The sequence below is a fragment of the Penicillium hordei genome (assembly GCF_028827395.1).
Source record: "Penicillium hordei strain IBT 12815 chromosome Unknown utg000001l_segment0_segment0, whole genome shotgun sequence".
In the NCBI taxonomy this organism is placed as follows: Eukaryota; Fungi; Ascomycota; class Eurotiomycetes; order Eurotiales; family Aspergillaceae; genus Penicillium; species Penicillium hordei.
The window spans coordinates 1,162,241-1,580,770 of NW_026623142.1; the positions used below are offsets into that span (position 1 = coordinate 1,162,241).

General features: G+C 47.2%; 153 protein-coding genes across 153 annotated transcripts; 59 read left to right on the forward strand and 94 right to left on the reverse strand.

Annotated features, from left to right (window-relative positions):
• Positions 1–4,161: 4,161 nt before the first annotated feature.
• Positions 4,162–4,791, reverse strand: N7537_000435 (uncharacterized protein; the record flags this gene model as incomplete). The annotated part of the gene is made up of 1 exon (XM_056891493.1): positions 4,162–4,791. One exon carries the CDS (start codon positions 4,789–4,791, stop codon positions 4,162–4,164), a length of 630 nt encoding a protein of 209 aa, XP_056756488.1.
• A 4,523-nt stretch (positions 4,792–9,314) lies between these two features.
• On the reverse strand, positions 9,315–12,186 carry N7537_000436 (uncharacterized protein; the record flags this gene model as incomplete). Its single annotated transcript, XM_056891494.1, has 5 exons — positions 9,315–10,648; positions 10,732–11,010; positions 11,559–11,665; positions 11,715–11,938; positions 11,989–12,186. 5 exons carry the CDS (start codon positions 12,184–12,186, stop codon positions 9,315–9,317), a joined length of 2,142 nt encoding a protein of 713 aa, XP_056756489.1.
• A 701-nt stretch (positions 12,187–12,887) lies between these two features.
• Positions 12,888–14,519, reverse strand: N7537_000437 (MFS transporter; the record flags this gene model as incomplete). The annotated part of the gene is made up of 1 exon (XM_056891495.1): positions 12,888–14,519. One exon carries the CDS (start codon positions 14,517–14,519, stop codon positions 12,888–12,890), a length of 1,632 nt encoding a protein of 543 aa, XP_056756490.1.
• Positions 14,520–16,332: 1,813 nt separating this feature from the next.
• Positions 16,333–18,298, reverse strand: N7537_000438 (putative MFS peptide transporter; the record flags this gene model as incomplete). Its single annotated transcript, XM_056891496.1, has 4 exons — positions 16,333–17,033; positions 17,125–17,907; positions 17,969–18,232; positions 18,295–18,298. 4 exons carry the CDS (start codon positions 18,296–18,298, stop codon positions 16,333–16,335), a joined length of 1,752 nt encoding a protein of 583 aa, XP_056756491.1.
• A 1,268-nt stretch (positions 18,299–19,566) lies between these two features.
• On the reverse strand, positions 19,567–20,713 carry N7537_000439 (putative C2H2 finger domain protein (Kin17); the record flags this gene model as incomplete). The annotated part of the gene is made up of 4 exons (XM_056891497.1): positions 19,567–20,225; positions 20,278–20,299; positions 20,355–20,512; positions 20,563–20,713. 4 exons carry the CDS (start codon positions 20,711–20,713, stop codon positions 19,567–19,569), a joined length of 990 nt encoding a protein of 329 aa, XP_056756492.1.
• A 530-nt stretch (positions 20,714–21,243) lies between these two features.
• Positions 21,244–23,415, reverse strand: N7537_000440 (uncharacterized protein; the record flags this gene model as incomplete). The annotated part of the gene is made up of 3 exons (XM_056891498.1): positions 21,244–21,809; positions 21,867–23,238; positions 23,290–23,415. 3 exons carry the CDS (start codon positions 23,413–23,415, stop codon positions 21,244–21,246), a joined length of 2,064 nt encoding a protein of 687 aa, XP_056756493.1.
• A 544-nt stretch (positions 23,416–23,959) lies between these two features.
• Positions 23,960–24,817, reverse strand: nctB (negative cofactor 2 transcription regulator complex subunit NCB2). Its single transcript, XM_056891499.1, has 4 exons — positions 24,745–24,817; positions 24,657–24,683; positions 24,274–24,533; positions 23,960–24,205 (listed from the first exon to the last, which is right to left on the reverse strand). The coding sequence occupies exons 1-4, from the start codon at positions 24,764–24,766 to the stop codon at positions 24,086–24,088; spliced, it is 429 nt and encodes a 142-aa protein (XP_056756494.1). The 5' UTR covers positions 24,767–24,817; the 3' UTR covers positions 23,960–24,085.
• An 811-nt stretch (positions 24,818–25,628) lies between these two features.
• N7537_000442 (SDR family oxidoreductase) lies at positions 25,629–26,537 on the reverse strand (the record flags this gene model as incomplete). Its single annotated transcript, XM_056891500.1, has 4 exons — positions 25,629–25,665; positions 25,715–26,085; positions 26,133–26,446; positions 26,501–26,537. 4 exons carry the CDS (start codon positions 26,535–26,537, stop codon positions 25,629–25,631), a joined length of 759 nt encoding a protein of 252 aa, XP_056756495.1.
• A 155-nt stretch (positions 26,538–26,692) lies between these two features.
• N7537_000443 (uncharacterized protein) lies at positions 26,693–26,991 on the reverse strand (the record flags this gene model as incomplete). Its single annotated transcript, XM_056891501.1, has 2 exons — positions 26,693–26,807; positions 26,834–26,991. 2 exons carry the CDS (start codon positions 26,989–26,991, stop codon positions 26,693–26,695), a joined length of 273 nt encoding a protein of 90 aa, XP_056756496.1.
• A 689-nt stretch (positions 26,992–27,680) lies between these two features.
• N7537_000444 (FAD-dependent oxidoreductase) lies at positions 27,681–29,041 on the forward strand (the record flags this gene model as incomplete). Its single annotated transcript, XM_056891502.1, has 2 exons — positions 27,681–28,141; positions 28,192–29,041. The coding sequence occupies 2 exons, from the start codon at positions 27,681–27,683 to the stop codon at positions 29,039–29,041; spliced, it is 1,311 nt and encodes a 436-aa protein (XP_056756497.1).
• A 2,260-nt stretch (positions 29,042–31,301) lies between these two features.
• N7537_000445 (zinc finger CCCH domain-containing RNA-binding protein) lies at positions 31,302–31,993 on the forward strand (the record flags this gene model as incomplete). Its single annotated transcript, XM_056891503.1, has 2 exons — positions 31,302–31,602; positions 31,665–31,993. The coding sequence occupies 2 exons, from the start codon at positions 31,302–31,304 to the stop codon at positions 31,991–31,993; spliced, it is 630 nt and encodes a 209-aa protein (XP_056756498.1).
• A 511-nt stretch (positions 31,994–32,504) lies between these two features.
• Positions 32,505–33,437, reverse strand: N7537_000446 (uncharacterized protein; the record flags this gene model as incomplete). The annotated part of the gene is given in 3 exon segments (XM_056891504.1): positions 32,505–32,675; positions 32,690–33,330; positions 33,425–33,437. 3 exon segments carry the CDS (start codon positions 33,435–33,437, stop codon positions 32,505–32,507), a joined length of 825 nt encoding a protein of 274 aa, XP_056756499.1.
• Positions 33,438–34,436: 999 nt separating this feature from the next.
• Positions 34,437–35,357, reverse strand: N7537_000447 (pirin family protein; the record flags this gene model as incomplete). Its single annotated transcript, XM_056891505.1, has 2 exons — positions 34,437–34,951; positions 35,009–35,357. The coding sequence occupies 2 exons, from the start codon at positions 35,355–35,357 to the stop codon at positions 34,437–34,439; spliced, it is 864 nt and encodes a 287-aa protein (XP_056756500.1).
• A 1,851-nt stretch (positions 35,358–37,208) lies between these two features.
• N7537_000448 (non-structural maintenance of chromosomes element 1 family protein) lies at positions 37,209–38,321 on the forward strand (the record flags this gene model as incomplete). Its single annotated transcript, XM_056891506.1, has 3 exons — positions 37,209–37,320; positions 37,390–38,006; positions 38,058–38,321. 3 exons carry the CDS (start codon positions 37,209–37,211, stop codon positions 38,319–38,321), a joined length of 993 nt encoding a protein of 330 aa, XP_056756501.1.
• Positions 38,322–39,509: 1,188 nt separating this feature from the next.
• On the forward strand, positions 39,510–42,886 carry treA (alpha,alpha-trehalase treA; the record flags this gene model as incomplete). Its single annotated transcript, XM_056891507.1, has 4 exons — positions 39,510–39,521; positions 39,573–41,288; positions 41,340–41,627; positions 41,678–42,886. The coding sequence occupies 4 exons, from the start codon at positions 39,510–39,512 to the stop codon at positions 42,884–42,886; spliced, it is 3,225 nt and encodes a 1,074-aa protein (XP_056756502.1).
• A 266-nt stretch (positions 42,887–43,152) lies between these two features.
• cat1 (catalase catB) lies at positions 43,153–45,681 on the reverse strand (the record flags this gene model as incomplete). Its single annotated transcript, XM_056891508.1, has 6 exons — positions 45,318–45,681; positions 45,039–45,264; positions 44,568–44,983; positions 44,353–44,517; positions 44,126–44,300; positions 43,153–44,066 (listed from the first exon to the last, which is right to left on the reverse strand). The coding sequence occupies exons 1-6, from the start codon at positions 45,612–45,614 to the stop codon at positions 43,153–43,155; spliced, it is 2,193 nt and encodes a 730-aa protein (XP_056756503.1). The 5' UTR covers positions 45,615–45,681.
• Positions 45,682–47,106: 1,425 nt separating this feature from the next.
• On the reverse strand, positions 47,107–47,782 carry N7537_000451 (uncharacterized protein; the record flags this gene model as incomplete). The annotated part of the gene is made up of 2 exons (XM_056891509.1): positions 47,107–47,318; positions 47,389–47,782. 2 exons carry the CDS (start codon positions 47,780–47,782, stop codon positions 47,107–47,109), a joined length of 606 nt encoding a protein of 201 aa, XP_056756504.1.
• Positions 47,783–50,752: 2,970 nt separating this feature from the next.
• On the reverse strand, positions 50,753–51,325 carry N7537_000452 (uncharacterized protein; the record flags this gene model as incomplete). The annotated part of the gene is made up of 1 exon (XM_056891510.1): positions 50,753–51,325. One exon carries the CDS (start codon positions 51,323–51,325, stop codon positions 50,753–50,755), a length of 573 nt encoding a protein of 190 aa, XP_056756505.1.
• A 1,870-nt stretch (positions 51,326–53,195) lies between these two features.
• On the reverse strand, positions 53,196–55,130 carry N7537_000453 (uncharacterized protein; the record flags this gene model as incomplete). Its single annotated transcript, XM_056891511.1, has 5 exons — positions 53,196–53,226; positions 53,282–54,138; positions 54,193–54,388; positions 54,515–54,914; positions 54,977–55,130. The coding sequence occupies 5 exons, from the start codon at positions 55,128–55,130 to the stop codon at positions 53,196–53,198; spliced, it is 1,638 nt and encodes a 545-aa protein (XP_056756506.1).
• Positions 55,131–57,656: 2,526 nt separating this feature from the next.
• Positions 57,657–58,790, reverse strand: N7537_000454 (SDR family oxidoreductase; the record flags this gene model as incomplete). The annotated part of the gene is made up of 3 exons (XM_056891512.1): positions 57,657–58,424; positions 58,482–58,719; positions 58,771–58,790. The coding sequence occupies 3 exons, from the start codon at positions 58,788–58,790 to the stop codon at positions 57,657–57,659; spliced, it is 1,026 nt and encodes a 341-aa protein (XP_056756507.1).
• Positions 58,791–59,259: 469 nt separating this feature from the next.
• Positions 59,260–60,950, reverse strand: N7537_000455 (putative aromatic-L-amino-acid decarboxylase; the record flags this gene model as incomplete). The annotated part of the gene is made up of 3 exons (XM_056891513.1): positions 59,260–59,839; positions 59,901–60,831; positions 60,902–60,950. 3 exons carry the CDS (start codon positions 60,948–60,950, stop codon positions 59,260–59,262), a joined length of 1,560 nt encoding a protein of 519 aa, XP_056756508.1.
• Positions 60,951–61,267: 317 nt separating this feature from the next.
• N7537_000456 (cupin domain-containing protein) lies at positions 61,268–61,819 on the reverse strand (the record flags this gene model as incomplete). The annotated part of the gene is made up of 1 exon (XM_056891514.1): positions 61,268–61,819. The coding sequence occupies one exon, from the start codon at positions 61,817–61,819 to the stop codon at positions 61,268–61,270; it is 552 nt and encodes a 183-aa protein (XP_056756509.1).
• Positions 61,820–62,220: 401 nt separating this feature from the next.
• N7537_000457 (cupin domain-containing protein) lies at positions 62,221–62,817 on the reverse strand (the record flags this gene model as incomplete). The annotated part of the gene is made up of 1 exon (XM_056891515.1): positions 62,221–62,817. The coding sequence occupies one exon, from the start codon at positions 62,815–62,817 to the stop codon at positions 62,221–62,223; it is 597 nt and encodes a 198-aa protein (XP_056756510.1).
• Positions 62,818–62,996: 179 nt separating this feature from the next.
• Positions 62,997–64,025, reverse strand: N7537_000458 (uncharacterized protein; the record flags this gene model as incomplete). The annotated part of the gene is made up of 1 exon (XM_056891516.1): positions 62,997–64,025. The coding sequence occupies one exon, from the start codon at positions 64,023–64,025 to the stop codon at positions 62,997–62,999; it is 1,029 nt and encodes a 342-aa protein (XP_056756511.1).
• A 184-nt stretch (positions 64,026–64,209) lies between these two features.
• On the reverse strand, positions 64,210–66,396 carry N7537_000459 (Zn(II)2Cys6 transcription factor; the record flags this gene model as incomplete). Its single annotated transcript, XM_056891517.1, has 2 exons — positions 64,210–65,290; positions 65,342–66,396. The coding sequence occupies 2 exons, from the start codon at positions 66,394–66,396 to the stop codon at positions 64,210–64,212; spliced, it is 2,136 nt and encodes a 711-aa protein (XP_056756512.1).
• Positions 66,397–66,740: 344 nt separating this feature from the next.
• On the forward strand, positions 66,741–68,231 carry N7537_000460 (MCT family MFS transporter; the record flags this gene model as incomplete). Its single annotated transcript, XM_056891518.1, has 5 exons — positions 66,741–66,775; positions 66,828–67,044; positions 67,099–67,875; positions 67,927–68,024; positions 68,078–68,231. 5 exons carry the CDS (start codon positions 66,741–66,743, stop codon positions 68,229–68,231), a joined length of 1,281 nt encoding a protein of 426 aa, XP_056756513.1.
• Positions 68,232–68,808: 577 nt separating this feature from the next.
• Positions 68,809–69,303, reverse strand: N7537_000461 (uncharacterized protein; the record flags this gene model as incomplete). Its single annotated transcript, XM_056891519.1, has 1 exon — positions 68,809–69,303. The coding sequence occupies one exon, from the start codon at positions 69,301–69,303 to the stop codon at positions 68,809–68,811; it is 495 nt and encodes a 164-aa protein (XP_056756514.1).
• A 1,767-nt stretch (positions 69,304–71,070) lies between these two features.
• On the reverse strand, positions 71,071–72,994 carry N7537_000462 (glycoside hydrolase family 32 protein; the record flags this gene model as incomplete). Its single annotated transcript, XM_056891520.1, has 2 exons — positions 71,071–71,188; positions 71,247–72,994. The coding sequence occupies 2 exons, from the start codon at positions 72,992–72,994 to the stop codon at positions 71,071–71,073; spliced, it is 1,866 nt and encodes a 621-aa protein (XP_056756515.1).
• A 1,038-nt stretch (positions 72,995–74,032) lies between these two features.
• N7537_000463 (uncharacterized protein) lies at positions 74,033–75,188 on the reverse strand (the record flags this gene model as incomplete). The annotated part of the gene is made up of 4 exons (XM_056891521.1): positions 74,033–74,077; positions 74,167–74,519; positions 74,614–75,052; positions 75,126–75,188. 4 exons carry the CDS (start codon positions 75,186–75,188, stop codon positions 74,033–74,035), a joined length of 900 nt encoding a protein of 299 aa, XP_056756516.1.
• Positions 75,189–75,690: 502 nt separating this feature from the next.
• On the reverse strand, positions 75,691–81,789 carry N7537_000464 (uncharacterized protein; the record flags this gene model as incomplete). The annotated part of the gene is made up of 1 exon (XM_056891522.1): positions 75,691–81,789. The coding sequence occupies one exon, from the start codon at positions 81,787–81,789 to the stop codon at positions 75,691–75,693; it is 6,099 nt and encodes a 2,032-aa protein (XP_056756517.1).
• A 938-nt stretch (positions 81,790–82,727) lies between these two features.
• N7537_000465 (cytochrome P450) lies at positions 82,728–84,483 on the reverse strand (the record flags this gene model as incomplete). Its single annotated transcript, XM_056891523.1, has 4 exons — positions 82,728–82,900; positions 82,986–83,252; positions 83,300–83,981; positions 84,034–84,483. 4 exons carry the CDS (start codon positions 84,481–84,483, stop codon positions 82,728–82,730), a joined length of 1,572 nt encoding a protein of 523 aa, XP_056756518.1.
• A 246-nt stretch (positions 84,484–84,729) lies between these two features.
• N7537_000466 (putative serine peptidase, family S28) lies at positions 84,730–86,516 on the reverse strand (the record flags this gene model as incomplete). Its single annotated transcript, XM_056891524.1, has 3 exons — positions 84,730–85,981; positions 86,033–86,247; positions 86,307–86,516. 3 exons carry the CDS (start codon positions 86,514–86,516, stop codon positions 84,730–84,732), a joined length of 1,677 nt encoding a protein of 558 aa, XP_056756519.1.
• A 1,694-nt stretch (positions 86,517–88,210) lies between these two features.
• N7537_000467 (uncharacterized protein) lies at positions 88,211–93,912 on the reverse strand (the record flags this gene model as incomplete). The annotated part of the gene is made up of 3 exons (XM_056891525.1): positions 88,211–91,946; positions 92,000–92,861; positions 92,925–93,912. 3 exons carry the CDS (start codon positions 93,910–93,912, stop codon positions 88,211–88,213), a joined length of 5,586 nt encoding a protein of 1,861 aa, XP_056756520.1.
• Positions 93,913–95,443: 1,531 nt separating this feature from the next.
• cp8 (putative carboxypeptidase Y) lies at positions 95,444–97,072 on the reverse strand (the record flags this gene model as incomplete). The annotated part of the gene is made up of 4 exons (XM_056891526.1): positions 95,444–95,515; positions 95,571–96,034; positions 96,094–96,454; positions 96,509–97,072. The coding sequence occupies 4 exons, from the start codon at positions 97,070–97,072 to the stop codon at positions 95,444–95,446; spliced, it is 1,461 nt and encodes a 486-aa protein (XP_056756521.1).
• A 2,002-nt stretch (positions 97,073–99,074) lies between these two features.
• On the forward strand, positions 99,075–99,888 carry N7537_000469 (putative nucleoside-diphosphate-sugar epimerases; the record flags this gene model as incomplete). Its single annotated transcript, XM_056891527.1, has 2 exons — positions 99,075–99,334; positions 99,384–99,888. The coding sequence occupies 2 exons, from the start codon at positions 99,075–99,077 to the stop codon at positions 99,886–99,888; spliced, it is 765 nt and encodes a 254-aa protein (XP_056756522.1).
• Positions 99,889–102,456: 2,568 nt separating this feature from the next.
• Positions 102,457–103,347, forward strand: N7537_000470 (NAD(P)-dependent oxidoreductase; the record flags this gene model as incomplete). Its single annotated transcript, XM_056891528.1, has 1 exon — positions 102,457–103,347. One exon carries the CDS (start codon positions 102,457–102,459, stop codon positions 103,345–103,347), a length of 891 nt encoding a protein of 296 aa, XP_056756523.1.
• A 3,161-nt stretch (positions 103,348–106,508) lies between these two features.
• rglA (putative rhamnogalacturonase B) lies at positions 106,509–108,676 on the forward strand (the record flags this gene model as incomplete). Its single annotated transcript, XM_056891529.1, has 12 exons — positions 106,509–106,767; positions 106,817–106,918; positions 106,971–107,092; positions 107,157–107,226; positions 107,276–107,351; positions 107,399–107,450; positions 107,500–107,711; positions 107,765–107,986; positions 108,038–108,284; positions 108,346–108,486; positions 108,536–108,592; positions 108,647–108,676. The coding sequence occupies 12 exons, from the start codon at positions 106,509–106,511 to the stop codon at positions 108,674–108,676; spliced, it is 1,590 nt and encodes a 529-aa protein (XP_056756524.1).
• A 275-nt stretch (positions 108,677–108,951) lies between these two features.
• N7537_000472 (uncharacterized protein) lies at positions 108,952–110,640 on the reverse strand (the record flags this gene model as incomplete). The annotated part of the gene is made up of 2 exons (XM_056891530.1): positions 108,952–110,243; positions 110,298–110,640. The coding sequence occupies 2 exons, from the start codon at positions 110,638–110,640 to the stop codon at positions 108,952–108,954; spliced, it is 1,635 nt and encodes a 544-aa protein (XP_056756525.1).
• A 947-nt stretch (positions 110,641–111,587) lies between these two features.
• Positions 111,588–114,761, reverse strand: N7537_000473 (glycine decarboxylase subunit P; the record flags this gene model as incomplete). Its single annotated transcript, XM_056891531.1, has 1 exon — positions 111,588–114,761. The coding sequence occupies one exon, from the start codon at positions 114,759–114,761 to the stop codon at positions 111,588–111,590; it is 3,174 nt and encodes a 1,057-aa protein (XP_056756526.1).
• Positions 114,762–115,256: 495 nt separating this feature from the next.
• On the reverse strand, positions 115,257–117,096 carry N7537_000474 (putative phthalate transporter; the record flags this gene model as incomplete). The annotated part of the gene is made up of 8 exons (XM_056891532.1): positions 115,257–115,380; positions 115,434–115,895; positions 115,949–116,166; positions 116,221–116,366; positions 116,427–116,544; positions 116,596–116,724; positions 116,779–116,818; positions 116,876–117,096. The coding sequence occupies 8 exons, from the start codon at positions 117,094–117,096 to the stop codon at positions 115,257–115,259; spliced, it is 1,458 nt and encodes a 485-aa protein (XP_056756527.1).
• A 1,272-nt stretch (positions 117,097–118,368) lies between these two features.
• N7537_000475 (putative MFS transporter) lies at positions 118,369–120,297 on the reverse strand (the record flags this gene model as incomplete). Its single annotated transcript, XM_056891533.1, has 4 exons — positions 120,075–120,297; positions 119,864–120,026; positions 118,747–119,808; positions 118,369–118,690 (listed from the first exon to the last, which is right to left on the reverse strand). Exons 1-4 carry the CDS (start codon positions 120,271–120,273, stop codon positions 118,369–118,371), a joined length of 1,746 nt encoding a protein of 581 aa, XP_056756528.1. The 5' UTR covers positions 120,274–120,297.
• A 718-nt stretch (positions 120,298–121,015) lies between these two features.
• On the reverse strand, positions 121,016–122,693 carry N7537_000476 (MDR family MFS transporter; the record flags this gene model as incomplete). Its single annotated transcript, XM_056891534.1, has 2 exons — positions 121,016–122,464; positions 122,529–122,693. 2 exons carry the CDS (start codon positions 122,691–122,693, stop codon positions 121,016–121,018), a joined length of 1,614 nt encoding a protein of 537 aa, XP_056756529.1.
• A 1,631-nt stretch (positions 122,694–124,324) lies between these two features.
• Positions 124,325–125,971, forward strand: N7537_000477 (dienelactone hydrolase; the record flags this gene model as incomplete). The annotated part of the gene is made up of 3 exons (XM_056891535.1): positions 124,325–124,574; positions 124,641–125,078; positions 125,130–125,971. 3 exons carry the CDS (start codon positions 124,325–124,327, stop codon positions 125,969–125,971), a joined length of 1,530 nt encoding a protein of 509 aa, XP_056756530.1.
• A 712-nt stretch (positions 125,972–126,683) lies between these two features.
• N7537_000478 (uncharacterized protein) lies at positions 126,684–127,922 on the forward strand (the record flags this gene model as incomplete). Its single annotated transcript, XM_056891536.1, has 1 exon — positions 126,684–127,922. The coding sequence occupies one exon, from the start codon at positions 126,684–126,686 to the stop codon at positions 127,920–127,922; it is 1,239 nt and encodes a 412-aa protein (XP_056756531.1).
• A 1,644-nt stretch (positions 127,923–129,566) lies between these two features.
• On the reverse strand, positions 129,567–130,328 carry N7537_000479 (alpha/beta hydrolase; the record flags this gene model as incomplete). The annotated part of the gene is made up of 1 exon (XM_056891537.1): positions 129,567–130,328. One exon carries the CDS (start codon positions 130,326–130,328, stop codon positions 129,567–129,569), a length of 762 nt encoding a protein of 253 aa, XP_056756532.1.
• Positions 130,329–130,932: 604 nt separating this feature from the next.
• N7537_000480 (uncharacterized protein) lies at positions 130,933–132,072 on the forward strand (the record flags this gene model as incomplete). The annotated part of the gene is made up of 3 exons (XM_056891538.1): positions 130,933–131,030; positions 131,123–131,662; positions 131,958–132,072. 3 exons carry the CDS (start codon positions 130,933–130,935, stop codon positions 132,070–132,072), a joined length of 753 nt encoding a protein of 250 aa, XP_056756533.1.
• Positions 132,073–133,380: 1,308 nt separating this feature from the next.
• Positions 133,381–134,106, forward strand: N7537_000481 (L-threonylcarbamoyladenylate synthase; the record flags this gene model as incomplete). Its single annotated transcript, XM_056891539.1, has 1 exon — positions 133,381–134,106. The coding sequence occupies one exon, from the start codon at positions 133,381–133,383 to the stop codon at positions 134,104–134,106; it is 726 nt and encodes a 241-aa protein (XP_056756534.1).
• Positions 134,107–135,340: 1,234 nt separating this feature from the next.
• Positions 135,341–136,723, forward strand: N7537_000482 (uncharacterized protein; the record flags this gene model as incomplete). The annotated part of the gene is made up of 1 exon (XM_056891540.1): positions 135,341–136,723. One exon carries the CDS (start codon positions 135,341–135,343, stop codon positions 136,721–136,723), a length of 1,383 nt encoding a protein of 460 aa, XP_056756535.1.
• Positions 136,724–137,465: 742 nt separating this feature from the next.
• On the reverse strand, positions 137,466–138,447 carry N7537_000483 (RTA1 domain-containing protein; the record flags this gene model as incomplete). The annotated part of the gene is made up of 3 exons (XM_056891541.1): positions 137,466–138,047; positions 138,224–138,240; positions 138,294–138,447. The coding sequence occupies 3 exons, from the start codon at positions 138,445–138,447 to the stop codon at positions 137,466–137,468; spliced, it is 753 nt and encodes a 250-aa protein (XP_056756536.1).
• An 867-nt stretch (positions 138,448–139,314) lies between these two features.
• N7537_000484 (FAD-binding oxidoreductase) lies at positions 139,315–141,033 on the forward strand (the record flags this gene model as incomplete). The annotated part of the gene is made up of 4 exons (XM_056891542.1): positions 139,315–139,686; positions 139,753–140,447; positions 140,496–140,704; positions 140,762–141,033. The coding sequence occupies 4 exons, from the start codon at positions 139,315–139,317 to the stop codon at positions 141,031–141,033; spliced, it is 1,548 nt and encodes a 515-aa protein (XP_056756537.1).
• Positions 141,034–141,811: 778 nt separating this feature from the next.
• On the forward strand, positions 141,812–142,687 carry N7537_000485 (uncharacterized protein; the record flags this gene model as incomplete). Its single annotated transcript, XM_056891543.1, has 1 exon — positions 141,812–142,687. The coding sequence occupies one exon, from the start codon at positions 141,812–141,814 to the stop codon at positions 142,685–142,687; it is 876 nt and encodes a 291-aa protein (XP_056756538.1).
• A 328-nt stretch (positions 142,688–143,015) lies between these two features.
• On the reverse strand, positions 143,016–144,632 carry N7537_000486 (putative MFS transporter; the record flags this gene model as incomplete). The annotated part of the gene is made up of 4 exons (XM_056891544.1): positions 143,016–143,471; positions 143,524–143,665; positions 143,716–144,183; positions 144,241–144,632. The coding sequence occupies 4 exons, from the start codon at positions 144,630–144,632 to the stop codon at positions 143,082–143,084; spliced, it is 1,392 nt and encodes a 463-aa protein (XP_056756539.1). The 3' UTR covers positions 143,016–143,081.
• Positions 144,633–144,837: 205 nt separating this feature from the next.
• Positions 144,838–146,594, reverse strand: N7537_000487 (cytochrome P450; the record flags this gene model as incomplete). Its single annotated transcript, XM_056891545.1, has 3 exons — positions 144,838–145,526; positions 145,576–146,412; positions 146,462–146,594. The coding sequence occupies 3 exons, from the start codon at positions 146,592–146,594 to the stop codon at positions 144,838–144,840; spliced, it is 1,659 nt and encodes a 552-aa protein (XP_056756540.1).
• Positions 146,595–147,122: 528 nt separating this feature from the next.
• On the forward strand, positions 147,123–148,601 carry N7537_000488 (putative cytochrome b5 reductase; the record flags this gene model as incomplete). The annotated part of the gene is made up of 2 exons (XM_056891546.1): positions 147,123–147,252; positions 147,301–148,601. The coding sequence occupies 2 exons, from the start codon at positions 147,123–147,125 to the stop codon at positions 148,599–148,601; spliced, it is 1,431 nt and encodes a 476-aa protein (XP_056756541.1).
• A 335-nt stretch (positions 148,602–148,936) lies between these two features.
• N7537_000489 (uncharacterized protein) lies at positions 148,937–149,629 on the reverse strand (the record flags this gene model as incomplete). The annotated part of the gene is made up of 1 exon (XM_056891547.1): positions 148,937–149,629. The coding sequence occupies one exon, from the start codon at positions 149,627–149,629 to the stop codon at positions 148,937–148,939; it is 693 nt and encodes a 230-aa protein (XP_056756542.1).
• A 569-nt stretch (positions 149,630–150,198) lies between these two features.
• N7537_000490 (uncharacterized protein) lies at positions 150,199–151,134 on the reverse strand (the record flags this gene model as incomplete). Its single annotated transcript, XM_056891548.1, has 2 exons — positions 150,199–150,879; positions 150,931–151,134. The coding sequence occupies 2 exons, from the start codon at positions 151,132–151,134 to the stop codon at positions 150,199–150,201; spliced, it is 885 nt and encodes a 294-aa protein (XP_056756543.1).
• Positions 151,135–151,542: 408 nt separating this feature from the next.
• Positions 151,543–153,525, forward strand: N7537_000491 (uncharacterized protein; the record flags this gene model as incomplete). Its single annotated transcript, XM_056891549.1, has 11 exons — positions 151,543–151,667; positions 151,715–151,870; positions 151,922–152,096; positions 152,153–152,246; positions 152,297–152,382; positions 152,437–152,564; positions 152,615–152,744; positions 152,796–152,892; positions 152,942–153,211; positions 153,272–153,356; positions 153,408–153,525. The coding sequence occupies 11 exons, from the start codon at positions 151,543–151,545 to the stop codon at positions 153,523–153,525; spliced, it is 1,464 nt and encodes a 487-aa protein (XP_056756544.1).
• A 105-nt stretch (positions 153,526–153,630) lies between these two features.
• N7537_000492 (uncharacterized protein) lies at positions 153,631–154,922 on the reverse strand (the record flags this gene model as incomplete). The annotated part of the gene is made up of 2 exons (XM_056891550.1): positions 153,631–154,606; positions 154,705–154,922. 2 exons carry the CDS (start codon positions 154,920–154,922, stop codon positions 153,631–153,633), a joined length of 1,194 nt encoding a protein of 397 aa, XP_056756545.1.
• A 365-nt stretch (positions 154,923–155,287) lies between these two features.
• Positions 155,288–155,873, reverse strand: N7537_000493 (uncharacterized protein; the record flags this gene model as incomplete). The annotated part of the gene is given in 3 exon segments (XM_056891551.1): positions 155,288–155,432; positions 155,493–155,827; positions 155,838–155,873. The coding sequence occupies 3 exon segments, from the start codon at positions 155,871–155,873 to the stop codon at positions 155,288–155,290; spliced, it is 516 nt and encodes a 171-aa protein (XP_056756546.1).
• Positions 155,874–157,349: 1,476 nt separating this feature from the next.
• N7537_000494 (3-oxoacid CoA-transferase) lies at positions 157,350–159,290 on the reverse strand (the record flags this gene model as incomplete). Its single annotated transcript, XM_056891552.1, has 7 exons — positions 157,350–157,472; positions 157,535–157,874; positions 157,925–157,956; positions 158,015–158,390; positions 158,446–158,632; positions 158,680–158,964; positions 159,014–159,290. 7 exons carry the CDS (start codon positions 159,288–159,290, stop codon positions 157,350–157,352), a joined length of 1,620 nt encoding a protein of 539 aa, XP_056756547.1.
• Positions 159,291–159,673: 383 nt separating this feature from the next.
• On the reverse strand, positions 159,674–160,039 carry N7537_000495 (uncharacterized protein; the record flags this gene model as incomplete). The annotated part of the gene is made up of 1 exon (XM_056891553.1): positions 159,674–160,039. One exon carries the CDS (start codon positions 160,037–160,039, stop codon positions 159,674–159,676), a length of 366 nt encoding a protein of 121 aa, XP_056756548.1.
• A 346-nt stretch (positions 160,040–160,385) lies between these two features.
• On the reverse strand, positions 160,386–162,907 carry N7537_000496 (Zn(II)2Cys6 transcription factor; the record flags this gene model as incomplete). Its single annotated transcript, XM_056891554.1, has 7 exons — positions 160,386–161,068; positions 161,116–161,189; positions 161,242–161,318; positions 161,401–161,539; positions 161,592–162,116; positions 162,165–162,671; positions 162,720–162,907. The coding sequence occupies 7 exons, from the start codon at positions 162,905–162,907 to the stop codon at positions 160,386–160,388; spliced, it is 2,193 nt and encodes a 730-aa protein (XP_056756549.1).
• Positions 162,908–163,473: 566 nt separating this feature from the next.
• On the forward strand, positions 163,474–163,653 carry N7537_000497 (uncharacterized protein; the record flags this gene model as incomplete). Its single annotated transcript, XM_056891555.1, has 1 exon — positions 163,474–163,653. One exon carries the CDS (start codon positions 163,474–163,476, stop codon positions 163,651–163,653), a length of 180 nt encoding a protein of 59 aa, XP_056756550.1.
• Positions 163,654–163,906: 253 nt separating this feature from the next.
• On the reverse strand, positions 163,907–165,187 carry N7537_000498 (uncharacterized protein; the record flags this gene model as incomplete). Its single annotated transcript, XM_056891556.1, has 1 exon — positions 163,907–165,187. One exon carries the CDS (start codon positions 165,185–165,187, stop codon positions 163,907–163,909), a length of 1,281 nt encoding a protein of 426 aa, XP_056756551.1.
• Positions 165,188–165,762: 575 nt separating this feature from the next.
• On the reverse strand, positions 165,763–166,482 carry N7537_000499 (putative SNF7 family protein Fti1/Did2; the record flags this gene model as incomplete). Its single annotated transcript, XM_056891557.1, has 2 exons — positions 165,763–166,347; positions 166,438–166,482. 2 exons carry the CDS (start codon positions 166,480–166,482, stop codon positions 165,763–165,765), a joined length of 630 nt encoding a protein of 209 aa, XP_056756552.1.
• A 347-nt stretch (positions 166,483–166,829) lies between these two features.
• Positions 166,830–168,157, reverse strand: hacA (transcription factor HAC1; the record flags this gene model as incomplete). Its single annotated transcript, XM_056891558.1, has 2 exons — positions 166,830–167,904; positions 167,955–168,157. The coding sequence occupies 2 exons, from the start codon at positions 168,155–168,157 to the stop codon at positions 166,830–166,832; spliced, it is 1,278 nt and encodes a 425-aa protein (XP_056756553.1).
• A 1,353-nt stretch (positions 168,158–169,510) lies between these two features.
• N7537_000501 (snoRNA-binding rRNA-processing protein ENP1) lies at positions 169,511–171,090 on the reverse strand (the record flags this gene model as incomplete). The annotated part of the gene is made up of 3 exons (XM_056891559.1): positions 169,511–170,381; positions 170,429–170,673; positions 170,725–171,090. The coding sequence occupies 3 exons, from the start codon at positions 171,088–171,090 to the stop codon at positions 169,511–169,513; spliced, it is 1,482 nt and encodes a 493-aa protein (XP_056756554.1).
• Positions 171,091–171,557: 467 nt separating this feature from the next.
• On the forward strand, positions 171,558–173,420 carry N7537_000502 (SPRY domain-containing protein; the record flags this gene model as incomplete). The annotated part of the gene is made up of 1 exon (XM_056891560.1): positions 171,558–173,420. One exon carries the CDS (start codon positions 171,558–171,560, stop codon positions 173,418–173,420), a length of 1,863 nt encoding a protein of 620 aa, XP_056756555.1.
• A 130-nt stretch (positions 173,421–173,550) lies between these two features.
• Positions 173,551–175,204, reverse strand: N7537_000503 (glutamyl-tRNA(Gln) amidotransferase subunit HER2; the record flags this gene model as incomplete). The annotated part of the gene is made up of 4 exons (XM_056891561.1): positions 173,551–174,416; positions 174,469–174,644; positions 174,692–175,016; positions 175,069–175,204. The coding sequence occupies 4 exons, from the start codon at positions 175,202–175,204 to the stop codon at positions 173,551–173,553; spliced, it is 1,503 nt and encodes a 500-aa protein (XP_056756556.1).
• A 349-nt stretch (positions 175,205–175,553) lies between these two features.
• N7537_000504 (enoyl-[acyl-carrier-protein] reductase) lies at positions 175,554–176,821 on the forward strand (the record flags this gene model as incomplete). The annotated part of the gene is made up of 2 exons (XM_056891562.1): positions 175,554–175,732; positions 175,780–176,821. 2 exons carry the CDS (start codon positions 175,554–175,556, stop codon positions 176,819–176,821), a joined length of 1,221 nt encoding a protein of 406 aa, XP_056756557.1.
• A 147-nt stretch (positions 176,822–176,968) lies between these two features.
• Positions 176,969–178,788, reverse strand: N7537_000505 (metallophosphoesterase family protein; the record flags this gene model as incomplete). The annotated part of the gene is made up of 2 exons (XM_056891563.1): positions 176,969–178,586; positions 178,634–178,788. 2 exons carry the CDS (start codon positions 178,786–178,788, stop codon positions 176,969–176,971), a joined length of 1,773 nt encoding a protein of 590 aa, XP_056756558.1.
• A 407-nt stretch (positions 178,789–179,195) lies between these two features.
• N7537_000506 (pyruvate dehydrogenase (acetyl-transferring) subunit E1 beta) lies at positions 179,196–180,647 on the forward strand. Its single transcript, XM_056891564.1, has 4 exons — positions 179,196–179,494; positions 179,554–179,677; positions 179,739–180,025; positions 180,080–180,647. The coding sequence occupies exons 1-4, from the start codon at positions 179,247–179,249 to the stop codon at positions 180,549–180,551; spliced, it is 1,131 nt and encodes a 376-aa protein (XP_056756559.1). The 5' UTR covers positions 179,196–179,246; the 3' UTR covers positions 180,552–180,647.
• Positions 180,648–180,840: 193 nt separating this feature from the next.
• N7537_000507 (putative C2H2 finger domain protein) lies at positions 180,841–181,575 on the reverse strand (the record flags this gene model as incomplete). Its single annotated transcript, XM_056891565.1, has 3 exons — positions 180,841–181,374; positions 181,429–181,455; positions 181,507–181,575. The coding sequence occupies 3 exons, from the start codon at positions 181,573–181,575 to the stop codon at positions 180,841–180,843; spliced, it is 630 nt and encodes a 209-aa protein (XP_056756560.1).
• A 465-nt stretch (positions 181,576–182,040) lies between these two features.
• N7537_000508 (uncharacterized protein) lies at positions 182,041–183,084 on the forward strand (the record flags this gene model as incomplete). Its single annotated transcript, XM_056891566.1, has 2 exons — positions 182,041–182,245; positions 182,306–183,084. 2 exons carry the CDS (start codon positions 182,041–182,043, stop codon positions 183,082–183,084), a joined length of 984 nt encoding a protein of 327 aa, XP_056756561.1.
• Positions 183,085–183,422: 338 nt separating this feature from the next.
• Positions 183,423–185,660, forward strand: N7537_000509 (tRNA (guanine26-N2)-dimethyltransferase; the record flags this gene model as incomplete). Its single annotated transcript, XM_056891567.1, has 1 exon — positions 183,423–185,660. The coding sequence occupies one exon, from the start codon at positions 183,423–183,425 to the stop codon at positions 185,658–185,660; it is 2,238 nt and encodes a 745-aa protein (XP_056756562.1).
• Positions 185,661–185,975: 315 nt separating this feature from the next.
• Positions 185,976–186,518, forward strand: N7537_000510 (GFA family protein; the record flags this gene model as incomplete). The annotated part of the gene is made up of 3 exons (XM_056891568.1): positions 185,976–186,041; positions 186,104–186,266; positions 186,319–186,518. 3 exons carry the CDS (start codon positions 185,976–185,978, stop codon positions 186,516–186,518), a joined length of 429 nt encoding a protein of 142 aa, XP_056756563.1.
• A 256-nt stretch (positions 186,519–186,774) lies between these two features.
• N7537_000511 (tetrafunctional fatty acid synthase subunit FAS1) lies at positions 186,775–193,023 on the reverse strand (the record flags this gene model as incomplete). Its single annotated transcript, XM_056891569.1, has 1 exon — positions 186,775–193,023. The coding sequence occupies one exon, from the start codon at positions 193,021–193,023 to the stop codon at positions 186,775–186,777; it is 6,249 nt and encodes a 2,082-aa protein (XP_056756564.1).
• Positions 193,024–194,238: 1,215 nt separating this feature from the next.
• N7537_000512 (trifunctional fatty acid synthase subunit FAS2) lies at positions 194,239–199,928 on the forward strand (the record flags this gene model as incomplete). Its single annotated transcript, XM_056891570.1, has 3 exons — positions 194,239–194,758; positions 194,824–199,763; positions 199,818–199,928. 3 exons carry the CDS (start codon positions 194,239–194,241, stop codon positions 199,926–199,928), a joined length of 5,571 nt encoding a protein of 1,856 aa, XP_056756565.1.
• Positions 199,929–200,647: 719 nt separating this feature from the next.
• On the reverse strand, positions 200,648–202,875 carry N7537_000513 (transcription factor IIF subunit TFG1; the record flags this gene model as incomplete). The annotated part of the gene is made up of 4 exons (XM_056891571.1): positions 200,648–200,880; positions 200,936–201,155; positions 201,203–201,493; positions 201,544–202,875. 4 exons carry the CDS (start codon positions 202,873–202,875, stop codon positions 200,648–200,650), a joined length of 2,076 nt encoding a protein of 691 aa, XP_056756566.1.
• Positions 202,876–203,500: 625 nt separating this feature from the next.
• N7537_000514 (Oligopeptide transporter OPT superfamily) lies at positions 203,501–206,969 on the reverse strand (the record flags this gene model as incomplete). The annotated part of the gene is made up of 8 exons (XM_056891572.1): positions 203,501–203,563; positions 203,612–204,443; positions 204,495–204,999; positions 205,048–205,201; positions 205,253–205,612; positions 205,658–206,013; positions 206,064–206,792; positions 206,894–206,969. The coding sequence occupies 8 exons, from the start codon at positions 206,967–206,969 to the stop codon at positions 203,501–203,503; spliced, it is 3,075 nt and encodes a 1,024-aa protein (XP_056756567.1).
• A 121-nt stretch (positions 206,970–207,090) lies between these two features.
• Positions 207,091–208,394, reverse strand: N7537_000515 (protein HGH1; the record flags this gene model as incomplete). The annotated part of the gene is made up of 5 exons (XM_056891573.1): positions 207,091–207,900; positions 207,958–208,071; positions 208,123–208,226; positions 208,276–208,321; positions 208,374–208,394. The coding sequence occupies 5 exons, from the start codon at positions 208,392–208,394 to the stop codon at positions 207,091–207,093; spliced, it is 1,095 nt and encodes a 364-aa protein (XP_056756568.1).
• Positions 208,395–208,724: 330 nt separating this feature from the next.
• N7537_000516 (inositol monophosphatase family protein) lies at positions 208,725–209,784 on the forward strand (the record flags this gene model as incomplete). Its single annotated transcript, XM_056891574.1, has 3 exons — positions 208,725–208,921; positions 208,969–209,050; positions 209,106–209,784. The coding sequence occupies exons 1-3, from the start codon at positions 208,804–208,806 to the stop codon at positions 209,782–209,784; spliced, it is 879 nt and encodes a 292-aa protein (XP_056756569.1). The 5' UTR covers positions 208,725–208,803.
• A 137-nt stretch (positions 209,785–209,921) lies between these two features.
• On the reverse strand, positions 209,922–213,227 carry N7537_000517 (lipase ROG1 family protein; the record flags this gene model as incomplete). Its single annotated transcript, XM_056891575.1, has 3 exons — positions 209,922–212,013; positions 212,076–212,969; positions 213,040–213,227. The coding sequence occupies 3 exons, from the start codon at positions 213,225–213,227 to the stop codon at positions 209,922–209,924; spliced, it is 3,174 nt and encodes a 1,057-aa protein (XP_056756570.1).
• A 291-nt stretch (positions 213,228–213,518) lies between these two features.
• Positions 213,519–214,844, reverse strand: N7537_000518 (diacylglycerol/lipid kinase family protein; the record flags this gene model as incomplete). The annotated part of the gene is made up of 1 exon (XM_056891576.1): positions 213,519–214,844. One exon carries the CDS (start codon positions 214,842–214,844, stop codon positions 213,519–213,521), a length of 1,326 nt encoding a protein of 441 aa, XP_056756571.1.
• Positions 214,845–215,359: 515 nt separating this feature from the next.
• On the reverse strand, positions 215,360–215,764 carry N7537_000519 (uncharacterized protein; the record flags this gene model as incomplete). Its single annotated transcript, XM_056891577.1, has 2 exons — positions 215,360–215,688; positions 215,728–215,764. 2 exons carry the CDS (start codon positions 215,762–215,764, stop codon positions 215,360–215,362), a joined length of 366 nt encoding a protein of 121 aa, XP_056756572.1.
• A 300-nt stretch (positions 215,765–216,064) lies between these two features.
• Positions 216,065–218,751, forward strand: N7537_000520 (C2H2-type zinc finger protein; the record flags this gene model as incomplete). Its single annotated transcript, XM_056891578.1, has 6 exons — positions 216,065–216,188; positions 216,244–216,516; positions 216,631–216,870; positions 216,928–217,474; positions 218,010–218,425; positions 218,489–218,751. The coding sequence occupies 6 exons, from the start codon at positions 216,065–216,067 to the stop codon at positions 218,749–218,751; spliced, it is 1,863 nt and encodes a 620-aa protein (XP_056756573.1).
• A 260-nt stretch (positions 218,752–219,011) lies between these two features.
• On the reverse strand, positions 219,012–219,821 carry N7537_000521 (GPR1/FUN34/yaaH; the record flags this gene model as incomplete). Its single annotated transcript, XM_056891579.1, has 4 exons — positions 219,012–219,303; positions 219,360–219,405; positions 219,461–219,571; positions 219,638–219,821. 4 exons carry the CDS (start codon positions 219,819–219,821, stop codon positions 219,012–219,014), a joined length of 633 nt encoding a protein of 210 aa, XP_056756574.1.
• An 881-nt stretch (positions 219,822–220,702) lies between these two features.
• On the reverse strand, positions 220,703–224,670 carry N7537_000522 (inositol polyphosphate kinase VIP1; the record flags this gene model as incomplete). The annotated part of the gene is made up of 3 exons (XM_056891580.1): positions 220,703–220,808; positions 220,863–222,186; positions 222,237–224,670. The coding sequence occupies 3 exons, from the start codon at positions 224,668–224,670 to the stop codon at positions 220,703–220,705; spliced, it is 3,864 nt and encodes a 1,287-aa protein (XP_056756575.1).
• An 817-nt stretch (positions 224,671–225,487) lies between these two features.
• Positions 225,488–228,812, forward strand: N7537_000523 (rRNA-processing protein UTP21; the record flags this gene model as incomplete). The annotated part of the gene is made up of 5 exons (XM_056891581.1): positions 225,488–225,595; positions 225,658–227,136; positions 227,198–227,449; positions 227,511–228,149; positions 228,201–228,812. The coding sequence occupies 5 exons, from the start codon at positions 225,488–225,490 to the stop codon at positions 228,810–228,812; spliced, it is 3,090 nt and encodes a 1,029-aa protein (XP_056756576.1).
• Positions 228,813–229,188: 376 nt separating this feature from the next.
• On the forward strand, positions 229,189–230,986 carry N7537_000524 (uncharacterized protein; the record flags this gene model as incomplete). Its single annotated transcript, XM_056891582.1, has 2 exons — positions 229,189–229,448; positions 229,522–230,986. The coding sequence occupies 2 exons, from the start codon at positions 229,189–229,191 to the stop codon at positions 230,984–230,986; spliced, it is 1,725 nt and encodes a 574-aa protein (XP_056756577.1).
• A 434-nt stretch (positions 230,987–231,420) lies between these two features.
• N7537_000525 (rRNA-processing FCF1 family protein) lies at positions 231,421–232,238 on the reverse strand (the record flags this gene model as incomplete). Its single annotated transcript, XM_056891583.1, has 4 exons — positions 231,421–231,564; positions 231,628–231,990; positions 232,046–232,111; positions 232,168–232,238. 4 exons carry the CDS (start codon positions 232,236–232,238, stop codon positions 231,483–231,485), a joined length of 582 nt encoding a protein of 193 aa, XP_056756578.1. The 3' UTR covers positions 231,421–231,482.
• A 607-nt stretch (positions 232,239–232,845) lies between these two features.
• On the reverse strand, positions 232,846–234,058 carry N7537_000526 (S-methyl-5-thioribose-1-phosphate isomerase; the record flags this gene model as incomplete). Its single annotated transcript, XM_056891584.1, has 2 exons — positions 232,846–233,473; positions 233,538–234,058. 2 exons carry the CDS (start codon positions 234,056–234,058, stop codon positions 232,846–232,848), a joined length of 1,149 nt encoding a protein of 382 aa, XP_056756579.1.
• Positions 234,059–234,685: 627 nt separating this feature from the next.
• On the reverse strand, positions 234,686–235,203 carry N7537_000527 (U4/U6-U5 snRNP complex subunit LSM6; the record flags this gene model as incomplete). Its single annotated transcript, XM_056891585.1, has 4 exons — positions 234,686–234,705; positions 234,774–234,887; positions 234,940–235,059; positions 235,116–235,203. The coding sequence occupies 4 exons, from the start codon at positions 235,201–235,203 to the stop codon at positions 234,686–234,688; spliced, it is 342 nt and encodes a 113-aa protein (XP_056756580.1).
• Positions 235,204–235,712: 509 nt separating this feature from the next.
• Positions 235,713–236,924, forward strand: N7537_000528 (small ubiquitin-related modifier domain-containing protein; the record flags this gene model as incomplete). Its single annotated transcript, XM_056891586.1, has 1 exon — positions 235,713–236,924. The coding sequence occupies one exon, from the start codon at positions 235,713–235,715 to the stop codon at positions 236,922–236,924; it is 1,212 nt and encodes a 403-aa protein (XP_056756581.1).
• A 314-nt stretch (positions 236,925–237,238) lies between these two features.
• N7537_000529 (RNA methylation protein TRM112) lies at positions 237,239–238,209 on the forward strand. The gene is made up of 3 exons (XM_056891587.1): positions 237,239–237,452; positions 237,545–237,753; positions 237,803–238,209. The coding sequence occupies exons 1-3, from the start codon at positions 237,267–237,269 to the stop codon at positions 237,882–237,884; spliced, it is 477 nt and encodes a 158-aa protein (XP_056756582.1). The 5' UTR covers positions 237,239–237,266; the 3' UTR covers positions 237,885–238,209.
• A 33-nt stretch (positions 238,210–238,242) lies between these two features.
• set1 (histone methyltransferase SET1) lies at positions 238,243–241,926 on the reverse strand (the record flags this gene model as incomplete). Its single annotated transcript, XM_056891588.1, has 2 exons — positions 238,243–238,346; positions 238,401–241,926. 2 exons carry the CDS (start codon positions 241,924–241,926, stop codon positions 238,243–238,245), a joined length of 3,630 nt encoding a protein of 1,209 aa, XP_056756583.1.
• Positions 241,927–243,468: 1,542 nt separating this feature from the next.
• Positions 243,469–245,000, reverse strand: N7537_000531 (uncharacterized protein; the record flags this gene model as incomplete). The annotated part of the gene is made up of 5 exons (XM_056891589.1): positions 243,469–243,927; positions 243,982–244,092; positions 244,171–244,655; positions 244,723–244,915; positions 244,968–245,000. 5 exons carry the CDS (start codon positions 244,998–245,000, stop codon positions 243,469–243,471), a joined length of 1,281 nt encoding a protein of 426 aa, XP_056756584.1.
• A 796-nt stretch (positions 245,001–245,796) lies between these two features.
• On the forward strand, positions 245,797–246,678 carry N7537_000532 (uncharacterized protein; the record flags this gene model as incomplete). Its single annotated transcript, XM_056891590.1, has 1 exon — positions 245,797–246,678. One exon carries the CDS (start codon positions 245,797–245,799, stop codon positions 246,676–246,678), a length of 882 nt encoding a protein of 293 aa, XP_056756585.1.
• Positions 246,679–247,428: 750 nt separating this feature from the next.
• Positions 247,429–248,305, forward strand: N7537_000533 (uncharacterized protein; the record flags this gene model as incomplete). The annotated part of the gene is made up of 3 exons (XM_056891591.1): positions 247,429–247,773; positions 247,939–248,055; positions 248,132–248,305. 3 exons carry the CDS (start codon positions 247,429–247,431, stop codon positions 248,303–248,305), a joined length of 636 nt encoding a protein of 211 aa, XP_056756586.1.
• Positions 248,306–249,106: 801 nt separating this feature from the next.
• Positions 249,107–250,957, reverse strand: N7537_000534 (Zn(II)2Cys6 transcription factor domain-containing protein; the record flags this gene model as incomplete). The annotated part of the gene is made up of 5 exons (XM_056891592.1): positions 249,107–249,907; positions 249,958–250,113; positions 250,170–250,631; positions 250,681–250,825; positions 250,875–250,957. The coding sequence occupies 5 exons, from the start codon at positions 250,955–250,957 to the stop codon at positions 249,107–249,109; spliced, it is 1,647 nt and encodes a 548-aa protein (XP_056756587.1).
• Positions 250,958–252,376: 1,419 nt separating this feature from the next.
• N7537_000535 (uncharacterized protein) lies at positions 252,377–253,195 on the forward strand (the record flags this gene model as incomplete). The annotated part of the gene is made up of 2 exons (XM_056891593.1): positions 252,377–252,644; positions 252,702–253,195. 2 exons carry the CDS (start codon positions 252,377–252,379, stop codon positions 253,193–253,195), a joined length of 762 nt encoding a protein of 253 aa, XP_056756588.1.
• Positions 253,196–255,802: 2,607 nt separating this feature from the next.
• gfa1 (glutamine--fructose-6-phosphate transaminase (isomerizing) GFA1) lies at positions 255,803–258,253 on the forward strand. Its single transcript, XM_056891594.1, has 4 exons — positions 255,803–255,871; positions 255,925–255,995; positions 256,054–256,285; positions 256,369–258,253. Exons 1-4 carry the CDS (start codon positions 255,867–255,869, stop codon positions 258,143–258,145), a joined length of 2,085 nt encoding a protein of 694 aa, XP_056756589.1. The 5' UTR covers positions 255,803–255,866; the 3' UTR covers positions 258,146–258,253.
• Positions 258,254–258,526: 273 nt separating this feature from the next.
• Positions 258,527–259,304, forward strand: N7537_000537 (lumazine synthase RIB4; the record flags this gene model as incomplete). The annotated part of the gene is made up of 3 exons (XM_056891595.1): positions 258,527–258,569; positions 258,629–258,794; positions 258,905–259,304. The coding sequence occupies 3 exons, from the start codon at positions 258,527–258,529 to the stop codon at positions 259,302–259,304; spliced, it is 609 nt and encodes a 202-aa protein (XP_056756590.1).
• A 109-nt stretch (positions 259,305–259,413) lies between these two features.
• Positions 259,414–260,879, reverse strand: N7537_000538 (proteasome core particle subunit alpha 7). Its single transcript, XM_056891596.1, has 5 exons — positions 260,708–260,879; positions 260,571–260,636; positions 260,344–260,502; positions 259,889–260,215; positions 259,414–259,832 (listed from the first exon to the last, which is right to left on the reverse strand). Exons 1-5 carry the CDS (start codon positions 260,708–260,710, stop codon positions 259,506–259,508), a joined length of 882 nt encoding a protein of 293 aa, XP_056756591.1. The 5' UTR covers positions 260,711–260,879; the 3' UTR covers positions 259,414–259,505.
• A 439-nt stretch (positions 260,880–261,318) lies between these two features.
• On the forward strand, positions 261,319–262,127 carry N7537_000539 (uncharacterized protein; the record flags this gene model as incomplete). The annotated part of the gene is made up of 2 exons (XM_056891597.1): positions 261,319–261,417; positions 261,483–262,127. The coding sequence occupies 2 exons, from the start codon at positions 261,319–261,321 to the stop codon at positions 262,125–262,127; spliced, it is 744 nt and encodes a 247-aa protein (XP_056756592.1).
• Positions 262,128–262,716: 589 nt separating this feature from the next.
• N7537_000540 (mating alpha-pheromone PpgA) lies at positions 262,717–263,052 on the reverse strand (the record flags this gene model as incomplete). Its single annotated transcript, XM_056891598.1, has 1 exon — positions 262,717–263,052. One exon carries the CDS (start codon positions 263,050–263,052, stop codon positions 262,717–262,719), a length of 336 nt encoding a protein of 111 aa, XP_056756593.1.
• A 772-nt stretch (positions 263,053–263,824) lies between these two features.
• N7537_000541 (isocitrate dehydrogenase (NAD(+)) IDH1) lies at positions 263,825–265,276 on the forward strand (the record flags this gene model as incomplete). The annotated part of the gene is made up of 5 exons (XM_056891599.1): positions 263,825–263,854; positions 263,969–264,026; positions 264,085–264,159; positions 264,227–265,130; positions 265,189–265,276. 5 exons carry the CDS (start codon positions 263,825–263,827, stop codon positions 265,274–265,276), a joined length of 1,155 nt encoding a protein of 384 aa, XP_056756594.1.
• Positions 265,277–265,884: 608 nt separating this feature from the next.
• N7537_000542 (18S rRNA methyltransferase BUD23) lies at positions 265,885–266,803 on the reverse strand (the record flags this gene model as incomplete). The annotated part of the gene is made up of 2 exons (XM_056891600.1): positions 265,885–266,704; positions 266,781–266,803. 2 exons carry the CDS (start codon positions 266,801–266,803, stop codon positions 265,885–265,887), a joined length of 843 nt encoding a protein of 280 aa, XP_056756595.1.
• Positions 266,804–267,013: 210 nt separating this feature from the next.
• On the forward strand, positions 267,014–267,751 carry N7537_000543 (uncharacterized protein; the record flags this gene model as incomplete). The annotated part of the gene is made up of 2 exons (XM_056891601.1): positions 267,014–267,083; positions 267,141–267,751. The coding sequence occupies 2 exons, from the start codon at positions 267,014–267,016 to the stop codon at positions 267,749–267,751; spliced, it is 681 nt and encodes a 226-aa protein (XP_056756596.1).
• Positions 267,752–268,297: 546 nt separating this feature from the next.
• On the reverse strand, positions 268,298–272,422 carry N7537_000544 (GTPase-activating protein BEM3; the record flags this gene model as incomplete). Its single annotated transcript, XM_056891602.1, has 3 exons — positions 268,298–268,323; positions 268,379–268,984; positions 269,035–272,422. The coding sequence occupies 3 exons, from the start codon at positions 272,420–272,422 to the stop codon at positions 268,298–268,300; spliced, it is 4,020 nt and encodes a 1,339-aa protein (XP_056756597.1).
• An 883-nt stretch (positions 272,423–273,305) lies between these two features.
• Positions 273,306–275,527, reverse strand: N7537_000545 (mitochondrial distribution and morphology protein; the record flags this gene model as incomplete). Its single annotated transcript, XM_056891603.1, has 3 exons — positions 273,306–273,460; positions 273,526–274,727; positions 274,780–275,527. The coding sequence occupies 3 exons, from the start codon at positions 275,525–275,527 to the stop codon at positions 273,329–273,331; spliced, it is 2,082 nt and encodes a 693-aa protein (XP_056756598.1). The 3' UTR covers positions 273,306–273,328.
• Positions 275,528–275,763: 236 nt separating this feature from the next.
• On the forward strand, positions 275,764–276,676 carry N7537_000546 (pre-rRNA-processing protein PNO1; the record flags this gene model as incomplete). The annotated part of the gene is made up of 3 exons (XM_056891604.1): positions 275,764–275,869; positions 275,928–276,568; positions 276,620–276,676. The coding sequence occupies 3 exons, from the start codon at positions 275,764–275,766 to the stop codon at positions 276,674–276,676; spliced, it is 804 nt and encodes a 267-aa protein (XP_056756599.1).
• Positions 276,677–276,895: 219 nt separating this feature from the next.
• On the reverse strand, positions 276,896–277,729 carry prs3 (proteasome core particle subunit beta 6; the record flags this gene model as incomplete). Its single annotated transcript, XM_056891605.1, has 2 exons — positions 276,896–277,583; positions 277,638–277,729. The coding sequence occupies 2 exons, from the start codon at positions 277,727–277,729 to the stop codon at positions 276,896–276,898; spliced, it is 780 nt and encodes a 259-aa protein (XP_056756600.1).
• A 364-nt stretch (positions 277,730–278,093) lies between these two features.
• N7537_000548 (HCNGP domain-containing protein) lies at positions 278,094–278,891 on the forward strand (the record flags this gene model as incomplete). The annotated part of the gene is made up of 2 exons (XM_056891606.1): positions 278,094–278,271; positions 278,338–278,891. 2 exons carry the CDS (start codon positions 278,094–278,096, stop codon positions 278,889–278,891), a joined length of 732 nt encoding a protein of 243 aa, XP_056756601.1.
• A 433-nt stretch (positions 278,892–279,324) lies between these two features.
• Positions 279,325–279,996, reverse strand: N7537_000549 (uncharacterized protein; the record flags this gene model as incomplete). The annotated part of the gene is made up of 1 exon (XM_056891607.1): positions 279,325–279,996. One exon carries the CDS (start codon positions 279,994–279,996, stop codon positions 279,325–279,327), a length of 672 nt encoding a protein of 223 aa, XP_056756602.1.
• A 492-nt stretch (positions 279,997–280,488) lies between these two features.
• Positions 280,489–281,400, forward strand: pre4 (proteasome core particle subunit beta 7; the record flags this gene model as incomplete). Its single annotated transcript, XM_056891608.1, has 3 exons — positions 280,489–280,518; positions 280,571–280,718; positions 280,796–281,400. The coding sequence occupies 3 exons, from the start codon at positions 280,489–280,491 to the stop codon at positions 281,398–281,400; spliced, it is 783 nt and encodes a 260-aa protein (XP_056756603.1).
• A 181-nt stretch (positions 281,401–281,581) lies between these two features.
• On the reverse strand, positions 281,582–282,690 carry N7537_000551 (fumarylacetoacetate hydrolase family protein; the record flags this gene model as incomplete). The annotated part of the gene is made up of 3 exons (XM_056891609.1): positions 282,626–282,690; positions 281,779–282,500; positions 281,582–281,714 (listed from the first exon to the last, which is right to left on the reverse strand). The coding sequence occupies exons 1-3, from the start codon at positions 282,638–282,640 to the stop codon at positions 281,582–281,584; spliced, it is 870 nt and encodes a 289-aa protein (XP_056756604.1). The 5' UTR covers positions 282,641–282,690.
• Positions 282,691–282,808: 118 nt separating this feature from the next.
• Positions 282,809–283,229, forward strand: N7537_000552 (succinate dehydrogenase assembly factor 1; the record flags this gene model as incomplete). The annotated part of the gene is made up of 3 exons (XM_056891610.1): positions 282,809–282,889; positions 282,947–282,978; positions 283,106–283,229. 3 exons carry the CDS (start codon positions 282,809–282,811, stop codon positions 283,227–283,229), a joined length of 237 nt encoding a protein of 78 aa, XP_056756605.1.
• Positions 283,230–283,928: 699 nt separating this feature from the next.
• On the forward strand, positions 283,929–284,531 carry N7537_000553 (Hsp20/alpha crystallin family protein; the record flags this gene model as incomplete). Its single annotated transcript, XM_056891611.1, has 1 exon — positions 283,929–284,531. One exon carries the CDS (start codon positions 283,929–283,931, stop codon positions 284,529–284,531), a length of 603 nt encoding a protein of 200 aa, XP_056756606.1.
• Positions 284,532–285,290: 759 nt separating this feature from the next.
• N7537_000554 (uncharacterized protein) lies at positions 285,291–287,222 on the reverse strand (the record flags this gene model as incomplete). Its single annotated transcript, XM_056891612.1, has 1 exon — positions 285,291–287,222. One exon carries the CDS (start codon positions 287,220–287,222, stop codon positions 285,291–285,293), a length of 1,932 nt encoding a protein of 643 aa, XP_056756607.1.
• Positions 287,223–288,473: 1,251 nt separating this feature from the next.
• N7537_000555 (ATG3/ATG10 family protein) lies at positions 288,474–289,429 on the forward strand (the record flags this gene model as incomplete). Its single annotated transcript, XM_056891613.1, has 3 exons — positions 288,474–288,599; positions 288,698–289,069; positions 289,138–289,429. 3 exons carry the CDS (start codon positions 288,474–288,476, stop codon positions 289,309–289,311), a joined length of 672 nt encoding a protein of 223 aa, XP_056756608.1. The 3' UTR covers positions 289,312–289,429.
• A 4-nt stretch (positions 289,430–289,433) lies between these two features.
• Positions 289,434–290,179, reverse strand: N7537_000556 (U2 snRNP complex subunit MSL1; the record flags this gene model as incomplete). Its single annotated transcript, XM_056891614.1, has 3 exons — positions 290,043–290,179; positions 289,768–289,984; positions 289,434–289,709 (listed from the first exon to the last, which is right to left on the reverse strand). Exons 1-3 carry the CDS (start codon positions 290,114–290,116, stop codon positions 289,434–289,436), a joined length of 567 nt encoding a protein of 188 aa, XP_056756609.1. The 5' UTR covers positions 290,117–290,179.
• A 197-nt stretch (positions 290,180–290,376) lies between these two features.
• On the forward strand, positions 290,377–291,643 carry N7537_000557 (WD40 repeat domain-containing protein; the record flags this gene model as incomplete). The annotated part of the gene is made up of 4 exons (XM_056891615.1): positions 290,377–290,599; positions 290,669–291,255; positions 291,309–291,546; positions 291,603–291,643. The coding sequence occupies 4 exons, from the start codon at positions 290,377–290,379 to the stop codon at positions 291,641–291,643; spliced, it is 1,089 nt and encodes a 362-aa protein (XP_056756610.1).
• Positions 291,644–291,969: 326 nt separating this feature from the next.
• On the forward strand, positions 291,970–293,241 carry N7537_000558 (lipase family protein; the record flags this gene model as incomplete). Its single annotated transcript, XM_056891616.1, has 1 exon — positions 291,970–293,241. One exon carries the CDS (start codon positions 291,970–291,972, stop codon positions 293,239–293,241), a length of 1,272 nt encoding a protein of 423 aa, XP_056756611.1.
• A 387-nt stretch (positions 293,242–293,628) lies between these two features.
• Positions 293,629–297,539, reverse strand: N7537_000559 (WW domain protein; the record flags this gene model as incomplete). The annotated part of the gene is made up of 3 exons (XM_056891617.1): positions 293,629–294,165; positions 294,237–294,843; positions 294,898–297,539. 3 exons carry the CDS (start codon positions 297,537–297,539, stop codon positions 293,629–293,631), a joined length of 3,786 nt encoding a protein of 1,261 aa, XP_056756612.1.
• Positions 297,540–298,310: 771 nt separating this feature from the next.
• On the reverse strand, positions 298,311–307,882 carry N7537_000560 (uncharacterized protein; the record flags this gene model as incomplete). The annotated part of the gene is made up of 14 exons (XM_056891618.1): positions 298,311–298,733; positions 298,808–299,329; positions 299,382–299,564; positions 299,619–300,262; positions 300,341–300,461; positions 300,517–300,548; positions 300,607–300,616; positions 300,706–300,715; positions 300,773–300,955; positions 301,010–301,018; positions 301,938–301,968; positions 302,191–302,508; positions 302,614–302,890; positions 302,975–307,882. 14 exons carry the CDS (start codon positions 307,880–307,882, stop codon positions 298,311–298,313), a joined length of 7,671 nt encoding a protein of 2,556 aa, XP_056756613.1.
• A 371-nt stretch (positions 307,883–308,253) lies between these two features.
• N7537_000561 (uncharacterized protein) lies at positions 308,254–312,942 on the reverse strand (the record flags this gene model as incomplete). Its single annotated transcript, XM_056891619.1, has 5 exons — positions 308,254–308,781; positions 308,840–309,297; positions 309,354–312,615; positions 312,675–312,844; positions 312,909–312,942. The coding sequence occupies 5 exons, from the start codon at positions 312,940–312,942 to the stop codon at positions 308,254–308,256; spliced, it is 4,452 nt and encodes a 1,483-aa protein (XP_056756614.1).
• Positions 312,943–314,696: 1,754 nt separating this feature from the next.
• N7537_000562 (uncharacterized protein) lies at positions 314,697–316,860 on the reverse strand (the record flags this gene model as incomplete). Its single annotated transcript, XM_056891620.1, has 2 exons — positions 314,697–316,291; positions 316,347–316,860. The coding sequence occupies 2 exons, from the start codon at positions 316,858–316,860 to the stop codon at positions 314,697–314,699; spliced, it is 2,109 nt and encodes a 702-aa protein (XP_056756615.1).
• Positions 316,861–317,162: 302 nt separating this feature from the next.
• Positions 317,163–318,376, reverse strand: N7537_000563 (CCDC90 family protein; the record flags this gene model as incomplete). Its single annotated transcript, XM_056891621.1, has 3 exons — positions 317,163–317,372; positions 317,434–317,767; positions 317,845–318,376. The coding sequence occupies 3 exons, from the start codon at positions 318,374–318,376 to the stop codon at positions 317,315–317,317; spliced, it is 924 nt and encodes a 307-aa protein (XP_056756616.1). The 3' UTR covers positions 317,163–317,314.
• Positions 318,377–318,590: 214 nt separating this feature from the next.
• On the reverse strand, positions 318,591–319,808 carry sec53 (phosphomannomutase SEC53). The gene is made up of 5 exons (XM_056891622.1): positions 319,662–319,808; positions 319,543–319,605; positions 319,176–319,492; positions 319,037–319,111; positions 318,591–318,975 (listed from the first exon to the last, which is right to left on the reverse strand). Exons 1-5 carry the CDS (start codon positions 319,761–319,763, stop codon positions 318,726–318,728), a joined length of 807 nt encoding a protein of 268 aa, XP_056756617.1. The 5' UTR covers positions 319,764–319,808; the 3' UTR covers positions 318,591–318,725.
• Positions 319,809–320,322: 514 nt separating this feature from the next.
• Positions 320,323–321,128, reverse strand: N7537_000565 (putative DnaJ chaperone (Caj1); the record flags this gene model as incomplete). The annotated part of the gene is made up of 4 exons (XM_056891623.1): positions 320,323–320,899; positions 320,949–321,009; positions 321,059–321,070; positions 321,122–321,128. 4 exons carry the CDS (start codon positions 321,126–321,128, stop codon positions 320,323–320,325), a joined length of 657 nt encoding a protein of 218 aa, XP_056756618.1.
• Positions 321,129–321,948: 820 nt separating this feature from the next.
• Positions 321,949–322,479, forward strand: N7537_000566 (uncharacterized protein; the record flags this gene model as incomplete). The annotated part of the gene is made up of 1 exon (XM_056891624.1): positions 321,949–322,479. The coding sequence occupies one exon, from the start codon at positions 321,949–321,951 to the stop codon at positions 322,477–322,479; it is 531 nt and encodes a 176-aa protein (XP_056756619.1).
• An 803-nt stretch (positions 322,480–323,282) lies between these two features.
• On the reverse strand, positions 323,283–324,577 carry N7537_000567 (uncharacterized protein; the record flags this gene model as incomplete). The annotated part of the gene is made up of 3 exons (XM_056891625.1): positions 323,283–324,304; positions 324,396–324,461; positions 324,511–324,577. 3 exons carry the CDS (start codon positions 324,575–324,577, stop codon positions 323,283–323,285), a joined length of 1,155 nt encoding a protein of 384 aa, XP_056756620.1.
• A 648-nt stretch (positions 324,578–325,225) lies between these two features.
• On the forward strand, positions 325,226–325,744 carry N7537_000568 (putative COPII vesicles protein Yip3; the record flags this gene model as incomplete). The annotated part of the gene is made up of 1 exon (XM_056891626.1): positions 325,226–325,744. The coding sequence occupies one exon, from the start codon at positions 325,226–325,228 to the stop codon at positions 325,742–325,744; it is 519 nt and encodes a 172-aa protein (XP_056756621.1).
• A 26-nt stretch (positions 325,745–325,770) lies between these two features.
• On the forward strand, positions 325,771–326,952 carry N7537_000569 (uncharacterized protein; the record flags this gene model as incomplete). The annotated part of the gene is made up of 1 exon (XM_056891627.1): positions 325,771–326,952. One exon carries the CDS (start codon positions 325,771–325,773, stop codon positions 326,950–326,952), a length of 1,182 nt encoding a protein of 393 aa, XP_056756622.1.
• A 1,070-nt stretch (positions 326,953–328,022) lies between these two features.
• N7537_000570 (Frag1/DRAM/Sfk1 family protein) lies at positions 328,023–329,036 on the forward strand (the record flags this gene model as incomplete). Its single annotated transcript, XM_056891628.1, has 4 exons — positions 328,023–328,077; positions 328,139–328,220; positions 328,278–328,547; positions 328,613–329,036. The coding sequence occupies 4 exons, from the start codon at positions 328,023–328,025 to the stop codon at positions 329,034–329,036; spliced, it is 831 nt and encodes a 276-aa protein (XP_056756623.1).
• Positions 329,037–329,539: 503 nt separating this feature from the next.
• Positions 329,540–330,818, reverse strand: N7537_000571 (tyrosine-protein phosphatase; the record flags this gene model as incomplete). The annotated part of the gene is made up of 5 exons (XM_056891629.1): positions 329,540–330,035; positions 330,133–330,339; positions 330,398–330,477; positions 330,607–330,643; positions 330,712–330,818. The coding sequence occupies 5 exons, from the start codon at positions 330,816–330,818 to the stop codon at positions 329,540–329,542; spliced, it is 927 nt and encodes a 308-aa protein (XP_056756624.1).
• A 566-nt stretch (positions 330,819–331,384) lies between these two features.
• Positions 331,385–334,506, reverse strand: N7537_000572 (glycoside hydrolase family 35 protein; the record flags this gene model as incomplete). The annotated part of the gene is made up of 4 exons (XM_056891630.1): positions 331,385–332,516; positions 332,575–333,076; positions 333,127–334,218; positions 334,272–334,506. 4 exons carry the CDS (start codon positions 334,504–334,506, stop codon positions 331,385–331,387), a joined length of 2,961 nt encoding a protein of 986 aa, XP_056756625.1.
• Positions 334,507–335,582: 1,076 nt separating this feature from the next.
• Positions 335,583–338,256, forward strand: N7537_000573 (uncharacterized protein; the record flags this gene model as incomplete). Its single annotated transcript, XM_056891631.1, has 3 exons — positions 335,583–336,172; positions 336,231–337,385; positions 337,443–338,256. 3 exons carry the CDS (start codon positions 335,583–335,585, stop codon positions 338,254–338,256), a joined length of 2,559 nt encoding a protein of 852 aa, XP_056756626.1.
• Positions 338,257–339,080: 824 nt separating this feature from the next.
• N7537_000574 (uncharacterized protein) lies at positions 339,081–341,812 on the reverse strand (the record flags this gene model as incomplete). The annotated part of the gene is made up of 4 exons (XM_056891632.1): positions 339,081–340,075; positions 340,129–341,559; positions 341,624–341,707; positions 341,767–341,812. 4 exons carry the CDS (start codon positions 341,810–341,812, stop codon positions 339,081–339,083), a joined length of 2,556 nt encoding a protein of 851 aa, XP_056756627.1.
• A 1,502-nt stretch (positions 341,813–343,314) lies between these two features.
• Positions 343,315–343,566, forward strand: N7537_000575 (uncharacterized protein; the record flags this gene model as incomplete). Its single annotated transcript, XM_056891633.1, has 1 exon — positions 343,315–343,566. One exon carries the CDS (start codon positions 343,315–343,317, stop codon positions 343,564–343,566), a length of 252 nt encoding a protein of 83 aa, XP_056756628.1.
• Positions 343,567–345,524: 1,958 nt separating this feature from the next.
• N7537_000576 (putative MFS transporter) lies at positions 345,525–347,592 on the reverse strand (the record flags this gene model as incomplete). The annotated part of the gene is made up of 6 exons (XM_056891634.1): positions 345,525–345,832; positions 345,882–346,290; positions 346,339–346,806; positions 346,869–347,258; positions 347,336–347,472; positions 347,547–347,592. The coding sequence occupies 6 exons, from the start codon at positions 347,590–347,592 to the stop codon at positions 345,525–345,527; spliced, it is 1,758 nt and encodes a 585-aa protein (XP_056756629.1).
• A 1,878-nt stretch (positions 347,593–349,470) lies between these two features.
• Positions 349,471–350,109, forward strand: N7537_000577 (nuclear transcription factor Y subunit beta; the record flags this gene model as incomplete). Its single annotated transcript, XM_056891635.1, has 1 exon — positions 349,471–350,109. The coding sequence occupies one exon, from the start codon at positions 349,471–349,473 to the stop codon at positions 350,107–350,109; it is 639 nt and encodes a 212-aa protein (XP_056756630.1).
• A 670-nt stretch (positions 350,110–350,779) lies between these two features.
• Positions 350,780–351,529, forward strand: N7537_000578 (CFEM domain-containing protein; the record flags this gene model as incomplete). The annotated part of the gene is made up of 3 exons (XM_056891636.1): positions 350,780–350,863; positions 350,930–351,059; positions 351,183–351,529. 3 exons carry the CDS (start codon positions 350,780–350,782, stop codon positions 351,527–351,529), a joined length of 561 nt encoding a protein of 186 aa, XP_056756631.1.
• Positions 351,530–351,779: 250 nt separating this feature from the next.
• N7537_000579 (uncharacterized protein) lies at positions 351,780–352,587 on the reverse strand (the record flags this gene model as incomplete). The annotated part of the gene is made up of 3 exons (XM_056891637.1): positions 351,780–351,851; positions 351,925–352,347; positions 352,450–352,587. 3 exons carry the CDS (start codon positions 352,585–352,587, stop codon positions 351,780–351,782), a joined length of 633 nt encoding a protein of 210 aa, XP_056756632.1.
• A 278-nt stretch (positions 352,588–352,865) lies between these two features.
• cdc43 (protein geranylgeranyltransferase type I subunit CDC43) lies at positions 352,866–354,297 on the forward strand (the record flags this gene model as incomplete). The annotated part of the gene is made up of 5 exons (XM_056891638.1): positions 352,866–353,462; positions 353,524–353,569; positions 353,616–353,953; positions 354,003–354,111; positions 354,164–354,297. 5 exons carry the CDS (start codon positions 352,866–352,868, stop codon positions 354,295–354,297), a joined length of 1,224 nt encoding a protein of 407 aa, XP_056756633.1.
• Positions 354,298–355,023: 726 nt separating this feature from the next.
• Positions 355,024–357,919, forward strand: N7537_000581 (non-specific serine/threonine protein kinase; the record flags this gene model as incomplete). The annotated part of the gene is made up of 5 exons (XM_056891639.1): positions 355,024–355,074; positions 355,175–355,203; positions 355,266–355,383; positions 355,441–355,588; positions 355,653–357,919. 5 exons carry the CDS (start codon positions 355,024–355,026, stop codon positions 357,917–357,919), a joined length of 2,613 nt encoding a protein of 870 aa, XP_056756634.1.
• A 1,718-nt stretch (positions 357,920–359,637) lies between these two features.
• On the reverse strand, positions 359,638–361,437 carry N7537_000582 (putative l-fucose permease; the record flags this gene model as incomplete). Its single annotated transcript, XM_056891640.1, has 6 exons — positions 359,638–359,832; positions 359,918–360,354; positions 360,453–360,797; positions 360,865–361,082; positions 361,145–361,245; positions 361,303–361,437. 6 exons carry the CDS (start codon positions 361,435–361,437, stop codon positions 359,638–359,640), a joined length of 1,431 nt encoding a protein of 476 aa, XP_056756635.1.
• A 997-nt stretch (positions 361,438–362,434) lies between these two features.
• Positions 362,435–365,980, reverse strand: N7537_000583 (calcium-transporting ATPase; the record flags this gene model as incomplete). The annotated part of the gene is made up of 6 exons (XM_056891641.1): positions 362,435–362,540; positions 362,598–362,920; positions 362,977–365,292; positions 365,367–365,524; positions 365,588–365,717; positions 365,822–365,980. The coding sequence occupies 6 exons, from the start codon at positions 365,978–365,980 to the stop codon at positions 362,435–362,437; spliced, it is 3,192 nt and encodes a 1,063-aa protein (XP_056756636.1).
• A 2,134-nt stretch (positions 365,981–368,114) lies between these two features.
• Positions 368,115–369,498, forward strand: N7537_000584 (14-3-3 adaptor artA-like protein; the record flags this gene model as incomplete). The annotated part of the gene is made up of 8 exons (XM_056891642.1): positions 368,115–368,126; positions 368,270–368,277; positions 368,340–368,386; positions 368,450–368,469; positions 368,525–368,536; positions 368,607–368,881; positions 368,954–369,041; positions 369,115–369,498. The coding sequence occupies 8 exons, from the start codon at positions 368,115–368,117 to the stop codon at positions 369,496–369,498; spliced, it is 846 nt and encodes a 281-aa protein (XP_056756637.1).
• A 2,575-nt stretch (positions 369,499–372,073) lies between these two features.
• On the reverse strand, positions 372,074–373,235 carry N7537_000585 (eukaryotic translation initiation factor 3 subunit J; the record flags this gene model as incomplete). The annotated part of the gene is made up of 3 exons (XM_056891643.1): positions 373,041–373,235; positions 372,856–372,935; positions 372,074–372,772 (listed from the first exon to the last, which is right to left on the reverse strand). The coding sequence occupies exons 1-3, from the start codon at positions 373,057–373,059 to the stop codon at positions 372,074–372,076; spliced, it is 798 nt and encodes a 265-aa protein (XP_056756638.1). The 5' UTR covers positions 373,060–373,235.
• Positions 373,236–373,445: 210 nt separating this feature from the next.
• On the reverse strand, positions 373,446–374,951 carry aspf22 (enolase acuN; the record flags this gene model as incomplete). The annotated part of the gene is made up of 4 exons (XM_056891644.1): positions 373,446–374,241; positions 374,294–374,633; positions 374,702–374,758; positions 374,828–374,951. The coding sequence occupies 4 exons, from the start codon at positions 374,949–374,951 to the stop codon at positions 373,446–373,448; spliced, it is 1,317 nt and encodes a 438-aa protein (XP_056756639.1).
• Positions 374,952–413,464: 38,513 nt separating this feature from the next.
• On the forward strand, positions 413,465–415,713 carry N7537_000587 (glycosyltransferase family 2 protein; the record flags this gene model as incomplete). Its single annotated transcript, XM_056891645.1, has 4 exons — positions 413,465–414,195; positions 414,278–415,178; positions 415,245–415,436; positions 415,498–415,713. 4 exons carry the CDS (start codon positions 413,465–413,467, stop codon positions 415,711–415,713), a joined length of 2,040 nt encoding a protein of 679 aa, XP_056756640.1.
• Between the last annotated feature and the right edge of the window lie 2,817 nt (positions 415,714–418,530).

The following is a 418,530-nucleotide window of genomic DNA, read 5'->3' on the forward strand; positions in this document are numbered from 1 at the left end:
TATAAGTCTAGTTTAAATCATTAATTGGGTATATTAATGCTGAATATATAATATAGAGGCATAAGGGCCTTTTTTGAAAAAGCTATATAAGAATATCGGATGAGAACGTTTAACTGTTTTTCTACTTCACGCATTCAAGATTTCCTACTAAGATTGATGGCATAAAATAAGAACTTTATTTATGATATATGAATATCATTTTATATCCTCTAACCACTTTAATGGTTGAGAAAATTGATATGATACTTATGTTGTGTTTATGTACCTTTTGTATAGAGTAGCAATATAAAAGATACTTAATCTTGAAATTTATAATCTTGTGAAAAATTGTAATCTTGTGAGGCCCACCAATGCCAGGTAGGCATTTGTGGGCTTGGCACGGTTATATTGCTATAATAAATAAGGAAGAGAGGAGGTAAAAAAAGGAAACGGCCCGAGCCCGGGATTGAACCGGGGACCTCGCGCAATAATGCTTTGGGTGAACCCTAAGCGCGAATCATACCACTAGACCACCCGGGCAGTTGATATTTAAAGTTTCGGACTTTGCTTACAAGAGGGAAACCTCTTCTCCAACTTCTCTACAAGTCCCAAGGGCTCAGGATGGATCCCAAAAACCCCTCCGATCACTCCGTGGCATCGGCCCAGAAAGTACCAAACGTCAACCGTCGTGATTTACCGACTCTAGAGCGCTTTTTCGTCAAGATTGGCTTTTATGACGAAGCGTTCCTTAGGCTGTAAGATTTCTACACAACCCTCATATACTGGATTGCCTACTTATCTTATGATCACTCTCATTTCATCACCATATCTATTCGAATATCTGATATGCCGTCTGTTTATGAAATGCGGTAACGACACTTGCCGGTAGTACCGTAGCACAGCGTCAAAGTGCATAGATATGATTTTAGTCCTGTACTTTGCCCGGCTGTTTTATTTGGGCTAGGCGCGTAAGAGGCAACTAGCTGAAAGACGGCAATTTTCGGCCTCACCTGCGGCCGAAAAAGGGATCCAAATAGCAAAACGCAATTCTTATTTAGTAGAAATATTAAAATACTAGAATTATCAATATAGGGTCAAAATTCACCCAGTCAAGCGCTTATTCCCATTGTGAATACCATAGTAAATAGCAGGCTGGATCAATATACCCAAAGGCTCAAATTCTATAGGAAAAACGGCAGTAGCGATCGATTACCTATAGATTTTGACGTTTATTTAACTTGAAGCTATTCTATGGTTTGACCGGGCGATCGAAGCCCTAGCATTGAATAAGAAGCCCCGCAATAGAGCGTTTGCTATGAACCACTGGGATGATAGTAAAGATTCAAATTCTACGGATGTAACAAGCCGTATGGTATATTTAGTTGGTCATTTAAGCGGGTATCTGCAAAGTGAGACCTTAGCTTACTCCTAAGCCTTCTATGCAAATGCGATGGCCTGGAAATTTTAAATCTCGGGAAGTACCACGTTTCCCCGTTGCCCCTAGACTAGCCACACGATTATGATAATCGCTAGAAATCCTATATCCCACGAAAGACCACGGTTCCTCGTTACTTCTAGACTACTCGCACGTTTATAATGATTGTTAGAAAGTCTACATCCTAGGTCCTACGATGGATATAATCCTACGCTCAGTTGTTTTGTGGGAATATCTATTTGCGCTTAAACCGTGGTATTTCTTATGATAGGCTAGATCGATTGATTGATCTAGTCATGGGGGCAATCCTGCAACAGGTGTAACGATCATATTTCTGTATTGAGGTAAACGTGAAGATAAATCACTATATTCATATTATGTAAAGGAATCAGTCAAATTGCCCGCATTCTGATTTGTATATCTAAGATTGATAATCTGTTCAAGATCCCACAAGTATGCCCACAAGGACAACAAACATGCACGCTTCTATAACAAAAACCTTCGACTTGTCAGCGCTGCTTAATGTGCCTGAGCCGCGATAGATGATGGATCGAAAACCGTCCTGATGAGCCTACAACAGGATCTCGTAGTGACAGGAGCCAAAGTGGCTGCGGTGGCCGAGATGATGAAAACGGACGCTTAGGGAAGGGCAGCAACTGATGCTGATGATAGAATAACGTAGTCAAGTTTTGAGCTAGTCTCGAGTTACTAGGCGTCTTTAGCTCTGAGACTTATGGTTTAGTGGGTCGTAAAATTGTAGGGGGTATAAGCTAACATTCTAACGGCCTGGCAGGTCTTGAGACCGCGGACTTGGAATCTACTCGGTCTCTGGATCTGAGTCTACCGCCCTCGGGCCGGTACTACCGAGCACTAGTACGTAGTCCTATATAAAGAGACTTCAATTTCAGGTCACATATCATCAGCCTTCATGTATATTCTTATGATGGCCTAAGATTTGAGTCTCTAATCTAATAACCTTGGTGGCCTTCTGACAACAAATACAGGCTAAACTGGGGCTTCGATCCTCTCGGATTATTAGAATTTACTTAGAAGGGATCCTAAGCGCTTATAAGATACCCCTCTTAGGATATGCGTAGACCTATATGGCTTGAAATAAGAGCGTACTATAGATAAGACGTATAGCATCCCGAGAGAAATCTAATAGGAGTTGTACTGGGATAAGAGACTGCTTTTGTCACTACGTTTGTCACTATGATAGAGCTATGTAGAGTATCCTAGAAGTGGTAATATGAAAGGAGGTTGATAACAGATTATTTTCAGCTAGCTCAATCCAAGAGTGAGGGTCGCTTGGAAGGCCCAGGATAAGAGACCTCTTAAGAGAGGTCTCTACTTATAGGAGAATCCTCTTAAGAAATTAGTCACAGTACGTCCCATAGAAGAACCCCGGCGACATAGAAGGGAAAACGTCATATAAGCTAGCTCTTGGTACTAGTCCAATCATTATAGGCTTAATCCAGTGTCTAGATAGTCTAGAGGCGACCAGGGAATACGTATAACGGTTCTCAGCCAGATACCCACGTAGTCCCAGTGAGGGCTAGTGTCATTGGCTTATCGGCTAAAGGGTGGTCCCCGTAGTGGCCTTCGATACGGCGATCGAGGATAGCACTAACACGATATTTATAATATTCGGCGACGATCTGGTTGTGAGTGAAGAGGCGGCGGATTCGATCACACAAGCACTCGAAGCTGATAGTGATTATGATCGGCCGACCAAACGCCGGTAGTAGGCGATGAATAATGTACTTGAGATCTAGATCAAAATACCTATGACCCATATAGACTGTAGTCACAAGACCGAGGACCCTTATGGACTAGGAGCCGTGGACGTACGTCCAATGTGGACCTGCGTCTACGGCTGTCGGTAATTGGTCTAGAGTCAACTGTTCTGGATCACGGAGCCTAGAACCAAGGCCTTGCGGTCGCAGCTCCCCAACCACAGACGCACACCCCCAGGCCTAGGACCTGCCTGGACATGATTCTACAGATTTCTTACATAGTTGGCTTCGGGTCACTCGATGTATCTAGCTTGGACAGCGAACCATACAGGCCAGGAGACGCTGTTTCTAGATCTTTAGGGGCTTTGAAGCACCCCACGGTAGAGTTACGGATCTCCAAGAAGAGGGCTGGTTGCTACGCCGGATGATTCGAAATTTACTCAAGGGTAAGCATTTATTGTGGTAAACACTCCTGGCCCTTGTTGATACATATAGTATATTAGGTGGTACGAGTCCTGCGATACCATTTTGGTTTTGTTGTGATTGAGAACAGCATGTTTAGTCATCTCCTTGAAAGCCAATCATCGACCTGATGTAGACTCTAGCTCGGGCCCATGGATCCCAGGAACAAGATGTGGGGTTCCCGGGAACGCCGATCGAGCTCCCCGGAACCAACCACAGCCCAGGAACGCCAGGCACGCTCCTAGGCACGGATCAAGTGATCCCAGAAACACCTCAAGAACAAAGTGTCCTCTAGGAACCCTAAGTCTGATCCCTAGGAGCGACCAAGAGCGTGTCTAGGAGCCATACTATAGATCCTAGGAATGAGAGTCCTAGTAAGCGGGTCTAGAATAGCTATAGCCAATTTTAGAAATACAAATTTTAGAACGCGGCAATAAGAGCGGCAACAGAAAGAAGGGCTGATCATTGACAACGTCCAACACCTTGTTCACCCCACCACGGAAATAATTTTACTTTTTGCGCTACATAGAGGCTTGAAACCCTATGGAGTCAAATACCCTCCTCCTGCATCGCCATTACAACACTCTCTCGCTTCGCCACAGTCTCCGCGAGAGCACTGTACTTCGGAAACTCGGCCTTCAAGTCCATTCCGAAGGTCAACTGTGCCCATCGCCAAAATACTAGCAAGTAAACATCGGCAGCTGTAAACTTTCGACCAACGGCATGGACGCCGTCCAGTCGGTCCTCAACCACATTGAAGCTGCTAAGTAACGTCTTCTTCGCCTGCTCTTTGATTCCGGCATGCACATCCGCACTTTCAGAGACTGTGAAGCGCTGTGGCCGGAAAAAAGCTCCAAATCCAACCGCGTGAACAGCGCTTCCGATCCAGGAAAACCATTCGTAAACTCGAATTGGCTCCATGGTTCCAGCTGCGCCGAGAAGGTTTTTCTCGGGGACCTGGTTGTTGATGTAGGTCATTATAGCGATGTTTTCTGTGATGACTTCGCCGTTGGCAATGAGGAGGGGCACCTTGCCCTTGGGGTTCAGGCTGAGTAGCTCATCCGACATGGAGACATTGTTCTCAGCGGAGGTGGTGAATGAAAGGCCCGCTTCGTGGAGAAGGATGTGAGGAAGCAGCGAGCAGGCGCCTTTTTTGTAGAAGAGCTTGATTTCACTCATTGTGGGTAATTTGGGTCTCTTTGGAAAGATGTTAATAGGGTGGTTGTAGATGGAGGCGGGGGACTTCCGACTATTCTTGCCTGGAAGCTAAGGCATCATCCCAGGTTGAAATATTTTAAGAGCTACAACATGGGGCACCCGGGCTAATAGGAAACGCACGTGAGAAAAGGCTCGTGGGAATGATGTCCACCGGACGTTGAACTACCAGTCTTTCACACACACTTTTCTGAGAACTCACTTTTAAACAGTATTTCACCACCTTGTACCACAATGATTGTAGTCAGAGGACAAACGTCCCAAAAATTGACGACAGGGTACAGTCAAGCCCAGAAAAACGATTAAGTCCATTCGACAGTCGATATGTAGTATGCAGATCTATGGTTAATTCAAATTCTTCTGGCCGTTGTGCGTTGAGTAGCATCAAGTTGATAGAACTGATCACTAAAAGAATTGCCTATCAATATCGCAATTAGCCATAGCCAGTGGCAAGACGGTTATGAAGTCGATCAACAACTATTTCCTAGCCAATCATACATAATAAACACCTTACTTCTTTCACCGCGTGTATTGGAAAGATAGATGAATTAATTGGTTTTTTATTCTTTTTGCAGTCAGATTTCTGTGACAATCAATTGTTTCATCACTGACTGCAAATATTCTCTTGCCCATTGGTTGAGTTGACCTTTTAACTCTTAGTAGGCTACTACTAATTATTCGGTCCTAACCATTATATTTTATCGTTTATCAACATGATGCCTCCATTTTTTTTATTTTTTTTTTTGTCCAGTTATGCACGTTGAGGGTGCAGAGAATAGCCAAGAAGAATAATAGACCTGATTACAGGGATATTCGAAATCAGTTTTACCTCGATTCTCACTTTCTTTATCTCTCAAGGCCCTACCTCGAGCGCACTAGTCCATATTAAGGGATCTTTCTGCCAGCCTTGCATTTCGATGTATCTTCGATGAGTCACCGTAAATTACAGTTATCACATGGAGAGACTAACCCAAACCGGGAATAGACACTGTGGTCATCCACTTACCGTTTACACTATTCACTACTATAACTAGGGGTTCTTAAATTTTTCTACTTCGATAACAACAGGAGCATTTTAGAGCTGATATCCATGCCTTTAGGCTGGTATGTTGGGGTTTTGATCTTAATTCGGTCTCCTGTGATTAAATGAGGTGGGAGAGAGAGAGAGAGAGAGATATATATATATATAACATGAACTACCTTTTATATATACATCCCACATAAAAGGTGCATATTGCATTGAACTAGGTTTTATATTCAACCCTTGCAACCCAGCTCTCATCGGAATTTGAGTGTGTTAAGCGGATTATCCCCCCACGGGGGCCAGGGCTTTGTCTCCCCCATCCCTCAGACAACCAGAAGGGCACCTCCAACACTGCTATCTAAGACACCTGCCATATATATGAGCCTATGTAATATATTAGGCCACAAAGACCAGCTAAACCTTCTATTGCGTGGCTCCACCATATAGTAGCTCAAAATATACCCCGAATAATAACCCGATGTAAGGAATATAGTCAAACACTTTCTATTTGAAACCCATACAGTATTTCTCCAATTCTAGCGACTTGGTTGAGAAATAATATATACGTATTTACACACCTAAATAGGAAGGTCTCGAAGGCCTTCCAGCCTTGGGCCCCTAACCAAAAAAGAGAGAGCGAAATGAAAGCGAACAAAATTTGTCTTGAAATAAAATGGTGGCTCCTTCCTTCCTTTTCATCAACTGCCCGGGTGGTCTAGTGGTATGATTCGCGCTTAGGGTTCACCCAAAGCAATATTGCGCGAGGTCCCCGGTTCAATCCCGGGCTCGGGCCCATCTTTTTTTTAAACATATTGTTATTTTTCTAAATATTTTTATATTGTTACTCATATAATATTAGCATAGTTATATTACTACACAATATAACTACTTAAACTACTAGTTTATTAATAGGTTCGTTATTATCTTTAACAATTGGTACTGTATTAGGTTTAACACAATTTAGAGTTAAAAGATTGCTTGCTTATAGTACCAAGTATATCTCATTTAGGTTTTATGTTATTAGCATTAACTATTAATAGTGTTGAATCGATACAAACAATTATTTTATTGATAGCTATAGGTTGCAGGTTATATGCTTATAATGATAAAAATATTTAATCATAATAATCTAATAGTTACTACGAAGCTATATAACTAGTACATGGGAATTTGTTTATCTCGAGTCTGATCCATGCTATAAATCAAGAGGTTCCTCTTGTATAGTTAAATTTTGAAATGAGTATCAACTGCCCGGGTGGTCTAGTGGTATGATTCGCGCTTAGGGTTCACCCAAAGCATTATTGCGCGAGGTCCCCGGTTCAATCCCGGGCTCGGGCCGTTCTTTCTTTTTTACCTTCCCTCTTTCTTGCTATATTATAGTAATATAATAAACCCCCGTTATGCCGGATCAATTAACGTAGGGCAAAAAAATTCGTTAAATCCAGGTTTTCGTAAAATCCAGTTGCCATATATAATATGTATATCATACAGTATCTCTGGCTTAAATACTTATACCCTAAAAAGGTCCCTGATATCATCCTGCTTCTATACTCTTCATTCCCTCACTTCTACTACTCTTGCGTGTCTACCAAGCACACTAATTAACTGCTCTAGGAGAGCCACTTTTCTAGGGGGTAAGGATCGAGAGGTGACGTATTTTAATTGGAAATTGGTTAACCATCACGTGATCTAATAGCGAGGCAGTTCATGGGTTTATAGTAATTGATACAAAATGACGTAACAAAACCTCTTTGTAACGAATTTTGTATGGGAAAGGATAAAACAACAAAATTCGTAGTAACGAGAAAAATTCGTTATTACTATGGCGGATCAATTGAAGCACCGGTTTTATTTTGTTAAACTCAGGTATTCGTTATATCCACGTTCGTTATAAGGGGGTTTACTGTATAATTGATTAATATAATGCCAGGTCATATACAACATACACCTTTATCCCTCTTAGCGTACTGAGTATTTTTCGCCCTATATAGCTCAAGAAATATCGAGCTTCCTCTTGTATAGTTAAATTTTGAAATGAATATCAACTGCCCGGGTGGTCTAGTGGTATGATTCGCGCTTAGGGTTCACCCAAAGCATTATTGCGCGAGGTCCCCGGTTCAATCCCGGGCTCGGGCCGCTTGTTTTTTGGCTTTCCGATCCTTCATTTGCATCTGGCCTATCATTTTTTCGTTTCAATCTATTTATTTGAAATATGTATATCGTGGGTTTCTGTTAATCTACGTAGATATATCATCGGTACCTAGTTAGCGTAATGAGCTAGTGTCTCTTTTGGCCGAGTTGTAGACCGACATCTCCTTCCAATTCAAGAACAATTGTTGGTCCAGCTATTTCCTGAGCCGTTGACAACACACGTACATCCGTAAGGGTACATATACATGTATATTGATTGTCAAATCAACAGATATCAAAGGTATGTTATACACAGAAGAGTTGTTCACAACTCAAGCCTTTCCCCACCCTCATAAAACCGACGAACGAGGCGAACTAAAGCAGAAATATTTAAAAATATATATGATGAGGCTGATTATTCTTGTATTAGTAAGTAATGCAAATCAAGCAAAAACAATCGGCCCGAGCCCGGGATTGAACCGGGGACCTCGCGCAATAATGCTTTGGGTGAACCCTAAGCGCGAATCATACCACTAGACCACCCGGGCAGTTGATGTGCTGTGTCTCGGAATATGCCTATATCAACCTGGACAAAACTTGATCGCGGAAGTTCACTTGATCATTGCCCCCATTGAACTCAGCAACAGCTGAATTTCCCATCTATATAAGTATGGATTGTTCATCAGTTTATCCAGAACCTCTAGTGATCTCCCCCACAATATCCCTGTGATTTCGACTTCTTTAAGACCTGTGTCTAGATCTCATAACGGTAGGGATAACCGCTAGATCTTCAGTTTACGAGCTGTAAAAACAGGATATCAGGCAGCCTTCTCGTGCATAGCCTTAGATCTACGAGGAATTTGCTCTATCTCACCTATCGCTTTTTGCTGTATAACATCAGTGGTTCATGCAAACATAGGTATTCTTGAGTTTAGCCTAGCTTTTCATACGGTCCCTCGAACAATTTCGAAGACTGTTGCAAGGTATAATCATAAATGGGAACACAATGCTCTCGGACTGGCCAACGCTCGTAAATATCTCCTGGATCTCTTCATATTTACAAGAAAGCCCAGCTCTACACCTTTCTAGTGGAACATTACCTAGCTTCATGGTGTGCTGCCTTATGCACGCCCCTAGTATATGATAGCTCTTTGAGAAGATCTGCTTTCCTACTAAGCTAACTTGCGTTAGATACTCAAATCCCCACGTAAAGTTTCTGGGAGATCTAGTAATATCTAACTGGGACATCGCCGAATTGATAAAATTCATCAACAAGCAATAAGACAAATAGGTATGAACTACCCTGGGCCTAGGCGCCAACACTACTTACTAGTCATACTGCATCTATTTTGCGCTTTTCCCCCAAGTTGAAATCTCTGGCAGAGATTAAGGTAGCGTAGTCGTTGGTATAGAAAGAGCCGGGCTGTGAGATACCTTGGGGGATGGTTATGGTCAATGAACTCACAACAACAAACTGCCTTGGCCTTGTGATAATGTCTGCAACACCTTCCCCCTCCATCCAGTGAACGAATGAGTTGGCCTTACAGAGATCTCTGACCATATTTGAAGTCACATAGGATGATGTTTCCACGTCACCCCTTGTGTACATAATGCGAAAAGCCAACCGTGACCCTGGATCTGTCGCGAGCGTTTCTTGCGCCCATACGTGTGGATGTCGCTGGCTAGGTGGCTTAATCTCGGCCTTAACAATGACTTCCCGTGGAGGCTCCTCAATACGACGAAAAAGCTGAATGCATGAATGTATTGTCACAACAAACATTCCCTGTCCTCTCCGAGTCCCGAGATATTTATGGCCTTGTAAGAGTTCTTCTCGGGTTTTGCCTTCAATAGTGAAGCTTCGATCTGAAGCACAAGCACGGGGCTTTTTTCGGTCCCATAAAGTGACTGGGGTCTCCATCACAAGCGTAAAGGTTCCGTGGTCATCAACACATATTCGAGAAGTCTCCAGATCTTCTCTTTCAAGAACATCAGCTTCCCCAACATCATCTTCCAAATCTTCCTCCCTGGATTTGACATCCTGGATTAAACCATCACTAGGATGGTCATAATCAATTGGTAGGTTCTTACTCAATTGGTAACAGAGATCCCGAACAGCTTCAAGTTGTGCTTTGTCAATCTTAAACTCTGGGGCATGGGGTTTCTCTGATCTGCGGAATGAGCTCATAGCGGACGTCATGGGGGCGTTTTGAAAACGACATGGGGTCACATGCAGCAAGACGAGGATTGCGTTGCTAAGACTCCCGCCTCCTTTTTCTTGCAAGAGAGAGATGTCTTCGTCCTTCGCAAACCCTCTACGTGTAAACCATAGGCGAGTCATTGGATGAAGAGTTCCAAGCGCTAAATGTTCCTGAATTCCTTTCCGTTCATCCATGTAATCTCGGATGGCCTTTGTCAGTATACATCCATTATCACCAGCGTAGGGGCGAATACCAACAGTCATGGTGATAGCTGATGTGAAATGAAGCGCCTCGGATATTTTGTGAGTTTTGCGCCATTCTCGGAGGAGAAATGCATCAATTGGATTCGGTATCAGAACATAGACGCGTCTGATAGCTTCGTTTTCAATCTCAAGAAATATAGGAACCTCCCTAGATTCTAGTTTAAGGCGAGTCTCCTTGCACTCTGTGGGTAGAACAAGTTCCTGCACTGCATGTCCACACATAAGAATCACCCGCAATCCACTGTGTTGGATAATTGATTGGTTGAACCGAATAATGACTCAGTCTCACTCTTCTGGGTCGACCAGAAGAACTGCGTCATTTCAGTCAAATCTTTTTTGATAGGGTTTGCAGCCCAGGTGACAGAGTTCATCACATTCCAGCCACTATCCTGAAATTGGCGCGGAACGGATATCTTTGTGTTATCCGAATGTTCTGATTCTGCATCAAGGAAATATTCCAGTGCGAAGCCAACCAGCGCTTCAAGGTTACCGTTAGGCGGGACCCAGGGAAGGCGGATTGGCTCTAGGTCCTCTTTTAACTGGCTCAAAAGCTCAAAATTGGTTAAAGCTGAGTGTGGTAGGGAGTCATTGCCACAAAAAGTCTGACTTAGCTGGAGATGCTGGATTGCGTCCTAAAAACGGACATGAAACTCCGAGGATCGCATTAGCGGGTGCTGAAAGTTGATATTGGACTTCTCAGCCTTTTTCCCGTACTAGTAACGGAATTGGGTCCACCCATTAATGTCGGGATTTAGGGAGATTTCCAAGCCAAGGGAGAAGGATTTGCGCACTGAAGGTCCAAGGGAGAGTCCTTGGAGAACAGTAGGAATGATATTCAACCCGAGATTGGAATAAGGCTCCCCGTCCTCACTTGGCCCATAATAAGCCTCCAAACTGCTCCCTGGAAGGTGATTGAAAAGCGCGACACATCGTCATTTCTAAGACATTGAGAGCCACGGCTCGAGAGGTACATGATAGCTGGGTATCCCTTGGTACTTCCCAGAGCTTAAGCCAGTTCGCTGCTCGATACCCTTGTCCTTGCGCAATGACATAATAATGCAGGTGCTCCTAGATCCGCGCAGAATTGCCCAATTGTGGATTTTGATATAGACTGACCAGGATAGGCACGCCAGTATTCGTTGTTTCTTGAGTCTGTGACAATGTCCACGTAGCCTCCATTTGGGCTCCAACAATTATCCTGACGTGCCTGGATACTAAGAAGTCTTTAAAGATGTTAGAAACCTTAATATCCAATCTAGGGGCTTAACATACTCCTCTGCCCGAAGGAATCTACCCTCAAGTGTCCTAATATGAGGATCAACCCACTCCAGCAACATCTGGGCTATCTTCTGTGGACCTCCATAACCTGTAATCACAGAATGATATGGAAGCCGTTGCAGGTAGACATTAGGATCAGTCGCAAGACTCGAAGTCAGATGACAAATTGTGTTGTGAAGGTTCGGGAAAACAACACTTGGGACTAGCTCCCAAGAATTCTGATTCTGGGTTAGTAGATAAGCCTCCTGCAGGACATTTTAGAACTGACCATCGTAGTTTCCTGGGTAGTCTGTAAAGGAAATGTGGGCTGGGGGTCAACTGTGCTTTGGGATTGTCCCACACGCCGTGAAGGTGGCATAGATGAACGTACACCCGAGGGGAGGGAGAAGGATTCGTATGCTCTGTCGCCTTGTTGCCCGTGATTCTTACGCTTAAGCTTGCGGCACGTGGATTTGCAGTGCCCCATTTTGTGGCAGTAGCTGTACTCGGTGTTCGGGCAGTCATAACTCATATGACCGTGCTCGTGGCAGCGAAGGCATTCGATATGCGGACAGTTTTTCCGCGTATGGCCCTCTTGCATCAATCCACAGTTAGTGCAAGGTTTGGGGTCCGGCCAAATAGCCATTTTGATAACAGACGACGTCTTATCTTTTGGTGGGGGGTTGGGGGGAGGTGGTAGTAGAAGCATTCTAAGGTTGGCCCAGGATGATGAGAAAGGTGAGTGCACGATAGGGGAGGATAGGGTGATTTACCACAATTCGTCGCACGATTGCCGGTCTGATCCTCTCAGCTTTACCAAAATTTGGGATGTGCATCGATGATCTTGTCGCACTTGAAACAGGAGAATTCCTAGTATCTCTAAGATCGCCAATGTGTGCGCAAACAGTTCACTCATTGATTTTGATGATGACCCTATGCGAACTCTTCTCTAATAATGATTCATTCCGCTTAAGTAAAGCGACACCTAGCACCATATTCTGCAACTGATTCAAACTAGTATTATTATTATTGTGATGTTCTATGTATCATTAGGTCTATTATTTCATGACCCCCAAAATTATGCCCACACCATGACTTTCGTCTTTCCACCAACCAATATCAGGCTTCCCAATGCCTTAACCTTTTGATTAAGAAAAGGAAAAAACAACAACAGCAACTACAGTACTCCTAGTCCCGGGTAAGTCTTGCACGCAGTCCTGCCCCAAAGAAGTAGAAGATATACGGAATGAAAACCATGGCAACTCCAATGAAAGCCATCAGCCAAGAAGCCCACTGCAACCCAAGACGATCATACATCTGCGTGGTGAACAGCGGGAAAGCTGCACCGCCACCAGAGCGCAGGAATACTTTGGCTGCCAAAGCCGACGCAGCGTACTTCTGGTACGAGTCGATGATATAGTTATTAACTGCATAGTAGCACAACACCATGCCAAAGCCAAAGGCAATTCCGGAAGAAGCAGGTCCAACCCAGATGATATGCTTGTAGGAGGTAGCACCTAAGATGAAGAAGGCGATCGGGATAAAAGGCGCACCAAGCAAGGCTGCGTGGAGTCTGTCTTCTGGTGTTGGAGATCGCTCGCTGCAGATCCTCTTGAACTTGCCCTCGATGGCTGGAGTGACAACTAGGGCAAAGGCGGCGCCGATTAGAATGGGGATGAACATGAGTCCGATCTGGCCGTCGTTGTAGCCATAAAGCTTGGGGAAGATCACTGGGTATGCGAAGAAGAAGGCGTAGAGCATTGCGTAGATTAGAACGATATACATGCACATTAGGTCGAGAACGGGCTCGGTCATGATCATAGTGATGGGGCGGATCAGACTTGTGCGGGCGATTTCTTGGAAAGTGAGCTTCGTCTTTTCTTGCTCGGTGATGATGTTTGGGTTTCCGGTTTCTTTGCGGAGTCTTGCGGCGCGGCGCTTAAGAATAACTGGAGCATATGTCTCCGGAATAAGGCCGATCATGACTGTAATGGCACCGGCGAAGGCTAGGTTCACCCAGAAGAAGAGGTCGAGACGACCTGATCCAATGTTGATCCAACCTGTCACGATGGGACCAAGCACAGGGCCACAGTATGGCGCAGCAGCAAAGTAAGCAATGGCCATGCCGCGCTCCTCGATGCTCCAGATATCGGCGATGGTGCCACCAGCGAGGGAGAGACCCGAACTGGAGAAGACACCGCATAAGAACCGGCACACGAGCAAGCCACCAATGTTCGGGGACAGAGCGCATGGAATGTTGAAAATGGTATATAAAGTGAGGGAGATGATGTATACAGGTCTTCGGCCGATGATCTCAGAGAGGGGAGACCAGAGTAGAGGGCCAACTGCGAATCCGCAGACCATGATTGAACATGTCAGGATCGCAACTTCGAGAGAGACATGGTATTGTTCTTCGATTAAACCCAATCCTCCAGTGACGATGGAGGACCCGAATGCGACACATACCACAACTGCCGAAGCGACAAGAGTGACGTACCAGCGGTAAACGCTGGACCAATTGTAGGGGTGTTCAGGATCATCGATGGTGAAGGTTACAAACTCCGTAGGGCCGTTTCCTCCTTTTTCAATGTCGGTGTCGGGCTCGTATGTTGGTGTGTCAATTTTCGTGGATGGGATAGAACCATGAGATCGGATTTGCTCCAGGGTTCTTTGAGGAACAAGGCCAGTACTGGTTTCAACGGTATACTCTTCAGGGAACACAGGGTCCGAACCATGTCCAATAGTTGGGTAGTTGTAGTCCAATGGTCGAGGGGTTTCTGCGATACCCCGGTTGCGGAGGCTCTCTTGGGTTTCGGTCATATTTAAGTGCTGGGAATGCAAGGGCTCTGGGGTCTCTGGGTCTTCTGGTATTGTTGAAGACATAATAATAAATGTGCAAGTTTATTAAGAATAGAAGGACTTCTGAGAGTATATGGTCGTGCGAGATATTTTGAAGGTAACATAGCAGATACTTATACCTCCAAGGAGGCTTTCGACGTCAGGTATATACTTGCAAGCCCGACCCATCTCCGAGATAGACCGGACGATCACCGGAAAGTCAGCAAGGCAGAAAATGGCGCACTAAACCAGCGGCATGTGACCGGCAATGTCTCGGTCCGAACGATCACCGAAAATACACCTATAAAATCCATGCAGCTGCATCTAGCCCAACTTTTAATTGTGTGATATCATTGCCGGTATGCCGAATTACGCTTAATGTCTCTTTAATTTGATCATGTCAGGTTTTTTCTTAGAGATCCGATCCTTTCTCGGCTCGTGTCTCCGAAGGCATTTTTTTGTTTCGAGAACTGAGCTTAAAATATTTATGATAAAGTTTCCGCCAGTTATTGACTCACAAATCTAACGGGCATTCCAATTTTTTATTTTTTTTTAAACAGATTAAAAAAAAACACAAACCCAAGTCCTCCATTTAATACCAAAAGCTCGCATGAATGCTGCAGATCACAACAAATCCCAATCTACAATACCCAGGTGAACACAGCCCTTAAAAGTGCGACGACACGTTAGTCCTCCACGGTTCTTAATGGGATCTAAGAAATTGCGATTCAGATAGTAAATCGAGTAACTCCGGTCTCCGGTCTTTCATACCTATTATGCCGCAAACGGACCCCCATTTAGCTCCACAATATAAGCACTACTAAATGACTCTTCTACTCAATGTATAAACTGTGGAGCAGGTCTAGTTTCAAAGTGAAATGACATAATCGGTCGTTTCAATATGCCGTAAAATCTCCGGTATGCCGGAGGTAGGTGTCTAATTAAACTACATGCAGCCGAGAAGCGTGCTTGCTAGAGCCTCCCTCCGCTATATTTTTCTACGCCTCACTATCGTTGTCGGTCGAAACGAAAGCCACGGACTCCACCGATATCATCTAGACTTATTTACATATCATGGCAGAATAAAAAAAGGGTCCTAGAGTTTGATTTGGGCTTATATAATTATCTTAGGAACGGGGATAGTCCAAGTACATAGGCTCCTATCACCCCCTAGGTGACATCTCACCCTAGAGGCGATAGTGCTAGCGCTCTTTCTACCTTTTCCTATGATCTCGTTTCTTTTTATATATAGATGGTTTTACCATGGTCTGACTACTTAGCGCGAATTTATTGTTGCTCTACAAGCAAAGCGATACCAAGGGACAATGTTGTGATATGAGGATGTTGCACTCGTTGGTGACGAGATTATGCTGTTTGATCGCTTCTTGATTACTCCTTAATTTCTGAATCAGGCCTCGTGAAGGTCAATTTCTTCTTAAATTTGAGCCTAAATATTCACATTGTATTTATTCATCACAGTAAATCTGATATTTTCCAAATACAGATTTATTAAATGATGGCTGACCTGATATGCAGGCAAGTCAAACAGAGAACTTGGTATAACGAGGCACAGCCTGGCACCTTACGTACCAGCAAAGAATATATTAATATGGTCACTTTTCATTTCCGCTCTCAAGAGGTTACGAATTCTCGCAGGGACAATTAGGAAAAGTAACTATCAAGGTATATACGCAGAGTAGAGTAAATACAGTTCGAAAATATATTATCATCCGCCATTCATGAAACAGGACAGGCAATGCCTCGCCCTAAGATTTATGATCATAGACCGCGAAACTCAAGCTTCCGTCTTGGATAAAACTTGCTGCTCCTCAACCCGAGAAGGTTCCACATTATCGGCGAAGTAGTTCTCAGAGTTCATATGCTTGAACCTGAACCAGAAAATAACAGTCTGAACCGCCAGGGCGACGGCAGGAGCAGCCCAAATCCAGATCAGCCACGGGTCCTTAATGGCGGGGATGAGAATTTCACCAAGAGCGCTAGACAAGGCAGTCATAAAAAGGAAAATAGCAATGACCAGACCCTTCATACTATCCGGGGACCGAGCATAGGCCACCTCGTACGCCGTGACGTTGGCGAAACATTCACTGATGGCGCTGAGAGCTGTGTTGGGAATCTGCCACCAGATACTAATATCGGCGACATTGTCACAAGTCGATGCGTGAGTGCCACACGGTGAGAGCTGGTAGACTTTCCATTGGACCAGTGTGCCAACTATGCCGGCTAGAGTGGCAATAGAGAAGCCAATTGTCATTCGGGTAATGGGACCGGGCTTCAACCTGCGCCGCTCAAGGAATGGGTAGATCACGAAAGTCAGGATCGGGATGGTGACCATGATTGTCAGTGGGTTGAAGTTGTTGAGAAGGTCGTTGGGTGCTCCGTTCGTGATCATTGATGCACCTTGGTTTGTGGAGACTGAGCCGATACCACCGTCGTTTAGATTGTAGATTGGGTAAAACCAGAAGATGTCGCAGGCCTCTGTTAATGAACACAATTGTTAGAATTGATCAATGTGACTAACTGCCTTTGCTTGAAGCAAAGTGGAAGAAGGATTGGGGAGGTATCATACCCATTGTTTTCGCAACTTTGAATACTGCGGTATCGGTCCAAGTAACTTCGATGCCCTTACTGCGAAGGTTTTCGGCTTTTGCTAAATCCCAGAAGTCTTTGCGCCAGAATTGGAACTTGCTCTGTACAAGGGCAGTCCATACAATTTTAGCGGCTTCCGCGAGGTCCTTGTTTCCACTAGGAGGCTGCTTTTTGGTCTTTTTATAGACAGCCAAGAGGAGAATTGGAAGCAAGAAGTAAATGGCACCTGATAGCAGGAAGGAAAGCCAAAACCCAACGTACTTTTCCGCATAGGTTGTGGCTAGCATGTAGAAAGCACCGATGTTGACAAACATGTAGAACAGCAGCATAGTCCGATTATTGGTGGTTTCGGGGTCGACAATAACCTTCTCGCCCGATTTGAGAGTTTTGACGTATGGCGTTTGGGATTTATGCTGATCCAGAACAGTCGGTGAGATGTTCGGCTTGAAGAGACCGGCACCGAAAGCAAGAAGCAAGAGGCCGAGGATGAACGGCGGAGCCGCGTTGGATTTTCCCTTCTGGAGAACAGAGGGGATGGCTCCGACGACCTGGATGATATGGGCAACACCACAGATAAAAACACCAATCACAATGGCCTTATACCGCCCAACATAAGTATCTGCCCAGTAACCACCGAAGATTGGGACGATATAGGCCAAAAATTTGAATAGTAGCACGAGACCAGTACTGGCTTGTAATCCCATTCCCAGGGCTCCGGCTGTCTTTTGGGTTCCACGTGGAGGAGCACCGGCTCCATTGCCACCTGTGTATTATACTTCTTTAGCAATGATATTCCCCGATACTCAATAGAAAACTTGGCTCACCTTCGGGCAGTGGGAATTGGACAAAATTGGAGAAGACTGTCTGTGCTCCATAGTAGGACGCGCGCTCGGCAAACTCGACTAAACAAAGGGAGAAACCAACGAGGGGCAGATTTTCGGCCACTTTGCGAAGTGTGGAATCTTGTTCCTTGGTTGGGGGGGTAAGCTCATCGTCGTAGGATTCCCGAGATTCCTGAGATTCTTGTGATGTTTGAGAGTGCCCACGGGCTGTGAACCCTGAGGTGTCCGTATTGGGCTCAATATTGCCTGACGATTTCGACAAGGTCAGTCTCCGGATGCTTTTTGATGAATCAATATGGTCTACTTACCCATTGGGAAATAAAAACACTAGGATCAATGTTTGGTTGCTAAAGGATATCTGGAGGAGATCGACAATAAATACTCCGTACAGAGCACCAACACAGAAAATTCGGCGATTGGGGGCAAATATCCCGCTTCAATCGCGTGATAGCCATGCACTAGGAACCGGTTTGAGATTTTTCCTCGACTTCTAGTAGATTACTAGTCCTTCTCCAGCTAAAATGAAGCATATGCAGGAAGAGTGGGCTGCAACTGCACGGCATGGTGGAGAGAAATGACGAATAGGCATGGGGATGTAACGCTGGCGTATCCCCTAAACCCAATAACAACCCGTACTAGCGCTAAAGGATCGTTCCTTTGTGTCACCCGTACGGTGCTCCGTTGAAACCATTATGGATTCAAGATTCGCAATTTCGGTCTGACCTGGAGAGCATCCCACCCCGTGCCTGGCCCCAACCCCAGGCACGGCTGAAATACATATTATTCTATACTCCGTACAGATACTCTGCAGCAACGATTCTTTTAGCCTTTGAGAACAGTCGCATTGGAAATGAGGTCTTATCATCAAGTTTTGACTTTCGAGATGCCAAGATACCAAGTTTCCAAGATAGAGGCTTGTCTTATCTTTGCGGACCATATCCGCCCAATGTGAAGCAACAACGAACAACGAACACGTCATAGTCATTGTTTATTTGTATATTAGCAGTGTTGACTTGGCGGTGCCCTGTGCTTAAGCCTGTATTTTCAAAGTCATATAGTCCATTAGACCCGACCAGTTGGATAATTCAATAGGCTCAGATAACGGGATGTGACGGATTTGGAAGGCAGCCCGTGGGTTATCAGACACCGTTAAGGCTTACCCGCCTCCAGTTGTACAGAAGAAGGAAAATAATATCCCAGAGTGTCTCAGCGTTTAAGAAATACATAACATGAATGAATAGAGAGAAACAGAGAATTTACACGGCGGGCTACGTCCGAATCCTACGTGGATGAAAGCCAATTTGATATACCACTACAACATACACAATGAAGGCATCTAAAATGGACAATGTTAGAACAACTATTTGAGATACACTATGATCAAGTAGTTCGTGAAAGCCCACATACTATGCACAACACAGCAGTCATCCACCGGCCCCAATTACAGTTGCAAGATGAAAGTGAATTTGAAGAAATGACTTCCCCGGCCGAAAAGTGACCCACCCATGGGATGTTGTGGTAGGCTCAGCGGTATGGGCCGGGTAGCTGGGTATGTATTTTTCTTTCTAAGATATGCCACTTCAAGTGATCTTTGGTCGCTTGTTCGTGAAGCCAGAGTCTGGACGAGATCGCTTTCGCTCCATTGCCTCCATTTCAGCCCTCATAATCCTTTCCTGTTCAGTCATCTTCTTAGGAGCCACGAATATAGAACCCTTCTTCCCAGCTAAAGGGTTCTTCTTAGCCGCAGCAAACACGTTCTTCGGCTTCTGTGCGCCCATTGACATCGAAATTTTGACTGGTGCGGGAGGCGCAGACGGAGCGGGAGACTCGGAGCTCTCTGTCGGTGCATCTTTTTCTTCCAGCGATACCGTTGTCGTTGTCGTTGTTGTAGGAGGTGAGGCAGGCTTTGTATCTGTCTTCTTAGAACCAAGCCCAAGATTCAATGTCATTTTTTCTCCTTCTTTCCTCTGCAGCAATCTTGCCTCGGGTTCTGGCTCTGTCGTAGTGCTGCTAGCTAGCGCCGCTTGCTGAGCTCGCTTAATCTGATCCTGAATCAAGCGTTGCTCTCGTTCTTCGTCTCCCTTCTCCTGGCGTTCTTTCTTTAAGATAGCCTCCCGGCGGCGAAGTGTGTCTGGGCTGTTATCAATCCACGCGATAACCAAGCCCTTATCGGTGTCCTCGACTCGGCATTTTCCCTCCCGGCCTAAGTATGCTGCAAATTGTGATAAACTTTTCCATTCTGCCACGAAAGTTAGCATCAACCCTCGCTTCTCCTTTACGTCGGGACATACCTGTGCTGTTCATGTGAATATGCTATGAAAAAAATTTAGCCAGAAAGAACACAAAAGAGAAAATACTAGAGACATACCTGCTTATCGGCCACAATCTGATTATAGAAATGATTGACGTTGATAGGTTTAGTACCATGTGTGGTTCTGAGGGTATCGAGGAAAGTTCGCTCGAATTCGCGACTGAACTCTCTGATGTGCTTGCGCGGGTCTTCTCCAATGATCATCATCTGTCGGACTAATACAAAGTTAGCAGGTGGCCAGGAGGTAGAGGATGGAGTTCCATACCATGCGCTTCAGTCATGGTATGACATTTGAAACCGTTTTCATCTCGACATTGTTTCTCGCATGCTTGGCAGAACCATCGAAGGCGACCTAAGCCTTTGCTTTTGATCTTGTTGCCGATGGCTTTTGTACTGCCAGCCTCCGCACGCCCCATTTTGTACGTTGGTAAAAAAAAAAAAAAAGTCGAGAGAAGCGTTCAAAGAAAGCGACGAGAATAGAAATCTTCGAAGTGTCAAGAGATCGGAAAGATGGGTATGTTGAGAAGCGTTCAAGAAAGTCGTCAGAGAAGCTTGGAAGTGGCGCAGATCAAGGCGATAAGCCGATTATTACATAATACATCACATGACACAGCTTGAAGAGGCCTAACCCTTCTTGAGCATCCAAAATTGGTTAGTTGATTCTTTAATTTAATGTTCATAGTTGGTTGGATGTTGACGTGGATAAATGAATATGAATATGAATTGAAGTTGAATACTTAGGTTCATTGAAATATTCCGACAAAATCAAACAAAACTCCCCAAATCCTACGCCTGCATCCTGAGATCGCTTTTCTACCTAGGATCATAGCGTACATAAAACAAGAAAGAGATATTTCGGAGAAAAACCAGCAAATTTCACCAAAGAGAAGGGCGAAGAAATGTGTGACAAACCAGTACGAATATTAAATCACCGAGTCTGCAAGTATTACAGGATGTATTCGTGGATTGCAGACGGCCCGCTCTCGTTGTACTCAACCCGACTCATGTAACCCTTGCTGAGACCCTGATCAACGACAAAGAAAACCTTGGCAGCCATCTGAGCGCCAAGGAAAACGGCCTCTTCCATTCCATGGCCACCTTGGGATGTGCCGGGCGCGCCTGGGTTACCCCCAGCACTGCCACTGCTAGCGCCGGGAGCGTTGCTGTTGCCGTGGTCCTTGAAGTCTGGGAAATACTCAGGAAGCTTCAGAGTCTTGACCGAGGTTGGAGTTTGTGAGTGGCCGGTTGAGCGGTAGTGTGATAGCATGCTGGGATCCACGGAGGGCGTGCCAGGTATACCGGGATTGTTGTGAGTAGCAGCCACAAGGAGAGGGTTCACTCCAGGTGCCGCGGGGTGGTACATCGGGCCGGGTTGACCCATAGGAGCTGGTGTGTTGGCACCGGTTGGAAGGGGGGTGGTGAAGTTCGAAGGAATTTCAGACGTGAAGATGGTGCCTGATGGAGAAAGAATGAACTTTTGCGTGATGACAGCCAGCAAAGCTTGGGTGAAACCTGTCATAATGTTAACGGGAAGACCTAAACTGTAAATAATAAAATGATTAAACATACCCTTGACCTTACTTCCACACCCAACAATAATTAAAGAGTCCCAAAGCTCGCTTCGTTTTGTAGCATCTGGGACGGCAAGAATGGTGTGGTGGATCTGCGTCGCAATGTCTTCGAGGATACCACTAGTCAAGCGGTTTCCGACTGTCGAGCGTGGCGAAGTCAAAAGGAAACGCTCAACACTGACTTCAATATCCCGAGTATGACGAATGTACTGTCGAGCACCGTGGGCTGCTGCCTTCTCTTCTTCCAGCTGAACAAACTCTTCAAACTGGAAGGATGCCTTCTCTTTCTTCGAGTTAGGCAGACGGGCTCCCTTGGGGTCAACTGCGCCTTTCTTGGTGGTTGCCTTTTCCTTCTCGACATTGGCAAGGTATTCAGTAGGGTTGCCGCTGACAATCGCTGCGACATCGAGAACACCCTCTTCTTCGTCACCATTGTCCCCCTCAATTCCTGTCTGAGTGCCGTCTCCTGGACCACGTGGAGCAGACTCGTCTCCATCCGATCCGCCTGTCGAGACAGCAGTAGCAGGGTTGGCGCCCTGGCGCGCAGTAGCAGAAGACCCAGGCAGTGGGGTTCCTGAGGGCAAAATCTCAGTAATATTGCTTCGCTTGAGCTGTTCGCACATCTCTCTGGTAAATCCCTTAGGTCCTAGCAGCTCAACAAGACGATCGGTCATAGCATCTCCACCACATCCCTCTAGTGCGATTCCTCTGCCGTGTTCGTTGACTGCGAAGTCAGTCACAGCAGTGACATCGACCTTGCCCTTTCCGACATCGACAATAGTGGCCGTAGCTGTACCATAGCCATAGCAAGCCGCAAGAGCAGAGTCCATAAGACTAAAAGCAGGTGCCTTGAATTTCTCAAAGACGAATTGAGTAATTGCTTCGCGATCGCGTGCAGACCAGACAGGCTGACCAATAAGCAGAATAGGGGTGTGGAAAGGTGGGCTCAGGGTATTGTGAATGTGAGTGAGGAGGGCGAAGAAACACGGCCAGTCGACGATGCGCCCGTTCTCGATCGGATAGATTGCCCCTTCGTCGGATGCCGGGTCCTCCTCGTAGAAGACCTCTTCGATAGTCTTGGCTGACTCGTCATTATCCTGGGTATTTTCGCCGGTCTTGACAGTGGTCTCTGTGGCTGCGGTACCATCGGCCGCGGCGGGCTCAGCGTCCTTCATCTCCACGTCCGGTTTTGGGGCATCTGTGCCATTGTCGACCTTGACCTCTTGGCGTCTCTCATGAACACGGTAAGGCTCATATTCCCCCTTCTTCTCAGCAGGGAACATGCGGGTTGGGAACCGAAATCGCGCGGGCGTGAATGTTTCGGGCAGGCCGAGCTGCGCCAAGGTCATTTGCGAGCCCGGCGCAATTAGCTAGATGACTTAGTTAATTTTGAACAAGAAAATATGAAGAACAAAACCTACCAAAATATGCTCATCCTTGAAGGGAGGCATCGTTATCAGTGGCTGTAAAGAGCGTTTCGACGAGTGATGACTGCGCGTGGGAGCTCCGCGGTGGCTCGATTTGCGTTGGTTGCGCTTTCTTCCCATTATGGCTTAGCGTGGTTTGAGCAGATCGAAAATCACGTGCAGTGGAGTGGGTGTTGGACGGGGAATAATGTCTCCGAACATTTGGACGGTTGAGTTTGTAAGGTGACAACAACAAACTTCAATTTACACAATCAAACTTATCAATTTGAATATTTAGTTTATGTCTAGAGGTGATTAACAGATATCTTGCATCTAGGATTGAAGAATAATTGAAATATATTCAAATCAGATCGAAATTATAGGTTTGATTATGATATAACTATACGCCAGTACGTAGATTATATTGCACAGTACACTACAACATATACACAGAGCCACCTAAGTAGGATTTATCTATGAGCTTAGCCAGAACATGACCCATGGACATCCTCCAAACATCATAATGGTCGACACACTCGTGTTTATTGAATATACGTTGTATATGCCATTGGGCATTCTAGAGAGTTGGACCATGTCCGTTAAACATTCAAATCATATGCAATTGACTAATGCATTGTGCGATTTCGCATCATTAGAGTATATCCTACCCACAGCCTACCATTTCAAATCAGAGGAAGGAAAAAATCAGAAACCATTCAAAAAAAAAAAACTCCAGACCCACATATCCGGTGGAACACACAAAACGCCATCATCCTTTCCACTCTATGACCAGCACGAGTCTTAGGTGATTCTATTCTGGGACCGCATGGTATTTGTCAGTCGCTGATCGGAATAGCTCCTGTTGTTGCCTTAGAAGCTCCTCCTCTGTCAGACCACTTTGCTCCATTTTGCTCTGCTTCTTCTCTCGTGACTATAATGAAGATCAGAGGTCAGCCTGCGCTCTGAGGTGTCGCAATTCTAACCATATTATTCACATACCTTCAACTGCTGCTTGTGATCTTCGGCAACAGCGAGTACATCGGCGATGTAGTCACTGAAGCCGAGATCCCGTAATGCTTTCTCCACATGTTCACAAGCGATGGTCTTCTTGGCCTCCTTCTCGCTGATATCGTTCGCTTCGGAGGAAATCAGGGTGATGAATTCAACACAGCATTCCATAAGCAAGTCGCGCGCATCCTTGGAGAAGGTTTGGCCGGAGCTAGGTGGTAGAATCTCGGTAATAATCTTCTGGACCGTCGCTGTCACAGATAAGTTAGCAAATGCTAGCAAACACGTAGGTAAAGCCACAAGTGCATATATGGTAAAGCTCAAAGAAAGCTCACAAAGAGCCATACACATTCATGAGGGGTATTGCACCGTACCTTTAGGCAGCGATAGGTCATCGTTTGCTATTCACGTACATGTCAGCAGGGTTGCGCGTAGGCGGGCAAAGATCTAGAGATCACTTACAGTTAAATTCTCGGTCGGACATAGCGAATCAGGTGATATGGTGACAGACGAATAAAGCACAAGTGCTAGATCTTAAGGGAAAGGCGTAAAAAGGGATGCTTTGATTTCTTTGATCTTTTACGTGGGGCTCGAAGTTTCAAGGCCCATCGCAGGCGCGCGACGGAGTTAAGTACAATTTCTTGCCGGCAGAATACTACCGCTTTAAGATCACATAAATTGCGACGAATTTTTTTTCATTTTACTCCTTCTTCATCAGTCTTCACTCTCCTCCAACTACCTTGGAAAGAGTCCTTCAAATAAGATTGACTCTTTCCAAGGCCGAACACTAATGGTAAGCTTTTCTTGCGCGAGTCCTTTCTTTCCAATCTCTACATGATGAACTTTGCTTGTCGCCCCTATCATACATTCCATGGTGACCTTACCTGTCCTAGCCAAACGGACTATCTGAACTCTTATCAATTTTTGCCTATTTGCATCTCACTTCATTTGTTTGAAGCTGTTGCTAACTTTATTGAAGAATTTTACAGGAAATCAATCTCGTTATTGTAGCGTGGAAGCGTGGAACTCGTTTCTGTTTGGATTACATTCACGGAACGCAGCTGGGAGAACAGGAAATCTTTTACATCTGTATTTAAAAGGTATGCGCAGAAATTTTTGCTATATTTTCAGTTCCAATTACATGATGTATACCTTTACATTCCATGCTAAACATGAAGGTGCACTGCGCCTAATGCTTATAAAATGTATTGCTTTTCATCTTTCGACTGACTTGTAAACAATCATTGCTTCAAATCTTGCACAATATTCTATGGCGATCGTTACTGACTTGCTATAAAAGATTACAGATATGAACAAAAACTTTATACTAGCTATCAATGATATTCTTATTCCTGGAAAACCGCGAGCTCCTTGTCGTTCCATCTGCCAATTATTAGTATTTCTCGCGTAATCTGTGTGGGATACCACATACGAATAGAAATGACCGCTGATTTCCTTCGGTGCATCGAGCACCAGCTTAGCCATGACATGGCCGGGCTGCTCAGGCTTGAGGAGCTTGCCGTCCTTGTGGACTCCAGTGAACTTGGAATGCATTTCGGCGTCCAATGTTGTGGCATGGTCCTCCCGCAGAGCACGCTGCATCTCGGTGTCAACCATACCGGGTCTGATAGACACAGAGATGACGTCGGGTTCTTCGGCACCCAGGCTCATGGCAAAGTTGTTCATGGCGGCTTTGGTGGCAGCATAGAGAGCCCAGCCACGGTAACCGGTGACTGCTGCACCTGAAGACGTGAAGATGATTTTTCCTTTGGACTCACGGAGAGCGGGGAGAGCCGCTTTGGCCTAAAATAGGTTAGTAGTGCATTGTAGATTTGATGAAGGTACCGTACAAAAGCAACTAAGCTGATAAAGTTGATATCAAAGCCTTCCTTCCACTGCTGCGGATCAGCGTCGGAGATTTTGCCGATCTGGCCCAGCAAGCCATGGTTAAGGACCATTCCATCAAGTTGACCGAAGGTTTTGATCGCCGTGTCGACGGCCTGTTGGGCAAGAGAAAAGTCTGACAGATCGCCATTCAGGACTGCCACCTGTTTGCCGTATTGCTCCTTGAGCTTTTGGAGGGGTTCAACGCTGCGGGCTACCACCACAACATTGTGGGATTGAGGTACCGTGAGCAGATACTTGGCCACAGCAAGACCGATACCTAAAGGGGTTGATGTTAGTATAATGACTATGCACGAAACTTGATGGGCGGTACCTCTTGAAGCTCCCGTGACAATAATCGTCTTGGCCATTTTGATGAATGCTATAGTGGTGTTAGTGGTATGAAGTTTCTTAGAAAATCAACACCGCGAGAAATAAAAGCTAGAGAGGATGCCGACTTCGAGTTTATAGTAGCAAGGAGAATGTATGAAAGTAGGCTTTGACATTGCTTTGTGTGCTGACAGGCTCATTGGGTTGGGGTTTGTTCCATGAACATGCTCGAGCTGTCTCGGGTACATCCATGGGTGAACAAATATGACTGAACAGCTCTATAAAGCCAGTAACTCAAGCATTGAGAAATTCTGGATAGTCAGTTACTATAACTTACTTCAAATTTATTTTGTAGACGTCTTTAATGCTGAATATCAATAACGACAAAAAATAATAATATGAAGACCTGTGGACGGTGGCAGAGTGCCGCGAAAGGTCTAGTGCGGGGCTTATTAATCTCAGCCCCTGAAGGTTTCCCTGTAGGGTTGACGTCATGTGTACACCCTTTATTATACGAAGTACTGTATATATGGAATAGAACCCATAATAAAATGTGAGCCATAGCCCAAGTAATTGTTTAAATTTTATATATATATATAAGAGATTGAAGGTATTGTCCATGGACAGTTAGTTTCCCCAATGAATTGCTCTCGGACTGTATGATTTTGGCTCTGGAGAGAACTAAGGTTAAGAAATAACTTTAATTTAGGGAAGGTAATTTTGAGAGGTTATCAGATGGATTTGGAATATACATAGTATATATAAAATACATCGTGAACCCGTACATCGTACAGTGAACCGAATGGAAGACAAAGCCGTTGTCAATTGCAGAGAAGTGATCCGAGAGATCCATTTTTCATAAGAAACACTTCAACAATCGTCCAAAAGAGTCAAGTTTTGCGATGAGCTCTTCCCCTACTCCATAGTACAGATGTATTCAATGTTTCCAAGGTTGGGTGTCGCGTATCATTATCTAATATGTCAAGTCATGGAATTCCTCCCCGCTATTCCATTGCACCACTTGTACGTATTCCCGGGCCGGCGCAAAAGGAAACCGGATAGCAAAATCATAGATTGCCGAGGAATACAAGCTCGAAAAGTCCGATCTACAAGCAAAAATTGCGACCAAGATTTCATTTCGACAATTGGTAAGGTGTTTTAATTCTGCATCCACAACAGCCAGTATGTCGACTGTTATCCTCGGAGGAGGCATCATCGGAGCCTCTATTGGATACTACCTTTCTGCGAACCAACCAGAAGGCGATATCCACATCGTTGAACAATCCTCAGAGCTTTTCACTGCAGCCTCGGGATATGCCGCCGGTTTCTTAGCCAGAGATTGGTTCGAGCCATCTCTTGCCCCTCTTGGTGCTATGTCCTTCGACTTGCACCATGAGCTCGCCGCAGCACAGGGCGGAGACAAAAAGTGGGGATTCATGAAAGGAACAGCATTCAACTTGGATACCGTTGCTCAACGTAAGCGAGGCGGTCCCCGCGGTGACGATTGGTTGCGAACGGGCACCAGTAGAGCAGAGACCGCGGCTGGATCCGAGGATATCACTCCGGTTGACTTTCCGGAGTGGTTGACGATGCAGAAAGAAGGAATCCTGGAGAAAATTAGCGAGGGCGAAACAGTGGCTCAAGCGTGAGTGCCAAAATGAAGCAGTTCGTGAATGATTTGCTAAATGTGTCCAGAGATCCATTGCGGTTGAGCAAATTTCTCATCGACGGTGCTATCTCCCGAGGCATTAAGCTTCATAATCCAGCCCAAGCCAACGCATTGGTCAAGGATGAGAACGGTACGATCACTGACATCAAAATTGTGTTTTTGGATTCTAAGAAGGAATCAATCATTCCGTGTACGAACCTTGTTCTGAGTATGGGACCGTGGACACCACAGGTTTTCAGAAATCTGTTCCCCTCCTCTCAGGTATCATTCGATATATCACCTTTGGCTGGCTATTCACTGGTCGTTCGATCCCCTCGGTATAGAATGGAACACGAGAGGAATCTTTACCGCGGAATCAGCCATGCTGTATTCACTACACACCCTCCGTCGTGCGGGTTTAGTCCCGAGATCTTTCTTAGGGAAGGCGGAGAGATTTATATCGCAGGTCTCAACAACCCCACGATGAAGCTTCCCTCTTGCGCCGGGGATACCAGCCAACTTTTTGATCTTTCCGAGATGCAAAAACTCAAAGATGTGGCAGTTCGTTTAATGGGAGATCTTCCCAAGGACACAAAGGAGGCTACCGACGAGACGGCGAACACAGACGACTTAGAGATTATCCGTGAAGGGCTGTGCTTTCGTCCGGTGGGAGATACTGGTGTTCCCACAATTGGAAGAGTTGGAGATTACTCTCTGGGAGGAGTGAAAGCAAACCCTAAGGGAGGAGTCTTCATAGCCGCTGGGCATGGAGCGTGGGGAATCTCGCTGTGTTTGGGAACTGGAAAGGTCGTTGCTGAGATGATCAAAAAGCAAAAGCTTTCAGTAGATGTGAGCGGCTTGGCCGTTCAGGATAAAAGCCCTAGTTCTAAGCTGTGAGTGTTACGTATAGTAGGAAAGAGCTCCGGATGTCCCTCTAGACGTACTTTCCCCAAGATCACTAGCAAAATAAAATCGTAGCTACATAGTTCTCTAACATCTTTCCTTCTGAGTGCGCACATACCGACTTTCGAAAGCCCACCCCATCGTCATTAAAAAAGACCGATCATCTTCCGACTTCCAATTCGAATACCTCTTTATCAACCTCACTGTCGAAGAGCCCAACTTGTTTTTCTAGTACTACGACTGGGCAAATTCATCTACCTTCCTCCCTTCTATGATAGACACGTTAATCTACCTCATCCTTAGTGGACCAGATCGTATTTCACTATCTGGATTCCTATTTCTCTGCTTGTCGTGTTAGGAATAATGCATTCCTATGAAGCGTACTCGCCCAAATCCTCACGAATCCCAATTCCCCACTTTACGGTCACGCGCGGGTCCGAAATAAATAAGGGGCTTTGGGGCCTGTGGATGCTGCGTACAGGGGCGTGGATGGGACCAGAGAATTGGATGTCTTCTTTTGTTACTGATGCACCTGTCGTATGAAAAGCAACTTGTCAAACCACCACTGCAAAGTCAACCGTTGAAGCTAAATACATGGTGATATTATTAGCAGGCGTGGAAGTCAAGTCATGCGGCTTGAGAGTTGGCTAGATGATCTGAATGTTGAAGCCACCCTAATGCAAAAAGTAAGGCTATTCCGCTGTACAGCAACAGTCATTTTGCCATTACGATGAGCCCTGCACCGAAGGAGAGCGGCATGCCAACACCCATTGAAGTGCATTGCCACTGGATGTGAGGGCAGATAGCATATTTACCTTAATGTCAAACGTAGCGAGACCACCAGAACCAGTTTGAACACCAGAGAGACCCTACAACCGCTGCAACCACCCGCTGTTTTGAACGTTAGTTGAACCCTGCAGCCACCCACTGGGGCCTGGACTCAACCAGAAACCTATCATTTGACAGTGCCAACTAGCCTAGATATTAATTACAGCTACAACGTCCAGCCGATGTTGATACACACCAACCCATCAGACTAGGATGCGCCTAGGGGAGCCTAGAGGAAGATCCGGAACACAATCATAGGTTCTATCAGAAATTCACCCCAAGTTATCTCACTTTTCTTCAAATTTCTTTTCTTCCTTCCCGTCTTATTTCTTTTGATCTGTACCTTTATTTAGACTCGACCTTTTTGTTATAATGGTCACTCTTCATCTTGGAATTGGCTCATAATTCTGTTGGGCAAGTCTACGTAGGATCTTAGAGAATTGAAGGTATCGGTTTTAATAAAATGTGTTCTATAGACAGATTGAAATGCTTTATAACTTCGACTACATAGACTTCTTATCAACTGTACTATTAAAGACGATAGTGTCTTCGTCTGGTACTACGACTGATCTACCTTCCTCCCTCCCTTCGATCACAAAATTATTTTACCTTATTATTTAATTAGATTGATAAACTCGACTTGTTTATACTCTGTGTTCACCTTTCCTCCTTTCTTTCGCCCTTTGTTATTGGCTCATTCGACAGATTCAAAATAATGAGCCTTACTACCTCCAATGTAACTCATAATTGTAAATGTTTAGTCTACATTGCCTAGCTTAGGAATGAGATCAAATCGAAGATTGTCAACTCGCTTCCGCCTCAAATCAATTTCGCCCTGGTTCTGCACCCGGCGCTAGCAAGGGCCATGAACGCAAACACTGTCGACCATACTAACTCAGTCATCAGTGTCGGGAGGAAGCCATATAGCTAGTTAGGTACCTACTTACATAGGTACAGAAAAAGACATGTCTAAGTCTGGACCTGCGGGCGGGTGCCGCTCTAACTGTTCCTAAGTAAGCTTCCTTAAACAACCTCTTTTTAATGAGTTTTGCACTCTTTTTTCAAAGACTTTTTGTATGTGAATTTTTTTTAGATGTTTTGCCTATGTCAGGTGTGAAATATAGAAGGTAGCTGTGAAAAAGGAGTGTTCAGATGTATATATAGAAGATCCTCACCAAATCCACGTTCTACTTTACCACCCCTCGGAATATAGTTAATCCGACCACCCGCACAGCTCCCCAGGTTTAGTCATCCAGTATTCACGCCACTCAAGCTCTCCAGAAACTTCAGGGATCCGATATCACCCAGCTTTCAAAGCAACTTCGCCCTCGTTTCATTTGTATCTGCTTCTTCTGCCACCTAAGGCTCTCATTTCATCTCCCTAAAATCCTCCTCACCCAATACCAGAGCTTGACAGCAATCAACCATGGCCAACTACCTTGCATCCATCTTCGGTACCGAACAGGACAAGGTCAATTGTTCGTTCTACTACAAAATTGGCGCATGCCGACACGGCGACCGCTGCTCTCGCAAGCATGTCAAGCCTTCGTATTCCCAAACCATTCTCATGCCGAACATGTACCAAAACCCGGCCTACGACCCCAAGAACAAGATGAACCCCAGCCAGATGCAGAACCACTTCGACGCCTTTTACGAGGACGTATGGTGTGAGCTGTGCAAGTACGGCGAACTCGAAGAGTTGGTAATCTGCGACAACAACAACGACCGTAAGTAAATGTTTTGTGTGAAATGTCCGATTCTCTACTGATATCTGGTCTCGCGACAATAGATCTCATTGGTAACGTCTACGGCCGATTCAAATACGAGGAAGATGCGCAGGCAGCATGTGACGCACTAAACTCCCGTTGGTACGCAGCGCGACCCATATACTGCGAGTTATCACCCGTCACGGATTTCCGAGAAGCCTGTTGTCGACTCAATAGCGGTGAAGGATGTGTACGAGGGGGCTTCTGCAATTTCATTCACCGCAAAGATCCTTCGCCTGAGCTAGATCGTGAGCTCCGATTGAGCACCAAGAAGTGGCTGAAGGAGCGCGGCAGGGATCCTCGTAGTGCCAGCCGCAGCCCTAGCCCCGAGCCCGCCCGGCGACGATACTAGGTGGACTACGGCTCTTGACTTTTCTCATTGTTGTTTCACTACATTCGATCCTTTGGCGTTCGGCGATATCAGTCGGTGGTTCGATTCCTTTTTCCTTTGCGCAGCGGCGCATCTAGGGCATGGGGTTTCGGTCTGTCTTTTCTTTTGCTGATTGGCATTTGCGTTTCATGATATCAGACTTGTGCGATCAATACAACTCACAGCTAGGCTGCATGTACAAATCTTGCTCAGTAATTCCCTACGCGTAGTTGAAGCCTAATCCTACTTGACCAGCACCCAGCATGTGATATAGGTCAAGGAAATTGATTAAACGTCACAGGATTAAAACTTCTCTCTCTAGCACTTTGTATTCACAAGTCACTGTTAGAAAATTGTAATTCTCTCATTACCAATTACCAATAATCCAACAAAACCACACAGATAAGAGTACATTGTCTCCCAAGCATCGAATAATATTTTATGGATCGTACATACCCGACAGATCTGTTTTTGCAACACCGCTTTATCACACTCAATAGTGCTTTCCATCATCCGGTACCGGTAGCTCGGCAATGAAGGCATTGGGACCAGCTTCCTGCGACACATTGTGAGGGATGCTTCGCGGGGCCTCTGCATTCTTGTGGACAGGGTCATTTGCCTCAACTTCTACAGGTTGTTGCATTCCCTTCCCAACGTGATCGGACTGGTTTTCGGAACAGACTCGTATTGGATATTCCCTTGTTCATTCAATCCATCTTGCTGGTGTGACTTCCTCCTCTTCCAAAGTAGGAAGATAACATCAGCTCCGATCATACCGGCACCTGCAACACCCCCAACAACACTACCCGCAATTGTACCAGCAGAGGTCGACGAGCCGGAACTGCCAGAGCTAGATGCGGTTTGCTGTGTAATGGTCGTGGGAGTCGCTTGATGGGTTGGCTTTGGAACAGAGGTTGATGCGTCGTATGAAGAGGAGTGCATGCTCATGACATCGTTATCTACCATAGTTATAAACTGAGTTGCCAGAAGTATTGTCCCGTCTTCAGCTTCTCCCCATGCTCCCGCAATGTATACGTTTGACACAAAGGTTGAGGTATCACACACATAATCGGTCAGGTCAGCACCTGGCCATGTGTACGTCGCACATGATGGTAGTATAGGATCTGTGCAGAAAAGGAAAGAGGCTGTGCTGCCTAAAGTCAATGAGGGCGTCGCAGTGCCCTGGGCGGCATTGTAACACACGCTCTCAAACCCACAGGTATTGCTTGAGCAACATCCTACCAGGCCGGAGAAAGCGGTGTTTGACACATGGTAAACACAGCCGTAGTCATAGTAGCACGCGAATGTCTTGGGATCATCTAGATGACAGGTCGAAGTTAGCTCGTTGAATTAAAGAGAGGGATCGGGCGTTCTTGGAAAGACTACTTACCGGGGTCTATATAGGTGTCATACCATCCGCATGCATTTGGAGTGTCACTTAAGATTATGCCTGTAGTTTTGGAAGCATCACGACGTTGCAACTTCGTTTCTGGAGTGGTTTGCGGTGGTTCGGACGTAACATAATGGTTGCCAGTTGGTAGAATGGTCGATAAAGCGATTGTATGTGAAGTATTGAGAGAATACATAACGCGGTTGATAACATAACCATTTTCTCTGTTCTTCCGACAAAATTGAGAAATGATTAGGATTTTAGGTTTTACGATTGAGAATGCAAGGCCTTCAGGGTATACATATGTAGTAGTACGTATCAGATTTTAGGCTGCGGATGCGAATTTCCCGATCGGGGTGCCGCCGCTTTATGAGGGCGCTCAGAGTCCTGCTCATTATTTCACAGTATAAGGTGATCACTCAGTGCACTCAAGGGTAACGTAATTCCTAGTTAAAACGTACACCTAAAATACCATAGTAAATGCGAATTTTGAGGTTGCTGTATATCAACATAGAGTTCATTTCGCCTGATTTTTAGTAAGATAGTACTTTGTAGGGAAAGAAATACCTTAGACTCACTAGAATGTCAAATAAATAATTATTTACACGTACTACCAAAATTACGCTTCCGATAAAGTGACTTGACTCTATATATCTATATTGTCACACCTTAGAATACATTCTCGACTGAGGAACTCCAATTACAACAACTTTCGGAGATAATTGATACTGTCATTCAGCCTGGCTTAGCAAAGCGGACGATATTGGTCCCCTTCTATATCTCAATTCAACAAGCCACGGGTTTGTTGATAACACACTTGATAGAGAGCAACATCAACAGCAAGGGGGTACTTAAGAAGGTAAGTAGTTCCATTCATAGTGTTACGCTTTGGAATCATCACGATACAGAGGGTTACATGAACTACACTGAATGGTTATGGATCCTAACAAAGGCACATATTATCAATTTCTATATTGCTAATGTACATAATTCATCAATTTAGGCAGGCTAATCTATTTTCGCAAGAATTTGGGCTCAATTGCTGTCCAGTACAATAACTTCAGCCTCAACCTCACCAACACTCTCTACAAGGAGGGCATCGCCGGCATTAACCATCGTGATAAAAGCACCATCGCCTTCTTCGAGCACAGCATCCTTCCGACCATCAAGCATGATCCTGGACTTGCCCTGCTTGGTCATAGGTAGGTGAACGTAAACATTTCGCTTTTTCTTAGACTCAACAGCTTCACCAGCACCAACAGTCCACTTGAATGTTGAAGCGGGCTCGATAATTCCAGCCCCCATGACAAAGTCAGCATGGATGGGGATGGTGCCAGGAATCTTAGGAACAGCGGACTCTTCCTGTGCCGGGGTTGCTTCAGGGCCTGCAGCAAGTGGCGACAAAATAGGAACGAAGGCTTTGCGCTTCGCTTCCTCGCTAAAATTCATTGTATGGTACTGGGGTTTGAGGCCATACTTCCAGGGGAGCACCCAGATCTGGAGGAAGTGCACCGACTTATTGGATTCGTTCTGCTCCGAGTGCGCAATGCCTGTCTCATGTCAGCTTCGGTTCTAAGTCGGCTAAAATGGAAGCTCAAGAGGTTTACCTGTTCCACCAGTGGTGAACTGCACATCCCCCCGATGCATGCGGTAGAATTGTTTCCCTTGCTCGGCCTCCGCGCCCTTTTTAATCATGCTGTCACGGTGCGTGAGCTCGCCATTCAGGATATAGCTAAAAATCTCAGCGTCACGGTGGGGATGTGTTGGGAAGCCATTTCGTGCTGCGACGCGGTCCTCATTTAAAACACGTAGACTTCCAAAGTTCTGGAATCGGTGGTCGTAATAGTTGGCAAAGCTGAAAGTGTGGAATGATTTGAGCCAGCCGCCATGTTCGGCGTATCCACGTTCGCCAGAGAGGCGGGGAACAATCTTGGCGTGGGCGAGTGGGTTTGGCATAGTTAATAGTTTAAGAGATTTGGGTCAAATAATATGCGAGTAATGGAAGTGCTGTCGAGTAGATATATTTTCTACAGAGTGAGCAAAATTCAACAAGGGTCCAATGGTTTATATAGGCTGCGATTAAGTACTCTAGAGAGCTCCAGAACCTTGGAAATCTCATCTTGGGGGATTATGGAAGCATTATCCATCATCAATAAGAATGACGCTAGCCCCAAAGCGGAGTAGTGGATCATCTAATCATGATGCTGACATCGGACATTTTGGTAATTTGGGAAGCAAGACAATAACGTGTTCAGATTGGCCGAAAGTTATAGGGCTACAATGATTTAGTTACGTTAGCATATAATAGAAAAGGGCGTAGGAAGCTAAGCTCTATCGACTAGATTAGAGCCTATATCAACATATGGTTTACAGTTCGTATCCCAGATTCATTAGGCTCCTCAGTGAGCAAATCAGAGTGCTCTGATCATGCTTAGTAACCTTGGGAGGTCCACCTGGGCACTACATCCGGATTATATAATGATCAGGTGATGCTCAGTGAGCGTTTGATGATTATAAAATACTTAGGAGCTGCTCAGTCTTAACTAGTGACCAAAGAGCGGCAAGGGGTGAGCACTAAAGCGGAAAGGGAAGGCCATGTCGCGCAGCCTAAAATCCGATGTATATGTAGGATAGCCAGGAGAACAAACCCAGCTAAAGCGGCCTGGAATATCCCTTCTCAATTGGCTCATGCGTATATGTTTTCTAGCCAAGCCTACATAGTTGATATGTACTATGCATATCTCTCTACTGCAGATAGCTAATTGGACAGAGCATCCTGGCATTTAGGGGGCCAAAATTGGTAGTAATGAGTATGAGAATGATGTTCTTGATTGAATCCTTCTAAAGAAACATTGGAAAGATTTCCGTTCAAGCTCTTCATGTCCAACTCGTCTTCACCAAAGTTGTTGAATATTGACCAAGTGGATAAAGATAAATGAGGCTGCACATATGCTCATTGAGCCTCATCAAGGGGGTCACCTACATACCAAACCATAAAGATTTCAATGGGATAGGTTCATCTCTCACGAAAATTTCGTCACTTATCCTGTGTGCGCAAGACAGTAGACGACGAATTAAATCCATGATTGAACGCCCATATCTTATTTTTTGACCAGTCAGACTAAGCACGCCCCCAGATCACTGGCCAAATAATCTACCTACAATTTGGCCTTGTCATGTCTTTTTAATTGTCTTCTTAGGCTGTAAAAAAGAATCATAATTTGTGCGTGCAAGAGACTTGTCTATGTCTATGTATGTATAATCTTCGAAATGGCATATCCCCCTGCTGTCAGAGTCGGCTGGTGGTGCAGTTTCAGCTACTTTGGTCTGCAGGTTTGTATAATCATATTATGAGACCTAGATATGCAGTAAGTAACAGGAGTTTCCACCATCGGAAGGTATGCTTGTACCATGCTATATATGCTAGTCAAGTCGAACGACACTAGGGCTGTTCACGGGTGGATGCCCGAGACATCAAGTACTTGCTGAGATGTCTGATGCCTGTTTGCTTAGAGCCTCCTAACTGAGTTCAGATACCCTTTGCCTAGATCTATAAAAAATCAATCAGTCTATCAATAGAAACTATATTTCCTACATAATTTTCTCTTCCTCCTAAGATAGAAGAAGATGCCTTAGGAAACAAAAATTACTAAGCATCCTTATCGGGCCTTCTTATCTTTCTTTCATCTACAGCCACGCGAGCGCGTCTGATCGCGTCAAAGCGAGTGCTCTGTTGGCATAAAGGACCTCGAACTGACTGATATCACAAACTCTGAAACCTTTCGACCAAAAGCCAACGTTGAAAATATGCCCGAATACAACGACAGCAATCGTGCCTTTCTCCAGGCGTTTATGGCACGCTCGTCTATGACCTTTGAAGATGCGCAACCCATCCTGGCTGCGATATTAACAGTATCTGGTACTTGACTCCTGTTTAAGCCCCTTGTAAGTAATAGCAGCAGCCGCTGACGTTGAAATGATCGAGCAGAGGGGCGAACAGTGGATCCTGATGAGGTTGGGGAAGACCGGTTTTCAGACTTTATATCGGCGGCTAACACCGCCGTGTCACCCTTCGACCTCGAAATCAGAAGCTCACTGCCACAAGTCCTTGAACCAACCCAGCAAGATGCCCCCGCCACACCACCAAAGCGAGTGTATGCGCTTGTAAATACTACAAGTGATCCTTTGACACAACTCGCGACCACTTATTCTCCCGACGAGATCGCGTTTCTCAAGCGATTGCTTGACTACATGTTTGCCACAAATAATACCCGACTGTGTGAAGGAATGGCAGCTACACAGATGCAAGCTGTCCAACTCCATAAGGTTCCGTCTAGCGAACGGCAATCCACGAGCAACGATTCAACACAGACCCAAACTGCAGCAGTGCAGTCATTGCGCATGACCCAAGCAGAGACCATGATAATTCATTTGATTGAAGAGGGATGGCTGCAGAAGAGCCCGAAGGGCTACCTCAGCCTTACACCACGAGCACTGATGGAGTTGCGGGGCTGGTTGGTCTTGACGTATAATGATGAGACTTTGGACGGCCGAGTCGTGGAGCGCATTAAATTTTGTGCTGCTTGCAAAGACATTATCACTGTGGTAAGTGTGCTTAATCCCGCATTAGTAAAAGTCCTGACCGAGATGCTCTAGGGCCAGCGCTGTGAAAATCGCGAGTGCAAAGGTCGACTTCATGACCATTGCATGCGCAACTTCTTCCGCATGCAGCAAGGAGAGAGATGCCCCGTGTGCAAAGAGGAGTGGCCTGGCGATAAATTTGTGGGTGAAAGAGCGCTCACCGCGAACCCGCGATCAAGCAACGCCGCCCCACAAAGGCAGTCTTCGTCTGCTGCGCCTAGTGCCCTTGGTGAAATTTTCGCAGACGAGAACGATGACGAAGAACAAGAACAAAATTGAACTTCCACTGATGTGGTAAATAAATCTTGTCTTGAGCCTTGCCATGTCTGTTGAACTCTGCGTTAGTTAGGATGTGCGCTCGCACGTGGACATGCCCATGTGAATAGTAACGAATGAATGAATGATAGGGGAAATATCGAGCGAGGATTGCTGTCAGCTTGCTTGAGGTGATACCCAAAGCAATATTTCATCTCGTCTCTCGACCCCATTCCTGAGCCCTTTGACAAGGCTTAACCTATTTTGTTTCAAAAATGCAGATACTGGAGATCATGTAGACGAGAAAGGTCATGGGCTTTGTAAGATACAAGGCCGTGTACAAACATGATCTTAGGAGACCTATGAAAAGAAATTCAAATAACTTAAACATATTGAAATGTATCTTACTGGTATATCCAAGGCATAAACTAAAATGGGTTGTTGATATAGACACCTGAGGCACCCACACCTCTCCACGATCTTCAACCTCAAACTTCGACCCTTTGAACATTCATCCTTCATGATGACTCTTCAAGAACACTAACGTTGAGAGATCCTCCGATAAAGTCCCTGATCTGATGTTTATATAATATGATAACCCCCAAACGGTAACTAACTAGTTAACTAATTTGTCAGACAATTTACTAATGGAACCCCCAACTTCCCCACAAAATCCCTCGCACTAAACCTTCCCTGCAGTCGATGACGACGATCTGGGGTGGCCCGATCCCATGCCGGGTAGGTCTTGGCCGTGAAGGATGCCGAGGGAAACTTTCGGTCTTCACAGCCAATAGCCAAAATGTTCTACACAAAATACCATAACATTCGTCGTTGCCCCGCATTTCCCGGTCCCGTCACAAGCTGTTTAACATAGTGCGAAGCCGAAGCCAGCCCTCGTACAATATTTCTCTTGGCTGATGCCTCAACCTTGGAATGGGCCAGTTTGACTTTATTTCCCCACATTTTACACATTTCACCATGCGTTCAGAAGGGTGATTTTAAGCCTACATAAGGTAGGTACGTGCCTGGATCTTCTCACTTCGTGCTGATTTAGGCAAGTGCTATTAAATCTCTTTTCTTTCCACCCTCGTCTTACTTCCTCCACTCTCCTCTCTCCTCACCCCATAAATAGTGCTGATAGCTTCTTCTTATTCAATTAATTTTGATTTATTCGAGAATCTGACCTGGTTGACAAGGTGGTGAAACTGCAATATGCAGTTCAAAGTGAGTTTGTACCCCCGTATGTCCTTATCAATCCTCTAACGCTTTGCTTAGTTCTTCACTTGCGCGGTATTATCGCTACTTCTAAATCTTGTCAGCGGCTCTCCCGCCAGTCGTATCATACGATGCTTCAGAGAACACACAGGCTCTACCTCGGCGGGCAACTTCAGCAACAATGTGTACCAGACTGGCTTTGATGGTGTAACCTGGGACGAAGACAACTGGCTTCTGAGCTCAACCTACTTGGAACAGGGTCGCTTTCAATCTCGAGGATCAGTGGCGAACGGATATCTGGGTATCAATGTTGCCAGCGTTGGTCCTTTCTTTGAGATTGACACCCACGATGATGACACCAACGGCTGGCCGCTTTTCTCTAGACGCCAGACCTTTGCAACGATCAGTGGGTTCTTTGACTCACAGCCTACCACAAATGGCAGCAACTTCCCCTGGTTATCCCAGTATGGAGATGACAGTGTGATCAGTGGTATCCCTCACTGGGCGGGAATTATCCTGGATCTTGGTGATGATACCTATTTGGATGCAAAGGTCGACAATGAGACCATCTCCAATTTCCGAACCACATACGACTTCAAAGCAGGTGTCTTGGTTTGGTCTTACAAATGGATGCCTCGAGGTAACAAGGGGTCTTACCAGATTACCTATCGCCTTCTCGCCCACAAGCTGTACGTCAATCAGGCTGTGGTCGAGATGGAGATTATCCCGACCACGGAGTCGAATGCAACCATCGTCAATGTTATCGATGGAGCTTCTGCAGTGCGCACCGACTTCGTGGAGACTGGAGAGGACAATGGTGCAATCTTCTCGGCAGTCCGCCCGAATGGGATTGCTAATGTTACAGCTTATGTGTACGCGAACCTCACTGGGTCGCCAAATGTGGACCTTTCTTCGCGCAAGATTGTGACCAACAAGCCATATGTCCACTCCAACAAATCGTCCATTGCACAGGCCGTGGAAGTGAAGTTCAAGCCTGGTCAGTTAGTTCGCGTCATCAAATATGTCGGAGGAGCCTCTACGGATGCCTTTGTGGATCCCAAACAAACGGCCAAGAAGGCTGCCTCCGCCGCGATGAGCAATGGCTACACCCAGTCTCTTCGATCCCATATCGTGGAATGGGAAAATGTTATGCCCGACGCTTCGGTTGACCACTACGCGTTCCCCAACGGGACATTGCCTGCAGATAGCCACATCATCGATTTGGCAGTAATCTCCGTGACCAGCACTTACTACTTGCTACAGAATACTGCTGGCAAGAACGCAGTCAAGGAAGCTGCGGGAGCACCGGTAAATGTGGACAGTATTTCCGTTGGTGGCTTAACCTCTGACTCCTATGGTGGCCAAGTCTTCTGGGATGCGGATGTATGGATGCAACCTGGTCTTGTTGCTTCTCACCCAGAAGCGTCCGAGCGGTTCACCAATTTCCGTGTGGTCAAGTATGCTCAAGCACAGGAGAATATCCAGACTGCTTTGTCTGGCTCCAAGAACCAGACATATTTCAGTCCGTCGGCTGCAATCTTCCCTTGGACTAGTGGCCGTTTTGGCAACTGCACGGCTACCGGCGCGTGCTGGGACTACCAGTATCACCTGAACGGAGACATCGGAATTTCTCTGGTTAACCAATGGGTTACAAGTGGTGATACAAGGGTATTCAAAGAAGAACATTTCCCAATCTACGACTCGGCGGCTACTCTCTATGCCGACCTGCTGGTTCGAAACGGGTCTCACTGGACATTGACCAACATGACCGACCCTGTAAGTTGGGCGCCCCATCTCTTTCCAGCATCCAAATCTAACACAAAGTAGGATGAGTACGCCAACCATGTGGATGCGGGTGGCTTCACAATGCCACTCATTGCCGAGACCCTCCGACAGGCCAACGTCTTCCGTCAGCAATTTGGACTTGAAGAAAATACTACCTGGGATGAAATGGCTGACAATATCTTGGTGCTTCGTGAAAACGAGGTGACTCTCGAGTTCACTACCATGAATGGAAGCGCTGTTGTTAAACAAGCTGATGTAGTTATGGTCACATATCCCCTGGGATATACTGCCAACTACACCAGCCAAAATTCGCTGAATGATCTGGACTATGTAAGTATTCTGATCTGGGGCAAAAAGAAGTCAAAATTAACAATATCTAGTACGCAGCCAAACAATCTGCTGATGGTCCTGCCATGACTTGGGCTATCTTTTCTGTCGTTGCAAACGAAATGTCACCGTCTGGCTGCTCAGCATACACATATGCGCAGTACTCATATAAGCCTTATACCCGCGCGCCATTCTACCAAATGTCGGAGCAGATGGTGGATAACGCTACTATCAATGGAGGCACACACCCGGCGTATCCATTCCTGACTGGTCACGGTGGTTCCAATCAGGTTGCGATATATGGTTATCTTGGATTGCGGCTGGTTGCAGATGACATCCTCCATGTGGATCCAAATTTGCCTCCCCAGATTCCATACCTGAAGTATCGTACCTTCTACTGGCGGGGATGGCCCATATCGGCGTGGTCAAATTACACACACACGGCCATCAGCCATTCCACCGATACTGTCCCACTAGAGACTGCCGATCAGCGATTCGCCAACAAAACAATCACGATTCACTCTGGCCCAGAAGTCGATGCCGCCATTTATCATCTCCCTCTCAAGGGCTCTGTTGTCATTCCTAACCGACAGATTGGATCAGAGAACACTGTGGCGGGCAATCTCGTACAGTGCCAGGCTGTTTCCTCTTCGGATGCATTTGAACCTGGCCAGTTCCCTATTTCCGCAATAGACGGCGCAGCCTCGACAAAATGGCAGCCCTCGCTGGCAGCTGAGGTAAACTCCGTGACAGTCTCATTCGAAGATGAGGTCGGTGCTATGGTATCAGGATTCTACTTTGATTGGGCGCAGGCACCCCCGGTCAATGCCACAGTTATCTTCCATAACAAGACCCTGGAAGACCCTGCGAGGGCGCTTTCCGCCCAAACCTCGGATTATACAGTTGTCCACAGCCTCTCAGACATCATTCAATCGAATCCATATGATCCCGAGACCACCAACCTCGATGTCATTGCCATTCCTACTGGAAACACAACGAATGTTACTCTATCATATCCCGTTCCCGCAGCGCGCTATGCGTCTCTGCTTATTGTGGGAAACCAAGCGCTTGGCTCTGTTGATGTGGAGGCGAAGAATGGAACTGGTGCGACTGTTGCTGAATGGGCTATTCTCGGGCAAGGAAAGACGCACACTGCTTCCTCAGGCCCCAAATCTGCCAATAAGAAGATGAACGTGCGCGCAGCAACAGCCGTATCAGGCACGGATGCCTTTATGCGTCGACGTCGAGTGCTTCTGCTTTAACTTTAGAGGCTGATTGACATGCCCTGGAGTTCCTCTGGATTTCCGAAGAAATTAACGAAGGGACTTTTTTGTAAATACAGTATTCCTTTCGATTTGGTTCTCTACAAGCAATCCAAACACAATACAAATGCACTGGGTAGAAACTTACAAATCAAACGTGCTCCAAAGTGGAAAGGCTCAAATTGTAGATCGAGACAAGTTGAACAGTATTCGCAGGTATTTAAAATTGGTATATCCATACATACAGTCATAACGGAAATCCCTCACTAATCAAGCGCAAACCGATCCAAGAACTTGAAGGTCCGAAGTCCCTCCTCAAGATCCTTGGCAAAGGCATCCCCAACGGTGCTGCCAGTGTACACACCCTCACGATCCGAAGAAATTTGCCCAGACTGCAGAGCATCAGAGCCCTTACCAAGCGCACCAACAGTCTTTCCAAAGCGGAAAGCATCAAGCAGAATATCCAAAGGCCGACCAGCGGGATACAAAGTCGACGCACCGGAAGCCTTATTAGGCACACTAGTGAAAGATTTGGAACCAAACAGACCCTCCGCCCCATCCGCAACAACAACAGCATCAAACTGCACAGCGTCAGAAGCAGAATACGTCTGATTAACATTATCCGCCATCCTCTCCGCAACGACAACAACATCAACACCGAAAGAAGACAAAGCAGCCTGCAACTTCGCGCCCTGTGCAATAGAAGCAGGCTTATCCACAGATGCAAGAAGTCCAACCTTCAACCCATCGAGCTTAGCGAGCTTCTGTCCGAAAGCGCCGATATGCGCGGTCGTGTTATCGTGGTAGAAAGTGTCATCCGGTTTCGGCGCGGCAATGCCAATTGCCGATGCGACGCGAGTGGCGAGATCGTTGCTGATGCGGTTTAGTTGGATGATGACGTTGTTGCGGACGACGCTGCTCTTCACGTTCGAGGTCTCGAAGCGCATTGCGTCGACGATGAATTGGCGCTCGGCGGCTACGAGGGAGTTCCAGAATAGACGCGGTTGGGACCAGACGTCTTCGAAGGTTGTGCTGACGGTGCGTTGGAGCTTGCCGCTTGCTGCGCGATCGGGGGCTGTGAAGAAGCCCTTGCCCACGGTTTGGTTGGCTTGCTTTGGGGAGCCTTTGTTTTCGGTGTTGGGAGAGTAGGCGTTGGGGTTTAGGGGGATGAACATTTGGCCTAGGGTTGTCTTGTTAGAATGGGGGGTTGAGAGTGGGATTGGGCTTGTGGGTACGTACCTGCTCCGTCGCGGTTGTTGTTGTGGATTGGTGCGCGGGGACGGTTGATGGGGAGCTGTTCGAAGTTGGGGCCGCCGTGGCGGTTGAGTTGGGTGTCGAGGTAGGAGAAGAGACGGCCCTGGAGGAGGGGGTCATCGGTGAAGTCGACACCGCGGACGATGTGGCCAGGTTGGAACTGAGAATTTAAATTAGGATTAACTCGTTGGTGAGGATAGATCGAGACGTACCATGGCTTGCTCGGTTTCGGCGAAGTAGTTCATAGGGTTTCGGTTCAGTTGCATCTTGCCCAGCTTTGTGACAGGAACGAGTTCCTCTGGGACGATCTTGGTAGGATCCAAAAGATCGAATCCAAATCGAAGCTGGTCCTCTTCCTCCATGATTTGAACACCGAGCTAAAGGATAATTAGCAAGAATTGCGATGGATGTTGGGGTTAGTACTTACCTCCCATTCGGGGAAACGTCCAGCTTCAATGGATTCGAAAAGATCCTGACGCATGAAATCCGCATTTTTACCAGCGGTCTGCTGCGCTTCCTCCCACACAAAGCTAGCCTTGCCTTGCAGTCCCTTCCAGTGGAACTTGACAAGCTTGGTCTTTCCGTCGTCAGTGACCAAACGGAAGGTGTGCACACCGAATCCATCAACATGACGGAACGAGCGAGGAATACCGTGGCCAGCCATTGCCCAAAGAAGGGTGTGCAGTGAACTAGGCTGCTGACTGAAGAAGTCCCAAGCCGAGTCATGCGCAGTGGCAGCCTGGGGGATCTCGTTGTCGCCCCGGGGCTTGACGGCGTGGATGAGATCTGGGAAGAGAATGGCATCCTGGATGAAGAAAACGGGAACGTTGTTTCCAACGATATCTAGATTCATTTCAGTTGTGTCCTTTGTTTAGCAAAAAAAGGGGATCTGCCATACCGAAGTTTCCTTCATCGGTATAGAAGCGAGTCGCAAAGCCGTGGACGTCTCGCGCGGTATCGGCGCTTCCACGGCTGCCAGCAACAGTAGAGAAGCGCGTGAACATGGGGGTTTGTTTGCCCTTGGCAGAAAGGAAAGACGCGGCAGTTATGTTGGACCAGTCGCCGTAGGAGGTGAATGTCCCGTGGGCGCCGGCGCCTCGAGCGTGAACAGCGCGTTCCGGTACCTTGAAAATCATATATGAGCTTTAGGACATCAATTCAAAAGTAGAAAACATACTCGTTCATGATCGAAGCGTTGGATCTTCTGACGGAAAATGAAATCCTCGAGCAGGGTTGCTCCACGCTCTCCTGCGCTGAGACTGTTTTGGTCCTCGATCGGACCGCCAACGTCGGAAGTCAGATAGACATCTTGGTCCTTGAGGTAGAATTGGGAGAGAAATTCTTCAGTATTGGCAGCAGCATCTCCATCAGCTCGGCGCTCGATGTGAGGATTGTCGCCGGCCTCGCCAGTCATATAAGGACAGGCAGCATTGGCAATGCCAACAAGGCCCGTAACAAGGGCAAGTACATGCATTGTGACAGTTAAATATTATAACTGTTTGATAGAAAGCTCAAACCTCAATTGAGTTTTCCAACGAGTCCAACTTTAAACAAAAGATGAAAGATCCTGGACTCACTTTATACCTCGGGGTAAATGCGAGCCCCAAACAAAGAATTAAAACTGCCTAGTGCGACCTTTGCAGTGAGCCAATGGGAAGCTCCATGAAAATCCCATGACGCAGGATTCAGGTACTTATTATTGATCAGACATGGGCTGGCCATTATTCTCTAACCAGGAGACTATTGATTATTTCAGCATGGTCGGCCGAGACCAACATGACGAGATCGAAGGAGCCTGCTGGATATAGTGGGGCTGAGCTAGAGGCGTTGACCGTCTCCACGAGCCAAGGAGAGGAGCAGAGATAATATACTTTACTCCGAATGGACCGTTAGCTCGTTTAATTGGAAATACTGGTTGATCCATAGGCCATAGGCATCAGGCTATCAAGATAGAAAGGATTGGCAGACGTAAGCTTGAAAACCTCGGATATGACACGGAATTAACGGATGAGTCTCAACCGTACATAGTGAAGGGGGGGGATAGTGAAGGGGGTGATGTCTTGGCGGTGATTAAGCGTAGGGGAATGTTGGGTCGAGGCCGCGATGCTTGGTAATTGGCTAAGATTCTAGTGAAAGCCACTTGGCGTCTGTTTGGACTTTGGAGGAAAAAGAAAAAACAAAAACAAAAACAAAACAAAAAAAAACACCCTTTGTACTCCGTAGATCTGCAATCTGCACCCTAGCGTCCAAAACATCATGTCTCATATTGGGATTAATCTCCCAACTGGAAACAGAGAGTACTCTGTATAGAGTAGGCATCGGCGGATATACGGGAAACAATAGCATTGTAAAATTGCAAAATTTCCACTCAAAATTGGGACTTAGAGAATCGACAGGGGTCAAACTGCAGTTCAGAATACCAAGACCGGCTTCTGCACCTAATCCTGGTTAACGCACATCTCTTACCATTTTTAGACACCCATAACTTAGTTGGGATCATCCGCGATGAGCCGTTTGGTGACAGGATGTTACATCGGCCTGCGGTGTGGCATAACATGGATGGGTAACTTTAGTTAATTTTAGATATTGGCAGTCTTGTCCTGCAGCAAAAGACATGCCCATGTGCCCGTTTGTGCCCGCTTATTGTTGGATTCGCGGGGTGTGACAAGCTGAGATGCTTGGCGAGGGGAAAATCACTTAACCCGCCGTAGAAAGTCACGAGATTGGTCCTTTATGATCTTGGCAATTGTGAACTTGGCATAATAGTTATTGAAAGAGCTATTTTTAATGTGATATGTATGTGATAGAGCTTTCGGCCGGCGACTACGGAGTATTCTCGTGAGAAGGGTCGAGATATCTTTGTTTTTGAATTTGATAGAGCTATTGATAGAGTTTTTGATAGAGTTTTTGCATGGATGAACTAATCATACGGAGAATAACTACTCAACCGATGATATATAAGAGATCTATCCTCGAGCCATCGGGGCAACCTCACTCAGTACAGCGGGGTCACTGTGGTCCATAAACCCATGCTTCGCATACAACGGGACACCAGCCTTACTAGCATCAATATACGCCCCAACACCCTCACGGTCCGCAATTTCGCAACCCCAGCGAACAAGCATAGAGCCTGCCCCGCGACAGCGGTAGTCGGGATGCGTACCGAGCATATCAAGGTCTATGCGGAACGTCAACAAAGGTACAGTCACACAGCATGTAGCGCTTAACCGTCGAAGAATCAGACTTACAGTAATGCTTCTTATCACCCATCACACGCCTACGGTTCTTCTCCAGCCCCCCAAAGAAAGCATCACAATCCTGACCAGGCATGTCCCCGTGCCAAGGCGGGAACCGAGCCCCGCGCTCGTCGGGCATGGCCAGGTCCCATTTCGCATATGCGACTATCCGTGCCTGCCCCTGTGCATCCTTTGTGTCGGGGTCGATGACTTTGAGGTATTTCTGATAGGGTTTTGTGAGCATGTCGGTGCGATTGGCTGCGGTGAACCAATCACGCGCCCCTGGTGTGTCAGGGATTAGTTGGCGCATGCCGGGGTCGTTGAATACGGTGAACCATAGCTCTGTAATGGCAGGGAGATCTTCAATAGTTGCTAGTTCCAAGACTAGAGGAGTTGGGGTAGACATGCTGGGCGTTTTGTTTGTTGGTTGTTGTCGAGGGGTTGTTTTGGGTATACAGTGGGGGTCGACTCCAAGGCTAGCGGTCAGCGCTAAGTTGATTTGAAATACATTTGAAATAACTACTCGCAACTATTTGAAGTCTGAGTCAGACAAATAATATTAAAAGTACATACAAAGTACATAGAGCACAAATGAGTCTTTGCTCATTGGCGTGTAAGATGCAGGCCAAAATTATACAAAACTCTAAATTATAAGTATACTACACAGAAAAGGAGGGGAGCCCCTGTACTTTGTAGGATCACTCAGGTGTAGACAAGAAGTTGCTCACATCCCAGTATTTTGAACGGGAAATATGACGTCTAACGTGGTGGATCCGAGGCCAACAAACTCAAGGCTCCAGAAAATTGATTTTCCAAATAGTTTTGATCCTTCGGTGCTTTTGAGAGTACTCCGTATGGGGCACGGAATAGTAAATTGAAGTGCCCCGTAGTTCGTTATATATAGACAGGATGTGGCCTTTCCTATCTGGGCTGCCGCCGCTTTATGAGGGCGCTCAGGCTCTGGATCAGTGAGCATGCTCTGTCTGGTCACGTGTAAAATGACTAATACAAAGCGGGCTCAGTAAGCACTCCTGATTTGTTTAATTCAATATAGACCTTACCCAATAGAGACAGGCCCCATAGGGTCATCTATTCTGTGATGGTTAGTGTGTTGACGATGTTTGGGTTGCTCTCGTTTTCTAGAGGATCCCTTGGCCTCAAAATCATGCGTCATGTCTACCAGGCGCAAAGAAGACGGCAAAGGCTATCCGATTAGGGATAGTCTAATGAAAGTTCAAGATCACAGCCACTGTCTTTTAAGGTCACAATGTCATTACCCAAGACTCCAGCGTAAGGTACTCTTCGCTAACGAAAACCACAATAATGAAAGATCTTTGTTACATCCTCCAGAGCTAGCATATCTGGGAAAATCTTCTGTCGGAAAGTAAGCCGGTTATTTCGTGCTAGTCTTGTAGCTGAAGATCTTCAGAGGGGATATTTGGTGTGACGATGTTCATTACTAGACCTCTCAATAGCCTACAAATGGGCCCAAGCCCCTGGCCCACAGCCCATTAATGGGCGCCCATAAACCCCATCAAAAGCCCATTTATGTGTATAAATACAGTCTTAGCACGCATAAAGTAGCTGATTAATGGATGTATTTTACGCATATAACAACCTATATACACAGTATCATCATCTTATTATATAGTAAGAAGTAGGAATTGGGTGGATATTATACTGACAGCATCATGATGTCGGATTTCATACAAAATTTCATACAAAATAACCCCAAAGAGATCTAATTTGACCACGAATTCGCTCCTAGGAGGATTACTGAGTATCAGGATGAAGAGATATATATATTGGGTCTATATCTAGGTGTCAATTATATTAACACTAATGGTACCTCTACTTACTATATAATTCCCTTATAAAAAAGCAAAGCTTTATAAAAATCAACTTTGTATCTTCCAACCGAGCTTTCTCTTAGTCTCTCCTTCTTCTCTTCTTTATCCTCCATCTATCCTTCGCATTTTCTACCGTAAGTGAATTTATAAGTTTATAAGAAGGTTTCTAAATAGCTTCATGTATCGCTCATACGGTAATTTGAATACCCCAAAAAACCAGAAAATGCATTAGTTATATAGCTACAATAAATTAGCATGGTTTTATTGTTTGGGGCCCATCTGTGGGTTGGGTTGGGTTGGGCTACGGGCTTTGTGGGCTATTGAGAGGTCTGTTCATGATGAGGCCGGAGAGTTCATCCACAGCTTGGGTGGTGGGTAGATGTAGACGGCGAAACAGCTTGGGCAGTCGTTTCTGCGTAGAATTAGCATAGGCTCATTGACAAGCTATTGATTATTATCCTAACTTGGTACCGTCATGATGGCCATGGTCCCACCAAGTCTTCAATACAGATTGCGTCTAGCGCTTAGGAATATGCGCATATGGAATTCCGCAGAATTGCTGCAAGCCATTGGCATAGTGTAACCCGTCCAGGGTGTCCAGACCCTCGACGGTGACTCTGCATTTGGAGATGGGAGATTAAAAAAAAATAACAAATTTGAAACGAATATATAATGTGACTAAAACCATAGAACAAAAGCGTAGATACTGATATATAGTCTGCGACTTGAAAAAGCTTCCCAAAGCGGCAGTCGGACGCGGTCATGTTCTAGACCTCTTCTAATTTCTGTTGACACTGTGGGAAACAATTTTACCACTAGACCATAACAAAAACCTTACTTCCTGTTTAGCGCCTAAGGGGGCCATATCCCATTCTGATAGACACCATACAAAAGAATGCGGACTAAATTGTAGTGCGCCTCATTCCAAGGTTACAGTTCACCCATGGGATAGGTTCCACTAATCAGAATATTAAGGTATCGAGAACTATCTGAAGCGACTCTGACCTACTGAAGTGTAGTCAACGCCATGAACCCAATTGAGACTGGTCGAAGAAGCGCATCAAGACCAAAAGGGATCCGCATGCATGTACCTGGTCCACAAGGTATCCTGCTCCAGGCGCTTCAACACGTCACTAGCGAAAGGCACCGTGATCTCCCGTGGCGCATTATTCACATGAGTTCGCTTGGGCGTAATGTAAACACACCCGTCAGCTGGTGAATCAGAAACCCGAGAATGCTGGGATTTTCCTATCTTCGATCCAAAATCTGCACTGCAGTACTCCATATCCCTCCAATGAGTCACGTGAAATCGGCGATCTCGAACGCAAAAACAACTGGACCCTCTGCATTTTGAACATGGTGCAAAAGGTTTCGGATATACTCGCTGTCCGTACATTTGAGTCTCCTGCGAATCGCATATGCCACCCGGCATAGTGATTTCATCCGTTCAGGACAAGGAGCCGCTTCCCAACTATATGCCACTAGCAATGACTTGGGCAGGGGTGGTAAGAGACGACTGCGGATGTTCACTGCCATTCTAACACAAATATACCCAGGCTCTCCAGATTTCCTTGTGGTATTCCGGCAAGGTTGAGCGACAACCAGATTAGGGCAATAACCACGTCGCTGCTGGAAACCCAAGGCAAACCATCGCAGCCACTATTATCCCCTGGAGCTAGGACACGGGGCAGCATTTCGTTACTGCGATCTTTCAGTTCCCGGGCATCTTCTGCGCGGATATTGAAATGCCTCGATTGGATGGAGGAATGCGCGTGGGATGTGTTCTTTGCCATTTCTGTCCACTGGGTGAAAAGGTTTTTTGAGCCCCGATACTCTGGGAATTCCTGCTCAAAATGGTTGTCTGGTAGTTGAAGCATAAGCATTTCCCTGCCTCGGTCTGGATCCGCAGAGGACGTTGACAACTCGACGTCTTTCCCACCCAATCGACGACAGCAATTTGCAAGCTTTCCTATCGCACCTCTCATTCCGGTAGCATCCATTACCGTATGGTTTGCCGCGATGGCGAGCAGGACTCCATCCGGATGTATATTCACTTGGAAAACAAATATAGAGATTGGTTGTTCCATATCAGGGATCATTGCAATTGGCATGAAGTCGCCCTAGAACTGTGGTTTGTTCTTGTTGCCTTCCTCGATGGCCTCTCGCAGCGGCTTTTCGTGATTTTTCACTTCCATGGTTTGTTCGAAGACAAATGAAGAAGGTGCTTCAATTTTGATGCTGTCCAGGCTATCACAGCCTAACGGTATAATCATTATACTTAGTATAGATATCTTATAGGTGCTAGTGAGATTATCGTAGGCTAATGAGGGACCGCGAATGCAATCAATCATGGGAGGCTAGACCATCCACTAGACATGATCGATACGTCTGGAAGCGAGAAAAGAACTAGAATAGACCAACAGATTGAATTTACAATACAAACCATTCAGTTGACTAGATATTGAAAATATGAGGGTGGGATATTTTCCGCAACTACATAGAGACGGTAACGTGGATGCGAAACTCGACGAGTTGAATAGTGAGTGGTATAGCCGCAGGATAGTAATGCCAATGAATTTGGCCTCACTGTTCAGCTGGAGGCGAAACAATCAGGATTGACTGCCCTGCCATCCTTTCGTTGAGGGGACGACGGTCAAGTGTGTTGGCCGAAGACTGCATTGGATGGGGCTAGTGGTGCATTTTATTGAGGTGAGTTGCTGGCTCAGAGGCTGACTTAGCTGTTTCAGGTCGCGCTCAATGAGCAAATCAGAGCGCTCAGTGTTTGAATCATCCGACTTACATAACGATCAGGTGATGTCCAGGGAGCAAAAAGCGGCATGGGGTGAGCACTGAAACGGAAAGGGAAAGCCAGACATTATCCTGTCTATATGCAAGTTTATTCAAAGCCACAAGGAACCACGATCAACCATCTCAGAGTTCAGGACTGGGGACCGACCTATCCCCCTGTATCAACAGGCGAGCCTGCTGCTCTGCACCCTTCTGCACCCAAAGCTAACGGTAGCAGCATGTGAGGTCAGGTAGTGCGGAATGACATAGGGTTGTCGGGAAAATGACGCATTTTGGAGATAGAGCTAGCAGACTGGGCGAGGTTAGCGCTGAATGAGGCAAGCAGAAGCAGCAAGGATATCAACGGCTTGATTGATCGCTCCCAAATCAACCCTTCTTCACTCCGAACGGCTTGGTATCGGAGACGCAGGAAACCTACTATGTGTGAGGCCGGAAAACACGGGTGATAGATTCGTCCGGGCCGGTATAGAAGCAATATCGAACAATGTATCCCGTATAATATACATCAAACGATGTAGATTGTGTTGAATTAAAGTGAGTGCTTGGTATCCACTGCGGATCGTCAATCTTTGCCGAAGCCACATCTTATCCCCATTTGGATTGCGATGGGAATGATCTGGAAGTCTCGTTGCAGGTTATCAACCGGATGAGTTCGTTACCAAGATGACAGCATGACAATCTAACTGAAATCATATCGAGACACGGGGGCAAAGTGGATAGAATCCTCCGTGGGCCCTCATATAGTCCCTCATATTGAAGCCCTGTTTCGAATTAGCTTGGCGGGAGTTGTGTGATAGGACTGACAATCCAAAACGATCCCTGTTTGAAAGGCAAGAAGCTAGAACGAGGCTAGAACAGATAGCATTCAAGCAGGATCAGAAGGATGTTTCATAACCTGATATTCACTTCCGAATGACGCTTCCTCAGCGGGTGGCTTCGGCGTGGGTCTGTGGGACACGCAAGAGATTAATCCGGTGAACATAAGAAGCAATAAATTTTAAAGATTAAATCCAGTCCCATGGGTTTATCTACAATTCATATTTACATTGAATAATAACAAGAAGATTGAGGGGCAGAAGGTAAGAATTGAAAAGCCCAGTCGAACAGACTGTCCTACCATCGTCCTACCGTCTACGGATCAGTGTCCTTGAGGCAGACTTCTCAAGTGAGCGGCAACAAGTATGCGCCAACACTATATCGAGAATGTTAGCAATTGAATCTTTGATAAATAGACAGAGTGCACATACGAAATAGCCGCAAAGCAGGCACATAAGATAGCGCCCTCCAAATAATTGGTCTTTCCTTTGAGAACGATGAAATCGACCAAAAGAACAGCCCCAATAAGTGTGACCATCTCGAACCTATCAAAGTGCAAGGTCATGGGCTTATCGAGACCCCAGCCAATAAGCACCATAGCAGGCGAAACCAAGAGACCGATTTGAATAGCTGATCCAAGAGCAACACTGATAGCAAGATCCATTTGGTTTTTCGAGGCCACAACAACCGCAGTAACATTCTCGGCAACATTTCCGGCGATGGGAATGACGATCAACCCGACGAATGATTCACCGAGGACGCCCTGTTCGTTGAGCGTTGAGAAGCTTGAGGAGAAGTATTCGGCGCATACAGCGATGAGAATTGTTGACAGGGCGAGGAGTGTGACTGATATCGTTCGGTTGGACCTAACAACATAGCGTTCGCAACTACAAGGTCCGTAGTCTCCAATAGGTGGTTCCGGTTGTCGGTGGAGGCTCGTTCTTCCGTCGGATGGCTCGGTGTGAAACAGTGGCATTGCTGCTGCTGTGTGTGCATCGACTGAACACGACCGCGATCGCACCTCTTGCATCTCTAGCTGCCGAATATCTCTACTCGTTGCGCTTCCGACTTGGGTGGGATGCGATTCGAGGTCGTCTGTATATTGCTGAGGGTCGGTCGGATGTGGCACTTGAAGTCGGGTAGAGTGGAACAAGTGAGCGTGTGATTTGAACTGGAAGAAAAGGTATAGGAAATATGTGCCGAGGAGGATGATGGACACCCCCCTGCTGAAGGACAATGACATATGATCAGCAGACGTGACGCTCTTCACGCTGCCATAGAAAGCGCTCTATGTTCAAGATTAGTGTTGGACGTCATTGGCATACTTGAAATATTGCCTTACTGGAATCATGAGGCAAGAGATTGTGAGATTCAGAAGTCCCACAAATGACTGTGTGAGATCAGTGTTATACGTCACGTCACTGGTTGAGATACAGCCTGCTATGATTGCAGACCCGAGGACGAGCAGGAGGTTGACAAGGATGGAGCCAAGGAGTGACGATTGAACTACTTTAATGTTGTTTTTCATCAAAGCAGTGCTATAGAAGATTAGTCTCGACCCAACCCCAAGGCCGTCAACTTGGTGCGATCTGTAAACTTACATGCTATATGCTAGTCAGTATATATTGATTGGAAATAAGGGGACTTCCAAAGTTGGGACTCACAAAATGATAAGCTCCGCTAGATTCCCTATGGTGATGTTGAGGAGAGCGCCAGCGGTCTCCCCCAAATCCTGGGAGATTCTCTCAGTGGCTTCTGTGAGCGTGATCGACAGCGGCACAATAGCAAGGAGGTTCCAGATGAATATTATAAGCGCCGGGCTTTGGGTATTGGAGATAATGACTGCCGATGCGGCGAATGCACCCGAGAAGATGATCCGGGGGCTGACAATATGTTTTGTCTGTTGTTTAAATATGGAGATCGGACTGCAGGGTCTGCCATGATGGGGCCAACCAGAGGAACCGTCGTCATTGGGAAGTTGTGTTTTGTCTGGTCGAAGAAAGTTTTTCACTTTATGGAAGATGTCGTCTGACCTAGAATTCGTGGAGGCTAGCTCGGCTTGTCCTTGATAACGATAAGAAGTCTACGTCAGCTTTGGCCAGAGGAATTGGAGGTATAGGACTCACTGCTCATTTCATATTGACAAGGATAGGAACCACTAGATCTAGGGTCGGATTCGAAAGAAGTATTCAGGGCGGCATGTTCGTCACTTGTTGAGCTTCCAGCGAAGGTACTAATGTCATGAAGGTTCTTATTGTTGGAACCATTCCCTGTTGTCATCATGAAAAAAAACCCTCTTCAAAAAAGAATGGAAGATTTAAACCACTATATAAATGCCAAAATTGAGGGCGGAATGGCCATCCGAAGGTGAAAACGAGAGTTTGAAAATGAGCGTGTGTTATATGAATTGGGGTTGCGGGAATTGAGTATCGACATGTGAGATGATCGCGGCACAACCCCTTTTCCTTGTGGCACACCTGTTTAAACCAATTCCAAGTTAGCGGCTCTTGGCCATCATATAATTCGATATGAGTTCCCCTTATGCAGTGCACAGTGGGTTGTGTGGGGGCCATACATCGTCTGCCTACCGCCTACCATAGATACACTAGCGCGCTTTCCGATCAGCAGAATATGGAAGGAAAATGATCTGTCCCATGATTTGTTGCCTATCAAACGTATGTGTAAGAGTGTTGATAAATCATATCATCTCAGTCTTGCTTTTTCGTCCAATATTAATTGTCAACTTGATAGAAGACATGCTATTTTTAAGACCGGCAGGGACCGGCAGGGACCGGCAGAAACTAAAAGGCGGTATAGGACCCCTACCAAAAGCCCCATTGTACGTTAGATCAGCAGTCACGTGAAAGTGGGTGCTATAGGTGCTAAGCCTAAAATAGTTTAGAGTGGTGCCGCAAATAAAAAGGGGTGTGCGGATATCAACTATCGATTATCTTCAACATAACCAATCCGAAGCTACGATGGCCAGGCTACGAAAAAGCAAGTTTAGCCGTGAAGTTCTACCCCCACTAGAAAGATCCAATTACAACTCAGTCAAACGACGGATCTCCATCGTATAGAAGGAAATAGTGACGGAAATTGTGTGGAGAAAACAAGGCTGTGAGCCAGTCGATGATCTGTTTCTAGTGGGTATTGGATAGAATAATCCCCGCAGAGATTGACGTAACGGGCTGACAACCTTCCAAGGTTGGAATAGACCCATTCAATGCGTTACGATTACGAGTGGGAAAGGGGCTCAGCCCTCCAGGGCTTTCGGGGCCAAATTTGATGATCTAAAACCGGGGCGGGTCCTGAGGAGCATTGCCAAGAGGAACCTTCCTTGGAATGGTTCGGTTAATCGCTCGTATCTCCCTAATAATATGTGTGCTTTCTCGAAGCAGGCAGCACCAGACAGTATACTCCAAGATTCAATTGATATATCTTGAGGTTGGCGCTTTGAGGGTCCTAATATAACTCCAAGAGCTAGTGAATAGATTCGGTGATGAAGGTATCGGCTTCCTCGGAAGTGTCTTAATACGTTTACGTTGAGTGTATCTTTGTATTTTACTGATCCTCAGAGTGTAATTAGTACTTACAAGAATAGTCGGTCGCTTATGCAGCCTTGTAATGTCTTTTTGGTAGTCTTTTAGATTTATGTGTAAAGGTAGGTAAAGCATAAACCGCATAGGACTTGTCTAGATATAATCAGGAATGTGTTTTAATAGAATCTTTGATTTGTCCCTGAAAACCTCCAAGGCTCTTGAAATGACCAGGTATATAACTAGGGTAACATTGACTTGTACATGCAGTTTGTTACTAGGTGCCAAGTTGAGTAGCCTTGACAATGGAAAGGAATAACCATGTCCACCCAACGGTCGTGTATCAAGTTGCGAGTTCAGCTACGGGAAACCTACCAACATAAAAAGAAAGAGCCAATATCTCATTTCACTCCAACGCCCAGATATAAACGCGAAAGATAGCACGACTATACTCGCTTATGCGACGACTCGAAATATCAAAACCAGGCTAGAACAACTTCTAATCTATATCTTGCAACTCAAATCCGAGTTGGCGATAGTAGCAAGCACATTCAATTGTGCAATGTCCCTATCCCTTTATCCGATGAGGATCTAGTGGCCTTTCGTAGAATTTGCATTGTCTACCATAGCAACCACCTCGATTCGCATAATCCTCACGTAGCTCTTTACTTTCCAGATGCCAGCGGGGGTTTTCTCGCAAAGAGAAGTACCTGTTTCTTGCGGGTTCTGTTGAACTACAATCAGACTGGGCGATATAAAGAGTTGTCTTAAGGCGCTAGCATTCTTAGTCAAAGAGCACTAGCTCATCAGCCCACTTGTATAGTTGTATTTCCTTATGCTCGATTGAGCTCATATAGACCTTTTCGATTTCTTCCTTTAGGAATAACTCGCGCTGAACAGTTGCGCATAGCTATATTTCCGTTTTGATAATAGGTTGCCCCCATTTGTACCCATCGTTAAGTTTTATATCCCAGCAGTATTTCCGGTAGTGACATTCTCGACGAACCTACCGGGAAAGCCTCCACATCATGCATCATCATAGAGCTCGGATACTAAGCCCCGTCTGGGAAATGACTTGTGACTAACCTTGGAACCTTGGAACACAAAATGTAAGGATGTCACAGGTATAGATAGGAAGGTATATAAACCCGAGAAGGACAAAAAGAGACATGTCCTTCGTGGTCACTATGCAGTGTGATACCTATGTTTCCTTCCCTTGGGTTGGCATCTCAATAACTTCCATGTATCTTCAAGTCGACCTTTCTGTAAATTATGCGGCGAGTTCCCGAATCTGTCCAACCAAATCGACAACAGTTTCCTTAAAGGGCCGGTATTTCACCCCCAACTCCCGAGCTACAGTCTCTCCATCAATCCCATAAGAGGCACTCGGCTTCTCACCTATCTTGTAATTCGTAGTCACAGTCTCCTTCGCCCACTCAAATCCATCACGAATGATATCCGCAGCATATTCGTACGAGAACGGCTCCGGCGAAGCAGCCACAAATCGCTTCCCACCAGCCTCGGGTGTAAGCAAAGCCTGAACATGCACCTCAGCAAGATCGCGAGCATCAATCCAACCGGGGACCCGTGTTCCAGGGAGTGGATCTGCACCTGCAGCTACACTCCAGAGCATCATATTTGACTCGTTGAGCTGCTCCACTGTCGGCACCGGGTGCACAACCGGACCGAAAACCATAGGAGGACAGAGAGTCACCAGGTCAAATCTGGTATTCTGCTCCTTGACGAACTCCCATGCTGCGACCTCGGCGAACTTCTTGGAGCCGCGGTATGCGGTGACAGAGTCAGATCTCACATCGATTGCTTCTTCGTATGTCAGCGGGTTCCAGTCTGCGGCGCTATACGTGAATCCTGGTTCCGGAGTGCTGCTTGGGTCGATCACGGAGGCGAAGGAGGATGTCATAACAAGACGCTGGACTTTTGATTCTGGCTTGGCGGAGGCCGAAAGAATCGACTTGACACCGTTGATGGCGGGCAAAATCAATTCCTGCTCGTTGTTGGTTGTGTCGTAGAAGAAGGGCTGTGAGAGGTGTTAGTACGTCCATTCGGTCAGAAACAAAAATTGTGAGTTACCTACGCTAGCTACATGGATAACTGCATCAATGCCATCCATTGCAGAATCGAAAACCCCGATCTGGGTGAAGTCTTCCACAACGACGAAATCAAGCTTTGAAGCGTACTGAGGGCGTGCAGCCTTCATCTGATCACCCTTTTGCTTGGATCTTGTTGAGCCTCGGACTGAGAATCCGCGGGCTAGGAGGTTGTCGACAACATGGGCGCCAATGAATCCCGTGGCGCCGGTGACGAGGACATACCTGTGATCATCAGCATTAATTGTGTACGTAGGTGGGAAGAGACTAACTCACGAGGGCTTTAGAGAAGGCATTCTTATTTGGTATAGGTGTAGTTAGAAAGGCAAGATGGATATTGGTAAGTGCTTTCTAGGAATGAACTTGTTATACTAGTGCCCACCCCGCGTGGGGTGAATATGCAAGCGAGATGAGAGTTAATATCCACAATCTCCACATAGCTACTAGTGTGGGGGAGCAAGATAAAGCTGGAAAGGTACGTTGATCAGAGGAGAGTACTTTGTTGCTCTAATTGATTGGTTATAAGGATAGTCGGCCGCATATGCGGCGTTGTGCCTTTTGTTGGTATTATTAGACGTTCTTTTTAGAAGTCTTTTGAGAAGTCTTTTGATATGTCCGTTTAGGTGTATACGAAGGCGGCAAAAAAAGATACTTTATGCAAGAGAATTTTGTATGTATATGCTTTGATATCGTCTAGATATGTATGTACAAGAACATCAACCATCATGCGTCTATATCTACTACAAGATCATCATTATTTTCATCTCACTTCTGCTCCTGCAACACCTCCTCCAACACCTCCTCCGTTGTACGGACGATAATATCAAAGGCATTGCGGATATACTTCTCTTCAGCCAAAGCGTTGCCACTGATCACCCGGATAACACAGACGCCATCAATGACGGTAGAGGTGATGAAGATTTCGCCCCGCGTGTTCACCAACTCGGAGATCTTCTTGGTCAGACCGTCGGCAACTTCATCTTTGGCTACGCGATCAGATGATCCACTGGCCCCGTTAGATACAGCCTGGGGGTTCTTGACGCGGAAGACAGTCAAGCCAAAGCCTGGCTTTGTGACAATCTCAAATAGATCGGACCGACCGCGCACCAAGCCAGCAAATAGATCGCCGAACCCGATGGTCTTGCGGATGTGCGCTTTCATGCCGTTGAGACCATAGCTCCGAATCACGAACCAAATCTTCAGTGCGCGGAATCTGCGGCCGAGAGAAATAGACCAGTTCCGGTAGTCAATTACATTACCCATATCTGAGTATGGGTTGCGTAGATATGTTGGTGTGATATCCAATGCACTCGTGAGGTCTAAGCGGTTCCGGACAAAGAGAACACTTGGGGATGTTAGACTGAAGTTCAAAATTTGCCCACAGACCATTGGAGTGAAAAGCTTACCTAGCATCAAAGTTGACTAGCAGCCACTTGTGCATATTCGTGTTGAAGCTGTCAACACCCTCCGCAAAGTTCTGCGCAATATACTGCCACTCATCCGCAACGAGTGACGCACCGGCATAGGCGGCATCAATGTGCACCCAGATACGCTGCCACGCGGGCTTTTCTTGCAGAACTGCTTTGATCTCTGCAAAGTGGTCCACGGCACAGGTATTCGTCGTACCAAAGGTCAGAGTGAGGTGGTACGGGGTAAGTCCGTCCTTATCGCACTTTTCAAGAACCTCGCGGAGACGAGGTGCGGTCATTTCCATGTTATCCTCCAGTCGCGTGGACACGCTGCGGAAGCGAGTACCCGCTACCAAAGCACCCTTAGCACCGCTGCTGTGTGTTTGGTCACTGGCAATAGCAACTAGCTTGGCTTGGACATCGAATTTGCGGTCCTCGTACTCTGGTGTACCCTCCTGCAGACCCTCGGCAAGCAGTAGCTCTCTCACACGCCTCTCCCGTGCGGCGACAATAATAGTCGCAATAGCATCACTCGCACTGTTCTGGATCACACCGCCGCCGTGGGTCTCTGACGTACTCCGAAAACACTCGGGTAGTGCCAAAGCTTTCGCGACCCAGTCCATAACAATGGTCTCCATCTCCGTGCATGCTGGTGAGCACAACCAGTTGAAAGCAGGTGCGGTGAATGTGGCGGAGTACATCTCACCCAGAATGCTGGGGTATGTCACGCAAGCGGGGAAGTATGCCATGAAATTCGGAGACTGCCAATGGGTTAAGCCGGGTTTGATCTTTGTGTTAACATCTTCTTGGATTTGCGCCCAGTTCTCTGGCTCATCGGGAGGGTTCTCTGGGATTAGAGGGCGAAGGTATCCGGGCTCGACGGCGGGCAGGACTCGGCGCTCGGGCACACTGTCGAAGTAATTGATGACTGCACGAAAATTTAGTTAGACTGAACATTATTGGAACTGTAGATTGCACAATTATAGGATGGCTCGTACTATCATCAATGGCAGAGTGCGCCGCGGTCTTGAACTGGTCGTGATCCATGTTGCGCGTTAAGGTGAGATATGCGATGCGGGGTACCCGATTTGGTCTGGAGCTGCAAGTCCGGCAATTGGCGACACAGTAGAATACAACGCAGAAAAAAAGAATGTAGAATAAGAGTACAGGTAGAATTCGTGAGATTGAGGACACAGCAACTGTTTTAAGGCAAATGTGGGAAAACCAGACATGTCGAAGAAAAGGCGCGGGGAGGCCTGGAATTAATTCCGTCGGAACACGTTCCGAGATCTCGGAATGTTCCGAATTCCCGAGGAGTATCTCATTGATACAACTATTTACAAATCCCCGGTCTAACTCTTAGCTCAATCTTCCTCTTCCTTAGGATCATAAATGTCACCCGCAGGCGTCTTCTCCAATCTCTTCCCATCATCCGTCACAATCTCCTTACTTGGGACAACCACCACAAAGACCCGAGCAACGTCCTTGCCTCGATTCACCCATTCGTGGTTTGCGCCGCGGCAGACAATGACATCGTGTTGATTTAGGATCTTCTCTTCGCCTCCGTCTGTGATAAATCCAACAGTGCCAGACAGCACTACAGCGTAATCCAAGCTCAGTGTCCGATGAAACCAGCCTGCGTCTGCTGGGGGTAGATCGAGGATGCGACAGGAAGGACCCTTGGTATCAGCCAGTGGAACGAGAGTCTTGTGCGGATCAGAGAGGTCGCGCATATTATCCACTGGAAAGCCGCGTGACCGGTGAATTTGGATAACCCCAAATCCAGAGTCAGGCCCCGGGGTTGAGAATGCGGGAGCAGATGTGGGATCGTATGGCGTCAACATTTCGTCGGAAGCGAAATATGCTTTTCCCTGGGCATCGTGGCCTGCGATAACGCGACGAATTGGAGTGTCCATGATAAGGAATAAGTCTCCGGAATGAGTAGTGGACGGGAGGGATTGGGAGAGAGTCTTCGAAACGAAAGAACTGAGTATGTATGGCAGTAGAAAAAGCAAGCTCGGGGGCTTGCTGTCTTTATATGCCTTGTGGAATGACAAGATAACTGGCTCAAGAGACTGAAATACAGATTACCAAGCACTTTAGAGATGTTGACAGCCATTCATGGATTTGGTACTCGCCATCCCGATTGATAATCATGAGATTTGTAAGATGGGGGCTGAAAGTCTATGTATGGGGCTGAATGTCTATGAAGCGGCAACAACAAACCAAGCTTTCAGTCTGACTGCTGGCAGAACACTCTAAATATAGGTACCTCTGACATAGCTTTTTGATCAATTGTGTCCAATAGCTTCGTTGTTCATTTAGCCTCATTTGGATCCCCCTGATTGCCTCCCCCGTCGTCCGGATTGTCAAAGCCCTCATCATATACCTCCGCTTTCAGCTCCTTCCCTTGGATATTTATCTTCTCCATTGGTAAATACACAAACAGCATGCGACACCATTTTGTGTCACTCCGGTTCCGGAATGAATGTGCAGTTCCTCTTTGCACACTCACATCGCCACGATGCATATGTCGACTCGCACCTGAGTCCAGTACGAGATCAACATCTCCCTCAATTACCACCCCATAGTCGACGCTCACTGTCCGATTCATTGGTGTCGCTTTTCCGGGACGGAGATCAATTAGACGGAAAAGGGTCCCGTTATCGACTGTGATTCCCGGAGGTTGGTGTAGGAACTCGTCGTACTGGGCAACGTCCGCCTCAGCATCAACCGAGGCTGGCATATTGGTTGTAGCGTATAACAGGGCAATCTCGCCATCTTCCCCGGTCGGTGTAGACGGGAGGTAGTCGGGGACTTGCGCATGGGAAAGAAATATTGATTCGCCCTCGGTATTGTGGGTGGTAATGTAGCGGCGGATATAAGGAAGGGGATTCCTCTCGTAAGGGGGCATAATGGCCTGATAGAGATGGAATTTGAGAAAAAGAAGAGAGGTATTAGGCCAAGGATTCATCAAAAGTTGCAAATTGCTTTGACGAAATGCTGTCACATCATGGTGGCATCATTTTATAGATCAATGTCCAGGGTTAAGCATATTTCTGTTCCAAGGTTGAGCGAAAGTATGTAGGCCTTCTATGAGCTTGCAGAGCCCTTCGCTATCATCTGCCCAAATTTGTTGTTCAAATGGTTCTCCAACATGCGTTTGTGCCCATCTGACACCTTCATCTTGTCCTTCATGCTACTCGCCAATTTATCAATGCACTCATCTAGGCTAGGGCCACCCTGAAATATTTCCTCGTCCTTTTTAGCAGTGACTGCCTCCTTCCAGAGATCGTCCAAGTCCTCTCCCCATCCAAGTGCATCAGCTAATTGACGAACACCGTCATCGCAATTTCCGAGGATGCACACGTCCTCGTCTCGATTACCCAGATCTCCTGATTTTTCATTGTTGATCAAAACACGAGGAATCCCCTCTTTTACTAGCAGTGGCAGCCTAGAACATGGAGCCACACGCAAACTAGTTCCCATGACAAGCATCATGTCCGCCTCGAGGACTTCTTTCTCCTTTTCGCCAAACTCAGCCGGCAGAGATTGCCCAAAGAATACAACATCCGGCTTGACCGCACCCCCGCACCTACTCTCAAGACAATAGGGCACTTCACCAGCTAGGATCGCTTTGTTCATGAGATCGTCAGGATATGGCGAATTGCATTTATAGCAATGTTGACTCTTCCAGTTTCCATGAGCCCAGAGAACCTTCTCAGGCGGAACTCCAGCGTCTTGCTCAAGTCCATCGATATTTTGAGTGAAAAGAAAACGGAGCAGATTCTTCTTCGCTAACAGTGCTAGAAATGCATGACTGACCGTCGGTTTGAGATTTCCTGGGTGACGCGCCCGGGCGATTGCGTAGAATGGCTCTGGTGTGTGGGAGAAATAGTTGATGTGAAAAATTGCCTCTGGGTATGGGAGCCGCAGTGGAGCGAGCTTATCATATAGGCCTATGTTTGGAGATCTGAAATCTGGGATCCCGGCGCCAGTGCTGATTCCAGCACCAGTCAAGACAACAATTCGCGTGACTTTTCCAGTCTTGATACGGTCGACGATTGATTGAATGTCAGGTTGCATACTGGCCTTTGTCTGATTTGAGGTGTTATCGGACATGTCTTCGAGGGTGGGTGTTTTTTGGTCTGGGTGATGGTTGGACGTAAAGGATTGTTTTGCTTTTGGAGTATCAAAATAGAGGGGTATCTGTGAGTGCCTTACTGCCTTAAGTTTCTAGCAGAGCCTCATGATCGACCAAATCATATATGTCGCATGTTCATCTTCCACTCAACCAGACATTATATTACTCGCCTGGAAAAGTAACATTTGTCAACTCGGTAAGCAAGTTTGTCCAGTCTGGTGTGCTCAGCTCAACATTAGCACTGCTGTCTAGCATCTCCGCCCATAAGTCTTCAAGAGGCAATGGACTAAGCAATGCATACTCTGAAGGGTACATCGACGATTGACTATTGGAAATTTCTGAAGGAAATGTGATGCTCTTGGGATACAATGAAGCAGGCGTGGGAATACCCGGCTGTGAGGTATTGAGAGTTGTGGAACTTGAATTCGAAGATGCAGAAAGCTCCTGCAATTCGCGAGAGCTTACTCTTTTCTCGTGTTTCCAATGCTTTCGCAAGATCCCCATCATGGCCTTGATTCCTTCACGTGCGATGGGCGAGGATTGTTGTGCCCGGCTGAGCATTCGACAAGCGTCGAGTACTTCCTCTTTTCGCTTCTCGGCTAGAATGTCATCCCAGTTGAAACACACATCTATCAGAAGGATGGTAGCTGCCATGAACACGTGGTGCATGACTGCCCATATGACCGAGCTGTGCGGTGTGAACACAGGTTCTTCCTCATCCATGATGCGTTTCACTTCCAGCACCTTGCGCGCAGATCGAAGAGCTACGACATGCGAATAGGAATATTTAGGATCCTTTGCCCCACGCACTAAGTAGTGGCGATGCAACCGACAGAACCGTGAGTGGTAGCCCTGTTGTACCAGAGATCGCTGCCATGCAAGAGTTGGCCGCTCACGATATAGCGCTGAGTATTCACGCCGAGAGGTTTGATCAAAGCGAAAGAAACTGGGAAGCTCGGTGCATATCTTGTGAAGCTTTTGATCGAGCTCAAGTATCTTCTCATACGGTACCTCTTGTTCATGAAAGTGGTAGTATGCCATTTCGTCCACTATTTGACGACAAACAACAGCCAACTTCGACCGACATAAACTGTATGTCATTGCAGTTGGAGTAGACAGAGGAACACCGTTCTCGCTATGGTCGATGTCCTCATCCTCAACGTTAAGAGGCTGTTGTACAACCATATGCTTAGGGTTGATTGAGTACGTCCACTCTTGTGGTCCGCTCAAAAAGCCTATCAACCTTGAAATATTATCAGTCATAGTATCAGCAAGGTCTCTGCTAACAACGTACCAGTCGTATGTTGCCAGGTCCCACCACAGCCGTCGTTTGAGTTCAACGTCGATTTTATCAAACTCATTCGCTGAGCGTTCAGTCACTACCCGAGGACAGTCCACAACATGAAGCCCCATGCTGGTGGCTTGACTCACAAATGACCTATGCACGAATAACGGACTGACGGAGGAGGGCACGTTCATATTGGATAGATGATGACCAATGATCATAGTCGCTTGCAGTCCTTCGAGGCTGGGATAAGGGATATAATTGCTCTGAATCAATGCGGCTCCTGCTAAAAACGTACTTTCCTGACTGAATGGCTCTGCTTGCTCGGGTGACTCTATCAAGAGTTGGTAATATAGGGCGGCAGCAGTAATAGCGAACAACAGCGCAGTATGGGACAAATTGATAGGCTCATTTCTCGCAACATGCTCGTAAATCGTCTCGATTTGTTGTTCTACATGACTGGGTATGATGAGATGATACTGGAAGTCTAGGTATCTGCAGTAATACCGAAATAGACTCAGGGCTTCTGCCAGCGGTGGTAGATACGACGGTAGATGGATAGTCGCCGGATTCTCGTGAGATACGAGCCGTTCGCTCATCGGAGGAAATTGATCGCTAGGTGTGGTATTTTGTTGTGAAGGTGAGCGGTCCGGTTGCCGGTTCTGGGAGAGCTCGGCCCTCAGCGTGACAGGAACTGCACTCGGAACGCGGTGTCCCATAACAATCGTCTCAAGCCAATCGGCCGTCAAAAGGGGCTCGTTTCCATTGCGACTTTGGGTCTCCGTCTCCTGTCGTGGAGTCCATTGCAAGGTCCGAGGTGGTTCAGACACGCGATTATGCAACATGGGCCTCTGATCTGTTTGGGTCAGGGATTGCACAGGTGTTGTGCCCGAGCCGTAGCCACCATAGCTGCACTCCAGTCTCCGCGCAGAACAGCTACTGCATGGAAGCTCTCTGTTGCACTTTAGCTTCTTCTTTCGACAGGACTCGCAGGAAACGGGGTCTTGTCGAGACTGTCTCTTCGAGCCTGGGGTGACAAGTCCAGAATCAGGTCTTCGTTTCATGTAGTAAGTCTCATATAAAACACTTTAACAGTAGTTAGAACAGCGAAAGTGAAAATAATTGCGTGATCAGCGTTTATCTTGCGCAGGAGACAGTGTGTAGTTGTTCGCACGGAGATTCCGCGGACTCTCCGATACGCTAAACCCAATCCGTTAATTCTGCCTCCGGGCATCTACACAGTAGCCCGGAGAGTCCGAGCGCGATTATTTTACTTTGTAAACGTAATTATTCGATTTCTTATAAAGATCATGGCGTTCCGTGATGCCTTTTCTTCAACCTTGATTCATTGCATTCTCAGATTGGTCTGTTCATTTTCCTGGCTTCAAGATTCCCATTGACCAGCAACATGTCATCGAAGGATAGTCCTCCCACTGAATACACGTAGGTGAACTATGCTTCAAACTACAATATAGCTGACTGCTAACTCTTCTAGGTCACGAGCATGGTTTTCAATACTCGGCGCCTTCACATGTGCTTTTTGCACAGTGGGCTTTATGAACTCATTCGGTATCTTCCAAGAGTATTACACAAAGAATCAGCTATCTTCAAGCTCTACATCTACCGTCGCATGGATTGGGGCTATTTCAATATTTTTTCTGTTTGCTTCATCTGTGGGGTCGGGAGCAATGCTTGATATTTTTGGACCGAAGGTACGGGTATTCTTCCTGAATCATTGGGAGAGCAACTAATACCTCCTTGCACAGCTTATGGTATATGTTGGCTCATTCGGGTGTGTTTTTGCACTTATGATGACCTCACTATGCCAGGAGTTCTATCAATTCCTGCTCGCCCAGGGTGTCGTGCTTGGTATTTCCATGGGGTTGGCAACATGGCCAATGCTCGCATTGGTCGGACAATACATCAAAGTGAAACGCGCTGCGGCGATGGGGATTGTTCTTGCGGGATCGTCACTCGGCGGAGTTATCTGGCCCATTGCAATCGACAGATTGATCAACAAACCTAGCATCGGGTTTTCCTGGACGATGCGAATTGTCGGCTTTATCATGATTCCTTGCTTCATCTTTTCTTGTGCAGTTGCCAAATCTCCGGATACTCCTAAAACGAATGTGGAGACTCGCGATTCAAACCACCAAAGTGAGGAAAATACCACTGAACAAAAGGAAATACCGCAGAGTCACAAGGCAGAGGCTCTGGCCCTTGTGCGAAAGCCATCGCTGCAGCTACTGTGTCTCGCGATGTTCGTCATATATTTCGGCATGTTCTCGCCGTTCTTCTACACAACTTCCTACGCAGTTGAGAAAGGATTCTCGACATCCCTGGCATTCTATACAGTTTCCATTGTGAATGCCGCTTCGTTCCCCGGCCGAGTACTCCCTGGAATTGTTGCTGACAAGTACGGAAAATTCAACTGTTGTATCATCTCTACTATATCTGCAGGGATTATTGCATTGTGCTGGACCAAGGTGACATCTGTGGCTGGTCTGGTAATTTGGTGCGCTGCATACGGCTTTGCATCTGGAGTGAGTTATCCCCGAGTGATAATAACTTTCAAATATTAACTAGAACTGCAGGGCATTCTATCCCTCCAGCAAGCTTGTGCCGCTCAGGTTGCTACTTCTACCACTCTTGGTTTGGCAATCGGGACTGTGTCGGGCTCTACAGCTCTATCGTATGACCACCATTTATTGAAAGAATAATTTGAGATGCTGATATGAATCGCAGGGCTATGGCAAATGTGCCCATTAGTGGTGCTCTAGTTGAAAAATATGGGTATCTTTCCCTGTCAATATATTCGGGGGTCTCCTTGCTACTGGGTAGTCTCCTTTTGATTGCCGCGCGTCTGGCACAGAACAGAGAGCTTCGGGCTATCGTCTAATATTTGGCCATTGGGGCAAGTCTTTTTTTTCTCCGGTATTTGATCAGTTGGTGATGTTGGCCAACCTGTGATGCAGATCGATTCTTCGAGGAAGTGAGAAAGGTCCTTGCACAACCTATCCTCTAAATGATGGGTTTAATACAAGGTTAGCCCACCAGCAGAACAAGGCCGTTGGAAACATGGCAACCTTGCTCAGGCATGACTTTGGCTGGAAAATGTGTTATTTGGAGATAGATCTCCGCTTTAGATCTAATATAAACACCCTACTTCTGTCGCGTTAGTTGGACTTTGATCGCTTTCATTGCTCACCAATACATATTTTCTGTACATCACCTATCGTATTGACTCGTCTTTTACATTGGTAGCGGAATTCCCAAGACGAGCCAAATATATTCTCATATGTTGCCAATGTGGCACGTTGGGGAGTTTGTTGTTACTCCAAACGGCAGTCTTCGATTTCCATGGGTAGAAACCCACTAATACGCTCATATATACAGAATCCATATATCCTAATAATCAACACATGTTTCAACATTCACAAGTGGCCCCGCTCATCTAAGCAATTGTCAAATGTCATTTAGCCCGAGGTAACGTGCAGCGGACCGTTGCCGTCATCAACAGGACAGCCATCACTGTCAGAATCGAATTCAACGACACAGCTCGCATCCTGACCAATAGCGATACCAATGAAAGTTGTATCCGTCTGTCCCTTGGCGCTACCAAGACTGTTTCCATCACCGTCCTTGACTTCGCAGGTGTCAGGGTGACCACCAAAGTCTGACTTGCACTTAAACTTGCGTGGGGTTGCCCAGCAGTCTCCCTCGATGGTGAACTCGCGGCCGTCGCCGGTGTTGTAACAGGGGGAGTGGTCGTCGGGATAGGCCTGGTCGTAGACAGCTTCACCGGCCTCATTCAGGATCGCGAAGCCTGTGTAGTGGCCATTGGTATTGCCTCCGGCGGGACCGGAGACTGTTGAAAAGTCACCGTTTGACCAGACGACCTTCAAGCGCTCAGCGTAGACGGTTGTAGATGTAGCCATTAGGCAAAGAAGAAAGTTGCGGAGAGAAGGCATGGTTGTTTTGCGGAAATTGAGATTCCAGGGTCGAAGGTATCAGAGGGGTTGTTGTTCTCGATATTCTTGTAGATGCCATTCAGAGGTCTTTTATACTTGCCCCAGATGCCCTCACACCCCTGAGGCTCCATTCAACCCCTGTCAGATGACATCATGAGACGATCTATAATGTTCGGTGTCACTGAGCATATTCCAATTAAGGGAATTTGAATAGAATATCTGTCGTTAGTGCCTGTCGATGATGCTGAATTGGAAGGCACTGACAGCTCTGTGTCTTGGCTGTTAGATATGTGGGGGAAGGAGAGACCAATTATCCGACAAAAAGATATATTGTACATACTGTACTGAGTGGTTTTATTGGCTCCAAATGTCGGGGGCTTAAATGTGGAGTTAAGCTGTGCAAGTCTGGGCTTCAGATCGTCAAGCTAAAGTGGATATCTGTAGAATTGGTTACCGCTAACAATGAGATCTACATAGTCACTTGGCGTGGGCTCTTCAACGATTCTCTCGCCCCCAACAAAGTGTCAGCACTACTGAACGCTAAAGGCAGGGCCAAGTCTGATTTTCTTGTTTTTCTTTTAGATGAAGAGCATTGCCATGGCGTTATTAGCTCGCCCCATTGTATTTCTGTTTCAACTTCCTCTTAAACGGCTACTTTTGTGAAGTTAAAAATAATTTTTCTTAGAACTATGTGCTAAATTGCTTGACCGTTTGTTTCTGTGAGGCTGGTTACAACATTATCAACTAAAATTGCTTTCTTCCCATCGGAATGTTAAAATGAAACATCGGATTTTGCGTCGATATACCAGGCTACGACTTATATTCCCATGTGTCTAAACATAGTACAACCTCATTGAGCATCTAACGAAAGTAATAGCCCTAGCTAGTTCTAGTAGGATGGAGAGGATACACGACTTCATTTAGTCTAGCCTCTCCCTAGCGCAATACGTAAACTACTACAACTAACTAGTTATATATATTCATCTCTGCTTATAAACGGAAGCACCCTCTATAGTTTATGCTACTTTTCGCCTTCGTATATGGTACATATTATATCTTACTACGTTATATTATCGAAGGTTATAAATAGAAAATTTCATTTCACAGGCTAAGCCTTTTCCCCCGCCATCCACCTGTAAGGTCTGAGAAGGGTATCCAAAAAGGCCACTAAAATGATATGATAAGACCGTATAAGTGGGCACCTATTCTTGTTTATTATCTTTTTAGGAGGTTATAACAGAAAGAACAAATATATATTAAAAAAGGGGTTAGAAAGGAAATACAAGCTATCTCTAGTGTGAAGCATTCGATATAGGCATTCTTGAAATATCTGAATACTTCATTATTATCATTGATCCTGGTACTTGATCCCATCGCTGATCCTCGCTTGTTTTACAACCCAGTCCTCATACGCATTCTCATTCTGAGATACCCCAGACTCTGATTGCTGGGGAATTGCATAATGCAGTGGGAAAAGCTTTCCTACCCATGAGGCTTTATCAAGCAATCCTCTGTATGGTTGGTCTATGATTTCTACTGATTTCGTATATATTTAGAAAGACATCTGAAAAGAATATCTAAAACACATCGCTATGCTCTTATATGTAACACCTGTAATATCATCTTAGGCCAATTAGATCAAATTATTAAAGTCTTACTTCAGCAAGGACAAAGGCCGTATGGGCGGCCGACTATTCTTGTGTCCGTATTTACAAAAACTGCATCAGAGACTCTCACCGAGGCCATTCAATAACGGAGTGTTGTCTTTTACTTCCTTTGTGGCCAGGCGTCATAAAGTCCCTCGAAAACCGTCACATTACCAAATGTCGCCTCTCCAACACCGTTGTGGAAGAAGTTGATGTCGGTCGAGTTGGCGTACCAAGACCTGCATGTTGTTAGTTGTTGACCAATCTCACAGAGAAAAAAAAAGAAGAAAAACTTACCGAGCCCAAGTGCCCAGAGCCAAGCGTCCATTGGCATAGACTTCCAGTACACCATTATCCACCACGACAGTGAGCTCCAAAGTCTCAATCTTTTCCTTTCCATTTTCCAAGACATCAAAGAGACGCAGTCGGCCCGCCTCATTGTTACTGAGGATTGCATTAGTTGTCTTCGACGCGGCACTTGTGTTGCTGCGGTCGATGATGATGGACTCGTTGGAGAATTGGTAGTAGATAGTGGTAGACTCAAGACCAGAGGACAACACCTGGAAACCAGCTTGAATACCGGAGTCACGAGCAGAGGCCGGGAAAGAGATACTGGCTGTCAGAGCGAAGAACTTGGTCGAGGGCGAGGTGTTGAATGGCACGGATCCAGCCTTGGACAAGGTCTTACCAGACTCGACAAACTTGGAGCCGGATGTGAGAGCGCTGTAAGTCTCCCTGGCAATTGAGATTCCCATTGTCTCAAGATCGACCTTACCAGACCCCTCACGGGCCACGCGCCACGATGTCAGGGACTCACGGGCGAGTTCGTTGTCAACCACGTTGGGGATAGTGCGGATGTTCAGCTCGCGCGGCAACAAGAGAGTACCGGTCCAGTTTTGTTGAGCGGTAGGGAATCCCTTAGCTAGCTCGAAGAGATCTCCGGTGAGCCAGACGTAGGAGATGAAACGATCGGGGGCGCCGCTCTTTTCGGATGCCTGAGAGCTGGCAGGCAAGACCTTGCCTGCAGCAGCATAGGCCGACAGACCCCAGTCAAGCACACCGGCCATGGTCGGCTTAAAGGTGACGGAGTCGTCATTAGTGACATTTCCGGTCACCCACAGCATATCGTGGATGGAAGAGACTTGGGGAACGATGGGGAGTCCGGAACCCTCAGTACCGAGGGTAATGAAGATTTCACCATCCTCGCTGTATCCATCTGCATTCAGACCGAAGACATTGCCAACCTCAAAGTTGAAGCCCCAGCCGCCGGCCCAGTCGCCCTTGCCCCAAGTTGTGTTGACGGGCTCATTCCACCACTGGCCGAGATATTCCCAGTATTGGAAGTCTGCGTCATGCTGACGGTAGAGGAACTGGGTAGGTCCGACATTGTGGACACCGCCAGAGATGGCGACATACCAGGTTCCTTTAGTACTGTTGACAGATTTGTCCAGAATAGAGCTTTGGAAAGCGTAGGGGTCACGGAAAGCGGTGACATTGACGGCAAAGGGAGGTGTGGGGATCACGGGGCCTTGATTAACCTTAGTGAAGTTGCGTCCACCATCATGGGAGATAGCCAGGGATTGTGTCTCGCTTCCCCGGGTGTAGGGGATGGACCAATGAATTGGGAGATACGAGACAGAGGTATACAGCAGGGTTGGCAAGCCGTTGATACCGCTGGGAATGACGGAGCCGTCAAAGACAGCAAGAGGGTCGTTCTTTCCTCCGGCGACAATCACCGGAGCTCCATCAGGATTGAGATCCTTGTAGGTAGCGAGATCATCGGTCGTAGCTCCTGCAATCCCGTCGTGCAGCCAGCCCACATGGAAGAGGCCAGTCTTAGGGTCGGTGTAATGCGCACACGGGTCGCCGATCTTCCCAGAGGGAGGGAGCAGATGGGCCTTGGGTCTCCAGGTGTCGAACAGGGTTGCATTCGCCAAGGTAGAAAGGTTTGGTGGAGCCGAGTTGTAGTCAATTGGGGAGGCCGGAGGATTGGCAGCCAGTGCCCGGTTTGCCAAACCCACGGTCATTACACTTGAGAGCTTCATGGTGTAGATCTTGGATCGCTCCTGGAGCTTTCCCCGGGATATCCAGACTTTTATATGTCGGACATGTCCAAGATAAATTGACCGAGATTAGATGAAGACAGCAGCCAATGAAAATAGCTTCTTAATCAATATGGATCGAGTTGCGTTGTTCATTTCCTCTTTGGATGTAGTCGGCAGTTTCCGTGACCCGACGGTAAAACCGCGGGGAAACCCCGGCTGACAATTTCGCCGATATAAACAAAGCATGGAGTACAAGGTTCTATGAATTCTCTATGATTCTACTCAATTTTGAATGTTTCAGTTTAAGGGATTGATGGAAACAAAAGTGGTAAAGATTAGGAGATTCTTCAAATCAGGTACAACCAAGTACAACCAGGTACAAATGAATGTTAGCCTAAGTGCGCATCTGGGGGATCAATAAAGCCCGAGCTTCTCCACTGTTAGGAGTTAGGAGATACTTGCATGTAGCTAGCACCCACAATGCTTAGGTGCGTCAACCACGTCGCATTACAACTGGTGATGATATGCCCATGACAGGTATGAAATGTTCCGAAGTTCCAGCGTGGGAACTCATTTGGACATTTTTGATTCCACTTTCTCAGCACTTTGTAAACAAGGCAATAATAACCCTGTCACAGTGGCCTCGGGGGGTGAAAAGATCCCAAACTCTTACGTACCCGCATACCTATACAGGTAACATTGCACCTTCCTCATCTGTCTCGCAGGATGCGGTATTTCGGTCAATGTTGAGTCCATTATCCACTTGGAAGACTGACAGCAAATAAGGTAAAGAAGATAACTAGGGAGTGGATAACATTGACACGGATTGAGAGGCTTTCCAAGGTTTGGTATAGGATTATGTAGGAATCTTAAGCAGTCGCATATACCACTGTGTTGTCTCAAAAGTACCTTTTTCATGGATAGAAACAGTAGGTATTCTTCATTCCTTTACGCATCGTTCCATACTAGAGCAGCTTGTTTTCTTAGGACTAGAATTGAGGATGTCGTCTATCGCTCCGTCAACCGGAGACGGAACTTTCACAGTTTTACCTTCCCGGGGGGCACTTGGACACGCAATACTCCCTGGGTACGGACTGGTCAGCAATCCAGCGTAAACGGCACAAGCAACGTAGGCAGTCTATAGGGGAAGAGAAGGTAGAAGAAATGAATACCTCTTGGACACATGTGGCCACTAAGATCCCCTTAGGAGACCAGATCCTCTGAATCACTAGCGCACGATCATTGCCAGCCCACGGGCTCTCTCTTTCGGAACACATCCACTCATCCGCCCGTACCGCTTCGGGGTGGTGGAAGTAAATTGTATGATTCAGACTAGCTGCCATGGCCATTTTAGTCCCGAACGTTTGACCCGGCAGGTCGTGTACTTGAACTGCGGCGCCAATGAAATATGCGTCGGACATATATGCCAGCGCCGCGAGATGGGCCTGAGGACTCCTTTGCTGGATGGGGTTTTTGGCCCGTATCCAGTATCGGACCTGAGTGTTGACCAGGTCGTGAGATATTTCTATTTATTATCTTAGTCTTAAAAACCAAAAAAAAAAGAAGAAGAAGACAAGCTTCAATCACAGTTAGGATCAGGAAAAAAAAAAAAAACTTACGATTCAGGATTTCTCCCCAGCGAGCCTCGAACGGCCCATCTACCCCCTTCCCATTCATCTCTGCTTGATCGGGTAGTGTCAAGCCCTTGGGCATTTTTCTCCCATGTTCGAGTCTCCTTGCTTTGCCAATGTCACCGTCACTACTGTACGTTCCCACCCGCACAAAGTTAACGATTGCCTCAGAGATTATACCGGCCTTCTGGGTGGCTTGGACAGTCCTCGTGATGAAACTTTTCCCATCGCGTGTACGTTCAACACGATATTCAATCGGTCGCTTTGGATTGCCGGGGCTGACGAAGCTGCAGTGGAGAGAGTGGGCGATGTAGTCGCTCGGGATGGTCTTTTGAGCGGCCACAAGACAATGGGCAACAGTTGATCCGCCGAAGACTCCATAGCCGCCCGCGAAGCTCCACAGCGGTTGAGCGTTAATGAATTTATCCTGAAGAAATCAACTACTTTAGAGAGACAGATGACCAAGTAAAAAGCAAAAGAAATCAAAGAAAGGGGCGTACCGGTTCCGAAGACACTGGCGTCAGTTCGACAGCCTTCTCAATAGGAATGGCGTATTTCTCCATTGCTGATTCAACGAATGTGCTACTCGAATCCGAGGGTGGCTATGATATATGATAAGGGGTGGATGAATAGCCGCCCTTACGAGAATTCTAACAAAGAGAACCGTAGAGTCCCGCAACATGTGACCGCGGGCCCTGATCCCTGTAGCATTCGCTTCTACAAGATTACACTAATTGTTTATCTAACTGGCCTAGCTGGCACCAAACTCTCTACCCCCTTGTCCGTCATAATCGCTGTTACTAGGTACGAACATGTATACGATATGGGCAGAGCGACTGGACGCTCATTTGTAGGGACCTACCTACTAGACCCCGATCCACATGGAAAAGAGAAGGATTTGAGCTTTATTGGGAGAGAGAAAGAATGAGAGGACCAAGGGAAGGAGCCTATCCGCCTTAGGCTGGAAGGTAGGTTCAAGACTCCGCTGTCATTTCTCGATTATCTTTCTAGTCTCAACTAGTATTTCTATCCGTACAATGCGACCCCCTCCCCCCAAATCTTATTTTACTCCATCGGCTTTCGTGCGAATAATTGCATGATATGGTCACTACCACAAACAGCAGCAACATCCAAACTGGTCCGCTGGCGTGCATCCTCGGCCAACGGATCAAGTCCCCGATCCATCAGAATCTGGAATCGCTGGACCACATCGTGAGAGGATTCCTCAGCACGCCAGTTACCTATCTTCTTAGAGGCTAACAAATGAAGCAATGTGGAGCCTGCATTGTTTTGTGCGAAGAAGTCAGCTCCAGCCTCGTCGAAGAGGTTGAAGATGGCTTCGGCGAGGTCATCTTCCTTTTCATAAGAACCATCATCCCAGTACCTCCTGGGGGATACCACGCCATTATCGATATATTTGAAGAGAGGTGTGTCGCCCTGGTTGTTGCGAGAGTTGATATCCACGCCCGCTTCTAGGAACCGCTTGAAGTGACTCTGGGACTCGCCGAGGTGCTCAGCCAAATGATGAAGCGCCGTGTTTCCATTTGAGTCTGGCTGGAGAGGATCAGCACCCAGTTCGAGAAGATCATCAATAAGATCGAAGTCTTCTAAAATCAGGATGCGGTGGAAGAATGTTTCACCTTTCTTATTTGGCAGATTGAGAAGACTTGGATTCTTTATCATAACTTCCTTGAGAGTTTTGAACAACTCTGAGTCAGCCCTGAAGGATTCCAGATGGTGGAGGATGGTATTGCCATCGTTATCCTGTGCCATGGCATTTGCACCGCGATCTATGAGCTCTTGGAAAATGGTTTTTGTAATGGTTGTCCCAGCTCCAATAGAATCCACTCTGGTGTTCAGGGTTTTCTGGCTCTGGGAAGCTGCAAGAAGTAATGTGCAACCGCTTGAATCCCGTCGCTCAAGCTCTAACAATGGTAATTGAAAGAATGGCCCACTTATGTGCTCCGATTTCAGAATTTCATGGATGATAGTGTGTCTTTGGGGTTCAATCTGCGGGTGCGAGATATTAGGCTCATCCAGGTCTGAGCCTGGTTCCTCCATGGCGTATCCAGGACATGAGAGCTCCCCGACATATGTGGCAAATGGATCTGCGCCGTGATTGAGTAGTATTGTCATGATACGGGCGTCGAGTAAATTCTCATCCACATCTTTCGAACGGGATGGTGGCTTGTTATAGTTATACTTGCTGGATCGCAGATCAGGGATAGCGACAAAGAGAAGAGGCGAGACTTCGGAATCAAGAATATTGAGCTTGAGTTCGCTTTCTTCCCGAGGAGTAACTGGCTCAGGTCGCCTGAGATTTGCGTAATCACCCCGGGACAGCAATGTTTCCAATACCTCAATTTCGCCCATTGCAATCGCAGAAAAAATGGCTGCTGCGCTAATATGGGCGCCGTGATCTATGAGTAGCCGGGTCATCTCTAGATCATTACCGGCTTTTGACAAACATGTCTCTCCTTTGTCATCCACGGCATTGACATCTGCGCCGCACTCGATGAGAATCTCAACGGCATCTTTGCGGAAGGAACCATGTTGAGGATTCATGGCTGCTTGTAATGGTGTCACTCCAACCTCACTACGCAGTTCAAGGTCTGCTCCCTTTTTGATCAAATACGGCAATGCTTTGTAAACCTGCCACCAGCTGTGCCCGAGTACGAGCTTATGAAGAACTCCTCCGGCCGTTTTGGTCTCCTCCCATACCGAGCTCTTCCTGAATTGAGCATTGAGGTTGACGCCGACCTTCTCAACAAGGAATTCTACCACATCCATGTTGGGCAAATTGCGATCACATGCAGTCACCAGTAGAGGCTGCGTAGGTTCTCCAGTGCAATTTTGTTCCGTTTCTGCCTCTTGGCACCATTTGTGATCATCAAACCTCAGTGCAGCATCCTTATCACAAACACGTTCCAGCAGCTCTTTATATCCCCAGCCTACAAGACGATGCATTAAAGAGCCATCGGAGTGACTGAGTTGGGATACACTAAGCTTCTTTTCTGTTCCCTCTTCAAACAAGTCGTACTGCCTGGCAAACATTAACTTTGTCATAAAGGCGGCGTAAGCATGCCCAGTGAAGACTGTAGAGACCTGTCCGTCGTACTCTCTAAACGCTTGTTTCGTTGCATCCAGACGGCCTTTGCAAATGAGATAGCTGAGCCCATAGGGGTGATATGGTTTCACGTCGGGAAGGCGAGATTGCAGCCGTGAGAGAGCATCCAGAGTGTATTCGTACCCATTCGAAATAGCCTCATTAAACGTCTTTTGAAGACAATCCTTACCGGGCAAGAGAGCTTCATGGCGAACAAGTAAATCCAGAATCTCATCTAGACGAACTGTATCATGCTCCGTATCCTGTACGCCATAATCCTCATCCCTATCGGGGGGATCAAAGAACGGCCGTTGGTGATCGCTGATCAGAACGCCCGCTGCATGAAGGTAATACGTCCGCGTTATCTTCCTACGACCGCTCCATAGTTGTTCTTCTGCCTCAAACTGCGCACATGCTCTGAAAGGTGAACGATCTCCGCTGTCCAATATGGTGGAATGGGCACCAGCGTCGAGTAATTGTTGGACAGTCTCAGGGCGACCTGAACGGCAAGCATAGTGAAGGGCTGTTTCCCCTCCGGTGTTCTGTTGGTTCACAAATGCAATTCGATCTTTCGCTTCAAGTGCTGTAAGTCTAGAGCAGAAGAGAGCCACGATATTGGGCTGGCGGGTGCGGGCTGCTATATGGAGCACTGACATTCCTTCATTTGTTACTTTGAACATGTCTGCACCGGCACTGAGAAGCTTCAGAACGTGGGACTCAGATATTGTAGCGGCGAGGTGCAACGGCTGAACACCGTGACAATCACTAGAATTAACGCTCTTGCAGACTCCAAGCAAATAATCCAGGCTATTCTCTTCTTCTGACGAGGATGAAAGTTTGACGCCAGCACACAGGACATGCAGGGCGGTCCTCCCACAATGGTTTGCTTGATCTATGTCCAAACCTAGTCCTACCAGATGCCTCATAATAGCGGTCTGTTTGTAATTGCTGGTAGCGGCAACCTCCATCAAAAGCGAGTTGCCTTGGTGATCTGTGGCTAAAGGATCAAGGCCGAGACTTATCAGATAGTCCAAGCGATCGGTGTTAGTACAACATCGATGCAACAGAGTTCGGCCAGTAGAGTCCCGCGTATCGAGGCAAGCGCCTAGATCAATCAATGTCTGAAAGGGCCCTTCATTGGCATGTTTGAAAAGAACTGTATAGCCATCGTGATTTCGAGCTTCTAGGTCTGCACCGGCATCAACGAGCTTGGAAATGAACAGGCTATTTTTACCATTCATGGTGTGCAACGGGGTATTTCCTTCGTTGTTCATCGCATTTGGATTGGCGCCTAGAGATAGCAAGGCATCTATAACACTGCCATGAGTCTCATAGTGTGCGAGAACCTTGTGTAGCGGACCATTGCCCGAGTTGTCAGCGATATTGACATCAGGCTTATACTCCAAGAAAGCAAGTACTCGGTCCATATTAAAGCCCTGAAGCCGAAATAATAATGGAGTCCTTTTAGTTTTGCCAATGGCCTTGTTGATATCGACTGCCCCTGTGCCCAAAAGCACAGGAAGCAGTTCTTCATCTCTCTGTCCTTCTGTGTGTAATGGTGTAGCCCCAGAATCATCTTCTGCCATAGGATCTGCACCAGCTTCGAGTAACATCTTGACCACATCTGCTTTGTGGTAATCGCAGGCATAGTGCAGGGCCGTTTTGCCTGTAGGACTTCGTACATGAACATTGGCCCCTGCCTGAAGCAGAGACTCCACGCCCGCTGACGAGACTGTGCCTCCAATCTTGCCGGATCCACAAATGGCATGTAAAGCGGTATTCCCCCTTGTAGGATCTTGGCCCGCATGATTGTTTGAGCTGCGCAGGGACCTAGGAATCATCTTTCCTACGTGTGCACACAATATGTTTGGATCGGCTCCCGCTCGCAACAATGCACGAATGGTGTTTACATCTCCGCCACCACAACAGGCCGCAAAAAGAGCAGTATGTCCTTGGCATGTCCCGTTTACATCAACACCTGGATGTTGAATGATCAACTCAACCACTGCACATTGCCCCGCATTCGCCGCCCAGGAAAGGGCTTGGTGACAAGTGTGAATATTTTTCAAAAAAGGTAGGAACTCGGCAACTGTCTCCGCATGGCCATTATAACATGCGTACATAAGGGGTGTATTTCCGCATGATCTGCGTGCGTTCCCACACCTCCTTCCAGGTGTCTCTTTCGTCTTGGGGGTGAGCGGGTCAATGCCAGCAGTGAGCAAAAGTTTCGCTACTGCAGCGTGATTCTTTTTAGCTGCCATATGCAGTGCGTTGTATCCTTCCTTGTGTTCTGCGTTCGGGTCAGCTCCGTTGGCAAGCAAAAGCTGTACCACGTCGTGGTGGCCGGAAGTGGCAGCCCAGTATAAAGCTGTATTTTCGGAAGCATCTCGCGCTTCTATAATGTCTCCTTTTTCAAGTAAGTGTGCGGCGTATCCAGCCAAGCCAGCCCACGCAGCGACATGAAGCGCGGTGATGCCCCGGGTTGCAGCTTTCGGCCATGCCATAACTCGCCAACGGGTGAACATCCGACTTTCCGCGAAGAAATCATCAAGCATAGTGTAGACAAGTGCCATATCTTCACCCGCTGAGACTGCGCGACGAATGTGAATGTACCAATTATGTGCTGCATATTCTAGGAACGGGAACCGGAGCTTCAGTTCTCTTTGATCGTCATCTTTGGGGTATACGTATTCCCATTTGTCGATAGTTTCCTTCATTTGGTGATCAACCAGGCAGCCAGACCGGAGATACCCCAAGCACGCAATAGCCAGGCATTTGTTTGTCGAGCCCGGTTGAAGGATCGGATATGTCGTATCGTCCGACTCGCTTGAACGAGTGAATCCTTTCAAGAACTCGGTGAATGAGTGGTGAACGACCGAGACCGTCTCATCGGGAAGAATTTCGAGCAACGGGCCACAAGCTGCCCGCACCAAGTCTTTTGTCTCTTTCAGACTGCGGTCTGCAGTTGGAACTTGGACGCTTTTCGCCATTTCAGCGATCTCAAGAATACGGAGTGGGCGTGTGGCATGTGTGACAAACTGCAACACAAGAAGTTGCAAGTCCTCGGGAACAGCCGAGCGTATTGCGTGTTCGTGCAACAGGTTATTGTACATGACGTTCAAGTCAGCTGGCAATACCTTGAGCACCTCATTTGCATCGGCACCTGGCTCAAGAAACGCATCCATTGAAAGCTTGGCATACAAGAAGAGCCCATTCGCCCGACCAGGAATGGCGTCCTCTATGACACTCCAGGATTCAGGAGCGATCGATGAGTGGCGAAGTTTGTATTGTACATAGGCTGCGATGTCGAGATCGACGAGTTTCTCTTCCAATCGAATCTGGGGAATGGAGAATGACCTCAAGGAATTTTCTACTATTGATACTGGGCGCGACGTGATGAAAACCTTGACATTAGACGGGCGCCACTGGCCCAAATCCACCAAAGCGTGGAGGAACTCATCATTCCCCTGATCCATCTCATCCAAAGCGTCCGTGACACAGTAGGCCTGGGGGAATGTGGCTAGTGCCAGCTTCAGGTCTTTCCAGAGATCGGTTGGGGACAAGCTGTCCAAATCACGGTGATTGTCAATATAACTCTTCAGCTTGACTTGCAGAGCAGGGCTGTAATCCAAAAGTTGACATAACCAATCCCGCAGGGCAGACACCGGCTGATGGTTGGCGTCGATGATCTGCCTGAAAAAGAAAAAGATAACTGGGATGCCATCCTTTTGTAACTGATTGATAATTGAAGCTGCTAGGACAGACTTGCCGGAGCCTGGGATACCTTTGACCCACAACAGCCCATCTTCGTCGCCTTGGCGCCACTGTTGAAATGTTGTTGTGGAGGTGAGCCACTTTCCCGTTCCCGCAAGATATGAGAGACGGTGTCTAGAGTATTCACTTCGCTCCAGGTCATATGCGGTTGGCTGAAGCCATTTCCTGATCGCAACAATGTCGGCGGGAGGGAGAGGAAGGATGTTGTCCACATTGAAGTCACGAACATCATCTAGGCCAACCACAATGGCATCATTTCCATCGGAGTTTGGTGGAGAGGACATTACACTTATGTCCACTTTCGAACAATGTTTGTAGAAGTTGAAAAGTCAACAGAGGTTGGGGGCTAATGACATAACTAAATCTCTAGCCCCGCTTTAGCTTGGGGCTAGCTCATTGCCAAGCCTCATCAGGCACCAGTGAGCCTAGCGTTTATATTCACGGGTCCGTATCTGGGACTTGCTGGGAGTGTGACAAGTGCGACCAAGCGAGGGCATGATAGCGGCAATGTGGCAATGGGGGCCCGATACGTATTTGATCGAGCAGTCGCCTAGGTTACATTGGCAGAAAATCACTTGTAGAGAAAGCGAGATGGGAAAGTAAACACGAAGAGTTGAGATGTTGACCGTGAGAACGGGAAAGGGAGAGGCGAGGAGCAGATTACATGTGCCCCAGTCAGAAATACTGTCTTAACATCACTGAACATAACAGCCTCTATAGATCTATCATATATTTATCTATTGTATTATTCCAAAAATCGAACGTAATATAGGAAAGTTATTTTGCAAGAGCTATGCTTTTCACCGTTAATCTGCGGTTTACGGCTATGCATTTCCAATAATCCTTCTAACTACAACCAAAGAGGAGAGAGAAAAAAAGGCACGCCTAGGAAGACTGGTAAAAGGGCTCTCAATATAATCTCTCTACGCTCATGGGTCCTTGAGATGCGTAGATAAATATTCAATCATATCCTCTATATCATTGGACCATGCGACCGAATGACTCGGAATGAGTGAGGCTAGGAATGGGTTCGACTTGGTTCAACTTATCCAGCAATAATCTGAATCCGATCCAAGGCATGGATGGGTATACCATATTTGAAACAACTACGCAAGATGGGTTCTAAATTATTCTGACGGAACCACAAAGCATCAAAAACTAGTATCATTCATTCACTTGCAAAACCCATATACACATTCAAGCATAACAGAAACCAAGAAACCTAAATCTTATCAGAAGAGTACAAGCGAATAGGCACTCCAAGGTCATGCGACATCGTCAGATTAGCTAGCTTGATAGGCTCCTTACGAGGATGGAGGTCCGCATTTTCGAGGGTATCGAAGTGCTGCATCAGACGAACGACGGTGTAGCTTGCCTCAGTGAGAGCATATTGTTCTAGAGGATTGGTAGTCAGCTAGTCATTCTGGGTGTTCTTCAATTTCGTCTCTCTGGGGAAAGACAAGAACATGCAACAACTTACGACCAAGACAGATGCGCGGCCCACCATTGAAAGGCAGGTATTCCCATCCATGTTTAGCATTTTCCTCCCAGCGCTCGGGGCGGAAGGAAGTCGCATCCTTCCCCCATAGATCTGTCCGGCGGTGCATAGCGTAGACGCTGTAGGTAATCATGGTTCCCTTCTTGACATAAACCGGGGATTGGTAGTCCGCGCCACCACCGACCGGTAGGGAAGTATCTTTGGTTGCAACGCGGAAGTTGATAGGCACGGGAGGCTGAAGACGAAGGACTGTGCTGGAGTTAGTTGGATATCCATCGATAGAGTATACACTATACAGAGCAACGACTCGCCTTCATTCAACACATATCGCAGATAAGGAATGTCCTTCAACTTGGTCTGAGTCATTTCCGACCGCGGGTTCTTCGCGTCTCCGAAGGTTTCCACGATCTCACGACGCAGTCGGTTCCACACATTAGGATGACGGGCAAGGTAGAAGAATGTCGAGCTCAGAAGACTAGCCGTGGTATCGCGACCAGCCAATAAAATATTGAGCATGTTATCGCGCAGAATCTTGGGGTCATCGGTGTCGGCCGCCAGTGCTTCGAGGAAGATATACCGACCGTCAACGTTCTTCTTTTCGGGGTTACGTTTCGACTCTAGAGCGAAATTGACATAATGGTCGACAACTTCGTGCACCTGCCGACTTGCTTCACGGAACTCCTTAGGATTGACAACCCAGTACATCCCCTGGGCGCGACTCCGTGCAGCGAGATAATCCTGAGCCGTTCCGAAGGCATTGGCAAAGCCCTGTGCGCTACCGACGGCACATTTTTCCAGCACGCCCGTCTTTCCTGAAGGGGGAAGCATGCACCCGACCGATTCCCCGAATAGGAAATGCGTTGCCGAGTCCAGAGTCAGCAGGAAAAATAAACGTTGGATGTCGAAACTGCTCCTGTCCTTGGGGATTAGGTCGATCAAGTTGGAGATATGGTCATCCAGCATGGAAATATCGGCGACCTATCATTTCTGTCAATCATGTGTCGTGCATAAGCCCTCCGATAAAGTTTACCTGGTCCCTGGTGAACTGCGGGCGCAGTAATCCGCGCGCATGCGACCACCCGGCGCCATCGAGGGTGAAGATGCCATCGCCCAGGAGTGGGTAGAATTGTTGGTGTCTTGTTCCAAGGGAGAAATCTTTGAATTGGGTTGCCAGGAGTGCCTTGACATTTTCGGGCTCCCGCGTGGTTATAATATTGCGAGAGAGGAATGTCTGTTTGTAAGTATTTCCATAGAGAGAATATTCGTCGTGGATATGTTCGATCCAGCGCTTTTCGTGGACAGCCTTGGACAACTGAATAAAACCTGGAATGCCAAAGAAAGCCGAGGGACCTGAGCGGGAAGGCTGGCAGTGTAGAGCTTTGGATTGTGTACGGTGGTGATGTAGCTGTACGAAGTAGCGCACCACCAAGAAGGCTGCGGAAAGCGCACCAACCAGGACAACTATAGGACTAAACAACATTTTGTGTGAATGGATCTCGATGAATTGAAAGAATAAGCAATTATATATGTGAAATGGGATTAATCTAATTCGCAAAATGCTGTATGTTCATGGCCTCGGTAGAGCCCCACGTGAGACAAAGCAAGGTCGCAAGCTGATACAAAATGGGAATAGGGCTAAACACTATGGGCAAATCATAGGAATCCAAATGAGACCGGCCAAGGCGATCCCTTGAACGGTTCAGGGTTCCGAAAGTTATTTCAAGGTTTAACGGGTCTTGGCTTTGAAACAACCGAGCCACTCTGTCAGAGCAGTGTGGAAGTAACCCCGGGAAATGGCCCCAGGTACAAAGCTCGTGCGGAAATCAAAGCAGTGCTCCGCCTTCTGCATGATGTAACCAAAGAGCGTATTTTCCTCTGTCTCCACATTGCATTTGGGGATCTCCGTCGTGAGGGACACACCCTGCGGGGCTAACCGAGTCCCCTCTGCGAGGGGAGACAAAGTACGCCACGGATCAAATTGGCCACCGCTCCAATAAACATTAGACGGACGAATAGTCCATCCGCCGGTCTCCGCATTGGCCGCGTCGACAAGTGGGTGTTTGGGGAACAGACCCTGCTTGATAGCCTCGGGGAAGGCCCTGTTGCAGTATTCCTGCGCATACTCGAGTGTCTGGTATTTTGACAGCAGCGAGCGACGTCCGAAGTTGTTGGTCTGGAAGAATCCCCATTGGGTGCAGTACTGCCATGTCCAGCTGATGGTGTCCGGGTCAGAGGAGGGCTGGGACAAATCGCACGAGAGAGGCTCGCTGGCTTCAAGCTTCTTGCAGTTGGTGTTTAAATTCATATTGACCAGTTGCGTGAAAGCCGGCCACGACGCATAGCGCTCCGCGGCATACTTCTTGCCTCGGGTGTGGGCGAATCCTTGTGGGGGTGCGGCTGCGCTGGTCTTCGGGTCAGTCTCCATGTGCTCACAGAATGACTCCAAACTGCCCACACCACCGCCCATGCCATAAGATTGGAAGTAGTTATAAACAATCGCTATCGCGGCGGCAAAATCGCCATTGCTGTTTTTTTCGGCGCCTTCGCCGAAGAATCCTTGCTTAATGGACGCCGCGGTCGATTCGTTGTGCGACAGTTGCTGGTCGACGTACTCCAGTGCAGCCTGGATGTCCCGGGTGCAGTTCAGGTGTCCATATGCAACCAGGCCGTCGTAAACCTGGTCGAAATAAACGCTCATGTCGATCCGGGCTTCCACGGGGGCGGAGGAAGCGTATGAGGCGTAAATTGTATCGGGATACAAATGACGGGTGAATGCAGATCGCATGCCGGAGTATGAGCCTCCGATCATGACCCACGGTGTTCCACTTGGGGTCAGATCCACCTCACTATAATTTCCGCGAGTGAAGTTGGCGGCAAAGAATGGAATGTCTGCCAGAGCTTGTTTGTTGTTCAGGTACTGGAGATGCTCAGGCTTCATGTGTAGGCTGACGTTGTAGGGAAGAGATTTCCCGTAGTATCTAATCGGTGTTAATTGATTCCGGGCATTTCACCAAGGAGGGGGCACAAACCGGTGCTCCCAAACGATACCAATTCCACCGAATTCCTTCACCAACTGATAAAAGAAGGTAGTGGAGTTTCCCAGATAGGCTTGAGCCGACGATTCGGCAGTTGCCTCACCAACATCATACACGAAGACTGGTCCGCCCTGCTTGTAGTTCTCTTCGGATACCCAATAACGGTTCTGGTAATGACCAACCGAAGAGTTGCTGTGGTCAATGGGGAGCTACAAATTGTCAGCATTGATCTCCGTCCTCGACGAACGTAGAAAATTTCGACACATACCGAAACATATTCTGCCTTAACAATCTCATCAACCTGACCACTGGCAATAGCCTGCACCGAAGTCTTGTGACCGAGCAGGGTATCCGGATGAATGCCCAGCTCGGCGGAAAGCTTCAAATCGCGTTTGAATGGCGATGTTACAAATCCTGCAGCTGTACCCGACAGCGCAGCCAGGACTGCAGCCCCACGAGCCACAGTCGAAAAATGCATGTTGACAGTGCCTTAAGGGGTCTCTCAAAAACCCAGCCAAGGACACACGGGTACAGAACAGCTTTGGATTATCTCCACTGATGGGTCCGTCCCGGAATATATATGCATTACGGAGGTAGATCGCCATTAAGGAAGTGATAAGACAAATCAGGGTACATTAGGTTATGGCCCCGAGAACAATACGATAAGAACAATATGGTTGCGTTTGTGGCAAGGCTGCAGTGGAACAGATGGATTGTGGATTCGGGGCACCCGATAGGATCACCGGGGGGAGTGGATAGAATCACGCAGGCACACCCGAGACATGACCATCGCGTGCGGCCAGTAGTTGGGATTGTATGACCGGGGCCCAAGAGGTTGCAGAGTCTAATTTCTGGGGAGTCCAAGTTGAATGTAACCTAGTGAGCACAACTTAAGGTGTGTGTCTTGAATTAATTGGCGAATTACTCAATTTACCCAATTTACCCAATTTACCCCTCGTTTTTCTTGCTATCGACACCTTTCGGCCTAATAACTGTGCATTGCATTAGTGATGTAGTACTCCTCGCTAGCTCATATTGGACTATCATTTCCCGATTCGGCCGGAATGCGATCGTCGACAGATTCAGCAAACTCCTAAGATCTTGGATGTTTAGCAAATTCCACTAATTGAGTTTCTTGTCTATGAGCAACACACTTCCGCATCTGGGTTTTACCCAAAAACAGACACCAGACACCAGGCACCACGCGAGGCTCTCTCCCCCCGTACCTGGGGGTGGATCCCGAAACCGGGTGTGAAATTGAAGTCGATCATTGGTCATTCAGAAAAACAACGGTCAACCGTGTCAACCGTGTCAACCGTGTCAACCGGACTCCGAACAATAACCGGAGCTTAGTATTGTTATGTTTTACTTGTTTAATTAGATTTCCCGTCTCTCTGCCGATTCACAATCCATCACATTATCATGGTATCATGGTCTCGGTATCTTTCCTAATCTTCCTAGAATCATGTCTGGGAACGGGAATTGTGGAATGTTGATCCGGAATGTCCACGCCAGGGATTTTCATCGTGGCTTGATTTGACATGGAAGGTTGATTCCACGCGATTTTCTTCGTTTTTCTTCTTCACGGCGTTCCGGGACCGGTGCCCGTCTACTATCTCCCCCCCTCTTTCCCCCCTCTTCCTTTTATCACGTATTTAATTACTTACTATAAAATAACGCGCATCTACCAGTAGAGGAGTGTTATCAGCGTAGAGGCAAGATCCGCTGTGATCTAGGCGTATAACCTGTCAAAGAAAGGCTGCCTTGCTTCTGATGGGGTGAAACTGCAATGTCCTTTTGGGCTATCGCATTCATCATCACCATCCCCGTTGTCCAAGGCCCATGGAATATTAACCCTACAGCGTGTGGATTATCATCCTTGAGAAACAACGGGCTAGAGATGCCTTTTTTTTTGGCATCATCTGCGACTGTAACTCGCAGCTTGGGAGCAAATCGAAATTCTCAGCCAGTAAAACCTCCAAACTAAACGTCAGTGGCAGGCTATGAATAACTTGTTTTTATCTTTGATTAATGTTGACCCGCTACAATTCCGCTTCCTTCTCAGATGCCACTTCATGAGATCTGCCTGGCTATGCCCCTTGTTTCATTGTGACTCGCTGTGTCAGACAGCTCTCATCCAGGTTGGTGCATAAAGCGGTCCTAGCTACATCATTATTCTGATTCAGCACCCGTACCACCGAGCAACCTGATGATCTTTCTAAAGCCCCGGGTCCGCACCATAGTCATACCGTTGAACTCAGCATTTTTGCCCAGTTGAACTTCGGCTATATCATCACAGCTACCAGCTAAGGCCGCCTGGAGCGCGCTGCTATATTGTCCACCTTGCGAGTTGACCCCAGCGCCCTTGCTAAGAAGCAGCTCAGCAATCTTGTCATGACCTCCAGCTGATGCTGCCTGGAGTGGAGTTCCATAATATCCACCCTGTGCGTTCACCTCAGCGCCTTTGCTAAGAAGCAGCTCAACAATCTTGTCATGACCTCCAGCTGATGCTGCCTGGAGTGCGGTTCCGTAGTAGCCACCCTGTACGTTCATCTCAGCGCCTTTGCTAAGAAGCAACTCGGCAGTCTTGTCGTAGCCTTCAGACGATGCTGCCTGGAGTGCAGTTCCATAGTATCCACCTTGCGCGTTGACTTCAGCGCCCTTGCTAAGAAGAAACTCAACAGTGTTGTTATAGCCTCTTGATGATGCTGCCTGGAGTGCATTTCCATACTCTCCGCCTGGTGCATTCACCTCAGCGCCGTTGCTAAGAAGCAACTCGGCAGTCTTGTCGTAGCCTCCAGACGATGCTGCTTGGAGTGCAGTTCCATAGTATCCACCTTGCGCATTGACTTTAACGCCATGACTAAGTAACAAGTCAACAGTCTTGTTGTTACCTCTAACCGATGCTGCCTGAAGTGCATTTCCATACTCTCCGCCAGGTGCATTCACCTCAGCACCCTTATCAAGGAGCAACTTGACAATTTTTCTGTAGCCTCCAACCGATGCTGCCTGCAGTGCATTGCCATAGTACCCACCCGTTGCATTTACCTCAGCGCCCTTGTCAAGTAGCAGCTTAATGATCTTATCACAGCCTTCAGCTGATGCTGCCTGAAGTGCATTTCCAAAGACTCCACCCTGCTCGTTGACCTTGGCACCTTTGTTAACGAGTTGCTTCACAATCCTAATATAGGATCTTGCTGATGCCTCACTCGTCACAGTACCCATGTCATTTATACTGTGAAACAATTCGGTGGTCTTGCTATAGCCTTTAGCCGATGCAGCCTGGAGCGCAGTGCCAAAGACTCCGCCTTGCCAGTTGACCTCGGCACCTTGACTGAGTAGCAGTTCAACAATCTTGTCATAGCCACCAGCTGATGCAGCTTGAAGTGCAGTGCCATACCATCCACCTTGTATGTTAATATCAGCACCCTTGCTGAGTAGCAACTCAACAACCTTGTCGTGACCTTCAGATGATGCCGCCTGGAGGGCAGCTCCATATTTTCCACCTTGTATATTAACCTCGGCACCCTTGTTAAGTAGTAACTCAACAATCTTTTCATTACCTCCAAGTGATGCAGCCTGGAGCGCAGTGCCAAAGACTCCGCCTTGCCAGTTGACCTCAGCACCTTGACTAAGTAGCAACTCAACGATCTTGTCATAACCAACTGCTGATGCTGCCTGAAGTGCAGTGCTGAAGACTTGTTTGTGTGCCCTGTGATTGAAGCTAATAAGCTCCTTCATGGAAATTCCATGGCCTTCAGCAGATTCCGCCAATGATGCGTTGTTTTGTGCATTTACCTCAGCACCTTCACTGAGTAGCAACTCAATAGTCTTGTGATGGCCTTCAGCTGTTGCTGCCAGGAGTGAATTTCCGTACCATCCACCTTGCATGTTGACCTTCGCATCATTTCCAAATAGAAGCTCAATGATCTTATCATGACCTCCAGCTGATGCCGCTTGGAGTGCAGTTCCAAAGTATCCGCTTTGCATATTAACCTCAGTGCCCTTGCTAAGTAGCAACTCAACAATCTTGTCATGACCTCGAGCTGATGCTGCCTGAAGCGCAGTGCCAAAGACGCCACCCTGTCCATTGACGTTGGCACCCTGGTCAAGGAGCAGCTCTATAGTCCTGCTATGACCTTCAGCTGATGCTGCCTGGAGCGCAGTTCCAAAGACCCCAAACTGCACATTGAACCTGGCCCATTTGGTTAAGAACGGGTCATAGCCGCCTGTTGTCTGGTGCTCATTCTTGTACTCTCTGCCTTGCGTGTTGACCTCAGCACCCTCCCTGAGCAGCAACTTAATGATCTTATCGTGACCTCCAGCTGATGCCGCCTGAAGTGCAGTACCATACCATCCACCTTGCGCGTTAACCTCAGCGCCCTTACTAAATAGCAGCTCAGCAATCTTGTCATGACCTCCAGCTGATGCTGCCTGGAGTGGAGTTCCATAATATCCACCCTGTGCGTTCACCTCAGCGCCCTTGCTAAGAAGCAGCTCAACAATCTTGTCATGACCTCCAGCTGATGCTGCCTGGAGTGCGGTTCCGTAGTCGCCACCTTGCGCGTTGACCTCAGCGCCCTTACTCAGTACCAACTCAACAATTCTGCAATAACCTCCCGATGATGCTGCCTCGAGAGGGGATCCACCGTCTCTCTCTTGCACGTTTACCTCAGCGCCGTTTTCAAGCAGTAGCTCAACAGTCTTGTCATAGCCTCCACTTGACGCCGCATGAAGGGCGTTGGCGAAGATACTGCCTAGCTCATTACCAAAGATCCCACCACGCGCGTTAACCTCAGCGCCTTTGCTAAGCAATTGCTCAATGGTTTTGTTGTGGCCATGAGCCGATGCTGCTTTGATCGCATTGCCGTACCATCCACCTCGTGAGTTAACCTCAGCGCCCCTGCTGAGTAGCAACTCCACAACCCTGTCATGACCTCCAGCTGATGCTGCCTGGAGTGCCGTTCCGTAGAACCCACCCTGCGCGTTGACTTTAGCGTCTTTTTGGAGCAGTAGTTCAACAATCTCACTATGGCCTCCTGCGGATGCAACCTGAAGTGCATTGCCGTACTCTCCGCCTTGCTCGTTGACATTTGCCCCGGTCTTCGTAATCAGGTGCTTGACTAGTTCAGTCAAACCTGCTTCTGAAGCACTGTATAACGGGTATGCAACGTCTTCCACCGTCCTCTGGACATCCGTCGCTTTACCCGTGGGCCAGCGGTTATGTGGGTTGTGTATTCGAAGCCAATTGAGATAGGCACCATCTTGAGACAAATAAAGCTCCCTGATGAGACTGTTCAGTACTTCTCCCTTTTGTTCCGAAGATTGAACATGAGTCATCCAGAATTCTGCAGAATACTCAGCCAATGCGTAGGTTTCAATGGTTTCTTCGCAGAACGAGTCAGAGTCTTGAAATTGGAGAAGGTATCCAAGGCAGCTCTCTGCAATCAAGCCGTGAGAAGTGGTACTTTTTAAGCTATACAGAGCTGCCTGGCCCTGTTGAATGCGGTCTGAGATGAGGTACTCCTTCACAGAGTAATGTGCTAGCGTAATAACTTGTCTAGTGGACTCCGAAGTACTCTGTTCGTTCACCACACTGACAAGGCTTGAACATATCCTCGTGACATCCATTGAGTCTTGAAATAACTCTTCCTTGTCGAACATGGGATCTCCCCCAGGATCGATAGCAGCAACTTCCACGATCTCTTCCATGAGCAGTGGTCTGGCAGAAAATGCGAGCCATCGCAAAATCCTCAACACATATATTGAATAGTCTTTCTCAATAGCGTGAAGAATCCGCTCGTATGTCTCATCTAGCGTCGGTGGAAGCTCTGCCAAGGCTTTACGTAGCATTGCACGATTAAGACATTTGCTTAACATGTCAAGCTGGCACACAGCCCATCGAAACCTGCCGTCCACATTAGCTCTTCTGTTGCGCTGCGATGGAAAGAATTGCAATACATCCCACGAGCTCCTTCCATCAATGTAGCTTCTATTTCTTGGCCCATCTTTACGTCTCTGTGCCACTTTCTCAACTTCTTGTCATCACGTAGCCTTTGACGGACGTATATATTTATGTCCTTGTCCACCATTTCACTTCGCAGACCAATGATGTTGTGTTCTTCTACAAAGCCGCCGAGGACATCCTCAATCTCTCTCTCCCTTCTGCTTGTGACCAATAGGTGAAGATTCTCGAACTGCCAGCCGACCATTGTCTGAAGGACACGGAGAAGTTCTTCTTTGCCAGTATCAGTTCCAGCACCAGTACACTCATCCAGGGCATCGAGAATGATAAAGCATTGAGGAAGTTCTTCAACTTCCCTTTGCAGCGCATCTAGAAGCCCTTCTAGAGATGGTTGCTGCCTCCCGTCTCCGCAGGATAAGTATAGAGCGTCCAGTGCGGAAGGTGTTTTGATGCATTGTTCAGAGAGTTGAACAATTAGGGATCTGATCATGAATTCCACCACCTGCTTCTGAGGGTCATTGAAGTCGAAGTAGAAGTACGCAACCACTTTACCAGGGTCATTAGCACAGTGTTGTTGAACACTTCGTATGACAGTAGAGCTCAGAACGGTTTTGCCGCATCCTGGAATCCCGTGCAGCCACAGAAACGATGCTGGATATATCTTCCAACTTGCGTATTCTTCGCTCTCAAGGAACCATATGCCAGTGTCGGCTTGGCATAGTTGGACCGCTTTCTGGTAGTTGGCTAATGGATCAGGTGCTGAGATCCAGTCAAGGATAGCTTGGTGCTCTTGATCATGTTTCCCACAGAGAAGTTTGTCTACATCTCTTGACACATCAATAAGTCTTTCTTGGAAGTCTGTCATGATGGTGAGGAGTTAGTATTGCTGATAACCTGATCGTCAGATGCCTGTAAACGGACCGGAGAGAATATTACCAATCCTCTCCTCAGCCTCAACCCTGCTTTGGGGGATTCGATAGAGAAGATCTTTTGCATATGCAGCCGCCACCATTGCTGCATATCCTTGCCACTGCTTTCTCTTATGGGAATCCGAGTAGTCGCATATACCGCGAACCACCAGACAAGGGAAGTGGTTCATCAGCCCGGCCGCTTCCATTTCAAAACACAGAACGTCCTTTTCCGCAGCAAGTCTATCCCGAGCTGAAGCGTCCTTCATCAACTGATTCGCCGAAGCAATCAGACCATAGTGAATTGCCGGATTATCCTCGCCTTCGGTCCGTGCATGCCGGAATATCAAGTTTGATGGATCATCACCACAGGCCACCGCACAGTTTGCTTCGTCGTCTAGAGGATGGGTGAGACCGCTTCGATATAGCCTGTCGCTACTTGGGTCCGGCCGCTTATACTTCTTCCGTAGTCTTAGCTTCTTCTCTAGAATGCTGTTGATAGCCTCTTCAAGCTGATGTCCTTCGTGCTCATACTGGGCTTTGAGTCCATTCACTGCCGTCCGCAGGACCATTGGGGGCTGGTTCAAGAATCCTGTTGGTCGGAACCTCTGATCTTGTATGGTTTTACCGAAGTCATACTGGAGCACGCCACCCTTTCCATCGCGAGGAGCGCTGACCACAATATCACCCAGACGGATATCATGCTTCGGACTTGGGGCACCGCCACCGATGCCGACTAGCAGACCAATTCTGACATTAGGAAAGCTGTGCAGCATGTCCCTTGCAACGATTGCTGCAGAGGATGTGCCATACTGCCCATCGGGCAAGACGGCGATGACAACGTTATGTCCCCCAAGTTTGCCTAATGTATAATCGTTGTTATCATGAGGAGACACATATGCTGCTCCCTCATGCTTTTCGTCGAGAAAAGCTTGCGCCGCAACGTACTCGGTATCTATAGCGCAGATCCAGCCGACCGTGTAGTTATTCGGATTAGACATACTAGAGGATTACTCCAGAGGCAGATCAAAACGCGAGGTCTTTGGAAGACAGATTTGTGATTAGGTGTTAAATGGGTTTGAGCGGCTCAGTCGTGGGTGTTTCTCAGTGTAGGCTGATAGACTCAACTTAAACAAGTCCAAGCACACAGATGAAGACCAAGGAAGGAAAAAAAGAGGGGTAGATATTGCGACTACGCATCCAGCCTCACACTACGGTTGCCCATAGTCGCACTCCCGAATTTGGAAAGTTATATCTATCGAATTTATAAGCCTAAAACTAGGAAAGCAATACGATACAGAGATATTATTTTCTATTAATAAAAGTAAGGATTCCCCTACTACGATAATCGAAATATCCTTATTAGTAGACCTCAAGAAAGCCCACCCGGCCCACAGCCCAACCCAACCCATCCCACCAAATGGGCTGGGTTTTGGGCCTATGCTTCGGGCCCGTCGATGGGCTATGGGCCCGGAATGAAAGCCCATAGGTTTAATAGGGGCCTATAAACCAAACAATACAAATATGCCAATTTATCGTAGCTATATAATTAATATATATATTCCTGGTTTTTTTGGGTATTCAAATTACCGTTGACTATAGAGAAGGTGGTGATTCTAAAACAACTCAGTCTAGGCCGATCAATCGTAATATATCTCTTCATATTGATACTTAGTAATCCTCCGAGGTACAAATTCGTGGACTACGTGTCAAATTGGGTCTTTTTAGGGTGATTTTGTACAAAATCTAGTATTATAAGTCTAAAATAAGTATAATATCTACTTAATTCCTACTTGTTACTATGATAATATAATAATACTAAATATACAGGTTGGTATATAACTACGTAAAATATAGCCATTAATCAGCTACTTTATACGTGCCAAGACTATATTAATGTATAGAAATGGGCTTTGATGGGGGCCTTATGGGCCCCTATAAATGGGCTGTGGGCTAGGGGCTTGGGCCCATTTGTGGGCTATCTTGAGGTCTAGCCTGGACGACATCGCACTTTTCCGCCTCGACAGCTTCGTGAAAGAGAAGCTCCTTATATCCATCCCCGGCCTTGGGCGAGACCCTCTTGCTGCAAAGAAAAACATCAACGACATCAGCATGTCCCTCTTTAACAGCATAGACAATCGGCGTATGTTTGCAAATGTCCTTCATTTTAACTGGCACCGTGATCGCATCAGACGGGAATGTTCCGATGGATGGTCTTCCAAATTTCTATTTGGGCAATATAATCGCTAGTTCTTTCTAAGGAGACAAGCTCCGTAAAAGATTGTTGATAAGCAACACGCCTGGCTTGTAAATTTGGGTACGAAGAGGTGCACGGCCCACGTGACAAGTGCTTTGTTCAAATTTGGAGAACACCATGTGCACTGAGTATAGTGATTATATTGTATGTTTTGGTTACCGAAGGGCTTCGAAGAGCATGATGATCCGTCCTGATCAGTTTGCTAAAATATGATATAGCGGCCACTTCATCTTTCAAGAACGCTGGTATCAATTCCCTGGAGCATGATTCCAGGACTATGCAAAGGAATCACCCGCAATCCATCGGGTCAAGATGTCAAATGCTACATCACCGCGATCCTGAGGAACCTGTTACAACCATCAGCATCTGCTCGGATTAACATATCTGCATCGATGAACTCACCATATGACCCGCCCCATCAACCGTCACAAATGCAAACCGTGATTTCTCTGTCAGCCCGTCCAACTGCACACGCACCTCTTTCGCGTTGCCAACCGTTTTAATACGTCCCGCGACGTTTGAAGTCCAAGGGAGCAGCGGCTTGGATGTAAACTCACTCTGCCCCTTCCAGGCAAGCGAGTTAGCCCATCGGAGGTTTCCTGCCGTGTTGCAAGCTAGGTCAAGATTTCCTTGGTAGGCCAGAAAATCCACTCCATGAGAAAGCAGGAAAACGATATGGTCTGATGACGACGTCATTGCCTCCGGAGTTGTTGCAAAAGCGTCTGCCACGGCACTGGACTCAAATCCGTACTTCTTGATCCCTTCCGGTGGCGAGAGGGCTTCGCGGACCACAGGCGAGTTCAGATACTGCTCGATATAAGCTGCTTCCTTGTAGCATATATCATCAATATAACACGGGGCTGTGACTGTTGATTTCTTTGCGTTAGGTGAAGTGGCACGTTGATAGTGGATAGGGAGAGCTTACTGTCGAAGCGGTTACGGCCTCCCTTCTTGCTCTCATCCTCGTACAAACCAACGATTCCTTTGTAGCAGACGGCATATGCAGCCGTGCAAATTGCAACGTCGGGGTTTCCGGCGCAAGTATCGTAGAGTTCCATGCATCGCGGCATGTTGGCAGCAATAATATCGCACCGAGTCTCATTGAACACGGGCGTGGAAACGCCGGGATTGGTTGTGCAAAGCGTCTCCCAGTACCCGAAGGTGATGTCTTTGGATGACATGAAGCCATTGCCTATCAGGCATGACTTAAGGTTGATCTGGGGCTCTGAGGGATATTGCTGGTTGTGGGTGACAATCTCAGCTCCGAGATAAGGGATGTATTTGCCCTAAGAGTGTCAGTGGTGTATGGTGTATAAAAAGTGACAAGGCGCAAGTCTTACTGCATAGGATTCACCCGAGATATGCAAATCTGAGAAGCGTGTGTGGGGGAAGATCTCAGATACAAAGATTTGGAGAAAACGGTGCATGTCAACTGCGGCCTCGTGAGAATCGCGCGCGACCTCGTAGCCCTCGTCAATATAGGACCAACCCACATCGGCTGGCTGGTCAACGAAAAGTAATGAGGAGTTTCGAGACCAGCCCCATGGATTGTGAACGGTCCCATTTCCATGCTCGTTTATGAGACATGGCCCATTTTCTTGGAACAGGCCCAGCAAACTAGAGCCTCCGGGCCCACCATTCATCCACAACGTTAGTGGGTCGGCGGGATCATTCTGACTTTCGAAGTACCAGAAGAACAGGTGCTTCGGACCAATATCTAGCCATCCAGTATACTGCGCAGAGCCCGCAGCACATATAGACTCATCTTGTTGTCGGATGCGCACTGAATGGGGTGAATTTGGACTCCGGAAGGTGGTAAAATTTGACGCCACGGGCTCTGGTCGGAGCACGGTTTGCGAGGCATGGCCCACGCCAACGAGGGTAGCAAGCCAAAACTTCCACATTTTAATGTTGAATGAGATTTTCCTGGAGACCATTACTGGCAAAGTTGCTTTTATAATAGCTATCGGTCAGCGTTAGATTAAATCTTGGAAATGTCGGAGTTCGGAGCTCGGAGCTAGGACCCAGCATCTACTAACGCTAAGAAGCTTGGAGCATGTTTATCTCGTCAGGGATCATTCGCATCTGAGCATAGCACGCCTGAACGGATCATCCTCAAATCTGCCAGGCCTCAGGCTTGAATATCTCTCCGATCAGCAACTTATCGCTCAAGATCTGTCTTGTTTTTATTTTCATTTCCTCACGTCTGAGCTCGATGAGCGTTCCATTCCACTACCACTAACCTTTTTCGCATAGATTACCCTTTAACCCAATATTTAGCGAGTTATACACCCTCCCAGTCTCGTTATAGTAAATAAATATGTTTCCAGAGGTTACTACTATGGCAGGCCCCACTGAAAAAGTACTGTTCTGCGTGGCGACATGTTTGAGTCCTCGCTGATGCCATTACTACTGTAGAAGGCGTCAAGATTGATAGGTTGTGGCAGGACGACGGATATAGGTGTTGATTCAGTTGAAAAAATTAAAAATTAAAAATTTTGTGACCTCTGTGGCTATGATGCATACCTTCCAATTAGGGGTAACATCAATTTGGGCCGATCTTCCGTTTCGCAACAATTCTAACACTTCTTCCCGATATCCGCGAGAATCATCTTAGTTTACTTCACACAACACACGATCCAATTTAGACAATCAGGTGATAGCTTATTTGGCCAGCTAACATCAGCTTCGGTCTCGGGGTGCTTCTTTCCGTTCCTCTCAGTCTAGTGGGCTCCATCCGCTTTGGCTATTGCTTCAAGTGCATACTCATCTAGATCTCACTTCAGAATTCTGGCTTTCATCTCTTCTAGCTTCTCGGAAGCTAGTTGCTTCATCTCCTATACTTCCTTTTCACCTAGTAGGCCAAGCCTTTCTTTCCAAACTGTCTCGGGACTTTGAGCAGCCGTGAAAAACAACGGATCAATTTCCGCCAGTATATTGCATCAAATGCAAAGCTATTTAACGCTGCATGTACGATCTAGAAATGCCCGCTATCCTATCTCCGTTGCATATGACTAGAGAGGTATGGTATTGGTTCTCTTTTAGGTGACATTTTTGAATCTCCATGTCCTCACAGTCTCTTACCACCCTAAGAAACATCTTCAGGCAATAATCAAGGATATTTCCCCAGTTGTCTATGCCATTTAGCCAAAACTCGAATTTTTCAATAAGCGGCCACCAAGGCGGCGTATAAGAGAACTCAACTGGTACTATATAAATGAACTGTTTATCTACTACTCTAGCAACTTGAAAGTAGTATATCTCCCGGTTGAAAATCGCCATACTAGATTTTGAAAGGACCTTATTCGAATGGTGAATTAAGAAGTCGCTTTTCTCTAGCAAGCTTACAAAAAAGCTGTCGTGCTACGAACTTTCGTCAATAGTCATCTGTTAACTCTATAGCGTCGTTCTCCTAGTATACTAAGTGCTTAATATCATGGTCAGTAAGGGCTTCTTCAAGTTAATAAGAAGTTGTACTAAATGTACTATCGGGAAGCATAAATTTGCATTCAAATTTAGCCACAAATGGCATTAGGTGTGATAACTGATTTGTTGCTTTGTGGACAGAAAGTGTAATTACTATGTACTATGGGATAATGTTGAGTAGTTATTGGTGAGGTGACAATAATAGTAAACCACCCTCTTATCTCCGTTCTCGTCCAAATGGGGTTAAACTAATGGGCCCCATTGAATCCAACCAATGAAAACCGTTGAAATACCCACAAAAGTACTATATGCACTAACCGTATGTGGTTAGCAAGCTGTCAGCATCTAGGGATCAACGAAAGTTGCTTTTTTGCGGATTTAACCCTTCGGAACGGACTAAACGAATTAGAGGTATATAATTGAAGCTCCTCCTCCTAATCCATTCTTTACATTAATTCCAACAATTTAACAATTTCCAAAATGCATCTCATTCTCACAGGAGCAACCGGGCTAGTTGGGTCTTCAGTGCTCGACGCCATGCTCAAAAACGCAGCAGTGTCCAAGATCTCAATCTTGAGCAGAAGTCCTGTGCGAATGGCGGAAGATGCAAAAGATCCACGTGTCCACGTCATCACCCACACAGACTTTGAATCATACACGCCAGAGCTGCTCGATAAATTGAAAGACGCGGATGGATGTGTTTGGGCCCTAGGGACAAGCCAGACCAATGTCACCAAAGAGTACGAGAGACCCCTTTGTTACATGAATGTCGAAATTAACAATGAACAGGCAATACGTCAAGATCACCAAGGATTATACCCTAGCAGCTGCAAATGCATTTTCCACAATCAAGCCATCAAACCATCTCTTCCGATTTATCCATGTGTCTGGTGAAGGCGCCACCCAGAATCCCGGGCGATTCTCACCGATCTTTGCGAGAGTAAAGGGCGAGACTGAAACGCTTCTCGGAACGTTATCAGAGATAAAGCCAACTTTTCGGGTCGATAGCGTGAGGCCGGCATTCGTTGATCCGGTGACACACGACGCCATCAAGCCATATATTCCGTCTGCTGGAATGACTGGAATTGTCTCGAATATCGGTATGGCTGTGCTTGGCCCCGGTATACGGCATCTCATGAAGTCGATGCATTCTCCAACGGAGCACCTTGGGTCGTTCTTGACAGAAATGGCGATGGGGCGCTATGAGACAAAATTGGAGGGTCCGGGGACATTCAGATTAGGGGGAGGCTATGTCGTTGGGAACGTTGGTATGCGAAGAATTTTGGGACTGTGAGCATCCAAGGGACTATTATTATTATAATAGGAATGGCTCAATATGTATATAAATGTTTAATAAGGTACTACTCTGCTTCTTGTTCTTACTCGTCCCTATCGACCATAAAATAAATATCACTCCGTGGAAAGCTGACACGCCTTTCTTTTATTGACCAGTTTAGTCCGTAGCTCATTGGTTATATATTCCTAAGGGTTTCCAAACATCCAGGTATGGACTCCTACATAACACCACAATAGATGGGATAAATATCATATCTCAGTTATATTTGCTCAAAGGTTCCCATCCATATAAAGAAACTCCTGGATTCTGGACCTTTTTCCACATCTCATGTGCCCATGCTCCAAGTAAGGAAGGGCGCAGAGTCATTCATCAAATTCCAAGATTGGAAGGAACTACCTGTGGACGGTTACCTTCCTCGAGTGGTATAGAGTATGAATATAAGTGTTCCTGTCGATTTGAATTACCATTCTTCTAGTGCACACCAAATGAGACCGTATGGCCCTTCTCGAATCTCATGATTCAAGATGTTTCCCCGCTCATATCTGGAGTTCCCTTCCGAGAATAAGGTGGAATAAAATGATATAGCATCCCGTGAATGATAGACGCACTCAACGGTGCTATCCAGTGTATCCAATGATATGAAGCAAAATGCGATCCAACCATCGCCCCGAAGCACCGTGCAGGGTTTCCCGCTTTGAACTTGTTAGAATTCCAAGCTTTGCCGGGTTAATTTAGAAACTTACAGAACCCTGTGTACCCAATACGGCTAAATCCCGTCACAAAGGTACACATTCCTAAAACAATACCAACAAAGATAGGGCCTAAGGCTGGCCCGAATACAGAGCGCTGTCGAGGATCAAGACCGACACCAAATGAGAGAAAGATCAAAGCGAAATCTGTCGTGAATTCTATGGCGAATGCGCTGCCCACTGAGACTTTCGTAGTATCAATATAGCAACCTGGCACGATGAACTGGATACATTCATGAGCATGAGTTTTTCGCAGTCCAAATGGGGTGACGTACAGATCTCGTGTCGAAGCTCGCTCTCAACAGCAAACCCGCCATGGCCCCTCCAAAAGTCTGAAATCCGACGTACAAAATGCATCGTGGCAACGTCGCCAGTCGCCCGAAGAATGTGGCGATCGTAATTGTGGGGTTTAGGTGCGCCCCAGAAACTGGGCCTGTAGCGAAGATGAACAAAGGAAGAACTAGGCTCGCCGTAAGTGCACCAAGTAGGCTCGGTACAAGTGCACCGGTCGCAAAGGTGCTTCACAGTGTCACCATTAGAATCTCAGTTATAAAGGGAGCTGAAAAAGAATTTACTTCACCGTTTGACTCAGGCCCACAGCTACAAAGCAGGTCAAGTATACCAGCAAACACGTTCCTATTGCTGTGAATATTAATTTCACTTGAGTATTTGTTATGGCTCACGGACCTATAGCTTCAACACCAGCGGCCTTCCATAGCTCTATCTGTAGAATATGTCGCAAAGATAGGGCATCCTTTAATGGAATCCAGGGAGCAGCGTCAGGAAACTTCTGCAACAATTCTATCTGCGTACAGTTGTTTTTATCCACTGCGAACTCTTGATTGGCACCAATACGTCCAGCGAATGGGACGATGGTGGTTGGTGAAGGTAATTCTTCGGCATCATGTCTGCTTCTCCAGAATTTGGCATGTGAGAGCATAGTCGAAATCTTTCAAATATGTGAAATATTGTTTCAAGGAACTCAACATCTGGGGACGCACGAGTCTCAAGCCTTAAGTCGGAAATAAATCCTGAGGCTTGAGGGATTTGTTTGAGATCTTTCTGTGGGCAGTTCATGACGTAGAACATGCCGGTAATGTCTAGATCTCTCCCAATGACCCACAGACACGGAAGTTTATTACCGTTTAGGTAACAGGTTACGGAATTTGACAAGCTTGCTTTTATACCTCTAAATTACTGTGTAAAACATAAAAACACATTTCATTTTCTCATGATAGTCATGGAAATGATATCCGCCATTGTCTTATTAAGCTGCATCCAAATAAGGTTCCTACGGAGTCCATAGGCATCTGTTCCTAAAGCATATACGAGATTATAACTAAACATATCTGCCAACACGATAACAACGCAGGCAAATTAGTGAGCGATCGTATATACAACATCAAATATCGGCTTAGCTAACGCGGGCTTGACACCTAAATATCTATTTAACGATTCCTTGCTAGTAGCTTCCAAAGTTGAATTTGATATTAATAATAAGGTTTACATTGAGTTGCTCGGTTCGAATGTCCAACTTTTGTCCAGCGCAACGGCTGCAAGATGAAGCGCATCTACGGATCCCGCGGGCCCCGAGCCAAAGCGAGTTTGGCATGTCTCGCTTACCAAGTTAATGTTATGGATTGGAAAGCATAATAAGCAAGTTCTATATGAATATAGACGTTCCATATCTAGCTTACCAAGGCAGCGTTATGGATTGGAAAGCGCAATAACTAAGTCTTACAGGAACATGTATTTATATCTAGTTAACCCGCTAGCGACTTTGACTCTTTAAATCACATCAACTGCTCAATTCAATATGTCTACCTCAGAACCCAAATCTATCTCGATTCTTGGCCTTGGCCAAATGGGCCACGCGATTGCTTCAAATTTTGTTTCCCGGGGATTTAAAACCTTCGTTTGGAACAGAACTCCCAGCAAAGGCGCCGATCTTGTCGAGCAGGGAGCTATTCAGTCCTCTTCATCGACTGAATGTATTCGCTCCAGTCCTCTCAGCATCCTGTGTGTCAACACTGACGACATTGTCCTGGATATCCTAGCTGCCGCTGGTGACATCTCCGGACATACAATTGTCAATATTGTCAATGGCTCGCCGCAGCAAGTTCGAAAAACTGCCGAGAAATCCATTTCGCACTACATGGCAGATGGTTACCTCCATGGCTCAGTGATGGCCTCCCCGGGCCTAGTCAGGTCTGGGGGAGCAATGACCATATTCGCCGGGTCATCTGAGACTTTCAAGAAATGGGAGTTGACGCTTCAACCCCTTGGAATCACACTTTGGCTATTGGATGATGTTGGGGCCGCACCATTGTATGATTGTTCGCTTTTGTCGATCCTCAGCGGCATCTTTTCTGGCTTCATGCAGGCCCTGGCTATGATTGGTGCGGCCGGACATAGCGAAACGGAGTTTGCACGTGGCTTTGTTGTTCCACTCCTGGGGCAAATGGAAGAATGGCTTATACGGACTGCTGAAGAAGTTCAGAATAAGGAGTACGTCGCGGAGAAGAATGGGTCTCCTATCGAGGTCCAACTTGACTCCACAAAGCACATTTTCGAAACTGCCAAGGAGCTCGGTGTATCCAGTCGATTGTTGCAGGGTTTTCTCGACATTGTCAAAGAAGGCGTGGAACGCGGACAAGGGCGTGAGGAAATTTCTGGGCTCGTTCGCCTCCTTCGGGCGCCAGAATAGGGGCATCAGGGAATTGCTCTTGAGAGACGCCAGATTTGATGGACAGGTCTGTTAAGATAGTCATTTGCCAGATGCCTTGTTTGTCAAGCTTCATCCCGCTACTTAGTTAAGTAGTTTCCTGTTTGATAGTAGAAAATCGACCCTTCTCTCTCTTTGCTCCCTTATAGGATCAAGGTCATGTCCATATTATTTGCGATTTCAAGCACTTATCATCACCCCAATATGAAAATCTCCAACAATAAATTGATGTAATCAGACTTCAGACAGATACAAAGCGAGATCAAACAGATGTATAGGCGGGACCGGAATGTTCATTAGAAAGGAATGAGACACAGGGAGTAATCCGAAACGTCACATGATCAGGTTGCCTGTGCATGGATATTGTCCATCGTCTTTCTAATGTGTCAGCCCTAGTTGTTAAGGAGTGATGGGTGGCGAGGAAAAGACCTTAAAAGGATATAAAAGAAGAGTACCAAAAAGGGAAAAAAAAACACACATAATCGGCTGACTATTCTTACAGGATATAGTGAAGTCAGCATATATTGGTCCATACTTACGATCTTTTGGCCTAGCGGGCGGTTAAATGCTTCTATGTGATCAATCAGAAGTAGCGGCCCTAATTTCAAAGGTTGACATTGTGATTACATACGGGAAGTCAGTGACTTCCATGTTTGCTCCCGGTACGTTAGTCTCTAGCATTTTATATAGTTTCTTTCCTCTCCACTCATCTACAGAGTTTTTCAGAGCCTCTTATTTTTCATAATAGCCTTCTAGATCTCTGTCTAACACATATCTTTCATGCATATTTATATTGCTGCACACCCAGATTTCTGTCAGATTTCCATACACATAAGCTTCTGACAGTTGTATAAAAATATATAGAGAAAACTTGGAAACAGCAGAAGCACGTCTGGGTTCTTTTGTATAAAAGGTTGGGTATGAAGCTGATTTGCGAGTGCTGAGGTATGCCTTTAGGCAATCTATAGAAAGTCACAACAACAGTATCGAATATAAAATTGGAGCGGCCAGCTGAAAGCAGAGACAAGAGAACAAGGATGGTAGCAACTCTCACTGAGCCCCTACACTCCAGAATTCCAAACTACGCAATTACAAGCATGAACATGAAAACAAGGATAATGATAGAAATCTGTTGTATGACAGACGACGAGTGGTACGATTTAGTGGTATGAAATTCTAGAAACTCTTCATCTTCTAATCATTTATTATAATTTAACAGAATTTGCGTCTCACCAGGCTTTATTTTCATATTAGACATTTCCTGGAATTACGGCTTCAATCAAATTCAGCAGTGAACGCCCAATGAATATCCGTCAAGTGTAGTCAAACCAGTGAGCTCCACCGATCAAAAGAAGAAAATCAAAATTTGGTCCTCGATCATATTAGAAAACCAGATCTCAACTCAAAGTAGAAAACAGAGCAGCCCGACGCAAGACAAGTGATTGACACGTTTAACACCGCGTCTATCAGCTAAGTCTATTGAGCCCCATTTTCGGCAGGAAGGTGTCAAAAAGCGCAAGGCCCTTTCAAGGATACATGCTGGATTTCTGCCCACCAACGCGATATTGTTCTTTGTTAACACAACGTAGGATAGATTTGAGATTTTTTTATCCAATCAACCCGTACTCTCGCGAAGATCGGAGTTCACAGAACACTGATCTCGACCTATAAATGTTACTCAATAGAAAATTCTCATCTGAATAAGAAAACTCCGAAAGAAAACTCTGAAAGAAAACATCTAGTGCTTATTATGACATGCGATCAATTTCGCCTCGGGGGATATAAATAAAGAGATGAACTGCCGTCTTTGAAGGTCACACCACGTTCTACTTTTCTTCCACACACACATACACACAATGAAGTACTTCCAACTTGGTAGCATTCTCGCTCTATGCAGCATGGCTTTTGCAACCGCAATTCCAGACGCCTCAATCACTGGTACAACTGCATGCATAAAGCAAGGGGGAGGTCCCAGGAAGCCAATTGTGCCGTGCACCGAGTGTGGGGACTTCCCGTAGAGCTGGACTCCATATCAGAGCAGATATCCTCAGGGAAGACATGTAAGTGTGGTTTGTTTCCTAGTGCTTCTATTCTAACATCAACTTACACTCATCCATTAGCCGTGCTTCCGAACGTGTTTTAACAACCTAGCTAGTCCATCCATCTTCGTAATTGCTTTCCCATTTGGGATTCATATATCTTTGGAGGTGCCGCATTGTAATTTTTTTGGTGATTTGTGGCTTTTTTTGTAACAGTCTATATTGTATGACCCAATATCTCGGGATCGCTCCTTTCTTTGTTAACTATGCGTGCGGTGTTTGGCATCCTACAAATATCAGTTGTTCCTCGAGCAGACGATGATACTATGTAGTACCATGTTTTCTAATTTCAAATTATTTCAAATTATTATAATTATATTATGGTTCATGTATCTTCTTCCCCTAAGTTTCGGTTTGTAGAACCTAAGATAAATATCTAACGAGGGAACCATAAGTTAGTCTCTTCTTCTTTCCCTATTTAGGCGTGTTGGTTGAAACGCGCTAATCACCTAGAAAATATCCAACGTCCCGGGGCCAGTTTCGGCATTTCGGGAAAGGATAGTCCGACGCTTCGGACACGGGAATGACTATTATCCCATCAGGTTTAGAGTGATCGGGGAATTTACCCAATTTGATGAAAATATCCATCCATACCTCAAGATGTTTTAGGGATCGGATTCTTCGATCGTACGGGCGCTCTGTGGCATTGAAACAACCACCACCCCACACGGAGACCCACACGGAGGTTGGGGGGGTTCTTGGCAAGGCTATAGGAGCTATGTTCTCCGTACAGCCGGCGGATTTTCACCCACAGAAGTCGACCTCGTGCCTATTCTCAGCCAATGGGGCTTTTGAGTCGAGTCTACAGACTCTCCGCTCCTGGAATGGAAACCATCCAGCCGCCAAGGGGCCAGAAACGCCACGCATTGGTGGAACTATAAACGAATTCACGGAGTAGTATGCAGGAACGGAGGGTCTAGCTAGCTGCCAAATCTCCACCTTCCACCATGCAGCGTTTCAGCATGAACGGACAAAAGTCTCCTATATATATTGTGCCTGTCTGCCCTTCATCGTCTGTTGTGTGACACGAGCAAGTTTCTCTACATGATGTTTTTCAAGTCCCTGGCCATTGCTTCGCTAGCCCTTTTGGCTGAGCAGGCATCCGCAGCCTTCGGAATTACTACTAGCGATGCTTCCTATGTAATCGATGCTGGATCTTCGAACCCCCTCAAGTTTACTGTCAACCGGAAAAATTGCGACATTAATTCCATCAATTACTATGGATCTGAGCTCCAATACCAGTCGACTGGTTCTCATATCGGATCGGGTCTTGGTAGCGCAACTGTATCTGCGACTGAGAGTGGTGGGTTCAAAAACAAGATGTTTGTCGGAAATTGTGCTGATTGAATAAGGCGACTACATCAAGGTGACGTGCGAAACATCCACTTTGACGCATTATTATGTTGTCCACAAGGGAGATTCGACTATCCACATGGCAACATACACATCTGAGGGTTAGTGTTCTTTGTGCTCCAGTGTAGTGTCTATACTCATGATTTTCTTCAGAACCCAGTATTGGAGAACTTCGATATATCGCACGCCTGAATGCAGACCTGCTCCCCAACGAAGAGCCATTCGGTGATGTGTCCAATATCGGAGGTGGTTCTGTTGTTGAGGGAGAGGATGTGGTAAGTTCCCCCTGAAGGATTTTTTTTTTTTTTCAAACAGGTACAAACAGCTAACACATATCAGTTTTTGGTTGACGGAGAAACGCGAAGCAAGTTCTACTCTAGCGAACGGTTTATCGATGACAATATCCACTGTAATAATACCTCTACTGTTTTTAATACGATTCCTTCTAACATAAACAGGTGTCTCTGGAAGCGCACACCGCGTCTGCATGATCCTAAACCAATACGAGACATCCGCTGGCGGACCTTTCCATCGGTAAGCCCATCAGCTGACATGATTTGATCCGCGCTAATACATACCAGTGATATCAACACCAACAATGTTGGCTCTTACACTGGCCTATACTGGTACATGGTATGTAACCACTATCACTCAACTAATAGCAGCATCTTACTCTATATAGAACTCCGGACATGTTCAAACCGAGACCTACCGCCAGGGCTTGCACGGCCCGTATTCGATGACTTTCAGCCGGAGCGGTACGCCCAGTTCCAACCTCGACACATCGTTCTTTGCCGACCTCGATATCAAGGGCTACGTTGCCACATCTAAGAGAGGCTATGTTAAGGGTACTGCATCCGGGGCTGACTCGACTTTCAAATGGGTGATTCACTGGTACGTACAATGCAGGTCGTACCAGAATGAGCACGTAGCTAAATTAAAGATAGGAAAAACGATGCCGCACAGTACTGGACCTACACTTCGTCTGCCGGGGCTTTCACCTCCCCCGCAATGAAGCCCGGCACCTACACCATGGTATACTATCAGGGCGAATACGCCGTTGCCACCTCGTCGGTGACTGTTACTGCAGGATCAACCACGTCGAAGAGTATCTCCGGGTCTGTAAAGACTGGAACAACAGTGTTCAAGATTGGAGATTGGGATGGAACGTAAGTGCATTTTCCAGTCTACGTGACCGTTCCGATACTGACTACCTATAGACCAAACGGCTTCCGAAATGCGGCCAACCAGCTCCGCATGCATCCCTCCGACAAGCGCATGTCTTCCTGGTCCCCGGGCACTTACACAGTCGGCAGCTCTGAAGTCTCTGCCTTCCCCATGGCTCTCTTCAAATCGGTGAATTCGCCTTTGACAATTAAATTCACGGCATCTTCTTCGCAGACCGGAGCTGCGACCCTGAGAATTGGCACAACTCTTTCTTTTGCGTCTGGCCGGCCCCAGGTTGTGGTATGTTCAAGCTGTATTCTCCACCCTCAGGCTTTTAGCTTGCATCTAACGCTTCCAATAGGTCAACAGCTATTCGGGCTCCATCCCGTCTGCCCCGACTAACCTCAACTCCCGTGGCGTGACTCGTGGCGCATACAGAGGTTTTGGCGAGGTTTACGATATTTCGATTCCGGCTGGCACTATCGTCGCTGGAACTAATACTGTAAGCACTTTCGAGTCTAATAAGATGGTAGGATGCTAATTTGCCTTAGATCACCATCAGTGTTGCTTCTGGTAGCTCTGGAGATACTTACTTGAGCCCGAACTTTGTGAGTAACTTTCTGATCATCTTGTCTTTTCGATGGGCTTACCTGTTCTAATAGATCTTCGATTGTGTGGAGCTCTTCCAGTAAATATATGGGACAGACAATGGAGTTTGGAATGCAGCGGAGCAGAAGATAATAATTTTATTTTTTCAAAGTAGCAAGAATGCGAATGGCCGTGTTTTGCTTAATATCACTCAACTACCTCTACCTACGATATAGATACCCTTAAAGGTGGTAACTATTAACCCCGAATATCAAACAACATGTCATAAATATGTATGGACTAGATTCTAAACCCGAGATATAATACGTAAAAAGGAAATCTAAGCCAGAGAAATATATACATAGAAAACGATCGCCACTCAAATCCTTGAATGAACCAACCTCCCCCCAACCCAAACAGCCTTCACATTCCGATCATCACCACTCCAAACCCACTTCTGAATCTTCTCCTCCCAACTCTCCGTCCCAAACAAATCAACATTCCCCACAGGACCAGCCTGGACAAGATTCGCACTCCCATCACCTGGGACCCCATCCAATGGACTCTTCTCCACCAACTTAACCCCACCAAGCCGAATCAACTGCACATCCCACAACATCCCCATATCAAACCCACCAAGCTCACTCCCCATATCAACAACCGCAGCTCCACCCCGTGTAGCAAGATAAAGACTCTCCTGCACAGACAATTTCTCCCGTCCATCAGCCCCATCCCCATCCACACCCTGAGAATGATCCCTCTGCCACGCAGCCGATTGACCCAACAACCGCGAAGCAAGACAAGCCTGTCGCGCGGCTTCAAGAATACTAGGACTATAACCCCCACTAACATCCGTGCCCAGGCCAACCGTGATCCCCTCATCAAGCAGCGTTCTAACAGGACAAATCCCCGATCCCAGTGCCGAGTTCGACGCCGGGCAGTGGGAGATCTTCGCTTCGCGCACGCGGATCAATGCCCGCTCGTCTGCAGATAGATGCACCGCGTGTGCGAGGATCGTGCGCGGCGTGAGAAGGTTGTACTTATCATAGACAGCGGCGTAGCTGTCTGCCTCGGGGAAGAGTTCCTTGACAAGCGCGAGCTCCTTGATATTCTCCGAGATATGCGTCTGGATATGCAGTGGGGGCGAGTAGCTCGCAGCCAATTCACCGAGACTCTGCAACGCGGGTCTTGTGCATGAGGGCGCGAAACGCGGTGTGACGATTGGTTTCACCAGCTTGCCTTCTGGATCCAAAGTTTGGATGAACTCGATTGTCTGGCGGGTTGCGTGAATGGAGTCGTCTGCGCTGAAGTCGCGGTAGTAGTCTACGCAGAAGTCTGGGTTGTCCATGCATGCGCGGCCAATGAAGGCGCGTTGGCCGCGGGCGTTGCACAGGGATGAGAGGGCGTTTGTCGCTGGGACGTGGTTTGTTGCGTAGTAGGAGGCGCAGGTTGTGCCGTTGGATAGAGTTCGCGAAATTACTTGGTTATAGATTTGTTGGGCTAGGAGGGGTGTTTCTTTGGGGTCGGTTTGAGTTTGGTGGCCTGTTTTGGGGTCTGGTGGGGACCCAAAGCGTGACTCTACGGGAAATGTGTAGGTCTCTAGCCAGTCTAGAAGGGTTGATGAACCGAATAGGCCAGCGTTAGGGTATTGCGGGGCATGGATGTGGGTGTCTGGGGTAGTTAGTATGAAGGCTTGAACTTTGGGAAGTTGGATCTAATGCATACCAATAAATCCTGGGAAGAAGAATTCATTTCGTTCTTCACTCGCTGTAACAATCTTAACTCTGGTTTTCGAAACATGCCCATTGGCTTGACCCTGGGCCTCAATGGCGTTGATATCAACCCACCCACTCCGACTCATCAATTCGGCGAATCCATTGTCATCACTGACTTGCCAGTCCCAACCGTGAATGCGACCATCGGCAGCAGAGACCCATAATGCGCCTTGATTGCGAGACAATTCAGGCTTGGAGCCGGAGTCCGGCAGAACAGTTTGAATGAATGTGCCGCGGTAGACAGTAAAAGCATAGTCCGTTTGCGAGCCAATATCGCTAGTAATCGAGCCCATATTGCCAGTGGGAGGTTTCAAAATTCCACTTATTGGCTAGGTGCAGTGGTGTATACCGCTCTTAAAAGCAACTGGATGAGAAGTATCGGTGTATATTATAGACGCAGAATACAGATCAGTGTCCACAGTGGAAGTAAAAAGACCGAAAGACCAAGTCAAAACCAACAAGGCGAGAAAAGAAGGTTAGAACACATTTATATATCTGTCTTCTCGGTGCTTCTTGTGGCTAGCTGTTGCCAAGCGAGGGGCATTAGATAGGTAATATTACTCGGAAAGAGTGGGCCCCGAGCTGTGGAGAACTTCCAAGGTTGTTCCTGCTTGATTCGAATGTTCTTAAGGTTCCTTCGGAGCATTGAGACCTTGCATCGACGGGGTGGAGTGGATTGTAGTGGGTTGGCTGGATGATTAGGGCCGCGGAGGTTATTGGGAAGGGCGGGGGTCGGCCGTCTCCGATGACGATACATGGGGGATACGGTATTTGGAGCGGGTGAGTTTATTTTAATAAGGTAACTTACTGCAAAGCGGTTATGTACGGTAATATAGCACCGATAAGGCCGTCGAAACCGGCCGTTGAATAAAATTAGATCTTGGCTTTTAGATCTAGTGCTAGTAAAAATATTCGACATGTTAACGTCCCTAGATATATCCCTTGGTGCTCAGGACCACTAGTTATAGTAATACTTCCTATCATAGCTTTCGGCTTCTTCTTTATTGATTCTTTTGTATTAGATCTTGGCACCCATGGATGCTGGATGATTATGTTGAATCGATCCAACCGTCGTAAGGACGTAGTCTGTAGGTAGTCTTTTTCTACCGTCATCAAAAATAAGAAATGTTGAATGTATACACAGAGAAAAGGTGAGCCCCAAACAACGAGCCCCCCCATATAAAAAAAAAAAAAAGCAATCAGCGCGGCATGGGTATCATAGATCTCTATAGATCTGTCTCTATTCGCTATCCTCGACAGGCCCGCAAGTGCAGAACAAGTTCTGGTCACCAAAGGCATCATCGACACGAGTCACGGTAGGCCAGAACTTCTTCTCCAAAAGCAAAGGCAACGGGTAAGCAGCCTGCTCACGGGTGTAAGGGCGGTCCCACTCAGAAACGAGCAGGTCGCGCTGAGTGTGTGGGGACATCTTCAGCACGTTACCCTCACGAGGCTGGGCACCGGACTCGACCTCGCTGATCTCCTTGCGGATGGAGATCAAGGCATCGCAGAAGCGGTCAAGCTCGGCCTTGTTCTCGGACTCGGTGGGCTCGATCATGAGGGTGTTGGCGACGGGCCAGGACATGGTCGGGGCGTGGAAGCCGTAGTCCTGGAGACGCTTGGCGATATCGATCGCCTCGACACCGCAGGTGTCCTTGAAGGCGCGCACGTCGAGGATGAACTCGTGTGCGCAGCGACCGTGGTCGTTGGTGTACAGGATCGAATAGTAGGGCTTGAGGCGGGAGAGGATGTAGTTGGCGTTGAGCAGGGTGATTTTGGTGGCGTGGGTCAGACCGCGGTCGCCCATCATGTTGATGTAGTTGAAGGTGATGGGCAAGATGCTGGCACTGCCCCAGGGAGCAGCGGAGATAGGAGGGGAGGAGGTATCACCACGCTTGGACTGCAAGTACTCGCTGGTAGGGTGCGAGGGCAGGAAGGGGCGCAGGTGCTCGCCAACACCAATGGGTCCGACACCGGGGCCACCACCACCGTGGGGGATACAGAAGGTCTTGTGAAGGTTCAGGTGGCACACGTCGGCGCCGATCTCACCAGGAGAGCAGAGACCAATTTGGGCGTTCATGTTGGCACCGTCCATGTAGACCTGGCCACCGTGCTGGTGCACCAGGCGGCAGGCCTCCTTGGCACCGGGCTCGAACACACCGAAGGTGCTGGGGTAGGTGATCATGAATGCAGCTAACTCATCCTTGTGCTTCTCGCACTTGGCCTTGAGGTCCTCCAGATCCAGGTTACCGGTCTTGGTGTCACACTTGATGGTCACAACACGCATACCAGCCATGGCGGCACTAGCGGGGTTGGTACCGTGAGCAGACACAGGGATCAAGCACAGGTTGCGCTTGGCATCGCCCTTGGCCTCAAAGTACTTCTTGATAACACGAAGACCGGCGAACTCACCCTGGGCACCAGAGTTGGGCTGCACAGTAACCTCGGCCATGCCAGTGATATCGGCCAGCTGCTGCTCCAGATCGTCGATCATCTTCGTGTAGCCCTTGGCTTGCTCGGCAGGCATAAAGGGGTGGATCTGGGAGAACTCCGGCCAGGAGACAGGGATCATTTCCGTGGTAGCGTTGAGCTTCATGGTGCAAGATCCGAGGGGAATCATGGAGTGGGCCAGGGAGAGATCCTTCGATTCAAGGTGGTGGATGTACCGGAGCATCTCAGTCTCGGAGTGGTAGGTGTTGAAGACTGGGTGGGTCAGATAAGAGGAGGTACGCTCAAGGCTGGCGGGGACAGTGGTGAGACCAAGAGTGCCATCAACCTCTACGGGAGAGGCAGACTTGTGAGCAGCAAAGACATTCAAAATGCCCTTCACCTCATCCCGGCCAACGGTCTCGTCGAGAGAGAGACCAACCTTGTTTCCGCCAAGGCGGCGGAGGAAGACAGAGGCAGCGCGAGCTTCGGTCATGATGGCATCAGCCTCGGCAGCAGTGGGCAGCTCGATGGCCAGAGTGTCAAACACAACCCCGCCGTCAGCGTTGTTGGAGCGGACGGGGACATTATAGCCTAGGCCGACAAGCTTCTCGCGCAGCAGTGAAGTCATGGACATGATACGCTGGGCAATTGACTTGAGGCCAACAGGGCCGTGGTAGATAGCGTACATGGCAGTCATGTTAGCAAGCAAAGCCTGAGCAGTACAAATGTTGCTGGTAGCCTTCTCGCGGCGAATGTGTTGCTCGCGAGTCTGCAGAGCCAGACGCAGAGCCCGGTTACCGAGGCGGTCCTTGGACACACCAACAACACGACCAGGGACCTTGCGCTTGTACTTGTCGGCACAAGCGAAGAAGGCGGCGTGGGGGCCACCGAAGCCCATAGGAACACCCAGACGCTGGGCACTTCCGAAGGCAATATCAGCGCCAAACTCGCCGGGGGCCTTCAGCACGGTCAAAGCCAGCAGGTCAGTGGCCACGCTGAAAGTACCGCCCTGACCGTGGATGGAGTCACTCAGAGCCTGGAAGTCGTAGATACCTCCCTCGGTATCAGGGTACTGGGCAAGGACACCGATCAGGTGGTCCTTCTGGTCCTTGACGATCTTGAAGTCGTCGGCCAAGATATCTCCAATGACGAGGTTGATTCCGAATCCCTCGGCGCGAGATCGCATCACCGCAATAGTCTGGGGGTGACAGAGGTGAGACACAACGAAGGACTTGTCGGCCTTCTTCTGCTTGGAAGCGGGCATTGTGGAGAAAGACATGGTCATGGCCTCGGCGGCGGCGGTGGCTTCGTCCAAAACGGAGGCATTGGCGAAGGGCATACCAGTCAGATCAGCAGTAAGGGTCTGGAAGTTCAACAAAGACTCCAGACGTCCCTGACTGATCTCGGGCTGGTAGGGTGTGTAGCTGGTGTACCAGGCAGGGTTCTCGAGAACATTGCGCTGAATGACGGGGGGCACAATGGTAGGGTAGTAGCCGGTTCCAATGTACGTCTTGCCGGAGATATCAATCTGCTTCCGGTAGGTGTCCAGCAGCTTGAGCATATCGGTTTCACCCAAACCACCCTGCACACTGGAGCGGTAGAGGCTGATATCGGCGTGGGGCTCGGATACCTTGAGGTTCTTCTTGGAGAGAATGTCCTCGGGCAGGACCTGCTTCACGAAGTCATCCAATGATCCCACCGGCGGGTCGAGCACGGCGAGCATCTGTGCCGCGGCGTCCGGTGAGGGACCAATGTGGCGGCGGGGGAAGGTATCGAGAGGCTGGAAGATATCCTGGGGGTGGGGATCTCCATGGTCGGTGATGGAGCTAGTATACACACCACGACGGGTCGTGGGCTGCGAGGTGTGCAATGCTTTCCGAGTGTTCAATGGTGACAATGACGCTCGGGCAATTGTGGGCACGCGAATACGCGAACGCAGAGCAAGCTGGCGGCTGCCGCGAAGGGCAAACAATGATGCCGCCATACTGAGACCGGAGGATAATGAGGGCTTTTAGTGAAAGCACTCAACACATCCACAAGTAAATCAGTAAATCAATGAGTCGGGAGAATGAAGAAGACAAAAGTGCCAGAACTGTAGAAATTAATATTTATTGCCCACACCTCCTTCCTTTTCCCTGTCCGAATGTCGGATGGCGGAGAACCTGTCGGGAAACTTTCAGCGGCGATAAGAAATTATGTGAACCCTGGTTATCCGACCAATCACAGCTACCACAGGTTGCCATCGGCCCCAGCTCGACCACTCACCGCCTTCCAGTCGGAGCAAATGGCCTGTTTTCCGTCGGGAAAGTCGCTGTACATCTACTCCACGAATTCCCCCACCAAGGGGGAAGCTCCGATGGTATCATAGCTTTCCTTGAGCTTGAGTTTATGCGGGTCATTTAGGAAATTAAAAATTGAAAAGGCCTGCTTCCGCATTACTATCTTTATCCTATCTAGGACATGAATATTTTCCTCGACCTCAAATCGTATATCGGAACGCCGCATCGCCCTCAATGACCCGCTTTCCCCGGTCCGCCTGCTTATTACAGATCCGGAACCACAGACTCAAAGAAAGGACCAGCAAGATGATCAGAATATTACACCTGGAAACACAGTCAGTATACCAACATAATTTGAGACAGAAAGAAAGACCTACGCGATAGCGGCATACATTCCGGGCCGGTACCCGGGTGCGTCCTGTTCCCGGAACACCAAGCTACTAACGATACCACCGAGACCTCCGAAGCCTACAAGTGTAGCACTGGAGAAAGCACGGGTCCATTGGCCACGCACATTGTTCGCCTGGTATGCCATGCAGGCTGGTATATTAGCATTAGCACCGGCAACAGTGAAGAACACGCCGACATAGCGGACGGCATCGCTCTTGGCGAATCCCATCATTGGCAGGCCGATGATGGCGAGCAGGGCGTTGAAAATTAGAATCGGTGCGCGCATGCGGTACTTATCGCCAACCCAGGCCGTGCTGTACATGACGATTCCTGCGAACCCGTAGGGCGGGGCGACGAGGCATTGGGCTTCGCCGACACCGTATCCCATGCCGTTCATGAGGATGATGGGTAGGAAATAGGCAATGGCGTAAGTGACGGTGGTGAGGCAGCTAGAATGCAGTTAGCGGGAGTCGGGGCTATTTAGAAAGGCAACGCAACACACAAAAAGATCATGGCAAATCCCCAGATCTTAAGATCTGCTGCAGGTTTTAGGAACTTCTTAAGAGAGAAGGCTTCCATGTTCCCATCATTTCGGTCTTTGTTGATGCGACGCACGATGAATGCGCATTCTCTCTCGTTTAAGAAGCGCCAGGACTTGTGTGCGCGGTCAGGGAAGTCGACGAGGAAGAAGAAACACAGGATGCCAATAAAGCCCGTGATCTATATTGCTTGTTAGCTCGGTGGTTTTGTTTCGGTTGGCCCAACTCTACGTACCACTCCCTCGAGGATGAAAATCCATCTCCAGCCCGTCAGCCCATGCTTTCCGTTCAATTGCATCAGACCAAACGCAAGGATACCCGCCAATGCAGAAGCGACACATCCAATGAGATAGAAAACGGAGAATCGCTTCTGAACGTCATCTTTGAAGAGTCAGCACTGCGCAGTCGCTTGGAGGGATCTTGTTTGTCGATTTCTCTTACATCGAGTATACCAGCAAGATAGCAAGTAGACACAACCAGGAAAGTAACCAGCTTCTAGCACACCCAAAAGCACACGCGTTCCAACCAACGCGCCCCAGTCCTGGACGAATCCCATTCCCTGTGCCGGTCAATAAACCAGAGTCTTGTTGAGGAAGCGGAAAGCCCTTACAATCATGATCCCCGCCCAGCATACAATAATCGAGCTCAGGAAATATGTTGGGCCAACTTTTCGAATAATAACCGTCATCGGCGGCTGGAAGATGATGTAGGGTACGAAGAACATGAGGACGATAATAGACTATTCAGATGTTAGCCATTCGTCTTCTGAAAAATGCAATGTATTTGAACTTACATAGCGTTCGCCAATGTCGAGTCGCAATTCCTGTTTCAATCTATTCTAGAGGTTAGCCATCGTTGCACACGACTTTTCTACACGACTATGGCCTTACCCTGCAACGGCGGCCATGCTGAGATTCGTCCGATCCATGAGCGAGATGCAATAAGCCAATCCGGTCATGGTCACCAGACGCAAATCAATTCGTCGAATAATGTTCTTCTGCTCCTGTGGTGTGAATTCATCATCGTCATCGCTGGGAGGGCTCTTTCCCGCGATATCCTCGATGCGGTGATCACCAGGCGGTTTCTCCTCAATGGGAGTCATGGTTCCCATACTGATATGTACCGAATTGTAGTATTCAATAGAAATATAAGATGTAGGGGGAAGTAAGAAAGAATTAAATCGGATTGTCTTGACCAGAAATAGAAGAAGACAGAGCTGCACCCTTAGCTATCAAACGACAAGACTAGCAAGGATGCAAGAATTATATACCCAAGCAGCAGACAGGTCTAAAAGAATTCAAACCATTCCTAAACCAGCCATTCAAGATCGACGCTCGCCTATTGCAGCCCAGTTCAATGTGCCCAGGAAAATCCACAGGAAACGAGTCAATTGAGAGCGCAATAGCCGGCAAGGAGCCTCGGGACAAGCACTAGTGCCATAGAAGAAAGGGCATACACAGCAACATTGCCCGAAACAAATGAGGGGGAGGTCACCCCACTTAATGACACCCTCTACGGGTCATCTCTGGCGCAAGGAGCTGGTTGGGATCGGTGGCGGCTGCTTCTGGGCCATAATCCGGGGGTGATGGGGGAGTAAATGCGGGGGAAGGTACTTGGCAACTTGGCAAATGGTGCGTGGACTACGTGATACACTTTTTGGTCCCCTCCTTTATTAGGAAATTTTAATCTGACGGTTAGTTAGGGACGTCACCTTTGTGGGACTGGGATGATCTGTTCTATCTCTGATCTATTCCAAGGTTGCCAATGTTGCTTAGTGTTCCTTCGACGTTTTAATTTCCAGGCGGGTACGTTGTTATTGTTCTTTTTAGTAGAAAAAGCCACAAAACCCCCTACTTGCTTTTCAAAATTCCAAGTTCAGTAAGGAGACTTCTCGTACAATCAGGTAGTTGAGGTAGTGTCACCTGGGACGAGTTCTGGCCAAGAGTCAGCTATGAGTTTATGAGGGAACTCTAACATTCCATGTCTCTTAGTACGTCGGAGCTCAAACCGCGATCGGTAATGCCGAAAGTGTAATTTGCCATGTGGAAAAGCCTCTGGGCGGTTTAATCATCGTAGATAGGCCGTATATCGTATATCGTATATGGTGATATCATTATGCATAAGGCATGGATAATATAGGCTATATCCAAGCACCCTAGGCTCCTATTGTAAGTTCGTTCAGAATATAGCCCCACTATAAACGCGTCTGTCATTTTACACCATGTGATCCATGTAAGTATTCCCCGATTCCATATTATAGTTGTTATAAGAACACAGAGCCCGGATATAGACAATGGATAGAAAGTGTCGACCATGTTCAAAATTAAATTTCATTTTTACATCTCGGTTCAATCGGGTTAACCTCCTAAAATTACTAACCCAATCAACGGTACCTTTCCTCATCCTCGTATTCGTCCTCTTCTTCATCCTCTTCTAAAAGAAGCCTCTCGCGTTCTTCCTCATCTACCCGATCCTGCTCTCTCAGCTGTCTCACAGACACGAAAACAAAAATCACGAGTGCGGTTCCAACAATGAATCCCGCAACTGCCAACACAGCATTAATTGGGATTGGATTTCCATCAAACGTATGATGCGTCAATGCGTCGAGACCATACTGCGAGAAGTTGGCGATTCCTGAGAGGCAAATAATGGCGCCGTACACACGCCCAAACGTGGCAAAGCCGAAGACTTTGGTAGTATAATCACTGGAGCCAAGGTTAGCACGCAGAATATAGCAGTGGGTGTGAACAGAACAACATACGACATGGCCGAGTAATATAGAGGCCGGAGTAAAACGAAGAGCACAACGGTCATATATCCAGCCCAAACTGCCGGGATGGAGTTCAGCACACCAATGACCGTAGTGAAAAGCACAATCACGCCAAGCATCGTTGGCACACTGAGGCGATCAAGCAGATACCCGATAGCGGGTGTGAAGAGAACACCACCGACCGGCAGTGCGACGTCGAAAAAGGCACCTATTTTATCTGCCTGCTCGATCGATCCGAGCATGTACTCATATTGTGAGCGAATCGTCGCGATAAAGTAGTTCATGCGGATCATCTGCAAAACAGTCATCAGCGTAATCAGGATAAACCAAGGTGTAGCCATCTGCCTGTGCGCCGGCAGGCCGTGCAGTACACCCCAGACCGAACTCGTCTGCTGGCGATCCTCTTCTCGATCTGCACGCATCTGCCGCTCATCCCTATCACCGAGCACCGCATCGATCTGGCGGATCTTCTTTTGTCGCCTCTCCGCTCGCTTCTTTCGCACCCGGTTTAGCTCCGACGTGCTCTCGATTTCATCATCGGAGTCGTGGACATCACGTGTGGCATCTTCGGCCTTTTCGACCTTTGTTTCCAATTGCATCGTCGAGACATAGTCGCGCGCTGGCATGATGGTTACGAGTGCGATGAAGATACACACGGGGACTATCAGATACCCCAGGAAGAACTTATCCGGGGTGAAAGATCTCCCAGAAGCCTCATATACGAGCCGGTAGAAGAGGAACACCGCAGCAGAGGCATCGAATGCACCGGTCACCAACGCGACAATTGACCCCGCATATTTTGGGAATGCATTCGCGATCTGGAACGAGGGAACAAATAAAAAGGTGCCAGCCAGAGCGAGGAAGAAATTCCCCGCGATATATCCATCGAAGCCGGGTTCATGGAATGCAAAGGCTATGATGACACCGCCGATAGCAAGCAACAGGCAAGCAATGAACCAGCAGATGCGTGATCCGCATCGATCCAGAATCGTCCCAACTGGCAGAGCGGAGACATTGGCTGTTATTGAAGCAATGGTGAAGAAAAGGTTGAGTCTAGTAGTTGATTAGGGACAAGCATAACTCGGGATGGTCTGTGCGACAAACATACCTAAGGTCCTGCTGTGAGCACAGCTCAAGCCCTTCCTTTATTTCGGAAGGACTGCAACGCTCGTGATAAACGCCTTCCTCAACGAGGACAGGCTTAAGCGCTGCGAAGCCAAACACGATCCCCGACGCGCTCCAGCACGCGACTACGGTGACAGCGACCTGGGCTGGAAGGTGTCAGCTGTTTGTCCCACCCTAGGCCGAAAGATACATACCTATTCTCTTTGCGAGGGAGTGTTTGTACGCTGGTGTTCCAGTCCGCGTTTCTGCGACCGGGATACCCTCGCTCGGAGGTTGGAGGACATCGTAGCTGATTTTTCGGCGAATGGGAGCGAAGTCGCAGTCGTCAACTAAGTCTGGTTCGAGTTCGCGATCAATACCGTCAATAGCAGAAACATGCTGCACCAATGACATTGCACTGTGTTGAACAGATGAGGTGTTGTGGAGGGGAAGTTGGTTTTATCGTGAAAAAACTTGTTCTTTCCCTCTTTCCTCCTTTCCCTTCCGGCCTAAGGTCATACCAGCACAGCTTTTATGTACTTAGCATGTGTAATGTCGTTTCGGTGACTCAATCGAGTGTTAATATTATTTATTTACATATGAATGGTTAGTTATTGTGCGATTTTTATGCTTAGTGTAGCTTGGAGCTATGGTCAAAAGCTATAACACCTGACACGTGTAATTTTCCCACCTAGACTCGAAGTATACTAGAGTCGCATGCATAAACTCATTAAACTGGGGAAATATGCCAGGGTGGATATTACTAGTACCAGATAGGACAAGGTAGCTCCTGGTTGCCAGCTCTGATTCGTTCAGTTTCGTCTAAATTGCCACCACTCATGTTAAGTTGAAATCTTTTTCCTCCCTTGGCCGAATTTTGTCCAATCATAATTGATATGACCCAAATACGCATTTGGAAAGTGAAATTAAGGTGAAGACATCCATGGATCATCTCGGAGATGTCGGGATACTATGTACAGGTACAGATTAGCTTCAAATGTACTTTATACTACATAGTACGGTACTCCATACACAGTTAAAGGAACATCCATTAATAAAGTATTGTATGTCTAACCCCTGGCTGAAGCACCAACATTCTAATATCTAAACTTACCTTTGAACCACATATTATAGTCGTTTAAAACAGTACTACTTCTCAAACAGCCGTGGAAGGCGACTTCTCTTTCTTGATTGACCTCCATTCCATCGTAAGCGCGGGGAGAATCATCAGACAGGACACCGCCACGGCAACAATAAATGACCGCCGGAGGCCATCATTGTATAAGGCCAGAACTTCGGTCAACTTGGTCACCGGGACAGCATCAGAGAGGCCCGTTGCCCCAGCCGCCATAATCTTGGCCACATCAATGCCCTGGATGTGGGGTAGGTTTGCGCTGAGATAATTCTGGAAGAGCGACTGAGCGACAGCGATAAAGATAGCTCCACCGAGAGACTGTGCGAAAAACATGAGTGAGATACCAATGGCTACCTCACCCATAGGGAGAATGGTCTGCGCCGCCATGGAGGGCTGCTGCATTCCCGTACCAATACCGAGACCAAACAGTACCTGGTACCCGATCCAGGCGGCGTGGTTGGTGTCCATCTTGAAGGTCGTCATCAACCCAGCACCCGTAGCCATGAATATAGCCGCAATGAACATCCACGGAACGTAGTATCCTGTCGCAGTGATGATTGAGCCGGAGAGGATGGCTCCGACAACAAGCGCCAGCACCATGGGGATCGTGTCGATGCCAGATTTCACAGCTGATGTGCCGCGCACACCCTGGAACCAGAGTGGGAGTGTGTATAGCATGGATATTAGCCCTCCACCCACACACAGGGAAAAGACTACACCGCTGATGATGCTGCGCTGGTTGAATATATGAGGCGGCACTGTTGCGTCCTTCTTCAACCAGATCTGCACGCCAACAAAGCCGATTATCAGGATTCCTGAGACGATAAACAGCGCGATGATGCGTCCGTTGCTCCAGGGATAGGTTGTGCCTCCCCACTGTAGGGCGAGCAGGAGGCAAATGACAGAGGGGAGGAAGAGCACGCTACCCAGGGGATCGAGGCGCAGGATGTGTTTCTTCCAGGTGCACGGTTGGGGTTTGTGGGGGACAGCCAGGAAAAGGAACAAGATGACCATGGTGAAACCACCGATAGGAAGGTTGATGTAGAAGCACCAGCGCCATGTTACGTTGTCTGTGAACGCACCACCCATCAGAGGTCCGATGATTGACGAAAGCCCAAAAATTGAACCCATCAGCCCGACGTACATGGGCCGTTTGGCCAGCGGCACTATCTGTGCGATTATAACCGTCGCACCCGAAAATATGCCCGCCGATCCAATACCTGCTATCGCGCGTCCGACGATGAAGGCTTTGGAATTTGGGGCGCCGCCGCAGACCGCCGATCCAACTTCAAAAATAAGGATCGCGACAAGAAATATGGTCTTGGTCGAGTAGAAGGTGTACACCTTGCCCCAGGATAGCTGGGTAGCGCAACTCGTCAGGAGATACGCGCTTGCGTACCAACTTAGGTCGTCAAGGGCATTGAACTGGGTTGCAATTCGGGGAACTGCTGTGGCGATGATGGTGCGGTCCTACAGTGTTCAAAGTTTTGTTAGGATAGATCCACTCGGGCAATAGGAAATGAGACATTCATACCAATGCAACCAAAAACATAGCAAACAGAATAGAAACAATAATAGCTAGCAGCCGAGTCCCCGTTGGTAAATGAGTCCCATCTTCCTCGACCACGGAGGGCTTCTCGGTGGTAGTTGAGACCCGGTCGGGCTGCTGGTCGAACTGCTCTTCCATCGATCGAGTCATGATATAATCCAAATTTTGTTAAATAGCAAACAAGTAGATCTTTGTGAGTAATCTAAATTAACATATTTGAAGGGAAAGGGGCACATTTATAAGTAGTTCAAGGTAGTTTAGGTTCCCGGGGTGAAAATTAGTTCGGCGCCGAGCAACATAGGGCAAAATTGCCCTCGGCGCCGACCACTGTAATCCCCTTCGCTACTTCTCACACTCGTTTTTATCATATTAACTGCGAAATTTCCAATCCATCGGAAGCCGAAAGAACTTAGATTCTGAAGTTGTGGGTGGACTCCAACATTTCCGTGATGAGTCCCAACTCACTTCCCACGGACAGCCTCATCTCTTCGCTTGCACTATCAATAACCCGACAAAGAGTCACATGGTCGAGCTCCATCGCCACAAACCCAATAGCTTGTCCTAATACCTTGGTGAGTGGTAAAAGATTGAGATCTTATTGTATCACACAAGTGATTCCGAAAGAGCCCCACAAACCTCTCCAACCTAGGTCTCATTGACAGCCTGGTGCCACGAAGGACTAATTGCTTCAGGCAGCATTTCGATCACTGTTGCATCAAGATGCATGTTTTCGAGTGTGGCTATGACGCTGTAGCACCGATGCGGTATAGTTTCCTATTCCAATGCCATGACCGATACGCGGCACGAACATTATGTCCACCCGATACCACGTCCCCTGTTGCATCTGACCCTGACTCAATAATCTCGTGTGACAGCTTCAGGAACAATGCGGTCTGTGGCAGATGTCCTGTCCTAAGAACACGGAGGAGATGGGATCCTTGATAAAGCATCGCCCTAACTTCTCAAATATGGCTGAGAGACGCTCTTCCAAGGTTGTTCTAAATCTTTCTCCTTTTCTTCGCCCATTGTTTGGGATCATTTTGGATGTTGGTATTCGTGTACTTTGTGAGTAATTTATGACTATGCCGATATTGTAGGTCTGTTAGAAGACAATCATAGGATGTATATATCGTCCCTCATATATTGTAAGTTGGACCAATATGGATTGTAGGTCATTTTCATTGATCCGGTGGAAGGCAGTAGATAAGAATCGTAACTATAGTTTCTAGTTTTTCGAGTGCCATTCCACATGAAATGCGAGGTCCCTCTCTTGCATTTTCGTCATCTGCCAAGCCACTGCCATTAATGGTCCCATGGGTCGTAAACAGGAACAGGGCATATATAATGAACACCGGCCTCCATTATTTAAATACAGCAAAAACATTACCTTCATATGTATATAGCTTAATCCCATTGAAAATATCTGAAGGGTCAAATCGAAGAAAGAGAATGGGAAAATACAACACCAAATCAAATTGTTCGTTGTAAATGCCAAGAGTTAATATAAAAATACCATGTTCCACCCCAGACAGAGGATGGTATGACGTATGGGGACCTAACACCAATGACGTAGCACCCGTTATATGTCAACTGCCATGACCCCTTTTCATTTAACCTGTTCTACATATTGTCGATTAGATTATTTGCATAGCGTGTTCTTAGGTTGACTCATTTGCCTTTGGGATTTAAAACGAGAATAATCTGCAAGAAGCCGAGTTACAGCGATAACAACAAACGCAGTACATGCGATCGAAAACCACAAAAGCAGCACAAGCAGCACAATGGCCAATATATCAATTAGTGCCCCTGGTCTGAACAGTGGCGGATTTCTTTACAACAATGGCAACAATAATGCACGACTATGCGTCACAGCCGAGACTGAAGATTTCGACATGGAAATCATCAAGAACTGGCAAGAGGAAGGATTCGACGTCCTGTACCTTCCTTACAATGGCGGAGGAAAAGACTACGCTCGCCGTTTGCAATCTGTAAAGGATGGTCTTGGTGTAGGCGAAAATTACGCCGTGATCGGTATGTACAGAACTTTCTCTAAACATCATAAACTACGAGTGATGAACTGACTGACCCGATCCCTAGCCTACGGTGACGCCGCGGACTACTGTCTCGATTACTATATCAATTCTATCAACGCCAGTCGACTCTGCGCCCTGGTCGCCTACTACCCCAGCCTAATCCCTGATACGCGATCGCGATTCCCACTTTCGCTTCAGGTCCTCGTGCACTTGGCAGGCGAAACTGTGGACGTACTTGTTCAGCCCGTCGCGCTGGGCTTGCAAGGAAAGAAGCGCCGCCAGACGCGACCGATCAACGCTGGTATTGGGACTGGAGAGCGTTTGGATCTGGCATACCCGGCGTTTACCTATCATAATGCCGTGCCCGGGTTTGCGGAGACGGACCTGGAGGAATACGACCATCTGTCGGCGGATCTAGCCTGGACGCGGACTTTGAAGGTCTTGCGGAAGGGGTATTCCAGGGATCCAGATTATGAGCAGCGGTATGAGCAGCATGTGGAGGGTAAGTTGCAATCGCCAAAAGGTCGAGCGATGACAGCTAATACTTTGTTAGGCAAGTTTTTCTCGTCGAACGTCAGAAAGACGATGGATGGTTATGTGCAACATAAAACCCCCGGTGTCACTTATACGCCGACAATCAGCGGCGGGATCGGGAAAAAGGCCTTGCGCCATTTCTATGAACATTACTTCATCGGCAAACTGCCCCCGTCTATGCGCCTCCGACTGTTATCTCGTACCACAGGACCCGATCGCATCGTAGACGAGCTGTACGTGAGCTACGAGCACACACAGGAGGTTCCATGGATGCTACCGGGTGTCCCGCCGACAAGCAAACGAGTCGAGATCATCCTCGTGAGTATTGTCAGTATGCGCGCCGGGCGTCTTTACTCCGAGCATGTATACTGGGACCAAGCCAGCGTACTAGTGCAAGTTGGTCTTCTTGACCCCAAGCTCCTACCGGATGGAGTCCAGGGTGTCGATCGACTACCTGTTGTTGGACGCGAAGCTGCTCGTCGCATCCTCCACGAGGATACTGAGCTTGAACAGGAAGACTACCATAACAAGATAATTCGCCGTGCGCGTGTCCGTGCGAGGAGGAACATGAATCAGAGCTCCCGCATGTCGCAGGCTGGCGATGAGTCTGGGGCTGACCTGAAGAGTGAGGCGGAGCGGTCTTTGCCTGATAGGAGTCGGAATAAGGGCAAGGCAGTTCAGAAAACGAATCCTGCGAGTCTGCAGCGGACGGCCACCGAAGCGGTTGATTATCAGGATGATGATGGCGCTGATACCGAGACAGAGTCTAGTGTCAAGGCTAGGTCTGATGCTGGCAATCAGGCTGCTTATGTCGAGGATGGGGGAGATGATAGTGCTGAGAATGGTTCTAAGCAAACATGACTTCTCACATCTACTTCTCTTTGTCTGGATAACCACGGAGACATTCCTATGGCCCTTGATCTGCCTCTAGAGGAGATCAAGCCGACAATTCATAAATTGAGTGGGGAATATCCTTTTGATTTTTTAGGCGACTGTTTTTTGATTATGAGTGATCTTGTACCTGTCGATTTCTTCTGTTTAGCATTAGTGTTTGTCACTATTTTGGATATGATGATCAATGAGATATGTATGTTTGGACAGATATTGCAACAATTGAATTGAAAGTTGAAGCTCCAAGATAACGAAGCATGACATCACCAAGGCACCGGAAAGTCTATTACTCCGACATGTGATAACCACATGCACGGACCATTATATGTAGTGTGGCAAGTCATTCAATGACACTTACATCCCGGTATACACATCTAGGCATAAACACAGTGTGGTCAGTCGATTACCACTTTATTGTATATAAGACAATCCTAGGAAATATCTACGGTTGCTATTTCGGGGGTCGAGGCTCGCCGCTTTTCAGTTACTGCATATCTACATAGCGCTGACGTCGACCTCTTCATGTACAGAACATACACAGAGTGAATATTGCACATCCGCGGTTATCCCCAATACTATAATCGAAAATAACTCAACACATATGCATTGAATCATCCCCAAAATGTGTTCTTAGTGGCTCAAAGACCTCCCTCAACACAACCTCGCCCCAGAATCGGCCAATATGATGCGCCGGCACACACAGTTCCAGACCGGTCACAAACCTCACGGCCACCATGGCTTTAAACTAGACGAGACCCATGTCACAGGCCCAGTACCCTTTCTAAATCCCACCTCGGCACGCTACGAACCAACCCAGCACCCAGAAGACACTCGTGCTCCCCCACAAGTTGAGCGTCTATGGCGATCCCGCGACAACAGAAAAGGCCGACATGCCATTCGCATCGATACGAAGACCTTGCCCCATGAAACGGGGCTTATAGTACCACCAGTGACGCAGTCCATCCCAGCAATAGCTAAGATCTTTCTCCGGATGGCGACCTACGCCCCTTATTGGGATGTATCATATCTAGTCGCCATGAACTTCACTATCGGGTCCGCAATCTTCATCGCCAATGGGTTCTTCGTATGGTTACCGCTGGTAGACAAAAAGACCGAGTTTCACGGTGAAATTACCGTTGCCGGTGGTTGGACGGGGTTCGTCGGCGCGACCATCTTTGAGCTTGGGGGTGTTTTACTGGTTCTTGAAGCTTTTAATACCAATCATACTGGATGTTTTGGCTGGGCTCTTGAGACTGTCCTCGAGAAGACTATCGAGGATGGGGTTCCTCAATATGCGATGAACGAGATCAGGCCGACGGCTTCAAGGTGCGAGCATCATCACGCGAATCGGAAATCATTTCTCGGGGAGAAGCACTATCATGTCAATGACAATGCCCACTCTCAGAGAGATGACTCTGGCTACGTTACTTCATCGACAGATGGGAGGTCGTTCCGATGGATTCCGTCGACGTCGGAATTACGCAGGCATTATTTTCATGAAATTGGCTTTATAGCTTCTTTTATCTTATTTGTGAGCGCGACGATCTTCTGGATTGGTGCAATTGTTGGTATTCCTGGTATCTTTAAACACATGAGTCAGGGACTGACTGATGGCCTCTACTGGGGTACTACCACTCTTGGTGGGGTGGGATTCACTCTGAGTTCATTACTTTACATGCTTGAGACGCAGTCAAAGTGGTATATTCCTTCTTGGCATGTTCTGGGCTGGCATATTGGCCTCTGGAATTTAATTGGCAGTGTTGGATTTACTCTTTGTGGTGCGCTGGGCCCGGCGAGTAGTAACTCTGGCGTGAATTATCAGTCGTCACTCGCTACATTTTGGGGCTCAGTGGCTTTCATGATAGGATCTATGATCCAGTGGTATGAGAGTTTGCAGAAGCATCCTGTTGAGAAGAAGTGATGATAAATCAGGGCATATATGACACCAAATTTTCATATCTCCATTAAAATCCAGGCGCAAGCTTCAGGGGGACCTCACTATCCGACGTAGGAGGCAATTTTCAACAAATAAGCTACAGCAAACAAAGTTTAGGTGAATAAAAAGCTTTCGTACTTTCAGCAGAGGTAATTAGCAGAGATGAAGGATTAGTTAGAATAGCAAGAACTTATTTCACTGTAGTAGAATCAGAGAGAAGGCGATCTAGTGAGATGAATACTATTTGCCGAGACTGCAACGTTGGATTTTACACCAGACCAAGTTGATTGATGTCATTCGTGTTATAGTTCAGAGGTATGAATTGGCTTGTTATTTCAGAGGGATACATGAACCTATATATACAACAATGAGCTAAGTTGATTGGAAATCAACTTGGTCGTCCGTATAGTCACTCCGGGGCTAATCCCGACGGTGCGGCTTGGTCCCTGATCTGCACCGGCTTCAAATCACAACAAAATCGACATCTAAGCGTATTTCGGTAATACGATAACCGCTGTACTGGACAAAGCATTAATACGGAGATATTTCACAATACGAAATGTATGAATGCGAATATGAATAAGGCGTTTATTCGCATTCCATTATTCCTTTCAGAGCCCTACATGTTGTACTATTCATGCAATGAGAATCATGCAGCATATATGGGATCATAAGATGAAGAGGAAAACGCGTCCGTGGCAAGAGCGACAATGTTACACAACACGGTTGATGAATCTAGAACTATTGAATATGCCCCAAGGTCTGCCGCTGATTTTTGAATGTATCTTCTTGCAGATCCAACAAGAGGCTAGACTCTCACCCTCCTAATGAACATAGAGAGTCTTTCACCGAAATGTACTTCGAGCACAATCACCGCAATCATGAAGATGGCCCTGAAAGTGCCAAAGAAGATGACTCCTAGATTCGAGTAAGTTTGCTAGCCTGATCTAATCACTCAATGGGACTGGGCGATTCTTGGAGGGGGATAGTGTGATGAAAGATAGGATTTGAAAGTCTCACGTCTATTTCCCGGTATCTCGCATGCCATCTTTCCCTTCTTTTTTTCTTCCCCAGATTTAGACTTTTTATCGAATAGGACCGTTTTTCATCCAACAAGAATTGCCTACATCACATACATATGTTTATTTTGATCCTAAGTTTAAATCTACGGCCATAATTTATACAGCCTACCTATATAGAGTCAATATTTTAATCCTTAGCGATTAGTTCAGGATTGAATATAGGCTGCTTCCTCTATGTATATCCCGAATCCATATAAATCCTGAATCCTTTAGTTCCAGGTGTAATGGAGATTTAGTTTTCTGAAAGAGCAATGTTGCGAAGACAGTAAAGTAATCATCCACAGCAAACAGTTGATAGCCTTACTCGCATATATATCTTCAACAAAAACCCACTTTAGTTGACCTGCCCTTCCTCTCCTGTACAGAAAAGCAAAACAAGAATATACGAGCATAGGCTTAATCCACCCTCTTCCACTGGGTAAAAGGTTGTTGTCGGAGAGTTTTAGTTTAGTTTACTTTTGGTACATAGAATTGAACTTTGATTGACTGGTGGATTGATTGAATCGATATTCTCCGCGTTTTTCTTCCTGGATTCTCCAGAACAGTCTCAGGCTCCACCAACAAGTGCCATGACAATCGAAATCAGCTCATTTGGCTTGCTCAAGAATGGACAGTGTCCCGAATCAATAGTCTCTGTCACAAAGTTCGATGCTCCCCGCGCATTTATACCGTCTTGAACCATACTTTTCTGAAGAGATAGCATAATAGCCAAGTCCCGAGTGCAATGAACATAAGTCGTCGGTAGATGCTTCCACGGTGCGCCAGTCACCTTCGCCGATGCAGCAATCCAATTATGCGTGACATTGCCCTCAGCCAACTTCTCCGCAGTCGCAAAATCGATGTCGTTGAAAAATGCCTCGGCTGCGTTCTTAACAAAGACTGTGCCACCCCCGCTGTTGCCTAGATCGGCTTTGCATTGGAACCCGTATTTCCCAATCAAGTCTCCAAGCGTGTCGCCCGGCTGCACGAGCCACGCACTCAATAAAATGAGGTAAACAATGCCCTTGGTGACTTCATTGGCGTATAGGTCTAACGTGAGTGCTTCTGATGCAACGATGCCGCCATACGAATGGGCTAGAACAATTATGTTGTGCCCAGCATCGATGAGACCTTTGGCTGCTGAGCGAACTACGATGACATCCTCCTTCAGCGTGGCTGTTGGGGGGCTTTCGTCGCCACATGTCGGGAGCCGTGGGCAGCGGACAACGAGCCCTGCTTTGGTGAGCTGGTCGTTAAAAGCATCCCAGGCTGCGGGGAGGAAGTAGCCTCCGTGGATAATGAGAATTGCAGTAGGGGTTTGAAGTGCCATGATAATCCTAAGATGTGATCCCGGTCGTTCACACTTTCTTCGGGGGTTCGAAAAAAGATAACTGTAGCGGTGGGAACGTCAGTAGGACACGGCACAACAAACAACCAGGTCAGTCTAGTGCAATAATGTAAGGTCGCCAAAACAGGGCAAGCTACGGAAAACAGACAAAGTGGGCCCCCGATCTTTACTCATCTTCTCACTACTCAAACTTTTGGCCCGAGAGGGGGTTGTCGATCGCGATGCTTCACTCTAAAATTGCACTTTTGAAAAGTCTTGGCCATGTTGGGTTCCCTTTCGGTCTTCGCAATTCAGCCCCTAAAGCCCTCTGTCTTACACTGGCCAATGATAGGAAAGTACGGTAAGATACGCCGTGCATTGACTTCGCCACGCGCAATTATACGGAAATAAGTCTTACATTGACGTTATCGCGCAGAATGGGCTGCGTCAAATATTTTGTTTGGCCAGGTCAATGTTCAATGTCATGCGTACGTAGTTTTAGCGCCAAATCCGTCCATTTCGTCGGCCGATTGATAAAATCATCCTCGTGTGCTTATCAGACCCATCGCCATCTCCTGCTAGACTCGATTGTCCACCAATTTGCACCATGGCCCAATCTCAGTTCGAAGTGAGAGTCATTCCAACAAAAGAGGAGTATGCTCGCCTTGTCGACGTACTATGGGCTGCGAATTTTAACCCTTATAAGTAGGTTTAAAGCCTGGCCCATCGCGATACATGATTTGAAGGTGTGACTCCTTTATTATTCGAGTCCCTGACTGATTAAACTCGTTTAACAGTCCCATTTTCACTGCTGTCCATCCGGTCAGTGGCCACACCGCCGAAGATCGCGCCAGAGATAAAGCGCTCGACACCAACATCCGCTGGAATGCCAGCGAACAGAACCCCTTCTCGCACCTGATATACGCGATTGATAAAGAAACAGGCGAAGTCGCAGGAGGCTGTGAATGGCTCATTTTCCACGAAAACCCATTTCCAAATGGGCCGCAGCCTATTAAGTGCACCTGGTATCCCGAGGGGACAGAGCGCGCCGAGTACGCGGAACGTATGCTCTCCCAGGCATTTTTTCCACGACAGTCTTGGTTGCAACGTCCACATGCCGGTGTCAATGCCATGGGCGTACACCCGAAGTATCGACGACGTGGAGTTGGGCGACTTCTCATGGAGTGGGGCCACGCGATCCTCGATCCACTGGGCTACGAAAGTTTTATTGAAGGCAGTCCGATAGGGCGCTGGTTATATGAGGAATATGCGTATCGCCGAGTGATGGGTTTATATGTTGATTTTGAAAAGTCAAAGCCGAGTGATGAGTGGTTGCGGTTAGTACATGAATGCAAGCCGCCAGGTATTTTGCTTCTTTGGCGGCCACCTCGAGGGGAATGGACGGAGAAAGTCCCTTCTGGCCCTTGGGCAGTATCTGAGCAGACTTTCAAGTAGAATTGTCATTTCACCTGGATTCAGTGTTTCAGGCTGTCAAATCCGACAATAATATGACTCTACCCTGGCTATATATTGCTTTTTATTCCACTCACGAGGCCCATCCCATGCCATATTTTGAACGTATGTAGCGGGTCTGTCTACCTGAAACATGCGATAACTTAATCCCAAAGATAGTGACAAGAGATTTCGTACGTGGGAAGAAAGGTGGGCCGACGCACGGAGTAATCCAAGTGGAGTTGTGGCGTTGACCATCGAGTGGAGCGGTGGGGTTGGTGGATTTGAGGAATGAGGAGGGAGAGGGCCGGGGCTTTCAGCCTGCTCCATTCCTGAAGCTTGGCCCGGGGATATCATCGCCCGCCCAGGTGCTGATCCTGCCGATTTCGAGCAGAAAAAAATCGCGCAAGCGCAACCGGGCGAAAAGCAGTCACAATTTGTGAGACTCGCAGCCTATGAAAGTCCAAGGCAGGCTGATCGGCCAGCCCCATTCTTCCGTTTTGATGGAGGCGGCACAGGCCAGTGGAGCCTCGAAATAAGGACTTCATGATACCAAGCCCATGGGCTGTGGGCTTCATGCTTAGCTGTCACTTTTCCCTACGCCCGACCGTTGTGGATCTCCAGGTGTAATCCTTCCAAGAACTTAGGCCGCTGCACCTAAGTGATTACATAAGAGCATTCAACCACTTGGCCAAAAGATCATAGAGACAATCGGAACACCCGATTGTCACTGCAGCGGTAAATATACTAGGCCCTAGACTCCGCTAGGGACCACACAGGGGCCACCCAGGAGTCACGTTCGACCGAACTGTGTCTACGAGCGTTCATCAAACAGAGCCGGTCCGCTCGTTGTCGGCAATTTCATCAGTTGATCGGACGACCCTTCTAACTCTACCCAAGAAATCGTCGAGTTACTCAGATGGTGGAAACTCGGAAGCGGCATTGCTGGGAATGCCTCCGGCGTCGCTTGGTCTCTAACTTCAAAGTCCCAGGATGTCACCGATGTGCAGCCTCTGGGATCGATTCTTCTGGATAGTGGATCACCTCCAGGGCCGATCCCCACCTGATTCAGGATTTGATAGCTTCTTTCTTTCTCTTTTCTTCGGAGTCAATATCATCACGTAGTTCTATTTCCTTGATGACCATACCACGATAATTGAGGAACTCATCACCTTGACACGTGTGACCACCAAGAGATGCGTAGAAGAGAGCAACTCTCGTAACTTCAGTGCCCAGGGTGCAGCTCAATTTAATCAGCTGATGCGAGACTTACCTCCAATCCGAGGTCGTAGGTACACCATTCTCTTACATCCAGTAGGAGTAAGGGTTCCAAAATTTCAGTATTTTGGCTTCCTTGATGATTTGGAATTCGACTCGGCTCGCGCAATTAAGCGCAATTAATTGCGCACTGTCATTGGAACTTTGGTGGCGGGTCGAGGTCGATCCACAAGCGCAACTAATTACACTTTCACAATTGATTGTACAATATGAATTCGAGACATTTTGTACAAATCTATTTTCTATCTATATAAGCTTTCTCCTCTTAATCTTAAAGAATAAAGTCATTTCCCAACCCAGGTTCTCAAATCAGATCACCGATACCATGAGGCCCTTCGAAGACAAAATAATTCCTGCCCCTGGAAATCTCCCCAACGTCCCTGCCGACTCCCAACGCGTTTTCCAGGTTCTCAAGTCAGGCGGTGTGGTTATCTTGCCGACCGAAGTGGGCTATGGATTGATGGCCACATCTGCGGAAGCTATTGACCGGGCCTTCGTTGCGAAGCGACGTCGACCAGGTCACGCTCAGGGTCTATATGGAACCCATGAATTGCACCAAGAACTTCACATCCTGGACAGCCGGCGGTTCGAAATGACACGTGTGCTAGTCGAGGACCTAGATATGAGCTTCATGGCCGTTGCACCATGCCGTAACGATCATCATCTTCTTCAGGCTTTGTCGCCACAAACCCTGTCAAAGGTCACCAAGGACGGCACTATCGCTATGTTCATCAGTTGCAGTTCACTTCTGAGAGAGATTTGCAGACTTAACGCTAGTTCAGGCCAGCTCATGGTAGGATCTAGCGCAAACGTGTCAGGTAGCGGACAGAAATTCCGTGTCGAAGATATTGAGGATGACCTCAAAGACGCAGCGGATTTGATTGTCGATTATGGTCTTCAACGCTATCATGTGTATGGACGACCTTCTCTCATTATGGATTTTGACCAGATGAAGATCTTACGAATGGGGTCCTGCTATGAATTGTTCTGCGAGCGCATGCGGAAATTTTGGGGGGTGGACCTGCCCGAGGACCCTGATTACAAACATTAAAGGCAAAGCAGAAGAATGCAATTATATGAAAGACATATTTTATTACTCGTCTAGACCCTGTTACATCTTTACTAAATGTCATCGCCTACATTGGAGCGCTGACTTGTACTTCACAACCTGGTTGTCTAACTCAACCTACCCACTATAAATTCTTACCGTGTTATTATTGTGGCCACATATAATCCCAAACACATAGACATAACTGATTTGGTTTCGAGTATTGATACCAACTGACGTTGAAAACAGCTACTCCCGCAATGGTTGTGAGGGGGTTCGGCCATAGGTGCAGGATGGCGCAGAGAGCCGACAAAGGGTGCAGTGAGGCGACCCTGGTGGTGCAGGATGTCGGTGATGCGAGGATGCCGATCGTGAAGGGCCTTAGTGCTGGCAAGAGGGTGCAAGTTAGGATGACTGTACGGAGTATGCGGGAGGTGATTTGGAATCAAGATCTGGGGATACTTTTTTTCCCGAGAAAACGCTGCCTTCTGACTGACTGAATCACAATGGCAGGTTGGGATTAATTGAGAACATCAGCCTTATCATTATCAGTGTGAGGCCTCGTTACGGAGGTACTCGGGATTTAGGTGGTTTCAAGAAATAAATAGAGAAAGCACTATGCTATACATACCTCGTTAACTAACTACCGGGTACTTCCAAGGTTCTGTTAAGTCTTAGCCATACTGAAATCCCCTTTTGGGCCTTAGTCTCAGCCCTGGCTTGCTTCCCGAGTCGCATTTTAGCCCCCAAAGCCCCCAAAGCCCCCACCTTCGCGCTAGCCAATACAGGTATAGAAGTATGTCGTCCGGTGAGATCTTCGCGCTTTGACTCCACGCGCAATTGTGCGGAAATAAACCTTCCCCGCTCATTTTGTTTTGGCAGGTCAATGGTCGGCAGTCCTTTTGTTCAATGCGCGGATTTCCTCAAAATTGGTGTTTTTTCTATCGATGTCTCGACAGAAAGCAGAACTGACTACGCAGAGATTATTATCGTTTCTCTTTTAGGACATTGTACCGTTAGCGGGCGACATTTTTTGAGACTAATACCTGCCCTAGTCTGATGATCACTTCTACAGCGCTCCAAAATGAAGGCCAGGTGAATGGAGCTACTGCAATCGCCTAGAAGGCTCATGACAGTTGGGTTTTTAAATGAGGAAGCCGTTCTCAATGCATTTTCCATTTTTTCTATTTTCCTTTTGCTTTTTGCTTTTAAGTTTCGCAACTTCCCCTGTCCCATCATGCCGGATGCCATTGATCTTCAAGGTCTGAGTCCGCTAGATCATGTCCCCGCAAAGCTCTTTCTGCCGTATATTCTACTCTTCGACACAACTGACCCTAAAACCGCCGTCTGCTCCCTCCAGAAGGGCATAAATAAACTAATCTCCCAATTGCCTTGGCTCGCTGGAGATGTAATTTTCCACAGTGTGCCCGAAGGGCCCAAGAATCGAATGCACATCGCGCCCCCACGGAGGTCGCCCTCTGAGATCCCCATGCTGCAGGTCAAGCACATTGACCGCGATGAACATTTTCGCGCACTCCCAATTCATACCTATCTCCCTCTGCCAACGTTCATTCCAGCCTCCGAACAGAGACCTGTACTTCGATTTCAGGCCAATGTCTTTCCCAGCAAGATTGTTCTGGCCATGTCCTTCTGGCATAGCGTCTTCGACGGCACCGGGGCTGGCGTCATCCTCGAAGCGATTGCCGAGTGCTGCACGGCGGCCAACGATGATTCCCCTTCTCCCATCGTTCAGAAAATCGCAAAGACCCATACTGAGCTCCGAAAGAAGGTCTCAGCCTTCCCATCCAAATGCCAGCTGCGTCTCGACCACACCGTGGAGCTAGGGGCACCTGTTTTCGACCCAAAGATTTCCACCGAGCAGTGGAATGTAATTGAATCAGCCGCGGCCTCCGCGGTTGAGACAAAGCGATACACATTCAGCCCGGAGAAAGTAGCCCAAGTGAAAGAGACCTGCACTCGACTTCTCCCCCAGGTACAGCCCTTCCCCGCGTGGATCTCGAGCAACGACATCATCACTGCAACGCTGATCATCTGCATCGATCGAACCTTTCACCCAGAAAGGTTGGACAAAACCGGATCTGCAGACTTCTTGATGGCTGTTGATTTGCGCAGCCGCATCCAGCCCCCGCTGCCAGAGACCTATTTGGGTAACTTGATTTTCCCCGTCCACGACGAAATTTACTTTAAAGAGACAGCAGGCCAAACAGGCGAGGAGGCAGACTCGCTCCACCTAGCTCAGCTGGCACTACGTATTCGCAGCAGGCTCACCTCCATGGACGAGACTGTCGCGTACAGCGCGTCCGCCGCCGTCGCAGAGTATGACGACTGGACCAAGATCGAAGCGAACCCTGCGAATATAATTGTGACCAGCTGGCGGGGCCTGAAGACCTTTTCGCTGGATTTCGGCGCTGGGCTAGGCTACATTAAAGATTTTGAGCCGGGGCTTGCGCTTGTTCCAGGTGCGTGTATCTTTTTGCCATCGCGGATGTTGCAAGAGAATAGTGGGTCGACTCCGCCGTGGGAGGTGTGTATCACGATGAAAAAGGGGGATAGCCAGGTGCTTGGTCAGGATCTACTTTTCTCTCAAATCCTGGCGTAACTTTGTGCGTGAAGATTCAGGTTTGAGTTGCCAGCGTGTAGTTTGTTTAATACGAACAAATGCTGTGAATGTCAATCGTCGTGTCTCCTGTTAATTCACCCGAACTTTCTATCATTTACAAATTCCTCGTAAAACCCATAAATGCTTTGCTTCCCGTACCTCAATCCAAATAGCCTCGATATTATAAGAAAACAAAGGAAATATTTTAAAATTTATAGGGCAAATGCCACTAGAAATACCGTTTTCTTTACGTTTTACGTTTTATTAGGTACTCTGTTATAGACGTTAGAATCATATAAGGTAGATGTCCCCTATCACTCAAATATCTCTTTATTTTTCTCGGGCCTCTACCTATCACCATCTTGGTGCCATCACCTTCGCAAAGTGAGTCTTCCTTTTCCCTATACTCCATGTGTCGATCCTCTAACACATTCTCTTTCTCTAAAGCCCAAAATACAACCCCGAGCCCTTATTCTTAGCTTGACTTTGGCTTCCTCGGCGCTTCCCTTGCTATTTGGACCTCACTTATTCATCACGGGATGGCTCTGAGCCCGGACTGAAATTTACTCAGAGATCCTGACTCTGAGGGCCGTCATAAAAGTGGCGGCAGCTTAGATAGGAATGCCCCACTCGGCAGAGGAAAAATAGTGAGTCTAGCTACCTAGGTATATGTGAGACAAAATCTGAGCCCAAACCCATGTCCAATGCCAAAATGCTAGCGCCCCACAAAACAAACGTTAACCTAAAAATATCCTATGGTACTCCCCGTTTCGCTTCCAAGGCTCCAATGTTTTTTTAACCTCATGTTCGTTCTTTTAGCATTACTTCTCATTTCGAGAAGGTCCTTGCCACTCCCCGGAGTCTCGATATCACGTATAGCCGACCGGGGAGTCACTAATGACTTTGGAGAGAATATGTTGAAGGTGATCATAGTCAAGAACATCAGAGCAGCATCAAAGACATACAGATACACCTCCGTCGACATAAGCGGACCATTTGTACCGGTAATGTACTCAATGGCACGGAAAATAGACCGAATCATGATGAACAGACTAGCCGTGTATAGGACGTACAAGCACTTCATCCAGGGCACCGCGATAGCAGACTTGGGAGCGCAATCATTGCATTTCGAGAGCCGGTAATGGAACATACTAGCAGTCACGATGAAGAATCCGAAGAAGGCAATTTGGATGAAAAGACCGACAATAATGATGTTTTGTCCGAGAGTAATCTTAGACTGGCTCTTTGCGGAAGAGAGGAAGCCACCACCAGCACATTGGGCGAGGAAAGAGATCACGTCGCCGCAGACAAAGATTTTAGTCAGCTATTTCACTCGGATGAGAGAGAGCTGTTCATGGCTAGTAGAGATGATCGAGCGGCCTAGAATCATATATATGGATGCGGCGAAGAATGCCGGTGCGATAAGGAGCAAGAGTGATTGCATGATATACGGAGCTGTTGTCCAATCGGGGATTCTCGCGAGTTAAGATAGCGACCGACATAGCCGACAGCTTCAACTACAAGCAAGTTAGATTGCAGGTCTTCGTTCCTGGGTGGGGTATATACTTACAGGTTCCTCCAATAATGAAAGGAATGAAGAACCATGATCGACTCCGGATCATTTGGAAAATGTGTACGAGAGTAGTTAATCCGAAGAGAACGACGAAGATGATAGCCGCAACTCCTGACGGGTCATAGTTGTAGAGGGTGGAGTCGTTGGCCATGGCTTCGGTTGCTTGAATTGAGGAAAGGAGAGGTCACTGTTGAAAATTAAGGATAGTATCGAAACTGAAAGCTATGTTGACTGAAATAATACAGTCCACGTAGATATTGACGGACGCTTTTATATCTACTTGTACTACTATGAATTTCTGCAAGATCTAGTGCTAAGCCCTGAAAAATCTATTTTGGTGGGTTCACGTACTCGGCTTGGAATCCGAGAAAATGTAGGCAGCCTTGTTCCTAGAAGCTTATTTTGGGTATAAATCCAGACTGTGACTGGGCGTAAAGCTATAGGTTCTAGGCTGCCGGTTAAATTCAATTTGCTTCGAGTTTTTGTGGATTTACCTGTGGACCGTGGATATTTAAAGATCAAAGATCCGAACCCGAATCTCATCCCAAATAAGAGTAAATTTCGGACCTATTATTGGTCACAAAGTTCGGATTCGTAACCTTATTTGCCGTATTCGGGTTCGGATTTTCCAATCTGTCTACCTAGGTAGGTATCCCCTTCATCGGTGCGCCTGCAAGTCTTGTTCGGTGAAGATAATAAGCTTAAAATCATCTAAATACCTAGGCCATGGTAGGTGTCAATTTTTCTGCCTAAAGACAACTCAACCCTGTTCAATAAAGTGGAACATATTAGGAGGATCCAAAATGTTGATCCAAAACCGAGCCTTTGCCGTGATCATCATGGAGAATACTCAAAAAAGAGTTGATTTCACGGTATATTTAGACTAGAGTGGAACCGCCCTAGGCACAGATTCCATGAAAACAGGAGGCAGAAGAGTCGCAATCTTCTATAAGAATGGATCGTCCCCTGCAGTTATCTGAGAAGCATCGACCACAGATTTGATTTTGCAACAATCAAAATGCAGCTTCTCTTTCCCTTCCTTCCCTTTGTCGGGTTGTCCCTTTCGGGCTTTGCGTCCGCCAATGTGATCAGCGCAAGCGCTTCGGTGACAGTAACGGGCTTCCTCTCCACTTCTTCCGGTACTCTTCAAGTTTCCAAGGGAGCTTCATGTGCTTGCTCAAAACTTTCTCACTCTATGCCAAAGAGCGTGCTCCTTCCTGGCTCGGAAAGCTACAGGACCCAGACCATCGATAACTACTGGGATATCCGGGCCGATCTTTCTCCTGCGTGTGTTTTCGTGCCCAACACTGCTGCTGAAGTGTCGCAAGCAGTCAAGATCATCGGTGCATGTGGTGCGCAGTTTGCTGTTCGTGGTGGAGGCCACATGAACGTAAGTATATACCCTAGATTGCAATAGAAACTATGAAATTGTACTAACTCTCCGACTCGACAACAGTATCCTGGAGCGAACAACATTGATGCGGGAGTCCTGATTGCTCTATCAAATCTGAACTCCATCAATGTGAAGAGTGACACCGTAGAGGTTAGCCCTGGTCTCAATTGGTACCAGGTGTACTCAGCACTTGAGCCTCACGGTCGTGTCTGCATCGGTGGCCGTATGAAGACAATTGGTGTTCCCGGGCTCACTCTCATCGGTGGCTTCCACTACTTCAACAACAAGTACGGATACGCCATGGACAATGTGGTCACCTACGATATCGTTCTTGGAAACGGAACTCAGATCACTGTCAACAAGACCTCGCACAGCGACCTCTTCTGGGCTTTGAAGGGTGGTGCAAACAACTATGGAATCGTCACCAAATTCGAACTGAAGACTTACGCGGTTCCTAAGGTTAGCACCACTATTCAAGTTTTCAACGAGACAAACATCCCCCACTTCCTTTCGGCTGTCTGCGAGGCGGCTAAGCTAGATGATAAGGATCCCATTGCTGCGGGCATGATCGCCACTGTTACCTACAATGCTACTACCAAGGTGGCACAGGGCTCTGTCCTCGGTGTCCAGGAGGGTGTCAGCAGCCCCCCGTCTCAGTTCGCCAACTTCACCAAGATTCCAGCGGTCCAAAGAATTAACAATGTCACTACCATGAAGCCGTGGGCTAATACCCTTGACGCCCCTAAGCAGATGATGCGGTATGTAATCTCGACTGACTGCAGTTTTCTGGTTACTGATTTAATTAGTGTCCAATTTTCTCACAAGACAATGAAGCCCGACGCCAAGGTTCTTTATTCGATTTACAGTGCTTGGAAAGCCGCAGTCGACAAGATCGCTGATGTTCATGGCCTTCGCCCGACTTTTGTTACCAATGTTATCTCCCCGACTTCAGTCCGTGTGGCTAAGACCAACGGTGTTGGCAACGTCTGGGGTCTGGAAGAGGAACCTCTTATAAGTAAGTCTCTCCAAAGTTGCTCCAGTCTCGCTTCTTATACTTACCGTTATTGTACAGTTTGGCAATTCAGTACCGGCTGGGACCTAGCCCAGGACGATATTCGCATGGAAGCTTGGTCTCGTCAATTGACTGAGCACCTCCACGGTATCATCAAAAAGATGGGGCTTGCTTCCGAGTTCGTCTACATGGGTGATGCTGGTGAGTGGCAAGATCCTTATGCGGGCTTCCCCAGTGAGAACGTCGCTCGCATGAGAAAGATCAGGTCTTCTTATGATCCCGCTGGAGTTTTCTCCACACTTAGCTGGGGTGGATTCAAGCTGGGTTTGTAAATAGACTTGGATTTCCGCATTTTGGTGGATCTAACGACAAGGTCTCCGTAAGTGACGCTTTTGTCGTCTGTACAATATTTGCAAGCAGTTAGGTACTTCTATAGAGCACCTATATAAAGCCATTATCACTACATGTGGGATTAGATGGAACCCAAAGGACATAGAAAGGATGCATAGTTGATTTTTACCCCCTTTGTATACACTTAAAAAGGCATCAACAGACTTTCAAGCGAAGTTGCCACCAATAAAACGATCGGGGAATGATCACCGGCCAACCTCGTACATTAATGTCACCAATTATTTTTTTAACCTGCCATCTCTCTAGGTAAAATGGACGAATAGTATGACAATATCCATTAGTTACCAAGCATTTCCAGGCCTTTTAAGAGGCGAACAGCCGTTCATTGGAATGTATAGGGAGTACCCACATACCACGCACACCTAGATCGACATCGCATGGACTCTTTGGGACTGGAATGTGCGATCAGACAGCCGATTGAGAGAAGATAGGATTTTATGACACTTGCCAGCCCCTGAGTATGATGCAGAAGTTCGATCTGAATTTTAAACGCGTTTCACGTTCAGCGTCATAGTCATTCCAGTCATTCTTCTCTGCCATCCCATTACCGCGATGTGGCAATCATGGAATGAGAAAAATGATAAGGCGTACTATTTATATAAGAGGAGATGAGTGTCTTGCTTCCTATGTTTTGCAATCACACAATTCTATCTGATCATCAAAAACTATAACTTCGCGGATATCAAAATCACCTCAACCATGCATTCCCTCACCACATCATTCATCTCCCTATCGCTGCTATCAAGCACAGTCCAATCCCAAAGCATCGCCCGCGTTTGGACACACTTTTACCCAAACTGCCCCGGCGAAGCATTCAGCAAACTCGACACATACGAAAACTACCAAGAATCTGGCCCATCCCAAGATATCGCCATAGACAGCTGCAAAAACTTCGCCGTCCCCTCTTACGAACACAACCTCGTCAGCGCCATTTCCGTTGACGCAGAGCTCCTCTCCCACAACCACGACCTCCCCTTCCTGGAAGGCGGTAGCGGCTGCAACATCACAGTACACGAGGTCCCAGGATGTATCGACCCGCCCCTAATCAGCAAAGAGATTAGAAATGGGGTCGAAGTCAGCCAGTGCGAGCCCCGCCAGTTCGTCGCTTACAGCCAGGTCTGGGTGAATCTGGTTTGTGATAGCGATAGTCCCCTCCACGATGAGAATATTCCTGCAAAGGAGAACAAGCAGGCAGATACCAAGCAGGCCGCGCACATTGCCCAGCCCAATGCGCCTGTGCGCACAGAGAAACAGACCTCCGTTGAGGATATCAGTAATATCCAGATGCCCGGGTCAAATTCGGATTCTTGGCGTTCGTCACAGGTTACGCAGAATCAGCATGAACCGGTGCAGGAGGAGCGTGTTAATGATGCTGGCCATGCGGAGAGCGACCGGATTGTTCATCACATGATGGAGTTGTTGAAGAATAAGACTTCGCATATCGTCTCGGGCAAGCACCATGCTAGTCACTTGAATGTTACACTGCATCACAATGGCACTGCCCCGGGAAATCACACTGTGATGTCTCGTCGCCGTTTGTCTGTTTTGCGAAACCGAGCTGCTCGGTTTGTTTAGCGTTGGTTTTTGATTGTATATCTGAGCGTTTTGTTCATGTTTAACGAGTTGGAATCCTTTGTGTATACAAGATAAATTAAAAGTCAACTGTTATATTTGAAGATTGCTCGATTCTCCAGTCCATTGTATTAATAAAGTGGTAACCGAAGGCTAGACGCGATGTTCCCTGTACTTTGAACTGAACTCAAAGTAGGGTAGATAAAAAGCTTCAATGGGTGGGGCCGAGGCGAAGATGTTTTCGGTGTAGTCCGGTCTACTGACCAAACGAAATGATATTTTGTATCAATTGTAGACACACCTCAGACTGTACAATAGCAAGACACTTTATGGTACTTCCTGCATGGGTGTAACAAATTTATCAACAAGCTGCACGCATGATTCACAAGTTAATATTCTAACTTGTCTCTTCGTCGGCATCTTGAGCTGCCTGCTTCCGACGGGCAGCCTCTTTACCAGCAAAGCTGAACAACATGCCAAGATCATAGATCACTTTCAAGCATCCAGCAATCATGAAGGACACACCGAAATGGCCATTGCGCGACAAGATACCTGTCAACAAGGGACCCATGCTCTGGGCGGTAGTCTTCACAACATTCACCGCGCCCATGATAGCAGTGCGCTTGTCCGCCGGCAGAGCCGCAGCAAGGAATGCGGAGCGAGGCGCCACATCCATGTTCTGGGAGCAGGCTCGCAGAATCAAGAAGGTCAGTGCCAGAGGCAAGCTAGTTGGGACGGAGATGAGAGCCAGACAGATTGCCGACGGCAGATGAGTGAATACCATAGTCTATCAAAAGGTGAGAAGTCGCTCAGCTGCCCAAATAGAAATAATGTCTTACCTTGACATTACCAATTCGTTTGGCGAGGGACGAGGCGACCAGCATGGATGCGGCGGAGATGATGTTTGTGGTGAAGAAGATAGTGCCGAGTTCACCTTCAGGCAGATTGAACTTGCCCTTGAAGAAGTAGGTCATCCAGGACCTGAAAAATTAGCATTGTAGCTGACAAAAAGCTCCGGGATCAACACTCACAATGAAGCCAATCCAGACGCAAACGAGTCCACTCCAAACAGAATGAAGAGACGGATAACCAGTGACCACAGGTCCTTTTCGATAGACGGGAACAGTCCCTTCTTCTTCGGGACCGGCTCGACATTCTGTTCGACTGGTTCTGCCAGCAGCGGTCGGGTTTCAGAGCTCTGCTCCTGCGGCTCTTCTTTCTGGACCTCGACTTTTCCACTCAGGCCCAAAGTGAAGATTAACTTGACGATGCCAACGCCAGCATAAACGAAGAAAATGATGCGACAGGCGGGAATAAAGGCCCATCCGTGGATTGACTCCAGAGAATTGATGATCCAACCACAAACAAGCATGCCCAAGGCTGAGCCAGCAGTTCCAATCAATGAATACCAGGCAAAAATATCACTCAAAAGCTCATGTGGTGTGAGATGAGCCAAGGTGGATTCCTCGATGGCGCGGAACGGGCCAATTTCATTTCCACTAATAAAATTAGCTCAGATAAAAGTAGAAGCAAAAAAAGGAGATACGGATACGAACCTTGGACTAATGACACCAAATACTGCAGCTGCGAGTAAAATCCAAAAATTTCCGAACAGCGCGAAAATGACTCCGCTGCAAGCCATGAGTATTGATCCGAGCGATAACACCGCCTTGCGACCCATAGAATCAGCGAACAAAGTGAGGAAGAAACTAATCACGACATCTCCGACCAGCGTGAGAGTCATAAACAAACCAATGCGATCGTCTGAAATCCCGATGGCCGATAGATACGATGCTAGTATCAAGGTCGAGCCGCCGTACGCGAAGAGGCGCACGAAGCGCTGCGCGCAGAGAAGCTTCACGTCGAGCGACGACCGCCACATGGTGGTTAGGCCCAGCTCTTCGAGAACGTGGGCCATGTAACGTGCTGGTCGTGATTGATTCTCCATTATCAGATTATCAGATGGGTTGAAGGAAGAAACAATTCGACAGGTTAAAAGACCAATCACGTTTTAACTCCGACCTCGGACTCGGGGTTCGGGCCGGGGCTAAGCTTTTTTAGGAGAACTGAAGAACTATATTATTCATCGATCTCTTTTGGAATATAGAAAAAAATTATGTACAAATATTCTCACAGTTGTGTCCTCTCCTCAATTACTGCTCAGTCATGGGAGGCCATTTCACTCGTCGTTCCGCACGCACATACAAGTTGGTAGGACGAATCAACTGGAACATGGGATCATATTCGACCGGCCCATCGTTCTCTTTCGTGAACTTGTACCGGTACAACAATTTGGGCAAAAACACTTTGACTTCCTGTAAGGCAAAGCTGAACCCAATGCACATACGCGGTCCTGCAGCGAAGGGAATATACGCAGTCTTATGACGGTTCTTCACTTCCGCCGTATCCCAACGATCCGGATCAAACCGTGCTGGGTTAGACCAGACCGCTGGGTTGTTGTGTATGTGGTGAAGGGCAGGGATGATGATAGAGTCTTCGGGGAGCTTATATCCACCTGGAAGAATCATATCGACCTTGGCAGTGCGCGCAGGCTGGTATGAGGGGTTATGACGGCGCTGGGTTTCTTTGATGAACTTGTCCAAGAATGTCAGACGGTCCGTCAGATCTGCGGTCATTGGGGTATCGGCATCGATGCCGTTGTCAATCAATTCCTGTAGGAGTCTCTCCTGCATTCCGGGATAGTTGACTAGCGAGTAAAGCAGCCACGACAGCAATGAGCTGGTAGTCGTGAAACCAGCGCCAGTGGCCACTACTAGTGCCTCCATCAAACTTGTCTTAGGCAATTTCTCGCCCTTGTTATCGGTGGCACGAATAATATAATCTACTTAAATGTCAGTTCAAGCTTTCCAACTTCTAGTCATTGCACTTACCGATCATGTTAGAGGCCTGCAATGCAGCATCCTGCAACGGGAGATCCTCGACACCATTCCGAGAAGCATTTTGAATTGACTCATTCACCATCTCAATGATACGATGGCGCGCATCCCGTAGGCGTTGCGGGTCACCGAAAGGCAACTTAGCATACCAATCACCACGGGCGGTCACCTTCTTGTTCAGCTCCAATGACTCGGCAATTCGGTAGACAAGCTCGTGAGGTGGCGCATCCACGGCGGAGAAATGCTTGAAGTCAATACCGAGAACCAACTTGCCCACGGCCTGTGCACCGAGCTTGAGCATATACGGGTAGACGTTCCAAGCCTCGCCGCGCTCGTCTAGCTCGTCGAACACACTAAATGCATCCTCGACGGTTTCTTGCATAGTGGGTGCGTAATGACGCACTGCTTTCGGGCCCAGTGCTGGCGGGAGGAACTTGTGTGCCGCGCGCCATTCGGGTGTATCTGTGTCACCCAAAAACACACCAGCCTGTTGGTTCCTGATCGGGTGTAAAGGGTGGGCCTCGTTGATTCTCTTCGTAAAGAAATCCGACTCGGAGAAAACGATGGCCGATAGCTCGGGATCATTGGTGTGGTAGACTGTCCGACCCATGTTGGTGGTTTGAATGATGGGTCCATATTGGTCGAAGAGACGCTGGTGATTCCCTAAGTGGTCGGGATAGACCTCAAAGTAGTTTCCCACGAATGGCAGCCCCTTAGGACCGGGAATCTCCCGTACTGCCTTTCCATCTATTGAGATAGCAATAGGCTCTTCGTTGGCAAGGACCTCCGAGGGAGTGGACAACATCGAGTCCTCTGACTGAAATCCGATGCCTAACACGAGAGTTAGAATGGTATCAGAGGCAATAAGATAAGAACATACCATTTGGCTCAACGATGGCAAATTGTCCAGCAATGAGAAGCTGAAGTCCTTGGTAGTCGACTGTTGTCTCTACCTCAATTGGGCGAGCTGAGGTGATAGCCTCACCCAGCAGGTAGAAATGTTTGGCAACCATCGTGAAATGGGAATGAAAATAATATCGTGGTCTTCCTCTCTTGCCCAGGTGAAGGGCCCGCTCACATTTATAAGGATCTAATTATCTGAGCCATTTGGAAATGATGGACGACTCCACTATCGATGAAAACCCGTCCCGATTCTTTTTTCATTTCATAAGAGAAGATTGCATATCTCTGTGAGCCTCGGTTCAAAATATTTCTTAATTAGGATCCACAATAACACCAGATTGCAGAAATAGTATAGTGGACGTCGTTTCGGGCTGTGGCCGACGGCACTGGCGCGAAATGTGCCGTCTCAGACGGCCCCACCGACAAGATAGAGCGTTTTTAATTTAATTTCTTCTTCAAGATGCCGAGGCATTTTGAATCCCTGCTTCCTGGTAGGCTGGTTTTATGTACATATCGGTGGTGCTAAGTGGGCTATTGCGACGATTCCATGTTCCAGTACGGAGTACTTTTCGTGATATTAAATTAAGTCTCTGTCCTTTTGATTTTTTTTTTTTTTTTTGCAAAATCATTCATTCACAATGTCCGTTCCAGAAACAAAAGAGCTGAAGGCTGAGTGGAAGGCAGATGTCGAGCTGCCAGAGTATACATTGAAAGATGTGGCAGCACACAACACCAAAGGTGATACCTGGATGGTCATCCATGGACAAGGTAATAACCTTTTAAAATAATCAAAAGACGGTGCTAACATTGCAACAGTATTTGAACTCACAAAATATCTGCAAGATCACCCAGGTGGTGCAGATGCTCTCATCGAGGTAGCCGGCACTGATGCCACAGCAGCCTATGAGGATGTTGGCCATTCTGAAGACGCCCGCGAGATCATGCAGCCATTCCTGGTGGGCACTTTGAAGGATGCGCAGCAGTACGTCCGGCCCAAGGCAGTGCGTGTTGTCTCCCAAAAAGCACCTGCAGAGGCCAGTCCCTCCTCATCATCGGCTATCAAAACGATCGCTTGTGCTCTGGGTGGACTGATCCCTGTCTGCTACATCTTCACCCAAAACAACAACCTCACAAACAGCCTGGGAGCCATCTCCCAACTGATCCCTCACCAACTGAAGAACCTACGACTACCCCATGGAGGCTTCGTCAACGGGTTTTTAGCCGCTTCTGCTATCTCCACAGTGGTGGGAGTAATGGTAGCGCGCCAGGCCAGCAGATTCACCAAGATCGACTCTGGATTCATGCGCTTCCCACCTCATATGAAGTCCAAGAAGGTGGTTCGCGTCGATCCGCATCTGACACGCGGGTTCCTCGAACCGCAACAATATCAACGCCTGCCACTCGTTGAAAAGACCGAACTTGCAACGAATGTCTACCGTTTTGTCTTTGCCCTGCCAACCGCCACGGGTGTATTAGGTCTACCCATTGGCCAACACGTCGCCATCAGAGCCGTTGTCGATGGAACGACCGTCACTCGCTCATACACCCCTACCTCCAACAACATCGACCGGGGCCGTATTGAACTCGTCATCAAATGCTATCCCGACGGTCTATTGAGCGGGAAATATCTGGCCGGCTTGACCGTGGGCGATGAAGTCGAATTCCGCGGTCCCAAAGGCTCGATGCGCTACACAAAGGGTCTTTGTCGCAAGATCGGTATGGTGGCCGGCGGCACCGGTATCACACCCATGTACCAGCTTATCCGGGCAATCTGCGAGAATGACACCGACACGACAGAAGTCAGTCTGATCTACGCGAACCGCAGTGAGTCCGACATTCTCTTGCGCGAGGAGCTTGAACGCTTTGCGCGTCAGTACCCGAAGAACTTCAAGCTGTGGTATATGCTGGATTCTGCGCCCGAGGGCTGGACCTATGGATCGGGATACGTGGACCAGGCTGTTCTGGCAGAGCAGCTCCCTGCGCCATCGCCAGACACTAAGGTCATGCTATGTGGGCCGCCCGGGATGGTTAATGCCACTAAGAAGAATTTGGTTGCGTTAGGGTTTTCCAAGCCAGGGGTGGTCGGGAAAATGACTGATCAAATATTTTGTTTCTAGAAAGTTGCTTAATATAGTAATAGAACAGCCGAGGCTTTGAGTTAGGTTTTCTTGTTTCTTGGTTTTGTTGAATTGATGGGACGGCGTTGTCCGACCACCTTGCCGAATGCGTTTTCGTGTCCGAAAGAGGCTCCACTCGCCGAGCTGCTTCCCGAGACTTTGACTGGTTGCTTATCTGTTTGGATCCAGGGGGTTATGCCCGGATGTTGTATCCTCCGTATAATGGTATAAATTAATGTACATAAACACTATGCCAGACTAAACGGGAAATGGACATGGATAAATATAACCTGTCTCTCTCAAACACTCCATATCATCATCTGGATAAAAGACCATCAATTCATATCGGTCTTCGAAGACTTGCGTTTGCTTCGACGCCTGTGAGATCTCCGACGCTTCTTCCTTGGTTTTTGTTTCTCCCGCGATCGAATCATGAAGCGCACCGGTTGTCCTAATCTCCCTTCTCTTGTCTGGAGCTTAGTCCTCAAGTTCATTTCCGTCGATATCCTCACAAGTGGAGAGATGTACGACTTGTCATCCTTCGAACGCGAGTATCGACGAAAATACCGCGGAAGATCGGACGAGATGGTAACAGTCTTCTTTTCCCTCGCCGGTTTCTCATCAGCAGGATGAGGATCAGGATCAGGATCAGGATCAGGAGGCGGTGTGGGATCTTTCGAATCAACTGGAACTTTGCGCGACCGTCGAGTCAACGCCCGCGACTGCAAACGACATAGATAAAGATAGTATAAGAGCAGTAGAAAGACCACAGCACCGAGGATACACCCCGCTATTGCGCCTTTGTTTCCATCTGATAGTCCGCTGCTTGTGCCTGAATGGGTTTGCTCAGGTGTCGGAGTTTCAGCTATGCTGACCACGTGGATGACAGTCGTGAATGGAGTTGTCGCTGTCCATGTAACCAAGTTCAACGTTGGCCACGGGCTGGTATTCTCCAGGGTAATGACTGACACAAATGTGGTGTCGGCCTCGATCAGGGTCTGGGTAACCTCGCGAATCGCAGGTGCCATTGCCCGACAACGAATTGAACAGGCATGATGGGCTTAAGTGTCTATGGCAGCTTCACTTCTTTCGCGCCACTAACACGTAGGGTATGCACGAGCGGATTGAACCGGTCTTTTAATTTATGTGATAACGCAATCGAATTGGTGACAGTAGTATCTTCTGACTTAGTTATGCAGCTTACCCGGAGCAGTCACGGGAATATCACGGCGATTGGTGGAATTGGTTGTAAGTCGCATTGTGAGGCCAGCTCACTGCATTTTGGTGCAGGGATTCTGATGAGCACGTTATTAAAACGAGCACCTGTGTGGGTTTTTCTTCCGTAGATACTACCAGGGGGTCTCATGTTGCCTGATTTTATTTATCAAGGCGCCGAACACCTGTGGGTATTCGTTGGACAGTCATGCAGCTTGATCTCCAATCAATTCCTTGCCCCAAGGAAAATTAGCGCAGGTGTATGGTCGCCTCGCCCGCACGGATGAACTCACTCGATACTCGATAAAGAGTCCTCAACTCTTCCACTTTCAGAGCGAACCAATGGTATTGAATATATATATGACATATAATCTCTATAAATTTACAGCTTCGCACGCGCAGGAGCAAAGTTCGACCCAGCACCCTGACTAATAGCCTCAACGATAGCATCAACACTATTCAAAATCCAAGTATTCCCCTCATCACTAGCCAGCCACCGCGCAGCCTCTTCCCCCTCAACATCATTCACCCACGAGCCATCCTCAATCGCCTTCCGCAACCCAAACACATGCGAAATGACCTGGGGACCAACACCCGACTGAGCGCGCAAACACGAGACAGCAACAATAGACGTTAGAATGCGCCCAGCAGAGGCGCCAGTGCTACGCTCCGGATCAGACAACAGGGCACCGTAGTTACTGTGCAGGATGTGCACCGGTAGGTCGGGGTGTGAGTCGGCCAATTTATTGAATAGCTTATTCTCGAATGGGCGGTAGATAGAATCCCAGAGTGCGTGGCCGCGCTCACTGATCGCGGTGATGTTCTCCGGTGTTGGGGCGCGGGTGGGGATGCGGGAGAGCTGGCTGCCGACTGAGTCTGGGAGGCTGGCTCGAAAGGCGTTGAGGCAGTTTATGGTACGTGGGATGCCGTTGAAACTAATGCATTTTAGACCGACTTCGCGCATGAGCTCGGCGGTCTCGACTTGTTTGTCGGGGTTGGTGCTGGCTAGCTCGTAGAGGGCGGCGAGGGACTCCGGGGAGTTCATGGTCATTGTTGCTGCGGTCTGACATTGATGTTAGATCACGTTCAATCTTAGCTACAGGGATTGACTCACTGAAAGTGCGACCCATGATGGCTGCGAGATCTGTTTGGATTGCGCCGTCTGTTGGATCTTTTGGTAGACCGAGGTTATGTTTGCTGGCGCTGGGACAGTGGATGGCCGGGCGGCAGGGGCATTGATCAATGCCTTGAGGCTGGTTGAAAGTCTAGACATGTCAGATGATGAGCTCTTTTGCCCTGGGTGTGGATGTTTTTCCATTAAAGAATGGGTGCTGGAGACCAATTCTCCTGCCGACCTCGGGAAGTGGAAACAAACGGAGCTCAGAAGTGAACACCGAAAGATACCAGGAGGGGCCGTAATTTAGCAGTAACTTAACTGTATTATTTCTGTAATATTACCGGTGGGGAACACATCAAAATCCGGGGATCGCGGGGAAACCAAAGTGCCGGACACGAACTTAAGGAAGCTCTTGCCATTGGATGAAACGGGGGCTGGAGAGGGCCTGGAAGCTCGGACCCAGAAGTGCCAGCCGAAGAAGCTTCTCTCTGACCGTTTGTGGGCTATTTCTTTCAATTCGTTTCCTCTTTTTTCACTATCCTAATCTACAACAGATAATCTAGGAGAATAAGATCATTCGTGCGTCGCCAAGCAACTAACCAAGTCACCATGGACCCACCCAAGTCAAGAGTTTCAGAGGTCGAAGATGCAAAACCATCGCCCCTCGATCGACATGGCGACCTCGCGCATCAGCAGAAATTGACACGGAAGGTGTTGTGGAAGCTGGATATACAGTCAGTCCAGGCATTACAATCAGAATTCGCTTGCTAATACTTGCCAGTATTCTTCCTATTCTAGCACTGCTTTTCCTCATGTCATTTTTGGACAGAACCAATGTCGGTAATGCGAAGATTCTCGGTTTAGAAGCGGACCTTTCTATCACAGATCATCAGTATGATATCGGCTTGGCTGTGTTCTATCTCACCTACATTTGCAGGTACGTTGTCTTCCATTGGATCCTAGCACCAGAGGCTAATTGATATGGAAGCGAGCTGCCGAGTAATCTGGTGCTCAAGAAAGCATCGCCGAAGATTTGGCTGCCGTTCTTGACGGCGATTTGGGGCATCATTACCATGTGTCTAGGATTTGTGCAGAATTTTGCTGGTTTCGTCGTCGTCCGGGCTTTATTGGGCATTGCGGAGGGGGGTCTTCTCCCTGGCATGGTACGTTTCCAACACTAGACGGGATTGACACTGCTCATAGCTAACAAAGAAAAAAGGTCTTGTATTTATCTTCTTTCTACAGACGGGGCGATTTGGCTCTGCGGATTGGATTGTTCTACACCGCTGCTTCCCTGTCAGGCGCATTTGGAGGTACATACGCATTGATTTCATCTACCTCTCGGCAGATGCTAACAAATTAGGGCTTCTCGCTCGCGGACTGGCCGAAATTGGGCCTCGAGGGGGTATAGAAGGTTGGCGCTGGATCTTGATTATCGAGGGACTTTTGGTATGTGAAGGTGACTTCCATTAAAACAAAAAATTTTGTCTGACTTTCAATTAGACATTTGTCTCTGGAGTGTTTAGTTTCTTCGTCCTTCCAAATAGCTTGGAGTCTGCATCTTTCTTGACGGTGGAGGAAAAGGAATTCGGAGGGAAAAGGCTGATGCTTGATAGCCCCGGATCCCTAGAGTAAGCTTTTCTGGCCCACTGCATGATAAAAGCTTGGCTGACGCAAACAGTTGCTTGACGCCTGAGGCAGAATCGTTCAAATGGTCCGAAGTACGTCGAGGTGTGCTGGATCTACAAGTGTGGCTCTCTGCCTCGGCGTATTTTGCCATTCTCTCTGGACTATACTCTTTTGGCTTGTTTGTATGACCTCCCTATTTCTATATCCGTCTAAAAGCCACTGACGATTTCTAGTTGCCGACGATTATCAAAAACCTCGGTTTCGCCAAAGATGCAAACGAGGTTCAGTTGTGGTCTGTGATACCTTATGCTGTCGCAGCCGTGCTCACAGGTTTGTCTACTTTTCAATTAATTTTCTTAAATGCTCATCCATTTTTTAGTCGTCGTTGCCATAATCTCCGACCGTCTCCGTCTCCGAGGCGTGGTGATGCTCTTCACGCTGCCAATCGCTATCATTGGATATGCAGCCATCGCCAATATTGACTCCCCTCGCGTCCAATATGGCATGACCTTCCTTATGGCAACTGGTCAATACGCCAGTGTACCGTGCATCCTGGTCTGGTTATCGAACAACTCTGCGGGACATTATAAAAGAGCCACTACATCAGCGCTGCAGCTGGCAATTGCAAATGCTGGAGGATTTGTTTCGAGTAAGTCGTCCACATACTGAGATTATTTTGTCATACAGATCTCTAATATCAGTGCTATAGCTTTCAACTATCCATCTCGAAATGGGCCCCTCTTTCACCGTGGACATACCATTATCCTTGGGTTGCTGGTGTTTGCATGGTTTATGTGAGTATATTTATTTTTCATTCGCCCAAGGGTCATTGCTGATTTACATAGGATTCTATTTAACGTGCTCTACTGCGCGAAGATCAACCGAGACAAAAGGAGGGGTAAGTACGATCAATACGCGGGGTACAACGATGATCGTAACCCAGACTTTATGATGGTGTTATGAGTGATGTCTAGTAGACATAATTTACGTGCTCTATAAATCTCCTGGTTGCGGTTTCTGGATTAGTTTATTACTTTGGATTCAACGTATTATTCTGCACAAATCGTGTTATACCCACCACTGCCACCAGTGGCGACGCTTCCAGTCCTGCTTAGTTACACCACTTAAATCATCCGTATTTACCACATCCACACCCTCGTGCACAAGTACATGCCAAACCTTATTCCGCAGTCCAACCGGCCAATTAGGAGTTCCCCAATACCGTACCTTCAGTCCCAACTCATGGGCTGCATGTATCTGACTCCGAAGAATAGCGAGCTGAGCATCCGACAGACGACCAAGATACAGAGGCCCAATAGTCTTGTGGAAATCTGTTGAGGCATAATAGCTGTTGAATGGGTTATAGGTGGACTCCATTAGTTTGTTGTAATCTGCCGTTATTCCAGTGGGGAAGGTCAAGTTGCCAAGAGGTGCATCGTAAAAGACATCGCGGTAGGTCGAGTTCTCGGCGATCATATGAAAAGGTGCATCTCCACCGACAACAACAGTAATTGGGCCGTATACAACATCAGAGCCATTGAAGTGAGTCAGGTAGCCCTTTTCACGCAACGGGTTCAGCTGTTCGAGAAGAAGAGCCCAGGTCCGATCACCCTCGGTTTTGCAATCGATCAGCAAGGTCAGGGTCTGTCTTGGGTCATAGGAAAATAGCCCGACCATTTCCTGACTTGTAACTTTCGGCCAGTTACGAGAAGGAGGTGCATTGTGTGTGTCGAGCACCTTCAGTAACGGGTCAAGATAGAGGCTCTGCAATGTTCCCGGGAGGACTGTGGAAGGTGAATGGCCCACTAAGATATCACTTCCCCATGGCCAGACATCAACCTCGACACCGGTACATCCTGCACGAAGTGCTGAGTGTAGGGGGATGTGACGCCAGTAGTCGTTGTGCGAGTTGCATGGTACGGGGATGACGCCGTGGTTAGACCAGTTAGAAAGCCTCGAGTAGTGTTCACTGGGGAACACATCCAAGGCGAGATCATGTTGAAAGAGATAAAGGAAGCATTGCGATGCAACAGTGAGGATGCCACTAAAGTGAGACATTGTCAGTTTAAGTATGACATGACAAGTGTGGAGAAAACAATCAAACAAGCAAAAAATATGGAGACTATAACAGTGGGTACACACATAATGAATATAAATGCCCGGAGAGGTCGTTGCACTGCTCGGCAGAAAATGGCTCTCTTGGAGCGTGGATATGCAATGCAGTCCGGGTGAGAGCATTTCCAGATCGAACTAGAGGATCTAGGCTTGTATGGGATGATTGGCTCCATTAGCACTTGATTGGAGAATAAGATAACTTCACGCTCTGGGGTGAGCTCCAGACCATATGGATAAAGTACCATGGTGATATAGAAAGGTGAAATGAAGATCTTTTTACTTAAGGGCACATGTACACTTATTTTATCGCGTGAGCTTGTTTGAGCCTAAGACTCTTAGAGGTGTGGACCCCGGGATTCGCGGATGTCTGAAGAACAATACTTCTGCCTAATTATCCCACTTAGGTACTAGACGCTATAGAAAACAAGAATCTAAGACAGTATGTAATTCTATGTACAATTCGCCAAATGCAACATTCAGTCTGTGTTGTTCCGGTCTGTGTCATCCAAGTTTGTATCTGCTCCGAGGGATATCCCTTGGTTTCAGGGTAAAAACAGTATTGGGTGACACCGTAAGTGATAAGTACCGCTAGGAACACGAAATAATATTTCTATGAAATGGCATCCAGAGCAATCGGATTGACCAGAGAGTTGAATGATGCGAAAAGGCAGGAGGCGATCCACGTAAGACTGAGGCCTTTGGAGCGGAGAGTGAATTGCCAAATCTCACACAGATAGGCAACCAACAGAGGGGTCCTTTATGAAAAAAGAACTTCAGTATAAGTACCACCAAGAACCTGCTGGGGCGTAACGTACAATGCAATGCCATGTCCAGCAAAGTAAATGAGTAAGAACGGAACCACTGCAATTCCAACGGATTTATCCCGAGTTTGAGCAAAGGATCCTGAGAGCCCAGTGATCAAGATGTAGCCCAAGAGCATGATGATTGCCAAGGCATGGAACAATGGTCGTTTGCCGAGTCGGCTAACGAACGAGGCAGCAGTGACACCACACAAAAGATTCCAAATTTGGAGGGATGCTGAGATTATCAACTGCTCACTGGACTCAGTAATGCCAACCGTTTTGAGAACGGCTGTGAAGTAAAAGGATACCACACCATTGCCACCCCATTGACTAAACCATGCTAGCGTCTGAAGTAACCATAAGACGGTGACGATTCCCCTCGGTTTTCACCATATCCAGGTAACTTCCACTTATGTTTGCAGCTTATCGCCGAGACTCCCCGACTGGGAAGTGTAAGGAAGCTACAACTCATTATGTTATATTTACGAGGGGGTATATAGACTGTGTGGCACATACCTACATACGTAGGTATAAAGCTACTATCAAGAAATGAAGGTGGGTCTTGTCAGAAGCCCACCTCCAAACTGGCCTTTGCCATTGCAGAATCGCGATTGGACCGGAATTACAATCAGTATCTCCGAAACCATAGAGGCTGATCTAACCCTCATTTGCAAAGCGAAAGCTGCCGGATCAACTTTGATCGCATTCCCAGAGCTTTGGTTCCCCGGGTAAGTAGGCTTCTACAGGTAGACAACATGTATCCATCACCTCCAGAAGAGTGATTCCTCCCGTACCAATATCTTGCACTTATGGGCGAAAGTTCGGAAAGCATAGAGGCCAACCGCACCACCTGCGAGAGATCATGGTATTATTACTTGTCGGATATTAAATTGAAGCGTATTGAAGCGCAAATACTCAACACCTTGTATCATATACCCAACTCCCAATGGAACCCTGGTTATCTGCCACATTTACCCCAACCCACGGCAGACTTGGAGACGGAAATACATCGCTGGTAAGATCTGATCGTTTCTCGTCCACTCCTTTTTGGAGAAAATTATCTTCCCGGCTGCTGAGGATGGAATTTGCTTTTTTTCAGGTTCAAAATATTGCCAACAATCATTCGCTTCGAGGAATGGGACTCAACCCCTGGCCAAGAGCTGACATATAACCTCCAAGCCCGATTCTTAGAGCTCAGATCTTGGTTGTACCGACCTTTCGTCTACTTTGCTATACATCACAGAGCAGAACACGACAAGTCACCCGAGGCCAAAATATTTGTTGAGAAAGCTATCGAGTGCTGCTTTCATATAGTTCAGTCCAAACCTACAAAGCACAGACATCATGGATCCTGGTTCACTGGGAGAAATGTGCTAAGTGCGGCTTTGCAAATTCTTGCGGCTGTCAAAGCAGGAGGGATTGTGGACTATTTGGTGGACTGGCCAGACTGGATTGATCAAGCCATCAGCTCTCTAGATCATTGGTCTTCCGAATCGAGGGCCGTAGCTCAAGGTAGATTTGTTCTGGAAAGGATTCGAGAATCTCTCTCAGGGCAACAACTATGAGTGGCGCCAATGGGTCGTAATGAGCTGGCTTAGTTGCTAGAAGTGGTTTACCGAGGCAAGAAATCGAAGAACACGGGGTAATTGATTAGTCGAAAGCTCCGAGATTGGTGTATACGTCTGTGGCATGATTTCCTTTCTGGTCTTTAGAAATATTATTATCTGGTGAGTAGATGAAGAGTGTGTTATTCTCGCGTCTATGGCTTACGGCCTTAACTCAAATCTAAACGTCGCTCAGCTTATGCCGTTGCCTTTGTCCAACTTAGCATCTTCGGTAGGGTATATACACTCCTGACTCCCACGGCCTTTATTCCATAATTTCAAGGGTATCGGCAATGGTAAACTTAGCATCCGTCTTCCTCTGCACCTCTTCCACCTCAACACCCGGAGCAAGCTCCGTCAGTGTGAGCTCTCCAGTAGCTCGATTCACCTGGAAAACACACTGTACCTTTGTCAGTTTTGATCTAAATCAACTAGACTCTTCACACTTACCAGGTCGGTGATGATAGTGCTAACAACATTGGCACCAGTTAACGGCAGACTGCACTTTTGTACAATCTTGGGCGATCCATCTTTCGCGACATGGCTCGTGGCCACCACGATCTTCGTCTTTTCCGGGTTCGAGATCAAATCCATTGCTCCTCCCATACCCTTGAACACCTTACCGGGGATCATATAGTTGGCTAGATCGCCGTTGGCACTTACTTGCAAAGCGCCGAGAATAGACACATCTACATGACCTCCGCGGATCATGCCAAAGGACTCGGTGCTGTCGAATGTGGCGGCTCCAGGAACCAGGGTCACGGTTTCTTTTCCGGCATTGATGATATCGCTAGTCTGAGTTAGTAAGAGTACAGGTCACCTCATCCGGGAACAACTTACGGATCCAATTCTTGCTCGGTGGGATAATCACCCTATATTTTGTTAGACCAGCTCCTGGAAAAAAAAAAAAAAAAAATTTAAGAAACGTACCATTCCCAAAATGCCATTCTCCGACTGAATCCAAACCTTCACATCTTTGGGCAGGAACGACGGTGCCAACGTGGGAATACCAACACCCAGATTCACATAGAATCCCGGCTTAAGCTCCTTAGCCGCCCGACGACCAATGAGTTCTCTCTGAATCTGAGCCGCATCTTTAGCAGACCCAATTGCAATTTCCTCCGAGCGCAACTTCTTGTTTTCCATGTGCTTGTCGTCCGTGGCAGGAACGATCCGATCCACGAAAATACCCGGTAGGTCCACGTCATTGGGGTCAATGGAGCCAACTGGGACAATGTTCTCCGCCTCTACAATGGTCAGAGTCGCAGCTTTGGCCATGATAGGGCCAAATGCTTTGGTGGTGTATCTATCCGATGTCAGTATCCAGGTTCTAGGTTGTACTCATAGCTATATATACTCACCGGAACACGCAATTACCAGCCTCATCCGCCTTCCAAGCTCTGAGAATAGCTACATCTCCAGTCAAGGCTTCTTCCATGAGGTATGTCTTGCCATTAAATTCTCGGGTCTCGCGCGGCTTGCCGGACTCCAGAACTTTACCAGACTCATCCATGCGAACGGGAATTTTTCCCTCCTGGATAAATGTGTCTTTCACTTGTCAGCGACGAGCATAGTCTGAGGGGGATCTAACATACGGACTCCCGTCGGGGTAAAGAAAGCTGGAATCCCAGCACCTCCAGCACGGAGACGTTCAGCCAAAGTACCTTGAGGACAAAGTTCAATAGCAATATGTCCCGTCAAATATTTCTTCTCCAACAATTTATTGTTCCCGAGGTATGAAAGGATCAGACGGTCGATCTGGCCGTTCTGCGAGAGTGTCGAAAGGCCTCCCTTGCCCGCGGCGCCGGCATTGTTCGAAACGGCTGTCAGGGAGTGTAATTGATCAGCGCCTCGGCGGCGCATGGCATTAATGAGGGTTTCTATACTGCGTATTAGCTTCGTTACCCCTCTGGTTGCTCGTCCACGTACCTGCAACTCCGCAAAGACCGAACCCAGAGCTAAGGATTGTCGATCCGCTCTTGACATCTGCGACTGCGGCATCAGCATCTTTGAAGAGTTTTGAGCCGCCGCGCTCAATCTTAGGAGCGAGGGATCGTAATGGCGCTGTTGTGGAGTATCTAGTGCTGGTGCTGGTACTGAATGGTTGCAAGGGGCGCACGCTGGCGCGCACTCCAAGGAAGAGTCGAGGTCGACAGGTAGTGAGCGCTTTGCGCGACAATGTAGTGGAAATCCTAAGGGCCGTCATGTTTAATAATTGTTTAGACAAAAACAAAAAAACTTTGGAAATGAAATCATCGCGCAGTTAAAACATTCACGGCATCGGCTAGTCGGGGCTACTTCTGGACGCCGAGCGGCCACGCGCGGAAGCCCTCCGAGCGGACCTTCTTCTGATCTTCTACCAATTCTTCTATTCTTCTTTTAATTTCCGATTGAATTCCAATTAGTTAGTCAGTTAAATTCCACAGCTTACATAAAACAACTGGGATAGTAACGACTTAATCCCATTGGTCTATTATGAATGGGAAAAACAAGCAAGCAGCTCGTATAAATTCCCTCTGATGTCATAGGTACCCAGTATAGGACACCAAATAAACTAGATATCAACAAAAGAAATAAACAATCCCTTATTCATCCCGTCAACTGTTTCTTAAACTGGCTCAGCTTCCCCCTAATACCCCCTCGTTGCCTCCGCCCATCACTCTGCCTTGTCAAAGTATCCGCATCGGAACCCATTGAAGACTTGGGCGGGGAATCGCCGGCCTCCTTAGGCCTCTCAGGTTTGGACCTGAGCTCTTTTGATTGATTTGTCGGTATCGATGTAGCTTCCGACGCCATATTATCACCATTCTGGAGTTTCTTTTCAACTTCTCTTTGCTCTGCTTGCTCGCGGCGTATACGCTCGCGTCCGCGTCGGGCAGCGCCTTCGATCCCTCTCTCGCCTAGCATAGCAGTTCCAGCTGGACCTGGGGCTAGGGCACTCCAGTCGAGGACCATGGTGGTGCTTTCTTTGGGGTGGTTTGGAGTTTATGCGTATCAACTGTGAGTTATGTTCTAATTGATCACAGTAGGGTTTGTGTGTGAAATCGATGTCGAAGATGTGACTTGTTGATATGCTTCGGAGAGGGGCGATGACGTTGGCCAAGATGGCCCCCAATGATGATCTGTCGGATTTGCAGAAATCTTGGGGAAACCAGTGCCTTGCATTTAGTATGGTAGGCGAAAGAGTATCGATATGTACAAGCTGGTAATATGAATATATTCAGAAAACAAAGGTTGGATCAAATAAACACAAGAAAAAAAAATAAACAATGGGTATGCAAATATCTACCTTCCTATCCTACTAAAAATTGAAATCCGGGTTGGCAAAGTCGAGCCAATCCCAATTAAGCATGTTATCAAGAGGCACATCCGGGATGGACGCACCAAACGCGGTACCTGCTCGATTCACCGCATCGACGATCTGATTATCAGACATGGCAGAGAATTGCAATGTTTCAAACCATAGATCCTCGGGTGGTAGTGTTACTGGCAGCGGACCATGATCCAGACAAGCAGACGGAAATGCTGGCTCGGGTGGATGTACCCTGTCTGGGTTGCCTCGGGATTTTAGAGGCAAGGCCGGTGCACGTCGGATCAACTCACGTAGGAATCTTCCGTAAAGCACAGAGGCACCGCTTCTGTGACTTGGTGTTGCTCCAATTCTCTCTAGGACACCGGCCGTCTCTTCGATGAGATTTCGGACGCTTGGTGCCAGGCTGGATCTGCTGTCGCCGGGTGTTATGCTGAGGCTGAGGGCAGAGCATGCGGCAAAGGAGATCATTATTACGGTATTGTTTGGCATTGATTTTAGTCGAGATTCGCCTTGGATGGCTGCTCGCAAGACGTTCAATGCAGACGATAGACCAGCGGCTCGGAAGAATCGTTTGACTTCGATTGGAGCTGTTGGGTGATTGATGACACCACCATAGGTGGATAACTGAGTATGTGTAACGAGAATCTCGACATATGGGGGTAGGGAGCGTGCTGTAAATGGTTAATATTTGGTCAATCAATGTTAGGTATTAGCTTACTGTCTCCTTCGCCTATTGACAAGGCCCATGTTGCATACCACTGCTCGTAGAAGGTTTGGATGGTTCTCTTAATCCTATAGTATAGTCAGTATATAAATGATATTTATCAAAGGCACAATAGCATACGAATGAGCAGCTTCTGAGCCGGTATCGACGAAGCGATAACTATCACAGCTTGATTTAACTTTCTGAAAGAGTCCATCCTACAACCGTTAGAATTGAATTTAATAGCATGATATGGGTATTTTTAAGGCGGTTTGGGATGAGACTTGGGATGGCACCTACAAGGTCCCTTCGGAGAACTGCCATGGAATTCATGGGACCATCACGTGGGTCTGCAATATTGGATAGGTGCCAACGATCGCAATTTTCGACGAGCGTTGTTGGAGGTACCGTATAGCTTCGTCCACGCGCAAGACAAACACTGAGCAAGTTAGTGCCAGACCCAGATGCACTACTAAGAGAATCACACGTACCCCCTCTCCACGACATACAAGGCAATCCAAGCTCTTTCGCGTCTTCGCAACAGCCTGAGGCCCCACTCTGAAGACGGATCAATATCATCAAATCCATCCATATGTAAAGCCCTCTTGGCATCAATACACTCAGCCCGTGCTAGACCATTCAGGAGTTCTTGGTCAAAGCTTGAAGAGGGTGAGACAATCTTGTTCAAAGATAAGTCTAGAGCCACAGTGAGAGCCATGGCAATATAGGAGCAAGTATCATCGTCTCCTAGTCTATCACCGGGAGACATCCATGGAACATTCACCATGAAAGCCAGAACAATCTCAACAGATCTATAGCGGTGTGTGAACACTCGCTTCGCGAGCCATTTGCAGTGCCTCGATAGTCTCTTAGATAGAGCAGCAGCAGACGGTAAAAATAAGGCTGCACCTGCCATTATCGAAGTAAAAAGAAAAGCCGACTGGGACCGTACGAATGACGGGGTGTGTACCAAAGGATCCAGGCCCCATCGTGTATGTGCAAGGTTTTCGTAGAAACTTGGACTGTCAGTTATATATGTTTAAAATGAAAGACAAAGCGCTTACAATGAGAACAAGGACTCCGACTCATCGAATGTAACTAAGCCTAGTTCAATAGGGTCAACTTCAGGCCCAACATCGAGATTTGCTTTCGCAGGAACAAAAAAGGACTTGGCACTCGGTTCTCCTATCGGGGTGCTCTGAAGGAACGATGGACCCTCTGACAATGGTAGTGGAGACTTTGGCGCACGCCGCATGTCGGTCGGCGAAAGCTGAAGATCCGAAGCTCTAGCAAGCAACTGAAGAGGATTCTCTGCATCGTCAAGAGCAAGACTCTCCTCTGCGTGCATATCACGTGGAGATGTCATGCGCGGGTGATCTGATGCCTCGGAATAGCCACGCTCATGTTCATGTTCATGCTCGTTCTGCATTAACTGGCCCTGGACTTTACCGAGGAGTTCCTGGAGGACTGAAATGGCCCTTTGAGCCTCATCATCATTAGAGGAGTCGACCTTGGGCCGCTTGATTGCCTGCTCGATCTGGTGTATAGCTTTCTCCAGGCCCTTGCGTTTACTAGACTCCGGTCAATATTTTATTACACGACGCCTTCATTTGACTCACTTTTTGACACCCTTTTGTCGACCCAGATGATGGTTGGGCACAATACACTCTGCACTGGTCTGTTTACATTTCTCGCAGCTGGACTCGCCTGCCAGGCGGTTGCAACGAATCTTGCTCCGCCGACAGTTCAAGCATGCAGCTTGTTTTCCATGCGGGCTTGATGCCGAACCTGCCGAATCGATCTCCATGAGTAAATGTTTTAACCTCGGCCATGGACACTAACGTCATGGAGGTGCGGGAGTCGGGATGATTTACTAGGACTAGTTTTGGCTAATGTAGCATTATGTGGAGCCTCTTTCAACAGCCCGGCCGGGCTAGCTCAATCGGTAGAGCGTAAGACTCTTAATCTTAAGGCTGCGGGTTCGACCCCCGCGTTCGGCTATTCCTAAAAACCAAACCTAAGATTTCTTTTTTTGCTGTTTTATCTTATTGTATCTGTTTTCAACAATGAAAGAGATAGACTACTTCAATTGTCTTTGCTTTTTAGCTTTGGTGCGAAGGAACAAGCGGTTGCTTCCAGTACTACATAGTGTATCTAAGAACGAAAAGCGTCTGATCTGAAAAATGTTATAGCTCATTTCTCAAGTCGATTATATATTTCTCACTTATAATTGAATTTGAATTTGAAGAGGGAAAAAAAGTCCCGACTTGGAGAGTCCAGACTATTCAACTTCCCAATATTTTAAATACATTCCCAGTTAGTCCCCCTCGCCACAAACAGTCTACAACCAGGTGGCGATAGTGGTAGAACACGATGCCGCCAACGACCTTAACCAAGAAATCCAACGCCGATGAAACGGATGTGATACAGTCGAAGGATGGACATTGGAGAGAAACCTGGAAGATGCTAAAGGAGGAAGACATTTTCAGGTTGGACATGGGTCTTGGACTGGGCATGAGCAGGACGGTATCTAAAGTAGTCGCCGCCGAGTAATTATTGTGGACATTGATGATATTAGAGTCATACTCTATATTTCAGATGTTAGATATCTGTTTGTACTTAATTTACTGATATCTGTAGTGACCATGCAAGTATACCGAGTAACGAGTGAGTGGTATCAATTAAAGATTAGTCGCTAAATACAAGCCCAAAACAATATGGCCATTGGTCCTTTTCGTGACATGCCAACGGACAGTGAACATATAACCGAATCTAAAGTAGCAAATAATCACATATAAATTTTCAATCAAGCATAGCGAACGGGACCGGATTCCTCGCCATGACCAGCACCTGGAGCACCTTCTGTCGATGCAACCCGCGAAGGCGCATTGGTACCGGGAGGAGTAACATCCAACAAGCGCGGACCAGACTCAACAGGCCTTTTGTTTGCCTTGACAGACGGAGGCGCCGGACCCAAGACAGTCGGGTACTTGAAGCGGAAGCCCCAAGCGAAGAAGAGACGCATCTTGGTCCAGAAACCCATTGAGTCCCACCTCTTCTGGAGGATCTCGGCATCCTCTTTGCTGCGAGCGCGGTAGCCCTTGCGGAAACAAAACAGACAGAAAAGAGAAAGAGGGAGCAAAATGAATGACCAGAAAAGAGGGAAACCACGACGGGTCTGCCAGCCCGTCATGAGACGACGGAATCGCACCCAGGCTTCGATCATGCCCAGGATGAAAACTATGCCGATCCAGCCTAATCCGCAGATGAGTACAATTGCCAGGTAGGAGATGCCGAGGCCGGATCCCCAGGTGCTGGTGAACCAGTTGTAGTCGTCATCGTAGCCATAGTCGTAGTAGCCACTGCCACTGCTGGATGTTCCATCGGAGTCGGATGATCCATCGGTGTACTGAGTGCTTCCTGGTCCGTCCGAAATGCCAGTGTAGTATCCAGAGTTGCCGTTATAATCACTGCTGACGCCTGTGTACTGGCATCCGGAACCTATATACCGAGAGGTAGGGGTGTTGTAGAGGCTCAAAGAGTCCAGAGTCTTGCTGGGGATTTGGGTGGGTTCCACGAAGACCACTTCGTAGATGTAGGTCATGGGCTCGAATGGCTGGCTGTTGTCGACCGAGGTTGAGGTTACTACATTATCCCTGGGCAGCAAGGTCGCGATCCCATAGGGAGGGCGGACTGTGGCAGCGGTCGTGGTGGTCCATTGAGTAGAGCAGGCTGTCGGGGCCGAGAAAGTCAGGTTGACCTTGTAGATGGTGCTGTGATAGGTCCTATCACTATTGATAGCGTTGGGGTAGCCATCGTATAAATCGCGCTCCTCGCCATAGCCAGTGGGATACAGCTTTTCGACAACGGTATAGTCGTAGTTGGTATTGGTGGAAGTAATGGTTGACAGGGCCTCGACTGGTAAAGTTGCAGTTGGAGAGATTTGATTGATCTCGGTGACCAACTCGGAGTAGTAATCTGTATTAACCTCTTGTTCGTAGGTATCAGTCACAATCCAAGGGGCGGCCTGAACGAATGGGCTCAAAACGAGTGACAAGAAAAGAAGAAACGAGTGTGAAGGTGCCATCTTGAATGGTCCTTTGGGATTGCAGGGGAAACAGCCAGGAACGAGGCGTCCATGGCTTTATTAAAAAAAAAAATTAGATAGCGCCTCATGTTGGAAGACCCTTATTTTTGGTCAATTTGGGGGCGCTTTGTCGCCCAAGCTATACTGGTTCTTGCTCGGGTGGAAATTGCCTGCATTAGAGTAGGTAGATGCTCGGATGTGATTGGTGATGTCTCTCAATTTGCCAGAGCTAAGTGGACGGTCTAGTCTGTTTACGATCTAGTCAAAGACCCTAGACTTTTCGCCTCATGTTTTTACCGAACTCGTCTCTTTTCTTAGTCTTTTTGTTAGCGACACAGAATTGGACTAGCCTCATGGAAAAAGAAAGAAAAAAAAAAACTTTGTTGAATACGCCTAGTCACGCAAGGAAAAACGCAGAAAATAACAGCACAGAAAGAAATACAAGCGTAACTTCGTGGATCGTCAGTGTGTTGCAAGGTCCAGAGATCGCGAGGAGTCTATATGGGGGATTGACAGTCCCTTAAATCCAGAGTACCCAGGAGGGGAAAGAGATAGAGAGAGCACCAGCCACTTGCTCAATTAGCAGCCCGTAAAGCTCGTAGCCTTGCACCCAAACCATCCTCCACCTCGGCATCCACCTGCTTAGGCTCCTTAACCTCCTCCTTGGGCGCAGCATCCGCCTCGAGGTTCAGGCGCATATCAACACCCGCATCATCTGCCAGTTGTTCCATAAGCCGATCAACGTCGGCCTCACCCTCCGCACCGTATTCCTGCATCGATATACCCTGTGCGACATCCTCGATCGCACTACTAGCGATCTTAAAGTCTTCCGACCGGGCGAGGAAGTTGTTAGCGTGGGAGACGAGGTGTTCGAGGTTGACGCTCCGTGAGGCAGCGTCTAGGCCCCGCGACGCCATAGCGAGCGTCCGGGATGTGTCACGGGTACTTTGAGCGGCCTTAAGTTCGTTGATGATGACATCTGCGCGTGCCGCTTCAGATTTGAGTGTTACCTGGCGTCGTTTCTCGCGTACGGCGGAGGCGGCGTGAATGCGGGCGATCTGGAACTCGCGGTTTTTCATCGCTTTGTCGGCTTTGGCCTTTTCGGATTTGAAGGTCGCCTCCGCTCGGACGGCTTCTTTCTTGAGTCTGTTGGAGTGTAGCTGGGAAGATAAGGTTAGCAATCGGTTCATGCATAGGCGGGGTGATGCACGCTGTGGGGAGGGGAAGCAGGGTGCGGGGAGACAATTTACTTTGACATTTGTGCGGGCTTCGAAGATAGGGTCTTTGCGAACCATGATGTCGGTTAAAGATATTATAGAGGAGGAGGCTTGCAGGTGTATTTGGGTGTTGTGGAAGGCAGATGGATTTGGGGGCGCGTGGCAACGTCACTGACCGCATTCAGTGCATTCTTTAGCGTCCCGAGGTCGGTGTATTTTAGCAACAAGTCTAGATAGATTTGACGAATATACCGAAACAATGTCTCTGTTAACTTTTGAAATGGATTAAGTTTACTTGTGGCGATATAAAAGTATTACTACAATTGTTACTACATGTACTATTATGTCTCGGAAATAATTGCAAGATGAGCCAGTCAATTTTGCATTATAAAAACTAGTATACAGGCCAAAACAAATTGGAACCCTCAGCGCTGTTTGCCCATGAGCAAGGATGAAAGAGCCTTGCTCGCGCTGGAACTCCCGAAACTCCGTGTACCTCGATGCATCTTTCCATTACTGCGTTGCCGACCGGATTTCATTGTGTTTCCCCGCTGGTGTCGTTTAGACAGGCTGAGACTATCGATTGCCCAGGCCATGGTTAATAACGACTCCCAACTCGGTCGAGCCTCCGAGGCGCCAGCCGACCAGGTCTGCAGGGAGAAAGTCTCACTAACCGCTAGCTGCAATGCTCTGCCCGTCGCATCTCGAAGTGGACGCGCCAAGGCTGGGCTGCAAGCTAGTAGTCTGGTGAGAAGTCTCATCCGAAAGACCGGACGGTTGGACACCCTCGAGGACGACAGAGTCGGGGTCGAAATCAACCATAGAATCAAAGGGAAATGCTGATAGATCTCCTCCGTCGAGAACGTCAAAGGCAAACCCGTCTTCAGGGAAAGAAGGATTTGGCTCAGCGGGTGAATCACCGTGGAACAGGCGACGGAAGTCATCGTCAGAAAGAGGAGCTGCAACATCATTTGCAGTCTGAGGTTCATCGGAGAGGTCGAAGAGGGGTAGGGCGCTTCCAGATCCTTCGAGGCCAGCGACGGACACTGCAGGTCGCACAACACCGCTGCAGGATGTTGTGTCACGTCGGAGGCCTCAGCCAGAGTGGAAGGTTTGAGGGTAGGAGAGTAGTCGGTAACGGAGGGAGTGGGGAAAGGAATCCGTTCCATAGGAAGTTCGTTGCCTTCTTGTTTGAAGAGGGTAGGCGTGAGGGTGGGAGATTCGATGGCGGGAGAGCTGGCCTTGGGAGTCACGCTGCGAGATCCACGGACCTCGGCGGAGAGTTTAGCCACTTGTTGGCTCAGACGGTTGTTTTCCGTCTCCATCTGGGATAGACGCTGGATCAGGAACTGGTTTTGTTGCTCCATTCGGATCTTTTCAGTCTCGAGTTTCTCCATTTCGAGACGCTTGCGCTCGCGTGATGTTTGAGCAGCAGCACGATTCCGGAGGACCCGTTCTATCCGGCGCTGCTCTTTTTCATCATCTGTCTTGGCGCGTTTTCTAGGAGAGTTAGCGGGGTTCAGAGATTTGAAACAAGGTGGGCAACATACCTGGGAGGGAGATTTGTTTTGGGGGTTGGGAGTTCTTGTCCCCAAGACTTTCTCTTCTTTGTTGGCTTCTTCTCGTCATCTTCATCCTTGATATCATCTTCGGGCTCTGGAGAGTCTAATGATGTATCCGTGGGGGAAACTGTGTACATCTCTGGGGATGGTGAGGCTGGGAGGGTATCCAACGGGTTGATAGTATCCGCCATGGTGACAGGGTCAAATGGATAACCGGTGCCGGACGTGAATAATAATCAGTGTATATGTATAGACTTATAATGACACGAGTGAAAAGAGGATCAGATCACAGAGGCCACGTTATCATCACGATCGGCACCGGAGACCAGACTCCGGGGAAGATTGAGTCAGAGGGTGAGTCAGCGAAAAGAGAGAAAGAAAGGATGGAAAGGACAGCTGTTCAACTGCAAACGGATGGGCGAGATGAGGTTTAAGTAGAGGCCAGCGTGGTCTGAAAGGGATGGCGTCGGATGGAACAAAGGGGGGAAAACCTTGGAACCTGGGCCTACACGTACATCAGGTACAAGCTACACCATACATTTTACCATGTGTCACCAAGTACCTCAAAAGGGGGCTGAGTTTATGTAACGAGACACGTAAATTACGTTAATTTCCCCCTGCATTCCATGGTTCAGCCCCTGTCGGCAGCCAATTATGATTTACCGCTGAAACATCGCACTTGTTACGACGGAGCTCCGTACGGAGGACCTACGTCCTAAGTGGGCACACTTGTTTTGCCTCGGAGTTCTATAATTGGGATCTTGAGCCCGATACAATTGTATTCGAGTGCATACAACATACATATATGTATGGAGTAATATTTCGATATTTATTCAGCTTATGATCTCTCGGGTGATACAAGGCACATCCGGTCACTCCGAATCGATCTATCTGAATCATGATACGTCTGTCCCACAATGTAAATGATCCGATATCACGAAGAGTCTCGAACAATCTAGGGTGGACCTAGTATCGATACGTTCTCTCCTGAAGGCGCGATCAGGATTGCCCGGAGAATGCTCCATTTAAACGCCAATCACAGGTGTTTTGCAGGTTAATCATGCCCCGCCCCGTTAATTCTCCGTGCCCCTGACTGAGAAAGTGATACTGTAATTGTGTACATCTATGGAGAAGGGGGTCAGTGTGTCACCTAGATTGGCGGAAACTGGGGATGCGACGGAACTATGGAACTATCTCGAACACGGCAGAATCATGGAGCCTAGGCCGAGGGGCTGAAACGTACGTCGAACAACGTATACATTGCCCCTCCGTTACTATTTAGGGATGACCTCGGGAGTTTACCTATAGGGGTGACTCCTACCATTTGCTGCATATGGAGAAAAGATAACGGTATATGTCTACCTCAATTCAATACACTAAATTTAGTGATCGGTATTGTCATCCCATTTTGGAAACCTTCGACACCAGGGGAATTATATGCAGTCCCTCAAACAAAGAAAGAAAAAAAAACGCCATCCCATAGAAACGTGCTCATGACAATATCGTAAGCGAACATGTGCGGGGCTATGATCAATTGACCTCATCTACATGGTGACGTCCATCGTGTCGTCGCCAGCATCGAGAGCATTCTGGGCCTCCGGGTCAGGGACCACCACACCACGTCCTCGGCCAGCAAGCAGTTCGCGTCGCACTTCAGGTCCAATGTCCTTGTGTCCACGGACGAGAAGCAAGTCGAGAAGCGCTTCACGCTGGTCCTCAGTGATGTCGTTACGATAGCGCTGGGCAAAGACCAAAAGGGACTGGTGCCAGAGAACTGGCAGCTTGTAGGCCTTGGAACCGAGCCCTGTGGGTCCGTCATTCATGGCATCATCCGAAGCATCGACGGCGCGGAAACGCATGAAGTGGAATACAAGGGCGTCGATGACCTTGTATGGCAGGGCATACTTCTTCTCCAAGAAGACGCGGATGAACATGTTGACAGCACCGGTGCTTTCCAGGGAGGTCAACGACTGTTCCGCGGCCAGATCACACATGCGGAGCAGGGCGGCGGCGGAGTGCAGTACGGGAACGGAGACGCGGGCAACCACAGAAGAAACAATGTGTGCTTCACGCAGGGTGCAAGTTCCGGTGGACACGAGGGGGAACAAAAGCCCCTTGAAGAAGCATGCGGGCTTGTACAGGGCCTTGCGCAGCGCATTGTAGGTGTGTACGTTCAACTTTTTGGTTTCGTGGATTTCCTCGCGCACGCGCTCCAAAAGCACGGTGTTGATGAACTCCTGGGCCACGTGAGGCTTGGACGAAATGAAAATACGGGTTACAGCGTAGACGGCGTTGCCGGTCCATGACTCGGGGCGAGTAATATCCAGGAGGGTCTGCCAGTTCGGTACAGAGGGAAGAATCTTGATGGGCTTGGGGAGCGGGCCAGACTTGTAGCGAGAAAGAATCATGCCGACCCTAGAGCAAGTTAGCTTGGCCTCACAAGGAACTGTTGCAAAACATACTTCTCATATACTTCCACGGCCTTGGCGGGAATCTGGACTGCATCCTCGGGGACACCACCACCTTGGATGTATTGACCATAGGGGCCCTCGCCAGCCTGCTTCGCCTCGTGCTCGGCAATCTTCTCGAGAATCAAATCGGCAAGGTTGGTGGGACCAGCGGAGCTGGGATCCTTGGGGTGGAATATAGGGTCCTCCTCGTGAGGCATGAATTTGTTGAACATATCTAGATCATTGGGATCGACCTCCTGGTAAAATGTTAGAAGCAATCTCATTATCCAAGGATTCAAGAGTCTTACAACTTGCTCGACTTCATCATCAACCCAATCGTCGGCCTCAAACTTTCCCTCGTCGTCGGAGAAAGCTCCCTCCTCATCCTCGAATCGGGTATCAAATTCAAATGCATTCGACTTGGGCTGTGCTGAGTTCTTGAGTTGCTCGGCAGCATCCTCGTCGGCCAATTCCTGTCCAATCTGCAGAATCTTGCGCGACATCTTCGCGTCGACAAAACGCTGTCCATTTTCGCCCTCATCGTTTTCGTCGGCCTTTCCTTTGCCTTTCTTGCTGCTCTGTGTCCGAAGGTGCCCCGCGGAAGTAATATCCTCAGCGAGTGGGTTGTGTCGGCGAGCCGCTGCCGCAGCGCGGGAGCTTGATACCTTTGGCATGGTGGGTGATTATTCAAATAAATCGAAGAAACTGAAATGAGTAGTTTGGGCTGGCTTATCGAAGTACACACGACGATCAAATTGTGTGGTCATATTTTTTTTTCTGCCGGCGGTGCCCCCCAATCTCCTCACCGCCTATACCCACACCGCCTGAGCCTCTTCACGTATTTTCTGCAATAAATCACTGACCGCCTTTATTTCCCAAGGAGATCATTGTCCAGCGCGAATGCGATTGACTCTTTTTATACACAAAGGAAGTTTGCTGCCTATCAATGAATATAGAAGTCACAAGCATACTATAATACTTTAATTGGGCAAGCCGCAGGCTGCCAACTCTCTGGGTATTTCGCGTATATACGCTGGAACAGCTTGACAGCATACAGACAAGCTTCAACTTGAGTAAGGACCTTTAACTTTGCAGAAGCAAAATACTGCAAAGCCATACTCATTGGGTTTATCTTGCTCAAATGGCTGACTCTCTCCAGATCGACAGGCTAATCGACGGTCCACGACCCCAGCGGACAAAGAAAGCATCCATCATGGCATCTGCCCAAGCCCCCGGGTCTTCCGCTCCGTCATCCAACATCAACTCCCCAATCCTACCTCCCAATGGTGGACCTTTGCTCAATGCACAATTCACCGACTTGAATCCACGATCGTCGCCAGCCCCGTCTGCCCAAGGCGATGGTCGAGCTAAGCGCAACAAGCGAGACAGCCGCAAGAAACGTGAAGCCAAAGGACTAGACACCGAGAACGCACCGCCACCGAAAAAGCGAGCCACAGCTGCACCAAGCACCGCCCTGCCCAGCTCAAAATTGAGCATTCTTCGTCCATTGTTGCTCGCCGAGCCGCACGCCTCGGATCGATACCCTCCACAACCTCGCCAATTAAATCGCGTGAGCCGAAAGACGTCGGATGTCTTAGGTCAGAGCTGGGATTTCTACGAGGTTGTCGACAAACTCACCAACAAGAATGGATTCCGTTACAGCTACGCCATTTCAGACCCCGGATTCCCGCATATCAAATATCGCCAGACCGATGTTCGCCCGTACCATACCCGCTTCAGTTTCGAAGATTCACCGGCTGCCATATCGTTTTCAGAGAGCGCAACAGCAGTGACCACCAGTGACGCGTGGCATACTGCCCGCGCCAATGTATGTGCTCGAGAGGGCACATATTATTACGAAGCGCGCGTGATTAGTGGCATAGTCAATGATCCCCAGGCACCCCAGAACGGCAGATCGACAACTTCACCCCGTGGCCATGTCCGTATTGGATTCGCCCGACGTGAGGCCGACCTTGATGTGAATGTTGGGGTGGATTGCTACGGGTACGGGATTCGAGATGTGAACGGCGAAGTCGTCAATCGCATGCGATGCGAGTTCTTCTTCCCCAAGGGGGAAGCCATCAATGAAGGCGATGTTATCGGCATGCTCATCACTCTTCCACCTCTTTCTCTTCACAAAAAGATTGTTGAGGGCACTTACGATCCTGCCGATAATAACCCATCACAACCGGTAGCAACCAACATCATCCGAGATCGGATTCCCTTCCACTATAAATCGGATTTCTGTTGGCAGCAATCCAATGTCTTCTCTACGAAACACCTCCGTGACTACGCTTTCAACCTCAAGGAAACACCGACGTTTGGTCCCCCGTCCCCTTTGAACAGTGAAGACGCCACGCTTCGTACACTTCCCGGATCTAGTATCACCATTCTAAAGAACGGAGTACAAATGGGCACCCCATTCAAAGAACTCTATGCCTTCCTGCCGCCCGCAAGTCGTCTAGCCAATGGCACAAACAATCTTGGTATTGGCGAGCGTGAGAATGCCGACGACGGCTTGATTGGTTATTATCCTGCCGTGAGTTGCTACGGCGGCGGTGCCGTCGAATGCCGATTCGAGGGGCCGTGGTGGGTTGGGCCACCCGAGAAGACTGAAACCGGGGAGCCAGTCCGAGCCATAGGCGAACGCTTCAATGATCAGATTGCTGAAGATGTGATGGCCGATATCGTGGACGAGGTAGAAGCCATGTTCACATGGGGCGGAATTGATGGCGACGTCATTAATAACAACACTGAGCTTGACGGAGCTGGAGTTGTGGGAGGGGCGGAGGTTTTGAAGGGTGGTGTCGGCGCGGCGCTTGATTCTACCCTTGCCCATACTCCTGGAACTGCCGGGGCATCTGATTCCGCTGCTAATAGCAATCGCGAGACGCCGGCTGCAGGCGATGTTGGCATCCACGGCCTTGAAGATGCGATGAGCGTCGGGACAGCTGGCACTCCCAACGTTGAAGTGCAGGGTGACGGCGATGTCGAGATGACTTAGTGACATATGACATACTCAATGGGAAAATGGCATGGGCGTTTGGCTTCTGTAATAGCATTGATACCAATTCTGATTTCAAAATTCTATTCACATAATATACATTTCATATAGTAATCGTACAGGTATAGGCCTAATCTAAATTTCTTCCCTCTAACATCTCTCCCACTTTCATGACCAACTGATCGTCTCCATATTGACCGATGACCTGAATTCCTGCAAGTTCAGCATCTTTCTCCCCAGACACTGTCACGGGAACTGAAATTGCAGGTAGACCAGCCAGACTGGCGGGGACGGTGAACACGTCGGTGACATATGCATCCAGGGGTGATTGCTTAGGAGATTTGCTCATCAAGTCCGACAAGCGTGGCGGAGATGAGGGAGCAGTAGGACATACGATGACATCTACATCATTTTCTTTTGCAATTTTGTCTGTGCCTTGCGCAGCGAGCGGATGCTTGGCTGTAAAGACGGCATCAAAGTCTTGCTGGACTAGACGACGGACCCGTTGTGCTTGGATGAAATAGTTGTCAATGGCATCGGCACTCAAAGTGAATGTGCCTAGAACAATTCGTCTCTTCACTTCTTGCCCGAATCCCTCCCCTCGGGTATTTGAGAATAGATATCCATCAGGCTTTCCCTCGCCATCTGGGCCTTCGGCGCGAGTACCGTACCGTACTCCGTCGTATTTGGCTAGGTTCGAAGATGCCTCGGCAGGTCCCACGACATAATAAGTAGATAATGCGTGTTTTGTGTCGGGCAGAGAGACAGAGTGGACGGTGTGTCCTTGTTTCTTCAGGTGTGCCAGAGAAAGAGCCCAAGCCCGTCGGACTGAGGGAGTCAGCTCGGAAACGTTGTACTCTATTGGCACGCCGATTCGTAGAGGGGCTGAAGTCAGCCGCGAGGCAAGTTGGGGTGTTTGGAGAGAGGCTTGGATTCGAGAGCGGGAGGATATTGAGAGGTTGGTAGGGTCACGCTGGTCATGTTGGTTGAGGATGTCTAGGCATGCTATTAGCACAGTCGTTATCCAGTCACACTGGCCAAAACCCACCGAATATATCGCGCACATTGGCAGTGGTTTTCCCCAATATACCCACGGTATCTAGGGAATTGGCGTATGCCACCACGCCCCATCGTGAGATCAGCCCGTATGACGGCTTGAATCCCACTGTGCCGGTGTAAGCAGCTGGGAGTCTGACCGAGCCTCCGGTGTCCGTTCCTAGTGAGCTGTAGAAGTCAGCAAGCAGTCTCCTTGCTGAAGACTGTCTACTTACGCATAGCATTGGTCGGCGGCGACTGAAGCGGCACTTCCACCCGAGCTGCCACCAGCCGAGAGGTCTTCCCCGCTGGAATCTTGACGAGGGTTCTTGACAGGACCGAAATGTGAATTGATCGAGTGTGATCCCATCCCAAATGCGTCCAGATTTGTCTTTCCAGCGACAATGGCCCCGGCGGCCTCTAGTTGATCGACAACAGTAGCATTGAACGGGCTCGTAAATTTATCCAGGATTCCCGAAGCGCAGGTCGTCGGAAGGTCGCGCGTGCAGATGTTGTCTTTAATGGAGATCAAGCGGCCGTCCACTGCAGACTTTGGTTTCCCTGATAATATCGGTTAATTCTGAAGTAGAGAGTGGAAGTCTGATGTTGCTACCTTCTTCCTTGCGTACATCTGCTTCCTTTACGCGGTCTAGCCATGGCCCCGCGCGCGACAGTGGGGTTATGAAGGCATTAAAACCATGTGCATATTGATTAGCGACGCATTTTTCAGCCTCGCGCAACAAGGACATTTAGACGGGTGTGTGAGGAGGACAGACAATATAGAAAGGGAGTGGGAACGCGAGTTTCCCGGGTCCGTGCTGCTTTTCCATGGTATCTAATATTCAGGTGTCTGTCGCCTTTGAAGTTGGAAATTTAGAAATTTAGGAAGATATGTAGTTATATAGGTATATGTATATTATAGACTCCATATCTAGTTAGAAATAAATAGCTATTGCTCGAATATAAACAATATCCAACAACTCTGAGTGGTCTCGGAGCTACAATGTCAATAGTTCCTTCGGGCCGAGCGAAATCGATCAAGACGTCATCCGGATTTGCTCAATCTTCTTTTCTCCTCCACTCTTTCACCTACCAACTATGTTCTCACGAAGTGTACTGCAGACGGCCACCCGAAGTGCTCGCCCGGCCTCAGCTAGAGCCGTACCACAGGTGTTCGGTCAAGCTCCATTCAGTCGGCGATACGTTTCGGTCTATGGCTACACACAGGCAAAGGCTCTCATCTACTCCAAATATGGCGAGCCCAAAGATGTCTTGCGGTAGGTCCCTCAAGATGACATTAAGCAAACAAAACTGACCAATTTAGCCTACACAAGCACTCAATCTCGGCGCCGCACGCAACCCAAGTGAACCTGCGCCTGTTGACTTCGCCGATGAACCCCGCCGACGTGAACCAGATCCAGGGCGTCTATCCCAGCAAACCTCCCTTCCGAACAGACCTCGGTAATGCAGAGCCCGCCGCAGTCGGCGGAAACGAGGGCGCATTTGAGGTGCTGTCAACCGGCGCGGGCGTTAAGAACCTCAGCAAAGGCGATTGGGTCATTATGAAGCGCACTGGCCTGGGTACCTGGCGTACCCACGCGCAGCTGGATGAATCGCAGTTGATCAAGATTGAGAACAAGGAGGGCCTGACCCCGCTGCAAGTTGGCACTGTCAGCGTCAATCCAGTCACTGCGTACCGCATGCTCCGGGATTTCTGTGAATGGGATTGGATGCGTGCCGGCGAGGAATGGATGATTCAGAACGGCGCCAACAGCGGTGTCGGACGAGCAGCTATTCAGCTTGGCCGCGAGTGGGGAATCAAGACGCTCAATGTCGTTCGACAGCGCAAGACACCCGAGGAGACCGAGGCTCTTAAGAAGGAGCTCCGGGATCTGGGAGCTACTGTTGTTATCACCGAGGAGGAGATGCTTACTGGCAACTTCCGGGATATGGTTCACGAGTTCACCCGACAGGGCCGGGAGCCTATTCGTCTGGCGTTGAACTGCGTAGGCGGGAAGAATGCCACCGCCCTTGCAAAGACTTTGGCTCCTGATTCGCACATGGTGACATACGGAGCCATGTCGAAGCAACCTGTTGCATTGCCCTCGGGCCTGCTGATCTTTAAGAACCTCGCGTTTGATGGGTTCTGGGTCAGCAAGTGGGGTGACAAGAACCCCGAGCTGAAGGAGAGCACCATCAAGGATGTGCTTCAATTGACTCGCTCCGGCAAGTTCCGGGATATTCCGGTGGATGAGGTCAAGTGGAACTGGGAGTCCGAGGGTCCGGAGTTGGCAGAGAGTGTGCAGGGCACTTTGGGCGGCTTCCGTAGTGGAAAGGGTGTGTTCACCTTCAACGGCGGCGATTAAGTCAACAGCCAGTATGAATGTATTATAAAGCTAGGCGGGGTTTCCCCGATATTTACTTCTTCGTGGTCAATTGGCCCCAGTATAATATGAGTCAAGAAAAAAAGGAATGAATTGTGGCACAATGAACTGAGCTACATAGTATATGTATCAACACTCCCAGTTCTTCTTCACCCAGTCAAGAATCAGGTTTGTTAGAGACACGTTCGGCATGTATACATCGCTCTCTTTTGCGATATCAACATCGAGACCAGCAAACTTGGCGGCCAGTATTATATATTTCTCGATGAAGTCAAGGTAGACCAAATCCACCGTCTTCGGTGTCTCGGATGCGTTGGCAGATTTGAGAGCTTGAATACAGTTTGGCACGCGGTAAAAGTTAATGGGTGCATGGATGGTGTCATCACCATCTGTGCCCGCATCGTCTTTTGTCGTGTAACCGGGCACGAGGTCCGGACCGGACATGGGGATTTGCCCACTAGCTGAAGCCCAGTTTGGGGAAATCACGTCTTCCGGATATGCAAGTTGCTCAAGAGGGCCCAAAGTTGTCAATGAAGATTCATCCGTGGATAAAACTTGAGGCTGTTCATTCAAGACCTCGACAATAAGTTGTGCCTTGTCATATGGGACACCTTTCAAATAGCGGAAGGTGCTGGTGAATGGAGATACAATAAAAGTCGAGTCTTGGGTAAAAGGTCCCTTGAAGATATCGAACCTCATGGCGCCCGTATTAATAATGGCTACCCTAGGCGTGTCCCCACGAGACTCGTCCCTCAAGTCACCCAATACCTGAGTCTCAAGCCAAGTGTAGATGCTGTTGGGATCCGGATACTTGACTCGCGACATCCATAAATCATGTGGAGCACATCCGTGGATTTGGTCTAGATGAAGGTCGGTCCGTGCTTTGGCGATCAATCGGGAGACATTGAGGCCATTTTCGGTAGGGAAGGTCTCTTGATCAGTACCGGTGTGATGATAATAAGAGAAGACATTGTTGTCAATGTATCTGCGCTTGAAAACGGGGCCAGCAGCAGACTGCTGGCTGGTTTTGCTAGCCAGGCCATCGATTGACATGAAGCCAACAGTTTCCATGAATCGACCACTCGCTAGGCCAAAGGCTTTGGAATCATACTGGGCATAGTCACGCACGTGCTGGTGCCCGCCAAAGAATTGGATTGGAGTATCCCAACGAATTCCCCGGATCTCCTTGAAGATCGCCCGATATTCCGGCGAATGAACAGGCACATGGCCGATCACCAAAAACAAATCCACTTCTTTATCCCGAATGGCTTCTTGGAACCAATCCTCTTTGATAGTCGAAGATACTCTCTGAACCACAGTATTGTTGTAATTTCCGTTGAAATCAAAGAGGAAGCCAAAAGCTACTATACGGATACCTTGTTTCTTGGTAGTAAACTTCTTAAACCGCGGGGCTAGAGGTACAAGCTCCTTCGTGGTCGGGTGAATGATATCGATATTCGAAGCCAGATAGTTGCCCCGGAAATTAGGAACGGTGACAAGAAGCTCAGCCTCCGATGTATTCTGCTTGTATAGTTCGTGGTTTCCCGATGTCAACAGGTCGATGTGCTGGTGCTGCAAGATGTCTGAAAGGTAGATACCCTTGGGCTCAGACGAGTCATATAGACCGTTCCCTTCGACTCGATCACCAGTATCTATAACGAGTAGATCTTGTCCTTGTGCTTCCGCCTTTTCCCGCATGCGTGTCGTAAACGATACATAGTCTCCCCAGTCTGCGGAGTAGGACGGTCTGCGATGATTAGTACAACTCAAAGCTTAGCAGGGTTCAAAGCCTACTCCTGCAGATGACCAGCCAGCCAGCCATGAGTATCAGTAGTATGGAGGAAATTTAGTTGCCCGAAATCAAGAGTCCGTAGCGGAGCGGAGATGGGGTCGGGTGCGGAGGGTTGAGCGGCGAGTGCCGACGGAAGTAGCCAGAGCAAGGACAACATCAGTACCAACAATACACACTTGGAAGAGTGTATAAAAGCATGTATTAACTGCAAGGGAAAATCTTTGAAGAACTTAGAAAATTTCGGAAGGAAGTGTGTGGTGTGTATGTTGTAGTTATAAAACTAAAAGTCGATAGGTTTGAGAACCTTGGAAGATATGTTGTGTAAACAACCTTGGAAGCCCTGGAGGTTCGGATGCCTTAGGGTGAGCTCTCCAATTCTGGTATGGTTACGGTTACAGTACCGGTGAGCTCTGATATCACGTGTTGCCCAACATCTTCGGATTTGCATCTCAGAGATTATACGGCGATAAGTTTTCCCTGGGCATTCACTTTGATCTACTCTCCCGTTCTTCTATTCAATTGCTTTTGCGGTCCGATCCGGTCTGCGATCTTTAGTTGAAGACTTTTTCTTTTTTTTTTTGTTTTCATCTTCTCAATTCCCCCCATATTTCCGCAATGTCAGCTCCCCGACTTTTCCGCCCAACAGCTCGTCTGTTTTCCTCGCGCCTTGCTTCCACTGCTCTGCGCTCGAATCTCCGTCAGACCGCCTGTGCTCCTTCAATTCTGCGCCGCGGATATGCTACCGAGAATGGCACCAAGCAGGTTACCGTTCGTGATGCCTTGAACGAGGCCTTGGCGGAGGAGTTGGAACTCAACCAGAAGACCTTCGTCCTTGGTGAGGAAGTCGCACAGTACAACGGAGCGTGAGTTATCCTTGAGTTCTAGTGGAAGCGAAACAGACTCTGACTTTTCGCCTGTATAGATACAAGGTGACCAAGGGTCTGCTCGACCGCTTCGGCCCCAAGCGGGTTATCGATACCCCCATCACAGAGGCCGGCTTCTGTGGTATCGCCGTTGGTGCTGCTCTCGCTGGTCTGCACCCCATTGTGAGTATTTACCGGGAATGACGGTTGATTTAGGATCGCATGCTAATCGTTCATGATCTAGTGCGAGTTCATGACCTTCAACTTCGCCATGCAGGCCATCGATCAGATTATCAACTCCGCCGCTAAGACTCACTACATGTCCGGTGGTATCCAGCCTTGCAACATCACTTTCCGCGGTCCCAACGGTTTCGCTTCCGGTGTCGCCGCCCAGCACTCCCAGGACTACTCCGCCTGGTACGGCAGCATTCCCGGATTGAAGGTTGTCTCCCCTTGGAGCTCCGAGGATGCCAAGGGTCTGCTCAAGGCTGCTATCCGTGACCCCAACCCCGTTGTTGTTCTCGAGAACGAGTAAGAATCCATGAGCCCAATTTTCTGGATTCCGCGTGAACTAACCAATCCCAGGCTCTTGTACGGCCAGGCTTTCCCCATGAGCGAGGCTGCCCAGAAGAACGACTTCGTCCTGCCCATCGGTAAGGCCAAGATTGAGCGCCCCGGAAAGGACCTTACCATCGTCTCTGTGTCTCGCTGCGTCGGTCAGTCCTTGACCGCCGCCGCCGAGCTCAAGCAAAAGTACGGTGTTGACGCTGAGGTTATCAACCTGCGCTCCATTAAGCCCCTCGATGTTGAGACCATCGTTGCCTCCCTCAAGAAGACTGGCCGCATCATGGTCGTTGAGTCTGGCTACCCCATGTTCGGTCTTTCTTCCGAGATCCTGGCTCTCTCCATGGAGTATGGCTTCGACTACCTGACCGCTCCCGCTGTCCGTGTCACCGGTGCTGAGGTTCCTACTCCTTACGCCGCTGGCCTTGAGGCCATGGCCTTCCCCCAGGAGGACACTATTGTCAGCCAGGCTGCCAAGCTTCTGCGCCTGTAAGCCAATAAACGAGGGCGAGTGAGGAGCTCGCAATAATATAGCCATGTGCCTAGTACCCTTTCATCTGTTCCACCTTTTGTCGTTGTTTTATTCTGCTTTTTGTTATCCAACCGTTTTAGACAGTCTTTGGAAAGCATGTACCATTACACCGAGATCAGGACCAACGTAAATGTGCTTAAACGGCTTAGATGGAAATTCATTGCTGCTCGGTAATTAAAACAAAGGGTAATCCATAACCCTTCAACGCCATTAGATATTCATTTCGCAAGTCATCTCCGGCATCACGACATCAGACCTTTTGGGCAACACACCCAGCGAAACAGTCCGTTGGCCGGCGAGGATCATAATATCCTTCTTGGTCATATTCGTCGGTTTCACTTTCCGCATCATCATCTTCACTCTTTTGGGGCTTGCCCACATTTGAGGTATCATCTTCTCGAGGTTTCGGGATATCGTCTTCATCGTCGTCTCCTAGAACGTTCTTCTTCTTGACTAGGGGTGTGGGGGCCGCTGTTCCCTTGATAGTAGCGAATGAGCTTTTGAAACCTCCCTTCTTGAAACCCGCACTTCCTCCACTTGGTGCCACATTGTTGACAGGGGTCTCAATGACTTTCAGACCGGCCTGCGCATCGGCTTTACGTTCTGCGCGGCGGTTCTTTTCGACGGCATTTGGATCACGTGTTAGCTGTTTGAGATCTTGCAAACGCTTTCTGTGCTGGTGGTCGTATGAGCCGATATGCGCTTCGTATTCTGGGTGGCGCGAGTAGGATTTATTGCACAGACTGCAAGTGAAGGAGCTGAGCGCAGACCGCGCTGACTCGGTCTATAAGGGTTAGCTTGGCGATAGCCGATATGGCAAACATGGGTGATTAATTACCCTGGGAGCGGGATTTGTGAAACCACGCTAGATTTGTTAGCTGAATTGTCAGATTTGGACGAAAAAAGAAGAGCATACCGGTGCCATTGTTCTTGAACTAGAGTATCCGTGAAGTTCGGAGGGAGAGCGTTTAGTACGGCTATGCATTGCGACCATCTGCGTATTTATAACTGGCGGGTCCAACGCGCGCAGCTGCCAGTGAAATCAGGCATACATAGGTTCATTAGATCTGTTATTAAAATTTGTCTAAGCCTCTAGGCTCGTGCACTCTTTTTAATCATTAACTCGCAATATGGATTCTATTTCAGGTATATGAGTAAGATGTGCACCTATACATCCAACCTTTTATAGCAAATCAAGCAAGTCAAACTACTATATGTTGTAGTCACCTGACCATGGACTCTGGGCAATCGTCATTACCCGCAGAGGAAGCAGCCTATCACAGCTCTCCTATTTTCGCGACTCGGCGATCTTCAAACTCCAACGTTTCCCTGCTTTTTCCTACTTTATCTATACAATATGGATGCATGATCGACGAGCTACTTTCTTACGAATTTCATTGGCGTCCTTTTTCTCCAGCTCCCGAAACCCCAAAACCCTGAAAACCGTACAATGTCGTCCCACGAGCTCTCTAAACCAGAGGACATCGACACCAAGTCTATCATCTCCCTACAAGAATTAGACCCATCACCTGTCCATGATTCTCTGGATATTGAAAGCGGCGAATACTTCCCTAGTGCTGCCTCTCCTACTCAACATGGAGTTGGAATTTCAATCCCCAAGCTAGGGCTTAGTGGTCATCGCTGGGATTCATGGCGTACGTCAAGCGACAAAAGCAAGTTTATACATCTATATTCTAACCACGACGATTATTTAGTAACTGGTATTCAAAAATACTCAACCTACCCACCTACGGCTTTCTTCATCCTACATCTCGCCAACACCTCTCTTATCCCGCTCGTGACTCGCTCCGTGCCCGCGAGCGAATCCTACCTTTTGCTCACACGACCAATATATCAAGCCCCCGGGCTAGAGCATCTTGTCTTGACAATTCCTATAATTGCGCATATTGCCTCGGGAATTGCTCTCCGCAACATTCGTGCTAGGCGTAGAGCCCGTCTGTACGGCGCCGAGAGTCGCGCACAGCGAAACACGTTATATTTCTGGCCGCGGATGTCTTTACAGGCACGTACTGGATACTTTGTCGCGCCGCTAATTGGGTTCCATGTATGGGTCAACCGTGCCACGCCATTGATCGTCGAAGGAGGAAGCTCTGGCGTAGGGCTTGGATATATTGCTCATGGCTTTGCTCGGAGTCCTGTTTTCTGGAATGTCTTCTATTTATTTTTTGTGACTGCCAGTGTATGGCACTTCGTTGGTGGCTGGGCTACCTGGATGGGCTGGAGAGTGACCACAGCACGCAAGGAGCGTAGCCAAAAAGGCTCGTTGGATAGTTATCTTGGACTTACAGAAACAAAGTCGAAGAGACAACGCAAGATTTGGTGGGTTGTCAATGGAGTCGCCGCTGCTGGCGCGGCTCTCTGGCTTGTAGGTGCCCTCGGCGTTGTTGGACGTGCCGGCGAAGGCGCGGGTTGGGAGGCCAGGGGGTGGAATGAGATGTATAGTCACATCCCGATCATTGGGGAGTGGCTGTGATAGCTTTGTATGATTGTACATAATATCCACATAGTTAGACTTAATCCTAATGTATAAAAAGAGTCTGAAGACATGGAAAATATTCTTTCTACCATACAAATATCAATGCTCGTTCTCCGATATGTCATCGCAATAATTGCCTGTGACCTACTAGGTACAAATAGTGCTGCTTGGTCTCTTATTGTGAGAGTTGGTTCTTATACAGCCCTACATGTACTTTTATAGTTGACATAAATTACAAAACAGGTATTGTTGTGTACTACAGGTTGGTCCGTGCGTAGAATCTTTTCTCCGTCGCATTCAACGTCTCTTGCGACATGCTGTAAAAGGCTTCGCTCATGAACCCCTCGTTGATTTTTGGATCAGCAACGAAATGCGCTAAGCGAAGACTGATTCCTACCCTTATTCTCGCCCAATTCCCCCGCTCGACCCCCGCCTCGATCCGATCTCGAATCTTTTCCACTTCTAGAGTCATGGAGGAACCTCAGATCCAGCTGGTGGAATACCAGGGAAACAATTATCATGTTGTCAAGGAAGGTTTGGCGAAGATTTTGAACCCGCCTGCCCAAGAGGCCGCCTCCAAGGGAACGAAGAAAGATCTCAAAGCCGACGACCAAATGCAATCCGTCTTCTACAACCCAATTCAGCAATTCAATCGCGACCTCAGTGTGCTAGCCATTCGCGCTCATGGAGAACATATCATCGACCTAAAGAAGAAGCAAAAAGCGGCCCAGAAGCTGAAAAAACAGGCAGGAAATGGGGAAAAGAAACGGAAGCGTGAAGACGACCAGACCGAGAACCCGAGGCCCGCACCAAATGCAGAACACAAGGAAAGCACAGAGACAAACCACCAGCCACTCTCCGCTCCTCTGGCTGAACAAGAACTGCAGTCAGCAGCCCAACCAGAGCAACCCGCAGCTTCCTTCACTGTTCTTGATGCTCTGTCTGCAACTGGGCTGCGTGCTCTTCGCTATGCCTCGGAGCTTCCATTTGTTACAAAGGTCGTGGCTAATGACCTGTCAGAGTCAGCAATCAAGTCCATGAAGAAAAACATCGAGTACAACAACCTTAAGACGATTCAACCCAATCTGGCCGATGCTCGAGTTTACATGTATGGACTTGACCACGCGAGCAAGTTCGACGTCATTGATTTGGATCCATACGGCACAGCATCTCCGTTCCTGGATGCCGCAGTGCAAGCAGCCAAAGATGGTGGCCTTTTGTGTGTTACTTGCACTGATGCCGGTGTCTGGGCCTCGACCGGCTATTCGGAAAAAGCATTCTCTCTGTACGGTGGTGTCCCAGTCAAAGGCCTCCACTCCCACGAAGGTGGTCTGCGATTGATCTTGAATGCCATTGCCATGTCTGCAGCTAAGTATGGAGTGGCCATCGAGCCATTATTGTCTCTGTCTATCGACTTTTACGCTCGCGTGTTTGTTCGGGTCTACCGATCTCCCGCCCAGGTCAAATTTACCGCGGGCAACACGATGCTCGTATACAATTGCGATACCGGCTGTGGCGCATGGTCAACACAAACCCTTGTGTCTACCAAAGCCAAATTGGACCGCAAGGGAAACCCTATATACCACCACGGCCTAGCCAAAGGGCCCACAGCCGGACCGCACTGCGAGCATTGCGGCACAAAAACACATATTGCAGGACCTATGTGGGGCGGCCGGCTACACAATCCTGACTTTATCCAGAAAATCTTGGACATGCTTCCTGGAGCTGATCCTGAAACATACCAGACCTGTGCTCGGATTGAGGGAATGTTGACCACTGCCCTTGAAGAGGACCTGGACCTAACACCATCTTCATCCGAGCCATCCACTCCCAAACAACCCGTGCCAAGCACCAAGAACCAGCATGACCCTGCCTACCCTGCCATCATTCCTCGAATGGACGTTGCCGCTCGGGAAAAATACCCATTCTACTTCTCACTCAGTGCTCTCGCAAAGGTTATCCACGCAACCACCATTCCAATCGACGAGTTCCGTGGTGCTCTCAGCCATCTCGGATATCGCTCCACTCGTAGCCACACCAAGCCAAACTCAATCCGCACCGATGCGCCCTGGGAGGTGATTTGGGAGATCATGCGCGAGTGGGTCCGTCAGGAATCGCCTATCAAGGAGGGTTCCTTGAAGCCCGAAACTGCCGGTGCTACTATTATGGGTAAGAGCCGTGAAAACCTGCGTAAATTGGGCGACGAAGATCAATGGTTATCGATCCTCAAGAAAGACTTGATGTCTGCCGTCGAGGCTGGCAGAGATGTTAGTGACTTGGTCACTAAGGTTGAAGCAGCTCTCTACCGGTCCGGATCGCGAAACTCCTGGAAAAGTGCTCCTGCCGCTTCTGCAGAGACTCGCCCCGGTGCCGATGCCCAGCCTGTACCGGAAAAGGAAAAAGGAAAGGCACCATCACAGCTTTTCACGCGGCCTCACCCTAGTACACTTGAGGTGGTCTTTGATGAGGCTCTAGGCCGTGAGGTGTCTGCTACGCATACCAAGAAACGACTGGTGCGGTACCAGCTCAATCCTCGTGCTAACTGGGGTCCTCTCAACCGTGCGGGGCGATAATGATGTTCAAATATCTTTGTTCATATATAGAAAAGTCTCTGTACGTTTTATACTTTTTTTGTCAAACCATACCTAATTGTACGTTGTAAAGTGATAAGCCCGGCATTTCTACTCCGTGTTATGATTGTCATTCGTATTTATATATATATATAACCATGAGTCATCACTGAAATGGTTGAAATAGGCATTCCCAATATCTTCTTTATTGTTGGGGCCACCAAGTGCTTAGTCACATGCCACCTCGTATTTATATTTATCGGATGTTGCCTGACGTCCTCTTGAAACCCTTGAGCAGATACTACAACATACATCAAAATGGCTGTTGGCGGTTGTTTTTGCGGCAAGGTTCGAATTGAGTATACTGGCCAGCCTCTAGCCTCGGTTAGTACAACCTATAAGATTCCATTTTTGTTATAACCTAGCCTAACATTCCTCTCCATTAGGCACTGTGCCACTGTATCGACTGTCGGAAGCTTACAGGGGCACCTTATAGCTACAATTTCATCGTCAAAAGTGCAGATCTTAATATCTCCGGAAGTCCAAAGGAAGTGCCAAAGACATCGGATAGCGGAAATGCCATTAAGAATTACTTCTGTCCTAACTGTGGTCTGTATTATACTAAATTTTGGGGAAGATAAGCAACTGACGAAAGTGATAGGCTCCCCGCTATTTGGACGGAAGATCGACCCCAATGGAGATTGTGACAAGACTATAGTCATCCGGGCGGGAATATTTGATGACAAGGGGATTTTGAATGAACGGACGCCTGTGGTGGAGATATACACCAAGCAACGATTGAACTGGGTAAGTCCCATTGAGGGGGCTGATCAATTTACTGGCATGTTGCCGCTGCCATAGCAGTTTGGTGTTTTAATATTTAATATGTAAATTGTTAGAGGTTTCATCTTTGTGTAAAATATAGGCACTATTCTAGGAAATGCAAGAGGATGGAAGTATAACTGATATCGAAAAGAACTGTATTAAAATGCAAACTGAAACTCATATACATGCACATAAAACTCCAAGGCTTTGAGACATATCACATAATGACTCATGAAAAAAAAAAGGTCTATCAAAAACACAACATTATAGGGAGGATATCAACAAGAATAGATTATTTCGCAACGGTTTCGTTGCCCTCTTCGTACTTCTCCCAGTTCGCCAAGATAGAGGCAATGCGGGGCGAGTTGGTGAGTCTGTAGACATCTTCGAAGTATTCCTTGGTGATTTCGAAGGGACGGGCAGTGACGTTGGGGATGTACTTGCCAACCAACTTGCTGGGGTCGATGGTGGTCTTGTTGATCTTCTTCAGCAAGAAGGAACGGAAGGGCTTCACACCAGAGCGCAGGAAGGTACTGTGGAAGGGCACATCGATACCCTTGAGGGGAATGGTGGCGAAACCACGCTCCAGGGCGATGGGACGAGGCTTGGCCTCGGTTTGCTTGACACATTCCTGGATGATGCTGACCAAGTGCTCCTTGACGTCCTCCAAAGACATGCTCTCCATAAGAGCGGGAATATCAATGTTCTGCGCCTTCAAGAAGTTCAGCAGGTTGGTGAGGCAGTCAAGAGCACGGAGGTCACCAGCGGCGACGTATTGCATGTTGGCAACGTTGTAGTTGACAATCTCCAGCAGCCAGCCAGTGGTCTCGGAAATGTTCTCAACAACGTACTGGAGTGCCTGCTCGTTGAAAGTCTTGGAGATACGGCTGGGGTTGACAGCGCACATGGAGTAGTTAGAGCGACCCTGTGCATCACGCTCGACGGCGACTTGCATGGTAAGACCACGGTAAAACACGACAGACACCAAGCTCTCAATGGGCATGACATCAGCCAGAGCGGCCAAAGCCGAGTATTCACCAAGTGAGTGACCGGCGAAGCTGCTGTCGCGCTGCACCAATCCCTTGGTGCGCATGTCCTCAAAGCTGGCCTTCTCCATCAGAGTCAAGGCTGGCTGAGTGAACTGGGTGGCAGAGAGAAGACCGGTGGGAGAGCGGTAGGTGTACGAGGCAGTGTTCTCATCGACCTCCTTGAAGATCTTCTCAGACTTGATGGACCCGTCGGCGTTCACAGACTCGAAAGTCATGGCCATGTAGTTCTCCCGGATGGCCTTACCCCGGGGACCACCGAAGTAGACAGTCAGCTCCTTGGGGTTGTTCTTGACGATGTCAATAATGGAAAGACCGTAGTTCTCCATGAAGTGGCGATCAGCCCGGTCCCAGACCTCCTGGGCCACTGGGCTAGAAGCATACAGCTCCATACCCATTCCCTGCTCCTGAGAGCCCTGGCCAGTGAAGACGTAGGAAGTGACTGGTTGCTCAACCTCGGCCTCACCCTGCAGAACCTTCTCCTCTGTCTCCTTGTTGCTGGCTTCAACCTTGATGATCTTGCGACCAGCGATCATGCCGACATGCTGGAGCTTGACAGTGATCATGTCGTTGGGCAGGACCATGCCGACAAGCGAAACTTGGAAGCCACGAACACGGCCGATGTTGTTCTCGGCGGCCCAGGTCTCGACAAGGCTGCGAACAGCGGCACTGCTGTACATGCCATGGGTGATGGTTCCGGGCAAGTTCGCATAGCTGGAGAAGACGCGCGACACGTGGATGGGGTTGTAGTCACCAGACACACGGGCATAGGTCTCGTTGGAGGCGGGGGCACGCAGTTCCAGAGCGGTCTTGCCACTGAGTGGGATGGGGTTCTCGAAGTAGACCGGCTGCTCAATGGAAGTTCCGTTACGCTGGAGGTAGTCAACCACAGGGTTACCGTGTGAGTCGCCTGCTTCGTATTCGACAGATGCCACTTGGATGACCTCCTTGGTGGGAAGCTCGAGAAGAACCTGTCCAACTGTCTGAACGTTGCTGAAGACAGTGGTGTTCTTGAAACGGATCAAACTCTGCAAGCGGAAGGTCAGGGTCTGACCGAGAAGCTCAATGTCAGAGTCGTCCATGCGGAACCATTCCTTGGAGCGGAGGATGGCGACGTCCCGGCTGGTTGCGAGGTGAACCTGGATAGGGACCTCATCCTTGCGCTGGAAGGTGTTCTCATAGTCGGTGTAAGCACCCCGGTACAGGAACTGACTAGTGACATGCATGATGGCTTTGTTGTCTCGCTTGATGGTGCCGCAGACCTCGACCATCTTACCAGAATCCTGGTTGATGACAGAGTTAATTTGGGCAGTGGTGTCCAGAACATCGCCAACCTTTAGGGGCTGAGCACCGGGCACCATCTTGAATCCGTTGGACAAGTGGACAAGCTTCAGCAAATCTCCGTCAATGGTGCGAGGGAAGATAGGCTTGGTGATTGCCTGCCAGCCTGCCACGATGGCAAAGTCCATAGGGGCAAAGACCTCCTTGCCAGGACGGTCAACGAAAGCCTCACCGGTGTTGCCAACTGCGTGAACGAAGTCGGCAACATCCTGGGCAGTGATGGTCTTCTGGCCACCACTGAATGTAGCAGTGGTGGGGGTGTCGAAGGGCACGTCCTTGTTGCCGAACCAGACCCGGTAGTAAAACTCCTTGATGCGATCGTTGCGGTCACCCATGACCTCACGAATAGGAGCGTATCCAGTCTCGGGGTGATAAGTGAACAAGAAGTTCAGAGGGACAACGCCATTCTCGGCGGTGCGGCCCTCAAACAGGGTGAGACTGACCTGTCCCTGCTCGTTGATCTTGGCCTCGACGGTCTTGACCAACTTGCCAGACTGGTACGGCTCTCGCACACTGATGACAGTCTTGGCAGGATCATTGGGGTTGGTTACTTCAACGTACATGCCTGCGGTGGGAGCGACAATCCGCTTCATGGGGTTGGATTGGAAGCGGTGGCCCTGAACGAAAACATCGGCCAAGAACAGAGCATGTCTCCAGGAGTAGACGTCGCCGGCAAGAAGGCTGAGCCAGCGGTCCAAGTCTGGCAGGGCTGCAGTGGAAGACAAGCGGAAGCTGGTCTTGCTTGGCTCCTCCGAAATAACTAAACCGTCAAATTCAGATTCGGTGGTGTTCAGAAGCTGCCCACCGAAGTACTCAATGACAGGAACCTTGGTGCTGTCGCCACCGTAGACATCACGCAGGAGGCCAGCGATGTGTCCCTGGTGAATACCGTCAAGAATGTCCTTGACAGGCTCATTAATGATGTTGGAGAAGCGGGCAGCCATGGGACCCTGAAGAATACAGGTTCGGCCGACGTCTTGATCGACAATAGCCTCAAGATCCTCACTCTGCCACAGAGAATCCTTCTTGAAGAAGAACTCAAAGTTCTCATCCAGCACGGGGACGAAAGGCACGGGCTTCTGGCCGCGTTTCTGGCAAAGCAGCAGGAAGTGCTGCACATCCTGCGCGTTGATCAGCTGATCGGCAGCTTCGGGATAAGCAGACAAAATGTTGTCCACGGTAGGGTAGGGGGTATCGATATCGGAATAATTTTGGAGCAACGATGCCTGGCCCTCAGCTGTAGTGAAACGCTCCTCGACACGACGGATGAAGTCACCCGTCAAGCGCTTGAGCGAGGGATCGATCCATCGCGACTCGTGCTTGATGTACATGAGGTCCACCATGCGGCGAACGACCTCAGCATAAGTCATATCTTCCAGATCCACAGTCTCGCCTGCAGCGTTGCGACCGAACCAGACCTTGTGGAAGTCATCATTCAACTTCTTGATGATGTAGTTCCGTTGCTTCTTCAGCTCAGGGACACGCTTGGCCTTGTCCAGCTTGAAAATCTTTTGGTCCATCTCCTGCCAGAACAGCACACCGCGAGTGGCTAGCTTGTGGATAGGCTCACCCATCTCAGACAGAACGGTGATCACGCCACCTGTAGCTTTCTGGTAGGTCTTCTCCCACTCCGCATCGTCCACACCAGGAGCATCAGCAATTGCCTTCTTGGCATTGTAAGAGGTGTGTGCCTCCTTCGCGATCATCATGCGAGAGCCGAAGAGACTGCCGTCGAAGGGCATAGGAGGGTAGCCAAACTTGGCGGACCAGGTACCCGAGAGGTAAGGGTAAGTGTCTTCCGAACCACCGAAGCCACTGCCGGCAACAAGCACAATGTTATCTTGCTTGCGAATACGGCTGTACATCTGGAGAATGGGCTGGTGGAAGTCCTCGAACGAGTGGTGACCACCGCCACGGCCACCAGTCCACTGAAGGATGATGGGGAACTTAGGGTTGGCCTTGGCAATATTGATGACTTGCTGAATCGCATCAACGGAGCCAGGCTTGAAGGCAATGTGCTTGATACCAAGAGTTTCAATGTATTCATTGGCAACTTCAATAGATGGCACACCAGCGCCAATGGTGAGACCCTCAATCGGCACGCCTTCCGCGCGCAACCGACCGATCAACGGAATCTGCCAGGCCATCGCACGGGGGCTGACATAGATCAGGTTAATAGTGATACCACGTCCAGGAGGGATAGCCTTCTCGATTTTGGTAATGGCCTCGGTCATCGTCTTCGCGTTGTAGTAGCCACCACCAGCCAGCTCGATGTGATAACCGGCGTTCATAGTAGCAGCCACAAAGTCCCAAGCAACGGTGGTGGGGGTCATACCAGCCACCATGACAGGGGGGATTCCCAACAGGCGGCTCATCTTGGTGTCCACGTAGGTTTGACCAGTAGATGTCTGTGTCAGACGAGGGCCGTGTTCCTTAACCCAGTCGACAGCAAACTTGACAGAATGCTCATCACGGTCGAACAGCTCTGGCTTGTAGCCGACCTCCGCATTAGTTCCGTCCATTTCACCAGCGAGAATCACCCGAACACCGGTACCGTCCTTGTTTCTGTTGGTCAGAACGCCCAGCCCAGAGATGCCACCGGGGCCGAAGTCAACGATGTGGGTTGCACGGGGGAAGACAGTGGCCTTCTCCCAGTTGACCGCATCGTGGGTGATCATTCGAACCAATGAGGGCACAATGCTCTTGTCGCCTAGTTGCCGCAGGTCCTCTCCAGTCTTGGTGTGGAAGACGGGGATCGCCAGTGACTTGGCGGAGATGTCAACAACATCTTCCAGATCCTCAAGAATGCGGTCGTAGGCAGAAACAAGGTACTGGCTGTGGAAAGGAGCAGTAATGGGGAGGAAACGGTTGACAAAGCGAACCTTGCGCTGGGTGAATGGCATACGGTTCTGATCAAGTCCGGTGGCCGCCTTGACCTTACGCAAGCGAACATTCAGACCGTAGAGCGAGATGGGAGGACCAGTCACCACAAAGTTGCGAGCACTGTTCACTAGGGAAATGGAGATGTGGCGGTCCTCAGGCAAATGTTGATTGGTGGCATCGATGTGCTCCTGAACGGCGGCGAGCGAGAGGTCGCGGATGGACAGCATGGGGGTAGGGGTTCCCTCGCCATTCTCCATCGAGTCCTGGAGAACTGACGGGGCGATAGAAGTGCGGGGGTAGGCTTGCTGACTGCGCAGACCAATCCAGAACAGCATGGTCAGGGCATTCTGGGCCGCTGTGGCGAAGGACTCCCAGCTGGTAGCGGTTGCAATGGCGGCGGCAGTGACGACTCCCTGGGAGTGACCTGTGGTACCGAGGATCCGTTCCAGGATATCACCAGGTTGGCGGCCCAGGACTTTGCAGGTAACCGTATAGTGGGCCAACTGGACCAAACCAATCAATGGCAGACTCACGGGCGCGGACACGAGGTAATCGATATCGGGCTGTGCATCCCGATCTTGCAGCCATTGCATGATGTTCATGCCCTTGGGGTAGAGCTTGCTAGCTTCGGGCTCGTGAGAGAGTGATTGGAGCAATTCGGCGGAGGAAGTAATGAGCTCTTCGACGAAAGAAGGGTACGTGGTGTAGATGCTACGCAATTCATCAAAGTACTCCTCAATATTGCCTTGACCACCGAATACAGAGTAGATACCGGCGGCCTCGTCGGATGCCGCACGGAACAACGCCGAATCGTAGGGCTTGGTGGGCCGGCCCGCCGCAGCTCGCCCGGCATAGTAGGCCTCAACGACTTGGCTCTTCTTGGCAACAATGCCGGGGAGCGCAGCTGCCACGGCGTGAACATCGTTACCACGCATGAAGGCACGTTCAAATTCATTCAAAACGAGCTTAAGAACGTCCAGGTAGTTGCCCTGTGCATCGTCCTCCTCGTCGAGCTCGTGGGCCACATGGCCAATGTAGCGGGCGACCAATTCGGTCACTGATGATGGCTCATCATCTTGGGCCAATTCGTCTGTGGGCTCGGGTAAAGAAGCAGTGAAGCTGTCTTTCAACTGAGATGCATGGAAGTGAAGCGAGGTAGGGACGAGGAAAGAGAACTCGAGGGATCCATGCGAGAGGATAAGAGGGCGGAGGGATTGAGAGGATCGGGGGGTGTTGATACCGGTTTGGGGACCGGTCAATGTGCCGTACATGATGTGGTTCTCTCTTTGTTAAAAGGAATAGACGGAGATTAAGAGTGAAAAGACCAGAGGGACCCTAAAATTGAAGAGGGGTTTCCTGTTTCCTTGTTAGATTTCAAGCAGAACCTCAAACGGTGTGGAGGGGCCAACTCACTGGAAGACCTGAGTCTTTGGTCTGAAGTAAAAAAAGGGGGGTATTATCAAGGGAATAAAGAAAAGTAAAGGGACACAATTTCAACAGATATACATATAAAATAGGAAAGAGGTCCAGAGCACAATTGAGCCTGAAGGGGAACGAAGCAATAGGGAAAGAAAAAAAAGGTCTGGTTGAACTGCAGACAGCTCAAAGAGGTTTAGCGCGGTAGTAGACCCGCCCCAATGGGTTCTGACTTGGGTTGAACCCGTTGGGAATGAGTACACTGTGTTACACCTGTATTGTAATTTGAACCTGAAAATGGTTATTTTTAATGTTTCTTTTTTATCTTTCTATATTTTAATATAGTGACATCTGTAATAGTATCGAAATATCAGTTTATAAATCTAATCTACCTATATCATTGGGCCGATTGGTAATTGCCGTTGGGATTCCTCTCTACACACAGAACAAGCTAGTATATTCCCCCTGACCCCAGCTACAGGCTACTATCAGATGATCCACGCAATGCCGCAAATCGTTGCTTAGTGCCAGATCCTTCGGCCGGGAGCTCTGGAACCCCCAACGCCCTCACCAATTTGACATTGTCCCTCCCCATTCCTCCGAATCTTGCCTTCAATGACTTAATAATTCTGTGGGATCATCAACATTATTACTCTTCCTATTCCCCGAATATCATCTTTTTAATTCCATCGTTGTCTACGGAGTATAGAGTGAGTGGTACGTTTTATTTCATTTTCATTGTTCGATGTTCATAAAACTGGGAAAATTACCATCCGGTATTAACTGATACCACATCTATCTCCGTGCTCCATTTCCTTTCCCACCTTTTTTTTTCCCTTCTTCTTTCTGGTTCAATCCAATTGTCTTGGGGACTTTCACTGATACATTTCATACATAGGATTGACTCCTATTCTAATTCTCCCCTATTACTTTTCTTCAACTCACCCTCCCTACTCACTCCATTCTCCTCCGCCTGGGCACTCTACGACGACTCTGTCGCGCCCCCAAACCCGGACATTTGTCCTAATTTCGTCCTTCTGTTTAATCAATTGATACCCATTACTTCTATCATGCGTCCGGAAGTTGAGCAAGAGCTCGCTCACACCTTGTTGGTAGAGCTGCTCGCCTACCAATTCGCCTCCCCCGTCCGATGGATTGAGACCCAAGATGTGATCCTCGCCGAACAGCGCACCGAGCGCATTGTTGAGATCGGTCCCGCAGATACCCTTGGAGGAATGGCCCGGCGGACGCTAGCCTCCAAGTATGAGGCCTATGATGCCGCCACTTCAGTGCAGCGTCAGATTCTCTGCTATAATAAGGATGCAAGTGAGATCTACTATGATGTCGTGCCGGCGGAGGAAGAACCAGAGGTTGCTGCAGAGCCCGCTTCCTCGGGTGCCCCTGCGGCAGCACCAGCTGCCGCTCCTGCAGCTGGTACTCCTCCGCCACCCCCCAGTGCAGGCCCCGCTGCCTCAGTGGAAGATGTGCCGGTCACAGCAGTCGATATCCTGCGGACACTGGTTGCTCAGAAGCTAAAGAAGAGCCTCGGAGATGTGCCATTGTCAAAAGCCATTAAGGACCTTGTCGGAGGTAAGTACAGCTGGGTACCTTCCAAAAAAGAAGAAGAAATTTGGTCTAATCTAACACGTGAATAGGCAAGTCCACATTACAAAATGAAATCCTAGGTGACCTGGGTAAGGAATTCGGTTCCACGCCCGAAAAGCCGGAGGACGTCCCCCTCGATGAGTTGGGTGCCTCGATGCAAGCCACATTCAACGGCCAACTTGGCAAGCAGTCTTCCTCGCTCATCGCCAGAATGGTCTCCTCCAAAATGCCCGGTGGCTTCAACATCACTTCCGTTAGAAAATACCTGGAGACTCGCTGGGGTCTTGGATCTGGCCGCCAGGATGGTGTGCTTCTGCTTACTCTCACCATGGAGCCCCCTGCTCGTCTTGGATCGGAAGCGGATGCTAAGGCCTACCTCGACGACGTGGCCAACAAGTATGCCGCCATCGCCGGAGTGAACCTTTCGGCTCCTGTTGCCGGTGGTGATGGTGGCGGTGGTGGTGGTGGCATGGTCATGGACCCTGCGGCCATTGATGCTCTGACCAAGGATCAACGAGCTCTGTTCAAGCAGCAGCTTGAGATCATTGCCCGCTACCTCAAGATGGACCTCCGTGGCGGTGAAAAGGCCTATGTGACATCCCAAGAGACCCAGAAAGCGCTGCAGGCTCAGCTGGACTTGTGGCAAGCAGAGCACGGCGACTTCTACGCCTCGGGCATTGAGCCATCATTCGATCAACTGAAGGCCCGTGTTTACGACTCCTCATGGAACTGGGCTCGTCAAGATGCCTTGAGCATGTATTACGATATCATCTTTGGTCGTCTGCAGGTGGTGGACCGCGAAATCGTCAGCCAGTGTATCCGCATCATGAACCGCTCCAACCCCCTCCTCCTCGACTTCATGCAGTACCACATCGACAACTGCCCAACAGAGCGCGGAGAGACATACCAGCTGGCCAAGGAACTTGGGCAGCAGCTTATTGAGAACTGTCGCGAAGTGTTGGAGGTGGCTCCAGTCTACAAGGACGTCGCTGTGCCTACTGGTCCCCAAACAACCATCGATGCCCGTGGCAATATTGGCTACAAGGAAACCCCTCGCACCAGCGCCCGCAAGCTTGAACATTACGTCAAGCACATGGCCGAGGGAGGCCCGATCTCCGAGTACAGCAACCGCACTAAGGTTCAGAACGACCTGAAGAGTGTTTACAAGCTCATTCGCAAGCAGCATCGTCTCTCTAAGTCGTCGCAAATCCAGTTCGATGCATTGTACAAGGACGTCGTTCACGCTCTTGGCATGAACGAGAGCCAAATTATCCCCCAGGAGAACGGCCACCCCAAGAAGGGCGGCCGTAGTGCTGCCAAGCGCACTACTGCCACCCGCCCTGGCAAAGTGGAAACCATTCCCTTCCTGCACCTGAAGAAGAAGACTGACCACGGCTGGGATTACAACAAGAAGCTGACTGGCATCTATCTGAATGTGATGGAGTCAGCTGCCAAGGACGGTCTTAGCTTCCAGGGCAAGAATGTTCTGATGACCGGTGCCGGTGCCGGTTCCATTGGTGCTGAGGTCCTCCAAGGTCTGATCAGCGGTGGTGCTCAGGTCATTGTCACCACCAGTCGCTTCTCGCGCGAGGTAACTGAGTACTACCAGGCCATGTACGCCCGTTACGGTGCTCGTGGTTCCCAGCTTGTGGTTGTGCCTTTCAATCAAGGTAGCAAGCAGGATGTTGAGGCTTTGGTTGACTACATCTATGACACTAAGAAGGGTCTTGGCTGGGACTTGGACTTCGTCGTTCCCTTCGCTGCCATCCCCGAGAACGGCCGCGAGATCGACTCTATCGATTCTAAGTCCGAGCTTGCTCACCGTATCATGTTGACCAACCTGCTCCGTCTTTTGGGCTCGGTCAAGACCCAAAAGCAAGCTCATGGCTTCGAGACTCGCCCCGCTCAAGTTGTCTTGCCCCTGTCGCCCAACCACGGCACCTTCGGTAATGATGGCCTGTACTCTGAGTCCAAGCTTGCTCTGGAGACTCTCTTCAACCGTTGGTACTCGGAGAACTGGAGCCACTACCTCACTATCTGTGGTGCAGTCATTGGCTGGACCCGTGGTACTGGTCTGATGAGCGGCAACAACATGGTCGCTGAAGGCGTCGAGAAGCTTGGCGTCCGTACATTCTCCCAGCAGGAGATGGCTTTCAACCTTCTCGGGCTGATGTCCCCGGCCATCGTCAACCTTTGCCAGCTCGACCCTGTCTTTGCTGATCTCAACGGTGGTCTGCAATTCATTCCCGACTTGAAGGGTCTGATGACCAAGCTTCGCACCGACATCATGGAGACCAGCGATGTCCGCCAGGCTGTCATCAAGGAGACCGCCATCGAGCACAAGATCGTTAACGGCGAAGACACTGGCATTCTTTACAAGAAGGTTGTTGCCGAGCCCCGTGCTAACATCAAGTTTGAATTCCCTAACCTGCCCGACTGGGAGAAGGAAGTCAAGCCGCTCAATGAGTCTCTGAAGGGCATGGTCAACCTGGACAAGGTCGTCGTTGTCACTGGTTTCTCTGAAGTCGGACCATGGGGTAACTCCCGTACCCGATGGGAGATGGAATCTAAAGGCAAGTTCTCATTGGAGGGCTGCGTTGAAATGGCGTGGATCATGGGTCTGATTAAACACCACAACGGTCCCCTCAAGGGCCAATCCTACTCTGGTTGGGTTGATGCCAAGACCGGTGAGCCCGTTGATGATAAGGATATCAAATCTAAGTACGAGAAGCACATCCTGGAGCACACTGGTATCCGTCTCATCGAGCCCGAGTTGTTCAAGGGATACGACCCCAAGAAGAAGCAGCTCCTCCAAGAAATTGTCATCCAGGAGGATCTCGAACCTTTCGAGTCTTCTAAGGAGACAGCTGAAGAGTTCAAGCGTGAGCATGGAGACAAGGTTGAGATCTTCGAGATCCCCGAGTCTGGAGAGTACACCGTCCGCCTTCGCAAGGGCGCCACTATGCTCATCCCTAAGGCGCTGCAATTCGATCGTCTTGTCGCCGGTCAGGTGCCCACAGGATGGGATGCCAGCCGCTATGGTATCCCCGACGATATTATTGAGCAGGTGGATCCTGTGACCCTCTTTGTTCTGGTCTGTACTGCTGAGGCTATGCTTTCCGCCGGTATCACCGACCCTTACGAGTTCTACAAGTATGTCCACCTGTCTGAGGTTGGTAACTGTATTGGTTCGGGTATTGGTGGTACCCACGCTTTGCGCGGTATGTACAAGGATCGCTTCATGGATAAGCCGTTGCAAAAGGATATCTTGCAGGAGTCCTTCATCAACACTATGTCCGCGTGGGTCAACATGCTGCTGTTGTCCTCTACCGGTCCTATTAAGACTCCCGTCGGTGCTTGCGCCACGGCTGTTGAGTCTGTGGATATTGGTTACGAGACGATTGTCGAGGGCAAGGCCCGTGTTTGCTTCGTCGGTGGTTTCGATGACTTCCAGGAGGAGGGCTCTTACGAGTTCGCCAACATGAAGGCCACTAGCAACGCTGAAGATGAATTCGCCCACGGTCGCACCCCGCAAGAGATGTCACGACCCACTACCACTACTCGTGCTGGTTTCATGGAGTCCCAGGGTTGCGGTATGCAGCTTATCATGACCGCACAGCTTGCTCTCGATATGGGTGTGCCCATCCACGGTATCATTGCTCTGACCACGACCGCCACTGACAAGATCGGACGGTCCGTTCCCGCTCCTGGCCAGGGTGTCCTGACCACCGCTCGCGAGAACCCCGGCAAGTTCCCGTCCCCTCTGTTGGACATTAAGTACCGTCGCCGTCAGTTGGATCTTCGCAAGAAGCAGATCAACGAATGGCAAGAAGCCGAGCTTCTGTACCTCCAGGAGGAGGCTGATGCCATGAAGGCTCAGAGTGACGAGACCTTCAACGAGGCCGAGTACATGCAGGAGCGTGCTCAGCACATTGAGCGCGAAGCCATTCGCCAGGAGAAGGATGCCCAATACAGTTTGGGTAACAACTTCTGGAAGCAGGATCCTCGCATTGCTCCCCTCCGTGGTGCCATGGCTACCTGGGGTCTCACTGTTGACGACATTGATGTCGCATCCTTCCACGGTACTTCGACTGTCGCAAACGACAAGAACGAGTCCGATGTCATTTGCCAACAGATGAAGCACCTTGGACGCACCAAGGGTAATGCAGTGATGGGTATCTTCCAGAAGTACCTCACTGGTCACCCCAAGGGTGCCGCCGGTGCCTGGATGTTCAACGGCTGCATGCAGGTCTTGGACAGCGGTCTCGTGCCCGGCAACCGCAACGCCGACAACGTTGACAAGGTCATGGAGAAGTTCGACTACATTGTCTACCCCAGCCGCAGCATCCAGACCGACGGTGTCAAGGCGTTCTCCGTCACCTCCTTCGGTTTCGGTCAGAAGGGTGCGCAGGTTATTGGTATTCACCCCAAGTACCTGTATGCCACTCTTGACCAGGCTCAGTACCAGACCTACAAGACTAAGGTCGAGGCTCGCCAGAAGAAGGCCTACCGCTACTTCCACAACGGCCTGATCAATAACAGTATCTTCGTTGCCAAAACCAAGGCTCCTTACGAAGATGATCTGCAGAGCAAGATCTTCCTGAACCCCGACTACCGCGTGTCTGTCGACAAGAAGACCTCTGAGCTCAAGTACTCCGCCACCGCCCCCGAAGCCAAGGAATCCGAAAGCACTCGCCAGACCCTTGAGTCCCTCGCCAAGGCCAATGCCGCCGAGAACTCAAAGATCGGTGTTGACGTCGAGCACATCGATTCCGTCAACATTGAGAACGAGACCTTCGTCGAGCGCAACTTCACTCAGAGTGAACAGGACTACTGCCGCAAGGCTGCCTCTCCCCAGTCCTCGTTTGCAGGCCGGTGGAGTGCCAAGGAAGCTGTCTTCAAGTCATTGGGTGTCAGCAGCAAGGGTGCCGGTGCTGCCCTGAAGGATATTGAGATCGGAGTTGATGCCAACGGCGCCCCGGTGGTTAACGTAAGTGCATGATTTCTCTCTATGATTCCAATAACAATGCTAACATATCTCCAGCTTCATGGTGCTGCCGCCGCTGCCGCCAAGCAGGCAGGTGTCAAGCAGGTCAGCGTTAGCATCAGCCACAGTGACTCGCAAGCTGTTGCTGTTGCGGTCTCGCAGTTTTAGAGCGCCGTGGATTTTCTTTTTCTGTTCGCATATAGATCCTAGGGACTAAACTTTCTCTTGGGTTGAGACGTAATGATTGTGATTTATGTTTTTAGATTCCGAACCGGCTTCGTCTCCTGGTTCGTTGTGTTTATAATGGGAGTGATGACATTTATTAAGTCTTTTTATTTTGAATTATCATTTTAAGGCCGAAGTTCTCTTGACCATCTTTTTTTTTTTCCTTCAAACTTTTTTTTTTTATAAAAAAGGACCTCCGTCCTGTATAAGTGGTGCCTATTTTGGGGTTGGAACGCTCTGTATCGGAGTCACCATCAGTGGACATAGGGCCGCTACTATTCACCTCAACTTTGTGTGGGGATTTTGTGTTTCAAGTGTGGTAGGCCAGCCCACTAGAGCCTGGTTGGACGCAATAGCTGCTGGTCACTGATGAATTCCACCGCGGCTTTAGCGCGCTGACATATTTTTCGGTGACTGCGAAGAACGACTGAGGTATTTGTGGGAAGGTTTTGTTGAACAAGGTGTTGTGTCATTGATATTAGGTACTCTTTATCAACAGCTATGAACAACCAGGATAGACCGCCTACAAAGGATATTCATAGTTAAAGCATTCCTAGTCCCAAGATGTCTGCTGGACAGCGACTGGCAAATAGGAAATAAAATTAAAAAAAATATGCAAAGTATTCGAGATAATTTTGACTTGGAATTACCTTGTGCAAACCTTAGTTCCCCTTCCAGGGACCTGGTCGCAGCATCCGATCCTCTTTTCCGTAGACACTGACATCCTTGACAATGGCAATGAATCTCCGGTGGTTCTCCTTGGATTCGCCAATACGAGGACGGAAAACCTTCAAGAGGTCGCTGCTGAGGATGCCAGATGCCGGGATGGCTGCATGGATTTCTCCGGCCGTCGGGAACGTCTGGGTTCCAGAGATTGGAGTCGACACACGGTGGCCTGTAGATGGTTAGTTTACTTCTTGTATCGCAACCGTATTTTGATCGGAACTCACCTCTGGGGCCGTCGGGACTGTTGGCGCGGCTTCCGGAGAGTCGAGGCAAAGGACTTGCAGCGCGGGACCCTTGTGGAGTGCCACCACGGGAAACCGAGGGGTTGAGTTTCAGTTTTTTGATCTTGCCACCCTCGGTCAGTTCAGCCCCAGACCCAGCACCAGTATCGACATCACTGCCAGATCCAGCACCACCAGCAATGTTTCGCACGCGTTTCTTGCCCTAAAGAAATCAATATATATAGGTCAAAGAATGATGATTGTACATACCTGCAAAGCGGATGGAGAGATAGGACGCGATGGGGGTTGAGACGCAGGGAGATGCATGCCTTTGGCCTTCTTTCGAGATGTATCGGTGCCGCTCGCATCGGAAGCGTTTGGTGATCCAAGCCTTTTCCGAGATCCAGCAGCTGCAGCTTTCTTCAGGGGGTCTGTGTGCTTGGGTCGACCGGAGGGAGTATTTGTTCCCTTGGAGGAGAGCGCTTCTTTTTGGTTCTTTTCTTCTTCTGCCTTCTTGCGTTCCTCCTCCTTGGCTCGTTCGGTTTCGCTGTCGTCGGAGCTCTGTACAAATTAGTTTCGGGGTTGCAGTCGAAGATGGGTGAGAAATTTACCTCCTCATCCGTGTAAGGATTGACGTCCGAACCGCTGCTGTAATCAAAGTTCCGTTCTCTCTTCTTTAGGGCCTTGCGCACACCCTTGCCCAACACACGCCGGGCCTCGCGTTCACGTATCTCTCGCATTTCTTCGGCGTCGTACTCCTTCTCGTCTTTGAGATTGAACACATTCGCCTTCAGCTGGTCCTCTTTGATTCTCTTTTCAGCATCCTTCGCATCTTCGTCCTCATTGAAGAGGTCATCGTGCTCTTCGTCATCGGCAAATCGATCCTCTTCGAAATCCATTTCACCAGCCTCCAATCCCGCACCCTTTGAGGCATTTGTGCCCTGTTTTCCGGCGTAGACTTTGCGTTGCTTGGCGTAGGTTTCCAACTCTTTTTCTTGCTCCAACTGCTGCTGCTTTTCCATGAACCATCGAGGGTCTTTTACCCTCTTGGCCATGAATTTCTCTGCTTCATCAATGGTCAAAGCCTTGAAGTTACTTTTGGCGTTGAACTTGTACCACTTTTCGGCTGGAATCATTCTCATCTTTCCGTTGTCAAGGACAAAGACCGCATGTGTTTCAGACAGAGCTGCTTCGTAGTTTCCAACCCAGGTGTGCTGGTTGTCGAAATCCTCTAGGTGCCATGGCAAGGCCTCTTCGTACTTGATCCGTGCTCGTGCAATCTCTTCAGGGGTCATGTCAGACTTGAAAACCTGCTGCGTCTTCTGCTTCGGGGCATTTGGTCGTTTCGAGGTAGAGCCGAGGGCGGGAGCGATTTGGGAAAGGTTCTCAGCGCGCTCTTTTTCGCGTGCTGCCTTGCGGGCATCAAAGGCTTCGCGTTCAGCTTCATCCATTGGTTGGCCATCGATCTCGGACCTTCCCGAGTTTGGATCGTGAGTTCGTGAACGTGGGTCGCGGCGGTGAAGTCGGACTGGTCGAGTAAATTGTGATTCATCTCGTGGGTCGACGCTTTTCTTCGAGGCAAATCGCGCGATGTGGTGCTTCAGCCCCTCCATCAGAGCTCGCTTCGTCGTCACCACCGGATAATCAACATATTTATCACTGAGCAAAGGACCGCTGAACCCATTTGATGACATGTTATTGTTTGAAAGCTCAAGCATAGGTCGCTCGGATGGAAAGATTGCCTGGGAGTGGGACGGCCGTGAGGGAAGAGTCTTGGTGGCTGTTCTATTGCCGGCGGGAGTGGCGCCAGCTGGTTTGGGGGCAGGCCTTCTCTTCGGTCGAACTAAAGGATCAGCTGCTTTGGGACGACGCATCCTCATCAGCGGTGCGCCATTTGGCCCGGTTGGGGTGCGAGCATTCGGGGGATTCGTTGGAGTCGACATGTTGCCGACGTGCAAAACAGAGTTGTACGAGTGGTAGAACGCGACGGGACGGATCCCACTAGGGGTAGAAATGCGAAACAAATGTAACCTTTTGCCTGTCTTGTGTTGCGAAAAGAGGGGCAGTTTCAAAAAAGAGTGAGGGATGGGTAAGCCACTTTGAAAGAGCTGGAGACAGTGACCCGGACGTATGACGGTAGACATCGGAGCAAATGTTTACCCGTCCCGCTGACGTAGCACGTGACTCGGACAGATCTCCGGGCCGTGTGGTCTGTGCACCCTGAGGCTCTTCCAAGGTTCTATGTACTCAAAGATCACCTCTAATTACAGTACGTGAGCTTTAATCGCTGGCCTCGTAGTCATGATTAAAATCGAGGCAAATAAAAACCAAAAGATCACAAATAGACCAACGCATGATAGTTCATCGAAACCGTAACGCCTCTAATGTTCTACCAAGCCCACTACATTTTCAGATAATCCAAATCCCAAGTCGTCAAGAACAGAGGCTGCCAAGGGGCGGCTGACTATTCTTGCATTTCTATTTGGATAGGTACCAAATGTAGCGTATTTATTGGTAGATTTTATACCATTTCAATGAATTTTCAAAAATTGTCAATTGATGCAAAATCTACTGACCGAATCGCTGACCCGGTTCCAGTGGTTTGTATGGACAAGCCATCCAGTCACAACCCTTGGGGCAGTTAGCAGATATCAAACAACTAGAAGATCAAGAACTTACTTGTTTATAGATCTCCGTCCCCCACCATTTGAAACCATCGACCCAACCTGGGTAAATGAACGCGAAAAAGACAACGACTACTGCAAATGCCAAACCAGAATCCAATGCGGCCGACAAGGTCATTGCATATTTCTCCCACCATGCGGTCCTCCTTCGGCGAATCACGTAGTTGAACACGAAACATACAAGGGCCCAGATGGAAAAGTTAAGCCCGGTTGCAGGTGGTATCCAGCTTAGACTGCCAAACAAGATAGGGAAGTTGACCATACGCCAGAAGCTCTTCTTGCTGTGTCTGCCCAGAAGCCATGCTCCGAGAGGAGCGACGGCTCCCATCAAAAAGGCCCAGACAAGCGGACGATATAGCCCTCCTGGGCCAAAGAAGCGCTGGGGGCCAACGACTCCCCAGAGAATGCTGCCGTTGAAATGGACTCGAGCAATGGGGCAATTGAAACCATTGATGGCCTCCGGGGTGCAAAGTCCCGGGACAAAAGTGAACATCCAGTTCAGCACACCAATTTGTGTCAGACTTGAGATCAAAGTCGCCATCACCTGGACGCCAAATAAAATTCGTGGCGGGATCTTCATGTAATGGCCAAGTTTGAGGTCCGAGGAAAATTTGATGCCTTGTGCAGAGCTGATATATGAGTAGGTCACGAAAATCATGTTCGCTACAGGCCTTCCCGGGAATACAATACCGCAAAGGAGTTGGCAGATCAGATATAGACTGCTATGTTGATTGGTGACGGCCATGATGATGCCCACTGGGATGAAAAACAAAGAGGTAATACCAAGAGCCAAGAGTAGCCCATACCAAGGTAGGTGTGTGGGATAACTTGTGCTAGGGTCAGCTGCAATCAAAGGTTAAAGAGAGCGGGAAACATACTATTCCACTGTGAAGATGGCAATGGCGAGCATAGAGATGAACACGATCAGGTACCACGTGAGAGGGGCGTCCTTATAGCGCCTCATCAAGCGGCAATGAACATCTTCCCCACCCAATGGAATTCCCTGGCTCGGTTCATGCGAGCTGGTCCTTGGGATTTCAAAACTCTGTCGAATCGTAGCATTGCTTCCACGAAGGGGTTGGTACGTCTCCATGTCTGGCACTTCTCGTCTTTCCTCAAAAGCCTTTCTAGTCTGTTGCCAGATGTCCTTTCCGTACCAGCAAATGGTGTGAGTCACAAGGGATGTCAAAGCAGCAAACTGAACACCGTAAGACAGCACATAGGTAATTGGGAGATAAACCGGGGAGTAATCTTGATAGGCCTTTTCATCGAACAAAAAGCCCGTGGTCAAAATGCGGCTCACGTTGTATGGTCGCCCAGTATTGTCGAATACTGCTGTTGAAACGATGGGCAGATATGCAGAGAAAAGAACATTTTTATAGTCTTCCTGTGGTCAGCAGAGTCAAATGAGATAAGACAGGGATGTCTTACAAAGTATCGGGGCGGCTATCCAGATGACAAGCACCAGTCCCGTCACGATGTTGGCTGCGGCCCACCAAGGCGTGAGTAATGGGGAGCCAATATAGGCAATCTGAGCCCAATCAAAGGTCAAAGGGAACATCCCGAGACCAGAAGTAACACCAAACTAGATGAGTTAGTCAAAGAAGGGGGAAAATGACCAGAACGAATGTCTCACCAAGTTCGAAACCACCACATTTTTGGGTGCCAACCAAGTGATCACATTAAAATAACTTAAGGCAGGCATCAACAATCCCGGAACAAAATACCAGAGGAACGCTCCTCCCCACACAATCACGAAAAATTTATATCGGGAGATACTCCACCCATTTGCCTTTTTGTTGACAGACTTGTGCATTGTAGAAAACATTGCAGTGGACATCAGCGTTCCCGGCCAGATCATAGCCGATGGCCGCACGAGGAATCGTCGAGTTAGACCCGCGAATGCATATCCCAAAACCTGAGTGGATATGATGAGCAGCAGTTGATATATAATTGGGACATCCTGGTTGTAGAATTTATGTTGCTCGACAATAACCTGTCTTGGTCAGCTTCGTCACAAATACTTCGTCGGTGTACTAACATCAGTCGCGAAAGCAAATCCAAAGGAAACGTTGCTGCTAATGTAGACGCAAGCATGCTCCTTCTCGTTCCAACGGCCCTGAGCAAACCAAAGTCTGACTCGGGACGCCAATGGTACAGCGGGGGCATCAACCTCGCCAGAGAGTAATTCCCGGTGATGAAGGGATCCGTTCTCAAAAATCTCGAGAGGGTCACCTGTTTGTTTGAAAAGCACATCCCAAAACTTGCCCAGTGGATGGACCAGAACAAGAGCGATGATTGGGGTAATGGCAACACTGGGATAGCGCAAAGAAAAGAAAAGATTGGCAGCGGAACCCGTCAAAGAGAATAACAAAGAGAGAATCCACATCCGAGGTGCTAGAAACCATTAGATATACACAGGAAAAAAAAGCATTTGGAAAGCTTACTGTTAATAGAAAGAGAGATATCGTCCGTCGCCGGAACCGAAGCTCGTACTTGGGCATACGGCGAATTATCTGGAGGATCCTCACTCGAGGATTTTGAATCATCATCATCAATGTCAAGGACGTTTTCATCGTCACTTGTCATATATGCCGAAGACGCTGGTGTCTCCTGCATCACCGGGTTACCCGGTACAGCTAATCCAGTGGCAAACGAGTATTTCGAGTCAGGACCCATGCCCACATCGGACGCAGCGGATGAAGGCCGACGGTTTCTCTCTGCATACAAGCTGTTTCGTCGCCTGGCAGAGGGATGTGATCGTCTCGGGGTAGACCCTTGCACGCTGGAAGAACTTCCAATGCCATTTTCGAAGCTCGCACGTTGTGAACCCCCACGAACATTTTGACCACGAGGAATTGAGATATTCTCTTCCGAGTCGCTTGAGCTTTGCAATGATCCGTAAGAGGGAGCACCCAGGACGGGCGATGAGCGAAGAGGGGCGCGCGACATGAAGGCCCGAAAGCGCTGAACAATCCCAGTGTCGGGGCTCACGTCGGGTGGTAGATTGTCAATTTCGGGGTAGTTTCCATTGTCGCTCGCACAATCATCGAAAGTGGAATCAGTTCGATCCGATTCAGCGGGAAGCCACTTGCGCCTCGGGGCCGAGGGGCAAGACAGCTTCCGCGTCCGCAGTGGAATATTGGCCGACGTTATGGTGGGGGGATGATGAAATACTGTAAGTATTTCAGGTTAGGTCGTACATTAGCTCGAGATCGATCTGGGCATTGAGGAATCAGAAGAGAGAAAATCCCAGAGCTAGTGGAGGACTAAGGACGTAGTGTGGTGAAAAACGACCAGTCGTACCCCCAGAGCTGGACTGCCCCACCGACATCGGCGGATTTATCTTCCATGTCCAACGGAAGGTTACATACTCTGTACAAGGTACGATATTACGATCATATACAACATTGAATAATATATAGTGTTGGATAATGTTCTTCCATATGTACAATTGATTTGGTATCTAATCGCTTAAAACAGTTCTACCACCTTTTCATCCTCGTTTTGAGGCGCCTCGATTTGAGGTTGTTCGGGCTCCCCTTCACCTTCACCTTCACCTTCACCTTCCTCGTCTCGCATCAGGACCTGAACTAACCGGTCGCATGCCTCCGTCACATTCTCATCTTCAACATGCATATGGGTTTCGCGGATCAAAGGGTAAACCTTGACTGCTCGCATCTTATCACGGCCCTCCCGGGTTGTGGTCAGGAGCAGCAAGGTTTCAAGATGGGTCGTAATGATGGTGGTGTCGCTGTCTCGCTGCTTATCAGGCGGCAATAGCTGGAGATCTGGCAGCATATCCGCCGTATCCTCGTCCGACAGCTCCTCGGGACCTGCAAGCGGGAGCAACAGGTAAGGCAGAAGGTTGGCGCCATCCTCGTCAAAGAGCATTGGATGCGATTCGATTTCAAAAGCCACGTTCTTGATTGTGGATGCGACACCCTTCCTGCGGATATCGCTTTTGTGCTCGGTGAAGACTGTCAGCTTGGTGATGGGGACCACGTCATCGTACTCTTGGCGTTGGGTGAAATAGGCCCTGCCCTTCTCCGTCTGGGACAGGTCGGCAAAAACGTATGACAGGTAATCATAACTGGCATGCTTGTTGAGATCACCCTCGGCGCCCTTCACGAAGCAGTCCATCAGCTGATCGATTGCGTTCTCGGAGGTAGATACGGATTCGGGGGCTTTGCGCTTAAGTGAGAACAGCTCGTGTAGTTTGTCGGATTTGACGAGATTGGCCAAAAGCATGGCCACTTCGTCGGCATTGGGCTCCTTAGGATTCTGAGATCGAACACATTAGCCCCATTGCTACCCACAGTCATGACTGAGACAACTCACTGTCAATTTCGCAAGCAAGGTCTCAATGAACTTCTCATCCTCGGCGAGAAGTTTCAACACCTCTTCGTCAGCAGACAAGTTGACCAGGATGGTCAGTGCATTCTTCGCGATGGGCTATACAAAGATATTAGTCGGAAATCACCCCCATGATCGCAGATAACGCACGGTGTAATCGCGGACCAGAAGCTTCAAATCGCGAACGGGTAGGAGTTGATGGCGCTTGAACAAGTCAGGCTGGGCTGTGGAGAAACCGACGAGGTTTTCGCAAGCTATAAGCTGTTAGATCATATATTCGCGCTGCGAGAGGAGTTGCCATACCGATTTGTCTGATTTGGGTGTTGCCATGGTGCAGGAATTCCACCAGCTATAGAGAGATATGAGTGAGCTAATCGATATCGTAGGTCGCAGACACGTACCTCTTCAAGTTCGGTCGGCATATTGGATTATAATCTATAAGCCAAAAAGGAGGGCACCTGAATGTGTGTTCCAAAATTGTCGAATCTCAAAGATTTTTTTTTTCCCGCGGAAGTGGGGGGGTTTTCGACGTCACTGGAAGCGTGGAGATACTCCATCGAGGGGTCTTGTCTACGATTTGTAATACAAAACATATACCTACATAGATATAGACAATCTTAAGAGGATAGGAGTGGTTAGTCCAATAATAGCTATACCTCTAATATTCTATATTTCTACAATATACATGTCGACGTTACTATATTCCCTCGAAGGAGGTCGGAACTGCCCCGCCTCTAGCGTTCCCGGAGATCGTCTCCTCCATCTTTGACCTTTAAACCAGCTATACCTAGGTAAAACTCAAGTCTACCATCTCAACATCTCAATTATATCATGGAGAACCCAAACCTCAACGAGATCCATGACTTCCTAGTCTCATTGGCCTTCAAGGCTGGGGACATCATCAACAATGCTCTCCCAGCAACCAGCGGCACAGGATCCAAAATGAATAGTCCGTATGCATACAAACAGCAAAAAGACACCAACTGATCCCCGTAGGTGCCGACCTCGTCACGGAATATGACCGTGCCGTCGAAAACATGATCTCGAGCTCACTGAGGGAAAAATACCCACACTACGAGTATGTGTTTTCTCATTCATAGCTGCTAGCATGCTGCTGATGCCTATTCTCTCAGATTCCACGGCGAGGAAACATACGACCCAGCACGCCCATTGACCGATGCCCCTACCTTCGTCGTGGACCCCATCGATGGAACGACAAACTTCGTGCACGGTTTCCCATTTGCCTGTGTTTCGCTCGGGTTTGCCGTTGGACGCATACCGGCAGTAGGCGTGGTGTATAACCCATCCACCAAAAACCTCTATTCCGCTATTCGAGGCCAAGGCGCTTTCCTCAATCGTGAAACTCGCTTGCCGCTTAAGGGCGACAATGTCGAGCCCCTGTCGGGACTAGCTAATGCTCTCATTGCTATTGAATGGGGCGCGGATCGCCGCGGCAACAATTGGGAGACTAAGGTTCGGACATATGAGAAGCTGGGCCAGTCTAAGGAAAACGGTGGGGCTATGGTGCGCTCGATGCGGAGTTTAGGCTCGGCCGCGTTGAATCTATGTGCTGTGGCTGATGGCTCATTGGATTTGTATTGGGAGGGTGGATGCTGGTCCTGGGATGTCTGCGCGGGGTGGGTTATCCTCTCTGAAGCCGGGGGTATTATGGCGGATGGCAACCCGGGAGTTTGGGAGGCTCGTCTTGATGGGCGGAAGTATCTTGCTGTCCGAGGTTCTCCAGGCGGAACTGGACAAAAGGAAATGGTGGAGGAATTTTGGAGCCATGTTCAAGGTGAATTGAAGTATTAATTACCTGGCCCTTAATCCTCGGACTAGTTGAATACGATAAAAAGTAAAAGAAGCTTCAATTCAAATATAACGTTCACATAATTACAGGGTATATGTCTAAGGAAACCGTATGTACAATGAAAGCCAGAATGGCGCTATTATATGTGACGGAAACCAGCGGTAGTTTCCACTTCGAAGCCGGACTCGCTGTCATCCTCGACAACTTCACGATCAGTCCATCGTGCCGAATCCGACCTCGATACAAGTTTCCTATCATCGGTGCTCATGTGCGATTTATCTTCGGTCGGTAACGTGTCACTCGGGCCAGAAGATGGATATTCCGATACACGGAGATCGGATACATTTGGCAAATCGTCTGTATCTCTCACTGAATTTGGATCGACAGAATCGGACTGCCCTTCAACCTCATCACCCGAACTCGTCGGTCCAACATTTGGAGACTTGGCCATCTCCACATTTTGCTTCATAGAATCGTCTGTTTCGGTAGTAGGCGTGTGGCCGAAATGTGTGTCAACCAAGTGTTTCACAACAGGCCAGCCATAGGCATTAGTGAACATGCGCCGCACAATAATGTTATTGTGGGCATCAGGCTCAAGTCGAACAAGAACCTTACGCCAAGTCAGATCACGGTGATAGGCTCTCGCAATCTTTTCTTCGACCTTGAGGCCACTTTCATTTTCCGCGATGCTAGCAGGTGGATGCTGAGTGGGCGCCGCCTTCGATTGCTTGCCCTGTAGCGAACCAAATGCCAATGTGCGTCGCTTTGTCGGTAAAGGAGGTGGTATATCCTCCGGGTGGTAGATGCGGTCGTGGAAGATTGTCCGGGGTCGCGAGGCAGGGTCTAAAATGAAATCCGCAGGCGGTAAAGGTGGCATCAACAAGTCGCCCGCAGACTCGAAAAATGTTGTCTTTGGAGGCGTGTGTACTCCTTCGTGCTCGTGTGAGGAATGTCCAGGAGTAATTGGCATTATGCCATCGTCATCGCCAGTCTCAAACGTGCTCAGAGTCTGGCTACGCTTATAAATTCTAGCATTTTTGCTATTAGGGGGGTTCTTGCCCTGATTTAGGCGAAATAGCGAGAAAAAGCTGTCCAGGGGACTGTGAGGCGCACTCCCCGGGATATTTTCCTTCGCCACGCCCTCTGGCATTTTCAGGCTGGAGACGTGACTGGGTGGTGCTAGAAATTGTGCCGGTCTCGGGGAGGTTGCATCTTCATCCAAACTGTCGTTTTTGGGTCTTGGGGAAACCTGGGTGGTAGAATACGCAATTTGATGACCGGTCTCCTCCAATGTCGGGAGACTCAAAGGATGTTCTCCATCGGGGCGACCTAATCGCGGGGATTTCGAGTTGGCGCCTGTCAATTCTGCCCACCCCCATTCGGCCATAGTTCCAACAATTCCATTCTCCCTCCTCGCCTTTTCAACTCGATCCAGACCTTTCCAGTCTAAGAACAAAAGCGAGGACGTCCGCAAAGGAACTATCCCATCATTCACCACATTCGAGTACACTGTGCGATGCTGGAACTTCTTAAGAACCTCGTGGGCAGGACCGCAAGGAAGAATCCGTAGAAGCGGCTTGGCGCCAGGATCCGAATGGCCGGGGTCTTTCGCAGACTCTCCTCTTCCAGCAATAATGGCTCCCCAGCCACTTCGAACTTTCGGTGCTGTCCAACTCAACCCGAGATCCTGGCCAGTACGACCAACTAGACCTAAATCCAATGCAAATCGAACATACATTGGATTCTCATTGCTGAGACCGAGAAAGGGGGTTGCGAGAGCAATGAAGTTAACAGGCTTGATTTGCTCAAAGAACTGAGGCGAGTGCTTTTGGATATATGCGATTGCATATGTCTGAATCAGCCCGCCGAGGGAATGGCCAACAAAACTTATGCTTGTAATCTGGTAGGCATGATCTTCGTTTTGAAATTCTTGGGCATTCTCTTGGGGGGTTGATTCGGCCGAATGAGCAAGTGGCTGAGCTCGCTCCTTACGAGCACTAAAAGGTCGAGAAAATGGGTTCGACTTTGGGCCCTTCAGAGGGAAATAGGGTTGGTCGGGATATGTGAGAAGCAGGACGTATTTGGCCAGTCGTTTGCCGAGATATTGAATCCCACGCTCAGTCCGAACAGCATTGCCAGAGAACCCTCTGACAATGACTTGCTCTTCGTCGTCATCGTCAGGGTCATCGCTAGTCTGGTTATTTTGATCCCCCTCAACATGACTGGATTTACTGCTGACAAAACCAGGGATTAGGAATTTTGGATGCCCAAGCGCTCAAAGGGGGCTTCATACCTTGACGGGTTTTCTCGATCATCCGGTCCAACAGGGCCGACGTGGAGAGCGCTTGCTTTATTGTCCTTCTTCTTGGACTTTCTCATGGCTGCGTCGATGCTCTCCTTCATATAGAGCATGTCTGCACCGAGGTTGCTGTGTAACCCATGTGTCAGTAACACGAGATGCACCTTCTTCTTCTTGGCACTTTTCATCGGAACTTCAGCAGAGCCCTCCGGCGCTGGATTGTCACACAGAGGTTGCGAGTCCTGAATCTTCTGGTCAACGCTTTCGGAAGCCGGCGAAGCCGAAGGGAATGGCGGATTGCTCCATAGACTAGTTGTATCGTCGACATGAAGAGCGATTGATTTTGTGTACACGCCTTTCGAAGCAAGCACCTGACTACCTCTAGTTTCGGGTAGCCAATGGTCTTGCAACTTTGCTGGAGGCCCCGGAGCGCTATTTCCGCTACTCCAAGCACCGCCCGAGAAATATGCCAGCGATTTTTCATCACGGCCCACCAGCAGTTCAAAATGGACTGCTGCGCTACTTGAGAATATCACCTGCGATTGTATTTCAATGATCCAGCTAACGCTCTGTCCACTTGCCGGTCCGCCTTGACCCGGAGAGCCAAAGTCGTGGGCTTCCTGGAGATTAGTCGGCACCTTGATGATGGCGTCCCAACCACCTCCGGCCTTGAGGTAGGGCTCAAACTGCGGTGTACCCTCCAGATCCTGTCGCTCATATTTGGTATTGGGGTCAAACTGCGAGGGATAGCAAGCAGCGTATAACGTGTACGGACCATGGAGGTATGCGGCACGCAATGGGATGGCAGATGTGTTCTTCACCCTCACGTAGAGATTCGAAGGAATGGGAAGGATCGGATCGTCCGCCGGAGTATATGTAATCGTGTATCTATTGGACCATTTACTATTAGCGATCCAGGAGGACTTCGGACTTGAGGGGCAATCCGGACCAGACTCACCTGACGACTTCCCCAACGCGAACACTGCCAACTTGATGGATTAACAACATGTCGGTCGCTTCCTTTGTATCCACCGGAGTTGTTTGCCAGCCGGAGAAGGTATGAAATCGCGAGTTTTTATTGCAGGGCTGTGCTGCACCTTGGTCTGGGGTTTGGGAGGCCGAATAGGTGCGCGCAGTGATCAGCATCGAATCTAATGGGCAGTTCCATTATAATCAAGCAAATTCCAAGGCGCTAGATAAGAGAGACTAGCGAGACAACAACAATATCATTTGCTGGCGCATCCCATATGCTGGGATGGGTGGAGTGTGGTGGTTTATGGGGTCCAATCCCGGAGATGGCGGGAAACACATGATTACATTCCCTTTACGGATCAACAACTCTATGAACTGGCCCTTGTTTATAAACCATACACAATGCAATGGACTCTTCAGTTCTAATCTAATATATATTTCTATCGCAACTTGGTGAATCTCTGTCTACTTGATCAAGTTCAGCAAACGGCTAGGTTCTTTCCGAATTTCCACCCAACCATCTTTTTCAACAGCGACGATCTTTCCATCAATACAAACGCGTCGCCACCTCTCCTCATCTTCTTGAAAGTCGATTCGAACTTCTTCAGTGTCGGCGTAGGTAACCGTATCTTCCATCACATGCCGACCGCCCTGATAGGCTAGAGTCATCAACTGCATCGCGTCTTCCGCCGACATGGGACCGAAGCGGATGAACCTCATTTGTCCATCCAGGGGAACTGAGTCTGGGGAAATCAAGAAGTCCTTCTCGAGTCGTGGAACGAGTGTAGCAAGCGCATACATGTGCTCAAGCTCTTCCACTGCTTCTTGGGAACGTGCCTCGTTCGGGCCATTCGAGGTGGTTAATGTGATTTTGCCTTTAAATTCGTGAGGCGGAGTGCCGTCCGAGGGATTAAGTAGCTCATTTGCGGCCATCTTGAAACGATCCACTCCGAATTTGCGATATTCGAATGTATCGCTGTCTGCAACTAATGCAGCATGGAGCCCCCAGCTCGCAACAACGGCCCCGTATAATGTGTGGTGAACATCGGTGTCAATATCGGCTCGCTGGCGACCTTCATCGATGACCAACCGACTGCCAGGTGAAAATCTGGCAGCAAATATCGGTATAGAAGCTGAACTGCCTCGAAGGAGGGTTGAAAGACCCGACACCGGACCAGATCGTAATCCAATAGAACTTGCCATGGCATTCCCTGTCCCACAAGGAATCAACACAATATTGGGAGATACACCGATCGTCTTCTTGGATTTGTAGAAAGCCTCGAGAATGTCGATAAGACCCCCGTCGCCAGAAAGAAGGATGATGGTCTGGGGAACGCTATTATGAGCCCGCTCCAGGAATTTCGATCGTGCGAGCTCGATGATCGTTTGCGCCGACTGCGTCTCGTAGAGCTCGTAATTTTCTAGCCCAACATATGTAAAAAGGGGCCGCACAACATCTTCAAAGACTGTCTTGGCTTTCCCCGTTCCTGATCCAGTAGATACTACAACCTGGACGATAGGTGGTTCATCTTCATTCCGAAGATGGCTAGGAACCTTGGTCACAAACGGAGATAGTTCTGCAGGCAGGGACTCGATATCAATCTTTTTTAAAGAAAAGTCATCGGACTTCGGCCCATCCAGTTCGGTTTTCTGAAAGAACAGCACACTGTACGTGGGTGGATTGGACAACACACAGAGAATGTCGTTAAAGTCAATCACATACTCAGCGCCTGTGTGAGATGTGTATTTCAAGGTGCTGTCGACTATATCGACTGCCAAAGGGCCAGGCATCTCTGCTATGAGTATGTAGAGTAGTGAGAGAAAAATCAACAGTTGACAAGGCGGGGTTTACGGCTTACCCGGACTTCTTAACCATCCATGTCGTACTACTTGGGTAAAAAGACGACACGCTTTCTTGGAGAGATCTCATTCTTTGATTGTTATTATTATTATATGACTGTCATTTTATCAAAAAATCGAAATTACTTGGCTATCAATATTTTGGCTTAACATATTTATACACATAACCGAAACTTTCGATCATTGAAATAGAGGGTTGAATTCTTATATCAGCAGTGCTGGTGCTACCTATTTATATAGGACCTGGGATGTAATGCGTACGGAAGATCATGGAGAATCAATTATATGTGGTCACCTCAGGATGACGCCCAATAAAGCTGCTTCGATGCACGACCTTGCCTATGACATACCTAGGTAATCATTAGCGGAGAACCTTGGAAACATCCCATCATAGTTAGAAGGAAGGGGCTGTAAGTGGAATACCTACTTCATTTTATGTCGTTTTCTTAAGTTTGTTTGATCGCCTCCACTTCAATCTCAATTCTCATCGCCGAGAATGCTAGTTGGGGCACAGCGATAGCGGTCCAAATAGGTCGATGACCCGGAATACGCTCCTTAAGCTTCTTGACGGTAAGATCAAATGAGGAGTCGATATTGACGTGGTAGCTGCGGATTGAATAAACGTCTTCCCAGCCGCGAAGACCCGCGGCTTGCAGCACCCTGTCCACATTTTGAAATGCTAGATCGACTTGACCGGGAATATTGTCAGCATCCAGAGCACCGGTCTGGTCCCAACCTCCTTGCCCGGAACATTTGACAATATTTCCCAAGACAACTGCTTAGGAATAATGACATAGATCGCTGTGCTTCTGACAAGCGCCTTTTTCGTTGATATAAGACAGAGAAGACATTGTAATCGTGAGGCGGAAGACAGGCAGTCAGGTTGATGAATTGAGATAACTTAGGTGAATTGAGCTCACGTTGACGTAAATGTATATATATTTTCTTAAAATGTCACGGCAGAGCACCGGTGGAGGTGTTTGGAGGTGGTTCTCCACAGTCTCCACGGTATTGGCTGCGATTATGACCTCAACTTCCAGGCAAAGAATTAATAATCACCTCCATTAATATTGGAGACACTTCGCTTTTCATCCACCGATCCTCTCAAATACTAGCACCCCTACGTTCACAGTGCGGATTGGAGATTCGAGATGGATGAAATCTCAAGGGCTGAACCCGAAGCTTCTCCAACGGACAGAAGAAAACCACGAATATGCCGGTATTGTAAGCGTCACTTCCGGCGGTATGAACATCTGGAAAGGCATCTTCGAATCCGTGAGCATAGCTTCCTATTAGATAGATTGCCGATCATTACGTTAATAATGTCTAGATACCAATGAAAAACCATACAAATGCACCTGCGGTTCTTCCTTCAGCCGGCGTGATCTCCTGAAGCGGCATGAAAACATCTCCCACGCTCTAATCAACCAACCAACGCAGCAACCATCACCCGTAATTGGCAATGACAGTGAAGATGCTCAATCGCAAAGCAGCCAGATTCATTTAGATCCAGGGATATACCCTTGGCAGCCTCTCAACTTTGGGAATATAACAACTGGATCGGTCATTCAGAACGAGCCACTTGCCGATTACCAACTAGAAGGTATGTTATAGTCCAAGCCCCTAGGATGTGTGACATGAAAAAGGATGCAAAAGATAACTAGCTGCCCTACCATTTTTATTGTTATCGTCCAATGCACATGCTAAATCGATGCAGGAAACCCTCTATCTAGTGCCCAAGATCTACTGGTCCTCCAAAGCTTGGAAATGTTCAGTAACAACATAGGACTGAACAACGAGTGGCACTTACCGTCTGAACCAAGCATCACGCAAATATTTGCTAGAGACTTCAACATGAATGCTCTCCCAACCCCATCAACCGCATATCCATCTCGTGAACAGCCCTCGGGCCCAGACCAAACACTAAGCAAGCTTCCAACTGAAAGAGAAGCCGTCGGTAAGGTGATTTCCAGCATATGTACAGTGAGAGATATAGTCTAACCATTAGATACAGCGGAATTTGGAGTGCTGACATTACCAATCTTAACGGTCACAAACCTGCATCGAGAAAGCCTTCTGGAGGCACTGACAAAATCCCAAACCAGTATAACAGATATCTCTTTGCCATCCTGCCATTCGCTCTCAAGATTTGTCAACGGTTTTTTCGATGGATTTTACCCCCATCTACCGGTAGTTCACATCCCAACATTCAAGATTGATGAATGCGAACCAGAGAACCTCTTGGCCATGTGTGCACTTGGGGCCGAGTTTCGACACGAGAATAGAAAAGCAGTGCTGCTCTTTCGAGCTGCCAAGGATGTGCTCCAACAGACGATACGTGAACGAGAAATGGTAGAAACCGAGAGAAAGTCGTATACTAAAACTAGCGGGAATACGACTCATTCCACACACGAAACCCACGACTCTGACTTCGAGGTTCTGCAACAGAGGGCAGTTATGCGTGAGGCACGTTGTACCTTCTTGCTCATTGCGTTTGCAACCTGGCAGAATGAGGAGAGCATAGCTCGAGAAGCTTTTAATCTCCAAAGCTCCTTGGCTAGGTGCATCAGAGAATCTCGGCTGGAAGAAGTCGAACAGTTTCTACATGCCAATAGTACCGATTGGCGCTCTTGGATCCAACGGGAGTTAGACAGAAGGCTGAAATTTTTCTCGTTTGCTTTTTTGAATCTCCATTCTATAGCATTCGGCACACCACCAGTCATATTGAGTGAAGAAATAAACCTTCGTCTGCCGTGCAGCTGTCTTGAGTGGATCGCTCCGAATCAAGAGAAATGGAATTTGATTCGAAGATCGGGCCATCAAGAGCAATTGCTGTTTCAGGATGCTCTCTGCCACATATTGAAAAGTCACCAGGAATCGCATTCCTCAGACTCACAGCCAGTACCATCACCCTTGGCAAACTACATTCTTTTGCATGCCGTCATACAAAAAATCATCATCACCTGCCATGCCCTCGGACCTTATAATGACGTGGATCAGAGTTTAATAACTGGATAAAAGGAGATTATGCGGTTAGTTAACCACCCTTCATCTAAAACTACTGTTTCTAATTTACAACTTCTTTTCTTTCGTAAGAAATGCTCTTCATGCATGGACTTCTCTATGGCAACGAGCCCCGGAATCGAGCCTGGACCCCCGGAATCCTAATGGCCCTGTTACGTTTACATCAACTGCGCTATTGGGTGTTGCATATGTACGACTTGGTCTCGATTTAGGATCATATAAAATACTGCGATATCGAGACCCAAAGCAGATTGCCAACCAGCTACTGCAGATTCCACGCTTACCTGCTGGTCCTCATCTCCTTCCGGCAATATTACATGCAACACATGCCCTCAGCATACCGGTCAAGCTCGGGGTGAATTTCGTCGCTCAAAGCCATGCGTTTGTGTGGAATGTCCAACACTCACTCTGTGCATTGGAATTTGCCGTATTCCTCAGCAAGTGGTTATTCTGTATCACCGACTGCCAGACCAGAAGACATCTTGATGGTATGTGTCTCATTTCGTTCAGTCATATTCAAACGGCAACATTGTCTAATCCATTCTATGCAGAGCAGGAGACACGCCTTGTGAGCTGGATCAGCGATATTGTCGAGGAAGGACGAACATCTGGAGATGACGACTTTTGGTCAAGACCTTCACAGCCGTCTGACTGTGCCTACCTTGGGTTTGCTGTAGTCAAACTATGGGCTCGCCTCATACGAGGAAACGAAAAATGGTCACTAATAAGAGTAATTGGTGACGGGCTTGATATATATGCCGATACTTGTGAGCAGCGCTATGCACATGCACAGACAAGTCCAATGCCTACATAAACATCCACATATGTAGTTTCTGGGCGATTACATACGAACATTTAGCGACTAGCCCAAAATATTGGAAGATCATAACGACAATCGGAGTGTCCAATTGTCATTGTAGTGGCATATGTATCACATCCATCAAAGACCAGGCATGTAGCTAGTTGCAGCTAGTCGAAACATGACCATCCTTCCTATTAGCCATAGCTGTACCACTGTATGTTGAATTAAACGTCTAATCCACATAAGCCTTTTTGACGTATGAAAAATTCCCTTCACACCAATCCTTCTTGACCCTTCGAATCTTCCCGATTTGTCTTTTTGCACCAACGCTTCCAAGCACGGGAAGTGTCACCCATTGGAACTGAGAATGGTAGAGAGTCTTCACACAGATAATGGAGGACAGAATAGTATCCAAGCAAACTGGAAACGAAAGCGAAAGCACCAGCAACGGTCATGGGATTTGCACTTTTGTCGATCAACCCGTCGGCTAAGACAAAGCTGGACGCGGCATCAAAAATGAGACACAGTTCAAGTGTGAGGAACAAAAGAATATAAACAATGTTCCTGTTCGACAGGGTTAGCTTTTCATAGTAGAGAAATGTAGAGTCGAAGGAACTCACAGAGCACAGCTGGCCAAGAGAAAGAAGAGGTTGAAGACCGCCCATACTAGAGAAGAGAATGTCAGAGAACGAGAGAGATAATATCAAAGCACAGTGCTTACACAAGACAAAGAAACCCAGGGCGTTGTGATATTCCGGAGTATAACCGCCATATGCATCCACGATGCCTAATGCCGGAATCATAATTACTCCGTAGCCACCATAAAAGAATGCTGCAGTGATGAAATGTTAATGTCAGTGCCTTTACTAGCAAAATAGGGAATGTTGTCATTACGAACCATAGGCAGAAAGAACTGTATAGGAAAATGTATTCCCTCGGGCCATCTCCCATTGAGCGGAAATGAGCATACCGATTCCAGCGACAAAGCAAAGATCACCCATGAAAATAGTTTGGGTGTAGACACCACGGAAGTTCATCATAGCCAAAGACACAGATAGTAGAGTGGTAGCAAAGCCACCCATCGCTAAAGGTGCCTATGTGACCGAAGGTGGCATGTTAGTATATACGTACCCTGCATCCAAAACTTCAAGTCATCGAAGGATCTTACAGGGTTTGCTAGATGAGCACCAGGCTTCCTAATCGATTGAGCCATTCTCGAGACCTGTGTCTCATTCTCCTTCACAGTAGACATTTCGCCGGATAACATCGATATACGGAGAATGAGGCCTGGGCGAGTCTAGTACAGATCCAAGATTTCTTTTCAACATTTCAGCGAAAGGTACTATATAAAGATTCTTTCCATAAACCCGGATAAGCCCGAGTAAAATCAGATTCCCGAGGGATTTTGTGATTATTCGTAGCCATGGACGGAAAAATTGCAGCTTCTATGACAAATTTAACCCAACAAAAATGTAATAGCCCTAGAGATCAGCAAAGATCCGAGTGGCTTGCCGGGGTTATTGGGGAGAACGGCCGTCAGAACCAGCCGATCGATTCGATTCTTAATTTCTATTACGCTACTCCATATTTCGTACCCTTGTTTTACCCCAAGAGTACGGCCAAACTGGTGCGTGTCTCCACAGGCTTGGCCGCTACCCCACAGGGGTTGGCCGGGCTTGACCGAGTACTAGCTTGAATATTCGAATGGGAACGGCTCAGTCGGTTTTTTTTTATATAGCATTAGAGGGAGGTTACAGGACGGGGTATTCTTTAAGGGACTGAACCTAAGGGGGAAAAAAATCTAACTGGAACAGGCAATTCATAGGTCCTCCGTTTACTAGATACATGATACCGCCTTCATAAGGCAGGTACATAAAAGGGGCAATTCTATCCAAATGTATCGGTCATAAAATAAAACAAAAAAAAAGGCCATCACAAATACAATGTTCCCGAAATATAGATCTTAGTTCTGAGTTGGGGAAATACCACGCGGGGGTGACGATGAATTCTCGCCGTGAGAGTGCTTGTCACTGAGGTTTACCGCGATGAAAGTCTTGGGTAGTTCCACACTACATGCAATGATCAGTAAAAGTCCAGGGAGGTTAAGGTAGAATACAACTTACGTGTTGAATTTTGCCTTCAATGTCTCAATCACCTCCTTCCAATCCTGATGGGCTGTTAGGCTTCGGCGTGGCGTGCAGCCGATGGCATGTCTGGAATCGAGTTGCACATCAAGCGGGTCGAAGGCGTGACAACCAGGGCTGACTGAGATCCGGATGGAGTAAGAGTAGGAGTCCGATTCACTGTCTCGAGCTTCGTAAAGCTCAAAGCAAATCTGAGAGAGGTAATCAAGTTCTGGGATGGCACTCCTGGCAATCTTAGTTTGAATTCCACCTTCCAAGATACAGTTCAAGAGGGTGTAGATATGAGATTCCTTGGTGAAGTAGAAGAAGGACTTGGCATCCTGCGAAGCCTGCACCTCTTCTAAATCTCGAACAATTTCTTGAAGAAGGGGAAGAGAAGTTAGGAGGCCAATCTCAAGTTTCTCGCTGTCGGTGATTCCATATTCCTGAGGCGTCACGTAGTCGAACAAAACCTTGGCTAGCTTGTACAGTTCCCGGAGCTGAGAAAGCCGCTCATCCATCTTGCATTTGGAGGATTGGGAGCCAGGGAAAAGCTTGAAGTAATGATCGTACGAATCATCTAGTGCCCGAAGATGCGGTAGCGACTCGAGAGCAAGGATACGTTTCTTCAACCCAAAGCGATGGGCAAACGTCTGGGTTTCGGTGCGCTCTTCGGATTTGTCGTTCACGGCTTCCTGTCCAGGTTTCCCCTCCATACTCGTGTCTACCTTTGCTGCGCTCTTGCTTTTCTGTTCTTCAACAGAGTCACGGGGACTGTCCTGAGGCATGAAGACCCATTCCAAAAATTGTCTATTGTGGAGTGCATCGAATTTCATACTGTCGTATAACTCGGAAAGCTTGCTCGGGTCGACCTTCTCGGTGTCACAGAACTCCGCAAAGAGTTTTTCCCACCGTTCCTTGAAGAGTCGGGGATCCTCACCCGCGCACCAACGGCCCTGGATGCTAGATATACCAGGATCCACGGAGGGTGGTTGGCTCTGGGTTTCAGGGTCATTGGATGGAGTCTGGAATATGTGCGGTGCACTTTCGAGTTTCTCAAAGTTGTGTCGCATGACACTCCGGTGAAACTTCATCAGTTCAACTACCCTAGCAAGCACAACCGAAGGTTCTGGGATGTTTCTGTCCTTGGGCCAAGCAAATTGTGAAGGCGCAGACCCTTCTCGCAAAAGCAATTTCAGCTTTTTCTTGACTTTATCCATGACATCCTTGGCGGCATTTGAGTCGTCAAGCAGATCTTTCCGAACTTGTATCAAGTCTTCCGGGATATCCTTCTGGTCCAAAAATGAGCATGCCCATATTTGTGCTTTAAGAATTATTAGCTTGATGTAGGTCTTGGGAAGGAAGATAGCTCACCACTGGTGCTCACACGACGTTCTGAGCTGGTAAATATACGGACGTTATTCAACGCCTCCTTGTTCATCAGCTTGAGATCATCCCGCATGTTCAATCCAAGATCCTGCGATTGATAACGTGCAGCATGTGTGGGCTCGCCACCCCACTTGATGACAAGTTGTAGTTTGTCCAGGATCAAGTCATTCTCGGCAGCAGAGAACCGGGAAAAAGTCGCACCTGAGATAGAATCACTTCGTGTCTGTGATCTGCGCAAGTCCTCGTCCTCTGGCGTGAGCCCCTCTCCCTCATTGGGTACAGGTGCAGGGGGCTCTTCACGGGGCTTGCTCTCAGGCAATGGAGTTGAAGCTTCCACTGTGCCCTGCTCTCCCATTTCTTCTGGCTTTCTTTTCCGGAACATTGGCTTGATCTGTACTTTGGTACCAGGCCAGCCGCCCTTCTTATCTAAAGATGTGCGGAGCAACTGAAGCTTCTCCATGTCTTCTAGGCCCTTCTCCATAGCCAGCTTGACCGCATCAGAAACACTCGACAATGCAGCTTCCCCCTTGATCACTATCTCGTTCTGGTGGCCTTTCAGCAAATCCACAAAAGGTTGGCTATGAAAAGTGAACTTGAATTTTTGCTTCGGGGTCCGATCTGCGTGTCGAATCACTGCCACCATGCCCTTCAGCTTCCAAGAGTGTTTGGAAGCAGGAAGGGGCGGGAGGGCTTCGTCATTGGCGTGCTGCACCGAAAGAGCCGGGGATTTCGTGTTTGAGGGACTATAGCCACGACTAGTAGAGTAGGCTTCCCGGGAATTCAACTTGCTGAGAGCAGCACCAATATCGGTACTCTCTACCCCAGACGATGTTACTGATGGAGTACATGACTCTGAGGCCTCATTAGGTTTCGGGCTTTGGCCGTAAAGTCTGGAAGTGCTAGGAGACTTCAGCAATGTCTTTAGCGCTTGGCGATGAGATCCTGTCGTGCTCCGTCTGGATGAGGATGAGCCCATGTCCGGTGATGGCGGCTCGGACGATTCTGATATCCCTTCGCATTTGCGTCTTTCTTCCAAGAAAATATCCCTGAGGATGTTGGCACACTTATCGTAATAATCATTGTTGTCCTTGACGAAGCTCCAGCCGTTGACATCAATGACATAGCTTTTATCTCCCACGCGGAGCATGTCAAAGCCACAAATTCTTTGACCAAATCCATTTGAGATCTTTGATGCGATTATTGCCTCCTCCTTGCCAAGCTTCGTGATGTATCGTACCTCCTTCCCGTGGGTATTGCGCCGAACGAGACCGTCCACCACGGGCGATTTGCGCGTCTCTGCGTGACAAAAGTCTGGCCCAACGGTGTAGGCTTTGACATCTTCCGCATTGTCAACCCTGAGGAATTGTTCGTATAGATAACTTGCGTCCTTCTCAGTGACAGACCTTGGAACAGTGAGATTGGGATCATATTCTGAGCTTTTGTTGCCGACCTTTCGGAATAGTCTTCTTCCACCGCCGCCATACTGTTGATCATTGGGGAAGTATATGTGAATGTTGTGGTCCTCACCATTGACAGGCTTTTCAACGAAGGGCTTTTTGAAGACTTTGCCGTCAACAATCAAGGCCTCGCCATCCTCGGACATTGAGACACTCTGGGTTTGAGGGGCACCGCCACCAATTCCGCTCTCTGGGCCTTCGAGCTTCACGCCAGTCAAGCGATAGATATGCTGGCCGAGTTCCGCCGATTCTAGAATCGGACCACCATCGCGGTTGACCTCCAGCCGCTTCGGGGTGGGAACACCCATATGATCCAGAATCCTCAGACACAGCCGCCTATCCCACAAGACCTTTTGCATAGGCAGGTCATTGACACAGAGCGGTTTGCGAAGTTTAGCATAGGCAATGGCTTTGTCCAAGGGGAATCCATCGGAAAAGAAAGCGACCAGGAAGTCACACACGGGCCAATTTTCCACAGCTTCATCGAGAATAACCTTGTCGCCAAAAACGATAACCTCGAATTCGCCTTTTGATTGGAGTCGAGTCAAGATATTCTGGCTCGGTTTGCTGCGTGCTTTCACATCCAAGGCACATACTCCGATCCTCCATGGTTTCAGGGAGCTGGATTCCATCTCACTGATAGAGCTTGCAGCGGTACTAGCAGCGGTGCTTCCGCTGAGTCTTCTAGGTGCATGGCTCAAGGGACGTGTAGATTGTCCCATTCGACTGGCGGAGCGAAGGTCAAATCCCGAATCGGCTTTTCCCGATTGGCTTTGAGTCGACTTTGCGTGTGGCGTAGGCTTATTTGGCACCAATGTAGGTTCGGGAACGGGCCCTGTGGGCGTTAGATCGTTGTGATCGGAGTCCATATCGAGTAAAGGCGACGAGAGATTGGGTTCTGCAGGTCTGAATGGTCCAGCATCGGCAAAAGAGCCGTTGCTGTGCTCAGCGGCATCATCCATATGAGGGGTCAATGCCTGGGCAGTATTGTGTTTTTGAATCTAATTCGATCGCATCAAATTAAATTTTGATCAATGGGATGTAGACTTCGGGGAAGCAGAAATTCTTTGGGAAGCAGTTCGCGGAGGGAGAAGTGGAAGCTCTGGGGATTCCAATGTTGTATTACCAAATATGATGGGGTTCCGCATTTGCATAGGCGGAGAGGAAGAACGGGCATTTCGGTGGTTCAATTTTGTTCATTTCGTTTATTATCAGACTGAATGGTTTAGAAATGGTATGTTAATTGTATATTCGATTCATTGGGCCTCGTATTCCTATAGACTACGGCATAACTAGATCCAAAAGTACAGATGCCCCATCTACCTGGGTACTTATTGTGGAAGTCTCCAATACATGACGACGTTATTTGATAGCATTCCAATTATGCAAAGGGTCTCCGATAATATAATCGGTGACTTTATTTTAAAGAATGTGATATATAAAATTATTGACAGCTGTAGAATAATATTAAATCTTGGTAGATCGAAGAGGAATTCTAGATATTTTGACCATGTAGAGGTATTCCGTACCCCGGGAAAATGTAAATCATCTGCTCGAAGGCGGTCTGATGCCTGCAGGACTAGGCGGGGCAGAAAAAAAACATCGGGAAAAAAAAAAGACGAAGCTAGTGAGACGACTTGGACGATTAGGATACCATTTGTGCTTGACTTGGTGAAAAAGTCAGAACGGAATTCTCACTTGAAAGGCTAAGGGGTTTCTTCTGATTACTTTGGACTCTCCGATATATCCATTGTCGTCAGTGTGTCCATCGATATCAGCATGCCTTCTTCGGCCGATAATTTCGATCTGCCTCTTGCGAAGAGGCAGAAACGAGTATCGCAGGTTAAGGCAGGAATACGTGGTTCCAAAATCTTTGCTCCTTTCCGTGTAAGTTGAAGAAACACGTTTGAATTGCTTCTGTTCTCTAAACTGACTTCATCGCTATAAAGACACTAGGATTGGTGTCTCCAACACCCGTTCCCTTTACATCGGTGCGCCTGGGTAAATCAACCTTTCAAATCACAACCTCCGTGGGACACTCACTGCAGACTTATGATTTGCGTCGAGGCTTGAACCTCATCTTTCTGAGTCGACCGCAGACACCGGAGATCATTACGGCAACATGTGCGTGGCAGGATAAGGTATTCGCAGCTTGGGGTCATCTTCGGTCGCAGTCACCCGGAGGCGTCTGGGTTTTCAAGCGCGGCAAAAGAGTTGCCGTCCTTGAGGGCCCCGCAGACCTGATGGGACCCATCGAGCGCTTGGTGGTGTTTGGTTCGTGGGTGGTTGGTTGCTGGACCGGCGGCCTCGAGGTTTGGAAAACGGGCACATACGAGCACTATGCCAGTCTGCGCCCACAGGGTTCATCTGGAGAGAAGATCTACACCGGGATAATGTGCAACATGCCGACTTATCTGAACAAGATCTTTGTGGGCCGATCGGACGGAGCGGTCGATATCTGGAACCTCCGCAGTGGAAAGCTTCTTCACACATTGCCTGCTTTGTCGGCAGATGCTGGGCCCGTGACTGCGATCCACCCCACTCCTGCTCTGTCTCTTGTTGCCATTGCCTACAAGGGCGGTGCGTTGGCTATTCAGAACGTTAGCTCAGGTCAACTGATTTTGTCTCTCAAGAATGCATCATCTCGGGGTCTCCCGGTAACATCCATCACTTTCCGCGGCGACGGATTGGGTGCTGGCCATGATGGTCGCAGCTCAGGTGTCATGGCCACGGCGTCAAGTGGTAGCGGCGATATCACACTCTGGGACTTGAATAATGGAGGTCGCATTGCAGGCATTCTTCGTGGAGCCCATCGAGTGTCAAGCGGCGAAAAGCCCATGGGCGCTAACCGTGTTGAGTTCTTGGATGGACAGCCAGTGCTCGTGTCATCAGGCGATGACAATTCTTTGAAGACTTGGATCTTCGACGAAACACCATTTTCGCCCATTCCTAGACCTCTTCACAGAAGAAATGGACACTCTGCCGCAGTCAGCGCTCTCGATTTCCTGCCGACATCTTCAGATGGTTCCGAGTCTGGCGGCAAGTGGCTTCTTAGTGCAAGCAAGGATTGCAGTCTCTGGGGGCTTAGTCTGCGCAAAGACAGCCAGCACACCGAGATCTCGCAGGGTAGCTTGGAGCGCAAGGCTAAGAAGGGAGGACCATCGAACATCTCAAGTACAGAGGATCTCAAGGCTCCCGAGGTTACATGCATTGCCTGCAGCCTCAACCGTGATGGCGGAATGGGAGTCACTACTTCCGGTCCGATCTGGTCAAACCCTAAGGTTACAAACGCCGATGCTTCCAATGCAACCGGCTGGGAAAGCGTGGTTACTGGTCACCGAGGCGACAAGTTCGCACGTACTTGGTTCTGGGGCAAAAAGAAGGCAGGTCGATGGGCGTTTGCAACCAGTGATGGAACAGAAGTCAAGGTATGCAGGGTTTTACACATGATTGAACAGATTTTCTCTTTTGCTAATTCATTACTCGCAGAGTGTGACTGTTTCACAATGTGGTACTTTCGCTGTCATCGGATCCGCTGGAGGGTCTATCGACATGTTCAACATGCAGTCAGGTCTGCACCGACAAAGTTTCCCGGCTCGCCCCCAAGCTGGCCGTGGCATCAAATCTAATGCTCAGGCCACGATCGCTGCGGCTACTAAACACACCAAGGCTGTGACTGGCTTGATGATTGACAGCTTGAACCGCACCGTTGTCAGCTGTGGTCTGGATGGCAAAGTCAAGGTACACCCCACCATTACCTCCTTTTTCTCGGAATTCACAAATTGACCTTTCTGGAATATAGTTTTGGGATCTTCTCTCTGGAAAATTCATTGATGAACTAGACTGGCACCCCATGGCTGCCATTACTGGACTTCGCTATAACAAGGCTAGCGAATTAGTCGCCTTCAGCTGTGACGACCTCTCCATCCGTGTGATTGACCTCGAGACCAGAAAGCTCGTTCGTGAGTTCTGGGGATGTGTGGGTCAAGTCAATGATTTCATCTTCTCAAATGATGGACGATGGATTGTTGCTGCCTCCATGGATTCGGTGGTACGCGTATGGGATATGCCCACCGGACATCTGATTGACATTTTCCGGGTTTCAAGCACATGTGTCGCTCTGGCCATGTCTTCAACCGGTGAATTCCTCGCCACCGCACACGCCGGTAGCATTGGCATCAGCCTTTGGAGCAATCGCAGCCTTTTCATGCCTGTGTCGACCAAAAATCTGGACGAGAACATTATTGAGAACGTTGGGCTCCCCGCAACGTCAGGAGAAGGCGGTGCTGGTCTCATTGAAGCTGCCTTTGTGGATACTACCGAGCAAGATGAGGAAGATGGCCCCGTACTAGCGACGGAACAACTACAACACGACATGATGACTCTGAGTCTTGTTCCCAAGAGCAGATGGCAGTCATTGATTCACCTAGATACTATACGGGTAAGTTTTTATTCCTGCACGAGTGCAAGTCTCTAGCTAACAGTTCAATAGGAACGTAATCGTCCCAAGGAAGCCCCCAAGGCACCTGAGAAGGCTCCTTTCTTCCTTCCTTCTCTCCTCGGTTCCAGCGGGCCCGAGGCCGCCAGCGAAATCCCCGGCGCCGAGGATAGCGACGCGACATCAGTGGCCAAAATCGCTGAAGCCGAAAGGATGCGGATTGCCAAGTTGCAAAATGGTGGGACCGCCAGTGCTCCTCAATCTATTTTCACTCGATCATTGGCATCCGGCCATGATTCCGGTGACTTCAGCTCATTTATCGACCATCTCAAGACCTTATCTCCAGCAAAAGCAGATCTCGAGATTCGCTCACTGGATCCTCGGGTACGTGATGGACACTCTGAGCTGTCCGATTTCGTTGTTGCCCTGACTGCTCGCCTGAAGTCGAAGAGAGACTTTGAGCTTGTCAATGCTTGGATGGCGGTCTTTTTGAAAATTCATGCCGACACTGTGAGTCTCAGCTCTACTCAAGATGAGCCTCAGTATCGTCTGTTGCAAGACGCTCTAGCAATTTGGTCTGCTGAGCAACAGCGGGAGGGAAAGCGCCTGGCTGAGCTGGTGGGCTACTGTCGCGGAGTTGTTGGATTCTTGCGATCTGCTCGGTAATTTCAATTGGACAGATCCATAATTACTGCATAAATATTTCTCGGAGCATCACTGCCTTTTGTTTTCTTTCTTTGTTAATCTATCATGCGTGTTACGTCGAATCTATATCAATGGTTATACATAAAGTTGTTTTGCACATATTAAACTATTTTTACTGCCTATACTCTAGCTACAACACCAATTAAGAGGGAAACATCTTAAACAAAAGGCATATAAAGAGACTATCAAGACGACCAGAACGACATGACAAGGTCGTACAAGCGACTGTTCTTGTCTAGAGTTGGAACCGGCGCCTCACCCCTGACTAATACGAAAAAAAAAGAGGTGGGAAAAAAAACAACCGCCACAACCAGAAGGGTTCTACCACACATCGGCTATGGGAATCCCTCACTTAACCAGGCACCTGCTTCCATATGCCGAAAGTGTCTTGTTAGATGGGAGGGCAGTCGATTCAGAACTTCCGCACGTCCAAGCCGTTGTCATTGACGGACCCAGTCTAGTATACCATGTCTACCGTCGGCTCTTGGGCTGGATGGACCCAAGCAGCGATGTCCTTGACTACCAGCCAACCTGTGATGAAATCAGTCGTGGGGTCAGCAGCTTCCTTCTCCAATTAACCAGAATGGGGGTTAACATGTAAGCCCTCACACTAGTCTGAAAACACAGTTATCCTCTGATATCAATTCTTCTTTCTTTCTCTGCCTTTTAGAAATAAGATATGCTTTGATGGCGCCTTGCCCGTCTCGAAGCGAGAAGTCCGCTATTCCAGAATTGAAAAGTTACGGCATCGATTGGAATTGGCTCGTCGGAACCTGTCTCTGCCTGCAACGCCCAAATGTCGCGATGTCATCCCGACTAAACGCGGACAGGTCTGGTGCAGTCGAGGCTTGCCTCAGCGACGGAAGGGTCTCCCAGAGAATCCTTTCATGGTCTCGGCGGTCTTTGAGGACTTGCGGACCCGATGGACTAAGGAACGGATCCGGAAAGAGGTTGACGATGATGTCAGTTGTCTTGTCGCCGATACTGATTACCCCTGGGCCGAAATCACCGTCATGGTGCCAGGAGAAGCTGATGTCGAGTGTGCCCGTGTGGCAAAACTTACCGGCTGTGCGGTGTTGACAGATGATTCGGATCTCCTGCTTCACGATCTTGGCGACAATGGCGCGGTCTTATTTTTAGACTCGGTGCAAACGTCCTCAGGTGTTTGGAATCCGGCCGACCCAGATATTCGAGGGCTGAGAATCTGTCCTCATTCGCTCTCTGGTCGATTGGGCATCCCCAGCGTTCAGTGGTTTGGTTACGAATTGCAGAAAAATCATCACCTGCGTTTTGCTGAACTTACGCGGATAGCTAAGGAGAGTAGTCAGGCGACCGAGCTCTCCTCAGAGTATCTGGAGTTTCTTCGAGAGTATCAACCTGAGACCAAAGATAACGAGGTGATACGTGGAGCAGGGCAGTCCGCACAACCAATGGATCCAAGGGTATCGGAGTTATTTTGGCAGTATGAACTTCCCAGTATTTACAGCTCCGGTGAAGAGCCACACGTCTATCTCGGGATTTTGAACGAAGACTCTTCCAGGCGATGTGCCTGGGAGCAAGGTCGAACCTATAGGTCCCTTGGGTATTCATTTTTCAACATTTCCCGTCCTGCTGCCAACCAGTTTGCGGCTGTACATGAATTTGTCCGCAGAGGTGGAAGGATCGTGGCCGAGGAGATCACTTTAAGCGGAATAAAAACCGTAACGTCCGACCTGGATCTCCTCCGGAGACGTCTGGCCCATGCACATGCTACCTTTGACCAAGGTCTCGCACCGGAGAGCTTCTGGGTTTTGTATGCTCTTTCCGATATCTACCGCGAAGGGGCCGGCACAACTACAGTTCCGAGTGCGAAGGAATTGGAGAGCTTTCTTACAAAGGGATATATGACGCAAAGTACCAAATGGGCGGATATTCACCTTCTTGCTCAAATGCAAGCTTCATTGTACTCTTTACGAATACTGAAGCAGCTTTTCGATATCGCAGCTCCTGGTGATGATTTGGTTGAATCCAGCTCACTACTCGCGGATTTACCTCCACTACACATAATGATGTCGCGACAGAAAATGATCCAGAGCTTTGCCAACACTCGTCTTGTCCGGCATGCGGTTCGTCAATTGATAGAAACTTATGGTTAACAGATATGAATATACATTGCAAGCCAATGCACTACGAGCTTCACAAATGAAAGACGGCATGGCTCAGGAGCCCTCAGGTAATGACTATGATCAGCTAGGGATTCGACACCCAGGCGTCTTTCTAGATTACAATCACATTTGCATTGGTGGTCACTATAGACGGAGAAGACATAAATGTGCCACTGTATAACCTTGCCTGAGAAGCCCCGGGTCCTTCAAATGATTCATTCCATTGGCACATAGGTTTAAAGTACTAAAGCCAGCCCTGGGAGAAGCGATGCTGCTGGTTCTCGGTGCAGTCGTTTTGTTTGATCGGATACAGTCGATTGACGGCATAATTTGGTCTTGCGTGTTGTGGTTGGTTGCTTGCCCGGTGCCCAGAGGCGAAAATTGTGTTACAAATTTCTGGCAAAGAAAGAAACGGAAATTTTGGTGGGTATCATGTGTGGTTGCAATAGCGGCAGACGACTGGGCGGTGGGATGTCGTTCAAGGCGCTCATTTTTCGGGGGCATCGGGAAGTCGTTCAATCACATATTTGCCGCGAGCGACACTCATGATGGGTGCTCCAGGAATTTTGCTATTACAATTATTAGAGTTTGGCTGGTACAGCGAGAATGGCGTCGAAATGTAGGTTACATACCGAATACGTCTCTTGAGATCACGATCGTTTGTGGCGACAATGTAGACACGGTGCTTGATAACACGGTCGACCAGACAGTCATCGGCATATGTTCCCTTGTGATCACACTTGACTCGCTCGAACCGAGGGTCCTTGGCTACACGCAGGGCAAGTCGGTATTTGGGGCCAAGCTTCTCCAACTCGGCAAGTACGCAATCGGTGACGATAGGGATACATTTGGCGTACAAGCAATCGAGCATTGTTGGAATGACCTCGAGTTTATGCTGAATGGTGTGAGAGATGAAATTGGTATCGACCAGCACGGAGTATGGGGGGGCGAGGGCCGTGTTGAACTGGAAGAACATTGACGAAGGAGCTTGGGGGCTAGAAGCGAAATTGTCAGTATGGATATTGTGATAGTGCTATACAATATCCTTACGCCTCTTTGACGAGATCATCCTTTTTGGCTTCTTTGCCTTTCTCGGTCTTGTCTTGATTTTGCTTCCTATAACCGACTGTTAGCAAGTCGCAACAAGACTGTGTTTCGTGGTTGTGACGAACAGGCGATTGTCGCGCATGGAGATGGCTCTCTTGGCCAGCGCAAACTTGCGAGTCTTCTTTTGCACTCCCATGATGACGAGAAGTGGGTGGTATAGTAGTGATAGTAGTGAGGAAGAGGTTTTTTTTTCTCTTTTCTTATCGGGGATCTATCTCGGGTTCGGGATGACTAATCGTGTGGATGGGCCCCGGTGGACATCCCGCTCGTCACCTGCAGGGCCCGCGGACAATCTTGTCTTCAAAATTCCCTTGTACTCAGCAATAATACACCTTCAAACGCTCATTATGTCCAGACCGGATGCAGAATTTGATATGACGAAAGTAAGTACCCCTACTTCGGTGTTCGCAAGCAGCATCTATTTCCCTGAACTACGCTGCTTGGCAACATTGCCCCTCTTACATCTACCAACTGCTCCAAGATTGGATAGCTAACTCATGATATAGGCACTCGCAGATCTTGCAAAGTACGTGAGCCCGCTTATAGCTTACATAAATAAATTCATGGTATTGACATCATATATTTAGGGGTGAAATGACTGCCTCCGCTCTGGAGAATCATCTCAACACAATTGAAAGCAAAGTTGATGAACTCTTGGCATCTTTCGAAAAGCAGGGTACTGCTGCAGCGGAGACTACATCTGTCGATGAGACAGACCCAAGTCAACTAGGCACAGATCAGGATCAAAAAGCAGAGCCATCAAATAGCCCACCCAAGTGATACTGGCCATCGGATCCCTTCTCTACAACTCCAATCTCTGTGATAATCCCATCGATCAAACTTGCAGGAGTAATGTCAAATGCCGGGTTCCAGACATTGACTCCTGGCGCGGCAATTTTCACGGTCTCAATCGCAATCTGGTCGGTGGCCTCAGAGCCTGCACGGGGACCTTTGATGCTGGTCACCTCGGATGCTGCACGTTGCTCAATGACAATGTCCTTTCCTGATTTTGTGGCCATATCGATTGTTGTTAGTGGTGCTGCAACGAGGAACTTGACACCGTGGTACTTTGCCAAGACAGCCAGGGCATATGTGCCGATTTTGTTGGCTGTATCACCATTGGCTGCTACCCTATCAGCTCCCACCACAATTGCATTCACGCCCACTTGGGTATCTGCGAGCAAAGCGGCCGCCATAGAATCCGTGATGAGTGTAGCTGGAATTTTGTCGTGAACCAACTCGAAGGCTGTAAGGCGAGACCCCTGGTTGTAGGGCCTTGTCTCTGTGCAATAAGCGTGACGTAGGATGTTCTTCGAGGCCAGCGAACGAACCACACCCAATGCGGTGCCATATCCAGACGTGGCGAGAGAGCTAGTGATTCAGGATTAGTGAGAACATACGACAGATAACGGATAACGTAGTAAATCGGCCCTACCCAGTGTTGCAGTGAGTCAACACAGCAACTTCTGAATTCCCTCTGGCCGCATGAGTGGCGATCCATTCTGCGCCATTGTGCCCAATTCTCTTGTTATCCTCGAGATCCTTTCCCATCATATCCTCTGCCGCCTGGATAAACGCGGCTGCGACTTCTTGGCCAGTGGAGCCCGATGTTTTCGTGCGATTGACCACTACGGTCTCCAGCTTGCGCGCAGCATCAGCGAGATTGACGGCAGTTGGCCGACTCGTCACAAGATAAGCAAGCTTCTCTGTGATATACTGGCACACCTCTTCTGATGATTGTGAAAGCTTTTCACCGTCCACAGCAGACGTTAGTTCCGAGGCGAGGGCAAGCATTGCGACGATAGCGATAGCAGGTGCCCCGCGGACTTTCATATCTCTGATTGCGTGCCATCCATCTTCTGTAGTCCGAATGGGAATGTATTCTTCGACGAAGGGAAGCTGTAACTGATCTAGAATCTCAAGGTTGCCCTTGCTGAACTTGATTGCTTGTAACATCTTCGTAGGTGACGGTAAAAAAAAAGTCCTGAAGACCTGGGTGAGGCGCGAGGAAAGATCTTTAAAAAGTACCGCGGGGACTTAGGAAAGCTTACTTAATCAGGGCTTATGAGCAGGGCTCCGCGGGGGGTACAATAAAGGTACAATATACATAGGTACAACCTTCCTAGGAACGTACCACCAACCTATGTATGTAGGTAAGATAATCAAGTCCTAGTGGGATCAAATGCCATATATTACTGCGTGAATGTATTTTGCGCCAATCAAAACACAAGGTCAATGAATGGCACATCGCCGCATCGCCAGAAAAGATTACCAAATCGCTGGGCAAAAAACAGGAGCTCATGGACAGGAGCTCATGGTCGTAGGCACCGATGTTCAGCTCAGTACAAAGCAGGGGAAAACAGAGCCCCCAGGCAGGTAGCCTCCATAACCCCAGGCTCGCAAGTCTGGTCAACTGCATCATAAAAAGAGCTGGTCAATCACCATCTAGGCTAGTATGCTGTCCCCCTATTAGCTAAAAGAATCTAAACCATTGCGATGGCACTCGAAGCGCGCCTTTCTTATCCACCTGCAGGCTATCATAGGTGGGCCCAATCGATAACATCGAACAGTGTATTTTTGGATTTAACTGGAGATGTAGAGTACTGTAGACGCTAGTCAGAAAGCCGTCGCGCAATTCATAGGATTGGAAGAAAAGTAAGGATTGACGAACCATTATTTCCACGCACGAAAGCATCGCCGTAGTTTCGTCGTAGTTTTCCGTTCACATATTCCTCCGTCTTTTCGAGGGCAATGTTCATGTATCCATCGACTGATTGTAATTCGCCTATATAAGCTCATTAGAAGCGAAATCATTGGGAGTTGAAAGGAGTCCATACCCTTGTATACGACTCCGGAATTCAGCTTCACGATCACAGGCGCACCGATGATCTCACTCAAGAAGACAGAGGGGTCTTTCCCTTCGGAGGTTGGGGCGTTCTCCATATTGGTGTTGTGGTCTGAAAGTTATTACCTGTCAGCCAGAGCATAGTTCAAGGGGAAAAGAGAGCCATACCTGGTTGAGATGTGTTTTGAATTAGGCGGAGGGATGAAGCATTCGAAAGTGAGAGACCAGGAAGGCGGTGAGGGTGATGGACTATCATCGCAAGCGGGGCGGGAATCGCTGATAAAGTTTTCGTAGGGAATCTGATACCGCCATTATATTCTGCCGGTATTGCCGGTCATAAAAATAGTATACCTTTCAGTAACTTTGCAAACAACATTCAAAATATTGAAATGATTAGATTTGAAAGACACGAGCTAGCCATATCTATGTAAAGTCAATTCATAAGAAATCGACAGAATATAGGTCTTATATTGTCAAATGTTCCGCTTGTCAGAAAGCGCGCTAGTGCATTTCTAGTAGGCGGTAAACAGGACGGTATTCCTTGAGGTCCCACTGCACCTATCCCAAGTCTGGAAATATATGATGCATGTTCCCTCCACTTAACTGCCAATTGTTTGGCTTATGCCCAAGGCTCATGTCATGCATTCTACTCTCCCACTAACATATCACTGATTGTAAACAAGTGCCCCCCGAGTCACCTCTTAAATCCGTTCGGTCATCCTACCATACTAGCATTTTTGACGACCAATCCCGGTTCCGAGAGTCATGAGCTTTTTCAAAAAGCCCTCATGGGCAATCAAGAATACGGAAAAAACTGGCACTGATTTTTATCGACGCTCAGAACAAACGTACTCTGATATTATTGCTGCGAACCGTGAAGCACACAACAAGCCGAAATCACCAGAAATTCCAGAGCATACCGAAGACACCAAAGATACCGAAGATACCGAAGACCCAAAACGAGAGAAGCGGCGCCGAGTTTCTGGGGAAAAGAGGAAAGGGCGCGATGATAGCAGTCTGGTGCGGAGTGTGAGCCGTGAGGTCGATAGCAACAAAATTGTACTACCAGAGCCACAAGAACTCCCTATTTCCTCGCATGATTCCTCACCCGAGTCAGTCAAGCCAATCAAACAACGCGAGGCAACCCAGAGACGCAGCTCAGAAAACCGCTTGCCCCAGTCACCGCAGAAAGTCAGTGGTCCGGAACCACTAGGTGCTCTGCCAGTTAAACCAGTGATTGTCCTCGCGGATGACTCGGAAACTCGAAGCCCTCAATCTGTTCAAACTCCTCGACCTATTCAATCTCCTCGACCTATTCAATCTCCTCAGCCTGTTCAACCGGCAGAAGTTCCAGCGGATGACCCGATTGTTCAGATCATGATTACATCTGAAATTGTAAACACCAAACCATTACTCGTCCATCGGAAAATGTCACAGCGGCTAAGAGATGTGCGGTTGGCATGGGGCAATCGCCAAAATTTCGATCCCCAAATACAGGCATCAATCTATCTGACCTGGAAGGGCCGACGTCTATTCGACGTGACAACGTGCAGGAGTCTAAACATAAACTCTGGAAAGAACGCTGCGGCGATCCCTGGCATTGATGATGACTACTTTGCAGACCAGAAAGAGCTGCGCATACATATGGAAGCGGTTACCGATTTACCTCTTCCGGTTAATCAGCGGATCCTCTCGCCTGATAGCGACAAGCCCCCTACAGCGTCGCAATCCCCAGAAGATGACCAGGGTGAGCCAATGAAACTTATTCTGAGGAGTCCTGGATACGACGATTTCAAAATCAAAGCAAGAAAAAAGACACTGATTTCACGACTCATATCTGCTTTTCGAGATAAACAGAATATATCTGTGGACCATGATATCTTTCTCCTGTTTGACGGAGACAAGCTCGACCCAGATTCATGTCTTGGCGATCATGACATTGACGATCTAGATCTGGTGGATGTCCAGATCAAATAATTCTCCTTGAAGGATCCGAACAACTGAATAATAGCTAATCAAGGCTAATCAAAGCTAATAAAATCATCCAGTTTGAATCTAGGAAATTTCTCTGTAAGATAATATACATACAATTTCAAAGTAAACATCAACTGGTATAGTAGTCCGGGTATCCATATCACATGATATCCGATAAGCCGTGGGGCTCTTTTTTTTTCTCCCTCGGAGGGGCCACCGACGTTGTTCGTTATCCTTTGAATTGATATCCTATCTAGACCCAATCGATCTCTACATATTGACCAAGGTCCCCAGAACCTTCGCATCGAACAATCTACCTGCAATTCCTGCCCGAAATCCCCCACAATGAAAGTGATCACCGCCAATTTCGTGACATGCGCCGTGAAGGAATGCAAGACATCACCAGCCTCGTTCCCATTACATTTCAACGATGCCGAGCTAGAGCAACAGGAACTGGATTTCCAGCCCGAATTCATCCGCAACGTCCTTCCCCGCATTGACTGGGAAGCCCTGCGCACCATTTCTAACGAGGTATGAACATCCAACCCCAACATCCAACAACAGATACCTAGCTATTCAGCATTCACCGACAATTACAAGTAAGCTAACTCTTGCGATCTTAGCTTGGTTTCCCGACTCTTCCGGACTCGAAGCCCGAGGGCGAGGCTCTTGACAACGAGCAGACATTGAAAGACTTGCACCGGTTGCTACTTGAGACGCACGTCACGGAAGGGAAATTGACCTGCGGGAACTGCGGTCATTCATATATGATTAAGGAAGGAATTGCGAACTTCCTTCTTCCAAGCCACCTTGGTGAGGAATATCATCTTTTGTTTTGCTTTTTCTTGGCTGTTCGTTTTGCTAATACGAGGTCTTTCCAGTCTGAACAACATAATCCCACATGCGCTTTTCACCCAAATTGCTTCGCAAATCGATACCCCAGGGCTAGGAACCGGTTTTTGAGAACCAGTCTCTCTTCCTTACCTTTTCTTTCTCTTCGAAAAAGGACCCTATGCAGTGGCACCAGGGTTATCAGATATCCGAGTCGAGTTCTTCTGGGATTTGATACATCTACGCTCTCACATTGCTTTCTAAGAGGACTTTGCTGCTCCAGGGCCATGACTCGAAACGGAAAACAGGCGAAATTCTTTTGGAATTGGTATATTGTACAAGAGAGTCTGTAGTTTATGAAATCACGATTGCCATTGATAAATGCGTCAATGCTCCCACGCTGAAAACGCCAGCCTGATTCAACGCCACCCGGTAGAAGAGAGTCAACAAACCTCCCAAAGAACTTTGGTGATAATCTTGGAAAGCGGGTTTAATTGAGGAATCCCTTGCAGCCTGTTGAGCCACAGAGACAGGGGATTCGATCATCGCTGTCCCACTCTCTTTCGAATTTGTAGTCGTACGTGAGCTCTTCATCTAATAAGCTCTGTTAGCATGTGTTTTCCCATGAAGCGAGCGCAGTTCACGAACCTCTTTCGATATCCCTGAGCGCATAAATCACAATCCGTTTGCTGCCATCGACCTTAATGATCTTAGCTGTGCAGTTGGGTGTACAGCTGTGATTGATGAATCGCGCAATTCCTCCTCTCTTTGTCGCATCGATGACGGTGTTCTCGTCGATTCGGAAGAGATAACTGCTGCCGATTCCGCTCTTCAGGTATCGTCTTTCTCTCATATCGGCAACTTGCTGACGCACTTTCTCTCCGACATACTCGATGATCATGTCATTGGCAGTGATGTTTTCCTCGGCATACAAGCCCCAATTATGAATGGCAGAGCGAGCGAAGCGCACAGGCTTTTTGCGCTTCTTAAGCTGATTGAATCGAAGAACGTCTCCTTCGCCGTTCGCAGTGGGAAGGGCTTGCTTTTGCGCATTAATGTCTGCAATGAGCCGGCGGTTGTTGACTCGCGTTGACCGGGATGTCGATTTTGATATTGTTTTAGCGGCTGCAATCCTGGCAGCTTCCGCTGCTGCTGCTTGTGGGTCTGCCTTTGCATTCGCTTCACGCTCCTCACGAGCTTTCTGAACCTTGATCCGATGGGGCAGGTATTTGGACTTTTCTGCCTCAAGAATCCTTTTGCGACCTTCCGTCCGCGCAGCTCCTGTGGTATTTGGCACATAATAGCCAGGGATACTGATGGCGTCCTGAGTTGTGCCAGTTTCCAGGCCATTGAGAGCTTTTATCTCCTTCTGTTTCCAACCCCATGCAGCAAGATTTTGAATAATTGATTCTGACTGATCCAGTAGGATTTCTCGCAAAAATCGCAGATCTTCTTCATCCTTGACCAGATGCTGCCAACCATCCAAATCAAGCACGATGGTTTCATCATCTTCCACCGTGGCCCGGGGCATATCCTTGGAAACGCCCCATTCAATCTCTGTTTTCGGCTCATCGATAGGTTCGGCTTTCCACGGTTCACTGACTGAAAGATCATCACCGTCGGGATGTTTGTGAGAGACAAGCTCGGTGAACTTGTCTGCGGGTTGATCGTGCGTTGGTAATTTGTTGTCATCCTCTGCAAGATCGTCGCCAATGGCCGTGGAAGTTTTCAGGTCTTGAAGCGCACCCTCATGTCCGACTGTTTCCGAGTCAATGCCAAATAGCTCATCCTCCTGTCGTTGCCGCTTTCGTGCTTCTTCTTCATCTTCGGTCAGTCGCTTTCTCTTGCCTGACGTGGGAGACAGCTGAAGTTCATGAGAGAGATCGCTAATTTGTTTTGTGGCATCCAAATCGTCCACATGTTCAGCACCGCGCTCTTCGACGTCTTGAGACGATCCCAGATCGTCTGACTGGTATCCTCCATCGCGTTCAAACTCCGATGTCGTTGAACTTGCGCGACTAGGGGGTCGGCTCTCTCGCTCATCGGCATCCCTAGTAGCAGGAGTGCGCTGCTCGTCATCCGAATCTTCATCATCGTGCAACTGCTGTAGGCGATGATACAAGGGCCGGACTTCTTTCTTTCGTAGTGGTTGCCTGCGCCGTTCATCTAGGAAGGCAGCACCCGCGTGGTCAAGACCATGGGCTTTCCGGATACGAGGAAGGGCAAGGACGTTGAGACCTGAAGATCTGAGAGGGTCTCGGCCGGCAGACATTTCACCTCGAGAGCCAGGAGTGCTGTCGATTTGGAAAACAGATCGTTTTGTACCTTCGGGGTCCGAAATACCCAGCCTTTCCCTTTTAGACGCATGCTTACTCGGTTCCAAATAGTCGTAGAGAGCTGGAGCAGCTATGCGTGACTTCACGTCCTCGAGAAGCTTGTCCCTCAGGTCGCGAATAATGATAGACAATACCTCTCGGCATGGATCCAAATCAAGCGCACGCTGCTTTTTCTCTTCTTCGATATCCAAGTCGGCCTCTTTCCTTGTCCGATCCTTTTCGGCCTTGTTTCGTTGTTCGGCGCGAAGACGTTCGGGGCTGGGACTTCGTTCGTAGTTCGGGTTCCCGTAGGGCTGGCTCTCCATATTCATGATATAGGTGAACAAGGGTTGCATGTGGCATAGTCGGTAACAGCGTTCAGTTTCCTCCTCACCTCGGCGCGAGTTCTCAAAGATGATATAGTAGCCGGTTTTGTCGCAACGAATATGCTTGTACGAAAAGAGCCTCAGTCTCTTCCTCAAGTGCGGAACCGTTGTGCTGAGGACGGGGACGTAACAATGCGCAATGAAAATGTATGGGTCGCGTTTGATCTGACTCAAGATTGGAGTTTCTTCGACCAATGATTGTACAACAGGCGACCGGACACCGGCCCTAGGACCTTCTGGGATAACGACCCCCGGCCGTAAGGATGACCTGCCCGAGGGACCTTTAGGCGCAGTCGGCGGTGGTTCGCTTTTCTTGATCTGGACATCCGGTCTCGGTTCGCTTACAGGCGGAAGAGTATTCTTGGAAGCCAGTCGCTGGGACTCGACTGCTTTCGTGGCCATTCGATCTGAGACAATCCCGTCGCGATCCAGCTCGACCCTAATCCTGCGTGTGCCAATACGCTGTTCTTTTTTGCATTCGAAGTATGCACGCCGGGCTGCACTGGATGCTGACGCCGGGCCATTTCCCCGGACTGAGGTGCTATCTTTGTATTTGATCGAACAGATCCCCAGGAACCGGCCGGTGATAGGGTCTGTGCGGTTTTTGATTTCGGCCACATCTCCAAAACTTGCGAAAAGCGCGCTGATCGGAGCGATCGGAGTCAAAGGGTCAAAACCCGTCACCACTACCTGTATCGGGGGGCCGGGGCCAATGCTCGTTGCCACGTCGTATGACCATGGCTTCAAATTGTAAGGCGCGGGTCGGTATTTGGTCTTCTGTTTGCAGCCGGATCCACGGGTATAATTGGCAATCGCACGACGCGGATCGGGTGGTGCATTGGATTGACCATTATTCACAATGTCCACATACTCGAGCTTTTTCCGCTTTTCTTTTGACGAAGTCCGCTTGTCTAAATCGGGGTCGTGCACAACCTTGCAGCCTCTCACATGAAGCTCGAGGTGTCGGGTTTGCGACTGAGGGGTCGGAGGGGTGTGGATTGGAGTGATGGAAGATTTGGTGATTTCGGGATTTGGTCTAGAAGAAGTACCCGGAGAACCTCCGCCTGCGATCTTTGACTGTGATGGACTAGTTAATTTGCAAGGGGGTGATGACTCCGCATTGGTGAGCGGTGTCAGTGTATCGATGTGTGATGAGATGGGGATTGCCGTGGGTGGAGGTAGCCCATTCCGATCCTCCACGCTTTTCGCCTTAGCGGGAATGGTCAATTCAAGCTCGTTGGGGACCGATGGAGTGCGAGCTCCCCCCTCGTCTGTATCGGGTTTGAGAGGTGTCCCAACGGTCGCGGGTGTGCTCGGGGCAAGAGACACTGGACAATCCGGGGTCCTTTCAGAAATTTGATCACCCTCGATATGTAATTTCCGTCGTTCCTGCGCTGTCTTGAAGCGCTTTTGCTGAAGGACTGATGGGGCGGTGGGGAAGAAATCTGCAAAGCCAGCCGAGGCGCGTGACATGGTGAGAGGTTGGCTACACGCCAGAGACCGTGGCGCGATCAGAAAGCAGCATCCTTGACAGTGGTGATTCGGCTATTGCGAACACATGCGACCGAGAAGGTCCTGGCACGGCAGAATTGAGGAAATTGAGATAAAGGAACTTTGCAGGTATGTCGGTTTCAAGAAAGAGATGAGAGAACAAAAGAGATCAGAAGAAAAAGGAGGATTGGAAAGCGATATCCAGCGGTTGAGTCTGCGGAGGTACGGTTACGCGCAATTCAAGAGTTTGCAGGAGACTAAAGACGCGATCGAGCGGAAGGAAGTGGAATGGTGGGGACGCGGGAGTTGGGAACTTCACGCTTTCAAGGGATATGAACTCCTATAAGGACAGAAAGAAAGGGAATCACCGGGGTGAAGTGCATAGAATGAATATAATTAGGTATGAAGTGGTGAAGTTCAAGTTCAAGTTCCCCGGGATCATTCTGGAGTTAACATTGAATGATTCAGCAATGGGGCTTTTTTTTTTTTCCCTGAAAGGAGTGACCTCACCGCGACTTACTCATTCACTCAATTAACACGTACAATGGAGGTACCTAGTAAGTATCTTTTGGGGCAATCAGTTTGATCTTGCATTCCTTTATTGTTATTGGAGATGCTTGATCTCATTAATAGGCTACAATAAAAAAAAAACATAAAACCCAATATCCATGCATTGAATGGTTGAATAGTCTGGTATATATATGTCGCTCTATGTACGCATTTTAGGGACTTTTACGGGTGCCGCTTTATGAGGGCGCTCAGGGCTAGTTACATAGTACTTAGTTACTAAGTGGTTACTTATTCCACCCTTACAGACATTGGCTAGGTACGCATTTAAGTGTTTCTGGATATCCTCATTCTATTATTCACCCGTATCCCTTACTCTTCAGTATCACTAATTGAATCGAGATGCTCAACAGTGGTCTGTATTTACTCCTTTTACAACTAGACTGGATGAATGAATGAATGTGTCAAGTAATTGTTTGCCTAGAAATCAATAGATTATCTACCTCGTCACCTCACTACTCTCCCATGAAAATTGTTCATGAACATCTTCATACCCAGCCCCCAAATCTGATCAGAACTTTGAGTCCTCTAAGGGATCAAGATCAACTAGGATCAGATGGAAAGGTGATGTAAACCCAGCACTAGAAACACATTAGCATCATATCAAACTATCCGCCCTGGGTAAGATTAACATACAAGTTAGCAATATCAAGGTTAAGGCCGGAAGTGTCCAAGGCGTTGTCCCTAGGTTCCCTGCCGCGTCGGTTAGGACCATCGTGCTGAGCAGTGTAATAGCCAGGCCGACAAGAATATTGGCCCCGACACTGATATACCGCATAAGCGAATAGCCATATCTGTGTGATAGTAATGTGAGAACGCCAATTATCAAACAGACCAAGCCAACACAGACGCAGAAATACCCTGTGAAAAATATATTGGTTAGTACTAAAGATGGAAGATTGCACAGTCAACGGCGGTTGTATAATTACCAAAAGTGAGGTTGAAGATTGACACAATTTAGTCTCCGTATCCCGCAAAGTCCGCCTCGGCGACTTCCTTTGGAGGTTCCCAACCGTAACCTTCAATGGCTGTTTTGGCCATTTCCTTTACCACGAGTTGACATTCTGCCAACATCTCTTCCTGCGTGGTATTGGCAGTAGATTCCAAAAGTGCATGCAAGGACTCTTCAACCTCGTTAATAACAGCCTCTGTGGAGGGGAATCTCTCATAGATGGTATGGACTGTCTCATTCAGCGTAATGAGCCTATCATGCAGTGAGACATCTCCTTCGAAAATAGCTGTCAAATTAAAAAGGTCTCGAACAACATGAGCACACAGTAGGATCTGGTTAGTCCCTTCCATCATGAGAGCAAGAGCTAGATGGAAAGGAAAGTGGAGTAAAGACCACAACTGCTGGTTGACGGAACCAAATGGCTCCATGCGGACATTATCGAAATATAGTTGATATACAAGGTACTGTTTCAAATATTAGTATATCTGCCTCAGTATCTAACAGGTCGGGGTTCTTACAATGACCAGCACTGCTGATATAATAGAACCAATATCTGCGGAGGTGAATCTGAGGTCAAATGTCTCAATCTTGATAATGGTCTTGGTTAGGCCGATGATGCCCTCGCCGAGCTGTTGAGATCAGCCACTGCTTCCGAGTGTAAGAAGGTATATAGGTAACGTACGATGATCAAGGTCAAACAAGTCAACCTCTATGAGATGTGTCCTCTCAAACGACATGGCTTCCCACTGAGCTGCAAGGGTCAGGTTGACCCCGACCTCCATCACAGCAACTACATGCCAGGCGATGTATGCGTCGTAAGCTGTACGTCGGTAGAAGGCAAACGATAAACCGAGATAGATGAACACAGCAACGAACAAGGACGCCATCACTGCTATCAAGGGCAAACGGGTGGCGCGATACCTCCAGGTAAAGAATAGAGTTGACCCATATTGACAGAAAAGAACCACCCGACTCGCCATCAGGATGAGTGACAGCTGCTGCAAAGGTCCCCACCCCTCATTTTCCGTTAGAAACTCTGGTCCAATGATCGCAATTCCGACCATAACTCCAAAATGACACGCATGGGCGACGCGTTCGATGATGCTGTCTGTGGCGAACCGGACATCATATAAAGTGACCTGGGCCCAAGTAAACCATAGGATGCAGAAGAACCCGATGTAGGAGCTTAGTTCTAACAGTGAGAGAACCCGAGTTAGCATATTGACCAAGAGTCCGGGGCAAGTGGATTTGGGACAGACTTTGTGAACTATTGATCTCATGAGTATTTGTGAAGGAGGTCAAATTGGCAACAAAGAAGAGATCAAAAAAGAGTTGAATGTTGGAGGTTGCTTCATAGTGCTCGAACTGTGGATTGTCAAACAGCGTCTCATCTTGGGTTGTCAGATCGGCCACTTCGTCGACTATTTGACCTCGTCGATCGCTCGCTTTTGACTAAAGCTGGTTAGGGTTCCAAACATTCTAACTGCACTGTCATGTAGCTTACTAAGGGGCTTCTCCATAGAGGTAGACCACCCATTGCTTTGAACAGAGATATATGGGATTTACTCTGTATAGTTCTGAAGATTGTTGCATTCTCAAATCCGACTTACATGTGTACTTATGCTTATTCTATATAGCAATATTCAGACATGTATACTCCATACTCCTCTACGCCATGAAATGTACAAAGAAAATACGAGGAAAGTGTTGAACGAGCGAGCCAATCAAAATGTCCAGCAGTCAGCTTTATGGGCCTCAGTTCAGCCTCAGACAGCAGTTGATTGCAGTTGATCTACCATTGATGTTCCCAAAAATCTTAGCTGCAAAGCCAAGTGGAAGTTTAAGTTCTAAATCTAAGCCTACGGTACATTCTGGGTCTTACGGAGAATTCCAAATACTACAACTTATACGGAGTATAGTTGATAAAATTTCCCCAGGGCTTACTGCGTATTCCTACTTTAGTCCCTAAGCCTCCCGGGGGGGGGGGGGGTTGCACGGTCATCCCCAGTCCCCTTCTCTGGCTCCTACAGGGTCCACTCTAAACCCTAAGTTGAGATGGCGGCCAAGCGTTTTACATAGGATCGACGACCGAAATCACATCTTAAGATTAGCGGAAGGTTTTATATTCCACTATTGCTGCTGTGATCCAATCATAATAATGATTGACTTCTCATTCCCGTCCTCTCCTTTCACACCAACCAAGCACTGGCCTAGCAGGCCATGGCGGACCCTTGTGCTAGGACTGATAATCTCTGCTGTTATTTAAAAAAAAAAGCCAATCCCCTAGACCAAGGCATCAAATATCCTCCATTGCTCTTGCTCGACATGACACGATGACTCTTCACGATATCAATATCATCAGTATGGCCCTGGCCATGGCCTCAATGATACTCATCGCAGCGGCCACAACGCCACAATCGACAAACATCGACATTCTCTTCCCGGCCCTGCACGATATGGATTTTAACAACGTGGAAGGAAGCGTCATGAGCGCCGATGCCACAGCCACCACATATCAGATTGACTGCCGATCTAGCGCGACCAAGCAATGTACCTCTTCCGGCTATCTCTTGCCCCAGACTCTCACTGCCGGTCCGTCCTTCCAGGACTTTCATTACGATATCACTAGCTTTTGGAACAAAACTATCTTTATCGTCACTGGAACTTTGGACTGCAACATGACCGGGTCGACGCTCGGTGCCTCTTGCTACTTCTCGACCAGCACATGGGTCTCCAGTGGCACGACAAACACCTCCTCGGTATTTGCCACGAGCGCCTCCATATCTTCGGCAAACTTGAAATATAATACCCTGGCGGTGCCATCGGGCTTGGAGAACCTACCCGTCGAAACTGCTGCCACGAATGCGTCCCCTGGCCATACCGGAACATCAACATCCAAACCAACAACAACCGCCGCAATGACCTCGGAACATCCCTCGTCTTCAAAGGCCTGGATTGCAGGTCCAGTGATTGGCGCTTTGGCTGGCTTGGCTTTAGCTACGGTAGCGGCACTTTGGTTCATCAGTCGCAGGCGTAGTAACAAGGCTGATCCTGTCTACTGGAATCCAACAGAAGGGCCTTCAGAGCATCACACATATCTACCAGTGCAGGGTGCTCAAGTTACGGAACTTTCCAGTGCTCAGGTTGGGGAGCTTTCAGCCAAGGGTGCACTGGCGGAGTTATCAGCTCCATCTAAACCCCATGAGATGGGGTGAGAAAATAGTGGTGTCGCATATGCTGACTGTGTATATATTTGTGCTATGCCAATATGTTGTACAAGGTTAGAATAATATATAAGAGGCTATTCCGAAGATGATGTGGAATTCAATTTGTTGATCACAATCAAGATCTTCAACATGAATGAATACCTGTTTTTTATCGTATCAAACCAGAGACGCTTGAACCAATGACGGGGATTTAACCCCAAAATTGGTTTGGACCAAGTCTAGTGAATCTAAGCATTGTCGATTTAATAATAAAGGTTTTCTAACATCTGACACGATGTCTGCCAACGAATTCCGGCGGGCCCAGTTCTCGTTGATACGATGTGTTCGAGTCCGTGCCCCCTTCATGTCGCTTATCCCCTTTCAAGTTGAATAAAGAATGACAAATAGGGGATTATATATAGAGCTAGCTGATGTGAGACAATTTAAGAGCTAAAGGCTGCGTGCCTGTTGCCACAGGCTCTAATTACCCAGCAGACCAAAAAGCTTAACCGGTAAAGACGTCAGAGGGAAAGGCTTAGCTGGGTTCTGACTAAAACATGGAGACAATCGGAGCCCAAAGCACATCTTTATACTCTCACATGTCTAATAGGTCATTTGTAGTAGAGGCAGAACGGGTGGGATGCCTAATAATACATCCAAGATTATATACAACCACTGCTACTAAAAAGGTCGCTCTTTCTTCTTTGGGCAAACACAAAGACAGTAACTTCCATTCTCTACATCTTATCATTGCCTAATATGTGTGGGCTTCTACTCACATTTGGCTTCTTAGCCGTTGCTACTGCGACAATAGACCCAGACTGTACGGACGGTCTGTACATGATTGTTGCCAGAGGCAGTGAAGAGCAAGCAGCTGCCAGTAAGAATGGTCTCTTCCCTGCGAACTCCGGGAGCCCTGGGTATCTGGCACAGCTTATTGCAGCGCGGATCAAAGACTCCAAGGTCGTGGGAGTGGAATACCCTGCAACGCTTGATGACTACATCCCGTCAGAGAATGAGGGGGCAAATGTTATGCTGCGGCTGGCAAATGAGTACCACGCGCCCTGCCCGGATTCAAAAATGGCCCTCTTAGGCTACTCGCAGGTATGTGATAAGGGCATTGTGTGAATCGCCGTGGATGATGTTAAACCGATTATTAGGGTGCTTAAGTAGCCTCTGATGTCCTTTGCGGTGGCGCCGGTGGCCAATCCAACCATAATGCACCGCTATCACCAGATATAGTTAAGAATAGTGGTAATTTTTTCTAAGATCTGTCGAGAATACGCTCAAGCTGACGCATCCTTAGTTATTGCGGCGGTCTTGTTTGGCGACCCAACGCACATTGCCAACACAACCTATAATCGTGGCACAAGCGTTCACAATAGAGTAAGCAGTCACGCCGGTGACAAATCTACCTACTAGCATTGTTGCACTAACTGACGTTTCTCGCCCTCTTAATTAGATACTTGCGCGAACGAACAACACCGTGTGTAGGGAGTACAGTGACCGCATGGCATCATGGTGCGATAAAGGTGACGAGTTTTGCGATGCAGGCCATGTCGATGGGGTTCATGAACTCTACCTTCAAAGATACAACAGTACCATGGTTAAGTATGTGGTTGAAAGATGGCGTTGAAAGATGGCAAAATTCGACAGGGTCATCTGTTACTACCACGGCCCTATCCACGGGCTCCTCCACAAGCATAAGTGGTGTGTCAACCAGCACGCAAACAGCCTCACCCACAACCTCAGAGTCTAGTCGTCCCTCCACTGGCACAGCCCCTGGGATTACTGTACTGGGGTGGCCTCTGCGTTTGCTGTTCTATGGGCTCTTCTTTGTTTGAGAAATTGTTTTAGCAGAAAGTCTTTGCTTTACAGATCCCAGCAGCTACAACAGATGCCCATAATTCCTTTCACGTTCCGCCTTTGTATAATCTAATTGATTCACCCAAAGCAATCGAAAATCGGTAAGAAAAAGGTGGAAATCCCCCCGTCACCGTTAATATGGTAATGCTGGCTGTATAGCTGGCATCAGGAAAGATAAACCCTAACGCAACTGCCCGTACACCACCAAGATCTTCCAGGCTCCCGATGGTGATTGAAATGGCCAAAATGACCTTATGGCAGGTGAGACTGGGCATTTCATGGGCGGTCGTTTACAACTTATTTGCCCTTTTGCTAGCTGTCGGCGCGTTAAAATTTCTAGGGCTCAAAGACGATGTGTACATCTAACCTCCTTTATCCTCTCGACCACTAACCGACCACGCAGATGCACAAGTGGGAAGATAATGGCTATATCATCGGTCTCATTATCTTGCTTTACTTTAAATTTGCATATCAAGCTTCAACGTTGTGTCAACAAGTACATTTTAATGGTAGGGTTCAATTCATTCTTCTTAGATGTTTCAGATATTAACATTCATATCTTCGGTTAGGGCTATGTCATGACTGTCTCTTGTGTTTCTGTCTCATCTCCAAACCAAAACCGGAGAACGGACATTCCACGGTCATTGTGATTGAATAGTAGAGTGGATTTCCCATCTATTGACTGTTGAAGGTCAAAACAGAGTTTCACAGCTGGGGTGGATCGTCCGCGTGGGTCTTCGAACGGAGCATTTACTATGTCTGGTGACCCTTCAGTGCCGGAATCCTTGCCATCCGGTTCATCCACTACGTCTTTCCCCCGATCGGGGTTCTCACCAGACCCCACATCGGGAAACATATCCAGGATACGTGAGGCTTTATCCACAAGAGCTTCGAGCTCCTCGACACAGCGACGCTGGTACCGCTTAAAAACCATTCGTTGTTGAGGCGTGCAACCCGGGGCCTTACATGCATACCCCAAGAATTCCAAGACTGCGTATGAGAGTCGCATGCGGAAGTTGCTTTGGAGGATGTGGACACCGACATAACACGGGTATGTGTGCTTCGGCCGAGTGTACGGCGTCGTTGGGTGATCTATCACACAGCTTGCCACCGCCTCGTCGTGGGATAAGGGATGGGTTATTTGCTCCACTTCATCCATCTCTTGGAGGATGGACGGTGAGGTGGACAGCACCTTGTCGAGGTCACCTATATCAACTAGAGCGCGAACGCGGCTGCAGATGCGGGCACAGTGATGCGAGAAAATACATGCCCTAAGCAATGGATATTCTGATAGTTCGCAATATTTATGGTACTCAAGAAACCATGTCAATGTCTCTTCACATTCTTGGCCAGACATGAATGCTTGGGTTTCCTGGCATGCTGTTGTTAGCTACGAAGATAATATGTGGACGGCTAACTTACCATGTTAGTAAATATAATGACAAAAAGATTCCGCCCGCTCCGGGTAATAAACTGCTCCAGGCCACGCAGGCGAATCAACTTTGACAACACTTGGTTGTGGAATTGCCATCCATGAGTCGCGACCGGCTCAGTGCCCTTTCGTATGCCCAAGAGGAGCTTAATTCAAGCGTCAGCAGAAGTCGGTACTGACTAATGAATGCATCGAATCTTACCTCGTATAGTCCTAACAGCCATACAGCTAATAATGTATTGTCGCTTTTGCATCGCTGAGGATCCTGAATGGCTGAACGAGTGGCCATAAGCGCAGATCCGTATGCTTTGGCTCGATCGGAGGTTGCCTTCGAAGTCCGGGTAATGCTGGCCATATAAGCGCGTGCGACAGCATTGCAGGCCTGATACAGAGCAGACTTCTCCTCTGCTTTGGAAAGAACATCGGGAATAGTATTAAAGATGTTTTTGGACATTTCGAATGCGAGCTTGAACTTATTTATGACGAAGGGCATGAAGTGAGTATTCCACGATTCAGCTAGGGGGTATATTAGGGGGGAAGTTCGTCCAGAAAGTAGTCGAACTTGATCAGTTTGCTCTGAGATATGCGTATATGGAATCGTTATTTCGTCCAAAGGGTAACCCCCGAACAAAGGAGATGAACTTCCAGGACTGACGAGATCGGACTATTCAGTGTGATTATATCATCCAGGGTCGTTCGTGTGAATTACTCACGTTAACAAGTCGCTGTCGACACGAATTATTGTCGTAGAAAACTTTAACTGCAAAAGGTGGGTGAGGATATCCATCACATTTTCGACCTGTAGAAATACATCGCCGACACTGAGGCTTTTCTTCGTCACATTTGACTCTGCGAATTCTGTAAAGGAGTCAGCGAGTGCTTCTAGTATTTGAAAAGGAGAGCTTACTTGCAGGTCATACACCCAGACTTAAGCTTAGGTGCCCATTTCCTCCGACGAGCAGACAACTGTGATTTCTCCACACTTGTCATCGCGGCTCTGTCCAAGTACCCTTGAGAGATAACATTCAGTCCAAGCCTCCCATGTGGTGGCTGTTTGTGGGGATGCCAGGGATCAAGTGGAAGGCGGTGGGGCATCTACGAGATCAACACTTGGGAGCCGAAATGACGGCTTGTGAGTGGCTATATTCCATTAATTCCATTAACCACATGACAAAGTTCATCTCGACCATTTTAAAAGAATTATGAGCACAGATAAGGCTTGGTTATATCTTGTGTTATACCTATATACCTACATATGCACCGGATTTTAGGCCGCGCGACATGGCTTTCCCTCTCCGTATTAGTGATCATCCCTTGCCGCTTTTTGCTCACTGAGTAAAACCGAGCACGCGTCCCCAGTCTTGACATGCGAGGCGTTTATCAGCCTTACCCTTTCCTCCTTCGCACCCTCCTAGCAAGGTCGACATACTACCGAATTAGGCTAGTATCCATGTGACAAACCTCGATTTATGAAGTGTTTTTCTACTACTACTACTCTTATTCTATTGGCTTAATCCTTCATTCTGGCTTTTGACTTGAAGTTCTTGCCGATTTAGAACTCCATAAGATTACATAATACACAAATGAGACCTTACATAACCCAAAATGCCAAGGCCCCTGCTTTACAAACCTTTGTACAACATAATTTGGAAGTTGCTCTCCGCCGATCCTTTCATTTTAATGAGGTGTAAATGTACTCTCTTGGCATTTGGAAAACACAAGCTCGATTGCCAGCTCTGCCAAATATTAGGGCTGTCATTTACTGCAGGATACGATAACGAATTAGTAGAACTGGCGGCGCACTTGGGTAAATGGGCACACCAGGGTGACAAGGCAGCATCCATGGATTGAGGCTCAATTGGCAGATAACTAAGTATCAGTTCGGTGTAAGGGGCCGGAGTACGGCAAGGCATGCCAAGAAATGAACCTGATCTTGGCGCATTAGACCGGCTGTTTGCTTCTTCGTTTTTTGCCCATGACTCGTACATGCCGCTACTTAGAGTGCTATCCCTATGAATCTAAGATTACAACTCGCTGTTTGTGGCTGAGAAAGATGAGAGAGCGGGATTTGGCTCTGTTGATAGTTCCTTCTCTTCATGGAAAGTAGACAATCTGTACGGAGTACTCCGTACATATGTAGCCATTTTCCTGCCCTCACATTCGTCGGGATTTGCCTATCCGCAACCCAATTGACAGGGGCTTGATGCATATACATTAATTTCTCACGTGTCTTTGGTCAGGGGCTAGAGGGCTTCGACCTGGCCTTGCGTGTTAGTGTCCCGAAAACACCCTGTACAGAGTACAGTCTCATAAATTTCCCAGAAGATCCCGGTGTCTTTGGATATTGGAACAGGATTGACCCTTTTTGCTGTGACAAAGAAACAGAGAGGTTGGCTCTCTATCTAATTCATGGCCAACTTATCGTGGGCTTGGCTGCTCCTGATCTCTGTGTCCCAAGTGGTCCAAAGTGCTGAACCTGCCCGCAAACGCTGGAACAAGCCAGATGGAAATGATGACAACTTTGTGGAGACTTGGTATATTGGAGACACAGTGAAGCTCAGCTGGAGTGGTTGGGACAAGGACCAAAGGGACCGCACGATTGAAGGATTGGATGAAGCCAAGCTATACGTGAATGCATGGAACCCAGACTACTCAACCTGGTCCAAGGTTATTACTGGTAAGCAAGCCCTAGAATCAACCCGTTGCATACTAGACTAACGATATCACATTATAGCGAATGCTTCAATCGATCGTGGGAGTTCTTTCACCTGGACCATCGACATACCTGACTCCACCCTGTCAAAGACTAAAGAGTATGCTGTTACTTTTATTCCAATGAATCAAACAGACCACAAATACACTGGCTCTCGCCTGTCATCACCGGGATTCCGCATCCAATCGAAGTCGACGACGACGTCTTCCGCATCAGTGACTGCTTTCGCAACAACCTCGAAAACTGCATCATCTCTTTCAGAGCCTTCGCCATCTCATACGAACGGACTCTCGACTGGCGCAAAAGCGGGCATTGGCGTCGGCGTAAGTATCGCCGGCTTAGCAGTGCTGATCGCACTCGGATTTCTCTTTGTCCGACGGCGCCACCAAGCATCATCGCAAGATATAGACTCAGCTAAAGCCACTGGCGATGGCTACAATCATGAGGCCAAACCGGTGACATATGAGCTTTTTACGACCCCGGCTGAGTTACCAGGGACTCCCGGTAGGAGATGATGGGCTTTCGGGAGTGTATAAAACCTGTGGTTTGTTGGACAGAAATGGAGAAAAGAGAGAACGGCAAGGAGAGAACTATCACGTAATTAATATGCACCTAGCAGGAATTCACCTCAGGGCACCTTCCTTAACACAATTAGACCACTAATACTCAATGAAGTTAAACTTTTCCCTTTAATAATGAAAATGACTCTAGGACTTGATTTTTGGTCTGAGACCTTTTATAACGGTCTATCGGCGGAGGACAATCTGGCATGGGACACATCAGCCATGTATACAAAAGGAGACTGCCTGTTAGTGGACACGTACCGGAACCAGGGCCGGTGGGAGGAAGCCGAGCAGCTCCAGATGCAGGTGATCGAGACTTGCAGGGCGAAGCTTGGCGAGAATCACCCAGATACGCTGAACACTATGGCTAATCTCGCTTTCGAAAATCTTCAGCTCACAATGCCGAAGCTATCACTTTGCTACGAGGTTGCTTAACCAAGCAGAAGCAAATACTTGGCAGAGCCATTGGATTACTGTCAGATTTCTTAGCCTCTGTAATTTGGCTTTAACAACAATCCAATTTCTCTCACATTTCCACCATGCACTTCGACGTGCACCCAGTAGTCCCTCTTGATAATTACTTTATCTCATTCTAATGCATTGTTGCGATGAGAAACAGAGGGTCTAAATGAGGCTGTGTAGATAAGCTAGATGCTTGAATATCACATGTTTACTTGGCAATTTCTACCTTATATGCACACCCCGAAACGATATTTTCTATCATTTATATAGTATATCTCAATACGATAACTTCAGGGGGAATCTAGGCGCTCGGTCCACTTGGACATCAGTGCTGTAAAACATACATGGCTACTAGAGCAGAACAATATGTACTTCGTTGCGAGAATTCTCTTTAATCGATAGACATAGAGAGGCACAGATATTATAGAGCTTCGTTGAGGATTCGACGGGAATATTGCGGCGAAGGAGACATATCAAGTAAAGGGCATGGTATCAGAAGTAGAAAGGCCTCTAATGCACAACAGTGTAAATATAGGGGGAGAGGAAAAGGAAGTGAAATTTGCGGAGGATAAAGATGACGGGGAACATTTGCTTCCGCCTCCGATCATATAACTAGTGATAGAAGTGGGAAGAGATCTTCTGATGGTGCCATAGTGTCCTCAAGCCGACTGCATGGCTACAGAATATACGGATACGCAGAAGTGAAACAAGTACGATGGCTATATTAATTATGCCAGCCTTTTAAGGGGTTTTCTTTCAGGGGACAACGGTCAGAGTGTTAGTGATAGACTTATATGGGTAGGGCTACGGAGTACTTTGCTCAGTTTAGTGCAAATCCATTCATCCATGGTCGGATTAGGCCTACGTAATTATGGAGCCCCGGGGGCGGGTCCTGTGATTATGGAACACTTAGGGGTGCTCAGTTTTACTGAGAGAGAGAGAAAAAAAGCGGCAAGGGGTGAGCACTAAAGGGGAAAAAGAGAAAGCCATCTCAGCTTGAAATATATCTACGGAGTATGTGCAATTCAGGTAAGAACGGGGTCGACAACGGTATATTCGAGCTTACTGGTTATAGCTCAGCCCTTGCCCTGCCTCTTTCTCTTCCTCCAATTGAAGGATGGCATGAGGCTGATATATATATAGAGAGATTAACCATATATCTTAGATGATCTACATCATAGGTAACCTATGATGAGGAGTATAATAAAGTAGCGTAGTGGGTAGTCCCTCTCAGCCTCCGTACTTTGGGTATGACATCCAAACAGATAATATATCTCCGGGGGGCAATTGATTGCGGACCAATTGTATATGCAGTCGGCGATACCGAGTCCAGGGGTATTATAAAATAGTTAAATGGCTAAAATAGCAACTGCAAAGGCGTGGAACATCTGTCGAACCTTTTTCCAAGGTTCCTTTTTTTTCCCAGGGGATCCTCCACTAAGGAATGTGCCGGGCCACTAAGGGATATAATTATAGAAAATTTCCCCGTATGTTTTTTTTTTTTTTTTTTTTTTTCTTTGAACGTCTCTTAAAAAGCTCAGCCACTTTTTTTTTGCTCGCCTAGTAGCTCCGATTTAGCGTGGATATATTGGACCAAGAGAGAAAGCTGGCGAAGATCAGACCAAGGTAGAAATCACTAGGCAAATTCAGTACCTGGGCAACCAGGCACTGAAGTTGCCAAGAAAGGGAAGAAAAGAAAACTATTTGTTTACTCCATATTATTGACACTATGTACCATTTTCAACAGCATTGTTATTCAAATTTTATTTATACCTTTACTGAAGTAGGAAGTAAGAAAAATAAGCATGATAGAATATAAATAATACAAATAATATAAATAATATATACGGAGTACAATATAGAAATAATATGTGTGCCAAGTGAGACATACGATTCCCCTGGGAACCAAAATTGGTCCGAGCACTCCCCTCATTGGACCAAAGCTTGCACAAAGTGCAAGAGCTAATAATAATCCACCCCTCCCCCTACCTTCTCTGTTCTTGCCCCCCCCTCTATAAATACGAAACACCTGTGCCTTTCTTGCCTCTCTCTATCTTTTCTCCTCTCTCGCTGCTTTCGTTTAATCCCCTTTACAATCCTCTACAATCTTTATTCTCTCAATACCCTTGTTTTTGCATTCACTTTTTTTTCATTGCCCATCATGTGGTAAGCTCTTGTCTACATTCACTCAATGGTCAAATACTGACTTGTCTGCTTAGTGGAATCTTCGGTTACATCAACTACCTCGTGGAGAAGGACCGCAGGTTCATCATTGATACACTGCTTAATGGTAAGTGACCAGAAGAAAATCGGACGATTTTAACCTTTTGCTCACCGTTATTTCCCAGGCCTCTCCCGATTGGAGTACCGTGGCTACGACTCGGCTGGTATGGCCGTGGACGGCAACAAGAAGAATGAAGTCTGTGCATTCAAAGAAGTTGGCAAGGTGGCCAAGTTGAAGGAACTCATCGAGCAGAGCTCATATGACATGACCAAGACCTTCGAGTCTCATGCCGGTATCTCTCACACCCGTTGGGCTACTCACGGCACCCCCTCCCGCCAGAACTGCCACCCCCACCGGTAAGTCCCCCAACGTCAACAGGAAAATTCTTTTTCCCGGATCACCAAGAGATTGAGAAGCTAATTGGATTGTCTTTGCATAGCTCCGATGCCAACTGGGAGTTCTCCGTGGTTCACAATGGTATCATCACCAACTATAAGGAATTGAAGGCTCTGCTGGAGAGCAAGGGCTTCCGCTTCGAGACTGAGACCGATACTGAGTGCATCGCCAAGCTCGCCAAGTACCTATACGACCAACACCCCGACATCGAATTCACAGTCCTGGCCAAGGCAGTCATCAAAGAGCTTGAGGGTGCCTTTGGTTTGCTGCTCAAGTCCGTTCACTACCCCCATGAGGTCATTGCGGCCCGTAAGGGTTCCCCCTTGGTCATCGGTGTGAAGACCTCCAAGAAGATGAAGGTGGATTTCGTCGATGTTGAATACTCGGAAGATGGTGTCCTTTCCGCGGAGCAGGCCTCCCAGAATGCGGCTGCCAAGAAGTCTGCCACAAGCCTCCTTGCTCCTCCTGACAAGTCTCTGTTGCACCGCTCCCAGTCGCGGGCATTCCTGTCTGACGATGGCATCCCCCAGCCCGTCGAGTTCTTCCTGTCTTCTGACCCATCTGCCATTGTGGAGCACACCAAGAAGGTACTCTACCTGGAGGATGACGATATCGCCCACATCCACGAGGGACAGCTTAACATCCACCGTCTGACCAAGGATGACGGTACCTCCAACGTCCGTGCCATCCAGACCATCGAACTTGAGTTGCAGGAAATCATGAAGGGCAAGTTCGACCACTTCATGCAGAAGGAGATCTTCGAGCAGCCCGAGTCTGTCGTCAACACTATGAGAGGTCGTCTGGATGTGGCCAACAAGAAGGTCACCCTCGGTGGTCTCCGTCAGTACATCTCGACTATCCGTCGCTGCCGCCGAATCATCTTCATTGCCTGCGGTACCAGTTACCACTCATGCATGGCTGTGCGTGGTATCTTCGAAGAGCTCACCGAGATTCCTATCGCAGTCGAGCTCGCCTCCGACTTCCTTGACCGACAGGCCCCAGTGTTCCGTGATGACACCTGTGTGTTTGTCTCTCAGTCTGGAGAGACCGCTGATTCCCTGATGGCTCTTCGCTACTGTCTGGAACGTGGCGCCCTGACCGTTGGTTGTGTCAACGTTGTCGGATCTTCCATCTCCCTCCTCACCCACTGCGGTGTGCACATTAACGCTGGTCCCGAGATCGGTGTGGCCTCGACCAAGGCATACACCTCCCAGTTTGTGGCTATGGTCATGTTCGCTTTGTCGCTGAGTGAGGATCGTGCCTCTAAGCAGGAGAGACGTGAGGAGATCATGGAGGGTCTTGGACAGATCTCCGAGCAGTTCAAGCAGATATTGAAGCTCAATGATCCTATCAGGGACCTGTGCGCCAAGTTCTTCAAGGACCAAAAGAGCTTGCTGCTGTTGGGCCGTGGTGCTCAATTCCCCACTGCCCTTGAGGGTGCCCTGAAGATCAAGGAAATCTCATACCTCCACTGCGAAGCCGTCATGTCCGGCGAATTGAAGCACGGTGTTTTGGCTCTTGTTGACGAGAACCTCCCCATTATTATGATTCTTACCCGTGACAACCTGTTCACCAAGTCCCTGAACGCCTACCAGCAAGTCATTGCTCGTGGTGGTCGCCCCATTGTTATCTGCAACCAGGATGACCCCGAGTTCTCGTCCGCCTTGACCGAGAAGATCAACGTGCCCAAGACCGTGGATTGTCTCCAGGGTCTGCTCAATGTGATCCCATTGCAGCTTATCTCTTACTGGCTTGCCGTTGCTGAGGGATTGAATGTGGATTTCCCTCGCAACCTGGCCAAGTCGGTCACTGTCGAGTAAATGTTTCTTTAGGGCAAGGTTAGACGATTCTTATGATCCGGTCATCTTTTTATCTTTAGGTGTTTTCTGCTTCGGGACAATGGAATCTCGTTTTGTTTTCTATTTTATTTTATTTTCTAGGCCTATTGCATAATAGTATTGTTCAAGGTAAAGAATCTGTGTCTACATAATAGCTTGTATAGATTCCATTAGGCGGAGTTGCGCTCAATTGCCGTGGGTGATGACATTCCGCCTTCCCCCGCCAAATGCGGGACCGAGGGATTTCGCCCCTCGAGCTCTTCTGATTTATAAACACTTGTGTCAAGCTCAATTCTCCCAATCCCCAAGGAAACAGCATCCGCATCTTTTCTCTTTTATTGAGCTAACCATCACCCTCCAAAAATGACTACTATCAAAGGCCCCGGCGCTGCCCAGACCCACGATGGTAAAACCGAACAACAAGCCCTTGGAGAGACCCTCCAGCTAACAACGACTTTACAATAGGCTCTGGACTCCGCGTTGCAATTGTGCACGCCAGATGGAATACAGTGATCATCGAACAACTGGTATCAGGTGCGAAGAAGAACCTCCTCGCCGCCGGCGTCCTGGAGGAGAACATCACAGTCCAGACAGTTCCCGGTAGCTACGAGCTGCCCCTCGCAGTGCAACGGTGAGTGCGGGGATGATATCGCACATGATACACGATCCATATCACATACTGCATACTCTATAATGTATACTGTATCTACCGCGATAGCTTTAACTAACACTACTTTCCAGTCTCTACGCCGCCTCCCAGCTCCAAGCCAACTCCTCTGTCCAGGGAATCAGCGCCACTGATCTCCTGTCATCCCCCACTGCCGAAGTGTCGGGCTCTGGCAACTCTACAAGCCCGAAGAAGCCCTTCGATGCTATTATCGCCATCGGCGTCCTCATCAAGGGCGCTACTATGCACTTCGAATATATCGCTGACGCTGTCAGCCATGGGCTCATGCGTGTCCAGCTTGATTCCGGCGTCCCTGTTATCTTTGGGTTGCTTACCGTTCTCACGGAAGAGCAGGGATTGGAGCGGGCTGGTCTTGGTAGCAGTGGTATGCATAACCACGGCGAGGACTGGGGTAGTGCTGCTGTGGAGTTGGGTCTTAAGAGGAGGGAGTGGGCCGAGGGCAAGATTTTGTAATTCTTGCGATAGATTGGCACATTTCTATTGGATCTTTCGAGGGCTGAGGGCTACGATGGAACCCTCGAACATATGTTGTGCGGATTTTTGGAACCTTTGGAAACAACTTGGTCATTTATGGTAGATTGTTTTTCGTTGGAGTAAGAAAGGAAAACACCTTCAGAGAACCATAATTCTTTGGGAGCATAATCTATTACATGTTCACTCTTCCATCTGTTCACCTTGACCCTTGTCCTCCTCTTCTTCATCGTCCCCTTCCAGAGCCCGCTTTGCTGCTTTCTCTGCTTCCTCGAGGAGCTCCTTGGGCACTTCCTCATGGCGACCCTTGGTCGGTCCATCGACGGAGCTGATCCACGTCATCTCGAGCTCGAACTCCTTGTCCTTGCTGTCCTCATGGGCAACATAGATAATACGGGCAGCTTCCTTCACACCATCTGCCAAAGACAGATTGCCGGAGGTCAGGTCTAGTTTCTCGAGTTCAGCCTTGGCAGCCTGTCGTCCTTTGCCAGTAGCAGCACCGTAGTAGCCCTACAAATTCTTGTCAGCACATCCATCCACTCACTCACATACTAGTCTTAACGTACCCAATACAGTCCACTAGGCTCGATCATGTATAGGCCAGGACCTCCGGCCTTGGCACCCTCGACCTTTCCACCGGAGCCAGACTTGGGTCCATCGCCGACCTGTCCATCAACTGGAAGTTCCGCCTCGGTATCCCACCCGCCAACAATAGCAGTTACACCGAAGGGCCGTACGCTGGAGTAGAGCGTGTACGCCTGTACATAGCCACCCAAGCGATTGGCCAGCGCAGAGGTCGGAATGGGACCTTTGTATGTGCCTCTCCAGGAGGAAGCCTCATCTCTAGCTCTGGAAACGAAGTGACGACCATCGGGGACGAGTCCAGCGGATACCTGCATTGGTAGAAAGAGACCGGATTAGCAACGGTGTATTTCCAAGGCTTCCGTGATAGCATGGTTTCGATGAAAATGCATTTGGGAGGGGGCGATATAGGTAAAGGGTAAGCGGGGCGGGGTCTCACAATTCCGACATGACGATCGACCGTCGCGATTCTCTTGTTCGCGCCTGGCTTTAGGAGCTTGCTAGTGATGATCTTCTCCACTGCCAACACTACACCATCCTTGCATCTGATGCCGACGGCGGTGCCTCCGTTTTCAACTGCCTTGACGGCATACTCGACCTAGATGGTATGGTCAGCATCGTGAGGCTGGGTTCCGTGGCTCATTGAGCTGGATTGTGTTTGGTTACCTGGAAATTCCGGCCGTCTGGCGAGAACACCGAGTTGGAGAGATCGTAGCCTGTGCCGATTGACGTCTGAATAATCACTCTGTTAGCTTGATTGGGGATACAATATAGCATATTGCGTAGATCCGAAGCTAACTGACCATGATTTTGGTGAGAATGCGATGCGGTGAGGTTCCAGAACAACAGACGTCACCGAGGGTAGGTCGGGCGATCGAGAGAGTTTATCTGTATATTGGACAGATAAGGGAGGAGAATGGTCGGTTTGGAGGGTGACTATGGATAGGTAGGGTGAGGTTGGAAGCTCTGGGGATGATAACGGAGGTTCCTAGGCACTAAGCAGTGACGCTGTCGCGTCACGGGGTTGCCTGAGAGCTTCAAGTCACATGACCATGGGATACCTAATCAGTACATTGATTTGTACGTCTTGTCTATAGGATTTGTAGGTACTCAAGGAGTACCTTGTAGTATTTTGTGTATTGTTGACATACCATAGACACAATATGGGCATATGTACGCTCATTATGGTATATTGTAGTCATAATATGCAGTATAACATTTGAGCCTCTCTAGTGGCTCCTCAGACTGCAGCCCAACCGAGCAACTTGGGCATCTTTGCCCCTCGATTTAAACAAAAGACACACTCAAAATTCTTTCTCGTATTCAGTTTTACAGGGAACAAACATTTGAATCCAACCTCGACATTCTCCTATTCATTTGGATATCGTTGAACTGTACAGAAATTCACCACGCCATGTCTTCCTCGATATTACATCAGTGCCCGCACTGCGGGCACGCCTCGGATATCTCAAATGCACTCGCGGCCTTTATCGAGAACCCTCACTGTAAACAGGTAGATTGTGTTCGTTCTTATCTTATTATACCAAGGAACCTGACCAGGCGGGCCTATATATTTAGTGCGGGATGTCCGCTTCGGAAAGCAACTCGAAAGTGCAAGACGAACTTTCAGCTCTGTTTGATAGACAAATGAGTATGACACAGCTGCATCCCGCCCCCAGAGAAACTCTCGTATCACCTCAAGTGCCAGAAATTGCATACAGCATTACCCAACACTACCACCACTCCGCCCACAGACTCGCCCAGCACACAGAGCAGCCTTCAAGTATTGATGTGCTGAGACATCACGGTCTTGATCCAAATGCCCTTACTCCGGATCAGCTTGCGCTCTTCCAAAACGCCGATGCAGAACAGAAACAACGGTTAATCCAAACATGGCAGCTCTACTCGCAGTTTGGAAATGAAGCCAGTGCCCCTGCTGGCGACTTTGCTATGCATGATTCTGCTATGGACGACAGTGCGGATGGAAATGCCTATGCTGATGCTGAACCGTACATGGTATCTGGCTACGAGAATATTACCAATCAAGCCTCTCATCTCCCGAAGGAACCCACCACTGGTGAACCCTATGTTGGATCAAAGGACCCGGTGTATCAAGGTCAGCAATGGTGGGAGCTGACAAAAGCTGGCCCGATGGAGTCAACTTATGGCGCTTTTGAAGAGATGAGACGATATTACCCTAGCTGTGGTGTATACCACCATTAGTTCTGTCATAAATAGGTCTAGTGAAACGAATTCCTTTTGTGTGTTCATATCATTGTTGTTCTTGTCGTCCCTTTGCCTCTAGATGCCCCGACTAGTATAAAGGAAGCGTATCAACTAGTCACTAATAGCTCCTTCAGCCTCCTCAAGGTAGATCTACCGAATTTATCGACCACCTAAGCCGACTGGAACATCCTATCTTTTAGGATTCTGAATTGGAATGGTGTGTGAGAAGGGGAGGGAATTCTTTGATTCTAGATACATATTCCTTTGGGTAACCCATCAACCCCCACAATTCAAATGCGGATTTAATCAGAAACCAATGCCATGGCCAACGGCGAAGATAAAAGAGTGTTTGCAATTGGCATTTTCATAAAGCATAAACCAATCCACCACATGCCAACTGGGCTTCCATAAGTGATTTCATATCGAAAAGACGTAGTAGATGGTGTGCATATCGGTAATTGGAAAGAGAGCTATGGAGCAATCTCTGTCGATAAATGCAGAACCACGGAATTCAAAGTAAAGGAGACGCTGGGAGAAGTCAGTCACTTGATCCTATAGACATGATAGATGAAGCTGTAGCATACATTTACTCCTCTTCCTCTTCCTCGAGAGCAGCCATGGCGGCAGCGAGGGCATCACTGGTACGCTTGACCTCATCGGCGGCATCAGCGGCACGCTTAGCCTTGTAGCATCCCTGGCCAATGTGGCCACACCACTTCTGAAGGACAAGGGGCAGGTTCTTGGCCATGGCCTCGGCGAGAGCATCGGCAGAGCGCTTGACATCGACGGAGGCATCGGCAGTTCGCTTGCAACCCTGGCCGATGTGACCACACCACTTGGGGAGAGTGGTGCTAGAACCAGTAGCGGCGGCCTGGACGGTAGCAGCGGCCATAACGGCGACGACAACGGAGGTGAACTTCATCTTGATTGGTTGAAGGAGAAACCGGGGGTCTGAGATTGGCAAGTTGGTTTGAAGAGCGAAAGACAAATACTGAGAAAGCTCGATGATGGTGTCTGGAGAAAAGAACGAGAAGACGAACTGCAACGAAGTTTATATATTTGTGAAGATCAGGTATCATTGCTGGTTCAATAGTAGTCTTGTTATTAAGAATAGCATGTTGGCCATGAGTTCGAAGAACTCGGTTACTCTGAATAGAGGTATGTTATGTTCCTCAATAGAGTTCTTTGTGGACGTGGACGGTTATTAGCCCGAATAGAGGTACTGTTCGAGGTCGCCCGCTCTGAATACGGTTCTTATTGACGGATCTCAGCCGGACAATCCAATAATGACCTCAGGTCTCATGTAGAGAAGGTCTAGGGCAAGCCATCATCTCGAATGCTTTGACAGACAAATCGGCTAATCAGCCAAGTGACTTGAACTAGAGTATACTTGTTAACGATGTGACCACCGACCTGCGGGATGTGACATTTGAGGACCAGAAGAGGATATGAATAAGAATTGGCCAAAGAGAGATTAGTTTCGGGGAATTCATGAATAAGGGCAGTTCATTGTTAGTCCAGTGCCCAAGTGATCCTATTGAGATAAGATCGGGCCGGCGCTAACCACAAGTTGCTGAATGCCGAGCCCATCCGGAGCCTTTTTTTCCCGTTTTCATTCCCTTTTCCAACCCCCTCTCCTTTGGTGATTCGAGATTCTTGCCCAATTTCTTTGTTTAACCCTCAATCCTTTGAAAATGTTCTCTAGAACGGCACAGCCTGCACGGGTATGTTTCCCCCCTCCATTTTTGCTTTTTCCACCTTTCCGTGTTTCCGATTTCAATCCTTTCGCGAAGGTAGTTGGGGGCCGGCTTTGGCTAACCTGTCCATGCTCTGTATAGACCCTGCTCCGCAGCGCCTCCGGAGCTTCGTCTCTCGGTCGCTCTATTCCCGCCAGAAGTACGCCCATTGATCTTCCCTGACGTGCCTCGAAGTCCCCGCTAACGAATTTGCGCAGCCTTCGCCAGTGTTCAGTCGGACATCTTCAAGCCCACCAAGTATGGTGGCAAGTACACCGTGACCCTCATCCCTGGTATGGCACACACTTCTTGCGCATTATCAGCTTGCATGGCGCATGTTCTGGACTAACACTCGACAAGGTGACGGTATCGGTGCTGAGGTCGCCGAGTCGGTCAAGACCATCTTCAAGGCCGACAACGTCCCCATTGAGTGGGAGCAGGTTGATGTTAGCGGTGTTGACGCCGGTAACAAGCACTCCGAGGAGCTCTTCCGCGAGTCCCTGGCTTCCCTCAAGCGCAACAAGCTCGGTCTGAAGGGTATCCTCCACACTCCTATTGAGCGCTCGGGCCACCAGTCCTTCAACGTTGCCCTCCGTCAGGAGCTGGACATCTACGCCTCCATCTCTCTGATCAAGAACATCCCCGGTTACAACACTCGCCACAAGAATGTCGACCTCTGCATCATCCGTGAGAACACCGAGGGAGAGTACTCCGGCCTCGAGCACCAGTCCGTCAACGGTGTTGTCGAGTCCCTCAAGATCATCACCCGCGCCAAGTCCGAGCGTATCGCCAAGTTCGCTTTCAGCTTCGCCCTGGCCAACAACCGCAAGAAGGTTACCTGCATTCACAAGGCCAACATCATGAAGTTGGCTGATGGTCTCTTCCGCAGCACATTCCACAAGGTCGCTGAGGACTACCCCACCCTGGAGGTGAACGACATGATTGTGGACAACGCTTCCATGCAGGCTGTGTCCCGTCCTCAGCAGTTCGACGTTATGGTCATGCCTAACCTTTACGGTGGTATTCTGTCCAACGTCGGCGCTGCCCTCGTTGGTGGACCCGGTCTCGTTCCCGGTTGCAACATGGGCCGTGATGTTGCTGTCTTCGAGCCTGGCTGCCGTCACGTCGGTCTCGACATCAAGGGCAAGGATCAGGCCAACCCCAGTGCTATGATCCTGTCTGGCTCCATGCTTCTGCGCCACCTTGGTCTCGATGATCACGCCAACCGCATTTCCAAGGCTGTCTACGATGTTATCGGCGAAGGGTGAGTGCAGACTATTACCCCTATGAAAAAAGGGACCATGCTAACTCTCTTCTTCTAGCCGTACTATGACCCGCGACATGGGTGGTCAGGCTACCACTCACGAGTTCACCCGGGCTGTTCTGGACAAGATGGAGACGTCTCTGTAAATTTTGGAATCCTGCGCGCTCCAATATACCTACCGCTACGATTGAGGATGCTGCCTGACGATTCTTGGAATGTGTTTTGCACACCGTGAATTGGTCGGTGCGGTCCTGATTTGATGTATTATCTTTCCTTTCCATTTAGCTCGAAACGTTCCCCGGCAAGTTATAGCAATAGACACTTTTTCTTTTGTGATCATAACATGGACATTCATTGCATTAATAGTTGGGTATAAACATCAAAGAAGGCCATGAATCCTCAATGGGCCAACTTCATATCACGGTGCCCAGAAGGTAAAGAGCTCAACCTTCAAACCTCCAACCCGTTGCGAGGCCTCTAGTAGGCATCACACAGTCGACTAAGTTGACCCGAGTCGAACATGTAGATGACCCCCATGAGCATCCCTCGACAAGACTATGTGAATTCCGATTTAGGCGTGTGGATAACACCCAAGGGAATGCACATACACGGACAGAATGGGTGAAAGTTATGTACTTGAGGTGGAATGACTCGAACACTCTTTCCATCCAGGCTTTTCTCCTTTTTTGCTTCCTCTTTTTGATCGAAACCACCAAACATGCCCGGCGGTGCGCGTAAAACAAAAGCAATTCAATCAGAAAGCGATTCGTCGTTTGCGGCCAGTGTATTTCGAGCTCGCCTTGACGACCTTGCCCTTCTTCGCCATCTGCTCCTTTTTGTTCAGAATCCAAGCCTTATCGCCCTTCCTGGGCGGTCCACGAGCATTATTGATCTCCGTAGCTTTCCGTCTCGCATCGAGAACATTAACATCATCCATACCATTCACAACACCGGTAATATCACCAGGCAAACCACCACCACCAACAGTGAGAACAAGATACAACTTGCTGCTCTTAGTCCCAGGATCATCTTCCAGAATACCCGCACCAAAGCCCGCTTTGATAGCAGCTCCACTGATCATACTCCGCTGGACATCGTTTTTAGGGTAGAACTGGCAAACCGCACGTCCGCCCCGACGAAGACTGGCATACAGACCTTCGAAGAAACGTCGCAGACGACCTTCAGCAGTGACATCGCTGGTTTCCGCATTGCATAACCATTGGATTGCACTGATGCTAATTGCGGCGTCGAATGTGCCTGGTCGGAAGGGGACGCCTTGGCCGATGTCGGCGAGGAATAGATCGCCTTCCACTTCGCGTTGTAACGCTACGTCCAACATGCTCGGGGAGATATCCATTCCGATCCATGTGTGTGGGCCGCCTTCTTCGGGTGACACTTCTGAGAGCATTTCGCCTGAGAGGCCGGAGCCGCAGCCGAGATCGAGGATGAAGGAGGGAGATTTTAGGTCGAGGAGTTCGAGGGCGCGACTTGTCATGTTCGCTTGGATGTTGCGAATACGCGAGGACTTCGTATACTTTCGGGATTCATTGTCGTTGTAGAACAGGTCCGGAGGGCTGAAGTTTTCGAGATGGATTAGTTTTTTTTTGATTTCTTTTTCAAGATATGTAAAACAGGGCCAGATTGTCATACAGGATATCTTCAGGGCGCGACATGATGTGTGGTATTGAATGTGCAAGTTGCGTAGTAAATTGAAGTTTAGAAATTCATTAAATTATTTTTGGTGGTGCTGCCTGAGGCATCAATATCCCAAAACGTCCACGTTTCTCCGATTGCATCTCGAATCTCTCTCTCTGAGGCTGATTGCCTCCTGCATTACTTTCCAACACTGTCACCGTTCGACGGCTTTATATTCACCGGGAATCATGTGGATTCTACCGCTAGTCGGATATTTCGGGGTGGTTGTCGGGTTTGCCTTTCTCACCTTGGCCATAGGTATGGAGACACATGGAATCGTGACAACAATGGAAAAGCTGACATTTGAAACTTTAGCTTCGGGGCTCTACTATCTATCCGAGCTTGTGGAAGAACATACTGTTCTTGCTCGCCGTGTATTGACCCGTCTGATCTACGGCATCGTCGCGATACAAGTTCTGCTTATGATATTTGACCGTTTCCCTGTGTCATTATCTCTACTGAGCATTGCGTCGCACATGGTCTACGCTAGCAATCTGCGCCGATTCCCTATCGTGAAACTCACCGATCCTCTTTTCCTCCTCTCTTGCCTTCTCGTCGGTCTCAACCACTGGCTATGGTTCCGCCACTTTTCGAAGCCTTTGCCTCCGTCGAACAACTGGCGTCAGCCATATGGAGTCAATTACGATGAGATGCCATCTTTCTCTGAGGTGGCTTCATACTTTGGGTTGTGCGTTTGGCTCGTTCCATTCGCTCTGTTTGTTAGTCTGAGCGCGGGGGAAAATGTGTTGCCAAGTATGGGCTCTGAGTATGTCACCGGGGCCAAACCCACTGGCTTAGGTCCCTCTGATGCCAAGTCCAAGAACAAGGGAATGGCCAAAGCTTTGGTGGATGGTGTCCGAGATTGGACAAGTGAGACCGGTGAACTCATGGGTCTCTGGAGAGGAGAAAGGACAAAACGATTTTGAGTGAGCGAGGCCACGGGAATTGATGTTACATAGATGAAATAAAATTTATATTCCGCCATCACAAATCGTGTAAATTGTGAAAAAAAAATCAATCGGCAAATCGTGCCAGCCTCCATATCGCGTAACCGTGGACCAAATTTCCAGATAAATAAGAGCAGATATAATAATGTATGGACATCAAGCCATAGTCGAAGCGCTGAAAAATGGGGCAAAGGAATGGAAAGCGAAGAATAAGAAGAAAATGAAGAGGAAAAAAAAGAAGGGGGGTATAACGACGGTCAAAAGTTGCTGACCATGGCATGGGAACTCTCAACTCCAAGATGGACAACCCATCAAATTTGGTGTGCGCATCTTGATTACCATTATCATTAAAACGTTCCCTCGCGACTTTGATGGCCGAGATTGCCAAATGGGTTAAGTCATCATTCTGCAGTCGTGCAAATCATAATTTTTCGGGACAAGAGCGGCATGACCACTGGGACAGCCCAAAACCAGAAGGGCGTAGAAAAAAGAAAAGAAAAACCCCAGTGAGAAGCGAATGATAATTCACTTTCCCTGGTAGAAGGAAGGATCTTCACAGACAGTATTAGTAAAGGTCGTGGTGATCATCTCGTGCTTGGGTCTTACCATCCATAAAGAGCATTGAACTCTCCCGTCGCTTCGTTTTTGCCGAGCGAGTGTCTTCCGAGTTAGGCCCCAACATGCCATCCAAAGAAGAATACGAAGCGCCAGCACCCGAAGATTGGTTATACTGCTCATGCTTGGACGACGTCGGTTGGTCATAGCTAGGTTGCATCGGGGTGAAGCCAGTATCATAGTGAGTTCTGGGGTCGTCGGGGGGACCGTTCACGTTACTAGTGGATTGGAAGGAAGTCTGCTGGTACGAAGGTGTAGGGAGATCGGAGAACATTTGATGACGTGGGGAACGAATATCATCGGGCGAGAGAGTGTTTTCAACCGTCAGTTCCGTAGCCGACTTGGCAAAGCTTGAATCAGTATCCCCAAAGATACTGTCGTAGTCCGTGAGGAACATTGAGAAGACTGGCGCCGGAATATTGAGGGTTGGGGCAAAGACAATGCCCACGTTCCTGACCGTCATCTTGTTCACATCGGAATTGTTCACAATCTCGATCAAGAACTGCGATAGAGCCCGGAGCAACGCAAGATTGGGCCTAGGCAATCGATGCACTAGAGAGTTGAAGGCAGCGACCTTCTTTTGGCGATCGTCAAGTTCTGTTCAGCCAGGTTAGTAGGAGAAAATAATACACCACCAAGGTACATACCAAGTACGCGAAGGAAGTCCAAATGAAGCTCCCGGGTCAAAACCGTCGTCGGGAGCTCTCGAAGGTATTGCTTGAAGAGAGAAGCCACAGCATGAATGTCGTAATATTGATCTCCAGACACGAAGTCAACATCACCTTCGGCGTTGAAACGTTCTTTCAAAGCTTTGATCACCACATTGGAACCGCTCAGGCGGAAGATTCCTTCCTCCAAGGCTGCTTCCTTAGCATGAAGATATTCAATGCAGCGGTAAACTACTGCCGGCAGTTCCACATCAATGCCTGGCGGTCCACAATATTGTACGGCCTCTGCCAAGGGTATACCGAATACAGGTCTAACAGGAACTGTCCGCTCAACATTGTTGCTTGCTACTGATGTATCGCTGTTGGCCTGGGCGGCAAGATCGAAAGAGGACCTGGTGCGGAAACCCCAGATGCTGCGTTTCTTTTCTTTCGTCGATGTCTTTGCTTTGTTGCCCCAGGCTTCCACGTCTTGGATGACTGTGCCGTTTGTGGGTCTAGATATTAGTCTGGGAGACTGCATTGTGTGATCGGGAGAAGACATGGTCATGTCCCTGAACTCTGTCGACAAAGCCGACGGGAGTCGTGGGGATCGAGGAGCGTGCTCGATAGTGGAACCAATAGTCGGAGGATCAGCTTGCACTGCGTCTTCAAAGCTGAAACCCTGCACAGAGCCTCCGAGATCCTGATCGGGACTATCAACTCCTCGGCCGGATCTCTTGCTTCCGTTGAACATTTTAGACTTAGCCTCGGCTCCGGAGAGTAGTTGCTTTTGCTGTATTGATTCATCTTGAGACTGAGGCTGACTTTTGGAAGATACGCTGCCACGTCCTTCATTCTCGGAAGAAGCATTCTCAACATATTCCATGAGAGCATCGACCCATGTATCACGCTCCTCGTCGCTCTCGGCGCAAAGAACATGCCGAACAAGTGCCGAAGAATCCTTTTTCTTCGGTTCCAAAACTAAAAACGCATGGCGATACTGGTTGTCAGAGTCTTCATCGCCCCCATGAGGTGAAGCATTCTCGGTGGATTTTGGCGATTGCTTGCCGATCTGGGCATGATGAAGTTTGATAGTACCCATGTGCGGACCGCCGGGAGATTCGTAGTATCTCAGTTCCGGTCCATCGAGAACAAAATATCGGGCTTTCCAACCACCAAAGTTCTTGCCTCGTTTGGTCAAGTAACCTTCCTTTTGAGGCTTTCCGTCTGGTCCACGTGGCATATCGGGCCTTGCCTGGGCGAGACCTTTCAGCAGACTTGTCTCATCGTCTCGAGGCTCAATGGCATCACTTGTCAAAAATTGACAGATAGCTAGCGCGGAATTCTCGTCCATTGGAGTGTCCAAAAGTTTGTCGAAGTACGTATTCAGTGCGGCACGTCTCAAGTCAACCTTGGCAGGGGAGTGTCCGCTGAAAATACTTCTATCCGGTAGCTTTCCGGGGAACTGAGAAGATTGTCGGACTTTTTGATCTAGCTGTGGCAAAGCACCGATGACCTTTTCAACTCGCCATAGCTCTGACATCTCTGATCGCAGGATCACACTGAGAGTAAAAACAGGTTCCTCATCCAGGGGCCTGGATACCATATAGCTGTTCCGGGAAGGACGAAGCCGCGACGAAGATACTCTGACTTGAACCAGAGGAAGGGCGTTCGGAGGCAAAAGCAGGCCTTGGTATTCATCAGACATCAATCCTCGGTAAATTTGATTGTCGGGGAAATTTGTAGATCTCGGGCTATCAATCATGACCGTGGGATCAATTGATGGAATAGGACGTCCCGAAGGGATGGGAGCAAAGCCCGTGGGGTGGTCTGCCATTCTTGGTGAGAGCGGCAATCCTGGGGCCTGATACCCGGCCGCCATGGAAGTGGACATGTCTCGTGGCATGCGAGGCATGGGCGAATTAATGGGTCGATCTTCTGGTCTCGGGCTCAAAGGCAGTCCAGGGCTCATGGGCATGGCAGCAATAGAGCGCCCATTAAATGACGAAGCAGGGGGCGGCCGAGAGCCTAAAAGCGACCCCAGTGAATTAGAATCCCCCACATTTGGCGGTGATCTCGTAGAAATCTCCCTGGGGACTGTTTCCGGGCTACACGTTGCTGTATCCCGGGAGCTGTGAGAGGATGCTGCCTGAGGGAGTCCCACAGAACCGGTCGACTCAAATATATCCTTCTGCAGCGCAGCTTCGCGGTCCTTGTCGTCCTGCTCTCTCGTCTTTCTCCGCCCACGGCCCCCACTCGGAATCTCATCTATATCCTGGGCGTCACCGTAATCGGAACCGGAATCGGAATCTGAAGCTAAAGATTCCATTTTATTGTCTGCTTGTTGTAGATTCAGAGGCGCAGGTGGTGGTTTGCGATTCGGGTGCGGAAACCTGCTCATTCCGTCTCCTACTGGGGACGGGAGATCTGTGGCAGAGACTGGGCTTGTGGTGTTTTCGAAGCCCCGCCGAGAGGCTTCAGATGGTGGGACAATCGATGGTTGGTCAGGTTTGCGCGACGCATTCTCTTTGTCGCTGCTTGGTGCGGCCACAGTAGCTAAGGGCGCGGCAACGGGCAATGGCGGAGCGTCTTGTATATCTTTGAGCTTCTTTCGATATTTATCCTTCTCTTGGAAAGCACGTTCTAGATCCTTGTTAAGGCCGAGGATTAAAGTCCTTTGTTTGTCAACCAATTTCCAAAGTTGCGCGTTCTGAGAGGCCGCTTGGTGTTTCTCTTTCAAGAGGTGCATGATCACAGCCTCGGCAGATCCAGCCGCATTGATGAGATTATTAATGTCGGCCATACTCAAAGCATTGACATCAAAGGCCGATCTCTGAGAGTTGGAGGACAGGGATGAAATAGCAGAGTCAATCGACGAGGTACGAGGCATGGCACGATTGGGTGCGCGATCTCCCGGCATAGAATGTATAGAGCTGACTGAGGAAGAGGCAGATCGATCGGCCTCTGGCGCACGGGATGGTTTGGGCATATTGTTATCGCCAGGCCGGCAGCTGGAATTCACCGATTCTGTTCCTTCTATTTCTGGGTATTGCGACAGATTCTGACCAGTGCCGAAGGGTGGCGCAGAGTATGGTGCATTGGCCACACGAGTGATTGGCGACCGATTCTGGGAGGAAGAAGGGTTGCCAGATTTCGGAGATAGGGGACTCTGGGATGATGCAGAGTCGTCCACAAGGTACGACTGAGGCAGGGAACTTGTATGCAACGGGGAAGGTGTGATATGTCGAGAACCAGGAGCAGGCCCGGGGTGTTGATCGGATCGAGCTAGGTAATCTCGCGGGATGAGGCCGTTGTTGATTAGGTAACCGGCCTGATTCTTCGAGGAAGTTGGCGAGCTTTCATTACTCCCTCGCGGAACTTGCGACATGGCTGTAAGAATCGAGACTCATCAGAGGGGTCACGTTCGGGGGCGACACGAGGCGATGGCCCAAGGGGCGAAAGCGCGGAACCCCGGAAGCTGAAGCTTAAGCGCCAGGGAGGGGGAAAGGGGTCTTATAAACCGATTAACTGATTGGAAAGAAAATAACGGTAAAAACACTCTCTGGTGGCACAGAGAATGAATGTTGAGAAGGTGAGAGACCTCGGGAGCTTAAGAAAGTCAAGTGGGGGGGAAAAGGGGGCTTCGAGCTAATAGGAACAATAACAGATAATAGTAAATAAGATAAATATAAAAGAAATTGGATGGGACAACTTTGGTACTTTCCAAGAAGAAAAGAGAAGAGCAAGTGAGGAAGATGATTTGAGATACGTTGGTATGCAGACCTGATCCCTTTCAATCTCCCGTCCGAGTCTCTCTGCCCGAGTTACCTAAGAGAGCAAGGCTAACTAACTACCTATGAGTATCGTATTCTCCTTCTTCCTGTTCCTTCTTCTTCTTCTCTTCTCTTCTTGTTTTTATATAAACCAAGGAGTGGATTGTATATAATAGCCCCGTACTAACGCTTTATAAAGGGAAATGGATATATAGACTTGTTTGTAGTACAAAGCCGTCCTAGCATTCGGCACAACTGCAGTGAAACCAGAGCGATATGAAAGTTATCTAGGGCTATTGGAAGTTGGTAATTGGAATGTTTTGAAAGTCCAGGGGAATACCTGGAGATCGTCTCAGTTGGACTGGGTTGAGTTCTGCTCCTTACTTGGGTTGAGATGGATTCTATCTTGAAAAATGACCTAGGCTCCTGTAAATGCGACCGCAATGACTATAATACAGACCAAATATGAAAAAAGAAAGGGGGAAAAAAACGCCAATCAGATGAAGTACACAATAGTACAGTTAGGCGATATTTCCAGCCATGCCCATGAAAATAGCCTGGGCGGCCAGCTGAAGGGACCAGAACCCAACTTTTTTGAACCGCCTTTTCCGGGCTTGATCATCTACGACATCTCGGGCAAACGCGTCATAGGTCTGGAGAGGTTGTCAGCAATGATCAGGTATTCAGGTATTGTAGGACACGAAAAAAGGGTACTCACGGCAGCTGACAGGTCATCCATCAGGCCACTGTCAAAGACGGTCCAGCTTCCATCAAAATCTCCAACGCGCTTGACTAAGCGGCAATTAATGGGAATAAAAGTGCGCTTGGAGTTGATATAGGCAACAATAGGACGGATCAGTGCGTTGTTGATGTAAGAAAGGTCCCGGGTGAAGATGGGCACGACAGCCCGAACGTTGTTTAGGTGCACGCGCAAATCCATGACAAGGAAACGTTGATCTTCAGTCTCTGATTCTGGACTGGAGGATGAAGACAGAGGCCCCGGGTAACGATTGGTAGTGACAGTGGTTTCTAACCGGTCATAGAAATCGACCATCACCTTGGCTAGGCTCTCATCGTTTTCTGCAGGTATCATGATATCGGCCACAATATCTACAGTCCCTTCGTGAATCCAAGAGAAGGGACCTTCAACCCCGCGGTTGAGATGGTCGACATTGAGTCCGTCGACTCGAATCCTGTTATGTTTCTTCCACGGGCTTGGCTTGCCGTCTTCTTCTGCTTCGCTATCCTGCCGAATACCCGTGAATCCATGGCTTTGACGAGCATGGATTGTGAACAAAGAGTTATCATACGACCCAGACATCATATTGGCAGAGAGGAAATCGTAGAAGAGCCATTGTTTCCGCAACTGAGGAAGGTCGCATGAGAAGATGCTCACGGAGAAGGGACGGAAGTTGTCCGGTTGGTAAATGGTGACAAGCAAATCATGCATCTTGAAAGAGTCAATCTCAAAGTCACCGGGAGTATGCTCATGTCGGTAGGATTTAGGATCTAAATCCTCCTCCGGCCAGTAAACATGGCGGCGGTCGACAACACCTCGTATGCCTTTCACCTCAACATCATGAAGTGGGCCCTTTCCATTGAGCCATTTGGTAAATGATAATGTCACGTTGACCGTCTCAATTGACAAATCAAATTGTGTGTAGTTAGTATCCTCCTCTTCATCAGATACTACCTGGGAATCTTCGGATCCAGTGTCACCTCGAGCTGCGGCCGCGGCTGCTGCAGACTTTGACGAGCCCTTACTGACATGACCTGTGCCTTGGCCTGGCCGTTTTGACACAAATACATTCTTGAAGGTAATGACGCCATTTTTCCATTTGGGCACAATTGCAGACTCAAAAACAACTTTAACTCCAGAAGACTTGGTCAGATAGTTGCCCACCCACCCTGCCAATGTTTCTGTTTAAACTCATCAGTACCTAGGCCTTCCTGCAACAAAAAGCGGACATACCTTGAGCAAATACAGTGTTGATCGCAAGGATCAGAAGCGAGAAGAAAGTGGTAGTTCCCACGACGACCCAGACGATGTGGCCCAGCAAAACCCAAGAGAATAGCGCAGCTATCTCATCCATGTTGTAAGGACGGACACTTCTTATAGAGAACCATTTGAATCGTACTTTGAGGCGTGACCAGAACCCAGTTGCTGCGGCTAAAAGCTCCTCCTTGGTTGGCCGATGTAGGTGAGGCATATGTGGTAAGCGATCCATTAAGTGGCGATTGTTTGTTGTTGGTTGTTGAGTATCTTGGGGTGGTTTGGCTTGTGAATGTGTGGCGGATGTATCCTTGCCGGATTTCCCGAGTTTCTGGGAATGGTCATTTTCGTTGCGTTCATGAGTATCTTGAGAAGCTTCTTTCCCATGTTGATGGTCGTTTGAGGTATGTAAAGTTCGCTTCCAAACATACTGGGCGGCAATTTTGGGAGAGGAGATGATGCATGCTGCCGTAGTATCCGCGGCAGCTGACGTAGGCGAGACGCCGAGGACGAAGAAGCTACCAGAAGCGAATCTTTTGGTGAGGCCAGTGGGTTTCCTTGAGGGTGTCGAGATGCGTCGAGAGGGATTTGAAAGGGACGAATCGAGGAATAATCTTGAGTTATAAGCATCGGGGGCCGGTACGCGATTTATTCGTATGCGACCAAGAAATGGATTTGCTGTACCCCAGATATGGGTGTACAGCCGGCGTCCCAGATTGACAGACATCTTTGTGTTTACATCCTGGACATGAATGAGAAACTTGACAAGAAAATAGGACAGACACACTGCAACATGAACAGCAGTTGACTTGTTGACAAGAAGCTTCCAAACTTGCGAGAGTTGCGAGGAACCCGGATGAAATCATCGGAGTTTGTCTTGTTTGCATCAAAAAATTCCCTTCCCGCCCACACTTCAATTTTCCGTGAGGGGGGAACTGATTAAATTTTGCGATAACAGATTTTATGGAAAAAAAAACTTCATTCTTTAATCAACACAATATGTCGGCACCTACAGCTATTCGCCAGCCAGAGCAGGCCCTACAGTTTCAGCCTGAGGCTGTCTCTCACGGTTAGTCGTCGATTTGATCTGCAAAAAAAAAATCATCTTTATAGCTGACAATCAATAGACCAAGATGATGAAGTTTTGATCGATGTACAAGCCACGAATGAGGGTGCCCCGGCTAACCCCGTCGTCGAGTCTACGGAGGACACCGAAATGCGCATCGACGAGGAAGGTCGCCCTGTCTTCACCCCGGCTAAGGACGTCGCAACCGCATATAAGATCGAAACCCGAAAGGTGCCTGTCCCACCGCACCGTATGACCCCTCTCAAAGCGAGCTGGGCCAAGATCTGCCCTCCTATCGTCGAGCACCTCAAGTTGCAAGTGCGAATGAACATCAAAAGCCGATCCGTGGAATTGCGAACCTCCAAGTTTACCAACGATGTGGGAGCTCTGCAAAAAGGTGCTGATTTCGTCAAGGCCTTCACTCTTGGCTTCGATCTCGACGATGCGATTGCTCTTCTCCGACTTGATGATCTGTACATCCAAACCTTTGAGATCAAGGATGTGAAGACTCTGAACGGAGAACATCTTGGTCGTGCCATTGGACGTATTGCAGGAAAGGATGGAAAGACCAAGTTTGCCATCGAAAACGCCAGTCGGACACGAGTGGTACTTGCAGACCAGAAGATTCACATTCTCGGTGGATTTAAGAACATTCATATTGCCCGAGAGGCAATTGTCAGCTTGATTTTGGGTAGCCCTCCGGTAAGTCTTGATCGTATCAATCTTCGAAGGGATTTTTCTAACACAAAACAGGGTAAGGTTTATGGCAACCTTCGGACTGTCGCCTCGCGAATGAAGGAACGCTTCTGATTCCACGACTCATATATCTCATTCGGCATGGTGTGGGCGTTCAGGTGCATCAGGTTTTACGCTGTCTTCTTTTTTTTTTTTGACCTTAGACATGACGACGTATAACGTAAAGATATCAATTCATGGAAATTTCATTCATCTCGATTATGTTTGTGATCAACCGATCCAAAAAGAGCCCCGCGCCCGATAAGACGGCCATGATCTACCATATCCTATACTCTAATCCTGCTTCAGGGCGTGGAACACCTCCTCGATTCCTTCCCGCGTAACAATCACCATTTGCAAACCATCACCAACCTCGATATGTCTCTCCACGGCACTTGTAAAGGCATCCTGTACAAGCTTCTTGGCCGTCTCCTTGTCCAGAGGCTCAGCCTTCTTGGGCACAAGGGCATGTCCTTCTCCGCTTCCCGGGATGTATTGGTTCTTGGAGTTGACTTGGTTGTCCAGGAAAGGCATGATCAAGCTGGATGCCGCACCAGCAGCCCGGCACTGTTCCCGCTCGTAAGAGCCCACCGGGTCGTAGCTGTACAAAGCTCCCACGCCTTCCTCATCCAGACCAGCCAGAATAGCATGTACGTAGTACGGGAAGAATCGCTTCTCGTAGAGGATAGTCGACAATCGCTGTGCACATGCACTCACTGACATGGATTTCCCATGTTGGTACTTGTACATCTTCACCACGGTGTCTAGCTTTTCCTTGAGAGCGTTTCCATCCGCGGCAAAACCAACAACGGAAAGAATGATAGTAGCTCCCTCGCCGGTCTCATCATCACCGCCGATCTTGAAGACTTTAGGGACCATGCGAGAGTTGATATTGTAGCCTGATGTGGAACGAGTGTCACCGGCGAGGATAGCGAAATCAGCACCGGTGATGCCGAGAGTAGAACCGCCATTATCGGTGTAACTAGTGTAACTGTTAGCCAATGTTCCTGCTCAGTTTGATCAAATTATTCCTTACGGGTAGAATGAGTGTTGCTTGACGTTAGCGGATGTTGGCTCAGAGAAGGAGTATCCGATAGTCCCAGACTGGTTACCCATGAGCGACGTCATTTTCGGGGAGATGGAGCTTGATCGGGAGAAAATATTGCAACGACAGCTTGATAAAAAAAGGTTAAAGTGTTGAATGTAGGATATTCTCGAGATTGGGGAGTTCTGGAAGATGGAGAGCAAAGAAGCTGGGTGTCTGACGCGATGCGGTAGCTGCCTTCTGATTAGGTAAGGAATATCTAAGCTCCCCGAGAGCCCTGGAGGGCTGTCTCGATAGTTACTCTCGGCGCCTCGTTTATTCCTGGACGTTAAGTTCGACATACTCGGATTCGAAAAATTAACTGGACCATATCTCTGGATTTTATTCCGGTGTTCTCTTAATCCCCTTACATCTCGACGCTTATACCTAGACACAAACTGCGACGCGATGCTTGGTCTTGGTGACTATGAGAGCAGCAGTGAGGATGAGGTAGAGCGCAAGGGTCCTTCACCCAAACCTCAGGTATTCAAACCCCGAAAGAGCACTACCGGAGAGGTGCTGATTTCGAAGCAACAGCGTACCAATGATATTCCACCTACAACCTCACAAGCTGGCCAGAATGAAGGTAACATACCTCTTGAATTCACCGGGGCCGCTAAGCTTTAAGACTTCGCGCTAATAATCTATACAGATCATAAACTATCCCAGCAACAACTAACGGAGACACGCTTCCACGTTGCCACCGATTCCGTCCCAGAAGGGCCTGTCCTTGGCCCCGCTTCTATCGATATGGCGCCCCTCCCAGCGGACAAGTATTCGACAAGTGGACGCTCATCTCCCTTTTCGGCTTCACGAGCACTCATTCAAGACCTTACTCTTCCCCCGATTCCTAATTTAGACATCCCACCATCGCCTCCTGGATCTCCCAACCCAGCTGCGAATGCGAAATTCGAGCATTTCCTCTCGCTCAAAAAGCAAGGCGTACACTTCAACTCCAAATTGGCCAGCTCATCGTCGCTTAAGAATCCAAGCTTACTGAAGAAGATGATGGAACATGCTGGGATCAATGAGCAATCGCAATATGATACATCGCTGCCAGCCGACTTGTGGAATCCGTCCAATCTACCCACTTGGGGATTCAAGGAAGAGCTTTTGAGAACCCAGCAAGATTTCCGTAAACAATCGGAAGAGAAAAAGGCATCGAGCCAGCGAACCTCGGTTGATTTTGTCACTGGGTCTGCCTGATGATGCCATTCCGCGGCAACTGGACCAAGAAGACCAACCATAGTATGTCAGATCTCGGATGGCAAGGCCGAATGGCCTCGGCTGCATCAGCTCTTTCGGGAAATATGGGCATTCAAAATTATGACCTGAAAAGGTGGCTCCAGCACATAACCTAAATGTTTCGAATATTCAGATTCAGTGATGCAGTAGTTGCCTTCCCGACAAGGGAGCTTACGTTCTGGTATCCTATCATTCCGAAAGAGGCACTCTTCTATCGATCAAACTCAAAGTCTATGTGCCATTCACGGAGAAACATACTGGTGGTATATCCGATGACGCTAGAAAGAGCCCTGGAGAGAGGATCGTTGATACCATCTCAATTGACATAGCGCACACTTGAACTCGTGTATATTATCATACTTGTGGATCATACATTGCAACAATCACACTTGTTTCAGCCTCCACCGCCACCTGATGAACGCTGTTTGCGCCGCCTCGCCTTCTCGCACAGAGTTAAACAAGAAATCAACACCATTCGATCAAAGTCCTCTCCGTATTCCACTCTGATTTGAAGTTTACCAACTCTGCCCGGTCTTCTTGCACCTGAAAATGCGGCCAGAACCTGCTCGGTGCGCTCATCCACGAGCTTATAGTTCCGGCCAGTCCATTTAGACGGTACTGCATTTTCAACGCCAATGGTGCGCGTTCGCTTCCACAGGAATGACCGCCTCTCGCTCTGAGTTTGATCAGATGCGCATTGAACTCTCATTTCGAAGCGGTATTTAGGTTTGTGAAGGAGTTCCCTGGTCATATCCTCCCACTGGACGTTGATCACATCCTCGGGATTCCCAATACCTATTTTGTAATCACCACACGACTTCAGAAATTTAGAGACAGCCACAATTGGGGCCTTGCTGCTGGTACCAGCGTGGAGGATTAGGTCAGGCTTGTTGGGGGTGAACATAGATATTTCGGCGTAAAACAGAGGCTGGTCATCTGCCGAGTTGATATCGTAATGCCTGCGGAAGAGCCGGTTGGTGATAATATACATGCGTGAATGGCTATTGTCGTCAATGGGAGGCGCAGATGCCATTGACCCAGCACGACTTGAACCCGGAGAAGACATTGAATTCCCCAGAATGAAGCCTGGATATGCAAAGATTGTCAAATGGCGGGAGGTACTGCTGGGCACAGTGTCATCTGTTATACAAGGTCCATAAGTTTGTGAGGCGATGCATTCTACCAAAGCGGGATAGTCCCTTGGGAAGCGAATACGAGCACCAGATTAGGTTGGACAAGTGTAGACCTCGGGAGTAACTAGATAAATGTAGTATAACTAATTATTTACTTCCATTCCTTTAAATGTTTGCATTTTAAAGGATACATAAGATAGTCGTATAGCATAGTACACTAGTTGATATATGAACCCTCCTATGTTGTAGGCTCCGCCGTGACCGCGAACTTAGTCAGCCGAGCTCTCCGTCAGCTCGACTGCCTAAGGTAGCTCCCCATCTATCGTCATCATTTTACTGTACTATCCATCTGTTGTTCCCTCCTTGTCCGCAATTTACCTCCTTTCTTCGAGTCCCCTTGAATCTGTCATTTATCTTCATTCATCATGAACCACTTCCCTGAAGCTTGGGGTCGCGTAGGTGGCACAACTTTCCCAGTCCTTGCTCTGTTGCTAACTATCCGTTCAGCCCAGGAACGATGTCTACGGTGCCTACGATCACTCATATTTGCAGACCACGGGTCCCAAGGCCCATACCTCATCCCCTGCAGTGACGGGAACATCAGTGGTGGGCGTCAAGTTTAATGGTGGAGTCGTTATAGCTACCGACAACTTGGGTATGCCATTCCATTGTCACGTTCCATTTCCTTCGCTGCATTGCCATCTGACATGATATGATTTTGTGAATATACAGCCTCCTACGGATCCCTGGCTCGTTTCTCCGACGTGAAGCGTCTGCGGAAATTCGGCGATAAGGCAATTGTTGGCTTTGGCGGTGACGTTTCCGACATGCAATATCTCGACCGTCTCCTCGACTCCATGGATATCAAGGAAAACTACTCGCCTCACGGCAACATGCTCAACGCCAAGAACCTGCACACCTACCTTGCGAAGGTTTTCTACAAACGACGCTCCGAGTTCAACCCGCTGTGGAACCACGTCCTTGTCGCGGGTTTCGATGCGGAAGGAGAGCCCTTCCTTAGCTCCGCAGATTTGCTCGGAACGACATTTTCTGCCCCTCATCTGGCTACAGGCTTTGGTGCTCATCTTGCGGTTCCGATCCTGCGCCGCAAGTTCCCCGAGGGTACCCCCCTCGAACAAGTCAGCAAGGAAGACGCCATCGAGGCTTTGAAGGAGTGCTTGAAGGTTCTGTTCTACCGCGATGCACGAAGTACCGACAAGTACTCGATAGCCGTGATCACGAAGGACGGTATTGAGCTGAAGGAGGATGAGCAGATTCAGGGTCAGAGCTGGGCCTTTGCCGAGAGAATCAGGGGATACGGCGCCCAGACTGCTTAGATCTTAACTTATGTTTTTCTTTTACATGTAATGCACACGGAATTACGGATTCGGAGATAATTTTTGGGTCCTAATAACCAAAATGATCAATTGCAAAGACTGAAACGTACAGGTAGCTATATACAACTTGAACCAGTACCAACCATTTCATTGGTTTCAAAGCAAGTTCAAAAGAAATAATTTAGAGCTTGGCGCTAGGCTTGTCAAAGACCACCCGGTTGACACAGGACCCGACACTCTCCAGCGCAACCTCGACTTCATCACCATCCTTCAGCCACACCTGAGGCTTGCGGCCCATGCCCACGCCTTGGGGTCTATCAAGTAGTCAGTCTATCAAATCCTAAACATCCATTTGCCAGCTCATCAAGGTGTACTCACGTTCCAGTGAAGATTAGATCACCAGGTAAGAGCGTAGTTCCCTGAGACAGGAAAGCTATCGTCTTAGCCACGCCGAAGATCATATCCTTAGTTGAGGAAGACTGAACAGTCTGCCCATTCAACTTGGTCGAGATAGCCAAATTATTCGGATCCGAAATCACACTAGAAGAAACAATGCCCGGACCAAACGGTGCCCAGCCATCGAAGCCCTTACCCAATGACCATTGACCACCGCCCAGCTTGATCTGCCAATCGCGGTGGGAAACATCATTGCCGACAGCATAACCTAGGACATAGTCTAGAGCCTTGCTTTCGGGGACATTAGTAGCCTCTTTGCCGATAATGGCGACCAGTTCACACTCGTAATCCAGACCCTCGCCCTCTTGGGCAAGTTGGGCCACGGGGATATCGTCTACGGGTCCAGAAATTGAAGTGACGGGCTTGTAGAATAAGATCGGATATGTTGGAATTGGCATATTTGACTCTTTGGCGTGTTGCTCATAGTTGAGACCCAGGCATCGGACTGTGCCAATATCCTTACGGGCCAGGGGTGCGAGGAGCATTCTCACATCTGCGACCTGCTCGGTAATCCGGTGCTGGCCGAAGATGTCACCCTGGATGACTCTGGCCTTGGTGGCTTTGGCGATATCGCTCACTCCGGATGGAAGGATAGCATCGCCATAGTAGATTTGGCCATCCTTAGCCAGGAAGCGGATGAGGTGCTATTCAGGAAATCAGTATATGTTGATGTAATGAGTACTTCCGATCACGTAATTGATCTAATGGATTTTTTTCCTTCGTCTTTTTTGTTTCTCTTAAAATGATAGGGAACAATTTTCACACTCACAGTAAAGGTAGACATCGCGAAATATGGAATATGGGGAAGTTGGGAAGTTCGAGGGGAATTAGAGACGGGGGTGATATCTGAGCACTCGGCCGGGAAAGACGCTCTTTTTCCCCAGAGCGGGAAACATACTCAGCTCCACCCAATGATTCGCAGTCTTTCCCCCTCTTCATATTGAGATTCGCAATGGCTAGGCTCTCCGGCCTACAGAGGGACGTTCTGTCTCTATACCGAAAATGCCTACGGGAAATCCGAAATAAGCCCGAGGTGGGTTCTATCATCTCATCCCATGTCAACCTCAGCTGATACCTTATTCTATTGTAGGACTCCAGGATCAATTTCAAGAAATATGCCCGGTAAGGCTCTATCAATTGCCTATTTGCCTATCTACCTTTCTCCTTATCCTTTGCTTCTCTGCCCTTTTTCCTTTCCCGATGGCATTCCCCCTAGATATCGGTGCAATCCGGCTAAGATGGGATACAGCGCAGAGTTCCAAAAACACCTTTCGGTGAATAAGAAGGACTTTAGCACCGTTGAATATCTCTTGCGCAAAGGCAATCGACAGCTCGAGTTGTACTCTTCCCCGGGAATCCGCAATATCCGATGAGCGGACGGCGCCAGACCCCAGAATCTTACTTCTACGGGGCGCCTACACGGCTAGTTTGTACGTCTCGCCTTGCAGCCTCATATATTTACCAGTTCGCTCATTGAAATAGAATCGGAGATTTCCAGCGTCGCGGGCTCTACCTAGGACGGATTCTCGCAACATGTTGACCATGTTACGCAAAAGGAATGGCTATGTATGATGTGATCGAAGCCTGGTTTTGGAGGCATCTTGTATATTAGTATATCATAGTATATCATAGAATCCATGTTGAGTCATTAGAGCTTTGTCATGGAGTGTTCTGCCACTCGTTAACCGTACCACTGTTCGATGTTGACTCATTGTAAAGCTTTTAGAAGTTTCGAGGTACAAAAATAATTACCAATCGCACATTATTCATATTGTATAGAAAATGAATTTGTCAGAGTCGTTAGACTATTAGAATTATGTATGTATGTACGTATGGAATGAAGTGGTTGTTCCTTGAAGTTGCTGGCGGCTTGTCGACTGCGCCACTAGTTTCTGGATGCTTCCGCCGGAGTATAAGCAATGAGCCTCAGGTACACCCAAAACCACAGATATAAAATGGCAGATATTCCAACACAATTAAATCAGAACACAATCTTCACAGCCTCTCAGATACTCATCTATCTATCTTCCAATCTTCTTCAATCCAAACATCTCAAAAAAAAATCCCAAACAATGGCCTTCTTCTCCCAATCCGGCCTTTCGCCACTCTTCCTCCTCAACAACTACGAGGCTCAAAACCAATACAACTCTCGCCAATACCCTAAGTCCTACAAGTGCTCCAAGCTCCAAGCACGCAGCCCCTCCTTCGCACCCGCATTTGACGTGCGCGAGTTGACCCATGCCTACCACCTCGACGGCGAGCTCCCAGGTGTGGACCAGAGCAACATCGAGATCGAATTCACCGATCCACACACACTCGTGATCAAGGGCCACACAGACCGTGACTCCATTAATGACGACAGCAACAATGACGGTGCCAGCTCAAGCCGCAGCGCATCTCCTGCAGGCTGGCACCAAGCCACCGTTGAAGACGAGGACGCAGAATCGACTAGCTCAGCTGACACCGCTGCTTCTAATGCTCCTTCGAAACCCGCTGGGGATGACCAGCCTCATTTTTGGGCCAAGGAGAGGTCGATCGGTGATTTCCAGCGCACTTTTAGCTTCACCGCACGTGTTGATCAGGATAATGTCCGCGCGAGTCTGAAGAATGGTGTTTTGTCTGTCGTTGTACCGAAAGAGGCGGTTCCTACGCCGAAGAAGATTCGCATCCTATGATTTGAAATCAACTTTATGAGTGTTATTGGGTTTGAATCCATGGACTCGATATATTTGATTGCATTGGGATCTCCGGGTAGCGTTTCCTTCCTTACATTGCTGAATTTGTACTTCTATGATCTGAATTTGTTATGATATTTAATCTAAATTGATTGTTTATTACATTAATATCCCGTCTGTAGACATGTAATATGCACCTGCGCTAGTTGGTAGGTCGTAGAGAACTCAAGTACGTTGGCCCTGCACCTGCAATGCTAAACTAAAAGCCCCTTGCTTGGCTGGATAACCATACTTCGTAGATATGAATGGCCAGGAAAGCTCTGAACCAGTGAACCAGCCACACGGTGAGGAATATGCATAGCAAGGCAAGATAGCCGAAGTCTGAGATCGTATCCCATCGGAGACATGCATTTCGGGGACTAGACTAAGTGGCCAAGGAAAGCCTAAGATCGCATCTCACGATGGCATACCGAATTCATGGATTTGTGTACAAATGTCAGATATGATTCGCACCAGGTCCATTTCCAATTCCAAAAAGGGTATACCTAATAAGACTCCATATCCAAAATGTGTCCTAAACTCCCACCAAATCCCAACAAAAGGAGGCAAAACAACTCCATAATGAACTTTTGTAGACGCCATAGACAGACGAGAGAAGATCAAAATCAAAATACCAGCCAAGACAGAATAGTCAATAAAATCATTACGAAAATGTCAATAACCCCCAAAAAAAAAAGAAGAGATAAAAGGAAGAAGCCATTATATGCACAAATCCGTCTGGTGGGGGACTTTCGTCAACCGACAATGGTGGTAGTCATTGGTTCGGCTTCGAGACCGGCCTCGCATCGGCTCGGAGGAAGCTAACTCAGCATCAAGGTCAAGGTTATCTTGCAAATAACCTGGGGACGTGATAGTGGGCAGCGGAGGAACTTCAACGCCTGGTTTCTTGCTCCAGAGGCGACTTCCCAGTCGGCTTCTGGATCGAGAGAGTTGTGTATTATTATACTCTGCATGCATTTGGTACTCAGAGACCGATCTGCGAAGTCGCTCCTTGGTTCCAGCAGTTGATTCTCCACTTGTGGTAGACCCCGTAATAGACACAAGATCAAACGAGCCCGAGGACAATGGATCTGCATAGAAAGGTCCCCTGGTAAAGCCCTGTTGACTCTGGTGTGGAATAGAGACCATGGCGGTAGACTTGACTTCGAAGACGGATTCGCGCGGCGAAGAATATTCCGTGTATCGGGGCGCACACAACGTTGACCGACGCGATCGCGATGGAGCGATGGGAGTTGGGTCGCTCGAATCGTACCAGCGAGCAGCGGCTGGATGCAACCTTGAGTAGTTATCCGGTTGTGCCTGCAGGCTCAGGGGACGCAGCACTTTATCGCCAGATCGACCTGAAGCCGAGTCTTTCAGGATACAAACGTTCTTTGAGCTGTCTGCGCCACATGAGCCAGACATCTGTGAGCCAGCAGATCTCTGAGTCCGGCTGCGCCGTATGGAGTGGACTGAGGTGGCGGAGCTGTAGCCACTGTCGGACTTGTTAAGGGATTGAGACGTGCTCCGGGAAATACCAGCGTCCAAAACACCTTTCTCCAACTGGATCCTTGTATCGTCACAAAGGACAATTCCTTCATCTTCTGGATCCCCGGGAAACAATGATTTTGCCCGAGGCTGGACTGTGATGGTTGGAGACTTTTCGAAAGAGAATGGACTGCCTGGAACATCGTCCGTTTTCTTTGAGTCGGACAAGGATGGAATATCCAGCGTCGACCCCCTGCTAGGCCCAATGACTTCTATGTTCTCAAGACCAAGGCCAGAACTTGGAGCGCAGGACCCCTCCAAAGGAATGCGTTCGCTCGGACATGGGGAGGCCGAGCCATTTACCACTCGCAAAGACCCCAATTTGAGTGCCCCGAGCTGAGTATACCGGGCATCCATCGGACTCGTCGGCCGCACTGGGGATGGCAGATGCAGCGGTCTCTGGGTCGATCGCAATGGCCATTGCAATACGGTCGACTCAGTCGGATCCTCGATGGGGTTCTCGGGCTCTCCAATGGGCGATGGGACGCGCCGGATTGCGCCTGTGGTTCGTCTTGTGGCAATCCCAGGTCGTGTCAGAAGCGATCGTCGACGTGTTAATGAGAACCGCTGGTTGCCAACCAAGAAGTGGGTGTTGGAAGAGGTCGCATCCCCGATGTGGGTTTCATAGACAGCGCTGTTGTGTCTCTGTAGGGGGATTCGAGTCGAACTGGCCCGCCTTGGTGGCTGCTCATAGAGAGGCGAAGATTGGGAGGTTGTTTCCCAAGTTTCCGACTGGTACGATGTTCTTCTCGAAGAGGTTGCGCTCAACAGGCTTGGGCGGATTGGATGACGCTTCGTGGGACTATGTTCATATCCAAAAGTTCGATCCCCAGTCGGGGTCTCTTCAGGCGACTCTGTTTCAAAAAGGGTAGGTGGGATCTCTGCCTTTTTGGAATAACTGCCCCTTTTCTCCACAGGAGGACTGGAGATAGTGTCGCTAACCCAGGGGTTTTGCCACCCTATCAGCCCTGAAGTGATCGTTGAAGGGTCTGTTTCGAGGCGTGGAGCACTTTGGCTGACATTGAACTTCTTCGTCAGGGGCTTTGAAAGGCGGTTGGAGCGGTGGGTCTCGTCTTTGGCTTTGCTCGATAGGGAGTTGCCCATGACTTTAGAAGCACTAGATACAATGCAGGTAGATTGAGATCTGCTCTGGCCAGATACAACTGGGCATGTGCAGCAGGGACGGCCAGAATGATATACAATTAAAATAACTTGGCGACCACTGTTCCCCCGCACGACGATGGGTTGACCTAGTGGAATTTCCAAGCTTGTCCCGATAGAGCTTTTCAGATTAGATCGCAGCCCCCGGACTGACGTCAAACCACGCCCTGATTGCCCACAGAGGACGCAATCCGAGCCAAGCTCGTGCAACCGCTGGGTTTGGAATTGAGCGTACGATTGGCGGCTCTGGGTTCCCCAACAATCCCGGAGATGATTGGGGGGGTCTGTGTTTCAGATTGGGTGCGATACAGGAATTGGTTGGACTGGAGAGATGGAAGACGAGGATTGAGGTAACCTCAAAAAAGCCAATCTTGGAAGTCAGGGAGTCCCCTTCTTCCCAACGCAGGATTTGATGATTTTAGAATTTCACGATCTCGGTGATCTGGGTTCACGGGGAGGTTGGTAGACCAGGGGTAGATCAAGATCGACAAATACACGATCGGATCGACATTAAGATTATAGACAATTTGCAAAATGAAATAAAATATAAAAAAAAGTAACAAAAAAGAAGAATCACAGCAGGAATTGGTGGTGGATAGTGTCAGGGAAGGGGGAACATACGATACATAAGTGGAGTGAGAATCCGATAAACGAAGTGTATATGCAACTAAACGCTAGAAACAAAAGAAGACGCAATCATTCCTTTTCGCCACAAAGGGTTCCTATACGCGCATGAGCATCAGATGAAGTGCTGCATGCAGAGGAGGAAGACATCTCTACGTGGCACAGGGGAAAAAAAAGGTACCGCCTCCTTCTGCCGCAACCGGAGAGAGGGGTATCGAGTACTTAAATTTAATATGTTATTATCCGACATAATTTAAGTATCAGATACCTGTTAGCACATGTAGTATTCTTGACAACTCCATTGTTTCCTTTCTTTCCTTTCTATATCCGGTCCACCGCGATCATCCTTTGCTTTTTTTCTCTCTCTTATTTTTTCCTTTTTTTATTAACCATCAGTGGATTTATATCCTATGTCTCTGATTTGACATACAGTGACAAGGTCAAGTGCTCTTACTCTTGCGAAACCTCCCCCTCATACCCTGGCCACACCGCATTCACAACTGAGCGTCTGCATCCGGGGACACTGGTACTTCGCACGGAGTAGTTGACATCTCCCCAGGCTCCAGCCGCATGGCTGCCTCTTGCTCTACTTTTCCCTTCTTGGCACAGTCGGAGTTTGAGGGTGCATGTCAAGATCTTGCCGATCGATGCACTTCAGCCCAAAATATTGGCTGGTCCATTCGACTGCTCACAAAGGTATCCCTTTATTTATGCATGAACCATGAAACCTTATCGGGTTCCTTCTTTAATGTATTGAATGAAGAACTGATGGGAAAATATTTGAATGGAATTAGCCAGATGGAACCGGCCTCAGAATAACAAAATATGTTGATGCCCCCAGCCCGCTAGAAGTCCCAGCACTGGAGGACCTTGAAACTTCACAGGATGAGGATCCGGTCTGCAGAGTTCTAGCCCCAAGGGACGTGTCCACTTGTCCTAACTCTTCACCGCAGGAAGCTCTCGTTCGCACCAAACCCCAACCCAGCTTACAGATCGATTATGACATCTTGTTGTCCCCCACATATCAGGTCCCCACCTTGTACTTCGGCCTCAGGTGGGACAACCACGGTCCACTCGGACTAGACGAAGTCTACCAGTATGTCGTGCCGGAACGGTACAGGCAAGAATTGAAGAGTGTGGGTGTAATGGGTGGGATTAGTATGGGTGTAGGTGCATTCTCCGAACCTCGTGACAAGAGCTCATATCTTCTTTTTGTTTTGTTTTTTTCTTGTAGTACCATCCTGACTCTGGCGCCCCGGCCTTTTTTGTCCACCCATGCAACACCGCGGACGCGATGGCGAACATTGCAGACGCACAGAGCGTCACTCCTGGATCATATCTCCTCATCTGGCTCGGCCTTGTAGGTCATTGCGTGAACCTGCACGTCCCACGCGAGCTTTTCGCTTAGCACAGTACCAGCCAATACTCTTGCATATGCTGGAAACGCTGGGGAATAATAAAAAAAAAATCAAATGCAAAGTGAGGACTTCAAGTCTCTCTCAGCCCCCAGCAGGGCCCCACTCAGTTAGATTACTCCTCATCGGAGGAAGCTTCCATAGGCACATCGCTATCCTCATCCATTGGGGCCTCTTCGTTGTCACTTTCCTCTTCACGCGGTCGCTTCAAGCCATGAGCCTCTCCATTGACATCGGTCGTGGGTCGTGCAGGGAGTGCGCCCGGAGGAGCACCGAAGATAGACTTTTGGAGGTCGGTTGTGACTGGAGCTGGCGCAGCTTCAACTGGCGCAACATATGTACCGCGAAGTTTGGAAATGACATTTGACGATCCTTTGGCGTAAACGATTCTCTAGACATCAATTGAATGAGTGGGGGGTTGGGCCGATGGAGGGACATTGACTACACACCATCTGTTTCCCAAAGAATTCGAATCCTTGTAAAGCCCGCAGTGCCTGTGTACTAGCTTGGACATCCTTGAACACTATATGGGCCTGGCCTCGCATTTTGGCGGTCTTCATGGTCACAACGTCGAGAACGGTGCCGTATGTGGAGAACAGGGCATAGAGTGCCGTCCGGAGGTCATTTTTCTGAATTCTTCTGTCGGGCAAATTTGTGCAGTAGAGTCTAAGAATTGTTAGCGTCAATGCGCGACAGTCTCTTGTACTTAGAAGGGCAAGCTCACGTCTGGTTAGGAGCGCCGGTAGCAACGGCCTTGCTGTCAGGGCCTCCACGGGCAGGCAATGATTTTGAAGCCATTTCTCAGATGATTAGAAATGTTAAACAAGCTGTCGTCTGATTGAAGGAGTAAATGGGATAGCGTATGGGGAAGTGAAGCTCAATCGCGTGCTGTGTCCATGGCCACTCAAAACCTCGACATAAAAGTAGCTTTGGGTCATGTGATGCGTCCCCTTACTAAGCGCCACCGTCATCACCCAGCTCCCCTCCTGGTCCCGCAACTACAACTAAGTACACAAGCACGACGGTAGAGAGACCCTCCTGTCGTTATTATATCCAATATGGCCGCCCCCCAAGTTCACCATCTCTTCCATGCACCAATTGCAGACCACTCATTCTCCTCCGACAGGAAGACACTCGCTGTCGCTCGGGAGAACAATGTGGAGCTCTATCAACAATCAGGCAACAAGTTTACGTTGAGCGACGAGCTCAAGGGCCACGAGAAGACCGTCACCAGTGTTGATATTGCCCCCAACAGTGGCCGAATTGTCACTTGCTCGCAGGGTATGTTTTAGCGAAGCTCCTTTTTTGCTATATACCATATACAGTACCTAACAGGTGTTCACTCTATAGACCGCAATGCCTACGTTTGGGAGCAAACCCCCACCGGATGGAAACCCACTCTGGTACTTCTCCGAATCAACCGTGCCGCGACTTTTGTGCGCTGGTCTCCATCGGAGCAGAAGTTCGCCGTCGGCTCCGGCGCTCGAGTGATCGCAGTCTGCTACTTTGAGGAGGAGAACGACTGGTGGATCTCGAAGCACCTCAAGAAGCCTATTCGCAGTACTATTACAACCCTGGCCTGGCACCCGAACTCCGTCCTGCTGGCAGCCGGATCGACTGACTCTCATGCCCGAGTCTTCTCGAGCTTCATCAAGGGTGTTGATACCCGCCCGGAACCTAGTGCGTGGGGAGAGCGCCTTCCTTTCAACACTATCTGTGGCGAATACCTGAATGATACTGCCGGTTGGATTCAGGGTGTTGCTTTCTCTCCTAGTGGTAACGCGCTCGCCTTCACTGGACACGATAGCAGTGTGACTGTCGTGTACCCCAGTGCTCCGGAACAGCCCCCGCGCGCGATGTTGAATATCGCTACCCGTTTGCTTCCTCTCAACAGCCTTATCTGGAACGGCGAGACTGAGATTATTGCAGCTGGACATGTAAGTTCTTTATTTTTTTTAGAAATACAACGGCTTGTGCTAACCGTACCTAGGACTGTGAGCCCTTCCGTTTCCACGGCGATGAGAATGGATGGCAACTTGCCGGCTCTCTGGAGAAAAAGGCTGGTGAAGCCGGGGGTGCGCGCGAGGAGTCCGCTTTGAACATGTTCCGGCAGATGGATCTCAAGGGCCAGGCCCAGGCGGACACCAAGCTCAAGTCTACCCACCAGAACACTGTGCACACCATCCGGGCCCACGAAGAAGCCAACGGTGCTGTGAGCTCCTTCAGCAGTAAGATCGCCTTTCTGAAAACTTTTGACCCACCAGAAACTAACATATTGTCATAGCGAGCGGTATCGACGGTCGTGTTGTCATTTGGACCGCGTGATTTGAATTACCTTTCAATGCAGGCCTTAGTCCATGGTCAGCATGCATATAGCATTGGATAAATTTATTCGAGTACGTTCTAGTCCCTCGTGACCATTTAGATTACAAGGTTATTGCATTCTCGTATGTTGTAGTTGTAGTTGTAGACCTATGTACATACTCGGTTAGTACCTTCCCAAGATCGACGTAAATCGACCAATGAGGAAGTCGATGACATAATGGGGTTACCCCGGATTCTCAGTCACATCTCCGCATCACAAGGTCTTGTTGTCTTCCTTTAAAGATGCACTTATACCCTCTCTCCTACATAAATCAGTATGTTACATTATGGCTAGCATTTTGTTTCTTCTGCTACTATACATCTGCTTCCTGAGCTTCACCACAGCCCAGACCAAGAAACATGTATCAACCGACCTATTTAACTCCCTGGAAGAGTTATCCCGGCTAGTGGATATTTCATACTGCGTCGGAACAACAGGAGTACAGCAGCCATTCCAGTGCCTCAGCCGCTGTATCGAGTTCCCCGATCTAGAGCTAGTAACCGTGAGTCACCTACAAGCCCTCATCTCCACAAGACACACCCCCACTAACCAAACCCAACCCACCCCGCAGACCTGGAACACAGGCGTCCTCCTCTCCGACTCATGCGGCTACATAGCCCTCTCCCACACCCCGACCGCTAAACAAATCATCCTCGCCTTCCGCGGCACTTACTCAATAACTAACGCAATAATCGACCTCTCCGCCTATCCCCAAGCCTACATCCCCTACCCAGACCCGGACGAAAACACCACAACCACAATCCCCATCCCCGCAGGTCCGCACTGCAAAAACTGCACCGTCCACGCAGGCTTCATGCGCTCATGGCTCCACACCCGAACAGAAATCCTCCCCGCCATGTCCGTCCTACGCCAAAAATACCCAGATTACTCTATAACACTAGTCGGCCATTCCCTCGGCGGTGCAGTCGCAGCGCTAGCCGGGCTAGAGATGCGTCTGAAGGGCTGGGATGCAACGGTGACGACATTCGGGGAACCGATGATCGGGAACGCGGCGTTCGCGGCATTCCTCGACGAACAGTTCGGACTCGGGGATGGGATATCGATCCCACCACTAGAGGGGGGTCAGCGATTCCGTCGTGTCACGCATATCCGGGATCCGGTTCCTATGTTGCCGCTTGCTGAGTGGGGATATCGGCCTCATTCTGGGGAGGTTTTTATTACGAAAGAGGAGTTGCCGCCGCGGAGGGAGGATGTGGTTCATTGTTCTGGTGCGGAGGATCCTGGGTGTATTGCGGGTGAGGGGGGTGAGGGGGTTTTGGTGCAGTTGTATCGGGATTTGAATGTTCCTGTTGGGTTGGCTGGTTCTGCTTCTAGTGGGGAGGGGTGCCAGTCGAGTGGTGATGGTGGTGACGATGTGTCTGAGGAGCAGGCTGTCTTGGGACGTGATATTGCCGATTGTGAGAATAAATTATCGCTTCTCAGGTGGGACTGGTCTCTTATACCGGCGAGATATCGGCTTTGGGAACTGTTTTATGCTCATCGGGATTACTTTTGGCGGATTGGTCTTTGTGTTCCCGGGGGAGATCCAACTGGATAGAGTATATCTATCTAGTTTGGTTGGGTGCTGGCGTTGGCTGACATATTTACTACTGATATACCCTGGATACCCCATGCTGTACATTATCAGGTACCTTGCTTTACGAGAAGTTATATTCTTTCGATATAATATCTATCATTCTATTTCTAAGAGTGTTACTGCAAAGGAATTGCAAGCCAAGCCAATAATCAAGTCCGAACAGCAGTGTAATTGTCTCAATATAATGAAACAGGCTAGGGGAGCAGGGAAGAAAAGAGTAGCAGTAGCGGATATGCAAACACGCCAAAAAAAGCATCAATTCAAACAAACCATCAAGGAATGACATTCAAAATGTTGTGCAAGAAAGAAAAACAGATATCTCAACCAAAGGACAAACAATCATCACGATCATCTCCCATGATCCAAACTTGGCACAATAACCGGCCCAAATTTAACCACATTCCCAAGTGCCCCATCACCCTGCACCATAAAGTCCGCTGCAAGACTCAATTTATTAGCCCCGGACGGTATATGTCCGTAGGAAGGATTAACCGCCTCAGGGTCATAAGCCACAATAGCAACGTAGTTTCTGCGCGCCATGAGCTTCCGGTACTCACGAGCCTGACCGTTGACATCCGTCTGGAAGATCTCCATCATATCTTCCTTGGTATCGCTCACCTGGCCGGAGGATCTGTGGCCGTTGGAGGGGATGTAGAGGGGCTTGCTGTGGCTGTGGAGGAGTTTGATGATGTACGAGGGCGGCGGGGTGTTGACGACGGACGAGGCGATGAGTTGGTACATTGTCTTGTGGTCTGAGGGGTTTGAGGGGTCGTGGACGAGTCCTGCGCCGCAGACGTTAACGGCACCGGAGAGGAAGGTCATTCGGATTGATTTTTGGTGTGCTATGCCTTGGAGTGTGCGGATGAGGTATGTGCGTTCGAGATCCTGGTTTTGGGTTAGTATGGATATGAATGAACAGGGTGAAAGTTAGTTAGGCGGGGGGAGGGAAGACGAACCTTAGACTCGTGTGTCCATTGGTCGCGTAGCTCGTCCATGGAGCTGAATTCGCCAAATGGACTCAGTATACCGCCCATCAACCCGGATTTACCTACGGCTCGCTTCACAGAGTCGAAGCCTGAGCCGACGAAGTCTTTGGCGCCGACTACTCCGGCTACAGAGCTGGTTACCTTGCCGAGCACGTTGTATGCGCCAGTCACGGCTCGCTTTCCTGTTGCGACGGTTTGGACGATATGTTCTGCCGTCTCTAGGCGGGGGTAGATGAGTGGCACGGCGACCATCCAGAGACAGTGTTGCACGCTAGGTGGTAGCATTGCAATCTTCGGGAAGAGACCCTGGTACGTGGGACCGGCCATGACCTGATGTGGGTTTCTTTCTGAGCGGCAATCTGGACCGACGACGACGACGCCGGGACCTAGGTATTTGACAAAGTGCCAGCCTGTGCCGGTTATAGTGAAGAGGTCCGTGTCGTTGCTGACGTTGCGGAGGATATCGAGGGTTGTGTGATGCTGGAATAGGAGGTACATCTCGATGCCGATGCGACCGATGTTCTTGAACATGTTGGAGAACTGCATGTGCTCGGGATAGGAGCCGAATCCATCAAAGCTGTGAATATATTAGTACTGCTCGTTGACCGTTGTTGTTGTACGGGCGACTCACATGTCATGATCATCAATCTGGCAGACATAAGGAATCTGCGCAAATGACTCCCTGATGTGGGGTTGATCGAAGTGGCTGGTGTAGTAATGGAAGTATGCGTAAGAAACATCCTGCTGGTTAGCCGCTGTCCAAGGAGCGTTCTTTCTAGCTTCTTTTCCGCTGATAGTCAACCACTGCTTAAGAGATGGAATCTCTTTCCACATGCGATCCGCATAGATCTGACCACCAAGACATAACTGGGCGTGGAAACCTCCGATTTCATTGTGCTTTTGCATGATATCTTTCCACATGTAACCGACGCCACCTAGACGAGCGCGCTCACCAGCATTGACGTTGAGCGAGAAGTCATTTCCAGAGGTAGCAATAAACCGCCAATTAGTCTCGTGTCGACCAGCGACAAGGAACTCGTAACGAGTGCAGCCAAGGTGTGAGGTGATAGCATAGGTCCATTTTGCAGGACCCGCATCGTCCATCTGCAGATCAATCTCATACTTGTAGAATGTCCAGCGTTGATGCGCGGCAATGTTGACTGCTTTCAATTGTCTTGGGTTTGGAGACAGGTCTAGACTCTGGTGCATGTGAATCGTGGGTGGCTGTGCGGCGTCTGTCACAAGCAGAATAGATCCCATCCAGACTCCACGCTCCAGATCCATGTTGGTGTAACGCAGATAAGGGCCAAAGTAGACACCGTTGGTTGGAGTGTTTTTGTATAGATCCATGCCACTACTCGGGGGAGGACCAGAGAATCCAGACACTATGGGAGACTGTAGGCTTTCAAAGCCAGGGGTCAAAGGCACACCAGGCGACGCGAGAGGCTTCCCGAAAGCCGACAGACCCGGAGAAACTAGCGGGTGGGCACTATACACACTTCCCACCGGGGACAAGGGTGTGTCGTTGAGATTTAGCGGCGTAGGTCCCTTTGGGAACTCCCACTGAGTTGACTGTGTGGGCAAGTGGATGTAGTAATACTGTCCTGAGCTTGGATCCATGTGAGCAATCCACCCCTCTGGAAGAGGTGGTGGAGATGCCGGACCTGCACCAGCAGAGGGTCCCGGAGAAGTGACCTGGATTGTCTGATGATGGAAACCGGACAAGTCATTAGCAACAGACGCCTGTGGAGATTGCCCTGTTTGCTGTTGCTGTTGCTGTCTCTGGTCATTCGCAAAAGCGGGATGGTCCTGCGGCGATACTGCCTGTGCAGGGGAAGACGCTTTTGTAGCAGGATTGGGTTGGTTTACTAAAGCCGGGTGCATCATTGCAGCTCCAGCTCCAGCGGCTGCTGCTGTTGCCACACCAGCCGCAGCACCGCTTTGCTTTTCATTGGGATACCCGTTTGAAGCAGAAGGACCAGATACACTTGAGTAGGCGGGGGGAGGAGAGGAGCTAAGGCGCAACCGGTCCATATCTTGTTCTAGGGGGTTAGGGGGAACTCTTCCTGGCTGTTCTTGCTGCGGTAGTCCAGATGCAGGGTGCATCTGGGAGGGGGATCCACTGTACTGGCTAGGATGAGCCTGAGGTGGCGGGCTGTTATATTGACCAGGATGAGCCTGGGGTGCCGGACTGCTGTATTGGCCCGGATGAGCCTGAGGCGGCGGGCTGCTATATTGACCGGGATGAGCTTGGGGTGCTGGGCTACCGTACTGTCCAGGATGAGTCTGGGGCGGCGGACTACCGTATTGACCAGGATGCGGAGCAGGCTGCTGAGTATTATCACTGACAACCTCATCACCCTGGTAAACCGTAGGAGGCCCATGAGGCTGCGAACCGGGCTGCTCGGTCGGAGTCCACGGGCGCGGCTGCTGTTGCTGTTGCTGTTGCTGCTGCGGTTGTGGGAAAGTCGGCTGCTGACCAGAGTACTGCTCAGCTCGTCTCTGCGCAGCGACGTTATGCGACTGGATACCCTGCAGGGTCCCAGTACCCGCGATACCAGCAGCAGCATATCGGGCCTCGATATCCGAGGCGGGCTGCTGCCCCGGCCCAATGATAGGAGTCTCAGGTGGCGGGGGCGAGCCACGCTGGGCGCGGGTTGTCGATGTGGAACTGATGCGATTGAGTGGGCCTTGTTGGGGTTGTAGACTTGATGGGGGACGGGCAGCAGAGGTAGAGCTTTGGCGTTGCGGGGGCGGGTAGTATTGTTGACGGTAATCGTATTGACTTGTGTTTGCTGGTGGCTCTGGTGGACCGGGTGGTAGACTGACCGGGGGTCGGGGGTACGGTCTAGCGGCCAAGGCCTCGCGATCTGGCGCATCATAGCTAGGAGATTCGGGTAGTGGCTTTGGGGCTGCACCTCTTCGTTCGGCTAATGTTGCGACTCGGGGCTCGCGGCCGTCCCGCGGCCGGAGCGCTGTTGGGTATTCATTTGGACTCACGGAGCCAGAGCCAGGACCAGCTGGCGGAGACCCGTATCTAATGTTGTCTTGGTATCGCTCGTTTGAACTTGAGGTGCGTATCTGGGGACGTTGACGGTCATCTGGGTACGGTAGCGGGGCGTTTGGTGGGGGACTGGAGCCCGCGGCCGACGCTGGAGATGACGAGTCCCGTTTGTTGATACGGAGAGGGCCGATGGTGGGTGATTCTTGTCTTGCTGGGCGGTCGTTGAGGAAAAGCTCCTCCGGATGGAGGGCACGACTGCTACTACTCATGTTGTCTTGAGAAATTGCGGCTGGGCTTGAAGCTGCAGAAAGATAGAATTTAGCCACAGGAGGATGCGAAGTACTCCCAATTACGGAGATAAGCGCGAAGATCGTTGGGGGTGCGGGGCAGAGACGGGAAAAACTCCAGGGCTATTTCATCTATTCATAGAAATTGTCCGGGAGTAAGAAAAAAGGAAAAAAATGAAAAGGTGAAGAAGTTCAGGGAGATTTGTTCTGTAGCCGCCAAGGGCGAGACGCCGACCCCGCAGGTGACGAGAATCATCACAAGTTGCTGCCTTGGGGCCTGCATACTATATACTATAGGTAACTAGTTACTATGTGTTAACTATGTAGTATTACAATCTAGTGACTAGATGTACCCCTAGTAACAACTGAGTACTATATTTTATAGTAATTACAGGACCTCTGTCTCTCTATCTATGATATAATGATATGAGTGGTATGAGTGGTATATGTATTCCACATTAGCAAGAATTAGCATAGACTTAACTGATCTACATGAACAGAATTGTTACTAAAGGGCTAGTAGAACATTGCGATGTAGTAGATCGTTTACATTCCAATGGCTCGGCCCGAGCAGTTCCCATGGATCAAGATCAAATCCCTATCCATTTCTATACATACAATATCCATCGTCAATCATGCTAACATACAACCTTAGTCCCAAAAAAATACAAATATGCCCTATTAAGCGCCAATGCTTATCAAAAACCAAAAGAGAAAAAAAGAAAAAAAAAAAAAGAGAACTCCACTATCCAATCAAAACCCGAAATTGACCATCTGAAGTCCCTCCTGAGCCATCAGGTTAGACCAATCCACATCCAACGTATGACCCACATGCATAAGTCGCTCCAACTGCCGCGCATAGACAATTTGAAGGATGGCACGAGTCGTTGCTGCGTTGCGGCCCATGCCGTCTTCCTCGTCTTCCATGCTAGTCATCAATTCCATTGCCATCATCTTCAATCCACTAGCTGATGCCGTGGCACCTGCTAGGAATAAGGGGAAGACGAGGAAGTGTCGATCAGCGCGTCGAGTGTGTGTGGTTCGCTCGGCTAAGCGTAGGATCTCTGTTACGTGATGGTCGATTTCGCCGTCTGGGGAGAAGCCCGACTCGACACGTTGTCCGGGCCACATGCTGCTGTAAGAGAAGAGTTGACAAACATGGTATAGTGTAGCGGACTATAAGGAGTTAGCTCGTTTTTCCTTCTTTTCATTTTGAATAGACGGAAACAATGAAAGCGGAAAGAACCGACCTGCTGCATAAGTTCCCGAGACCGTCGCGGGAGGTTATCCTGATGTTGATGCAAGAAAGCGACATCAGGTGATTCCCACAGGCTCCCGAAAGCCCCACGCAGATCGCTTAATTCATGGGACCTCTTATCGAACTCTTCAAAGGGGACGTTCTGTTTATCGTGACGAAGCCGAGTAGCCAAGAAGCCAAGTTGAGCGGCGAGCCGGAATGTGTCGTGGTATAGACGCATAATCACCGGTAAGCTCTCATGCTCATCGGAGTAAATCACACTGTAGCCCTCTGGGGCAGAAGGGTAGAGAAGACATTCGGAGCCCGGGAGCATCTGGTGGTCGATGACAGCTTGTACAAACTCTCCCGTCCCTGCTCCACTGAACAGGGCGTACAAGTCAATGTGGCACACCCACCAGAGGATAAATGGGTGGGGTTCTTGGCCGTACTTGGCGCGTCGAAGGAAGGCGATATGAAGGAGGCGGGAGATATGGTGAGACCAGAGGTTCGAGCCGTGTGGTTCGGCAGCCGCGATCTGTGGGGTATAAGTACATAGACTATGAGAATTGGAAATTGGCACCTCTTACCTCGTAGATTAGAAGTAGGAAGTGGGTGAGGAACAGTCCGTCGGAAACAAGATCATCATTGTTCCGTAGACTGACTTGGAGCGAGGGGAAAGCTTGCTGATAATATTGTAGCGCATCGACATTGTGACCTGTGCCGCTGTGCGAGAGACTAAGGGCTGATACAGCCATCATAGCGTGGGAAAGCTGTGGTTCTTGTTAGCACGGACATGACATGAACCAAAGAATAGCAATACCCACAGGAGGGAAACGAGTGGCTTCCTGCTCTAGGAAGTCCATGTTAAGAGTCATAAAATGACTATCAGATCCAGAAGAATCATCAAGCCTGTGATCATGAGGGAATAACTGCCGCCATACGACCTGACGGAAATGAGAAAAGATCGTAGAATCCTGACTTTGCTGATCAGGACGCGGATCCAAGAAAGTCATCTCCTCTACCTTGACATCGGGCGAAGGAAGCGAAGTGAAATTTGGCGAGAGGGACAGATTGCAGAAAGGATCCGAGATCTCCGATGTTGGTGAGATCCTCGAGATCTTTCCATTCGACGGCGAGCGCCTCGTAGCATCTTCAAAAGTCTTCAAAATCACCACATTGGGATCTTCACCTCTGGTACTGAAGTCGCCCTTGGCTGCACTCGTAGGGCTATTAGCCGTAGAGCTCCTACACTCGCTGAGATTTGATCTAGCTTTCTCAATTGCATCGTCTGCATATTCTGGCAGTGAGGAGAAACTGTCTGGTGTCATGACGACATGGTACGTGCCGGGACTAAAGGCCTCTGCTTTCTTTTCGCGCTCTTCGTCCGAAGTGAGTAGGGAAAAGGGCGGGAGTGAATCCCCGGACGAGAAATAATCGGTTTTCTCATCATTAGAACTGGGCGAAGTGACTAGTCTAGTTAGTACGGGAAAAAAAGGGGGACGCTTTTTTTCCAATAAGAAAAATAAAACTAAAACAAGGTGCTTACGATCCCAAACAACATGGCCATTTGTCTTGACATCGGTCATGCGGCCCATGATACGAGGGGTATCATCGCGAAAGGCTAGCCGAGGGCGATAATCGCAAGTATGGCCTAGACGTGTACATTGCTGTCAAGAAGTATAAGTCAATGTGTGTGGAGATTAAAGCGCGAAGAATGCATACATTACATTGCGGGTGTCCTTCATCACATTTGACTAGAGAATGTGTGTCAGCCACGGAATTGGACGGGAGTTGGGTCCGTAAGTGACTTACCCTTTCGACTCTGGAAAAAAGGAAAAGAAGAAAAAAAAGCCAATTAATCAACCGTTTTTCTTCTGAGTGGAGGAAAACATAAAAAAAAAAACAACTCACTCGGCATGTCCTAAAAGGAATAAGCTTGGATTCGGGGGATGGGCAAAATATAGAGACGATCACTTACCAACAACCGGTACGAGATCGCGGAGGCAAGCGGATGCGCGGTGGAGCGATCAATGTCTTTTCGGACTTGGCAAAGGCATCGAATAGATCTTCCTTGGGGGCAATGATGGGCAACCGGAGAGGAGGTTTCCCAGAGACTTTGCTCCGTCTGTTTTGCATGACCAGACTGGTTGCCGTCATAAGGCTTTGTGTTATGGTCAGTGATGTACAGATGTGGACTGAATTGGAATACACTTACTAGGGTACTCTGTACAGAATAAGTATATTAATGGTTCAATTGTGGGAAGAAAGAAAGCTAGAAGAATATGGGGGAAGAGGCAAATTAAAGATAGAAAAAAAAAAGAAGGTATAATAAGATTGAAGATAGAGGGGAAAAAGGGAAGGGAAAGGCTAGATGTATATTCTCAGAAAAAGGCGAAGGTTCATGGGCGCAGTATTTTGGACGGGTGGCGGGAATTAGGGGGAAAATAAAATGATATTAATTTTTTATTATATTTATATTTATATTTATATTTATAAATATATAAATATATGAATATATGAATGTATGAATGTATTATTCGATTATTTGATTATTTGGAAAGGAAAACCATAGAGCTAAGGGGAAAAAAGCGAAGGGGAGAGAAAATAGAAAAACAGGGCAGGAAAAAAAAAAAGTCAAAAAACTAAGGGAAAAAAAGAGGAAAAAAAAACCAACCAAATGGTATGCAGATGCCAACCATGTGGACAAATCTTGGAAGTTACTATTATTACTCTGAGCACGAAGAGGATTGTCCCGGCCTAAGGGAAACTTGGGCACACACAGAGAGAGAGGGAGAGAGAGACAGAGAGAGAGAGAGAGAGAGGAAAGGGAACCCAAGGGGCTGGCTGAAGCCACGTCGAGAGGAACTATGAGGAATCATCTTCTCCCTCTATCGGAGACGAAGAATGGACTCAATTAGGAATCTATTCAAAACACATCCGGGGAAACTAACCAAAGTCTCGATCGGCCGGGACCCTGGTCTGGATCGACTTGGGGAGGTGAAAATCGAGGAGATCACACTTTGGGCCATTTTGGGACAAGTTTCGACCTTTTGGGACTCTCCGCATTCCAAACGGACTTGGCCGAAATTAAGCGAGTGGCGTAGAACTTGGAGCATTTTTCACAGGAACTGGAACCCACTCACCTCAATGCTTTATACCGTTCTCGAAGACTTCCTATTGGTACGATTGCTATAGCCCCCTCGTATCGACGTACGAAAAACAAAACAAAATAAGAAATAAGCATCATTCATGATCGACCCTGTAAATGAAAAGAAATAATAATAGTAATAACAATAAAAAAAGGCCAAACCACGTGGGTTTCTTAATTCGGGAGAGCTAAGGCCTCGTCCAGTAAACGCTGTACCGGTCCGGATCGCTCACTGGCCCTCCACTCACGAACTCGGACGATAAGTGTGTCAGGCACGCCCGCTTGGGCATGCGGACATAGTTTCAGGTACGCTAGAATGGCCTCTGCACGACCCTTGCGGATGGCCTCGACAGACCCGTCTACTTCCCCCGTGAGAATCTTGTCCGCCAGAGCAGTCAAGGGTGCGGCCATTTGTTCACCGAAGGCATCCGGTGAAACGATCCACTGATCCACTCGCGTAAAGAACGCCCGGAGCTCATCGTAGCCCGTGCTCACGACCTGTCGTCCACCTTGGTGGAGGACTTGAGCCAGCGGGCCGGTCACCTGTTCCAAGTACTTCCCCAGCACTGTGGTTAGTGTTAGCAAGGCGTGACGCTAGGGGTTTCCCGCAATTTGAGGGTAATTTAGGGGATTTAGGGGAGTTGGGGGAATTGGGGCGGATTTAGACTGACCTTCACCAGAACCGGCGGTGGGGTTGAAACATTGCAGGAGACATTGTACACACGCCGCAAGGGTGTCATCTTGGGTCGAGCCGCGCCCATTCCTCGAGTCTATCTCCATCTGGTCTTGGTCTTGGTCTTCCATCTCTTCCACCACCCCCGGAATAATATTTAATGCATCCGGCATGAAATTGAGGTCCTTGCGAGCCTGTGCGATCTCGCCCATTGCTCGCAGTCCATGCGGCCGGTAGAGCACGTTAGCGCGCTTCGCTTCGCGAACCGTAATAGTCTGACATGCGTTAGCTTAAATTGCATAGTTCAAACCCGTCGCCTCGTAATCGACTATAATAAGTGGCGACATGTCAGCCCATACCTTCATTAGGTTCCTCAACTCCTCATTGGCTTGCCACAACTTTTGGGCTTGCGAACTAAATTTCACTAGTGCCTTAAGCACCACTTCTTTACCTTCCCACGTCTTCCCCGCCAGAGCACGCTCTAATACCGGCCAAACCAATTGAGCCGTCGGAAGGTCGATCTCTGCGTCAAGCGATAAAACTGCTTGTGCAATCGCCCGTGCGGCCGTATGCTTAATAGCCCAGCGGGGAGAGTCCAAATTGTCCGAAACGAGCCCCACAATCTCACGAATGTAAAGTGATACGGCGCGCGACCCACCGACGTTATCTTGCCATGTCTTCTCAAACTGCTCTTTCACATGTTCGTCGCCATCGTGCTTACACACAAAGACAAACGGCAACGCGCTCGCCGCAAATGCCATAAACCGATCGTTGGACAATTTGGACGCCGAGTACAGAATCTCACCGGAGATCACCCGTGGGGTGGCATCCTCAGCTGTCAGATACAGGTTTTTGGCATAGTCAAAGGTCTTGAGAACCCGATCGTCCGAAGCGAGCCGCAGCAGATAACCCATGGATGAGCAGTACGAGGCGCTAACCGTGTCGTTTCGGTCCACCACGTACTTGGTCAGGATTTGGATAAATCGGTCTGCGTACGGGCGGAAGAGCAGGGTTTTCATACTAAGCAGCACTAGAACGCGGCTGCAACCCACCTTCGATGGCAGGCCCACGGCCGACCGAAGCACATCTTCGAGTCTATGTGCCAGTTCATCGAGATTGCTTTCATCCAAGTTGTCAATCAGGTACCGCTCAATCACCTCCATCATTGGGGATGTGCGAATGCTGGACAGTCGCATTTTGTCAATCTCTTGACCGGTGAGACCATATTTGTCGGCATTGAGGTGGACATAATTGACAGCCTGTGGCTCCAGAGAGCTGAGAGCACTCAGGAATTTCTCCAGCATGTTGGGAACATGGGGGCGCAGTAAGCTGCCAGGGCTCTTCTTGATCATTGAGATAAGAGCACCGATTGCGTATCCTTGCACTTCTTCCACGCTGGAATCCAGTCCCTTGTCGCTCAGGAGGAAGGGGATAGCACTTTTGAGTAAAGTACCTGCACGCTTCTCTGAGCCGCTCGTCTCGAGTGTGCGGATAACCGAATTGGTAATGGTTTGACAGAGCTTAAGCGCGGCAGTGCGGACAGATTCCTTGATATCATCCAGTAGTTTGAACGCCTTGCTGTAGATCTCATCGAGATACTGGGCGTACTTCTCCGGACGGCGACCTTGGATCAAGTCTGCCACGGCCGCACAACTTGCTTGCCGAACACGCCATTCTCGACCAGCTAGAACGCTCTTAAGCAGATCCTGCATGATATCATCAAAGTGGGTATCAATGACAACGGTAGGGTCCTTAACTAGTGCTTGCCAAATGGTGTTCATAGATCTTTGCACGTTCGGGTTAGGATCGAACCGGTAACGGAAAAGCTTGGGGTAAATCTTGGGGTTCTTCGCTAGATAGCCATCGACACTAGAATCAGAGAAGATGCTGCTGATTCCGAAGCGGCCAAATGCCGCACGATTTGTCCAAATAGCATTGTTTGAAGCCAGTGACATAAATCGGTAAACCAGAGTGGGGTCACCCGCCTCGGCAGCCAGGTTCATGATATCCTTGTAGGTATTGACAGACGATCCTTCACCAGTGGGGAGGGCCCCAGGCTCAAATAGCTGTGTGTCGGCCTCAATCTTGCCGCCTCCGAGATTGGGACCAGTTGAGGTGAATGACTCGACCAAATCTTGGACCAAATCATCCTTCAGGGATTGGTCACCGATCTCATATACAAGGCTGAGTCCGTGCGCTCCAGTTTCCTGCACCACCTCGTCCCGGTTTCCAAGAAGGCTGCTGAAAGTAGCTTGGCACTTACGCAGCCGCTCTTGCATCTCCTGCAGGTGACCGCAGTTCTTAACCAGCGACAACAGCCAGATTGCAGACGCCTTCCGCAGAGATGGCTTGGGCGCAATGCAATCGGCAATGATCTTGTCACAGATGACTGTAAACACTGAGCGCGGGACGTCTGAGCGAGGGAACTCTGCATCAATGTCGAACTCTTGGATAAGAGCCCGGGAATCCCAACCAACAGCGACATTGCTCAAGGCCTCGCCTACAGTGAACTGAACTTCGGGACTGCGGATTTCATGTAGACTGTAGAGTGAACTTAGGAAATCGCTGAACAAGGTACTGTCTGAGCCAGACCGGGAAAAGGTCATCGTCAACAACCCCAGAGAGCTGATAGGGATTTGATTCTCGGTTTTGGCGTCGCGCGATAGCTTTTCCAGGATCTTCTTCCAGCCATCTTCTGTGATAATATCCAGAGACAGCACGCCAGATAGACTTAGCTGTCCAATGGCCTCTTGTGCAGTCCTCTGGAGAAGAGTATCCCGGGAAACATCTAGGATATCAAATAGTGTTTCAATAAACTGCTTAGTCTGTGCTGCTGGGGCTCGGTTCACTAGACCGCGGTACGCAAGTCGACTCAACAAATACGAGAGCGCCAAAATCGCCCCACGAGCTCGCATGACCTCTTGACCAACAGCAGTATTCCACGATTGAATGGTAGCAGTCAGTTGAGTGATGAAACTCTTCAATTGGTCCTCCGAGAAGGCAGAATGCGAAACCAGAATTCCAAATGCCCGTGCAGTAATACCCTGGTTATCTTGGTTATTACTGCAAATAGGGTCCATCAAGGATGTCGCACGCGAGATCAAGTGTTCAACAACGTCATTGGGTGCTAACGAGCAGATTTCGACGAAATGAATACCACACTGCCGCAGCCCTTCACGCTCGCCGGTTACAAGACCTTCAAGGGTGCCAGACAAAAATGCCAAAACAGACTCCTTTGCACTCTCTCGAATGTATTTCCTCACGGCCAAACGGGCCTCCACGCTGGTGGAGAGGAGCACTTCTAATTTATAGTCCCAATCTTCTTCTAGGTCTGCAGCAACCCCCGAGGCTGAGAAGGCCTCCCAAAGCAATGTATTTCGGAGGAATGAGATAGCAGGCATAAATGAACCTTTATATGGACCAGACAGGAGTTGGGATGCAGACAAAGATTGAACATTCAAATGTTCCTCTTGCCCTCCTAAACCAAGCAGGAAATTAGTAGCCTCATTGAACTTTGGGAAGTCGAACCAGGATTCATCGCGAACTGGATTTGCCGATGAAGCTGACCATTTCCCATCCTTGGCAGGATTGAGGAGCCGGTACCAGTAAGGATGGAGACCTTTCTTTCCTTCCTCAACGATTTCTTGTTGTCTTTCAGGGCCTCTCGCAATAGCCATCAGATCGATCCAACGGGCGACCACATCGTCAAATGGCAGGAATCTGTTCGCAAAACGCACTGCGGCATACTGAACACCTCGCACAGCACGGTAACCAGTGTCGGGATCAATATCGCCAGGCTGCATGCTCATCTGACGAACCAGGAATGGTCGCAGTTGGTCCTGGAAGGTCTTGTCGTGGCTGTCTAACGAAGAATTGAGAATACTTCCTAGTGCCTGATCGATGCTGACGAATATCTGGGGACTCGAGTCATCTGCACTCAAGGAAGCAAAGAGCCATCGGACCAGGTCAAATTCAAAGTTCTCTACAGCATCGGCTTGCGCCATAAAGTCGACCTTGGGGACCATGATACCGATGCTCTCGTAGGCAAGACCTCGCAAGCTGAGGTCTGTTGTAGGTAGTTTCTGCCCACTAGCTGCCGGACTGGGCCAACCTTGAGACTGAATGAAATCCCTCAGTCCTGCAATTAGTTTGGGCGCGATTTGGTTGAGATCCGATGGTGCACCCATACGGACAACCCAAGTAGTAAACGTAAAAATCTGGGTCCGTAGTTTCGATGCTTGCAGCCCCTGGGAGGATCTAGCAGAGTCTGATAGGAGCCCATCTTCAATGAGTCTCATTATTCGATGGGGGTCTGCAGTAGCCTTGATGGACTTCCCCAGAAAGACGAGGAGTTTCACTTGGAGTGGAGGGCGCGCGGGAGGAGCACCACCAGTGCCGAAATACAAATCATACAACTCCTGCACAACATCAGGATTCTCAATATCCGCAGTAAATCGCTTCAGGGTCTCATCTCCCAGATCGGCAAGGCGGGAGTTAGGATCAGCAGAAGCGATCAGTGAAGGGAGGAATCGTTGTGGGTCCTTAAAAGCACCGCTTCCGATGAATCGAAGGGCAGTGACCTTTGTCTCGGTCAGATTCAAGCCACCATCGGTAGAAGGGTTCCATGTCTCGTTTCCGGGAGCACCCTTGTTCAAGAAGTTATACTCATCTGGAGATAGACCGGGACATGTTGAAGTTTCCCTAGGGCCAGGGGTAAGAAGTAACAATTTCGCGAGCCAAAAGGACAAGAATTTGGCATCTTCATCCGATAGACCGAGTCGGGCCTTCAGGCGCTGATCTTCTTCGCTGCCCTTTGCTGGTAGCTTGAGAAGTGGCAATAGACGCAAAACCAGATTAAATACGATAGCACCTTGGGTGGGTGATGTTCCGATCTTCGAGATACCTTGAAGCAAGGGCAATAGGATTTCGACTCTAGCTTCGGAGCCGAGGCGATCAATGCCTTGCTGTGCATAGATGAGATCAAAATGTCTAATCAATTGAGAATTTTGGTCCTTGAACTGCTTCAACAATGCTGCCACGGGCAGCTGAATAGAGGGGGATTTGACCCGGGTGTTGACATGCTGGCAGATCGAGATGATTTTGTTGCGCACTTCCACGCTGTCTGACCCAAGCTTTAGCAACAAGGGAGGCAAATACGTTCCAAGTAGTGACTGCAGCTTCTCGTCTGTGTCTGCCATAGCAATTCTGAATTCCACCTTGCCTATCAGGCTCAACTCGCGAGCCTCAGGACTCTGTGAGTCCGCCATGATGAAAGTGTTTTGCAGAAGGACGATTCTAACGGAGCATCAAATTAACGCAATGAACAAAACACCAAGATGACGAGATTTATAAAAGAAAAAATGATAGTTATAGGCAACTGCACTCACGTCATCGCCATCAAGTGAACAGTATGGGGGGCACCTGCCCAGGTGGTCCATTGATTAGTCAGTATGTGATTAGTCACTTTTCTTGGCAGGCCCTCTATGTCCAGGTGCGATCCTAAAGTCCACATAGATGATTTTACAACATATAACCTTGGAAGTAAGAGACGAAGGGGAGGGGGGAAAAAGCAAGTGAACATTGAGTCTACGTCGTGATAAGATATAGCATGTTCTAAAATACAATAAATATTCATATTTCAACCCTCCATTCTTTGCTCAGCAGCTTCACCTCTCAAGAACCGACCAACCTCCCTTTCTGCCTCAGCTGAAAGGTCAGCGCCATTTTTCTGCTTGGTATTTCCGAAGAGACATTGCCAAAGGTCATCCTTCTTTACTACTTCTCCACCCACAGAGCCGCGTTGCATCAGGGTTGTAAGAGTGGCATCTTGTAGTTCCATCGAGTTGGCAGATTCAATATCCTCTTCAGTAACACCATCGCCGTTGACAGGGGTTTCCAATAGTGCTGTTTTGGCTTGCTTCTCTTTCTCCATGATGTGAGCTAGGCGTCGGGTTACTGAGATCTCATATATGGATTCTTCCACCGTGCCAGAGACAAGGTACATCCATACTGTGGTTGGTCGATTTTGCCCAATACGATGCACCCGGGCAATGACCTGGAGCTCGATTGCTGTGTTGATTAGAGGCTCACATAGAAAGACATGGGTTGCAACAATCAAATTCAGTCCGGATGACTGTGCTTTGCCATGCAAACAAAAGCACTCAATCTAGATTAGAAATCGTCAGCGTATTCTTTTTAATGAGGGATGGGTCCAGGTAGCTTACAGCCGGGTCTGTTTTGAACTTCTCAATGCCATCCGGGGAGTCAATACTGGTGGCAATTATTCCAAGGGATCTGAATGCGAACTGTAAGTGCGACAGAAAGGTTCCGTATTGAGAGAAAATGATCGACTTTGCGCCAGGATCGTGTTCCCGTAGCCATAGGATGTGTCGGGCCAAAGTGTCAATTTTTGTCCCGTAAGATTGCTCCAAGTCAATTTTCTTAATCGCATTGAGATCACCGGAGCTGATATCACTGTAAATCGCATTCTGAGAATGACCTTCGTGTTCCAATTTGACAGGTGTCTTTTCCTCTTGAACAACTAGCTCCTGTGGCTTGTATGTGATCTGATGGAAATCATTACGCTTCAACTTCCTCTTACACATTGGGCAATTTTGGTGTGCAGCCCACCATAGCCGCAAACAGTCAGTACAATACTTGTGACCACACACGGTCAGCACACCTGCATGAAAGGTCAGTCCACGTGTAAAAGATACATCCAGAGAAAGCAATACTCACCAACTTCGAAGGTCGAGCCGCAGACAATGCACTCTCGAGCATTACTGTCGGAGCTAGCATCATCTCTTAGGTGAATGAGATATCTTGCTTTGGACTTGAGAGATGCAATCTTTCCTTCAATGACTCCCTCTTGCTCCAGCGTCAGGGTAAAAGCGGTTTCATCTAGCGGCTTGCCTGCATTTTCCTCGTCATATGGAGCCACTGTATCCGAAATCTGCTGCAGGTGACGGTAATACTCTAGTCGATTGTTCATGGCGTCGCGGAAAATTTGAACTTCTTTGCTCAGTTTGTTCGATACTTTCAGTTGCTCAGCGATCATTTGACCGGCGTTTTTCAAGACCATTTCGACAATCTCATGTTCAGCACGAGCACGCGAATTACCCAAGCCGGCTTGCCACTCCAGCGACGTCACAAGTTTGCGAAGCTCACTGACAATGTTGCGGAGCGATCCGATATCAGGATCAGGTATAAACCGACTGCGAGTTTCCATAACCTTGAGAAATAGTTGTGGGGAGGGCCCCTCACCTCTTTCGGCCTGGACGATTCCGGATTTGACTTCGTGGGAAATGAGAGTGTTCCTTTCACCAGTGAGAGCATCATGACGGTCGCTGTATATTGCCCTCAAAGCCTCCATGTAGACATACATCTCATCTTGATGTTTTGTTGACCGCTCATACTCGTCACCCTCCAACTTTGCTTCTTCTTCCTGGTCAATGAGTGACTGAGAGACCAGTCTGGCCATGACATCCCGCCATTCCTGGTATTGCTCGGCATTCTTGTTAAGAGCGTCGCAGAAATCTTCAAACTTTCTGAGTAGATTGTATGACTCGATTCCTTTGCTGTAGAGATGGGGTTTCATTTTCGGGATCTCCGCGAATTTTTTGTCTCGTGCCTTAACCGTTATTTCTTTCATGCGGCGCTCGACTTTCCGGGAAATATCAGTTAACATCTCTTTGCGAATGACTTTTGCAGCCTCATAAGCATCCTCTTCGCGTTTCTCAAGCGCTTTGAACTCATCCGAATCTGGCTGGGTCAAATTTGGGTCGCTCTTGATTTGGTAATATGCGTTCGCAGTGAAGAACACTGCAATATGCTGGACCTCGAGTGCAGCTCGAAGCTTCAGCCGACACTGACCGAGGTGGCTGTTATTGTCCGCCTCTTCCTCTTTTTCATCCTCATCATCCTCCTCGCCATCCAGATCGATGAGTCCCGGAGTAGCCTCGTTATTGTCGCCGGTAGTGCCTTTGGTATTCAGTAGGCGAAGTTGCTCTCTGCTGTTTTCAACCAGCTGAGTGGCATGATCCAATGCTTTCTGCCAAAGAGCGAGTGCTTCTTGGCGACGTTTTGCATTTTCTAGAAGCTGGCCTCGTCGAAGTTGAGATAAAAGGAGCGACCGTTCTTCTGTACGTATAGCTGCCTCGTTGGCCTCGGTCATAGCTTCCAGGACTTGGGCCACAGTCCGCAAAGGACCAGAGCCTGTACCTAGGATTCGGCGATAGCTGAAGAGTTCGGGATGGAGGCACGTTTGGCGGAGTCTCGTCAACCAAGTACGCATTTTATCGACAATTACAGGATCTTCGGGGTCCCAGTCGCCTCGAAGGGGGGCTCCTAAGGCATTCAACCCGCATTCTTCACACATTTCCTCGAAAATCTGAGCGTACTTCTGTTCTTCTACAGCTGTGAGGGGAGTAGTGATAACGATGCGCTTTTGGGGTGGTAAGCGAAGCTCATCCAATAACTGACCTTTCCTGTGCCGAAGAGCGATTGTGTTTATGATTTTGGCAAGGACTGACCCAAAACACAGGCACAATCTTCTCCACAAGGGGGCTGAAAAGCAGAACGGCTCATAATGGAGGAAAAGAAGAAGGCCAAACAGGTCGTCTATGTTTCTGCGCAGTGGGGTACCGGTTACAACCCAAGCAATCTCTCGAGGGATCAAGCGAGCTACTTTCGCCGCATTGCTGACTCCACTCTCTATCATCTGAGCTTCATCCAGACATACACGCCACCATGAGAGGCGAACGAGTGGTGTCCTCTTCTGTAAAAATCGCTTTTCGTGCCGTAGAGATCGTTTCGGAGTAGCACCCATATAGTGAATTTCTTTCGCGATGACATTGTAGGTGGTCAGAACTACATCGAACTCGGCAAGCTCTTCGACAGTCATCTCGTCAGTTGTTTCTTTCCCACGTTTGATGCCATTGTAATGGTAAACATGCAGAGTGGGAGCATGCTCTTTCAACTCTTGTTTCCATTGCTCAAGAATCGCGGGTGGTGTAATGATCAAAGTGGCGCCAGTAGGTCTCAACCCGTCAGGATCAGCCTTGACGGGCTGTGATTCTCGCTTATTCAGGTTTATCAACGCAATCACTTCGACTGTCTTGCCCAACCCCATTTCCTCTGCAAGTATTCCACCTTTCAGATTATCTGCGGCATCGTGCCACCCAGAAAGGTCTGTGGTCAGAATCATGAAAAGATGACTGAAGTAGTAGGTCCGTCCATCGGCATCTTTAGTGGAATTGAAAGAAGCTGGAAGGTCACTTTTGGGGAGTTCCTCCATGGGCATAATCTCGCCATTTGGCCCGACCTCTCTTCCTTCTCTTTGTAAAAGCCAACGAACGGCTCTTCTCTGAAACGGGAATAGCTTGCATTTTAAATCGGGGCATTTGATATTCGTCGAACTGTCTGTGAGCTTGGGAACGTGAACATTCTTGTAGAAATCCCGGGGAGACCATTCTTGGGGGGTTCCCAGCATTTTATTACGATATTTGCGTGGTTCGGTCAATGTCGATGGGCGAACACATTTTTCTTGCAGCACATATCTTGTAAAAGCTTCCAGGTCTGCTTCCGTCAAACGGTTTAAATCTGGGGTCTCGATAGAATCGCTCCAAAGAACAACCGTCTCGATAGCAAAAGTTGCTCCATCTGACAAGGCACACAGGTGCGCTTGGTAGCAGGCTGTGGGCACATTATTGGAGAACTGGTCCACGTGAGGAAGTTTACTGGCGGCCAGAAGTTGCCCAAGGAGATCAAACAGCCGCAAATCCTCGCACGGATATATCAGCAATTCTTCTTCATCGAGACTCGATATTTCCAGTTCCATACGACTGGGGTCGCCATTGGCCGAGTCTGGTTGTGGCGTGTTGTTCAGATCGTCGTTGAGAAAATGAACGCTTCGAACATCTAGGAGTATAGGAACGCGGGAGGTGGAGATATTTGGGTCGTACGGCTTTTTAAATTGGTGCGTGCTCGTGTTCGAGGGTTTCTGCAAAGTACAATAAATCAGTCGTTTTGCCCTAAAGCGGGATACCAGTGGCAACCTACTATGCGCATTGTCAATCGTGCTAATGGAATGTAGCCCAGAGGGATTCCCATTGCTGTTACCCCATTTTCTTTTGTCAGACTCCTTGCTCTCCCTTTAGTAGTCTTGCGCCGCTTAGTAGGACGGTCATCGCATTGTTGGAAGATGGGGTATAGAGACTCGAGAGTCGCGTCTAGAATGATAATGGATGTCAGTGCTTCAATTTCGTCAAGACAATTAGCAAACAAAAGTAATACCTGGTAATGCAATATCTTCTATGACCACACTCATTTTGAAAACCACAGCCTATCCGCCTGTCGCCACAATGGAGAGTTGACAAGAAGAGAGAATGCGACTGGGAAAGATGGGGCTATCATCTTATCGCAATGATCACGGGAAGATAAGGCAGATGCCAACCTTATCGTCGGCTAAATGCAACTCCAACTCAACTTGCCCAGGTGGTATATCGAGATGATAATAGCTCAGGTCTCAACACACTACGTCCAGCTTTATAATCCAATATATTTACTGGAGCTTATGGTCATCTGATAATAGCTATGCTGTTAACACTAATTGTATGACGATTTACTATGTAAACATATCTGGATGCTTCCACGGTTCTCGGTGACTATATACTTTGAACCGTACTAAAACAATAGAGTATCGAATAAAATTTGTAACAGGGAAATGCACGAATAGGTCTCGGTTTTGTGCTAAATACTTCGATTGACATTACAACATTGAAAAGAATCATAATATCTCCATGAAAGACACAATTTTTGAAATTACAGTAAGACAGACCTCAAAAAGCATCAACCTTATCATCATGGCAAAACGGACAAGCAGTAAAGTACTCTGCCAGCCCCACCTGAATCTGCCATTTTGCAAAACAAGACAGACAAGAGAAAGACTGAACAAGACGAACTCTCGTAGACGCAGACTGAGGCAACCACCTGTGCGAAAGCAGCACAAGATCGGTAGCAAGCCCGGGGGTTTCTTGAACCAATTTCTCGAATGCTTTCTTCTCGCGCAGATGCCTCCTGTGTTTTTGACAAACCGCGACCACCACATCCCGGAGACCCCGATCCGACTTTGTTGTTATTTTGTATGCTTCAAAAGCAGCAGTCAAGAATTCATCCGTGTCCCAGTGGTCTTGGGCAAGGGTGACAAAGGTTAATTTTGCTTGGATTTTGAGATATTCCACCTCGAATCTGTTGGCAATGGCGTATACCTGGACATTAAACAACAGGGGGCACATTTGAGCCTCGGGTTGGTTGATATCGTAATGAAGTCCGTAGAACGAGCGTATCATGGCTTCAACGACGCGTGGATGCTCATCCTTTATTTCGAATACATGGGTCTCTTTACTTCCCTGAAATAATCAACGTCAGCTGAGCCTGTGGATAATTAAGAGCTTGGGCTCTAGGGAGACTTGCACGGACATTAGAGAAGATTCGGCGGAAAGCCTCGGATCGGCTGCAGACAATGAGTCTGTGTACCTTCAAGGCTTGATCCGTGGTGTAAATGGTGAGGTCGGAGAATATGCCTGTGGGGTAAAACCTGTCTCTAGTCAGTCCTCTCATCCATACAGTATGTAGACCAAGAACTTACTCCCCTAGTCGGTGGACAAACCGATCAGTGCCCTCGACGCTGTAAGAAGTGATTTCCATTGCAAGGGCGCGTTGAAGAGAGCCTTGAGGCGAAGGGGACATGAAGGGGACGTGGAGGGGCCAGTAGAATATGAGAAGAAGCTCAATAAGGACCCAAACTCGTTGGGGGGTAACAACAACGAGCAGTTCAGATGCTTTTTATCCTTAATGCCAAATGAGACTGAAATGTCGAAACAAAGGTAAATGACGATCTATGACCTTGTCTCATTTCTAATTTAGTCTCATTTGTGTAAAAGCGATTCTTGGATTTCCTACGACATCATGATAACTCACTCTTAGCGCTCCTCTACCATGACGCGTTGTATCCCACCTCCGTGTCCCAAACGGGATATTGTCTACATTGCAACCTTGACGTCCGGAACTCTTCATATTATGTCACTCTCCCTGATTTACAAGAGCTCCAGGCCCCTTTCCAATTATAGCCCTCACATTGCCTCTCCCAGTATCCCTATGATCTTGTGGAGAAGAAGCCGATGTCTTGCCATTAGGGTCGGTGTCAGAAACAACGGTGCCATTGACAGCATGGACAGATCGGTGGTATGATCGTCCATTTGTCTGACTGTCGAACAAATTGATGGTGTCACCCCAAGAGCTTGACTTTCCTCCAGTGACCGATTTATACTGCGCCGTGCCGGACTGACTTGTGTGTAGGTATGATGGTCCCGATGTCAAGGTATATGTGGAAATACCGAGCCCTCCTGTTGCCTTGAAATCGAGACCTCTCTTCATCCAAGAGTCAATCGTCGTCTCATTTGAGGTGATGCCGTAAGTTGCGTTGACAACCAAGGGGTATTGGAATGCAATGCTGTTTGAGACGGGCATATCTCCAAGCTCAGTGATAGTGTTCTTGCCAGTTGTGAGTTGTCTGTTAACTTGACTGTATCCCTGCTGGTTGAGGAAACCGTGGTTGGAGAAGGATAGTGTCTGAGACCATGAGTACAGAGAAGAGGTTACGCTGAAGTCTCGCTCAACAACCACAGAGTATGACAAGGAGTCGTTTCCCCCGGTCTTACTTTGTATAAGCTTCCGAGTCACAGCAAACACTGGTAAGGGAGCATCCAACGTGGGCCGACTGTTGTCACCAGTAACGGTAGCTTTAGAGGCGGAGCTGTCGTCATCGATATATATGAAAATATTCCCTGTGACAACCCAATATGAGCCTACAGTTTTTGCAAAGGTGACGCTCCCATCTACTGACACATCAAGACCAGTAACCCGGATCTCAAACGAATGCTGCTTCCCGTCTTGGACCATGGGGAGAAATGGGGAAATATCAATCTCCGGCTGGCGAAGGTCAAAGGCATCAGTCCCAACGACCGGACGCCAGAATCCCGGTGTCACGCCTCCCGTGAAAATAACAGGGAATGGCCAGACAAGCCCGGCAAGGACCCCGTCGATATAGAGCTGGACTTCACGGAAAGGAGTGTACCCATATAGCTCACCGACAGTACTTTCAAAGTCTTGGGTATCCTCCGAGAAGACGTTAGACCACCAGAACTCTTCTTCTGATTGTCCACATGCCGATATTGACACAACAGCACGCGATGCCGCAGCAGGGATCTCGTACATAACTGTTGCGTTGTCTGCGGGAAGTTGGAAGGCACTGGAAGAGTTTGATGCTGCCTTTTTGGCAGAGATTGGAAGAATTATATCCGCGGTCTTGACATTCTGCTCCGCAACGAAGTGCGCCGTTAGCGTGGCATTGAACGAGCCGGTGTAAACATCGTTAATGATATTTCCCAAGTCAAATATCAGCTTCTGGGGACTCTTCCATAGCGAGTTATACTGCGACATCTCTTTGACATAGGTCCAGACAATTCCATTGGCTGTTGGCTCTGCGGTTGAAGTCCGGAACACTTCATTGTCTCCAAGATACATGAGAGCCAGGCGGTCAAACTGCTTCCCCCGGGAGGTGACTGTGAGATTAATTCGTACAGTATCAAAGTCACAGTTTGGGGGCTCATATTCGCCTGGATAAGTTGCAAGATTAGACCACCGGTAGAAATAACTTTCGAGACCTCTTACCAACAAACGGTGCTCCATAACTGGCTCCAAAAACATGATCCATGAGCAATATATCAACATCGCAGTTGCTTTTTTCACTGGAATTGAGCGGTATTGGCTGATAGAGCTGGAAAAACTCTTGCAAACCAGTTGAGCTAGGTGTCTGGGATGAGAAGCCAGCAATGGACTGCAATCCGCTTTGGAGAGAGGAAACCGATGGGAGATGCCCCAAAAGCAACAATCCACATATGGCGATCAGCACCATAATCGCCAGTAGTCCGACGCTTGGGTTGGCTCTTCTCAGCTTGCTGCGGGTGTTGTTCACCTTTGAGTTCAAATCGCAATGATCAATAGACAAAACAGTGTTCGCAGTGTACGTGTCTTGAGGCTTCAGTGGCTCTTGATTAAGCACCCACACTGAAGATCGATTCCAAGGCCCGCGATACAATTTTAAAACATTGCAAAATGTGATCGCGAGGCAAAGGATAAGAATATATAACAACCATGCCGCTAGCCGGGTAAAGCAATACTCCATGGGGGATTGCGGATCCATTGGAAAGACTCCCATGTTATCTCTGAACCAGTTAGGACATTGGATTCTATCAAAGACGGGTGTTTAATGGCTACATACACATGTATGTAACCTTGAAAGTGGCTCTTGCGTAGTATGAGGTGATCCTGTAGACTTGCCCCTGAAGATAAGGCGCATAAAGAGGGGAAGGTGCGACGGACTTCCGACGCAAGCCCTATGTAACCCCCTCAGACTATTATACACTAAATCTGCCCGGAATTTGAATTATCCAATGGTTTCCATTGCTATTGACCAAGAAATGCTCGGTATTGTCTAAACTCATATGGCAACATAGCACGGCTAGACGAGTAGAGAGTATAGTGTACAAAAAGAAAGAGAAGTTGTGAGAGATCAAATGTCTCATGTAAAGCAAGCCAAAAACAATCACTCCATATCCAATGCAGACTTTTGTCCCAATTTACATAAACAAGCGCCAGGCACCAAGAATAAGGGCCGCGGTACCGGTACAGACACCCCTGCAGAGAAAAGAAAGTCAGTATAAGCTCACGCATCAATAGAAGACTTCGGGGATCATACATAAGCCACTGCAACGTCGAGAACTTGACAGCCTCCACTCGTTCCCTCAATCCAGCAACCTCCTGCTCGATTCGCGTTTCAGTCTCCTTGATACGCATTTCTTGGCTATTTGCTTCCTCGCGTATCCGACCCTTCTCAAGGTTCAGATCCAACCGGACCGAGGCCTGTGTTCGTCCAATCTCATCCCGAAGTCGTGAGTTGAGTTTGGCAAGGTCTGCTGCGATCTTCTCGTGTGATGAACGGGTCAACTGTGCCTCAGTCGAGTCTGCGTTAAGTAGTTCGGAGCGCAATTTGGCAAAGTCCACTTTTTGTGTATAGGTTGATCTCTCCGAATCTAGCAAACCATTTCCCGTTAGATCTCCGACGAGCATTATATAGCACGGATGCGCGACAGAAGACGCCTTCACATACCTTCTCGGAGTACCATTGTCCTGGTCAGATTCTGGATTGACTCTTGAATGATATCGTTCAGTACCCGCATCATTGCTACGGACTGCTCCTCGCTGAAGCCCTCTGCTTGTAGGCGCTTCACGAATTTCAGGGTATCAAAGTGGTGATCGCGGGGCCGGGCTGGTGTCGCGTGGAAGGCGCGACGAGCGGGATGATAGGTAGCTACGTAGACGCCATTGTGTCGGATTGGATTACCGCGGGGAGTTGTGTTCGACGTTGCCGGCGTTGTTATAGAGGTTCCTCGGGAAACGAGATATCCGGAGATACCATCCCGGGAGGATGTGGAGATGAGCTGGGAAGACTGAGAGGGTGGGGTCAGGGAACTGAATCGTCGCTTTACAGGACTCCAGGCTTGGGGAAGTGGTCGTCTTTGACTTGTTGCAAGCGCCGGATTGTGGGTGACGGTAACGGATGGACGCGCAGAGGAGCTGTTCCAACTCAGGCGGGGAAGGAGATTGCGCGGGACATCCGCGACATGTTTTTGAGGCGCCATGTCAAGGACAGTGGGCAAACGAATAGTTTATTCACGTGCACTTGCAACCGATTAAGAGTGACGGCAGAAGAGAAAGCTTGGAATATCCCGGGGCCTGAAATGGCCGGGATGACTAAAGGGGATCGGAAAGATCGACGCTTTCAGTTTCCCGGCGGTTCCCACATTACCCGCATTATCTAGAGGTTAACGTAGAGTTAGGTATATTCTCATTTCATGCAATTAGAGGACTATTTTGATCGATCTTTGACTAAAACTGTTTTCAGAAAATATCCAAATCAGACTTCGCATGTAAACGCTATCACAAATCCATGCCCTTTCGGCCACTTGACACTCAAATCCAACCTCATATCTATAAGTCAAAGAGCTTCTTCAGCTGATCGATGGTATCTTGGGGACCATCAACGGAGTGCCCGATGGTGCGAGGGTCTTCATAGATCTCATAATCGTTTCCTCCGACGAAAGTCTTGTCGCCGAAGAAGTGGATGGTCTTGTATTCGATACCAGAGATGTCCTTTTCAGCCTCGATGTGCTGCAGGCAGTAGGTCTTGTCCCAACCAGTGGGGAAGACATCGAAAGAGACTTGACCACCAATAGAGTAGCTATTTTGACAGATTGATTAGCACTATATCAAAAAGTAAACCTCGCCGGATAAAGTCTTACGTGAGACCGTAGTCGGGGAACTCCTTCTTCAAGGACTCCACCAGGGTCTTTCTGACGTTGTGGATCTTGTCAAAGCTATAGTGCAGGTCAGTCAGTCGGTCCATTTGTGTGGACATGGTAATGCAAGATCAACACGTACGCTTCGAACTCATCACGCTCCTCGATGCTGGCAGCACGTCCAACGGGGCTAATGTTGACCATTCCATTCCGGAACTCAACAAAAGTACCACGCTTGCGAGGCAACTTGGTGTTGGCAATAAACTTGAGAACGAAGTCGACCAGCGCTTGGTATTTGTCCTCCCCAAGCCACTGGATGAAGTTGTTGCTGGCAAGCGACTCGCCGAGACGGAATGCGGTCAGACCGTTTTCGGAGAAGCAGAAATCAAACATGGTGGTAACATCGATGGTGGGTGATCCAAGCTGCTCTTGCTGCTTCACAAGGTTCGAGCCACCAACCTGAATCATGTTAGGAACGGGGTGGGTGTATTGATTGGGAGGAGACGAACGAATCCAATAGCGCACTTGTGGCGCAATCGAGAGAGCAACTCGAGCATCTCTGGCGAGGCATGCTGCAAAAGAAATATATTAGTACAATTGAACAGCAATGAGTCTCGTCGCAACCTACCCGTCTTGCGGGGGTGAGAGTCTCGTCAACATCGAACAGAACAATCGTGTTCTTGATGGGACGGTTCTCCAACGAAGGGTAAACACTGGCAGCTTCAGTCATTGTGAAGGATTTATTCAATTGAGTCTCAATAAAGAATTTGTCAAAGATAAAACTTGCGGGCAACTTGGGGGGTAAATATAGACAGAGGGGCCCATTTTGGCCGCAAGCGGTGAGTGAAGGCGGGAGCTTAGCGCATGGCCGTTGGGTCCAGAAGCAGAGAGAAGGCCACCTGGTCTGTTTGATTTGATTTTAGAGAAGACGTTTATTGGATATAATGACTTATTAGGATCATGATCAAATTAATCTTGTATATGTTGCCATTCTGGACTCTGCTATGTTGCGCAGCATGGACATCTAGACTCTGGTGCCTGGCTGTTATCGATAAGAAACGGAGGGGTCAATTATCAGATCAGAGCAAGTTAAATATGACACTCGAGAATTATCTTAACTGCTGGTTATATACTTGACATATGCATTTCCTACTGCACTGAGTGGGCCGTAGCCACATGGAAATGTGCAGCCGGAATATCTAACCCTACCTAATTCTCACCGAGGCTGTAACAGCCAGCTTCCAAATCCCTAACGCCCAAACCGCTCGGCAAACCAGAAATAGAGAAAATCAGCGTCCCATAGTAGACTGGAAGACCTTCGCTGCAAGTTCACTCAGGAGCCGCGTCCGATCCTGTGTTGGAAGGTCCAAGAAAACCTCATAGACACTTTTGCCCTTAGCATCGCGGATCGCGCCGAGACGATTACCCGCAACAGCGCCAGCCAGCGCACCAGGCAAATTGCCGACAATGAAGCCCATAGCACCACCACTGACACCCCCAACCAGTGCCCAAAATCTTCCGGTTGGGCGAGTCCGTCTCCCGCCTTCTCCCTCGTTCTCTTCGGCGAGGCCCTCTTCGCGCAGCATCTCTTCAAAGACGGAGCCGAACTGGTCGTTGTCGCGGTCATCACGATTCCCGCCAAATCCAAAGCTGGACCAGGGGAAACTACCGGTCCCCATTGGTGGGACTTCCGTTTCTGCTTCCTCCTCGGCTGCTTGGTATGCGCGATTAGCGTCATATTCCCGACGGCGTGTACGGTCGGATAGGGTATAGTATGCGTCGTTGATTTCTTGAAATTTCCTTGTGCGTGCGGGTCGCTCTGGAGAGTCGATGGGGACTCGATCGGGGTGCGATTTCAGTGATTCCCTAGAGTTGGTTAGAGGTGTCATTTCAAGGAAAGGTGTAGTATACTCACCTCTTATATGCGGTGCGGATCTGTTGTTGGGTGGCATCTTGGGTGATACCTAGAGTCTTGTCTGGTACATGTTAGTTGGAACGGTATCGGTTGGGCCTTTGAGGTCTAACAGTAATCGGGGCCTGGTCAAGAGTTAGTATAAACTTCGGTAAGAGGGAGTAAAATCAACATACTCGACATGGTCACAACTTGATCTGGGATTCAGCAAGAAAGGATGTATTATGTTAGACTAATGATAGATTCGAAGAATTTGGAGAGTCTTCCATGGCAGGCCATCACATGTAGTGACGTCGTTATCGCCTAAGGCATTGATCCCCATCAGGTTCCACGGTCCAAGTGTTCGTGATATTTGATTTTAAGCAACAACATCGATGTACATACAGAATACATGTTCCAATATGATTTTGAGATGACCATTATGGCTACCACTCGAGAGTGGATTGCTTGGCCATCTAGGGTACTTTGTCTACCCCAAAATGCAGTTTACGACTAAGTTTAGCCGGTCAAACACCCCAGCCACCTTTATTCCGCCAGGGGGTGACTGATCAATTTCATCTGAAGATCTCCTTTGATTCGTCCGAAATTAGCATCCAGTATTATCCACGACCCCCTCTTAGAATCTCAATTGTGCCAACTGTCAAAAGAGATTTCCTGCATAGAAAATCCCCAAAAGCGGGTGCACACATCGGCCTAGACCTCAGATTGCGCATCTCCGCAGCAGCTAGTGGCTGACTCGCATCTGTCTCTTTTCATTCTTTCAATTGCCACACAGAAAGCCAAAAAAAAAAAAGGTTCAAAGAGATAATCAGGGGCATTGTTACGCAGCAGCATCTCAAACCCACCTTCCTCTGTGTACCAACCTACCACAATCCAATCCCTCTCCTAACACACAATCCGTCCTTCAGACCAAACACATCATTCACCGGTCTGACCCCAAGTGCGAAAACCTGCACCCGTAACCAGCCTCAGCCTCAGCTTCAGCATCAGCATCACCCACACAATGGGTTGGTTCGACGGTAAATCCAGTGCAGTTTCATCGGGAGGATACGTGCGGCGCCGGTCATCACCGACACCCAGCTCGCACAGCACGCACAGCAGACGCAGCAAATCCGGCTACTCCTCCACCCACCATACGCGAAGCTCAGCGCCATCTTTCTTCGGCGGGCTAGGTGGAGGCCGAACAGGAGGCCGATCAAGCCCATCTGTATTCTCATCGTTCTCATCTTCGTCGCGACGGGCCCGGCCCCGCCAGGGATTCGTCCAGCGCATGCTCCGCGACATCAAGCGTCTCTTCCGCGATATCTATCGCTGGGCTCGTCGAAACCCTATGAAGGTTTTTATGATGGTTATCGTGCCGCTCCTCACTAGCGGTGTTCTGCCGAAGCTACTGGCTATGATTGGCATTCGTTTACCGCATGCTGTTACCAGTGCCCTTGGTGGCGCGACGAAGTCGAGTGGTGGTGATAGTGGTGGCAGGGGTATGTCGGAGAACATTAGCAGTCTCATGAACATTGCCAAGATGTTTGCGTAGGCGATGGGCACAGGCTGTTGTGTTTGGCCTCCGGAGCTTGAGGTCCTTTTTTTCCCACGATTTGCAATGCTTTGTTGAATTCTACACATGACGATCACGATACACACCTACTGTCCTTCTGCTGCTTCTTTTTTTTTTGCTTTTATACCTCCCATTCCTTTTTGCTCGTTATACCTTGCCATTTTCGATGTTGTCATGAACTGGGAAGCCCGTCTGTTCGATAGAATTGATTTCTTTGGAAAAGTTGTTGTTTTGTGTCGGCAATGAAACATCTGAATATTCGAAACAAGTCTAGAGATACAATGAAATTCTCCCATTTATACTAAACTAATCAAGTGTTGGTGCCCAAACCGGTGGGTATGGTAGTATCGGACAGCTGTACACCGCACTAGTTGTGTCTGCGGTTGGGGAAGCGCATTGGCCCTCTGGCAGACCCGCCTATCAGCCTGCCAAAGGAATGGAGTAGAGAGTACGAATCTTGCCGGTAGACCGATCTTTGCGGGGATACTCGTAGTACCACAAATATGAGATGGATCTGCAAGGAGTGAGTAAATATCGTACTGTAACGTTTGACCGTACACGGTATATCAATGACCAGTAGCTGGCCAGCGTCATTCTGCCCTGAAGTTTTAGATTTGAGAAAAAAAAAAGTTATGTGTACATTTTGGTTTCTACTTCGGGTATTACAAACACCCGAGCAGAAATTCTATAGTAAAACAGCCTTAGGGAACTTTTATGATCAGCCTGTCGAGCAGAGAAAGCAATGGCCAACGGCCGAGGTGCAGCAATACAACTGTCCAAATCTATGATCGCTGGGAGCGCCTGTTGCGCTTCCGAGAGCGGGAGTTAGAGGTAGCAGTGGTCTCAGCTTCCTCAACCAGCTCATCGACCTCATCAGAATCCACTTCCTCCTCAGCGGAAGATCCTAACACGCGACCAACAGTCTTGTTGAAGCACCAAATGGGAAGCTTGAACACCATGGTCTCACGGATAGAGGGGCGTTCAATCTGATCAATGTCGAGCAGGAACTCCTGGCGCTCGCCAGCCTCGTTCTGCTCTTCCAAGAACACATTGCCAATAGAATCGACAATCAGGGTCTTTCCATTCTCAGCAACGACGCGCTTGCGCTCGCCAGTGCTAGCAACCTGCTCGGTAGGAGTAGAAGTACCAGAGGAAGCACGAGCGCTCACACGGGCACCTCCTCCCTTCTTATCCTTCTTGTTCTCTTTATCCATCATGCGCTTCTGGCGACGGTTGACAGCCACGGCACCAGCATCACCGGATTCAGGGGCAGGAGCGGGAGGCGCGGCGGCGACCGAGTCGATACCAGGAACAGCCATTTCATCGCCCCAGGCGGCTCTGCGGGCCTGGCGAATGTAGCGATCCACAAATTCGCGCTGGCGCTTCCAGCTAAGGACCAGCGCGGCGTAGTGAGCACCACCACCGAAAACTAGGAACAGACCCACCAGCACGGAGCCCAGACCGGGACGGAAGCGCGAGTAGTAGTATCCGGTTCCCTTCCACAGAGGGAAGCCATTCTTGAGGAAGTGGTCGTAACGCTGGCGGTTGGGGCCACGCAGGACGTTGGCGACGAGGTTCAGACGGGCAGAGCGGGCGTCAGCGTTCTTGACTGCGGCGTCAATCTCCCGCTGAGTAGGTCCCTTGTTGACATTGACCCCCTGGTTGGACTTGGCCTTGCTCTTGTCCTTGGCGTAGTTGGCGATGAAGGCGCGCTTGACCTTGTCCGGGTGGATGGTTCTCGACTTCTTGCGGTAGGCCTTGGTGATTTGTTCCTGATTGGCATTGGGACGGATCTCGAGGAGGTCTGCAGGTCGGGTATAGATGTTAGATACGTATCCCTGAAGATGAAAATGAAAATGAAAGTCAATTGCAATGCTAGCAAAGGCATCACATACCGTAGAAAGTCACATTGGCACCTTCATTTGTGGCCACCTCATTTTGTAGACCAAAGATCTCATAGTCTGTTTTCGAGGTCAGTATGGGAGTTTCTCCGGGGTAAATAATACCCACCTTCTTTGGACCAAGCAGCGACGAGGCTGAAGAAGACGAAGAGCGATAAAAAGGCAAATGACTTCATGGTGATAGCGGTCAATGCCGCAGAAGCCAGAAAGAGAAGTATAGAAATGAACGAATAAGCTGTGTGTTAGTGGAGGACATGTAGGGAAAAAAAGCGGTCGGGCGTTTATCCAAGAACCAAACGTGGCCCCAATCGACTTGGTGTTTTTACTGTTTTTTTACTGTTTCATCCTTTTTTTTAGTTTTTTTTTTAATTTGAGGGGAAATATAGTTGGGCTCTGCATGAATAATTGCATCTGGGCGTATTCCTAGGTATATATATAGAGAGAGATCTAGATTCCCATGCGTAGTTTATTTCTTCTGTTTCTTCTTCAGCCCTGAAGGACTCCTAGGGAGCCCAGGATCTGGATGACAGAGACCCGTTACTATTATTAGGGTCTATTTTGTTATTATTTCTACCTATTTCATCTCATTCATCTTATATTACTTGATACCTTACTTGGTGAAACAACCGTGCTCTGACTAAAAAAAGTCGAAAGGGGAAAAGGCCCAAAAAAAAAAGTGACTGCCTCTCCGACGTGTTGTTTCCGGCTCTCTGACTCTCTTTCCTCTCTATCTATCCACTTTGTCCACTCTATCACTTTATTACCTGTCCAATCTTCAACCTTTTTATTCTTTTTCCCCCTTCTCAACCTCTTTCTCATTCAAAATGGTTTCTATTCCAATTGATGCGCTCACTTCGCGTTTTGGCGATCGCTTCAACAACCTCCGCAGCACCTCGTTGAGTACACGCTTCGCCAATCTGCGCCCGATTTCCGAGTTCCTCGATGTCAAGCGCCTTTCCAAGCCTGCCAACTTCGGTGAAGCCCAGAGCCGAGTCAATTACAACCTGTCCTACTTCTCTAGCAACTATGCCGTCGTCTTTGTGATGCTCAGCATCTACAGCTTGCTGACCAACTTGGTGCTGCTGTTCGACATGGTCTTTGTGAGCTGTGGTCTCTACGGTATCAACATGCTGCAAGGTCGGGATCTGGATCTGGGCTTCTCTCGCTTCACCACTTCGCAGCTCTACACCGGACTACTCATCGTCGGTGTCCCCATTGGCATCTGGGCTTCCCCCCTCACGACTGCCCTGTGGTTGATTGGCGCTACTGGCGTGACCGTTTTCGGACACGCTGCGTTTTTGGATAAGCCGATCGAGAATGCTTTTTCCGAGGAGGCGGTCTAGGTGGTCGGCCGCGAGCTCCTTTTGATATGCCCTCATGGGGAAGACCACCGGGGGCACGAACGGGGAGAAATACTAGGGGACGCGCGGCTTGGGAGGAGACACGACTGGAGGAGGTGGATAGTGAGGAGGATCCATACGGGCGGGAGCTGGTGCGGGGCGGTCGATACAGGCAGGAGTATGGAGGGCGAGGGCCGCGGAGGCGACCTGTAGATTATGAAGACTTGACGGATGAATCTGAATCGGTTGAGGGAGGAGAATACGATCTATACGACCACGAGGATAGCACGGTGGCCTATGCGATTCAGTTGGCCATGCGGGACAAGGAAGATCAATTGGTGGACACAGCGCTCGAGCGGATTCGCCGCGCTCAAGTTCTGGGGAAAAAAAACGTCCGGCTGTCGAAACGCGAACTGGAGGCCTTGGAGCGCAAGCGCCAGCAGACGGACGGTTTAAGCAAAAGCCGGCGCCCGTCCGCCACTTCTGTTAAGGTGACGTCGCGTCCATCATCTCGACGGAGCGCAGTTGTTGCACCGGAGCAGCTCTCCGGCGCGTATCCGACCTTTACGCCGGATGCACACAGCACCTGGGCTCGAGGGACGGCTAATAGCCGGCCGTCCAGCTCATCTTCTGCTCGTCCCGGGACCCCAACAACACAATCTCTTCGCCCCCAGCAGTCCAATTCACCTCTTCGACCTACCTACCCACCATACACCCCAGAGCGCTTTGCCCCCAATGGCCGACCACAGTCGATGCAACAAGCGCCTGTTTTCCAACGGCCACTGCCAGACGATCCCCAATGGGCCCCACCCTACTACAATACCATGCCGATGAGCCCATACGGGGAACCCGCGCCATACCAACCACCGCAGGTTCCCGCCGATCTCCGGGCTGGACAGCAGAATCGAATGAGCTATCCTTCAAGTCTTCCATACCCAGCTTATCCACCTCAATCTCCGGGCAAACGTCCGCCACAAGGCACAACGCAGACTCGGGGCGACCTAGCTCCAGCTCCAACTCTAGCTCCCACTCTAGCTCCCACTCTAGCCCCATCCAAGTTGGGGTCGGAGGAATCCAGTGAAGAATCGGAGAGCAGCGAGGATGAAGTGCAGATCGTCAAGGTGGCCAAGGTGGCTGAGCACAAGGCCCCGCCAGTTGCAGTTACGAGACGGCCGGTTACTGGAACCACTCGTAAACGGACCAGTCGATGAAGATGACGTGTCTCTCAACGTTGCCCTATCTTAGATTACTATCGGCCTGGGGAAATCTTTTTTTTTCTTCTTTTCTTTTCTGCTTTACTGTTTTTGATTCCATCATTGCGGTCTTTCCGTACCGCGAGGCGTTTTTAGGTAGACTGGTCTTGGACTACAAGCATATTATTACTTCCACTTTTTTGGCTTTGGTACATTGTACGTAGATCTTTATAAGGCTTGGAATATGAAGTTTAAGTATATAAGTGGACCGATGCGACATGACTGAAAGCGTCTTGACATCTGATTACATATGTAAGTACTGTATTCCGTCAGCCTCCAAACCTTCGACCTGAGTTTTTTCCGCCAAGTATTCAGCCACCCGGCGTATCCGCAGATCATAGGATAACCTTGGGCTATGTTATGGATTGCACCATATTACTCTGTTGAGGTACGATGCTAATATAACGGAGTACAAGTACATAACCCTTAGAGTAAATATTGCCGATCATTAGGACCAGGCTGTGGGGGCGCGCAATTTTTCTAGCTTTTTTCCTGCCTTGGCAGTCCTGGAAATGACGTCGTTATTCTACTCTCCATAAGGGTGTCTAAATTATTCTATGGCTTTAAATCATTTCTTCCTTCTCTGCTTTTCCTTTCAAGTCTACCAACCCGGGTATAACAAAAAAAAAAAATACATATATATCGATCCCCTTGCGCATCATCGTTGTCCCGGTTCTAATTTGACATCCCTTTGTTGTCTAAGCGCCACTGTCGCCCCCTTTAAGATTTATCATTTTGAACCTGGAATGCTGTATTCCTGTGATACATTGTAAATACAAACAGGGATATAGGTGAGTTGCACGGTTGGAGAATCATACCTCGGATCCACACCTTCTTTCTATGCTACATGGAATCACCGATATTGAAGAAGCTGCGACCTGACAGGACCATATAGGCTCACCTGCGCATTGCTGTATTTTCAATCCACTCTCTTTTGAATTGGACTTTTAGCGGACATACAAAACCCTCATATACCTCTCCATTGCATCGGAATTGGTCTCGAGATACAACTCAAAACAGTCGCAAAGATGTGGATTATATCGTTTTGGATATTTCCATTGGTGTCAGCCTGCATGTGGGTTGGTAAGGCACCCCTGCACTGAACTGGATATCTTGTTTTGGGCTGCAGCTAACTGGGTCTTAGCAATGTTGATTGCCATGCTGGTCACCTGGGTTGAAGATGGGAGACCGCATTACGCCAGTATGGATGCCGGACAGACGATTGCGTATGTTTTCATTCTCCACACCGTTTGCCCATCCATGCGCTAACAGGATTGTCATAGGTACATTTCAGATGTCGGAGCCCAAGGCTTGAAGCCGCTGTTCGTTGCAGGCAGCGCGGTCACCGTCGTCTTTCTCGATTTAGCTTTCCTCTCCGAGCGGTGGCTTCGACACTCCAACCAGTTGGCCGCGAACAAAGGTAGATTGGACAAGACATGCGCTATTCTTTCAATCTTCTTCGCTATTGCCGGTGCTGCGGGTCTGATTCTGCTCTCTGTCTTTGATACACTCCGCCACCCGAAATTGCACGACGGGTTCATCGGCCTGTTCATGTGAGTCCTGTCCACGTTTGGAACTATGCAGCCAACAGCCAACTAACCAATCAATTTCTCTCCAGTGGCGGATACGTCGCTAGTGCCATATTGGTGTGTATCGAGTACCTCCGCATCGGAATCTTCTACCGTCGCGAGCACCGTGTCCTGCTCGCCAGTTTCTTTATCAAGCTCGTCTTCGTCATTGTCGAGCTCGCACTCGCTATCGGCTTCGGTGTCTGCATCGGTAGCAATAAGTCCTCTAAACAAAACCCTGGCGCGGTTCTCGAGTGGACCATTGCTTTCGTCTTCACCGGCTACATTCTCTCCTTCGTCGTCGATCTACTACCTTCCGTGCGCACCCGAAACCACGTGCCCCAGGGTGAGAAGTACCTGATGAACCAGGGTGGACTCAGTGGAACCCGTGAAGAGGGTGTCTCCATTGAAGAGCCGCTGACCCATGACTCGATGGGCCCGACCACCGGCTTTTACCGTGGCCAGCGGGTCTAAGTAATTCCCTTTGTGATTTTTCATGTTCCTGTATTTACTTATATGACGTGCACGATGTCATCTGATACTCTGCTTTTGCTAATGTTTTTTTGGATACCTGTTGTGGATACTCTTATATATAGTGTTTTCTGGGAAATTTGGTATACACCGTTAGAGCCAATATGTTGGCCTTGGAATAATTGTTTACATATATAGATATCTATTCAATAACCTTACATTTATTTTCCACTGGATCTTTCGTAACATTCCTTTTCTCAGTCTATTATTCACTGGACCCAAAAATGAAGACATGCAATCCTCCATCATTCATTAATCTCGCATCCAAATGCCCATGTAATAAGAAATGCTAGACCCATCCCAATGCCAAGGTCATTATCGTATCTACATATCCCATATCAAATACAAAAAGCCAGCCACACCATATATCCAAATCCCAATCCCAAAATCCCAAATCCAGAAAAAAAAGAAAAAGAAGAAGAAGAAGAAGAAGAAGAAGAAGAGAATCAAACCAAAAACTTCGCCCTAACCCTCTCCTGCATTTCAAACCCAACCCCAACCCTCTCCAAATACCCCCTAACACCCCCATACCTCGTCTCAAGGTATTCAGTAGTATCACTAACGAAACCCGTCGGACAACGCGTATAATCCTCCCCAAGCCCAATAGCCCTAATCTCCTCCATCCTCTCCTCAAACTCCGACACAAGCTCCAGTTCCGAGCGACTGTAATCATCAACAATCGCATCAACCGGCACACCCCCAACAAGCAGTAACATAAGCATCACAACCAGACCCGTGCGGTCTTTTCCCTGCGTGCAATGCACTAAGGTTGGATATGATTCCTCGCACGCCAGGATCTCGAATACGGAGCGGATCTCGCCCATGCTTGAATCGAGCGTGTCTTGCGCTAGTCCGGTGAGTCCGCGCGGTTGCATTGCAGACCCGCAGACTAGACGCACGGCGTCGCTGCGGTAGCCCGTTGTAACCAGGCCGATTGCTTTGCTGTTGGGTATTAGTACTCGTTTTTTTTTTGGTTTTTTTTTTTTTTTTGTTCATGTAGGTATTGTAATGTGTTGTGGATGGTGGGAGGGCACGTTACAGATATGTGAACCAGTCCAATTTGGATAATAGGGCGCGTTCGAAGCCTTTGCCTGTTAGGCTTATTAGAGCTCGTTTTGAGCCGGGGATTTGGAGGAGGTGTTCGTCTGGGTTTGTTGGGATTGGGTCTGTTGGTGATGGTGATTTTTCGGAATCTGATTTGTAGTTTTCGCTTCGACGTTTGCGCGTGCCCATTTGGTGTTCTGTTCTGTGTTTGGTATTAGTTGGATTCGTGATTTTCTGTTGGCGGTCTTGATTTGACGTACTGGGAACGGAGATCAATGACGGTGTGGATTTGTAGTTCTTCTGTTAAACGGCGTATATCTCGTTCTGAGGCATCATCGAGCTAGAAATTTCCAATTTCGAATTAGTTTTTTTTTTTCCTTCGTGCTTTTTGGTTTGCTTATTCTGACAACGCATCAATGCATCGGAGTCATTGGAGTCATTGGAGTCATTGGAGCGGGGTTAGAATTACCCTCGCACTGCGGAAGAACACGCCTTCTTTCAAGATTCTATGCAAATTGTTAGTCTTTTGTAAGAGACATGGACCCTATCTCGCTGTCAACGCGTCTTAACTCACTCTTTGCGACAAAATTGGTTAACTGACCGGCCGACATCACGGAAATTGATGATGTTGTCGAAAGGCCGATCGGGTGAGTCTAGGTCCACGCTGTTATGACGCGACATTATGAATTAGGGAATATAAATTATAAACAGGATAGGATGTTTAGAAATGAGGAGGATGGAACGTGTTTAAACGTGTGGAGAAGTACAAATGGCGGTGGACACGAACGTTGGGCAGACATCGCGTTTTGGCCGATAGTCGCCTGGACAATGAACTGTTTTTTATTTTGTTTTTTAGTTACATTTTATTCAATTGTCATTGGTTATGAGGATTTATTTGGTGACTTGGTGACTTTGTGTCTTGGTGTTTTGGTACCTTGAAAGAGTTGACTATATATAGCAGAGACGGGTGTTTCTAAGTATCTATACTAAAGTCCTTTTTTGTATACATTTCTAAATTAATTGACAGGGGTCCTAGCTTACAGTCTGTTTTTGAACTTCCTACTTCAAGTACTTTAGTCTAATGTAACTAACAAAAAAAAAACAAGGAAGTAGGGGGATCCATACAAAAAGATGAAAGTGATAAAACAGGTAGAGCTAGACAAAGAAAGTACTTAGATCTAGACCTCGGGCAGAATTCCAACCGACGATCTCAAATCCAATGTGTCACACCATATCACATTTATCAACTAAACATATTGGCCCCGGTTGTCCTTGTATTGTGGCTGCAGGTAGGACCAATCGGGATTGAAATCAAATCCAGTGCGATAAGCTCCATATGCAACCAGATCCACCTGACTCAATCTCGCCCCCTGCTCCGTCAGCGCCCACAGACTAATCGCCAACGTATTCTTCCCCCGGTTGTTGATCACACCAGGCGGGAAAGGGAACCTAGTCTGAGGGCCGATGTGCGGTAGGTAATGACCGAACTGGTACCCATTCATGAAGATCTGGACAACTGCGGGGAAATCAGATGCACCGACCTGCAGACCAATCGGAACGTCCAGGTCGGAGTCCAGGTCGAGCTTGAAGGTCGTCGTGTAGAACCGGCCTGCGGCACCAGATACACCGTCCAGAGGACTGTCCGATGTTGCCGTTTTGGACGCTTTGTATCCGGGAAGATGCCAGCCCAGGCGTTCTCCATACAGACCTCCTTCGTTCATGGGTCCCCGAACGGGATCGATGTTGGCTTCGCCTCCTGCGTTGCCTTGGATGCGCCAGGACGTGAAATTCCCGCCAAGGAGAGTAGCGCCTAGTATACCACGCGGGTTTTGCGCCCCGTTCGGTGACACGTTTGCCTGGTCGTGGCCTGTGTAATCCATAACAACCGTCAGAACATTGTCGGTCTTGCGGAGGGTGGAGCTGTTGAATAGTAGCTCCGCTGATGTCGCGGCTAGGGCGGGATCACCAACGGCTCCGCCAACATAGACTCCGTTTAGCCAGGCGGCCCAGCCAGCGGCGACGCCGTTCTGGACAGTGAGATTTGCGCCTGTCGCGGCCACGCCGTCGAACCGTCCCCGGTAGATTTTCGTTCCGGCGTGGTAGCCGTAGTCGCCGGAGTAAAGCACCGGAAGTGTTAGTGGTGCTACGGAGTTGACCGAGGTCGTTTTGTTACAGACCGTCCAGCGAGAATCGTCATAGCCTGGCTTGATCTCTGGAAGTGTGTCTTGCGCTTTCCATGATTTCAGGGTTGGCAGCGAGGCCTTGACATTCTGGGCTCCTGGAGCAGATCCGATCAAGCTGCCGTAGGCTGTCTTCTTGGTTGATATCTCCTTGCCATTCCACTTGATCTTAGTGACCTTTGGGTTGCCCGTGTAGACCCTACAATCACATATTAGCCAACAACTTGGTCGAGAGTTTAGTATTGTATCGTACTTACTCGAGAGATGTCGTGTTTGCGTTATCACCAATAAGACTAACGGTGTTCCCGCTCACACTTGCAGTGCGAACGAGATATGGCCCAAGGGCAATGATTTGTTCATTGGGAGTCACACGCGGATTGGAAGTAGTCGGTACTGCGAAGAAATTCCAAGCTGTCTCTTTGTCGAGAAGATAGACTAGTACGCCGTGCGAGAATTTCAGCACCGTCGTGCCATCTCCTTGAGTGTATGTGTATTTGGTGCCATGATCCGATGCGGCGGAGCTCACTTTAGAATTGCCGTATGTTTGGAAAGTTACATGGGTCGGTGCATCTTTGAAGACAAACTCTCCTTTCTGTCCAATATTCAAATAGAAGACGATGACATCTACATCGAGGGTGGCATAGGTCAAAACCTCGGCGGATGAATAGAGCAAGCTGGAGCCATCGCCGATTTGATAGTCGGTGACTATAATTTTGCTCTGGCGGCCGGCTAACTCAATATTGGGGATTGTGAGGGCCCCTGTTGTGTAGAGTCCGAAGTTAGCACAATTCATCCTCTCAAACACATACTGGAGGAGTAAATACCAGCCGAGGTGTTGACATTAAGCGAAGTAGTAGTCACAGCACGAGACGAACTAGTAGAGTGCGCCAAAACATAGAAACCGGCGTGGGTTTCTGGGTTTCGCAAGGCCCAGGTATATATACTTGCGTCACTCGTGTACCCCGTTCCATTCCCTTCCATTTGCGTTTGTAAAAGACCGGACGACACACGAGTAAACAGCCCAATCAACTTGGTCTGCTTGAGCTTGTCCCGAATCTCACGAGTCTCTCGCATGGGCGCAGAGTAGTCATATGAAGTATAGACAACCGGAGCAGCACTGTTTCCCCAAGAAGTTGCCCCCATAACCATATAGATATTCTGCAATGTGACTCTGGAGCCGATATTATTCTTATAATAGACATCGGCGAATTCAGGCGAAAGCTCCGTAGAACATTGATCATAGAAAGTCCCTCCCCAAGCGGAGAACCAACCGCCCTCAAACTCTGGCAGGTATTCAGGTTGAGAACTCGAGTAATTCTGGAACCACTGGTAGTAAGTGCGGACGAGATTGAACCCAGTGTCTGGGTTGGTGCAGGACAGACCACCAGGGTAGGAGTCCAAACCATAGATATTGACGGCGCCGCCCACATCTTGATAATCCGTGGACCAGCTCATAGAGCGCATTCCCTTCTCGTTATGTGTACTCGGGACGACGATGCCAGCTTCACTGAAGGCAGCTTTGACTTGTTCCATGTACTTGACAACAGTGTTATCAGCACTATGAGTTGTCTCCTGCAGTTCATTCTCGTGCTGATTGAGAATGACCGGACCGCCATTTGTGATTTGGTTTGCGGCGATAATCTTTCCAATCTTCTGGATCCACGGATACCATCGGTCATGGTAGGAGCTTGCGCTCGTGCGCGCGCTACCCATTTGACCATTGGATGCCCACAATGCGAAGCCACCAGCAGAGGTCTCGGCATTACAGTAGGGTCCCGCGCGCGCGATCACATATAGTCCTGCCTGCTTGGCATAATCGAAGACGCGCTGGACGTCATGGGCGCCGTTCTCGAAGTCGAAAGTATCCTCAGAAGCGGAGTGGAAACTCCAGAAGAAGTAGACTAATCGAGATGAATATCAATGCTAAAAAAAAAGTTTCTGTCAAGTCACTCACTAGAAATTGCATTAAACCCGTTTGCGCGTAGTTTTTGAAACACGTCGAGCCATAGCTCCGGCACAGGGAGTCGCTGGTAGTGGAATTCACCGGAAAAGACATATACCCTTTCCCCTTTCACGGAGAGGCTATATTTATCCCATGTCACGTCAGTAGTCTTGCCATTATCTGTCGCAGAGACGAAATTGCTGGATATGAGTCCAAGGAGGACCGGGAGAAGTGCGAGGAAGCGCATTTTTGGGTGCTATACAGGTACCCATTTTGGAATATGACTTATTATAATGGGCGTGTTATTCGGTCCTCGCTATAGAGATACCCCGTACTGTGCTCGGATTGGTGGATGTTTTGGGGATCAGATGTCAGATTAGGCAATTTTCCAGGGCCGTGAAGATGCGGGGGAATGACCGGGTTTCGACCGCAGAAAGGGGTTTTACATTTGAATTTGAATGGGCTTTTGGATATTTGAACACAAATATGACTCTAGTACTCTTTCACATATAACCACATTAACAGGTAAATTCTAACAAAATAGGAGGTGCGGTATGCTCCAGCCTACTCTAACTTCACTTTTCAACCGTCCGCTACCAGATATGGCGAGACAGAGGTGACGAGACTTTGATACACTTTTCTAGCTTAAATGCAGTATGGAGTATATAAAACTTGAACCATAGCATAATAATTAATTGAATAAATACACATGAATCTAGATATCATTTATCAAATACCCGTTTGCAGGAACTGTGCCTTTCACACCTCATTTAACAGGTTGTGACTGATTACCCTAGGCATTTAAATATCGCAGTGGAACCGTAACCATAGCATCTGTGATCATTCTAAAACAATTCGACATTCAGATTACACGATATCGTTAAGTACGGACGCCGTATGAGCGGCCGGCTATCCTGCCTCTGTATAAATGACACCCTCAATATTGTATAAACGTTTTGATCAGGTCGACATAACAATTGAAGAATAGAAAATATGTTGTACTTCGAAGCAGGAGATAATAAGCGATAGATGGCAAAACCCATACGATCAAAAACCCCCCCAGTAGTCGTTATGCACTGTGAAATGGGAGTGTCATGTGGGTATCAGCACCAATAGCGTTGATGGGGCCAAAACAAGCCCTGAAGATCATTTCCACATCCACGGGCACATTGTTAACTAAACTCAGCCCCATTTGCTCGAGAACTTGGGGGTCGGAAAATTACTTTAACTCACGTTGCCCGTACTTCTGCGCACACTTGTCCCTATCCCAAGTCGAGGGCGCATATCTGCCCTACCCCACGGAGTACAACCACAACCGCAAGTATGGGTAGTGGGAATATATGGCATCGCGCCAAATCTGTGTTCTCTGGCCAACGCTACCATGGTGTTCCCAACGATCGGACAGAGAAAACTAGTCCCGAATGGTCTAATGAGATAGAAGGACAGGAAAATATCGAGGGAAATACCAAAACGGAGGCCATTGCGCACGAGTCATCAACCCAGAAGCCATACTGGATTAATGGCGTCCTTCTCTGTGCCAAGGCAACTACTGCTCTGCTCCTGCTGAATATCATCTTCATTGCCGTCGCTGCTGGACTATCCAGTAGAAACGCAGAGAACCGTGCATTCTCTAGCGTTCAAGTTATGTACAAGGGTAGCTGTGTCTTGTCCAAACGATGGAACGTCGCCTTACACTTGATAATCAACGCACTCAGCACCGGAATCTTGGGTGCTAGCAACTACTGCATGCAGTCACTGGTCGCGCCGAGTCGGGAAGAAGTTGACAAATATCACGCGGAAGGCCGATGGCTTGATATCGGGTGCTCGAGTGTGAGGAATCTCTTTGTTATTGGACGATCCCGGCTCGCTCTCTGGCTGGTACTGCTTGTCACGGCGACACCCTTTCATTTGTTGTATGTTGTCGGAAGAGGTCTAGGAGACTAGAGTTGTGAAATTGACATAGGCTGACAGATACAACTCGATGGTTTTTGAATCCGTGGCCATAAACGAGTTACATGTTATTGTGGGCCCTGGGGACTTGAATTCTTCCAACATCGCAAGCTTGAAGACTCCTGCGCTTGACCAGTGCTTTAGCATAAAACCAATATTCCCTGGCGGAGATCCTGCTGTATATCGGGGTGCTAATGTTGACAGCGATGACATCAGCAACTCATATTTGTCAAATGTTGTGGGCGATGGGTATCCTGAGGGCGAGTTGAACTGGCAAAACTTTGCCTCTGATATTGCGCGGGGGAATTATGAGCGCCTGAATACTCAGCAATGTATGGGTCTTGACAGTTTCGGAAACAGCGGAGGGGCAAAGGTGGTCGTTATGCTCACGAACGCGTTGTCTGTGAGCCAAGGTGGAAACACTGCGATACTCTCGACAAGCCTAATTAGCGGCCTGACCCAGGCCGATATGACCTTTAGTCACGACGTGGAGGGGTCTGAATTCGCTGGCAAGACCTTGATGATCAAGATCCTTGACTCTGGTCGAGCTCATTACTACACAAACGACAATTTCACACAAAATGCCTGCCTTGACACTTTGGATGACAGTTCCTGCTCGGATGCCTACAATGTGCTCAACTGGGCCAGCCTTGACATGGATCAGCCGACCCTTGAAAGAGTGAATCGATACATCCAGGCTAACACCACATCTGACATCACGTCCAGTGGGTATGTCACTACTTGCAAGGACAAATCAATGAATGAATCGAAGACTTATAGCGTGGACGGATGTCTTGTGATCAAACCTAAAGACCGATGCCAGTTGCTCTATAGCCCTCCAATTTGCATTATCATTGCGCTTGCGACTTTCTTAAAAGTTGTAGCAATGTTTCTGGCAGCAAGAATAGGCCGTCATCGATCGCCACCTTTGCTCACCGTGGGTGATGCGGTAGCATCCTTTATGGAGCGGCCAGACCGCACCACGGAAGGAATGTGCTGGTTATCCAACGCCGATGTCCGTCGTGGAGCATGGAAGGTATCTCAGAAGACAGGGGACCCTGCTGAGGAGCCTTTGGAAGGGGATCAGCGAGAGCCGATGATATACAAGCGGTTATCGCGACGCAAGCACTGGATGCAGGCCGCGAGCCTGCCACGTTGGATAACGACCCTCGTCTTGTAAGAGCTTACATTCCAATATTTTCCTTGATCTTACGCTAACCACAGATGATCTAGATGCCTCGCATGTATTGCTGTCGGAGCATTTCTCTTTGAGCAAGCCCTCGCCCCACGAGGGGGAGGTCCCTGGGTGACAACTAGTACACTCCACGAAATGTGGAAGGAAGGATTCTCTGGCGCCAGGGGGTCCACTGCATTTGTCGACCTGAAAAGGACACTGCCCACTTTGAGCTCTGTGGTCATAGCTAATATGCCACAACTAATTATCACCGTCAGTTATTTCTTCTACAACAGCGTACTGACCAGCATGCTCGCGACTGCCGAATACAGCTCCTACGGGGCAAGTCCGAAGCCCATTCGAGTGACATGGCCTATCAAGAACACCATGCAGCAGTCCACGTACTGGCTGTCCATGCCATATCAGTATGGAGTTCCCCTACTGGTGATCTATATGGTCCTCCACTGGTTGATTTCCCAGAGTATATTTTATGTTCGGGTCATGGCGTATGACTGGATTGGCCGACCGATCTACCAATTCTCGGTTAGCTCCCTGGGTTATAACCCTCTGGCTATCTTTATTTCAATCCTTGTGGGTGCGCTCATGGTCTGTTTGTTGCTTGGACTATCGCTCAGAAGGTTCAAGTCTGAAATACCGTTAGCGGGGGCATGTAGTGTTGCCATTAGTGCTGCATGCCATGTGCCTAGAGACGAGCCTTTAGATCAGGCAACTGGAGGTATGGTGATGTGGGGTGAAACTGTGGCATCGCCATCGTGGACTGGGGATTGTGATGGAATTGAAGATGACAAGAGGCATTGTAGTTTTACATCTTTGGATACAGTGAGGCCTTCGTTAAGCAAGATGTATGCCTAGGGGGAATTGCTAGATAGAAATTGTAAACATTTTGTAGGACTTTATCTGTATTATCTGTCATTCTTAGACTTGCGATGAATACTTCGTGTGCTGTAACGGATCTAGAAAGCGGTATCGGGGGGGAGGGTGGGGGAGCGGAGGAGGTCTATAAAGAATATAACCCTCTTATGCCATAAAAACTACCTTAATTTTGATATGGTCTAGCGGTAGAGTGCTATATTACTTCTAACACATTCTTCTATATTTATCAATCTGTGAGACTATAACCCAACATCTACAGCATTTTAATACCAAGAGACGTGAAAGATTAGAGGATGCCATAGGGAGCCAAAGGACTTGTGCATGATATACAGAGTACGCTGGATACCCAATGTGGATGAGTTAGTTGGATTTGATCAGAGTGTTGCTGTGTCTAGGGATTTAGAGGCTTTGGGGGTGGATGTGTCGCTGGAGTCTGCGAAGGGACAGGGGCATGGGTTTGAGGTGGAGGTAGTTATTGATTTGGGTGGGGGTGAGGCATTAGGAGACAAGGCTATGAGCAATACGCTTATGTGAGTTATTTCTCATCTTGAAAGACATGTTCAGATATGATAACTGTTGCTAGGGGTTCATAGAAATATCTTTAATTAGATTGATTATATACGAAGCACCGAAAATTACTAGCAAAGTAAACAACCCTGAACCCAATATCCCCCAGACCACCCATTTCAGGTTCCAAAAGCGCCAGTAAATAACCCATAAGATCCAAAGAATCCAAAGAGAACAAAATCGTACATCAAGTCAACGTTTCAAATAGACATACACATCAACATTCCACATAAGAATCACAGATTCTCGGAGAATCTCGATTCTCTTTTCCCGCCAGGAAGACTCTGCCCAATAGTACTATCCTGTAGACTCTGGATATTACCTCCGCCGATACCCTTAGACGAAGATTGAACCCCCGAGTCACGACGGGAGTCACCATCGTTCGACCCGTCAGGGCTACGGGAGACAGCCTTGAAGAATGTCCTGCTCAGACGGTTCCTCTTCTTGCCATTGTGATTTTGCCTGGTAGAGTTCGGCAAAGACTCGGCACTGTTAATCTTGGCCACATCCAAGTCATTGCTGTAGTAGCTCGAAGATCTGTTGTGAATGGGGATAGGTTCAGCCACGAGAGGGTGTGAACCAAGTGCTGCGCCACGGGGCTCGTCGCGGCCGGTTAGAGAGACACCGCCTTGAAAGGAGGGTTCGTTGTCTGCGTTGAAGTCCGGGCCTGGCTGGTGAGGGTAGACGGGGACTGGGCCACTGGAGCGGCGAACGAGGCGATCACGGAACCAGTTCTTGAGCTTGGTGTCGGCGCGGGGGCTTGTGACTGGTGGCGTGAAGTAGTGCACAATTGTTGGGTCTGAGGCGGCTAAATCTCGCTGCTCGATCTGGGGAGGCTCGGTCTGGCTTCGGGTTGGTCGCCGTGGGATTGCCGCGGGGACGTCGTTTTCCTCGGGCTTTGCAGGTTCAGTCTCTGGGGCCGAGGAGACGGATGCAACACCCGTTGCGGGGCCGGCTGTCTCTGTCACAGTAGAAGCTTCACCGGGGATGCTGACCGTCGAGACATTGTTCTCTGCTCCAATAGAATCTTGGTCGGGGATAGTGTCCGTCGAGGCATGGTTGTACACGGGTGTAGTCGGAGCCGGCTCTACTATAGCTCCTTGGCTAACAGGCGAGACGGCTTGAGTCTCGTCGGGCTGGGATTCCTCAACTCGAGCTCGTTTGCCCTTTTTCCTCCACAACAAGAATTTGGGAAGCTTGCCCTCGGATTTGCTGTCGCGTTTGCTGGCACCTAATTCATTGATTAGAGGATATCCCCAAAGAGGGAAAGACAGGGCAACTAACCTTTTTCCTGCTTCTCCAACTCTTTCACATCAGCTTCGCGTTGACGCTCCACAGCAGCATGTCTCTGCTCCTCCTCAGCGTCCAGACGAGCTTCGATATCATGGGCTCTCCGTAGCTCGGCATTCTCAGTAATCTCATTGAAAGCAGGCTGGAGGCGGGAGCGAGCGACAGCGTCGATGTCGGCCATGTCCATATACTTTTGGCCGCCAATGTTCACTCGATTCCCTTGGGCGGTAGTGGCTTCGAAGTCCTCTGCCTCCCGTCGCACGCGTTCCTGGGCAACCTCATCCCACCCCTTCTGCACGGAAGGCGGAGCACGACCGGTGTCCGCGTAAACTTGTGCCTCCATGTCCTGCAGGGTTTGGTTCACATTGCGGCGGGCAGCCTGCATAAGCAGTTCACGATCCTTCGTCTTTCGCACATCTACTTGGTCCAACTTGCTCTGCAGGCTGGTCATCTGGCTCCGGATCTGTCGCGACTGCTCTGCGTCGGTCTGAGAGGCCTCCGCATCGCTCGAAGTTCTCTTACGACGGGTAGTCAAGCGCGACCGTTGTGGTTGAGGCGCGGTGCCGTAGTATTGCTGGTAGTCTGCATTCTCATCCCGCATAAGAGCCAGCTTCTCGGCGGCTCGCTTCTGCGCTGCTTCTTGTAGGGCGATCGCACGCCGGACGGCAGCACCATCCGCGGTGGATACGGTCTTGCGGTAACCTAGTTGACTCTGTCCCTTTTGGGCTGCTAAGACGGCGGGAGATTGGCCGGCTTGCTGTTTGGTACCGGTGACTCTGTACATGTCCTTTGCCATGGAGATGGCAGCAGCGCGTTGCGAGTTCTTGTAGTTTTGTTCCTCAATTTCGCTTTGGATAGGTGGCAATGAAGTATACAGCTTTGGGTTAGTTTTAGCGGCATATTTAATCCGGCTTGCTTCCATAGCAGGGTCCAAGTGTTCAAGGGGGCCCTCATCTTCCACGCGAGCATGTCGCGATGCGCCAGCGGCTGAACGGCCATATGGTAATTCGGAGGTAACTCCCGGGTCACTGGGTGCAGAGTCGGCTCTTTTACGCGAGAGCGTGTAAGCGCCCGATGCAGCCTGGAGCGCCTTGTCCTTCGGGTTTCCACCGACGGCTGTAGGGTAGTAACGATCGGTTGCTGAGCTGCCACGCCTATGGCCAGCGGACGTAGGGCCCTGACAGACCGATGCTCTCTGTTCACGAACAGCGAGCATTGCAGCTCCCAGTCCCTCTGCGCTGTGCTGAGTTGTGGGTTGGGGTTGCTGGGGTGGGGCGTAGTCCTTCACACATAGTGCGGCCTTCTCGGCGACAGGCTGTCTAGTTGGGGGCCGCCATACTTCGACAGGTTTGCGATTCGCGTGTGCGAGGGCCGAGGCAGCGGAGGCGTGGCTGAGGTTTGGAGTATCGCCCACCGTGCGTGGGTCTGCCGCACGGCGCATTGTCAGCTTAGGGTGTCTTCGCCTATCGGATCAAGGGTTGCTACTCACTGAAGTGCTGGGTGTTGGTTGCAGTCGGATCGCGCAGAGATGCCCTACGTTTAGGATGTGTCACAAAAAGGGCAGCAGTCGCGGCTATTTCACGTGAGGTTAGCGATCCGACCAGAGAACTATAGGATGCACGATCATCTTACCATCATCTGCTAGCCGGGACTGGCGAGTCACTTGCACAGTTGCCATAATTCAGGAACTGCAACAAATTCGCAAATTCGGATAAAACAGAAGAAGTCATGGGGAAAAAAAAAAAAAAAAAAGAGGGATAGCAGAGAACAAAACTATAAAATGAGGTGGATATGGAATGGAAGTCCGGAAAGCTTCTTTCATCCCCGTGACGTCGATTGGGACGCCATTGCATCATCGCTTGGGGGAATTTGGGGGGATTTTGAGATTTTTTATGGGGAAGATCGATCTATCCCGGAGCTACTCAAGGACTCCATGGGCGCTAGTGAAGGATCAAAGTGGAGTGAAGATTCCGCATTTGAACAAGCGGAGGCCCATTTTTCGGTGGTGACGTGAGGACTCACAGGATTTTCTGATTGAACCCTGATCTACATCAATCTACATGGATCTACACTATATATATGCCGATCCTCCACGTTGCAAGATTCGAACAGTGACGATAACACTCACACTAAGGTAGTGGTCGGGCAATGTACATCGCATCCTTGAGAGCCTAAACAATAAGGCACCATAGCCAAGATCTTCGATTTCATCACTATATAGCTGCATTTTTTTGGAGTGATCTAGATTAACGCAGAGAGTTGAAAGGTCATGAAGTCCCCATAGATATTACCCATGTAGTATTCCGATGTATATATTTTACGTATAGATCTAATTCTGGGGCTAAGTCTCATGGGGGTTGATGCACTCGAAAGTAGACTTGCAATAACTAGAATCCTAGGTAGCCCCAGAGTAGAACTCTCGCGGCTTAGAAATGTTTAGTGCATAAATTCGGCGGTATAGGCAATTTTAGGTGGGATGGAGTCTGAGACTAGTACTATGTAGTGGCTATCACTGGACCCCTGTAGATGCGGGCACAAGATGGTACTTCGACTAATACAAGCCTCCGTCTGCTCACCAGTCGGGCGCCTACACAAAGGAGCTGATAAATTAGTGCATCACTATATTCTATTGTTGTGTCTGGCTGCTGCAGGGCGCTCTCTTCTTTCAAAGCCCTCAACTTCAATCCGATCAAAGAGATCAGCATGCGGTTCATGGAATGAGATACATGGTTTCAGGTTATTCCTGGGGTTTAAATAGTAGAGTTCACACCACCCGGGTTGTCTCAGTTCCTATTTTCCCATTCTACAAGTATTAAGATGAGTTTGACACCGACTGGCCCCGGGAGTGTAGAAACGATCCCCTGCCTTTATCCTAGGCACCACCGTGATCAATGGTTCGGATATCAGCCCGTCTGCTGAAATGGTGTGATTGCTTGACCAGCAGCTTTAAAGCTCCCCAGGGGCAGGAAACAGTATTCACAAAACGAAATGACAATTCCCAATGGGCGTCCACCGCGAGAATCACGTCCAAGGACAGAAATAGCACGCTACATAATTACTTCGTGAAAGCAAATGCGCATGAGCTACAAATGGAGTCGTCGGGCCGATTTCATTGACATGAGTTCGTAGATTGTTAGCGGAGACCTCGCAGGGCCACGCATATTAGGAGCGTTTTTGTGTATGTCTGAGCTGTACAAGGCTATGTCTCCCATCGTCCCTGTGCTAAGGGGATACAGGAAGTGCTTGGATTCCGACGACCACTTCTTTACCTGCGATTATGAGATTGATCATCGCACGCCCGACGAAGCGAAGCTGGCGGAAGTTATTTCTGAGCTTCACCGCACCAGCGTTTCTTCCACGGGCCAGGTTGGCTTCCATGTCACTGTCCATGACGGGATAGCAACTAGGTCCCCTTTTATGGCAAGCTACTAGGGGTGTACAATCTCCACATCCAGGCAAGCGGGCACTGGAAGAAACTCGATGACGCTAGGGAATTGACTTTAGATAAAGTTGTACCCTGGCTTCTTGGTCGCTTGTATGAAGACAATAGGACTGTCAAGCTGTGCTTGATCCATGGCGACCGGGATGTGGCGGGTGAACCATCATCTCATGAACGTGCTGAAATACCGCAGCTCATATTTGAAGCTTTTCAAGCCGGATGAGTCAGTCGATGAGTACGACGACCGGAATCGTCTGTACTCTACCGAGGTGATGATGATGATGATGTACTCTGCACATCTGCCCGGTACTAAGGCGAGGGGCGAATCATTTTTAGAGATGCTCCGGAACAGGCTTGCCCTCCCCCCAAAACAGGAGTGGCAGAATTGTGGACGTTCCAGGATAAGGAGGCGGTGGATAAGTGGAAAGAGCGCAAAAAAAGAAATCGACAGTTGCAGGGTTCGAACCTGCGCCCTCGAAAGGACTAGATAACATGAATGGGGATATTCAAGTCTAGCGCGTTAGACCACTCCGCCAAACTGCCTAATTGATGAATGCTGCTTCTCATCAAGATATGATCAGGTATAAACACACAGAGCAAACGGAGGCGAACGGAAATTCAAGAAACACTCGAGGGCGTGTTAGAGCTCCGCTGGATAACTGACGTATTTCACGAGCAAGCCGCCATCTCCAAAACACATAGTAGACGCGATATATTACAGCCTTATATCTCAACAAAGATAGTCTATAAGGTCCATTCCTTGTATCTTAATACTATTTAGGTAATATATAACTAGCCTCTTTAAGCAGTTTATGGAATTTATGTCTGTCACTCATTCAGATATAACTCTATATTTCTAGCTTATAATGAAGTAATTTTTGGTGATTTTTAAATGATGATATAAAATATAGCACCTTGATTTATTTGAAAGTGATATATGCTGTTAATAACGCCTATCAACATTTACTGACAAGGAATCATATAGAACAAGCATGTGGTTCATGCCGACGCTGGAGACGGAGAGGGGACCGGTGATAAGCTTGGTCATGGTATCGAAGAATATGACGACCTATAGCTCCAGTATAACCCCCAAGCGACAATTCTCAATGCCATATACCTCCTTTACTATACTTTACACTTCTACTTATCGCTTATATTGTGCTTAGTAAAGAATATGTTTCATTGCGTTTTAGCCATGGGGCTCCATTTACACTGGCAGACGCCAGAAACCCTCTAAGAATAGAAAATGAAAACATAAAACGCGGTAAACCTCCTCAATTTCCTCATGTAGTTTTTTCACAGTAGTCAAGCTGGTCTGGCGACGCGCTGTAAGTCCAAGGTGACTACCGGTAGAACTGCCGAATGTGATACTCCATACGGGTAAGAATAGCCTCAGTCTCCTCCTGTAGATTGTTCACGGTGGCCAAGCTGGTCTGTACGGTCCAGCCCTGGGATCTTCCCTGCTGGGCGGCGCGCTGTAAGTCTCTGCGTAGGATACGGCCTTGTTGAGCAACGAGGGCGGAAGCAGTGGTATCGAGGGTAGTCCACGCGGTCGAATTGGAGGCAACACTCGCTTGAATACTCTCATTGCCTCGCTTGAGTAGGTTGAAGGCGGTGCGTAATTCAAGAATGTCCTGCAAAATTGTAGCGCGGTTGCTGGGGCCCTGGGAGCCTTGGCCGAAATGTCTGGAAGTAGTTCGTTGTGCGGACAGAGAGGATTCAACATGGGCTTTAGAACATTCCTAACAGTACATTTCAAATTAAGGGAGCAAATTAATTGTCGCATAGCGAGCCTAGGATGTGTGAATTCTTTGATTGAACCAGTTTTGTTGTCGCAGTACATAAAAAGATGGAAAGTCTCATAGTAAATGTTTGCTCTATCACTCATGTCACGTAAGATCATAAATATCCACTGCTTAAACTACTGAATAATTGCGATGTTACTAGTAAATTAACGGAGATGAAGTGCCTCGAGGATGTCATGACGTGCAAAGAAAGACCGGTTCCATTTCCCAAAGACATCTGCACCGGGGAAATGGTTAGTTAGGTGAAAGAAATTCAGATCAGTACCGCACACTTGGTAAAACTTACACATGGGAATGCTCAACAGACAGATGCCCACTTGGATACTACCGATGATAATCATGGTGTGTTTGATGCCTCCGTGGGCGAACCATTTATAGGCGAAAAATGTCAGGACAAAGCTGAACATGTTTTTGAAAACCAGCATGCAGGTAAATGCCTCAATGGCCATCTCACCTAGTACTGTCAGCAATCACTTCCCTATAAAGCCTGGTTGTCCACATACGATGGGCATCGACGATATAGAGTGAAGCAGCAACGGCTCCCATCACCATGCCGACGATCAAGAATGCAAAGAAGACGTCCGGTAGCAGCCAGCCATAGTGCATCACATTATCTGCAGTCCATCCGAACCCGTAGAGTCCGATGCCGCAGCAAATGAGCTGAGGGATCACCAAGAGGATCCGGAATTCAGGCTCATATTTGCCGTGGTTGAGCCGAATCATCAACTTGTTAATGGAATCAGAAAGCAGACCAGAAAGAATGAGACCCAAAATGGAACCGATGAAGGCACCTGTGTAAAGATATCCGGTCTTGTCTTCTTCGAACCACATTGGAGGTCCGAGAAACACAATTGCTAGAACCACACCTACGAAGACCGCCCATCCAATGACAACGCCTTGGATCAGACAGGCCTGGAATTTAATCAGTGTGTGAAACTAAACGCGAAGTGAGTTGCTTACCCAGAAGATTCCCGGATGGAAGAACAACGGAAATGGACGAAGGAGCAGCTTAAAGAAACTCTCATCTGTCTTTCGTCCATTGAAAAGCCTAAGCGACTGCGCGAAGGAATGTTTCTCAGGGACTGTTACTGCGGCTTCGACCTTTGAGCTTCCGTTCAGACCATTGGGGCCCGGCCGAACTTCCTTAGTATCATCAGTGGAAGCTCCACTGAGCGAAACATGAGACTCCATGGACTCGCCATGCCCGCCGCTTCGCTTGAAGTCAGTATTCAAATAATCAGAGCGCCGGAAAGCGGTTTCAGGCACGAAAAAGAACATCGGTGGCAATGAAGCACCGAGGAAAATTGCCACAAAGTAAAAAGACCATTGCCATCCCATGGACTTGGTGATCTTGCCCACCACAACGGGTGTCAGAAAGGCCGCACCAAAGAGTGCAACATTGGATACAGCCATTCGCTTTCCTCGTTCCTATATTTTCTCCATCAGTCTCCTCATAACTTAAATTACAAGAAAAAGAAGACTCAACCCACATGAACGAAATAAAGATCTCCAACACAGGCATTGACCAATGCCTCAAACGGCGCGAGTGCAACACCCTGAAATATCCGTGCCCATATGAGACTATTATCATTTTTTCCGCTAACTCCAGCCCAGATACAGCTGATAATCATCAAGACATGCCCAATAAGGAACAGATGACGTTTACCCCAGACTCGAGCGGTTGGCACAATGAGAATGCCCGCCACGCCGACACCACACAGGTGATATCCAGTCAACAGCGCAGCTGCTGTAAACGTAATTTCCTCGTAATCTGCGATGGTGACCGTATTTGCGGCTAGAATGGAGCTTAGGGTTGTGCAGAGGATGGTTACGAAGGAAAGGATGGCAAGGATCATATCTCGTCGCCATAATGGCCAGTTCTGATGGGACCGTTTGGGTCAGCGCCCGTGTGCTCGTGGAACCAAATCTTGGGGTATGGTGGCTCTCTGGAACATACCAATGGGTCGTTGGGATCATCGCTCGGTTGCGGGACGAGGATAACCGGTTGGTTACCTGACCAGTCATGTTTGAGGCCTGAAGCGCCTGGGGTCTGGTCGCTCGCATCGCTGTTTTGTTCGTAGATATCGGAGGTGCCTAGATATTTGAAGTTGTGATGAGACACGCTGGAGTCGATTGCGCCTGGACGGTCAAGGCTAGGGGAATATTACCTGGGACATGCACGAGCTTCGTATCTTCCAGTACCCCAAGACCCATGATTGCAGGAAGCCCTAGAGCTAACGACGCGGCGATTGTTGTCCCGGGTGTAATGGTAATGCAGCGGTTTAATAGAAAGTAAAGCAAAGTCAGGGGGGATACGGAGGATGTGAGCTCAAACTAACTCTCAACCCTCCAAAGTTGGAAGCTACGTAAAAAAAAAGCTTCTCGGGGCCAATGGGGATAAATAGTAGACATGAATAAAAGTGAGAGCTCAACATTTAGGACTATATTTTAGGACTAAATATAAGGACTAACCTTAGGAAAGATAAGCAGCTCGGTCGATATGTACATTAAGGCCCGAGTGTGGGCGTAACCTGCAGCGCGTCATTGTTTTGAGCGTCATTGTTTTGAATGTGATTTGAGGCAAATTTTAACGTATTTCACCACCACCGAGCCGGCCACCGCAAAACATATAGTAAATGCGATATATTCAACATTTATATCTCAACAACCATGTTTTTATTTTAGCTCCTTATTTGTCGATAGCCATCGATAAAACTCATCAGCACCATATATCAATTTCAAAGAGAGTAGAAGGCTATATTATTATGATTTCGAAAATTACCGAAAATTACGCCAAGGAAAGCTAGAATTATATATATCGGAATCATAAAGTTGTGAAATTTCTTTAAACTCCCTAAAGAGACTAGATATCACCTAGAAAGTAGAAGGCTATAAGGAGAAGTCCCTATAGACCGTAGTTGTTGAGATATTAAGTTGTAATTTATTTATCGCATTCACTATGTGTTTTACGGTGGCCGTCTCGGTGTGGCCGGCTCGGTGGTGAAATACGTTAAATCCTTGTTGATTATACAATTCAAAGCTCCATTTAAGACTGCGTCTAGGCCAACCACCGATCCTTTATAATTTAGTAGCATACAGGACAGTACGAGTAGGACGCGGGGAAAGCTGACCTACAGACGAGTTACCCAGGTAAGCCTTGATCGGCGCTTCCAAGCCTAAACCGAGGCATCACATTCAGGCTTGACTGTTGATCCAATATTCGACCGAGGTGCAGGTGGATCTCTGAAGTCAAGAATTAAACAGCTCGAAAGAAGTGTTTTTTTTTTCCTGTAGCACACAAGCCTAAACCCGCAAGTTCGGGATCAGGGACTGGCCTACTGAGGGAACAGAACCACTAGTGCTGACCCGGGGGCTTGCAGATTTGCCATTTGAACCTTGCGATTGGTATGGAGTGTAAGTCGTACAACCCGAATGATCGTCATATGATTGAAAAATAGAAGGCGTGGAAGTGAAGTAGAAAACAAGGCGAGTGGAGAGCCCAGGATATAGTTCGGAAATAAATGCCACAGCCCCCAAACAGAAACATCCACAGTTACGCCCAGACCTTTAGGTAATTTTATGAAATACCAATACATCGTCTCGACATTGGAACATTGAACTATTCGAGACACATGTATTGATTCGACCTACATTGACCGCCCATAGTCCAGGTTCCAATACTAGAGGAGCTTTCCTTTCCGAACATGCATCGGTATACAAGAAGATACAGAAGGGAAGAAACTTTAGAACCTCTAAGTATCCCTTCGACACGTGACTATTTTATATCACGTGCCATACAATGTCTCACGTGACGATGAGAGTCACATCACCACATGTACATCATGGCCTCCAGAGCTAGCTAGACCCCAAATTGTGAGGCGCATTATTATTTTCACAGCATAGGCTATAACGTGATCGCATTCCACATTGAAGTCGAATCGTCCTTGAAGAGCTATACCCCGCATTATTGTCAAGTCCCAACCACCAGGCCGACGCTCTCCCCACCTACGACTACTGTGCAGCGAGCACGCGAAGCACAAGCATTGACGCAAAACCAAAGATCCACCACACCTGTCCAGCTTAATTTTAATTATGTCGTCGGTATCTCCTTCAAAAGAACACGATCTTGACCCGGAGACGCAATCGGGAGAAGAGCAAGACCACATAGACAAGGATCACCACGACGCGCAGGGACACCAAGGCGAGTTTGAGGTGAAGGAGCAGGATCGCTGGCTTCCGATTGCCAATGTGGCTCGTATCATGAAGCTTGCGCTTCCTGACAACGCGAAGATCGCAAAAGAAGCCAAGGAATGCATGCAGGAATGTGTGAGCGAGTACATCTCATTTATCACGAGTGAAGCATCGGAGAAATGTCAGCAGGAGAAGCGCAAAACAGTCAACGGCGAAGACATCCTATTCGCCATGACCTCGCTTGGCTTCGAGAATTACGCTGAAGCACTCAAGATCTACCTATCCAAGTACCGTGAAACCCAGTCTGCCCGCGGCGACAATCAGAGACCCCCAAGCGCTGGATATGGAGCTGGAGGACCTGTTGGTGGCCCGGCCGGAGGTGCACCTGGACTAGCTCGTCCGACGGGCTTCCCCAACGCCGAAGGCACAAACCCTATGTCGAACCTCAACCTGGACCCCTCCGAGCAGGACGCCTCTGCCTACGGCTATCCGCCCATAGTTGGCCAGCCTCACAATGGCGCAGGCGGCGAATCATACTAGTGGATGACTTGGAAGGGTCGGCTGAGGGATGCTGCGGCCAGTTTCAATCTTGGCTGCATGCCCTGGAGATCACCGACGATATCGATTTCAACGGAAGTCTGAGAAGTGGGGGGAGGAGATTGGGGGGTGGGGCGAAGGCGCATCTTTGATTTCTGCAATGTTTATCTGCACTGGTAGGTATCTCGGATACTTGACATAAAAAAGAGAGAGAGAGAGAGAGAGAGAGAGAGAGAGAGATGATAGGGTCTGTGACTTCCTGGGTGCCTATGGCCTGACCGGTCACCCGTTTGTTTGTCAAAACCTTTCTTCTCTTTTTCATGGTCATGTATTGGAGATCTTTTCTCCCGTGGCTTCGCCATCGAGATAGACGTGGGGTGCGGTTAATCACCCCCTATGTAAAATACCCAGGAGTTCTGATATTTAATATCCAATCATTCAAAAATACCTCTGTGCCGAATTTTGTGGAGAACCCCTTTGAAGCCACATGTAAATCTATGTAAGGGCTTTTGTAGGAAAAAGATACCGCTGATCAGCGTAATGGTGTATTTTTGACATATCTATTGGGGTATTACCACGACCTGCGCATGCAACCTAACTTGGAGAACAAAACCTCTCACATTTCCTTCCCTACCAAGAACTCACTTTATCCAACAGCCTCCTATCTGCAAAGATGAAATTTACTATCACCTTCGCCGTGGCAGCTCTGCTGAGCACTGCCGCTGCTCAAGGTCTGGGAGATCTGCCCGACTGCTCGGTATGTGTTTACAGTTAACATACAACTGTGCCAAATGTGCCTCCTGCTAAATAACCCATTCCATAGAAATCCTGTGCTACAGGTTCAATTCCCCAGAGCTGCGGCATTGACTTCAAGTGCGTCTGCGAGTCCAAGTCCTTCCTGGCCGATGTCGCCTGCTGCATCGCTGATAAATGCTCCAAGGCAGACCAGGATAGTATGTTCCCTCCCCTTCTCTCTGTCCCCAATTGAGTACACAAGTGCGGGATTATTCCACATGACTATGCACAATGGATACTGGAACATGTCCAATCGGCTGATACGTTATTCTTCACCGCAGCAACCATCAAGGTCGCCAAGTCAATCTGTGCCCGGGGTGGTGTGACCGATCTGCCCACCGAAGTTGTCTGCTCGAGCAGCCAGTCGAGTTCTAGCTCTGGAACCAGCACCACCTCTAGCTCTAACTCGACCGAGACTGGAACCAAGTCCGGCACCGAGACCGCCGGTGCGACTAAGACCTCGGATTCGACTACTGTGACAGGTACCAAGGCTTCTACCACATCTTCGAACAGTGCCTCATCCGCCTCTGCTGCGGAGACTAGCACTGGTGTCGCTCCTCTTACCCACAAGGATTCTTCGCTTGTGGCCGCTGCTGGTGCTGCGGCGGCGTTCGCCATTCTGATCTAGGATGAGTCGTGCTGCGTGATTTCAGGGAGGAGATATTATGTTTAGCAGCGTTGAAATGTCGTCATGACGATGAAATGAATAGAAACACTAGAACTGCCTGATGATGCACCTGTGTCTTATTTTATCCACGGCATAGTTTTAATTGATCGTATTCACGGTGTCTAAATGCCATCGCTTTTTGATGGCTAAGGGATGTTTAATGTTAATAATACACTCATAGAAAGTAATACCGAGGAAGCAGCGGAAGTGCTCAGTTTTCACGGGTATCCTCCAGCAGCTTGGTCAGGCGTTCCTGGCGCTCCTCACGGAGGGTTGCGAAATTCTGTAGAGTAGCACATTAGCATGAGAGACAGCCAACAGGTCATATCTGCCCGATTAAGACAAATTCCACTTACCCAGAACCAAAACATCATTTCGAAGAAAGCAAAGCTGAAGACCACTCGGTTCTTCAGGCGGTCCAAGCCTCCAATAGCCGCAGCGCTCGTGTAAGATGAGGCCAGGTGGTCACCTCTGCTCTGGTAGATAAAGAACGCAATTCCAGCATACGCACCAAAGCGGCAAGCAGCAACTGCGATCCAGACGCTCCAGTAAATCGTCAAGGACTTGGTGATATATTGGGGCAAACGCTGTAGAACCTGCAGATCCTCGGCGGGCAGGTTGCCATTTCGGAGGGGCCGGATATAGGGGAGAGCTTCATCGAGAGCTTCATGGTAGGGGATATTGGACAGCAGGACGAGGTCGACAAGGGCCTCGATGAATATGAGTATGGCACAGAAGGTGAAGGGGGATTGCTGCGGGCTTGACAGGGATGGAAAGTCCTATATCACGAGTGTTAGTAGCCAAAATCAAATTGACCTAGGAAGGTTCGTTGCTAATATGGTAGAAATGGACTTGTGAATCGGGATGTTGGTTCGACGTACGATCTTCAAGGCTTCTCCCATCATAAACACCAGATCGCAGTCAGTGATCACCTCTGGGCTCTTGACCAGATAACCGGCGATCACAACCAGAAACACGGCATGTGCCTGGATAAGAGTCTTGGATGAAATTAAAACCATGATGGGCGAGTCACAATGGCATAAGTTTGTGGACAAGAGGAAGTTCCAAAAGTCACAGACGGAAATTACTTAGAGAATTGGTCCGAGTGTTCTTTGGCCGCAACGCATGTGGGGAAAAAGCAGCTCTAGTTGAGATATCCCCCACCAACATAACAACCGCCACGATTGGATCTGATTTACGACTTGATGCGAGCTGATTAAATTGCGTGGATTACTCCTGGAATATTGCCCGGTTCCTGTCATACTACATAGTGGTCTAACCCAGACCATCCCCTACAATGACCGACCCAAACCCAACCTTCAACACAGAGCGTCATGTCAAATACTACCTCCGATGCCTGAAGACCTTCCTCCCGTCCGCCTATACCTCCAATGACTCTAATCGCATGCTCCTCGCCTACCTGACCCTATCAGGATTGGACGTGCTTGGCGTTCTCCAGAGCAAAACCACACCGGAAGAAAGGCAAGGGTACATCGACTGGCTCTACCATTGCCAGGTGCCTTCAGGCGGGTTCCGTGGCTTCCCAGGCACAGACTTTGGGCCAGAGAAGAGAAATAAAGATAACGAAGCTTGGGATCCAGCTAATGTCCCCGCGACATTCTTTGCGCTAGTCAACTTGCTCATCCTCGGGGATGACCTGTCGCGTGTCAAGCGACGGGAGTGTCTTGAGTGGCTTCCTAAAGTACAGCGCACCGATGGAAGCTTCGGTGAGCTTGTCGGTCCTGAGGGAAGCGTAGGGGGACCTCGTGATTTGCGATACTGCTGTTGTGCTGCCGGCATACGGTATGTCCTTCGCGGGCGGAATGAGACGGGGCTTGAAGGTGTACCAGATATTGATGTCCTCGGTTTCGTTTCTTTTATCGAGGCGTGCCAGGTACGTAGTGACCTTGAGGTTATGTCTGCGATTAGGATACTGACATAGTCTGACCAAACAGACGTACGACGGCGGCATGGCTGAGTCTCCTTTCTGTGAATCGCATAGTTCGTGTCTCCCTTTCCACCACCTGACTCTTCTAACAACGCACAGGTGGACACACATATTGCGCGATTGGGTCTCTAGATTTCTTGCGCCGGGTGTCTAATGATCTGAAACCACTGCCCCTACTATCGGCAGGCTCCGATCAATCCGAGGCTTTGATTACATGGCTGGCTTCAAGGCAAACAGCCCAGTTAGAGGAACCCGAGGAGGATGAAGATGATGAACAGCTCGAGGCGACAGAGACGGGATCTCTCAATGATAGAGTCCGCGGGTTACCCAATGTGCAACCCCTCGAGCCCGACACAATATCATGCGCCGGGTTCAATGGTCGATGCAATAAATATGCAGACACATGCTATTCATTCTGGAACGGAGCGACACTGATGGTAGGTGACCCCCTGTTTGGTAGTGATTGACTACTAACGTGGATGTTAGATGCTGGACCAATATTCCGTGGTCGATGAAGTTCGCAATCGTCGATACTTGCTCGACAAGACCCAACATCTTGTCGGTGGGTTTGGGAAGGGACCCGGGGATCCTCCTGGTAAGGTGATCGCATGCTGATCCCGAGAATGTGTTGCTAATCAAATCTATAGACCTTCTTCACTCATACTTCGGCATGGTGTCCCTGGCTTTCCAGGGTGAGGCGGGACTCAGCCCCGTCGATCCCACGATGGGTTCTAGTGAACGCACAGTCCGACATCTTGAATCGCTGCCTTGGCAATCATGAAGTATATAATATCCGTGCATATAATATGACGATGGTTGTTTAGCCATTCCACCAATTAGCTCATGTCAGCACGCATCAGCCAATAGGTGCAGTCGACTAAATTAATTGGGCGCCGGTGTACATCGTACGTTGTACATGTACTATTCAGTAAGGGTTAACTCTTAGGCAGTAAGGCAGTACTAACAACACATATTCTTCCTAAAACGTAGGATTGTGGCGATCATGATCGGTTTGTTTCAGGGTAGTTGAAGTCTGGCATTCTGGCCAATTAAGGTGGCTTGTTGACAATGATGAACGGAGTCAGGAGATTGTTAGATAGGAACGGAGTCCGGAATACTGAATTTGCCTGAAATATATAATGTGTATAATGTATATTATACACAAAGATAATAATAGAAGACTCCAAAAAAAAGGAGAGCCGTCCAAAGTCCCGGGTTCTCCACACGGTCCACGTTCCCGTTGACGTCTTGGAATCTTCCAAAGGTCTTTGTATGCAATTTCCCTACTCCTTTCACCATTTGCGGTGTTACTCTATTTCTCCAGCCATCTTTCCAAAGCCCAAGCTACCTCTTTCTGAAACTTCTCGACCTCTTCCTCCACCCCGGATACCGTTTATCTGCGCATCTCGTGCCCCGTTGAATGGCCACCCCGGCACACCAACCATTCCTAGTCAACCCCTTGACGCGCAGAGACTCTCTCGACCGCGAAACTTGGCAATCATAACATATGCCGCCCCGAACAAGAGCGGGGGTTCAAAGCCAGAAGCAGAAGGAGAAGGTGCGTCACAGGGATGCGAAATAAGGAGCTCCGCCGGTTTCCTTTGTTTGAGCCTTGCGCAAAGTCCGTGGAAATATGGCTAACTTAGAGTTATCAACAGCTTGCCAACTCCTATAATGAACTCCTTGAGTAATCGATCTCCTTGGATTTCCGGTCTAGATACTCAGTTGCGCTAACATGCTTCTCCATAGGGAGTTCTCCTCCAAGGATCTTCGGACTGTAGGGAATTATACATTGGGGAGGTTGATTGGAAAAGGCTCCTTCGGCAAAGTCTATCTCGCGTCGCACAAACTCACCAATGGCTCCAAGGTAGGTCATGTCATGCGAAGAACAAAATTGTGGAGGCAATGCTGATCAAGTCCGCAGGTGGTGCTTAAATCGTCCAGCAAGGAGGACACTAATCTCGCACGCGAGATCCATCACCATCGCCAATTCCTCCACCCTCACATTGCGCGGCTATACGAAGTGGTGGTAACTGAGAGCCTCGTTTGGCTTGTGCTGGAGTATTGTCCTGGTACGTTGACTTGCGCATGGCTGAAGATGCCTGGGGAAACATACTGACAAATGGGTTGTTCTAGGCGATGAACTCTACAACTACCTCCTTCGACACGGCCCACTCCCGGTAGAGAAAGTGAAGCGGATATTTACACAATTGGTGGGAGCGGTCGCCTACGTCCACAGTAAATCCTGTGTGCATCGCGACTTGAAACTGGAAAATATATTGTTGGATAAACAAGAAAACGTCAAGCTATGCGATTTTGGGTTTACGCGCGAATATGAAGGGAAGGCTAGTTACCTCCAGACATTTTGTGGGACGATATGCTACAGTGCACCCGAGATGCTCAAAGGAGAGAAATACGCGGGCGAAAAAGTGGATGTATGGAGCCTGGGAATCATTCTCTATGCGCTTTTGGCAGGCGAGCTGCCATATGATGACGATGACGACCAAATCACCAAAAAGCGGATATTGTCTGACGAGCCGACCTTCAATGACAAGTTCACAGATGATGCCAAGGCTTTGATCAATCTTCTGTTGTCCAAACGACCTTTGATTCGACCCAGCCTGGACGAGATCTTGGCTCATCCTTTCCTTGCGGAACATGCCCCGGAACAACTAGCAATCCTAAAAATCCCAAGACCGTCGCCGTTTACTACGCCACTAGAGAAGACTACCTTGCAGCGGATGAAAAGCGCTGGGGTCAATATTGATGAGGTCATTGAAAATGTCCTCGCTCAGCGTTGCGACCCACTGGCTGGCTGGTGGGCCCTGCTGATTGAAAAAGAGCAACGCAAGGAAAGAAAGAGAGAGCGAAAGCGTCGCGAGCGGGATGTCGAAGCTAAAAACCTTCGCCGTCTGAGCGCTGCGAGCAGTCGTCTGGAGAAGCGATCATCGGCTTTAATGGATGTGGAGGAAGAAGGCTCAGAGTTGCGAGATCGTGGAAGACGGGATAGAAGAAGCTTACCATCCCAGTTGGCAGTGCCAGATCTTCCTGCACTTCCTGAACCGCTTCCTGTATTTCCAATTGAGGCCACCACGCCACCATTGCCACTCGACAAGGATTCTATACGGTCCAACAACTCGACACGACGCCGCCCAGTTCCTCCGCCAAAAGACAGGCGGCGATCACGGCCCAGCATGCTGCATGTTAGTGCATCACAGCCGGAGTTAACACAACATCACAGCATCTTCCGGCGTCGCACTAGTCGTCGTCATCAGTATCCGATACTCAGCCAACTAGCATCTCTCAAGCATTGGTTTGTAGAGTCGGCGAAGAGAGCGCGGTCGCCCCATGCCAAATCGACAAGCTCGCGGAAGTTTCTTTCCGATAAGTTGAGCCCGGCGAAGAGTCAAGACACTGGAAAGAAACCTGCGGCTTTGTCATCCCCGGCAGGCGAGGTCGCGGGGGAGGGGGTTGTTACACCCACCCAGGTCAAACGAATCTCCACTGCGAGTAGCCTCGCTCCTAGCAGTGCCTCATACCGCCAAAACCGCCACTCTTACCCTCGCCAGACGCGGCCATTGAACACGAGTCATAGTAGTCATCGAAACTCTCTCTCGCCCTCGCCTATTACACCACGCGGTTCCTATCGGCGTTCATCGGCCGGACTACGAGGACGCAAATCCACATCCTCCTCGGTGTCATCGATCCGCAGCATCCACCATGCTCGGGCTCACTCCAAGGCCTCCTCGATTTCCTCCAACAGTATAGATACCATCTCGACGCCCACTGCCAGAGCCTCAAAATCGCCTCATTCATCTATCAAAGTCCTGCCAACCACCCCAGGTGCCTCATCCCGCTTCCCTAGCAATATTCGCCTGGTAAGAGGGCCAGGCGGAGCACCTCGAGAGATTGGCGACCCAGGTCAGATGTCGTCGTCGTTTAATGAGGCGGTACCGGCGCCATTGCTCTACTCGCCTTCTTCAAGCCTGGTGTTTGCAAGGCGAAAGAGATCTCTCTTCAAGGGTCCAATGATCCACACCACTAACTTGATGGTGTCTGGTGGGGTAGTCAGCTCCCCCGTCGCTGGTCAGCCAGTGAACACCAGTCCCGACATTGTCGCAGGGCGGCCTGTTGCACGCAAGAGCCAAATTATCGAGGAAGAGGAAGACGTCGAAGGGATTGAAGAAGAAATTGAAGAAGTCGATGAGTTCGACGAACCTGGTACACCCGGTGAATTCGTTACTCCCAATGAGCAACCAGCAGACCAGACCGAATCTCCCTCAAGCGGCAGAACGCCATTCGCTCCTATTCCAAACCTTGAAACTAGTCCCCTTCGGCCTCCTCGCTCCTCCTCTTTGCGCTCGCCGTCCGATCCCGCAGACAAGGTTGGCATCCTTGAATAATACCGATATCAACCCGGCAGCTTCCTTGCAATTTTTCATATGTGCATTAGATTCTTCTCTTTGTCCATCCCACGATCCCTTATTCCTATGTTTGGTTAGACGATAGAGCTTTTTATACCCCCACTTCCACAGCGTGTTCTCGTTTTCGTTTCCTTGTTCTGTCTTTTTTTTTTGGCATAATTGGATCCATCATTGGACCTATGCCTCTCCCCCTCTCTTGTGCTATTTTCGCTCAGATTTTCCTAGCTCCATGAAGCGCTCTCTTTTCCCTATATTTCTTTGAACCCTCATGATGATTCGACCCTCGCTTGATTTTAATGTCTTTTGCCTAGCATCCCCCTGTCTCATATAGAAAGCCGTCCCATATTATCTTGCTGAATTGATCAGCAACACAATATTGCATAATGAAATTGCACAGATTAATACCAACTTTGATATCCCTAACTCTAAACTATAACCTTGTCATTGCCATTGTCACCGGTCGTCTAAATTCTATTCTTCTGAACTTGCCAGCGGAATCAAAAGATGCAGTACATGAATGCAATCAAGTCCCCTTTCTCCATGCTCATAAAATAGTTATGTACTCGGACTACGCTTAGCCCACTTTCCTGGCTAGAAAATAAACGTGAAGATAAGACAATTACCATGTGATACATGGATCATTTATTATCAATATATACTATAAATGAGAATAAGTCATTAAATACGCCCATATCTCAGAACGCCAGTGGTTTCTATATAAAAACCATCATTTACCAACTTGTTGCTACTGGGGTGCCTCCCAGTCCCTCGCGCTTCACGTGTGTGTTAGCTCCTCCCTGAATGTTGGTAATGTAACATCCAAAGACAATCATAGTGGAAGAGCAAACCTTCAAGGCGGAGGTGTGCGATGGAACGCAGGCATTCACCTAGGCCTTTGGTAAGCTGGGAGTTTGGCTATCTATGTTACACAATGATGAGTGCCCTCGTCCACGCTATCGCCACTGTTATCATACGATTCTCAATGGCGGTCATACATCGAATGGGCCGATTGTCGCACAGACAACCATCCATCCATCCAGTGGAGTGACATCGAATCCAAGTACAGAACACTGAGATTTTCTAAGGGAATGAGTACGTTGCGATCTTTGACGTGGTCCGCACCAAATGGCTCTGTCTCATGTGGCACTTCCAGAGATTGAACATAGCGCTCAGTCGTGGTCGAAATGCCCTTTACATTATCTACTTTCGGAATGTCGTGAATAATGTTCCTTCTCTGGTTTGAGACGACTCGTTACACATTCTGGTAATATCAATAGCCAATGTCACCGACGAGCCAGAGGCTGAGACAACGACCAAAACGGGTCCCTTCTGGGTTGCCCCCCCTTTATATCACTAGTAGCTAGTTCCTAGGATAGCACAAATTCAAGACATTCTATCTTTCTGTGTAACATTTCCAGTTTTGATTTCTCTCTTTTGTCCGCTAATGTCGTATGCAGCTTTTCTATCTCTACTATTTAGTTAAACAAGACCATGGGTTGCCAATTAAAACCAGGGCTAGTTTGAATTCAATTCGTTCATTGCTGGCAATCAAGCATCGTTATATCGTTTGGTCGTAACCAATTGCTTTATAAAAAGAATATTCCTGAGCAAAGTCATCAAAACAAAAATCCCAACACCCATTAACCATTAACCATTGCCCCATAAGAGATACTGAAAGCAGATCGAATAACAACCATCTACCGCTCCACATGAACGGCTTGGTGCTTCTCACCTACAGTCTCATTAATAGCGTGCGAACCCATAACATCCTCCTCATCTTTCGTACTCTGGCCATCAATGCCAACATCGCTCTCACCGATCTTATCCACGGTGTTGGTATACGACGGAACAAAGTTCACCGCAATAGCGTAAGTCCAAGCGACGACCATGAACTACAACCAGCATTAGCCACCGACCCAACAACGTAAACAAGAACTAGAAAAAGAAAGGAAGAAGTAATCCAAGAGTGGAACATACCATAGTCGGAATAATAAACGCGAATCCCGTGTTATCACGCATATCAGCAACATGCCCCAGAATAGGCGGCACAACAGCACCTCCACAAACACCACCAACAATAAACCCAGAGCCACGCTTATAATGACGCCCAAGGCCACGGATTCCCAACGCCATGATGGTCGGGAAACAAACAGACTCAAAGAATAGCGTCATGAATAGCATAGCAACACCAACCTGCTTCGTCTGTGTCACAGACGCAGCAAGGAAAGCTACCGTGCACGATAAATATACCAGGAAGACCCAGCGAGCCCGCACGAACTTCATAATCCCCGAACCGAGGAATCGGCCGACCGCGAACGCGCCCTGCGCGCCGGCGAGATACTTCGCTGCTGTGGCATTCGGTGTACCCGGCCATGTATCCTTGACGTAGTTAATAAAATAACCCGCGATAGCGACTGAAAAAAAAAAAAAGAATTAGCTTGTTAGGATAACACAGGAAGTATAACAGTATAAGATGAAGCCGGAAGAGGGGGGGGGGGGGGAGAAAACATACCCTGCGCGCCTGTATACGTGAACTGCGCCAGAGTCGCATGGAACAGCTTGTACTGTTTCCAGAACGGCTTATCCTGCTCATCGACATGCGTCTGTGCAACCTGGAAAGCCATATCTTCGTCTGTGACTTCGGGGATATTGGATAGGAAGAATACACCAGCGAGCAAGAATACGAAGACGCCGATGGCGAGGTAGACCCACTGCACGCGCTGCAGGGCTGCTACATCGTCCTCGGTCTCTGTGAAGAAGACATACGAGCCTAGGACTGGGCCGACAACTGTGCCGATGGCATTGAAGGCCTGGGCGAAGTTGATTCTGATTTCAGAGTAGCGGGGCGGACCGCAGACTAGACAATGCAAGGAGAGATCAATATCTATGCAGGACTTCTGTATGGAATGTGTGATTTGTCTTACCGGTCAGGTAGGGATTAGCTGCTGTCTCAAGAGAGCCCAGTCCTGATCCAATGACGAATGTGGCACCGCAGAAGCCGCCGAAGGATTGGTTTAGTCCTGCGGGCCACATGCACAGGGCTCCAATACCGTATAGGCACAGACCGAAGATGAAGACGGTTTTGTAGCCATAGTTGCGCAGGATCCAGTTTGCGTAGCCGAGGGAGGCTAGGGGATATGCGCTGGGTTTTGTTAGGGTTGTTCTTTTGTTTTAGTATGTGCATGTTATGGAGAGATAGCATACCCAAAGTAGGCTGCTTGAAGACCAGCTGAGCGGCCTCGGTCTATATGTAGGGTTTTCTGGAAATGCGAGTTGAGAGTGTCCAGTAAACCATATGCAAAACCCTAATTGAAGGTTTAGTAGGAGGGTTCTCTATGAACAAAATGCATGCAGTAACATACCCATAGGAAGAACAAGATCGTGACTAGAGTCAAAGGCCACAGACTCTGTCGTAGAGTTAAAGTAGCGGCAGAAGTAGTCGCGCGATTATCAACACGCAAGCCAGAACGGCTTTTGAGGAATTCCTTGACGCCCATTCTTGAATATAGAAAAGACAATAGATAAGAACAAGAAGCTGAAAAGAACCGAACGGACCAAAGGGACCAGGGGGGGTATTTAAAAACACAAAAGGTAACCGTCTGAGTTCTCCGCAAACTCCACACTTTCCCCCAGTCCGGGGAAACCCCCAGACGATCTCTGGGGAAGGAGAAGTAACATCCAATCACAAGTCACAACACGGAGTTGCACCGAGGATCGAAGGTAACTTTGATCTATTCCCCTGTGTCTGATCAAAACCCCCGCTTTAGACCCTGGCAAGGTGGCGTCAGGGTTGCATGGTTGTTTTGACGCTATTCATCTTTGGGATATGCCGGATGCCATTCCGGTCTTGCGGGTTATTCTCTCCCGTGTCTGGTGGAATGTTACTCCGAGATGTACTTGTTTAGTCTTACCGTATGACTCTAAACAATAGCCTAAATGGCATCCTAGGAACTATTATGCATCATCCTATTATAGTTCAGGGGAGGTACAGGGTAGGTACAGGCTAGGTACAGGCTAGGTACACGCTAACATATAACAAGTGCTACTCTAATAGCCGTGGACAACAGCCGTGTCCATTCTAGGGACACCAATTACAGCTGGATCACATCATCCATCGTTCTCATTCCAAGGTTAGAAAAGGGGATCACGGCTCTCCAAGCTAGACTAGGATGTGGGAATCAGACACACACTGGGCAAAATCGGCTCACCGTCGAATAAAGATGGCTCTTCTACAAAGACACAGGTGCATATTGTCCTACTGTCCACATTGTGCAACAATCGCAGGTAGTAATCTTTCATTCGGGGTGATCTATGGGCATCCATGATGACATGTCATAAGTAATCCACGCACTGTCGTATTCAACGCGTGACGAATATCCAGCCAATCAGGCACAGGCACAATCTATCTCTATTACACATGGATAACTTCTGCCCGGGCAGATATCCGGAAAGGTAGGGTCCTACTTAGGCTTTCGCCCAATGTAGCCCCATCCTTTATTCCCGCTTGGGCTTACCAGCGACGCCGTTCTGGGCGACCGGGTTGACGGCTTTCGTGTTGTAGAGACGACGCTCGACGAACTTGAGCACCTCGTCGATCAAGCTGAGAGTGTGGATTAGTAGGATATTCTTTCAAGATTAAGCAGAAATAAGGACTTACATCACAGGCGCACTGATTACCAACACTGCCTGCCATTCATTCCAGTCCATAGGCAGAATCGAGAACAGATTCTGGAGGAAAGGAACGTAGAGGATGGCGAAGTGAAGGAGCATGGACAGAGTGATGGCGTAGATAAGCATGGGATTGTTGCCCAAGAAGAAAGTCAGGAGGGACTCGCTGGAGGACAGCGCGTTCATAGCATTGAGCATCTCAATCACCACAAGGATGGAAAGAGACACGGTGGAGGCAGACTTGCCCATGTCGTTGCTGAACATGTCGCAGCCAATCTCGGGGAACTGAGAGGCACACTTGTGGTAGTGGGACTGAATTGGACATGTTAGCAACACATAATTAATACCTGGGAACGCTATGAACTTACCAATTGCCAGAAGGAGATGCCGGGTCCATCGGGGTTGTAGACAAACCACCAGACGTAACCAAAGACAGTGGCAACACCAACGTAGATACCAACAACCATGTAGCGGAAAAACAACCAGCCGCCAACCAGGGCCTCGTCGCGACGGCGGGGAGGACGGTTCATCACATCGTGGTCTGGAGGGTTGAATGACAGAGCAGTGGCGGGCAGACCATCGGTGACAAGGTTAACCCACAACAGCTGAACGGGAATCAGAGCCTCGGGCATGCCAAGGGCAGCAGTCAGGAAGATAGAGACGACCTCACCAATGTTGGAAGAAATCAGGTAACGGATGAACTGTTGAGTGTTGCTGTAGATGGAACGACCTTCCTCGACGGCGACGGTGATGGTAGCGAAGTTGTCATCAGCCAAGACCATATCAGAGGCCATCTTGGCCACGTCAGTTCCGGTGCCCATGGCCACACCAATGTCAGCCTTCTTGAGAGCAGGAGCGTCATTGACACCGTCACCGGTCATAGCGACGACGTGGTTCAAAGACTGGAGGAGATCAACAAGCTTGGATTTGTGGGTAGGCTCAGTACGCGAGAAAAGGGAAGCGGTCTGGACAGCCTTCATCTGTTCACTTTCACTGAGACTGTCGAATTCACGGCCCGTGTAGCTTTTGCCAGTGAGATCTTCGTCAGTTCCGAACACACCAATTGAGCGACAGATAGACTCGGCGGTGTTGCGGTTATCGCCGGTGATGACAATAACACGGATTCCGGCGGCGTGGCACTTCTTGATAGAAGCGGCAACCTCAGGCCGAGGGGGGTCCAACATTCCGACAAGACCAATAAGAGTCATGTTCTGTTCTAGCTTGGTGTAGTCCTCGGTGGTGGTGGCGTTCTCCAAGAGGGGGTTGCCAGAGATACCGTCAACGCTTGCGATGGCCATGACACGGAGACCACGGTTACCGTACTCAATAACTTCCTCGGAGAGAAGTTTCAAGTGATTCTTGGTCACGGGAACGCGAGATCCATTGGCGCCTTGAATAACGTGCGAGCAGCGGTCCAGAATGCTTTCAGGGGCACCCTTGACCAGTAACTTTTGTTCCTTGCCCTCACCAACGAGGACAGACATACTCTTGCGGTCACGGGAGAACTCGTAGGTGGCCTTGAGAGGGAGACGGGACTCGTAGTGAGCGCTGGCAGCATGCAATCTTTCGGACGCAGGGAGGCGATAAAGCTTCTGGTTCAGGGCGACATCGGTGGATCCAATTTTCTCAACCAGAGTACGCAGGGCTCCCTCGGTGGGCTCACCAATGCTAGAGAAGACTCCGCTCTTGGCATCGTGGGAAAGAGTAGCGGCATTACAAAGAGCACTAACCTCGGCCAATTGTGCGACGGTCGATGAAGAAACAGCCAAGTTCTCGACAACCTTGCCATTCTGGGTGAGCTTGCCCTCGGGAGTAAAAGTAGTGCCTTCGACGTCGATTTCCTCAAGGCCAGTGCCAGAGCTGGTCAGGTAAACGATCTTCTCGACGCTCATCTGGTTAGTGGTCAAGGTTCCGGTCTTGTCAGAGCAAATCACACTACAGCTGCCCAGGGTTTCGACGGAGGGAAGAGACCGGACAACTGCGTTCTTTTGAGCCATTTTGCGGGTACCCAGAGCCAGACAGGTGGTGATGACCACTGCCAGACCCTCCGGAATAGCGGCCACACCAAGAGAGACAGCAATCTTGAGATAGTAGATAGCACCCTTGGTCCAGCCACCGAAAGCGGGGTCGTTGAAGTTCTCATAGTTGATGACCCAAACCAGGACACAGATGATGGTAATAACCTTGGCGAGCACGTCACCGAAGTCATTCAGCTTCTTCTTCAAGGGGGTCGGCTCGGAGATCTGGGAAGTGATGCTCTCATGAATATCTCCAATGGCAGTTGAGCCACCGGTCAACACGACCAGAGCCGTAGCGTGACCGTTGACAACGGTGGTACCAGAGAAAAGCATGTTGAGCTGGTCCTGCTTGACGGCCTGCTCATCCTTGATAGCGCGGATCTCCTTTGCAACACTTTCACTCTCGCCAGTCAGAATAGCCTGGTCGACGCGGAAGCTGTTGCTCTGGATGGCGAGCAGTCGGCAGTCGGCGGGGATACGGTCACCGACAGCAACTTGGATCACGTCTCCGGGAACCAAATCTTCGGCCTTAATCTTTCGCGTCATTCCATCGCGGATAACCTTGGCCTCGTTGGCCGAATATTCCTGGAGAGCTGAAATCGCCTTTTCTGCGCTACTTTCTTGGGTCACACCGACCACGGCATTGAGGATGAGGATAGTAAGAATCTGTGAACAAGTCTTGGTCAGCAAAATATAACACATAGGTATGCAGATGGAATGTATAATATCCAAGTACTTACAACAGCGGGGTCCACGAATGCGGTCCAATCGTCACTCTCTTCAAAGAGAGCTAGCACAAATGACACGGCGGCCGAGCCAAGAAGGATAAGAACCAATTGGTCCTTGAATTGTTCCAAAATCAGCTCCCACATGGGAGTCGGAGGTTCTTCCGGAAGAGCTAAGTAAACAGTAGATGTCAGTTCTGACGATGTCATCATTCTGCGGCGGGATGTGTACTTACCGTTCGGTCCATACTGTTGTCTAGATCTCACAACCCCGTTCTGCGACAGACCGGTCTGCTCCGACACCTTGAAGTGCTCCAGCGATTCGGCTGGAGTACGGAGAAAGGCGTTCTCCATGATCGCGACACCCTCAACGGCAATAGACAGGATCAATTGCGATAGCCGTAGAGGTGATGAATAATAGTTGAGGTAAACAAAAAAAAAAATTGGGTGACAGTTGTCAAGATAGTTACATGCCCGGTGTAACAGAGTCGGAAAGAGGAGAAAAGCCCAGAGCGAAAGGGCCAGGTGATATAAAAAAAAAGGAAAAAAACCAGGGAAGCAAGAAAGAATGAAGATCGAAGACCGAATAGGGAATCTCCAGCGGGGGAAGTCAACGTGTTCTCATCCATTTGATTCCAGGGGCTGAGTAAGCACGGGCCCTGCCCTGCCCAGGTGCTCAGGTGGGTGGGGCTGTAAGTCCCGGGGGTCTACAGGGCTGAAGGGCGGGTCTGCAATTCTCCGCTATGTTTTCTTTTTTTCTTTTCTTTTTTCTTTTTTGATTTTTTTCTTCGGTGTCTTTTATTATTCATTATAAAGGCACTTCAAGTATGAAAATATATACTTGATGCTTCTAAGGTTGACTCACTTTGGCATAGTCAGTCTCTTACTATATCATTCTTTCTTCTCGGAGTGAATTTGGAGAGCCTCTTGTAGGGCTCCAACGTCATGCCAATTCCCCAACTTGGTTGATTTATGGGGCATCTCTAGGCTGCATCATTTTTTTTTTTGCCTATCTGTCCGTCTTGGCAAGTTGGCCTGCAGACACCGTAGCCCAAAATGGGTATCAAAGTCTTCTAAATCGACCTAATTGACACCTCACTAGTCTCTTATGGCTAGGCTTTGTACTATGACTACAGCTCTTGACGTGTATTCAGTTATCCCCAGGCCAAGATATTATTTGATCGAATCTACTCGGTCCATTTATGATTGGGAATTGCAGACCCGAGATTTTCAAGGCTAAAGCACAGTCCCTGTTAGATGCGTGAAATGTGGGCATCTCCATAAGCACGCTAACATATCCTTGCCTATAGGGCTGACACTAAAAACAAAGGTCCACGTTGCATCACTTAGCTATTTATCATCTATTCCACCCTCAGTAATATACCCTTTAAGCGAATACCTGTATACAATCGATGGATACTTATCACTTGAGATGCTTACCTTGTCCTTCAGGTCAGCCAAATGCTTATTTCAAGCTTTTGGCAGCCATGTTAGGTGGAAAACAAAATCAAGTCTCTTAGAGTTTGCCGTGCGTTCACCGATCAAGTGGACGATACGATTAATCAGATACTTCTAACCTTTCAGGTTCCAAGTTCAAATGATCAACATGTCGACATGTGGACACTAAACAAGAAATCAAGTGTAGCCGCCTCTGGGGGGTTCGGAGTGCCCTTCTACATGTCCATTATTATATGTCTCTTGCACCTTCAGATTAAGTAAAATAATAGTAACAAAACAAGCATTAAGAATAAGCAATACTCCAAGTGTATCCCCCACTCTTGGTCAATTCATGTTCCAGCGTTAGCGTCACATAGTTTGACCGCAAGTTCCCACTTGCTTATTGAAGACCCTTGGATGGGAGGAAACGGCACTATATTATCTACGCTTGTTATAGCAAGGTGTCTGTTGAGGGGAAAAGTAGCAAATGTCTGAAGAAAAGTAAGGTTAACATTTCTTTTATTTAAATATTTTTTAGCCTAACTGTACTACAACCTGTGGGATTATTTGAATAACAGCATTGCGGAGAAGACTTGTGATACTTCTCGACTTAATTTGAGTGGCTGATCAGCTACATCATAACCGGCTTTGTTGTCTAGAAGATTCCATAAAGACATTTGCATCATTATCATCCCCAGACATCCAAGACTTCGGGCCTTTTATATCCCAGTAGACAATCAAGAGGCTCGTCTACCTCGGCAGTACCTCCAGGGCTAATTTTGAATTGTAGGTGTGTTTTCTGATTATTCGGAGTCAACAGAGGTAACAGTACCGGTTGCAGTCCCTAGGACAAGGTATTATGACCCCCATAGACATATAGAAGGGAAACCTAGGTACAAGTCAGCTGTAGAATCAAGCCAAATATCATATATTGCTATTTGATCCACGTGTCCATGTCTCCTGAAAGGAGAGCGAATACCGTCTAATATTAGCAGTGCTTGGTAACAAATACAGTCAGATATACCCCACCCCGCGCAAATCAATCAGTTATTAAGGGGATCGACGGTAAGATGAATACTGGACCGCGGCCCAAGTACCGGAGTACTTTCACAGGGCGGTGCCACAATAGGGGGAACTAGGTACCGGGTACAAGAGAACAACGTATTATTGTTATGATTCAAATCCCCCCAACTCACCTCACTCCATCTCTCTCCCCCCCACTTGGTCGTCCCTACCCATCTTCTTCTTCTGCATCTCGCGCTTCATATCTCTTTATTTTAATTTTAAGTCTCAAGTTCTAACCACCCATCTCGATTCAATTTCACAATGGGTTCTGAGGTACGTTGTCATCCCCTTTTATCGGGCGCTCTCTTGAGTTGTCACCGCCATCGCAATCCCACATTCCCATCCTCGTCTGAGTTCACCCCCATCTGGAATTTTTGTCGATAAGAACTGGGCTAACAAATATCCTTACTATGCAGCGTGAGAAGTATGTCTATTGCTGCCCCTATCTCTGATGCCCATGACCCGACATGACTGACCCCTCACCAGCAAAACGTTCCTCGCGCGGCTCTGCGAGCAGGCCGAGCGCTATGATGGTAAGTTGACACGCGACTGTTTGGTTGAATGCGTATGCTGACGTGTCGCTCCTTGCTTTTCAGAAATGGTCACCTTCATGAAGGTTAGTCGCACCCCCTCATCTTGTTTACTGGGAATCCATGCTAATCGCCGAACAGGAAGTCGCCAACGTATGACACCATCATCTTCCCATCACCTTCGGGATTAATTTTGGGATATTCGCGATTGACACATATCTAGATTGGCGGTGAGCTCACCGTCGATGAGCGTAACCTGCTTTCCGTCGCCTACAAGAACGTGGTTGGCACCCGCCGTGCCTCCTGGCGCATCATTTCCTCCATCGAGCAGAAGGAGGAGAACAAGGGTTCCGATGAGCACGTCGGCATCATCCGCGATTACCGCCAGAAGATTGAGACCGAGCTGGAGCAGGTGTGCCAGGATGTGCTTGATGTTCTTGATGAGGCTCTCATCCCCAAGGCCGAGACTGGAGAGTCCAAGGTCTTCTACTACAAGATGTGGGTTACACCCCAACCAACTTTACTTCGGAGACTCCTCGGTTTGTGACATTGTGCTGACTTTTTAAATAGGAAGGGCGATTACCACCGCTACCTCGCCGAGTTCGCTTCCGGTTCCAAGCGCAAGGGTGCTGCCACTGCTGCCCACGAGGCCTACAAGGTAAATTACCCTCATTCGGCTTATTGTCATAGGCCTTCTCTTTTTCAATGAACAGCTGTTGATCGTGTCACAGAACGCCACCGACGTTGCCCAGACCGAACTTACCCCCACTCACCCCATCCGCCTCGGCCTTGCCCTGAACTTCTCCGTTTTCTACTACGAGATCCTCAACTCCCCTGATCGTGCTTGCCACCTTGCCAAGCAGGCATTCGACGATGCCATTGCAGAGCTCGACTCCCTCTCCGAGGAAAGCTACCGTGACAGCACTTTGATCATGCAGCTGCTGCGCGATAACCTTACCCTCTGGACCTCATCCGAGGGCACCGAGGGCGAGAGTGCCGCCAAGGAGGAGAAGTCTGAGGAGGAGCCCGCTGCCCCTGCTGCCGCTTCCACCGAGGCCGCTGCTCCCGCTGAGGAGAAGCCCGAGGAGGTTAAGCCCGCCGAGACTGAAGCCTAAAGGAACATTAGGGGTCGCGACGAGCCGTATGCCGTTTGGTAGGGTGGGCGTTCGCATTTATTCCTGGACGTTGTTATGCAAGTCGCTTCTTTGTTTTCACTGCAGCGCTGGGTTGGACCGGCAGATATCTTGCACGTCTTCGGGACCGTGTGGGTCGGCCGGCGGAGTTTGATATTCGGTTGACGCGAGCAGAAAAGGGGCTGAGTGGAAATTTCTCTCTCTTTTATTGTCTCTATTCCCACTCCGGCACGTTTCAATGTGTTAATTTTCCATTCCACTCCAAGCTTCTTTATTTGACATGCACCCTGTGTTGGGATGCTTGCGTAGCCAATGATTCCCCTTTTACCAGTATTCATGATGTATGAGCCGATACAAGAGTAGTTACTAGTCCTTTGCACGGAGTGGTCTGTTTCTTAGTTCCAAAAGCTTTAAGAAATCTGTAAACTAACATGCATTTAAACGCTTCAAAGTTTATAAATCTCCACTGTCTGCCCTCAGTAGCTCTATTACCTAAAGTTATCACCATCAACTCAAAACATCTAAGCCTCATCACTAGAACAAGACCGGCACGCGATCAAACTCCAAAGCAAAGCCACCACCACGTCTGACAATCCCAAACCAAAAAAAACGCGCCACAGAAGACGCCATCCCATCAAGCGCCGAAGACGGAGAACCAACATCATCGGGGACCAACGTCCCTCAAACAATTCGCGATTCGTCGGAGACCCAAAGGCCGAACAACAACACTACCGGGGACAGTGAACCTCTAACCCCCAACCCGCTATCTCCCATCCTCGAAGTGAACTCAACCAAAACACACGTCTTCCCACAAATCAAGAGCAACCAATCGAAACCGAAAGTGTTGAGCGCCACAGGAGGGGTCCGGGCACTTGCTAAAATATAACAGCCAAGCAGGTGGGCAAGCATGTTATGCATGTGAACTTGGTGTGGTGATAGGAAGGCCGGGAACGTCACGAGGGCAAGGCGGTATTGTTGACGAATGGTGGCTTGGGGGTTGATGAGGTGTTCTGTCGTACTGCGATTGGTTTTGTTGGCTGATTCCCGCATGTGTGTATATCCATGGATCTCTGTGGTGTTGCGCGTTGGGTATAGTCTAGTAAGGCTCGTTGCACTAGATATTGTGTCTGGGGCGATTTAGATGGATTTTATAGGGAGTCTGTGCTTGGATATTTAAATATGGATTGTATAGGGCATAAATATCAATATCGTTCCGATATATACATGGATTCGTCTAGAACCTTTATTCACGATATAATATCAACCGTGACGACTCACTCGATTGTATTTAACCCGTGCACTGAGATCCACTCCCTTGGATTCCGATTCGTCTAGAAAAGCTATCAGCTGTGGATTTAGAGATTAAGATAGCTAGAGGGCAAACATATGCATACGGGACGTAGTGGGAAGAAGCTAGCCCGGATGCACAATGCCTACATCCGTTGTCGAATCAATCGAGTGTGTCTAGGATTGCCGCGCGTCAAGCAATCGACAGGAGATATTGGGTCAATTGGACTTTGATTCTGACTTATGTTTGTCCCAAAGCCCCACCAGGGCTCTTGGGCTCACATTTGTTTGCTTGGTTCTTGACAATAGCTGGGATAAATGCATGCTCTTGTTGTCAATCTCTTCTAGTACTCCAGCCGAAGATGAGATCCTTACGACGATGGTAAATGGTTCCAATCATTCTAGCAGATGGTTAGAAGAACATGGTACTTTGAATAGACCGTAGACAGACTTATTTTTTCGCTCCATGCAAATGAAGCGAAGTATGCACGTCCATGTACATATACCAAGCTTGACCGGAAATCTCACATATGCATGTCTGTTAAGACACTGCCACATGTCCAAGCCAGAGAATCCTAGTTCATTACATACATTTGTAGTATGCATGGCTATATCGCTTTGTTAGACGGACCCTATCACGCAAGTAGAGATTGGGCAGATGCACTGGGATTAGAATCTTGTCTGGGAAGCTTTTCTCGATTGCCCCCTAAACTGTATCCGACTCCGTGCCATCGATATATCCCAAAGACCCCCGGGATGTAGGAGGTGAAAGCAATGCATATAGTCAAGTCCACTCCTTTTGCGTTGGATGATGAGGGATATCTTGGTCTTGCGGGAGGTGTTGTGGATATTGAGCAGGAGGCTAGACAGCTTGGGATGCTTAATAAAAGCCGAGAGACTAGGTCGATGGTTAGGAGTAAGGCGTTTTTTTGGTTAACTTTCAATATTAATGAGTAATTTTTAGCTGTGTATGTTAGAGTTCATGTATGTGAGGTAATATAATAATCGGAATGGATTGGGTCTTTCTATAGGTTACTTGTACGCAAGCATTTGAGATAGAAGGGGATGTACAGAGCGAGGATTGAGAGAAAGGAAGAAAAAAATAAAAAATAAGAAGGGGTGACATTGGACCCAGTAGAGATAACCTGCATATAGGTGAGGCAGGGTTAAAAGAAGATCTACGATCTTCCTTTAAAATGCGTATTTTCAAGGATCAAATCCAGGGGAAAGCAAAACAATTCAAATGGAGACTAGTCGTCCGTATCCACATTCACATAAAGTCATCATCCCCAAGATCATCATCACCCTGGTAGTTGGTGTTATCGACATGGGGGTCGCGGCTAGCATTCAGCGAGATCTTGGTCTTCGCTGCCTTGGACTTCTTATTGCCCTTGTCGGCAGCACGCTCCTCGCGCATCTTCTCATTGGAAGCAGTAGTGAGAGCACTAGCAATCTTCTTGATCTCAGCACTGGGCAAATCCTTCACAAGCTTACGGGTGAAGTCCTGCGTCCAGAGAGAGTAGTGAGCCTTCTTGGAGTGCGGGGTGAGGAGCGGCACAAGGGTCTCGGTCAGGCGGGTGAACTGGTCCTTGGTGACGGGCTTGAACAGCGGCATGGCGGACAGATCGACAGACTTGGTGGGGTCGGCTGAGTCGCTGACAACGACGGCCTTGGGGGCACCCTTGTTGGGCTTGACATCAACAGAGCCGAAAAGATCCTCGGCGTGGGCAAGATCGGCTTCCTGCTCCGTCTTGCGCAGACGAGCGCGGCGGTCTGCCTCATCCTCGCTCTCGGATTCGTCGCCGTCCCCCTCGCGTCGGCGCTGCTCCCGGAGCTCCTCTATCCGCTGGGCTTTGGTCTTCTTGTTGGCGGCGGCGGCGGCCTTGGCCTTGGCCTCGGCTTCGGCGGCCTTCTTGGCCTTCTCACGCTCTACCTCGGAGTCTTCGGCGGCATCCCATGAGTCAAGGACCTATCATTCGGGTTCGGTTAGTTTGTTGGACTTGGGGCGAAAGTGAGGGCCTGCTGGGCAGGTTCGAGATTGTGTTGCCTTACATCTTCTTCCTCTTCATCGTCGAAGCGGCGACGGGGCGCAGCAACGATAGGAGGCGCGGGGCTCTCCTCTTCTTCTTCGTCTGTGTTGAAATCAAAGGATTAGCAACAGCAACACGGATCGGAACACGCGCTAAGTAATTGTGGCAATCTTTATGGAAGGCGAGAATACAAGGATAATAACATACCCCACTTGGAAGGCGGCATTTTGAGCAATATAAGACCTCGTTGGTATTAGAGAAGTGAAAGAACGTAATGCGCTATACGCAAGGCTAAAAGGAACAAGCCAACACAATCGGACCCAGCAAAGGATGGAGGGGCGAGGGAAATTTTATGTGGGACACACTTATCGTCCCCAGGTGGGATGTGCACGTGATCTCGGGCATTGAATGCCCGATGAGCATGATCTTTCTTCATGGATTACTCTTCCTTTACTACTTGTTTTCTAATTTATCAAATGGTGGAAATTTGTTTTCATTGAAAAAGATCTTATTAAATTCATAATCATCATGGACGATAGTTCCGTAGATCATCAAACCATCGTTTTTGATGGGCCCTCATCCGGCCCGATCTATGCTGCCAAAAGGCTGCATTTACAGGTTGACAGCAGTGCGGAACTTCTCACCAGCGTAGATAGCGTTGGAGCCAAGCTCCTCCTCAATACGGAGGATCTGGTTAAGCTTGGCAAGACGCTCGGAACGGGCAGGGGCACCGGTCTTGATCTGACCGGCGCGGAGGCCAACAGCGATGTCAGCAATGGTGACATCCTCGGTCTCACCGGAACGGTGAGAGACCATGACACCCCAGCCGTCGGCGTAGGAGTCCTTGGCAGCCTGGATAGATTCGGTCAGGGTACCGATCTGGTTGACCTTCAGGAGAAGGGAGTTGCAAGACTTGAGCTCAATGGCCTTCTTGATGCGCAGAGGGTTAGTGACAGTCAAGTCATCACCGACAATCTGGAAGTCGGAGGTCTTGTAGAAGTAGCTCCAGGCCTCCCAGTCGTCCTCAGCGAAGGGGTCCTCGATGGAGACAATGGGGTACTTGGCAGCGAGGGACTTGTAGAGGTCGGCAAGCTGCTCGTAGGTGAGCCACTTGGTGGGGTCGCTCTCGGGGTTCTTGAAGTCAAGATCGTACTTCTTGGCATCCTCCTTGTAGAACTCGCTGGAGGCAACATCCATGGCAATCTTGATCTGGCCAGTGTAGCCAGCCTGCTCAATGGCATCGGTGATGAGGTCAAGAGCCTCCTCAGCGGTCTGAATATCAGGAGCGACACCACCCTCGTCACCGACGTTACCGGCGGACTGACCGTACTTCTTCTTGGCGAGGGTCTTGAGCTTCTGGTAGACCTCGGAACCCTGGCGGAGGGCCTCGGAGAAAGTGGGAGCAGTGCTATGTTCGGTCAGTTTCTAGTTGCAATGCGTTTTGAGGCTGGAAGACCTACTCGGGAACGATCATGAACTCCTGGAAGGCGAGACGGCCACCGGCGTGGGAGCCACCGTTCAGGACGTTCTGGAAGGGAACGGGCAGGACGAAGGGCTTCTTGGTTCCGGCAAGGTCGGAGATGTGAGCGTAGAGGGGAACACCCTTCTCAGCAGCGGCAGCCTTGGCAATGGCCAGAGAGACACCGAGGATGGCGTTGGCACCGAGCTTGCCCTTGTTGGGGGTACCATCGAGCTTGTTCAGGAACTCGTCGACCTTGGCCTGCTCCTTAACATCGAGGTTCTCCTTGATAAGGGCAGGGCCAATGACCTCGTTGACGTTCTTGACGGCATTGAGGACACCTGAATTGAGATGAAGATATCAGTTTCTGATTACTTGTTGATGTGTCAACCGGGTTCTTTTCACTTACCCTTGCCACCCCACTTGGTCTTGTCACCATCGCGGAGCTCAACGGCCTCGTGCTGGCCTAGGAAGTCAATGTTAGCAATCTAGTCCGATCTTCTTTTTCAATGTCCAGAAGTCAAGGAACACAAACCAGTGGAAGCACCGGAGGGGACAATGGCGCGGTGAAGTCCGGTCTCGGTGACAACGTCCACCTCAACGGTGGGGTTGCCGCGAGAGTCGTACACGGAGCGAGCGTGGATCTTAGAAATAGGCATGTTGGAATTGGACAGGCTGATTATAGTTTTCAGTCAGTTGAAAGGAAGGAGAAAAAGAGGATCTGGGTAGATATATGGCAAAAGCAGCAGGTGACTAACGGCGGGGGGAGCTTCACCGATGACCCAAAAAGATTGGGCGGGAAGAGGTAAAAAGGATATGATTTGCTTGGAGAGGTAAACGGGGGGCAGGTTCCTACTACGATCACCGGTAGGTCTTTTGGTTGGGTTTCTATTCCTTTCCAGAAGACGTATAGTCACGTTGTAGAGAGGATGTGTGTGTTTTGGAGGGGTAGAAGGTGGTGTTATAGCGGGGTATATGATGGTATGATAGTTATGATGTTATGATGCTATATTCAGAAACTCACCGGTGAAGATTAAGAAAACAACTTGATAAAATAGAAAACCTTCTACGGAGACACCCGACTACTTAAATAATTTCCCCCAGAGAAACCCCGGGAAAGCTCATTGCTGCTCCGATTCTTTCCAATGCAACAGTGGGGCTCCACGGCCATTCTCCAGCACTCGCTGGCAGATCCGACCTTATGCGGCCTCTGTAGCTACGAGATCTCCCGTTCCTCGGAAGATATTAGATGAATACCGTTCTCCCGATACACATCCCCTGTTACAGGATCTCCCGATGCGCATGCCATGTTATAAGGACGTGCACACCGTACGGCATACCCCTCTACCCCTCCACTGCGCATTTAGTCTATAACTTGCAAGTAGATAACTCCTTACTTGTATGGGGTGATGTTACCCTGGTACCTGGTACACAAATTCAAACCAATGAAAAGAAAGTGTCTTACGTAGCATTTCATTCCAAACTCCCAAGGTTGTAAGGTCCCATTCTGATTTGGACGAAGACAGCAGTCGGCGCCTGATTGTTGAGGCCAAGCTATCTCGGACCGTGCTCCGGGTTAATAATCTTCCTCTCCGGACTATTTCCTATTATCAATAATCCAATATTAACTAACCAGCCTGATTTGAAGTAAAGAAGAAAGGGGAAAATGGAAAAGCTCATTCCCAAGTGTGGTTAGAGAACTGGAATATTTATGTAAAAAGTACAATCAAAGAAAGAAGAAAAAAACTCAAAAGAATAAAAGTAAACAGCTCAAACATATATGACAGAAAGCTGGCGTACGAACAATGTATGGTATAGATGACCAATGTTGACAACTCTAACCAACTAAATTGACAAAACCCGCTTTTTCAACAATCTGTGCGGACCATGATGACTAACTGTAATATGCACTTTTGTATGGTATGCCTGGTACCCAATGTCACATGATGTTTCCGGTATATTACCTGGTTTCTACTATGTAACCCCTAACGTATTTCACATGCGAGCCGGCCACACAAGCGAGCCGGCCACCCCAAAACACTATAGTAAATGCGATAAATTACAACTTGATATCTCAACAACAGTACTTTATATGGAAATTTCTTAATAGCTTAATGTTTTTTAGGCGATATATAGTCTCTTTACGGAATTTTAGGAATATATTCGACTTAGTGATTAAGATATATATATTTCTAGCTTTTTACAACGTAATTTTCGGTAATTTTTGAAATTATAATAATATAGCCTCCTACTTCCTTTAAGATTTATATATAGTGCTAATATATCTTATCAATAACTATCGACAAATAAGGAGATAGAATGAAAAGTTGGTTGTTAAGATATAAATGCAAAATTATCGCATTTACTATATATTACGCACTAGCTAACTATTACGCACTAGCTAACTATTACGCACTAGCTAACTATTACGCACTAGCTAACTATTACGCACTAGCTAACGTATTTCACAAGCGAGTGGCCACCACAAGCAAGTGGCCACCCCACCCACCTATATTAAATTTAAATGCATTTATCTCAACCATAACGCCATTAAATTAATCAAACTAACTAACTAGTCTATCTAGACATATTTCTCTTCTATACCCTAGCAATCTATATATCCCATACCCTCGCTAGCCCCGTATACGTGGCTGAATAGCCGATTCTCTAGGTATACCGGGGCCGGGGGGAGGTGCTTTAGTTGCTTCCTATTACTATATAATTAATATAGATGCTTCTTAAACTAAGAGGCCTTCTTCTACGGGTATCTACCTCTAGGATCTAGTACGCTTTTACTTCTACTTCTCGTTAGCGGCGTATAATTCCTTATTTTCTTTAGCGAGTAAGATAGTACCTTATATTATAAGACGGAAGCCTTTTATAAGCTAATTTAATATACGATCTAACGGGCTAGGCGGGCTTCGAGATCTTATATAAAGTAAAGCTTTAATTGATAAAGCCTATCGACGTAGTTCTTTCTCTATAAAAGGAGTTTTTAGGGTAAAATTCCGGCTTAATTTACTACCCTAGCTAATAGGGGGGGTTAGGGTTTAAAGCTAAATATTAAGCTTTAAAATCACTTAGTTAGGTCTAAATAGTACTAAACCGGTAGCTAAGAAGCTATTCTTAATTATCTCCGATTTAAAGGCTTTAATTTATATAAGAGGGTATACTTCGAGGAAGTTAAGTTTATTAATATAGTTAATCCCGTTCTATATCTTAGTTTTAACTATCCGACCGTACGATCGTTTTAATACTATAAAATAACCTATATTAAAAGATTATAAAAGATAAGATAAATATATTAATATATATATTAGTATTATCTTATTTTATTTATAAATTTCGTCGAATTTAGGCGTTAAATAACTTCTATAGCTATTAAATATTAAAAGCTAATACCCCCCTTTATATATAAAGAAGTACTACGAATAAAGAGCTTCTTAAGCTAATAAAGTCTAATTTTATCGGAGATCTAGTTATTAAAACTAACTTTAAAACGCTAATCCTCTAAGAGGCCTATTGGCACTTTAGCAGATATAATATTATAGCCTATAATTAGGTTATAATATTTTAGTAGGGAAGTGGTATTAGGTAATCTTTATAGCTTATATAATATAATTATATAAGATATAAAGGGTTATACTTAGCTAGAATAGGAATTAATATAAGAGGTAGAAGTCAAGTTGATTGTTATTATGCTTATATTATTATAACATACTAGCTAAGCAAGGAATTTCGATTCCTTATATAGCTAGTTAGGAGGCAATTATGAGATAATATAATATCTTATAATGTTATAATATGACTTCACTATATATGGCAAATATCATAATATGACCTCACTATATATAGCAGATGATAGTGAGTCATAATATAGTTTACCATATATCATATATCTAAGGATCACTTAGATAGTACCGGTAAAATATATATAGGCTCCTTTCCCATCATAATAACATATATATACCATAATATATATCCTATATATATATTATATAATACTATTATACTAACATACCCCCTTAATCCTTATAATAGTTATAAGGATTATTAGCATATAGTATATATATATATATATAGTAGGTCCTTATATAGTATCTAGATTAGCTAGATCTATTAAGGCCTTATATAAGATATTATTAACATTCTTTGTTAAGAAGTCAGCTAGCATATATTTAGAAGGTATCTAGTTTATAACCACTTTTCCTTCTAATATAGCTTATCTTATAAAATAGTATATAATTTCAATATACTTAGATATTACGCACTAGCTAACTGGTCACAGTTAGGTTAGATAGGTTCAGGGTATACTTGCCTTAATACTCCTCGAATAGTCTAACGTCAATGATCGGATCGCAACTAAGCTATTGCCGCGTAGGGCCTTACTATAGCCTAAGTCCTTTTAAGCGATTAAGGAACTAATACTAGGTAGAGCGCCGAGTAGATCTATACCGGGGTATTAGTCTACTCGTAAGTATTGTTAAGTTATAATCAAGTAAAGAGTTATAGTAGTCTAAAAGGTAAATATAAGTAATAATATATAATTGAAGACGAAGAACTAAACTAGATATATAAATAAGTATTCTTATATATCCCTAAGTTCTTCCTATATAGAATAGTAGACGGTAGAATAGTAGAATCGCCTTAGCGGATTCTACTAATCTACTTACTACCCTTCTACTACCTATATAATTATATAATACTAAGTAGTAGTTATCTAGTACGTAGAGTAACCTATATAACGGAAATCCTCTATAGGGTAGATCCGCTTAAGGCGGATTATACTCTTACTTAGTAAGCTTATACGTAATCTACTAATAGGTATCCTAGTTAGCTCTCGATAGCCTATTAGTATACCTAGTAGGTTACTACTAATTAGTAATAGATAGGTCCGTAATATTATCTCCCCTCTTCTTAGGAGTTTTTGTCTCCGAGACTTATAAAGCTATAGTATCCCCCCTTAGGTAGGTAATAGATTTCTTTTTCTTAAAATAATACTTCCTTATTATATCTAAACGAAAGGCTAACTTTATTTCTTTACTTACTCTAAAACTTCCCTCCGATTCTTCTAATACTTATTATCGTTAGGCGACTTATATTAAAGATAATAGTTTTACTATCTCTATTTCTTATAATTATTATAAATCGGTAGGTATTACTTATCTAATAGATCGTTCTTATTAATATTCGAAATATACCTCGTATACTCGCGCGGGTCGCTTATATAAGCGTAACTTTTATACTAGTCGGGAATAGGATTTATTACGTCGTATCGAAACTAAACTTTCTTCGGATCTTAAAATAAATAAAAGTAAACTCGATTTATTAGAATCTAAGTTAAGTAAACTATAAGCTTATTTTATAGAGCTATATTAAAAATTATTAAATAAATAAAAATAATACTAGGAAGTAATATCTAAGTAACGTCGGTTATATAAATAAATATCCTTCCTAAAATAAAAGGGTTTTAAAATATTAGAATATAATACTAAACTCCTTTAAATTCTCGATAAAAAGTAAATATCCCTAAAGTAGGCTTCTTTTTTTACTCTCGACCTCGAGTAACTTACTACTACTACCGATTATCCGAACTTCGATTAGATATTAGTAGAGATTACCGATCTCCCTATTTCTTTTTAGGATAAATCCGGTTTTATACCCTCCTCGCTTTCCGTTATATAGGGGTCCTTTTCGCCTATTAGTAATACTATTAAATAAGCTAGTAATAGCCCCTTAGGTTCTAAATAGGTTCCTATATATTTTCTAAGGTAGGATATCCTTTTTACTAGACTAAGAGTTATTACTAACTATTATACTATCTATCTAATAAGATTCGTTCGACTTTATATTCGTCTTTAATTTCCTCGATTTCTATATTAGTTATAATTTCAGCGTTATCTAGTACTAGTTTAAGTAACGAGATATAAAATACTATATAGAGTTTTTATATACTTTTAGGTAGCTTTAAGCGATAATTTACTAGTCCTAATTTTTCCTTAATTTTAAACGGTCCTAGTTATAGGTAGTCTAACTTATTACTAGATCGCTTAGTTTTAATATTACGTTATAATAGATAAACCTTTTCTCCCTCTTTAAGGTTAGGTCCCTCTCTATAGTAGTCGTTATAATATTTCTTTATATATAGATTAATAAAGTTAATATCTCTAGCTAGTTATATATATAACTTTCTTAGTCCGCTAGCCTTTAGCCTCGCTAATTCTACTATAGCTATCTTATTAATTAGTTCTCTAAATACTATTAGGTTATATCTATAGTTTATAAAGAATAGTATTTCGTTTATCGTAAAGTACGCTATATTGTTATATACTAGCTATACTATTAGTAGTAGTCCTACCTAGTTATCTTACTAGTAGTTTACGTAGTATCGTAGGTACTATTTTACTATCTAATTTACTCTTTCTATCTAACCGTTAGTCTATAGGTAGTATACGGTAGAGAGTCTAAGCTTAATACCTATCTAATCTATAAAAGACTTCTATATATTCGATATAAATAGTTTATCTCTATCCGATATAATCTTACTCGGTATCCTATAGTTTATAACTATATATCGAAGTATAATATTCGCTATTTAATTAGTATTAATAGTTTCTATAGTCGGAATTATATAGGCGTACTTAGTAAGCCTATCGATTATAACTATAATTATATCGTATCTATCTAAGATTAGTAACTTTGTAATAAAGTCTATTATAATCTATTCCTATAGTTAGGTTAGTATCTTAGATAATTATAATTCTCTATAAGATATATATCGTATAGGTTTATTTCGTTAGTATATATTATAAACGCGGATATAGAATCGAACCTTTCGCTATATATTTAGAAAATAATAATTTCGCGTAATATATTTAATAGTTTTTTCTACTCCTATATATCTATATAAAATATTATTATAGTATCGACGTATAACCTCTTCTCTTAGCTTACTTAGAATATATATTAATTTATATATATAAAGTAATCCTTAGTCGTCCTTAGTAAGTTTTCTACCCTTCTTAATAAGTTAGTTAATCGTATCTTCCTCTAATATATCTTTAATTTTCTATAAGAAGTCGTCGTCCTTAACTTCTATCGTTACGGCTAGTAGCTACTTATTATACGAAATAGTACTATTAGAGTTTTATCTTAATATAGTAGGATCCGCTATCTTAGTTCTTAATTTATAGTCTAGTCGTTTACTTAAAGTATCGGCTTATCCGTTCTCTATTTCTTTATAGTATTCGATTTTAAAATTATATTATATAAGGGTTTTAGCCTATCGCGTTTATTATCTTATTAACTTCTTCGTTATAGTAAAGAACGTAAGATTTTTATAATCGGTCTTAACCGTTACTATATATTTTACTCTTTCTAGATATACTCTCTAGACTTAAAATACTAATACTATAGCTAATAGTTCTTTATTATATATATTATAGTTAAGTTCCGCTAGAACTATTTTTCTCGACTAAAATATAACTAGTCGGTACTTACTATTAGTTCCCGGTTATATTAGTCTTACTCCTAGAGTATAGTCTAATATATCGGTTTCTATAATAATTAGTCGGTCGTAGCTAAACGTAGCTATAATTATTCCTTTATTAAAGAGTTCCTTAAAGTCCTAGAACGATTTATCTACTACCTCGTCTTATATAAATTTCTAATCTTTCTTAGTAAGATAATAGAGTCCTAATATAACTCTAGCGTATCTATTAATAATTTTCCGATAATAATTAGCTAGACTAAGAAATTATTATACTTCCTTTATATTTTTAGGTATCGGCTATTCTATAATACTTTTAATCTTATCTTCTTCTATTCTTAGTCCTTTAAGGGTAATATAATATCTAAGGAAAGTCGTTTCCTAAATATAGAATTCGTATTTCTTTAGTTTAAAAGTAACTTCTACTTCTCTTAGCTTCTATAATATAAGTCTATTATATTTAATATAATCTTCGAGTATCTCTAAAAAGACTAAAATATTATCTAGGTATATAATAACGAAGATATCTAAATATTCCTTAATCGCCTTAAAAATAAAGCGTTAGAATATTACTAGTACGTTAGTAAGGCCGAAAGGTATAATCTTATATTTATAGTATCTAAATTTAGTTTTAAATACCGTTTTCTATTTATAGCCTAGTTTAATCTTAATATAGTAGTAGGTATTAGTAATATTATACTTCGAAAAGTACTTAGTATATCTAATCCTATTTTATATTTTATTAATTAAAGATAATAGGTATCGATCTTTAATAGTAATCGAATTTAAATATCGGTAATCTATATAAAGTCGAAGACTCCTATCCTTCTTTAGTATAAAGATAATAGGGTATCTAGCTTCTAACTTAGAGATTTAGATATATCCTTTTAATAGATTCTCCTTAATATATTCCTTAAGTATATCGGACTCTTTTTATAATAATTAATAGATAGGTATAAAAGTTAGTTTAGTATCTTCTACTATATTAATCTTATAATTAAAAGGTCTATATTTCGGTAATACTTTATTAGCTAGTACTATAAAAATATCTATAAACTTCTAGTATTCTTCCGGAATCTAGGGTATATCGCTAGTTATATATAGCTTCTTATATTTAATTATTATATAGTCCTTTAACTCTTAGTCGGATATATCTAGTGATTATTTTATAGTATCTAGGGCGACGCCTATAACTAATACTCTAGTCCTCTTACTTTAGGACTACTTACTACGCTCGTTTCGTTAGGTAGACTTCTATTAACGTATCTTATACTTATTATATTCTTATATATACTTATACCTATCGAAGGTAATTCGTTCTAATTACTAATTAATATTCGGGTTATACTTCTTAAGCTATAGAATACCTAAAATAATATTATAGTCTCCCGTTTCTAGGATATTAAACTATATTAATTCTAGATATCTATAGATAGATATAGGTAATATAATAGTTTCTTCGCTAACTCCTCCTAAAAGTACTTCTCCGTTAAGTCCTACGACTAGTATTACGTATAGTAGGGGTTTAGTTATAACTTATTAATTATCTTTAAACCTTAGGTTTATAAAGTTATTAGTAGCTCCTAAATCGATAAAAGTCTATATTATCCCTATTAGTAGGTTTATATATAGTTTAATATATATCCTAGATAGTATTACCGCTAGATATATTATTAGTCGATCCTTATAATTATATATCTATCGTCTATTATACTAAATTCCCTAGTATTCTTTCGTCTATTATAGCTTCTTTATCTACTATAGTAGTTTTAGTTCGATACTATAATCTAACTTTACTAACCTATAAATAGTATACGTTTCGTTATAGTATATAATACTAGCTATCTTACTATATCCTAGGTATCGCGTATATCCTTTATATATATAAGTAGAATTTTTATAAGGGTATCCTACTAGGTCGTCGCCTTCCTTAATTACGTTAATAAGGTACTAGTCTAGTCTACTAGGCTATATCTTTCCTTCGAGATATCCTATAAGCTCTTTAGCTTCTTTATTATTATAATAGTTCGTAGGGCTTTCTATTAGTATCTCTAGGATAGTTTAATCTATTCTAGGAAGCGTATCTAGCGTTCCTAGATTACTATTAGCTCTAGGGATCGGGTTCTATATCTCTATAGGCCCTATATCGTTAATTATAAGATACTTAGGGTCCTAGGACTTCTTTATTCCTATATCCGTAGTCTTTAGTCCTAATAGGTCTTACGACCGCTAATTAAGGTCCTCTTTAGCCGTAAGTCCTATTAGGTCTTAGATTAATACTTAGGGTATATACTATATCTACCCTTAACTTTCTACTATATCTTAATCGATTTCTAGATAATCGAGTTCTAGCTCGTCGGCTAACCTTTTAATACGTAGGTTACCCGCCGTTATCTTTTCTAGGCTTAGGTTAGTCTATCTTATTAAGAGATCTTCTAAAAGTCCGTCCCTTAGGTCTATAGCGACTCGCCTTTTCTATTTAAGGCTATTAATAAGGGTCCTAACCTACCCTCCTAGGTCGCCCTATTACTTATTAGGGTATATTTCCTTCTAGTATTCCTAACTAGCGCTTATTCCTTTAGCGCTAGTACCTATATTAGTAGTAGCTTTTCCCTCTTAGGTCGCTTATAATACTTCGCGTATCGCCTATATATATTACTATTTTTTATATAGTTTCTTCTATTTATATTCCCTTACGCGGTATCCTAGTTTCTTATAGATAAAGTAAAGATTCTTCTATCGACGCTTATCTTATTCTTCTTATATCGCGTTAAAGTCTATCGGTATTAGGCTATATAGGTCTATATATCTCGCTAGTCGGGGCGTAGATTATCTAGATCGCCTATCGTTCTAATAATACTAAATAGGTAGTTATTATCCGCCTATTCTCTACTATCTTATTTCGCGATATTACGTCTCGCGATCGTAGATTCGATTATTAATTTTAACTACGATACCGATAATCTTATCTAGCGTATCTAGTTAATTATTATATATTAGTTTATCTTTAATATATTCCTTTAGTCCGTCTTTAAAGACTAAAATAAAGTAGTCTTATCCTAACTTAAATATAAGATAATTTATTAGAACTTAATAGCGTATACGCTAACCGAGGTAGTCTATTATAGGCGTCGAAGGCGTCGTTTAGCCGTTCGTTTTATATCGATATTACCGAACGTAAGTTTAATTCGTTCCTTAAATTTATCGTAGCTATTAAATACTTCCTAGATAAAGTCGCTCTAGACTTCTTAGTTAGTTTCTTCTTAAAACTCGTATAGAAATAGTTCGAACTAATCGAAGGCTAGTCCTCGGAGGAAGATTAATACGTAAATAACCTTATCGGCTTCTATAGGTAGCTTAGATCGGTTAACCTATTAGTTCGTATCTAGTTAAGTAAGGAACGATCGAAGCTTAGATCGTATTCTATTAAAGAACTTAGATTATAGGATCTTAATTATAGAGACCGGACGTTAGTTCTCTAGGGTTAAGATTTACTCCTATAGTTACTAGATTATCTTAGCTATCTATTAAAGACTAGGCGCGTTACTTCGTATAGAAGTACCGCTACCGGTAGTCGAGTCGTTAACTATATTATCTTATTATAACTCGAAACTTAATTCGAGACGGTCTTTAATATATTACGTACTAGCTAACTAGTTATAATTAGGTTAGATAGGTTTAGGGTATACTTACCTTAATACTCCTCGAATAGTCTAACGTTAATAATCGGATCGTAACTAAGCTATTACCGCGTAGGGCCTTACTATAGCCTAAGTCCTTTTAAGCGATTAAGGAACTAATACTAGGTAGAGCGCCGAGTAGATCTATACTAGGGTATTAGTCTACTTATAAGTATTATTAAGTTATAATTAAGTAAAGAGTTATAGTAGTCTAAAAGGTAAATATAAGTAATAATATATAATTAAAGACGAAGAACTAAACTAGATATATAAATAAGTATTCTTATATATCCCTAAGTTCTTCCTATATAGAATAGTAGACGGTAGAATAGTAGAATCGCCTTAGCGGATTCTACTAATCTACTTACTACCCTTCTACTACCTATATAATCACGTGATACTAAGTAGTAGTTGTCTAGTACGTAAAGCAACCTATATAACGGAAATCCTCTACGGGGTAGATCCGCTTAGGGCGGATCATACTCTTACTTAGTGAGCTTATACGTGATCTACTGATAGGTATCCTGGTTGGCTCTCGATGGCCCATTGGTGTGCCTGGTGGGTCACCACTGATTGGTGACGGATAGGTCCGTAACATTAGAGCGCTTATAGAATTCTAGATTTTTAGCTAATTTCTTAGCTAAATCACTATTAACTAAGATAGTAGGCATACTTTTTATATACCCTAGATCTAGCTCTATATTTAATAAATTAAATATATTAGCTAGATATATAGCTTCCTTAGTAGCCTCTTTTAGAGCCATATATTCTACTTCGTAGCTACTAAGGGCTATAGTCTTTTATAGTTAAGAATTCTAGCTTATAGGGTTATTTAACCCTATACTAGGGCTTAGGCTAAAAATATAGCTAGATATAGACTTTCTTAGGTCTAAATTATTACCCTAATCTAAATCAGAATACCCTTTAATATATAGGTTATTATCTAAGCAATTATATACTAATCCTATATTAGGATAGGCTAATAGATATTTCCAAATCCTATTAAGGGCTATAAAATAGTCCTTACTAGGATTACTTATATATCTAGTATAGTATATAACGTATTTCACCACCGAGTGGTCCACACCCCCGAGTGGTCCACCCACCCAAAACGCGTCAATTAATTTAACCCCTTCTTCTTCAACCACCCACTATGCCACCAATACGCTCCCGGAGCTCTAAAAATTCAATAGAGCAAGAGGGTAGGATCTTATTAGCTATCTAGGCTTTTAAGAATCAAGAAATCTCTTTAATTCGTGAAGTTGCGCGCCGTTTCGAAGTCCTAAAGTCGACTCTCCTCCGCCGACTAGGGAGTACCTTAAGCCGCGCGAATTCTCGCGCTAATTGCTCTAAATTGACTTAAACTAAAGAGGAATCTCTTTAAAAATAGATTCTCTCTATAGATCTACGTAGAGTAGCCCCCCGGCCCTCTATAGTACGAATTATAGCGGATCTTCTTCTTAAAAAGCGTAGAACTATCCCGGTACCCTCGGTCGGCTAAAATTAGGTTATAAAATTTGTTAAACGATATCCTCTCCTCTCCTCTCGATTCTCGAAACGGTATAACTACAAGCGTACGAAATACGAAGACCCTAAAATTATCGGAGAGTAGTTTGATCTAGTTTAAAAGATAATCCTTTAATATAGAATCGACCCCGATAATATCTATAACTTTGATAAGACCGGTTTTACGATAGGGTTAACGGCAACTACAAAGGTTATAATAAGGAGTAAATACTACGGTCGGCGAGTACTTTTATAACCTAGAAATCGAGAGTAGGTAACTATAATTAAGTATATAAATACTTCTAGTTAGGCCCTTCCTCCGTATATAATTTTTAAAGGTAAAGTCTTTATTAAATTATAGTTTGACAGTCTTCCGGAGGACTAGCGCTTCGAAGTTAGTCCTAATAGCTAGACTTTAGATAAAATAGGCCTTTAGTAGCTTAAAAAGCTCTTTATTCCTAGTACTACTTTACGTACTAAGTGTTATGGACCTGTCCGTCACCAATCAGTGGTGACCCACCAGGCACACCAATGGGCCATCAAGAGCCAACCAGGATATCTGTCAGCAGATCACGTGCAAGCTCACTGAGCAAGAGCATGATCCGCCCTGAGCGGATCCACCCCGCAGAGGATTTCCGTTACATAGGTTACTCTACGTACCAGACAACCGCTGCACGCAGAAGACGGTTGGTCAGCATCACGTGATCATGCAGGTAGTAGAAGGGTAGCAAGTAGATCGGTAGAATCCGCCAAGGCGATTCTACTATTCTACCATCTACCATTCTACACAGGAAGAACTCAGAGATATATAAGGACACTCATTCATGTATCTAGTTTAGTTCTTCGTCTTCAATTATACATTGTTACTTGTGTTTACCTTTTGGATTACTGTGACTCTTTACTTGATTATAACTTGACAACACTCACGAGCAGACCAATACCCCGGTATAGATCTACTCGGCGCTCTACCTGGCATCAGTTCCTTGATCGCTCAAAAGGACTTAGGCTACTATAAGGCCCTGCGTGGCATTAGCTCAGTTGAGACCCGATCATTGACGTTGGACCATTCGAGGAGTATTAAGGCAAGTATACCCTGAACCCATCTAACCTAACTGTGACCAGTTAGCTAGTGCGTAACACATTGAAGACCGTCTCGAATCAAGTTTCGAGTCACGACAAGCAACATGTCTCACGCCAGTGCTGGGAAGAAGCCCATTCGGGAGCAAGTCACTCCACCCGTGGAGGATCCCGACTCTGACGTCGAACGAGACAACACCATTGCGGAACAGAAGCGAAAGATCAGCGAACTCGAGCATAACCTCAAAAAGGTCATGGATCAGCTCAGCAACTTGGGTAAGCAAAGCGGCACCAAGTTTGGCGAGGTCGACGACTACCTCGAGCAGATCAAGGCTCAAGTCAACGCATCCGCACCCATCAGTACTGTCCAGGCACCACGATTGCCCAAGGCTGAGTTCTTTGAAGGAAACCGAATCAAACTTCGAGGATTCCTCACTCAGATGGACATGCACCTCGATGTGAACAGCGCCAAGATACCCAACGAAGCCGGCAAGGTGATTTTTGTGTCAACCTACTTGCGCGGTCAGGCATGGGATTGGTTCGAACCTCACATCCGTGACTATTATGGAAAGAAACCTGAAGAATGGTCGGATACCACGACAAACATCTTCAGCGAGTATCGCAACTTCCGTCGACACCTCGAAAATACGTTCGGAGACATCGACGCTGCGAGAACAGCCCAGAAAAAGTTACAACGAATCCGACAAACCGGAACCATGTCAAGCTATGCCTCTGAGTTCTTGCAAATCATCTCTTACTTGGATTGGCCAGACAGAGCATACCTTCCTTACTTCGAAGCTGGAATGAAATCCGACGTCAAGGACGAGCTAGCGCGAATGGATCAGCCAGAGGAGCTTGATCAACTCATCAAGATTGCGGTCAAAATCGACAACCGCAACAGCGAGCGAAGAAGGGAACGACACGAAATGGAACTATGGAAGCGTGGAAAGATGCACAGCTTCAACCGATTCGGTGGACGCCGCGACAGAGCGACACCACGGGACAACGATCCATATGGCCCGAAGCCAATGGAGTTGGACGCTACTCACGATGAGCAAAAGGAGCGTCGCAACAAGAATCTTTGCTTTACCTGCGGGAAACCAGGACACCGCGCGAAGGAATGCAAACAGAAGAAACCGTATGAGAAACGGCAACACATGCGGGCGACACGCGAAGCACTGCGAGCGACCCAAGAGGGAAAAGCCACCACCAGCACAGGCACCAGCGCCGAAGGAATGAGCGCCAGTTGGGAACACTGGGAGGAAATGCACCCTAACGAGCAACAGGGCGACCTGAGAGGGCAGGTCGGGACCCTCATCGACAGCCTCAGACAGAAAAGGCGAGTCGCTATGGACCTAAGAGACGAGCTCTTAGAAGATCTCATGGGTAGGCACCAAGGCCTCGACCCGGAAGAGATAACGGCGGGCAACCTGTGCATTGAAGGGTTAGCCGACGAGCCAGAACTCGATTATCCAGAAATCGATTGGGATACGGTAGAAAGTCAAGGGTGGACACAGCACGTGCCCCAGGCACTGATCCAAGACCCAGCAGGACTTAAGGCTAGGGAGGACCTCGGTCGGCGGTCGCAAGACCCACCAGGTCTGGAGACCACGGTCGCGGGAACAAAGGAGTCCCGGGACCCCAAGCATCTCACGACTAACGATGTGGGGCCCCCGGAGACACAGGACCCGATCCCCGGAGCCAATAGTGATCTAGGAACGCCAGATGCGCTTCCCGGAATAGATCAAACCATCCCAGAAACACCAACAGAAAGCCCTACGAACCATCACGATGATGAAGAAGCTAAAGAGCTTAGGGGACATCTCGAAGGAAAGATGTGGCCCAGCAGACTGGACCAGCACCTCATTGACGCAATTGAGGAAGGCGACGACCCAGCAGGATGCCCTTGCGAAAATTCCACTTGCGCGTGCAAAGGATATGCGCGACACCCAGGACATGGCAAGATGGCCAGTGTCATGTGCTACGACGAAACGTGCATCATTCATGGGTCAGCAAAGTTAGATTACGGCATCGAACCGAAACCACTACGGTGGATGAAGAAGCCACAATGGACGAAGGGATACCAAGGAATTTGGTACAATGGGCGCCAGATGTACGACCACGAGGGTCGACCAACAACACATCTAGCGGCAACAACGTCAGGAACACACATTAAGTTGTACGCGATCCTACCTATGGGGAAGGCATGGACTCTCATCGACTCGGGAGCCACCAACAACTTCATGAACCCAAGGTTTAAGGAAGATCGACAAGTTGCGACCGAACCCCTACCACACGTGATACCAGTCGCAGGACTCGACGGAGAAGTACTCTCAGGAGGAGTCAGCGAGGAAACCATCACACTGCCTATGTCTGTCTACGGACACCCAGAATTGATACGGTTCAATATCTTGGAAACGGGAGACTACGACATTGTTTTAGGCATTCCATGGCTTAAGAAGCATAACCCGAGCATCGATTGGCAATCGGGATACATCTCATTCGACAGATGTACATGTGCGGAAACATACGACGAATACGAAATGCGTCGACAGAAGTCTGCCCAACGAAACGAGCGCAGCAAACAGTCCCGAAGCAAGAGGACTAGAGTGTCAGTCACGGGCGTCGCCCCAGACACTACGGAACAATCACCAGACATGTCCGACCAAGAATTGAAGGACTATGTGATGATCAAACATGAGAAGCTGTACGCAACCAGCGATGAACCCAGGATTCCGGAGGAATACCAGGAGTTTACGGATGTTTTTACGGCACCGGCCGATGGAGTGTTACCGAAACATGGATCCTTTGATCACGAGATCAACACTATGGAAGGCACTGAACCAACTTTCATGCCTATCTATCAGTTGTCACAGAAGGAGTCCGACACACTCAAGGAATACATCCAGGAGAACCTACGAAAAGGATACATCCGAGTCTCGAAGTCAGCGGCTGGATATCCTATCATCTTCGTACCAAAGAAGGACGGGAGTCTTCGACTTTGTGTGGATTACCGACATTTAAATTCGATTACCATCAAAGATCGACACCCACTACCTTTGATCAACGAAATGCAAGACAGGATTGGACATGCCAAGTACTTTTCGAAGTATGACATTACCAATGCCTACCATCGCATCAGGATCAAGCCAGGCCATGAATGGAAAACGGCATTCAGAACCAAGTTCGGACATTACGAATATAAGGTTATGCCTTTCGGCCTCACCAACGCACCAGCAACATTCCAACGCTTCATCTTCAAAGCGATTGAGGAATATTTGGACATCTTCGTTGTCGCATATCTGGACGACATCTTGGTCTTCTCAGAGACACTCGAAGATCACATCAAACACAACAGACTTGTGTTGCAGAAGCTGAGAGAAGCAGAAGTCACTCTCAAACTGAAGAAATGCGAATTCCACGTTCAGGAAACGACTTTCCTCGGATACCGCATTACCCCTGAAGGACTAGGGATGGAAGAAGACAAGGTCAAAAGCATTATGGAATGGCCGACACCCAAAAATGTGAAGGAAGTACAACAATTTCTTGGTCTAGCCAATTATTATCGGAAGATCATCGATGGATACGCCGGAGTCGCATCAGGACTCTACCATCTCACCAAGAAAGATCAGAAATTCATATGGGATGAGGCAGCAGACAAATCGTTCCAGGACCTCAAGAAACTCTTCAACAAAGGAACAATCGTGGCTACGTTTAGCTACGACCGACCAATCATCATGGAAACCGATGCATCAGACTATGCTCTGGGAGCAAGACTGACGCAACCGGGAACTGACGGCAAGCACCGACCAGTTGCATTTTGGTCAAGGAAAATGGTTCCAGCAGAACTCAACTACGATGTGCACGACAAGGAATTATTGGCTATAGTGTCAGCATTCCAAGTCTGGAGAGCATATCTAGAAGGAGCAAAGTATACGGTGACGATCAAGACCGATCACAAGAATCTCACATTCTTCACCACGACGAAGAAGTTGACGAGACGACAAGCGCGATGGGCCGAAACCCTTGCACAATACGATTTTAAAATCGAACACTGCAAAGGAACAGAAAACGGACAAGCCGACGCTTTAAGCAGACGACCAGATTACGAATTAGGAACCAAGGCAGCGGATCCTGCTGTATTGAGACAAAACTCTGATGGTACTATTTCGTACAACAAACAGTTACTGGCCGCAACGATAGAAGTCAAGGATGACGACTTCTTGCAGAAAATCAAAGACGCATTGGAGGAAGATACGATCAATCAACTCGTCGAGAAGGGTGGAAAACTCACCAAGGACGACCAAGGATTGCTCCATATGCATGGATTGATATATGTTCCAAACAAGCTGAGAGAAGAGGTCATACGTCGACACCACGATGACATCTCACATGGACATATGGGAGTGGAAAAAACCATCGAACACATCACGCGAAATTATTATTTTCCGAACATGTGGCGAAAGGTTCGATTCTACATCCGCGTTTGCGACACGTGCCAACGAAACAAACCTGCACGACACGCACCTTACGGAGAATTACAGTTATCTGAAACACCAACCCAGCCATGGGAATGGATCACGATGGACTTCATCACGAAGTTACCAGTTTCAGATGGACACGACATGATTATGGTTATAGTCGATAGGCTCACCAAGTACGCCTACATGATTCCAACTACAGAAACCATTGATGCTGATCAAATGGCGAACATTGTGCTTCGACATGTGGTTGCGAACCACGGAATGCCGAGCAAGATCACATCAGACAGAGACAAGTTGTTCACATCGAACATGTGGAAGTCTTTTGCGGACCAGATGGGTATTGAGCTTAGACTCTCTACCGCATACCACCCGCAAACCAACGGTCAGACAGAAAGAGTGAATCAGACAGTGAAACAGTACCTGCGACACTACGTGAACTACCAGCAAGACAACTGGGCAGGACTGCTACCAACAGCACAGCTGGCATACAACAATGCAGCACACTCTACGACCAACGAAACACCATTCTTTGCGAATTATGGATATAATCCAATGGTGTTTGGAGAACCAATCAACAAGACAGCCGTGGCAGAATCAGCGAGACTGAAGGCCAGCGGACTGAGAAAATTGCACACGCAACTAGCCAGAGACATTGACTTTGTCAATCTGCGCATGAAGAAATATTACGACAACCACCATGGAGAGGGACCTGACCTTGAGGAGGGAGAAAAGGTTTACCTATTGCGACGCAACATCAAAACCAAGCGACCCAGCAACAAATTGGACCACCTACGACTAGGACCGTTCAAGATTGAGGAAAAATTGGGACCAGTAAATTATCGCTTGAAGCTACCCGAAAGCATGCAAAAACTCCATGCAGTGTTTCATATCTCGTTACTCGAACCAGCACCAGACAACGCCGAAATTGCAACCAATGTGGAAATCGAGGAAACCGAAGACGAATATGAAGTCGAACGAATCCTGTCGGACAGATGGTACAACAGTCAGCAACAACTCTTAGTTCAGTGGAAAGGGTATCCTACCTCAGAAAACACATGGGAACCTATCCAGAACCTGAGGGGCTGCCACCAGCTCGTTCAACAGTATTACCAACAGGCGAAAAGGACCCCTGCGCAACGGAAAGCGAGGAGGGCACGAAACCGGATTCATCCCAGAAAGAAACAGGGAGATCAGCAATCTCCGCCAACATCTGATCAAAGTTCGGATGATCGGCAGTAGCAGCAAGCTGCTCGAGGTCGAGAGCAGAAGGGAAAGCCTGCTCTGGGGATGTTTGCTTTTCATCGAGAATTTGAAGGAGTTCAGCATCATGTTCCGACATTTTGAAACCCTTTTGTTTTAGGAAGGACATTTGTTTACGCAACCGACGTTGCCTAGACATTGCTTCCTGGTATTGTTTTTGTTTATTCAACAATTTTTGATGCAGCTCTGCGAGATGAGCTTGCAGTTCGCTTAACTCGGGTTCCAACAAATCGAGTTCACTTTCATTCGTTTCAAGATCCGAAGAAAGTTTGGTTTCGGCACGACGCAACAAATCCCATTCCCGACCAGTGTGAAAGTCACGCTTACATGAGCGACCCGCGCGAGTGCACGAGGCACATTTCGAATATTGACGAGAACGGTCCATCAGACAAGCAACACCTGCCGATTTACAATGATCGCAAGAGATGGAGGTGGTGAAACTGTTGTCCTCAATATAAGTCGCCTGACGATGATGAGCGTCAGAAGAATCGGAGGGAAGTTTGGGAGTGAGCAAAGAAACAGAGTCAGCCTTTCGTTTAGGCATGACGAGGAAGCATTATTTTGAGGAAAAGAAATCCATCACCTACCTGAGGGGGGACACCGCAGCTTTATGAGTCTCGGGGACGAAACTCCTAGGAAGAGGGGAGGTGATGTTATGGACCTGTCCGTCACCAATCAGTGGTGACCCACCAGGCACACCAATGGGCCATCAAGAGCCAACCAGGATATCTGTCAGCAGATCACGTGCAAGCTCACTGAGCAAGAGCATGATCCGCCCTGAGCGGATCCACCCCGCAGAGGATTTCCGTTACATAGGTTACTCTACGTACCAGACAACCGCTGCACGCAGAAGACGGTTGGTCAGCATCACGTGATCATGCAGGTAGTAGAAGGGTAGCAAGTAGATCGGTAGAATCCGCCAAGGCGATTCTACTATTCTACCATCTACCATTCTACACAGGAAGAACTCAGAGATATATAAGGACACTCATTCATGTATCTAGTTTAGTTCTTCGTCTTCAATTATACATTGTTACTTGTGTTTACCTTTTGGATTACTGTGACTCTTTACTTGATTATAACTTGACAACACTCACGAGCAGACCAATACCCCGGTATAGATCTACTCGGCGCTCTACCTGGCATCAGTTCCTTGATCGCTCAAAAGGACTTAGGCTACTATAAGGCCCTGCGTGGCATTAGCTCAGTTGAGACCCGATCATTGACGTTGGACCATTCGAGGAGTATTAAGGCAAGTATACCCTGAACCCATCTAACCTAACTGTGACCAGTTAGCTAGTGCGTAACACTAAGGGGATATACCGGCTTTTGATTCTTAATAGTTACGGTAGTTATTTAACGCCTAAATTCGATATAATTTATAAGTAAAATAAGGTGATACTAATCTATATACTAGCGTATTTATCTTATCTTTTATAACCTTTTAATATAGGTTGTTTTATAGTATTAAAACGATCGTACGGTCGGATAGTTAAGACTAAGATACGGAATAGGATTAACTATATTAATAAACTTGACTTCCTTAAAGTATACCCTCTCGTACGAATTAAAGCTTTTAAATTAGAGATAATTAAGAATAGCTTCTTAGCTACCGGTTTAGTACTATTTAGACCCGACTAAGTGATTTTAAAGCTTAATATCCGGCTTTAAACCCTAACCCCCCCTACTAGCTAGGGTAGTAAATTAAGCCGGAATTTTACCCTAAAAACCCCTTCTATAGAGAAAGAACTACGTCGATAAGCTTTATTAATTAAAGCTTTGCTTTGTATAAGATCTCGAAGCCCGCCTAGCCCGTTAGATCGTATATTAAACTAGCTTATAAAAGGCTTCCGTCTTATAATATAAGGTGCTATCTTACTCGCCTAAGAAAATAAGGAATTACGCGCTACTAACGAGAAGCAGAAGCAAAAGCGTATTAGATCCCGGAGGCAGATACCCGTAGAAGAAGGCCTCTTAGTTTAAGAAGCATCTATATTAATTATATAGTAATAGGAAGCAACTAAAGCACCTCCCTCCGGCCCCGGTATACCTAGAGAATCGGCTATTTAGCCACGTATATAGGGCTAGCGAGGGTGTGGGATATATAGATTGCCAGGGCATAGAAGAGAAACATATCCAGATAGACCACTTAGTTAGTTGAATTAATTTAATAGCGTTATGGTTGCGATAAATGTATTTAAATTTAATGGGGTGGATGGGGTGGACCACTCGGTGGTGAAATACGTTAGTAGTAAAGGTTATATCTAGCCTAGTTTTAAGGGCTAAATAGAGTAAAGACCCTATTTGTTTTTAATATTCTTTAATATTATTAGGGCTTACTTTAGTAGTGTTTTTCTTCAATTTTAGCCCCGGCTTACCTAGTATTTTAATAGGCTTATAGCTAGGATTATTATATATAGAGAACTTAGTCAATAGTTTCTCTATATATCCCTTTTAGTCTATATATAGCATCTTAGTCTTATAGTTAATAGTTATACTATTACCTAAGAATATTAATACTATACTAATTTCTTCTATCTTTATATAGTAGCTAATTTTAGCTACTATATTATATATATAGCTTAAATCTTTATATATTACTAATATATTATTAACGTAATAGATTAGTATATATTTATCCTTAGGGTTTATATATATACCTTTATTATATATAAAAACCTTAAAGCTAAATTTAGCTAAAATAGTAGATAGATATTTATACTAAAGCCTAGGGCTTTATTTTAGACTATATAATACTTTCTTTAAATAGTAGCATTTTTTAGGATTATTATATACTCCTATAGGTAGGATAGTATATATATTAGTATCTATATTAGTATATATAAAGGCATTTTTAATATTATATTATAGTACGTACTAGCCTTTATTAATAGCTATTATTAATATTAGATACTATGACTTAGTTCTATATATTATAGAAAAGGTTTCTAGGAAATTAACCCCTAGCTTTTAGTAAAATCCCTAAATAACCTACCTAGCCTTATATCTAATAGTCTTATTATTATTAGTAATATAGTCTTTATCCGGATTAGGACTATTTATAGGTTTCTTTTTAAAACCCTATCTACCCCTAATAGGGGTTATATTAGGTAGTATATCTATTATATCGTAGGTTCCTTATTTTTCTAATTCTTTAACCTTAGCTAGGTAAGCCTTTTATTATTCGTCCTTTTCTAGACTATTTATAGCTTCTATATAGCTATTAGGTTTAGATAATAGCGAGGTAGTTAGTAAGAACCTACTATCTATATTAGTCTCTATAGAGCTAATATAGTTAGTTAGTATAATATCCTTTATAATATATAATATAGGTATTTATACTTCTACCCTATAATTAGGGTTAGCTATAATTCTAGAGGTATCTCCTCTAGTTATTACTTTATTACTATTATTATTAGGATCTATATTAGTTTCTTTAGAGTTTATAAGCTTATCTTTAGGACTTTTATTATAGGGATTTATATTTCTAGATAGTTTCTCTAGAAATTTATTTTTATATATAGTAATATCCCTTAACTATAGGTATTTTTATCTATTATAGTCCTATAATTTATAGTAGTTATATTTACTATAACCTACTAATATAGCTTCCTCCTTTCTAGGAGATAGCTTAGTTTAATAGTTATTAATATAATAATAAACTAATAAGCCCTAAGCTTTAATATTAGCTATATTAGGCTCTCTTTTATTTAATAATTTATATAGGGTTTTAAACCCTAAAGCCTTATATAGAGTCCTATTATATATATAGGTAATAGCTTAGAGTACTTCTCCCTATAGATAATTAGGGCTTTTAGATTAAATAAGTATAGCTCTTACCTTATTAAATAGGGTAAGATTAATTCTTTTAATTAGTCCGTTTAATTCCTTAGTATAACTAGGAGTAGTTATATAGTTAATACTATATCTAGATAGGGCTAATTAGAAGTACTTATTAATATACTCTCTACCTTTATTAGTAAAGAATTGCTTAATTTTCCTATTTTTAGTATTCTTTATTAAGGTCTTAAAATCCTTAAATACTTTATAAGTATTATCTTTAGAAAATAGTAAGGTAATCTAGAGATATCTAGATTTTTTATCTAGGAAAGTAATATAATACCTATATTTATTATAGGTAGGTAGTAGAGGTCCGCCTAAATCACTATATATCCTATCTAAGATATTATACTTAGTAGGATTATCTAATTTCTTATATATATATCTATTATCCTTAGATAATAGATATACCTTATATTTCTCTTTAAAGAATACCTTAATATTATCTAGGGTTATATTAATCCTTAGGGCTTTAAATAGGATAACTTTTAAGGGCTATATATTTATATACCCTAATCTAATATACTACTATTTAATAGTATTAACTATACTATTATTAGTAATTTCTTTAGGAATATAACTATTAATACTAACTAGCTTACTAAAGTAATTAGTCTTAGTAGTTATTATAGTAGTATTAATATTCCTTTTTAATATAGTAGCTTTTATATAATATAGGCTATCTTTCTTATTACCTATAGCAACTATTTTCTTTAAAGGTATATATAAATATACTTTATTTCTTATAAATAGAGCTATTAGATCTTCTAACTAGTATATACTAATAAGGTTAATACCTAGATTAGGTATATAATAAATATTCCTTAATAAGTATATATATCTAATACTAGATTTTATATATATATTATCTTTATAGATTGCTTTAATAGTATTAGCCTTACCCTATTTAACTAAGGTAGTAGTAGGTTCGTAATAGGAAAAATATTCTAATTTATATATAGTACTAATAGTAGTAGTACTATTAAGAATAAAGTCTACTTTTTCTTTTATAGGGATTAACCCTATATTATCTAGTAGTACTTTTTAATACTATAGTACTATATAATAGGAGAGGATATACCTCTTCTACTTTATCTCCTATATCTAGTAATTAATTACTAGCCGTTATAAAGGGTTAGTTTTTAATACTAGTATATAGTTCTTAATCTAATTTAATTGTTAGATTAGAGAGATTAGATAATATATCTATATCTTTAGTAGATTTAGGAGTATCTACTATATTAGATATAGTCTAATCTTATATTTCTTACTCTTTTAGAATCTTAGGACTAGTTTTAGGCTTAGTATTTCTAGCTTTATATAATTTCTTAGTAATAGAAATTAGGGGTTTTATAGTTATTTTAGCCCTTTTACCTTTTAGAACCTATCCCTTAGATACTAGATTAGGAAATAGTAGCTAGTACGTCTTAGTACTATAAGTAGTAAGTTTATAATACTAATAGTATCTCCCTTTTAAGGGCCTATTTTTATATAACTTTTTATACCGGTTATTATATTTAAGTAGTATAATATTAGTATAATAACTACCCTTAGTAATATATACTTCTCTACCCCTAGCTTTATTAATTAGGCTAGAGAATAGGGATTTAATAGTATATATATTAGGGTTATTTCGTAATAACTAGGTTATATTTTAAATAAACCCGTTATAGTCTATATTAAGACTATTAAGAACCTAGGCTATAACTACCTAATTAGGTAGTTTAATACCTTTCCCTTTTAAGTTATCTACTAGGGTTTTAACCTTATTAAGATATTCTTTTATTAAATAAAACTTACTTAATATAGTATTAAAGAAATCTTTTAGGGTTAAATACTTAGTAGTAAAACCCTTAGGGTTATATAGAGCTTCTAAACTAAGCTAGGCTTTATAGATACTCTCTATATCTTTTAGATATAATAGAGGTCTATCTTTATAATAAAGCTTTAAAATAGATATAGCTTTATTATTTTTTACGCTAGTAGAGGCAACCTCTATAGGCGTATATAGGTCTTCTTTTATTAGGGTAGCCTTAACCCTAATAGACTATATAGTATAATTGTTAGATCCTTATAGCTAGGGAAGGAATATCTTATCTAGTAAGGCTATAATAAGATATAATACTATATATATACTAAAGAGTATATATAATAGTATAGTAATATAACTATATATAGTATATACTATATATAGTATATCGATATAATACTATATACTAATAATAGTATATAATATATAGTACTATAAATAGTATATTAATATACTAATTATAGTATATCGGAGATCGTTCGGAGATAACTTAGAGATATCTTAGCTTCGATCTTATTTCGGTAATTGTTCGGAAATAACTCGGTTAACTAAATATTTCCTATTTAGGAAATAAGTAGTAAGCCGGGCTTATAACCTATTAGTACTTTAGTAGATATAATATTATAGCCTATAATTAGGTTATAATATTTTAGTAGGGAAGTAGTATTAGGTAATCTTTATAGCTTATATAATATAATTATATAAGATATAAAGGGTTATACTTAGCTAGAATAGGAATTAATATAAGAGGTAGAAGTCAAGTTAATTGTTATTATACTTATATTATTATAATATACTAGCTAAGTAAGGAATTTCGATTCCTTATATAGCTAGTTAGGAGGCAATTATAAGATAATATAATATCTTATAATATTATAATATGACTTCACTATATATGGCAAATATCATAATATAACCTCACTATATATGGCAGATGATAGTGAGTCATAATATAGTTTACCATATATCATATATCTAAGGATCACTTAGATAGTACCGGTAAAATATATATAGGCTCCTTTCCTATCATAATAACATATATATACCATAATATATATCCTATATATATATTATATAATACTATTATGCTAACAAGGCCTTTAAACTATAATTTAATAAAGACTTTATCTTTAAAAATTATATATAAAGGAAAGGCCTAACTAGAAGTATTTAAATACTTAATTATAGTTATCTACTTTCGATTTCTAGGTTATAAAAGTACTCGCCGACTATAGTATTTACTTCTCGTTATAACCTTCGTAATTACTATTAACTCTATCGCGAAACTAGTCTTATTAAAATTATAGATATTATCGGGGTCGATTCTATATTAAAAGATCGTTTTTAGACTAGATTAAACTATTCTCCGATAATTTTAGGGTCTTTATATTTTATACGCTTATAATTATATTATTTCGAGAATCGGGAGGAAAGGAGAGGACGCTTTTTAACGAAATTTATAACCTAATTTTCGCCGACTAAAGGAACTAGGGTAGTTCTACGCTTTTTAAAGAGAAGATCCGCTATCTCTTATATAAAAGAGGGCTGGGGGGCTACTCCGCGAGAATCTATAGAGAGAATCTATTTTTTAAAGGACTCCTTTTTAATTTCTATTAATTTATATAATTTAATATAAGAAGTCGCGCGGTATTCTATACTATTAATTCGGTAGCGGAGAGTTATACGCGGGACGTTAAAAGTACGTATAGTAAGAGAGGGAGATATAATATCTCTATTTTTTAAAGCCTAGTGTTACGGACCTATCCGTCACCAATCAGTGATAACCCACCAAGCATACCAATAGGCCATCGAGAGCCAACCAGGATATCTGTCAGCAGATCACGTATAAGCTCACTAAGTAAGAGTATGATCCGCCCTAAGCGGATCTACCCCGTAGAGGATTTCTGTTATATAGGTTGCTCTACGTACTAGACAACCACCGCTTAGTATCACGTGATTATATAGGTAGTAGAAGGGTAGTAAGTAGATTAGTAGAATCCGCTAAGGCGATTCTACTATTCTACTATCTACTATTTTATATAGGAAGAACTTAGGGATATATAAGGATACTTATTTATATATCTAGTTTAGTTCTTTATCTTTAATTATATATTATTACTTATATTTACCTTTTAGATTACTATGACTCTTTACTTGATTATAACTTAATAATACTTACGAGTAGACTAATACCCCGGTATAGATCTATGTTACGCACTAGCTAACTAGTCATAGTTAGGTTAGATGGGTTCAGGGTATACTTACCTTAATACTCCTCAATAGTCTAACGTCAATAATCCGGTCTCAACTAAGCTAATACCGCGTAGGGCCTTATAGTAGCCTAAGTCCTTTTAAGCGATTAAGGGACTAATACTAGGTAGAGCGCCGAGTAGATCTATACCGGAGTATTAGTCTACTCGTAAGTATTATTAAGTTATAATCAAGTAAAGAGTTATAGTAATCTAAAGGTAAATATAAGTAATAATATATAATTAAAGACGAAGAACTAAACTAGATATATAAATAAGTATCTTTATATATCCCTAAGTTCTTCCTATATAGAATAGTAGATAGTAGAATAGTAGAATCGCTTTAGCGGATTCTACTAATCTATTTATTACCCTTCTACTACCTATATAATTATATAATACCGAGTAGTAGTTATCTAGTACGTAGAGTAACCTATATAATAGAAATCCTCTATAGGGTAGATCCGCTTAGGGCGGATTATACTCTTACTTAGTAAGCTTATACGTAATCTACTAATAGATATCCTAGTTAGCTCTCGATAGCCTATTAGTATATCTAGTAGGTTACTACTAATTAGTAATAGATAGGTCTATAATATTACCTCCCCTCTTTCTAGGAGTTTCGTTTTTAAGACTTATAAAGCTACGGTATTCCTCTTTAGGTAGGTAATAGATTTCTTTTCCTTAAAATAATATTTCCTTATTATATCTAAATATAAGGCTAACTCTATTTCTTTATTTACTCCTAAACTTCCCTTCGATTCTTTTAATACTTATTATCGTTAGGCGACTTATATTAAGGATAATAGTTTTACTACCTCTATTTCTTATAATTATTATAAATTAGTAAGTATTACTTATCTAATAGATCGTTCTTATTAATATTCGAAATATACTTTATATACTTACGCCGATTGTTTATATAAGCGTAACTTTTATATTAATTAGGAATAGGATTTATTACGTTATACCGAAACTAAACTTTCTTCGGATCTTAAAACGAATAAAAGTAAACTCGATTTATTAGAATCTAAGTTAAGCGAATTATAAGCTTATCTTATAAAGCTATATTAAAAATTATTAAATAAATAAAAATAATATTAAGAAGTAATATCTAGGTAATATTAGTTATATAAATAAATATCCTTTCTAAAATAAAAGGGTTTTAAAATATCGGAATATAATACTAAACTCCTTTAAATTCTTAATAAAAAATAAATATCTCTAAAGTAGGCTTCCTCTTTTACTCTTAATCTTAAGTAGCTTACTACTACTACTAATTATCCGAACTTTAATTAGATATTAGCGGAGATTACTAATCTCTCTATTTCTTTTTAGAATAAATCTAGTTTCGTACCCTCTTTACTTTTTATTATATAGAGGTTCTTTTCGTCTATTAGTAATATTATTAAATAAGCTAGTAATAGCCCCTTAGATTCTAGATAGGTTCCTATATATTTTCTAAGGTAGGATACCCTTTCTACTAAACTAAGAGTTATTACTAATTATTATATTATCTATCTAATAGGATTCGTTCGACTTTATATTTATCTTCGGTTTTCTCGATTTCTATATTAGTTATAATTTCGGCGTTATCTAGTACTAGTTCGAGTAATAAGATATAAAATACTATATAAAGTTTTTATATACTTTTAGATAGCTTTAAGCGATAATTTACTAGTCTTAATTTTTCTTTAATTTTAAATAGTCTTAGTTATAGATAGTCTAATTTATTACTAGGTCGCTTAGTTTTAATATTATATTATAATAGGTAAATCTTTTCTCCCTCTTTAAGGTTAGGTCTCTCTCTATAGTAGTTATTATAATATTTCTTTATATATAGATTAATAAAGTTAATATCTCTAGCTAATTATATATATAACTTTCTTAGTCCGCTAGCCTTTAGTCTCGCTAATTCTACTATAGCTATCTTATTAATTAGTTCTCTAAATACTATTAGATTATATCTATAATTTATAAAGAATAGTATTTCGTTAGTTATAGAGTACGCTATATTATTATATACTAGCTATACTATTAGTAGTAGTCCTATCTAGTTATTTTATTAATAGTTTATATAGTATTATAGGTACTATTTTATTATCTAATTTACTCTTTCTATTTAACTATTAATTTATAAATAGTATATAGTAAAGAATCTAAGCTTAATATCTATTTAATCTATAAAAGATTTCTATATATTCGATATAAATAGCTTATCTCTATCTAATATAATCTTACTTAGTATCCTATAGTTTATAACTATATATCGAAGTATAATATTTACTATTTAATTAATATTAATAGTTTTTATAGTCGGAATTATATAGGCGTACTTAGTAAGCCTATCGATTATAACTATAATTATATCGTATTTATTTAAGATTAGTAACTTTATAATAAAGTCTATTATAATCTATTCCTATAGTTAGGTTAGCGTCTTAGATAATTATAACTCTCTATAAGGTATATATTATATAGGTTTATTTTATTAGTACGTATTATAAACGCGGATATAGAATCGAACCTTTTACTATATATTTAGAAAATAGTAATTTTATATAATATATTCGATAGTTTTTTCTACTCTTATATATCTATATAAGATATTATTATAGTATCGATATATAACCTCTTCTTTTAGCTTACTTAGGATATATATTAATCTATATATATAAAGTAACCTTTAGTTATTCTTAGTAAGTTTTCTACCTTTTTTAATAAGTTAGTTAATCGTATCTTCCTCTAATACGTCTTTAATTTTCTATAAGAAGTTATTATCCTTAACTTCTATTATTATAGCTAGTAACTATTTATTATATAAAATAGTACTATTAGAGTTTTATCTTAATATAATAGGATCCGCTATCTTAGTTTCTAATTTATAGTCTAGTCGTCTATTTAAAGCGTTAGCTTATCCGTTCTCTATTTCTTTATAATATTCGATTTTAAAATCGTATTATATAAGGGTTTCGGCCTATCGCGTTTATTATCTTATTAACTTCTTTATTATAATAAAGAACGTAAGATTCTTATAATCGGTTTTAACTATTACTATATATTTTACTCTTTTTAGATATATTCTCTAGACTTAGAATACTAATACTATAGCTAATAGTTTTTTATTATATATATTATAGTTAAATTCTATTAGAATTATTTTCCTTAACTAAAATATAATTAGTCGGTACTTACTATTAGTTCCTAGTTATATTAGTCTTACTCTTAGAGTATAGTCTAATATATCGGTTTCTATAATAATTAGTTAGTTATAGCTAAATATAGCTATAATTATTCCTTTATTAAAGAGTTCCTTAAGATCTTAGAACGATTTATCTATTATCTTATCTTATATAAATTTCTAATCTTCCTTAGTAAGATAGTAGAGTCCGAATATAACTCTAGTATATCTATTAATAATCTTTTAGTAATAATTAACTAGACTAAGAAATTATTATACTTCTTTTATATTTTTATATATTAGCTATTCTATAATACTTTTAATCTTATCTTCTTCTATCTCTAGTCTTTTAGGGGTAATATAGTATCCGAGGAAAGTCGTTTCTTAAATATAGAATTTATATTTCTTTAGTTTAAAAGTAACTTCTACTTCTCTTAGCTTCTATAATATAAGTCTATTATATTTAATATAATCTTCGAGTATCTTTAAAAAGACTAAAATATTATCTAGATATATAATAATAAAGATATCTAAATATTCCTTAATTACTTTAAAGATAAAGCGTTAGAATATTACTAGTATATTAATAAGACCGAAAGGTATAACCTTATATTTATAATATCTAAATTTAGTTCTAAATACTATTTTCTATTTATAACCTAGCTTAATCTTAATATAATAATAGGTATTAGTAATATTATATTTCGAAAAGTATTTAGTATATCTAATTCTATCTTATATCTTATTAATTAAAGATAGTAGGTATCGATCTTTAATAGTAATCGAATTTAAATATTAGTAATCTATATAAAGTTAAAGACTCCTATCCTTTTTTAGTATAAAGATAATAGGGTATCTAGCCTTTAATTTAGAGACTTAGATATATCTCTTTAGTAAATTCTTTTTAATATATTCTTTAAGTATATTAGACTCTTTTTATAATAACTAATAGATAGGTATAAAAGTTAGTTTAGTATCTTTTATTATATTAATCTTATAATTAAAAGGTCTATATTTTAGTAATACTCTATTAGCTAATACTATAAAAATATCTATAAACTCCTAATATTCCTTCGGAATCCTAGATATATCGCTAGTTATATATAGCTTTTTATATTTAATTATTATATAGTCCTTTAACTCTTAGTTAGATATATCTAGTAATTATTCTATAGTATTTAAGGCGACGCCTATAACTAATATTCTAGTTCTCTTATTTTAGGACTATTTATTATACTTATTTTATTAGGTAGACTTCTATCGATATATTTTATATTTATTATATTCCTATATATACTTATATCTATCGAAGGTAATTTATCCTAATTACTAATCGATATTCGGGTTATACTTCTTAAGCTATAAAATATCTAAAATAATATTATAGTCTCTTATTTCTAAGATATTAAATTATATTAATTCTAGATATTTATAGATAGATATAGGTAATATAATAGTTTCTTCGCTAACTCCTTCTAAAAGTACTTCTTTATCGAGTCCTATAACTAATATTATATATAATAGAGGTTTAGTTATAACTTATCGATTGTCTTTAAACCTTAGATTTATAAAGTTATTAATAGCTCCTAAGTCGATAAAAGTCTATACTATTCCTATTAGTAGGTTTATATATAGTTTAATATATATTCCTAATAGTATTACTACTAGATATATTATTAGTCGATCCTTATAATTATATATCTAACGTCTATTATATTAAATTCCTTAGTATTCTTTTATCTATTATAGCTTCTTTATCTACCTTAATAGCTTTAGTTTAATACTATAATCTAACTTTACTAATCTATAAATAGTATACGTTTTATTATAATATATAATATTAGCTATCTTACTATATCTTAGGTATTATATATATCCTCTATATATATAAGTAGAATTTTTATAAGGGTATCCTATTAGGTTATCGCTTTCTTTAATTACGTTAATAAGGTATTAGTCTAGTCTATTAGGCTATATCTTTCCTTCGAGATATCTTATAAACTCTTTAGCTTCTTTATTATTATAATAGTTTATAGGGCTTTTTATTAGTATCTCTAAGATAGTTTAATCTATTTTAGAAAGCGTATCTAGCGTTCCTAGATTACTATTAGCTTTAGGGATTAGGTCTTATATCTCTATAAGCCTTATATTATTAGTCGTAAGATACTTAAGATTTTAGGATCTTTCTATTCCTATAACTATAGTCTTTAGTCCTAGCGGGTCTTATAACCGCTAACTAAGGTCCTCCCTAGCTATAAGTCCTATTAGGTCCTAGATTAGTACTTAGGGTATATATTATATCTACCCTTAACTTTTTACTATATCCTAATCGATTTCTAGATAATTAAGTTCTAACTTATTAGCTAACCCTTTAATATATAGATTACTTATTATTATCTCTTTTAGGCTTAGGCCTTTATATCTAGTTATAAGATCTTCTAAGAGTTTATCTCTTAGGTCTATAGTAACTCGCCTTTTTTATCTAAGGCTATTAATAAGGGTCCCAACCTACCCTTTTAGATCGCTCTATTACTTATTAGGGTATATTTTTTTTTAATATTCCTAACTAACGCTTATTCCTTTAATATTAGTACCTATATTAGTAATAGCTTTTCCCTCTTAGGTCGCTTCTAGTATTTCGCGTATCGCCTATATATATTATCGCTTTTTATATAGTTTCTTCTATTTATATTCCTTTATATAGTATCTTAATTTCTTATAGGTAAAGTAAAGATTCTTCTATCGACGCTTATCTTATTCTTTATATATTACGTTAAGGTCTATTAGTATTAGATTATATAGGTTTATATATCTCGCTAGTTATAGTATAGATTACCTAAATCGCCTATTATTCTAACGATACTAAATAAGTAGTCGCTATCTATCTATCCTCTACTATCTTATTTCGCGATATTATATCTTATAATTATAGATTCGATTATCGATTTTAACTATAATATCGATAATCTTATCTAACGTATTTAGTCGATTATTATATACTAGTTCGTCTTTAATATATTCCTTTAGTCTATCTTCGAAGACTAAAATAAAGTAGTCCTTATCCTAGCTTAAGTATAAGATAATTTATTAAAATTTAGCGGTATATATATTAACTAAGATAGTCTATTATAGGTATTAAAGGCGTCGTTTAGCCGTTTATTTTATATCGATATTATCGAATATAAGTTTAATTCGTTCCTTAAACTTATTATAGCTATTAAATACTTCCTAGGTAAAGTCGCTCTAGACTTCTTAGTCGGTTTCCTCTTAAAACTTATATAAGAATAATTCGAACTAATCGAAGGCTAGTCTTTAAAAGAAGGTCGATATATAGATAATCTTATCGGCTTCTATAAGTAGCTTAGATCGGTTAATCTATTAGTTTATATCTAGTTAAGTAAGGAATAATCGAAGCTTAGATTATATTCTATTAAAGAACTTAGGTTATAGAATCTTAACTATAAAGACCGGACGTTAGCTCTCTAGGGTTAAGATTTACTCTTATAATTACTAGATTATCTTAGCTATCTACTAAGGGCTAGACGCGTTACTTCGTATAGAAGTACCGCTACCGATAGTCGATTCGTTAACTATATTATCTATTATAACTCGAAACTTAATTTAAGACAGTCTTTAATATATTATATACTAGCTAACTAATTATAGTTAGATTAGATAGGTTTAGGGTATACTTATCTTAATACTCCTTAATAATCTAATATTAATAATCCGGTCTTAACTAAGCTAATACCGCGTAGGGCTTTATAGTAGCCTAAGTCCTTTTAAACGATTAAGGGACTAATACTAGGTAAAGCGCTAAGTAGATCTATACCGGAGTATTAGTCTACTTATAAGTATTATTAAGTTATAATTAAGTAAAGAGTTATAGTAATCTAAAGGTAAATATAAATAATAATATATAATTAAAGACGAAGAACTAAACTAGATATATAAATAAGTATCCTTATATATCCCTAAGTTCTTCCTATATAGAATAGTAGATAGTAGAATAGTAGAATCGCCTTAGCGGATTCTACTAATCTACTTACTACCCTTCTACTACCTATATAATCACGTGATACCGAGTAGTAGTTATCTAGTACGTAGAGCAACCTATATAACGGAAATCCTCTATAGGGTAGATCCGCTTAGGGCGGATCATACTCTTGCTTAGTGAGCTTATACGTGATCTGCTGACAGATATCCTGGTTGGCTCTCGATGGCCCATTGGTGTGCCTGGTGGGTCACCACTGATTGGTGACGGATAGGTCCGTAACAATCTACTCGGCGCTCTACCTAGTATTAGTTCCTTAATCGCTTAAAAGGACTTAGGCTACTATAAGGCCCTACGCGGTATTAGCTTAGTTAAGACCCGATCATTAACGTTAGACCATTCGAGGAGTATTAAGGCAAGTATACCCTGAACCCACCTAACCTAACTGTGACCAGTTAGCTAGTGCGTAACATATAGCTAACGGAGCCTAGCTATATTTATTAGATTATACTCCCTAGCGAACTATTATCGGAGGTTATAGAGGAGATTATATAGGGTCTTAAAATCGATAATAAATAGTTAGTAGTTAGCGTAGACGCTATTCCGAATAGCTATTATTACTACGTTTAGTCCCTTTTTCTACTAGGTATAGGCTACGTTATTATTAGTCTATTCTATCTATCATATCTTATATATATCGACCTATTAGTCTTTATACTATATTTATACTTCTATAATTAAGATAACTTTCTTAGGTACTACTAGCGGCCCTAGTCTCTTATTATTATTAGGATTATATAGCTCCTATACGTCGAATTATACTACAATCGATTTAATATTAGCTAGCTATATATCCTATATCGTTATCTCCTTTAGTATAACGCGAGAGGATATACCCGCGGAGAGGTATTTAGTTATATTCGTTATCCTTTATAGATAGGCTTCCGATTCTTGATTTAGGGGTTAGTTTAGGGGTTAGCTTTAGCGATGGGGGTAACGATATAATATTACTTTGACTTTAATTCGACGATGGCTAGGTTTAATAGAACGATTCCGGGCTTATAACTAACGGAAAGCTAGTATACGAACAATATATAGTATAAATAACTAAATGTTAACAACTCTAACTAACTAAAATAATAAAACCCGCTATTTTAACAATCTATACGGACAATGATGACTAACTATAATATGCACTTTTGTATGGTATGTCTGGTACCCAATGTCACATGATGTTTCCGGTATATTACCTGGTTTCTACCATGTATTCGGACTTGGTATTCGACATTGTAGCCTACTGGCACTAAGCAGCAGTTGGCAAAACCAGGAACTCCAAGCCGCGGCGGCGTTCTGTCAAAGTGGGCGACTAAAGCTAAATGCGCAGACATTCAGCCGGCAATATTGACGGCAAATATCCAAGCTCCCAAAAAGGTATGGCTGAATCGATATGTCGGGTGTAGATAGCGTTATAAACAAACTCATAGGCGATATTGCAGTAGAGTAGCATCAATGTCATTCCGGAGGTACGGTCTTGAAGGGACTTGTAGTTCATTGTCATGTAGTTAGCCAACCAACCTACACACATTCCTTGCTGACAATGGCGAGGGACTGAGAACCCTCACGGACCGTGAGAGTCGCTGGGCGACCCTTCGGCTGGGTCATCTTGGCATTTTGGATCAAGGATATTGTAGGTATTTCGGCCTTGTGCGTGTCAGATATGTCGAAACTCCTTAGGAGAGCCTGATATAAGACAACGTAGCAATTGCATGGAGGTGACCATTACAAATCTGGTGGTGCAGTTTAAGCGACTATTGTTCCCAGATACATGGATGTAGTGGTTCATCGGTATATATGGCTGCGGCAGGACTACATATCCTCATGATGTCATGGCAAGAATCGTTGACTAAGGTTACTTCAATTTAGATCAAAGTCCATAACCTCTTCTGTACAATAGTACCAGCTCGATAGTTGTGGCGAAACAGAACTGATCTTATCAAAGGAGCTGCTGTGTATACGTAAATCCGCAGTGGGCAGAGAAACGCTGCTTTTGAAAGCGAGCAAAAATTAAACTAGGGTTCTTTCCGGAGCTTACATTCATTGAGCTAACTTGATAATTACGGAGCTCCGGATGCTAAACGCCATCGAATCATATCGGATTTGTCTTCAAAAAGGACCAGAACACTGTGTTTTTTGAATCTTCATGTGTTTCGGGGGATTCTTTCCAAATTGAATCGAATTTCAAAATGAGCCCTTATTATTAAAATAATATTTCTCAGCCAGCATTCCACGACCTGGGGAATTGTTTCGTGGAGAACAGTTGTAACATAAGCCAACCTGACATTCAGCAACATCATGGAAATGGAAGTAGAACACAGGGACTAGTATCTGGTGCTCAATTCCAGACACTATTCATGCGAGACCACAGGTGGACATTGCCTCAGCGCGGTTGCGTTATGAATGCTTTGGTTAGCTTCAGGAAATATCTGCCAGCCCCCCATCCTCCGTGAAAAGCAGAAATGGCGAGAGCTCATCCAGAACACTGAATACTGAACCCGAGAATTCCTACCCTCGAGAGCTTTCTTCAGATGAATCTAATGAATCCTATTACCTCCCTACCCACACCGCTTACCCAAGTAACATAGCAGCGCATAGAATATGTTAGGTTAGGACCTCGAAATCTCACGGAAACATTGGACTTGAATAGATCATCACTTCATAATTGATATTTAGGAGTAAACGTGCAGATGTGTGTATCTTAGAAATATCTCTAGTACCTATTTCATCTACTCCCTATCTTGGGGACTCGGTAGCCTGGTCCCATGTGGTGCACAATGACAGGCTACGGCAGACTCAAGGGCCTAGATGATATTCCGTGGTGTTCCATTCATCCGAACATCTCATCTGTAACCTTCACTTTAACGAAAAGAGCAAGCTGGTCTCCAAATGAGTTGCCCAAGTAAGATGGTCTCCAACAGTCAATATTGCTCGCTTCTATTAGCGTAAGTGCTCTAGATGTGGCTCGAAGGAGCATCGGAAGGAGATAAAGGCGTTGTGAGCACCATCGATGACGATGGCAAGCTCTGTAGCGCCTTTTGCCAAATTTTGCCATGACGAGATATCTGCTGTGGCGAGCTGATTTCAAACTCGTTCCTCAAGTACAGTATTGATTTCATTTCGTCGTGGATTGTATTGCACATTTGTCGCAGTGCAGGTTTCATTGTCCTGTGTTTGTATTCAGAGGAACAATGGGTTACACAAGGACTCCCTACAACATGTTCTCTGGTCAGGCTTTCTTCCATTTCTTTTCTCTTCTTTTCTTGACTTTGTCCCTTCGTCGAATGGACTCTTTTTCAGATCAGATTTGCCTCGTCGCAGTATCTTAAGTTTCAGCAGCACGATTATTCTCGTTTGGAGGTTAGGTACAAACGGAATGGCAGAGTATTGTCAGATCAAGACCCCCAGAAGTATCCGTGGATTGAAGAAGTGCGTCTCATGGCTCACTCAGTGCATCCTTGGTTCATTCTTGGTGCATTTCGCAAGTGGGGAGCTCTTGATATAAGAGCAGATCTCTCCCGACGAGTAACCTTTCAAGTGGCAGATTCCTCAACCAATGAAACAGTACAACTTTGTCCCTTATGTTTTAGTTGGACTAAACAACGGTGGTACTGCTCTAGATTTCAGCCACAATAGGTTCGGCTATACTTGCGAGGTTCTTCCAGTGACATACTTCCCGGGACCAAGCTGATGGAAGAAACAAGAATTACGCCCAGCTCCATGGATAGGGCCTATGGTAGGATAGTAAAGTAGAAACTCTGGTATATCAGAGAATGGGAGCAGACATAAGATGAGGTAACAGAGTGAATGTGGTGTCCATATGTATCCCTACGGCCCTTTTCCTTGTTTTTTAGAGGCTTCAAAAATGCTGCATATTGCAGGGGACAGATTTAATGCATTGGAAGGAAAGGCACGGCTTGGACGAAAGTATAGTATGATTACACAAGATATTCTAAAATAATAACATGGCTACAAAGTCTGTATATATTAAGTCTCAGGGGGCCTAGACGGTCTCACGTCTAGACTATCACCCTACACAGGTCTTTCAGAAAGAAGCCGTATTTGAATAGTCAACTATGGAATTTTAAATAACGTCCCCGGATCCCAGAGGTTCTCATCCTTCTCTGATTAATAGAGAAAAAAAGCATTTATAAGACCAAGAATGCAGGTCTTTCTCAATTCCAATCGACTTTGAAAGCATATGAAGTACATACTGCCCACATGAGTAAGGGGCAGGGTGATCGAAAAAGAATGATAGACTCCACATACCCAACTCAGGTTCGTTGTCCACCAATGAATATCACTTCTTGACGAATCTATAATATTCTCTTCATCGGAAAATTTGATAGTCAACGTTGAAAGCTTATAATGCACGTGCATCCAAGTGAACAACTAAACTCTTGTTTTATTTGATACCGCTCGCCGCGAAAAGGTTCGAACAGGCTCTCTCTGAATCACCTCCAGTGTCACAGTATATTCGATAATCTCGGTGGCATCACGCACAGAATTGCTGTAATACAATATCGAGATTCACGTCCCCCCTGCGATATGCCTCTCATTAACACCGGGCCAATTATTGAAGAAATCTTTGTTCCCGAATCTATTCTAGCCTCTGCATCAATAAAGATGACCTCGCCTCAAGGGGCTCGAACCAGCTCATCTTGTTACAACCAACTTGACACACCAGACGGTGACATCAAAGTTCAGAAAAAAAGGCAGTCCACAGTGAGCTGGGCGCCTAATGAGGTTGACATATGGGAAGCTCCAGGACGCCAAACAAGCCGTTCATTTGCTCTGGAAGAGATGAGAGGAAAGTCAGTTCCGACCGCCGAGGAAGATGATAAACCAAGTGATCCTCAACCTCCAAGAAGCAGGAATATATCTTTCCGCCTACACTGGAGTAAGGCAATCCAATATTCACAGCCTGGAGGAAAGTTTGGAGGCCTCTCAGGCAGCAACACGGACGGATTATCCAGAGAAAGAACGTACAGTGCCCCTTTGCCTCTTCGCCAGTCAAGCGGTACAGTCAGGAAAGCCCGACACAGCAGCCTTAGGAGCCTGTACAATATGGCTGATCTGGTCAATATCAAACGCCAGCGTCAATATTGGAAGCAACTACTTATTGAGTATGGAACATACACAGCTCTCGCTGCTTTTGTGTACTTCGTTCTTGTGGGTGTTCCCCTGTGGAAAGGGGCTGTGTGCTGGCTCTATTGGGTGATGCAACATAAGCTTGTCTTCTCATGCGGCTGGGCCATTGCTATCGCTCTAATTATATTGTATGTTGCTGTCTATCTGTCTCCCTGCTAAAAGTCAGAAAATGGTATACTCCGGAATTACTTACATATGAAACTTCGACAGCTTTTCCTTCATACCTCTTCTTCACACTTTTGAAAAGGAAGCGCCAGGACCTGAATATTACCGACAGCGTCATATTACCCCAACCACCACAGATACTGCTCTTTTAATCCCATGCTATAAGTCGGGTCATGTCATTGGCCGGACTCTCGAAGCTGCATTGAAGATCTTCCCTGCCTCTCATGTCTATGTGATCGCCAATGGCAACTCCTCAAGCCCCCTGGACAATACCGAAGAAATATGCGGAACCTATGGCGTCAACCATATCTGGTGTCCTGTCGGATCTAAAATCGTCGCGTTATTTATCGGCTGCTATGCGGTAAAACACTTCCGCTATGTTCTTCTCATTGACGATGACTGCATCCTTCCTCCGAATTTTCCTGTTGTCATTTCCCGGTTAACCAACCATGTACGCTGTATTGGTTACACAATCAAATCCGTTAGCTCGGATTCTTCGAAAGGGTCTTATTGTCAACAAGCACAGGATCTGGAGTATAAGTTATCGGGTTTACAGCGCAGCTTCGCAGGAAGAATTGGCAGTGCCACATTCCCTCATGGGGCTATATCTCTCTGGGAGAGAACATTTTTGAAGGATACCCTTCAACACCACCCTGGTTTCTCTATCAGTGAAGACTGGTTCATGGGAAATAGCTGCCGAAGCCTCGGAGGAAGAATACAGATGTGCAGTGCTGTGTTCGTGGAAACCACCACGCCGTCTGCTTTCATTTGTGCTGATCACAATCGGAGCAGAGGTGGTTTCGGTGAGACAACAGTCTTGCAGCAGCGCTTTTTGCGGTGGAATTTCTTTGTAGCCAATGCAATGTGTCACAATTTGATTTACATCTTTGGGTCCTGGAAATTGGGATGGTGGGAGATCGGGGCGAAATTATTTGTCATCCAGGAGGTACGTACCTACTTTAGCTTAACTTGATGCACTTGCTAATAATAATTCACTTGCGGGATTGTACAGGTTTATGAGACCATGTTGTACCTACTCACGCCATTTCTACTACCCATCTCATTTCTAATTCGACCTTCATTCTGTATTTCCCTTTTGCTAGCAACATTTGGGTTATATCTGCTGAATGCCATCATCTTCAACGAAATTCATCTACGGTTGAAGAATGAGCGTGTGACATTGAAGGTTCTACTCTGGTACTATGTAAGCAATATGTTCATTGTCACTGAGATTATATGACTATCCTAACACTTTGAACGAGCAGATGCCCTACAAAGTCCTTATCAGTCTTACGAATGTCGCCAGTTGCTACTGGTCCTTGTGCAAATATGCCCGCTATTTTGCAAAGCGACACCCTAAGCTTAATGAAGATCACAAGGCTGTCGGGATGGTTCTAAGATTGGAGGAGATGACACAAAAAAACCGAGGATACCGAGGGCGAGGAAGGACTATGACGGTCAGGACCATTGGCGTACGTTAGAGAGATAGTGGTATCACTAGTCTCCAAGAATTCTTTTTTCAAGGACATTGTTGTTAATCGGAATCTTTAATGCAGACGAGATAGCATTTGGCGGAACCTACCGCCCGCACCATAGAAGGCAAAACAGGATGGGCTGTAAACGATTTCCGTAGGTTTTCTCTGATCAATTTACGGATCTTTTTTTTATCTCAGAAGCACAAGGAATGATGTCGAGGGATATCAAGAACTACCTCGTAACCAACATGTATGAAATAGGGATTACAGAAGAAATACTATAATTTTGTCTGTCACCGGCTAGACTCTTACTTCAACACACATTTCACCTCGGGCAATCATTTGCGGCAGCTTGATATAGAAGGTCCTGATGCGAAATTTGTGATACTCCAGATTTTGAATTTGCTCAAGTAACTTCATGTCACCGTGGATCTCCTGAGTCACTAGGACCAATCCGTAGATACCAAGCATGGTGTGATCGTCAGTTCCCAATAACAAATTGGCCATGGGTTGATTGACAGTACTATCACGCATGACCCTAACCATACACCCCCTGTTTAATTCGGGATGACTGACGCAAATGAGCGTCTGTGAGCTGCCGTTCGTAGTCGGGCTTCGCCTTCCGGAGGCTAGAACCAACAGTCGTCCCAACCATTAAGGTCAGGCGTTGCGGTGCAGAGGATTGTAGGGAGATTTCTGATAAGCGTGAGAGCTATGATAAGCGTCAAAGGAACTCATGAGCAAAGTGCGCTAGGTCATGCCACATTCTACGAAGTCTCTGGATTCTCAACAACTGATGCAGGTTCGTCGCTCGTGTGTTGGATTTTGGGGGTCCCTGGCCTTCCGTTGTTACACCCCTGCTGACGGCTTCCAGCAGCCTAGTAATCGCTGACCTTTGTGGCTGAGGCTCAGATGATGGCCGAACGCGCAGACGCGTGAAACTGTGAAGCCACCTGGCGTCAAAGCGGTGCGTCTAGATTTGCCGAGTAGAATGTACTTGGATATGGACGCGAATGGCATGTCCATATCCACAAGAATACTCCCTGAACGCCACATATTTGATGGTGGACCTGGCTGGGACCCACAGATAACACCAACCTTGACTCCGTAATGGGTCAATTAGAATTAGTAGGATTCAAGGCGTAAGAATTACAATCTAACTTGTCTATCGCTGGCCTTTCTAGAGGCACCGAACCAGGCCGGGGAATGCGGGCCGGGAATGCGGGCGGGAAGGCGGGCGGGAAGGCGGGCGGGAAGGCGGGCGGGAAGGCGGGCCCAGGAATATGGGCCCAGGAATATGGGCCCAGGAATATGGGCCCAGGAACATGGGCCTGGATATGACCCAAAGGCTTATATTGGAATGTACATTGACTGGGAAAATTCTCCTAGGGCTGGCAATTCGTCCGGAGGCAGAGTGTTTCGGACCCCACGTGGCCGAGTGAATATTCATAACCAGTTACCCAACGCTTTAGAACAATGTAGTCGAAATTGACACACAACATCATCATTTACGTGTTCCCATATAGCTTAATGCCGTCAAGAGTTCCAGTACATGAATTACTTCGTCGATGTAATGGCGAGAAAAACACTATTGTGATATTTGCTAGTCCTATTCAAATGCTATTCATCTTCACCTCCAAAAAGCAACGGAATGAGAAGTCAGCCCCCTTGCTGCCGATATTTTACGTTATTTCCGGCTAGCACCGCACTGATAAGTAGTGGCAGGAAGAGTGAAGTGGTAGGTTCGACGAAATGACGAATCTGGTTACCGGAGCCATGGTAAAGATACGCCGGGTGCTTGAAAACAGCTTTCTGGGACCGCAGATAGGCTGGCCCACAGCGCCGACTCCTGCCATGTCCGGAAGCCAATCGTTTTCTTGGCTCCTAGTGCAAAAACAGGAGACTTTGTTTATATCTATCATGTGGTCCGCCAGAACAGTAGAGCGATGGCAATCGCCCAGCCACCTGAGAATAGACTTCGGCAGAACCCATTTTGGGTCGGAACCTCCGACCCAAAACCCAACCCAACCTAAAACCTAATAATAACCTATTTAAACCTATTTTTATATAAAATATAGGCCTTAGCGTTTATAACGATACTAATTCATTTAAATAAATAACTGTTTTTTATAACTATTCTAGTTTATTTATCGAATATTACTATATTATCACGATATTAAGTTAGAAAATTTATATAATTACTCTAAATTTAAAGCTAATAGGCTTTATATTATATTAATTTAAGTATTTTTTAACTATAGACTATTAAAAATATATATTTATAGTCGAGGGGAATATATATATGTAATAGGATAACTATAATTATAAATAGAAATATCTTATTCTTATTTTATTTTATATATAATTAATATTATATTAAAGTTATATTTCTCTTTTCTTATATTCTTATTTAATATATCTAGTAATTTAGCTAGTATATAAATTATAGAGGTTTATAATATATCTCTATATTTAACTTCTTATATATACTCCGAATTATATTTTCTAACTATAGTCGGAAAATTACTTTTAGAAGGGTAGGTATATATATTATTATTTCTAACTATAGTTAGAAAAGCTCTTCTAGGAGGGTAGATATATATATTATTATTTATTATTTCTAATCGTAGTTAGAAAAGCTCTTCTAAAGGGGTAGTATTTATTATAACTTATATCTAGTACTAGATATAATAACCTTTTAGCGCTTACCTTAGCCTATTTAGAAGCCGGTTTTATTCTAATTAAAGATCTCGTTTAGTAGGAATTAATACTTCTTTATAACCGTAGAAAGGTTATTAAACTAAAGGAATAAAGCTCCGAGAT

What these genes read in the sequence shown, in the direction of transcription:
- nctB (XM_056891499.1), bottom strand. Translation starts at nt 24,766, where the DNA reads ATGTCCGACCGAGAATTTAACT. An exon ending in GTCCGACCGAGAATTTAACT is followed by an intron (nt 24,684 to 24,744) that starts GTAAGTGATCTC and finishes GTACGTGAATAG; the next exon opens with CAAACGATGACCTATCGCTG. An exon ending in TGACCTATCGCTGCCTAAAG is followed by an intron (nt 24,534 to 24,656) that starts GTACGGTGCAAT and finishes TATCTGTGACAG; the next exon opens with CGACGGTCCAGAAGATTATT.
- N7537_000506 (XM_056891564.1), top strand. Translation starts at nt 179,247, where the DNA reads ATGTCAGCTCCCCGACTTTTCCGCCCAACAGCTCGTCTGTTTTCCTCG. An exon ending in TCGCTGGTCTGCACCCCATT is followed by an intron (nt 179,678 to 179,738) that starts GTGAGTATTTAC and finishes TTCATGATCTAG; the next exon opens with TGCGAGTTCATGACCTTCAA. An exon ending in GTTGTTGTTCTCGAGAACGA is followed by an intron (nt 180,026 to 180,079) that starts GTAAGAATCCAT and finishes AACCAATCCCAG; the next exon opens with GCTCTTGTACGGCCAGGCTT.
- N7537_000529 (XM_056891587.1), top strand. Translation starts at nt 237,267, where the DNA reads ATGAAAGTGATCACCGCCAATTTCGTGACATGCGCCGTGAAGGAATGC. An exon ending in TGCGCACCATTTCTAACGAG is followed by an intron (nt 237,453 to 237,544) that starts GTATGAACATCC and finishes TTGCGATCTTAG; the next exon opens with CTTGGTTTCCCGACTCTTCC. An exon ending in GGTGAGGAATATCATCTTTT is followed by an intron (nt 237,754 to 237,802) that starts GTTTTGCTTTTT and finishes AGGTCTTTCCAG; the next exon opens with TCTGAACAACATAATCCCAC.
- gfa1 (XM_056891594.1), top strand. An exon ending in CATTGATACACTGCTTAATG is followed by an intron (nt 255,996 to 256,053) that starts GTAAGTGACCAG and finishes GTTATTTCCCAG; the next exon opens with GCCTCTCCCGATTGGAGTAC. An exon ending in CAGAACTGCCACCCCCACCG is followed by an intron (nt 256,286 to 256,368) that starts GTAAGTCCCCCA and finishes GTCTTTGCATAG; the next exon opens with CTCCGATGCCAACTGGGAGT.
- N7537_000538 (XM_056891596.1), bottom strand. An exon ending in TCGATCGTCATGTCGGAATT is followed by an intron (nt 260,216 to 260,343) that starts GTGAGACCCCGC and finishes CTACCAATGCAG; the next exon opens with GTATCCGCTGGACTCGTCCC. An exon ending in AGCCTAGTGGACTGTATTGG is followed by an intron (nt 259,833 to 259,888) that starts GTACGTTAAGAC and finishes AAGAATTTGTAG; the next exon opens with GGCTACTACGGTGCTGCTAC.
- sec53 (XM_056891622.1), bottom strand. Translation starts at nt 319,763, where the DNA reads ATGACTGAAGCTGCCAGTGTTTACCCTTCGTTGGAGAACCGTCCCATC. An exon ending in ACAAGTGCGCTATTGGATTC is followed by an intron (nt 319,493 to 319,542) that starts GTTCGTCTCCTC and finishes AACATGATTCAG; the next exon opens with GTTGGTGGCTCGAACCTTGT. An exon ending in TTCCCCGACTACGGTCTCAC is followed by an intron (nt 318,976 to 319,036) that starts GTAAGACTTTAT and finishes CTGTCAAAATAG; the next exon opens with CTACTCTATTGGTGGTCAAG.